The sequence below is a fragment of the Carettochelys insculpta genome, chromosome 1 (assembly GCF_033958435.1).
Source record: "Carettochelys insculpta isolate YL-2023 chromosome 1, ASM3395843v1, whole genome shotgun sequence".
In the NCBI taxonomy this organism is placed as follows: domain Eukaryota; kingdom Metazoa; phylum Chordata; order Testudines; family Carettochelyidae; genus Carettochelys; species Carettochelys insculpta.
The window spans coordinates 16,270,426-16,832,253 of record NC_134137.1 but is presented as its reverse complement, the minus strand read 5'-3'; the positions used below and the strand labels follow the sequence as shown (position 1 = coordinate 16,832,253).

Sequence of the window (561,828 nt, the reverse complement as noted above, 5' to 3'; positions counted from 1 at the left end):
TAAGCAAAGCACTAACAGCCCTTCCTTACCTCCTGGGGGCTGAGGAGGGAGGCATTTGCAGCCTAGACACACTGAAGACTGAGGTGCTCATAGGACAACCCTACTAAATTCAACTCCCATTTTGGTCAATTTCCCATTCCTAGGATTTTAAGAATGGAAACTTCCATTATTTCAGCTGTTAAAACGTGAAATTCCATGGTGCTGTGATTGGAGGGTCCTGACCAGGCCTACAGGGGACAACTGCCTCAAGGCTCAGCCATTCCAAAGGAACCAGGGCCGCCGCCACCAACCACCCCAGGCACAGCAGCAGATGGAGTCCCCAGCCATTTAAATCACTGCTGAAGCACCCGATGGCAAGTGCCAGGAGGCTCTGAAGGCCGGTGGGAGAGAGGCTGCCGTGTGCCATGCTCTGGGTGGCGCTGAGCGCTGGCTGCCCTGAACCCACTGCTTCCACCCAGGGCAGTGCTCCTTCTGGGAGTGTGGATCCCGCCCCACTCCTCACCCAGGGGCCCCATGAGGCCGTTGGCCCACAGCCCTGACCCAGACAGGAGTTGAGAGAGGGTCACAAAGTGTGGGTGTGTGGGGGGGTTGGCAGTATTTATGCACAGCTGCGGGGGGCAGCCCCACCTTCCCAGCAGAGCAGCTGGAGGACGGAGGGGGGGACGATGCAGGGGCTGTGCCAGGGGCTCTGCCTGCAACCTTGGAGGGGTTGTCAGTTCCCACCCTCCTCCAGAGGCCCCCCCCGCAGCCCGCCCCGCAGTAGGACCCCGCCGCACAGCGCCCAGGAGCGGCGGGGCGGTCTCCCCGTGGGAGGCTCCGGACTCCAGAAACCTCCCACCGCCACAGGCCACTTTTCCAACTTTCCAGAAGTTTCGCTGGGCGGGTTATATAGCCCCGCCTCGGGCCGCTCCGCCAGAGCAGAGCCGAGCCCAGCATCGCTGCGCTCCGCACCGTCCCCGGACCCGACCCGAACCCCCGCGGCACAGGCGCGACCCCCAGGTGAGGGGCTCACGGAGGCTCCGGCGCCGGGCTGCTCTTAGCTGGCTGTGCCCGGCCTGCGGGGAGCGAGAGGTGGGGGAACCCCAGGGGGCGCCCCCGTAGTGCCCCGGGAGGAGGGGATGCGGGTGCCGGGGGGAGGAGTCGCGGAAGAGTGTCCCGCTGGTGTGGGTGCGTGGGGGGCACCCCGCAGTGCCCCGGGACAAGGGGAGTGTTTGGGGGGGGTCACTGGGGAGTGTCAGGTGGTCCCGTACTGCCCCGGGACAAGGGGTGGGAGGACTCCTTGGAGGGGCCGAGGGGGCGGGGTGGACCTGGCAGGCAGGCACGTTCCCGGGGGAAGGGGGTGTAGGTGCGTGGGGAGGGGGGGGCACCCCGCAGTTTCGCCCCGGGGAGGGGGTGCTGCCCATGTTAGGCACAAAGCGGAGTGTCCCTGGGACAAGCTGTATGTGTGTCCGGGGGGGAAGGGGCCGCGCCCCGCTCTGTCCCCGGGACGGGGTGGGGGCTCCCCGGAGTGTCCCGGGGCTGCACGTGGTAGGAAGGCACAGCCCGGAGCGTTTGTCCCAGCGACTGTTTGTGTCCGTGGGAAGTAGAAGACCTCGAGGGTCCCCGGGCCCAGCTGTGGGTGCCTGGTATGGGGACCCCCGCAGTGTCCGGGGGGGCTCATGCTCTGGAATTACTCTGGGCCAGGGGACCAGAGTAGGGAGAGTGAAGTGGGGAGGGGTGGTCTCATGCAATATGGGCCTAGGCTTGGAGAGTCCCAGTGTGGAGGGGGGCAGGGAAGGGGGTGGTGTGCGGAGGAAATGGGGCACTGTCACCAGGAGGCTGCTCTGCCACTTAGAAAGTTTGGGAGCGGGGGTGACTCCCCTGTGCCTGGGGATTGGTGGGGTGCAGGGCGGGTCAGGATGATGCCTTTCTGGGGTTGTGGTGCTGGAACAATTCTTAGGATGGGGGTGGTGAGCTGTGCATACCCCTATCCATGCCCCTCACCCCTATAGATAGGGGTGGCTGTGAAGCCCCAGGTGCAGGATTGGCAGGTGGGGACCCAGACTACGTGTGGAACCCATAGGGCCAGAGGGACCCAGGGTGGCATTGTAGCCCTTGGGTTTGGGCTGGTTGTTGGGACTCCTGCATAGGGTGCAAAATCTGGGGGATGCAGCAGCACCCCCTGCACCTGAACTTCTGTGCTTGTGTCTGAGGGGCAACATGTCCCACCCTGGCTCTGGAGGGGGCAGAATAGGAATGGGGGCAGCTCATGGGTGAGGAGCAAAGAGGCTGCAGGGTATTAACCTTTGTGACTGCAGCAGTTTAACTGGAGGCAAGTCTGGGCTCCATTCATTGGAGGGCAGAAGCTCCTACTGCCCCTTCCAAAGGGATCCATCTCCCCTGCTGCCCTGAAATCAGTGGCAGCCATGCGAAGGAGATGCCAGCGACTGTTACACAGATCCTCCTGACCACTAGGAGCCGAGACGCAGGGGTGTTAAGTATCCCCAGCAATGAGTGCAATAAAATGAGGAGGAACAAAACAGGAACAGTGTCCAGGGCCCAGCTTCCTGTTGCTCTCTCCAGCTCAGAGCCAGCGTCCACTGCTCCCTCTGCCCCGGGAGCCTTGGGTGCCCCCGGCACAAAGGGTGAACTGCTGCTGAGCGGGGAGGAAAGTTACAGCCTTCAGGATATATGTGCAGCTCTTTGTTCTCTCTTTTTTATGAACTAAAACCAAATGCAAAGCCTTCGGCTGTCTTATTGCAAGATCTCTACTAACCCCCACAGAGCATTGTCTTGTTCCATTTGTGTGAGTCACCATGACACGTGGGTTAATCTGATCTCTGTGAGAAGAGGGGAGGATCTCCAGTCTAAGCCTGCAAAATGATCCCCACTCCCACCAGGTGGACCTGCCATGCTGGCACAGGGGTCTGCTTGCATGCATCTCACTGCAGATTGGGGCCCTGGGGAACGCAGGCTGTGTGTGGATGTGATTAAGAATAAGCTTCTAGATCAGAGTGGCACTACTTATAACACACGGGCTAATACTGCTGTCTCACTAACACACCCCTTTCATGTAATTCAAGCATAGGAGATGTTGCCCAGAGCAAGATGAAGGCTTACAGGCTGAGACCTGTTGTGGCTATGCACCTCCATAGCCCTTGGGGAGGCCCGCACATCTGCTGATTTGGGCCCTCTGCGGGCAAAGTTTGGGCATGGCAGCTGCAGCGGCTTTCTGGCTGGTGGCTGGATTTCATTGTTCTCTGAAGTAATGGCGCTGTCTAGCATGCGCGTTAAACCAGATGTCATTCTCAAGGGAACTACCTTCTGTATCTGTTTTCTTTCAGAATGAAAAAGGCAAACGTTGACCTCACTATGAAAAAGTTTCAAGGTATCTTTTAGCAGAAGAAAACAAAAAATATATTAAAAAAAAAAAAAGTTTGAAACTGTTTAACTGCATTATCCCAGCCCAACATCCAGGCTGGGGGGATTAACTGGAGTATGTGTCTTAACTAGTCTTTTGTTTGGATAGCCAGGGCAAATTCAAGTGCACAGCTTTTCATTTTCAGTCTTTCAACAAGGTGTATGATGAAGGGCTCTTAGGCTGTAAATTAACACTGTCCCTATAACGTTCATCCTGTGAACTGCAACATGTCTGCTTGTGGCTACGTGCACCTTCTGTGTATGTAATTCTCTGGGGCCCCCCCCCCGTTTCCTCTTCTTTTTTCTTTAACCCTCATGCTGCCATCCTAGCTGCTTCTTGCTGCTGCATGCCAGAAACTGAATTTCAGGCAGCCTCAGGCAGGGGGGAAGAATGATTAAAGAATGAAGTTCAGTCACAGCCCAGAGCACAATGCCTGAAGAATTCAGCATTAGGCCTTTGGCTCCCACAAAGATAACGTCATACAACAAACAAATTCCTTTTCTACACCTGAGGCTTCAGCCCCAAATATACACAAGCTGGTAGCTTTCCTTGGGATGATTGTGAGCTCTTGCCCTTTGGAGTGCCCTTAAAGAGTGCTCCCTCTTAATTCTGTCATCTGGGGTGGAAATTTTGTTGTGCGCATCAAGCATGCATGGATGTTCACCACCAATAGAAGCACAGGCCATGGGCGCTCTGCTAATCAGCTGGGTGGCACCTGAATCTCTTCTGTGGGGGGGGAACACTGCCCTTGAGCCCAAAGTACACATCCAGCAGGGTGGCAGCAGCACTCAACCTGCTTTGGGGTATACTAATGGACAAGTACCAGGGACTATTTGCTTGTTCAAATGTGGGCAGCTTGCTGGGGTAAAAGAGCTCAATCTGACTTCCATAAAACGGAGTGAGTTTCAGCCACCCTCATCTTCCATAGGCAGGTGTAGCCTTCAGAGATGACTGATCCCAGCCTGCAATGCCCTACCTTGATTGTGATGGCCAGTGGGCCTCCAAACAGCTGAGATTTTCAGTGGCCCCTGGACCTCCAAACAGCACAGCTTTTTGGTCACTCCTAACTTGAGCTGGATTTGAGATGCTGTCCTGGACTTGGAAAAACTCCATCCTATTATCTGGGTGTTGTAACTACCCAACTGCCTGATCCTGTCACTTTAAAGTCCCCAAAGCAAACCAGCAAGTTAATGTTCAGTTAGAAACCAGCTGTTTTTTCAAAATGCACAGGTCTGCATTTCAAAATGCAGTTTGGACTCTCAAGCATTAGCTATCATTTTGCTCTCCACAGACCATGACTTCTTTCTGCAGTTAATGACATGGACAATTCAGGAGCAAAAACCAGAGACTGGGCTGAAACCTGGTTGGAAATTGGAGCCCTGTTAAAGTTGTTAAATTGGAAGCAAACTACTGATGCGGATCAGATTGCATCACAAATGCCATTTTGCTCTCCAGTGGGGTTAATTAGAGTCTGAGCTTAGGCTGGTCTAGATGCTGACGTGGCAATAGAAGGACATGTAGTCTGACTGATTCTGAGCTGTTCGCTGCCTTGCAGGTTCACAGCAGTCTTGCGTTCAGTGGAAGCCATGTGGGTGACCAGCCTCCTCGCTGTCTGCGCCCTAGCGGCTGCAGTGCCCTCTGAAGATAAGAAGCTGAGTGACAAGGCAACCACTTTAGCCGATCGCAGCACAACTCTGGCCTTCAACCTCTACCACACAATGGCTAAAGACAAGAACACTGAGAACATCCTTCTGTCTCCCGTAGTGGTAGCCTCCTCCCTTGGCCTGGTGTCACTCGGTGGCAAAGCCACTACAGCCTCCCAAGCCAAGGCCATGCTCAGCGCTGACAAGCTGAATGACGAGTATGTTCACAGCGGCCTATCAGAGCTCTTGAATGATGTCAGCAACTCCACCACCCGCAACGTCACCTGGAAGCTCGGGTGCCGCTTGTACGGCCCCAGCTCCATCAGCTTCACAGACGACTTTGTGAAGAGCAGCAAGAAACACTACAACTACGAACACTCCAAGATCAACTTCAGGGACAAGCGGAATGCCCTGAAATCCATCAACGAGTGGGCAGCCCAGACCACCGATGGCAAGCTCCCTGAGGTCACCAAAGACGTGGAGAAGACTGATGGGGCCTTGATCGTGAATGCCATGTTCTTCAAGCGTAAGTGAAATGCTGAGGGTGCGCTTACGAGTGAGATAATTGATCAAATGCAGATGGCACCCCCTAACCAGTTTGAGCCAAACTTCAACTCCTGTTCCTAAGCTAGACATAAAGGATACAAAGGGCCTAATTCAGCTCCCATTTACATGGGTATGAACCGATTGGAGTTACACACTGATGCAAATGAGAGGAGAGTTGGGCTGAGATTTTGAGTTACAGGGGTATACACAGATCTGCCCCCACAAGTGAAATACATTGGGGTGAAACACAGAAGCCATTGGCACTCAACAGAAATTTTAGGAGCGGAAGTGAATTTATTTCTTCATCTGAATCTTAAAAGGATGTAAGTCAAATTGGTCAAAATTGATGCCAGGATAAATAAATTTCAGGTTGGTAAGGAATTTTCTAGTCCATTATCACTCCAAGTTAGCACAGTAGCAAAAATGGGATTAGCATCAGTGTTTTGTTATAAAGGCAGAGACAAGACACTGCACTAGATGGAGCCTTTTTCTCTTTGAAGGGACAAATTGTGGGTTCTTGGATGCTCAGTGCTCTAGGGTGTTCCTGGCTGGGAGTTGTGTGCATGATGACATAGCCCATTTCTATTTCTTGTTATCTGATGGGTCTTCCTCCTACGTTTATAGCTCACTGGGATGAGAGGTTCCATCACAAGATGGTGGACAACCGTGGCTTTATGGTGACCCGTTCCTACACAGTGGGTGTTCCCATGATGCACCGCACAGGTAAGGTTTAGCTTATGCCCCCTGGCTCAAAGGTCACTGGATGAAATCCAATTTACAACAGAGATGATGTTAGCCCACTTGACCAACTATTCACCTTTTTTCCCACTAGTTTTTAAGATGAGACAGAAACATGTGGCTTTACACTTCTGAGTAGATGCTAACAGAACACTGCTTATGGGGGTGGTTTTAGATGGGAACACCTGTCCATTAGGAACAGACTCCATAGAAGATCTAGAATTGGGGTATCAGATCTGAACAGTAGCAGCTTTCAGGAGCTACCAGCTCTGTCTCCTAGCTTCAGCTGCTCCCCATGAGGCACCCTTGTGATCTCTCTCTGCTTGTGATTCTTTTCTCAAAGGTCTATACAACTACTTTGATGATGAAACTGAGAAGCTTCAGATTGTGGAGATGCCTCTTGCTCACAAGCTCTCTAGCATGATCTTCATCATGCCAAACCACGTGGAGCCACTGGAGAGAGTTGAGAAGCTGCTCACCAGAGAGCAACTGAAAACTTGGATCAGCAAGTTGAAGAAGAGAGCTGTGGCTATTTCCCTGCCAAAAGTCAGCATGGAAGTCAGCCATGATCTTCAGGTAAAGTCTCTCATGCAAACCAGATTGGCTGCTAAGGGAAGTCCCCAGGCCTTTTCCCCCATGACTTGCTTTGAAGTGGGAGGCTGGCATATGAATGGAGATGGTGGAGACTCTGATTGCTGCTGTGGGAGCGTCCCTGAGTGGATGACATGAGTTAAGAGCTCCTGCCAGGGAAATCCAAGGAGCTACATTTGAGGAGGTCAGAATATACTGATTTGATCAGATCTGCATACATAGTTCTAACAAGAACCTCACTGTCTTCGCACATGGGAGTTCTCTTCTCCAGCTATCAAACTGGGGAATGAAGATGGGGCAATTAGAGGTTTTTATATGCAAGTTGGCTAGATATACGTGGTAAGCTTATTACTTAAAAGTGGAAGCCTAGGCTGATACTTCTGCTCCAATGGTTGCCTGGCTTCAAGCTGGCGCTGGCTTAAATCCACAAACTCACTGCACTGTCGTTTTACCCAGATCATTTACACTTTTTTTAAAGGTGGGGGGGGGATCTCCTCCAACTCCCCTGCTCCTTTCAGGATCTGAGGACCGACAGACTGCAGTTAACAACCCCAGGAACAACCTATTCCCTGAGTGCAGGGCCATTGCTCTGTATTTACATTGCTGAGAATGGACTCTAGCTGCTGAAGCACCCGATTTGCACATTAATGTCTCTGATAGGAGTCTAACCTGCCTGTCTTTCACCATAGAAACATTTGGCGGACCTTGGCTTGACTGAAGCCATTGACAAGAACAAGGCTGACCTGTCCAAGATTTCAGGCAAAAAAGATCTCTACCTTTCCAATGTCTTCCATGCCGCAGCCTTGGAGTGGGACACCGAGGGAAACCCATTTGATGCCGACATCTATGGCCGAGAAGAAATGAAGAGCCCCAAACTCTTCTATGCTGATCACCCCTTCATCTTTGTGATCAAGGACAATAAAACCAACTCCATTCTTTTCATTGGCAGACTAGTGAGGCCCAAAGGGGACAAGATGCGTGATGAACTGTAGTTTCACTGCTCAGGTTTTGCTGAGGGTTTTTTAAAAGGGGACATGTTTTGTATTCTCTATGAATTGATGGGTGCTAGCCAGACCAATGTGCATTTTGATGTTCAATCCAACTTTACCTCACCAAAATATTCCCCCAAAGAGAATGCAGGGGAAGAACAGGGGAGGTGGGAGGGTGAAAGGGCCAGGAACCTGGTCAGTGGGCTTCTGTTCTGAACCAGTGGTATTGCTGCTGCAATTTTAGGTTGCTTTGTCTTCTCTCTCTTCCTGCAGTTGAATAAACATTAATGCCAGGCCTGAGGGTACCAGCTGCCCGGATCCCAACTATCAGCTGAGGCCCTGATAAAGATACCTGCCCCCACACTTGCATCAGTCATGGTCGTGCCCTTTGTTCTAGACAGAGCTGCTTCCCCAACTCTCTTTCCTGACAAGGTCCTCCAAGTTAGTGCCTAGGGCACAGCTTGCCTCCTGCTATAGATTGTCCCTGCTTCCTTCCCCAGGGGGCTCTCTTGGCTAAGCTGGAAACCAGCATAAGAGTCCCTTTAGCTGTTACCTCCTTGGAGTTCTTTGTTAAAGGGAGCAGCATGGACTTATATCGACTGACTGCAAGCAAGATACACCTGTTGGTCCCAATTAGGGGGCAGGAGAAGCAAGCCCCCAGGAGTTGATCTAAGGTGGTTGCTTTAGGATGAGGAACCAGACTGACACAAGGCTAAGTAGGTGTGCTGAGAAACAGAAACTGTCCTTGTACTTTCTGTACCACTTACCCTGGCTCTGGAATGTAAAATCTCCTCTCTGCCCCTTCCAAGTGCTTTTAGTTGAATACCGAGTAAAAACTGCTCCGTACCTTACCCAGGGACAGCTAAAATCCTGCAAAAATCTGCTTCACAAGGAACACTCTAAAAACTCCACTTTAAATCTGGCAGCAGAGGGTATCTCAGTAAAGGGAGGTCATAGGACCACCTGAAGAGGGTCTCTCTATTCTTAGCAGCAGCAAAGAGAGGGGTAGTTGGGAGAGGGATGCTTTGCTCTGCAGCTTGCTGTGCTCTACCTGTTCTGTGGGCCAACAGGCTTTTGGGGTTGGGGGGGCGGGGGCCTTGTGAAGCCACCAGTTGTCACCAGCATTAGGCCAACTGTGGAAATCACCTGTGGGAAGGGAGGGGAGAGGAGGAAATTCACACCCCTTGGTGCTTTTGTTTCAGTTTGTTGTGACTGGGCAAAAAACCCAACAGTTTACATGGTGATGCTTCTCTCTGTAAGGTTAGAAGAGTTAAAGCTAAAGCCTGAATTGCCTCCCACAGAAAGACTAGCACTGACTCCCTAGAATGGGAACCAGCTCAGTTTGGGCAGTACGGGGGAGACTAGATCTTCCATGGCTTGGTTTCCTAATGACCCTTTTTACCCTATCATCTCCCCAAGAGGGTTCATTCCATGCCACCTGCCTTGCCTATGGCACATAGGGTAACACTAGTAGTTATAGCTATGTGTTTTGGTACATGTGTGTGAAGTCTTAGGATCCATCTCCAGCCTTGGTGGATCACACGGAATTGTGTGCCTGAGACGTTATGTAGGTAAAGCTTGCATTCAAAACAAGGGGTCTTGATCTTCAAGATTCTATAGACACAGCTACAGTAAAGCCCTAGGACAAAGGGTTACATTGGGTCTCAGCTTAATCTTTCTGTGTCTGATGGCAGTCAGGGTGGACAGTTAAAAATGGATTGGTTACAGTCAATTTCACTTTCAGGTTTCCAAGCACAAGTCCAGTGCTGCACTATTTGGGTTGCAGAGATTAAAGCAACTTCTGCAATCATTTACAAAAAAAGTTCCCAGTCAGTCTGAATATTAGACATACACGTAAACTTGGGGCCCAAAACTTGACCTGATCTTGTCTTGTGAGTGTATGCTTGAGTTTGTCATGCATGTTCCAAAAGCACATGCAGGTCAGCCCAACAGACAATGCTGTCCTGCACACCGGTTTGAGCTCTGACAATCATTCCAATTGGGTGGGGAGTTGGCCTCTTGGGCATGCCTCAGGCCGCACAAAACAATGCACTGGGCATGTTCAGACAAATCTGCACTGAAACAATGTGCTACTGCACATTTATGGGGGGGTGGAGGAGGTTCAAGAGAGTGAAGAATGAGTGTCAATTTGCAGCCTGCAAAAGGAGGCATCTGCCTTTTTTGTTTCTGAATTCTTGTACCACACAGCTATTGAGTTGTACAATTTTACAATAAATTTTTTTGAGTTAATCTTTGACTTTTTGCAGGGGGAGGGATGTGTGATGTACTCAGGGCCTGGATTGTGAGAGGCCTGCAACCGCAGTAAACAGTTGTTTCTTGGAGTTCATCTACAAGCCCTCTTCCAAGGCTGAAGCCTGGCTTACAGGGCTCTGCCCTGGTCACTTAATAAACGTTTGAGCTATTGTAATTCAATCAACACTATTTGCTCAACAATCTAGAGCAGTATTTTGCGTTACAACCCCTCTGACTTAGTAAACAGTGGTTTGTCATCTGCTTTCTGACTGGGCACGACTTCTACCACGTGTATGGCTGCAAAAGAGAGGCTTTAAACAAAAAGCTTTGCCCAGTTGTGAAGACAAGTACAGTTAAGCTGGGGACAGATTTTTCTTTATTATTCTTATGCCTCCATCCTCTGCTTGATCGTAGTTGCCAGTAACATCCATGATGCTTGAAGCATATTAAAATAAAAACCCTAGGGCCATGTCTACACTACCCAAAAACTTCAAAATGGCCCTTTCAAAGTTTACTAATGAAGAGCTGAAATACATATTCAGTGCCTCAGTTGCATGCGGGCAGCTGCCACACTTCAAAATTGATGCAGCTCCCCACCATGCGGCTCATCCAGAGCTCCTTTTCGAAAGGACCCCGCCTACTTTGAAGTCCCCTTATTCCCATCTGCTCATAAGGGGACTTCGAAGTAGCCAGGGTCCTTTCAAAAAGGAGCCCCGTCTAGATGAGCCACATCAATTTCAAAGTGCTGCAGCTGCCTGCATGCTAATGAAGCACTGAATATGTATTTCAGCACTTCATCAGTCAAAATTGCATGGCGATTTTGAAGTTCTTGGCTAATGTAGACAGCCTAGGTGAATAGAGCCCCAGCATGCCTTTCATTCCACTGAAAGCAAGGTAAAATGGCTCAGTACTCCACACCTGTAGTTCAAGGCATGCTTGTACAGAACAGTTCAGAGCCATTATATGCCACCTACTGGTTATAATCTGACCAGCACATATTTTAGCCCAAGCTCAGTGTGGCTGAACTTCAGAGGAATGTTACAAGGAAAAACTGAAGTGACCAACTTCTGTTCATGAGAGAAACGAGAGCTCCTGTGTCCCAAGGCAAAAGGACCAGCAAAGAGCATGAAAATGAGCAGAGCACAAAGAGGGCAGAAGGGGAGCTAGGGGGCCATTTTAGTAGTTGTAAAAACCACAGCAAGAGGTGTATTTTTTGTGTTCCATCCCTGGAGGTTTAAGTTCCAGCTTGACAGTCATGGATAGGTGGACTTAGTTCAGGTTGATGCTGCTTGAAGCAGGGGCCTGGACTCAATGACCTCCTGAGGTCCCTCCCAGCCCTAGGATTCTACGTTCTAGCTCCCAGCCACACAAGTTTCAACTGGGATCACCATCTGTGCTCCCACCTCCTGCTCAATCCTCCCTGTCTGGGGTAGGGGCCAAGGCAGAGACAGGTGCATTCTGGAGGTGAATGCCTGGCTGCAAGGATGCTGTTGCTAGGAGTGCTTTAGCTTCCTCAATAACAGGATGCTGTTCCATGAAGCACTGCTAAGCAGGGATGAAGTTCACCTTTTGAGGAATGGGAAGGATGTATTTGGATTGAGACTAGCCAACCTAGCATGGAGGGCTTTAAACTAGATTTGATGGAGACAGGTGACCAAAGCCCACAGGAAGTTTAAAAAAAAAAAAAAAAAAAACCAACCTGGAGACCTGGGAATGGGAGGGATCTTGGGCTAGAATAGCAGAGGAAAAAAAAAAGGAGGGATTAGGCAGGGCAGGGGGGGCAAAAGCAAATCAGTATCTCAGCTGCCTATATACAAATGCAAGAAGTATGGGTAATAAGCAAGAACACACACAACTATGACAACATAACTGGCATCACAGGAACTTGGAACAGAAGGGTAAAACTTAGGCAGGATAGGCATAGTAAACAGGGAGGTGTTGCCTTATCAAAAATATGCACAGCTGGACTGAGGTGGAGATGGATAAAGGAGCCAGGTTGAGAGTCTCTGGGTTAAATTAAAAAGGGTTTTTAAAAAAAAAAAAAAAAAAAAAAGGTACTTAGTGATAGGGGTCTACTACAGCCTACCTAGCCAGGTAGAAGAGGTGGATGAGACTAAACCATGATTCCCCAAACTGGGTAGCATGTCCCCAGGGCATGTGGGGCAACCTGGCCCCACACTGTTCCCCCACCCCAAGAAGAGCCAGCCTTTGCTTCCAGCTCTCAGCCCCTGTTATTTTACGTGGGTGACTTGGCACAGCCACTATAAAAAACAGGCAGCCAGTGAAGACCCACATGGAGCTAGCTGCCTCCTGCAAAGGTGAGCAATTGCGGATTGCAGGACCAGGGGGAAGAATTAGATGGAAGGTACCTGGTTTTGGGAGACAGGAGGAGCTCAGGGCATTGGCTTGTGGGGCTCAGGCAGGCTGGTCCTGGCATTGTGGGGCTCGGGTGGGCAGCTGGCCCCAGCAGCACAGGGGTCAATTGGCTCCAACAGGCAGTTCTGGCAGCATAGGGCTCAGGTAGGACGACAACTAACATAAGCAACTCGCAGGGCTGGTATGGGACTCGGGCAACTGGCCAGGCAGGGCTGCACAAGACAGCTGCAAGGGGCTAATAAAAAAAACTGTCTGTACTTCATTTTAAATAAATTTTATCTCATGTGTTTATTTTCAATTACAAGTTGAACTTTTGTTAAGGGGGGTAGATGATGGTAAAAAAGTGGGGGGGGGGCATGAAAGCTTCTCAAATCAAGAGGGAAGGTATGATGCTGAAGAGTTTGGGAATGACTGCACCAAACAATTAAATTATCCAAAACCCCAGGATAGGGTGGTGATAGGGGACTTCAACTATCTAGATGTGATTTTAACAATAGGGAGGAACTGGTTAAGAATTTGAAAATAGAAGGTAGCTAGGAGAAAGTGACCACGGCCCCACAGAGCTCATGATTCCAAGCAATAGCGAAAAGGGAGAAACAGCAAAACAGAATTTCAGGAAAGCAAATTTTGGTAAACTCGGAGCTGGTCTGATGTTCTGCAGAACAGACCAGCACTTTTACACTGATTCCTTTTACACATCTACCCCTACAACTCATGCCCCACTGCAACAGTTGATTGGAGGACATCCACTGGAAAGTTTACCACTTCTCCCTTACTTTGATAACCAGTTATAATGGACACAGTGATACAACTGTCTTATTTCCCATAATTCATTAGCGCCTGAAGTTCACAGGCTGTCAAACTAGCCCCTAAAGAGCGTTAGTAATGAGAGGCTTGGTGTAAGGCTAAAGGCCTAGTACAGTCAATGCTTTGTTAACATACAGCAAAGCTAAGGGCTCAAGCCCGAACAAGAGTAGATTAAGCAAAAACTGTACTAGGTAGACTCTGCCCACAGGTATGCCGCAAGAGACAGATCTGATAAGTGCACCCAGAGCTAGGCACTTAGTGATACACAAACACACCCTGCTTGGTACCATGCGCTCCCCAGACACTCCCCAAAGATAACAGCTTATCACCAGGTACATTCAGAGCCAAGTTCAGGAACAGGTCATAATGACAAGATGGATAGCATTATTTTGATGGTACCACCCCTTATCCCCCAAGTTAATGGTTAGTTCTAGTTACATTAAGGGGTGTCAATGTATTATGAGGGGGTTGTACCGGATAGGTAACTTGTTTATACCTGTGTATAAAAGTGTGTGGAATAGGGGCTGTGTCAAGCAACCTAGGGGATAACAGAGCCCCCTTGTCACCAGTCATGTCTTGTCACAGCAAATGCATGTACCAATATAAACTGTTGAGTCATATCGCAGACTCTGAGGGTGTTGGAGACCAGAGGCCAACAAACCTGGCTCCAGTGCCTTTGTACCTTGCTTGATGTCTGGTTCTTGGGGGCTGGATGTCCAAGTACATGTGCCCAACTACATACTAGCCCATAAAGAGCTTAGTATCAAACCTTTTACATAAAGCTCTGTCATATGGACAGCCCACACTGTGTGTGTCTGTAGGAACACTACTGCCCTAAGCAATGTTAGCCATGCTAACATAACAGGCACTTTCCCTCAGCTTAGCTACAGCCACATTACACGTGACCTTTGAGGGCCATGAAGGGTTCCTCCATGACACCCCTGCCTCCACAGACTTTGGCCTTATCAGCACACCCCTTCTCCCAGTGCTTATCTCCTGATTTTAGTTGTTTTCTGACACATGCCCCTTGAAATCCTTTTGCATGGCACTGGTGGTACATGTATCACACTTTGTGAATCTCCAAAAGCAGCGTTTCCCAAAGGTTAGGACTAAAAGGACTAGGAGGTTGAAACCCCCAAATCTGGCATCCTCTTGGCCAGCAGGACCACTGATCGTGCAGCCCAAGAGCGTCCTGGGGGCTGGGAGAAAGAGGGGCTGGCAGCAGGAGCCCAGGCAGGGCAGCCACAGCTAGTCTGGATGGCTCCCCTTCCCCCTCACCACAGCAGCCAGCAGGGAGCTGCAGTGAGAAACCCTTGCCCCAGGCCAGGAGCAATTGCTAGGGCTGGTGAGGTGGGATTCTGGCTCAAGGAAGCTGCAGCAGGGGCTGGATGGAAAGCCCCTGGCTTGGGAGTGGCAGCTCAGCACTGGGGCCAGGCTGGAAGGAGTGGCTGGGGCTGGCAGTTGGCTGCAGGGAGCCTGTGGAGGAGGGGGAGTTAGGGGTGATAGCAGGGGGAAGCCCCAGAGCAGGGTCTGGAATGCCAACGGGGGGTGGGGGGCAGAAATGATCACCCCTTGTCTGCAACCACCCAGGTCCCATGGGTGAACCTGTATTGGATCACCTTCTAGGCTGACCTTCTGGACCCCCTCCCCCACCCAGATCAGTTGTCTCCTGCACTTGTACTGCCTCCCAGTCCCTGCACTCCAATACCCCACCCCCTCCTTCAGGGAGACTCCCTCAGACCCCACCTATCCTGCACCCCACTCCCATAGCCTAAGCCCCCTTCTCCACCCAACCTCCATTCCAGCTGCCAGCCTCCCACCCTAAGGAAGTGCAGCCCTTGACTACTTACCAAAATCTGTGGAGCAGCCCCCAATCAAAAACTGCCCACCTGTTCTAAATGCACAGGCTGTAAGAGAATGTGTCATGAGTTATTTGATATAAACCCAGGTGCAGGGGCTCCCTTTTATGTATTTTTAGAGCACCCAACACAATTCCATGTCTCCCCTGACTGAAGCCTCAGGGGACTATGAGAATGCAAATACTCTGTTAGTAAAGCTGACAAGCTTGAGCTCTTGAACAGGAACACTTAATTATTGGCGAACTGTAGCATGTGGTTCTGAAACCAGCAAACAGGACTGAGTCGAACAAGTCTACAAGATTAAGTGGGTGAAATAGGAAGGTTTCTAGCTAAATAAGTCACACCAGCTCTAAAACAGACTAACTGCGCCACTGCCACCTTCTGGCCACAAAAGGTTTCTTCCTTTTAACAGTAGAGTCAGTTTTTGCTGCACAAGTCAACAATGGGACAGGAAAATGATGGGAAGGAGCCAAAGCTTTAAAGAAATGCAGCTGTACAACATGCGTAGCCACTCAGTGAGTCAATAGCTCTTGGCCTGTCTGCCTCCAGGTGCCCAGAGATGAGGCACTAGAGCAGAGTAATCAAGTATACCTGAATATTATATTTAAAATACCATTTATACATAAGGCTATTCACATGTATGCTCTAGTATAAGAGATGAATTTGTTACATGACCAACTTAGAACTGATTCTCCGATGCTCATCACATGAGGAAAACAGCAGTGCTACCCTGTAATTGTTCACCTACTGCAGCATTTGAGCCATGACAGCTTATTCAAAGACATTTCTACAATCCTTCCATTTCCCAGAGAGTAAATACATCAATGATATGCTTGTACAGTAGGGCTGCAACATGTGAGGGTTCTGTGTTGAGAACCCTTGCGAATGCTGAGTTTCACAACTAGGGTGGGCAGCTCTGGGCAGCAGGGTGTAGGCAGAGACTGGTGGTAGGGCCATGGGGAGCTAGTGCTCCAGGCCCCAGAGAAGCAAGGCCACTTGCAAACAACTGAATTTGCAAATGTGGCACTCACCAATGTTGTGACCTTGCTTTATAATTGTGTGCTTGGAGACTGACACAGGAAAAATTGACCTTTATGGGTAAAGTCTTGTGGGGAAATGGAAGCTGTTTTGCAATAAGATTTAATGCTTCATAATCCACTTGCCTTTTGTTCTCCAACCCCCCAGCAGCTGAGGAAACAGCAGCACAGGGCATATTCAAGGAGAGTTGGTTTAAAAAAAAAAAAAAAAAAGGAGGAAATTCATACTGACTGAACTTGCATTCTTAGAACAATCTAATGCAGAGTTAGAAATAGTATGCTGAGCAACATTAATGAATCTCTTATCAGAAAATAGTTTAGCTGCTTTTAGAAAAATCAAGTAGCAGATCTTACATTAAAAAGGTCTCCTTCACATACAAGTCACTAAAATCATAATATATCAATTCAAATTTTACTGTGAATTCACAAAAGCTCTTTCCAAGGTAATACAGAACCACCTTCAACTCCTGAGGCAAGCTGTTTAGCATTTCAGGTTTCATGCCTTGAACCCATAATTCATGAACTTTTGAGGATTTAAAAAACCTGACAGCCTTTCACACCCAAGAGTATGTTTTGAATTTACCTACCCATAAAACAAGCTGCTTGTGCTTACTGGCTTAACAGCTCAACTCTTCAGGGTCCTGGCTGCCAACCTCCCCCGTCATGCTCTACTCACTGCAGCATCCCAGCATACATGGGATTCTGACTGCTGGCCCCATACTTTGGTGCCTACCACCAGCGGGCATCTGGCATGCATGGGGCTGGCTGCCAGGACCCTGGAAGTAGGGGAACCCTACAAGTACCCTTCCCTAGGGTCAACATTTAACTGACAATTCTTATTGGTTACATATAGTTACTGGTTTTATACTTTTATATGCTTAGTTAATAGCACTCCTTTAAATGCATCTCAACAACCAGGATTAATACTTCTCACACCTGCACGCACCACTGCCACCTTTTAAGATAACTGGAATAAAATTATGGTCACCAAGAAATGACATCATTCCTGAGCCCTAAGCACCAGATTGTGGCTATGGCTCTCCTCAAAGTGAAAGACCACCACTCATGTTGCATTACTTTTGAGATCTGACAAATTCTCCAGAAGATGTTAAATACCCCATACTGAGGATAGGCATATTTCCAGGCATATTGGGAGGCAAAAGCTTTCAAGGCCCACACTGGTCAAAAGAAGAGTCTCCACACCAGTCTTTTACGATTTTATTAAGATCCTTTCATGGGCCACAGTTCACGTTCTCATCCCAGGCGTTAAAATCCTACAATTAAAAAAAAAAAAAAAAAAAGGCATTATTTGCCATCCGGATTTAAAGTTAGCCTGCCTGTCCAAGAGCCCCATCGAGCTGCAACCCATTCCCAGACATGCTACAGCATAATCCAAGTTAAAATCCATTCACTATTTGTACTCCAGTAGCATCTACAAGTCTCAGCAGTAATCAAAGCCCCACTGTGCTAGACATTCTAGTTGTGTAACTTAGCAGCAGCACTACATCTCTTTCCACCACTGTGACAGATCAAAAGCTAGCTTGGGGAGGTTGTTTTCTAGCAGTAAAAGCAATCCCTTGCACTGGCCAAAACTTTCAAATGATTGGTCAGATTAGAAATGGAGAACTTAACCTCAGGAAAATGAGAACAACTCTGCAAATGTTACAGACTGTAGCATAGTATAGGTGTGAATGCTACAGTTTGACAGAGAGGCAGTTAGGTTTCTATTACAAGGCAGGCTATCCCAAATATGCCAGATAGAAGAAAAAAGGGACAGTCAGGGTGCAGAATCACTATTGTATCACAGGAAAATTTGAATCAGGATTCCCAAAAAGCCAAAATTCAGTCATCATTCAAGTTTTACTTTTAATGTTTGAAGCCTCTGTTAATGTAGTGCTCAATAACCCTTCTCAGACAAACACCTCTAAGGTCATCAGCCAAGGACTCTGATCCAAGGCCCTGAAATCCAGGATATAAAACATAACATGGCACAGGGCACATGGACAAAAGTATCCCCTTTCAAACTCGTCATCGTATCTTCACTGAAGGGCTCATGTTACTAGTTTAACACCACAGCAACACAGACTGAGCTGCTTCTCATCCAACACAAAAGCCTCACACACTTTGCAAAGCTAGATTCCTGACCTAATGGTTAACACACCTGACTTTCCACCATGACTCCAGCATGGAATCAATTTGGATAGAGGAACGTGAGGATCGATAACCCCCACTGTTGTCCTTGTGGGAAGAACAGTGATAGAAATCAGTGGTGCCTACCATGTCAAAGGTCACTTACCCATTATGCAGTGGGAACTGGCTGAGGCATGGCTGGCTGTTCTGGTTTGCTACCTTTCTGCTCCGAGATGGGGGTTGTGGGCAAGATCTCTTCTTTTGGCTCCACAATGCTGACGTGGTCTGGTAGGGGCTTCTTAGGTCCAATCTTCCCACTTGGGTCCCAAGGCAACATAATCTTTACTTTAATACCCAGTACACCTGAAAAAATATTGCAGTGTTATAACCATGATCACTATTCAAAGTACACAGGATGCCCTCAGATGCTGAACAGCTACGAGTTCTAACACACTGCCATGTTTACCCAGTGGAACCTTCCATCACACAGTACCCTTATTAGCCAGACATAGATCTACACTAGCCTAGTAATCTTGAATTTCATCTCAACCCCTGCCCTTCCCACAGTGACCACTTTAAACACCACCTTACTGCACTAACTTATAAATATTCTCTGTATCCCTTCTCAGACAAATGCCTCTAAATCAGCCAATGAACAGGACACTCTTTGCTAAGGCACCCTAAGCACAGTACCAAAGAACATGGCACTGAACAGGCTACACTTACACAAGAAATGTCCTTTCTGACTCGTCATCGTATCATCACCGAAGGGATAACAGATAAGCTAAGTGTTTTACCTCACATTCAAGGACTGTGCTGACACAAGTGACTAAAATTAAAATATGCATTTGTCTAAGTTTAGTCAATTTTATATAAATTTTTGGCAGAAACAGGGATTATTACATAGATAAATAAGCTTTCAGCAGTGATTTACAAGTACAATACCTGTCCTCTCAGATACTCAGATCTCAGTCTCAAATTCCTTTAGTTCTTCAGTCACCATCTAGGGTCACTTAAGATCCATTTCTGACCATCTGACCTTACACTGGGAGGCAGCATAGTCTCACTGACTGGAAAACCTGATTGTCGCTTACAGTGTAAATATTGTCAAGTCCCACTTACTTCATCTGCATGATCAGGTTAATATTGCCTTACCTACTCCCACAGGAGTTACAGAAAAATCATACAGCATTGTGAAAGCGTGCATTTTCTAGGAATTAAACTTTGAATACACATGTATGCATCTCCAAAGTGCCTTCACTACACATAAGCAATTCTACTGCAGGAAAAGCCACCAGCTGATGAGCTGACCCCAGTTCCATAGGCATCAGTCATAGCATGCCAGTTAGGAACTTTTGGCAGCTGAAGACAGTAACTATACAGCACAAAAGTACACCTATGCGCCATGCTAGTTTGTTTCACACATTTGCCTTTTGAAATGACAAGCTCTTATGGGCTAGGGACAGGCAAAAAACATTACAGGAACCAGTAACTAGCAGCAGCTAGAGCTGAATACTTTGCACAGAATAAAGATGCACTGCAATTCTGGCTGTGACCACTCCTGTAGCAGACAGCAGGGAAGCCTCCAAACAGCAGCCAAGTGTCAGGAGTTCAGACAGTGACACTAAATGCTATTACAAGGAACCTGACAGTTCCAAGGGGATACATATTCCAAACACTCACCCTGCCTGAGGAGGACATGGCGCACAGCTGTATCAACATAGTAGTTTACAGGGTCTCCACTGTGGATCATCAAACCATCCACAAACTTCATAGACTTGGCTCGCTGGCCTCTGAGTTTACCGGACACCACCACCTCACACCCTTTGGCACCACTCTCCATGATGAAGCGGAGGACACCATAGCAGGCTCTTTAGGAAGGAGAAAAAGAGCTACTCAGTGGATCAGAGAGCACCACATACTGTCCAAGTAGGAGATTATGCTTATGCAATGTGCTGCCTAAACCCTCCATAATCATAACATTCTGGTCTAGAAATCCAACTCAAATTTCACCAAAGGGACTGCTGCAGCACCACCTGCCACAGTTGTTTACTTTTCAGTATGTTGTATTAAAAAGGAGACACCATGACTTCAGCACTGTGAGCTTCAGTCTGTTATGTTTCACCTTGTATGTTACAGGTGTGTGCACTGCTCAAAACAATGGGTAATGGCTGTCCCATAGAACATGACATTGCAAAGGATGCACATAAATAAGCTGGCATGTCATTGTATCATCACTGATAGGACCTTATCACCTGTAACCACAGATCATTTAAGCCTAACCAAAACACCATTGTTACTGGTGTTCTTTCCTTCCATTCCTAATAAGTGGGCATAAACAATCTTTTCAAGTTTGACTTAACCTACCCCTCCTACCTAATCAACTATGTTTTATAATAAAGCTGATCATTCATGTTACTATCAATTTTGACATCCCTAAACAGATTGTTTTAGCACTTAGTTATGCCAAGTTAACACATTCACACACAAAACAGAAAGAACCAATAAACACTCAAAAAGTGTTTTAAGTTAGTTGGAGTATAGCAGTGGCTTTTCTTATTTCAAGAGTACATTTTAAAATCTGTGTGCATTTAAACATTTAATTCAAGCAAGTGATTAGCAGAAACACTTTATGGCCATGTCTTCACTACACAGTGGATCAATGCAGCAGCCATCAACCCACCAGGCATCAACTTATAGCCTCTACTGTACTTGCAATAAACCAATGCCAATACTCCATCAAATGAGAATAGCTGGCATCAACATGAAAACAGCCCCACCAACCTTACCACAAACCCACTGTGGAGTTGTGTGTATGCTGACTTCATTTACCCACCTGAAGTAAAGAGATGGTGCAGTTAAGTGCAGCCACAGCTTATTCTAGCAATGCACTTGCCCCAGTTCACAAAACACAGCAGTTAAAGAATTTTCCTCAAAGCTAGAGCTAGAAGCTCAGATCAGGCCCCATCTAGTGCTCCCAGTCACTTGTTTATTCTGTTTCATTTACCGACCTTTTTGCTTCACTTACCGACGCACTGCTAAGCCTCCCAGAAGTTTGTAACGCAGGGACTCTGCTTGGGCAATAGCACAGAGACCTCTTGTGGCCACCTTCTCTGCATAGAGCTACAAAACAAACAAATGCTCAGAAACTGTTACAGCAGTGAAGGTTAGCAAATATCCATGCATACAGGTGACAGGAGCCTTGGCTGCCCTCTACACCCCTCTCCTCTGCAACCAGCAACCCATTTAGTTCTTTGATACTTACAAATCTGAAGGATCTTTACCCTTAGACATCACACTATGGTTTTACCTGCTCTGGCATTTGTCCTCTGCTCCTCATGTTGAGCTGAGACATCCTACCACCATCAAGGCATGCCTGGTGCAGTCCTGGAGGTGCAACCCTACCAAGCCAGCTCTGAATGTTAGGCAGCCCTGGAGATGCATTCTTCCAATGTGCCCAAGAATGGACAGCATTGGTGATGCATCCTACAGGATAGGCCTGGTACATTGTGCTATGCTTGGAGACGCATCCTACCAGACATACATCTGCCCAACACTCTGGGACAACTGAAAGCTTAATAAAGGAGATTACAGTCAGAAAGTGAAATTGAAAAATCAGTGCCCTGAACAAAGCACAAGACCAGACTCCGAATGTGGTACACATCCCTTGGCAATTTCTTCCAGTGAAGTTTCATCTAGCAGTTAGCTTTGTGTGATGAGGGACAAAAAGGTCAAGAATTGCATTAACAGATGCCACTAGCAGCTCCATAAATCCTACAATTCCACCTTCAATGGATATTAGATTCTTACGCACCTCCTATGTCACTTTCTCCCCATCAAATTTCTTATATCCAATACTACTAAATCTTACTTGTAATGACTATTAACACACACGGACAAACATGCAATTCTTAAATTGTTGCCTTGCTAAATTAACACTTTTTCTAAAACCAATCTAATCAAAAGCAACACTAACACATTGGCTACATCTACACTAGCCAAAAACTTCAAAAATGGCCATTTTGAAGTTTACTAATGAAGCGCTGAAATACATATTCAGCACCTCATTAGAATGTGGTCTGCCACAGCACTTTGAAATTGGCACAGCTCATCCAGACAGGGCTCCTTTTCAAAAGGACCCCAGCTACTTCGAAGTCCCCTTATTCCTATCTGCTCACAGGAATAAGGGGACTTCGAAGTAGCCGGGGTCCTTTCGAAAAGGAGCGCCATCAATTTCAAAGTGCCACGGCCACCCGCATTCTAATGAGGTACTGAATATGTATTTCAGTGCTTCATGAGTAAACTCTGAAATGGCCATTTCGAAGTTTTTGGCTAGTGTGTACATGGCCATTGTAAGGTCCCATCGGAGAAAGAGAAATAGAAGCACCACTTACCTCAACACTTCCTTCTGGAAAGCCAAACCTCTTCTGCACAACAGCAGTCAGCTCACGGATGCGTCGTCCCTTCTCACCAAGAACATTCTGTGTCCTAAATAAAGGAACCATGATTATTAGAATCTGCAGCTAGGAACTTAACACCTATATGAGGACTTCACTCTTCTCCATCCCATACCAATACACCAGTTTTAGTGTAACTTTTAGTTTTAAATGACTGGATCGGAATTACAATCCTTTTCAAACTATTTCACAACCTAACCTTATTACAGAGCAGTTTTTTGCTAGTATATACACATGTATTAACCATTTCTTACTTTAATTTGCTACTTCTGGTTACCACCTTCCCAAAGATATACAACCAGATATAGAAGAATTAAACCTAAGTGTGACAGCTTTTGACTACTGATGAACAATTTGTAAGAACAAGAACAGCAAGTTTCAATTACCTGGTAGCAAGGATGATAATTTCAGTTCTAGTTGGAGTAACACGGACCTCTACTCCAGAGTATCCATCTTCAGCCAACTCTCGCGTTAGAAACTCATTTAGCTCAGCTTTGAAGATACCATCAGCAACAAACTGAAACAGAAACAATGTTCAACTGTTCACAAGCTTTCTAAATCAGAAAAAGTTTCATTGCTGTTGCACATGCTGGTTGAGTCCCTCTTTCTTCACAATGAGCAGCAGAGACTAACAACATGACTCCCTATGGGCAGGTTACATTTGCCTCAACCATGCACATTAGCAACTACACACCTCAGATTAGTTTAATTCTTAACCAGTGATCTAGACCAGGACTTCAGCCACAGCCACCTACAATCACATTCAAAGCTAGCTAACAAAACTGTGCTTCACTATGCTTTCCTAAGAGGTGCCATGAAGTGAGTCTTTGCCCACAAACGCTTATCCTCATACATTCCTTTTAGTCTATAAGGTGCCACAGGACCCCTTGTTGCTTTTCCTAACCAAAGTCAATTACCAGACAAGTTTCAATAATCAGATGTCTGACTAGCCCCAGACAAGGGGGTCCCTTTGCTGCTTAAATCCATGCCCTTAAGACACTTGACAGCAAGTACTACAGCTGATTAAGTGTTCTGCAAGACATGGTCCCTACTATGCATCTGTGCCAGTTATAGACTTTTAGAGAGTTTTACACCAAATTACTACCCCTGGGGTGACCTGGGCCTTAACCCGACTTCTCCCCACCTCAACAAACGCCCCACACCCAACTCACTGGGCAACTCCAGCGTCCCACCTCCTGGGCTGCTCGGCAGTAGCAGAGGGCCTGAACCCCGCTTCCCCCCCACGAAGGGGCCTTCTGGCGAGGTGCTCGGCGCTGTATGCAAGGGACAAGGAGGCGCCAAAGCTCACGACGCACTTTCCAACCAGCGGCACCGTCGGGACCGGCGCGTTTCGGGCGGCCTCCGCGGCTCCCACCGCCTCCTTAAGCCCCGCGCTGAATGCAGCGCGCGGCCAGGCCCAGTGGCCTCCCCAGCCACAGGGAGCCGCCATGTTGCTGCCGGCAGGGCCCGGCCATTCATCCGCCTCCATCCGCGCCCGCCGCCGCCTCGTCAGCCCCGCCCAACTGCCCAGCTCCTGCCGGGCTCTGCCGGATCGCGGCCCGGCCGTTATCTTCGCACCCCATGACCGCCGGCTACTGCCCGCAACCCTCACCTTACGCTTCTTGGAGATCTGCACCGCCATCTTGAGCCACGCCGCCCGGGCGAAAGGAAGAAGCCTCTCTCCCCCGTGAAGGATATGTGCCTTTTGTCACCTCCCATTGGCCCGCGTCGAGCACGTGACCTCGCAGGAGTTGATGGGAAATGTAGTCTTCAGATCCAGATACGCACCTCCCCCCCCGACTCTGAGGACTGGAGTTCAGAACTTGGGTACACACTGGCGCTGCTGCCACAGTCGCTGAAGACGCGGGTTTCAGTGTGGACACTCCTATTCCAGATTTAGCTGTGTTAAATAGTAACACAGAGGTAGCTATCAAAGCAAAAAAGCAGTCCAGTAGCACTTTAAAGACTAACAAAAATAATTTATGAGGTGGTGAGCTTTCGTGGGACAGACCCAGTTTTGTCTGTACTCCGACAAAACAAACCAGCAGAGATGTAGCACTTTAAAGACTAACAAAATTATTTGTTTAGTGATGAGCTTTCGTGGGACGGACCTGCTTCATCATCTGTGCCACGAAAGCTCATCACTGAATATATCATTTTGTTAGCTGTAGAGTGCAACATTTCTGCTGTTTTGTTCTATTACAAAGTTTAGTTGATGTAAACCACCTTGGTTCAACATATTGATGCACATGTATAAGCATCCCCTGGTGGCCACACAGTAACTCCCATCCCTCCCCCTGACCCCCCGCCTTCCCAGCATGAAGCCCTGAGTGTGACACACTGCAAGTGTCAACCACTGGGATCACAGACAAGAGAAGCCCTCTGTGACCACTACACTTTAAACACCCCCACCTGTTGAAATGTCTTTGGTTAAGAGCCCATGCTAGCAGCTACACTTAGCAGCTCTCCTTTGTCACGTGCCTCTGCCCAGGCAACCATGCTGGCTCCATGCACTGTATATCCTCCAGCCCAAAATAAGCTAGCATGGGCAGCAGGTATAAGAGGCCATGCCAGGGTTTGGGGATGTGTTGGACAGCCAGATATTGAGAGAGAGATTAGGACAAAACTTGGGTGGAAGGGGCAGCAGGGAGAGCTACCCTCTGAATATTGGGGCACCCTCATCTCCCATGCCTGGAGCAGCAAAGTGGCCACCCACCAGCATGACAAGGAAGGAAAGACTGGATCAGAGAAAGGAGCAGGAAATGGAGCTGCACTCTGCCATGATGCAGCTTCTCAGGCAGCAAACAAATGCTTCAGGCATGAGTTGAGCTACAGGTTCAGATAGTCAGAAGTCTGTAGCTCTCTACTATCTACTACATTCCATGTGGCAGGAAGGGCCACAGCCTTACCAGGATCTGTCCACAAAAGCAGAGAGGAGAACTGCAGCTTCACGTGCACCGAACTGTGAGAGCCACGGTGAGTGCATGAATAGACACACCAGACCACATTTAGGCACTCAAATGGACAGAAATTTTGGCTGCCACTCTCCAGTTTCAGAGCACCAGTGGGAAGTAGTCACCAAAGGGACCAGTGACTCAATGACACCTCTACACGCTGTATATTACAGGAGCTATACAGCTGGGATTTTCATTTGGCGCCCATCTCAGTGGTACCTGAGGGCCAAGGAACTGACCGTCATTTGTCCTGATGGGAGTCAGAGCAGGGAATGAGATGGGCTCAAGTCAAGTTCTTCTTTCCCTTGTTCAGTGGTGATCCTCAATCTTGGAGGGCACCCTGCTCCAGCCAGGTTTGTGCCTGGTTTGGGTCTCTCTTATTATCCAGGAGCTGCAGGGGGAGCAAGACTTTTTGAAGGCCCATGGCCCTTGTCCCTATCACCTGGGCTCCCGGAGGTCGGGGTGGGAGACAGAATTAGGAGTCTAGCTTGAGCTCCTCTCCACAACATTTCTGAGAAAAGAACACTGGGAGGAAAGGCACTCAGCCACAGGGACGCCGGGAGCTGTCAGCAAGGAACCCCCTCTCTCTTTGCCATTAAACCTCAGCACATCTCAGGACTCAACGGAGTCCACTTGTCAATGACCCACGCAAGATGACCAGCCTGCACATGAGGGAATCCATTTACCAAGGCTGGGGAAACCAGCATACAATGTTAGCACAGTGTTGTTGTGCATGTGTGTTGTAACATGAACTTGTGTGTGTGGCCCTTCCTCTCACTGCACAAATTTCCTCCAGTCTCCCAAGGGAAGTGGTGGTTTCACCATCCCTTGATGTCTCCCAGTGAAGACCACATACCTTCTGAAAGTGCCACGGTTCACAACTCACAATGGCACCATACGGGGGCCTGCACTATGCAGGTGAGTGAGATTAGTGATCTAGCAATCACTTATGGCATTTATGTCCACAAAGCGATGTAACACTGAGTGCAACACATTGACAGCCACTCATGTTTCCATAGGGAGCCGGCTTGCTCCCCAGAGCTAACAGTGAGTGAGTTGGAGTGTCCCAGGAGGAGCAGCTCAACCACGCAAAGAGGCTGGAATACGCAGGATGTTCACCTGCAGCGCAGGGGTTGATGTGGCAGTGGCATCACAATGGTCTTTTGCTACACCTCAGCTTATTGGTTAAAGGAGGTTGGGAGGTGGTGACCTCACAGAGAGTCCATAACAATGGCCACGTTGGACAGGCTTCAGGCCTGGGGCCATCTCAGAGACTCCCAGGGCTTTGCCACAGCAGGGAGTCTCCTCCTTGACACCTGCCCCTGAGGGTAGAGAGAGAATTCAGGGTTATGTACATGAGCACGAGGACGAAGCTCTCTGACGTTTTCTCCTTTCCCATGTCCCTGTGGAGAAGGGGTGAGCCTCTGAGAGGTTTGGTACCAATCCCTTCCCACCCAGGTCTTTGTCCCTTAGAGTCCCTGTGGATGTTGACCTTTAGCTTTTTTTCTTCCTTTTACCGTTCTTCCTTCCTTTCGCTCGCAGGTGAGGGAGCCACTCTCTCACCCTCCCAGTGGGAGTCCTCCCAAAGGTGCAGAAAGGAAGAGTCCTCTGAGAATCATCCCCACTGGTGACCTGAGCCATCCATGGGCCATCTGGGGGGGAACTTTCAGCTCCTGCCCCTCAGAGTCTCAGTGCTGATTGGCTGAGCTGGTGGCTTAAGTGCTCCCCTTTCTATTCCCTCCATTTACCTAACAGCTTAAGGAGTTTAGGAAACTTTGGGTATCCTTGTCCTCCTCACCGCTGAGTCCTGATGGCTTTCATCAAGGCCAGATGCTCATAGACAGTCAAATGCCGCATGACATGTGTTCTTTGCTTTTAAATGCAATCCAATAGGTAGGATGAGACCAGAATCCCCATAAAGGGACCAGTCACACTATGACTCCTCTGTCCGTCATATATCATAGAAGGTATTTAGCTGGGATTTTCATTTGGTGCCTATCCCAGTGGAACCTGAGCACCAAGGAACTGAGCGTCAATTGTCCTAAGTGGAGGTGACCTCTCTCCCCACTTCAGCAATAACCTTACCCTTTGGTTTTATTTCAGTCTAAAGGAGCATGAGGGTTAGTGAGCAGGGGCTGCTGTGCATGAGGCATTTGTCTTGCTTCAGCTCCACTAGATGAAGAGGTAAAATCTCCCTCATAGGGACACAGTCATTGCCATGCAAAGGCGTTTATACAAGGGTAGTGAGGAGAATACGCTCTATCAGTGTACAGCGATTTTATGAACTATAAGTATTTGGTCACAGGCAGTTGTGCTACGACAACTCCGCAGGTAGGAATTTCTAAAGAAATACCTCTACCCCGAATAGTTTTAGAAGGACAAAGAACTGTGTAGGCCAGGCCTGTAAGCATTAGGAAACACTAGAATGAAGATAACACGCATAACTCTGCCCTGTGCAGCTGTGCACATGAACATTGTCCCAAGGAAGAGAGACAGTGACAAGTTGTCACCTGCAGGATACACAATCCCCTTTGGAAGCTCTGAAATCCCTGAGTCAAATATTTCAACTCCAGTCCACTGTCCAAGACCCACATGCACCTGCCCAGCAACCCTGACCTGCACCCCTCACTCAGAGAATGTTAGTTTCTGGATCAGTCCCACAACACCTCCGGCGACCCAGGGCCATATCATGCAGCACAGCTCTGCACCAATTCACCCGCAGGCTCCCTGAATTTCACCTCTGGTAAGCAACCTCTGACTCAGCTTTCTGACCTTAAGTTCAGGCGGATGGCTCAGGGGGGCTGCAGGGTGGGTTGCTGCAGGGGCTGTGGGATGGGAATGCTCCCCTTGGGGAGGCAGAGTCACAGCAGGGAATGAGATGGGCATGAGTCAAGTTCTTCTTTCCCTGGCTCAGTGGTGAGCCTGGGTCTTCAACGAGACCCTGCCTCACTCAGTTTTGTGCCTGGCATAGGGTACCTCCTTGTAATCCTGGAGCCATGTGGGGAGCAAGTCCTCCTGAAGGCCCCAGGGCCTTGTCTCTATGGTCCATGCTCCCTGGGGCTAGAGGTGGTGACAGCATTAGGAGTCTATCTTGAGCTCCTGTCCCCAGCATCTCTGACACAGGAACACTGGGAGGGAAGGCTCCCAGCCCAGGGGACACTGGGCACTGACCTCAGCAGGAAGGAGGCACCCCTTCTCCTCTGTGTTCCATTTGAACTCAGCACATCTCAGGGCTCAACTGAGTCCATTCATCAGTGACCAAGCCAAGAACACCAGCCTGCACATGAAGGAATCTATTTCCCAAGGTTAGGGACACCAGCGTACAATCTTAGCACAGTGCTGATTTGCATGAGAGTTGTGATATGGACTTGTGCGTGTGGCTCTTCCTCTCACTGCACAAATTTTCTTCAGTCTTGCAAGGGAAGTGGTGGTTTCGCCATCCCTTGATGTCTCCCACTAAAGACCAGATACCTCCTGAAATGTGCGTTAGTTCACAACACACTACAGCACCATACAGGGGACCTACAATATGTGTGGAGGGGGCAGGGGATGATATTAGTGGTCTAGCAATCACCTATGGCCTTAAGCTCCTCAAAACAGTGCAACACATTTAGCAGACGCTGAGGTTTCCATAGGAAGCCAGCTTGCTCCCCAGACCTAACAGTGAGTGAGTGGGAGTGTCACAGGGGGAGCAGATCAACCATGTAAAGGGGCTGGCAGGGGCAGGATATTCGCCTGCAGGGTAGGGCTGGGTGTGGCAGTGACATCACAATGGTCATTTGCAGCACCTCAGCTCATTGTTTAAAGGAGGTTGGGAGGTGGTGACCTCACAGAGAGTCCATGACAACAGCCATTTAGGACGGGCTTCAGGGCTGCAGCCATCTCAGAGACTCCCAGGGCTTTGCCACACCAGGGAGTCTCCTCCTTGACACCTGCCCCTGAGGGTAGAGAGAGAATTCAGGGTCACGTACATGAGCAAGAGGAGGAACCTCACTGAAGTTTTCTTCTTTCCCATGTCCCTGTGGAGAAGGGAAGAGCCTCTGAGAGGTTTGGTACCAATCCCTTCACCCCCAGGTCTTTGTCCCTTAGAGTCCCTGTGGATGTTGATATTGAGTTTTTCTGTTTCCTTTTTTCCTTTCTTCCCTCCCTTGCTCGCAGGTGAGGGAGCCGCCGTCTCGCCCTCCTAGTGGGAGCCCTCCCAAGGGTGGAGAAAGGAAAAGTCCTCTGAGCATCGTCCCTGCTGGTGACTTCAGCCATAGGGGCCATCTGGGGCGAAGTTTCAGCTCCTTCCTCTCAGAGTCTCAATGCTAATTGGCTGAGCTGGTGGCTTAAGCTCTCCCCTTTCTATTCCCTCCATTTACCTAACAGCTTAAGGAATTTGGGAAACTTTGGGTATCCTTGTCCTCCTCACCACTGAGTCCTGATGGCCTTTCAGGAGGGCCAGATGCTCATAGACAGTCAAATGCCGCGTGACATGGGTTCTTTGCTTTAAAATGCAATCCAGTAGGTAGGATGAGACCCCAATCCCCATAAAGGGACCAGTGCCTCTATGACTTCTCTGTACGTCATATATCACAGAAGGTATTTAGCTGGGATTTTCATTTGGTGCTCATCCCAGTGGAACCTGAGCACTAAGGAACTGAGTGTCAATTGTCCTAAGTGAAGGCGACCTCTCTGCCCCCTTCAGCAATAACCTTACTCTTGGGCTACATCTGCACTAGCCAAAAACTTCGAAATGGCCATTCAAATGGCCATTTCGAAGTTTACTAATGAAGCGCTGAAATACATATTCAGCGCTTCATTAGCATGCGGGCGGCCATGGCACTTAGAAATTGACGAGGCTCGCCGCCACGTGGCTCATCCAGACAGGGCTCCTTCATCCCCCGAGGTCCGGGCGGCCTCCTGCGCAGTGCCGAGCAGGGTGGCTCCTGCCTCGGTGACAGCCCTGAGGGCTTCTGGCTGCTGCTGTTGCTGGGGGTCCATAGCTGCATGCACGGGGTCTGCAACCCTGGTGTCAGCTCTGCAGACCTTGTACTGTGCAGGCCGAGTGTGTCTGGGAGGGGCCCTTTAAGGGAGCAGCTTGCTGTTGCCCTGGAAGGGCTAGTCCGCCCCGTGACCCCACCCGCAGGTTTTCCTGGCCCCTTGTTTCGAACAGGGTGGCTTTTGTGTCTAGACGTTCCTCTGAGGGGCCCCTTTCGATGTTGCACATCACTACGTTGACGACAAACGTCAACAGCACCAGCCCCGAAGGATGTGTGGCTGCTACGCATCGAACTCGCTTATTTCGATGTCACTACTTCGAAATAAGCTACTTCGACGTAGCATTCCGGTGTAGACATAGACTATGGCCGTGTCTACACTAGCCCCAAACTTTGAAATGGCCACGCAAATGGCCATTTCAAAGTTTACTAATGAAGCACTGAAATGCATATTCATTGCTTCATTAGCATGCGGGAGGCCGCGGCACTTAAAAATTGATGCGCCTGACCGCCGCGCGGCTCGTCCCAATGGGGCTCCTTTTCGGAAGGAGCCTGCCTGCTTCGAAGTCCCCTTATTCCCATGAGCTCATGAATATGCATTTCAGCGCTTAATTAGTAAACTTCAAAATGGCCATTTGCGTGGCCATTTCGAAGTATGGGGCTAGTGTAGACGTAGCCTATTACCCCTTCCTACTTCTCCATACAGGAACCAACAAAACAGCCAAGAGCAACCTTGATGTGATCACAGCAGATTACGTAACCCTAGGAAGGAAGATCAAGGAATATGGAGCACAAGTGGTGTTCTTGTCTATCCTCCCTGTGGAAGGAAGAAGTTCAGGTAGGGATTGTCGCATTGCAGAAGTAAATGTGTGGTTGCCTAGATGGTGTAGCAGAGAAGGATTTGGTTTCTTTGACCATGGGATTCTCTTTCGTGAACAAGGATTGCTGGGAAGAGATGGGATCCACCTAACAAAGAGAGGAAAGAGCATCTTTCTGAGCAGGCTTGCAAACCTAGTGAGGAGGGCTTTAAACTAGGTTCGTCGGAGGGTGGAGACACAAGCCCTGAGGTAAGTGGGGAAGGAGGAGGGAACAATCAAATCATTTTCCTGGGTGGAGAGGAGAAAGTGGGCCAATCAGCCACCTCTCTAAGGCTACGTCTACACGTGCACCCAACTTCGAAATAGCTTATTTCGATGTTGCGACATCGAAATAGGCTATTTCGATGAATAACGTCTACACGTCCTCCAGGGCTGGCAACGTCGATGTTCAACTTCGACGTTGCTCAGCCCAACATCGAAATAGGCACAGCGAGGGAACGTCTACACGCCAAAGTAGCACACATCGAAATAAGGGAGCCAGGCACAGCTGCAGACAGGGTCACGGGGCGGACTCAACAGCAAGCCGCTCCCTTAAAGGGCCCCTCCCAGACACACTTTCATTAAACAGTGCAAGATACACAGAGCCAACAACTAGTTGCAGACCCTGTATATGCAGCACGGACCCCCAGCTGCAGCAGCAGCAGCCAGAAGCCCTGGGCTAAGGGCTGCTGCCCACGGTGACCACAGAGCCCCGCAAGGGCTGGAGAGAGAGTATCTCTCAACCCCCCAGCTGATGGCCGCCATGGAGGACCCCGCTATTTCGATGTTGCGGGACGCGGATCGTCTACACGTCCCTACTTCGATGTTGAACGTCGAAGTAGGGCGCTATTCCCATCCGCTCATGGGGTTAGCGACTTCGACGTCTCGCCGCCTAACGTCGATTTCAACTTCGAAATAGCGCCCAACACGTGTAGACGTGACGGGCGCTATTTCGAAGTTACTGCCGCTACTTCGAAGTAGCGTGCACGTGTAGACGCAGCCTAAGATGCTTGTACACAAATGGCAGAAGCCTAGGGAGCAAACAGGAAGACTCTGAGGGCCTGGCACAGTTGAAGAAATATGAGGTAGTTGGAATAACGGAGACTTGGTGGGATGATTCGCAAAACTGGAGCATGATCATGGAAGGTTATAAATTGTTCAGGAAGTACTGACAGGAGAAAAGGAGGAGGAGCTGCGCTCTATGTGAGGGAGCAGTATGATTGCTCAGAGCTCCAGTATAAGGAGTGAGAAAATCCAGTCGAGTGTCTTTGGGTTAAGCTTACAGGGGAAGAAATAGAAGTGATGTTGTAGCTGGTGTCTGCTACAGACTGCCAGATCAAGGAGATGAGGTAGATGAGGATTTCTTCAGACACCTAAGTGAAGCCTCCAAATCACAGGCCCTGGTTCTCATGGGAGACTTTAATCATCCGGACATTTGTTGTGAGACCAATACATCAGCACACAGACAATCCAGGAAGCTTTTGGAGAATGTTGGGGATAACTTCTTGGTAGAAGTGCTGAACGAACCGACCAGAGGCCATGCACAACTTGACCTGCTGCTCACAAACAGGGAAGATCTAATAGGAGAAATAGAAGTGGGTGGAAATCTGGTCTTCAGTGACCATGTGATAGTAGATTTCAGGATCCTGACAAAAGGAAGAAGGGTGAGCAGTAACATACAGACCCTTGATTTCAAAAGAGCAGATTTTTACTCCCTGAGAGAACTGTTGAGCAGGTAGTAGTAGTAGTAGGCATCCTTCAGTCTGCACAGACTATGGATCGCGCCCTTTATAGTTTCAATTGAGGACTTCATTTACTATGACTATGAAGACCCACGTGAGAGTGACAGTCCTTGCTGCATCTCTTGCAGATGTGGCGGGTGTCTGGCAAGTCCTTAATGTGCTTTCTGTGCGCTCGCTTCTCCTCTGCTAGATGTCTGATCCTCATCTCGCCCTTCTGAAGGCCCTTGTGTAACCCCTGCCTCCATCTGCTGTGGTCGTCTGCTAGTTCTTCCCAGTTGTCCAGCTCGATGTCTACCTCTCTGAGGTCTCTCTTGCAGACATCTTTGTAGCACAACTGGGGGCGTCCGGGAGGTCTTTTGCCAGAGGCTAGCTCACCATACAGGATGTCTTTTGAAATCCTTCCATCATTCATCCTGTGGACATGGCCAAGCCAGCAGAGCCGACGCTGCCTGAGGAGGGTGTGCATGGTTGGGATTCCAGCTCGCTCGAGGATGGCGGTGTTGGTCACTCTGTCCTTCCATGATATTCCAAGGATGTGCCTGAGGCAGTGCAAGTGGAAGACGTTCAGCCTCTTTTCCTGGCGGGCATACAGGGTCCAAGTCTCGCTGCCATAAAGGAGGGTGCTGAGGATGCAGGCTCTGTAGACTTGCATTTTGGTGTGAGTGTACAGCTTGTTGTTATTCCACACTCTCTTGCTGAGCCTGGACAGAGTTGTGGCCACTTTTCCGATCCTCCTATTTAGCTCAGTGTCCAACAACAGGGTGTCAGTGATGGTGGACCCGAGGTAAACGAACTCGTGGACGACCTCTAATGTATAGTTATCAATGCTGATTGATGGGAATTCAGCAACATCCTGACCGAGTACGTTTGTCTTCTTTAGGCTGATGGTAAGCCCAAAGTCCTTGCGCGCTTTGGAGAACTTTCCTTGGGAAACAAAGATGAAGGGGAAAAGAGTTCAGGAGAACTGACAATATTTTAAAGAAGTCTTACTGAAAGCACAGGAACAAATCATCCCGCTGCATAGTAGGCAAGCCAAACATGGTAGGCAACCAGCTTGGCTTAACAGGGAAATCCTTAGTCAGCTTAGACTCAGAAAGGACGCCTACAAGAAATGGAAACATGGACAGTTGACTAAAGAGGAATATAAACATATGGCTGAAGAATGCCGGGGCGTAATCAGGAAAGCAAAAACACAATTGGAACTGCAGCTGGCAAGGGATGTGAAGGGTAACAAGAAGGGTTTCTACAGGCATGTTAACAGTAAACAGGTTATCTGAGAAGGTGTAGGGCTGTTACTGGATGAGAGAGGTAACCTAGTGACAGATGATGTAAGAAAAGCTGAAATATTCAATGCTTTTTTGCCTCTGTCTTCACGAACAAAGACAGCTCCCACACTATGTTCCTAGACAATGCAGTATGGGAAGGTGGAGGGCAGCCATCTGTGGGGAAGGAACTAGTTATGAGCTATCTAGAAAAACTAGATGTACACAAATCCATGGATTTGGATTTAATGCACCCAAGGTACTGAGGAAATTGGCAGATGTCATTGCCGAGCCTTTGGCCATTATCTTTGAAGACTCTTGGAGATCAGGAGAGAGCCCAGATAGCAGGAAAAAGGCAAATGTAATACTCCTCTTTAAAAAAGGAGAGGACAATCCAGGGAACTATCGACCGGTCAGCCTTACCTCAGTCCCTGGTACAATAATGGAGGAGATCCTCGAGGAATACATTTTGGAGCACTTGGAAGAAGGGAAAGTGATCAAAAGTAGCCAACATGGATTCACCAAGGGCAAGTCATGCCTGAGTAATCTGATTAACTTCTGTGACGAGGTAATAGGCTCTGTGGACATGTGGAAGTCAGTGGATGTGACACACATTGACTTCAACAAAGCTTTTGATACAGTCTCCCACAACATTCTTGCCCATAAGTTAAGGAAGTATGAATTGGGTCCATGGACTATAAGATGGATAGAAAGCTGGCTTAATGGTCGGGCCCAACGGGTAGTGGTCAATGGCTCAATATCTGGATAGTGGTCGATTTCAGGCAGAGTGCTGCAAGGCTCAGTTCTGGGGATGGTGTTGTTCAACACCACTATTAATGACCTGGATGAGGGATTGGACTGCACCCTCAGCACGTTTTCAGATGACACAAAGCAAGGGAGAGAGGTAGATATGCTGGAGGGTAGAGACAGGATCCAGAGTGACCTGGATAAGTTGGAGGATTGGGCCAAAAGAAACCTGATGTGGTTCAACAAGGAGAAGTGTAGAGTCCTGCACTTGGGATGGAAGAATCCCAAGCATTGTTATAGGCTGGGGACCAACAGGCAAAGCACTAGTACAGCAGAAAAGGACCCAGGGAGTATGGTGGATGAAAGGCTGGATATGAATAACAGTGTGCCCTTGTAGCCAAGAAGGCTAGCGGCATACTGGGTTGCATTAGGAGGAGCATTTTGTGCAAATCTAGACAAGTGGTTGTTCCCCTCTATTCGGCACTGGTGAGGTCACATCTGGAATATTGCATCCAGTTTTGGGCCCCCCCAGTATAAAAAGGATGTGGATGTGCTGGAGCAGGTTCAGAGGAGGGCAACAAAAATGATTAAGGGGCTGGAGCACAAGACCTGTGAGGAGAGGCTAAGGGATATGGGGTTGTTTAGTTTACAGAAGAGTCGACTGAGGGGTGATTTAACAGGAGCCTTCAACTTCCTGAAGGGGAGCTCTAAAGAGGATTGTGAGATACTGTTCTCAATGCTGTCAGATAGCAGAACCAGGAAGAATGGTCTGAAGCTAAAGAGAGAGAGATGTAGGTTGGATATTAGGAAAAACTACTTCACCAGGCGGGTGGTGAAGCACTGGAATGTGCTGCCTAGAGAAGTGGTGGATTCTCCATCCGTACAGGTTTTAATTCCCGGCTAGACAGGGTCCTGGCTGGGATGACTTATTTGGGGTTAATTCTGCTTCAAGCAGGGGGCTGGACTAGATGACCTCCTGAGGTCCCTTCCAGCCCTATGATCCTGTGATTCTATGACACAGGAGCACTGGGAGGGGAGGCTCCCAGCCCAGGGGACACTGGGTGCTGACATCAGAGGCAGGAGGAGCCCCTCCTCCTCTGTGTTCCATTTGAACTCAGCACATCTCAGGGATCAGCTGAGTCCATTTATCCGTGACCTAGGTAAGAACACCAGCCTGCACACAAAGGAATCTATTTACCAAGGTTGGGGACACCAGTGTACAGCCTTAGCACAGTGCTGTTGTGTATGAGAGTTGTGATATGGATGTGTGCGTGTGGCCCTTCTTCGCACTGTACAAATTTCCCAAGGGAAGTGGTGGTTTCACCATCCCTTGGTGTCTCCCAGTGAAGAACACTTACCTTCTCAAATGTGCCTTGGTTCACAACTCACAACAGCACCACAGAGGGGGCATGAGATATGCTGGCGGGGCGGGAGGTGATATTAGTGATCTAGCAATCACCTATGGCCTTAATGTCCACAAAGTGATGCTACACTGAGGGCAGCACTTTGAGCAGCCGCTGCTATTTCTATAGGGAGCCGGCTTGCTCCCCAGAGCTAACAACGAGTGAGTGGGAGTGTCACAGGGGGAGCAGCTCAACCATGCAAAGGGGCTGGCAGGGGCAGGACATTTACCTGTAGGGCAGGGGTGGGTGTTTCAGTGACATCTGAATGGCCTTTTGCAGCACCTCAGGCTGTTGGTTAAAGGAGGTTGGGAAGTAGTGACCTCACAGAGAGTCCATGACAATGGGCAGGTAGGACAGGCTGCATGGCTGGGAACATCTCAGAGACTCCCAAGGCTTTGCCACAGGGAGTCCCCTCCTTGACACCTGCCCCGAGGGCAGAGAGAGAATTCAGGATCACGTACATGAGCACAAGGAAGAGCCCCTCTGAAGTTTTCTCCTTTCCCATGTCCCTGTGGAGAAGGGAAGAGCCTCTGAGAGGTTTGTACCTATCCCTTCCCACCCAGCTGTTTGTCCCTCAAAGTCCATGTGGATGTTGGCATTTAGCATTTTTGTTTTCCTTTTTCTTTTCTTCCCTCCCTCCGCTCATTGGTGAGGGAGCTGCTCTCTCACCCGCCTAGTGGGATCCCTCCCAGAGGTGGAGAAAAGAAGAGTCCTCTGAGCGTGGTTCCCACTGGTGACCTGAGTCATTCAAGGGCCATCTGGGGGAGCTTTCATCTCCTTCTCTTCAGAGTCTCAGTGCTGATTGGCTGAGCTGATGGCATAAACTCTCCCCTTTCTATTCCCTCCATTTACCTAACAGCTTAAGGAGATTAAGAAACTTTGGGTATCCTTGTCCTTCTCACCTCTGAGTCCTGATAGCCTCTCAACCGGATCAGGTGCTGGTAGACAGTCAAATGCCACCTAATATGGGTTCTTTGCTTTTAAATGAGATCCAATAGGTAGGATGAGTCCATAATCACCACAAAGGGACCAAAGGCTGTAAGACTCCTCTGCGTGCTGTATGTCACAGGAGGTATTTAGCTGAGATTTTCATTTGGTGCTCATCTCATTGGTACCTGAGGACCAAGGATCTGGGTATCAGTTGTCCTAAGGGGAGGTGACCTCTCCTCCCCCTTCAGCAATAACCTTACTCTTTGGTTTTATTTCAGTCTAAAGGTGCATGAGCGTTGGTGAGCAGGGGCTGCTGTGCACAAGGCAGTTGTCCCGCTTGAGCTCCACTAGCTGAAGAGGTAAAAATCTCCTTTGTAGGGACACAGTCATTCCTGTGCAAAGGTGCTTTATCCCAGGGTACAGAGGGAAATAAGCTCTATCTGTGTATGGCACTTTTATGAAGCTATAACTGTGCAGTCACTGGCAGTTGTGCTGGGACAATTCTACATGTAGGGATCCCTAAGGAAATGTCTCTACCCCGAATACTTTTAGAAGGACAAAAACTGTGTAGGCCAGGCCTGTAAGCATTAGGAAACTCTAGAATTAAGGTAACATGTACAACTCTGCCCTGTGCGGCTGTGCATGTGAACATCGTCCCAAGCAAGAGAGACAGTGACAAGTTGTCACCTGCAGGATACACCCATTGTGCAGGTGCCACAATCCCCTTTGAAAGCTCTGAAATCCCTGAGTAAGATACATCAATCTCAGTCCACTGTCCAAGACCCACGTGCACCTCCCAGTGATCCTGACCTGCCTCCCTCCCTTCCCCACAGCATATCAGCTTCCAGATCAGACCCAGAGCATCTCCGGAGACCCAGGGCCATAAGGTGCAGCACAGCTCTGCTCTAATTCACCCTCAGGCTGCCTGAATTTGTCCTCTGGTAAGTGATCTCTGACCCAGCTTTCTAACTTTAGGTTCAGTTGGATGGCTCAGAGGGGCCACAGGATGGGCTGCTGCAGGGGCTATGGGGTGGATGTGCGCCCCTTGGGGAGGCAGTCAGACCAGGGAATGAGATGGCCTTGAGTCAATTCTTCTTTCCCTGCTCCAGGGGTGAGCTGGGGTCTTCAAGGAGACCCTGCCTCAGTCAGGTTTCTGCCTGAGCTTAGGTCCCTTCTTGCAATCCTGTAGCTATGGGGGGACCAAGTCCTCCTAGAGGCCCCTGGCCCTTGTCCCTCTATTCCAGGCTCCCTGAGGTTGGAGGTGGGAGACAGAATTAGGAGTCTAGCTTGAGCTTCTTTCCCCAGCATCTCTGACACAGGAACACTGGGAGGGGAGGCTCCCAGCCCAGGGGACACTGGGTGCTGACATCAGAGGCAGGAGGAGCCCCTTCTCCTCTGTGTTCCATTTGAACTCAGCACATCTCAGGGATCAGCTGAGTCCATTTATCAGTGACCCAGCCAAGAACACCAGCCTGCACACAAAGGAATCTATTTACCAAGGTTGGGGACACCAGTGTTCAGTCATAGCACAGTGCTGCTGTACATGAGAGTTGTGATATGAACGTGTGCGTGTGGCCCTTCCTCTCACTGCACAAATCTCCTTCAGTCTCCAACGGGAAGTGGTGGTGTCACCATCCCTTGGTGTCTCCCAGTGAAGACCACATACCTTCTCAAATGTGCCTTGGTTCACAACTCACAACAGCACCATACAGGGGGCATGTGATATGCTGGGGGGTGGGGGGGGATGATATTAGTGATCTGGCAATCACGTGTGGCCTTAACCTCCACAAAGTGATGCAACACTGAGTGCAACACATTGAGCAGCCGCTGATGTTTCCCTAGGGAGCAGGCTTGCCCCCCAGAGCTAACGGTGAGTGAGTGGGAGTGTCACAGGGCGAGCAGATCAACCATGCAAAGGGGCTGGCAGGGGCAGGACATTCGCCTACAGGGCAGAGATGGGTGTGGCAGTGACATCACAAGGGCTTTTTGCAGCACCTCAGCTCATTGGTTAAAGGAGGTTGGGAGGCGGTGACCTCACAGAGAGTCCATGACAACGACCATGTTGGACGGGCTTCAGGGCTGCATCCGTCTCAGAGACGCCCAGGGCTTTGCCACACCAGGGAGTCTCCTCCTTGACACCTGCCCCTGAGGTTTGAGGGAGAATTCAGGATCATGTACATGAGCACGAGGAGGAACCTCTCTGACGTTCTCTCCTTTCCCATGTCCCTGTGGAGAAGGGAAGAGCCTCTGAGAAGTTTGGTACCAATCCCTTCACCCACAGGTCTTTGTCCCTTACAGTCTGTGTGAACATTGGGGTTTGTCCCCCCTCACCTCTGAGTCCTGATGGCCTTTCAGCAGGGCCATATTTTGGTAAACAATCAATTGCCTGACAAGAGCTCTTTGCTTTCAAATGATATTATTTGACGTTAACGGCAAAGCTCTCCTTCTGCCACTGGGGGTCACTAAGTCTCCTCCTTCATTTATTTTTAAAGCAATTTTTTTTGGTGCTGAAAAATGCCAGCTAAACAGCCTGGGAGACGGGTGCCAGCCTGAGGCAAAGGCAGTGCAAGCTTTCTTCAAGTCGTTCTGCTAATCCCTAATCTGAAGATGCCACCACTATGGGAGAAAGGCTCATTCAGGTCTGTCCCTGGCCACCTTGCAGAGGCTGCAAATGGGAGGACATTTCGAGCTAAGAGCTGTGGTAGGTTTTGTGCTGTGGATGCTTGTCTGCTGGGAAATGTCCTGAGACATGTCAAACTCATTACATTCAAACAGGACCATGGACAAGGGGACAACTGCCCCAGGGCCTGGCAATTCAGAAGGGCTCACCAGTGCAGCCAGAGCCTGGAGCCCTTTGAATCACCACTGGAATCCTGCTGGGCAAGCACCAGGGAGCTGCCTGTGGGAGGCTAACCCCAGCCCCTTCCATTTGAGGCCCTGCCCCTTCCCGGGGTGTGGAGCCACAACCCTCATCTTGCCTAGGGGCCAGGAGCTGCCTAGGTAAATGCCTCCCTTCCACAGCCTGCCTCTGGCACACGCACCCATCACCCTGAGGTCACATCTCCATCCCAGACTCTGCCTTCCCACAGGCCCTCCCTCTCCTGCGTCCATACCCAACGCCCCAACCCTGCACCCCAATCCCTTGCCCCAAATCACAACCCCCTCCTTTACCCAAACTACCTCTCAGACCATACCAGGGACCTGCAACCTGCAGCTCCGGAGCTACATGAGGCTCTTTACGAAAGTCCTTGTGGCTCCCAACACTATAATTGCAAAGTAAATTCCTCCAGATTATTTTCTATACGTGGTGAACATCTAAAAGCCCAACGATGAACAACTCATATCTAAAGCCATGTCTACACTGGCCCCTTCCTTTTGAAAGGGGCATGGAAATGAGCGAGGTCAGAAGATGCTAATGAGGCACTGTCATGAATATGCAGTGCCTCATTAGCATAATGGTAGCCATGGCGAATTGTGCACCACCCATGTAGAGGGCGGCCTTTCAAAAGGACCCCCCCCATCTTCAAAAGCCCCTTCTTCCTATTTGGTTTTAGAAATAAGGGGCTTTCAAAGACTGGGGGATCCTTTCGAAAGGCCCCTGTCTACATGAGTGGCGCATGATTCGAAAGTGGTACTTTCGAATCACTGCACCTGTCATTATGCTAATGAGGCACTGCATATTCATGACAATGCCTCATTAGCATCTTCTGACCTCACTCATTACCATGGCCCTTTTGAAAGGCAGGGGCTAGCATAGATGTAGTCTAAATAGCAAACAATGGCTACATCTACACGTGAAGCCTACATCGAAATAGCTTATTTCGATGTAGCAACATCGAAATAGGCTATTTCGATGAATAACGTCTACACGTCCTCCAGGGCTGGCAACGTCGATGTTCAACTTTGACGTTGCACAGCACAACATCGAAATAGGCGCTGCGAAGGAATGTCTACACACCAATGTAGCACACATCGAAATAAGGGTGCCAGGCACAGCTGCAGACAGGGTCACAGGGCGGACTCAACAGCAAGCCGCTCCCTTAAAGGGCCCCTCCCAGACACAGTTGCACTAAACAACACAAGATACACAGAGCCTACAACTGGTTACAGACCCTGTGCCTGCAGCATGGATCCCCAGCTGCCGCAGCAGCAGCCAGAAGCCCTGGGCTAAGGGCTGCTGCCCACGGTGACCATAGAGCCCCGCAGGGGCTGGAGAGAGAGCGTCTCTCAACCCCTCAGCTGATGGCCGCCATGGCGGACCCCGCTATTTCGAAGTTGCAGGACGCGCAACAAATACACGGTCCCTACTTCGACGTTGAACTTCGAAGTAGGGCGCTATTCCTATCCCCTCATGGGGTTAGCGGCTTCGATGTCTCGCCGCCTAACGTCGAAGTTAACTTCGAAATAGCGCCCGAAGCGTGTAGCCATGACAGGCGCTATTTCAAAGTTAGTGCCGCTACTTCGAAGTAGCGTGCACATGTAGACACGGCTAATATGAGCTCTTCAACATGTGAGCTGGATAACTCCCACTTTAATATGTGCAGTGCATTGTGGAATATGATACTTTATCTATGTTTTGATCATATTGCTAATAAAGTCTTGATTTTGAAAAGGAAAATGAAGCTTGTGGCATGCCTGCTGTGAAGAGAAACACTCATTCTGAGAAAGAAAACTGCAATTAAACTTGAAGTAAAATTAGCATCACTGAAGTGGGTTTGGGAGTGAAAGTCAGGAAGACAGTGGTACAAACACACACACATACAGTGTGAGGAAATAGAATATGTAAAAAGTTTGTGAGCGTCCAGCAGTAAACATGTATCACAATACAACTGATTGTATGTCCTGTTCTTAAAAAGTATGGTTTGACGTTATTTAATAAGGACTGTCTCGTATTCACATGCATTGCAGCTCTTGAATTATTGAGTTTTTACCAAATTCAGAAAAAAGGGCTCTTCTTGCTGTTTTGGTTGCTGACCACTGCCCTACCCGCTTTCCTGCATTCCAGTCCTATACCCTTCAGGCCCTTCTGTATCCAACCTCCATCCCAGACCCCCACACCCACTCCATAGACATGTGCAGCCTTTGACCACTCACCGAAATCTTGGCATACCACCCCATCAAAAATTATTGCTCACCCTTGAGTCTAGATCACCTCTGATGAATGTATGTCTAGCCTTTTCGTAAAAATCTCCAATGATGTCGACTCCACAAGCTCTCTAAGCAATTTATTCCAGTGCTTAACCATCCTGATAGGACATTTTCCCTAATGTCCAATTTAAACTTCCAGGTTGGGTCTACACGAGCACCCCACCCCTTCAAGCGGGGGATGTTAATGAGACACTTCGGGATATGCTAATGAGGTGCTGCAATAACCAACTAGGAATAAGAGGATTTTGAAGTGTGCAGGGTCCTGTCGAAAAAGGACCCCTTGTAGACAACCCATGTGTGATCAAAAGCAGTACTTTCAAAGTGCTGCGGCCTCTATTATGTTAATGAGGTGCTGCATATTCATTAGCATATCCCTAAGTGTCTTATTAGCATCCCCCTTTTGAAAGGAGGGGACAGGGTGCTAATGTAGACCCAACCACACTGCTGCAATTTAAGCCCACTGCTTCTTATTCTGCCATCACAGGTTAAGGGGAACAATTTTTCTGCCTCTGCCTTGTTACAACCTTTTAAGTACTTGAAAGCTGTTATCATGTCTCCTCTCATTCTTTTCTTTTCCAGACTAGACAACCCCAATTCTTTCAGTTGTCCCTCATGGGGCATGTTTTCTGGACCCTTAATAATTTTTTTTTGTTGATCCTCTCTGTATGTGAATTTGTTCACAGAATTGGACACAAAACTTTCATTGAGGACTAATCAGCACAGACAGAGTAGAGCAGGAGAATTACTTCTCGTGTCTTGCTTACAGCAGTCGCATTAATACATCCCAGAATCATACTTGCTTATTTTGCAACAGACCCATACTCTTGACTCTTATTAGGATACATCTACACTACCAGATAAATTTGATTTTATTAAACTCAATTTTATAACGCTGGGTTTTATAAATTCTATTTTGAGTAGCTTCACTTCCCACAAAGTCCACACAAAGTCAAGTTAGTGCTGCCACATTGAATGGCCAAACATTGACTGTTGCAGCAGTGCATTGTGGGAACCTATCCCACAATTCCCTCAGCCCTGCATTCTGTGCTTTCCCTTTGGGCCCTCCTGCACCCCCGATTCCGACAGCGCTCACTCTGCTGCCTGGTGCCCTTCACAGCAGTGCCATTCAGCTTCTGGAAGCTACTGAATTCAATTCAAAGTTATGGCGCTTCCACACTAGCCTTCATTCGAACTTCTAAGTTTGAACTTGATGCTACACCCAGCTGGTTTCAACAACGTTATATCGATATTAGTGCTCCCTAAATTGAGCTACTGGTATTTACAGTGAGGACAGTCATTGTACAATTGAGCTAATTGCCTTAAATTTGAATTTATTGCATAGTGTAGAAGTTGCTAGTTTGTAGTTCACTATGCCCTGTAGAGCCTTTCTGCAGTACTCCTTCCTAGCCAGTCACTTCCCACTCGGTATGTATGCAACTGATTGTCCCTCCTAAGAGCAGCACTTTGCATTTGTCCTTGTTGAATTTCATCGTGTTAACTTCAGAACATTTCTTCATCTTGCCCAGATCTTTTAGAATTATAATCCTATCATCTAGAACACCCACCCAGTTTGGAATCATCCACAAACTTAATAAGCGCACTCTCTGTGCCATCCTCTAACTCAGCGATGGAGATATGGAACAGACAAGGTCCCTCCACTTGTTCTCCCCTCCCAGCATGACTCTGAACCAGAGATAACAACTCTCTGTGAACAGTTACCCAGAGAGTATTTATCTCTAAGGAAAACAGTTGTCTTCCCCTTGCGCCCGGCAGAATGGGGGTGGATTGGGGAATTGGGTGGTAAAGCCAGGGGTGAATGGAAAGGGCAGGGAAATCTGTGGGGACCAGAATATGGAGGGAGAGCTGGAGCAGCTTTTGTAAACAGGTGGGCCTTGGACTCTCTTCCTCATTCTGCTCCTCCCTGTGTCCTGGAGGTCTTTGAGTCCTTCATTCCCCTGCTGCTGATGTCCTAAATTATTCTGAAGTATAGGAAAAAAGGCTTAATATTGAGTATCATGCTACTGAAGTTCTGACGCAAAGTAATTTCACATTACTAACAATATATAACTTGTACAACCCAGCAGAAAACTAGTGACTGATGCCACAAGTCCATGTATTATGGGTGGAGATTTAAGGAGCTGTAACAGATTGTGGGGAAACAGGAAAAATATAGTAGAAATAAATAAAGAAATTCACTGAAGCAAACAATTTAGTAATTCTGAACAATGGACCACCTACCAAATTTAATGCAGCCAAGGGACGCTCCTCCTGTCTAGACGTGGAAATTACAACAAGCAGGCTGTGTCTATACTAGCAAGTTCTTTCAAAAGATTTTTCAAGAGAAGGTGGCTCTTTTCAAAGAGCCTATGGAGTGTCTACACACAAAAAGTGTTCTTTCAAAAGTAAATCAAAAGAATGCAGTGCTCTTCCTTTCCTGTTTCTGGAATAGCACCCCCTTTCGAAAGCGTCTTTCAAAAGAAAAAGCGTATAGACACTCCACAGGGCCCTTCTTTCAAAAGAACAGTCTTCATTTTCGATCCCTGCCTGTTCTTTTGAAAGCGTAGGGACTGTGTGGACGCTCTCTTTCAAAAGAGCAGATCACTGTTTTGATCCACTTTTTTGTGTGTGGATGCACTCTTTTGAAAGACGCTCTTTTGAAAGAGATCTTCCGGAAGAGCTTCTTTCAAAAGATCTGTAGTGTAGATGTAGCTGCAATGAAACAAGCAAATGCAGCTAGAAAACCTCTAATGTGGATGAAACAGGGAGTGACCACATCCTGACGCTCATTATATGTCAAGGAAAGGGTGATATTGAAGACTCTGATGATCTCCGGAGTTGGATTTGAGTGTTAAAAACAAAATGAAACAAAACACAAACCCTAAGTGGGCACTCTTTAGCAACAACAGTGTGCAAGCATCAGATGTTTTTCTACATAAACCCCTCTAGGAATTATTCTGGCAAAGTTCTCTAGCCTGCGCTGTGCAGGAAGTCAAACTGGCCTTGGAATCCGTGACTGCATAAACCAGCAGCAGTCAGCATACTGTACAATGGACTGGACGTGTTCCAGCCAAGCAAATCAGGCTCTGGTAGATTCTCTGTCACAGGAAATGTTTACATGGAGATCAGCTGCTTTTCTAACAGACCTGATCCAGTTCAAACCTGAATTCTTTCGGGCAAGTTCTGATACCTGTGTTAAACAATATGTGAGGTCATACTAGATGATAGTGGTCCCTTCTGGTTTTAAATTATTCATCCTTTTGATCTACTTTTTGATAAACTAAATAAATTGAGGCCCTTGTTCCAGACCTCAAACACTTTTTGTGTCTCTTTTCTTCACTTTTTCCAGTTTTTCAACATTCTTTTAAAAATGTGGCCACCAGAACTGGCTGAGGAGGCCAGTATCAGTCTCACCAGTGAGAATACCAGCTGGGATCAAACAGTTGGTTCCTTTTGGGAAAGTTAATCTTTAACTGGTAGAGAAATTTAACATTCCTGACTGTTCTTATGGAACTGAAAAGTCACAAAAGCCTGGGAAAGTGGGGTGGGAAGGCATCCAGTTGAATAGAAGGGTAAAGGTCTCCAGCCAAGAAAGGTTACAGAAGTTTAATACAGGAAAACAAACTAAGAATTTAAAAGCTGGGATCCATTAGAAAAATATCCTTGTTCTCTGCAGCAGAGAAATCGAGAGAGACAATTTACACTGGAATGGGATTAAATTTCTCTATTTACTTTAAAGAGCGGAAGGAATTCAATGCTGTGTCAAATGTTTGCAGGGCAGAGTAGAAGATCCTTTATCAGACATAACCTAATCTGCAGTATAAATCCTGGGTGTTCTGATATGGCAGGGGTTGATTTTAACATGTAAGGTCTGGAGATTTCCTGGCCTGCAGAATCCCTGCTAGAAACTCAAGTTTAATGCACTGATTGAATGTATCGAGGCAGTATTTTAGCTGATGTGTATAAGATGTGGAAAAAAAGCTTCAACAAACATGCTTCAGGGGCTAGAAAAGGAGGAGCTAACCTGGGATTTAAGCATCCTTGGTGCCTTTGAAAAACCTACTGGGCTTCTATATACCTTTAAAAGTCTGGTCCTCAATCACTCCCTCCTTCCATCTGCACAGTTGGGATAGCCACGTTTCCCTACCTTATAGACATTGAGAGGGTAAATTCATGCGAGACTGAGATGCTCAGATATTTCCGTAAGAGGGCAAAAAATCAAGACCCTGGTATTCAGCATAATGGATGGTTCGAATAGGAGAGGCAGACCCTACAGAGAAAGGGTAGGTGATACAGTAGATTGGTGCAGAGCCAGTCTACAGAAACTAAGCCACTCCAAACTGGACAGGGAAAGATGGAAGGAAATAGTGAGAGACTCATCAGATACCAATGGGCACTGAGCCCACGGTTATTGATGATGACGATGATGATGATGATGATGATGATGCCTGGTAGGTCCCAAAAGTGAAAGCACTGTCCAGGTACCTCACCGTGGTGGTGAAGCAGTATTATCCCTCTTTGACAAACAGGTAAATTGAGGCAGAGACACATGCCAGATATGCTCAGGGTTACGTAGTAATCCAGGGGCAGAATAAGGCACAGAAACCAGGACACTGGCCTCCTGGGCAGCTGCTCAGATTATAACACCTTTCAGCAGCATCAGATCCCACCTTTATATCTTCTTGTTTAAATAAGGAAGAAACAAAGGCCAACAAATTCAGCCACATCCCTGCAAACATTTATGACTGTGCTTAACACTGAGCCTGGGAACATCCTGAATGATTTCAGGTAGCTCACGCTTGTAATGTAACTAGGGTCGTATGAAGAGAGATTAAAATGACTGGGAATTTTCATCACAGAAAGAGGAGACTAAAGGGGGATATGACTGAGGTCTATAAAATCATGATAGTTATGGAGAAACTGAATAAGGGAAAGTTATTTACTTGTTCCAATAGGAATTAGGGGTCATCCAATGAAATTAATAGGCAGCAGGTTTAAAACAAATGAAAGGAAGTTTTTCTTCCCACAGCGCACAGTTAACCTGTGGAACTCCTGGCCAGAGGATGTTGTGAAGGTCAGGACTTTAACCAGATTCAAAAAAGAGCTAGATAAATGCATGGAGGTTAGGTTTATCAAGGGCTCCAAGCCAGGATGGGTAGGAATGGTGTCCCCAGCCTCTGTTTGCCAGAGGCTGGAAATGGACCACAGGAGTGGGATCACTTGATGATTACTTGTTGTATTCACTCCCTCTGGGGTATGTGCCATTGGCCTCTGTCAGAAGACAGGATACCGGGCGAGATGGACCTTTGGTCTGACCCAATGTGGCCGTTTTTGTAGGCACAGGGCCTGAGACACCATCATTTTCCTTGTGCCAGGACACTGCTCGCCCCCGGAGTTCCCGGGCTGTCTGCTGCATGAAAGAATGTCACACAGAGCAAATAAATAAATACGGGCAGGGATTTCTTTTTGAAGTCATTTCATCAGCAGGAGGGTGGGCCAACATTTTCCTGTTTCTGAAAGAAAAAAATGAGCCAGTCCTGACACAAACTGCTTTTTTATGCCTTATTAAGGATGAGCTATCTGCTATGTCAGCACTCCAGGCTGTTTTGCAACCAGATACTGGGGCAGGATTCAGTCCTGGTGTAAACTGAGGTCTACAGTGGAGTTACCCCACCAGGCCAATCTGCCCCTTGGCACTGCTAGACTGGCCCTGCTTGCTCAAAGAGGGCCCTTTCCTGTAGGTAAATTCAAATTCTTCATACAGACTGTCGCCAGCTGGGATTTCAGCTTGCCCTCTGCATGCATAGTACATTTGGCAGCTCTGCACAAAGGTGGAGATGGCAAATGCTTTTGTGCTTAAGATAAGCTTCAGCCATGTTGTGCTAATCTCAGCCAGATTGGTGCCAAAGCTGCTAGGGACAATAAATGCCAGTAATGACTACCTGAAAATGCAGTGTGAACCTGAGCACTGGGCATCGCCATGCGTACCTTGTGAGCTCAGCTGTGCACTCATCGGGAGGGTGAGCAGCACCGTCAGAGACCTCCGTTAAATGGCTCTTATTGCAAGGTGCTTGGGCTGCAGGGTACTCTCCAGGTCTGGATGGAGTCATAGGCTGCATCTACTCTATGAGATGAATTCAAATTTATTAATATCAATTCTGGAATGTGTAAGTTCGAATTTGACCATCCTCACCTCCCCACATGCTCCTCACAAAGTCAACTTATTGCTGCCCCCACTCAATTGGCAAACATCATGTCATACCCAGAGGCACTGAGACCTCATCTAGGGCCAGTGAAGTCTCTGCTCTACAGCCCTGGCTGAAAAGCAGGTGGCCTTTAGCTCACATGGCAGAGTGCAGGGCTTTAGACCCTCCACTTGCAGGTTCTATCCCTAGGGCCAGCACTCTGAGTCTGTCAGCATTACAATTGACTGTTGCAGTAGTGCACTGTGGGAACCTATCCCTCAGTTGCCTCATCCCTGTGACATTCTGGCTATGCTTGCTGGTCTTTGAGATCATTTTCCTCATTCCCCTCCCATGAAAACCAAATGTCCATTCTTCCGATTGGAAGGAAGGAAAAGTAGGTCAGCCACAGAGATGGTGAAAAAGTTTACAGAAATGTCTTTCTTCTGTAGCTGAATTCTCAACAAGCCCTCCACTGAGTGTCCCCCCTCCCATAATTGCAGCCGATCCCTGAAAATAACACAGGGACCCTCTCTGTATTCTGAGAGTTAGAAGAGAGGATAGAAAGGTCTAGGGAAAAGTTTTTTTGACTTCCCTCTTTACTACACAGACATTTTCAACCTGAATGATAGCAATGAAGTGTCCCAGAAAAGCCTGAAGAATGGGATATTAGGAAAAATTTCAAAAAAAGAGAGTTGTTGTGGGGAGAGTCTTTGGCTTTCCGGTGCACTATAAAGCTTCTATGCACAGGCTCTTCTGTTCTCAACGGGCCATCCACTGTTTCCCCCCATCCCATCACTGCATCTGATCCCTGAAAATAATATAGGGACCCCCAAAAGCTTGAAGAAAGAGAAGATAGGAAAGTTTTTCAGAAAGAGACAGAGAGGTAGCCGTGTTAGTCGGTAGCTTCGAGAACAACAAAAAGTCTTGTGGCACTTTATACACTAACAGATACTTTGGAGCAGAAGCTTTTGTGGGCAAAGACCAAAGACCAAAGAAAGTTTATGCTCCAAAATATCTGTTAGTCTATAAGGTGCCACAGGACTTTTTGTTGTTCCAAAAAAGAGAGTTTGCTGAGGGGAGAATCTTTGGCTTTCCGGTGCACTAGGGGCTTTCTGTGCCATGACTGTGCAATGTGTTCCCAACTGGCCATCCACCGAGCGTCCCCGCTCCTGTCATCGCATGTGAGCTCTGAAAATAATACAGGGGCCTGACTGTGTTCTAAAGGTAGAAGAAAGAGGATAGAAACGTCTAGGAAAAAAATATTTTTGATTTTCCCCTTCACTACACAGATCTTGCCAACACGGGTGATGGCAGTGAAATATCACGCACTGAATTTATAACAGAAACAGGAATCTCAACTAGTCCCTCTCCCTCGTGTCTCTGAGGGGTCAAAGTGTGAAGACAGATAGGAGATATTAGCAAAAAACGATTTTACAACGGAAATATCAAACCGGCAGGTTTCTGCAACGGGCAGCAAGCTCCCGAAAATGTTTTTTGTGGGGTGGTGCTGTGGTTTGCTGCCGCAGAGCCACTTGCAGTGTTGAGGTAGCTGAAGTCGTCCCCCTGACTATCTTAGCCACTGGGGGAGACTTCCCCCTGGTGACTGCAATGGTCGCATGCTACGGGTATGGGGGGGCATACAGTGGGTGCCAGTTGAAGTGGTCCCCACTGACTATCTTAGCTGCCAGGGGAGTCTTCCTCCTGGCAGCTGCAAGCCCCTGAATATCTTTCCCACCCTTGGAGCCCTAAACACACACAAGCTAGGACAATATGTTACCTGGCAGCATGGTCAGCACCAAATGACAGGCACATCCTTTTATTGGGTTAGGGACTACCCACATGATGTGGCTGAGTGCAGGAAAGACCCTGACTGTGTGGCACCTGTGAAGGAGGTTCACACATAACCACTGAGAAGTTTCTTAGCATCTTCTGCAAGTATGATCCCCTTTCCTCTTGGCAGGACCAAGCACCATCCTATTTGCCCCAGATTCTGAAATGGCCCCCTCAAGGGCTGAACTCTCAACTGTGGGTTTAGCAAATTAATACTCAAACCACTGAGCTATCCCATTTCTTTGACAAAGGGGATCAGGCAAAACGTCTTACAGACTATGGCATTTATAAACAATTTCTTACTAACTTATAATACTTAATATAGACCTAGGAGCTGCTACAAAACAAAGCTTAACTATACAAGAACATAGCTAAATCTATAAAACAAAGCTACTATTACAAAGCTTACAGAAAGTTACAGGACTTAAAACCAGCGATGAGGGAAAGTTACAGAACTTACGTCTACCTTGTACTAGACTGAGTGGAGGCTTTATAGAAACTCCCACAAATGCTCCATTCTCCCACATCGGAGTTTGTGGGGTCTCTATTCTAGTTCCCACAGCACCGCCTAAATAAGTTCCTAGAAGACAGGTCCTTCAACAGCTACTAGCCAGGATGGGCAGGGCAGGGGGTGGGGGAGTGTCTGTAGGCTCTGTTAGCTAGAAGTTGTTTGTGGGTCAGGGGATGAATCCAATAACTGCCTGTTCTGTTCATTCCCTTAGCAGCACCTGGTGTTGGCCACTGCCAGAAGGTGGGATACTGAGCCAGGTGGACCATTGCTCTGACCCACTCTGGCCACTCTTATTCGCCGTCTCCCTTCCTCGCGTCACACTGATTGGCTGCCACAGTGGAAGCACCAGGAACTGCCGGGGCACAGAGCTGGAACAACCAGTCAATGCTTGAGGAACTTCCAGGGGCACGTTGGCAGGGCATTGTGGAGTGAACCTTCCTCTGGTGGTGAGCAGAGAACACTGCATTTACCAGTGCGACCTCTGCACATGCTTATAGCTAGAGGCAGATTAGACCATTAAAAAGCTTGCCTCAAACATCACACGTGGAGCTGGACAGAGCCTGGCAGCCAACTTCCTGGCCATTCCCACTCCACCTGCACACTGGTCTCAGGCAATAGGTTTGTTCCACACGGGAGCTGCTCATGTCATGTAGTGAGTTCTCATGGGACATCTGCTACTATTGGCAGACAAGCAGGAAATGCTGTAGAACACCCCCAATAAGCAGAATCACTAGGGAGTGGTGTTCTCTGCCTCCCCAGAGGGAAGCCAGGACTCCCGTATGGCTGTGAGCTCCCAAGGGTGAAGCTTTTGGAAACATTACCAACTTTCAACAACACGGAACACATCTGTTCCGTCCCACCCTTTCTCCAAAGCCCCTCCGACCCTTTTCCATGGCCCCACCTCCACGCATGGCAATGCCCCTTCCTCTGTTGCTCTCTCGCCCACACCTTCGTTTGCCCATTTTTACTGAGTAGAATCATAGAACACTAGAACTGGAAGGGACCTCAAGAGTCATCGAGTTCAGTCCTCTGCCCTCATGGCAGGACCAAGTACCGTCTACTCTAGACCATCCCCTATAGGTGCTGTCTAACTTGCTCTTAAATAACTCCAGTGATGGAGATTCCATGACCTCCCTCGGAAATTTATTCAATTTATTCCAGCGTTTAACCATCCTGACAGTTAGGAAGTTTTTCCTAATGTCCACCCTAAATCTCCCTTGCTGCAGTTTAAGCCCATTGCTCCTTGTCCTGTCCTCAGAGGCCAAGGAGAAACATTTTTCTCCCTCCTCTTTGTAACCCTCTTTCAGGTACTTGAAACCTGCTATCATGTCTCCTCTCAGTCTTCTCTTTTCTAAAATGAACAAGCCCAGTTCTTTCAGTCTCCCCTCACAGTTTTGGGCGTGGGAGGTCATGTTATCTAGAATTTCAATCATTTTTCTTGATCTTTTCTGGACCCTCCCCCTTTTCTCCAAATCTTTCTAGAACTGGAAACAGGACTGGACACAACAAGTCATGTGGCACCTTATAGACTAACAGACTTACAGACTGGACACAGTGCTCCAGGTGAGGCTTCTTCAGCGCAGAAGGGCCGAATGACGTCTCGTGTCTCACTCACAACACTCCTGTTAACGTATTCCAGAATCAGTTTTGCTTTTTTCACAAGAATGTTACACCATTGACATATTTAGATTGTGGTCCACCATGACCCCTCAATCCCTTTCTGCTCTACTCCTTCCTAAACAGTCACTTCCCATTTGGTCTACATGGATGTGATTTTTCCCCCCTCAAGGCATTTGGCATTTGTCCTTGTTGAATTTCATCCTATTTACCTCAGATCATGTCTCCAGTTTGGCCAAATCGTTCTGAATTCTGATCCATTCCTCCAAAGCACTTGCAGCCCCTCCCAGCTTGGTATCATTTGCAAACGTAGTAAGTGGATTCTCTATGCCATTGTCTAAATTGTTGCTGAAGATATGGAACAGAACTGGTCCCAGAACTAACCCGTGCAGACCTTCATGTGTTCTCAGGAAGGAGCCTGCCAGCCCCGTGCCAAGCAGACTTTCAATGGTCTCTTTCTGATGCAAACCAGACACCTGGAAGTCTTGTCACAGGTACTGCATCTGCTCTACCTCCACTGCACCCATCATTGCGCCTCCTCCCACCTCAGTAAGGGCTCATGGAGCCTCATGTCAGTGGGGAGACAGGAGAGCCTAGTTAGTGCCAGTAGCAATGGTGAGTTCTGTGGTACAGGGGCCCCCAGCATACATGGGTGTTGTGCTCTTGCAAAGGGCAACAGATGCTGAATGGTGTATACCTGCCCCCACCCCCATACAGTACTGTACTCACAGCTGTCCTGCCTCTTCCTGCACCTCCTCCACTTCTGCCCTGCCTCAGTAGCCTCCCATTTCCATCCTCTCCTCCCAGTGGGCCCTGTCGCTGCTCCCATAAGCACAAGCAGCTGTGTGGCCAGGGCTTCAATCCCCAGCCTGGGGCTTGAGTCCTGGCCAGGACCCTGCTCCCCAGCCACCCCGGGAACCCCTCCATGGCCATTCGCACCCAGTGAGAGGCCAGGCTCGCACATGCCAAGCAGCATCTCCAGGAGCAGAAGGCGAATGCTTCTGCCTGCCCGCTTGTTAACATTGCTGGGGGACAGCTAGGGGTTCCCCTCCCCCCCGGCTCAGGTAACCCCAGCTCTCTCCAGGGCTAGGAGCCAGCATTTCAGGGCAATCATTCTCTTGAAGGGCTAAGGAGGCATGAACTGGTGCTGCTTCCCCTGGGGCTGTCCTTGGACCATGCAGCCACAAGGGGGCAGGTCCTGCCTGCTGAATGAGAAGGGGGTTCTTTGTCTATGCCCAGGCCAGGCCAAGCTTTGGCTTTCATCTGTGAAAGGCACATGGGGGAGGGACCAGGCAACTTCTTCAGGGCGGTTTCGGCAGTCAGGCCGGCCTGGTGGGCAGCCCATTGCCACGGCAAGGAAAGTCGCAGGCCCTCTGGGTTACAAGCGCTTGTTGTAGGCTAAGCTGCCGCAGACATCACTGGGGGCTGGATCGGAATCCGGGTTGCTTGTATCAGCTGCTGCGGGCCTCTGCCACTCAGAAGGGGGAAGAAAGCGGATGGATCTTTAACCCAGATCTCACCCTTTCACTCTGAGGAACTCTCCCCTGCCATCCCGATCAACTAGCCTCCTCTGGGCCAGCAGAACACTAGCTCTCAGGAAGCAGAGCCCCTCCCAAAGAGGCAGGCTGGCCGGCTTTGTGCTGTAAGCATTCAGCTGTGACTCAGGACATCGGGGTTTAGTTCCCAGCTCTGCTGCAGGCTCCCTGTGCGACTTCAGACAAGTCCCTTCATACCTCAGTTCCACATCCACAACGTGGGGCAAATTGCCTTTGCCTCTCCTTCGCTTGGCATGTCAGGTGTCTTCAGACGACAAGCTCTTGGGGGCAGGGACTATCCCTTCCTGTGTAGCTGTGCAGCACCCAGCAAAATGAGGCCTCTGAGTGCCACAAATATTTATATCCCTGGTTCTGTTTCTGGTGCAGCCATTAAGATTTTTTACAAGCCTCAAGCACAGGTTCTTGTCCAAAAAATAGAAAGACATAAGCAGTTGCCTTTACATCCTGCCACCTGCTTCCCTACCAGCCTCTGAAAGTCAATAATTTCGCCATAGTTAGGGTTGTAACATGTGCCCGCTTTTCACCCCTGCCTATAATTTTCAATAGGAAACGTCTTGCTGCACTTAAAGAAAAATACCACCATGATGGTTCATTTGGCAGTAAGCTGATTGCCTTTATATCCATATCTTTCGTGGAGGGATTTGGACCAAAACATTGACTTCTTCAGCCCTTTATTAAGGGCCAGGTTCTGTTACCCTTCTGTCATGCATTTCATTCCAGGAGCAGTTGCATTGATTTCAATAGGGTACTTGCAGGTAAAGGTGCTACTCAGGTTGATACTAAAGTCTGTCCCGCAAAGGATTTCAGCTGACTCAGAGGCTGGGTGGATAAGCCAGTGTTAAGGAGAATCAGAGTTGGCTGTTCAGTGTCATAAACCAGCACAGTTATACAGACCGTGCCATAACACACAGGCTCCATCGCGCACAGAACAGGTAAGACATGGAGGGCGGTGAGACAAGGTTTATTCAGTGTTTGGACAGCACCTAGCACAATAAGGTGCTGGTCCAACACTGGGATTTCTACCATAATACAGCTAATCAGATTCCTCAACAATGCTCTGTCATTAGCGTTCCCTCTAATTTTTCCATCCATGTGTGGAATACCTTTAGTTCTGTGCAGCCAAGACATGTGCAGATGTGGCCCACCAGTAGCGATACAGGGAGGCAGCTGTTGGCACTTGGCTAATCAGCTTGGTGGCATTTGAATCTCTCCTGGATGGCCACCCAAGTGCTCTGCTTATAGGGAACGCTGCCCCTCACTGGTCCCAGTTGCACACATTTAACATTAATAACAGGACCAGAGCACGTGCTTTTCCGACTCACAGCCCAGGTGAGTAATGGTCAGTCCTGCCCAGCTGTGGCAGGGTTTGACCTAGTCCGCAGGAATAGAACTGAGCCCACGGGTGCGTTCTGCTCTCTGCCATCGTCAGCTGGTAATCAGCTCACATCACCACCCGCATCAAGTGAATTTGAGCCGGTAGACCGGACATGAAAGACCTATTATTCATCCCCACACGCTATCTAGTCCCCCTGCCGAGAGGCATTTTAACAATGTCTTCCGGCTCGCAGCACTTGGGTCAGTTCGCTTAGCTCATGTATGATGAGATAAGCAGTTCGCCTTTGTGGTCCCACACGAGAGAATAGGTTCCAGAGGAAGTCATGTGCTCAGATCAGGCACCCACATTAAACACTCCAAGTGGAGGAAGGAATGGGGACCCACTTCAGCATACGCAATGTGTGGAGGTGCATGGGGGTCACATGCACCCCCAACATCAGGCCACCCCACACACTCACCATCACCATCACACTGCGTCTGCTGAGTTGTGGGGCAGTTCCACCCTTGCCTGGATCGGGTCAGCCTGAGAACAGCTTGACCTTCCTAGCTGTCACTGCTCTCAAGGTATGTTGCTCCCGGGGAGGGGGGCCTGACTTGCTCTCACTGGAAGCTGTGCAGTGCTTCTGTAGGAAGAGGTGGGCGAGGGTGGAGTGGAGATGGAGAGAGGGTGGGGCATGAGCAGAGCAGGGGCAGGGCACGGGTGGAAGAAGGGGCAAGGGGCAAGTGGCTGTTACCCCCCCCCCCGAATCCCCACACCAGTTGTCTCTTCGTTTCAGCACTGGGGTCACTGCTGGAGATCACGTCTGTAAGAGGTGCAGACCAATTGTCCTAGGACCATCCAAAGAAAACCCACCTTATGAGCAAAGACGCAGTGGATCTTGGCTTGTTTAAATTAGTCAAAAAAAAGGCTGAGGGGAGATATGATTGTTCACTACAAATACACCAGTGGGGCAAATACCAGGAGGGAAGAGAATGTATTTAAGTTAAGCACCAATATGGAACACCATACAAATGCAAAGAGTGTGCTCTTGTACAGGTGCAAGACCTGGTGTACTATAAAGTCTTCAAATCACAAGCTACAGACATTCAGGTGCCTGAGGTACGTCCTTCACACTAAGTGTCAAGACTTGGTCACAAATGAGGAATTCTGGAACAGAGCAGGGCAGACACCACTGGCTGTTCAAATCAAGAGAAGAAAGCGAGGATGGCAGGGCCACGCTCTCAGAAATACATCATCCAGCACAGTCTGTCAAGCTCTCACATGGAAGCCACAGGGAAAGCAGAAGATCGTGAACAATGTGGAGAGGATCTATTGAGATTGAAGGACAACACCTGGGGTACTCCTGGGGTCAGCTAGAAGTTTTGTCCTGGGACAGCGTGACATGGAGGAGACTTGCAGAAGACCTGTGCTCCACTCGGAGGACAAGGATTTAAGTCAAAGTCAAGCCACTAATATGGGCATTAGAACAACTGTCTATAAACAGGCAATCAAGAAGTTTAGTCTTGAAGTTAGCAAAGGTTTCTAAGCATTGGAGGAGGGAAGTTCTGGAGAAGTCTTCCACGGGGAGCAATGGGGGGGCAAAACCCCTAACTGGCTTAAAGACAGAGCTTGGTAAGTTTTTAAATGGGACAGTGTAATGGGACGACCTGCAGTGGTGAGTGGGCCACCAGTGACTGCCTGTAGCAAAATTCCCCAACTGCTGGTGACAGGACAGTAGATGGGGAGGGCTCAGGGTTACGACAGAGAAATCTTCCCCAGGTATCTGGGAGGCGGAATCTGCCCACTTCCTCAGGCTCTCACTGATCACCATATATGGAACAAGAAGGAATTTTCCCCTGGGCCAGAATAGCAGAGATCCTTGGTTTTTATCGCCTTCCTCTGCACCCTGCGGCATGGGTCACTTGCAGTAGACAGTGAAGCAATGGGAGTGGTGGTGGAGTCTCTGTAACGCGAAGCCTTTACAGCACGATTTGGAGACGCCAGCAGCTCAGCTGGGGATCCATGACGGGAGAGGGTGGGTGAGATTCTCAGGCCTACAACGTGCAGGGCATCAGATTAGATGATCATGACGATCCCTTCAGGTCTGAGAGTCTCAACGGGGTGAATTTGGCTCCACATTTGCAATGCAGGGAAAGTCTGACCAGGCATTGACACTGGTCCCCATAACAAAACAGCAAACTCTGAGCCAGGTGCCTGATCAAGTGGCAGCATTTCTGGGTGCCAAGAGCCCATTAACAATAGAACAGAGCTGCCCAGTAAGTGTTCCCCAAGCTTGCAAGCCAGTTGCAGATTACGTGGCTCATGGGATTGACTCGGGATGCAGGGCCTTTTGCCTGGAGTTCACTGGCTCAGATCAGGCCCGCTTGAACTGGCCAGCCGTCATCCCATGAGCGCCCGTTGCGACACTTTAGCTGAAAACATGCTTGCAGTCCCAGGATGCATAACCAAGGAATACCAGGCAGAAGAAGTGGTTATTGGCTCATGTGCACCCCCCTGATGTCGGGTGTGTGCGCATGGGAGCTTATTGTACCTCTGTACCCACTACTGGAATGCTGTATTGAATTCTGGTGTCCACAAATCAAGAAAGAGGCTGATAAATTGAAGAGGGACCAGAGGAGAGACACAAGACTGATTAAGAGCAAAGAGCAATGGTCTGAAGTTACAGAGGGAGAGGAGTAGGTTGGATATTAGGAAAAGCTATTTCCCCAAGAGGGCAGTGAAACACTGGAATGTGTTACCTACAGAGGTGGTGGATTCTCCATCCCTAGAGGTTTTTAAGTCCCAGCTTGACAAGGTCCTGCCAGGGATGATTTAGTTGGGGTCGATCCTGCCTGAAGCAGGGGGCTGGAATCAATGACCTCCTGAGGTCCCTCCCAGCCCTAGGAGTCTACGATTCTGTGATTAAAGGAAGAGAAAACTTGCCTTCTCGTGATGGATTCAGAGAGTGCAAATCTATTTCACTTAACAAAATTATGGTTAAAGGGTGACTCGACTGTCGTCCATAAGTGCTCTGTATGCTCTTCATGGAGTGCAGTCAAGCCATGGACCACCTTGCCAGAGGACACTGTGAAGACCAGGACTTTATCAGGTTTCCAAAAAGCTAGACAAATTCATGGCGGTTAGGTCCATCAATGACTATGAGCCAGGATGGGTAGCAACAGTGTCCCAAGCCTGTGTGTGTGTAAGAGGCTGGAAACAGATGCCAGTCGAGGGATCATACAATGACTATCTGTTCTGTTCCCTCCCTCTGGGGCCCCTGGCATTGGCCTCTGTCAGAATACAGGATACTGGGGTAGATGGACCTTTGGTATGACCCAGCTTGGCTGTTCTTAAGTTCTTATGTTCACCTAGTTGAGGGCCAAATATTGAGCCAGGGGCTCTTGCATCAGGGAGGGAAAGGTCTAACCCCCATCCAGAGGCTGGAAGTTGAAGCAAGACAAAGCCTGACTGGAAACAAGGTGTCAGTGCTGAGCAGTGCAGTTAATTAACCTACAGTACAATTTATCAGGTACAGGGTAGATTCTCCATCACTGGCGATTTTAACATTGGGATTGTCCCTCTTTTACTATCAGAGCTGCTCTAGGGTTCTTTGGGGGCAGCTCTACAGCTGGAGCAATACAACAGCTCAGACTGGATGATCATAATGGTCCTTCCTGGCCATGGAATCTATGTACCGCTGTCCAATGGCTAGTCAGTGAAATAAAGGGGTAACTCAGGCCGGTGCCTAGTAGATGGGTGCTCTATCCTCACTGCAATTTGCTTCAGTCTCAGCCCAGAGGCAGGACTGACCGGGGCACAGCCGCCCTTTTTGTGGCTGACGGCTATGTGAGGAAAGCCCCTGGTGTACACGCCCCTCCATGGATAAATAGAATGCCCAACCCGTGGGCTGTCAAGTCAGCATCTTTCCCCAGCCCAGCACTGATGGATTGTTCTGTTTTTGACTCCGCTTTCCTCCCTTGGCCAGCCCGCCCCAAACAGGAAGCGATAACGGCCGCTCCTGTCCATGTCTGGGACGTGGAATCGTGCCATGGCAAACAGTGCAGCTTGGCAAAAACAGTCCTTTTCCACAGCATTTCCAGCCTGGGGCAAGGAGCCCAGCTGGCTGGGGGAGTAGGGAGAGCTGTCAGTCAGGGGAGGGGCTCCCCCCCAGCTCATTAACTGGTAGAGGGTCATTCTTTGGGCTTCAACACCCTTGCTAGCAGCTCTGTGGTGATTTCAGCACTGCCCAACACAGCTGGGAGCCCAGAGCCGCCTGACATTCCTCAGTTATGCAACAGGGCAGAGCACCCCCCCTCTGTCCCAGCCAGTCCACTGTCTCCTCTGTTCCACTCTGCACCCAGGGGAGCACAGCTTTCTCTTGTCATGGAATTGGAAGGGACCTCAAGAGGCCATCAAGGCCAGCCCCCTGCACTCATAGCAGGACCTAGCCCCATCTCTACCATCGCTTACCAAGGTTTAGCTAACTTGCCCCTAGGTACTTGACAGCTGACATCATGAAATACATCTGAGGCTCCAACAGGGCTTGAACTTACCACTCCTGGTTTACAAAGCCAGTGTTCGAACCACAGAGCTATTACAACTCCCCAAAGTCTCTTGAAGGAGGCTGACATGATGGTGCCTTTCTGTTGAGTTCCCCACTTGTGTTGGCCCAGGCACCCGCTCCTCGCCCTGCGTGCCCCCAAACGAAGCTCTCGGCCTGCTTTGCAATCCAGCATTGCAGCCTGCACTCCTTCCTCTGCAAATGGTTCGTAGCCAAGACCTGCTGCCCAGGACGGGCGGGGGGGGGGGGGGCTTATGTAGCCTTGGGTAAGGAGCCCCAGCACAGCCCCTCCAGCTCTTCCTTTTAACTCATCTTCTGTTGAGCATGTCAGCCACAGTGGGCACCATGCATTTCTAGTGGTGGTGCATGTCCACACATGCCTTTGTGCATATAAAATTTATTCTGCCCCAGATGATCATAGTTAGAGGGAACCATGGACCAGACCCAGTGGAATGCCAGCCTCATGCCAGTGGGTAGGCTAAGCTGATGTGCCTTTCTGTTCTGCTCAGGAGACTCTGGTCAGTGATTGGCTAGCAGTACTATTAAGCAGTAATTAGGGCAGCCTGTGTCATCAGGGCTGACAGAGCAGGAGTCACTATTCTGGTCCCATCTGTGTCATGAGCTCCCCTCTGTGATGCTGAACAATTCATTTTTCTGTTCTGTACCTTGATTTTCTCATCTGTAGAATGGGACTACAACAGCCACCTCAGAATGGCAAGTGCTTTTCCATCCAGGGCACCAGAGGCTTTTTAAATCAGACACAGCAGCAAAACACCCTTGCTACCTTGCCAGGAGAGCACCATTGTAACCCTCTGCCTGGTCAGGCTTTAAGGGAGATTATCAAAAAACCCGTGCAAAACATTTTTCCAGCCCCCCTCAAAAATAGCTGGTTTGTTGTGCAGAAACATGTTGGTCTCAACAAAAGGTTGTGGAGCAAGGAACATGTATGTGCCTCTGTGACCCAGAGGCACCAGCCCTAGCCCAGGTTCATGTCACTGATCAGAGTTATGGTAACCAGAGATGCTGTGCAATGAGGTGGGCACAAGAATTAAAACACCAGGCCTCCTGGCCCCAGGACAGTGCCCTTCCCAGCAGGCTATAGTCAGAGATTCTCTCTCATTGCAGAAAAACTTTGGCAAAGTCACATTTTCATGGAACAAAAAACAAACCTCAAAATGTTCGCACAACAGAACTGTGCTCTGGCCTGCTCCCATGTTAACCAATCTGGGACTGTGAGGGTGGATGGGATGCTAGGGGGCGTGGTGGGGAGGGAGGAAGCTATTCCTGGCAGGCAGCCACTACAGACTGAGCCTGAATTCAAACACAGACCAGGCTGGGCTCCAGAGTAATATTTTAGTTACATTCTCATTAAGCAAAAAAAAGCACAGGAATGCCGATGGAAGGAACAAAGGTGCTTTGAGTACCTGTAGCTGAGAGCACACAGGGTCAGATTTCCAGCAGGCAGAGATCAATGAAGGTCGTGACCGCTTAGGCCAGTTAGTGCTGTAAAAAGTAATGGTGAAAGCTTTCATTTGGTACTGTAAATTCAGCCTTTCTAACAGGGCATCATTCAAGGTCCTGACTATTTGCAGCTGTGGAAGAACCCAGGATGCCCTTTTCAAGTGTGAATTTAGCCCACGTGTCCAGGTTAAATACCCATATGGACAATTCTATCCATCCACCCTAGGTCATTTTCATCAGATGCAGCAGCTTTTCTTCTTGTCTCTGCACCACTGTGTAATCTTAGTATCATATTTATAACAGCTGTGACCCAGAGGTGGTTGCATTCTGACAGCAGGTGTTCTCAACCAGGTACTATTGCTGATCACGGTACGCCACTTTCCCCAAAGCGCTCTGCAAATATCTGCCTTTCTGTGACTTACCCCTGTTCCACACACCAGGAAATGGGGAATTTAAGTGACATGCCTCATGTGAAGTTTTGTAGGGACTAGAACCTGGGCCTGAGGGATGTAGACAGCCCTGGTAGCTGAGAGAGGCTAACAGGCATTATCACACAGAGCCTATGAAGAGACATACCACTTGGGAAGGCTCTCTGGACTGACACCTTCTGTCACGGCCTGATTGGTCCAATTCCCCTATTTAAGCCTAGGAGTAGTTCTGGGAGATGTCTGGGTGACAAGATGCCCTCCCCACCAGCTGTAGTGTTGAACCTGCCTCTTGTCTTGCTCTCAGACTCCCAACACTGGCTCTGACCTTCAGTTTAGTTCCTGGCTTTTGACCACTGCTCTGATACCTAGACCTGAGCACTCCAGCCCAGGTCGGGACACCCATGGTCACAGGGGAACCATGTGTCAGCATCAGCATTTAGGACCCAGAGGCTCCTGGCTCCCAGCGCTGCCCTCAGCTCATTGGATCAGCCTCTAGTGTCTACGCGAGAGTGTCTTTTGCAAAGCGCTTGAACAATCAATATTCTGTAATGATCATTTTTGCTTAATGGCCCAGGGCTGCTGCACTTACATGGCTGTTCTGCAGGAATCACACTCACCAGGTCCTCATGGCCCTGAGGTTTCAGAACCTCCTAAGAGTTATTCCCAGAGGTCTCAGATCATCCTGCAGGTGCTGAAATGGAGAAGGTGGTTAAAAGCCAAAAGGATTCATGAGGAGCTGACGGGCTGCTTGGGCAGCACTTCAGCCCTATCAGTCACTGCTTCTCTGCAAATGCTGCTGCTCTACATCATGTGTCAATACCAGCATCTCGCTGTTTCCACTGAGAAACCTTTCAGATCTCTGAGTTAGGGCCCTGCGACAGCCGTGAGAGTGCCCAGATACCACTGGGATGGGCTGCACAACAGATGAGAGGGGACTCGTCACCAGAGAACACGACCCCCATCACAGACCCCTCCAGGCTTTATGGAAAATGAGTTATGAATATAAATGTGAATAGCTCGGAAATGCTTTAGCCAAAAACGGCTCGTGTAGCCTGTCATCTTTGATGGGCTAATCAGCTGGGTTTGTAAGTCCTAGTTTTGTGAACGTTTCCTTTTTGTATTTGAAGTTATGAGTATTGTCTACATATTTGCATGCCCAATGTTTGTTTTGGAGAAGACTTCAACAGGAGGTGTGGCTGCCCTCTCATGACAGGCTGGCTGGTGAGTGGGTAGAAGTACTCCATTGACAAAGGGCCTGTAATGGGGGCCAATGCACAGCTGAAGAACTTTGCCACATATGCTCAGATAAGCAAACAGGCAATGGCTGATTGCCTAAAAAGGACAGGAACAGGTGATGTGCTCATGTGACAATCTCCATCTTGGAGCATACTTTTATACAAAGAGAACCCTGGCATTCCCTCCAAAGGGGGAAAGGTATGAAGAGGGCCATGAGGTCTCCTCTGTGTTTGTCTTTGTGGATGACACAAAACTAGGGGGAAAGGTAGATATGTTGGAGGGTAGAGAGAGAATCCAGAGTGACCTGGATAAATTGGAGGACTGGGCCAAAAGAAAGCTGATGCGGTTCAACAAGGAGAAGTGTAGAGTCCTGCACGTGGGGGCAGAAGAATCCCAAGCATTGTTACAGGCTAGGGACCGACTGGCTCAGCAGCAGTACGATGGAAAGGGACCTAGTGGTTATGGTGGATGAAAGGATGGATATGAGTAAATAGTGTGCCCTTGTAGCCAAGAAGGCTAACGGCATATTAGGGTACATTAGGAGGAGCATTTCAAGCAGATCTAGAGAAGTAGTTATTCCCCTCTATTCAGCACTGGTAAGGCCACATCTCGAATATTGTGTCCAGTTTTGGTCCCCTCCCCCAGTATAAAAAGGATGTGGATGTGCTGGAGCAGGTTCAGAGGAGGGCAACAAAATTGATTAAGGGTCTGGAGCACAAGACCTGTGAGGCTAGGCTGAGGGATTTGGGCTTGTTTAGTTTACAGAAGAGAAGACTTAGGGGTGATTTAACAGCAACCTTCAACTTCCTGAACAGGAGCTCTAAAGAGGAGCAAGAGAAACTGTTCTCAGTGGTGTCAGATAGCAGAACAAGGAGTAATGGTCTGAAGTTGAGGAGGGAGAGGTGTAGGTTAGATAGAAAAAAACTACTTCATCAGGAGGGTGGTGAAGCATTGGAATGTGTTGCCTAGAGAGGTGGTGGATTCTCCATCCCTCGAGGTTTTTAAGTCTCAGCTGGGATGACTTAGTGGGAGGTGATCCTGCTCGAAGCAGAGGGCTGGACTAGATGACCTCCTGAGGGCCCTTCCAAGCCCTATGATTCTGTCTTCAGCCTGCCTTGGAAATTGCCTGATACACCCTAAAGAGAACCAGAAGTTCTCTACAGTGTCCTGGAGACCCAGGTCAGGGTAAGATCTTTCCTGCCCTGAAGCTTTCACCTGATATGGAAACAGCTGTTTAGGGTAAGAACTCACATGTAACTAGATTCTTAGTGGAACAGACCAAGCTATGTGTTTTCTTTTCTTTTAATTTAGAATGCGCTTTGATCTGCCTGTTTATATTCACAATCACTGAACTCCGACTGTTTTGCTTAATAAAAGCTCTTTTGTTTATACGCAAGCCCAGTGTAAATTGCTATTGCTGTGGGGGGGAGGGCTATCACTGTACATATCTGGTTCATTAATAAAGGTGGCTGACCTAATGAGCCTTCCCTGCGCAACTCTTTAGCATAGAGAGAGAGAAACAGACTTACTAGAGGGCTTGATCCCTTTCAGGGGTTGATGTCCCAGGTGCTGTGCCTTAGAACTGCAGCCTCCCAGAGCTGTAGTAAATCAGCATCTGCATTGCTGAGAAGCAGGGGGACACCATCCCCTACTCTGTGCCTTAGCTGGGGGAGACCAGAGTATCTGGCTCAGCAGCACAGAGTAGTGGGGAACCTCAGGGAGCCCCGGAGAACCAGAAGGTAGGTGTCAGTGGCATGAGCAGCACACCAGAGAACATCCCAAGGGGGCCTCTGTGACACCACTACATCTCACCCCCCTCCCCCACCTCTGGACTTGTTGTAAAAATCTTAAATGTTCCCCTACCCATGTTCTCCCTAAACTTTTCCATCCACGTGTGGAATAAATTTTTACAAACACTGGGGCATGTGTGGCTGTGCACCACTTATAGCAGCACAAAACCTGGTTGTGGGCACTCTGCTAATCAGCTGGGCAGCTGCACAAGTGGCCAGCTTACAGGGAACACTGGTTCCCCTCTCCATGGCGCACAGCACCTTCTGGGAGATTCTTTCGCTGCAGAGCATCAGATTTGGTTTTTATCTTTCTAGCTAGCTGTGCCTCCCCTGGGTTTTATGGCTGAGTGCGTGATGTGCTTTGATTTTCTATCCCTCCTTCCCCCAGACACATATAGGGGACAGCTGAGTGGGGTGCGTGGCCCAATTTTGGGGAGGGGAGCTTATGTTTCGCCTGTCATTCTTTAATTCTTCTGGGTTTCCTTCTTCTCCACCCTGCCCCTTTCCTTCATGTGATTGGGGCCTGCTCTCCTGGGTGTCTGTTACAAAGCACTGCCAGTACAGCCAATGAGAGTAGCCCAGATGTCCCTGCTGGGTGGCTGACAACCGGAATTTGTGCCCAGTCCTCTGATGAGGCAGCTTTCCCTGATGGTTGGTGAATCACCCTCTCCTGCCTGTTATGAGCTGAGTCAGTTCCTTCCATGCTGCACTCATGTCTGGTGTACTGCCTATGGTCCTTGGCTGAGACACTGATGAACCAACTCAGTTGGGAACCTTGGATTCCCCAGCTTGGGGAGATGGGCTGAGTCCTAATGAAAGACAGAGGAGAAGGGGCTCCATCAGCAGCCTTTTCCCCCAGGCCCTGTGCTGGATGGAGGAGCTTGCACTAGTCTCTTAATTCTCTCTGCACCCCAGGGAGCCTGCACCAAAGGGACGAGAGCCAGGACCCTGCTGGAGGACATGCTCCCACACAGCTCCAGGATTACAAGAAGGGACCCAAGCCCAGCCACAAACCTGCCTGGAGAAGGGTCCCCTGGAAGACCCAGGCTCACCAATGAACCAGGGAAACAACTTGACTCAAGCCCATCTCATTCCCTGCTCTGACTCTGCTTCCCACGTGGAGCACTCCCAGCCCACAGCACCCACAGCAGCCGCCCATCCTGTAGCCCCTCTGAGCCATCCGACTGAACCTTAAGTCAGAAAGCTGGGTCAGAGGTCACTCACCAGAGGTCAAATTCAGGGAGCCTGCAGGTGAATTGGAGCAGGGCTGTGCTGCATCATATGGCCCTGGGTCTCCTGGGATGCTCTGGGCCTGATCTGGAAGCTGAAATGCTGTGGGCGAGGGAGGCAGGTCAAGGTCAGTATGCAGGTGCACATAAGTTTCGGACATTGGGCTGAAGTTGAACTGTCTGATTAAGGGATTGCAGAGCCTCCAAAAGGGATTGTGGCACCTGCACAATGGGTGTATCCTGCAGGTGACAACTTGTTACTGTCTCTTTTGCTTGGGACAATGTTCACGTGCACAGCCGCACAGGGCAGAGTTGTACATGTTACCTTAATTCTAGGGTTTCCTAATGCTTCCAGGCTTGGCCTACACAGTTTTTGTCCTCCTAAATCTATTCGGTGTAGAGACATTTCTTTACGGATTTCTACCCGTGGAGTTTCCCAGCACAACTGCCAGTGACCACATAGTTATAGCTTCATGAAAATGCTGTAGGCTGAAAGAGCTTATTCTCCTCACTACCCTGGTATAAAGCACCTCTGCATGGCCCTGACTGTCCCCCTACCAGGGAGATTTTCTCTCTTCAACTAGTGGAGCTCAAGTAGGACAACTGGCTACTGCACAGCAGCCCCTGCTCACCAACGCTCATGCACCTTTAGACAGAAATAAAACCAAAGAGTAAGGTTATTGCTGAAGGGGGAAGAGAGGTCGCCTCCCCTTAGGATAATTGACACCCAGTTCCTTGGCCCTCAGGTGTCACTGAGACAGGCAGCAACTGAAAATCCCTGCTGAATAGCTCCTGTAATATATGGTGTGCAGAGAAGTCATAGAGTCACTGCTCCCTTTAGGGGATTCTGGGCCCACACTACCTCTTGGGTCTCATTTAAAAGCAAAGAGCACGTCAGGCATTTGATTGGCTACAAGCACCTGATCCAGCTGAAAGGCCGTAAGGTCTCAGAGGCAAGGAGGGGGTCCTAGAACAGGTGCTCTCCGTTGCCACAGGACAAGGATACCCAAAGTGTGTTAATCTCCTTAAGCTGTTAAGTAAATGGAGAAAATAGAAAGGGGAGAGTTTACGCCACCAGCTCAGCCAATCAGCACTGAGACTGTGAGGGGGCAGGAGCTGAAAGTTCCTCCCAGATGGCCCATAGATGGCTGAGGTCACCAGTGGGGACCACGCTCAGAGGACTCTTCCTTTCTCCACCTGTGGGAGGGATCCCACTAGGAGGGCAAGAGAGCAGCTCCCTCAGCCACAAGCAGAGGGAAGGAAGAAAGGAAAAGGGAAAACAAAAAAACCTGAACGCCAACATCCACATGGACTCTAAGGGACAAAGACCTGGGTGGGAAGGGATTGGTACCAAACCTCTCAGAGGCTCTTCCCTTCTCCACAGAGACACTGGAAAGGAGAAAACATCAGAGAGGTTCCTCCTCGTGCTCATGTACATGATCCTAAATTCTCTCTCTGCCCTCACGGGCAGGTGTCAAGGAAAAGACTCCCTGTGGCAAAGGCCCTGGAGTCTCTGAGATGGCATCTGCCCTGCATCCTGTTCTACCTGGCTATTGTCATGGACTCTTTGGGAGGTCACCGCCTCCCAACCTTCTTTTACCAATAAGCTGAGGTGCTGCAAAAGGCCTTTGTGATGTCACTGCCACACCCAGCCCTGCCCTGCAAGCAAATGTCCTGCCCCTGCCAGCCCCTTTGCATGGTTGATCTGCTCCCCCTAGCTGTGTCTACACGTGCACGCTACTTCGAAGTAGCGGCAGCAACTTCAAAATAGCGCCCATCGCGTCTACACGCGTCGGGCGCTATTTCGAAGTTAACTTCGACGTTAGGCGGCAAGACGTCGAAGTCGCTAACCTCATGAGGAGATAGGAATAGCGCCCCACTTCGACGTTCAACGTCGAAGTAGGGACCGTATAGACGATCCGCGTCCCGCAATGTCGAAATTGCTGGGTCCTCCATGGCGGCCATCAGCTGGGGGGTTGAGAGATGCTCTCTCTCCAGCCCCTGCGGGGCTCTATGGTCACCGTGGGCAGCAGCCCTTAGCCCAGGGCTTCTGGCTGCTTCTGCGGCAGCTGGGGATCTATGCTGCAGGCACAGGGTCTGCAACCAGTTGTCAGCTCTGTGTATCTTGTGTTGTTTAGTGCAACTGTGTCTGGGAGGGGCCCTTTAAGGGAGCGGCTGGCTGTTGAGTCCGCCCTGTGACCCTGTCTGCAGCTGTGCCTGGCATCCCTATTTCGATGTGTGCTACTTTGACGTGTAGACATTCCCTCGCTGCGCCTATTTCGATGTTGGGCTGAGCAACGTCGAAGTTGAACATCGACGTTGCCGGCCCTGGAGGACGTGTAGACGTTATTCATCAAAATAGACTATTTCGATGTCGCAACATCGAAATAAGCTATTTCGATGTTGGCTGCACGTGTAGACGTAGCCCCTGTGACACTCCCACTCGCTCACTGTTAGCTCTGGGGAGCAAGCCGGCTCCCTATGGAAATAGCAGCAGCTGCTCAATGTGTTGCACTCAGTGTTGCATCGCTTTGTGGATGTTAAGGCCACAGGCAATGGCTAGGTCACTAGTGTCACCCCCCTGCACATCACAGGCCGCCTGTATGGTGCTGTAGTGAGTTGTGAGCCGAGGCACATTTTAGAAGGCATCTGGCCTTCACTGGAAGACATTAAGGGATGGTGAAACCACCACTTCCCTTGGGAGATTGGAGGATATTGTTGCAGTGACAGGAAGGGCCACATGCACACGTCCATATCACAACTCTCATGCACAACAGCACTGTGCTAAGGTCGTACACTGGTGTCCCCAGCCTCGGGAAATAGGTTCCCTTGTGTGCAGGCTGGTCGCCTTGGCTGGGTCAGTGATGAATGGACTCCATTGAGCCCTGAGATGTGCTGAGGTCTAATGGCAGAAGCCGCCCCTTCTTCTGCGTGTTCCTTCTGCTGACAGCTCCCAGTGTCCCCTGGGCTGGGAGCCTCCACTCCCAGAGTTCCTGTGTCAGAGATGATGGGGAGAGGAGCTCAGGCTGGACCCTTAATTCTGTCTCCCACCTTCAACCCCAGGGATCCTGGACCTTAGGGATGAGGTCCAGGGGCATCTTGGAGAACTTGCTCCCCCCACACCTCCCAGATTACAAGAAGTGGCCCAAGCCCAGGCACAAACCTGTCAGGAGCAGGGTCACCTTGAAGACCCCAGCTCACCACTGGACCAGGGAAAGAAGAATTTGACTCAAGCCCATCTCATTCCCTGCTCTGACTCTGCCTCCCCAAGGGGCACACTCCCATCCCACAGCCCCTGTAGCAGCCCATCCTCCGGCCCCTCTGAGCCATCCACCAGAACCTAAAGTCAGAAAGCTGGGTCAGAGGTCACTCACCAGAGGTCAAATTCAGGGAGCCTGAGGGTGAATTGGAGCACCTTCTCTGAAACTTGCCCACGTATATGCAAAAGTCCTAATTCAGCAAAATTTGCTTGCTGTTAAGGGCGTGTCTACATTGCAATAAAACACTCCCGGCTGGTCTGTGACCTCTGACATGGTCTCGGGCTGCAGGGATGTAAAATTCCAGTGTAGACAGCCAGATTTGGTCTGGAGCTCTTAGTGCTCATGAAATAGGATTGTCTCAGGGCTAGATGGAGCTTTGGTCTGACCCAGTATGGCAGTTCTTATGCCCCTTTGAATCTCCAGGACCTTGGACCTCCCTGTCGGTGGCCCTCAATATCTATCAAAGGGGCAGCAGGAGATTCTAGGCTCTGAAGTCTTATGGGTTGCTGCTTTCCCCATGAGCATCTAAGCAGGTATGAAACAAGTTCCTTTGGAGAGGATCTGTTTTGTACCTTTGCAGCAGACTCTTGCCCTGGGAGAGCACAAAATAGCCTTTTGATGCAACCTCATGGTAAGTAAACATCAGGTAATTTAGCCATTAAGTTGTTTACCACAAAGTTTAAAGAGACATCTTAACAATGACATTATCTCACCCAAGATTCATATAAAAGTGAATATTCCCTTTTGATCTCTGAATCAACAATTACTATGATAGACAGGAACTAGCTGCTTACATAGTTAACATCAATAAGCTATTAAGTAAACACGTCTAACTCCATTACCTCTAATTTCTACCATTACAGGTTTGCATTTCAAAGTTCTAGTCTAACTGGCATTGAATGGCCTTAATTACCATTTACATACTTTTCTCTGTTCTGGGTCATTTGGCCTGGGATTGTTTAATCCTTTAGTGGGGGAAGTTTACAGAGTTTACAAGCCAGCACACATCATGGGGGAGGGCACCTCATTAACAGCAACAAACATCAATGTCATTTTGCTGTTTGGTCATTCATAAGCTGTTTTTCAAAGCCTCCCTAATTAACAGTACCCCTCTCCGTGCTCTCCTTATTGCTTTGGTGACTGTTCATAATTAGTGGCTGATTTGCCTTGACCCTCCATCCTGGCATGAATTTTTCTCCCTTACTTTCACAGATGTCAGGAAGCACGCAGCAGGCTGCCACCTTGAAGGGAATGTTGATTCGACTGTGACCTAACAGACAACAACCTCCTAAACCCGGCCTTTCAATGGCCAAAAGCACATTCTACTATCATTCTGCACTTGCTCAGCCTGTAGTTGAACTACTCCTTACTGTGGTCCAGGCTGATTGTGTATGGCTTCATGAGCCAAAGGATCAAGGGGTAAACTGGATCCCCCAGCATCACTATTGGTATCCCCATGTCCCCAGTGGTGATTTTGCAGTTTAGGAAGACAGTTCCATTCTGCAGCTTTCTAAACAGACCCAAGTTCCTAAAGATGTGTGCTGCATGCATTTTTCCCAGCCATCCCACACTGATGTCAGAGAAACAGCTCTTGTGATCCACCAGCGCCTGCAACACCTTGGAGAAGCAGCCCTGGCAATTTATATATTCTGGCAAGGTTATCTGGTGCCAATAAACGGATGCGCATTCCATCTATTACCCCACCAGTTAGGGGATGCCATCATGGCAAAACCATCCACTACATCCTGCACATTTCCCAGGGTCACTGTCTTTATTAGCAGAAGGGTGTTGATTGCCTTAGCTACCCGGATTACAGAAGCCCTCACTGTACATTTGCCCATTGGCAGGTAGCTATCTGGTATTGCAAGCTTCCAATGAGTTATTACCACTTGCTTCTGAACTGGAAGAGGAGGTTCCTCCCTAGAATCCCATGCAGATGCTCATAGAAGTAGCATGTTTGTGGGGATGACCCAGAATGTCCATTTGCTTCCTTTTGCTTCTGGTACACCTGCCTGAGCTGCTTTATTTTCATGCAGCACTGCTGGACCTCCCTGGTGTATCCTTTTTCCACCATGTCTTGTGAGATCTTGGCATAAATTATGTTTCTTTTGCTGCTTCGTAGTTCTGCTAGCACAGGTTCATCTTCCCACCTGGAAACAAGGTCTTGGATCTCCTGCACACTCTGTGCAGGAGCTCACCTGTGACCCTGGGCATTCGTGGCCAGATGTGTTGCTGAGGTGTTCTGCCTGCTCTGCTCACCACATTGGCCAAACAGGAACTGAAATTCAAACTTTTCCAGGCCATTTCCTGTACACATGGAGAGCAGTGGAGCTGAAAGTGCTGGCCAGAATGGTCACATCAGGGCACTGTGGGACACCTCCCAGAGGACAAGAATGTTGAATTTCACAGCATTCCATCTGTACTACCCTAGGTTGAATTTGATGTTACTTCTTATGAAAAGCAGGAGTATCAAAATCAACTGTAAGAGCCTGTTGACAGAACAGTCCTTGTACTGAGGACTAATTCTTAAGAAAATCTACCTAACATGGCCAAGTTCCACCTAAAATCTCCTAGGGTAGACCGGGTCTTAGATTGTTTGATCTTTGGTGGGAAAGGCTGTCTTTTTGTTCTGTGTTCATACAGCACCTAGCGCAGCAGAGTCCTAGTTCACGTCTCTAGGGCTCCGAGATGCTATCACACTACAAACAGGCACAAATTTAAGTTGATTCGCTGAGCTGAGCTGCTGTTCAAGTGCTATTCTTCCCCAGGTTCCTAGTGGAAAAACATCACAAGTAGCCACTTCAGCCCACACATTAAGGAGCGAAAGAGTTTTCCCAGTGAATATCTATGGGAAATACAACCCAGGGCATAGATGAATGAGATTGGACAGAGTTTTGATTAGATAGCTATCAGCATTTCTAGGCCCTCTCTGGAGGGGTATACAGGCACTCCTTGACTTACAAACAGCCTCATGTACACACAAAAGCTCACCTGTGCCCTCAGGGGAGCAGGCGAGAGGCATAGGTGGTGGCTGACAGAGGAGGGGGGGTAATCAAGCAGCCAGCAGCTTGAGAGAAGTGACACTTTGAAGAGGAAACCACCACTTTTCTCTAGCTGCAGTTGCATGGCTGCCCCCTGCTCCTCCAGCATCCTCTGGCCCACGATCAAGCCATTTGCCACCGCCTAGGGAGTGGGGGTTGGGCGGAGCTGCTGTGTTGAGGGGGTGGGTCTGGCTGCAGGAGCCAGTGCAGAGCTCATGGGGACAAGGGTGGTGGCAGCTGGAGGATGCCCAGACGTCCCCTTCAGAAGCTCTACCTACTTCCACATCCTCCTCTAATTAAGCCTGCCTTTCCTCTAGCACCAGCATTCCAGCTTAAATAAGAAAAAATATTTCTACTCTGTCTTTGCAAAACATACAGTAATTCAGTACTTTATGGGCTAGCCTGGGAATGTAATTTTCATTTATGACATTGATTATCTGGGAAAAAGTGTTCCAAGGGCCAAACAACTGGCTCACAAACAAACTTTTGGGAACCGATCCATTCATAAATTGGGCGGGTTCCCTGTGCAGCCCTAAACCAGAGCGCCAGTCACTATGGTTCCAGGTTGCATTGTGTCTAACACAGGGAGAATTCCTCTGTCCCCTCCAGGGGCTCCCACCCTGTTCCCACCTTGTTCATCTCACAGCTAGGAATCTACAGCCTGCTCCCCTCTGCCTACAGAGCTGGGAGAAGAGAGGGGGATTCTCAGCCTCACTAAGCTGAGGAGACAAGGAAGAGGTAAGGAGGGAACATACTTTTTAACCTGGCCAGCACAGCATCAGTGCTGACTCACTGGGGCTTTTGCATATCTCCTTCCTAGGAAGTTTCTCTAGCTTTCCCAGTTCTGGTACCAGTCAGCACTTGCCCTGCTCACTCCATGAGGCTCCTTTTAACTCAGCGTGCTGAGCTCTGATTGGCTACTTCAGTGCCACCTTTCTAGGCAAGCCTGGAAGACTGATCTATACTGCTCATTTTCTGGGATGGGGTGTGGAGGTCCGTGCCACGGGGCCTCAAATGGCCCAGGATATCCTGATTTTGTAACACAGGCACCTAGAAAGGACAAGTGACAGAGAGATAGCCGTGCTAGTCTATATACTATCAAAACAAAAAAACAGTCCAGTAGCACTTTAAAACCTAACAAAATAATTTATTAGGTGATGAGCTTTCGGGGGAGAGACCCACTTCTTCAGACCATAGCCAGACCAGAACAGGTTTGTCAATCAGATTCACAAACCTGTCAGCCAGCACTTTAATGGAGTGGGCCACTCTGTTAATGACCTGAAAGTCTGCGTTTTACTGAAGAGGAATTTTCACAACAGTCTGGAAAAAGAGGCTGCTGAACTCTCTTCTATATTCAAATTCGACACACTAACACGTGGTTTGAACCGGGATGGGAATTTTCTAGCTCACTACAAGGGCTCTTTTACATCATACTTTGCTTTATCCGATTCTTGACTCTCCCCCCACACCCTGCTTCTGCCCCTCTGCTCTCTGATTTGCTCAACTTGATAATATTTTTCTGATCTGTCAACCTTGATTACTATTTTTGGCTCTCCGTGCCTTAAATATTGAGTCTGTTCTGGTATGGCTATGGTCTGAAGAAGTGGGTCTGTCCCCCGAAAGCTCATCACCTAATAAATTATTGTTAGTCTTTAAAGTGCTACTGGACTGCTTTTTCATTTTGCTAGAAAGGACAAGTATCTCTAAGGTCTGAGCAGCCCATCCTGATAGTATCTTAGCACTTCGCAGTCATTAAAACCTTCCCCACCCCCTAGGGCTGGGGCAGTACTGTTTTCCCCAGGGCACAGATGGGTATATAAGGCCCCAACACTTGCATACGGTCACACAAGAAAGTCTGTGGGAACACAGGGACTCAAACCAGGGCCTCTAAAGCCCAAGGCTAGGGCCTTACCCACTGGGCCATCCTTTCTCCACAGCACCTCTTTTCTATGGTCACTCAGGGGCCAAGCTGGGCAACAAACCACAGCAAACCTGACTGCCAAGCCCAGCCAGGCTGCCCTGCCGCTCCCACACAATAACCAGGCCACCAGAGCATATAACACAACCCCACAGTGTGATTTTAGCCACCCAGGTTTTAAACCCTTCCCGTCCAATAGCTGGAAGCTGAGGAGCGTCTGGCACTGGCAGGAGAAACGGCCGACAAGTGGCTCTGTTAGACCCAGACCCTTCACTGGGGGCTGGTTGTCCCTGTAAACAAGATTCACTTCCCATCTGGGTTCCTCTACAGAAAGGGCTTTAAATACCTTGTAAATAATTGAAACGGCTCCTCTATAAACACAGGAAAGGACGCGAGAAAGCTCCCTGCACTATTTAGCGCGACATTGTTCAGCTGTTTACTTTTTAATGAACCTGCTGAAGGTTAACAGCAGGCGATCCCAGTGCGCATGTTCAGACCTCACCGCTTCACCCGTCTTCGCACAACGGCCACAGAACGAAGCCTTCACTGGCAGTTCAAGGAGAGCAACTGCCTTGGTCATAGCCCTGGGCCACCGCCCAGCCTCAGCGACTGACACACGGCTACTCCACTTTCAAGCTTCTGGACATCCGTGGATCATTGCAGGGGCCAGGAGGGAATTGTTTTCACCTTTGAGCTCTGGACAGGCATGTGGTTGTTTCCTGCCTTCCCCAGCTGTATGAATTCAGAGCTGCTCCCTAAAGTGAGGGGGGACATTGTGCGGGGGGGGGGACACTGACCCACAGAAAAAATCAGCTGGGGATCAAAGTGAGAATCAAATAAACCCCATAAAAACAGAAAACTCTCACTGATGTGGCCCCCGACTGAGATACGGCCCTCCCCTCATGCTCCAGCGCCACAGGCAGAGGGTAGGGAAGGAGTGTGCTGAGGTTCAGAGCATCTCCTGAGCCAGATTAACTCTTTTGGGGGCCTGGGGTGGGACCAAAATGCAGGGTTCAGTGTGCAGCAGAGGGCTGCCAGGAAGGAGGGCTGGGGGCATGGGGGGCAGGAACAAGAGGGGGTGTGTGGTGGGAGGGAGGAGGGAGCAGGAACAGGAGGAGTGGGCTGGATCTGGCCCCAGCTTGCCTGATTCTGGCCTATGAGGCTCAGCTCTCCACTCCTCCCGCCTCGTTGCAGGGCCAGCACTGAGGAGGGGAGTCTCAACGGCCAGATCCAGGCAAGCTTCAGCCCGAATCTGGAGTGCGAGCTGGGTATTCCTCAGCCCTGCCCCAAAGCCTGGAGGTCTGATCTGGCCTGGCAGAAGGTGATGTACCAGTCCATGGTCTGACCACGTGGGATCTACAGACCCAACCAAGGTCAGGGCCCATGTGCTGGGTGCTGTACATACACACAACACTCTCATTCCCAACAGGCTGCACAGAAGTGGGGGAGGGGGAACAGTAACATGCAGAGGGGCAAGTGACTGGCCAAAGTGTCTGAGCGGATCAGTGGCAGAGCCGCGAACAGCATCTTACCCCAGATCATGTCACGAGCTCTGTTTGTAGCAATCTGCCTGCCAGACAGCGCCTGCTTCAAGCTCTTTGCTCAGAAAAGCCTCAACAATGTAATGAGGGGGGCCTGTAAATTCTACTTTTCCAAAAATGCCCAATGACTATGCCAGGCCCTGTGGCACGCTGGGCAGGGTCTTACCCTCACACACTTACGTGCCAGGGCTGGTGCCAGGGTGCCAGTTCACTGCTCATCGGCTCACTTGGACAAAGGGCCACAGGAATGGACTGGAAGCCCCAGGACGATCATGGTCCACCTGTGTTGTTGCTTCCTCCCCGCCCCACCATGAGCTACTCATCAGCCACTTGATTTCCCTGTAGGAAACCAGCTCTTGAGGAAAGTAATTCTGATGCCATTAGCAAGGTGCCAAACAGCCAATAATCTGACTGCACCATCTTCCCACTGCGCAGCTCCCTGCAGCTCCCAGCCATTCTCTGCGCTGTGCAAGGGGGTGACTAAAAGCAATCGTCCCTGCCGGAAACGTACAGCTCAAGATCACCAACCTCCAGGGCCAGCAGCTTTTGGGCATTTCTTACAGATGCGCTACACTGACTTGGTGCCGCAGGGCAGGGAAAGCGTCTTTACTGATGATTCCTTCCTCGCCGCATGTCTTGATGGGGCCCAAGGCCAGCGCCAAGGAAGCCTGAACTTCCCGCAAGCCTCACCGTGTGGTGGGGGGATTTGAGGGTATGCAAACGAGGGCAGCTGCCGCATGTCAGGTTTTTGTATCGTTGTTGCCAGAGCTGCGCATTGGGCACCTGTAGCCTTGTGTTCTCAGCAGCTTTGGAACTTGTGTGTGGAATTCTGGCGCCCATCCCGAGTAGGATGCTCGGAGATTCACCATCCAAGCTGAAATTCCAAGGGATGAGGTGCTGTCGCAGATGCCATCAGGCCCATCAGGATGTCGGGCTTCTGAGCACAGTATAGAGTTATGCTAGGGGCCAGGCCCCTCTCCGAGATAGAGTGCCAAAATTTGACTTTTGACCTCTATGTACGGTTCGAATGCTGGTGATTTTTGAAGTCACTAATAGCTCGACTTACAACAGCTTCGTTAATAAATAAATACAGGTGCAGAGTGTTGCCGGTTAGGTGGTGGCTGGTAGCACTGGCTGGTCTTTAGTTATTTCACAATCTGCATGGCTTTGAGCAAGCTCCCGGCTGCCTGGGTGGGGCTGAGCTCCTGTCTCATGTGCCAATGAAAGTCAGCTCACGTGCCACTCTTGGCACCTGTACTGGCGGTTGCTGAGCCCTGCACTATATCCTTGGCAAGATTGCCGCAGGCACCAGTGGGGAGTTCGATTTGCAGCCTTCGCTCCGAATCTCCCTGTTCTTGTGGGCTTGGCTTCAAGCCTTAATGTCACTTGATCCTGGCTTTTTTTTGCAGCTAAGTCAGCATTTTCTTCTCATAGAGCAGGAAAAGCTGAGCCAGTGGCCCCCACTGCAGGTTATGAGCAGTGAGTATTCTTGTATAGGCTCTTGAAAGAGTCCCCTACTGGGTGCCATGACTAGGGATGGGCTGAGCCAGATCTTTACCCGCCAATGCCTGCAAAATTTGGGAACGTTCAGCCTGTGGATAAGGGCGATTTGGCCCGTCAGGTAGCGAGAGGGGAACCAGATGAGGAATTCAGACTGAGTTGACAATTCACATTCTATCCCTTCACCCAAGAGGATTCAAATCCAGGGCTCTTGGAGCTGGCCTGAGGTAAGGGGTTGTTTTAAGAAAGTCACCCAGCAATGCAGCCATGCTTGGTGACACCTGTGCGGTTGGTCAGATTAACGTGATATGGAGCACGGTATGATGCATGCAGCCCTATTCCTTGATCTGCATTGTTACAGCTGTATTATAGCCAGCATGCCCTGGAAGCTGTGCGCCTGGGCAGCCACCCAGGAGAGATTCAGGTGCTGCCCAGCTGATTAGCAGAAGGCCCACAGCTGGCAGCCTGTTTCTATGGCTGGTGCACAGACACTCCTACCTTGCTGCATGTAACAAAACTTGTTCTGCTCATGAATGGAAAAAATTAGTGGGACCAGTGATTACAACCCCCTGCAAACCAATACCAGACCCACGCCAGCAGCATGGCTCTGATCATGGCCACTGCTGCTTGTTGGCCTTATCTCAGCCACCTTCAGATGACGTCAGTGCAGGTGCTCTATAAACACACAGCTGCTCCCATGGGACACTGGCCTGCTGCAGCCTGCAGGACCTGACCCACATGGCTCCCAAGGCCCTGCTGTGCTACAGCCCCTGGCACAAAGACTCAGATCGGCCTAGGAATGTGTTGAGTAGATGCAGGGCAGGTGATCTGGGATCTTCTTCATGCGCCATTGGAAGTGTTGGGGGGGGGGGCAAGGGCTCCCACTCTGCCCTGATTCCCATGGGATGACCACCTTGCCGGGGCCAGATAAAGGTGAAACAGGGCAAAGGGCACAGGTGGGGAAAGGGACGGACAAGGCTTTCAAGCAGCAGGCTTTAAAAGCTCTGAAGAGCTGTGGAGCTCCCTCTGCCTGGAAGTGCTAAACGGCAACAGCAGCAGCCACATTGCTGGGCCCTTCCAGGGAGGGCCTGCAGCATTTAACAGATATTAATGAAGTCAACACCCTGGTGTCTGTGTGCCGCCTCCATTGAACCAACAGCAAAACCGAAGCAGAGGGGTGAAGAGATTTGCCCCAGGGTACCCAGAATGTCAGTGGCAAAGCTGGAAATGGAATCTGGAACTCTGGTCTCCCATCCCCTTGTTTGAGCCACAGCTCTGTCCCCAGAAGACACAAACTGAATTCTCTCCCTCCTACCGTCCCTTTTTGGCTATGGGGGATTAAACTGCCTCACGCTGGCTGGAGACTGCAGTAATCCAGCTAAAATGCTCCTCTTGGGCCTTAAGCAATGCGAAAGCCTACGGCTGTCCATGGACACAGCCCTGAGTCCGCCCCTAGCTAAGTTTGACTCATGCCTTTGTAACAGCCTGCTGTGATTGCTGCAACTCCTTGTTTTCAGGACTGCTAGGGAAGGGATAACCCTACCATAACAAGCACCCAGGTGCAGGAACACCACCCAGTCACCTCACAAGAGGCGTAAGAGACCCGGCGGGGAGTGGTGGGGGGGAGATCCTCGCTCTGCAGCAAGGAACATGGACAAGCTTAAAGGGTGAATAGTCACAGAGAGTAGCTGTGTTCATCTGTATCTTCACAAAACAAACCAGCAGTCCTGGAGCATTTCAAAGACTAACAAAATAACTTATTAGGCGATGAGCTTTCGTGGGACAGACCCACTTCCTCAGAGCTGGACAAGTCTTTTATCAGAACTTGTGGATTTGAGTAACTCTGCCAGCAGACGGGAGGCTGTCACAGGAGCAGAGCAAAATCAGAGACAAATCAAGGCCAAATAGTTACTGAAGCTAAATGCAAACATACACATCCAGGAGGAAAGACTCCAGCAGCCCGCTTTACGGGGTATGCATGGAGGGCTCTGCCCTGGGAAGGAGTGACTGTGAAAATGCTTAGGGGAGTCTGATAGATAATCAGCAGAGCCTGAGCTTAGAGAGAGGAACCATAGCTGATGCCATCCTGGGATAAATGAACAGTGGAGTCATGAAAAGCAGGAAAGCAATTGTTTTCCAGCTGCATTTGGTGCTGGAGCACCTGCTGCTGGAATAGTGTGCCCAGTTATGGTGCCTACACTTAAAGGAGGAGGTTGATAAATGGGAGAGGGTGCAGAGAACAGCTACAAGACTGGGGGTTAGAGAACATGCCTGACAGAAAAAACTGAGAAGAGGACAGAGCCTCTCTCTCTAACGTCCCTGTTCTCTGCCTCAGAAGATACAGCCACGGAAGCTGCTTTTCTCCTTTCCTCCCTCTACTCGTCTCAGTGACTGTGTCCCACCTCCGTATCTCCCTCAAGCTGCCTTTCACCCCCTCCCTCACTTGGTGTTCATACAAAGCCTTGCACAATGGGATCCTGGTCCATGACTCGGGATCCTTAACACAGCAGTAATAGTATGGGAGAAGTGACAATCGCTGCCCTAGCAGAGTCATTTGCCAGGAATGCGATCATAGGTCCCACGGACTTGTGGGTCCTGCCCCAGGTATGAATTTGACCTACTTTGCATGTGCCAGCTGCGCCTTGGGATTTATGACGTGCAGTGAGTGTCCTGTCTGGAAAGCGATTCCTCTTCCAAAGAGCACAGGGAAGCAGCAGCAGCAGTTAGGACACATGAAACTAGTTACCATGAGAACAGGACCATCCTTCATAAGGGTCGTTCTTGTAGCTACATTTTTTTAAATAGGCTGTTTTTCTTTTGCCCTCCTGAGGGGGATGTCAATCTTTTCATGTGGGAATAGTGTTTCCTAAACAACTCAAACTATTGCTGGCTTTATCCTTACAATATTAACCTCAGTTCACAGACACAGAAATGAGGGTTCTATGGCCCTCAGTCCAGGGCTTTAGCCACATGGCCACCCTTCCTCTGATCAGGGCTGGCAATTTATTTACCTCCCAGCTTGATATGTGCCCTGGTTGTGAGATTGTGTTGCTCCACTTATTTTTTATTGTCAGCAAAACAGTGGGACCGGGATCCTTCAGGGCCCGCTGCCATAACAGTGGGATCAGATGGGAGCAGGGTTCTGTGCAGGGCTCTATTGATGGTAACAATTTAAATAGTTGAATATATTTAAAATAGAACTGAATTCTGCCTTAGTCAGTGCCATTGCTCTGAGCCTCACCTGTGGCTTTGAAATATCCAGTTCATCCCCTTATCCCTCTTGCTGTGAATTCTGAAACCACAACGCATGAACAGTGTGCTTGAATGGAAAAGGTCATTAACTGGGCTTAAACAGTTTCATATTAAAACAAGTAGTCCTGGGGCACCTTATACACTAACATATTTTGGAGCATAAGCTTTCGTGGGCAAAGGTTGGCGGGTCTTTGCCCACGAATGCTTATGCTCCAAAATATCTGTTTGCCTATAAGATGCCGCAGGACTACTTCTTGTGTTTGAAGATACAGACTAACTCAGCTACCCCTCTGAAACTTGTCTCATACGGAAGGGACCGGAGCAGGGTTCCGCTTTGTTCATGCAATAAGGCTGTGATCATCCTTTGGCTCTTCAGTGCTCCTGGGTGCAGAACATACCAATGAACCAACTTTGACATCCAGGGCATGACTGGGCCTAAATAGCAGCTTCACAACAGAGATCAAGGGTCAAATGGGGCATGGAGAAAGAACTGCCTTAGAGATGCTCTCTCTTCCGATCAGGTGTGGGAAGTTAGCTTTACCCACTGCCCTCTGGGGCACCTACCTTGAGGATTTGCAAACTTCTCCAGTCCTACTGAGATTTTTCCCAAACTCACAGGAGGGAGAGATCTACCCAAGTACTTTTCAGCTCACATCCACCAGGCTTATTCCAACTGCTGGTCCCTGATCCAGCCAAACCAGAGCTCTTCCCCTCCAGGATGCCCACACTCTGCACCATTTGGTTTTCTTTACACTGTTAAGTGAGGTGCAAAAAGGAAACCTTGTACATCTTCTCTGGCCTCTTAGCTTCACTTGTTCTTTATTGCACCGTCACATACCCTGGCTGGCCTCAGGAAGGAATGCTGGTTTAGATGTAACATTTAGCACAGGGGTGAAACAATCAAAGAATCAAAAGCCTTTTGTCAGATCTGCCCAATGCTTGGCCTCTCTCCTGGGGCTGTCAAGAGGGGTGGCCAAGCAAAGGGATGGTTTCTGGGACTGGGCATTTGATCAATAAGTAACTGGACAGAGAGTGCTAGCCCTGTTCTCTCTCCTGTGTACCCTTCATCTCTCAGCTGTGAAATCTGTTAGACTGTGGAATCATTTTCTAAACTAAGTGGTGGAAGCCCTATTGCTTAACACATTTAAGGTTGGCTAAAATATCAGGAAACAAGTATTTAAGGGAACAGTCCTGAAACAGGAAGGGAAAAACAGGTCTGTGGATAATTTTACACAGTCTACCAATGCACTGAGATTGAATGACTCCCATTCACTAATGACTTGGGCGAGATTTGAACTCATCACTTAGAAGGAAAAGGTTCCAGAGTCGATTAGCAAGCTCTTGATTAATTCACTTCCAATGGTGTCTGGCTTTCCTGATCGATTAATTTTTATGATGTATTTATATACACTGCCAAGGGAGTACAAGACAAAGTGCCTGTATTCTAAAGCTCTGATCCTGAAGTTTGGCCTCCTGAGCTGGCAGGGAGTTCACACTGACCCATCCAAACAACTGGCAAGGAGAGGACTTCCTGTCACTTAGGGAATGGGATAAGAATCTAAATCAATCTCAGATGAGAGCTCACCTCTTTTCAGGCTGTGATCTCATTAGTTCTCATGAACGAAGCAGGGTCAAATTGGAGCACTTAAGTGAAAACGTCCAAGGAGAACCCAGTGTCCCAGACATAGGAAGGAGTCCCAAGAAATACTCTGTCCTCTGAGACTGAGTGGTGCTAGGGGCACCATGCTGCTAGCTGTGGCAACACAAGAGACAAAACCAGGGTCCATGTTGCTACTGAGTATTAAGATCCAGAGCATTTGTGTAAGCATTAGCCTCTGGGATCTTGGCCAAATTGTAATATGTTCAATGACAGCCTGTCTCCCAGAACCCCTGCAGCTTCAGCAGCATACAGCATTCTTCAGCCTGCACAAAACTGTGGTTATAGTGCAACTGTTGGGTACTGTCAAATGTGTGTTCCACCCCAGAAGTAGGTGCCCCTCAGTGGTAGACTAATGTAGTCACAGAATGAGTGCTGCCCTTTCATTGTCCTGCAGTACTGTGAAGAAAGATGAGGCTGTTCAGTGCATGTGCCAATTGTCTATTCCAATCCTGCTCTGGTAATTGAAGATGGCAATTTGACTTACCTTACCTGGTTCAGAGCTGGAATCACTGCAGTGCTTTTTATCTTCTGGCGAAAATACCCTTCACTTCTGCAATGCAGAGGCTCACTTGCTACCATGAACCTTCAATCAGATTTGTAACACTCAATCCCATTGGATAATGCTTCGAGTGTGAAGCTACTTGCAATACTAAGCACGTCAACATTTTTCTAGCTGAATTTATTTCAGAAGCTCGTCTGTTGTGGGCGTGAAGTCAGGTTATTTTTCAACTCCAATCAACCTTTCTGCAACTTCCCTGCCTGTCCCAAACTAAGGCCAAAATATTCATCTGCTCCTTCAAGCTGAGTGAAGTGGATGCACAAGGGGCTTGCTGCAGGGCATGGAAGCAGGGAAATAGCTAGCTGGGGCATAGGAGGGAGGGAAAAGCACGCTCCCTCTGTCTCTGCAGTATTTGGTTTTCTGCAGTAGGTTTTTCTGCAAGAAGCCAGACCTGCATATGGGCAATGGGTGAAGTGATGGGGGCTGATGTTTTCCATAGCATCACTCTCTCCCAAGCTTGCGGCAATTCAGTGTAAGAATGAATAAGTCAACATAGTTTTACACAGATTCCTCCTTGCTGCTGAGTAAGTGTCTGCATGTTGATAATCTTGGCTTCCAGCATTCCCACCAAGATCTGGAGGCCAGCTTCTCTCCCACTGACAATGCGAGGGACCCACCCGGAACCAGGAGGAAATGCTGGGAGTGCACAATTGCAAAGGGTCATCCCCAGTGTAGGTTACACGCCTGTAGAGAAGAGAGAGACCCTACACCAGCCAGAGACCTGAGCCCTGCGCAAGGAGGGAACAGGCAACATTTCCACATTACAAAAACCAAAAATAAACACCGGCACAATTCAACTCAACAAGTTATAATTTCATTTGCCTTGCAACACAACACAAGGGGACCACTTTGAGAACTGCTGTACTTAGCAAAGCAAGGCTTTCAGGGAGGTTTCTTAGTGCCATCAGAAAACAACATCAAGACTATTGGCATCCTGGATAGCCAAGCTCACAGAGCCCCTAGTCTCTGCTTGGCAGCAGCTGGGAGTGGACAACACGGGATGGATCACTTGTTCTGTTCATTCCTTCTACGGCATCTGGCACTGCCAATGGCACCAGAAGACAGGCTACTGGGCTAGCTAGCCCATTGGTCTGACCCAGTATGGGAATTCTTACACTGGTTCTTAGACTGGTCATGGTGGTTCTAACGTCTGATCATCGACCCACAAAACAGAGTCTGTTTTCTGAGTTGAAGGAAGGAGGTGGGGGAGCATTGGGGGCCAGAGGAAGCGATATAGGGATGTGCTTAAGGCACACATGAAAAAGATTGGTATCGCACTGGTATTGACTCTTGAGAGAGCCTTGCCCAGGACCATCCCCAGTGGAGAATAGTAATGCATGCAGGGGTGGCACAATTGGAGAAGTCTCCTGCAGCGTCAACCAGGAGAGGCGGAGAAGAAACGAGCAGCAAAAACTGCCCTGTGCTCCTCTGACAGCAACCAACACCTTCCCCTTCTGCGGTAAGACCTGTGGCTCCAGAATTGGCCCGACAAGCCATCAACAGACTCACAAATAGGAGGGTGAGATGAAGACATCCTACTTGTTATCGAGTGACTGCCAAGAAGTAGTAGCAATGGCATAGAGAAACCCAAAAGATGAGGACAAGACTTTGACAGAGAGGAATTTACACTGTTCACACAAACATACATACTACACAATTCTATCACAGGACAAATGTATTTGACAATAGTTGTAACATTTTCCCAGTAAAGGACACCTAGCAATCATTTTAACAGGTTTTTTTCAGCTGACTGACCACTCTCACACAGGCAGACGTTAGTCTGTAGCTTCACAAAAAACAAGCAGTCCTGTAATACCTCAAAGCTTAACAATTTTATTTATTATGTAATGAGTTTTCATCACTCTTTGTATACACATTAATGCTCTCTCTGAAGGGTGAAAGCAAACTGAACTTTTCTTAGCAGTTTTGTTCTTATCCACTTGGCAAACTGCTGATTTTTCCTCCTGTTTCCCTCACGGGAGGAGCACCAACTGAGCAAAGAATTGTTCTTCTGCTTATTTACCTAAAGGAGCAGTGATGTCACCAGAGTGCTGGGCACAATGGCCTAGTCCTGGCAAAGTCCTCAACAACTGATGGGAATGGTGCCAGATCAGATCATTGACAGGTGAACTGAAAGACATGTTACTTCCTAAGGTCCTGATCCAATGTTTCACCTGCAACATCTGATGTTATCACTAATGCCCAGGGCTGGAAGGAGCAGCATTCTTTATGATAGTTTAGACATCAAGTGATGCTATCAACTGGGGCAGGGGTAAATAACCCAGCTACCCAGGCTCAACAAGTAATGGGAAGGGAGGGGTTGATTTTTTTTATTATTTTGGACCAGGCGCTGGCCATAAGCATGATTATGCTTGATTCACCAAAGCACGTAAAATGACATGTGCTAAATCTATCCCTCTTTCACAAAGCACTTAAGCTGCGTCCACACTATGAGAGAAATTCGAATTTAAGGCATTTAGCTCAATATTACCACGACTGTCTTCACTTTAAATACCATTAGTTCAATTCTGGAAGCACTAGTATCGAGATTACAATATTGCTCTTACCTGATGGGTGTAGTGTCAAGCTTGAATTCAAAAGTTCGATTAAAGGCCTGTGTGGAAGTGCCAAGTCTTAAAATCAAATTTATGAGCCTCCAGAGGTGTCCCATATGTAACTCACAATGCCCCTCAGTGCTTCACTCTGGCCGCTGCTCTCCAGGTGTGCTGGATTTAGGTAGCAAGAAGACCATGAATTTCAAAGTGGGAGCAGCAAGCCTGTGGCTGTGGGCTCGTGTTGGCATGGGAGCCTGAGAAAAAGAAGTTACTCACCTTTGTGCAGTGACGATGATTCTTTGGGATGTGTCCCCATGGGTGCTCCACTTTAGGTGTCAGGCTTGCCCTGGAGCCACAGATTGGAGATCTTCATAGCTGTTTTCAGCCGGACCTGGACTCTGATGCGCCATTTTGCACCCTTTCAATCATGTGCATGGTTCAGACCCATCCAGTTCCTCAAAACCGCTTTGAACCTGAAACAGAACACCACAGAGAAGAATCCAAAGCGGGGAAGAAGAGAGGTGGTGAAGCACCCATGGGGACACATCTTGAAGAATCATTGTCACTGCGTGAAGGTGAGTAACTTGGTTTTCTTCGCGTGTCCCTGTGGGTGCTCCACATTAGGTGACTGTGTAGCAGTACTTCCCCCCCAAATAAGCAAGGAGGTGGGAACCAGATTCAAGTCTTGTCCAGGACAAACAGCACTGCTGCGGACAAGGAGGTATCCTCACTCATCTGTCAGTAGATGTTGTAGTGCCTGAAGAACGTGTCGTAGGACGCCCAGGTCTCCGCCCTGGAGACGTTGGCAAGGGGGACTCCTCTGAAGGACACCGTTGACACCACCATCGCTCTGGTCGAGTGTGCCCTTGGCTGGCATGGGAAGGACATGAGTCGCAGGGAGTAGCATGTCGTGGTTCAGCACATGATAAGGTTAGATAGCCTCGGTGAAGATATCGCCTCACCTTTAGAGCGACAGGCTACAGACACCATCAGCCTCTCGGTCCTCCGAAAGGGTTTGGTTCTGTCTATGTAGAAGGCTAGAGCCCTTCTCACATCCAATGAGTGCCGTTGCATCTCATGTGCCGAGGCACGTGGTTTAAGGTAAAATACAGGGAGCACTATTTGCTCATTAATGTGGAGCTCTGAGGCGACTGTGGGGACGAAGTACGGCTGTGATCCGAGTATCATCCCATCTTTGTTGAAAATCATATATGGCAGGATCACCATCAGGGCAAAGAGCTTACTCACCCTTCAGGTGAATGTAATCGCCAGGAGGAACACAGTCTAACGTCAGCAATCTGAGTGGGGCCATAGCCATAGGCTTGAACAGGCCTCTCGTCGGTGTCTCTAGAACTAAGTCCAAACTCCACGGGGGCGCAACAGGCTGCCTTTGAGGGTACAGGTTAGCCAGTCATTTGAGGAAACGTGCTCTAATTGGGCAAGCAAAGACTGATGTGCTGTCATTTGTGTGCCTGACTGCTGATATGGCACTAAGGTGCACTTTCAAAGATGCCAATGCTAGACCTTGTTGTTTCAGGTCCAGCAAGTAGTCCAGAACAGTATGGATTGGTGCTTCACTTGGAGAGTGTTGCCTGGAGGAGCACCAGATGGTGAATCGCTTCCACTTAGAAAGTTAAGTCTTACGTGTATTTTGTCGTCTGCTCTGCATGAGGACCTCTTTCACTTGGTCCGAGCAGAGGTTCTCGGCACTGTCAAACCAGCAATGAGCCAGGCTGTGAGGTGAAGAGCCTGAGGTTGTGGATACACGATCGCTCCCTGATCCTGAGACAACAGATCTGGGGGACAAGGCAGGAGCTGCGGCATGTGCAACAACACTCTGAGCAGGACAGGGAACCAGTGCTGGCATGCCCATGGAAGCACTATCAGTATGAGCTTGGCTCCATCCCTGCTGACTTTCTCTAGCACTCTGGAAATTGGCACTGTTGGGGAAATTGCATAGAATAGTGGACCCCCTCCAACTGATTAAGAATACACTGCCCAGGGAGTTCGGGCCCAGACCCACTCTGGAGCAGTATCGTTTGCATTGGCACTTCAGATGGGTAGCAAATAAGTCTATGACTGGGAATACCCACTGGTGAAACACGGGGAGAAGAATGTTGTGGTGGATCTCCTATTTGTGGTCTGGCACGAAGCGTCTGCTCACAGTATCCACTTCTGTATTGCTGATGCCTGGTAAGTACAAAGCTACCAGCGTTATGTCATTGCAAATGCACCAATTCCACAGGTAGATCGCCTCTGCACAGAGAGACTGGGAACATGCCCCTCCTTGGCGATTGATGTAGTACATCGTAGCCATATTATCTAAGTATTTTGACAGGCATGCCGTGAATGCATGGTAGAAAGCGTTTGCAGGTGCTGCACACCGCTCTGAGTTCCAGCAGGTTTGCATGGAGAGACGCCTCTGCAGTGGACCACCGGCCCTGCACAGACTGACCATTGAAGTGGGTTCCCCATCCCAGTACGGAAACATCCGTCATTATCAGTGCCATCAGAAGGGGTCTGGGGCTGAACTCCCGACAGTAAGTTGTCTGGCATCGCCCACTATCGGAAGGATTGAAGGATGTAGTTTGGCACCGTGACCCACTTGTGAAGATTGTGATTTATGGGTCTGTATACAGTCGCTATCCAATGCTGGATGCATGTAAACCACACGTGTTCATTTTGGACACCATAAGTAGTGGCAGCCATGTGCCCCATGACCTGCAAGCAAATTATAATCTGCACCTTTGAGCTTGTAGAGACCATATGAACAATGCCTTGAATCGTACTGTAACACTGGAGTGGAAGGTATGCCTGAGCTGTGATGGAGTCTAGACATGCACTTTTAAACTCTGTGCTTTGTGTGGGCTCCAGAATTGATTTCTGGTCATTTACGATAAGGCCCAATGAAAGAAAGTTGGCTTTCGTAACCTGTATCATGGTGGCAACTTCTGCTTGAGATGCCCCCTTGATAAGACAGTCGTCTAGATATGGGAAGATAATGTCTAGCCACTGAAGGTGCGCCACAACCACTGCAAGGATCTTGGAGAATACCCTGGGAGCCGTGGCAAGGTGAAAGTGTAGGACCCACTACAGGAAGTGTGCTTCATCCACCATGAACTGCAGAAATAGTCTGTGAGCGGGATGGATGGTTATATGAAAGTAGGCATCTTGGAGGTTGAGAACTGCAAGCCAACTGCTACAATCTAGCACAGGAATTATGAAAGTCAAAATCACCATCTTGAAATGCTGTTTTCGCAGGTCACAGTTCAAGTTTTGAAGGTTCAGTATGGGCCTCCACATCCTGCCCCCATCCCCCAACTTCTTTTGGGTGAGGAAGTATTTGGAATAGAAGCCTCTCCCTCTGAACTTGTCTGGTATGGGTTCCACCACCCCTATGGTGAGGAGGTGATCCACCTCTTGTCGAAGCATCTCCCCATGAGAGGGGTCCCTGAAATAGAACACTGTAGGTGGGGTGGTGGCTAGGACAGGTCGGGGATGGATGACATAACCCTAAGACGCTATTTCCAACACCCATCTGTCTGTTGTTTTTCAAGACCATTGGTCAAAGTATGGTCGTAGGTAGTGATGGAACAACTTTGGGAAAGGAGATGCGATTACCAGTTTGGTGGGAATGTAGGTCTTAACAACACTGTCAAACTTGCTGTCTGGCTTGTTGTTGCTGTTGGCCACAAGGCTGGTTGTTCCTATACTTTGGTGGTCTCTGAGGAGGCCTAGATTGGTCGTATTGCCTCTGAAACAGCTGGGAGTATCTTCTCTGATACGGATCAAACCGTCTGCATCTGAACGGCAATGTGTACATACCCAACGTTCTCAGGGTAGCATGGGTTTCTTTGCTTGAGTGTAGCACTGTATCCGTAGATTTGGAGAAGAGCTTTTTTTTGTCAAAGGGCAGGTCCTCCACTTTGCTTTGGAGCTCTTTGGGGATGCCCAAAGTCTGGAGCCAAGATGCCCTTCTCATAACTATAGCCATGGCCGCAGAGCGAGCTGCTGTATTGGCCACATCAAGGACAATCTGGACGCTGGTCCTGGAAGCGGCGTAGCCTTCCTGGATGATGGCTTTAAGCAAGGGCTTTCAAGTCTGGTAAGTACTGCATCAAGGATGTCAGCTTGGATTAGTTATCACAGTTGTGGTTGGACAGATGCGCTGCTTAATTGGTCATCCATACCAGTAGTGTAGAGGAAGACATTTAGACCGAAAAGGTCTAGACATTCAGAATCCTTATCAGTGGACTTATAATGTGGGTTTTTAGCTCTTTGCTGAGAAGACTCCACCACCAGGGAGTTTGGCAGGGGGCAGGTGAACAAGTACTCCATACCCATGGAAGGGACCAAGTATTTCTTATCCACTCTTTTATTGGTAGCAGGAGTGGAGGCTGGTGTCTGTCATATATTGTCAGCTGCTTCCAGAATAGCCTCTCCAAGAGGGATGGCAATCTTTGAGGAAACCAAGGGTCTCAAGTTCTTTCAAAGTCCTTGTTTCCTCTCTTGAATTTCTGCCAGTTTAACACTCTTTGTGCTCGCTACTCTCGGGAACATATCTTGAAATTCCTTGAGATCATCAGGAGAGATGTATCACCAGGAACGACCGCCTCATCTGGTGAAGATGAAGCAGCATCAGTTGGAAAAGGTAGTCTAGGAGGTGCATCAGTGTCCAAGAAGCAAGTCGCCTCTTCCCCTAACTGAGGGGGAGGGGATGGAGTCTGAGGCTCCAATGGTGGCGGAGCTACCGGAGACAGGCTGGGTGACCAGGATGCCATAAAGTATTTCTCTGGTGACTCTCGTCGCATATGCATGTCCCAATCCTGACAATAACATGTCTCACAGTCTTGGGATCTAGCACAGCAATAATGATGCCTCGCAGGCAAGTAGCATCTGTATGTGGAGTGGTACCTATAAACATGCCTGTTAGTGGAATAAGATTATGAATGCCTAGATGAAGGAGGTGGTGAGATGGAGGGGCAGCTACCTCGGTGCTGCTGTGATTCAACCTTGTATAAAGGAGATCACGGCTTCAAGAATGGTAAAGGTGACCTTGATCTGTGGTAAGGCGACGAGGGACGTAAAATGGCGATGGAATTGAATAACGTCCCGGAGATAGCTGCGAAATAACGGAGACAGGCAGTGACAACGAACAGTGTGCAGAAGGCTCGGGAGTATGCCTGTGCTTGTATTTAGACTTGGCTTTGGTATACTTGAGGTCCTGGTCTGGTGCCAATCCTTTAGTCAGTTCTGAAAAAGGCTGAACAATAGCTGGTGCCAGTATGCTTGGTGCCGATGATTCACAGCTAAGTGCCGTTACAGCTGGTGCTGGGGGGTTGGTGCTGTGGTTGGTGCCACACGGGTCAGTTCTGGCATTTGTGCCTCAGTCGGCGCTGCAGCAGATGGGGTGTCACTGGACTCGGGGCTGTTGGTTCCGACCATTGCAGTACAGAGACTGTTGGTGCTGACTTTGAATGGTCTGGAACTGATCTACTTCCCGGTTCCACTTCGTATTTCGGTGCCACTGACGGGACCGTTTTCTTGGTCTTAGCCTTTTTAGATGTGCCAGAGACCATTTCAGTAATGCCCTCAGACTCACTTGTCATTCCTCTGGGCAAATTAGGCAACAATTGAGTCAGGGAGGCTCTTGGTAACTTGTGTGTGGCAGCTTCAGAAGAAAGTGCTCTGGCTTGTGCTGGCTATCTTGGGAAGACTCAGCACTTTCAAGAGAAGACAGCTGGAGGCCTTTGTCAAACAGGATCATGTGCAACTGCACTTCCATCTCTCCAAGCCCGTGCAGTAAGTTTTGAACAATGCAGGCACTTCTGGGGAATGTGCACATCTCCTAAACATCGAATACATTTGGAGTGGCTGTGCAAGGCAGGCAGTGTCTCGTGGCAAGTGTTGCATTTCTTAAAACCGGCCGTGCCGGGCAAGATAATATCAGTTTCTCTGACTTGTAAATATTTTAAACAGAACTAAAGGAATCAGTTTGCTCCACAAGGGTTGCCAACGAGGCTCAAGTGGTAACATTGCACCTTAACTCAGTTAAAACAAACTTTAAACTTCAAACTTTTAACTTTAACTCACTGTAACTCTAAACTAGCTATAACAGTGTCTATTTCAGATAAACAAACCAAGAAGAAAAGGACAAGAAGAATGTAAAACAACGCTGAAGTCTCAGGAGAAAGTAGAAGCTCTGTATGCAGCCACTGGCAGTTGAGGGGAACTGGCTGAGTCTGGACCATGCACGATTGAAAGGGAGAGAAACGGTGCATCAGAGCCAACGCATGCGTGGTCCAGCTGAAAAAGGCTTTGAAGATCTTCAATCTGCGGCACTAGGGCAAGCCTGACACCGAAGGTTGAGCACCCACAGGGACACTTGAAGAAGAAATGTCTTTCTTTCTTTGTTATCAGCACTGTGAGAGCATCTACCCATTACAAATAGACCCTGTAGGGCGTCCATGGTTCTGTCTCTACACCTTTTTTTTCTGTACTGCCTGGTGCCAGCCACTGCCCCGCTGCACCATGTGGCAACAAGGCTGGTGTGGGGGTCGTGCTTGCAGAAGATGCTGAGAAACTTCTTCTCAGTGGTTTACATTTGTGCGCGAACCCCACTTCCTCCCCAAGAGGCACCACACAGCTGGGGTCTTTCCCGCACTCAGCAATATTCACGTGGGTAGCCCCCAGCCCAATAAAAGGATGTGCCTGGTGTTTGGTGCTGACCTTGCTGCCAGGTAGCACCATGTCCTGGCTTACACATTTAGGGCTCCAAGGGCAGGAAAGATATTCAGGGGCTTGCAACTGCTAGAGGGGGAAGTCTCCCCCCAGTGACTAAAGATATTTGGGGGCTTGCAGCTGCTAGAGAGGGAAGTCTCCCCTGGCAACTAACTCGGGGGCTTGCTGCCGCTGGGGGGAAAATCTCTGAAATAACTCAATTGTGAAATTGTGGAATTATTAACCATGATTTATAACCTATCCTTTAAATCAGCTTCTGTACCCAAGGACTGGAAGACAGCCAACATTACACCAATATTTAAAAAGGGTTCTAGAAGCAACCCTGGCAATTACAGACCGATAAGTCTAACATCAGTACCAGGCAAATTGGTCAAAACAATAGTAAAGAAATTGCCAGATACGTAGAAGAACATAATTTGATGGGAAAAAGTCAACATGGTTTCTGTAAATGGAAATAACATCTTACAAATCTATTGGAATCCTTTGAAGGAGTTAAACATGCAGACAAGGGGGATCCAGTAGATATAGTGAATTTAGATTTCCAGAAAACCTTTGACAAAGTCCCTCACCAAAGGCTCTTGTGTAAATTAGGTTTTCATGGGATAAGAGGGAAGATCCTTTCATGGATTGAGAACCGCTTAAAAGACAGGAAACAAAGGGTAGGAATAAATGATAAATTTTCTGAATGAAGAAGGATAATGAGTGGTGTCCCCCAAGGACTGGTCCTAGGACAAATCCTATTCAACTTACTCATAAATGATGTAGAGAAAGGGGTATGTAGTGAGGTGGTAAAGTTTCTGGATGATACTAAACTCTTCAAAATAGTCAAGACAAAAGCAGACTGTGAAGAACTATAAAAAGATCTCATCAAACTGAGTGACTGGGTTACAAAATGGCAAATGAAATTCAACGTGGTTAAGTGTAAGGTAATGCACATTGGAGAAAATAACCCCACATATACATTTAATACAATGGGGGCTAATTTAGAGACAACTAAATCAGGAAAGAGATCTTGGGGTTACTGTGGATAGTTATTTGAAAACATCCACGCAGTGTGCAGCAGCAATCAAAAAAGCAAATAGGATGTTAGGAATTGTTAAAAAAGGAATAAAAAACAAGACAAAATATTTTACTGCCCCTTTATAAAACTATGGTACGCCCACATCTTGAATACTTCATACAGATGCGGTCTCCTCACCTCAAAAAAGATATTTTGGCATTAGAAAAGGTTCAGAAAAAGGCAACTAAAATGATGAGGGGTTTGGAATGGGTCCCATATGAGACCAGGTTAAAGAGAGAGACTGAAACTTTTCAGTTTAGAAAAGAGGAGACTGAGGGGGGAATATGATAGAGGTATATAAAATCATGGATCAATATGGAGAGGGTGAATAAAGAAAAGTTATTTACTTGTTCCCATAATATAAGAACTAGAGGACACAGAGGACATGTCTACACTTAGAGAAAACTTCGAAAACTTTGAGAACACAGTATGGGTCCCTGAAATATTTTCAGGGATTGGATGCAATCACGGGAGGGGGGACACTCAGTGGATGGTCAGTTGAGAATTCAGCTACAGAAGAAAGACATTTCTGTGAGCTTTTTTGCCATCTGTGTGGATGCACTACTTTTCCTTCCTTCCAACATGAAAAATGGTTGTTTGCTTATCACGGGAGGGGAATGAGGAAAATGAAATGTGGGAAGATGATCTCAAAGACCACTGAGCATACCCAGAATGCTACAGGGATCAGGGATCTGAGGGAGAGGTTACCACAATGCACTACTGCAACAGTCGATGTTGAATAAATTCAAATTTTCTTGTAGGGTAGATGCAGCCTCAAGCACGTTGAGTCCCTATGAAGTCACTTACCTTTTTCGTGTGTTCTGCTGAAAAGAGAAGAATTTAAGCATACAAGCTAGTGCTGTGCTGAAATTAGGACTTGTGCGTTTTGGTAAGAGAATGATAGATTAAACATAAATCAAAAAACACAATTAATCCCTTGCATCAGATGTTGTTTCCCAACATGAGTGATATTTTGTTCTCAGTTGCAGTAAATATTCTGGATGAGTTTGCCATTTTTGCAATGGCGCTGTGGGCCACGAAACAAGCCTAGGTTTAATTTCACTTTTTTATTATTCAACATTTTATACATAATAAATACAAACTTTTTACAGCCAATATAAAGAAAGCACTTGCACCTATGCTTTCAGTGTATTGACACTGTACATGGTGATGCATCGAATACATGCCCTGTATGAAGAAGTCATAGTTAAAAAGGAGGCATATTTTTACAACTTTTCTTATTTTTTAAATAAAATTAGCAGCTCTTACAGAAAATATTTTAAAATACAACTAAAGATATTTAAAATAACACTTTCTGAATTTTGAAAGTCTGGGTATGAAGGACACAGAAAAACTGGCTAAGAAAACTGAACATGAACATTACAGCAATATTTGCATTTCTTCTGCATCATGAAGCTTTTAAATTTTTTGCCAACCACTAAATTTTTCAAAAAACTCTCTTTTTAAACTTAAGAATAAGTTTGATAAACACCTAAAAAGACCTCAAACAGATCAACAGGATGAGAGATGCAAAAGAACCAAAAACATGGAAAAGAACATTCTACGGGCAGTCACAAATTACATGACTGACCGATGACATTTTTCTTCAAACATTTCCATTCTTAGTTAACATCCCACTGGGAGAAGAGATTGGCAAATACGTAATGTATCAGATGCCCAACTTGGATTGTTATTTAGAAGTATGTGCAAAGTTTATGACAAAATGTAAAATGATTTAATAAATGCAGCCTCAAAAAAAAAAAAAAAGAAAAAGAAGCCCTTTTTAGTTAACTAAATGTAGACACTTAATTTACTGGCCTAGGAAAAGAATGAACACACAAAAGTGCATTCAACATAACTCACATAATATCTCTTCAATGTGTTGTCGATATTTTTTCACTGAGGATTTGATCTGCTAGGTATTGCTATTTTCAGAACAGTTTATAATGATCATATTTAGAGAAACAATCATTTTCCCCTGGGATGAAGGCATCCCCCTCTCTCCTTATTCATTTTTATTCATGTTACAACATGGAATACCTCAATGATTCTAAAATATCAACAGTTCCTTTCTTAGAGAAATCTGCTGGAAAATAAGTCTTACTGTCAGTGTGTTCCCGGTATGTTGCATAAAAGTAATCTGATAGCTTAATCTCCTCTACTCCTTTCATCCCCAAAGATGGTCTCTGAAGGATGGAATGGGCCCTTGATTTCCTGGGTCACTGGTCTTGGCTGGAAAATGGGCTTTGCATGGAGAAATGCAATGAGACAATCCAAAGCGGACACTAAATAATGCATGTAAGTATTCTGAATGACATATCTAACTCGAGCCATATGTTTTGATGGCAAAGATATACTGATAATGCTGGATAATAAAGTACATGACAATAACTGGGATAAAAGTGACCCAACTACTAATAAAAACCTGCTAAGAAAAAAAAAATGAAGCTCAATTTCCAGATCTAGACAAAATGTCACTTTTCTACAGGTCAGTTTATATTATAGAACAAGATGTTGCTACTAATTCAGCGTCTCCTTATTAGATACTCTATTACTAAATGAACTGCATAAATACTAATACAAAGAATATTCTGTTCTGGTTTTAATTATCGAAGAGGTGTGCATTAATACAATTAACGGCATATGATCTGCAGCACTTTTCCTTCTCTCTGAAATTATTTGCCTTTTCATTTCCTTCTTTGAGGGGATGAAAGAGGAGCCAGCCTCTTCTTAAGCGTATTCTTTTGTTCCCTTTTTAAATTCCATAAAATCTGACTACTATTTAATCAGATACATAATGCTAGTTGAACTTAAAATCTTTAACACATTCCTACAGTAACAGTAATATACTGTACTAATGCACATGGTATAAGTATGCTATGACTAAGTTGCATGAACGAGGCTCTCTCCTAATCCTCCACATAAAAACTGACCATCTTTAGCCAAAAGAGAAATCTACTCCTCTGCTCCCCGTTTGGCCCATCCTGGTTTGTGCTAAGGGAGGAAGGATGATGTATATAAAAACAAAAAAGGCACAGAATATTTATGACTGTGGGAAGGAATCCACCATGTCACTATTCCCTATAACCCTCCCCACTTCTTGCTCTATGAAGTCTTCATCATGCAAAGGTGCCTAAAATCAAGATTGACCAAACACCACATTTGGCCTTGATTGTAGTACTATTACTTTTTCAGTCCCATCATTATACCAGAGTTATTTCCACATCCTCTATCTTCTCTGTCGTCCTGCGATGATGATGTGTAGGAGGAGGAGGAGCAGCTCGTACCTGAAATGAGCAACATACAGTCCTAATTATCAGAAGATTATGATAAAGTTTTGTTACAGAGATAAGGTGAGTGGATCAACTTCTGGGACCACTATAGATGCAACAACATTCCACATGTGAAGTTCCATAGTTTGTATAGACTAAACCAGAAACACTAGACCAGAAACTTTAACTGGTGTAAACAGGTGAATCTCTATTCAAGTCAACCAACTACACCTATTTATACCAGCTGAAGATCTGGCTCGTGCAATGAGGCTATCACTGATATCTGTTACAGAATTGTTCAGCTCTGACTACTTTGATACATAAACTTTTATTATTCAAGAATGACTAACAACCCTGAGACCATAAATCTGCAACGTAGCCTTAGCTACAGTTTCTCCATATGTAGACAGGCTCATCTGAACCAGGGATCCGCTAACACCATAGACAACAAGAATAGAATTTGCATGAATTGTGATGATACCAGAAAACCTTGCTACATAAGCAGTTTAATTCAGTTATATATAGACTATATATTTATAGTCAGTTACTAGGTAGAAAATGGATTCTTTTTGTTTAATGAACTTTTGCTTTAACAATAGTGTTTAAAAAGGAAAAACTGGATCTTTCTCATTGATTTCATATTATCTGCAACTTTTAGACCCAACAGACACCTTACAAAACCATCCATTTCTTTTAACTCTGATAACGTGGGAGTCTGGGTTCTTTTCATTCTCCACCATAGTAATACACTTATTATAGTTCTTCTGAGAGCATTATAGTAAATATTAATGCATTTTATGAAGGATTCTTAGCACATGCTCTCAAAATGGCTTAGCTACCATTATCAGCATGTAAAACAAGACCAGCAGAGAACACGAAATGGCATCATCATGCTGGAGAAAAATGGAAGAATATGACTGGCTGTCAGCAATAAACCTTGCTTCAAATTTTGGTTAAACCAAGTGTATTTAAATTTTAATGCTGCTTTAAAATATTTGTTTACTGAGACATTGAATTATAATGCTGTCTTGGGCAAACGGCCAGCAGCAAAGGATGCTGTGGAACACAACTACAGCCCACTAGTTCTATTAATGGAGTGAATTGATGTGAAGAAGCTGATCAGAGAAGATCTCTTTCAGAAACTCAAAATGCTTCATGAGCAGAGGTGAAAGTAAGGGGGTACATGCTGGTGCGCTGCTCCAGCAAGAGCCAGCCTGGGTGTGCAGCTCAGAGCTGGTGTAGTGTTGAAAACTTTTCTCTGTAGGAATTTGCTACCTAGGGTGCCAGACGAATTGAGCTTGCTCAGTAACTCTCCTGAAGAGACAGCCCTTTGGCAGCAGCAGGTAATCCGGCCCTAGGTTCCCCCTCAAAACTCCCCCCAGCTCTCACACATCCCAGCCCTGACTTCTGTGCTCTACACACCAACCCTCTAGCCTGAGTCCCCTGTACTCCGCCCCACACTTACATTTCTTACAGGTACTTTCAAATGAACTACCCTGCACCCTGCCCTAACCTCCTTCCAAGGGGAGACGGTGTGTGTGATAGGACAGCACCTGTGAGAAACTGACACTACTTTCACCCCTATTCATGGGACTGTGCTGTTTTGATCCTCTGTCTCCAGTGGATAAAGGTAAGCCACTAAACAGTGCAACACACTTGGTTTCTGCATATAACCCACTCATTTGGAGTTGTGGGTGCTTGTTATCTCTGATGAGATGCACTGAGTTAGGTAACCAGTTTAGAAAATGCTGGCATAAAACATTCACCAGGCAGCCATAATTCCACATGGAAAAAAATGAACCGTATAGAAGAATGGAAATCCAAAAGACATTATGGTCAGCAATGTCACTGGTAACTTCTAACCCCCCGAAACGCTTGATTTCAAAGTAATCCCAACAGACGGATTTTTAATTTTTCCCATTAATAAATTCTTTCCTTTCTCGTTTTAGGTAGCAGAGACTCCTCACAACATACCAAATCTCAGGAGTAGGAACTCCTCATCAGAGGACCCGTGGGGAGTTTACAAATGAGCTTAACTGTGATGTAAAAGTGCCAGCAGGACCACTTGCTGAGACAGACTGCTGGACAACAGATTTTTTTGTTAAACACTGGGCAACACACAATGTTTGAAAAACATTTGTACAAAATATGGAATTTAGCTGCTCCAGCACCTCTATTTTTCTATCTTAATTCCATTATTTATAAAAATTGTACTCATGTACACAGAGACAAGTTTATTATTTACAAAGAGCACTAGATATGTGAAAATGGAAATAATCCTACGAAGTTTGAAGAAGCAGCATATGATTAACAGCTGCTAGTTTTAATTACAGAAGGTCTGAAAACCTCCTCTGATTTTGGTTTTCATTATTCAAAATTCAGGTGCACAGATACTGGACTTAGCAAGATAGATATAAACATCTACATAAGATTGAAAGTGAATTATTAATAAGATCCAAGGTCATCCTTAAACACATAATAAGCCACTGTGTAACTAGGTGCAGCTTTGTTTTATTACGCTGTTTACTTATCTAACTGGTTGTCATATATGTCATAAAAAAGGAGTAGTCCTGTGGCACCTTAATGACGAACATTTATTTGGGCATAAGCTTTCACAGGCTGGAGCATGCATCTGACAATGTGGGCTCTAGCCCATGAAAACTTACGTTTGAATAAATTTGTTAGTCTTTAAATTGTCACAGGATTCATGACTTTTGCTGAAACAGATTAAACATATGAAATTACTGAAAATATACATCATGTCTCCTTCTGATACATCTTTTTGTGTTCCACTCCACAATCTGCAAACAGGTCCTCCCCTGGGTATTTTTCTTGGGGATAATATGTTTGTGTATTTACTAATTTGACAGGTAGAATTTATAATAGCATGTAAAGAATATGATGACCTAGAAACTGGCATATCAACATGTTTCCAATGGCTTCAATGGAACTCTGATGATTTGTATCTCTTGAGGATGTGGCCTGGTTTATACAATATTACCATATCACCAAACGCAGTAACACTTGAAGCTTACAGGTCGCAGTTTGCCATATGAGGTTTCAGGAGCAATTCGCTGAGGCTGTGAGAATCCAGGAGAATCTGAGCCAAAACTATTTTCTGAAAGAGTGAACAATAAAAAACAACACATTGTATGTGTTACTGAGTCAGCTGAATATTGTAAGAAGAGCACGTTTCTACTGCAAGCTGAAATTTTAATTAAAACAAACATTTGGACACAATGGTTCTTGTACAAGCAAAAAATCTCTTACCATTAGTTGATGGTGATCTGGGGAAGTACTGGGAACCTCTTTTATCAGGACTATGGTAGGGACTAATTGGTGGCTGGTCATACAGCGGTAACAGTGGAAGGGAATTGTGAGGCTTTGGAGATACCTGTGTTACAGAGGAAAAGAGATGCTACAGAGACATTCCTTCTTCAGCAAGACAGATATTCACTAATTGATAGACTGGCATCTCAATTGCTTTCATCTAGTGAGAAACTACACCTGCCAGATAAAAGTGCCTATTCAGCTGTATTTGGAGAAGAGAAACAGGATCTATTAGAGTGATTAAAAAAATTCACAGGTGGTCAATCAGCAGATTTCTTCTCATTCCCTTAGCAGTTATAATCTCAATAGATCCTGTTTGTAGGCTGTTTCAAAAACATATCCGCCTGCTGAGCACATCTCACCAAAGACAATGCCACAAAATCATGTTAGTGTTATCATTCCTTTGACAGTATGTCAGCCATTTAAAAGTAGAGGGACAAAAAAAAGGAATAATGAAATTCATGAATTTTACTGCAATAAGACATAAGTAAGAAGTAGAAAGCAGTTTTCTGTAGCATTGCAAGTGCATATGATGCATTACAATGGATAGTTATACTCTACCACTCTCATAACTTAAAAGAACAGTGGATACATTGCAGAGAACAAACAGACTGACATGCCCATTACTGCTGATAAGCTTTCAGCAACAGGTGTGTTTTGAGAAGAGAATGGAAGAAAGTGGGTGGGAGTTGCGGGAGATTGATTCAGCACAAGGGGCAGTACAGAAGAAAGCATGAGATCATTATTCATTTGTCTAGAAAGGATTACCATTGTTTTTTTAGTTATCACAGGCTATAAAACAATTGCTTGTATAAAAATTGCAAATCATACCAAATCACAGCACAGCCTGCACTTTGACATTTTCATATCGATTTTGCTAAGCTGTTGCACGACTCCATCAGGAGAAATGAGCCATACAGTAACACCCTATGAGCATTCTTCTGCCAGAAGAAACGGGTTTCCCAGATATCTGTCTAGCAGAAAACATAGTCTGGGGTAACCAACTTAATATACCTGACTCACTGTTGCTATAACTGATATCTAAAGAGTGTTAGGTATCACGCTCCTGGAAAACTAATAGCTCACTGATCACTAACCATCTCATATTATATATGTCTGTCCAAGCAATAAAGGGTTATACAGATGTGCTGGAACTCTGACTAAAATGCGTTTACACCAGGAACATCAAGGGGAGTTGATAAACAGTTTCTTCTCCAGACAAAGGAACACAGTTTTGCTGGCTGAAATGTGTCTCCTCTGTAAATGGGGCACAGTGCGACCAAAGACGAAGCATAGCACAGTCGCAGCCGGCCAGCCACACAATGCTACCACAAGAACTAGTGGGTGGGGGGAGGGGGGAAGCAATAAGAACATAAGAATGGCCATACTGGGTCAGACCAAAGGTCCATCCAGCCCAGTGGCTTGTCTGCCGACAGTGGCCAGTGCCAGGTGCCCCGGAGGGGGTGGACCAAAAACAACGATCAAGCGATTTGTCTCCTGTCATCCATCTCCAGCCTCTGACAATCAGAGGCCAGGGACACCGTTCCTACCCTTGGCTAATAGCCTTTTAGGGACCTAACCTCCATGAATTTATCTAGCTCTTTCTTGAATTCTGTTACAGTCCTAGCCTTCACAGTCTCCTCTGGCAAGGAGTTCCACAGGTTAACTATGTGCTGAGTGAAGAACTTTCTTTTATTAGTTTTAAACCTGCCACCCATTAATTTCATCTGGTGTCCTCTAGTTCTTGTATTACAGGCACAAGTAAATAACTTCTCCTTATTCACCTTCTCTATACCTGTCATAATTTTATATACCTCTATCATGTCCCCCCTCGGCCTCCTCTTTTCTTAACTGAAAAATCCCAACCTTTTTAGCCTCTCCTCAAACAGGAGCTCTTCCAAGCCCCTAATCATTTTACTTGCCCTTTTCTGAACCTAATTTCCAGTGCCACGATATCTTTTTCAGGTGAGGAGACCACATCTGTACACAGTATTCAAGATGTGGGCATACCATAGATTTATACAGGGGCAGTAAGATACTCCTTGTCTTATTTTCTATACCTTTTTTAATAATACCTAACATCCTATTTGCCTTTTTGACTGCCTCTGCACACTGCGTGGATGTTTTCAAGGAACCATCCACAATAACTCCAAGATCTCTTTCCTGATTAGTTATAGCTCAATTAGCCCCCATCATACTGTAAGTATAGTTGGGGTTATTTTTTCCAATGTGCATTACCTTACACTTATCCACATTACATTTCATTTGCATTTTGTTGCCCAATCACTCAGTGTGATGAGATCTTTTAGAAGTTCTTCATAGTCTGCCTTTTTCTTGACTATCTTGAACAATTTAGTGTCATCTACAAACTTTGCCATCTCACTGCTCACCCCCTTTCCAGAACATTTATGAATAAATTGAACAGGATTGGTCCGAGGACTGACCCTTGGGGGACACCACTAGTTACCCATCTCCATTCAGAAAATTTACCATTTATGCCCACCCTCTGTTTCCTGTCTTTTAACCAGTTCTCAATGCATGAAAGGACCTTCCCTCTTATCCCATGACAACTTAATTTACATAAGAGCCTTTGATGAGGTCAAAGGCTTTCTGGAAATCTAAGTATATTATATCCACTGGATCTCCCGTCTGCATGTTTGTTAACCCCTTCAAAGAACTCTAACAGATTAGTAAGACATGATTTTCCTCTGCAGAAACCATGTTGACTTTTGCCCATCAAATTATGTTCTTCTACATACCTGACAATTTTTTTCTTTATTATTGTTTCAACTAGTTTGCCAGGAACTGACGTTAAACTTACCGGTCTGTAATTGCCAGGGTCACCTCTAGGGCCCCTTTTAAATATTGGTATCACATTAGCTATCTTCCAGTCATTCGGTACGGAAGCTGATCCAAAGGACAGGTTACAAACTAGTGTTAATAGTTCTGCAATTTCCCATTTGAGTTCTTTCAGAACCCTTGGATGAATGCCATCTGCTCCTGGTGATTTGTTAACATTAAGTTTACCTATTTGTTCCAAAACCTCCCCTAACGACACTTCAGTCCAGGACAGTTTCTCAGTTTCATTTCCCACAAAAAACGATGCAGGTTTGGGAATCTCCCCAACATGCTCATTCGTGAAGACTGAAGCAAAGAAATCATTTAGTCTCTCCGCAAGGCTTTATCGTCCTTGATTGCTCCTTTTGTATTTGTATCAACTAGGGGACCCACTGGGTTTTTAGCAGGCTTCCTGCTTCTAATGTATTTAAAAACATTTTGTTATTACTTTTTGGCTTTTAGCTAGCTTCCCTCAAAATCTTTTTTGGCTTTCCTTATTACAGTTTTACACTTAATTTGGTAGTGTTTATGTTCCTTTCTATTTACTTCACTAGGATTTGCCTTCAACCTTTTGAAATATGCCTTTGTGTCCCTCACTGTTTGTTTTACATGGGTGTTAGCCCATGGTGGCTCTTTTTTTGGTCTTTTAGTATGTTTTTTAATTTAGGGTATATATTTAAGTTGGGCCTCTATTAGAGTGTCTTTGAGAAACTTCCATGCAGCTTACAGGGTTTTTGTTCCAGTCACTCTGGCTTTTAATTTCTGTTTAACTAACCTCCCCATTTTTGCATAATTCCCCCTTTTGAAATGAAGTGCTGGACTGCTGAGATGTTCTTCCCACCACAGGAATATTAAATGTTATTATTACCTTATGATCACTATTCCCAAGCAGTCCTGTATTAGTGACCTCGTGGACCAGATCCTGCGCTCCACTCAGTACTAAATCGAGAATTGTCCCTCCCCTTGCGGGTTCCCATATCAGATGCTCCAAGAAGTAGTCATTAACAGCAGCGAGAAAGAGAAGTTACTCACCTGTGCAGTAACGATGGTTCTTCGAGATGTGTCCCCATGGGTGCCCCACAGTAGGTGTCGGGCTCACCCCGGCGCCGCAGCTCGGAAATTCTTCAGCAGTCTCCGTCGGGTCGCGCATGCGCCGATGCACGTCAGCTCTTCGCGCGCTTACGGTCATGTGCACGATCCGGTCCCCACCAGTTCCTGATCAACTGCTCCGGACGCCCCTGAAAAACACACAAACAGAGCTCCGAAGTGGGGAGGAATGGGTGGGTAGTGGAGCACCCACAGGGACACATCTCGAAGAACCATCGTTACTACACAGGTGAGTAACTTCTCTTTCTTCTTCGAGTGGTCCCCGTGGGTGCTCCACAGTAGGTGACTACCCAGCAGTAACCCCCTCCCCCCGAAAAAGGAGGTGGGTACCCGATTTATGCGCAGCTTGCCCGTGAAAGGACTGCTGTCGACAGGCGTGTATCCTCATCAAGCATCCTGTGCATGGCGTAGTGCTTGGCGAAGGTGTCATAGGAAGACTACATCGCCGCTCTGCAGATATCTCTCAGCGCGATTCCTTTGAAGAAGGCCGTTGACGCCGCCATCGCCCTAGTAGAGTGGGCCCTTGGCGGAACTGGCAGAGGAGTCTTGTGAAGCTCGTAACACAGTCTTATGCAAGACACAATGTAATTTGAAATCCTCTGTGAAGATAGGGCTTCTCCTTTTGACCTGGGTGCAATGGACACCAGGAGTCTGTCCGTTTTCCGGAAGGGTTTAGTTCTATCGATGTAGAAGGCCAGTGCCCTTCTTATGTCAAGTAAGTGCAACCATGCCTCTTCATTTGAGTTGTGAGGCTTAGGGTAGAACGAGGGCAGCACTATCGGTTCGTTAATATGAAAATCTGAAGAGACTTTCAGAACGAAGGCTGGGTGTAACCGTAAGACCACTGCTTCTTTTGAGAAGATTGTGCAGGGTGGTGTGGACATTATGGCTGCAAGCTCGCTCATTCTGCGAGCTGAAGTGATTGCCAGGAGGAAAGTCGTTTTAATGGTGCGTAGTCGAAGGGGGACCATAGCCAATGGTTCAAAGGGCGGTCCCGAGAGGGTGTGTAGAACTAGGTCTAAACTCCATGATGGCGGTATTGGTTTCCGAAGGGGGTACAGATTCACCAACCCCTTTAGGAAACGCGAGACAACAGGATGGGCAAATGTGGTTGATCCATCCTCTTCATGCTGAAACGCTGATATAGCCGCCAGATGCACCTTTATAGAGGATAGCGAAAGTCCCTTTTGTTTGAGTTGTAGGAAATAGTCCAGAATCGTAGGTATGGTGGCGTCCTGGGGTATTAGTTGCCTGGAGGAGCACCATTCGGAAAAACGCAACCATTTGTGCTGATAAGTGTTTCTGGTAGAAGTTCCCCGACTACATTCAAGGACTTGTTGTACTCCCTCTGAGCATGTAGTCTCTAAGGCGCTTAGCCATGGATTAACCATGCTTGTAGCCGAAGTCTCTTCGGGTGCAGTATTGACCCCCGAGCCTGAGTGAGAATGTCCTGTACTGTTGGTAGGGGAAATGGCCGATGCTGAGCCATGCGCAGGAGCAATGGGAACCACTGTTGTCGGTCCCAGGTTGGGACTATGAGTATCATGCGTGCTCTCTCCCTTCTGGCCTTCTCCAAGACCTTGTGTATAAGTGTCGTGGGAGGGAACGCATAAAGTAGAGGGCTCTTCCATGGGATCATGAAGGCGTCCCCCAAAGACCCCTGTCCCATGCCTGCTCTGGAGCAGTACTGAGGACATTTCTTGTTGTCTCGGGTGGCGAATAAGTCGATTTGGGGAAAACCCCATCTGCAGAACACTTGGTGAAGTAGGTCTGAACGGATCTGCCACTCGTGAGTGGGTGCAAAGTGTCTGCTGAGCTGGTCCACCTTGACGTTGTGGACACCCGGTACGTATGAAGCCTTTATGGTTATATTGTTGGCAATGCACCAGTTCCACAGTCGGACCGCCTCCGCACAAAGCGTACGAGACCCGGCTCCCTCCTGCCGGTTTACATAAAACATGGTGGTGGTGTTGTCGGTATTCAGACCGACTATTTTTCCACGCAGATAATTGTGAAAATGCCTGCATGCATTGAACACTGCTCTGAGCTCTAATATGTTTATGTGCAGTGTCTTCTCTGCGGGGGACCATAACCCTTGAGTGGTTTTGTTGTCCATGTGAGCCCCCCATCCCATATGGGAGGCATCTGTTGTAATGAACACAGTAATTTGTGGTTGGCGGAAGGGCACCCCTGTTAGAAGATTCTTGGGGTTTCCCCACCATGTTAGTGACCTTCGTGTCTTTGTTGTAAGTGACACCCTCTTGTGAATGGTGTGGATTGAGGGTTTGTATATGGTTGCCAACCAATGCTGCAATCCTCGCATGTGCAGCCTGGCGTTTTGCACCACAAACGTGGTGGTTGCCATATGCCCCAACAGTTGTAAGCACGTAAGAACTGGAATAGTGGGGCTGTACGTTAGTAGTTGTACGAGAGACTCGATGGCATGAAAACGAGCTTCGGGTAAATACACCCTTGACGTGACTGAGTCTATCCGAGCCCCTATAAACTCTATATTTTGCGTGGGGTCGGTCTTTGACTTTGAGAAGTTGATGATGAGGCCCAACGAGGTAAATGTGTTTGTGGTGATGTGTATCATCCGTAATACCTCTGCCCGGGAAGTTCCCTTTAGCAGGCAATCGTCCAGGTACGGGAAAATGAAAACGCCCTGTCTGTGCAGGTATGCTGATACCACCGCTAAGGTCTTGGTGAAGACTCTGGGCGCTGAAGAGAGGCCGAATGGAAGGACTCTGTACTGAAAATGATCTGTGCCCACAATGAACCGGAGGAAGCACCTGTGCGCTGGATGAATTGCGATATGAAAATACGCATCCTGTAAGTCGAGGGCTGCAAACCAATCGCCGTCGTCTAGTGCCGTGATTATTGAAGCCATCGTAGTCATCTTGAAGCGCTGTTTGCATAGATACTGGTTCAGTCCACGTAGATCCAAAATGGGTCTCCACCCTCCTGTCTTCTTTTCCGTCAGGAAGTACCTGGAGTAGAAACCTTTGCCTTGAAATTGCTCCAGTACTCTCTCCACCGCCCCTACGAATAGGAGGTGGTTCACCTCCCGCCTTAATTCTGGTAGGTGAGAAGGGTCTCTGAGAAGGGGTGCGGTGGGAGGATTTGGTGGAGGTAACAACTGGAAGGGGATCGTGTATCCCGTGTTTACAATCTCCAATACCCACTTGTCCGAAGTGATGCTTTTCCATTGTGGGTAAAATGGCTTGAGTCGGTGATGAAACATGTACTGAGACTGGCACTGAGATACGGTCTTGGCTTCGCGGCCCTCGCAGACCCGTCAAACCTGCTGTCTTGCATTTTGCCCTGCGGAGGCGTTGCCCTGCTGAGGTCAGCACCTAGGGCCCTTATAATGTGTTTGTTGATGACGTCCCTGATCATACCCCCGTTGAAACTGGGTACGTTGCTGTTGGTAACCATAACGGCGTTGCTGAGGATAAAACTTCTTCCTTCTGAACGGTGGGGTATATATCCCCAAAGTCCGAAGTGTTGCTCTGGAATCTTTGCTCGAGTGTAGGACTGAGTCAGTTGATTCAGCAATTTTATTTTGTCGAAGGGGAGGTCTGCAATTTTGACTTGTAAGTCCTTTGGAACGCTGGATGTGTGAAGCCATGACTCCCTCCGCATTACCACCGCAGTGGCCACGGCATGGGCTGCTGTGTCCGCCACATCCAATGCAAACTGGACGCCCGCTCGAGAAGCCGCATAGCCCTCTTGTACAATTGCCTTAAGAATTGGCCTTTTATCCTCCGGAAGGAAGCCCATGAGGGGAGTAAGCTTGGAATTGTTGTCGAAATTGTGGTTCGACAAATGAGCGGCATAGTTGGCCATGCGGAGCAACAGAGTAGAGGAGGAGTAGGCTTTTCTACCCAGGAGATCCAGCTTCTTTATGTCCTTGTCCAATCCTCCAGATTTGTACTGGGACGATTCGGACCTGTGTTGGGACGATTCGACCATTAGCGAGTTTGGCTGTGGATGACTAAATAGAAATTACATCCCTTTCGCAGGGACGAAGTACTTTTTGTCCTCTTTCGTTGGTAGGAGGAGCGGATTCCGGAGTTTGCCATATATTAGTGGCTGCCTACATGATTGCATCGACCAGAGGAATAGCTGTTTTAGAAGAGGATGGAGGCCTGAGATTTTTAAGGAGTCTGTGGTGTTTCTCCTGCACCTCCGCCACTTGAATATCCTGGGATTGAGCTACTCTTCTGAACAGCTCCTGGAACTGTTTCAGGTCATCTGGGGGAGAAATGTCTCCAGGGACCACCGTCTTGTTTGGCGAGGATGAGGAGGCATCACTATGGTATCTCTCCTCCAATTCCTCTGGATCCTGGCTGTATTGGTGTGATTGCCTTTGTGAAATTTCGAGGTGGGGTTCAATGTCTTTAGACCCAGCCTCTGATTGGGGAACTTGTGGTGTTCCCCCAGGTGGAAGCTGAACACTGTGGCACTGAGGCGGCGGTCAACGGAGATCCATGGTGAGACGTCGACCTCCTATGCTGACGCCCTGCATAATGATGGTAGTCATAGCAACAGGGACAGGGGCCCGGTGATGGGGACCTGGACCATGATCCAAAGATGTAAGGGTGGTGCACGGAATGTCGAGACCATCAAGATGATACCGACGTATGGAGAGAGCCTCTGTTGGAATACTCATAGGGGTCTCTGCTAGATGATGGAGAGAAGCATACAGCCCCTTGAGATGGACTCCGAAGAAAAGGAGAAGGACGTCTGTGGCAGGCTGAAGGTGTTGCTGCCCGTCGAATCTCCGGTGGTGATCGTGGTGACAGAGGCAGCGCCATTACCTCAGGAGAGGGGCTGCGGTGCCTGGTCTTTGTTTTAGCCTTCACCCTTTCGAGTGGTCTTATCGGTGAGCTTGATACCGTAGCAGGTGTCATGCTGATTTCCACTGCTCCCGGTGCCGACGTCGCCGGTGCCGACGTCCTCGGAGCCGTTGTCTCCGGTGCCTCTGGGGGAGCCTCGATCGGTGCTGCAGTAGCCAGTGCCGGACTGTCTAGTGCCTGCACGGTTCTCGGTGCCGTCTCCCCAGTAGCTGTAGGGCCTTGAGCGGTTACATGCGCCGCGGCTTTACCAGTGGAGGAAGCCGGCGTGCGCGGGCCCTTTGTTACACTTGTCCCGCTCCCAGATGTAAGGGGCAGGGATCGAGTAGGCGAGGCTCTTCTTTTCTTCTGCAGAGAGGAGGTCAAAGAGGCAGCCTTCCTCTTGTGGGATCCTGAAGAGCCCTCCGCATGCGTTGTCTCTGATGAGGCAGGTGCTTTGTCAAATAGCAGCATCTTCAACCTCATTTCCCTATCTTTCCTAGCTCTATTAGTCAACTTGGAACAATGGGAGCACTTCTGGGGAATGTGTGTCTCCCCGAGGCACCGTATGCATCTGCTATGGCCATCCGAAGCAGGCATGGCCTCCCGGCAAGATTCACACTTCTTAAAGCTGGGGGATGACATTGTTAAAGCTCAACTCTAAGTCCTTAGGTGTTAATAGCACACTTAACAGTCTATTAGGTGATGTTAATAACAGTTGGCCTTTGGAGGCTTGACAAACAAAAGTAGCGGGCCCGCCCGGAGGCGGCCGCTGCAGTCTTTAAGATAGCCTTTAACTTTTAAACGAACTGTTAACAAGGTAACTAAACTATAACAACTATAGAACTGCTAACTATGAATTATTAACACTATTAACATGAGAAAAAATAAGATTTATCTGTCTTGGGCGTTGGAGCCAGAGAGGATTCCGTCTGCAGCCGTTGGCGGTTGAGAAGGAACTAGCGGGGACCGGATTGCGCACGTGACCGTAAGCGCGCGAAGAGCCAATGTGCATCGGCGCATGCGCGACCCGACAGAGACTGCTGAAGAATTTCCGAGCTGCGGCGCCGGGGCGAGCCCGACACCTACTGTGGAGCACCCACAGGGACCATTCGAAGAAGAAATCTTATTCCTGCATCTCGCCCTGATGTGACATGTACCCAGTTAATATGGGGATAATTGAAATCCCCCATTACTATTGAGTGTTTTATTTTGGTAGCCTCTCTAATCTCCCTTAGCATTTCAACATCACTATCATTGTCCTGATCAGGCAGTCAATAATATATCCCTACTACTATATTCTTAGTAGTGCTTGGAACTACTATCCATAGTGACTCTCGGGAACATTTTGATTCATTTAAAAATTTTAATTTCTTTTGATTCTACGTTATCTTCCACATACAGTGCCACTCTGCTATCCTTCCGATATATTTTATATCCTGGTATGATTGTGTCCCATACATTGCGTTCATTCCATCACGTTTCCATGATTCCTATTACGTTAATTTCCTCCTTTAATACAAGGTACTCTAATTCACCCAGCTTATTAGTCAGACTTCTAGCATTTGTGTCAAAGCATTTTAAAGATTTGCCTCTGCTTATTTGTCTTCCCATCTCAGATGTATTAGATTGTTTTACATGTGATTGTTTGTCTGATCTAGCCCATTGCTTGATATCTCCCCTCCTCTCTTTTTTACTGAAGCCTAGAGTATCTCTATTGAAGTTACCATTCATGTGAGGAGACAAGGAAAACCACAGCTTTGGACTCAACAGGAGTCCTGGCCAAGAGCTACTCAGTCCCTGCTGGAAAAAAAGACTGGTGTGGAAACTACTTTGAACCATGCCTGTAGAGCTTGTTAAGATAGATCTCTGCCATTAGAGAGCGTATTTTTACTTTTGTTTGTTTCGCTCTCTCTCTCTCTTTACCCTCGGTACTTGATCTCACTTAAAACCTGTCTCTTCTTGCTTTACTTTTTATCGAAACAAACCCAGTGTGTTGTGATTGAACTGAAGTGATTTTAACTCCAGGCAAGGTAACAAACTGCCCTGTCTCAGTAAGTTGACTGCTCCTTTAAAATGTTTGGTGGAAGCACACTTGTGGGCTATGCATTGCAGAGTGACACCTCTGAGGAACTCAGGAGCTGAAATTCACCAACTGTTACCTACAAGGTAAGATTTGGAGTGGGAGAGCCCCACGGAGTTTCCTGGCAAGGTAGGCAAGCCGGTGTGTTTGGACCTGTTGTCTATCTGTGCAGCTGCAGCAAAGCTCATACTTGCTAAGGCTGAGCAGGATAGCACATGCCCCACAGCTCAAGGAATCCCTAGCAGCTAATCACAACTTGTTTTTCAGATCATTTTGTATGGGAGCTGCTCAAAGAGAAATAATAAAAAGCACGGGATAAATTAACCTCTGGTGAAGGCCCGAATTCTGATGTCTAGCTATATTGTTTTTGTAAATAAAGCGTTTAATTCTTTATCATGATATAAACTGGTTAAATACATCAATTACTGTATTTTTAGGTCATAATATTGCACTAAGCTGCAGATGTACTTGTTAAAATTCTGCAGCTGAATGTTTTGCCCCCTAAGACTTTGCAAAAATATTGTACCACATTAGGTTTGAAAGCATTAACGTACAATTGTCAGAGCCAATAACACTGTTTTTGCCAGGGTCTGTTTGATCTCCCGATCTACTCCACAAATTAATTACAGGAAGAATATTGAGACTTCCCCTCCTTTGGCTCATTTCCTTTCTCTAACCACTCCTTTATTCTGCACACAAATCTCTTGTGATTGCTATAAAACATCATTTGATAAATATTATATTGAGTCACACAATCAACGAAAGCAGGTTTTTTTTTAAAGGGAATAAGAAGGAAGTGCCAGTAGCAGTGACTATCTCCCTTTTTCCTTGCTTTGAATCTTACGTCCTTATAATAGCCACCATCCTCAACAACAACAACAAAAGGATGCCAGAAGCTTTGGCTCTTCACTAACAGGAAAAAAGAGGCTACCATACAGAAATGTCTGGGTTTTGTGTACGGAAATGCAGAACTCTTGCAAACTAATACCTACCCAAGATCTTTCACATACCTGAATATCTCCAGTCTCTCCATTTTCTGAGGCTGTGAGCTCTTCCACTAACACAGACGGGAAAACCCCAACACGACCATTGAATTCCCCCTCCCAGAAGCCATCATCATCCTGGTTCTCCTTGTTCAAGATACGGATGATTGCTCCTTCTGGGAAGGACAGCTCGTCATCTGTCTGGCTCTCATAATCATAAAGTGCTTTTACAAAACAGACTAGATTGGGAGATGAAAAAGATTATAATCAGAATGAGCTACATTTTTTAAAATGCACAGTCTCCATCTTTGCTAAACTGAAAAGGATTTTAATTTTACCTTAGCATGTCTAATGCTGGCAATCACAGCCTTATGAGAACTATCTAGACACATCTCGTAAATTCTAGATATGGAGAAATGTACTAGTGCAAATGGTTGTCCTCAAGTAAGGAGATACCTAGCGCTGGCAATCTACAGGCACCCAGTCATCAGGAGTAAGAGAACATTTGCAAGAATAAAATTGACAGGTATGTTTTAATTATTAGCATTTACCACTGGAGTCTCCATTTAGGCTTCCTGAGACAAGCTCAGCTTCCGCTGAATTATTCGAGGTGTGTGACCGACTATCCAACGCTGCAAGTGACTGCAGCATACTCAACAGGCTATTGGATGTTGGGAACTGCAGATATTTCTCTGGCACATAACCCACTTGTCCTGCTTTATTTCTTGCCTGTAAAATAACCATATGAAAATGCAGTAAGTTTTTGCATGAGGTGCTAAAGGACCATAAGGAACAAAAACAGATCCTCCAGTCCCCTTTGAAAATGCCACAAAGGAAGAAAAATGAGCAAGGAAAATTATACCTTTACCCAGTCTTCCATGTCTCCATCTTCAATCACTTCCAATACTTCATGCTCCTCAATGGTCAGTTCATCTGGCTGAGAAGCCTGGAATATATGGAGATCATATATAAAAAGAAGCCTGTTACTGGTCAAGTACGCACTCTGCAGAGACTCTAGAAATTATAAAGGAAACTGTCATCTTTACACTCACTGTCACCTCTACGCTGTACGTCCTGGATTTAAAAAAAAAAAAAAAAAAAAAAAAGCCTACAACCAACCATCTTTAAAAACATGTTAAAAAGTGTTTTTCTACTGTCTTTCTGATACTGATAAGGGCATTTTTCAGTCAAGAAGACCAAGTGTGTCCAGCAACACTACCCCATAGTGTGCTCATGCCTAATTAATTCTGTTTAAATGTTTAGAAATTCATTGGGACAAAAGACACCAAGGGAAAGTTGGTTACATGTGTCTAACTTAAAGCAGGTGAACAGGCCTAACAAGGTTACTAGGACTACCATATACTTAGGTTTAGGCATGTGTTTAAGTACCTTGCCAAACAGGAGCCTAGATGTGGTTAATAATCTTATTAAGCTTGCTCAAAGTTTATTAATATTTAGAACAGTTCATTTCTAATATTACTATAACTTTACACATTTAATATTTACTATCATTGGGCTAAATGTTGATGACCTTCCTCAGGCAAACTCCTACAGAGAACAATAGTACAAAGCTTATTATATGTTTCTGTGATAACTTTCCCACTGAGGAGAGACTGAGATTTTGAAAAAAATACAAACCTTATATGAATACACAACTTTGCAGGTCAGTGGATAATTTCTTAAAGTTCCAGAAGGACTGGAACTACTGTCATCAAAAACATCCATGCTGTCTTCAAATTCTTCCCCCTCTTCTCTTTCTCCATCAGGATTAAGCTATTAAAAGAAATTAATTTATAACTGTATTAGATTATAAAAAGAAGATAAAAAACCCAACAGTAAATTAGTAGCTTGGATTCTTTAGTAATTCCAACCACTTGAAATTCTAGATTCCAAATCTGGTGGTGACTCAGTAGTGTGGTAATTCAAGATTCTATCTTTGAACACCAAAGAAGAAATGCCATTAATAAAAATCAGCACACTCATTCCCCAAATAACTTCAAGAAAGTCGTCATCTTTTTGAGCAAATACATAGAAACAAAGAATGCAAGTTATCAATTGATATTTCTGTTTTGACTCAACAATATCACAAAATGAGAACAGTCACTGGTGTTTCAAATGTACAGGAAACCTTCACTTGTCAGAATACTGCTAGGACATAGGGCTCAAGTGTTTGGAAAAGAGTCCTATTACGTGGAGGTTTTAAGGGAGTGGCAAATCCAGAGTACAGCAGCCATTCTTCAGATTACCTTATAAAGTTTAATGGAGACAGAATTATGCACCAAACGACCACACCATTAAAAAGACAAGTTACTCACCGTAGTAACGATGGTTCTTCGAGATGTGTCCCCGTGGGTGCTCCACAATAGGTGTCAGGCTCGCCCGGCGCCGCAGACCGGAAACTTTCCAGCAGTTTCCCCTGGATCGCGCATGTGCTGGCGCGCGCCGCTCCCTTGCGCGTCCCCGGCCACGTGCGCGATCCGGTCCCCACCAGTTCCTTGACCAACCGCCTCGTATGCTCCTGAAAAACACTAGACAGAGATCCGAAGTGGGGAGGATGGGCGGGTGGTGGAGCACCCATGGGGACACATCTCGAAGAACCATCGTTACTACGGTGAGTAACTTCTCTTTCTTCATCGAGTGTCCCCGTGGGTGCGCCACAATAGGTGACTACCCAGCAGCAACCCAAATAAGGAGGTGGGTAATCGGTTTATGTGCAGCTTGCCCCCGAAAGGACCGCTGTCGAGATGCGGGTATCCTCTTGGAATACCCGATGTAGGGCATAATGCTTGGCGAAGGTGTCATAGGATGACCAGGTCATCACTCTACAGATGTCTTTTAACGTGATGCCCTTGAAAAAGGCTGTTGATGCCGCCACTGCCATGGTGGAGTGAGCCCTAGGCGGGGCCAGCAAAGGAGTCTTTCGAAGTTCGTAGCACATTTTTATACAGGACACAATGTGCTTCGAAATTCTCTGTGAAGAGAGACCCTCTCCTTTTGACCTGGGAGCGAGAGAGAATAGAAGTCTGTCTGTCTTCCAGAAGGACTTAGTTCTGTCTATGTAGAAGGCCAACGCCCTCCTCACGTCCAGGAGATGTAGGCATGCCTCCTTGCTGGAGCTGTGAGGCTTTGGGTAAAACGAGGGTAAAACTATGGGTTCGTTAAGGTGGAACTCTGAAGAAACTTTCGGAACAAAGGCTGGGTGCAGCCGTAAAGTTACCGCCTCCTTTGAGAATACTGTGCAGGGCGGCGTTGCCATAACTGCTGCGAGCTCACTCACCCTGCGAGCTGATGTAATTGCAAGGAGGAAGGTTGTTTTTATCGTAAGGAGACGTGGGGGAACTGTGGCTAAGGGTTCAAATGGTGGGCGCGTTAGCACGCTGAGCACCAGGTCCAAGTTCCATGATGGTGGAAGCGGTTTCTGAGGGGGGTACAGGTTTACCAGCCCCTTCAGGAACCTGGTAACAATAGGATGGGCAAATACCGTGGGCCCCTCCTCTTCATGCTGAAAAGCAGATATAGCGGCGAGGTGGACCTTTAGCGAGGATAGGGAAAGCCTGCCCCTCTTGAGGTCCAATAAGTATTCTAGTATTACAGGTATAGGAACGTCAAGGGGAGCTAGCTGCTTGGCAGAACACCATGCAGTGAATTGAGTCCATTTCTGCTTGTAGGTCTTCCTGGTGGAGGTCCTTCGGCTGCTTTCCAGGACTTGCTGTACTCCCTTCGTACATGTGCTTTCTAGGGAGCTGAGCCATGGATTAGCCATGCTTGTAGGCACAGGCCTTGAGGGTGTGGGTGCACTATGGACCCCTGGGCCTGTGTGAGCAGGTCCGGCACCACCGGAAGGGGGAGCGGTGGGCAGTCCGACATGCGCAGAAGCAAGCGGAACCATTGCTGTCGATCCCACGTTGGGATTACTAGAATCATGAGGGCTCTCTCCCTTCTGGCTTTCTGCAAGACCTTGTGGATGAGCACTGTGGGGGGAAACGCGTAAAGTAGGGGGCCCTTCCATGAAATCGCGAATGCGTCCCCCAGGGACCCCCGCCCCAATCCTGCCCTGGAGCAGTACGGGGAGCACTTCTTGTTGTGCTGAGTGGCAAACAGATCTATCTGAGGAAACCCCCAAGTGTGAAAGATCAGTCGTAGCAGATCGGAGCAGATCTGCCATTCGTGCGTGAGCGCAAAGCGCCTGCTCAGCTGGTCTGCTTTCACGTTGTGAGCGCCCAGCAAATACGAGGCTTTCAACGTTATATTGTTGGCGATGCAACAGTTCCACAGCTGGACTGCTTCTGCACATAGGGCACGGGATCGAGCTCCTCCTTGTCGATTTACATAAAACATGGTGGAGGTATTGTCTGTATTGATCCCGACTACTTTGCCTTGTATGTGGTCTCGAAAGTGTGTGCAGGCATTGAACACTGCTCTGAGCTCCAGTATATTTATGTGCAGTGACTGTTCCGTAGGGGACCACAGTCCTTGCATCACCTTGTCGCCGATGTGTGCTCCCCATCCTATGTGGGAAGCGTCGGTAGTAAGAAAAATAGAGATTTGTGGTTGGTGGAAGGATACCCCTGTTAGCATGTTCTTGGGGTTTACCCACCACTGCAGGGATCTGCGCACCTCCATCGTGGGCGACACCACCCTGCGGACTGTGTGGGATGCCGGCTTGTAGACGCTCGCCAGCCAATGTTGCAGGCTGCGCATATGCAATCTGGAGTTCTGCACCACAAACATTGCCGCCGCCATGTGGCCTAGCAGCTGCAAGCGCGTTAAGATCAGCACCGTGGGGCTGTATGTAATGACTTGCACCAGCGAACTGATGGCGCGAAAGCGGGCGTCGGGTAGATAGACCCTTGCTGTAATAGAGTTTATACGTGCCCCTATAAACTCTGTCTTGTGTGGGGTCGGTCTTTGATTTCACGAGGTTGATGACCAGGCCCAGCGAAGAAAAACGTGTCTGCTGTTACGCGTATCATGCGTAGTACCTCTGCCTTCGAGGCCCCTTTCAATAGGCAGTCGTCCAGGTATGGGAATATAAATACCCCCTGTCTGTGCAGGTAGGCTGACACCATTGCCAGGGTTTTGGTAAAGACTCTGGGGGCTGAGGAGAGGCCGAACGGAAGAACCTTGTACTGGAAATGCTCCTTGATGACCATAAAACGGAGGAAGCGTCTGTGTGCCGGGTGGATCGTTATATGAAAATACGCATCTTGTAAGTCGAGGGCTGCAAACCAATCTCCATCGTCCAGTGCCGTGAGTATAGAGGCGACTGTGATCATCCGAAAACGCTGTTTGCACAAGTACCGATTGAGGACCCGAAGATCTAAGATGGGCCTCGAGCCTCCTGTTTTCTTCTCTGTAAGGAAGTAGCGTGAATAAAAACCTTTCCTCTGGAATTGCTCCGGCACTCTTTCCACCGCCCCTATGAACATAAGATGGTCCACCTCCTGTTCGAATCTCGCCTCGTGGGAAGCATCCCTGAGGTGGGGCCTGGGAGGAGGTTTTGGCGGTGGGAGCGACTGGAAGGGGATCGCATAACCCGTGGCTATGATCTCCAGTACCCATTTGTCTGCGGTGATCTTTTGCCATTGGGGGTGAAACAGTTGGAGGCGATGATGGAACATTAGCTGGGGATGGCATTGCGCGATGGTAGTGATAGTGCAGCCCTCGACCTGCCCGTCAAACTTGTTGCCTTTGGGCCTGCCCCGAGGATGCGCGGCTTTGTTGAGAACGTCGCCTGGGAGTTCTATACTGTTGCTGCTGTTGATGTCGCCCTTGGTCGTAGCCCCGTTGGTACTGAGCACGTTGTGGTTGGTACGGGTATCGTCTTTGCTGAGGGTAATACTTTTTCTTCCTATATGGAGGGGTATAAATGCCCAGGGTTCTAAGTGTAGCTCTGGAGTCCTTACTGGAGTGAAGGACCGAATCGGTTGAATCTGCAAACAACTTCTGCGTGTCAAAGGGGAGATCAACAATCTTCGCCTGCAGATCCCTCGGGATACCTGATGTCTGAAGCCAGGATTCTCTGCGCATGACCACTGCTGTAGCCATTGAGCGTGCCGCCGTGTCCGCCATGTCCAGGGCGATCTGGACTCCTGTCCTCGAAGCCACGTAGACCTCTTGCACAATCGCCTTCAACACCAGCTTCTTATCTTCCGGAAGCGAATCCATGAGAGAAGTAAGCCTGGAGTAATTGTCAAAATTATGGTTCGCTAGATGTGCTGCATAATTTGCCACTCTCAACAGCAGGGTGGAGGAGGAATATACCTTTCTGCCAAACAGCTCTAGCTTCTTGGCATCTTTGTCTGAACCCCCCGATTTGTACTGAGAAGTCTTTGATCTCTGCTGAGACGATTCTACCACCAATGAATTTGGTTGTGGGTGACTAAAGAGGAACTCCATCCCTTTCGCCGGGACAAAGTATTTCTTATCCATTCTCTTGTTTTTGGTGGAGCGGAAGCCGGGGCCTGCCATATGGTGGTGGCTGACTCCATGATGGCTTCGTCGAGCGGGATAGCGATTTTGGATGAAGCCGGGGGTCTCAGATTTTTCAGGAGTTTGTGATGTTTCTCCTGTACCTCCGCTGTTTGGATGCCTTGCGTGAAAGCCACCCTTTTAAACAGCTCCTGAAACTGTTTGAGGTCGTCCGGGGGAGCAACGTCCCCAGGGGCCGTAGCCTCGTCGGGGGAGGACAAGGAAGAACCACTAGGGTAAGCCTCCCTTGAACTCTCAGGTTCCTGCGGTCGATGGTACACCCGCTCACTAGAGGCTTGCGAAGGAAAGTCTCGGGGTTCCAAAATTAACTCCCCTTGAGACAGCTGTGTTTCCGTCCCCGGCCAGGAGTGTCCACGGGGGTATTGGACGGCCGGGGGGGGACCTGCCCCTAAGTGTATGCCTGGGGTGTCTGTGTCCAGCATGGTAAGAGCGACCATGGCAGCACGGGCATGGGTCCGGGGATGGAGACCTGGACCACTCTCGGGGTGCGTACCCCGATGTCTGGGAGAGCGAGATCTCCGCAATGATTCAGACAGTGGTGAAACTGATTTGTGATAGTACTCCAAGGGATCCAATCCCAGAAAGGGCGAAGGTGGCCCAAGCCATGGTGACACTGGTTGGAGGAACGGAGGAGGCGGCTCTGGATAGGCTGGAAGAGACCCAGATCTTCTGGGTGGCGTGCACAGCATAAGGGGAGGGCTTGTTGACAGTAGCATAGCAGCCCTGTCCGGAGAGGGGCTGCGGTGCCGGGTTTTTGCTCTCGCCTTTCCCCTCCCCTGCGGGGCTGGCACCGCCCCCTCCCATGCCGGAGATTTCGGCCCCGCTGTCAGCACCGCGCTCGGCACGCTCAGCTGCGGTGCCGCGCGGATAACGTCCTCCGGTGCCTGCAGGCTGCGTGTCTGTTGGCCCTGCACCGCTGGCACCGCAGGGGTCAGTGCTGCCTGTGGCGGTGCTGCCAGTTCTGGCGCTTGCCTGGCCGCCGCTCTGAGTGCTGCGTGTGCCGGCTGTTTAGTAATCGGAGGCTCAGCCTCTGCCACGTGCGCTGCTGCGCTGCCGCTTGTGTGGGTATGCGGCTGGGGGCTGTGTGCTACGCCCATCCCACTCGCTGTGACCACCGGCAGGGATCGGGCTGGAGAGAGCTTCCTCCGTTTCTGCACCGAGGGGGTGAGGGAAGCTGCCTTCCTTTTATGGAGCCCAGGGGGTCCCTCCGGTCGAGGCCTCTCCGGCACGTCGGGCTGGAGAGCCTTATCAAACAACAGCATTTTCAGCCGCATTTCTCTGTCTTTCCTGGCCCTGGCTGTGAGTTAGCACAACGGGAACACTTCTGGGTAACATGTGATTGCCCCAGGCACCTAATGCATTGACTATGCCCATCGGAGGCCGGCATAGCTTCGCGGCAGGACTCACACTTTTTGAATCCTGAAGAGGACATCACGGTGAGTCTTTTGAGCTGTTAATAGGGTACTTAGCACTAGATTTGAAAAAACTCTAACTAAGCTGACTCTGGCCGTAGCCTGAGCAGATTCCGTCTGCAGCCGATGGCGGTTGAGAAGGAACTGGCGGGGACCAGATCGCGCACATGGCCAGGGACGCACAAGGGAGCGGCACGCGCCGGCACATGCGCGATCCAGGAGAAACTGCTGGAAAGTTTCCGATCTGCGGTGCCGGGCGAGCCCGACACCTATTGTGGAGCACCCACAGGGACACTCGAAGAAGAAGTATGACATTTTGTATCCATAAGGTAGAAAATGAAATGGCCCTAAGAATTAAATGCTAGAACTTCAAACAATGCCCCGCGCCCAGCTTTCCTTCCAGTGTATTTCTGACAAACTAATCACTTCAGTTTTTCAGAACAGTTCATATGAAAAATGTCCTTAGTAGAAGACGACGACTTAAGTATTTATAAAATGCTAAATAAAGGCAGAAGTGGATAGGCTGGAAAAAAGTTCAAGCCTGTCTAAACATAGTTTGAGCAGTGATGACATGCACTGTTCTTTGGTTTTGTGCCTAGATTAAACACTGGATAAACATTCTACCTTGGGGGAGGGGAAAAAAACCCGATCTTTCCAAACCAAGGGCAACAGATTTTATGATTCTTAACTTTTTATTTATTCTTGTTTAGTTTCGTGAATGTTGTGCTACTTCTGAAAGCAAGAAGGCAGGCCACAGAGCAAACAGCCAGGCGTAGGGCAGACAGGTACTGTGAAGGCTTCTCAAATCAGGTTTGTTAAAACACTTCAGGCGACGCCTGCAATGCGCTTGCTATTTTAGTCTTGGTTATCGCCTGAGGAGAGCAAGATCTGCTGCAGTGATTTTGTGATACAGACTGATGTTTATGGCTTTGGCTTAGAGCAAAAAACTAGTTCTCATTTTACTTCAACTATATGTGAAGATAGGTCACTAAGACAAAAGGTAGGTGCACTAATTAAATCCACTGTATTAATTATTGTGACTGGATTATAGTTTGCAATTCAAATGAATTTAGACCAGTCCTTTCCACTCAAGTCTAGTTTGCATCCACTTCCAATTTAATGTTGACAGAGATTGCTATAACAAACAGTGTGGCACAGTCTGTCTAGTTAACACCTTGGCTTTATACACTTGAAACTGTAGATTAAGGTAAATTCATTGTGTTCACAGCTCCTCAAATGGCACTTGCTAAGCCTGGACTCCCTCACAGCAGCCTCTGCTGAACCTACGGCTGAGCGCTATATGAAGTGTCATGGAAATTAGCATATCGTGTTTAAAAGTACTTGTTCATAAAACTTCTGGTCCTGGTTTTCTAATATAAAGAAGAAAAATACATTTCAGTGCTGATAGTGTAACCATTTAAAATGTCCTTGAATAGAATCTATTTGCAAAGTAGAGATATACAACACCAGGAGGACAAAGCATTCAAGATATAGAAGCTATGACCATTTGTTTAATATAGCTTTTGTTTCTACATAGACTCTGTGAATAAACAACAATGTAAACACAAAAAAAGTATGTTAAGCAGCAGGACCCCAAAAGATGCACAAACTGAACCCAACACAAGAATAAAATCAGATTAAATGAGTAACAGGGCATCATTTACATGACCGTATGTTAGATAATTTAATTATCTTCTATCTTAACTAGGTACAGTATACACATATATTTGGGTAGATTTCGTGCTGGTGCCTAAATTACTACCATGCCCGTTACTTATCCTCAGAACAAGCAGAGCTCCATCAGCTGCAGAAAAAAGCTTCCACACCAATAAACCACAACTCTGACATGGATGAGAGGAGTTGAGATTTAATACCCACTCACTCCTTCGACATCTCTGCTGAATCTGCAAAGGTGTCTGTCAGTGGCAATTGTGATGTGGCACCTCTGGCTCCAAGCCATGACTCATTTCACACAGGTTGTTGGAAAACTAGCAGATGACAATGTGGGCTGAATGGAAACCTAAAAGGTAAAAGAAACTACCTCATCACAATCATGCAAGCAGTCAGTTCCAGGTTCACAGCTGCCTGGCAACCTGAAAAGGACACTCGTCCTTCTATTTGTTTTTAGTTTTTAAACTGAGCATTAGTTCTGATTATTATCCATCTCCACAGAGTTAAGTGTCACAACTGATCACCAAAACTGGGAATCATTCTCTTCCTCTTTCACAGGATAAATACATACATCATCCCAATCACACTGACGCAGAACAGAAGTACCAAACAGTAGTACCAGGTGGCATTAAATCAGAAAATGATGACTAAAGCTTTTGCTGGTACCTAAGTGGAATAAATAATTTAGCATTCTGTCCCTAAACTGCATGTCTGTATTACACCACAAAGACAGCCAGCTGGCTATGTGAGGTGACATTGATTTCTTAGGCTTTTTACACTACTACATCTATTTAATCAGGTTGAATAAATATTGAGGGATCAAGCTGTTTCAGTTATGCTATTATCTTATTTATAACTCATTAAAAGCAAATTGATTGAGTGCTCTGGTGAACAAATGATCTCATAATAAAACCAGGCACAAAGAACAAAAACTTTGCTCAGCTAAGCATGACAGAGAACAGGTAGAAGGTTGAATGAACCCTTACTAAAAACTGACTGCTCTGAGGGAGTGAAGTGAAAGTGTATCTAACTTTAAGTAAAGTTATGTCTGTAACAGCTTTAGGAAATGCCATCTATGGACTGTCCTCATTTGGCCTGCCAAGGTCAATATAATCTTTTATACACAAGGGAACGTCTATGTGTAAAGGGGAAAAATGGAAATTAAATTTGATCTTCCCACATTTTACCATCTGCCAGATTGTGAGGAACTGGCATTACCTTTAGATCTGGAGCCAAATGTTTGTGTGTCTGATTGGGTAAAGGAAGGGTACTGGGAAGAATCCAGTTTCTGCAATAGGAAGCAGAATGAGGTGGGATAGAAGGAGAAGAAAGGGATAAAAACACAGCTAAACACAACAATGTAGCTATTCTCATCCATTATAGCTTGAAAGAGCCTAAACCAAAACCCAGATGAGAATGCTCCTGTGCTTTGGAAGCCTGAAACTACGCACTGAGTTTTGAGAGACTTGAGCCTTTAACTCTAACACCGTACCTGGGAATCCCTGCTCCAGAGACAGAGTTAGAATCATAGAACTGGAAGGAACCTGGAGAGGTCATCTTCTCCAGTCCCCTGTACTCATGACTAGACCAAGCACCATCTAGACCATCTCTGTCAGGTGTTTGCCTAACTTGCTCTTAAGAATTTCCAACGATGGAGATTGCACAATATCCCTAGGTGACTTATTCCAGTGTGGAACCACCCTGACAGTTAGGAAGTTCTTCCAGGACACACTACTCCAGGTGGGGCCTAGTGGAATGGAAGGATTACCTCTCATATTTTGCTTACAAACACTCCTGTTAATGCATCCCAAAATGACACTTGCTTTTTCTGCAACAGTGTCACACTATTGACTCATATTTGGCTCACTGACCACTATGATCCCTAGATCCCTTTCTGCAGTACTCCCTCCCAGACAGTCATTTCCCATTATGTATGTGTGCAACTGATTGTTCCTTCTTAAGGGGATGACTCCTCATTTGTCCTTGTAGAATTTCATCTTGTTTACCTCAGACCATTTCTCCACTTTGTCCAGATCATTCTGAATTATAATCCTATCCTCCAAAGTTCTTGCAACCCCTCCCATCTTGGTATCACCCACAAACTTTATGAGTGTACTTTCTATGCCATTATCTAAATTGTTGATGAAGATATTGAACAGAACTGGTCCCAAAACTGATTCCTGTGAAACCCCATTTGTGATGCCCTTCCAGCATTATTGTGAACCATTGAAAACAACTCTCTGGGAATGGTTATGCAAATATTATCCAATGGTTACCCAAGTTGTGCAAACAAGGATTGTAAATGGCCTGTACTATAAATAACTGTTAATAAAGTTTGGTGTGTAAGTCCAATCTTCTGCATAAGACAATGTACAATGCAGAGAGGGTGAATTCAAGATGCTTCTGCTGGATTTCTTGTTGTTTCCATTTTTTAAAATGGAGAGTTTTTGGTTTAGGCAATTGTTTATCAGTGTTTATTTTGAGGTACATTATTCCTTTGGCAAGGTGATGGGGAAAAGAACATTAAAAATTAATCTCCAAAGTTGAACATACAAGTGTGGAAGCTTTTTATGGTCTACTTTGCTTACACCGTAAACAACGGTAGACAATAAAAAAACGGAAAGTGTTACGCACATTATAATTTATATTAACCTCGTCTTGTATTTTTGGATTGGCCAGATTTAATTGCTTTACAACTGAACTATTAACACACAGTAAAATTCAGAGGGAATGGCAGTGTGTATCTACAAAACAACAAGAAGTCCTGTGGCACCTTATAGACTAACAGATTTATTGCAGCATAAGCTTTTGTGGGCAAAGACCCACTTTGTCATATGCATGGAATTTAAGAGATTAAGTGCCTCAGTCACTTGTGAAAACAGGAGTTAGGTTCTTATACATCTAGGTGTTTTTCAGACCTTCTCAACACACCCTTAACCCAATTATCCCAAAGAGTATCATACATCATTGATAAAGCTTCAGCACTCAGGTGAAAGAAGTGTAAAACATCCAATAGGAAAATCTAGGTACATAAAAGTTACACTGAAGGTTTCTAGAGTTAGCTATCAATCAGCTACACTTCTTCAAATTTCTCTCTTCCTGTTTTATCTCACATTAATTCACCCATTTTTCTGGCTACACATTTGCCAAGGTGAAAAGGGAAACAAGAGATCAAGGTTACAAACTGGAGACAGTACCAGATGTGAAGAGCCATTGTTGGTCACTGCAGGAAGGCTCGCCCAGCGTTCATTTTCCAGTTCTTCCATCACTTGATTCATTGCACTCTTCAGCCATGTATCAACAGACACCCCTATCTGCTTCAGCAGATCCAGACGAGCCTCTGCTTTGAGTTTAATTATCTGAAAAGACAAACATTGAAAATATTCTCCAAATTCTTTCACATGTACATTTAATTTTGTAATTAAAATACTCTCTTCTTCTAATCCACAAATTACACAACACAGGAAGCTTTGGAAACATGTCCAGAGATGCAAAATACCAACTTATCCAGATTCCACAAAATGATATTTTGAACGTCATCTCCATTCACTTAAACAAACTTGCTATTTGTATAATTTATGTACATCTTTAAAAAACAAAATTTTTAAATACATTTTTTAATATGTAAGACCTAGAATTACCGGAACAGAAAAATGGAAAAAAAATATTTCTCTACTTTTTCTTTAAGTTTACTTTCTGTGTTTCAGAGTGATAAATGAATACTATACAAAACTAAATACAGCCCATCTCCTTTGTGCATGGGAAATTACTCCCTTTTTTGAAACTGACAATTTCAAACTGATCATATCCTTTTCATAATAACAAATTAAAGATAAAAAGAATCCACTATACTCTTCCCCCAGCAACTCACTCACATCTAAAACTGGAAGAGTCTATGGTTTTGCCCAATACACAAGGAGAATAGGTAACAGCTCTCTGCACGAGTTCAGTTATCATGGGATATGGGGTTTTAAGGATATATTGCAACAAATTTACACTACTACTAATAGTTTGAGCCCCATCGGTTACACTCACCTGGTTCGGCCAGCCTGTTGAAGACATTGCCCGGGGTGTGGCCGCTGTGCATGCTGCAGCTACTTGGAGCCACAAGTGAGAGCTGAGTGACAGGCGGGGACCAAAGTGGACAGACTACCCCCGAAGGGGTACGACAAGTCCCTCCAACACGGATACTACCCCTCCCTGTACACCCCATGCACCCCAATTACACTACTACTTAGCATTTAATGCTATGTCTCTAAGTGCTTTAGAATTATTTTGACGTGCCTAGACACGAGGCACCACCTGAGACCAGGGCACCATTGTGTATGAATTCACAGTAACACAATCTCTAAGCCAAAGGTGGGGAATCTTTTATTAGGTGAGGGGCCACTGATCCACAGAATAATCACCTTCTCTGACCTGGGCCCCAAGTGAGGATGATAAACCCCGTCACAGATGTAGTCCATAATTAAGCAGCAGGGGGAAAAAAACCCTCCCGCAACTCCCCACAAGCTCTAGCACCATGGGGTGTGTGCGCGAGGGGTACTTTAGGCACCAAGACTCAGTGCTTACCCCCCAGGACTGTATTAACTCTTCTGGCTGCCTGGGGATCACAATTTTGTGGGTTCTCCTAGGCTCTGAGATGGGGCCAGAAATGAGGGGGTCAGTGCGCAGGATGGGGTTCCAGATGGGAGGCTGAGTACAGAAGCAGGCTGGCCTTGTGGGGGAGGTTGAATGGAGGAGTGGGCTGGGGGCCTAGGCAGGAGGTAGGATGCTGGAGCAAGCTGGAGGGGAGATGCAGGGCCTGGGAGGAAGGGAAGGAAGGAGCATGTAAGAGTGGGCTGGGGGTGGGGACCTAGGTATGAGGGGGACATGGATTGGGGCGCTTACGTGGCACAGCTCCAAGGAGAGAGACACATGGCTCCACATGGCTCTTTGAGCTGCAGGAAAGTGCTCCCTGAAGGCAGCACTCCCACCCACTGGCTGCTATTACCTGCAGTGTGCAGAACCGCTCCCTCTTCCCTGACAGGCAGAGTCCATAGCCTCAATTGAGACCATGGCTTGCCTGGACTAGGTCTATGGGGCTCAGGATCCCCCCCACTGCAGTGGAAAGACAGCAATGGCCCTCCAGCTAGGTGCCCACCTCCCATGGCTAACGCACCAGTGCTGACTTGCCGTGCTGGAGGGGTAGAGGGAGCCCGAGCCTCGTGGACCTGAGCAAGGCAAGCCGTGAGATTCCACATCCCTCCCCCAAACCAAAGATCTTACACTCCAGATAGATGAGAGAAAGGGTGGGGAAGGGAAACTGAGGCACAGGGGTGAAGTGATTTGCCATTAGTCACACAGCAGGTCAGTGGCAAAGCTTTGAATAGCAGCCAGGTTGCCTGACTTCCATTCATAGCTACCCGACTACTCTGCTTGCATTTCACAGTGGGGAAAGCTCCAGAACAAAGATTATGTGATTTACGAAAGGTTACAGAGTGATTCAACGACAAGTGGGAGTGGAAACCCATATAACTGTCTTGTAGTTTTTCCTGTATTTCCTTTCACAGTATTGTTAATTCTTAGCTTATTGTGTCTGACTCGCTCTTGCTAGATTCTTTCACTGTGGAGCCAGGCAATATATTTTGATGTTCACTGTGAATGAGGAGGTAATGGATTAGAGAGAATAAAGTTTCTATTTCAGATACAATATGTTGGTAAATCACGAAGAATAGGAAGGGAAGCAGAAAACAAGAGTTGGCAAATCAAAGTGGTCTAACGATTTGTTTCAATATTATATTTGCTAAAAATTCTGTGGATAACAATCCATTCTCTTCGGCGCAGTCTTCACTGTTTAACCTAATTTGAGATGGGAATTGAATGCTTTGATAAAGTCACCAAGTATAGCTGTCAATTCTCTAAATTAATTCTGTGTACTCAACTAAAATGTGTAACCACCAAGAGGAAAACTCCTGAATGTCTTGATATACAATGCTACTTCTATACAGTATAAACCAACTAGGTTGACTTACTGCTGCTTCTTCCTTAGAGGCAAAAACACAGCTGGGTTTAATAGAAATCTGTATTATCCTGTATTAGAACACCGGCTTACTCTACAACAGGGTTGAGGGCCTCTGGGCTGGATCCAGCCCCCTGCTTAGTATGATCCAGCCTATGGCAAGTCTCCATGAGATGGGGTGGAAGCCTGGATGCCTCAAGCCTTGGTGTCTCCCTCTGCGGCTGGAGCACGAGAGGCCCTGCTCTGGAGGAAGGGCCTGAGCCTCAGCACTCATGCAGTCCTTCCACCCCTACCCTAGGGCTGGAGAACAAGCAGAGATCCAGTACCTCAAATTGAGTGAAAGTGAAGGCGGGCTTTCTTGTTTGCTTTTTTATTTTTTGGTGGGATGGGAGGTTGTTTCTCATTTGTGCGTGGGGGCCTTGACTGATTTTTCTGTGGGTTGATGGCCCTGACTGAAAAAAAGGCTCCACAACTCTGTTATACAAGATAGCAATAATTCATGCTAAAAAATATGCCTGGTAAGTTTAACAATGTTAAGGGGATTTGGAATGATGTATCTTGTTCAGTGTGACATACCTCTGAATCCACAGTATTTTTACTTTTAATAAAGAAGATAAATCAGAAAATCTGTAGCATTGCTAAGAGAAACGTTAGCTGTAGCAGCTAGAAATTTAAGTGAATGGAAAGAACTTTATGCAGGTCTGGTGTACATTCTTACCCTGACCAAAGCAACAGTGGCAATTATGTCCATTTCAAACTACAGTGCTATTTACAAAAAACAAAACAAAACAAAAACAAACAAACCAAAAAAACACCCCACACCTTACTTTAAAACTGAGTGCAACTATCTTGGGATATAAGGTTTTAAGAAGCTATTGCAGCAACAGTATATACTATTGCTTAGCATTTAATACTGATTAAAGTAAAGGTAGCTTTTAATAGCATGCAAACATAACAGAAGTCCTAGAGGAAATTCGGCAGTTCTGCAGAATCCTGAAAAGATGCTGTTAGCTGCAGACACTGGAGGAGGAGCAGGGCAGGAGGAGTTTAAAGCACAATTTCCATGGGAAAAGGCCAAAGCCACTGAACCAGGAAGAGGTTCTGTTTCTCAGTTAACCAAGCTTAAGGTTAAGGTAGTTATCAGATAACCATCAGCTGAATGACTAAATGCACACTGTAGCTCTTGCTCTCATATGAAAACTTTACTACTGAGAAAACAGTAGATTGAAGATGTTAACATGCACCATACGAACTATACATTTAAACTTCAAAGAACACTGATGTAAACAGAAGAGGACAGTTAAAAGAGAACCTGACACACAATAATTGAAGATGGATCGACACATCTATTCTTCATTGTTGTAAAATGAGTCCTTTCAATTTATCACAGCATTAAGCATCTCTTAAATGCCCAAGAAATCACTGTGATTGAAAGTCTACTCTGTACCTTTGTCAATATTTATAAAGTTTTATAGCACAAACTACAGCAAATGAAAGTAAATCTGGAATTCTCAGGACTACCAGACAGATTTGGTGAATCTTGCGATCATAAGGAACATGTCATAACTGTTTCTTTCTGCATTCACCACCCAATGCTGCAGTGTTCCATAGCCTCTGGTACAGATGGAATGAATGCTGATTTACCTAAAACATTAAATCCCCTTGTTGGGAAACATTTTTCAGTTACAAATGTTTATACCCGTGTGTCTTACACTGATTTCTGTATCAGTTTAGTTAAATTGATGCAGCTCCCTTATGCAAACATCTTTATTTCAGTTAGTCTCTTACATCCATTTAGACTCATTTGGCAAGAAATCAGTTTATCTTTCTCTTGTAAGCAACATCTCAGGCTAACATTCTACAGTACTTCCTAACCACACCTGACTCCGGACTTCATAGTTACTGGAGGAAGGTGAATGCCAGTTTATCAGAAGGGGTTCTTTGGTACTTCATCCATTCCTCTGTTTGGAGCTGCCCATTCACTACCTGGCTGTATCCAAGCTCAACAAACTATACTTAGCTAAGCAGTGTTCCCATTGTTGTTAGGGTGTGTGTATACTTATCCAACATCTGGCACACTGCGATCGATCTTCCGGAGATTGATTTTGCCGTGTGTAAAGACGCGGCAAAAATTAGCTGTCTGGGCTTGGCCTTTGACCCTGGTACGCAGGCTGGAGTAAGGAACGTTGGTGCAAGCCCAAAGAGCCCCAGTCTACACCAGGGAACAAAGTCGATCCTGATACATCAACTAAGCTACGCTAATGGCATAGCTAGAATTGCGTACCTGGGATCAATTTTGTTCCCTAGTGTGGACAAGGCCTGTGTTTGTGAGACGAGACAAACTCCTTTTTCAAGTCACTATATTGCTGAGTTAACAGGCTCTCATATGCATACAGTTTTGCAGCAATGTTACCATGCATAATGCACTGCAATGGCATTACACTAAATACACTACTAAATTCTAATACAGTACTTCAACATGAAGACTTTCCCATACTGTAAACACTGACAAGGTGATGTGTGTAGGCATAGGGGAGGAAGAAGGGGCCAAGGACAGTTGGAGTAGGTGGGAGCCCTGCAGCCATGTGGCTGGAGCCATGGGTAGGTACCCAAAGCAAGTGCCTGCTGCCACATGGCCAGAGTTGGCACTTGCTGATGTGCAGCCAGGGGATGGTGCCCAGGGCCAGCACCTGCCTGAGCTCAAAAGTTGGCCTTTATTGCTGTGTGGCCAGAGCTGGGGATCAGTGCCTGGGGCCAGTGGCTGCTATCGCATGGCCAGCAACCAGGGCAAGGGGTCAGCACCTGCTGCTGCAAATCTGCACCTAGGCACAGCATCTATAGGTGGGATCATGGATGTATACACAGGGCTGGTGCCTCCTGAAGCAATGGGTTTGCATCTGTTGCCACACAGCTGGGGCTAAGGGTAGGTGGCGAGGGACTCGGGGTCAGTGGCAACTGGCAAGGGATCAGTACCTGCCACTAGTGGTCAGGGTTAGAGACTGGCATCCATGGCTAGGACCCATTGCCATGTGGCTAGAGCCCACTGCTACATGGCCAGAGATCTGTGCCCACTGCTACAAAGTCAGGGCTAGGACCCGTGGTCAATGAGCAGCACAGGGGTACAGTGCCTGCCACTGGCAGTCATGGCTGGTGATCACTACCTGAGGCTGGCACCTGCTGCCATGCAACCAGGGATAGGAGCCCAGGGTCAGTGGCCACAATTGGGGGTCTGAGTGAGCACATGTGGTTGCCACTTGAGCCAGTGGTTGCCACCAGGGCTGGCATAGTGTAGCCAGAGGCAGGGATTAGAGCCTGCTTGTATGTGGACAGGGCCTGAAGCTTCAGGGCCAAGGACAAGAACACATGGCCAGAGGTGGGCAATCAATGCTGAAGCCCTGAGGCTAGGGTTAGTTGTTGGTGACCCAAGCCCCATGGATGAAGGTCTGTGGCCACATGAAAAGCCTCCACTGGCCACATGAAGCCACGGCAGCCGCATTTGGCAAATGGTGCCCTAACCAACCACTGGGAGGCCCTTTGCCTTTGATACCCCAGGATGCTAAATACAAACAGATCATCTGAAACCTGGACATTACCCACATTTCAGCCTTATTACAGAACTTAGATTTTGTTTTGTTTCTCACAAGGACAGAATTAGAATGTTTTTATGCCAATTTCAAAAGCCTTAAGCTGTCCAAGCTGACTCAGGAATAGTGGTCTCCACAAAGGCCACTTGTCCAACCTCACTCTTCCTATGAAAATATAATAAAGAAATAAAAGTTAAAATTAAGAAAAATGTGACAATATAAAATATTGCTTTATTTATATTTCATTTCCTCTCCATGTTTGTATTACATGGAAAAAGAAATCCTGTTTGTTTATTGTACGTGTGTGAAACAAACATCAGTCTCTAGAAGCGAAAGGAAATGAAAAGCAGCAACAATGAGTTTCAGCTTCCCGTGAATAACCAACCAAAATAATGTATTTCCAAACAGTACTGTAAAAAAGTGTAGGTTTATTACTAGTCATTACAACAATGCAAGAAAAGGGCCTATAGGAAACCAAGTGTTCAAGCGCATCCAAAAACACTGTAGTGACAATTCTTTAAATAGCTTCTTTTGAGAGAATTTAAAAAAAGCAAATACAGATTCCTGAAAAGATGGGATATCATATGTGTTAAAAATCTATTACAACTGTAGTGTTCAATTAATTGCGAGTAAGTTTCAGCCCTGTAAATATCACAAATGCAAAAAGCTTTTTGCACTTCATTTTTCCTATGACAAAAGGGAGAAGAACAAGATAGAACATAAAATCTCTTCTCTGAATCTTACTGTCCTTCTGGATGACACTTTGCTTCTCTATTTTGCGCTTCTGAAGAAACTCGAGTCCCAAATGGGCTAAGGGGCTAACCAGTACAGTGCTTTTTTTGTGGTGGTATATGCCGGTGCGGCATACCGTCACCTCTTTCCTGAGCACAGCCAGGAGCCATAGCCCTATGGAAGAGTGGGATTGGAAACTAAAGCCCCCTGGCACCCCACAGCAGAGCAGGGACTGAGAGGCTGCTGTGGGGCTGGGAGGCAGAGCCCCCCAAGCCCTCATGCCCTGTGGCAGAGTGGGGCTGGGAGTCCCCTCAGCAAGGCCTCTTCAGCAGCCCCAGCTACAGGAAACCCAGTGGGGGGTGAGAGCAATACCAGTTCCCCTCTTTTTTTTTTTTTTTTTTTTTTAAAAGAAAACAAAGCACTGACCAGCTGTATTCTGTGGTGTAACAAACTCCAAGTCACTGCACCTCGAAGGACCATGGTGATAAAATTTTAACCCACATTGTTTAATTGAACTGTACTGTCAAAGGAAAAAAGATATCCCGTCAGTCAGAACCAGGGGATCCCTTCAGAGGAGTACGAATGGACAGTCTTCTCCTTTCCTTTTCCAGCTGCAAACTCCAATGTGCACACTTCTCGGACACTTACTAAAACTATACCTCTCAAAGAACTCTGCTCCCAAACATCCTCCTTTATTACCTTCAGACTCTGGTCACACTAAAAATATTTATTTTTTATTTACTCAAAAACATTCAAAAACTTATTAAGATGAAGTTATGATTGAGAGTATATCCTAGTAATGTAAAAATAAAAAGCATTATGGGGTATAATGTAATTATCTTAAAATGCAGTATATATACCCATAAAAATCAGAGATCAGGTTGCACTCAAGAGAAACTTAAACATGTTATGCACAGTTAAGACACCCAAACAACTTTAGCTCTGTCCTTTAGAAGTATCATGAATCAACTCTGGGGACACTATGTAGTGTTCTTCACACAAAATGAAGAGGCTGAATCCTTGTTTTAAGAGCAAAAATGAATTCAATGTTAAGTATGATGTCACAGCCAGCAGCTCCATAACAGCACACCGTAGTACTGTAGATCAAGGCCACACAGTGATAGGCACTATACAAACAAATAATAGAAGACAAGTCTCTTCTTGTAAGGCTGTCCATGAAAGGAAACTTATCTCCTACCAGCTCCACTTCACATTTCTACATTTCTTACTCAGTTAAACTGAGAAGTGAAGGGCCTGTAGTTGTGGGCTTCCCGGATCATGAAGGCCTGGTGTGCAAAGTCCTATTATTAATATTTCATACTATCCCCAAAGTATTGTTTTTTCTGAAGTTATCTTTTGAAAGACAAATAAACTTCCAATTCATCTGCATTTTATTAGAACACAGGTGTCCACAATAGGCATTGCCGCAGGCTTCGGGAGTAAACCCCGAGGAAAAATCCAGAGATGGAGCCCCTAAGGCAGTTTGAGGTTGTGCTCAGCCTCACTCTGGCAGCTCCTGCGACATTAGTGCCAAGCTGTACTGGCTTTTGCCTTTCCCTTGGACTACATAGGTGGCGTGGAGAGAGGGAACCTGCTGCTGGGCATCAGCTGGTTCTTCAAATTTACTTGCCCAGGCCTGCGCCCTGGAGAGGACACTCCGGCATCACTTTCTGAGCGGTGACAACATGGGAAGCAGCAGTTACTGGTATTAAGCCACTGCACTCGATCGGCGTGGAGTGAGGCACCAGGGGTTGCTTCCAATGGTGGGAGAGGTCTTCGGATCTCATTGGGCAGCTACCGCCTGCCTCAAGCTGGGCAGCCCCCCAGCCAAGTAGGTGCTGCCTTGCCACGGTTCACTTGCTTCACTGGGTGTGTGGGGCTTAGGGAATCACCGACAGGTGGATCGTTAACCTTACACCAGGCAAAACGAACAAGCAACAAAATAATCCAGCCTTCAGGCTGGGCACATGGAATGCAAGGACCTTGACTCCGGGCCTTACAGAAGACCTACAGAGCACTAGTAACCCCCCCGGAAGACAGCAATCATTAACAACGAGCTGAGAAGACTGCAGATGGACATCATGGCACTCCAGGAAACAAGGCTATCATCCTCTGGCTGTCTCAGGGAGAAGGACTTTTCCTTTTTCTGGCATGAGAAGCCTCCAGAAGAGACCAGGGAACATAGTGTTGGCTTCGCAATCAGAAACAGCCTAGTTGGCTCAGTCATACCACCAAATGTGGGAACTGAGAGAATGCTGAAAATCCAGCTTCAAACACCAGTGGGCATGGTCAACATCTTCAGCGTCTACGCACCTACTTTAAATTTTGCCCAGGAAGTTAAGGGCAAGTTCTATGATGAACTTGGCATTGCCATCAGTGAGGTACCTTCCCATGAGCCGCTATTCATCCTTGGCGACTTCAACGCCAAAGTTGGCAGCAACCACCACAGCTGGTCATCCTGTCTGGGACAGTTTAGAACAGGGAAGATGAAAGAAAACGGACAGTGCCTCCTTGAACTCTGCGCCCAACACGACCTCTGCATAACCAATACCTTCTTCAATGTCAAACCCCAGCACAAAGTTTCGTGGCGACACCCAAGATCAAAACATTGGCACCAGCTTGACCTTGTCCTCACCAAACGCAGCCGTTTAGGTAATGTCAGGGTAACACGTAGCTACCACAGCACAGACCATTTGCTCGTGTGTAGTAAGGTGCACGTTCAGCTGCGAATATTCTTTAGCTCCACAAAGGAAGGGAGGATGCGCATTGACACTGGCAAGACTCGTGACCCTTCAAAAGTATGCGAGTTTGTCCAAGCACTTGAAGAGGCCTTGCCCCGCCCGGATGACACTGATATCCACAAGAGATGGAAACAACTACGGGATGCTATCTATAATACTGCGATATCTACCTTTGGGAAGAAGACAGTCAGAAAAGTCTCTTCCAGAAACATGATCGCACATGATTATGCAAATGAAGTGCACAATTTGTAAATTAGAGCTTCATTTGCATTTTCAATCTCCCTCATTTGCATTCCTCCTCCACAAGGGAAATGTGGTGTAGACATAGCCCACTTGTTTTAGCCAGTCTTTTACAAAAATTTAGAGCTTTGCAGAAGATCCAAAGGCATGTCAAAGGCAGAAAAGATCTTCAAACAAACAATCTATATTTTTAACACCACAAACTAAAAGTGAACATAACTAAATTCAAACCACGTATCAGAGAAGCAAAGGTGCACTGAAAACCAAGATCCATAGTCTAAAGATGAAGGAAAAAACTGCACTGAAGGATGCCAGTTCCTCCAAAACCCAAGAATTTATGCATGTCATCTTATCATTGCAAGGTGTTACAGATTCTCAAATATGGTTAATTTTTTCAATATTGTGACAGGATAATTAACAATAGGTTTTGAGAACTGAGTAAGTACTGCAGCTTATTGATCCCTCTTAATACCACCATGATTTAACTTTTGACTATACAGTAGTGCCTTGATTTATACAAGGGTTGTGTTCCCAGACACCCTCACATAACTCAAATATAGCATAAGTCAGGAGGGGTTTTCCCCAGTGGAACACATGTTCTGTGGTCAGGGAAGCAGCAGGAGCACCTGGAGCTTCTTTAGGAAGGTAAGTCCTGCGTTGGGGGGGGGGGGCAGTTGGGGAGGGTTAAGCCTGGCAGTGGGCTGGGGCCATGGGAGGGAGCAGGGGGCTAAGCCTCTGATGGGTTAGGGTTGCGAGGGGAAGAGTGGGGGGGGTTGACTTGAGCCAGAGCCGCATGTGGGGGTGGGTGGCTGAACCAGGGCCGCAGGGGAGGCGGGGGGGCTGAATTAGAGCCACACCTGGGAGTGGTGAGCCAGGCAGCGGGGGGTTTGACCTGTGGCCGTGTGCAAGGGGTTGAGCTGGAGCTGTGCACAGAGGGTTTGAACCAGGGAGGTGGCTTGATTCAGAGCCACACGTGGGGGTGGTGAGCTGGCAGGGGGTTTGAGCCAGAGACACGCCTGAGGTGTGGTGAGCTAGCGTGGGAGCCCGGCACCAGGGTCGGGGGTGAGCCAGAGCCATGTGCAGGTGAAGTTGAACAGGTGCTGCACAGGGTGGGGGGGTTTGAGCCAGGGCTGGGGAGAGCGGGATTGTGAGTTGTACTTAACTCGCGTTAATGTGAGTTAAGCGCAACTTGCAGTTGCGCATTTTGAGTGTTTACTGTATCGTCATTGAGATAAGAATTTTATCTGTCTAGCTGTACTTAAACTTCTTCCCACTAATGCAGCCTATAGAGCTAACCTGTTTGCTTGCTTATAATTGCTGGTTGTATTATACTAGGTTTATATTTAAGCAATTCGGCTGTAACATAAGGGATCTACCGGCCATATCCTGTATGTTGAACTAAGAAAGAGCACATCTATGTCTAGGACCTCTCACCTAGATAGCAAAGACAACTTGCATATATTCAGGATCTTTCACCGGGAAAGATGACAACTAGATAAAGTAACTTTTAATGCAAAGAGGGCTTCCAAGAATATCCACAAACATAAGAAGTACACCACAAAAAGAATAGAAATTACATAGGTGAAAATGATCTAATATAATTAACACATATGTATAAAATATGCCATGTGTTCAGTCTATGGAGTAAGTGTACCTTAACAGTCTGTGGGTGAGGAATTTAAATGTGGGCATAGAAGGAGGGCCCAAGCTCCTAAGCATATAAAACAGGGTGCCTGGAGATTTTGGTTGGTTCGTGAATTTAGAGAAAGGAAGAAGAGGGAAGAAGAACAGGAGGAATCTGGAGTTAGAAGTTAAGATTAGTCTTTAAACTTTATCTTTCTAACAGATTCGCACTTCAGTGTAGGTTTAAATCAGTCAATTATGTAAACTAAGTTAGTTTTCAATAGCTCTTGGCATTAGCTTCTGCATATCTCCCACTTGAGAGCTGAGAAACTTGGACCTGAACTGTTTTGACATACCGGAGGCAAGGCTCATCCTTCATCTCGTATCACTGGGTTATCAAGAACAGGTATGAGTGTATTAACTACAGCTTATAGAAATAACACCATTAGGCATTTTAGACGGATAATATTGCATTTGTAACCCTGATTTATTTTACTGTTCAAATTGCTATTTAAATTAAAATATATGGAATAGAAATCAAACTGTTTTGTCTCAGTGTTAACAACCCTAAAGGTTCTCTGTATATTCCATGCAGCTTGATACTGGGATAAAAGCCTTACTATCTCCTGCTCAGTTCCACAGGCAAGCCTACAACCCAGACTATTCACATTAATAACACTAATCCTTCCTCGATCAGGCTACACTAAGCCAATTCAAAACTCATGATCTGCAGAAGTCAAACTAACTTTGGTTTTTCAAATCAGACATCTGCTTATGGAAGGACTGAGATCATACAGATTTCTTATTGGACATGCAATTTGTTTGCTTCACCGTATTCCCCTGATCTTGAGCTTTCTTAGCAAAACCATCAACAGAAGCAAGTGCTATTTCACAAGCTGAATTTTCTGTTAATTTCCTTATTCTGCTTAATTATTTTGGCAGAAGCAGAGGGAATTAGATTTTCTCACAATTATTATGAGCTGAGAATACTACCACATATATCAGCAGTAAGGTAGGAAGTCAGAGTGAAAAAACATGCAAACAAACAGTCTGATCATTGAAATGTAGATATATGACTTGAGATACAGTACAACTATAAGTGGCACGTGATTAATATATAATAGCCTGTTATAAAAGGTGTATAGCTAGTAAGACAGAACTGTTTCAGTTAGACCTTAATAAATATCCATGAGTTAATATAAGGAGAGAGGAAAAGTAGTCCCAAATTTACAATTAAAGGTGGATTTAAGTGGTGTTTGTCTCTGTTGAACTCTGCATCTAATCCAATGAAGAGAAGTAAATAGCAGTATAATGAGCCTTAATCAAATCTAATCTGGTAAAACTAGTCTCTTGACAGTTATAGTTATCCTAATTATGAAGCAAAATGTAAATGAAAATAGAATTAATTGCTGTGGAGTCCCTGTTCTCCTACCAGGGCAAAAACAGTCTGAACAGATGGATATACTCTCTTCCAGGTCAAAAGAATTTCTTTAGTCTTGCAACCAGTTATATTGTCTGGTGAAACCTAACAAAATGCAATTTAAGTGACAGGCTCCTCTAACTTAGAGGAGAATGAAAATATTGGAGAAACAAATCAAATAACCTAGAAGAAGAGTCCCAGAGGCAGGATTTTATGTAGATTAAAAAAAGAATAGGGAATTCAACTGAACAGCTTCATATTTTACTACCTTTCACTTGTTTCTGCAATACAGATTAGTAGCTATAGTAATGGCATAATGGAGAGGAAAAATTAAAGTAAAGGGATACAGTCTGAGGAAAAAAGGAAAGCTATTGAGGACAATTAGATCACCTTCAGATTACCCTCACAGCCTGACCTAAAACCTACAAAATGCCCAGAAAGTTTCCTTAATGTTCTAAAAAAAGAGTACTTAACATATAGTTATTGCTGCATGTTTTCCACCCTTTGCTGAATAATTGCATATAATGTCTTATTTTCCTAACTGTCCATAAAGGGCAACAGAATTTCAAGGAATTAAAAAAAAAAAGGGGGGGCAATGAATACTCCTTTTCAGCTGTGTATGTTCCATTCTCTTCTATTAAAACTGTAGGTTGAACCTCTCTAAACCAGGACTCTTGTCCAGCAGGATCATACCTGTTTCTGGACTAGAGAGTCCTGGCAGTCTGGTGTCCAGTGGCAGGAGTGCCTGAGAGCCCTGTTACAGCACAGCAGAAGTCTCAGAACAAGGATTAGCATACCGTGCTTTCAAACAGAAGTACGCCAAGCTGTGAATTGGAACTTTTGCTGTGTAGCAGTGGCCACATGGGACGTTCCTGGGTAGCAAGGCAGAGCCCTGTAGAATTGCACTCTTATGTGCATGCTGCCATGTAGCCACGCCCTAAGTATCAACCACTGTGGGAAGAACATTTTGTTCTGTGCTGATGCTCATGCCAGGCATTTGCTAATATTAAATTATTATCAGAACCATGTTCTTCTTTAAATGTAACATAGTAACAAACAAAACAAAGGAGCTTGGCATACTTCTGTTTGAAAGCACAGTATGCTAATCCTTGTTCTGAGACTTCTACTGTGCTGTAACAGGGCTCTCAGGCACTCCTGCCACTGGACACCAGACTGCCAGGGCTCTCCAGTCCAGAAACAGGTATGGTCCTGCTGGACAAGAGTCCTGGTTTAGAGAGGTTCAACCTACAGTTTTAATAGCACTTTAAAGACTAACAAAATAATTTATTAGGTGATGAGCTTTCGTGGGACAGACCCACTTCTTCAGATCTGAAAATTCAGGATCTGAAGAAGTGGGTCTGTCCCACGAAAGCTCATCACCTAACAAATTATTTTGTTAGTCTTTAAAGTGTTACATGACTGCTTTTCTGTTTTGTGAAGATGCAGACTAACACGGCTACTTCTACGTGAATATTTGCCATGCACAGTAACAAAGAGAGGAAGTGTTTTACAGCAATTAAATAGATCTGTTGTGTATCTACTAAGCAAATAAGAACAATTGGGGAATGAGTACAGATTTGCCTAACTTTAACAAGGAGTCTGGGGGAAGGGATTAGTAAGTAAATTGAACTAACAAGTCTCTAAAAATACACTGCGCCAGTGGGGAAAATCTTCTCCACACTCCTGTTACTTTAGATTAATGATAGTGAAGCGTATTTTTAATCTACTTGTGTAAGGAAAGGATCCCAACTTTATGGAGGTGACTATTTGGTATCTGCCTTGTTAGCTTGACAACTCTCTTTGAGACTGCTGTAGTAAATTAGGACGGATGGTACTTTTGCACTTTTAAGTATGGGACTGTCTGACAACAAATAATAGAGCATCAAGTAACCTCTCTGGTCTATTTAGGAAGCAAAGTCCATGAACTGAGAACCTGAATCTAAAATATAATTTTCCTGTTATAATCACTATGGTGATATCAGACATTTGCATGAGGTGACAGATCCAATGGTACAATATGCTCAGCTTCCTAAACATCAAATTATGTCAATAAGAGTTAAATATGAATAGGATTAAATAAAAAAAATTGAATGGATTTTTTCACTGTGTGTATATCCAGTGGGCCAGCTTTTGAAATCTGTTACAGGTTGATGGGCCAAACTGGTTTGTTATGCACTGCAAAACAGACCTGAGTCACACAACAACATATTTTTAAAAAGCAGCTTTCTCCTTAAAAACCAGTGAGATCTGCAGTTGTCACATTCTGCAATTGTCACATTTTGGTCTATTGTGGGTGATGCTGGGTTGGAAGGCCCCTACCAAACTACTGGGGCTCTGGGGAGGCAAATGCCCCAGAGGAAGGGAAACAGAAAGGGAGGAGCCATTTCCCAGGTTACCCCCCCCCCCATATGTAAAGCAGCACTTCCATAATCTTCATGTTTCTTTTCTCCCCACAACAATCCATGTCACCCTCCTGCACACTTAATGGAGGGTTCCCTTTCTTCCTTCCTAATAAGGCAAGACTTCCCCTTAAACTGTCCCCTTTTCCTCCTCCTAAACCCCGTTGGTGGGCCTGCTCATTTGTAAATCTTCCTATTTTTAGCTCTTCAACATTACCCATGTACGACTGTCTCAATTTCACCTCTACTGAGAATAGCCTTTAACCTCCCTTCATCATGACTTCTGCAACTTACATTTGTATAGCAGCACCAAGTTTCAGCTTTCCAGTCATCAGCAGGTAAAACTTCTGCTGCCCTTCTTTTTTTCACACAAAGGAGAAAAGTGAGAACATTGTTATCTCTAAACAACTTTCTATTGCTTTAGGTATATAACTAACAACTTATTTTTAAAATTGTTCAACTTGCTGTAATTGAACTTCCTTCTCTTCCACTTAATATTAGCAGCGTCTGTCCCTTAATAAAAAAATTTGGTAAAAAAAACTCCTCCTCCAGAAGTCATATTGACTGTATCACTTGTCTGTTTCCTGTAACTTCCCATCTGATCTGAAAATATCACTTTTCTCTCTTGCTTTACTTAATTCTTATTCACTGTCTTTTCTATATGTATTTATTATTTAACTTCATATGCAGGTACTGTTGGAAAGAGTGATTTGGTTTCTTAGACCAGGAGATTCTGTTTCAGGAACAAGGATTGCTAGGAAGAGATGGGATCCACCTAACAAAGAAAGGAAAGAGCATGTCTGCAAGCAGACTTGCAAGCCTAGTGAGGAGGGCTTTAAACTAGGTTTGTTGAGGGATGGTGACACAAGCCCTGAGATAAGTGGGGAAGGAGGAAGGAACAACAAAGGAGGACACATTTCAAAAGGAGAAGGTAGGCCAATCAGGTGTTTGTACACAAATGCAAGAAGCCTTGGAAACAAACAGAAAGAATTAGACGCCCTGGCACAACCAAAGAATTATGAGGTGTTTGGAATAATGGAGACTTGGTAAGATGACTCCCATGACTGGAGCACTATCATGGAAGGGTATAAACTGTTCAGGAAGGACAGGCAGGGGAGAAAAGGAGGAGAAGTTACAATGTATGTGAGAGCAGTATGATTGCACAGAGCTCCAGTATATGGAGGGAGAAAAGCCAGTTGTGAGTCATTGGGTTAGGCTCAGAAGCATAAACAACAGAGGTGGTGATGTAGCTGGGGTCTGCTATAGATCACCAGATCAAGGAAATGAGGCAGATGAGCATTTCTTCAGACAACTAAAAGAAGCTTCCAGATCACAGGTCCTGGTTCTCACAGCAGACTTTAATCACCCAGGCATTTGCCGGGAGACCAATACAGCAACACACAGACAATCCACAAAGTTTTTGGCAAATGCTGGGGATAACTTCTTGGAAAAGGTGCTGAAGGAACTGAGCTGGGGCCACACGCAGCTTTACCAGCTGCTCACAAACAGGGAAGAAATAGAAGGAGAAATAGAAGTGGGTGGAAACCTGGGCTGCAGTGACCATGAGATCGTAGATTTCAGGATTCTGACAAAAGGAAGATAGGTGAGCAGTACAATAAAGGCCCTTGATTTCAGAAGAGCAGATTTCAACTCTGTGAGAGAACTGATGGGCAAGATCCCCTGGGAAGCTAATATGAAGCAGGAAGGAGTTCAGGAGAACTGGCACTATTTAAAAAAAAATCCTATTGAAGGCACAGGAACAAACCCTCCCGATGCACAGTAAGAGAAGCAAATATGGTAGGCAACCAGCTTGGCTTAACAGGGAAAGCTCAAAAGGGATGAGTATAAGAGGAGGAAACTTGGACAGGTGACTAAGGAGGGGTACAAATATATGGCTGAATAATGCTGGAGAGTAATCAGGAAAGCAAAAGCACAATTGGAACTGCAGCTAGCAAGGAATATGAAGGGCAACAAGGAGGGTTTCTACAGGCATGTTAACAACAACAGGGTTATCAGGGAGGGTGTGGGGTCGTTGCTGGATGAGGGAGGTAACCTGATGACAGATGATGTGGGAAAGGCTGAAGTACTCAATGATTTTTTTACCTCAGTCATCATGAATAAGGTCAACTCCCAGACTACAGCACTAGACAATGCAGTATGGCAAGTATGTGGGCAGCCCTTGGTGGGAAAAGAACAGGTTAAGAGCTATTTACAAAAGCTAGACACACACAAATCCATGGGTTTGGATTTAATGCATCCACGGGTACTGAGGGAATTGGCAGATGTCATTGCAGAGCCTTTGGCTATTATCTTTGAAAACTCATGGATATCGGGAGAGGTCCTGGATGACTGGAAAAAGGCAAATGTAGCGCCCATCTTTAAAAAAGAGAAGGACAATCCAGGGAAATATAGACCATCCTGCCTCACCTCAGTCCCTGGAAAAATCATGGAGGGGATCCTCAAGAAATTCATTCTGGAGCGCTTGGAAGAGGGGAAAGTGATCAAGAGTAGTCAACACAGATTCACCAAGGGCAAGTCATGCCTGCCCAATCTGATTAGCTTCTATGATGAGGTAACTGGCTCTGTGAACACGGGGAAGTCAATGGATGTGACATACCTTGACTTCGGCAAAGCTTTTGATACATTTTCCCACAAGTTAAGGAAGTATGGATTGAATACATGGACTGTACGATGGATAGAAAGCTGGCTAGATGGTCAGGCCCAATGGGTTGTGATCAATGGCTCTGTCTGATTGGCGGTCAGTTTCAAGTGGAGTGCTCCAAGTATCAGTTCTAGGGCCAGTATTGTTCAACATCTTTATTAATGACATGGATGAGGGGATGGACTGAACCTTCAGTGAATTTGCAGATGGCACTAAGCTAGGGGGAGAGGTAGATATGTTGGAGGGCAGGGATAGAGTCCAGAATGACCTAGACAAATTGGAGGATTGGGCCAAAAGAAGTTCAACAAGGACAAGTACAGAGTCCTGCACTTGGGACGGAAGAATCCCAAGCCTCTGTGCAGGCTGGGGACCGACTGTCTAAGCAGCATTGCAACACAAAAGGACCTGAGGATTACAGTGGATGAGATGCTGGATATGAGTCAGTGTGCTCTTGTAGCTATGAAGGCTAATGGCATATTGGGATGCAGCAGGAGAAGCATTTCCAGCAGCTCTAGAGAACTTATTATTCCCCTTGATTCAGCATTGGTGAGGCCACATTTGGAATACTGTGTCCAGTGCTGGCCCCTCCAGTAAAGAAAGGATGTGGATGCACTGGAGTGGGTTCAGCAGAGGGCAATAAAAATTATTAGGAGGATGTAGCACATGACCTATGAGGAGAGGCTGAGGAATTTGGGATTATTTAGTTTGCAAAAGATAAGAGTGATGGGTGATTTGATAGCAGCCTCCAACTTCCGGGGGGGGGGGGGGGGCTTTAAAGAAAATGGAGAGAGGTTGTTCTCAGTAGTGATGGATGGCAGAACAAGGACAAAGGACAAGGTCTGAAGTTAAAGAGGGAGAGGTGTAGGTTGGATATTAGGAAAACCTACTTTGCCAGGAGGGTGGTGAAGCACTGGAACGCTTTACCTAGAGAGGTGGTAGAATCTCTGTCCCTAGAGGTTTTTAAGTCCCAGGTTGACAAAGTCCTGGCTGGGATGATTTAGTTAGGGTTGATTCTCCTTTTGGCAGGGGGCTGGACTAGATGACCTCCTAAGGTCCCTTCCAGCTCTATGATTCTAAAAGTGCTCTGGGATAGGGTTCATATGAAGATGTTATACGCAATAAAATTTTCTTGTATTACAAAATATTAATGTGACTAGAGCATGACATTATGAATGTTTTAAAAACAGCTGACAAAATTTACCATACCATAAACAGGAATGAACTCCCATTGCTCATGTTCTTCCTCACTCTCCCACCCCCCGGCAAATTGTAAATCACATTCCTAATCACGTCAGGTACCTTGATCGTTTGGCAGTATGAAAAGCCACTGAAACTAAATAATTCCATTTGCTCTACAACTTTAATTATGCAATCCACTCAGCTGAAAGTATAACAGATCAGTTCCTGTTGCCATTTTATTGACTCAGCCTGCATAAAACTTAACTTTCAGCAACATAGCATTGCCTAGTTAAAAATTAAGTTACTGTATTTCCTTTCTTTACAATCACTTCATTAAGGTGGAACAGATGTCACACCCTTTATAACCTTTTCAATGACATGTTAGGGAAGTGCCAATGGCAGAGAAATACTAGAAAGCTTACTTGAGCTATTTTCTTATTTTTATATATATAGATATGTTCATGCACATAAAACTGCCCAGTCAGCGTAAATGAACATATGGTGAGCTGCTACAAAGAGCTGATGAGCTGAAGGCAGATTTGTGACTAACATTTTCTGATATTAGTTCGTTCAGGTGTGATGAAGCAATTTAAATTTCAGGTTGTTTTACCATCTATGTAACTTGAGAAAAGGTAGAAGCTGAAATACCTACCTCCCTGATCAGGGCACAGTAGAAAAAAATACAGTAATCCATATCACCAGGAGGATTTCATTTTTTATTGCTCATATAATCTCTTGAGCCTTGCACTAAATTGATGTCATGATTCAAGTGGAATGAAATCTAAGAGAAATGCCAAGTCTTATGTTAAAGTTCCCTGATCCTTTGATGCTAGAAGTCTAGATCTTCACACAAATTAAACTGTTGTGATAGCTGTGCCACTGCTTAAGGAACCAAAACCCATGTCATAACAACTTCTCTCACCTCTGCTTTGCGGATGCTCTCCTTAGCTTCATCTATTTTCTGTTCCAGTTCTGCTCGGCTTTGTTCAGATACCACAGGTCCATGGCATTCTAACTCCTCAAGAGCCTATGAAAAATAAGAGAAAGATACCATACATATGGCACAGTTATGCACAGTGTAACTATTTTATGACTCTGTGCTGAATTAATCATATTCAGATGCTAGGGTGATGAGTGGTGCTACACTGCAGGATGAACACTTTGTAGACTGATGTAACCTCCTTTTAAAAAACTCAGACTTTAATGGGTAAAATTATACCATCAGAAAACTGTGTTCTGAGAATGCTCCAAAAGCAAGCATTGCAATGTTAAAACTGTGGTCTAACATTCAAGTGACACTTAATTCTTGCCCTCATATTGGTCTTTATACCTCATGTCCATCCCATCAAAACCCATATACTTTGCAATGCTTGGTGAAACAGTAAGTTGAGACAAGGTAGGATGGATGATTCATTTTGTGTTAGTATGGCTTGACTGGTTTGCAGATGATACAAAACTGCTCAGGATAGTTAAGTCCACAGCAGACCATAAAACTCTTCAAAAGATCTCACAGAACTGAGTGACTGGGCCACAAAATGGCAGATGAAATTCTGTGTTGATAAATTCAAAGTAATGGATATTGGAAAACATAACACCAACTAGACATATAAAATGATGGGGTCTAAATTAGCTGTTACCACTCGGGAGAGAGATCTTGAAGTCACTGTGGATAGTTCTCTGAAAACAGGTACTCAGTGTGTAGTGGCAGTCCAAAAAGCAAACAATGTTGGGAATTATTAAGAAAGGGATACATAAGACAGAAAATATCACACTGCCTCTATATAAACGCATAACGTGCTCACACTTTCAATACTGTGTGCAGTTGTAGTTGCCACACCTTAAAAAGGCATACTGGAATTGGAAAAGGCTCAGAAAAGAACAAAAATGATTAGGGGAATGGAACAGGTGCCATGTGTGGAGCGATTAATAAGACTGGGATGTTTCAGCTTGAAAACAGACTATGGGGGATATGACAGAGGTCTACAAACTCATGACTGGTATGGAGAAAGTAAATAAGGAAAAGTTACTTACTCCTTCCTTTAACACAAAAACTAGGGGGGTCACCAAATGAAATTAATACGTAGCAAATTGAAAAACAAACAAAAGGAAGTACTTCTTTCCACAACGCACAATCAACCTGTGAAACTCACTGCCAGAGGATGTTGTGAAATAAAAGACTTTAAAAGGTTTCAAAAAAAGAATTAGATAAATTCACAGAGGATACGTTCAACAGTGGCTATTAGCCAGGATGGGCAGGGATAGTGTCCCTAGCTTCTGTTTTGTCAAGACTGGGAAAGGGTGACAGGATGATCTGTTCTGCTCATTCCCTCTGGGACACTTGGCATTGGTCACTGTCAGAAGACAGGATACTGGGCTAGATGGACCTTTGGTGTGACTCCCTGTGGCTGTTCTTATGTTCCGTTATGTAAATAAATTAACATACTTCCATGATTCTAGAAAATATTTAAATATTTGCTTAACTTTAAGCATATGCTTGAACTTCAGTGACTTTACTATATGCTTAAGTGCTGGTATTAATAGAGGTGCTTCCTTTAACTGAGGTGTCTATAAGAAAAATAATCTCAAAATCATCAAATCTATACTACTGCTAGCCCCTCTAAGACATGACACTAGGTGTCCATCCCCCCGGTGCACTTCAACATTAAATTCAAGATATTGAAAGCATCTCTTCAGTGTGTTTGTATCTTTCTCATGTCATCCATTTATTTATTTTCAACCTACCCGTTGATTATGGATGATGTTTTTGTGCTCACGTGCAACACGGGTAGCCCATTTCCGAGCTTCCTTGTTTAAACTGTGCTCCTCCGTTGTCCCTGTTTCAGATTCCAGTTGTCGACTCTGGAACACAAATCAGGAAGTGAGTGGTTTGCTAAGGATTTTAGGTCTGTCTACAGGTATAATCTTGTTACTTAGCCACCTGACAGCTTAATTTAATTCATATTTATCAGTTGTCTGTCAAATCCTTGCCTGGGCCCTTGTTTGTATGAAGTAAGACAACTTTAACAAATAGGGAAAAATGCTGTTTTTCATTATCTCCTTCATGATACAGTGCTGTGCAAAAACATACTATAAAAGCAAAATGAAGTTCAAAAGAATTTACAATTTCTTATTTTCAAGGCAAGTCATTTTTATTATGAAGACAATGCCAGTCACACTTTTTTTTTTTAAATTGAAGGTATTCTTGAAGTAGAAAACTGAAGTATTATTCACCACAACACAAGATCATGGAGCTAAATAAGTATATATTCTCCCAAAGTAAACTATTTTCCCCAGTTTCCCAGATAAATATGCATTTTAAGCAGTATTTAAAAGTAGGTGTTTCATATAATGTGATGGATCATTTAAGCTTTTTTCCAACATGGCACTTTTAATAAAGTTATATACTTATTTTGAAAAAATAATAAACTAGAAAATGAAGTTACAATTTAAAATGGATTTTAAAGATTTATCAAAATACTGTACACAAATTCACTTGGGACCAAAATGTTATCTTTCCCCCCATATCTCAGACTAAGGATTCTAGATCAGAGATATTTGTTGATGATACTGTGCTTGCCATTATGTCAACTCACAGCTTACTCCAGTAAATTACAAAGTAAATCTCAACTTTCCCCTTAAAGAGCGTCAGATCAAGTGAAATCAGACATAAAAAGTCTGCAAGTTTCTCATTGAATCAATCCTGTTCAATCCAGATATAGGAGAAAAGTTGTTCTATATCAATTCTGTCTCCGATTTCCTAAAATATTTTGCATTACTGTCATAGTAGATTATCCAATGCATTTATGTATAAACTAATACACTCATCCCTCACTATATGAGCACAATTTGTTCCCAACTTTCTGCTTCCAGGCAAAAACTCGCAAGAGGGACACTAAATTACCATTAAAATACATATAAAAGTCTCTGATTTGTTCCTAGTGCTCGTAACGCGGGGAAGGAGTGGCAGCATGTGGTGCTTCTTTTGAAAAGTAAGTGAACCTTGGGTTTTCGGGGGGAGGGGTTAAAGGCTGGGGGCAGTTTGGAGCTATAAGCGGGAGGGAAGGTTAAAACCTGGTGGCAGTGTTGGGTCCGTGGGGCAGACGGGGGACATTAAGGCTGTGGTGGGTTGGGTCCATGCGGTGGGTGGGGGGTAAAGGCTGCTGCAGGTTGTGTGCACGGGCTGGCAGGGGGTGGGGTGGGCTGGGGTGTCAAGCTGCTGCAGTTTGGGGCCATGGTGCCGGTGTAGGGGTCAGGCTGACGAGGTTTGGGGCCGCAGGGGGGTCAGGCTGCCCTGGTTTAGGGCTGTGGGGCCAGCAGCGGGGGGTCAGGCTGCTGCGGTTTGAGGCCATGGGACCTGTGGAGGGGATCAGGCTGCAGCAGGTTGGGTCTGTGGGGTGAGTGGGGGGGTGTCAGGCTGCGGAGGATTGGGTCCGCAGAGAGGGGGGTAAGGCTCGTAATAGCGGGGGGGAGTTCACTCATCTAGTGAACAAAGGTTAAATATGTGTGTCCCCTGTTTAAGCGAGTACTTGTAAGTAAAGTACTCGTTTAAAGAGGGATGAGTGTACATTTAGGACAAAAAGGACTAAACCGCCAGTCCCCATCCTTTCCAGAAAGTAAATCTTTTTCCTTAACTAGTTATTTACCCAGTTCTGGCCACATCTGCTCTTGCTATACTGCAGTGACCATTTGTTTCTGATCCAATCTGAATTCTCCCCTATAGTGCAAAATGAGGAACAACATGCTTAAGTCCTCTTGGCCACCCCCACAGCCAAAGCAGAACTGTCTCCCACAGTACACTCTCTACTGCTTTTCTGGGTGACTATTCCTCAGTTGAATGGATCTCACTACCAGAGTTTTTTTTCTTGATCAGTCTAATATTTTTAATGGCAAGACAGCTCATTCGACACCTTACACATAGAAAAACATTACAGTATTTTTTCATTAGTGCGTCTTGTGCCTAATTTAGTCTTGCACATCTTTAGATACAGACCAGCATGGCTGGTACATTCACCACTCCACACAGGAAGATAGTTGTTGCTACAAAGGCCACATGAAAGAAGAACAAGAACAAGTAGTAGCAGTAATAGTGGTACTAGGATGTTTTATCAGGTGATTTCAATAAAAAAGAAAGTGGTTATGTGGTACACAGAAAGAAGAGAAGAGTTTCAGACAAGTGGAAGCTTCAAACTAGATACAAAAACAAGTGTGATGAAGCTAGTAAACAAGAAGGCTTTGAGAGAAGACGGGGGGATAGGAGAAAATCAGGGCAGAAAGACAAGGAATGGGTTGATTTTTTTTTTTTAGGGAATATATGAGAAACTGAAATTGATGTACAATTTGAGGCAAATGTGTGGATTTAACAGGATGAGTGCCATGATTTTGCATGACAGAGAAGGAAGATGATTTTGGTGGCAACACTGAGGTAAAAAGGAATGTAGTTTTTGCCTTTGAGATTACATAGCATTCAAGAGAGATCTTTTAACTGATCTGCACTGACAGTCATACAGTGTCATATATCCTGTGTTACAAGATAATTGTTACTACTAATTTTAAGAGAGCTAAATGCTGAATGCAAGTATCAGAGGGGTAGCCGTGTTAGTCTGGATCTGTAACAGCAACGAAGGGTCCTGTGGCACCTTATAGACTAACAGAAAAGTTTTGAGCATGAGCTTTCATGAGAACAGACTCACTTCATCAGATGCTGGTCATGGAAATCTGCAGGGCCAGGTATAAATAAGCCATAGCAAGGCTGGGGATAACAAGGTTAGCTCAGTCAGCAAGGGTGAGGCTTACTACCAGCAGTTGACCTGAAGTTGTGAACACCAAGGGATGGGAAGCTGCTTCTGTATTTAGCCAGCCATTCGCAGTCTTTGTTTAAGGCAGAGCTGAGGGTGTCGAATTTGCAGATGAATTGTAGCTCAGAAATTTCTCTTTGGAGTCTGGTCCTGAAATTTCTTTGTTGTAGGATAGCTACTTTTAAGTCTGCTACTGTGTGGCCTGGGAGATTGAAGTGCTCTCCTGCGGGTTTTTGTATGTTGACGTTTCTGATATCTGATTTGTGTGCGTTTATTCTTTTACGTAGAGACTGTCCAGTTTATCCGATGTATATAGCAGAGGGGCATTGCTGGCACATGATGGCATAAATTTTATTGGTAGATGTGCAGCTGAATGAACCCACGATGGTGTGGCTGATCTGCCACGAAGCCTCTTAGTACAGGACAAGCCCAAGAGAGAAACCAACAGAACACCACTAGCCATCACCTACAGTCCTGAGCTAAAACCTCTACAGCGCATCATCAGGGATTTACAACCCATCCTGGACAATGATCCCCCACTTTCACAGGCCTTGGGAGGCAGACCAGTCCTTGCCCACAGACAACCTGCCAACCTGAAGCAAATCCTAACCAGCAACTATACACCGCACCACAGGCACTCTAACTCAGGGACCCATCCATGCAACAAACCTCGTTGCCAGCTCTGCCCACATATCTACACCAGCAACACCATTACAGGACCTAACCAGATCAGCCACACTATCGTGGGTTCATTCAGCTGCACATCTACCAATATAATTTATGCCATCATGTGCCAGCAATGCCCCTCTGCTATATACATCGGACAAACTGAACAGTCTCTACGTAAAAGAATAAACGCACACAAATCAGACGTCAGAAATGGCAATATACAAAAACCCGTAGGAGAGCACTTCAATCTCCCAGGCCACACAGTAGCAGACTTAAAAGTAGCTCTCCTTCAGCAAAGAAATTTCAGGACCAGACTCCAAAGAGAAATTGCTGAGCTACAATTCATCTGCAAATTCGACGCCCTCAGCTCTGGCTTAAACAAAGACTGCGAATGGCTGGCTAAATACAGAAGCAGCTTCCCCTCCCTTGGTGTTCACACCTCCAGATGAACTGCTGGTAGTAAGCCTCACCCTTGCTGACTGAGCTAACCTTGTTATCCCCACCCTGGCTCTGGCTTATTTATACCTGACACTGCAGATTTCCAAGACCAGCATCTGATGAAGTGAGTCTGTGCTCACAAAAGCTCATGCTCAAAACTTTTCTGTTAGTCTATAAGGTGCCACAGGACCCTTCGTTGCTGTTACAAATGCTGAATGCATCACTAGTAGTGGGGATTGAACCTTGGGTCTAAAAGCATGAATCAGTTATAGTCAGTAATTCTCTTAAATCAAAGTTGGGGTAAAGTTGGGACAAAATCAAAGCTTTATATGCTTCAGCCACTAGAAGAGGACAGGATCACACTGTATTACAGAGCCATAAGAGCAACAGGTTTTAGAGAACCTAGCTCTGGGGGGTATGAAGGATGAAGAGGGTAATGATTTACTTAAGACTGAGCTTGAAAGCTTTTTTGGTAGGACAGAGCAGTCTACAACAAAGAGTAAAAAATAAGATGGGAGGTTTTTTTCCAGTTTCAGCGTCATTCAACTGCCTTCTGCATGTATTTTTAATTTCTGTAGGTACTGCTGAATGATCTCTCTCAGTGTTTACACACATCCCAATTTATTATTCATCTGAAAATATGGTCCTAGAAGTTGTCTTTCTCACCTACTGCACACAGATTATTGCATAGCTCATGAGTACCTATTCTAGGCACTTCTAGGCACATCTATTCTAGTGACACACCACTTAATTTTCAGCACATTTTCTTCATTAAACCTTTCTTGTTACGACTTTCCTTTTACAGATCAGAGTTCACACCTACTGAGGCACCATCAAGAACCCTGTCTGACTTCGCCTTCCTCCTTACTCACAGAAACCATTATCTGTAACAAATTACCAATGCTCCCATGGATTGGCTCCCTCTAGTCCTGGTTCTCTTGCGTATTTAGATAAACTAATACATCCTCTCCAACTGCCTGACAACATTTTGCATTATCCTAAGTGTGTTTTTATTTTTATTATGGCATTTGAAGAGAAAATTTTAAAAGCAAATTTAGATGCTGCCCTGTACAGACAGTTAGTGGACAGCGCTGATTATGTTAACTGGATATTTTTACTCAGTGTTATTCCCGAAGAGCCTTCATCCTGACTTGAACTGAAGAATACCAGCACCAAAATAATTAATTAAAAATACAGCCATATTCAGCGCTGAGTTTCTAAGTTCCACTCTGCTGGGGGGTGCTCCCCAGCTCTGCCCAGGCTCCACCCCATCTCTCTAGACTATGCCCACACCCACCTCTTCCCACCCCTGCTCTGACTCCCCACACTGCCTAGTACTCCCCCTTTCCCAAGCACAATGCTCCCTTGCTCATCTCCCCTGCTCCAATGCCTCCTGATGCCGTGAAACATCTGATTTACGCCAGGTGGTAAGTGCTGAGCAGCAGGGTATTCTGGTGGGCAGGAGGGGCTGGCATCAGGAAGAGGTTCTAATAAAGGGGGGGCTGCTGATGGGTGCTCACGACCCACCTTTTTTTTCCTATGAAAGCGCCAGCCCTGGAGCACTCACGCAGTTGGCTCCTGCCTTACCAAAGTGCGAGGTCTGGGCACTCATCCCAATTCACTAAACTCAAGGTATGGCTCTGGTTTTTCACTGATAAATAATAGCCAGACAGAGTACAAGTTAATTTCTATTCAGCATTTATATAATTCTTCATTATTAAATAATTATACTGCAGCATCACCCAGACACATCAATCAAGTGCTGCATGAACACATATGAACACACATTGCTTCCTGAGCAAAGAACTCACTGAGAGAGAAGTTTACAATCTCAATAATTTCAAAAATGTTTATAAACATTAAGTTTCAAATCCTGTTTTTCAGATAAATCAGGACTGGGCAAGATCCAGCCTGCAGATTGCCCCATTGGGACATTCAGGCACACAGCAGACAACCGCTGCTGCTAAGTGGCTTCCTGATCCATGTAGCTCCCTGCTCTGGATGCTGAGAAGGAGGGGCAGACTTTGCACACAGCCCTCGCCCAATTACAAAATCGCTCAGCTCCTATTGGCCGAGAAGAGCCCAGGCATTTGGAGCAGAGAGCCACATGTAGCAGGCAGCAATTTTGAACTATCTCAGACTGCAGCAGGCAGGGAGCCTGTCTCAGGTTCCGCACGACTGCTGTCTGGGGGCCGCGTAGGTATGCGCTTCCCAGCCAGAGCCTGCCTCTCACACCTCCCTGCTTCCCTGCCCCAGGGCACCACCCAAACTCTTTGCATCCCCATCCCGCAGGTCACAACTCCCTCCCAGACCCAGTACCCCTTCCTATACCCTCTACCCATACCTCCTCACAGATCTTGACCCCAAGTCCCTGACCGAGATCACAAGCCACTCCATCTAAACTCCCTCTCAGACTACACAGCCTATCCCATACTCTAGTCCCCCACCCTAAGCTCCTGCCTGCACTTAACCTAATATAGTGGGGTGGGGGGGTCTCAACATTTGTGAAGGTTCCATGTTCAGAACCCTTGTTAATGTTGATTTTTGGCGAATACAGGGGTCCCTAGGGATGCTGGGGAAGTGGCCACTGGGCTGCTCGCGAACAATTGAATTTGTGAACATTAAGTTTGCGAATTGTGAGACCCTATTGTATATAATATATGGAGATACACATCTCATAGAGCTGGAAGAGACCTCAGGCAGTCATCAAGTACAGTCCCCTGCCCTCTTGGCAGGGCCAAACCATTCCTTTCTCAACCTGTTTGCCCCAGATGACTAAATGGAGCCCTCAAGGATTAAACTCCCAACTCTGGGTTTACAAGGCCAACGCTCAAACCACCAAACTATGCCCTCTCTGATTTTTTTTGTTCTATTTTTTTTTAAAACCTCCACTCAAGACTCACTACAGAAAAAAATGCATCCCTTGACCACTTACCAAAATCTTAGCATGCCTCCCTCATCAAAAATTATTGCCCACTCCTGAGATAAATCTTCAGTGTAAATCCCAGTTCCACAAACACTGAGGCATCTGGTCTGTTGCAGCAGCTCTCACCCAGGGGTGTATGTACCCTGCCATATACCAGATCATCACACAGCTCCCCTCTGCGAGAATCAGCTCATCTTGATATTTGCGAAGATTTACAATAATTTTATTGTATCAAACATAAGTCACCTGTCTTCACTTTTAAGACCCCTGGTGACCTAATCCCACCCTACCCGTTTCATTATCAAAAGATTGATTCCTGCATTTAATGGAGGCAGACTCTCAGAGTACATCTGTCCTATATGGAAGATCAACCCTACCATGTAAATCTTCCAGAGTTAAATTTAGTGTGTCTCATGAGGACACACTAAATTGTATTTACATTAAGCTCCCATTGACTGTGGCACTCCTGCCTCCCATTAGGTGTAAGGGAAGCTGATGGGAGAGCAGGTTCCTGCCAATCTCCCTTAATGAAGACACCATGGAAACTTGAATTAAGCTTTGTAGACTTTAGATATGTAATTAACATAGCTGAAATTGCATACCTTAATTTGATCTTCCCCTGTATGGTAGACCTGCCCTTAGCTTCTATCCTTCACTTGTTAAAGCTGGCCCTCTTATCTGGCAGATGACAACCATAAAAATCTCATTAACCTCCTTCAAATCCCTCTTTAACATGCTCTTTTGCCATGAGCAAAATAAACAAAACAAAAACAACTCACACCCTGACCTTCACAAAAAACACCCAAACAAACTTGACAACAATCAGACTACAGGTGTGTGGGAGTTACTGCCCATCACACTGACCAGTAAATTGGTCTCAATGTTTCCCATACTCCTGTTGGTCTACCTGTATCCACCAATTTTCCTTTGTCTTATATTTCAGTTGGAGGCTCTTGGGGAGGTGGGGGAGTATTTTTTTTTGTGTTTGTACAGTAGGCTGGGCAGTTCCTAGGCATACACAGAATACACAGCTGAGGGAGGCGTGACTAAATTTGGGACACATCACCTGGTGCCCCCGCAGGCTGCACCCAGCCATATTCACCAACTCTGCCTTGCTGGAGCCTGGAGCAGGACCATGTATCAGAGGGAGACCCCTGTACTGGCCTGTGGGGGGCACAGGGCTGGGAATGCAGCCCCACGTGGCAACCATGACCTTAGGTGCAAAGTCAGAACCCAGGGCATGGCACTGGTGGCAGAGCTCTGGAAAGTGGCTGCCAGAAACCCATGTAAAATATGGGGGTGTCGTTACACCTACCTTTCCCATGCCTATGAATTCCAGGCTTGCTCCTGCCCCTGCAACACTGATGCCAACTTCCTCCACCCCACCACACAGGGCACCATGAATAAAAAAATACTAAAACGTGCTTAATTTTAAACATTGGAACAATTCATCTAATTTCCAATTACTTCACTGGGATGGTTCACCTTTGCCAAGAAAAGTGTGTGGCTTCTGTGTTTAGGCTTGAGCTCCCCACTTGCTGGAAAGCTATAGGACTCAAATTGAAGAGGAAAACTAACCTGCGTCTGCTGGCTAGACAGCAAATAAAGGGTCCAACAAACTCAGCTAAATATAGATGAGCCTTCTGCTTTAGTCGCTCAGCTTAGAGCATAGCGAAAACAGTATAAACTGCTAAAAACTCAGGCTTTTAAAGCAAAAAATACTTGTCTGCCTAAAGAATAAGAAGTCATTGGATGCAGAGTTGAGAGACCGGTAATCATGTGCTAGTTCTCAAAAAATTACTATATTTAGTGTGTAGACAGGAGTCATGTTTCCAAGTTTTGTTCAAAAGGCTATTGCAGGTGCAGGAGTTGTCCTACAGAGACAAGTATGCAGTCTGTATATACCCATACATGCAATTAGGGTTGATACAGATTGTACACTTGTAGTTTTGGCAGTAAGAAACGTTAACTCCCTTAAACCCAATGAACACTCAAAGTGTTTTTCTAGCCTATAACAAAAAATAGAAAGAAGTAAACATAAACATACACTACATGTAAACCACTAATACAAAGCACACCTAAAAATCTCATTCAGTACTTTTTTAAAAGTTCAAAATATGCCAATGTCACATTGCAAGACCCACCTTACGATCAAACCTTTTTCTGGGATATGCATCACTTTAAGTTTCATACACCTTACACCTAAACAGGAGTACTCAAGAAAAGCTTCACATAAATTTGGTGTCTGTTTTGTTCTTATATAGAACTCCTTTAATTTTAGTTATGAAGAGTCACTTGGGACTACACTTGCATGCCAGAAAGATGGCTTCTTCTATTCTGAAAAAGGGAAGCACCAGCCTCTGCCTGGTGGCGGGAGCTAAGGTGGGCCAGACAGAAAACTGGGGAGGCCGTGACTGCAGGATGCCACCCCAGAAGCCTGGCAGGTTGCTATGGGGAGCCCCAAACCCTCCACCTGCTGTGGTGTGCAGCTGTAGATGGAGACACAGACTGGAGGCTGATCTCAGGCTCCCCAGCTTCTGCCTGGACATACTTCTCTGCTTTTGCTACATACCAGGCCCAACAGCTGCCACTCTCTTTCCACTCTGCCTTTAGAGCTGGGCACCTGGACAATGACGGCTGCTATAGGCTATGGCAAATTTTAGGGTAGCCATAGGCCTGGGTGGCCATACAGTTAGAGACTAAGAGCCAAAACAGCTGTGGATAGAGAGCAAAGAGCCACATATTATACATTTATTTTTATCTATCTATGTTTCTAGATAGAATATGTATATCTATATAGATAGAAAAAAATAAGTGTATAATGCATGGCTAAATGCCTTCCCCTTCCCCCAGAGCCAGGCACCTCCAGCTACCCCCCAACTGTAACCCAATGCCAGTGACTCACCGGAGTCACCACCATGCACTTCTTCCTCCAAAGGCTGGGGCACATGCACAGAGCAGTGGTAAGCACTGTTGACATGCGGCTCCGAGCAGGAGTCACATTTCATTGCCGTGGTTTGGCCACCCCGGTATAGCCCTTTGAAGATCCCTTCAGCACCTTCACAGTTGTGAACAAGCATATAGTTTAGCATTAAGCAATTCTAAGCATGCCTTTTTGCTCTGATGAGGTTACAAGGGATTAAGACTGGTGGGGGGGGGGGAGTTGGGGCTATTTTGTGTTCAGCTCCCACAATATGTAAAAAAAATTGCCATGTGGCCCTGATGAAAAAAAGGTTGGACACCTCTGCACTAAACACACACAGGAGTTGTTGAAATAGATGAGGCCACACATTTTGGGATGGCATTATGGACAAGCTCTCTCTACCTGTGCCTTCATGTTCGTTTTGGGAAAAGAACAGCTGGAGTCTTTATGAAGCACGTTAGAAATAATTCTCAAATAGTGTCAAGAGTTTTGTAGTCTCTGGAACTCCTAATTTCTCTGCTAACATGGATAACGTTGTCAGATGTCAGTGATCAATAACATTAGACCTGAACAGTGATTTAGAGAGCCTGCAGAGATACAAAATTTGTATCTGTATCTGTATTTGCAAATATGAGCTGCGGGCATCCTCACCTGTACCTGTGGATTTGCAGGGCTCTAATGATTTGTGCTCCTCTTTTGTTCATGAAGGACAGATTTAAGTAACTTCATTTGTTCAGATGACTGGATTTGAAATATGTTTGTATTTTAATTTCTGGTCTTGAATTTTGAATGTTTGATTTTTTTCTGTTATTATTTAAAATATTCAAACTCTCTCATTCCAATTCACTTGAAGGAACTACAAGAAAAATTAATTTTCTTGTACAAGATAGAGTTCAACTTGCACACAGATTTACAAGTCTTCACTTTGTGCAGACAGTCACCTATTGTAGCAGCTCCTTTTCCCTCTAGCTATTCTCATATATAACACACTGTCTTATAAACAAACCAAAAAAAATGGCTATTTATCAAGGATCCTCAGTGCAGAAATGGATCTACTGAATTAGCCTCAATACAAATGACTCTATGGACACTAATATGGTGATGACTAAATACTTCAGTAGACAGGAGATCTGTGCAACTGGTGTCTTTATTCTCATTACTTAACCAATTGTTCAGAATCAGACAAAGACAAACCTAACTGAATACAACAAATGCTGCTATTATCTTCTAGATTCCACAAAAAATTATGTTTCACCATATATATAGAAAAATAAGGCAGGAATCATGTTAAAACTCAGACACAGATCACAGAGCAGATGACTAAGTTTCTAATTCTCCATAATTTTCTTCACAACTGACCTATTAGTAAATCTCAAATATGACTGCCATATCAGAAGCCACAGACTGGAAACCTGTCCCCAAGGAGAGTCACTGAAACAAAAGGACCTTCAGTGACATCAGCCACACACCACGTATGTAAAAATACAGGAACAAATTTAAAGTTTTACAAAGTTCTCACTTAGGAAAGAGACCAGTATTTTATCATCAACACTTAAAGGAATGACTTTATTTCCTCTCAGTAATAATTCATAATACTTGAAGTAGTGATATTTAACCATACAAATATTTGCTTATTTTATTTCCAGGAAAGCTACAACCAACAAATGTCTAATTATTTTGCACCCTATAAAATATATGTCTTCTTTTGCTACCTTTCAGGTAGAAAATTGTGGCCTCATTTTACAGACTATGCAAAACCAATCTTGTTGGAGGGCAGCAGTGGGAAACCATTCCTGTTGGGGGCAACAGCCTGACTCTTGCCACATCTGACAGGAGCATCTTTTCCCTTTGACTTGCACAAAAATTCGAGTTACGCAGGGATTGCAGAAACACAATCCTCGGTAAGTCGAGGGTTTACTGTTCCAAGCAATGCATAACACTAAAGAAAAACAAGATTAGATATTAAGAAACAAAAATGTATGAAGAATATTGTTCTCAGTCTTCTTCCATAAGCATCCACATACATTAGGAGACTTATCTCCTGCCAGCTACGTAGCTGAGTAGCTCTGGTCAGCCCGAGTCGCTCACGCTGGGTGGGAGAGCAGAGGACTTTGTTGGCTGCACTCAGACAGTATCTGTGTCCCAAAAGGGTGGGACTGGACGTTTTAGAAGAGTGCTAATAATGGTCATTGAAAGTGACTGCCTGATGGCTACTTGGCAGATCCTCTGTCTTGATCTTTTAAAAGAAATATCTACACTGCAATTGACATTAATTATTTCTTAATGGGCAGTCTTCTTAGGGAGCAGGCCTATAAGGTGCCACAGGACTTCTTATTGTTTTTGAAGATACAGACTAACATGGCTGCCTCTTGGATACTGTTAGCCCTGTGTCCCTGTGTGCAGCCTGCAGGCTCCTCCGCTATCTCCATGCTCCTGCCTGGTATCCGCTGACCAGAGCTGCTTGGCTCTATGTTATCTCAGTTATTCAAGTGTGATGGTTGATCAAACAACAGTTGACCAAGGCCATCTCTACACTAGCCAAAAACTTCGAAATTGCCATGCAAATGGCCATCTCGAAGTTTACTAATGAAGCGCTGAAATACATATTCAGCGCCTCATTAACATGCGGGCAGCCGCAGCACTTCAAAATTGACGTGGCTCGCCACTGTGCAGCTCGTCCAGACAGGGCTCCTTTTCAAAAGGACCCCGCCTACGTCGAAGTCCCCTTATTCCTATGAGCAGATGGGAATAAGGGGACTTCGAAGTAGGTGGGGTCCTTTCGAAAAGGAGCTTCGTCTGGATGAGCCGCACGGCAGCGAGCCACGTCAATTTTGAAGTGCCGCGGCCGCCCGCATGCTAATGAGGCGCTGAATATGTATTTCAGTGCTTCATTAGTAAACTTCGAAATGGCAATTTGCATGGCCATTTCGAAGTTTTTGGCTAGTGTAGACAAGGCCCAAGAGTTTACTGTATTATCCCTGCTCCTAAATACAACTTGGGACACCATGTCTTAAAAAACAAGAAGTTCTGTGACACCTTATAGACTTGTGGTCTGATGCCTTACAGACTCCGGTGCCACAGGACTTCTTATTGTTTTTGAAGATACATACTAGCTCCGTTACCCCTCTGATATTTGTCACCTTGTCTTAAAACTCACTCTTTAGCATGGTCCTCAAGGAATTATACTACAGAACACTCAAATATTTCTGAGATGTTGAAAGTTTACTTCCTGAACCAACATCAAAATTGAATATTTAAGTGTGCCCAATAAATTAAATATTTTTTCAAAAAATTAAACTTGAGTAAGTTAGTAAATTAGCATTAGTTTAACCTGGCTGAGAGAGAGACAACAAGTCTAATACTGTAACCGAAGAACCATTTTAATACTGCAACTGGAGACAACTACAATTACACAGGCAGTGATTAGAAAAACAGGAAGGAGAATCACTTCAAAGGTTTAGTGTCAGCTCTTTACTGCCATTCTCAGTTTTTGGAGATAATTCTGATTATTTGTTGTAGTTTCTCACATGATAACATGGAGTTCAAGGAAGGGGACTGTTTTCCAGCCAGGAAGGATAACAAAAGCTGGCTAATTTTTAAAAATATTTTGCCATGTCCTTAAAGATACACTTATCTAAGCATCATGGAGGACAATATGTATTTTGTACAATGAACTTTGTTGACTTCTGATTACAAGTTCACTTTGCGCTCTAAATGGAAGTCCTGGGCTGTGTCTGTACTAGCAAGTTCTTTTGGAAAATCAGGTCTTTTTTCAAGTGTTCACACATGAAATGCACTCTTTTGATCCAAAATTGAAAGACTGCAGCTCTTCTTCCAGAAGCCATCTTCCCTTCCCAGATCAGGAAGAGTGCCTCCTTTCGAAAGCTGTTTTTTAAAAAAAAGGTATGCATAGACTCTCCCCAGGCCTTTTTTTTTTTTTTTTTTTTTTTAAAGAACAGTTCTCATGGCACCAGATTTTTCGATCCCTGGCTTGTTCCTTTGAAAGAGAGGAGCTGTGTGGATGCTCTCTATTGAAAGAGCAGATCAAGCTTTCGATCCACAATTTTGCGTGTGGACGTGCTCTCCCAAAAGAAGCTTTTTCTGAGGAGATCTTCTGGAAGAACTTCTTTCAAAAGATCATGATAATGTAGGCATGGCCCTGATGATTAACCACCCCATTTTGCTAGCCACAATGTTCTTCACCTATATTTACTGCACAGGTTAACTGCATGCCTTTGCTTCTGGGTTGGGAGGTGGGTGGGAAGCATCCCCCAACATGCGTTTATTTCTTCTACACCATTCTGAAAGGTCTTGTGTATCTGTGAATTTCCCTCCTAAAAAGAATAGAACTAGGTCTGGTTAAGTTTGTTTGTTTGTTTTTAAAAACTAAGTTTTTTTGGGGGATCAGGAAATACTGATCTATCAAAACTGAAATTTTACAAAGGAAAAGCTCAGTTTAGATTAACTTCTCCTTTAGAAAAGAGGTTTTAATATTGTTGAAACATTCCATTTCAACATTTTTAAACAAACAAGGTTTGCAGCTCAAAACAACTATTTAGAAATTTAATTTACAGAAAAATGTAGAAAAAGTACAATTTCAAAACATTTCATTTTGATTTTTCAAATCAACATTTTGAATGATTTAATTAGAATTTCTTTAGAGAATCTGGTTCACAAAAATTTTAAGATGTCAACTTTTTGCCCTGATTCAGGATGAGAAAATTTTCTGCAGTACTGAAAATTCTCCTGGGACAGAATAGCAGTTCCTTACCTACCTCTTCTGAGAGCCTCACCTGATAACTGTCAATAAGTTCATGCTGAGAGTGAATTATCAGCTTCCTGCTTTCAGAGGTTAAAGGCACACTCTTTGCTGCACTGTTAGATCCTGAGAGCTCTGCACAACAGCAGGGGCCGTATGAGAGTCCCTTCTGTTCCGTTGTGCTGGGAAGCTCAACAGAGAAACCACACATTCATATTTAAAACCAGAAAATAGTTCACCTTATACTGGCACCTCACAACACCAAACAGGGCCCAGAAGCACTCATCCTTCAAGAAAGCTCAGAACTGTTTTGGTTTTTTTTGGGTGGGGTGGGGTGGGGTGCGGTGCGGTGGAGGAGCCCTGTATTTTCACTAAGAATGGCAGATAACTCTGCAGTAAATTTTCTTAACCTTTTAAAATGAAAATAATCATGCATACCCCCATTAAAACAGAAGAGCAAACTCACAGTCTCTTAACAAATCTTCCACACAAAAGGGCAAGAATTATGTGGCAACAAATGCATAGCAGTTATAAATACTTCAGTCTTAATTATAATTTGACTTACTAGAAAACATACCACTTCTGATCTTGAGTGAAAACTTAAAATGTGCAAATACTGTCCCCAATTTCACACAGTTCTAGATACAACCCTCCACCCAATTAAGAAAGATGTATATTTCAGTCAAGAAATGAAGCTTTTTGTGATTTTCTTGTGAAAACAGAGTATTTCAGAAACATCTGGTAGTTCAAGAAAAGGCCATGCAAGGAATAAACAAGAACTTCAGTATGGTCAGGCAAGTGAGACAGAATCTGTCTGAAATACTGAGGCATGTTTTACATTCCTGGCTCTGACACTGTTTTCTAGAAAGTTCCTGACATTCAGAGCAACAGAAACCCACATTCAACAAGGCGAAATAACATGGGCCACTTCAAAGAAGAATTTTACTTGTAATGCTTGGGTCTTCATGAAATTAAATTAAGATTCTATTTCAGATGTGCGTAGTTTCTAGAAAAGGGAGAATTTAATTGTGTTGGGAGATGGGTTATCACTATATGCTTGAAAGCTCCCTGGTATGTTAGGAGTCTCAGTCTAACTTTTAGCGACAAAGACGGTGAGAGTTACATGTGTTCCTCTCAAATGATCAGTTGGACGTACAACTGCTTTATTTAGTACAAGCCCAGGTTTGCCTACACCCTGATATCTCACATGAAAGCATGGAACTGACATGCATCTACTTAAAAATATTGTTGGAAGACCCCCTTGTCTTGTATGTATTAGAAATATTTTCAATTATATTAAAAGATGAAATAGTGAGATCAGCCTCTTCTGAGCGTGTCAGAGAAGTGACAATTACACGTCACTATAGCTCCTCAAGTTGTGAAATTTTAATTATAAATGATGCGCAAAGCGAAAGATACTTCAGAAGGAAAGAAGCTGTAAGTGAGAAACTGATCCATACAATTAACATAACATGAAAGAAGAAAATGGTAATTTAACTATTAGTTCTCAAAATGGAGCAAATGAGTTACGTCCTTATATATTATTCATTCAGTTGCTACTTACGCGTGACACAGAATATAGCACTCATGTTAGCATGCATACCAATACCACCACAAATGCCAAAAACACTCATGACAAACACTACCATATACCTCTGCTATAGTCATTCTCATAGCACTGACAGGTGAAGGCTCAATATCCACCAGCTGAACTGCATTAAAACTCTGAATGATAAAGATCGCACAAGGACAAAAACACAGAGCATATGGTTAGAATTACAATATATACAAGTAAGGAAATTCAGCACATGGTAGTATGAACAACATAGCAATCTGTAGAAAATTGTTGCTTTAGGGAGAGGTTAGAGAAAAATTAAAATTATTTATGATTTGTTAGAATGGAAAGCCAAAAGATAACATTTTAATGACTAGGGTCATTTTGTTAAAAGTTGTTAGTGTTTATTTCTGGCAAAGTTACTCATACAGTCCATAACATATCAATTAATATTTCTGAATTTAAACATTTACCCTGTGTCTACACGTGCCCCTTCCTTTTGAAAGGGGCATGTTAATGAGTGGTTTTGAAAGATGCTAATGAGGCGCTGCAATGAATATGCAGCACCTCATTAGCATAATGGTGGCCATGGCGATTCGAAAGTGTGGCTTTTCGAATCGCTTGCTGCCCCTGGAGACGGGACCTTCTGAAAGGACCCCCCCCCCCCAAGTTTTTGAAAGCCCTTCTTCCTATCTGGTGATCAGAAGAAGGGCTTTCAAAAATTGGGGGGGTGGATCCTTTCGGAAGGTCCCGTCTCCACGGGTGGCGCGATATTAAAAAAGCCGCACTTTCGAATCACTGCGGCCGCCATTATGGTAATGAGGTGCTGCATATTCATTGCAGTATCTCATTACCATCTTTTGAACCCGCTCATTAACATGCCCCTTTCAAAAGGAAGGGGCACGAGTAGACTCAGCCTTAATGTGAGAACCAGGTCTTATTTCCCCAATCAGGATTTACCAAGTTTGAACGAAGAAATTAAAAAGCCGTATAAGGTTCTCTCTTTTTAACCATAAACTTAGTTCAAAATAGTACATATCTCTAACTCAAGGAAAAATCAAAGACAATGTCTATTTTTGAATAAAACCTTTCGGGAAGACTTATCCAAGATATTGTAATTTACTCTATTATAAATTCACCAATGATTTTTATGAAAAGAGGAATGTATCAAAAGACTATAGGTATTTGAAACAGTTTGGGAACACAGTGTTTGTTAATTGTATCCTATTTATTTAAACTAAAAAGTTTATATATTTCTCCTGAGTAAACTGAAGGGACTAGGACATTACATTTGGCAAATCATTAAATTGTCTATATGTAACCCTACCTTTACGGATGTTTAGAGAACCTCACCAGAATATAACATAGGTTTAGCAAAAACTATTAGCTCAAAACAGAAATCTAGGTTGTTAGTTACACAAGCAGGAGGCAAAAAGCGTATAGATCTTTTGAAGATAACAATACTGGCATCTGTTCATAGTTTTACTGTAATGACTACACAACACCGACTGTAAGCAGAGATGCTGAAATAAGGTCGGCGACCTCTACCTATTTCAGGAATACCAGCCGGGTTAGAGAACACTGAAAAATTAACAAACAAAGCTGGTTTCTTCCCAGTTTATCCCCATAAAGCCTTGTAAAGAAAAGAACTGGGATAACTGAATTGCAGAATGTCAGCATGCCCTTACGGTGTCGCTGTCACTAGGCTGGAACTGGAAGGGCTGTGGTCTGTGAAATACAGCATTCTCCTGTAAAAACAGCTGAAGATTGTAATCTCGCACCACCTGAAAAGAAAACAAATCTCAATGTAGACTTATTTATTTTATACACTTGGAGTATTTTATATTTAGTGTTGCAATGATCATATTAAGACACTTAATATCAAATAGAGCCCAAGTCTGCAGCTGTTCCATGCATGGATCTCCAACTGATTTCAATTGTCCAGGGACAAACTGCAGTGTCAGGCACTAAGGCAATGACTCTATAAATGACTGCTCACAAGGGCTCTGTGGGGCACAATACCTTTCAGGACTGAGCTCTAAAATAGCATCTAATCTCATTTTTCATTCAATGGAAAATATTACAGGAAAAGCAAACATGGGGAAGAAAGCAAAGAGACTAATATATAAAACTTCAGCTATACAAGCACTTTGACCACTTTTGGACAATTCTTTGAATACAAGCTGTATTTTACCAGATTGAACACTGCTATATATTCCCATAAACAGTCAAACTATGATTCACCACAGGGGCCCTAGAAACTACTTGATCAATCATTTGAAAAATGATTAGCTTAGTTCTTTATTTCTGAATATATTTTCCAGATGGAAAAACTGTCAAGATAAAATATGCATACCTTTTATTTCAAGGTTAATAGTGTGCCAATTAAAAGTGCTTTAGCTACAGTTAAAGACATACTATGCTAGCTGGTAATTTCCAACACAAAGTATTCAGATAATCACATGTGCATTCACACACATATTTGGAAATTTGATCTTTAAAAATTGCAATTGGCCGAACAGAGATTTTAGTACTTTAATTGGTTAAAATAATGTGTAACTACATAACAAAGTAAACATTGCAAAGGTTGACAATTTAAATTAAGGTATCTATATGGGGATTCAAAATATGTTTACACAGTTAATATTCATTCAATATCCATGCTGCAAAAGACAAAGGATTTTGGTTTATAGTTCATACTGCTCAATATGACTTACTCCAGAATATATTTAAATATGTTAATTTATGTTGTTGAAAGGTTGAGTGTTTAAAAATTAACCAAAGTCAAGAATTGTAATTAAAATATTCTTTGTTAGCAAAGAATTTGATAATATGGCACATTTACTGAAATTGTGTAACTCCTAATCCAAAACATATCCCATGTATAGTGCAGATGACTTATTCTATTTGTTATCCTTACATTTCCTTGGAAGAGCATTTAATACGTTTTTGCATTTGATTTTCCTGTTTATTTACATGAGATTAAGAGACTAACATGTATTAATTTTATGTTGTACTTTCACCTTGTACTTTTGAAAATATAGGGAGCACTGCACTGATAGCAACTTAACTCTCAATATACTGTGTTACAGCCCCTCATGTTGTCCAGTCAGGGAGAAAGAGAAAAGTTATAATATTATACTTATGTATTTACAATGGTCCAAAGTCCCATTAATGACCTCTAAATTAAGAGGAAATTTCATATGATTGTACATATATGGAAAAGTGATTTTTATATTTCTTATAACTCAGATATTTCAATTTCTTTTTTGGTGCGTCTACACTAGGAACTAACTTCAAAGTTAAATTCGAAGTTAGGCTTATTTCGAAGTAGCATGCAGAGCATCTACACACATTTCCCCTTACTTCAAAGTTAACTTCGAAGTAAGAGAGCCCAACTTTGAAGTCCTTACTCTATTCCTTTGAATGGAGTAGTGCCCTGCTTTGATGTTTAACTTCGAAGTAGGGTACGTGTAGATGCTCAACTTCAAAGTCTGTTACTTCAAAGTTGTACGTTGAAATAAGCAACTTTGAAGATATTTTTGTAGTGTAGACACGGCCTTCCAGATTAGTCTAAGGCTAGTTCTCACAGAGAATTTACTCATCTAGAAATTTTCCACTTCTGTAGTTTTTGAATTACCTGACTACAAAAAGGTTTCTGTAATTTTTCCTGCTTGATTATCTAAACCAGACAAATGTTGATTAAACTAACCAAAACTGATACTAAAGGAAGTCTTTTTCAGAAATGTATTAGCAGTCAAGGAAAGGATAAAAAAGAAGCCTATGTTATTGCTTAGTTGAATCATTCTGTACTAATAAAGGCTATCTTTCCAAACCTCCCTTAAAAAAAAAAGTGACTGGGGTGGGGTTTATAGTTTCAAAGTTACACGAAAGAGAAATTGTTAATGTAATTTTTGTACTGAAAAAAATGGAAAGAAAAAATAAAATGACAAGTTCTCAAGCTAACCTGACTCAGTGACAAAGGCTCAGTCTACCCCTTATACTGTGGCCAAATCCTTTCCTGATGGATTTCCTTATTTCCTAATAGAACCAAGTGCCCAAGTATACATAAGTGAATATATATGAGTAAGTCACACATACATATTGTGGCAAGGCTGGCCCGGCTCCTGGGCTCCAGGCCTCTATTTAGTCCACTCTCCCCTGGCCTGGACACCGCTGCCTTGCATAAGGAGGGGGAAGGTGGTGGTCTGGGGTGAACCTGGGTATAGCCAGACAAAAGTCTCCCCCTTACAAGCCAGCTTGCTCGCTGGCCCCCCCCCACCCCCGAGGTGCCTCACAAGCACACAGGGCACAGAAACAGCTGCTGACAGCACAGTCTTTGATGTCTCCCATTGAGGCCCAGATGTGCTAGCTCATCGTGACCCTGGGAAACAGAAAATACAGATAAAAGGCTAACAGGCAAAACTGTCAACAAGGGGCGGGGGGAACCTCAGGAAACCACCCCAGCTGGCATTGATGGATTTGATGCCCACACAGCCATCCCAGAAGAGGAAATCTCCGCCCCTGCAAAAGAATGTCCTGTACTCCCAAACTGCTTATCTCCTGTCTTACAAGTGCAGATTAAGTAAGAATTACCCTTGTAAAAACTGGCGTCACAAAAGACAGACCAGTACGATCTGGCACCACAGATAAGAAAGAGAATACGTGACCCAGGGTGTATAAAGGTGGGCCCAGCAGCACTCTGACTCTGAGTGCATCTCCACCAACTACTTGCTGGTCGGGTCAGGTGATTGCCTCCTGAGGTCCGCAACTGGGGACGCCCAACCTCGTATTCGTCTTTCCGCGGAATTGAGTGACCGATCTGGCTTGGCTATGCTGGTATCGAGAGACACAAGGAGGGTAAGATATACCCATGCTAAGGTCTCCTTTTTTTGGTGCGCACAGCTAAAGAATTAGAGCTCTGTAACTAGATGTCGTTGTATCAAGATATCATTGTGTTAGATGGTAACAGATATCTTTGTATTGGATTGTAACGTAACTTGTTAACACCTGTACTTTGCTAGCATATAAGAAGTAGACAATAGCCTTTTGTAACTGCACGCTTATAACTGTAGCTTCTTCTTCGAGTGTCCCCGTGGGTGCTCCACATTAGGTGTCGGGCTCGCCCGGTGCCGCAGATCGGATCTTCCAAGCAGTTTCTGCCGGACCGCGCATGCGCCGGTGCGCGCCGCTCCCTTGCGCGCTCCTGGCCACGTGCGCGATCCGGTCCCCGCCAGTTCCTCTTAACCGCCGTCAGCTGCAGACGGAATCCGACTAGGCTATGGCCAAGTTAGCGTATTCAATGGTTTTAACTGTTTTTTCTTTAAAGTTTTCAAGTTCTTAGGCTACTGCTAAGTTAGCCAGTTGTTATTTTCAAAAAAACAAAAAAAACAAACAACAAGCGGGACGGCATTCAGTCCAGTCCTAGTAACAAGTGGAGCACCGGAGGCCAGGAGCCTAGGGCCATTAGCTCTCCTGCCACGGCAGGCTATCAGAGAGGGGGAAAAACAGCACAGAGAAGGTGCTAAGTACCCATTAACAACTGAAAGACTCACCAACAATGTCCTCTTCAGGATTTAAGAAATGTGAGTTTTGCCGAGAGGCAATGCCAGCGTCTGATAGGCACAGTCTCTGCATAAGGTGCCTGGGGGAGTCCCCTGTCATGCAGAAATGCTCCTTCTGTGCAAAATTAACAGCCAGAGCAAGGAAGGACAGGGAGATCCGGCTTAAAATGCTGCTCTTCGACAAGGCCCTCCAGCCAGACGTGCCGGAGCAGCCGCAGCAGGAGGGACCCTCCGGGGCCCATAAAAGGAAAGCCGCCTCCCTCACCCCATCAGCGCAAAAACGGAGGAAAGCCTCCCCAGCCCGATCCCTGCCGGCAGCAACAGTGAGCGGGACGGGAGGAGCGCACAGCCCCCAGCCGCAGCAACAGCTGATTGGTGGCGGCATGGAGAGCCACATGGAGGTGGCTCAGCCTCCGACAATCAAACAGCCGCCTCGCACCGCAGGCAGGGCGGCGGCTAAACAAGCGCCGGTACTGGCGGCACCGCAAGCAGCGGCACCGACCCCCGGGGAACCGGCGGTGCAGAGCGCGCAGGCACACAGCCTGCAGGCACCGGAGGACACCGCCCGTGCGGCACCGCCCATGAGCGTGCCGAGCACGGTGCGGACGGGGCCGAGATCCCCTACACGTCAGGGGGCGGAGCTACCTCCTCAAGGGAGGGGGAAGGCTGCACACAAAACAAGGCACCGCAGCCCCTCTCCAGACAGGGCTGCAGAGTTGCTTTCTCTCAGCCCTCCGCTTATGCTGCAGACTCCAACCAGAAGGCAGGGGTCCCCCCTAGCCTACCCGGAGCCCCCGTCTCCATTTTTACAACCAGCCTCGCCCTGGCTGGGACCACCTTCACCCTTCCTGGGGTTTGAGCTGCTGGAATACTATCCAAAATCGCTCTCTCCAGTGTCCCAGATCTCTCGACGATCTCGCTCCCCCAGACGCAGAGGGTATGCACCAAGGGAGTGGTCTAGGTCACCTTCCCAAGAACAGTGCCCATGCTGCCATGGTTGCCCCTATCACGCGGGGCATAGACACCACCGGCAACCTACCAGGGAAAGATCCCCACAGACGGTCCCGTATCCCCGAGGGCAATCATGAACGGGGATAGAGACTCAAGTATCTCAGGGGGAACTGGTTATGGAACCCCGAGATTTTCCCTTGCAAGCTTCCAGCGAGAGGATGTACCATCACCAACAGGAACCGGAAGGGTCCAGAGAGGCATACCCTAGTGGTTCCTCGCTCTCCTCCCCGGACGAGGCTACGGCCCCGGGGGACGTCCATCCTCCGGACGATCTCAAACAGTTTCAAGAGCTGTTTAAGAGGGTGGCCTTCACGCAAGGCATCCAGACAGCAGAGGTGCAAGAGAAACACCATAAGCTCCTCAAAAATCTGAGACCTCCGGCCTCCTCCAAAATAGCAATACCGCTTGATGAAGCAATCTTGGAGTCCGCCACTATGATATGGCAGACCCCTGCGACTATTCCGCCTGTCCACAAGAGAACGGATAAGAAATACTTCGTGCAGGCGAAGGGCATGGAGTTCCTGTTCAGCCACCCACAACCAAATTCCTTGGTGGTGGAGTCATCGCAACAAAGATCAAAGACATCTCAATTCAAGACAGGGGGAACAGACAAAGATGCCAAGAAGCTAGAGCTGTTCAGCAGAAAGGTCTACTCCTCCGCCACTCTACTGTTGCGAATGGCAAATTACGCAGCGCATTTAGCGAACCATAATTTCGACAACTACACTAGGTTAACCTCCCTCATGGACTCGCTTCCAGAGGACAAAAAACCGGTGCTCAAGGCCATCGTGCAAGAAGGCTACGTGGCCTCGAGGACGGGAGTTCAGATCACCCTGGATGTTGCGGCCACAGCAGCATGCTCCACAGCTACGGCAGTGGTGATGCGAAGGGAGTCCTGGCTCCAGACTTCGGGTATACCGAGGGATCTGCAGGCAAAGATAGTCGATCTTCCCTTTGACTCGCAGAAGCTGTTTGCTGAATCAACTGACTCGGTCCTTCATTCCAGTAAAGATTCAAGAGCCACACTTAGGACCCTGGGGATTTACAGCCCTCCATACAGAAAGTACTACCCTCAACAAAGACGGTACCAGTACCAGCAACAGCGTCCCCAGTACCACAGGGGTTACGAGCAAGGGCGACATCAACAGCACCAACAGTACAGAACTCCCAGGCGACGTTCACAACAAAGCCGTGCGTCCTCGGGGCAGGGCCAAAGGCCACAAGTTTGACACACAAATCCAGGGCTGCGCCATCACTACCATCACACAAAGTCATCCGAAGCGGCTATTCCACCATTGCCTCCGACCATTTTACGATCAGTGTCAAAGGATCACCACAGACAAATGGGTGCTGGAGATCATAGCCACGGGGTACGCCATCCCCTTCCAGTCGCTCCCACCACCACGACCTCCACCCAGGCCCCACCTCCAGGAGGCCTCCCACGTAGCGAGGCTCAAGCAGGAGGTAGACCATCTCATGCTGATAGGGGCAGTGGAAAGAGTGCCGGAGCAACTGCAAGGAAAAGGGTTCTACTCGAGGTACTTCCTCATGGAGAAAAAGACAGGAGGCTGGAGGCCCATCTTAGATCGTCGAGGCCTCAACCAGTACCTGCGCAAGCAACGCTTTTGGATGATCACAATCGCCTCCATCCTTACGGCACTGGACGATGGAGATTGGTTCGCAGCCCTCGACTTACAAAACGTGTATTTTCACATAACTATCTATCCGGCTCATGGGCGATTCCTCCGGTTCATGGTAGGCAAAGAACATTTTCAATACAAGGTCCTACCGTTTGGCCTCTCCTCGGCCCCCAGAGTCTTCACCAAGACCTTGGCAGTGGTGTCAGCCTACCTGCACAGACAGGGGGTATTTATATTCCCATATCTGGACGACTGCCTACTCAAAGGGGCCTCGAAGGAGGAGGTACTACGCATGATACGCGTCACAACAGGCACGTTGTCTTCGCTCGGCCTGGTTATCAATCTGGCAAAATCAAAGATAGACCCCACACAGGACATAGAGTTCATAGGGGCACGCATAAATTCTATTACAGCGAGAGTATATCTACCAGAGACTCGCTTTCGGGCCATCGGCTCCCTCGTCCAGGTGATCACCTTCAGCCCTACGGTGCCGGTCCTGACGTGCTTACAGCTGCTGGGTCACATGGCAGCGGCGACGTTCGTAGTACAGAACGCCAGGTTGCACATGCGCAGCATGCAGCACTGGCTGGCGAGTGTATACAAACCGGCAGCACACACCGTTCACAGGGTGGTGTCGCCCACAGCAGAGGTGCGCAAATCCCTGCAATGGTGGGTAAACCCCAAGAACTTGCTAACAGGGGTACCCTTCCACCAACCACAAATATCGGTTTTTCTTACTACAGATGCCTCCCTCATAGGGTGGGGAGCACACATGGACGAAGAGGTGACTCAAGGGCTGTGGTCCTCCACGGAGCGGTCACTGCACATAAATATACTGGAGCTCAGAGCAGTGTTCAATGCCTGCAGACACTTTCGAGACCATATACAAGGGCAAAGTTGTCGGGATCAGTACAGACAATACCTCCACCATGTTTTATATAAATCGGCAAGGAGGAGCTCGGTCCCGTGCCTTATGTACGGAAGCAGTCCGGTTATGGAACTCGTGCATCGCCAACAATATAATCTTGAAAGCCTCGTATTTACCAGGCACTCACAATGTGAAGGCAGACCAGCTGAGCAGGCGTTTTGCACTCACGCACGAGTGGCAGATCCGTCCCGATCTGCTACGACCGATTTTTCACGCATGGGGTTTTCCCCAGATAGACCTGTTTGCCACTCAACACAACAAGAAGTGCCCACGATTCTGCTCCAGGGCAGGACTGGGACGGGGGTCCCTGGGGGACGCATTCGCGATCTCGTGAAGGGGCCCCCTGCTTTACGCTTTTCCTCCCACAGTGCTGATCCACAAAGTGTTGCAGAAAGCCAGGAGGGAAGGAGCCCGAATGATCCTGATAGTCCCAACGTGGGATCGACAGCAATGGTTCCCCCTACTCCTGCGCATGTCGGACCGTCCACCGATGCCCCTTCCGGTGGCGCCGGATCTGCTCACGCAAGCCCAGGGGTCCATAGTGCATCCGCACCCCCAAGGCCTGCGACTACAAGCGTGGTTAATCCATGGCTCAGCTCCCTAGAGAGCACATGTACGGAGGAAGTGCAGCAAGTCCTAGAAAGTAGCAGGAGGACTTCCACCAGGAAGACCTACAAGCAGAAATGGACTCGCTTCACAGCATGGTGTTCTACCAAACAGCTAGCCCCCCTTTCGGTGCCTATATCTGTGATATTAGAGTATTTACTGGACCTCAAGAGAGGAGGACTCTCACTATCCTCGTTAAAGGTCCACCTTGCCGCCATTTCGGCGTTCAGACACGAAGACGAAGGGCACACGGTGTTCGCCCATCCCATGGTTACCAGGTTCCTCAAAGGGTTGGTAAACCTATACCCCCCTCGGAAACCGCTTCCACCTTCGTGGAACTTGGACCTGGTGCTTAATGTGCTAACGGGACCACCGTTCGAGCCCTTGGCCACGGTTTCCCTCTGCCTCCTTACATTAAAGACAACCTTCCTTCTTGCAATCACGTCAGCTCGCAGGGTGGGCGAGCTTGCGGCAGTTATGGCAACACCACCCTGCACTGTTTTTTCCAAGGAGGCGGTAACCATACGGCTGCATCCAGCCTTTGTTCCCAAAGTTTCTTCTGAGTTTCACATTAACGAACCTATTGTTTTACCCTCGTTTTATCCAAAGCCTCATAACTCTAACAAAGAGGCGCGCCTACACCTCCTGGACGTGAGGAGGGCGCTAGCCTTCTATATAGACAGGACCAAGTCCTTCTGGAAAACAGATAGACTCCTAGTCTCTCTCGCTCCCAAATCGAAAGGAGAAGGTCTCTCTTCGCAGAGAATCTCGAAGCACATCGTATCCTGCATAAAAATGTGCTACGAACTCAAAAAGACTCCTTTACTGGCCACTCCCAGGGCTCATTCCACTAGGGTGGTGGCGGCATCAACAGCCTTTTTCAAGGGCGTTGCGCTAAAAGACATTTGCAGAGCGGCAACCTGGTCATCCTATGACACCTTCGCCAAACATTACGCCCTTCAAAGGGTATTCCAAGAGGATACCCGTCTCTCGACAGCGGTCCTCTCGGGGACAATCTGCACATAATCCGATTACCCACCTCCTATCTTGGGTTACTGCTGGGTAGTCACCTAATGTGGAGCACCCACGGGGACACTCGAAGAAGAAAGAAAGGTTACTCACCGTAGTAACGGTGGTTCTTCAAGATGTGTCCCCGTGGGTGCTCCACTACCTGCCCATCCTCCCCGCTTCAGATCTCTGTTTAGTGTTTTGCAGGAGCATCCGAGGCGGTTGGTCAAGGAACTGGCGGGGACCGGATAGCGCACGTGGCCAGGAGCGCGCAAGGGAGCGGCGCGCACCGGCGCATGCGCGGTCCGGCAGAAACTGCTTGGAAGATCCGATCTGCGGCGCCGGGCGAGCCCGACGCCTATTGTGGAGCACCCACGGGGACACATCTCGAAGAACCACTGTTACTACGGTGAGTAACCTTTCTTTAATAAACTTGTAACTAGTTAAGATCTGAGCCTGACTGTTGTTACTCTTTGTCACTGCAACACAGCCGGCACAATAAAAAGAACTTTAACCGTTTGGTTACCACAGCCTGGCCACAGGTGAGAGTGCTAGGAGCTCCCTGCTCTAACACTAAAAAACTGGGTTGTTTAGGACCCAGGGGAATCCGTCAGCCTGTCCTGGCTGCCTGCAGCGACGAGCTCCCTGCTCTCGCAGTTTAAGAATCGGATGGTAACAAGAGCATAGCTGGTACCTCACCGCACATTACCCAGCCGCCGGCTAACACTGGGCCCCACCCACTCATTCCATGTTCCGGCCCAGGGACCCTGAGTGGCTGCTGGTGGTGGGGGAGGGCTGCCCTTGTTATGTGCACCACAGCTCTTCCCTGGGCCACTTCTCCCAACAATTCCTCCCCTCGCCGTACCTCCTCCAGGTAGTGGCAGTGGTGGTAGCAGCAGCAGCAGCCGCCGCAGCATGTTCCCCCTCCTGGTTTGGCTCCTCCTGTGGATTCAGCCTGCTTGGCCTTACTCCAAATCCCAGGCCTCCTGGGCAGGGGCTTTAGCCCCTTTTGGTTGAGCACTCCTCTCCTCCTTTTGGTCCCTCTAGAAAACTCGCTTTGCTCTGTTTTGCTCCTGTCCCCTTCTCTCTCAAGCATCTGACACGTTTTTGATATTATACACTGATGGTATTTTTTTTTTATTAGTAAAATCAGATACAATATTACTTCTTCAGTACTATGATACCTGATTAAATTACTTCATTTTGGTTTTCCTGCATATGTTGCTATTTGATTATTTTGGTCTAATATTTTTTTAGGAAAATTTTCATAGGTGTTCCATGGTCTCAAAAAGTTTAAGAAACACTGCTTCAAAGCACAGGCTTTGCAGAATATTGCACACAATCCAGTCTAAAGACTGCTAAGGCTTATTGACTCCCTTTGATACATTCTTAAAGTTGTGAGGGATGGGGAGGCACAGTATTTAACGTTTCACTTTCTTCTTTCAAATGGTATCAAAAATGACCAGGTCTGGCTGTGTGATGGCATGGCCACCACACACTTACCCTCAATGGGATTAATGGAGGCCAGGTGGGCCATTTAACAATTAAGCAGCAAATGAGGGAGATAGAAGCTTGGCAGAGAGCCTTGATTAGAAGGAAGCTTACTTAAGCACCAGTGGATTGTGCTAACATAAACCCAGGAAGCTGGCAGCAGTAAAGGCTACCAGGAGGAAGTTGGCAGTCACGCTCTGTTTGATAGAGAGGGAAGGAGGAAACCAACAGAAAAGTAGGACGTTGGGGGCCCTGCCCATAGGGAGCAAACAGAGGCATACCTTGAAGAGATCAGGGAGGAGAGCTTGTGGGGTGCAGGGTAGAAAGCAGCAGGCGGGGGGGACCAAACAAACTTTGGCTGTGTGTTGTAGGATTCATGGAACCTAGAGTGTAGGGTGGTTTTGGGTTCCACTGCCCACCAACAGGGAAGTGGCACTGGCAGGAAAGTGAACTGAAAGCCTGCCTGGGTCATTGTGGAAATGACAGAGACTTTGAAAGACTAAGCCCCAGAACAGGGGACTGGTGAATGACTTGGGTGGAGGGGCAAGTCATGTCAAAACAGGGCAATTCCTGGACCAAGAGAGGGGTTTTATAATGGTGTCCAACCAAGGAAAGGGGCATCTGCACCATGGAGCTAATCCCATTTGAATTTATCAAAGCATTCTTTACTGAGGACACAACAAATGCTAACCTGGAAATTTTATGACAAAGATGGTCTTCAAGTTAATTCAAAGTAGAAAACAACTTGTACAACTCACAAGTGGATCACTCTTTCAAAGAAAAATTCACCTCAGCAAGACCATACAAGAGAGGATTATTATTTAGTTATAAATGATAGAAGTCTATATAACTATTTTACTATTACTGTCCAGTTACAGTAGACTATATGCCCAGCAAATAAACACTTCTGAGACATTATGTACAGTGTCCAGCAATATTTCTGAAAATAAAGATACTGCCTTAAACAGTAATTATCAAGAATCAGCAGCAACAATTAAGCTGCAATGCTCAATACAAAAATCAACTGGAATCATCACTAGTGCAAATCTTTCAGATGCAGTAAACTATGATTAAATATATTCTTATGTCCATCTCCTAAAAACCAAAGGATTAGAATGGGCTGGCATAACCGGATAGTATGAATCTCGTGTGCTTTATAAAAACTGACACTGCAATCTGGAGTGGTGGGGCTTCTCTGCAGAACTGGATCTCAGAAATTCAGTTGTTCAAAAACAGCTAATGAGATTTTACCAAACTGTTCCAAAGAAAATTCACATTTTAAATGAGTTGAAGTTTAGAAAATTTAAGTAAAAAATCCCAAGCAACCAACAAAAAACCCAACTCTTGAGCAACAAGAGGCTGTTAAAAGCGAAATTTAATGACATGTTATGCAGGTCTCTCCAAAATAGGATAAATAAAGCCTCTCTACAACACATCACACAGCAGCATGAACTATGTATGAGATCCATCCTATAGAAAACATTTTAGCAGGAAAAAACACAGGTTAAGCCAAGCTTTTCTGAAACTACAATACCCACCTAAAGAAGTGAAGAAACAGACTGACAGAGCCAGATGGGTACCCAGAAGCCACCTGCTACAAGACAGGCCTCATAAGGAAAAGAAGAGAACGCCACTGGCCATCACAGACAGTCCCCAGCTAAAGCCTCTCCAGTGCATCATCAGTAATCTGCAACTCATCCTGGACAACGATCCTTCACTCTCACACACCTTGGGCGGCAGGGCTGTCCTCACCTACAGACAGCCTACCAATGTTAAACAAATTCTCACCAGCAAGTATAGACTACAACACAACCTGGAACCAATCCCTGCAACAAACCTCACTGCCAACTTTGCTTACATATCTACACCAGCGATGATATCACAGGACCAAACAAACATCAACCACACTATCAGGGGCTCTTTCACCTGCACATGTACTAATATAAAATATGAGATCATGTGCCAGCAATGCCCTACTGCAATTTACATTGGTCAAACTGGACAGTCTCTATGTAAAAGAATAAATGGACATAAATCAGACATTAGGAATGGTAACATACAAAAACCTGCAGAACACTTCAGTCTCCCTGGACACGCAGTAAGATTTAAAAGTAACAGCCCTATAATAAAATAATTTCAAAAATAAAATGGAAAGAGAAATTCCTGAGCTGCAATTCATTTGCAAATTTGACTCCACCAACCAAGGACTGAACAGAGACTGGGAGTGGTCAGCCGATTACAAAAGCAGTTTCTCCGCTCACGATGTTCACACCTCCACATTAGCATCTGACAAGGGACCATATCCCCTCTGATGAACTGCCTTGTTTTCTCCTCTCTTGATGTTCACTACTCCACATTAACTGCTGATAATGGGCCATTTCCACCCTGAGTGAATAGACCTTGTCAGCTCTGGCCCTCCCCTTTACTGAGACTCCCTCTTTAAATCCTCCTCTGAAATCTCACGCATCTGATGAAGCAGGTCTTTGCCCATGAAAGCTTATGCTCCAAAATATCTGTTAGTCTATAAGGTACCACACGACTTCTTGTTGTTTTTGAAGACAGACTAACACGGCTACATCTCTGATTCTAATCTGGAACTCACTCATCCAGCAAACTCCATAATCTGGCATGATTTTAGTTAGCTGGACATCTACTTATCATGGGTGTGGCCAAGTTTCCCATGCTCCCACAAAGTTTGTTTACAGTCATCAGTCCTGGATCTCAGTGTTCTGTGCTGTTATTTAGCTCTAATTTACCGCAAATATCTTCTAAGAGCCTAGTTAGCAGTGGAAGTCTTGGTAACATGCTAGAAAACATTGACCTCCCTTCACTGGTCAAGTCCTGAGAGTGCCGGATGAGAGAGGTTCAACCTGTATACTAGAACACTCTGTAATGACCCTAGGTATCTCTTCCATGCATCGTGTTGTATCATGTTTAAGATCTGGTATTTAGAAAACTACCAGGAAGCAACCATGAAAGACTTATTTTTTAATTGCAGCTAGACTCAATGGACTCACATTTGGACTAAACCTTAGACCAACAGATGTGAAGATATATTATGAGATGTTTAGAGGCTCTTTTACTGTGATTCTGACCTGCTGTTTTTTTACATCAGAAGAATTTTAACAATTGATGAGCGTCTTTTGTATAACACCTATCCTATACTAAAGTTAAAAAAAATTATGACATGGTTGTGCATTCCCACACCAGGATGCACACACCAATCAGTAATGTAATACAAGTTTTCTGTTTAAGAATAAAGAAAAGGAAAAGAAAAAAAAAAGAGCTAACACCAATGTAACAAGCTAGATAACAGCTGTAAAATTTATTTTCAGACGTGACTTCTGTGGTTACTTTTATGTTGCTTCCCCAGGTGTTGTGGCAGCTTGAAGAGGCTGAAAACAGAGCTACTTATTCTAGATACCACAGAGAAAATGGTTACTTTACAAAATAAAAGATATTCTCAGACTTCTGTTTGAATAGAAGCTTGCTGGCACAAGACCTCGCTCTAGCTAAACACCATTAAAATATGACAAAGGTATTTCCTATGTAAACAGTCTTTAGAAATTAGTTTAGACCAGGGTGTCCCAAACTTTACATAGTTGGAACCTGTTTTTTTCCACTACCTTTTTTTGCAGTCCAAAAATATAAATGCATATAAAAAAAGAATGAATACATTTTCACTGTTTATTATTTATTCACAATAACATAAATCTTGATGGAAAATACTTAAGTGCCTAACATATTGTTATTACCTAATTACATAGGAAAATATGAAATGTACGAAATTCATACGATCATGTGTGATAATCTGTATATTCTCTAAGGACTGGTATCTTTTTTTCCCCAAGGACTGTATGGGGCCATGAACCACACTTTGGGAAACGCTGGTTTAGACAGTCAATAAAGAGAAAAAGGGCAAAGTATTGCACCCTGCATTCTGAATATGAAACATTTAGCTAAAATACTGTAAAAAAATGAATATGTAGAAACTCTATAAACACATGGCTACTATAAACTATTATACTACTTCTGGGGAGCATTAAAACCAGGTCAATTATTAAGTCTTTAACCAACATTAAGACACACAAAAATGCAAATGATTGAAGTAAACCCTTAGCCCAGAAGGCTAAAAGATATTTTCATCTTCTACCCTGAAATTGCCAAATAATTTCATCAAGACTGCTTAGACTATAGCAGTAAATTTTCAATCTGTCCATTATATTCCACATCTTAAAAAAAAGTATTGATTGCTCCTTAACTACTATAACAAGCTGAGTGAAAAGAGATTTTACAGTAATATGCAGTTTGGTTTCTATTTGAATCAACATTCAGAAATGCATAAATAATATGCTCTTTTCCCATTAGAGTGATACAACCAATATTACAACTCCTCATACAACCAATATTAAAATTATACCCCAATACTTGAAATCTCGCTGGCTTGGATTTTTTTGGAAATCTTTAATAGAACTCATGGTATGCAGGAGAGAAGGTTATGAAAGTGTCAAAATAAATTTGGAAAGGACCACCACTATTTCTGATTTTGGTTACCTGAGGCAGACAAATACGTGAATTACAAGATTCTAATCTGCTTTCTATATTTGCCAATTTAAGAAAAAGAATCGGATGTAATGGCGTTTTATTTTTTAAATTGACTGACTAAAAAATGATTCAAGCACTTTCATGCTGCTGTTCTTTCACAGATGACTACGTTGCTACAAAACCTTCATACAGAGTGAAATGCTGTTTCTCTAAGCATGCAGAGTGACCACGATTCAACAGTTCCCAATTGCTGCTGCAGTACCTAAAGAACCTGTAGAGTGCAAATGCACTCCAGAGTATACTCTAAAAATGCTGCAATAGGAACATTTCTCAGAAAATTTCCTTTAGTTTTTCTCATATTTAATGTAATACAGGAATGAACAGAAAAATAATACATATCAAGGACGCCGTACATTAGTCAGCACATTTTGCAAATGACTCTCTAGTGCTCAAGAGATAAGATAAGTATCTTACCGCATGTTTTAATTATTCAGTTCTAAAAGATTCAGTTAAGCTGAGTTAAAAGGCTTACCCTGCTGGATGTTTCCAATAAAAACTGGAATGTATTCTGTACAGCCTGGCATGTCTCTAGCTCAGTCCTACTGAACGCCATTAAATAATCCTTAAGGTGATCATATACGTTCCCATCCAGAGCCTGTATAAAGAGGGGAAGAGTTATAAAAAGGTAATTAAAAGTATGCAGGATAATTTGCTTTATTTATATTCATTTTTAGATTTATAACTTAAATTCTCTAAACATTTATCTATGTAACAGCAGTTCTCAAACTGTGTGCCAGAACACCAAAATGATGCTATTTTAAAGGGTTTGCCATCAGACTTGCTGGGGCCCAGGACCAAACCCAAAGCCCCACTACCTCGGGTGGCTGAATTCAGACTTTGACTTCAGCCCTAGACAGTGTGAAGCCTACAGGGTTTGTTTTTGGCCCCTTCATTTGGGGTGGTGGGGCTCAGACTTCAGTTTTGACCTATCGCCTCCCTTCGGGGAAGTAGGGGGTCAGGTGGGATCAGGTTTTAGTTTCCCTTCCTGGACGCATGATGTAATTTTTGTTGTCAGAAGGTAGTCGTGCTCCCGTGAAGTTTGAGAACTCCTGAACTACAAGAGTCAGAATATCTTGGAAAGGTGGATATCTTTCATTAGCCAAAGTAGCAAAGTCACTAGCTTAACTCCACTAGATGGCACCACAGAGTACTGTAACAAATGTATTTCAATAAATGTTTTTCATCCAGTTACGTAAGGTATCCATAGACAAATGCTGAGGTCAGGTTTGGATAAATGATTCTGATTAGAGACACCTTCTTTTTAGCTACAACCCTTTCAGAAGGAGCATGTAAACGAGTGAGATTGGAAATGTAAGTGAAGTGTGGATTTAAATATCTTGCTCTTCATTTTCATATTCCCACATGATTTGGCTTCTGGAAGAGTCATTTCCAGCCACCAAAACAGCCATGTGGATGGGGTTTCTTTTAAAGGAAATCCCCCTTTCAAAAGCACCTTCTTCCTGAAAATAGGAAGGGTGCTTTCAAAAGTGGGGGGTTTCCTTTCGAAGGAAATCCATCCACCTGGTTGTTTTGGCTTCTGGAAATGGCTCTTTTGGAAGCCAGATCATACGGGAATATGCAAATGAGGCATGAGATATTTAAATCCATGCCTCATTTGCATTTCTGATTTCACTCATTTGCATACTCCTTTCAAAAGGAAGGTGCTGTGTAGATGCAGCTAATACAAAGTGAATGACCTTGCAAGTAAAAGGGTACATGGCTTCTACTAAAGAAAGGATACTTTACTATGTAGCATTCTAAATGTTGTCATGAGGCACTGAATGAATAAAGAAGTTCTAATTTGAAATGTAGGCAATATTGACTACAGCAAGAGTTAATAGGTGTGCATTATTCAAACGTACTTGATCAGGATGTTGCTGAATCCCCATCAATGAGCACTGACAACTATACGTTAGAGGTCGTCCACGAGTTCGTGTACCTTAGGTCCACCATCACTGACACCCTGTCGTTGGACACTGAGCTAAATAGGAGGATCAGAAAAGCGGCCACAACTCTGTCCAGACTCAGCAAGAGAGTGTGGAATAACAACAAGCTGTACACTCACACCAAAATGCAAGTCTACAGAGCCTGCATCCTCAGCACCCTCCTATATGGCAGCGAGACTTGGACCCTGTATGCCCGCCAGGAAAAGAGGCTGAATGTCTTCCACTTGCGCTGCCTCAGGCGCATCCTTGGAATATCATGGAAGGACAGAGTGACCAACACCGCCGTCCTCGAGCAAGCTGGAATCCCAACCATGCACACCCTCCTCAGGCAGCATCGACTCCGCTGGCTTGGCCACGTCCACAGGCTGAACGATGGAAGGATTCCAAAAGACATCCTGTATGGTGAGCTAGCCTCTGGCAAAAGACCCCCCGGACGCCCCCAGTTGCGCTACAAAGATGTCTGCAAGAGAGACCTCAGAGAGGTAGACATCGAGCTGGACAACTGGGAAGAACTAGCAGACGACCGCAGCAGATGGAGGCAGGGGTTACACAAGGGCCTTCAGAAGGGCAAGTTGAAGATCAGACAGCTAGCAGAGGAGAAGCGAGCGCACAGAAAGCACAATAAGGACTTGCCAGACACCCACTACATCTGCAAGAGATGCAGCAAGGACTGTCACTCTCGTGTGGGTCTTCATGGTCACAATAGATGTTGTAAATGAAGTCTTCAAATGAAACTTTCAAGGGCGCGACCCATAGTCTATGCAGACTGAAGGATGCCTACTACTAGCAATAGTAGTAGGCATAGTAGTAGGCATCCTTCAGTCTGCATAGACTATGTATCGTGCCCTTGAAAGTTTCAATTGAGGACTTCATTTACAGCGTCTATTGTGACCATGAAGACCCACACGAGAGTGACAGTCCTTGCTGCATCTCTTGCAGATGTAGTGGGTGTCTGGCAAGTCCTTATTGTGCTTTCTGTGCGCTTGCTTCTCCTCTGCTAGCTGTCTGATCTTCAACTTGCCCTTCTGAAGGCCCTTGTGTAACCCCTGCCTCCATCTGCTGCGGTCGTCTGCTAGTTCTTCCCAGTTGTCCAGCTCGATGTCTACCTCTCTGAGCTCTCTCTTGCAGACATCTTTGTAGCGCAACTGGGGGCATCCGGGGGGTCTTTTGCCAGAGGCTAGCTCACCATACAGGATGTCTTTTGGAATCCTTCCATCGTTCATCCTGTGGACGTGGCCAAGCCAGCGGAGCCGATGCTGCCTGAGGAGGGTGTGCACGGTTGGGATTCCAGCTTGCTCGAGGACGGCTGTGTTGGTAACTCTGTCCTTCCATGATATTCCAAGGATGCGCCTGAGGCAGAGAAGGTCAGCACTCCCCTTGATAAGGATGGAAGAGGTCCTAGTGGCCTTTACAACTACTATTACTATTATTACATTAAATCACATCTCAAAGGCCACATTGTTGTAATTAACGTACAAACTAGTATAACCCTGAGCCACACAAAGTTGTGCAGTATCGGAGGGCAGCCGTGTTAGTCTGGATCTGTAACAGCAACGAAGGGTCCTGTGGCACCTTAAAGACTAACAGAAAAGTTTTGAGCATGACCTTTCATGAGAACAGACTCACTTCATCAGATGCTGGTCATGGAAATCTGCAGGGCCATGTATAAATAAGCCATAGCAAGGCTGGGGATAACAAGGTTAGCTCAGTCAGAAAGGGTGAGGTTTACTACCAGCAGTTGACCTGGAGTTGTAAACACCAAGGGAGGGGAAGCTGCTTTGGTATTTAGCCAGCCATTCACAGTCTTTGTTTAAGCCTGAGCTGAGGGTGTCGAATTTGCAGATGAATTGCAGCTCAGCAATTGCATTTATTCTTTTACGTAGAGACTGTCCAGTTTGTCTGATGTATATAGCAGAGATATAACTGCATGAAGTGAGTCTGTGCTCACGAAAGGTCATGCTCAAAACTTTTCTGTTAGTCTATAAGGTGCCATAGGACCCTTCGTTGCTGTTATAAAGTTGTGCAGTTTAACTTAATATATATTTGCAAAACAAACAAGCAGTCATGTAGCACCTTAAAGGCTATCAAAATAATTAGTAACAGAGAGGAAGCTGTGCTCGTCTATACACTATCAAAACAAAAAGAAAAATAATTAGGCGATTTTGTTAGTCTTTAAGGTGGGAAATGACTGCTTGTTTGTTTTGTTAGAATACAGCCTAACAGCTACCTACATGTGTTATATATTTGCAAACTTTTTCAAACAAGAGCAAATGTGTGTGCACACTTCTGTAATCTTAAAATTGGTATATGTACTTTAAGCTGCTATCAATTTGTATATCTACACACAACGTTGTACCAGTTTAACTAAATCAGTCAACAAAACAAAACAAAACCCCCAAACACAGTGCTTGTTTTCAAGGGTTTTTGAAAACAGCTTTCAAGGAATGTGATTAGTACTTGACTGCATGTGCTTCAACTTTCTCAAAATATTCATGCTTGACATTCAAGGTGCTCTCTGATGTTATTGGCTGTACAATTAAGCACTCTAGAACCTTGAGACACACAGAAAGCAGCAACAGCAGGTGGTAGCCTGCTGCTGATTCTGGTCTTTACTAGGTTTTAGGAGGCTGATGACTTTTCACATGCACCAGTGGTGCCCCTTGTGAAGAACTTAGCCAGCCAAGAATTGGTACACGAGCCAATACATTTGAAGAACTCTGGAAGAACACTGTCATAGTCAACAGCAGTGCCAGACTCGATGGTACTCCATCCAACTCCATAGCTGTGAAAGATTCAGCAATGGCTCTGGAATTGTGTGCTGCCTGCAGAAGATCCTCTACTCAATCTGGACCTGACTTTTCTCTTCTTTTCCCAGGGGTGTCTTTCCCATGAGAAATCTGCTTACTTAGTTAGCACTCACAAATGATCATCTTGATCACACTGCAGTGTATGATACTGTGCATCACTTAGGTCTATCTGTTAAAATATCAAGAGTCCGCCCACCACAGAGAACTGATGCTATACTACAAGACACATGGTTCAGGTTGCACGTGGGTGAACAAAAAGCTTGAAAAAGTGAAAAACCGATTAAGGGTTGTCCAGAGTCCACTGTAGCCCCAATCTTGTTTACTTACACCAATTATCTTCCAGAGCCCAGTCAGGGAAGTTCATCTATGCAGACCACATCTGATGCAGGCTAGAGGCTCTGACTTTCTCTGAGCTGCAGAATACCCTGAGTAACAATGCTGCAAAGCTGGATGACTACTGAAAGAGAGTCTCCAGCTGCTAGCACATTTCCCCTCCACAATGTGAATGTCAAGAGGGAATTAAATAACAGGATGAATGGCCAGAGGCTGAAGCATACCCAAATTAGGTATGATCCTGGATGGAAAACTGACACACAGAAAGCCCTCTGAGCCAGATAGCAGAAAAGATCAAGCACACAGCAACATCCTCAGACAACTGGCAGGTTTTTTAATGGGGAGTGGGTACTCCAGTCCTAAGATTGTGCCATCTTGTGTTCAATGGCAGAGTACTGTGTGCCAACTGTGGAGTCTATCAGCACATGCCAAACATGTTGACTCAATAATGCGCATCATCCTAGGAACTCTCCAACTGACTCCTCTTCCATGGCTTCCAGTTTTGAACCACACCGCGCCCTTTATAACAGAAGGGAGATTGTAATTTGAAAGCTGCTTGCAAAGATATGTGCCACACCAAGCTTGCCATTGTTCAACAACTTTTTTGTCTGTCAACTATATTTTTTTCATCACAATGCCCACTGTAGTCAAGGCTGTCAGGCCAGGATGTGACAGAAGAGTCCCTGTGCTGGGAAGACTGGTGTTCAAGATCAACCACCTACCAATTCCTTGTCACAGACCCTACTACTTATTGCCCCAGCTTTAATCTACATCAACATCAGTAGATCCTTCGTACCCTGAAAAAAATCATGTCTAATCTTAGTAAAGCAACTACGATTTTAGTCTAATCCAATTTATCCACATACTGCACTTCATTTTCCAACCTGACAAGTACAAAGTTTACTGTTGTCCCTGAGGAGTTTCATGACTTTTCTTCTAGTTTCTATATCTTTTAAACATTAATTTCTCTCTCTTTCCATTGCAAAGATATGGTCAATGAAATAAAAAGAGATGAAACATCCCAGCTCCAGGTAACCAAAACCAGGAGCAAATATGAGAAGTTCTTCCAACTACAACATGCACGACACACATGCTACTTGGGGCATCTATGTGGTGTCATAATGCATTAACAGTTTTTTGGTTTTCTTAAATTAGAAAAAATAGCAGCTGTCTCTAGGCAACATTATGGTTACAGAACTAAATAATCTCTGTATCACTGTATGAAGCACTTGGGGCCACCCACTGATGCAGAAGGGGAAGAATCCCTCCCTGCACCCTAGGGAAAGGAATTTAGCCCTGCTCCCTTATCTGCCTGGAAGACAAGGAGTGGAACTACCAGTATAAAAAGCCCAGCCCAGAGCCCAGTAGAACCCCAGCCACCAGGGAAGGCAGACCAAAGCTCTGAGCTGTCAGGCTGGGAGAAGGATCCTTTGCTCGGAGAGGCTGGGGACTGGCCTGGACCACTGGGACCCCTGCTAGATGACCCTGAGGAGGAGCTCCCCATTATGGCTGAAGCACTGCAGGCCCCAGAACCCAGAAGAGCCCAACTGGCCTCTGACCAGGAGGCTGAGGTTTGTCCTAGACCACCGGAACACCTGGAGGAGGAACTACTCACTGTGGTACCTTGCCCAACCTAGAGAAGCCAACATGCACTGCACCAGGTATGAGAGCAGGAGATATGGAAGTGGCCCAGGGTAACAGGTCAGCGTGTTTCAGTATGAAGCCCTGCTTACCCTGGCTGCAGACCACTGCTGCCAACAGGGCCCTGAGCCAGGACACAGTGGAGTGGGTGGGCCTGCATCCCCCCTGCCACCCTTATCCTGTAGGTGGCAGTCTCCCCCTGCCCTCACTAGTCCAGGCACATGTGTGGGTAGCCCCACTCTTGCTGCTTGTGAGGGCCTGGCCCTATCTTGTTTATTGACTGATTGCTGCCCTGCTCTGCACCAGGGCTTGGGCCATTTGACTTTGGGGCTAGACTAATCATGGGGCCTGCCCAAGGGGCTGGGCGTTGGCCCATTGAGCCTGAAACACAACACTGAGCCCCAGGTGTGGCTGCTCCCTGAGGCAACAAACCTACACACACGTGCACCTCCTGAGGAAATGTAGAAGGAAGAATTCCAGAAAAAAGTAGGTCACGTTGCACAAACATTATGGTGTTCTATTCTTGTTCCTCATTGCTCTACTACAGCACTATTTTGTTTAAGATATATTAGGGGCTGCACTCCCTGCTTGCTATGCTCACTAACTGCCCCTCTCTTCCCAGGTGGTTGGGGTTATTGGAGCTGCATGGCCAACCCTGGCTTTCCTGGGACCACCTCCTCCTGGGCAGCAGACATTATCTGCATGATGACATCATTCTCATGCCCAGGAGGAAAAGGGTTTTTATATCTCAGAGAGAGAGAGAATAACCACAAGTTAATGTAATCAGAATCCTAGATTCTGAGTTTCCTGACTTTCATGATTTTAAATGAGTAAATAATATTATGCTCACATGTGCATTCACACACTTTCAGTAACTTGTCTTCGCTGACATTTTTAGAGGACATAAATAAAGTGAACAATTCTTAGCTGGGCTATAGTCTGTCATTAAAGGATCACTGAACAATGATTGCAATGCTGAAATCAAATTAAAAAAACAAATTTTCATGATTCTGTGCATCTGTTTTTGAAATCTTTCATACCCCATACTTAGTGTGACTGCAACTTTACCACTAATTCTCAAACAATTGAGGGGAAAAGCAATTTCATAAGCTCATTCTCTTGGTCCTCGTACACGGCATTCTACTAGATAAGTAGGGCTGAGTGGCAGAGAACAACACACTGTCATTTTAAATAACAAAAAAAAAAAATCACATCCTTGATTTCTTATTCCACAGATGTAGCCTCTGCTTTAAGGAAGAAAAAAAAAACATAAAAACAAGAAGTATAAGACCAGATTCATAATTATTCCATTTTATTTACTGCTAATGCCATTGACTGCACTCCCAAGTCCTGTGTTGAAGAGCTCTGAGTAAACAGGTTTTATATGATTTTCACTTAGGAGTACATTACTGAAATATGCCATGAAACACACCAGAAGGAAGTGCACAAAGCAGTAAGAGTTTATGCAATTGCTTTTTGAAAGATGGAACACCTTCAATTAACTGAAATATGAGACCTTTTCTAAACCCACACTTACTTTTTTAAAGTTATAGTTTTAAAAATGTACAACATAACATTTCCTTCTTTGACAGCAAAATAAGCCCAACAGTAAAAAACATGATGGATATGTTGTTTTGTTTTTTCTTAAATTCCATCAAACTTTTTTTTTTTTTTTTACACTGATAGTGTTGAGCTACAAGGTGCCTTAAGTATGCACCTACATATCAAATTGTAACTATTATATCAAATTGTTGAGCTGGGTATTATAAATTAAGTGTTGGTTAGGCAAAATAAACAGGACCAGCATCTGATGAAATGAGTCTGTGCTCACAAAAGCTCATGCTCAAAACTTTTCTGTTAGTCTATAAGGTGCCACAGGACCCTTCGTTACTGTATAAGATTTATGTATAACATATTAATAAATATACATTTATACACAGCAATTTTTCTGACTAGAACTACACTAAGTTACTTGTTCAAGGCAGAGGTATTCCATGTCAAATTCCAGTTATGCAGTCTCATGATTAACCTACTGAATGAAGTTTCCTGTTCAAAACTACCATACTGCTGTTTTAATACTTATATATGTCTTTTAAGACAGCAGGGAATGTTATCCTTCCATACTGAAATTTAAATCTGTCTACACATTTTTTAAAATGTTTACTTTTTAACTTCAAGAGGAAGATGAAAAACCAATAAGGTATTTATTGCAAAATCACAATATCTGTCCCCTTCCTGTATCTCAACAGGGAAAAACTGTGTATGAGCTGAGAACACCCATGTAAAAAGAGATCAGGTGATTTATCCCACTTTATCATTGACGTCAGATCTCAAGACAACACTCAGTTAAAGCATTAAGCTTTCTAAGCTTTCCATTCAGATGAATTGCAATCTTAACAGGTGATTTTATTCTCAATGGTTTACTAATAAAGATATTAAGAACTTACTTTTATTTACTTCATGAGTTTGTCAATATCAGAGCATCCTTTAATTCTTCTTTTTCTAGTCAGAAGATGTGTTGGTTTGATAATTTTGTATTACAGTTCAGATTTCCCCAAAGTAAAAGATTTAAGTGGAACTTCTAGGTTAAGTATATTTGGCTGTTTGCCTGCTGTAGGTCTTCAAAAACGTAACTGTAGAAATGACATATTTTCTTAATCTCTCATGTTCATGTAATTATCTATTTAGTAGTCTCTTTTACAGTAGTATTCACTAGTCTCAATTACATTAGATCTGAAAACTAGTATTTCAGCATTAAATCATGAACCAGATACGTTTTAAGACCATTATCATGCCTGGAAAGCTCAAAGAAAGTATATCCTTATACTGTACTCCCATGATCTTTAAAATTCCAAGGGACAAGTAGAAATTGTTTGAGCCAGGCATAGTGTGAACAGGTGAAAAGTCAGGCTCCCCAGAAAGATTTCTACCAGTCCATTTCAATCATTACATGAAACATTCCTGCTAGTATAATTATGTTCTGATCTTGAGCAGAGATTGCGGAAATGTGTGTTTTGCAATGTGAACTATCTTCCACTGATGAAAATTTAGTGCATTAACCTAATGGACCATATTAGTTTCCCCATCAAGTAAATAACATTTGCGACACATCTGCAAGTGTGCATATACCCACTAACACTAAACTGGTTAACACTCCTGAGACCTCTAGTGAATACTGAATATAGTTTTTCCTTTTCAAAAGAAAAATCTTTGTTCTTTTGAAATACAGAGTAACTATATGACAATACCTATTGTACAGATTAATGGCATGATTCGTGGATGGAATGCTAGTTTATATATATATAAATGCTTTTCTGGCTGTTAGCGTCACATACAGAATATTACTTAACAACTTATTTATACTTTTTTTTCCTGTTACAAATTTCAGGAAACAATATAGTTGATGTTGATGGCTAGAATTTCCTTACATGGGTGGAGGTAATGCAACAAAATGAGACCTGACCTTGATCTGCCTTTCTATTCATGCTTGGAATGCAGTCTAAGGAAAAGTTTCAAATAAACTAAACAAAGTTCATTGTGTTTGCTAAGTGATAAATTTCTAATACAGACTGACATTTATAAGTAATTATAATTATCTCAGGCAGGGCACCTAACGTCTCCCCTCCCCTCACCCACCTCCTTCAGTCTTGTGTTCTTGATTTGTCAATTTTTACTGCTATGTTTTTTGGTCCTCTGAACTGATAAAGGTCAGTCTTTATGGAAGTAAGATTGATCCGATGAAGGGGGTCTGTCCCACAAAAGCTCATCATAGAATAAATCATTTCATTTAAGTGCTACATTTCTGCTGTTTTATTTTGTTGGAGTACAGACTAACATGGCTACCTCTTTGTTTCTTTGAGTAAAAGCACACTATGGGCACTTGACAAATAACTCACTTCATGTGTCATACCACAAGCTTAAATTACTTTCATAATTTTTCTTCTAACTTTCTCAAGTTAACACTATCCTAAAGCTTTAGTTTCCTAGTACTTTTTTAATTATCAAGCCTATTTAAACTGCACTATCTGGACAAAAATTTTAGTGTTTGGCTCAAAACAGGAAGTATCTTTACCCATTAAATATACAGTATAATCTTCACCATGCATATATTCTTGGAAATGTTGTAGTTTTCAATAATCAAGGGAATTTTCAATATGTCTTTGGGAGATGTGACCCATTTGTAGGTATCTGGGAGTTTCATATAACCAAGGTTAAACTGTATTGCAGGACGCACAGAAGTTTCTGATCAGCAGTATGTAAGATGATGAGAATTTTGGGTACACATAATCAGAGCTAGAACTGCTAAGGCAAGAGTTAATTTTAACATCACACAAGCTGCTTTTATGAGAATTTTACTACATATAAAAAGGGAAACTCTATATTGTATTTTTTATATTTAGCTCAGGAATGCCAGTCACAGTTTAAGGGTTCTTGGTTTTGGTAGCAAGCTTGTAACGTATCTGATGTTGAGAATTTCTCAAAAGTTTATCATCTAATGCTTAAGAAAAAATAGGATGACCAAGCTGTCATTAAAAAAAATTTTCACTCACTCTTTGTTAGCCGGTGGCCAGGTAATGTGCGGTGAGGTACTCCCCTGGGTCCTAAGCAACCCAGTTTTTTTAATGTACACTTTGTCTCATCACTGCATTTCTATAAACTGAACTCACTACCATGACTTTCTAGCCCGCATAAAACAAACAGTCATGTAGCACTTTAAAGACTAAAAAACATTTATTAGGTGATGAGCTTGTGTGGGGCAGACCCACTTCTTCAGCTCTGGAGATAGTGCTGTACTGGAAATGTTGAGGAAAATGAATTGGCATGACTATTATGTAACACTTCACATTTATGTAACACTTCAAATTTATTAGCTTCTCATATTGCTCTGCCAGAACATAAAAGTCCATAACCATCTGCAGATTTACAATCCACTCTTCTTACTCTGAGAGGATTTTTAAATGTGTTTCCTTAATCTGTCTAGTTTGGATATCAAGGATTTAAGTTGCACTTTAATAAAATACAAAATATTTTTAAATTTCCCCCAGTAGGGTTTCTTCTACCTTTTGTATAGTATCTTTGTTTTAAGACTTAATCATGCCAAACATATGTAAGTATGTTTCAATGTGATTCAAATCACAAAGAGCATTTTCAAAAAGTCACACTCTAAGAAAACAATAATTAAGCATAGTCTGTCTCGCACGGAACCCACAAGGAAAATGCAAAAGAGGAAGACCTTAGACAACATGGAGAAGATCTACTAAGCGTGAAGGGCAACAAGTGGGTTACTCCTGAAGCCAGCTAGAAGTTTTGTCCCAAGACAGAGTGAAGCAGAAGAGACTTGTAGGTGACCTATGTGCCACGCGGAATACAAGGGTTAAGTAGTATTAGCATGCTAACCACCAGATGGTTAACAGAACTAAGTGGGCAAAATTTAGCTTTTTTTTTTTTTTTAAATCTGTTCTAAAACTATGCTAGTTTTACTAAAATTGAAGAGTACAATGGAAAAAACCAATTAACTCTATTTTGAGCTACTTCTGTAGTTCACACAAATGATCAATATGGCTGTTAAAGGAAAATGGTATGAGCCTCATGGTACTGCAATCACAGTAATAGGAGAATAATGAGGAAAAACAAGATAGCAGCGTGCCAAGTTATAGCAGCTGCCTGGCACCATTAAAGATTAAACTCTACTTCCCAAATATCACTTGAGACTTCAGAATGCCAATTATAACTTTTTTAAGTCCATTCTCTCATTTATTCATGAGGGAGTAATGCTAATGAGGTATGCATGCAATCCCTCTAAGCACCACTGGGAGAGTCTAAGAAATTTGATAATTTACCGCTGTGCCTTAGTGGTTAAAAAATTGTGAAAGGTTTGTCTCCTTTTAAAAACATCCATTTCTCCCAACACTGGGGTTCAGTAAGATTACTACAAAGAAACTTTCATGAAAGCAGTTGGCCTTCATGAAGTCATTCAGAATGGTTTGCCTAATCCAGTTCCCATAAACTTGATTAGCAAATTTTCTCCCCTCCCCCATGCCTATTCTCATGCCTTACTGTCTGTGAACTTACAATACTATGGTGATGTGTGCCAGCATGAGCTTCCTTATATCTAGTGAATGCACTTCAGCATACTTCAATTGTTAACTAGGGGCAGAGAACCATGTAGGAAGATCAACCAGTTAATTTAATAAATTCCTTAGCTGATGTGAACAAATTAATGTTTAGCAAGAAAAAAATATTTACAATTAGAAACTTTTAAATATATTTTGCTCTGATGACCACACTCAATTAATTAAACTACACTAAGTGATGTCACTTATTCATATCTTGAGTATTCTGTTTGACGCAGAAAAGGAGAGGATGTCATCTACATGCCTATCTGACACTGCAGATCAACTTAAGCAAAATGATATACTGGTTATTAGAAAAAGAGAAGTTACTCACCTGTAGTAACGATGGTTCTTCGAGATGTGTCCCCGTGGGTGCTCCACAATAGGTGTCGGGCTCGCCCAGCGCCGCAGATCAGAAATCTTGCTGGAGTTTCTCCTGGATCGCGCATGCGCCGGCGTGCGCCGCCCCCCTGCGCGCCCCCGGCCACGTGCACAATCCGGTCCCTGCCAGTTCCTTGACCAACTGCCTCGGATGATCCTGAAAAACACCAGACAGAGATCCGAAGCCGGGAGGATTGGCGGGTGGTGGAGCACCCACGGGGACACATCTCAAAGAACCATTGTTACTACAGGTGAGTAACTTCTCTTTCTTCTTCGAGTGGTCCCCGTGGGTGCTCCACAATAGGTGACTACCCAGCAGTAACCCAAGTAAGGAGGTGGGTAATCGGTTTATGTGCAGCTTGCCCCGAGAGGACTGCTGTCAACAGACGGGTATCCTCTTCGAATACCCGAGGCAGGGCATAATGATTGGCGAAGGTGTCATAGGATGACCAGGTTGCCGCTCTACAGATGTCTGTTAACGCGAAGCCCTTGAAGAAGGCTGTTCACGTCGCCACCGCCCTGGTGGAGTGAGCCCTGGGCGGGGCCAGCAAAGGAGTCTTTCGAAGTTTGAAGCACATTTTTATACAGGACACAATGTGCTTTGAGATTCTCCGGGAAGAGAGACCTTCTCCTTTTGACCCGGGAGCAAGAGAGACTAGAAGCCTGTCCGTTTTCCAGAAGGACTTAGTTCTGTCTGTGTAGAAGGCCAACGCCCTCCTCATATCTAGGAGATGCAGGCGTGCCTCCTTGCCGGAGCTGTGAGGCTTCGGGTAAAACGAGGGTAAAACTATTGGCTCGTTAAGATCGGACTCCGAAGAGACTTTTGGAACAAAGGCTGGGCGCAGCCTTAAGGTTACCGCCTCCTTTGAGAATACTGTGCAATGCGGCGTTGCCATCACTGCTGCGAGCTCACTCACCCTGTGGGCTGACGTAGTTGCAAGGAGGAGGGTTGTTTTGTTTTGTTTTTTTATCGTAAGGAGACATATGGGAACTATGGCTAATGGTTCAAAAGGTGGACCCGATAGCATGCCGAGCACCAAGTCCAAATTCCACGATAGTGGAAGCGGTTTCCGAGGGGCGGGTACAGGTTTACCAGCCCCTTCAAGAACCTGGTAATGATAGGATGGGCGAATACCGTGGGCCCTTCCTCTGTATGCCGAAAGGCTGATATACCGGCGAGGTGGACCTTTAGCAAGGATAGAGAATGCCCGCCTCCCTTGAGGTCCAGTAAGTATTCTAGTATTACGGGTATAGGAACATCAAGGGGAGCTAACTGCTTGGCGGAACACCAGGCTGTGAATAGAGTCCATTTCTGCTTGTAAGTCCTCTTGGTGTAGGTCCTTCGGCTACATTCCAGGACTTGCTGTGCTCCCTCCGTACATGTGCTCTTTAAGGAGCTGAGCCATGGATTAGCCATGCTTGTAGGTGCAGACCCTGAGGGTGTGGGTGCACTATGGACCCTTAAGCCCGCGTGAGTAAGTCCGGTGCCACCGGTAAAGGGAGCGGTGGACGGTCCAACATGCGCAGAAGCAAGGGAAACCATTGCTGCCGATCCCAAGCGGGACTATGAGTATCATGCGAGCTCTCTCCCTTCTGGCTTTGTGCAAGACCTTGCGGATAAGCGCTACAGGGGAAACGCGTAAAGTAGGGAGCCCTTCCATGAAAAACATGAATGCGTCCCCCAGGGACCCCCACCCCACTCCTGCCCTGGAGCAGTACTGGGGACACTTTTTTTTTTGTACTGGGTGGCAAACAGATCGATCTGGGGAAAAACCCCCATGTACGAAAAATGCGCTGTAGCAGATCAGAGCGGAACTGCCATTTGTGCGTGATTGCGAAGCACCTGCTCAGCTGATCTGCATTCACGTTGTGAGCGCCCGGAAAGTACGAGGCTTTCAACGTTATGTTGTTGGCGATGCACTGATTCCACAATCGGAGTGCTTCCGCACATAGGGCACGGGACCGTGTTCCTCCTTGTCGATTGATGTAGAAACATAGTGGAGGTATTGTCGGTATTGAATCCCAAAAACTTTGCCATGTAGGTAATCTTGAAAATGTTTGCAGGCATTAAACACTGCTCTGAGCTCCAGTATGGATATGTGCAGTGTCTGTTCCGCAGGGGACCAAAGCCCTTGCGTTACCTTGTCGCCGATGTGCGCTCCCCATCAGATGTGGGAGGCGTCGGTAGTAAGAAAATAGAAATTTGTGGTTGGTGAAAATGAACCCCCACAAGCAGATTCTCGGGGTTTTCCCACCATGCCAGGGATCTGCGCACCTCTGTTGTGGGCGACACCACCCTCTGGACAGTGTGGGATGCCGGTTTGTAAACGCTCGCCAGCCAATGCTACAGGCTTGACATGTGCAACCTGGCATTCTGTACCACAAATGTCGCTGCCGCCATGCGGCCCAGCAGCTGTAAGCACGTTAAGACCGGCACTGTGGGGCTGTATGTAATGACTTGCACCAGCGAACTGATTGCGTGGAAGTGGGCGTCGGGTAGGTACACCCTTGCTGTGATAGAGTTTATGCGTGCCCTTATGAACTCTATATGTTGTGTGGGTTCGGACTTTGACTTTGCAAGGTTGATGACTAGGCCTAGCGAAGAAAAGTGTCCGCTGTGACGCGTATCATGCGTGACACATCTGCCTTCGAGGTCCCTTTTAGCAGGCAGTCGCCCAGATATGGGAAAAATAAACACCCCGTCTGTGCAGGTAGGCTGACACCACTGCCAGGGTTTTGGTAAAGACTCTGGGGGCCGAGGAGAGGCCAAACGGAAGAACCCTGTGCTGGAAGCGCTCCTGGCCGACCGTGAAGCGGAGGAAGCGTCTGTGTGCCGGGTGGATTGTTATATGAAAGGAAGCATCTTGTAAGTTGAGTGCTGCAACCCAGTCTCCATCGTCCACTGCCGTGAGTATCAAGGCAACTGTGATCATCCGAAAACGTTGCTTGCGCAAGTAACGGTTGAGGCCCCGAAGATCTAAGATGGACCTCCAGTGTCCTGTTTTCTTCTCTGGTAGGAAGTAGCATGAATAAAAACCTTCCCCTGGAATTATTCCGGGACTCTTTCCACCGCCCTTATGAACATAAGGTGACTCACCTTCTGCTTGAGCCTCGCCTCATGGCACCGTCCCTTAGGTGAGGCCTGGTGGGAGGCTTCGTTGGTGGAAGCGACTGGGAGGGGATCGCGTAACCCGTGGCTACGATCTCCAGCACCCATATGTCTGTGGTGATCTTTTGCCATTGGGAGTGGAACAGACTGAGGCGATGATGGAACATGAGATGAGAGTAGCATTGAGCGAGGGTATTGATAGTGCAGCCCCCAACATACCCATCAAACTTGTTGCCTTTGGGCCTGACCCGAGGGCATGCGGTTTTGTTGAGAACGTCGCCTAGGAGTTCTGTACTGTCGCCGCTATTGATAGCGCCCTTGTCTGGAGCCCCGTTGAGATTAAGCACGCTGTGGTTGTAAGCGTAGCGTCTTTGCTGAGGATAAAATTTTTCCCTCCTATATGGGGGAGTATAAATGCCCAAGGTTCTAAGTGTAGCTCTCGAGTCCTTACTGGAGTGAGGGACCGAGTCGGATGAGTCTGCAAACAGCTTTTGTGTATGAAAGGGAAGGCACACAATCTTCGCCTGTAGGTCCCTCGAGATACCCGACCTCTGGGGCCAGGATTCTCTACTCATGACCACTGCTGTAGCCATTGAACATGCCGCCATGTCCGCCACATCCAGGGCAATCCAGACTCCCATCCGCGATGCTGCGTAGCCCTCTTGAACAATCGCCTTTGACACCGGCTTTTTATCTTCCAGAAGTGGATCCATGAGGGGAGTAAGCCCGGAGTAATTATCAAAATTATGGTTTGCTAGGTGTGCCCGTAATTTGCCACTCTCAATAGCAGGATAGGAGAGGAATATACCTTCCTGCCAAACAGCTCTCGCTTCTTAGCATCTTTGTCCGATCCCCCGATTTGTACTGAGAAGCCTTTGACCTCTGCTGGGACGACCCGACCACCAAAGAATTTGGTTGTGGGTGACTGAAGAGGAACTCCACGTCCTTTGCCAGGACGAAGTATTTCTTATCCACTCTCTTGTTCATAGGCGGAACAGAGGCCGGAGTCTGCCATATAGTAGTGGCTGACTCCAAAATGGCTTCATCCAGCAGAATAGCAATTTTGGACGAAGCCGGGGGTCTCAAATTTTTCAGGAGTTTGTGATGTTTCTCCTGCACCTCTGCCGTTTGAATGTCTTGCATGAAAGCCACCCTTTTAAACAGCTCCTGAAACTGTTTAAGGTCATCCGGGGGAGAGACATCTCTGGGGGCCATGGCCTCATCTGGGGAGGATGAGGAGGAACCACTAAGGTAAACCTCCCTTGAACCCTCGGGTTCCTGCGGTCGATGATACACTTGCTCGCTGGAGGATCGTGAAGGAAAGTCTCAGGGTTCTAAAATTAACTCCCGTTGAGACAACTGTGTTTCCGTCCCCGATCGGGAGTGCCCACGGGGGTATTGAGCGGCCGGGGGGGGGACCTGCCCCTGGGTGTAGGCCTGTGGTTTGTCTGTGTCCAGCATGACAAGGATGACCATGGCAGCATGGGCAAGTGTCCGGGGATGGAGACCTGGACCACTCACGGGGTGTGTACCCCCGATGTCTGGGAGAGCGAGACCTCTGCGACGACACAGATAGAGGTGAAACTGGCTTGTGATAGTATTCCAGGGAATCCAATCCCAGAAATGGTGAAGGTGGCCCAAGCCATGGTGACATTGGTTGGAGGAATGAAGAAGGAGTTTGTTTTTTTTTTCCCCCCCGATGGGCCGGTGGAGACACAGGCCTTCGGTGCGGCATGTGTATCACAGGGGGAGGGCTTGGTGCACAGGGGGATCTCGGCCCCACTGTCAGCGCCACGCTCGGCACCGTCAGCTGCGGTGCCATGCGGGTATCCCCCTCCGGTGCCTGCAGGCTCCGTGCCTGGCGCCCCTGCACCGCTGGTGCCGCGGGGGTCTGTGCCGCTGATGGCGGTTGAGAAGGAATTGGCGGGGACTGGATTGTGCACGCAGCCAGGGGCGCACAGGGGGGCGGCGTGCGTCGGCGCATGCACGATCCAGGAGAAACTGCTGGAAGATTTCCGATCTGCGGCGCTGGGTGAGCCCGACACCTATTGTGGAGCACCCACGGGGACCACTCGAAGAAGAACAATGTTTACATACTTGACTGTATAAAAATTAATTTGCATTATAATAGTGCCCAGAGGCCTTAGGAAGAGACCGAAGCACAACTGTGCTGTCAACATACAAACAAGCAGCATGACTGTCCCTGTCCCCAAAGGTTTACAATATAAACGAAGATGACAAAAAAACATGGGAAGAGAAATAGATGCACACCGAGAAGTGACATGACTTTTCAAAGGTCACAGAGGATGTCAGTCAGTGGTAAAGCTGAGATCAGAATCAAGGTATCCTGACTCCCACTGTAATCTGATACCCATTGGGAATCTGTTACAAATACCTCTTTGCCAGTGCACACAGACCCAAATTTATTTTACTCATTTTTATTTCTCACACCTTATTTTTATTTAGATTGCTAAACAGGTGATTGCTCTACGTGTCCAGAGAGTAAGGACTCTGGTACACAGAATACTCATTTCAAAATGTCCACGGATCCCAGCATTCAGGCTGATGTCTTCCCCTCATGACCATATCTCTCAAACACAATGAACTGAAACCATATTTTCTCCCAATTTTTAGCAGCTGTGGAATTTACCAAAACATGGGCAGGTGTGTTTCTGTACCATTTGAGCACTGATAAATTAGCATCGGTAAGCCTTTTGGAGCTCAGTAAAACTTACTCAGAATTTCAAAATGTGTTCATTTCAGATTGAAATCTAACACCACTTTATGAACAATTTAGTCATTAATGAGTTTTAATAATCATCTAAACACTGCAATATTCCCAGTCAATCTCACAAGATTCTGTTCCAATCAGTTATGATAACTGGACATTTCACATCTACAGCATTGATGATTATTTGTGTTACTTCTTGAAAATAGGCTTTCCCCCACCCATAAAATTTGTCTAGCATGGATGACAATCTGAATGGATGAGCATTTCTTTTGTATGATGATTGGCAGGCAACTGGACAAATCATACTGCAGGATATTTTCCTTCCAGAAGGCTCTTTTCAGCCAGCTTTCCAATCAATTATATCAGCAATTAGTAAATAGTAAAAGCTGATTATTCCTTTCTCTGTATCAGTTCCACTGGTGGAGACCAGTTGTATTCAGCTCCCCTCATAAAAGGCCACAATCAGAAAGAAAGAACACAAAGATAGCCATGTTAGTCTATATACTATCAAAAAAAGCAGTCCAGTAGCACTTTAAAGACTAACAAAATAATTTATTAGGTGATGAACTTCAAGAAGTGGGTCTATCCCACGAAAGCTCACCACCTAATAAATTATTTTGTTAGTCTTAAGTGCTACTGCACTGCTTTTTAGTAATGAAAGAACACATCTTCCTTCAAACTCTGGACTCTACAATCAGCTTTCCCCAAAGATCCTGAAAAGCTCCTAAATAGGAAGCTATACCTTATGCCTTCCCTTAACACTCAATTTTGAACAGCCAACCTTTTGATGAACAAAGGCTGATGGGTAGACATCGACGTTAGTGCAACGAGTCCACAGGAAATTAATAGAAGGTAAGAAAATCTAAGTACCCAGTTACTCTCAATACAGGATTTGAATAGCCAGTATCCCAAATGACAAGGTGGGAAAGCAAATGACTATGCCTAACGAATGCATCCACCCCAACTAGGACTATAAACATCTAGACCACTTCTGATGGCAATCTGCCAAACCATCGTTATGTACATAGTAAATAACTTTGAAGAAGTATAATAATCTGGGGATTCCTCAGAAGCTTCTTGTCTCACAGGGGTTTGGGATTCCTACCTCACATTTCATCCAAATCCTCCTTGCTTTTAAAATTGGGTTAGAAACTTTATGAGCTTCCAAAAGATTTCTAACCTTCTTCACTGTGATCTCACTAAAACGGTGTCAATGTGGAGCCTTTAGGAAGAAACAGTACATTTTTATAGCCAGCTGGATGATCTAAATCAGGCGTGTCCAACCCGCAGCCCTGGACAGCTGGTAATGCGGCCCCACAAGATTGTAAACTTTTAACATTATTATGTGATTTATATACATAAACTATATTATATATTTTATATGCTGCCCAAGACAATTCCTCTTCACTCAATGAGGCCCAGGAAAGCCAAAAGGTTGGACACCCATGATCTAAATAGTCTAGAATTATTGTTTCTTTGCCAATGTTGCCAATTTGCCCATCTAGATCTCATTTCCCTTATTGTGCCTCACTAGCTTTCTTCCTAGTTTCAAGCCACTAGAAACATTTTCTCTTCCCTTCAAATAGAAGTCACAATTAATCCTAACATTCCCCTCTCCCCAAACAACCAACAATTCATGAAATCCAATCTCTCTCACCACTGCAGCTACTAGTTCATTTCCTTCGTCCTTGGAAATGGTGGAATTTCTAAATTTATGCCACAATCCTATTCTCTACGAAGGCTGTTGGAGTCATATAAATTCTAGTAAGTTGATTGCTGTTCCACACATACCAACGGGGAGGGAAAATGATGGAAATGTTTTTTCCTGCAGTTTTAAATACTACTCAGCCACTATAATAAATTGAGATTTCATTCTTGTTATGTAGCAAATGTTCTCCTGCTGCTTGAAGAACATTTGGTCTGCACACCTTCCTCCTGAGTCAGCCAAACAACTATATGAAGATTATAGGTATCAAGCTATTACTACTGATCATGTGCTAAGCAACCAGTGAATGAGCAAATTCCATCCCCAATTCTCATATAAAGAAGTTCTATCCTTAAAATGCATAAATTACTAGCACAGAATTTCAAAAGTAAATTTTAGAAGGACAAGGCTTTCACTTCTGATTACTCCTTTAGGGTGAAATTTTCCAGTGCTCCCTATGTAACAAAGAAGTCGTGGTGCACAGACTTTGTACAGGCTTTCTGCAGTAGGGATGTTAACTTTTAACTAGTAAGCCTCACCCTAAATGGATGAGACTTATCAGTTATAGTTAACCGGCAGGGGCTAGAATGCCACACTCCAGCCTGGCCGGAGCAGCTCCCATCTGCGGCAGCCCCAAGCACCACAGACAGAGGCGCTTCAGTGGCCGAGAGAAGCTCCTGCCCACAGCATTAATCAGTTACCTAATTGAATAGGATTTTACATCCCTACTCTGCAGACGGAAAAATTGTGAATATCTGTGTGTTCTAGTTACTGTTAAACAGTAACAGTTAAATCAAAAGATACCAAAGGAACAGCCACAGCCAAGATGACAATGCAACCTTAAGGATATTTCAACATAGATTCCTTTTTCTGATACTTGTTTGGCAATGGTTTTCAAATTCATCTAAAAATAGTGTTGCAAAATGAAAAGCTGAGTAATCTTTTCAGGATGTTTGTCTCCATGACTTCTAATCCAGGAATGTTGAATGCTTCCAGTTAAAACTTTGAGATTCAGCCCCACCTGCATCCCAAGTGGAGCACACCCAGGTGTTTCCTGCAGTTGGACATTTCTCAGCATTAGCTACAGCTCCACTCCAAGAAGACATTCTGGGCAGAACAAAGCACCTGGGTTATAGCTTTCAACACATTTCAGTGTAGTTTCAACATATTCAGACACATATTCAAGCCATTTTCAATTCTGACCAGATGCTCTTCCTCCACAAAAATTTTTAGTATCTGTCATTTCCACCAATTCCTGAAACTAAAATTGTCATCCAGTCTCCTATGCTGAATACTGTAACCATGGCCTTTCTGACTTCCTCAGTTCCTACGTTGCTTTTACCATACAAACTGCTACACCAAGAACAATCCTCCTAGTCTGGCATTCTGACCAGGTCACCTCCCCAGTAGTTACCCCTCCATACCTACTCTGTGTTCAAGCACCATGACCCAGCTTAACGCTTCTCTGTTCTACTTACTCCCTTCTGCCTTCCCCCCTCTTCCAGAGTCACTTATTCAGTTGTTAGCTTCTTAAAACGAACATCTTCATGCTTATTCTGTGCTTCCTCTCATGCAGGAAATTCTGCATTCAAATCCCTCCTGAAGACCTATTTTGGTTATGACATCTATGCAAAACTATCTGACAAGTTTCAGAAATAACTTGGAAATAGTTTAAATACCAATTCAAAATAACCTAGCCCACTGTCAGAACATTACAACCATGATATAACCAACCATTCTCACTACTTCATGTATATATTATACCCCTAATACTCTTTCTTTTGTGGATCCGTCACTTGTAGACTGTGTGCTCCTCAGGGCTAGGACAGTGTGCCCAACATTTCGGGTATTACTGGAAATAGTAACAAAAATACTTCCTAAAAATACTAGAAAATTAAATGTCTCTTCTTTGTGACACAGTATTAGGTAAAGAATGATCTTGTGCTTAAGACAATGGATTTGAGAGAGATCAGAGCTCAATTCCTGACTTTATCAGAGACAATTTTTGCCTGCTGGGAGTGAGGGAGCATAATCAAAGTAGTGCAAGTCATGCTACCCTCTGGAAAGCAACAAGGCTTTCCAACCTCCTTGAAAGCAGCAGCTCCTCCCTGCAGCTTGCAGCTGTTCCTCATGCCTCTTCTGCAGCTCCCTGGCTCAGCTGCTCAGCCACACTATCTGACTGAGGTGATGTCTACACTATGAAATAAAGTCATATTTATTGAGGTTGACTTTTTACCACTAGACTCTGTAAAGTCGAAGTTGAGCGTACATACCTGCTCAATTTAGTGTCCCCACTAAATTGCCTCACTTTGACTGTTGCAGCAGTGCATTGTGGGCAACTATCCCACAGTTCCCTCAACCCCATTGCATTTTAGGTTTTTCTGTCAAAACACAATGGGAAAAAAATGCCCCACAAATGGTTGTGGATCTATGATGTCATTTTCCCAGAGTGCATTGCCTTCAATTCCCCTGACACTGAAAACAAATGCCTTTTTCCTGAAGTCTCTTCCCCAATGAGAGAAATTTTTTGAGTCACCCACATTACAGAAAGAAGCAGCTTTTACAAGAGTTTTTATAAAAGTTAATTTGACATTAAATACAATTGAAGAGAGAGAGGCTGAAGGAGCCAGGTTTGAATGAGAGAGAGAGAAATTTGTGAGTTGTCAGCACATAGAAATGAAGAACAGCCCTTTTTCAGAAGTCTCTTCCCCCAGTGAAAATACTCTATACAGGAATGGTTCAGTAGCTGAAGCCCCATGATACCCCAGTGCAACAAAGTGTATCCGGAAGGTGGGATTCACTACATGTGCGAGAAAATGAGTTGAGTCTGCCACTTGTGGCTGGTGTAGATACCAGGTTTGACTTGTCTGCATTCCAAAAAAGAGCCTGGCGGGGGTGGGAAGAGGTTGAAGGAGTCAGGTTTGAAGGAGAGAGAGAGACAGAGAGAGTCATCACCACATAGAAGTGAAGAATGCTCTAGGGAAAGACTTTATATTATTCATAAAGAAAGGAGACACACTGACATGAGAAGGAAGACTCAGCATGGAATCTCAGAGGGCATTGGTGCGTAGTGGCTAGTGTGCTGGAAGGAGCCATTACACTGACTTTGCCAACCTGAGGCGAGGAGACCATTAGAAGAAGTAGTTCCAAGACTCATCATGAATCCCCAAGACTAAACAGAACATCAGGAAAGACTCACTATGGAATCTCAGAGGGCACTGGTGTCTAGTGATTAGAGTGCTGGAAGGAGCCATTACTCTGTCACAAGTAGTGGTGGCCCAAGAAGAGAAGGAAAAGTTAAGAAAGCATTAAAAGACAGAAAAGTTGAGGAAAGATAAACCCTTGAGACTGTCTTTTGACACTACTGTAAAAATTAAGGGATTCCATTGCCTCTTCTCGTAAAGAAGCCCTAGCTCAACTGCCTGTGTGTGAGAGGGAAGGAAGAGAGAGCGCCCACAAGCTCCATTCTTTCATAAGAAATCATCCCCCAAGCCACACAACTCTGGGAAGGAAGTGTGGCCCTGAAGGAACAGCATAGAAAACTGTCTTTAACCAAGGAACCAGCTGGGATGGAGTTACCTTTCAAAAGGGATAGAAGACAATGCTCTGTAGAAAATATCCAATGAAGCACAGTTCCAGCAAGGAATGCTTAAAATTGTAACAGCTGCATGGCACCTTATGGGGCTGGGGTGGGGGGGGGGCAGCTATGTAAAATGCAAACTGCAGAAAACAAGTTTCTCAGCCTCTCCTGCTAAATCCTGTGCAGGAAAAAAGCTCTCTGAAGCACAGAAACCCTGGGCATGTCACGACATGCCACTGTCTGCTAGCATGGTCTGCACAGCCCAGCAGCCATGTGGCAGAGGGATGGGGGGCAAACCCATCAAACGTACACTGTTCAATTCTGTAGGGAATATCTTCTTTTCGGCTTAGCATGGCAATGGTAGTATTTGTTACTAGCCCTAGGAGAGAACCACAGGGGTAAGCCCTCTCAAGCACTGAAGCCCCACAGAGGATAGGCTATGGTGCTGTCTGCAAGCATGGTTCCCACTGCCCAGCAGCTACATGATGGGGTGGGGTGGGATGGGATGGGGAGCAGAAAACAAGGTTCTTGGCCTCTCCCGCTAAATCGTGGACAGAGAAGATGACTTCTCAAGCACTGAAACCCCACGTAGGGCAGGACATGCTGCTGTCTGCAGGCATGGTCTGCACAGCCGAGCAGCCATGCAGTGTATGTGTGTGTGGGGAGCGGGGAGCTTAATCTTCACCCAACGCTGCTGAGCATCCCTGGTGTTTACTCAGCACAGATTCATCCACACACACAGAAAGAAGATCCTGGATCTCCTGATGGCTCCATGCTGGTGCTCTTTTGCGACCCTGAGAAATCATGTCTAGATGCGATCACACCTGAGGTCTGCTAGCCATGCTGGCCAGAAGGAAAAATCAATTCAAAGTGCCGGGCTTCCTGTTACTTACTTCCTGCACACCTGGAGAGCAGCGGCAATGAAAGCAGCCAGCATGGACACATTTGGGACACAGTGGGATACCTCCGGAGGACAATAAAGTCAATTTAAAGTTATGCTGTTTCCACGCTAGCATTAATTTGACTTTTAAATTCGAGCTTGGGAGGCGCAGTGCAAGAAATTTGACCTTAGTGTCCCTCAGCTTGACCTAATGGTATTTGCAGTGAAGACAATCACATTGTAAAACTGAGGTAAGTCCCTTAAAATTGACTTTTTGCTGTAGTATAGACAAAGGCTGAGCAATTGGAGGGGAAGTATATGACAACCCCTCTCCCCTGCCCGCCCCCCCACCACCACATGTTGCCTCCGGATTGTGCCACAAATTCTGTGTGGTGGTGGGCCAGTCAAAAATCTGTGCTCCAGGATACCCATCGTTAAAACAAGGGTAACAGTACTTATCCCTACCCACCTTCTATTCTGTACATTCGCTTTTCTTGCGAAAACGGAAAGCACGGTAGCCATGCAGAGAAGGTCCTGTGTAAATTTCCCTGCATAACTCTTCTTAGTGCAGTCCTGCTGTTCTAACTAACGCACAGAAGGGCAGACTTCATCAGACTTAGTCATACAGTGTGTCTGTCTCATGTCATTAACTCATCTAGTGATCAGAGTGACTGGAATATTATTTAAGTAACACGAACAGCAGCTTTCTCAATGATCCAAATGCAGATCACACAGTATGGGATATTCACTAACGGCACAACAGAAATTTTAAAAATTGCTAATTACTGGAAAGAACCGTTAAGATATCAAAATTAATATAAAATGTTAACTTTTGAAAGCAGTTGCAACATCTGTTTGTGACGTAACTTCCCTCCACTTACACACCCAGAAAGTTATTGGAAAAAACTAGAACATTTTGAAATATATAAGTAATATGCATTGTGGGATTGCAATTTTCTCCAAACAAATACCAACTAGTTTTCCTGTATGTGCTTTCACAGAAAACCACAGGACAAGGTTTACATGAGTTGAAAGATGAATGACAAAGAGCCATTAAATATTTTTGGAATATAGGATGACTATGAATTAGTGTACTTGAGATCTACCCTCTCCTCAGACTTAACGCTACCATGATGCCCATAAAAAACTGTCAATGTAAAATGGCTTAGGGAAAGGACAAGTTTGAGATGATCAATACTTAAACTAGAAATGGATTGCATGTTTTTTTCACCTCTATTCTTTCTTTTATTTCTCTCTCGTCTTTTTAAAGTAAACTCTTCAATATCTGGCAGCTCCAGAACCGGGGTGAAGTGATGCATGAGGAACTGCTCTGGGCAGCTCGCACATGGCCACACACTAAGCTTCTCTGGATGGGGCATCATGTTGCACAGGGAGCTGCTCTGGCTGGCTTGTGCATGGCTACGCAGCATGCCTCTTTGGGTGGGGTGCCATGCGGGGAGCGGCGATGGGGACTTAGTGGGACAGGAGAGGAGCCACTGGCCACTCATACACTCCAGTTAATTGAGAAATCCGGTTAATCAAACACCTGTTGAAACAAAGTTTACTGTAGATTGTCTGCACCATGAGACAGGTACTGTGTTTCACTGCCTCTGTGGACAGTTGGTAAGTTTGGGGGTGCTATCATAATACAAATAATAAATTAGATAATCTTCAAAATGATGAAAAACCTGTTATGGTCACACACACAAGGACAATTTACTCACCTTGGGCAAGAACTGGAGCTCTTCAGTGCCTTTGATGGGAGAGTTTTCTGGTAGTCACCATGTGGGCTTCGTGTGCTGTTGTCCACCGAAGTAGTGTGCGCGCAGTTTGGCCCCTTCTGTTCCTTTCCTACATCAGTTACTGATAGCTCTGAAGCATAGGGGAAGAGGGTGGGTAACGGAGAACCCAAAGGGACACATCCCAAAGAACTCCAATTACTGTACTAGGCAAGTAACCTTCCCTTCTTCAAGGTTATCCACTCCCTTCCGGTGATCCAATCTTATTGACTATAGTATGGTAGGGGCTTTGGAGTCTGTTGAAAGGCTATGGATAGTACTGATGTGCCCCCGTTGTGTCCACTCTTGGTCCATGCATGAAAGCATAATGTTTGGCAAAAGTGTCTTGTGATGCCCAGATGGTAGCGTTGAGTACCTTTGATGGGAACATTGTGCAGGTATGTTGCTGACATAAAAACAGATCTGGTAGAATGTCCTCCCATTTTGGGAGGTGGTTGAGAGCCCTTGAGTTCATAATAAAGGTAGATGCAGTCAATGATCCATCTGGAAAGCCTCTATTTAGATATGGGCATTCCTTTGGACCAGTCTGCCATACATATGAAGAATCGTGGCATCTTTCTGAAGGTTATTGACTTTATTTGCAGACCCAGATTGTGAAAGCAATGGTTGGTCATTGTGTAGGTCAGATGGTCTTTTGCTGAGCATATACCTTGAGAACACAGTTGGCTAGGTAAGGAAACATGATTATTTCCTGTTTGTGTAGCTGTGCTGTTAAAACTGCTAGTATTTTGGAAAAGACACAAGGAGCTGTAGACAGGCCAAAGGGTAGATAGACCCTGGTCCTAGGAGTGATCCTAATGTGAATCTGAGAATTCATCTGTGTGATGGATGCTTTGCCACATGAAAATATGAGTCCTGGAGGTTGAGGGCTGAAAACAAGTTCTCTTATTGCAGTATTGGCATAATAGCGGTGAGTGTAATCAAGCAGAATCACTAGATCTCCTTCAAAGACTCAAATTCATGATCAAGGATGGGGCAGTATCTTCTGCTTTTCTTTTGGATTAAAAATAGCAGAAGAACCCTTTCCCCTTGTGATGTGGAGGAAAAGGTTCCACTGCATGTAATTGGAGACGTTCTCTCTCGATGTAGATGTAGTTTGTGAAAGGCGTCCTGAAAAGGGATAGGGTAAATGGATAGGAGAAGGGGTGTAAGAGAAAGGGATAGAAAAAGATAACCTTCAGAGTCCAACTGTCAGAGAATATGGATGCCCATTGGTTGTAGAAAAGGCGTAAAATTGATCTGCAAAAAGAGGGTTGGTGGTGTCCTGCTTTGTAACCAGCAGGTGGTCTTTGAGGCCTTTAATCAAAGCTTCATGTTTGTTTATTGTAGAGGATGGCGTGCAGGGCTAACTCAGATGGTTGGCATGGGCATTGAGACTCTTGCTTTTCTCATTGCTGATGTGGCTGTTCATATGGTCTTTTTTTTGGATGTAGGAGTGGTACCAAGGACACTGGTAAGGTTGGTATCAGTATTGTCTCTTCCTGGTGGCTGGGGTTTGGATTCCAGGATTTGCTCCATTGGGACCGCTGCTGTCGGTTCCTGTATACGATGCTCTTGCTCCATAGGCAGCTGTGGAGATCTGGACCACTTTCTATTGGGTCTGACATGTCTACTGGAATGACCTTTGTAGGACACCCTGCCACCGGCTCCAGTAAGACCTATGTCAGGGTATGGCATAGGTGATGATGGCATCTTATGGGGTGGGAGTGATGTCTGTGGGGGAAACAGTGGCACGGACAGATAGCCATAACCCCATCTACCTCATCACTGGAGATTGTGATACATTGTGTGCTGTGGAGGTTCACAAGGAAACACTGACGCAAAAGAGAGATTATGGTGTGTAGGCGATCGTCATATCGCTATGCATCATAAATGGCCGCGATGCAAATAGTGTTGGTGCCAATGTGGTCAGCATCATTAGCTGCATTGGTACTGTTGGTGGAGCTGGTGTGGCTAGAGGCATTGTGGTAATGGGTTTGACATGTGGTGCCAAGATGGAGAAAACGCAGAGGTGGAGGCAGGGAAGTTGGAGCTTGTAGCCTCAGTACTGGAATGGTGGGTGTCAGTTATGGCTGCCTTATAGGCAGTGCTGGAGGTACTGGGGGCACCATAGGTGCTGAGGTGAGGTGCCTCTGGTGCTGCTGGGGTAGATGTTCGTAACTTTTTTTTTTGTGATCTCATCCCTGTGAGGCACGAAGGAGCTCCTCTTTTTTGGAAGAGGCTTTAGGTTGTGGGGACCAAGGTGGCATAAAAGTGAAGTTGGTTGTTTGCTGGGTTCTGAGGCTAGCCTGAGGGACTCTTCTGTGAATACTAAATTCAGCCCCCAGTCCTTTTTCCTTCCCACAATGGGGATACTTTTGGGGGTACATCAGACTTCCCGAGGCAGCAGACACTTTGGGAGTGTTTGTCAGATATTAGGCCAGCATCACAATGCTGCAAGAGGGGCAGCATTTAAAGTCTGGCAAGCTCAATATGACAGATTTTTTTCTTTTAATGGAACTGACTATTCTAACTGGAAATTTTAACTAATGAATTGACTAACTAGCTACAAATAACTGAACCATATAAAACCATTTTCTTGTTTTCCTTGCAGAGGACTACAGAGCTCCATTCTAGGCTAGGAATGGCTGAGAAGGAACTCAAGCATTCAGGCCACACACATACTGCTTCAATGGACAACAGCTGGAGAAGCAGAAACCACACATATGTAGCCCACAAGGGGACTGACAGAAAACTCTCCAATCAAAGATGGCAGAAGGGACTATGAATGGAGCATCCAGAGTGAAATTCTGCAAATTAAAAAGCAAAGTTACTCACCTTGGTGAAGTAACTGTTGTTCTTTGAGATGTGCCCCCCCCATGGCTACTCCACACCAGGTGCTGGGCTCATCCCAGCGCCACAGTATGGAGAACTTTCTAGAGCTATAGTCAGATGAGCTGCCCATGGGCATCTGGTGCTTCTCGCCATTTGGGTCAAGTGCGTGGTTCTGCTCCTGCCAGTTTCTCGAGTCTGCCCCAGAATATGAAAGAGAGAGAGACTGGAGCAGGGAAGAGGCAGGTTGTGGAGCACCCAGGAGAACACATATCTCAAAGACTGACAGCTACTGCACCAAGGGGTCTCCCTGGGTGCTCCACATCGGGTGACTGTATAGCAGTACCCTGGAATAGCAGGAGGAGGGCAGGAATTATCGCCTGTCACATAATGATAGCACCACTGACGCAAGAGAAGCACCCCCCGGTCCATTGGTGTTGGATTACATACTGTTTCAGAAATGTGTCATGAGAAGACCAGGTAGCTGCTCTGCAAATATCGTGGAATGGAACCCCCTGAAGGAAGGCTGCCGATGTCACCACAGCCCTTGTGGACTGTGCTCTCCGTGGTACTGGCCGTAGTATTCCTTTGGAGGAGTAGCACTGCACAATACATGAAGTTATTAATTTTGCTACTCACTAGGATGATAATGGCTCGCCCTTGGACCAATCAACGAGAAAAACGAGAAGTCTATCAGTTTTTTTAAATAATTTAATTCTGTCACTATAAAAGGTGGTACCCTCCGCACATCCAGGGTGTGAAGTAATGCTTCCCAAGGTGAGGCGTGCAGCTTAGGGTAGTAAGACGACAAGACAACGGGCTCAATACGGTGAAATCCAAGCACACTCGAGGAATGAAAGTGGGATGGGGCCTCAGAATCTCTCTTTCCTCGTTGAAAATCAGGTAAGGTGGTACTACCATAAGAGCCGAGATTTCACTGACTCTGCACACTGAGGTAATGGCAAAAAGAAATGCCACCTTCGTAGTCATGATTTGTAGAGGTACAGTTGTTAACGGTTCAAATGGTGGCACCATAAGAGCACTAAGAACTACATCCAAGTCCCACGGGGGAGGAGATGGATGATAAGGGGGATGCAAAATGGCAAGGTCTTTGAGAAATCTCTTAGTGGCAGGATGTGCAAATACCGAGAATCCCTTGATGGACTGAACAAAGGCAGTGAGGGCAGCAAGGTGCACTCTTAACAATGCAAGCGCCAGTCCCAAGTCCTTTAGATGTAGGATAAAATCAAGAATTACGTGCAAAGGAGCTGATTGTGGTTCTAGGCAATGTAATGAACACCATGAAGCGAACCTGCACTATTTGAATAGGTAAGTGGCTCAGGTACTCTGCTGATGATTGTGTATTAGAACCTCTCAAACTTGCGTGGAACAGAGGTGTTTGGGTGCATTGAGCCGAGTAGGAGCCATGCTGTGAGGTGAAGAGTGTGTGTTCGAGGATGAAGTAGGGATCCTTGATCCTGGGACAAGATGTTGGGAACTGCTGGGAGAAGGTAAAGAGGGTATGGCGACATGAGCTGCAGCAAGAGAAACCAGTGCTGGTGAGCACAAGCAGGTGCTAGTAGTATGATTGTGGCCCCGTCTGTCTGGATCTTGGGCAAGACCTTGGGGATGAGCACCATGGGATGGAAGGGGCAGAGCCTCAGATAGAAGGGGTGTGTCTTGCCCTCCCCTCCCCCAATAGACGCAGTGTTCCCTCTACTTTTTTCCAATCCTTGGGTAGAATAAATGTTATGTACACCAAGGCACATGGGAATGTGAGCCACCAGTAGAAACAAATGCTGCCGGATGTGGCCAGCTGTGGGCACCCTGCTAGCCTGTTAGGTGGCACCAGAATCTCTCCTGGGCAGCCACCCAAGTGCTTGGCTTACATGGAAAACTGGTTTGCAGGCCTATTCAGGCATTACTATTTACTTTAAATTTCAGTAGCTCCCTAGAACTTGGGTCATCAGGCCCTGTGAATGCGGTACAAACAAAAGGTTATCTTCATTATTAGTGTGTCACTTGGCTGATCAATCAGAACTGAAGGAATTTCACATCAATCATCTTTAGATAAAATAACTTTGGGTGCCCTATCAGTCTGAAGCTAAGATTGATGATTCTCTCATTCTTTTCAGAAGGACAATCATGACGGAGTTCACAAGGCAAGTAAGAAGAAATTATGGAGACGTGAAGAAGAGTGGGGAAAGGATGTATCAAGGAATGGGGAAGGGGTGCTCAACTGCATAACTCATTTCTCTGTAACCGTGCAATGGAATAGAGTATAACACGCTAACAAGATGACTTACTGACACTGGCTATATTCTACTCTTTGGCTGCCCCCTCTTACCCAACTCTGTTAATATAACAATCTTTGGTAATTCATTAATTTTGATATTCACCTCAGCTGACATCTCACTCCCCCAGATTTTAAAAGTGCTGCAGATTTTTATACAAAACCAAGTAACTACCTTGCAGACGTTGCCAAAGGAAGAAAGCTGGTCATTTTGGCAGAGCTCAGTAGAAGATAATCAGGACTTGGCACCCTGAAAGGCTGTTGGTACCTAGCTTCATTTCTAACTGCCCTCTAGGATAGTGAAAGAGATTACTTTAAATTTCCAGTGAGAATCTTTACCCACCCCAGCATCTTCATAGAGTGAGTACCTGCATAGTGCATTCCACCCAAACTCATACCATCATATGCAAAAATGACAAACATCCTGAAGTTTGTGCTAAGGTGGCTGTAAATGAAATAGTTAATGTTCACATTTACAATGTTATCTCTTAAGGTAGAGAAGGCATGTTTATTATTTACTTCAATAAAGATCATCATACTAGCCCTAAACATATTATTTCACTGAAGGTTTTCTTCTATCTCAGTTTACCAAACTATCCAGGAAAGGCACTTGTACGTTTTTAACCCCTGTGACTGTCAATATAGTTACAGCAGTATTTTCAAATGTGGGTACCTAAAGTTAACGTCCTAAACCCATATTCAGGTATTTACATAAAATCAGCCTCAGGACCTGCTGGGATGCCTGACTTGAATGGGGTTTGTTGGTGCTCACCACTTCCAAGATCAAGTCACTCTTAGGCCTTGTATATACTTATCTGCACCATCAGTCTACATGAGCTACTCAAAAAGCGTAGCTGAAGTCAACATGCCATTTGTGGCAGCTTGAGTGTGATAAATTCAATGGGGGCTGCTATCCTGCCAACTCTGGCTACTCTGCTCATTTTGATGGAGTACTAGTGTTGAAGGGAGTGAGCTCAGAGACTGATTTACCAGATCTGTAGTACACACAATAAATAGCTGAATGGTGGATTGTGCTGATGCATTGATCCACTGTGTGGAGTAGACAAGGCCTTGTTTAGATACTTAAATTGAGGCACCTACATGTGCTCTTTTTTAAATGAAAGCTTAGATAATGGAGCACAAATACCTGATAAATTGAAGATCTTCAATTATTCACTTTATTCAGATAAATAACTACATTATAAATAGGGCAGATTAAAAAATTCCAATCACACACGTATGTGGAAGTTGATCATAGGGATGATTACTGGGAAGAAACACAAATTGTATTTTTGTTTACACACCTTTATTGGAACTTTATATTTTACCACCTGGCATTAGAAAAGAACTTCTTGCGTGACTGTGGTTTAACATCTAGCTCACAGCTGGGTGTAGAAGGAGGAAGTGAAAAAAAAAGAGTTCTCTAGTTACTGCTTTTATAATTAATAGTATTTAGGTATCCTAATAATGGAGAGGAATAATAAGAGCTGAATTTATACAACAATTACACAAAAATGTGAACTTTTCCTGGGGGTTAATATTTTACATTACTACTACTTATGACTTAACACAGTATTAGTTGTCAGAAGTATACTGAGATTTTCCACGTTTAACTTAAATGTTAACAACATAATATGATGGTAAGAGTATATAAAAGAATTTCTGGCTGCAACAACATGTTGCTTTACCTAGTTACAATGCTTGCATGTGTGAAGACACACATGAAAATACATCCTGCATCTTTTACTAAGTCTATATACACTGAACATCTACAATATTGCATTGGTGGTAAAACACATAGAATCACTTGAAAGTTGCAGTTCACGAAGAATATGCCCATTTATCTTCTAAGCTAAATGGACTGACCAAAGCCACGGACACTGCACTGGTGGCCAAACAATTTCTGGGAATAACTCACAGTGTTAGCCAAAATCTGTGGTGGTCTCTCAGGCTACTTTCTACAATTGCTAAAACAGTTCAGCTCCCCTGGGCTAACAATGTCTCCAGTCCTAGCACAGACTGGCAACTACTGATGCTGTCTTAAACTCTGACAGTTAGAGCGACTGTAAACAGGGTTAGATGGCATGGTGCTGAAAATTCAGGACTCCCAAAATTGCTACCCGTGATGGAGAGAAACTGGTGTTAGCATTGCGGGGGGAGATGCGAAATGCTGAAAAACTTGCTTTGTACAGACAGAGCCTCAGAGGCTGCCTCTCTTCCCTTATGACTCAGTTTGGCATCTTTAGGTAATATAGCTGCTCCAGTTTCAGAGAGGTGAGAGGCAGGCAGCAGATAACTATGTTCTTTGGAATTTAACCGTTTCAAGCAAAATAAATGACTCACAAGCACACTGAAGATAAAAATGAAGCAAAAATAGGCTGTTCAAGGAAAATTATGTACAACCAGTTTCTTATTTAAGTCTGCAACATCACAAGGAACTTAATCAAGAACATGACAGCAAGTCTAAACTGTTTTACTTCCTCATAGCAAAATTATCCAGAAAGTACAGAGGAAATACATAAGACATTTAACAGGTAATTAATACACAGAAAGCCACCACAAACGAAGCATGTCAAAGACTATCAAGTATTCTATCTATGGACAAAATCCTCTCTCTCCTCAACTCCCCCAAAAGCTAATACAGGTTGAACTTCCTTGGTCCAGCACCTTTGGGACCTGAGTGGTTCTGGACCAGGTATTTTGCCGGACAAGGGGAGGTCAATGTTCTCCTGCTGGCCTCCAGTCCGGGCTCCCCTTCCGGCTGTTGCCTGCAGCTTCCCAGCCCCCATCGTCTCCTCAGCCATGGCTCCCCAGCTGTCCGTTCCTGACCCTGGCTGCAGCTTTCCCACTGCTGTCTCTCTGGCCATGGATTCCCCCAGCCACAGCACCTTCATCCAAGCTGCTCCCCAGCCCAAGCCATGGCTTTCCCCTGGCTGAAGCTCCCCCACCCCAGCTGCCAACTTGCTGGCCTTGGCTGCAGCTTTCCCCAACTATGGCTTCCCCCCAGCTCCAGAGTCTCTCCCCCAGCCCTAGCAATGGCTTTTACCAGCTGCAGTGTCCAGGTGACCCGCTCGCCAGCCTCAACCCTGACTTCTCTTGGCCACAATACCTGGCCCCAGCTTTCCTGGGCCATAGCTCACTGACCCCAGCCCCAGCTTTCCTGGGCTGCAGCTAATAAAAGGAAATTTTTCTTCACACAGCGCACAGTCAACCTGTGGAACTCCTTGCCGGAGGAGGCTGTGAAGGCCAGGACTCTATTAGGGTTTAAAAAAGAGCTCGATAAATTTTTGCAGGTTAGGTCCATAAATGGTTATTAGCCAGGGGTAAAGTATGGTGCCCTAGCCTTCAGAACAAGGGCAGGAGATGGATGGCAGGAGATAAATCACTTGATCATTGTCTTCTGTTCTCCTTCTCTGGGGCACCTGGCATTGGCCACTGTCGGCAGACAGGATACTGGGCTGGATGGACCTTTGGTCTGACCCAGTATGGCCATTCTTATGTTCTTATGTTCTCTCTCAGCGCCTCAGGCCCAGCCCCAACTTTTCGAGGCTGCGGCTTTCCAGGGCTGCAGCTTCCTGGCCCCAGCCACCCGCTCACCTCTCCCTGGGCAAGGCACCTTTGCTGCTGCTCCCAGGCCATGGCACTCTGGCCCACTGCTGGCTGTTCTTGCTGCCAGCTCAGCTGCAGCTGTCCTGGCTGCCAGCTCAGCTGCAGCTGTCCTGGCCAGGACTGTGGCTGCTTATCTAGCTGCCAGACCACAGATGTTGCCAGATGAGAGAATCCCAGATTTCAGAGTTTCAACCTGTACCATAATAATCAGTGATTGATGATGATGCACTAGGCAGACTCTGACTAGAGCAAAAAAGTACATTATTATTAAAATAGTTCGTATCACTACCTATCGAAGTTTGTCCAGCTGTGAAAGGAATTTTTTAACAACGGTTTTTATTCCGACATATATGCTCAGAAAACCTCCTCTCATGATTAGTAACTGATTAAAAGACATGAAACAAAGGGCAGAAATAAACTGTCAGTTTTCACTGTACAGAGAATGCGGTCCCTAAAAATCTGTACTTGGTCCTGTGTTGTTCAACATATTCATAAATAATCTGAAAAAGGGAGTGAAGAACAAGGTGGTAAAGTCTGCAGATAATATAAAATTACTCAAGATATCCAAGTCCAAAGCACAATGCAAAGTGTAACAAACGGAGTGACTGGACAACAGAATGACAGATGAAATTTGATTTTGATTAAGTGCAAAGTAATGCACATTGGAAGCAATCCCAACAATAAATACAAAATGATGGGATATAAATTATCTATTACCACTCAAGAAAAGTTCTGGAATTATAATGGATAGTGATCTGAAAACACCTGCTCAATGTCCAGCAGCAGTCAAAAAAAGTAAACAAAATGTTAGGAACCTTTATGGAAGAGAGAGAGAAAAGAAGACAGAAAATAGCAAAATGCCACTATATAAATCCATATTACACAAGACTTGAATACTGCATGCAATTTTGGTCACCTCTCCTCTCAAAAAAAGATACATTGGAATGGGAAAAGATGCAGAGAACAGAAACAAAATTGATAACTGCTATGGAAGTTTCACAAGAAGAAAGTGATTATCTCTTCACTTGACACAAAAAAGAGAAGTTACTCACCACTAGATCCAGTCCCTGCCAGTTCCTTGACCAACCACCTCGGATGCTCCTGAAAAACACTAGACAGAGATCCGAAGCAGGGAGGATGGGCGGGTGGTGGAGCACCCACGGGGACACATCTCGAAGAACCATCGTTACTACAGGTAAGTAACTTCTCTTTCTTCTTCGAGTGGTCCCCGTGGGTGCTCCACAATAGGTGACTACCCAGCAGTAACCCAAGTAAGGAGGTGGGTAATCGGTTTATGTGCAGCTTGCCCCCCAGAGGACTGCTGTCAACAGACAGGTATCCTCTTCGAATACCCGAGGCAGGGCATCATGCTTGGCGAAGGTGTCGTAGGATGACCAGGTCGCCGCTCTACAGATGTCTTTTAAAGTTATGCCCTTGAAGAAGGCTGTTGACGCCGCCACCGCCCTGGTGGAGTGAGCCCTGGGTGGGGCCAGCAAAGGAGCATTTTGAAGCTTGTAACACATTTTTATACAGGATACAATGTGCTTCGAGATTCTCAGAGCGGATCTGCCATTCGTGCATGATTGTGAAGCGCCTGCTCAGCTGATCTGCTTTCATGGTGTGAGCGCCCGGCAATTACGAGGCTTTCAATGTTATGTTGTTGGCGATGCACCAATTCTACAATTGGACTGCTTCCGCACATAGGGCACGGGATCGTGCTCCTCCTTGTCGATTGATGTAGAAACATAGTGGAGGTATTGTCGGTATTGAATCCCAACTACTTTGCCATGTAGGTAATCTCGAAAATGTTTGCAGGCGTTGAACACTGCTCTGAGCTCCAGCATGGTTATGTGCAGTGTCTGTTCCGCAGGGGACCATAGCCCTTGCATTACCTTGTCGCCGATGTGCGCTCCCCATCCTATGTGGGAGGCGTCGGTAGTAAGAAAAAAAAGAAATTTGTGGTTGGTGAAAACGCACCCCCCACTAGCAGATTCTCGGGGTTTTCCCACCACGCCAGGGATCTGCGCACCTCTGTTGTGGGCGACACCAGCCTGTGGACAGCGTGGGAGGCCAGTTTGTAAACACTTGCCAGCCAATGCTGCAGGCTTCACATGTGCAACCTGGCATTCTGTACCACAAATGTCGCTGCCGCCATGTGGCCCAGCAGCTGTAAGCATGTTAAGACCGGCACCGTGGGGCTGTATGTGATGACTTGCACCAGCGAACTGATGGCGTGTAAGTGGGCGTCGGGTAGGTACACCCTTGCTGTGATAGAGTTTATGCGTGCCCCTATGAACTCTATATGTTGTGTGGGTTCGGACTTTGACTTTGTGAGGTTGATGACTAGGTCCAGCGAAGAAAAAGGTGACTGCTGTGACACGTATCATGTGTGAGACCTCTGCCTTCGAGGCCCCTTTCAGCAGGCAGTCGCCCAGATATGGGAAAAATAAACACCCCCTGTCTGTGCAGTTAGGCTGACGCCACTGCCAGGGTTTTGGCAAAGACTCTGGGGGCCGAGGAGAGGCCAAATGGAAGAACCCTGTGCTGGAAGCGCTCCTGGCCGACCATGAAGCGGAGGAAGCATCTGTGTGCCGGGTGGATTGTTATATGAAAGTAAGCATCTTGTAAGTCGAGTGCTGCAACCCAGTCTCCATCGTCCAGTGCCGTGAGTATCAAGGCAACTGTGATCATCCGAAAACGTTGCTTGCGCAAGTAACGGTTGAGGCTCCGAAGATCTAAGATGGGCCTCCAGTGTCCTGCTTTCTTCTCTGGTAGGAAGTAATGTGAATAAGAACCTTCCCCTGGAATTATTCCGTGACTCTTTCCACCTCCCCTATGAACATAATGTGATCCACCTTCTGCTTGAGCCTCACCTCGTGGCAGCGTCCCTGAGGTGAGGCCTGGTGGGAGGCTTCGTCGGTGGAAGCGACTGGAAGGGGATCGCATAACCCATGGCTATGATCTCCAGCACCCATTTGTCTGTGGTGATCTTTTGCCATTGGGAGTGGAACGGTCTGAGGCGATGATGGAACATGAGATAAGAGTGGCATTGAGCGAGGGTATTGCTAGTGCAGCCCCCGACATACCTGTCAAACTTGTTGCCTTTGGGCCTGACCCGAGGGCGTACGGCTTTGTTGAGAACGTCACCTAGGAGTTCTATACTGTCGCCGCTATTGATAGTGCCCTTGGCCGTAGCCCCGTTCATATTGAGCATGCTGTGGTTGTAAGCGTAGCATCTTTGCTGAGGATAAAATTTTTCCCTCCTGTATGGGGGAGTATAAATGCCCAAGGTTCTAAGTGTAGCACTCGAGTCCTTACTGGAGTGAGGGACCGAGTCGGTTGAGTCTGCAAACAGCTTTTGTGTATCAAAGGGAAGGTCCACGATCTTTGCCTGTAGGTCCCTCGGGATACCCGACCTCTGGGGCCAGGATTCTCTACGCATGACCACTGCTATAGCCGCTGAATGTGCCACTGTGTCCGCCACGTCCAGGGCAATCCGGACTCCCGTCCGCGATGCTGCGTAGCCCTCCTGAATAATCACCTTTAACACTGGCTTTTTGTCTTCCAGAAGTGAATCCATGAGGGGAGTAAGCCTGGAGTAATTATCAAAATTATGGTTTGCTAGGTGTGCCCATAATTTGCCACTCTCAATAGCAGGGTAGAAGAGGAGTATACCTTCCTGCCAAACAGCTCTAGCTTCTTATCATCTTTGTTCGATCCCCCGATTTGTACTGAGAAGCCTTTGACCTCTGCTGGGACGACTCGACCACCAAAGAATTTGGTTGTGGGTGACTGAAGAAGAACTCCATGCCCTTTGCCAGGACGAAGTTCTTCTTATCCGCTCTCTTGTTTGTAGACGGAACAGAGGCCGGAGTCCGCCATATAGTAATGGCTGACTCCAGAATGGCTTCGTCCAGCAGAATAGCAATTTTGGATGAAGCCGGGGGTCTCAAATTTTCCAGGAGTTTGTGATGTTTCTCCTGCACCTCTGCCGTTTGAATGTCTTGCGTGAAAGCCACCCTTTTAAACAGCTCCTGAAACTGTTTAAGGTCATCCGGGGGGGAGACATCCCCGGGGGCCATGGCCTCATCTGGGGAGGATGAGGAGGAACCACTAGGGTAAACCTCCCTCGAACCCTCGGGCTCCTGCGGTCGATGATACACTTGCTTGCTGGAGGATTGTGAAGGAAAGTCTCGGGGTTCTAAAATTAACTCCCCTTGAGACAACTGTGTTTCCCATCCCCGATCGGGAGTGCCCACGGGGGTACTGAGCAGCCGGGGGGGACCTGCCCCTGGGTGTAGGCCTGTGGTGTCTGTGTCCAGCATGACAAGGACGACCATGGCAGCATGGGCAAGTGTCCGGGGATGGAGACCTAGACCACTCACAGGGTGTGTACCCCCGATGTCTGGGAGAGCGAGACCTCCGTGACGACACAGATAGAGGTGAAACTGGCTTGTGATAGTACTCCAGGGAATCCAATCCCAGAAATGGTGAAGGTGGCCCAAGCCATGGTGACATTGGTTGGAGGAATGGAGGAGGAGGTTCCGGATAGGCCGGTGGAGACACAGGCCTTCGGTGCGGCGTGTGTATCGCAGGGGGAGGGCTTGGTGCTAACAGCAGCGCAGCCCTGTCCGTAGATGGACTGTGGTGCCAGGCTTTTGATTTTGCCTTGCCCCTCCCCTGCGGGGCCGGCACCGCCCCCTTCCGTGCCAGGGATCTCGGCCCCACTGTCGGTGCCGCGCGGGTATCCTCCTCCGGTGCCTGCAGGCTCCGTGCCTGGCGCCCCTGCACCGTTGGTGCCGCGGGGGCCGGTGCCGGCTGTGACGGTGCCGCCGGGTCCGACGCTTGCCTCGCTGATGCTCTAGGCGCTGCGCGTGCCGGCTGTCGTATAACCAGAGGCTCAGCCTCTGCCACGTGCGCTGCCGCGCTGCCGCTTGCCTGAATATGCGGCTGGGGGCTGTGTGCACCGCTCGTCCTGCTTGCTGCAAATGCCGGCAAGGATCGAGCCAGGGAGAGTTTCCTCCATTTCTGCACCGAGGGGGTCAGAGAAAGCTGCCCTCCTCTTATGCAACCCAGAGGGCCCTTCTGGGTGAGGCTTCTCCGGCAAGTCCGGCTGGAGAGCCTTAACAAGAGCATTTTACGCCTCATCGCTCTGTCCTTCCTGGCCCTCGCTGTGAGCTTAGCACAGTGAAAACACTTCTGGGTAGCCTGTGATTCCCCCAGGCATTGGATGCATTCGCTATGCCCCACGGAGGCTGGCATAGCTTCACGGCATGACTCACGCTTTTTAAAACCTGAAGGGGCAGTTGTGGTGAGTCCTTTACTGTTAATAGGGTACTTAGCACTTAATCCGTGCCTTTCCCTTTGTCTTTGCTTTCTCTCTCTCTCTTTTTTTTTTCTTAAATAACCAAAAACAACAAATGACACGTAGAAAAAAACCACTATTTAATCTGACTCTGGCCTTAGCCTGAGTAGATTCCGTCTGCAGCTGATGGCGGCTGAGAAGGAACTGGTGGGGACCGGATCGCGCACATGGCCGGGGGTGCGCAGGGGGGCAGCGCGCGCCGGCGCATGTGCGATCCAAGAGAAACTGCTGGGAGACTTTCGATCTGCGGCGCCAGGCGAGCCTGACACCTATTGTGTAGCACCCACGGGGACCACTCGAAGAAGAAACACAGGTCACCTAATTAAATTAATTAAACAAGCATGAGGAAATACTTCTTCACACAACGCACAATCTACCTGTCAAACTCTTTGCTAGGGAATGTTGTAAAGACCTCAAGTATAGCTTGATTTAAGAAAAAGAATTCAGTAAATTCATGGATAATAGAACAGCTAGTTTCCAAGATAGTCAGGGATACAAACCCCAGGCTCCTGGCATCTCTACATCACCAACTGCTAGAAGGCGGGACTGGATGATTAGGGATGGAATAACTGAAAACTGCTCTTCTCTGTTCATTTCCTTTGATGCATTTGTCACTGTCCACTTTTGGTAGGTAGCATACTGGGCTATATGGACCACTGGTTTGACTCAGGACGGCTGTTCTGAGGTTCTAAAATATGCCTCATTACTCTGCAAGAATTCTCAGCTATGCTAACGGTAGATGTAACTTTGCATCAGTCAAGGCACACCACTGCAGATCTATCCCCAACCTTGTTTCCAGTTTGCTTTTGCATTATTAAGGCAGTCCTTACTGAAAGGCCTTAGAAAGAGAAGCATTCAAGAACTATTTTCTGTGAATGAGGCACATGCTTTCAGCTTTTTTTAAAAAAAGTAAAATAGCTTAAAATGCCCAGATGCTTTGTATATTGGACAGACATCAAACTCTCTTAGCCAAAGAGTTAATGGGCACAAAACAGAAATAAAAACACTCCTGATCCACAAACTGGTCAGCCAACATTTTAATGGAGTGGGCCATTCTGTTAATGACTTAAGAGTTTGCGTCTTACTGAAGAGGAATTTTCACACTACTTTGGAAAGAGAGGCTGCTGAACTCTCTTTTACATTCAAACTCAACACATTAACATGTGGTTTGAACCAGGATGAGAATTTTCTGGGTCATTATAGGGGCTCTTTTGCATACCTGGCTGAATCTAATTCTTAACCCGCCCCGCCCCCCCCCCCCCCGCCCCCCCCCCCCCCCGCACTCTCTGATTTGCTCACCTTGGTAATTTTCTTTCTGATTTGTCAACCTTGATTACTATTTTTGGTTTTCTATGCCTTAAATATTGAGTCTGTTCTGGTATGGCTATGGTCTGAAGAAGTGGGTCTGTCCCACGAAAGCTCATCACCTAATAAATTATTTTGTCAGTCTTTAAAGTGCTACTTTACTGCTTTTTTGTTTTGATAGTATATAGACTAGCATGGCTTTCTCTCTGTTACTAGCCTACAAGGATATTTACTTTGTGAGCTTTGAATATCACTGTTAAACACAAGGTAGAACAGGTTGTATTAGTGTAGGCATTTAACGCATATTCTAAGGCAGTGGTTTCCAACATTTTTGGTAACATGGCACACTTCAATGAGACAATTGCACAGCACCCCTAAGTTTTTCAGCTGAATCAATTGCTCATAAACATCACATTTCCTGTGGCTATGGTCTTAGAGATGTTTGCAACATAGTAGTGCATACAACATGCTAAACAAGAATCAAAGGGGATACTGAGTAATCAAGTAACCACTGAAATGTTTGGTTACTCATGAGGAGGGGAGGTGGGTCCAGAGAGCAGGCTCCCCTTCCTGCCAGCCCATTGGAGCTAGGACACGGCATTTAAACTGATTCCCAGCTTCAACAGGCTTCCACCTTCCCTCCCTCCCTCCCTCCACTCTCGCCACAGCAAGAAAAGGGAGTCGGCTCCCAGCCAGCATCTTTGGCGTGAAGGGCTCCTGCGGGGTCAGCATTACCCCTCAAAGAGGCTCCACAAAAAGCTGAGGCAGGGGAAATGGGTAAAATTTCATGGCACACTTGGACTATTCTCACAGCACACTAGTTGAAAACCAATGTTATAAGGGATTGCTCAAAGAAGAGAGGTTGTTAACCCCCCTGCAGTCTAGATCAGAAAGAGGCATAGGGAAGTGAGAGGGTTACAGAATGTTGTACCTCAGGGGTAAGCGAAGTAGGTGGTAGGCCCCCTCAGAAGGGCGTTACATTTCCTAAGGGGGGTGAAGCATGATCAGCCGCTGGGCCTTAGGCTCATCTATCTCATTAAAAATGTCGAAATGTGTTACTGTGGTTTTGTATGTGTATCCTCTCTCTCTCTCTCTCTCTCTCTCTCACACACACACCCCTCAATTAATAAAGTTTTATAATTCCACAATCTTATTTTCTAACACATGCCAAAAGTTGTTTTTTTTTTTTAAATGAGCATAACTGAAATTTCCATTGGTTTGGATTATATTAGATGGGTTGTGGGGTGGGGTGCTAACTGCAGGGATGAAAAGTTGGGTCTGATACAAAAAAGTTTGCTCGCCCCTGCTGTACCTAACTCACCATGTCTGTTCAGTCCGTGATTTTTAGTGTCTAGCAGAGTTATGAATGTAAGTTCCCAGGCTTATCTTTTGAACATATTGTGCAGGTTATATTTGAGAATTAGGATTGATAGATAAGATATAAAGTGATCACTTTGTAAAACATGTTCACCCAGAGGTGACAATTTTTTTGTCTATTATTTTCCTACGCAAGTTCATTTGAGAGTATTGTCTGGTCTCACCCATGTAGTGGTTATTGGGGCATTTTGTACACTGGATGAGGTATACCTCATATTGTGATATGCATCTCTAGGAATCATTGATCTTGAAAGGTGAGTTGTGGGGGATGTTGATCACTGTAGTATTGCAACTAAACTATTGCAGGTATTGCACCTATTCTGGCAGGGTCTGGTGCTGGTCTGACATTTCCTAGTCAGTGGGGAGCTTGCTTCTGATGACGAACTTGGAGAGATTAGAGTGTTTGAAAATCTGAAGTGGGGATTCAGAAAAGACTTCTTTGAGGATGTGGTTCCCATTAAATATGTGTTGTAGTTGTCTGACAATATCCTGTAAGAGTTCCAGTGTGGAGTGGTATGTGACTTCTCTGGCATGTGGAGGGAGAGGTATTATTTCTGTCTTGAAGCTGTTCTCTTGATGCAACCTAATACTCTGGTGTAGTGTTCTTGTTTGGTGAAAGCAGTTTTGAGAGTGTTCATGTATAAACTCTGAAATCTCTCTATATAGCAGGGGTGCGCAAACTTTTTATACTGGGCCATACTTTTCATCCCTGTGATTAGCAACCTCTCCCATGGCCCTGGGGGTGAGCAGCTGTGCACACTTGGTGGCGGAGGAAGTGTGTGCGTATGTGTGGGGGGGGGAGATAGAAAAGATTAGAGAGGACATTCGTCTGGGTGAGATTTTAAAAGTCCCCATGAAACACACAAGACCAAAGCTGAGGAGCCAAGTTAAAGAAGCTTCTTTCCTCCCCATTGTGCACGCAGCCCCCCCGACCCCAGACTCAGTGCTATGTTGGGGAGCTCCCTAGCGTAGTAGCCACAGTACAGGCAGGGGCAGGGGCAGAAATTGTACTGGCACACCACTGGTTAACAGATTGTGACCAGGCAGGGTGGGAGGAGGGGAGAGAGAAGGCAGCCCAACTGCCCAGCAAATGGCAGTGCAAACACAGCTGAAGGACTTGCAGAAGCAGGCTGCATGCTGGGCTTTGTCTGTGCACCGGGTAGGAACAGGGTCAGGTACTGGGCTAGGAGGAGCTGGCAGTGGTGCATGTACTTTCATTCCCTCAGAGTGGTGGTCCTCCACTTTGTGCACCCCTGCACATTCTGTAATATCTGATGGTCTGCCTGTATATAACAGATTTCTTGATGTGCTTGGGGTGAAATTAGATTCTAGAGCACAACATAGCCTTTTTTTCAAGTAATTGTGTAGCAATTAAAAATATTCAATTATTCAGAGTAATAAATATAAATGCTCCTATTATCTCCTTTTATTTGTTGCAGCCACTTTCTTCTGGCCTTTAATTTGTAAACTCTGAAAAACAGGGAGTACTTTGTGTATGTCAGTATCTTTGTACAATGGTTAGTCCATAAAGATCCTCAATCCCTGCTGGTGATTCTAACACAAAGATGAAATAAGCATAATTGCAAATGGTTCTTTCACTAAAAATCCTCTGTATATGTTTGTACCAAGCTAAAGCTAAGATTTTTTTTAATGTGACTGTCAGTGCATTTAGAGAATCTGAAAAGTACATTACATACATTGAAAGACTAAATATAAAATCCACAGCCTTCCTAAAACATGTATTTAAAAACATGTAAAATTACATGTCAAGCTGCCATATAGTATTCAGACTGACAGGACATAATTATTCATATTCTCAGTAGACAAAACTAGGCACTGTAATTCAAAATAAATATAAATAAATGGAATAGATAGCAAAGACACACGGGCCCTTTATTTTACACCTTTGCCACCTAATACATACAGCTGATTTCATACAAACAGCAAGCTTTCAAGGAAAGAAAGGCAAAGCTTTAGAAACTGTAAAGGTCACTGTGGCAGTTGCAGAGTCCTATAGTGTTGATTCTAAAAACTGTAAGTCAGGAGCAGTCAGCACTTAGTACAACAGCCTGGATGTGTTCCAGGCAAGCAAGTCAGGCATGAAATGAGTGCACTGTCAAATAGATAAGTCGACCACTGTCTCACCAATTAAAAAAAAAACAGTGCAAATTTTTCTTCTGGAAACAATGAACTAAAGCTAAAAACTAACAAAAAGCCAGTATGACACACCAAAGGAACTGTGGTCTTTGACAGATTTGCGAGAAAGCTATGAGCTTTATAATCTTAAATTGGAACGACGTATAATTAACTAACATTTTTAAGCCTTTAGAGTAATGTAAATAGAAAATATATAAACATCAGATAACATAGGCATGATGGCTATCAGCCAAATTCATATTGACAAACTCCAGAGTAGCAAACATGAAAACCAATATGACCTGGTCTTATATCTGAATACTGCTTTTTTGAAATAACTCTGATAGCAAGAGAGAATAAAAGACACTTGGTATTTAAGAAACCCACTAAAGAATGATGCTGGCCAACTAGTGAATCTTGCCCTTTTTCTAAATCATAAGATTAAACTTCTCCCAAATAAAGTGTACAGTAATACCATTTGTTAAATTCATAGTAAGAGATATACTTGTAGCTGAAGCATACAAAACAGGACTTTGATAACACTTTAGACTGCAAATGATTACAACTTATTCATGTCATTTTGTGCCCTCAGGCCATTCTCAAAACTGAATGTATTTGGTGTGCCCTTAGGAGAGTGATTATATTTGTGACATAATCTGCAGGTGTGTTTACTTTGGTAGCTTTTCCTCTATGTCTAATAGGTCACACGGGTTTAATTTCCAGTTGAGACAACAAATGTCTTAATTATTAATGTATTTGCAACAGATAAATACCTGCCATATTTTATGACAGTCATCTCCGAAAGGTATCCTTTTTAAAGCAAACTACGAACATTACATCCCCATAGCAATAGAGACTGGAAACTTAGCTAGGTAAGGGAAAAAAAATGATACATTCACAGATTCTGAGGCCAAAAGCATTCACTATGGTAATCTAGTCTGTTTTTCTGGGCAACATAGTCCACAGAACTTTACTAAAATAACTGCTAGAACACATCTTTTAAAAAAACTGACCTTGGTTTAAACATCATCAGTGATGGAGAATACACAAGTCTGTATAAACTTAATAAATGGTTAACTTCATTGTTAAAAATTGCCCCTCATTTCCAGTTTGAATTTGTCTATCTTTAACTTCCAGCCATTGGATTTCCTCTGAAGGGCTGAAGAGTCCATTATTAAATAGAAATGGAAAGGGTGTTATCAAATGATATGACTATCAGCAGTTTTCTCCTCAAATTCTCATATTTCAGGGTTGATGCTAATGTTTAACTGGCTAGTAAGTAAGACTAACCCTAACTAACTAAATGGCTGAGGTTTACCAGTTATGGTTAACCAGTATAGGCTGGAGTAGCCATGTGCCCACCTCAGACAGGGTGTTGCTCCAAATCCGCAGGGCCACTGTAGATGGGGATGCTCCAGCTAGGCTGGAGTAACACCATTTGCAGTGACTCCAGGGGAGTGGGGGATGTGACTGGAAAGGAGGGAGGGGCAGCTGGAGAGGCTGCTCCAGCCCAGCCCTCCTGCCGTGGACAGGAGCTGCTCTGGCATGGCTGAAGCATCCCTGACTGTGGCATGCTGGGAGTGGGACTGCTTCGCCCCAGCTGGAATGCCCCCCACCCACAGAGGCACTGCGGGCAGGGCTGCTTCAGCCTGGCTGGAGTAGCTCCTCTCCATGGTGGGGGCCCTTCAGCCCATCTGGGCTGGCCTGGCCTTCCCAGCTGCCCCTCCCCTGCACCGTTTAATCAGTTAACTGGTTAAACCCAGTGTTTAACCAGTTAAACCAGTTAACCAATTAAATAGGATTTTGCATTCCTACCTGACACTGTTGAGGACCTTAGAAGACAATTAATATTGTGACCTGAGCTGCTATGCTGCTATTTTGGGATAAAATTATATGGATGTCAATATGTGTATTTCACAAAAACACAATTTTACCTCATGAATCTTCATTCCCATCCCAGTAAGGAGAAGGGGAAAAAAAAAAATCAGACTATAGCCATTCCCTTACCTTCATAATGTTCACTAAATCTGTTTGATAATAGCGATCCTGGTGTGCATTGGCAGCTGCTAAAGTGAGAAGATAGTCATTCCTTGCATGAGTAGCCTTTGAATTACACTCAGACCGTCGTGCTTTTAACTACAATTTTAAAAAAAAGGACATTAAATTGCAAGGCAGATGATTTTGTACTTTTGTACTATAAGCAAGGCACTAAAAGATATATGGCTTTAGATGGAGTTATATTTGTTCATGCTACTTGGAAGAAAATTTCTGTAATTGGCACCTATACTTTATACATTTAGTTATAATTCTCATTAGGCACAAATTTTTGAATGGCCAAACAGAATCACTGTGTGTTTGTATTTTACTTGGGGAGACATTCTGCACAAACTGGCCAACGGTTTTAAAGGCAAAATGCCTGATAAAAGATAAGGCCTCTGTACATTCAAGAAATTAATTATGTGTCCCATAAAAGTGACCCACTGCTTCATTGTAATTTTATTGAGTCAATTAATTATTCTTAAACTCACCTTTACATTTGCTTTCTGTAAGCTTATCCTTGACTGAAAAAGACTAAGCTTGGACCTATAATGAAAGTCAGTAGAATAGATTAATATCAGAAGCTGTGTCTGGAAAAGAAAAGAACACAAAAAGGCTTTCTTTTCACAATTTGAGATAAATAAAAGTTTTCAATTAGCAATAATCACACCTCGGATTAACCTCATTGACTACGACAGTGTTTCTCAACAAGGGATAATATGTACCCTTGCGGGTACTCAGAGGTCTTCCGGGGGTACATCAACTAGATATTTGCCTAGTTTTACAACGGGCTACAAAATAAACCACTAGTAAAGTCAGTACAATTTAAAAGTTCATTCACACGACTGACTTGTTTCTACAACTTCATAGGTCTTATGCCGAAACTTAAGTACATATTTCTATTCCAATTCATTTATTTGATAATAAGATGGTAGAAAGTCAGCAAGTTTCCAATAGTAGTCTTCTGTGATATTTTTGTATGTCTTGTAAGTAATTAGTTTTTAAGTGAGATGTAACGTGGTGGTATGCAAAACAAATTTGACTCCTGAAAAGAGTACAGTAATCTGGAAATGTTAAATGGCATTTGTTTCAAGACCTCAGATTACCTTGCAACCATGTTTCTCAACCAGTGATATACATACCCTTAAGGGTGAGTGAGAGAAGTCTGGGGGTAGTTTAATTTTTTACAAAAGGAGTACTTTATAAAAAAAATTGAAAAACATTGCTTTTATAAAATAATGCAACAGCAATTTTTAGGCTAAAACGTTATTTTTATATTTAAGAGTAAAAAATAGGTGTTCTCGGGAGCAATTACATATACTGAACAAAGCTGATCTGGATAATCAACTAGCTTCACTGCATATTCTGATATGTTTTACTCATTTTCACACTAATTTTCAAACAGTGATTAAATACAACAGGCCAGAAAGCTCTAGTGGCAAGAGGAACTTACACATTTCTTTTTTTATTTATTGCTTAATGGCTATTCAAAAGCCTTCTCTTTGACAGCCAGAGTTGAAAAGTTAAGCTACTTGTCTTCTAATGGGGTAAATTAGAGGCAATCAATTCAGATAAGGTTAAGTGAATTTTTTAACAACAAGCTTAAAGCTTAATTTTGAAACTCTGATCAGAAGGAAGAAATCAGAATGCTTGTGTGTGTTCTTTTTTCCAGGATAATCATTAAAAAGCCTGAGCCCATATAAGCATCTGAAGAACACCAGGCTTGTTCACAATAAGGTATGAAAGCAAACATAACTAAAATCATGAACATTTGAATTTTCCAATATTATTGTGTTCACACCACAGGGAGAAAATAAATTGTGAAACAAATAATATGAGCAATTGCTTTAACTCAGATACTATCTAAGATTTCCAAAAACATATTAACTCCGAAGAAGTCAAAACAACTAATGTTCTCAGAAATGAAACATAATTTACAACGTAGCATAAAAATAAATGTAAATTTTAACTTAATGTTTTAGATTACTTTATGATCAACAAGCATCCATAAATGTAATCCAAGATAACTACATCTGACAAGGAGTAAAATAGCAAAGTCTTAAAATACCTGATGTACACAAAGAGAACATTAGACATTGTATTATGGTAGGACTGAAGTATCCTTCCATTGACAATATTATCCCTCATTAAAATAACTTGTTCAATTTTCTAAAAAAGTTTCTAAATTTTCATATATAAAACTGATAAAAACACTGAGTTTAGCTGTATTTGATGATGATGATGCTATGATACATAACCATACCATTCAGGGGACTGGACTCAATGACCTCTCGAGGTCCCTTCCGCTGCTAGTGTTCTATGATTTATACCAATAAATACACCCACTACCCTCAGTTAACTTTAGTACAATGTTCCCACTGAGTTTACATTAGAAACTGGCTCTACATTAAAAACTTTTGCTATGATAGTAACATTAGATAAGTTTTTTTTTAAATTACATTAAAATATCAGCAGAAGACCTGGGATATATGGGCATAAAAGTGCTTTTGCTTTAAAATAAAACATAAGGTATGCTGGCAAAAGCACTTTTTCCAGTATAAGTGAATCTAAACTAGGAGGGTTTCATGATATAGCTATATTAGTTGAGATGTGACCTAAGTCTATTCTAAGAAATTGGCAGCTACTATGATGCAATATTATAACAAAAAAAAATCACAGTGCAAATACTGACTGTTTGTTGTGACAGGTAGACAACAGAGGAGTAATAAAAGGGATTCCACAGTGACTGATAGCTTTTATACTGTTTTTAACCTGGCACCTCCTTGACAGGGTTCCCATGGCTGGGGCTGCCATCGGGGCTTTGCGGCTCAGGTGGCTCCCAGCGGTGTGGCTGTCAGTGACACCTGAGCCCAGACCCACAGCTGCTTGGGGCCAGGAGCCAGATTTGCTGTGGCCCTGCAGCAGCCGGGGGCCAAGAGCTGGAGCTCCCACCACCCCACAGCAACACCAGGCTGAGAGCGAGAGCACCCACTGGCCCCATAGCAACAGGGGGGCCGGGAGGCTGCTGCGGGGCTAGGAGGCAGAGCCCCCATACCCCACAGCAGAGCGGGGCTGGGAGCTGGAGTCCCCACTTACCCAGCAGCAGCAGGGGCTGAGAGCTGGAGCCCCCACCACCCCTCCACCAGCGCCAGGCCACGGGATTTTTTTTTTTAAACAAAAAAAGCACTGATAAAAAAGATAACCCCAAGAAACAACAGTTTTTCTGTTTTAAGTAAAAAACAAGGAAATATTAGCATATGAGCTGCCAATCAAGGCCACATAGCCCTGTTCCCATTGTTCCTGAGTAAAACCCAAGGGAGAACAGCAAGAGAAGGAAAGTTCTACAAAGTCAAGCCCCTTGTGCAAGGAGCAGATAATTGGCCTTCAGGATCCAGGGAGACCTGATGAAGAGCTGACCGTTCAATATAAATGCCTTCTGCTTCTACAGCAATCCTAGGGCCTCTGGAGCTTCTTCCAACTCTTCGGCAGCAAAGCTCTGGCCTGACTTACCCCACTCAGAACCATGTTTAGAATCCCCCTTAAAGGGAACTCAACATTAAGGAGAGACTTCTGTGAAAAAAATCAAAGATACTCAGGCTTCATTAACTTTGGTTAAAGATCTGCTGAGTTGGTGTGACGGTGACAATTATTTCTCCAACCACTTCCCACAAACAAAAAAGTTCTTGGATTCATGAAATGCTCTCCAACTATGCCCATTTACTGTCCACAATATGAAAGTGATTAATAATTGGTACAGGTAGCCGTGTTAGTCTGTACAATTACTCTGTTTTTTACAATTAACGTGTTGCAAAAGCTGTCAACGGGAACATTAGTTAGCATTGTATTTGAACTTTCCAAAACCTTCATACCACCAATATTTTGAATAACTTTTAAGTTCCAATTACATAACAAAAGATACACACAAAAAGCTGAAAAATATACCCATAAATTCTAGTATAAAAAGATATCTAGAATTTGACAGTATTTATGTTATACTCAGAGCTTTCATAAAATGTTCTGTTAAGAAACCAGCACTATATACATGAGGCAAAGTATTTGTACAAATCTGCTGCAAACTGGATTTTCTCTGCTTGCAGAAACAAGCCTTCAGTTTAGTCATTTTAATCTTTACGATACCAGTGTGACATTCGCCCAAATTCCCCAAGCTCAATCTGTGACCTTTTGAAGCAGTGATGAACAGTGTATGATACTCCCACCCTGCCCAGCCAAGAGTATGTTAGCTCCTCCAGAATCTTCCACTACTTGAATTGTGTGGAAAGAGCTTCCTGAAGAACACGTTTTTCCTACATAACTTGTTCTTAAAAATGGAAAAGAACAGAAGAAAGTACCTCAACCTTTAAAGAGAAATGAGTGGACATTCTTTCACTTTACCTTAGAAAAAACTAGTATCAGGTAATTACTCTTTTTAGAGATGTCACATATACAGCTTTTCCATTTTTGGAGAAAAAGTTTGAGGGATGTTTCAAAATAATAGTAACAACAACAACAACAACAACTGCACTAGGCAGTGAAAAAATACAGGCCAAAGCCCAAAAATGAAAACATGCAAGTTATGTGTTTTTAGTGAAAGGCCTGGTAAGACTAGCTCCACAGGACAAGAAGAGCCCCTATAGTGACTCAGCAAATTCCCATCCCGGTTCAAACCACGTATTAATGTGCCGAATTTGAATATAAAAGACAGCTCGGCTGTTTCCCTTTGAATAGTGGTGCAAAATTTTTTTTTCAGTAACATGCATACTCAAGTCATTAACACAATGGCCCATTCCATTAAAATGTTGACTAACTGGTTTGTGGATCTGGAGTGTTTTGATGTCTGTTTTGTGCCCATTAACCCTTTGTCTAAGGGAGTTAGAAGTCTACCCAAATTTGGCACATTAACACATGGTTTGAACCGGGATGGGAATTTTCTGAGTTGCTATAGGGGCTCATCTGCATACTCTCTCTCCCCCACTCTCTGATTTGCTCACCTTGATCATTTTTTTCTGATTTGTCCTCCTTGATTACTGTTTTTGGTTCTCTGTGCCTTAAATATTGAGTCTGTTCTGGTCTGGCTATGGTCTGAAGAAGAGAGTCTGTCCCACAAAAGCTCACCTAATAAATTATTTTGCTACTCTTTAAATTGTTACTTGACTGCTTTTTGTTTTGATAGTATATAGACTAGCACGGCTCCCTCTCTGTTACTTCCTGAACAAAATACTCAAATACGAAGCAAGATGCATACTTGATCAACAGGATGTACGAAACCTAAAACACAAGCTTTATCGAGCACTAGTATCCTGCTCTTACAACACAACAGAGTGTAATGATTAATACAAATATGTTTACACACATATTTATAGAGTTCCTATTATAAGAACATACTTGGCCTCAATATCGGCTTTTTCCCGCACTGCGTGAGCCATCTGTTCGGTCTCAAAGTACTTCTTCTTGCTCTTAGCTAAATCTTTTACAGTCTCTTGTAATTCAGCTTGGATCTTTGTCAACTGCTCTACACACTGTAAAACAGAATGCAACAAACAATCTTAGAATTAACATCACTGTATTGTTATTGTTCAATAAATCTTGCACAGATCCATATCCTCAATAACCCTTTGGTTAGTTATAGATTAAGGCCATCATTTAAAATAATTCAAAACAAAGAACCAAAATCTTTTTATCTCAATTGCTCTTAAAAACAGCAGCTATTAAACTCATAATATTTAAAATGTGCAGTGTTATGTAGCCACTCAGGCCCAGGATATTACAGGAAGAAGGTGAGAGAGGTAGTACCTTATCTATTGGACCAGCTCTGCCGTGAGATAAGCTTACAGAGCTCAGAAGTTCTCCTCTCTCACCAGTAGTAGTCCAATAAAAGACATTACATACCTCAGCTACCTGGTCTCTTGTTTAAAATGTTCTCTTTACAAAATTTGAAAGCTCTTAATGGGGAAATTAGACGTAATAACCCAGATACTATATGGAAATGCCAAAGGCACTTCAAGTCACTTTCTGTATCTCTTCTCTCTGGAGACTAGTGATTTCAAGCAAATAAGTGTAACTATGCTTGAACTTTTGTAACGTAAAAGATTGTAGAAAGGACTATTATTTCTAACATTGAGGAAAGGAACCAAAAAGACATCTGTAAATTCATATAATTGATCTAATTTCATCTCCATTTTTAAAATGTCACAACAGCATTTCATGCTCCTACTATACATTCTTGCTCCCATCTCAACCAATGGTTCATAAAACCATGCACTGAGAGTATACAAAATATTTTTACAACAAAAAGGCTTTGAAGAGTATGTGATGGGTACAAACATCAGCCTACTGGACAAAACACAAGGAAACAACTTGCTTTCAAAAAGATAGCAAAAACAAATCATACTAGTAGAATACCTGCAAAATTTGAGAATCTCTTTCCTTTTCACCCAAAACTGAAAGCAGAGAAAAAAATATACTCTCTTTGAATCCAAGAAAGAAATACAACAGATTAATGCTGAATTGTTAAATACTATTTTAATGGGTTTTTTTTTGTTCCAAACTTCATGTTAAGAGCTTCCCAGTGAATAGGGTTAAGCCAGAAATTAGCATTAAGCACAAAAGCAACTTTCTCTACATCTGAAGCTTAAAAATATTCATAGTTTTTTGCAGAGAGATGAAATAAAATGTTCATCTGTTTGCATGAATAAAATATAAGACTGTAATCAGCATTGATAATGTAGATGTTAATCTGTCAGAGTGTGTGTGGAGAGAAATCAGGAAAAGCAGTAAAATTGTTCAATATACACTGCTCCAGAAGTAAATCAGAAGGCATAATTCCCCAGCATTATATTGTGGTTTGCAAAATAATTAAAGAATTCAGATTTTTATTTTTGTTTAAACTACCTGTTCAACCTGGAGTAGGCAAATTTGCATATAAATAGTACCTGTATGGGTTCAAGTTCACAGGTATCTATGGGAGTCTTTTCACAGCTTTTAACAGACTTTGGATCAGACGCTACAAAAAACCCTATACAGCATTATACGTCTTCTAATTTACATGCAAACATTTCTGACTTGCCCTTTGAGTGCAGAGTGTTAAACCATTAATGTCTGAATTAAAGTTTTAATACCACACTAGGACAATATTAAAAAATATTTTTTCTAAGAGTCATTATTGTACTCAAACGCTTCATACATAACCTTTATCACCATATTATCAACAAGTTGTTTTGTAAATGATTCCCTTTCCTTTTTGACATAAAGGGTAACACAAAACTGATCATATAGTTCCATGATGAAACAACACCACAAGAATGCAGGAGCAAGATTAGAAGGTCCAAGGCACAAAATGAGTTCAAACTAGCTTCGGGCATAAAGGGAAACAAGAAGGCCTTTTCTGGTCTGGCTATGGTCTGAAGAAGTGGGTCTGTCCCACAAAAGCTCACCTAATAAACCATTTTGCTAGTCTTTAAAATGCTACTTGACTGCTTTTTGTTTTGATAGATTAGAAACAAGAGGAAGACCAGGGACAGAGTAGGGCCATCACTCAGTGAGGAGGGAGAAACAGTAACAGGGAACTTGGAAATGGCAAAGATGCTTAATGACTTCTGTGTTTCGGTCTTCACTGAGAAGTCTGATGAAGGAATGCCCAACATAGTGAATGCTCATGGGAAAGGGGAGGGTTAGAAATTGAAATAAAAAAACAAGTTAAAAATCACTTAGGAAAATTAGATGTCTGCAAGTCACCAGGGCCTGATGAAATGCATCCTAGAATACTCAAAGAGCTGACAGGAGGTATCTGAGCCTTTATCTATCATCTTTGGAAATCATGGCAGACAGGAAAGATTCCAGAAGACTGGAAAAGGGCAAATATAGTGCCCATCTATAAAAAGGGTAATAAGAATAACCCAGGAAACTACAGGCCAGTCAGCTTAACTTCAGTGCCAGGAAAGATAAGGGAGCAGGTAATTAAAGAAATCATATGAAAGCACTTGGAAGGTGGTAAGGTGATAGGGAACAGCCAGCATGGATTTGTAAAGAACAAATCATGTCAAACTAATCTGATAGCTTTCTTTGATAGGATAATGAGACTTGTGGATAGGGGAGAAGCAGTAGATGTGGTATACCTAGACTTTAGTAAAGCATTTGAGATGGTCTCGCATGATATTCTTAAAAAAAAAAAAAAACTAAGCCAAATACAATTTAGATGAGGCTATTATGAGGTGGGTGCATAACGGGCTGGATAACCGTACCCAGAGAGTAGTTCTTAATGGTTCTCAATCCTGCTGGAAAAGTGTAACAAATGGGGTTCCACAGGGGTCTGTGTTAGGACCAGTTCTGTTCAATATCTTCATCTGTGATTTAGATATTGGCATAGAAAGTATGCTTATTAAGTATGCAGATGATACCAAGCTGGAAGGGGTTGCAACTGCTTTGGAGGATAGGGTCAAAATTCAAAATGATCTGGATAAATTGGAGAAGTGGTCTGAGGTAAACAGGATGAAATTTAACAAGGACAAATGCAAAATGTTCCACTTGGGAAGGAACATTCAGTTTCACACTTAGAGAATTGGGAGAGACTGTCTAGGAATGACTACAGCAGAAAGTATCGGAGGCGTAGCCGTGTTAGTCTGGATCTGTAACAGCAACGAAGGGTCCTGTGGCACCTTATAGACTAACAGAAAAGTTCTGAGCATGAGCTTTCGTGAGCACAGACTCACTTCCTCAGATGCTGGTCTTGGAAATCTGCAGGGCCAGGTATAAATAAGCCAGGGCAAGGGTGGGGATAACAAGGTTAGCTCAGTCAGCAAGGGTGAGGCTTACTACCAAGCAGTTGATCTGGAGGCGTGAACACCAAGGGAGGGGAAGCTGCTTCTGTATTTAGCCAGCCATTCACAGTCTTTGTTTAAGGCAGAGCTGAGGGTGTCGAATTTGCAGATGAATTGTAGCTCAGAAATTTCTCTTTGGAGTCTGGTCCTGAAATTTCTTTGCTGTAGGATAGCTACTTTTAAGTCTGCTACTGTGTGGCCTGGGAGATTGAAGTGCTCTCCTATGGGTTTTTGTATATTGCCATTTCTGATATCTGATTTGTGTGCGTTTATTCTTTTACGTAGAGACTGTCCAGTTTGTCCGATGTATATAGCAGAGGGGCATTGCTGGCACATGATGGCATAAACTATATTGGTAGATGTGCAGCTGAATGAACCCACAATGGTGTGGCTGATCTGGTTAGGTCCTGTAATGGTGTTGCTGGTGTAGATATGTGGGCAGAGCTGGCAACGAGGTTTGTTGCATGGATGGGTCCCTGAGTCAGAGTGACTGTGGTGCGGTGTATAGTTGCTGGTTAGGATTTGCTTCAGGTTGGCAGGTTGTCTGTGGGCAAGGACTGGTCTGCCTCCCAAGGCCTGTGAAAGTGGGGGATCATTGTCCAGGATAGGTTGTAAATCCTTGATGATGCGCTGTAGAGGTTTTAGCTGAGGACTGTAGGTGATGGCTAGTGGTGTTCTGTTGGTTTCTCTCTTGGGCTTGTCCTGTACTAAGAGGCTTCGTGGCACACGTCTGGCTCTGTTGATCTGTTTTTTCACTTCCTCAGGTGGGTATTGCAGTTTCAAGAATGCTTGGTAGAGATCCTGTAGGTGTTTGTCTCTGTCGGAGAGGTTGGAGCAAATGCAGTTATATCTTAGTGCTTGGCTGTAGACAATGGATCGTGTGGTGTGTCTGGGATGGAAGCTGGAGACATGAAGGTAGGCGTAGCGGTCAGTAGGTTTACGGTACAGGGTGGTATTAATGTGGCCCTGATGATGCTACAGCACATCTAATGGCTGAGCTCTGTAACTTTATCCTCACACACAACTATTTCAGATTTGGCGACGATATATACCTTCAAATCAGTGGCACAGCTATGGGTACCCGCATGGCCCCTCAATATGCCAATATTTTCATGGCTGACCTGGAACAGCGCTTCCTTAGCTCTCGTCCACTAACACCCCATTTCTACTTACACTACATTGATGACATCTTCATCATCTGGACCCATGGGAAGGAGACTCTGGAGGAATTCCATCGGGACTTCAACAACTTTCACCCCAACATCAACCTCAGCCTGGGACAGTCCACCGAGGAGATCCACTTCCTGGACACCACGGTGCTAATACAGGATGGCCACATCAATACCACCCTGTACCGTAAACCTACTGACCGCTACACCTACCTTCATGCCTCCAGCTTCCATCCCAGATGCACCACACGATCCATTGTCTACAACCAAGCACTAAGATATAACTGCATTTGCTCCAACCCCTCCGACAGAGACAAACACCTACAGGATCTCTACCAAGCATTCTTGAAACTGCAATACCCACCTGAGGAAGTGAAAAAACAGATCAACAGAGCCAGACGTGTGCCACGAAGCCTCTTAGTACAGGACAAGCCCAAGAGAGAAACCAACAGAACACCACTAGCCATCACCTACAGTCCTCAGCTAAAACCTCTACAGCGCATCATCAGGGATTTACAACCCATCCTAGACAATGATCCCCCACTTTCACAGGCCTTGGGAAGCAGACCAGTCCTTGCCCACAGACAACCTGCCAACCTGCAGCAAATCGTAACCAGCAACTATACACCGCACCACAGTTACTCTAACTCAGGGACCCATCCATGCAACAAACCTCGTTGCCAGCTCTGCCCACATAGCTACACCAGCAACACCATTACAGGACCTAACCAGATCAGCCACACCATTGTGGGTTCATTCAGCTGCACATCTACCAATATAATTTATGCCATCATGTGCCAGCAATGCCCCTCTGCCATATACATCGGACAGACTGGACAGTCTCTACGTAAAAGGATAAACGCAAACAAATCAGATATCAGAAATGGCAATATACAAAAACCCGTAGGAGAGCACTTCAATCTCCCAGGCCACACAGTAGCAGACTTAAAAGTAGCTATCCTACAGCAAAGAAATTTCAGGACCAGACTCCAAAGAGAAATTTCTGAGCTATAATTCATCTGCAAATTCGACACCCTCAGCTCTGCCTTAAACAAAGACTGTGAATGGCTGGCTAAATACAGAAGCAGCTTCCCCTCCCTTGGTGTACACGCCTCCAGATCAACTGCTGGTAGTAAGCCTCACCCTTGCTGACTGAGCTAACCTTGTTATCCCCACCCTTGCCCTGGCTTATTTATACCTGGCCCTGCAGATTTCCAAGACCAGCATCTGAGGAAGTGAGTCTGTGCTCACGAAAGCTCATGCTCAAAACTTTTCTGTTAGTCTATAAGGTGCCACAGGACCCTTCGTTGCTGTTACAGCAGAAAAGGATCTAGGGGCTATAGTGGACCACAAGCTAAATATGAGTCAACAGTGTGATGCTGTTGCAAAAAAAGCAAACATGATTCTGGGATGCATTAATAGGTGTGTTGTGAACAAGACACGAGCAGTCATTCTTCCACTCTACTCTGAGCTGGTTAGGCCTCAGCTGGAGTATTGTGTCCAGTTCTGGGCACCGCAGCTCAAGAAAGACGTGGAAAAATTTGAGAAGGTCCAAAAAAGAGCGACAAGAATGATTAAAGGTCTAGAGAATGTTACCTGTGAAAAAAGGCTAAAAGAACTGGGCTTGTTTAGTTTAGAAAAGAGAAGATCGAAGGGAGACGTGATAGCGGTTTTCAGATATCTAAAAGGGTGTCATAAAGAGGAGGAAGAAAACTTGTTCTTCTTGGCTTCTGAGGATAGAACAAGAGGCAATGGGCTTAAACTGCAACAACTGCAGGTTGGACATTAGGAAAAAGTTCTTAACTGTCAGGGTGGTCAAACTGGAATAAATTGCCAAGGGAGGTTGTGGAATCTCTATCGCTGGAGATATTTAAGAACAGGTTAGATAGATGTCTATCAGAGATGGTTTAGACAGTACATGGTCCTGCCATTAAGGCAGGGAGCTGGACTTGATGGCCTCTGGAGGTCCCTTCCAGTCCTAGTGTTCTGTGATTCTATGATACTTTAGTTACATTTTGTTAAAGACAGGACATTGTTAACAACCATACAAAAAAAAAATGCACAAAATAACAGTTACTTGATAATAGATTTTACGACCTGTTGTTATTAAATGTTAAAATTAAAGCTGAGGATTAATCCCAGTTAACTCAGACAACTCCAGGCAATTAATTGCACTGTTAAACAACAGAATACCGACTTAAATTAATTAAATATTTTGGATTTTTCTTGATTTTCAATACTGGTTTCTAATATAACAGAGACTATAAAGTGCAAAGTGCTCACTTTCTATTATTTCCACTACAAATATATGCAATGTAAAAATGATAAAAGAAAAATAGAATTTTTTAGCTAACTTCACACAAATGCAGAAGTGCAATCAATTTCTTTATGAGCAAAGTGTGACTTACAAATACAGGGTTAGGGTTTTTTTTCTTTTTTTTCTTTTTTAAACTACATAACTGCACTCAAAAACCAAACAATGTGCAGCTTTAGAGCCTACAAGTCTCCTCAGGCCTACTTCTTGTTCTGCCAATCGCTAAGAAAAACAAGTTTATTTACAGGGATGGGAGATAGTACTGCTTGCTTATTACGTAGTGTCACTTAAAAGTGAGAATATGCATCCACACGGCACTTTTATAGCCGGGACTGCAGGGTATTCAATGCCAGATATATTAAACTAGAGGCAAGCAACTTTTTTTTAAATGAGTGGCCTCTGACCCATTGAAAAAAATCAAATCACAGAACACCTGCTGTCCTGCAGAGGGGCATGGAGTCTCAGGCTCTCCTGGCAGAGTGGGATGAGATGGTGCTTATGGTTCCAAGCTCAGGGGGATGTGTGTGTACAGAGGCTTGGAGAGACAGAAATGTGAGAACAGATGCTCATGTGGCACTTTTACAGACATATTTACTACCGAATATGCTAATCCAGGGGTTCAGAAGGATAAAAGAAACAAAAAAGGCAAAGAAACTCAGTCAGCATCTGAAACTGCCTCTTTAGGCTTCAATTAATGAAGTCAACATAACTAGCTCTATCCTTACCAGATGTAACACGATTTCCTCCAGTTATAGACTAATTCAAACTGATGATGCCATCTGTTAACTGGTGAGATCTGGAGCTGCCTCCCACTCACTGCGAGAGGGGGCTGCTCCAGCCCAAGGGACTTATCTTGTGCAGGGGCGCTCCAGCACAGGTGAAGAAGCCTAGGTTCATGGCAGCCCTGGGAACACCATGGGAAAGGGGTCTCTCCCAGCCCAGCCAGTGCAGCTCCCCATCCATAGTGGGAGGAAAGGGGGCCTCTCTGCTGCCCCTCCACCCTGTTTAATGGGCTAACCTGTTAAACTTAATGTTTAGCTGGTTAATTAATTAAATGGAATTTTACATCCATAATTCAAACATGCAAAAAACCGTGTTTACAGCCGGGAAAGATGTGTTTAATTTTTCCATTATCAATAATTTTTAGAGTTGTGAATATACATTTGAGATTCCTACATCTAACCTAACCAGACTAACTTTTATTTGAAGTTGCCTGCAATTGCTCTAATTTAGCATAATCAGGCCCCAGAAAAAGCTGAGATGAAGTTTCCTCCAGCGCTCCATGCTGTACAGTGACTCCAGTGCTGCCAACAACTCTGTGGTGCTACTCTCCAAATCGTCACATCTGTTAGTGTCCCTGGCATCAGTGCTTGATAGTATATAGATATGACATTCAGAATATACTGCATCACAATGTGCAAAGGCATCACAAAACACTGCACCAAACATTTAAGTGTTTCTGGATCCATGTTATTCTTTGTAATAGCAGGTGGCAGTCAATGTAAAAGCAGTGCAAAAATTCCCTTGTCTCTTATTTTCAGCAGGAAGTGAGGGAAATGCATTCTGGGATGATGATATCAGAAACCAAAAACCACTTGCGGTGATTTTTTCCACCACAAAACACTGGCACAGAACCCCAAAATGCAACAGGTCTGCAGGAACAGTGTTGATCATTTAAAAACTGGATGGTAACAGACAGTGAAACCCAGTGGCCTGTGGAAGGATGGAGCCTGGTGATATTCTAAATCACAAGGAACTTGCAGTCATGCTTGTAGAGGTTTCCCTCACTTCATGCTTATTTTACAGACATATTTGGGTTCAGAGTCACACACAGTAACATTCTTAGAATCTTACTGTAACGCTGTTATTAGTAATAAAACAATCTAAAATGAAAATCAGTTTCTCTCTTAAACTTTAAGAATTACACTGTATAGACTAATGCACGAGACTACTACTTATACTAACTTTTACCAGATGTGGCTAAGTCTTGTCCACTATCACAACATCTTTAGAGACTGCATGTGCCACTCCCTCAGGTTTAAAATATACTGCAACTTAAAACAGAGTCCATTCTTCTGAAAACTCATTTGGAAAAGGTCAACACCACTTCAAATGCAGGCTATTTCTTCTATATTTGTCACTATTGGCTCAATTCAAACGGATTGCCAAAGCATGAAATGAGATTTGCAAAGAGATTTTTGACCATCTTTAATGGACCTGTGAGTCAATTAAAACAACTTAATTCTGGAATATTTATGTCAGTATTCTGAATAATTGGTCCAACGCAACTAGTTGCTTCACTTCTACAAAAGAATACATCTGAACAGGCAGAAACAGGTATACAGATTCTTTAGAACTATTTCTACTACTCTACAACTCAAATAAAAAATAAATAAAAAAAAGTGACAGCAAGAGAATAAATACCTTTTTTAGCTGCTGTTCTTTAAAGCACCTAACTGTCCTGGCAGGTTCAGAAATTAGGTTTTTGTAGTTTTCACAGATATTGAGCCTGGACTGAGCCACCTGCATTGTGCCTTCCAGAAATGATTTCCAAACTGGATACATGCTCCTACGAACAAAAAAAACCCAAACATTAAAAGACTGCGAAAATGGAAAAAAGGAGACAGGGACATTTTACTGCTACTGCTCATTCATATAATACTGTAAACGCATGCATTGCTTCACTCTGTCCACTGAAGAGTTTAGTGCTCCATGTGCCACAGACTGCAGACCACAATAAAATCTATGGTCTAACAGAGTGAAGAGCGTACTTTTTATGTTGGGCCCCTCTTTTCGTTCCTGCAATTAGCAGACCCCACCCCAACCTGCCTAATGTAATCCAAACCAATGCAAATTTTGGTTATGTTCATATGAAAAAAACCCTTTCAGCATGTGTAAGACAATAGCTATGTAGAATGTAAAAACTTTATTAATCAGCATGCAAGTGTGAATACACACGCGCGCACACACACACACACACACACACACAAAACTAGGAACATATTTCATAATTTTTAATTTTGATGAGCCTGTGACCCAGCAGCTGATCATGCTGCATGCCCCTTTATGAAATTTCACATCCCCTAACGGGGTTTGCCCCCCCCAGTTTAACATTTTACTGTGGTTTGTGAAAACTGAACTGGTATGTGTAATGATTAAACATATAATCTGCTTCATCCCTAAATTTCAATTTTAAAATAAAAATTTTCACTAGCTCTCAAAAGTTAGATTTGTGTAAAGTTGAACTAGATTCCTTTCTGTTGATATGTCAAGTAAACATTTTGGAAGATGTTGATTACATGCAATTAACTAATATGATTATCTCAATTAATCTTGATTAATCACACTGCTACACAGAATACCAATTAAAATGAATTAAAAATTTTGGATGTTTTTCTACATATTCAAGTATATTGATTTCTACTACAAGACAGAACACAAAGTGTACAAAGGCTCACTATATATTTTGATAAATATTTGCACTGTAAAAATGATAAAAACTAACATTTTTCAAGTCACCTCATACAAGTAGTGCAATCTTTATTGTGAAAGCCTATTTTTATAAACCTAAGTTCTCTTTTTTTGTTTTTGTTACCTAATTGAACTGAAAAACAAAACAAGGTAAAACTTTAGAACCTGTAAATCCACTCAGTCCTACTTTTTGTTCAAGCAATCAATAAGGCTAACAAGTATCAGAGGGGTAGCCGTGTTAGTCTGGATCTGCAAAAGCAATGAAGGGTCCCGTGGCCCCTTATAGAATAACAGAAATGTATGAGCATAAGCTTTCGTGGGCAAAGACCCACTTCGTCAGATCTTTGTCAGACCTGCATCTGACAAAGTGGGTCTTTGCCCACGAAAGCTTATGCTCATACATTTCTGTTAGTCTATAAGGGGCCACAGGACCCTTCGTTGCTAAGGCTAACAAGTTTATTTATATTTACAGGAGATAATGCTGCCTGGTTTTTATTTATAATGTCACCTGAAAGCGAGAACAGGCATTCATATGGCATTTTGTAGGTGGCACTGCACCTATACTTGTCAGGTCAGCTGAACATCCATATTAACACTTCATGCTTTGGTTACCCATCAGATGACATGCTTCTATGGTGATTATGCTTGTTAAAAATAATGCATTAATTGAATTTGTGAATAAACTCTCTAGGGGAGAATTATAGGTCTCTTGCTCTGTTTTAGCTACATTCTGTCATATACTTCATGTTATAGTAGTCTTGGATGATGCCCTAAGAACATGTTCATTTTAAAAACGTTTTCACTTCAGATTTGAGAAAATAGGAAGATGGTCCCAATGTGAGATTTCTAAAAATAGCTACAGCACTCAACCTAATGTTTAATAACTTGAAGTACTGTTCAAAATCTGAGGACAAGATGAGAAGAATGCTTTCCGAAGTCTTAAAAGAGCTACACTCTGATGTCGAAATTGTAGAACCCAAAGCACCAAAAAAAGAAAATCAACCTTCTGCTGGTAGCATCCAACTCAGATGATGAAAATGAACATGAATTGATCTTCATTGCTTTGAATCATTATTGAGCAGAAGCTGTCACCAGCATGGACATCAGCATGATTCCTCTGGAATTATGGCTGAAGCTTGAAATGACACATGAATCTTTAGCACATCTGGCACATAATTATCTTGGGATACCACCTACAGCACTGTTATGCAAATGTCTGTTCTCATTTCAGGTGACATTGTAGACAAGAAGCAGGCAGCATTATCGCGTGCAAATTATAACCAAACTTGTTTGAGTGATTGGCTTAACAAGAAGCAGGACTGAATAGATTTGTGGGCTAAAATTTCCATACGTAATTCTGTATTTGTAAGTTCAATTTACCTGACAAAGATATTGCACTGCAGCAGTTTTATTAGGTGAAATAAAAAAATACTCTCATTTTTTTACAGTGCAATAAAAATGAATGCAAAGAGAGAACAGTACACTTGGTATTCGGCTTTGCAAATGAGATCAATATATTTGAAAATGTAGGAAATATCCCAATATATTTAAAAATATTCTTTAATTGTTTAACAGTGTAATTAATTGCAATTAATTTTCCATCAGTTTACAGACTTAAAATTATAATGGAGCTTTTTTAAAACATAATTTTTCCCCCTCCTTTCCTTGTTTTGTGATTCCAGATGAAAAGTACTCTGAGAAATTCTCTCAACTAAAGTGTTAAAAGATGTTAAATGGAAAAAATCACATTTCTCTCTGCAAATTAGGTGTTCCTTGATTTCAGGAAACTTGCAATCATGCAGACAAGTAGAGAGGCAAGGTGGGTAAGACATAATTGTTTCAGTGGACAAACTTCTGTTGAGAGCGGAAGAAAGGGAAGCTCTCCAGCTAACAGAGCCAGTCTTCAGCCCTGGACACAGAGATGTTCTCAGTGTCACAGCAAAATAAAAGATGAAACAGATAGGTTAGAATAAATATTGCATGTTTCAAGGGACCTTTCAAGGTGAAGTAGCCTATTAAAACCCCATCAGCGACATGGGGGGAAGAAAGGGTGGAGAAAGGTGGGGTTAGGGAGTGGGGGCATTGTCTGTGGGTTATAGATTGCTGTAGTAAACCATAAATCTGGTTTGCTTGTTCAGTTCATGGCATGCAGTGTCTAGGAAAATTATCAATTTAAGCTACCAAATTTATCTTTTGAACGTGTTGTGCAGGACCCCTTTAGGGATGGAAAGCGATAGGTCAGATATAGTGATCACTCTGTGTGTGAAAAGTGTTCACCAGATGCAACAGGGAGTTTGTGTCTTTTATCATGTTTGGGGTGAATTGATTATAATAATTTAAATCACCAAGAAAAAAAAAATCAGTTTAAAAACAAGTTTCCCACATACAGTAAACCCTCAATTTACATGAGAGTTACATTCCCATGCACCCTTGCGTAACCTGAATGTCGCATAAATCAGGGGCAGCTGTTTTTCCTGGCTGAGCACATGTTGTGTAGCCAGGGAAGCAGCAGGAGCACCTGGAACTCCTTTTTGAACGGTAAGTCCTGGGGTTGTGGGGGGGGGGGGGCAGTTGGGGAGGGTTAAGCCTGGCGGTGGGCTGGGGCCAGGGGAGAGGGAAAGGGAGGTTAAGCCTGGGGTGGGTTAGGGCTGCAGGGGGAGGTTGAACAAGAGCTGTGTGCGGCGGGATTGAACTGGGGCAGAGGGGTGGAACCAGAGCCATAGGTAGAGGGTTTGAACTGGGGCTGAGAGTGCTTCCCTGGGCCTTGTTTGCAGCTGGGAGGAGGTGCCCCTCCCTGTGGGGGGTGAGCAGGGAGGGGCTGAGCTGGGGCAAGTGGGATTCTGAGTTGCACTTAACTTGCGTTAATGTGAGTTAGGCGCAACTTGAGATCATGCATTTTGAGGGTTTGCTGTATTTCTTAAAAAATGGTGCAAATCTGATAACTAAAATGTGTATTTACAATTCAGTACATCATTTTATAACATCTAAGAGGGTATACTTTGGGTAATTTTTTTAAGATAACTTGAATTTTACTAATTTAGGAAGTAAGACATAATACTCATTTCCTGTGCCAAGCTGCAGATGCAGCTGCAATATGTTAGGAATGGTAATAACTAAATCACATACACAAACACAACAACATTTATATTTTATTAATCTAAATCTTAAAAGTTACATAAATGTTTCACAAATGCAATTGTAGCAGTGTCCTGAGTTGCTGGCTGAGAGCTGTCCTTAAACTCTCTTAATTTTCAAATTTTATTAACTCTAACAGACAAGTCCTCACAACACTAAATGTATACTGTCCTTAAAACTTCTACAACTAGTTCTCATCTCTCCCACTCCTGCTGGCATTTTGATACACAGACAAACAACATTTTTCTACTCCCAGTTGATTTCTTAGATGTGTGTGAATAATACCAAACAATGAAAATATTCTCTCTGTGCCTGCAGAGGAAGATAGTGCTGTGAAAATTAACTTAGCAACTGAAGGAACTATTTTTCAAGGTGCCTAACTAATGATTCCTAACAATTCCAGGGATTTACTTTGCTCAAAACATCTTAGTAAACAAGTACCAATGATATAGTTTCACTTCCTGAAATGTCTTATGACTAGCATAACTGAGCAGTGATTTGAAGATGCCCATGCGAGGGCGGCAGCAGCAGCATCTTCAGAAATTAGGAATCTATTTTTATATCTTGAGCTAAGAACGTTTGCAAGAAAAAAAGGTGGAGTTAACATTTGATCGATTCGCTTCTTTTTTGCCTGTAGTTTGGCTGTCTCATGAGGTATTTCTTTCATTGGTGTCCTTGAAGTGCCTTCCAAATTTTGACAGCACCCGCAACGCAGCAGCAATTTCTCTGAAGTTTAAGGCTATGGATAATAGGTTTCGGTATACTGAGCATATTGTCTACGTTCCTCTTTAATCCAATGTTAGATACGTCAAACCGTAAATTTGCATCTATTTAACTACGGCTTCCTTCACAAAATTTTAAGAGGCAAGGCCAATTCTTAATAAACTGTTCAAAATAATCAAACACAAAAGTCCACTGAATATTTAGAGAGAGAATTAGTTTGGAACCTCGTGCTCTCTTCAGTGAAGCAGAAATAAAAAGGTTGTTAGGGAAGTATTTGTGACTTCAACAACATTTTCTTTTATTACCTGAGAAGATATATTTAAGTCTAAAAGATGCATTAAATGGGCACTGCAACCATAGGTTACTAAGGAGCATCCTTCTGTTTCTTCTTCTAAGTATCTTCCCATGTTTGCCACGTTTGCAGAATCATCTGTGACAAAACTGCACCCAACAGTTGAATTTTTGTCCACAGTTTATTACAGATGTCATTGCCATTTCTTTTAAATATTTTGTGTGGGCATTTCCCAATGTATTGTTTCTGAAAGACATGCAACCCCATCTTCTGTTCTTACACAGGTACATACTACTAGATCCACCCATACAGGCTTATAGTAGGTAGTAGTAGTAGGCATCCTTCAGTCTGCATAGACTATGGATCACGCCCTTTAAAGTTTCAATTGAGGACTTCATTTACAGCGTCTATTGTGACTATAAAGACCCACACGAGAGTGACAGTCCTTGCTGCATCTCTTGCAGATGTAGTGGGTTTCTGGCAAGTCCTTATTGTGCTTTCTGTGCGCTCGCTTCTCCTCTGCTAGCTGTCTGATCTTCAACTCGCCCTTCTGAAGGCCCTTGTGTAACCCCTGCCTCCATCTGCTGCGGTCGTCTGCTAGATCTTCCCAGTTGTCCAGCTCGATGTCTACCTCTCTGAGCTCTCTCTTACAGACATCTTTGTAGCGCAACTGGGGGCGTCCAGGAGGTCTTTTGCCAGAGGCTAGCTCACCATACAGGATGTCTTTTGGAATCCTTCCATCGTTCATCCTGTGGACGTGGCCAAGCCAGCAGAGCCGACGCTGCCTGAGGAGGGTGTGCATGGTTGGGATTCCAGCTTGCTCGAGGACGGCAGTGTTGGTCACTCTGTCCTTCCATGATATTCCAAGGATACGCCTGAGGCAGCGCAAGTGGAAGATGTTCAGCCTCTTTTCCTGGAGGGCATACAGGGTCCAAGTCTCACTGCCATAAAGGAGGGTGCTGAGGATGCAGGCTCTGTAGACTTGCATTTTGGTGTGAGCGTACAGCTTGTTGTTATTCCACACTCTCTTGCTGAGTCTGGACAGAGTTGTGGCCACTTTTCCGATCCTCCTATTTAGCTCAGTGTCCAACGACAGGGTGTCAGTGATGGTGGACCCGAGGTAAACGAACTCGTGGACAACCTCTAACGTATAGTTGTCAGTGCTGATTGATGGGGATTCAGCAACATCCTGACCGAGTATGTTCGTCTTCTTTAGGCTGAGTAAAGCCCAAAGTCCTTGCACGCTTTGGAGAACCGATCCAGCAGTTTTTGAAGCTGGTCTTCTGTGTGAGACACTACAGCAGCATCGTCTGTGAACAGCATGTCTCTGATGAGGACTTCTCGCACCTTAGACTTAGCTTTCAGCCTTGCAAGGTTAAACGGTTTCCCATCAGATCTTGTGTGCAGCAAGATGCCCTCTGTTGAAGATCCAAAGGCATGCTCAGGAGGAGTGCGAAGAAGATCTGGAACAATGTCGGAGCAAGCATGCATCCTTGTTTGACGCCGCTCCTGATTCTGAAAGCATCCGATAATGAGCCGTCATATTGGATGGTTCCTCTCATGTTTTCGTGGAACGACTGGATCATCTTGAGTAACCGTGGAGGACAGCCTATCTTGTGGAGCAGTTTGAACAGACCATCCCTGCTGACCAATTCAAAAGCCTTGGTCAAGTCGATGAAGGCTATGTAGAGTGGCTTTCTCTGCTCCCTGCACTTCTCCTGCAGCTGCCTTAGAGAAAAGACCATATCAATGGTAGATCTCTCTGCGCGGAATCCGCACTGTGATTCGGGGTACACCCTCTCAGCAATCTTCTGGAGTCTGCCAAGGATGACGCGAGCGAACAGTTTACCAGTGACGCTTAGGAGGGAGATTCCACGGTAGTTGTTGCAGTCGTTTCTGTCTCCTTCGTTCTTATACAACGTTACAATGTTAGCGACACGCATATCCCGTGGAACCTTACCCTCTTTCCAGCACAGGCACAGTAGCTCATGCAGGGGTTCCAGGAGTGTGTCTGTGGCACATTTGATTACCTCTGGTGGTATACCATCCTGACCAGGGGCCTTTCCAGCTGCAATGCTGTCGATGGCTCTCTTCAGTTCATCCACAGTCGGCTCTTGGTCCAGTTCGTCCATTACTGGTAGGAGCTCGACGGCATCGAGGGCTGCGTCAACCACAACATTCTCGCGTGAGTACAGCTCAGAGTAGTGCTCAACCCAGCGCTCCATCTTTTTGGCTTTGTCAGCGATGACTTCACCAGATTTGGATTTCAGATATCGCTGCACTGCAAGAGACGCGACTCGCAGATTCGGGATCTCTAAAGGAAAAGGACTACACCTTTTTCTGGCATGGTAAAGCCCAAGAAGAACCCAGAGAGCATGGTGTTGGCTTTGCTGTCAGAAACACCCTTCTACAAATGGTGGATTTAGTGATGGGCGGATCAGAAAGACTTCTTCGGATCACGCTTCAAACTTGCGCCGGTCCTGTCCACCTGATCAGCGCTTATGCCCCAACCCTGTACACCACACCAGAAGTAAAAGACAAGTTCTACGATGTGCTTAGTGCTGCTGTAGTGCAAATACCTGCTCGTGAACAACTGTACATCTTGGGTGACTTCAATGCAAGAGTTGGAGCTGATTGGGCCTCATGGCCTTCCTGCCTAGGACACTTCGGTGTGGGAAAAATGAATGACAATGGACAGCGTCTCCTTGAACTGTGCACGTACCACAATCTGTGCATCACAAACACATTCTTCCGAACGAAGCCACAGCACAGAGTGTCGTGGAGACACCCGCCCTCGAAGCACTGGCATCAACTAGATGTGGTCATCACTAGGCGTAATAACCTCAAAAACGTCCTTCTGACACGCAGCTATCATACAGGCTTAAATGGACTAATATGGGCATAGTTTTTCTTGCACCCTGTTCAAGTTCCTTCTTGCACAGTGTATCTAGCAATTTTCCACCATTATCTGCTCTGCCAGTGGAGTGTAGCCTGATCATAAGGACTCAACCAAGTCAAACAGTGTGTTTATTATTAATCATGTGAAAAGAAGAATTTGTGGCACACATGAACTGAGCAATCTTTTCATCTATGGTGTTTTGATGGTATTTGCTGGTCCTTACTATAAACCCATCCATGGTGGTGGAACTGTGGGATGACTGAAATCTCTTGCTTGCTAGTGATACTCTGTTGTCAAATATATTTAGTTGCTGTACTGTTCCTAAAAGTCCAACGGATGACTCTAAAGCTGTAACCAATATACAGTCTAAGTCTCTTACACTTAAATGGGATCCTGAAACAAAATTCAAAAATGATTTTGACTAACTTTCCTTCTCAGTTCTTCTCACTCTATTATTCAGTTAATTATTTAAATTTTTTCACCAAAGCCACAGTGCTAATTCCAAGTTACCCAACAAGCTAAGACCAACTGCACCTGAAGTGCACTTAATTTTGGAGTGGTCCCCATTGAACCCACAGGCACTCCTGTTTCTTGAGAAAACAAGTTGAGGATGGGTTTCCCTTGGAAAATCTGAGTTATGCTGAAATAAAACAGAGAATAGACTTACGGCATCACAATTATGATCTGTGGCCATGATGCTCCAAAATAAGTGACATATATCATAGGCTGTGGCCACACTTGGCCAAAACTTCGAAATGGCCATTTTGAAGATTACTAAATTAGCATTAGGATGCTTCCGGCCACAGCACTTCAAAAGTGCTGCTTTCAAAAGAGCGCAGCTCAGCGTGGCTACATGGGGGGTCCTTTTTGAAAGGACCCTGCACCTTTCAAAATCCCCTTATTCCTCTCAGCGGAGGGGAATAAGGGGATTTTGAAATGGGCGGGGTCCTTTCAAAAAGGACCCCACTGTAGCCGCGCCGAGACGCGCGCTTTCGAAGTGCAGCAGCCGGAAGTGTCCTAATGTTAATGAGGCGCTGAATTGAATATTCAGCGCCTCAGTAGTAATTTTCCAAAATGGTCATTTCGAAGCTTTGGCCAAGTGTGGCCACAGCCCTAGTAACAGAGAGATAGCCGTGCTACTCTATAAACTATCAAAACAAAAAAAAAGGCATAGAGTAGCATTTTAAAGACTAACAAAATAATTTATTAGGTGAGCTTTCAAAGCGGGTCTTGTCCCACGAAAGCTCATCACCTAATAAATTATTTTGTTAGTCTTTAAAGTGCTACTTTACTCCTTTTTTGTTTTGATATATATCATGTAATGTAAGATAAGAAAATGGCTCCCACTGGCAACTGGCAACTCTAGATTTTTCCTCAATGCATCTTTCTGTATGTGTACTTGGGTGATAAACTACTTAACAAAACAGGTCATAAGGATTAGCTAAACTAAACGGTTTTTTTTTTCCTAGCAATATCCAACACAGCTTGGCAACTTATTTGTTAAGTTAAACTAATACTAAAAGGCACAGAGATAATCTTGAATGATACATTGCAAAGTGAATTAACCAGGTGATCCACACTGTTCTTTAGACACGTCCACATCTTCATCCACACTATTTTCTACAGATAAGCAGTTTATGATGTTTGATTGTTGCAAGTAGGCTCTGCATCATTTTTTGCACTGTTTACACTTGACACATTTTCCTTTCTTACATGGGGAGCAAATTTTTTCAAAATATTCCTAGGCCAGGTCTCTTTTACACCCAAAAGCCTTGACAGTTTTTCTGTGGTAACAGCATGGAAGGAATATAGGAAGCTGTGTGTGGGCTGAATAGTATTGTCCCTTTTTCTTTCCAATCTACTCTACCATTCCCCACTCCCTTTTATTTTTTGCCTCTGTTCTTTCCTATATATTGTCTTTCAGCTTTTAAGACAATGTCTTAACATCTCTGCCTTGCATGGCCCAGTGCCATCACATGAGCACTGAACAAAAACAACCCCATCTAGCCCGTGTCTTGCTTTGCACATGTTAATTTAGTTTACTGAGAAACAGAATGGAAACCCAGAACTTTCAAGAAGAAAGAGCTGATAAGTAGGCTGGACAGACTAGATCATTAATTCATTTTTATGAGTCTGTAAGTATAGGTTCAGCATGTTTGAAATGAGATTTAACTGTAACTTATTTTTAAATGAGAAATTTAGTGTTTATTGATTTTTAAAGATCAAATACCTGATTTAAATAAAAATCTGATTCTTAATTTTTTTAAATCATTGTTTAATCCACACTGATCCTTTTCTGGCTGTGAATTAATTTGCAGTGTAGCGAATGGTCTAGTTTCAACAACGTAGCTCTTATTGGGGCATTTACTGAATGGGATGAGGTTTACCACGTGTGATAGGCACATATAGGACACCTGGATCATGAAAAGTGTGTTGCGGGATATATTGATCACTGCAGCGGTGGAGATACACTACAGGCATTGCATCTGCTGTTCTGGCACAGTAAGGTGCCACTTTGAGTTGGTGTGTCCTGGTCAATGGGGAGCTTGCTCCTGATGAGCAGCTTGAAGAGGACTATTTGATGACCAGAAGAGACAGTTCAAGAAAGTCGTCTTTCTGAACAAGTTCCCCTTGAGAATGGGAGGTAGAGGGTGGTCAGAAAGGTTTTATTTCTGTGATGAAGCAGGTTCTTTTGGGGATTCTGGTGACTTACATTCAGAACTTTGCTAGGCACTGAAAATCATAGACTGAGTATAGGTATTGGATTTATAACTTGTTATAACAATCTATAACCTACTAACAATTCCCACCAAAGATATCTTCCTCCCCCACTTTCTTTTCCTGCTATTGCTAGAGAGTTTTGATTGGCTCCTTTGCCTTCAATGGTCCCATGAAATAGGTGCTCACTATTTACGCTGAACAAACTGTTTCACCTTTTATTTTAACACTGAGTGCGTTTCCCAGTCCAGACCTGAAGAACAACTCTGAGTAAGGCCAGGCCTACTCTTGACTTACTTGACTTAAATCCTTGTACTCTGAGTGGAGCATGGGTCATCTACAAGTCTCCTTCACTTCATTCTATCTCAGGATAAAACTTCTAGCTGACCCCACAAACACCCCATTTGTTGTCCTTCCTTTAGAGTTTACTCTATGGGCCTATAAATGCTATAATCCCCATGTGACATCGTAAAACTGACCTAACACTCCAGCATGGAGAGCTTTTCCCATCAACATAGGTACTGCCTCTCAGGCACATGGATTAACTATGCCAATAGGAGAAGTTCTTCCATCAGTATAGTAGTGTCTTCACTAAAGTGGTGCAGGTGTGCTGCTATCACACTCTATGTAAAGACAAGCCCTAAGCTTAAAAGCTCCAATAAAAGGTGTTACCTCACCTATCTTATCTTTGTAATATCTTGGGACTGACATGACGACAACATTGTATACAACAGACAAGTAGAGGCAGTTCACCAATTTTACCTGAGTTACTTGCACTTTCCCCCATCAACTACGAGATGATACTGTGCCACCTTTTTTGGAGGTCACACTGACATCTAAGGAGCAGAAGCCTGCAGCAGACACAACACAGCCATCCCCTCAGTGATCTTAACAGCAGCAGCTGCCTCAACAATACCACGATCAAGACAGGGAGAGCTAATCATGAGCAGCCCCCTCCTCTGCAGGCAAGAGAAAAGGAGACTGCTGGAGCCTGCAAGAAAGGGGACTAATGAACCCTACACAAGGGAGGAGCTAAGTTGTGGAAAAGGCTGGGTGTGCAGAATAGTGACAGTGATAATGATAGTGACTGTGTGTGCATGGCACTGGGGAGTAAGGGATCAGCTGTGCAGGGAGAGCTAGGAGGATATGGCAAGGCAAAGCACAGAAGCTCAAGAAAGCCAAAGCCCGTGTGCTTGTGTGCACACTTTGTAAGCAACGAAGAATGAAAATTCAACTTGTAGTTGTCTCACACAACTCCTGAGGTCCCTTCCAGCCCTATGATTCTATGATTCACACACAGCTTCACTTTTAAACCAAGTGTATAGATTTTGATGCTGGCAATATTGAGATTGATATACATAAAAAAATCAATATCCTCTGTCATTGCTGTCCATTCATTGTTTCCTTTATATATCAGCTTATCCATTGAAGAAATATTTTATAACATCAATTTTAAAGGATTTTTGGAATATCCAAGATGTTCTATATTCAAAGGGGATACTTTTCAGTAACTGAGTTTCTGTTTTATGGTTCTTCTATGCTTTTTAATACATTAGGTAACATTCTTTTTTTTTTTCTTGCATGACCTTGCTCCCAGATGCCACCTTCTCTGAGATGAACCTCCTAAATGGTAATTTGGGTTCCTGTTCATTATTCCAGTCTTAACTAATTCATAAAAAAAATCCAAAACCAACATAAGTGAATATCCAAACAAGAAAATTTAATCTGTTCTTATATTTGTTCTGTTTCATCATTTTAAAACTGTTCCTCTCCAGAACTCCTTAGACTCTATGGCTACGTGTAGACTAGAATTATATGTCCACAGAAGTTAACGTAGGAAGATATTTTCAGACAAAACTACTGTCCATAGATTGCAGCCAGACTGCAAAGCGGATGAAAAAAACCAATCTACTCTGTTGATGGAGCGCTGCCAGACTGCCCAGCCACACTCGCGACAAATGGCCACTGGCACCCTGCCAGACAGGGTCGCATGCCCGGCAAGATCTTCTGGTAGCCCCGGTGATGCACGTCCTTAAAGGGCTCCCACCCAACACCTGTTCCCTGCCCATGCTGAGGCTTGCCTACATTGTTGAGGAACAGCACAGCTGCCTCTGCAGGGCCCACATGTTTGCTGAGAAAAACTGTACTTTCTAGCCAGCCATGGTGCCAGAGTAGCTTCCAGGGTTGTGCTAGCCTCACTCAGAGGTGCTTCAGCTTATGCTGAGCCTCCTCATGGCTGTCCTCCTCCTGCTCCCTAGAGAGGATTACACAGACACCACCATAGAGGAGCTTGCCACAGGGGCCCACTTGTGCTCACTCTGCCAGGTGCCCAGGCAGGTCTGGAAGCACAGCACCAGTGCCAAATGGAGAAACTGGCTGGTCACGGGGCAGTGAGACGACCAGCAGTGGCTCCAGCACTTCTGCATGCAGAAGGACACCTTTCTGGAGCTCTGCAACTGGCTCATCCCTGCCCTCCGGAGACAGGACACCTGGCTGTGGCTTACCATACCCCCCCTGGAGAAGTGGGTCACCATTACCCTCTGGAAACTCGCCACTCCCAACAGCTACTGCTCCGCCAGGAACCAGTCTGGCATGGGAAAGTCCACCATCGGGGCTGTCCTCAGAGGTAAGGCACTCAGGCTGCAGGCCCTGCATGGGGGACGAAGGTGCGTCCTGCCCAAGGGGGGCCCTCAGGGAGTGGGGTTGGGGGATGCGAGCGGTTGAGGGAAGCCTTGCACAGACCTCCTGCCATGGGGGTTGGCTTCATGGGGATCACCTTCGGGGGGGGGGATGACAGGAGGCAGGGGAGTCCGCTGGGATCCAGGGGCTCCCTCGCTCAGTCCCTGATGTGTGTTTGGTATCCTCCCCTTGCAGTTCGTGATGGCCATCAACACCATCCTGGTGCAGAGGGTTGTCCATCCCACAGACATGGACACAATTGTGGCCAGATTCACTGCCCTGGAGTTGCCCAGATGCTTTGGGGAGACCAATGGGATCCACATCCCCATCCATGACCAGGACCACAGCGCGACCAGATTCATCAACAGAAAAGAATATTACTCCATCATGCTACAGGCCCTGGTCAACCACTTGGGACAGTTCCTCAGAGTCTTGGGTGGTCGGGATGGGCACACAAAACATGGATGTTCCACAACTTCGGCTTGGCTCAGAGGATGGAGGTGGGCACCTTCGTCCCCTACCAGGAGCTGGCAGTTGGGGATGTGCACATGCCATTGCATATCATGGGAAACCTTGCCTACCCCCTCATGCCCTAGCACTGGGCAGCTCCACCTGAGGAACTTTTTAATGCTCAGCTCACCCTGGCATGGATGCAGGCCCAGTGTACCCGTAATCATCTGAAGGCATGCTTCAGGTGCCTCCACACCTGGCTAGAAGTGGGAGAGCACAACATTCCTTATGTTGTGGTGGCGTGCTGTGCCCTCCACAACATTCTGGAGGGAAAGGGGGAGGCATTCCTTCTGACACGAGGGAGCACGCCGGCCGTGGCTACAAACAGTCAGGGGAAGCTCCAGTCTGCCAAACCCCACAGGGATGGGCTGTGGATCCAGGAAGCCCTAAAGGAGACTTCCTCCCAAGGACCCCAATGACTCTCCCCAGGGTTGCCCTGGCAGGGGCCTCAGGCCCGCAGGCCTACCCCGTCCCCTCCACCCCCTCCAAGTCCTCCCCAATAAAGAGGGATGCAGGGGTGGAGAACAAAGTTTTCTTTAGGGAGCCAGAAAGAAATGTGTGCAAAATGAATGTTGTCATAGAATACTATGTACAAAATACAATAACGATAAACTATATATGGGGGGGGGCTTGGTTGGCGGTGTAATCAATCCAATGTGAGGTTGGGGGGGCCATGACCCCACGGGTTTGGGATCCCTGTCAGGGCTGGGATAGGACCAGGAGCATGGGGTGGTACAGAGGCAGTGGGGCTAAGGCAGGGTCTGGGTCAGCAGGAGGGGCTGGGGGAGCAGCCCTGGCCATTGCACACTGGAGCAGGTTGAGGATGGCTTGCAAGATGTCCGGTGGGGGCGGCAGCTGCCGGCGGCTAGACCAACAGGTTCTGCCAGACACCAGCGGCAGTGTCAAAGCTGGAGATCAGTTGGTCCCATTCCCGTTGCCCTCCACTGCTGGTTGTCCCACAGCTGCCACTCAAGGATGTCAGTCATTCTCCAGAGGGAGTCAGTGGGGGCCCTCTGAAGCTCCTCATCCACCCGGCAACATCCCCTCTGGTAGCAGGCCCAACCTCTCGGCTGGGGAGTGACAGCTTGCTCTGGTGCCGCCTTGGCACTGGCTCATCCCTCACTCAGTGCAGGTCCAGCTGTAAGGACGACAAGGAGGTGAGCATGGTGAGTCATTCACGCAACACAGCTCCTAAGGCCCTGCCCCCGACCCCCATAACCAGCAACCAACACCCCCTGGGCCATAGGATGGGGATGTCCCAGGAGCACTGGCATGTGCAGCTTGCACAGAAAGGCCTGCCACACAGGGACTGCACAGTACCTCCAGGAGTGGGCTGACCGCTGCACCCTTCCCACCCTGGCTCAATGGGCTAGTGGCCAAGGCGGATATTTGGCCACAGAGGAGTCCCCTCTGTGGGTGGCAGGTGATCTGGGCACAGCCTGGCTGTCCCTGGAGCCCTTACACATGCATGCAGCTTGCAGTGCTGTCTGTTGCCTGTGGGCATGCCTGTGTGCTGGGAGCTGTACTCCTCGATGGTGTGTCTGGGGACAGGCTCGCACCCGTGTAGTTAGCTCACTTTCAGATGAGGCACCCCATCTCCTGGGGCCTCAGGCTTGTTCAGCCTCCCATGCGGCTGGCAGTGGGCCAGCACCCATGCCCAGGGGCTGCCTGCTGGGTCTAGGTGGGACACACTGCTTTGCACATGGTTCCACATGCTGGGCCCACAGCACGAGGTCCCAGCCAAGATGGCTTGGTGAGGCTTGCAGAATGCCTTGTCTGCGCTCACCCTCCACACCCTGGGGTGTGTGACACACAGGCTACTTACCAGAGGGTCCTTCAAACAGGTCGGGGGATGCCCTGGAGGTTGTCTTGCTGGAGGGATCCAAGTCCAAGGTGATTATCAGGGTGCTGCTGCTGGCCTCAGACTACTTGTCCGCCTCCAGCTGGGAGAGCCCTAGGGTGTTCCAGGTCCTCCTCCTCTGACTGCAGGGGGGATAGGGTGGAGGAGTGTCCTCAGCGGTAGTTAGGGGAGCAGCGTCATCATTCCCAGGAGCCAGTGCAGGTCCGTGTAGTACAGACAAGTGGCCAGTCCTGCCCCTGACTTGCATCATGCATTACGGGCCCAAGTGTACCCCTGGTGCAGCTCCTTCACCTTTGCCCACACCTACTCCATGGTGTGGGTGGGTGGCCATGTGCTGCTAGGGTAGTCCAGAAAGGTGTGTTCCTCACCTGTATAGCCAGGAGGTGCTGGATATTGGGCCCAGTCCATGAGGGGGACTGGCGTTTTGTGCCCCAAGGGCGAGGAGGGGGAAAGCCTCCTGGGACCCCTCCCAGTTGCTCCCTTGAGGGCCCCAAAGGTCGCATGCTGGCTGGCACACTGCCATGTCACTGGGATCAGCTGGACAGAGTGGCTTTGAGGCGTAGAGCAGATAGCATGCTGCTGGGCTGCTTCCCAGCTCTCACCTCCCTGCCACAGGGCTTCCAGGGCTCCCTGTGCCATTAAGAAGCAGTAAGCAATAGAGCTGTGATTGCTGTGGACAGAGCATCCCCCTGGAGCAGCCGGTCAGTGCCACGGAGGACTTGTTTATCAACAGAAGGCCCCCCGGAGCATCCATGCTGGCTTTCTCTCAAGAGAGATCCGTCAAGAAAGGCATTCTGACTCACAGGGGAGCGGTAGAATGCTGTCGGCAAAAGTGCAGCGTTCTTTCGATTTACTGTCGACAGAATGCATTTGTAATGTGGACACTCTGCAAGTTCTCTCAACAAAACTTTCTAGGGCAGACATAGCCTATGAGTCTTATACTTGTTAATTTAAACTTATATTAGAATCTCACATATAAAAACCTTTATTTCCATTGGCAATACTCAGGCAAAATATTATTAATTTCAGCTACAGAATGAAGGGTTCTTCATTGTTGTGTAGAATAATCACACAAACTGGCAATGTAAGAACAGCTTTTTAAAAAGTCCAAATTGTTAAATTACCTATAATCACTTCGCTCATCTGTTTTTATTCCAGGCCAATCCTTCTTTAAGTATTGACTAGCCAACTTCTGAATGCCCTATAAAAATAAATAAAAAGATGATGTTATAACTAAATAAGACAATGTACTATAAAAAGGAGTTTCACTATAATAATTCTCATACATAAATAAAAATAGGACATTTGAACAAACAACCCATTAATCTCTAATTTTAACAAGCTAATATAATACAAAACTATTCCTCATTCTGCATATCTTTTTATATTTTTGCACTGTATTGAGGTATGTGGATTCACTTTATTTAGTTTTATGGTAATGTTATTAGCTTTGTTTTATAAACATATGTTATCCTAATCACTTTGTAGACAAACAAGGATTTATTAGAATATTCAACATAGAGAATGTATGTGACCAAAATGGGTAGCATGAAATAAATATACACAAATTAAGATGTTATGGATGAAAAGATAACTATTGTAATTATACCTATATAAACTACCCTCATACAGGTTACACACCTCCGTGGTCTGGCACCTTCAGGATGTCAGTGGTCCCAAACGAGGGACTGTGCTGGACCAGGAGAAGTTAATGCCCCCTGGAAGCCTCTGCTGGCCTGCTGCAGTTCCCTGACCCTGCAGAGGCAGCTTGCTGCCACAGAAGGCTCTCCTCCCCAGCCCCAGCTCAGCGTGGGGGAACCAGGGGACACTGGCCACCAGGCTTTGTCTCTGGGCAGCTGCTGGCATCCTGGCCCCGGCCCCCCATGGGGCTGCCAGGAGATATCACCACCACCCATGGCCCAGCTGCTCCCTGTGGGGCTGCCAAAAAGCCAGCTTGCCTTGTCCTCCTGCCCCATCCTTCCGGTCCAGGAGCATCCCCGACCCTGCTGGACAAGGGAAGTTGCCAGACCAGAGAGTGACGATTTTCAGAGAAGCAACCTGGACAATAACCATTTAGTTATAAAAAATATAATACAAAGAACACTACTATGAATATGTAACTAACAACCCTCATCTTAAAATCAGACTCTGGAAACAAATTTCTTTAACTGAGTTTAGACCTCTGAGATACTGAATGCCTTCAACTCTCACTGAAGGTAACAGGAGTTGAGGGAGCTCAACTTTGCACATGACCAGGCCCTAATTTACAGTATCAGTGTAGATACCTAGAAACTGGCAATTGAAATATACAGTTTACGTTTAATTATTTATGCTGTTTACTTTCTGGAACCTCATCTTGGACACTGAACATCAAAGACAAGTTTTATTTTCAGGTTCTCAGTGCAAACAATGAAGAGGAACCTCTAGTATGAAAAAATCCCTTCCCTTTCAATTTAAAACATTCAGAAACATTTATATAGATCTTACTGTATCTTTTAAAATAGTGTACAAAAAGAACTGCATTCGAAAATAAAACAATGTAAAACAGAGTTTGTAAACCCACTCAGTACAATTTGCAGGATATAATGCTTCCATCTTCTTGTCTATGTCACTTGAAAGTGAGAACAAGTTTTGTATGCTGGCTATTGGCAAAATGTGATATCAAGTCAGTTTTTCTATTACTGCCATTTCATTTTTCCAATTGTAAATCTTTTTGAGTTTCTACTTTGAGAGACAGTTTTCTTTCAATAAATAACTTCCAGTGGGATTATCCATCTTCAGGTCAGTGTTCGAAAAATTCAGTACAATACAGAAATGGGCAGTGGAGCAAGAATCTGGTTTATTCCAGGTGATACACTACGTGGGTGACTTGTTTGTAGGCAGAGGCACTGATGAAAAATACAGGGACCATCAATCTAGTTGACCTATCTCAGGATTGAGTCAGAAATGGGTGCTGGTATATCTAGACGCTCCCAGGAATTTCTGAAGGAACTTCAGGCATTACCAACAAAACTAGAGCAGCAAAGAATTTACATTGCAGGAACTACAAACTGTTGCTGGACATCCTAACTTTGTGTGTTGAGAAGAGGCCACATGTGGGGCTGGGGGGCAGCACCAGTCTGCCAGATGCAACCATGGGAATAGCAAAGTCCAGCCATTTTGTAAGGATTAATGGAAATATAAAGGCTGGTTTGTGCGGACAAGGAAGGGGGAGGAATAATTTTTTGATCAATTTGATGGAATGCCTTTTTAAAGTGCGATATGGACGTATAATCACAGAGCCAGAAAGATTTTAGGACCTGGCCCCAGGCTGAAAAAGAATTGAAGTGGATTTCGTCAGCACTCTGGAACCTTGGCACATAATGGCTTTTAGGGCAGTACACAAATGGGCAGAGCCACAAACATTTAGAGCCTACAACAGACAATTTAATGATTTTCTATAATTTCAGAGGAAGTCCATTAAACTGAGTGTTTACTGTATGGCTCAACTCATTTAAAAAAAAAGAAAAGAAAACAAAATGTGTGGATATCTGGGAGCTCAGTGGGGGTATCAGGGAAGGATGCCAGATGTTTTGCTTTTTGCCTCATTGGGTAGGATGTCCAGTGCAGGAACTCAGTACAGAAAGGACATGGTTATTGGCTACACTGGATTAAAATTATCTGAAGGAAAACATCCCTCACGAGAGCTGAATGAGGTAGGCTGGGGCTCGTACATTTTGTCAGAAGGCAGCCAACCCCCTCCTCTACTTGGTCTCTTAAGGGAGCTGAGGAAGAGGGCTTGCGTTTCCTACGTCTGGATCAGCTGCAACATCTTCTCTGAACTCGTCAGTTTATGTCCAGGTTTGCCTAGATATTATAAGCGAATAAAGTTATAGCCTAATTAAACTACACTCATCATCATCTGCCTTCTTCCCCCATGTGGACGGACAATGTCAGCTCAATACAGAGTTTTTCTATAATAACTTATAAATTACAAATTCAAAGAAGTGTGACATACTTTTTAGAAACAATAATTGCTGCAAACAAATGTACTATTTTCAGTTAACTAAGTACGATAAGTTCACATTCCTTTTCAAAAAGATACATTCAGTACATAGTGAAAGATCCTCCTTGTTCTGTTCTTAGTGACACTTGCTATTTTGCCTCTCAAAAGATCACCAAAACAAAGAATGCCATTGTTGAGTTAAAGCTGGGAAACCCACTGATTGTTTAACCTTTTGCCCAGTTAGACATACCATGCAGTCTAGAGTGGTGCTCAACAGTTGCTCACAGGTCACACTGCACTCTTCTCTCAATTCAAGAAGTTGAGATGCTAATGTTTACATGCAGAGAAAAACCAGTATAAGATGGTATAACTGAAGGTACTCAGAATTCTCTTTGACTTGTAAACTGATCATTATTTATCATTTTAAATAGTTTATATTTATATAGAAATGGATGGCTCTTCAATGGACAAAATAAAGTCTCTCTAAAAGGCTACATTTACACTACCTTCCCCTTTTGCAGTAGAAATGCAAATGAGGGAGATCAAGAATGCAAATGAAGCACCGATTTACAAATTTCATGCTTCATTTGCATAATCTCACGTTTGTGTTTCCAGAAGAGACTTTTGCGAAAACAAAAACCAGCAGTATAGATGGGGTTCCCTCAGGGGAAATGAAGTTTTGAAAGAACCCTTATTCCAGAAAAAAATGAGGCATAAGGTTCTTTCAAAAAAGATGCCCCCCCCACAACCCCCCGAAAGAACGTCTGCACTGCTGGCTTTTTTTTTTTTTTTTTTTTTTTTTTGAAAAAATCTCTTCATTAAATGCAACTGGAAGAGATTGTGCAAATGAAGTGTGAGATTTGTAAAGCAACACTTTACTTGCATTTTCTATCTCCCTCACTTGGATTCCTCCTCTGAAAGGGGAATATACCGTAGAGGCAGCCCAGACTTTACAATCTAAGGATGTGAAGCCCATTCCACTAAATGAAACCATTGGTTCAAATAACTGTGATCAGACCTTAACTTAAAATGTTAAATTAAAAGCTTAACTTAAAATCATTAGGTCATGTTCTACTACTAATTCTACTAAACAAAGTCAAGAGTACCCGAAAAATTTAATATTTATATAATCAAGCATCAAGAAGCCCTATTAGGACTGTGACAATACAGTACAGGCACTATACAAACACAAAGAATGCAAGCCGTAGTTCTTGTTTTAAATACATCTTATGATCTTTGAAATACCAGTTTTGCAAAGAAATAGTATTTATAAACGTCTGTATTTACAAGACTGAACTTCACATCTGCAAATAAAGAATAAAACTATTAAAAAAATCACCGCTTCCTGCCATGAAGCAAACTTCATAGCTAGAAGAGGGTTTAGCTAACAAAATCCAAATTTACTAGACTCCATATATTAATCTGCTGTTCCACAGTGATTATTACTGGAATATAGCCATTTCTATCAGCATACCACCTATCACAGCATTTGTACCAGATTTTTAGATTTTAGGTGGCCATGAGTATGAGTATAAGACTTGAGCCAGTTCTATTCATTCATAAAAACCTTGATAAAACACCCTCGCCTCATAGAGTCATAGAATACTAGAACTTAAATGAGTCTAGCCCCTCTGCACTCATGGCACGATGAAGCAACATCTAGATCACCCCGAGAGGTGTTTCTCTAATCTGCTCTTAAAAATCTTCAATGATGGAGACTCCACCACCTCCCTAGGCAATTTCTTCTGGTGCTTAACCACCCTGATAGTCACAAAGTTTTACCTAATGTCCAAACTAAGCCTCCTTTATTGCAATTTAAGCCCATTGCTTCTTGTCCTATCCTCCGAGGTTACGGAGAACAATTTTCCTTCCACCTCCTTGTAACAACCCTTTACCTTAAAGTACTTTGCAAGTACTTTAAAGCTTCTTTGTCACCTCTCAGTTCTCTTTTCTAGACTAATCAACCCCAATTTTTTCAATCATAAAATCATACATTCATAGAATTCTAGGGCTGGAAGAGACGTTAGGAAGTTATCTAGTCCAGCCCCCCTGCCAAAATCAGGATCAACCCAAGCTAAATTATCCCAGCTGGGACTCTGTCAAGCTGGATTAAAAACTTCTAGGGATGGACATTCTACCACATCTCTAGGTAAAGCATTCCAGTGCTTCACCACCCACCTGGTGAAATAATTTTTCCTAATATCCAGCCTACACCTCTCCCTCTCTAACTTAAGAATAGCCTCCCTCCACCCTCTTTAAAGCCCCCACCCCCCACTTCCCCAGGAAGCTGAAGGCTACTATAAAATTGCCCCTCACTTCTATCTTCTGCAAACTAAATAACCCCAAATCCCTCAGCCCCGCCCCATAGGTCATGTGCACCAGCCCCCTAATCATCTTAGTTGCCCTCCGCTGAACCCACTCCAATGCATCCACATCCTTTCTATACTGGGGAGGCCCAGAATTGGGCACAATACTCCAGATGTGGCCTCACCAGTGCTGAATAGAGAGGAAAAATAACTTCTCTAGAGCTGCTGCAAATGCTTCTCCTAATAAACCCCAATATTCCGTTAGCCTTCATGGCTGCAAGGGCACACCTTTGACTCATATCCATCTTCTCATGCACTGTAATCCTTAGGTCTTTTTCTGCTACACTGCTACTTAGCCAGTTGGTCCCCAGCCTGCAAAAAGGCTTGGGATTCTTCCATCCCAAGAGCAGGACAATGAACTTGTCCTTGCTGAACCTCATCAGATTTCTTTTGGCCCAATCCTCCAATTTATCTAGGTCATTATGGACCCTATCCCTACCCTCCAACACATCTACCTCTCCCGCAGCTTAGTGTCATCCACAAATTTGCTGAGGGTGCAATCCATTTCCTTATCCAGGTCATTAAAAAAGATGTTGAATACCTGCCCTAGAACTGATCCTTGGGGCACTCCACTTGAAACTGACCGCCAACCAAACACTGAGCCATTGATCACTACCCACTGGGTTAGACCATCTAGCCACCTTTCTATCCACCTTATAGTCCATCAAGCCAATCCATATTTCCTTAACTTTTGGGCAAGAATGTTGCAGGAGACTGCATCAAAAGCTTTGATTAAGTCCAGGTATATTATCTCTGTTGACTTCCCCATGTCCACGCATGACTCGCCCTTGGTGAATACACGTTGATTACTCGATTACTTTCTGCTATTCAAAGTGCTTCAAAATGGATTCCTTGAGGATCCCCTCCATGATTTTTCCTGGGACTAAGGTAAGGCAGATTGGTTTATGGTTCCCTGGACTGTCCTCCTTCCCCCCGCTCTTTTTCCCCCCTTTTCCAATCATCTGGGACCTCTCCCAATCTCCACAAGTTTTCAAAGATACTCATCCCTCATAGGTCATGTTTTCTAGATCTGTAGTCATTTTGAAGACAGTCTAGAGAAGAACAATTTTTTCACATCCTTTCCTGACATGTGGTACCTAGAACTGGATACAGTACGCCAGCTAAGGCCTAATCAACGCAGAGTATAGCAGAAAAATTCTTTTTTTTTTTTTTTTTTTTTTGCAACAGTGTCACACGATTGACTCATATTTAGTTGTGGTCCACTATGACCCCTAGATACCCTTCTGCAGTAGACAAATATTTCCTATTTTGTGTGTGTGAAACTGATTGTTCCTTTCTAAGTAGAGTACTTTTCATTTGTCCTGATTGAATTTCATCCTATTTAACTCAGACCATTTCTCCAGTTTGTGCAGGTTATTTAGAATTTTAATCTCATCCTCCAAAGCAGTGGCAACCACTCACAGTTTGGTATGATCTGCAAACTTCAGAAGCATAGTTTCTATGCCATTAGCTAAATCATTGATGAAGCTATTGAACCTACCTCGTCCCAAAACTGGTCCCTGTAGAACCTTGTTTGTTATGCCTTTAAAGCATGTCTGTGAATAACTGATAATTACCAACCAGCTATACACCCATCTTATAGTAGCCCCATTTTGGTTGTATATACCTCTTATTTATAAGACAATCATGTGAGACAATCAAATCTTTTACCAAAGTCTAGGTATACCACATATACAGCTTCCGCCTTATCTACAAGGCTTGCTATCTTTCAAAGAAAGATATCCTTGCATATTCTATGATGCATTTCATCAGGCCCTCAACAAGAGTTGCAATCAATAACATGGGGAATAAAAACACTGGAATGGTGTCAACATATAGTGGAGCACAACAAAAGACTGCTTGCAACAAATGTGCAGTGCCTGGTGACAATCAGCTGTAACTTTGACTTTCAAATGCCTGGAAAGCAAACCAGTTATGACAGGTCACATAAGAATACAGAAGAATAACTGGAAACCATGTGTCATTAGAAAAAAGGCTAGCCATTACCCAACCTTTGCCATGTTAAAGAAAGAAAATAGTTAGAATAAATTGGGTAATGTAGGAGAAAAACACCCCTGTCTTAACCACAAATACAAATAATTACTTTCAAGACCCAAAATCGTTATTATTCAAAAGGTGAAAGATAAGACTTAAATTAATGCCAGAATAATTTTGTTAATAACATAATATCACATCACTGGTAACCTAAAAGAGAAGTTACCCACCGTAGTAACGATGGTTCCTCGAGATGTGTCCCCGTGGGTGCTCCACGATAGGTGTCGGGCTCGCCCCGGCACCACAGATCGGATCTTTCCAGCAGTTTCTGCCGGACCACGCATGCGCCGGCGCGCGCCGCTCCCTTGCGCGCTCCTGGCCACGTGAGCGATCCGGTCCCCGCCAGTTCCTTGACAAACCGCCTCGAATGCTCCTGAAAAACACCAAACAGAGATCCGAAGCGGGGAGGATGGGCGGGTGGTGGAGCACCCACGGGGACACATCTCGAAGAACCATCGTTACTACGGTGAGTAACTTCTCTTTCTTCCTCGAGTGTCCCCGTGGGTGCTCCACGATAGGTGACTACCCAGCAGTAACCCAAGAAAGGAGGTGGGTAATCGGTTTATGTGCAGCTTGCCCCCAAGAGGGCTGCTGTCGACAGACGGGTATCCTCTTCGAATACCTGATGTAGGGCATAATGCTTGGCGAAGGTGTCGTAGGACGACCAGGTCGCTGCTCTACAGATGTCTTTTAGCGCGATGCCCTTGAAAAAGGCTGTTGATGCCGCCACCGCCCTGGTGGAGTGAGCCCTAGGCGTGGCCACTAACGGAGTTTTTCGAAGTTTGTAGCACATCTTTATGCAGGACACAATATGCTTCGAGATTCTCTGTGAAGAGAGACCCTCTCCTTTTGACCTGGAAGCGAGAGAGACTAGGAGTCTGTCCGTTTTCCGGAATGACTTAGTCCTGTCTATGCAGAAGGCCAACGCCCTCCTCACGTCCAGGAGGTGCAGGCATGCCTCCTTGCTGGAGCTATGAGGCTTCGGGTAAAACGAGGGTAAAACTATAGGTTCGTTAAGATGGAACTCTGAAGAAACTTTCGGAACAAGGGCTCGGTGCAGCCGTAAGGTGACCGCCTCCTTTCAGAATACTGTGCAGGGCGGCGTTGCCATAACTGCTGCGAGCTCACTCACCCTGCGAGATGACGTGATTGCAAGAAGGAAGGTTGTCTCTATCGTAAGGAGACGGAGGGAAACTGTGGCTAAGGGTTCAAACGGTGGTCCTGTTAGCGCGCTGAGCACCAGGTCCAAGCTCCACGATGGTGGAAGCGGTTTCCGAGGGGGGTACAGGTTTACCAGCCCCTTCAGGAACCTGGTAACAATAGGATGGGCAAACACCGTGGGCCCTTCCTCTTCATGCCGAAAAGCCGATATAGCGGCGAGATGGACCTTCAACGAGGAGAGGGAGAGCCCGCCTCTCTTGAGGTCCAGTAAGTATTCTAGTATTACAGGTTATAGGCACCTCAAGGGGAGCTAACTGCTTGGTGGAACACCATGCAGGGAATCGAGTCCATTTCTGCTTGTAGGTTTTCCTGGTGGAGATCCTTCGGCTACTTTCCAGGACTTGTTGTACTCCCTCCGTACATGTACTTTCTAGGGAGCTGAGCCATGGATTAACTATGCTTGTAGGCGCAGGCCTCGGGGGTCTGGATGCACTATGGACCCCCGGGCCTCCGTGAGCAGGTCTGGCACCACAGGAAGGGGAAGCGGTGGACGATCCGACATGCACAGAAGCAAGGGGAACCATTGATATCAATCCCATGTTGGGACCACTAGGATCATGCAGGCTCTCTCCCTTCTGGCTTTCTGCAGGACCTTGTGGATGAGCACTGTGGGGGGGAAACGCGTAAAGCAGGGGGCCCATCCACGAAATCGTGAACGCGTCCCCCAAGGACCCCCACCACAGTCCTGCCCTGGAGCAGTATTGGGGGCACTTCTTGTTGTGCTGAGTCGCAAACAGCTCTGTCTGGGGAAATCCCCATGCATGAAAGATCGGTAGTAGCAGATCGGAGCGGATCTGCCACTCGTGTGTGAGGGCGAAGTGCCTGCTCAGCTGGTCTGCCTTCACGTTGTGAGCGCCTGGTAAGTACGAGGCTTTCAACGTTATATTGTTGGTGATGCACCAGTTCCACAGCCGGACTGCTTCCGCACATAAGGCACGGGATCTAGCTCCGCCTTGTCGATTTATATAAAACATGGTGGAGGTATTGTCTGTATTGATCCTGACTACCTTGCCTTGTATGTGGTCTCGAAAGTGTTTGCAGGCGTTGAACACTGCTCTGAGCTCCAGTATATTTATATGCAGTGATTGTTCTGTAGGGGACCACAGTCCTTGCGTCACCTTTTCGCCAATGTGTGCTTCCCACCCTATGTGGGAGGCGTCGGTGGTGAGAAAAATAGAGATTTGTGGTTGGTGAAAGGGTACCCCGTTAGCATGTTCTTGGGGTTTACCCACCATTGCAGGGATCTGCGCACCTCTGTCGTGGGCGACACCACCCTGCGGACGGTGTGGGATGCCGGCTTGTAGACGCTCGCCAGCCAATGTTGCAAGTTGCGCATATGCAATCTGGCGTTCTGTACCACGAACATTGCTGCTGCCACGTGGCCTAGCAGCTGCAAGCATGTTAAAACCAGCACCGTGGGGCTGTATGTAATGACTTGTACTAGGGAACCGATGGCGCGAAAGCGAGCATCGGGTAGATAAACCCTTGCTGTGATGGAATTTATGCATGCCCCTATGAACTCTATGTCCTGTGTGGAGTCGATCTTTGACTTCGCAAGGTTGATGACCAGGTCCAGCGAAGAAAACGTGTTTGCTGTTACGCGTATCATGCGTAGTACCTCCGCCTTAGAGGCCCCTTTCAGTAGGCAGTCATCCAGATATGGGAATATAAATACCCCCTGTCTGTGCAGGTAGGCTGACACCACTGCCAGGGTCTTGGTAAAGACTCTGGGGGCCGAGAAGAGGCCAAACGGCAGAACCTTGTATTGGAAATGTTCTTTGCCGACCATAAACCGGAGAAAACGTCTGTGAGCCGGGTGGATTGTTATATGAAAATACGCATCTTGTAAGTCGAGGGCTGCAAACCAATCTCCATCGTCCAGTGCCGTGAGTATAGAGGTGACTGTGATCATCCGAAAGCGTTGTTTGCGCAAGTACCGGTTGAGGCCTCGAATATCTAAGATGGGCCTCCAGCCTCCTGTTTTCTTCTCTGTGAGGAAGTAGCATGAATAAAACCCTTTCCCCTGGTGTCGCTCCGGCACTCTTTCCACTGCCCCTATAAGCATAAGGTGGTCCACCTCGTGCTTGAGCTTCGCCTCATGGGAGGCATCCCTGAGATGAGGCCTGGGCAGAGGTTTTGGTGGTGGGAGCGACTGAAAGGGGATCACGTAACCCGTGGCTATGATCTCCAGTACCCATTTGTCTGTGGTGATCTTTTGCCATTGTGAGTGGAACGGTGGGAGGCGATGATGGAACATTAATTGAGGATGACATTGCGCGATGGTAGTAATAGTGCAGCCCTCGATCTGTCCGTCAAACTTGTTGCCTTTGGGCCTGCCCCGAGGATGCACGGCCTTGTTGGGAACGTCGCCTAGGAGTTCTATACTGTTGTTGCTGTTGATGCCGCCCTTGGTCGTAGCCCCGTTGGTACTGAGCACGCTGAGGTTGGTATGGGTATCGCCTTTGTTGGGGGTAATACTTTTTCTTTCTGTATGGAGGGGTATAAATACCCAGGGTTCTGAGTGTAGCTCTTGAGTCTTTACTGGAATGAAGGACCGAATCAGTTGACTCTGCAAACAACTTCTGCATGTCGAAAGGAAGATCAACAATTTTTGCCTGCAGATCTCTCGGGATACCCGATGTCTGGAGCCAAGATTCCCTGCGCATGACCGCTGCCATAGCCGTTGAGCATGCCGCTGTGTCCGCTACGTCCAGGGCGATCTGGACTCCTGTCCTCGAAGCTGCATAGCCCTCTTGCACGATGGCCTTCAGCACCGGCTTCTTATCTTCCGGAAGTGAATCCATGAGAGAAGTAAGCCTGGAGTAATTGTCGAAATTGTGGTTCGCTAGATGTGCTGCATAATTTACCATTCTCAGCAGCAGGGTGGAGGAGGAGTATACCTTTCTGCCGAATAGCTCTAGCTTCTTGGCATCTGTCTGCCTGTCCCCCCGCTTTGTACTGGGGGGTCTTCGATCTCTGCTGAGATGATTCTACCACCAGAGAATTTGGTTATGGGTGACTAAAGAGGAACTCCATGCCCTTCGCCGGGACAAAGTATTTCTTATCCGCTCTCTTGTTTATAGGTGGAGCGGAAGCTGGGGTCTGCCATATGGTGGTAGCAGACTCCATGATTGCTTTGTCGAGTGGGATAGCGATTTTGGACGAGGCCAGAAGCCTCAGGTTTTTGAGGAGCTTGTGGTGCTTCTCCTGCACCTCTGCTGTTTGGATGCCCTGCTTGAAAGCCACCCTTTTAAACAACTCCTGAAACTGTTTGAGGTCGTCCAGGGGGGCAACATCCCCGGGGGCCATAGCCTCGTCGGGGGAGGACAAGGAGGAACCACTAGGGTAGACCTCCCTTGAACTCTCAGGGTCCTGCTGTCGGTGGTACACCCTCTCACTGGAGGCTTGCGAGGGAAAATCTCGGGGTTCCAAAATCAACTCCCCCTGAGACAACTGTGTTTCTGTCCCCGTCCGTGAGTGCCCGCGGGGGTACTGGACAGTCGAGGGGGACCTGCTCCTGGGTGTATGCCTGTGGTGTCTATGCCCAGCGTGATAAGGACGACTGTGGCAGCACGGGCACGGTTCCTGGGATGGAGACCTGGACCACTCTCGAGGTGCATACTCCCTATCTCTGGGGGAGCGAGATCGTCTGGATGACTGAGACAATGGTGAAACTGGTTTGTGATAGTACTACAGAGGGTCAAATCCCAGAAAGGGCGAGGGTGGCCCAAGCCATGGTGACGCTGGTTGGAGGAACGGAGGAGGCGGCTATGGGTAGGCTGGGGGAGACCCATGTCTCCTGGTTGGTGTTCGCAGCATAAGGGGAGGACTTGTTGAGAGCAGCCCTGCAGCCCTGTCCAGAGAAGGGCTGCGGTGCCAGGTTTTCGCTGCTGCCTTTCCCCTCCCCTGCGGGGCTGGCTCCGCCCCTTCTCGTGCCGGGGATCTCGGCCCCGCTGTCGGCGCCGCGCTCGGCACGCTTATCTGCGGTGCCGCGCGGGTGGTCTCCTCCGGTGCCTGCAGGCTGCGTGCCTGTTGGCCCTGCACCGTTGGCGCCGCAGGGGTCTGTGACGCTTGCGGCGGTGCTGCCGGTTCCGGCGCTTGCCTGGCCACCGCTCTGAACGCTGTGCGGGCCGGCTGCTTAGTAATCGGAAGCTCAGCCTCTGCCATGTGCGCTGCTGCGCTGCCGCTTGTTTGTGACTGCGGCTGGGGGCTGTGTGCTATGCCCGTCCCAATCGCTGTGGCCGCCGGCAGGGATCGGGCTGGAGAGAGCTTCCTCCGTTTCTGCACCGAGGGGATGAGGGACACCGCCTTCCTTTTATGGAGCCCTGTGGGTCCGTCTGGTTGAGGCCTCTCCAGAACGTCTGGCTGGAGGGCCTTATCAAACAGCAGCATTTTCAGCCGCATTTCTCTATCCTTTCTGGCTCTGGCCACGAGCTTTGCACAAAAGGAGCATTTCTGGGTGACGTGTGATTCCCCCAGGCACCTAATACATTGACTGTGTCCATCAGAGGCCAGCATAGCTTCGCGGCATGACTCACACTTCTTGAATCCTGCAGAGGACACTGCGGTGAGTCTTTGAGCTGTTAATAGGGTACTTAGCACCTTCTCTGTGCCTGTTCCCCTCTTATGGACCCCAGCCTGCCGCGGCAGGAGGCCTGCTGGCCTTCACGTCCCCAGGTTGCCTCCGCTCCTCCTTTTCCTTTACTAAGACTTTCTACTTATATATATTTGCAATAAAGAAACAAACAAACAATCTAACTAAGAACTCTGAAAAGAAACTCTAAAAACTCTAAATACGCTGATTCTCGTCGCAGCCTGAGCAGATTCCGTCTGCAGCCGATGGCGGTTAAGAAGGAACTGGTGGGGACCGGATCATGCACATGGCTGGGAGCGTGCAAGGGAGCGGCGTGCGCCGGCGCATGCGCAGTCCGGCAGAAACTGCTGGAAAGATCCGATCTGCGGCGCCGGGGCAAGCCCGACACCTATCGTGGAGCACCCACGGGGACACTCGAGGAAGAACATCAAGGTTTCGGCACAATAAAAATTATGATGTACAAATCTCGGAAGACAATATTTAGCTTTAGAAGAAAAACTTACATAAAAGGTATGGCTCTACAGGCACAGAACCACTGTTTTTAGTAGAATCAATGGGAGAAAACAAGTTATCTGCTAGCACTGGAAATACAACCATTGAACAATGGCAGAAAACACTTGAGAGCCTGACTAAGGCAACTGTTATGTTTTTAAAAGTACATGCTCAGACAAAAATTGCCTCTCTTTCTCAGTATGAAGGAATCACTTGAATAGAAAGACATCCTTTTCATATTCCAAAACATTTCTTCTACAACTGCCATCTTTAATAAGGAAACTATCCCTGCTCTGAGCAGTATAATGAAAAGGATAATTGGGAAAAGGGATAGGAAAAAGGTCAGGAGGCAGCATGGAGTATGATTTTAGTTCACTAATTTCTAGCACCTGATTCCTCATTTTTCAAGCACTGGTCCTGAATAAGTAATGGTAACGAAAGTAACCCTGTCTCTAAGGCATATGCATGTTAGTCTGTTTAGTTGGTCCTCAAGAACAAATGTCAGACAAAGGACTTACTTGCAAAATATGTGACCTTAGACTACTTTGGAATCATGCGGCTCCATTCTATTTATCAAACACTGTACTTCAGGGCACGTACTATTTCTTATCTTGAACTCTCCTCTGGCAGGAACAATGCTATCACAATGCAACTCACTTTACTAGAAGAGTTTAGAATAAAGCTCTGCTTCTTGAAGCCTATAATTAAGACCTTTCAGGTAGAAGCATCACTAGAAATATGCCTATTCTGCAGTGAAGTCACTAATAGTTTTACTGAATTATATCATCATCAGTCATGGCCATTGCTTAGTTAATTAAAGATTCTTTAAAAAGATTGAGTCAATTACACTCCGGCAAGCACAGGGAGCCCATGGCCTGTGGGCTCGATTGGTCCCCAATGAGGCTCGGGCTCTCTCTTGGCACTCCAGCCCTACGACAAGTCTCAGCACTCTCTCCTCTCTTGGGGCTGGAACATAAGCACCAGCTCACCCTGCTACTGGGACACTCCCTGAACCCTGCTGCATCTCCCCAACCAGGGCTGGAGCACAAGCAAAGCTCTGGCACCTGGAGTTGAGTGTGAATGAGGTGAATATCTCTTTTTGCTTCTCACTTGCATGTGGCTCCCAGCTGATTTTACTCTGAGCCAGTGGCTGCCAAACAAAAAAAGTTCCCGACCCCTGAATTAGAGCATTTATGCTAATAATTTAGCACAAAATTATGCTTACGGTAGCATGAACTATGCAAAATGGTATTTCTTTCCAGCCTAACTAGTCTTTTAAAAATTAAAATCGAGAGTTAAGTTTAACATATCAGAAGCTGGCATAAATGCTATTGTTCTGGTGCCAATTATTAAAAATACAACACTAATTCTATGTGCAAGACTGAAGTCTTGATAGAAAGTGGAGAGAAGAAGTTGCCAAATGCCAAGTAACCAACTAAATAAATAGGGACTTGTTTACATTTTTCATGTAAATTTTAAAAAATTAAATCAAATATAATCACGGAATTCTACCTGTTAAAGTTTAAGGAAATCATAGAAAGCTCATTATCAACTTCTTTTCTTCAGCTCCCAGACTAATGCGATAAGTGATGCACTGTGGCAAGAAGGTGGACATCTTTGGCGGGGAAAAGAGAAGTTACTCAGCTGTAGTAACAATGGTTCTTCGAGATGTGTCCCCATGGGTGCTCCACAATAGGTGTCGGGCTCGCCCGGCGCCACAGATCGGAAATCTTCCAGCAGTTTTTCCTGGATCGTGCATGCGCCAGCACGCGCTGCTCCCCCGGCCATGTGCGCGATCCAGTCCCCGCCAGTTCCTTGACCAACCACCTCGAATGCTCCTGAAAAACACTAGACAGAGATCCAAAGCGGGGAGGATGGGCGAGTGGTGAAGCACCCACGGGGACACATCTTGAAGAACCATCGTTACTACAGGTGAGTAACTTCTCTTTCTTCTTCAAGTGATCCCCGTGGGTGCTCCACGATAGGTGAGTACCCAGCAGTAACCCAAGTAAGGAGGTGGGTAAATCGGTTTATGTGCAGCTTGCCCCCAAGAGGGCTGCTGTCGACAGACGGGTATCCTCTTCGAATACCTGATATAGGGCATAATGCTTGGCGAAGGTGTCATAGGACGACCAGGTCGCCACTCTACAGATGTCTTTTAACGCAATGCCCTTGAAGAAGGCTGTTGACGCCGCCACCGCCCTGGTGGAGTGAGCCCTGGGCGGGGTCAGCAAATGAGTCTTTCGAAACTCGTAGCACATTTTTATACAGGACACAATGTGCTTTGAGATTCTCTGTGAAGAGAGACCTTCTCCTTTTGACCTGGGAGTGAGAGAGACTAGAAGCCTGACCATTTTCTGGAAGGACTTAGTTCTGTCTATGTAGAAGGCCAACGCCCTCCTCACATCCAGGAGATGCAGGTGTACCTCCTTGCTGGAGCTGTGAGGCTTCGGGTAAAACGAGGGTAAAACTATTGGTTCATTAAGATGGAACTCCAAAGAAACTTTTGGAACAGAGGCTGGGTGCAGCCGTAAGGTTACCGCCTCCTTTGAGAATACTGTGCAGGGCTGCGTTGGCATCACTGCTGCCAGCTCACTCACCCTGCGGGCTGATGTAATTCCAAGGAGGAAGGTTGTTTTCGTCGTAAGGAGACGTAGGGGAACTGTGGCTAATGGTTCGAAAGGTGGACCCGATAGCGTACTGAGGACCAACTCCAAATTCCACGATGGTGGAAGCGGTTTCCAAGGAGGGAACAGGCTTACCAGCCCCTTCAAGAACCTTGTAACGATAGGATGGGCGAACACAGTGGGCCCTTCCTCTGTAAGCCGAAAGGCTGATATGGCGGCGAGGTGGACCTTTAACGAGGATAGAGAAAGCCCGCCTCTTTTGAGGTCCAATAAGTATTCTAGTATTACAGGTATAGGAACGTCAAGGGGAGCTAACTGCTTGGCGGAACACCAGGCTGTAAATCGAGTCCATTTCTCCTTGTAAGTCCTCCTGGTGGAGTTCCTTTGGCTACATTCCGGGACTTGTTGTACTCCCTTCATACACATGCTCTCTAACGAGCTGAGCCGTGGATTAGCCATGTGTGTAGACGCAGACCCTGAGGGTGTGGGTGCACTATGGACCCCTGAGCCTGCGTGAAGTAAGTCCAGCGCCACCAGTAGAGGAAGCGGTGGGCAGTCTGACATGTGCAGAAGCAAGGGAAACCATTGCTGCCGATCCCAAGTTAGGACTATGAGTATCATGCGAGCTCTCTCCCTTCTGGCTTTCTGCAGAACCTTGTGGATAAGCGCTGTGGGGGGAAACGCGTAAAGTAGGGGGCCCTTCCATGAAATCATGAATGCATCCCCAAGGGACCCCTGCCCCACTCCTGCCCTGGAGCAGTACTGGGGACACTTCTTATTGTACTGGGTGGCAAACAGATAGATCTGGGGAAACCCCCATGTACGAAAAATGCGCTGTAGCAGATAGGAGCAGATCTGCCATTCGTGCATGAGTGTGAAGCGCCTGCTCAGCTGATCTGCTTTCACGTTGTGAGCACCCGGCAAGTACGAGGCTTTCAACGTTATGTTGTTGGCGATGTACCAGTTCCACAATCGGACGCTTCTGCACATAGGGCACGGGATCGTGCTCCTCCTTGTCGATTGATGTAAAACATAGTGGAGGTATTGTTGGTATTGATCCCGACTACTTTGCCATGTAGGTAATCTCGAAAATGTTTGCAGGCGTTGAACACTGCTCTGAGCTCCAGTATGTTTATGTGCAGTGTCTGTTCTGCAGGGGACCATAGCCCTTGCGTCACCTTGTCACCGATGTGCACTCCCCATCCTATGTGGGAGGTGTCAGTAGTAAGAAAAATAGAAATTTGTGGTTGGTGAAAGGGCACCCCCACTAGCATATTCTTGGGGGTTTCCCACCACGCCAGGGATCTGCGCACCTCTGTCGTGGGCGACACCACCCTGCGGACAGTGTGGGATGCCGGTTTGTAAATGCTCGCCAACCAATGCTGCAGGCTTCGCATGTGTAACCTGGCATTCTGTACCACAAACGTCGCTGCCACCATGTGGCCCAGCAGCTGTAAGCACATTAAGACAGGCACCGTGGGGCTGTATGTGATGACTTGCACCAGCGAACTGATGGCGCGGAAGCAGGCGCCGGCTAGGTACACCCTTGCTGTGATAGAGTTTAAGCGTGCCCCCATGAACTCTATATCTTGTGTGGGTTCGGTCTTTGACTTTGTGAGGTTGATAACTAGGCCCAGCGAAGAAAACGTGTCCGCTGTGACGCGTATCATGCGTAAGACCTCTGCCTTTGAGGCCCCTTTTAGCAGGCAGTCGTCCAGATATGGGAAAATAAACACCCCCTGTCTGTGCAAGTGGGCTGACACCACAGCCAGGTTTTTGGTAAAGACTCTGGGGGCCGAGGAGAGGCCAAATGGAAGAACCCTGTACTGGAAGTGCTCCTTGCTGACCGTGAAGCGGAGGAAGTGTCTGTGTGCTGGGTGGATTGTTATATGCAAGTAAGCATCTTGTAAGTTGAGGGCTGCAAACCAGGCTCCATCGTCCAGTGCCGTGAGTATCGAGGCAACTGTGATCATCCGAAAAAGCTGCTTGCGCAAGTAACGGTTGAGGCCCCGAAGATCTAAGATGGTATTGATAGTGCAGCCGCGACATACCCGTCAAACTTGTTGCCGTTCATATTGATCATGCTGTGGTTGGTAAGCGTAGCGTCTTTGCTGAGGATAAAATTTTTTCTTCCTGTATGAGGGAGTATAAATGCCCAAGGTTCTAAGTGTAGCTCTCGAGTCCTTACTGGAGTGGAGGACCGAGTTGGCTGAGTCTGCAAACAGCTTTTGTGTATCAAAGGGAAGGTCCACGATCTTCGCCTGTAGGTCCCTAGGGATACCAGACGTCTGGAGCCAGGATTCTCTACACATGACCACTGCTGTAGCCGTTGAATGTGCCGCCGTGTCCACCACGTCCAGGGCAATCTGGACTCCCCTCCGCGATGCTGCGTAGCCCTCTTGAACCACGCCTTTAACACCAGCTTTTTGTCTTCCGGAAGGGACTCCATGAGGGGAGTAAGTCTGGAGTAATTATCAAAATTATGGTTTGCTAGGTGTGCCGCATAATTTGCCATTCTCAATAGCAGGGTAGAAGAGAAATATACCTTCCTGCCAAACAGCTCTAGCTTCTTAGCATCTTTGTCCGATCCCCCCGATTTGTACTGAGAAGCCTTCGACCTCTGCTGGGACGATTCGACCACCAAAGAATTTGGTTGTGGGTGACTAAAGAGGAACTCCATGCCCTTTGCCGGGACAAAGTACTTCTTATCCGCTCTCTTGTTCGTAGGTGGGATAGAGGCCAGAGTGTGCCATATGGTAGTGGTTGACTCCAGAATGGCTTCGTCCAGCGGAATAGCAATTTTGGATGAAGCTGGGGGTCTCAAATTTTTCAGGAGTTTATGATGTTTCTCCTGCACCTCTGCCGTTTGCATGTCTTGCGTGAAAGCTACCCTTTTAAATAGCTCCTGAAACTGTTTAAGGTCATCCCGGGGGGAGACATCCCCGGGGGCCATGGCCTCATCTGGGGAGGATGAGGAGGAACCACTGTGGTAAACCTCCCTCGAACCCTCAGGCTCCTGAGGTCGATGATACACTTGCTCCCTGGAGGATTGTGAAGGAAAGTCTCGGGGTTCTAAAACTAACTCCCCTTGAGACAACTGTGTTTCTGTCCCCGATCGAGAGTGTCCACAGGGGTATTGACCGGCCGGGGGGGACTTGCCCCTGGATGTAGGCCTGTGGTGTCTGTGTCCAGCATGATGAGGACGACCATAGCAGCATGGGCAAGGATCCGGGGATGGAGACCTGGACCACCCACGGAGTGTGTACCCCCGATGTCTGGCAGAGCACGTGTGTATCACAGGGGGAGGGCTTGGTGCTAACAGCACCGCAGCCCTGTCCAGAGATGGGCTGCGGTGTCGGGTTTTTGATTTCGCCTTGCCCCTCCTCTGCGGGGCTGGCACCGCCCCCTCCCGTGCCGGGGATCTTGGCTCCGCTGTCAGCGCCGCGCTCGGCACAATTAGCTGCGGTGCTGTGCGGGTAGCTTCCTCCGGCACCTGCAGGCTCTGTGCCTGGTGCCCCTGCACCGGTGTTGCCAGGTCCAGCACTTGCCTCGCTGACGCTCTGGGCCCTGCGCTTGCCGGCTGCTGTGTAACTGGAGGCTCAGCCTCTGCCACGTGCGCTGCCACGCTGCCGCTTGCCTGAGTATGTGGCCGGGGGTGTGCGCGCTGCTCGTCCTGCTCGCTGAACCCGCCGGCAAGGATCGAGCCAGGGAGAGTTTTCTCCATTCCTGCACCGAGGGGGTCAGAGAAGCTGCCCTCCTCTTATGCAACCCAGAGGGCCCTTCTGGGTGAGGCTTCTCCGGCAAGTCCGGTTGGAGAGCCTTATCGGACAAGAGCAGTTTAAGCCTCATCTCTCTGTCCTTCCTGGCCCTGGCTGTGAGCTTAGCACAGTGAGAACACTTCTGGGTAACGTGTGATTCCCCCAGGCAGCAGATGCATTTACTATGCCCATCGGAGGCTGGCATAGCTTCACGGCATGACTCACACTTTTTAAAACCTGAAGAGGACATTGCAGTGAGTCCTTTACTGTTAATAGGGTACTTAGCACTTAATCTGTGCCATTCCACCCCAAATAGCGATCACCGGCCTGCAGGGCAGCCTAAATGGCCTTCACATCCGCTCTTCTCCGCTCCTCTCTTTTTTCCTTTTTTTTTTTTTTTTTTTTTTAGTAACCAAAACCAACAAATTACACCTAGAAAACAACTATCTAATCTGACTCTGGCCTTAGCCTGAGCGGATTCCGTCTGCAGCCGATGGCGGTTGAGAAGGAACTGGCGGGGACCAGATCGCACACGTGGCCGGGGGCGCGCAGGGGAGTGGCGCGCGCCGGCGCATGCGCAATCCAGGAGAAACTGCTGGAAGATTTCCGAGCTGCGGCGCCGGGCAAGCCCGACACCTATTGTGGAGCACCCATGGGGACCACTCGAAGAAGTGAATTTGCATGTTCTTTACTACCATTTTTTGAGACCCTGTTAAAACAATTAAGGTAATCTCTTTATCCAAACAATGGACAAGAGATCAAAGATTACAGGAAAAACTATTGTGTGATCCATGAGCCATACTTGGAGTATGCATGGGACCTTGGAGTTGCTGAAGTTCAGATGCTGAAGATCCAAGAAACAAAGAAAATACAATACAATTTTTAACCAGAGGAAAGACACTGTATAACTGAGTTCTCCAGTTCTCTCTTGAGATAGCAATAGTGAAGTCATTGGGAACTGTTGGATGCTTAGCATTTTTTTTTTCTTACAGGGATCTTTCAGCCCTAATCTATGACCCTGCTTCAAAGCCACCATAACCAGTTCTGTGAATCTGATACTTTATTTTCTTTGCTTTTATCACAGAAGTTTTAATTATTCAAAATTGAAACAAAGCATTTGTTGACTCAAAACCAAGTTTTTTTACTATCTTGATTTGCAGATTTTTTTGAAGGTCACTTTTGGTTAAATCCAAACTAATTTTTTATTCTTCACAACCAGCATACATATAATCATAGGGCTGGAAGGGACCTCAGGAGGTCATCTAGTCCAGGCCCTGCTTTAAGCTGGATCAACCCCATCTACGTCATCTCAGCCAGGACTTAAAAACCTTGAGGGATGGAGAATCCACCACCTCCCTAGGCAACGCATTCCAATGCTTCACCACCCTCTTGGTGAAGTAGTTTTTCCTAATATCCAACCTACGCCTCTCCCTTTCTAACTTCAGACCATTGTTCCTTGTTCGGCTATCTGATACCACTGAGAACAGTTTCTCTCTATTCACTTTAGAGCTCCCCTACAAGAAGTTGAAGGCTGCTATTAAATCACTCCTCAGTCTTCTCTTCTGTAAACTAAACAACCCCAAATCCCTCAGCTTCTCCTCATAGGTCATGTGCTACAGCCCCTTAAACATTTTTGTCGCCCTCTTTTGAACCTGCTCCAGCACATCCACAGCCTTTTTATACTGGGGGGCCCAAAACAGGACACAATATTCCAGATGTGCCCTCCTCAATGTCAAATAGATGGGAACAACCACTTCTCTAGATCTACTCACAAAGCTCCTCCTAATGCACCCTAATATGCGGTTAGCCTTCTTGGCTATAAGCACACACTGTTTACTTATATCCAGCCTCTCATCCACTATAACACCTAGGTCCCTTTCTGCTGTACTGCTGCTTAGACAGTTGGTCCCCAGCCTATAACAATGCTTGGGATTCTTCCATCCCAAGCACAGGACTCTACACTTCCTGTTGAACCATGTAAGATTTCTTTTGTCCCAATCCTCCAATTTATCCAGGTCACTCTGGATCCTATCTCTACCCTCCAACATATCTACTTCTTCCCCTTGCTTTGAGTCATCTGCAAACTTGCTGAGGGTGCAATCCAGTCCCTTATCCAGATTATTAATAAAGTTGTTGAACAAGACGGGCGCCAGAAATGAGCCTTGTGGCACTCCACTTGAAACCAACTGCCATCCAGATATTAAGCCACTGACCACCACCCATTGGGCCCGAACGTCAAGCCAGCTTTCTACCCGCTTTATAGTCCATCGAGCCAATCCATATTCCTTAACTTAAGGGCAAGAATGTTGTGGGACACTGCATCAAAAGCTTTGCTGAAGTCAAGGTGTATCATATCCACTGACTTCCCCATGTCCTCAGAGCCTGTTACCTCATCATAGAAGTTAATCAGATTGGTCAGGTACGACTTGACCTTGGTGAATCCACATTGGCTACTTTTGATCAATTCCCCTTCTTACAACTGCTCCAAAGCGGATTCTTTGAGGATCCTCTTTATTATTTTCCCAGGGATTGAGGTAATGGTGACCGGTCTATAGTTCCTTGGATTGTCCTTTTTTTCTATTTTAAAGGCACTACATTTGCCGTTTTCCAGTCATTTGGGATCTCTCCCGATTTCCAAGGGTCTACAAAGATAATGGCCAAAGGCTCGACAATGACGTCTGCCAATTCCCTCAGTACCCTTGGGTGCATTAAATCCAGACCCATGAATTTGCGTACATTTAGTTTTTCTAGATAGCTCATAACTTGTTCCTTCTCCAGATGGCCGCCCTCCACTTCCCATACTGCATTGGTCTAGCAGGGTAGTGTGGGAACTGTCTTTGTCCATGAGACAAACAAAAAAAAGATATTCATATTACACTAATTAAACCGCCCATGCTTAACTATATATTCATTTTCCTTTGTTTTGGTCATTTTTTATTCCATCCAGACAAAAATGTGTGTTAGGGATGGTCTAGGTATAGTTAATTTTGTGTCAGGATGAGGGAATGGACTGGATGATTTTTTGAGTTTCTTCCAGCCCTACTTTTCTATGATTCTGCAATTTTCAATTAAGATGAAACATATAACCAACCAAAATGCAATATAAAGAGTCAGTGTTTGAGATGGTGTATAAAATTCAGCATAGCTGGATCAGACACTTTGACTTTTAAAATCCAAGTACAATTGCCATTTCTGAATCCAAACAACATGTCTTGAATCAGTTTTACTATTCTCCACAAGGAAGCACTCAGGTTATCCAAGTTTTTCTTCATCTTAATAGTTGATTTTAAAAAGGTCCTTTCTTTTTCAACTACGTCTATATGCAGCTAACTTCTAATGGATCTGATTTTGAGCACTTCTGAAAGAAATCAGATCCTATACCATAATTCTTTCAAGCAGTATTATTAAAATTATTCTTCTCTTTCTTAAATGAAACTTTCTCCAACTCTACATGTTGAACCATATGTTCTTCATCTCTAACTAGTTAAGTACAGACTTTCATTAATATTGCATAAAACATGTCATAAAAAGAGAAGAATTCATCTTACTACAATCTTTACTAGTGCGTGTTATCAATATAACAGTTCCATCATAGGGCCATATAAACTCACTAAATCACAAAGCACCTGATAGTGGTGCCATACAGAGTTTTGAACAGCTTTAGCAGAAAACTGAAATTGTGCAAAACATCTTCTAAGCCAAACTGCTATATAGCTTGCTGCAGAAAATGATATTCTGTTAATACCAAGCAATTTTTTAATACAATACTGATAATAACAACACTAAAGTATTTTAATATAATAAAATTCAATTATCCTGTGAAAGGCACAAGGACAAATCTGTCAAACATAATAACTGATATTGTCATTTACAAGTTTTATTCAATGACCTTTCTCCCCCTGAAAGAAGCTTATTTTCTTCAGACTAATATGATTCTTGCAGAGGCTGGAAGATTTTCTGTTTATTTTCAAACCAATTTTTGAACAGTTCAAGAAAAAATTACTGTACTTTACTAATATTTCCTTGTTTCAACTACTACGTTTAAAAGTTATTAGAGCAGTAGTTTCATATTCTATTGTATATCATTAACATATACATATTAAAACTAAGTTTATACAATTATCAAACATTTGTTAGATTAAGCACAATACATACTTATACACTTTTATAATGTGATGGTCATTCTCTTTGGACAGACTTCTGGGCAAGGACTACCCAGTAGAATCAGGAAGGAGAAAATGAGCACCTGAGCACATGCATGTGGAAGTTCTAGGTGATCTCTGTCCTAAGGCAGAAGTGAAACAAGTCTGAAGGCCAATTCCATTGACCAGCTGGTCAGAAGACACTTGCCTCATTTCTGGTGCCTTTCTACCTGAGCCATAGCCTGCAGTGGTCTACCTGTTCCTCCCCAGGGTTGGAGCCCTGTAAAATAGCACTCTCTCTTCTTTTTTGCCTTCTCTTTGCTACCAAAATTTTTCCTCATAAAGAACCGTTCAATCCAAAAAATAAAATAAAATAAAATAAAAACAGAAAAGAGGAGTCCCACTGTGGCAAGCAGCACAGAAGTACTCTGAGTTTATCTCATAGTGTAGACATAGCCATAAAGTTAAGGCAGTTAGCTCAATATTACCACGTGACTCTTTTCACTCTAAACACTGTTAGCTTGATTTAAGGAGCACTAGTATTGATATCACAATATCGTCAGTACCTGATGGGTATAGTGTCAAGGTCAAATTCAGAAGATCGATTAATGGCCAGTGTGGAAGCGCCACATCTTAAAATTGAATTCATTAGCCTCCATAGGTGCCCCATATGTATCCACAATGCCCCTCAGTGCTCTGCTCCAGCCGCTACTCTCAGGTGCGCAGGAATTAGGTAACAGAAAGACCGTGAATTTCAAAGTAGGACCAGGAATCCTGTGGCTGTGGGGTCACGTTTGTATGAGAGCCTGAGTGCATTTACCCATTACAAATATCCCCTGCAGGGAGTTTGTGGTTCTGTCTCTACACTTGGCATTTTTCCTGCACTACCTGGCACCAGCCACTGCCCCACCATACCACGTGGCAGCAAGGCTGTTGTGGTGGTTGTGCTTGCATAATAGGCCGAGAAACTTCTTCTCAGTGGTTTCCATTTGTTTGAGAACCTCCCTCCCTCCCCCACAGGCACCATACAGTCAGAATCTTTCCCATGCTCAGCCACATCACCTGGGTAGCCCCCGACCCAATAAAAGGACATGCCTACCATTCGGTGCTGACCATGCTGCCAGGCAGCACCATGTCCTGGCTTGCGTGCAGTTAGGGCTCCAAGGGTGGAAAAGATTTTCAGGGGCTTGCACTATGGTGGGCACAGGAAGCACCATCAAAAGTTGAGAGGGCAGACATTCATGTAATACATTTCTAGATTATGGAGCATCAAGAAATAAATGTGACAGAGCAATACCTCAGTATGGACTTGATGCAAAGGTCACTGAAGTCAATGTATTAGCTCTAGAATTATCTCAGTGTGGCCTTGATCCAAATGCCATTGAAATCAGTGAAAAGAATCCCATTGATTTCAATGGACACAATTTCTTTTCAGAGTTATGGGTTAATCCATTCCAGATGACTGATCTGAAGTGGGAAGCCCTTCTTATGATAAAGATTGAGCCCTGGGTTCAGCAGGTAAATGCTCTAACCACTTTGCTACCCCTCCCTTATAAAAATCAAATCACTTATACAAGCAAGACTATGCCTGGAAAAAGGAACATTTTCTTAACATGGCAGAGGAATGAGGGAAGTAAAACACAGGAAGATGTCATGAGATACCCACAGCCATTCCACTTGTGGGTCATTTTTTTCCCTTGCTGCAACAATAAAAATACCCAGAATGCTGTGGGGCTCAGGGAACTGTGGGATAGGCTCCCACAATACACTGCTGCAAGTCTCAAAGTTTGGCGACTTGTGTGTGGCATAAATAAGTCGAATTTGTGGGAAGCGAGGATATTCAAATTCAAAATTATAAAACCCAGTGTTAAAAAAATTGATTTTAATACAGTCAAATTTATCTCATAGCGCAGATATAGACTAAATTTACAGTACTTTAAAGCTTTTCTCACAAAGTAGGATTAACATAAGAAGTTGCATGCTGCCATGACTGTGCTCTGTGGGGGAACAGAAAAGGAATTAAGATGTGCAAGAACTAACATGACAGGAGATAACCTGAAGAGGGCATCAAACTCTTCATGATTCTAATTGGCCAGCTACTGACCACTGATCTGGCAAGTCCTAAAGACACACCTATCTGACATGACTCTTTGGCTGAGAATACCAGAAAAATATTTACTTTTCCGGAGTGAGCCAAGATATTACAAACAAAAATGATATCTAATTGAAATAGCACCACTTCTGCCTTTCACCAACTTCATACCCCAATATCTATCATATACTTCACAACAATATACATTAGTAACCAGGAGCAATTTTTTATTTCTGAAATTAACATTTTTAACTGTGACAGCAAGTTGTTTGACATTGCAGTTGAATTGGCATGAAAAATAACTTACTCTGAACAATCTGTAACCCACTGATCTGGTAATTAATGGAAGTGGTAAACTGCTATCACAAAAATTACTACCCCATTTCTGTTCATTTCATGAAATGTAGTCTATTTTGATCTGACATTTCAGCTTCAATCTATGAAATAAATGTCTGACTAGTCTTATAATAAAACATTTCACCATTCTCAAAACAGAAAGATTTGTAACAGAATGAACCAATGGTCATATTAGTGCAACTGTACCACCTGTGATTTCCTGTCCAAACTGACAACCACTGCTGACAGTACAAATTCAGCCAGATTTAGCTAGAGACGACACTCCTGAGATTTCAGCAAACAAGTGTTGCAGTTAACACTCCTAAAAGACCTGCCAGGGTGTAGTTCACGTGTTTCAAGTTCTAAATGCTCCAATCAATTTTTTGTTTTGTTTTACAATGATTTTTCTCCTTATATGGACAGGTCCAGAGACCCATTCAATTGATGCCCCAGGGTGGGGAGCTGGGTATGGGAGCCCCAGTGCAGGAAGCCCTGCCCAGGAGCCCCACAATAAGGAGACAGCTGGGGAGCCCAGCTAGGGCAGGGAGTTCAGACTAGGGGAGTCCCACAGACCTGCAGCAGGGAGCTGGCTGAAGTATGGACACCACTGGCATTCCAAAGGTATTGTGGAACCCCTGCAGCAGTGGAAACCCAGACAGGAAGTATGGCTCGGGCAAGACCCTGCTGGCAACCAAGCAGAAATCAGGGAGCCCTGCAGCCTCACTCTGGGGAGCCCAGCTGAGGCATGTGCCCTGCCAGCAGCCCTGCAGCAGTGGGGAGCCCAGCAGGATGGGAGAGTCCTGCAGTGCATGGAGTTGGCCAGGGAACGTGTCTGGGGCACAGAGCCCCGCTGGTGGCCCCATGGCTAGGAGTCCTGGGGGGAATCCTAGCCAGCAGCCCAGTGGCCAGGAGGAGAGGAGCCCCGCAGGCAGCCTGAGGGCATGGAGTTAACAGCAGTCAGGAGGGGAGCCCAGACAGTAGGCTGGCAGCACCCCTACCACCGGCAGCCAAGCCAGAGCCCTGACCTCCCCTGGTCCATCAAATCTCATTCCAGACCACTCAGGTATTGAGATTACCAGACAAGAGAGGTACAACCTGTATTTATTTTGTATTTTTTAAAATAAGTTGTTTCAAGAGCAGGGTAGACTTAGAATGCATGTCTATGTATTTTATGCAACTTATTTAAATCATACAATAATCATTTTGAGAAGACAAAACTCCCATCCTTTTATGTTCCCTCAAAACTATTACCAGATACATCAGTTTTGTACTGTACATCATTTCATTGCAGACAATACAAATGGACAGTGTACACCATAAACTTAAATATTTGAACTATGTAAAAGCTTAAGTAAAGGCTGAGCAACCTACAAATTTCCTTTTACAATAGCTGTAGTCAAAGAAACCCTGGAATTCTCTCTCAACTCTCTCTCTCTCAGACATTACTGAATAACAAGCATTGCAATTACTGCAAACATATTGGCGCTTGAGTCTGCATCAAGCAATGATGGTAATAAGCTTTACGCCCCAGGAGACAGAACTGTTAGGTGTCAAAATATTCACTGAGAAAAAAATCTGTATGGCAAATATTTTTCTTCTAAAGTTGCGAAGTCAGCTAACTCATGTGAACTGCTAAGAGAATCCAAGTTCAGTTTAGTCAGTCTTTAGACACACAAATAATTTTCTTCCTGCACAGTTAAAATAAACTTAAGATGAGCTCATCTCAAAATTACTACTCAGTAACTATGCTGCTAAAAACACCTTAAAAAGGAAGAAAGTTTGTGCTCAGATTTTCACAGTGCAAAGTTATTTATCCTCCTTTGCAATAAACTTAGAAATCTGATCACAGGAATTATATGTATATTCACAGACAAAACTATATTTAAACACTTAGGGTTGTGAAACAAACTGAGAAAGCAAGGAAATGCACATGTACGAGGGATGTGTGCCATATGTTCTCTAACACCTCGGCACAATAGAGCACATAAAGGAAGCTGTTTAAAAGTAGTGTCCTTACTGGCTAGCTATTGGAAGGCATGTGTTATGCTTCCCTTATCTGTGTATTTCCTTGCCCTTCTCAGTTTGTTTGTCTCACAACCTTAACAGCCTTGTGTGACTTGTGTGTACTTTCTCTCAAATTGTCAAAAATAAAACAAAATGTTTGGAATTCTTTTTTGCATTATGACTGGATTGACTCTGAAAGAGAAAGCAGAGCAACTAAACCAAAGCAGGCTTTGAAATGTTGGTTAAATCTTTCAAAAATATTCTCTTACGAAGTCTGCTTTAAAAACCTTACACTGTTCTCACACAGCAGAAAAGACAGATTCACTTACCTACTTACAAATCTTGTGAAAAGGAGAAAAAAGCTATATAGCTGATTCTGAAATAGTCCAACAAAACATTGACATTCTTTCAATAGACCACTTGTCAAGTGTCAGAATCAGTTTTTAGTTGTTACGCCAATATTAACCTTCTTTTTTAAAAATGTATAAATAATGAATTAATATGTACATAGCTTTTTCATTTTCTCAACATTCAGTTTACTCATGCATCAGTGAAATGGCAAAGGGAAACTACACAAAGTTTCAACAGGGAGATGTGAGCTCATAGGTAAAAAGTTAAATATTGTGAAAGCTATTACCTGCTGCTTGTATGTATGATGCTTCAAGTTAAACAAGAATTTTAGCAAAGGACTGAAACCAGATTTCTGAAAACAGATTCATATTTCACAGTTATAATTGTTCTACTGGTATTGAAAATAGTCACTGCACAAATGGTGCAGTGAAATAAAATGTCTTAAAACTAATGTTAGTCTATAAACAACAATTATTTCTCCTCTAGCCTCCTGTACCGATATCCAAGCCATTCTACTCCATTTGGACAAACAAACATGTTTTCACTTTTCTCTATACTAGGACAGTCCTTATTGTTTTGCTGGCTATGGGGGGGATCAGCACGGCTCCCTCCAGAGCCAGGCTCCTGAAATCAACTAAAAGAGGGAATGAAGCATCAGGATGAAGGGGGAAATGGTTAAATTCAAGAAATGCTCCTTAAACATAAGTGTTTCCCACCTCTAAAGCAGTCCCAGAACAAGAGAAATAACAAGCTGGTTTTTGACATTAGCATAACGTGCTTTGCGGATGCATGTATGGAATTCGGCCTCACAATCAGCTTAAAGACGACCCAGGTGATGGGCCAAAACGTGGGTAACAAGCCGTCTATCAACATGCTAGACTACGAACTGGAAGTCGTCCATGAGTTTGTGAACCTAGGCTCGACAATCTCGGACAACTTGTCACTCAATAGCGAGATCAACAAGCGCATTGGAAAAACCGCCACAACATTCTCCAGGCTGACGAAGAGATTATGGGCTAACAATAAACTCGCTGTATGCACCAAGCTGCAGGTCTACACAGCCTGTGTTTTGAGCACACTGCTGTACTCCAGTGAATCATGGACTTTGCGCTCAAAACAAGAGCAGCAGCTCAACACATTCCACATGAACTGCCTTAGGCGCATACTCGGTATCTCATGGCAGGACAAGGTCCCCAATAGCACAGTGCTTGAGAGGGCAGGCACTGCCTCCATGTTCACTCTTCTCAAACAGAAGCGTATGCGCTGGCTGGGCCATGTCTCACGCATGACGGATGGCCGAATACCGAAGGACCTCCTCTTCGGTGAAATGGTGTCTGGAAAGAGGCCGAAAGGGTGACCTAAATTGCACTACAAGGACACGTGCAAGCGTGACCTCAGCGCTCTCTCTATCAGTGTGAACACCTGGCATTCGCTCGCTTCAGACAGGCATGCCTGGAAAGAGGGAGTGAAGGAAGCTCTTGCTATGTATGAAACTACCTTGGTGAAGGAAGCGGAAGACAGGAGAGCCCTCAGGAAGATCCGTGCCCATGATACCAGAGTGACATCTGCTTACTGCTGCTCACAGTGCAGAAAGGACTGCCACTCCTGGATTGGATTGCACAGCCACAGAAGACGCTGCTCAAATAAGTTCAACTGGGGTGCAAACCCATGATCCCTCAGGATCAAAGGATGCCTACTTTTTTTTACTTTTATATTTCACTGTAAATATATTACATTTCTAGATGCAATTCCAGTTGGCTTAACTGTCAGCACAGGCCATTATACAAAAGAGTCTACCCTAATGTTAAAATGAGGTACAAAGGTAAGTTCTTAATAATAAAACAAAGACCAAGATTCTCACACTCATGTAAATTCCTAAATCTAGAGACCATAACAGCTAGCACACACAGAAAAACCCAAGAAACTTCCTCAAACAGTAATGAAGGAAAGAATCAATCAAACCGATGTTGAGGTTTCAGATTCTATATCTCCCAGATTCTAAGACTGAATATCATCAAAATGAATTGTTCCACTATTTTGATTTGAACCACACTTCTAACTCAGATCTAACCTAAAAACATGGAGCATAACACAAAAAGCAATAGGCTTCAATTGCAGCCAGAGAGGTTTAGGTTGGATATTAGGGGGGAAAAAATCCAAACTTACTGCCAGGGTGCTTAAACACTAGAATAAATTGACAAGAGAAGTTACGGAATCTTCATCATTGGAGATATTTAAGAGCAGGCTAGATAAACATCTGTCCAGGATGATCAAGATGGTGCTTGGGCCTGCTTTGAGTGCAGTGGACAGAACAATCACAATTAAGAGCTGAGTCAATCTGCAGAAGGGACTGGTATACACCATATAGAAAGCCAAGGCACTCCTGACGTTTTGAAGTGTGCAGATGCCTCTCCTCAGTGGTCATGTGAGGTTTTAGACAGAACACCAGAAGGAAGATATCTGATTGACATGGAAGCTTGACACCACCTTCGGTTGGAAGACTAGAAGGAGCATCAGGAGCATCTTGCCCTTGTAGAACACAAAGTATGGGGGCTCTGAAGAGAAAGTTTTAATCTTCAGACTCAGTTCACCGAGGTAATAGCTACAAAGAATGCAACTTCCCACAACAGGAGAGAAAAGGAACAAGAAGCCACAGACTCAAAGTGCAGACCTGTGAGCCTGGTGGTCCCAGTCTTTCAAGGACATCCAGGAAACTTATGTCATGGAAGAATACTGATCTACCCTTGATGTAAAGGTGGAAGGATGCTATGGTTCCTACATGCACCTTGGTCAAAAACAAGTTGAGGCCCGAGCGCTTTAAGTGAAGCAGGCAATCCAAAATGGACTGCAAAGATGTCTGGTTTGGTAGAAATACTTCCACTTAGCCAGGTAAATTGCTCTAGTGAAGTGTTATTTGCTCTCTGAGAGAACCTACTGTACCTAACTAATGCAGGCTTGTTCCTCTGGATTCATCCAAGCAGTATCCAAGCTGTGAGGTGGAGAGAAGCAAGGTTAGAGTATAAAAATCATCCATGATCCCATGAGAGTTGGTCCAGGATGCTAATAAGTGTCCACAGGGATGCTACAGCTAGGTCTATGACAGGGGTGGACAATTTTTGATGGGGTTGGGGGGCACTCCAAAAATTTTGAAAAATGGTCAAGGACTGCACTCTTCCATCCAAAAATTTGGAAAAATGGTCAAGGACTGCATTCTTCCATGGTATTAATGGAGAAGGGACAGGGTGTAGATTGGAGTTTGGGCACAGATGGAAACTTGGTATAAGGGACTGGGGTGCTAGAGGGCGGGAGTGAGGTCTGGGAGGGTGCTTGGGTGAAGGAGGCAGTTGTAACCTGGGGCAGGGGACTGGGGTTCAGGGGTTTGGGTTATGACCTAGTGCAAGGGACTTGGGTGCAGGACTTGGGAGGGAGCATGGGTACAGAAGGAGGGGCAGAGGGTCTGGAATACCACACCAATGTATGTTGTGAGCACTCAAACCTACAATATAATGGATATGTGCAATAATTTCAAGAAGAAAAATCATTAACCTTAAGAAAACAACAGATGTTAGAAAAGGTTAATAATTTTCCAAAATTGACACATCTAGGCCTTGTACTTCCCCCCTTGTTAACAAATGGTGGTTTTCAAGTCTGTCTCTGCCTTCTTCCAGATGTGTTTGATGCTTTGAATTCTCTGGAGAACACCAAATCCCATAGCACATTTGTCTTCCTATTAATAGTTTTTGTTTGGTTTTTTTTTTTAAATTAATTCTCAATTGTCTTTCATAGTAGCAACATTTAATTTCATAAATTTAACTGTTTTTCCTGTATGAAAAAGATTTTCCAACAGAAAAGTAAAATTATATATATTTACAAAATGTTATAGCTACATAAACACACACATACAATCTCTACTTTTCTCTAGTAATGATCTACAAAAAGATTTAAAAGCTAGATCAGCCAGTCTCCTAACAAAACTTTCACAATAAATATCCACAATCATCTAACTGTATTGCACTTGTAGTAGCAAGATACACTATCATTTTATACACAGAACTGCAATATTCATCTTAAATTTATGTTACACCAGATCAGATAATTGAAAAAGACAAAGGTTCCCAGACGTGAAAAAACCACAGTGTAAGTTCAAAGCCTGTCTATCTCACCAACAGAAGTTGGTCCAATAAAAGATATTACCTTGCCCATCTGGTGTCTCTAATATCCTGGGACCGACACAGCTACAGGAATGCTGCATAAAGAAATGACCACTAGTGTAGAGCAGTAATTAAATGCCATTTTGCTGAAAGGAAATGCAAAAACGTGAAGCCTGAATCAAGTTTAAACTATCTAAATACAATTCTAATTGATGCAGAAATGGTTTTTATTTTAGCTGAATATTTTCAATTCTGCTAATTTTACTGGTTTTCAATATAGAAAGAAGTTAATGAAAGGCTACCTATAAACTGTAATAATTAAGAATTACTAGACAAAGAGAGGGATGTAAACACCAAAGATATATTTATCATGAGGGAAATTTGCCATCAAGGCCTGCCTGCATTACTGTCACAACAAAAAGGAAATAAACCTTAAAAAAATTTTTTTTGCTTTAAACAGTATTTTTAAATGTGAAATTCACAGAATATTCTATACTGTGTATATTTTCACCAGAGACTGTTAATACCAAATGGTTGGTAAAGTAACTAGACAACAGTTAGCCCTCCTTGTAAATTTAATATGTTCTGCCTGATTACTTACTATCTACAACAAATTTCTATGAAATTGTGTACCTTCCATTTTTCCACTTAAAGCTGAAAATATTTTGTCACTGCATCTTGATTTAAAAGAGCATACAGAACAGCAATAGCCATACTGTATGCATTCTCCAAAGAAATGTGTGAAGCACATAGGATTAACTTTTGTGGTGAAACACCAGACAGGGCAAGTTTCTTCAGCACCCTTTGTTACCCCCCTCCATTTTCTTTGCTAAGAACTCAATTGTTTAATTAATTGTTTTACATAGGCAAAATGGACCATTAGAAAACATTAGACAACACTTAATTTATAATTTATACAAAGGAGAATGCAAATCATTTCGGAGGTTTGGGTTTTTATTCCCACACCCCTAATTAATATTCATGAGGATAATTTCACAAAGCCAGTTATAAAACTATGTCAAAAGGGGCCTGAAAATACAGTTATGGCAGCTCAGAAAGAGGAAATTCTTTTTTTGCCTTGAAAGGGGGATTTAAACCCAATACAAACATTTACTGAATGATGGGTTTTATAATATTTTAATCAAGTTATTCATTACACAGAAATAACACTGTGGAAAACCAGATAATGTTACACAAAGGCTAAGTTCATTTGTTCTGGACAGGTGGCCAGTCTGCAACTCTGTGCCGACATCCAAAGCCCGCCCACAATAGCACTAAAGGCGATTATGCAAATGATCACTATTCCCTGCTATTTTCCCAGGAATAGGAGAAGGGCTCCATGTGGAAGAAGCAATTGTTTCCCAGTCATGTGGAAAAATAAACCAAGCAGATTTCTCCCTGCTCAAAGCAGAGAAAGAAGGGAGGAAATGTGCCTAGGAGAGAACTATATACACACACAAACTTATTTTCACCTGTCCTGTCTTCTCATGCTTTGCTACATTTCAAGCATTTTATCATCAGCGAAGGAATCGGAAGCGATGCTTGGATGGTATTTGCATATGGGAGTGCTGATACTAGAGTTTGAAGGGAGTATTAAGACCTCAAGAAATGCATTCTTCATGCATAATCAAAACAAAAAGCAGTCAAGTAGCACTTTAAAGACTAGCAAAATAGTTTATTAGGTGAGCTTTCGTGGGACAGACCCACTTCTTCAGACCATAGCCAGACCAGAACAGACCTATTCTTCATGCATAATTATTAGGTATTTTCTCATTGCATTCCACCACGGAAAAAAAACGAACAGTAAAGATTTTAACAGTCCTTCCTTTGTTGTACAACACTACAATATAAAAACACTCTGACATTTTCCTGTATTGCGTAACGTACAACTTTAAATCTATGCAAAATGTGCACTTAAAACAGCTTAAATGGTTCTTATGCACCATATAAAATGCTTCAAAACCTTGTTCAAAATATTTCAAGTATTTTTAAAGTGGTTTGAATAAATTACTTTCCACCTCACACAAATGTCAGTCATTCACCTATACAGAAGGAGAAAGTAGTTACCTATCTTTCTGCTTATTATGTAAAAATTTTTATCTCACAGGATTTACTAGGACACAACTTTGCACAAAGAAATGTAATCAAAGCAGCAGAGCACAGCTTTATTAATTATAAATAGACTAATGAAACTATTCCCCTCCTTTCCACAAGCAACCGGGCACAGCAGGAGAGAGGTATAGCTCAGTGGTTTGAGCATTGGCCTGCTAAACTCAGGGTTGTGAGCTCAATCCTTGTGGAGGCCATTTAGGCATTGGGGCAAATAGATACCAGGCATGGCGCTTGGTCCTGCCAAGAGGACAGGGGACTGGACTAGATGACCTCCCAAGGTTCCTTCCAGTGCTAGGAGATGTGTATCTCCAATTTTATATATATACACACATACACACACTAAATAGATCCTGCGTAGGGAATAGCAAATGACATTCTTAAATGAAGACAGGTAAGCACAGCTACTGAACCATCACCAGCCACACTCACAAAGAAATAAAGGTACAGTCTGGGTGAGATTTCCTGAGACTCTCCTATATCTCACAGGCACACAGAGCTGCCTCCAGCAAAAGCTTATCCCAGGAACCGAACCACAAATCCCTCCCATGCACTGGATGCATGCCACAAGTTGCAAAACTAGTTACTGCATTTATTAGCCCTGTGGAAGTTTTCTTCTTTCTTTTTTCACTTGCTATCCCTTATCCTTACTATTCTAACCCATGACATTTCATGAAGAAAGAAAAAAACCCAGACATCTTGTCAATGTGGCCCAAAGGGGGGAAAACCCACAAAACAAGAACAAAGGAAAACAAACCAACCAACCTCCCTTTCATTACCTTTAAAAAAAAAAATGAACAACAACAAAACCAAAAAGACCCATAAAGTCTGCAAACCCATCTCTGATAACTACAACATGCAAGGTAAGATTAAGCAACAACTGGGCACACAGATGGCACCTCAGACCAATCTGTTCTCTAGGCTCCTGCAAATCAGCCCACAGGCAGTCACAACCTGCAAAGATTCCCCGTCAACAGATAAACCCTTCATGTATTCTGGGCTGGAAGAGGCATCCAACTGTTGGAGGGCACACCTCCTCCACGCTGACAAAGGGGCTGCCAGTAGACATTGCTTTCCTACTCAGGTCAAGTTCCTGGCTCCTTCAGAAATAATTTAGTAGGTTTTATAATCACCATATCACAGTATTATATGAATACTTATGAACTGTAATCTTTTTTGCATGGTGATATAATTCCACATACCTCTAATTAGACAAATATCATTATTGACAAAGCATAAGAGTAAATAGTCCAAGAATTTAAGGACCGAAAGGATCACCATATCCTCTGATCTGGCCACATATGCGGGGCTTTTTTTTCCTGGCAGAATGCACTGGAACAAAGTTCTGGCATCTTTTTTCCATTAGAACGCCACAAAAATTTTCACCGCTGGTCCTGAAACAGCGCAGGGAACACAGAATTAAAATTGAGCACCCTAGCCCCTATGAGGAATCATCCAAATTGAGTTCTGGCACCTTTTTTTCCCCCCTAGAAAAAAGGCACTGCACATACGTTTCACAGGCCTCCAACATCACACAGCATTCTCATACTAAACCCAACTACTAAATTAACCAAAGAATTATTGCCATTAGGAGACTAACTTTCGTATGCCACAGGGCAAAAACAGGAGGGAAAAAGATGTACCACTGCCCAATACCTCTTTCTGTGGCAGAGGATTAAGTGAGACACACTCAGATAATCTGGGCAAGCAACTGCACTCATATGCTGCAGAGCAAGGCTAAAGCAACCCTAAGGCTACTCAGTCTGTCTTGGAGGGAAGTTCATGCAAAACCCACTTATGGCAATCAGACCCTAAACACTGAAGCAAGAACCTGTCAGCCCAACACCTATGGCTTTGTCTACACTCTGCATAAAAGAGAGGTAGCCATGTTAGTCTGTATTCTAATAAAACAAGTCAGCAGTCCTGTAGCACTTTAAAGATTAACAAAATAATTTACAAGGTGATGAGCTCTCGTGGGAGAGACCCACTTCTCCAGATCTGTGGCTTTTCCAGTACAGGGTTAGGGTTAGGGTTATATAGCACAGAAGTCTAAAAAATAAAAACTGGCAATTTCCATGTATCTGATGTCAGTTACATCATTTTTTATTTAATTTTGATAATGCAAAATAATGAACATGGAAAAATATAATCATATCTATACATAAAACTTGATAGGGTGTAAATTAGTTGTTTCCACTCAAGAAAGATTTTGGAGTTATTGTGGAATTCTGTAAAATATCTACTCCATTTACAGTTACAGTAAAAAAGGTAACAGAATATTTGGAGTTATTAAGAGAAGGATAGTAAAACAGAACATATATTGCCTGTAATAAATCCATGGTATACAATATCTTGAAAACTATGTGCAGATGTGGTCAAGTCATCTTAAAAAAAGATATATTGCAATTAGGAAAAGATTCAGAAAGGGGCAACAACATATTAGGGATATGGAACAGCTTCCATATGAGGAAAAATTAATAAAACTGGTAAACTGCAACTTGAAAAATAGGTAACTAAGGGGGGATATGACTGCAGTCTATAAAATCATGGTGGACATAGAGAAAGTAAAGACAACGTGGTCACCAAATGAATAGGCAAGTTAAAAAGAAAACAACCAAAAAAAAAGGAGTATATCTTCACACAATGCACAGTCAAGGTGCAGAACTCTTTTCCAGAGGATGTTGCAAAAAGGAAAGGCTATAAAAAAGTTCAAAGAGAGACAGATAATTTCATGAAGAACAGATCCATCAATGGCGTCCCTACGCTCTGTTTGTCAGAAGCTGGGACTGGACAACAGAGATGGATCACTTGATGATTACTGGTTCTGTTTATTCATTCTGAAGCACCTGGCATTGGCCACTGTCAGAAAACAGGATATTGGGTTAAATGAACCTTTGATCTGACCCCATATGTTCATTCTTATTTCCTTATGAGCTAGTGAGTCCTGCACTGACTGCAAACCAGAAGAAAATACGGTAAAATTGATGAGCTTTCCCATACCTACATTTCAGGGGTCTATGATCACTGGTACATCATGGCCAACTAGGACATTTACTAAGATTTAGCTGATTTCATTACAATGTCATGAAGATCATACCGAAAAAGCACCATGTGTGATGTCTTGACTAAAGTACCATACAAAACCATAAGGAATTTAAATATTAAAGAGCTGAGTTTGTTGATTGGTATCTTCACTCATTCTACATTTCTTCTTGCCCTCTCCTAGGTACCATATTACCTTCGCCAAATCCAAATTCTCCCTTTTGTATCTCCCTCTGTTTTTTTTTCAAACTATTACTACACACTGAGCCTTCCTCGGCGAATAGTTCCACTGCATTCCACTGAATAAAACAGCAAGAGCAGCAGTATGTTCCGGACATACAGTCTTACCTTAACAAAAGGCAGTGCCAAAAAGTAGAATGTCTAACAAAATGCTTTCTTCACAAAAGTTTTTTCAAGCAAATTGGCTTTTTGGAGACATTCCTCTCTATGCTATACTCTATGCCCATAAAAGAGAAGGCACTGGACTGAAACCCACTTGGCTAATAGAAAATATAACACCAAAGATTAGGAAACTATTTCATCTTACGAAATTTTTATTTTTAATTTTAAATGCATCCCATAGAGCTGTAAAGGACCTTGAGAGATCATCAAGTCGAGTCTCCTGCACCCACAGCAGCACCAAGCCCCCTCCCTGACTTTTTTTTTTTAAATTTATTCCCCCTCAAATCAGTTATGCTTCCTTGACTGTTCTTTCCCATATATATAAAATGTATGGTACATTTGTAGTCATGCAAAAATTCCTATAGTTCATTTAGTGTATTCAGCAAGGTCACATCATCTGCGAGTTTATCATTTGTGGATGCTGGACTCCCTTGGGTGGTACCGGCAGAGGAAGATGTCTCATCCAGCCCCCTCCATCATGGGTTCACCAAAGTCCCCCACTGGCCATAACTCCAAGCAGGGGTCTTGCTCCAGCAGCCACAGCAGCTCTGGTGGCACCGACATGCCCCTCACCACAGTGGCAGCCACCAGCCCCAGCCCGGCCTATATAGAGCGGGATGTCTGACTCTCCCTCAAGCCAGGGACACAGCATGGCCACTGATGGACCCCCCCCGACAGCCCCGATGTCAGGCTCCTCCTGCCCCTTCTACTGTCCAGAGCTGTCCATGAGCCCACCGAGTTCCAGCTGGGGTAAAATAGGATAAAATGATATTCGCAAGATTCAACATTCATGAGGGTTCTCAGAACTGAACTCTTGCAAATGTTGCATCCCTACTGTATTTAATGTACTCTTGCAAACTCTTCTTGTTCCATTCTAGCTCCCTGCTCCATATGTTGATCTACTACATAGATTATGGCCTCATACTTTATCATGCCAATGTCTATGTTGGAGATACCAGTACATTTCTGGTTTAAACTTTTAGGCAAGTAACAGGATAATTCATCAGTTCATGTCTCAATCTCCATTAGTTATTGCTAATTCAGCTCCAGGTTGAACCTGTCGAATCTGACACCCTGAAGACCTCACCAGTGATGAACCAGAGAATTTGCCAGACCATGGGGAAGTCAATATTGTCTAGCAGCATAAATCACCACTTCCACTGATTATGGGGATCACAGAAAACATTTAGAAAAGTAACAGAGAGATAGCCATGTTAGCCTATATACTATCAAAACAAAAAAGCAGTCCAGTAGCACTTTAAAGACCAATACAATAATTTATTAGGTGGTGAGCTTTCATGGGACAGACCCACTTCTTCAGACCAGTGAGTCTGTCCCATGAAAGCTCACCACCTAATAAATTATTTTGTTAGTCTTTAAAGTGCTACTGGACTGCATTTTTGTTTTGACAGAAGACATTTAGGGTGAATTAGAGCTACATAACAGCAGATAACAGAGACAGGACTAGTGGCTGTAAACAAACTTTATGGCAACATAGGTAACTTGGCAACACCTTTGTAAGTAGACATTTGGCTAACTAAACTCATGCTGGACCAAAGATGTTACTGGACCGGAGAGTACCAAACTAGAGAGGTTCAAACTATATTTGTTTCTAAAATATTTTTGCCGCTTGTATGCTATTTGTATCCATGTAGAGAAATTATGTTAACTATAAGCCAATGAGAGAAAGAAAGAGAAATTTAAAGTACAATAATCATCTGATCTTAGGAGACACATTGGTGTGTGCCAAATCAAATTAATCCCAGACACAATATGTGAATAAAGTTTTCTAAGTGAGATAAAGCAGGGAAATTACAGAGATCATTTACACCATGTTGTCTTACCAACTTGGAACAAGACATATTCCCTGCCCACAAACACTGACCATCTAAATGAGACTGAATAAAAATTGGTGAGTTTAAAAAATATTTTATTTAAATCAGATGTTTTATTTACATTAAATACATTCTTTTCTAAAAATAAAATTATTTGGAATTATAACAACCTATGTTAAGGCCTAAACATACTATAATGTATTAAAATCATTTGAATAAAAAAAAATCCCAGCAGTACTTATTTACTGCTGAAGTTTTAAACAGTCAACCTATGGAACTCCTTGCCAGACGAAGCAGCGAAGGCCAAGATAACAGGATTAAAAAAAAGGACTAGATAATCTCTTGGTCTGCATCTACACTAGCAAGTATTTTCAAAAATCAGGGGTTCTTTTGAAAGATCCCGTGGAGCTTCTACACACAAAATTAGATGTTCAACCTGAAACTGGAAGAATGAAGCATTTTACCTGACACCTCTCCCAGACAAGAAAGAGCATCTTTTTTCCAAAAGACTTCAGAAAAAACGTGCGTAGATGCCCTGGGGACCCTTTTTTTGAAAGAGCAGTCTTCATGAAAAGTCCATCAGGTTTTTCGATCCCTGGACATTCTTTCTAAAGAGTGAAGGCTGCATGGATGGCCTGTATTGAAAGAGCAAATCAATTTTTTCGATCCACTTTTTTGTGTCTGGATGCACTCTTTCAAAAGATTTTTTTTTGGGAGAGATCTTCTGGAAGAACTTCTTTCAAAGGATCACTGTAGTGTAGATGCAGCCATGGAGGATAAGTCCATTGAGGGCTATTAGCCAAAATGGGCAGCAATTGTGCCCTAAGCCTGTTTGCCAGAACATCAGAATAAGCAACAAAGAATAGATCACTTTATGATTACCTGTTTTATTCATTCCCTCTAGGGCAGCTGATCTCGGCCATTGGATTAGACGGACCTTTGGCCTGATCCAGTATTGCTGTTTTCATTTGCTTAAATACAGTCAAATCACATGCACCCCTACACAGCCTTCAGACCTGACTCAAGTAGGCTTAGAGAACATGAGCAGGACAAAAGGTCACTGCTAATTAAAAATCTCCAAACAAGAGCTTGAGAGGCACACATGTACCTCAAGTGCAGCAGAACTAGAAACTAGAGTTATCACCTCTGTAAAAGGTACCAGAGATATGAGGGAGTGGCCTGGTGGGAGCTCAATGGTGACTTTGAGGAGCTCGGTTTTTAGGGTGTGTTTTAAGACACTGTTTTATGAGAATTCAGAAGTCATTTTTATGTTTCAAAGACAGTAGTTTGGATATCCAAAGTAATATATCCTTAAAAGCACAGGAGAAGAAAAAACTTTACACAGATTTTGACATTTCTCTGTACCACATGCCCAGACACTCTCAAAAGTACGATAGAGGCCCAGGTCACTTTGAGTTTAGAGGCCCCAGCCAAGCCCCAGATCCTGATGTAGCTAACTTCTCATCCACAGGGCCATACTAAAACCAAAAGAACATAAAAAATGAACACATGCATCATTTATTTATTAACAATTGAGTTATTATACCAATAGCATGTAAATTAAAAATGCAACTCTAATTGTGAGTTTCCACTGCAAGCAAAACTCATTTTAGGAATGTTTTTCTGGTTTTGTTGTGTACCAAACATTTATAGTTGAAGAAAAATTTAATTTACATGCAACATCACTGTTAACATTAAAGGCCCATTCAAATGTTCTTGTCCCATTGTAGAATGATAGTTCTTTGTTTGTTTTAAGCCACTGAATGTGCAGTCACCTGAAGCCTCTGTTGCCAAGAGACTAACAAAAATAAGTAATGCAATTGATATTAGGAAACACAGTTGACAGGCTTAGAAAAAATATTTCTTTAAGCAGTTCTTTTGGCTTGCCATTTGATTTAAAGTTGGTGTAGTGTACACATTTCAGGAAGACAATCTCGTCACAGAGATCTCTTGAAATTTTGTTGTGCAGGCTGAACCTCTCCAATCCGGAACACTCTCACCTGACAAACTCTGTAATTTGGCATGTTTTTAATTAGCCAGATAAACACTTATCATGGGTGTGGCCAAGTTTCCTGTGGTCCCATAAAGTTTGTTTACAGCCACCAGCCCTGGCTCTCAGTATTCTGTACTGTTATTTAGCTGTAATTTACCCCTAAATGTCTTCTAGGAGCCCAGTAAGCAGTGAGAATGTTGGTAAAGTGCTAGAAAATATTGATCTCCTGTCATTCAGCAAATTCTCACGTCCAGCACTGGTGAGGTCCTGAGAGAGCCAGACAAAAGAGGTTCAACCTTTAGTACCTTTGCTGAAACTGTTCAGTGGCTGAACTCCCGATAGAATACAAAACCAGTACAAATTTCTTGCAGTGACTCAAATACATGTGTAAGATCAGATTTGATAGAATCAATAATAATAATAGAACCTGAGTCAATAGTGCCTGCCTGCATCAGGTTGTGATGTTAGGCTGTGACTGGTGGAAAACTCAGATAAAATGTCACTACCCTATGCTACTGATTTGGACTCCAAAAAAACTTGCATCCACTTAGCACAAATCTTTTACATGTCTTTAAGGAGTTGCTCAATGTTCTACCTCTCAGTATCTAATGTAGCACTGTGTGATTTAAAGTACAAGAGTAGTTTCATGGATCATTTTTAGCAGCTGCATCCACGTGGACATTAAAATGCATTCATATTTAGATGTATGCTTCTTGTGAGAAATCCTGTCAGCCCTGGGTCTTTCCAGAAGCTAGGGTTTCTGCTTACTGAGCCACTCTCATCATCAGGAAGTCCCAGGTGGGGAAAGCAAGCCCCCTTTGGCAGGTCTGGATGCTTCTCTCCTGCCAATAGGGCAGCTCTCCAGAGGAAGGGTGGAGGAAGCCCAGACCCACCCACAACTCTGGGCTCCAGACCAGGGACCCTAAAGGAGAGGCAGCTGATGGGGCTCTCGCCTACCCCAAACTAAACAACTTTTCCTTGGGCATTTCTCCCCTACCCCCTTCCTTTCAGCACCTTTCCCCTACGCCTGGCTGCTGCTTGTCTCCTCTGCACCTTCGTCCCCCAGCCTCTCTTCCTGGTGCACCTCAAAAATCCTTCCCCCTTCTGACTTGGGAGGAAGCCTTTTATAGAACGCCTTCCCTGGCAGGAGATGCCTGTCTGGTTCTTTACCGCAAGCTGGTCTTTAATAAGCCCCAGCTGCAAGCCTAGTTAGGAAATAAGATGGCATTGACCCAGTTCCCAGTGTACCTGCCTTCTCTGAGGCTCTTGCAGCCTGCAGGCTGTGGTCTGCCACATTCTTAATTGAGTATCAAAGTGGTAGCCATGTTAGTCTGGATCTGTAACAGCAATGAAGGGTTCTGTGGCACCTTACAAACTAACAGAAAAGTTTTGAGCATGAGCTTTCATGAGCAAAGACTCACTTCATCAGATGCCAGTCATGGAAATCACATTAACATGTCCTGATAAAAGTGGGTCCTACTTGCAAAGAAGCTCAACTATACCAAGAAAGTTTCTGTTTGTAGAGATCGATACATTGACTGTAACCGAACAAAGCCATTCCCCATTCACAAAGAAAAAGGATAACATTCAATATGTGCTTGAGTTTTTTCCAGTTATCAGTTTCTGTGTTTATTTCACTCATGAGTAAGTTTTCAAATGAACTGTCAGTTACAGCTGCTCTACTAGCTGATTTTCACATAACATAGCTATCTTTATGCAACACTGAAGTTTCACATGCAGGTAATTTGGTCTTTCAACTTCCTCCAACCTCTACTGATGCTCCAACTGAATGGATCAGACAGTACGGATGCATTTGACCTATTACTGTTAAAAATAAAACATGATGATACCTAGTACAGGGTCTGCTTTTCCATGCACCTGAAGAGGCAATCTTTTGTGTAAATCTCTCCATTTGGAAGAGTTTTTATCAGCAGACAAATTGCAAAAGCATGACTTTCACCATCTTTTCAGATTCCAAGTAATGTACCAAAACAGCTAACTTTGAGAAACAACTGTATCTGAGCAACATTGTTCTTATCAAGAAGTCCAATGTCAGGTTTTCATGCCACTGTTGTTACACTGTGTCCTGTGCTAATCATAAATTCCTGCTCTTTCTGTGCAGCATCTTCTGCCTCCAGTCTTTTAATTGTGTGTAGATTCTGCATTGATCACTACAATTGGCATTTCTGTGTCTTGATTAATGACTCCTCATTTTGAGGCAATGGCGAGGCAATGTCATTTGTGGGTACAAAGTTTTCATTATCAGAACTGGAAGTACCACTGGCAGCATGGTCATCATCTAATGGCTGAGGCATCTTTTCTACAAGAAATTAGGTTATTGGCTTTAAACTCTTAACTGCTGCTTCAGTCTGTTGTTTTCGCCATCTCTTACCTGCAGCACACTCAAATCTTCATTTTTTATAAAGGGGTTCTTTTAAAGAATAGAAACACAATACATTAAATTTCTAAAGGCCGTAGATGACAAAATTTTAATCGTATAATCTTTGCAATGAATATTACACAATAATTTGGGGAGGGTTATTTACTATGGCCCTTACAGCCTTATTTAAAAGTCTTGAAATTTCACCTAACATGTTCCTGTTACTACATTCTTCTAAATAACTGGTGCCTTATTATGAATATAAACATGGGGTGATTGCCAGATTACATATGATATTTTTTAAACAACTAGAATTAAGTTTCTCATCATAAAAAAAGCCTTTGACGGTGAATCTAAAAGTTGATGAAGTAGTAAGCTTACAGCTGAGCCCGATACAGTTATTGTATACAAAGACAAGAAAAAACAGGAATACAAAACTCTCCTGTGCAAAGATAAGCATCTAATTTAAAGGTTAAACTCACCCTCAAGCCAAGGAAAACCATTTAAGAATTAAGACTTTCAAAACCTCTAAGCTATGCAAACACTGTAAACAGCATTTCAAAATGCAGAGTCATTAATCCCAGAAGCTACTCCAGTCTCCACTCACGCAGACAAAAACTCCTATGTGACCAAAAATTGGTGAAGGCTCAAGGTTCCACAATGATTTATATCAAATTTTTGCAGGTATATATATATAACTTCTTTTGTTGCCTCTATTATAACTGCAAGGTATATAATAAATGGAAATGACTTCATAGAAAAATGCCAAAATTTGAGGGCCCTGTATCTACTGAAGCCCAGGTCCTCCTGGTCCCCCCACTTAGATGGGGTCCACACACAGCTATAACATTCCCTGGTTGTGTGGCTTAACTAGAAAGGTAAAGATTTAATATTTGACAATCACAGGATTATAACTTCTCAAATTATGAAAAGCCCTTTCAGCAGTACATTTTAAACAGAATCAGCTACAGCTACTTGGCATGAGTACACCAAGACTTGGACATTCAGGAAAAAACTGCATTTAAAGGAATATGAAATAGAGCAATGACAACAGTTTTCGTTACTAATTTTCATCATGCATCTTCTCTCACCACATGCCCTTTTGGGCACCTTGCCAATTGGTATTTAATTAAAATCTACTCTACTTCTGATTTTTCCTCAGTAATTGTTACCAACTCCACTGGTCATTATTGCAGTGAAAGGATTTTAATAAGATAAACTACTCTCTACCACATTTGCAGATTGGCGGCGGTGTAAATTTGATGGAAGCGTGCAGAACAGTCTAGTTTCCTAAATGACTTAGAGATGAAATTGGTAAACTTGGGGCAGAAAGGTAGGACAGGGAAGCAATGGGATACTGTGTTCAATGACACTGCAGAAATGCAATTATATTTATTTGTTACAATTTAGGATTTAATATTTGGCAATGAAATAAACTTAGAACTACTTGCAAAAGGTTTCCTTAGGCAGTGCTGCAGTCTTGACAAAGAAAACGAAGTAGGGAAAAATTAAAGATGAAAATATTTAAAATAATTTAAAATGCATATGCTCTGGACCCAAAGATTACCAAACACAAAAACCAGAAAGCAGTACATGAATGAGGTCAGAATCTTTATTTGGCTCATGAAAAGACAAAATGCCTTACTGAATAAAGCACTAGCTTGTCACCTGCAGGCCAAATTTGGTCCAGAAAATCTCACTCAAACTATAAATAATCAGAGGTTCATAATTAAACACATGATGTGAAATCCTGACCTCATTGAAGTGAGGTAGCAAAACTCCTAGTGACTCCTCTGAGGCAGAATTTCACCTTTGGTCAACCAGGTGATTAACTTAAACAACATTTTCGGGCCATTTTTCAACAAAGGACCAGGACAAACGTTACTGAGAACATACTACTGAGTCTTCCTGGAACAGGCTAGGCAAGGTAAATTTCAACAACATGATGTCACTAAAAGTACAACAAGGAGATTATCATGTAATTGATGTCTTCAGGAGTGTTAGCATATACTATATTAATAAAATCTGTTTGTATCATTTACTAATTTTCGTTATTAAATCTGAATGGAGGAAAATTAACATTTCCAAATTAACGTTATATTCGAGATGGCAGAATAATTTTCAGAATCTCCCATGGCCAAGGGCAGATCTTCCCCAACTTTGGATGGAATCTTCAGGGGCTAGGGAAAGGCACCTATCTGTGGCCCCAGCCATGGAGCTGCCACAGTGGGGAAAGGTGCCTTTCCCTCCCAACCCAGGTGCCAAAGCAAGCGCTCTTCTTGCAGTAGCCCCAGTGCAGTGTGGATGCAGCCAGAAGGTACCATTTTGAACACTCTTAGCTTGCATATTTTCTTCCTAAGCAAAGTTATAAGGGTAGTAAATATAGGGATTCTCTTTATAATGACTCACAGAGCTAAGTGCTATTCTGCAATAGATTCATTGTTACAAATAATTAGATAAACCACACACACAAGAAAAGCTTACAACTTTGTTTACTTACAAGAACTTAGACACCCCCTATTTGAAATAAAAAACATCACATGGTACTTATGCATAGAACCATCCTTCTGTTCTCTGAGAGCTGCCAACACCTATCAGAGGCAACTGCTCATATGCCCTAACTGAGGGGTCAGCAACTTTTACAAGGCAACATGATGAAATTTGACCTTTTGACTTCTATGCACTGTCCGAGTGACAGTGATAATTTTTTTAAAATCACTAATACTCCTATTTACAACAACTTCGTTAATAGATTAAGATGCAGAGCTCTGCCATCTAGGTGGTGGTTGCTGGCATTACCTGGTCTTTTGTTAATGGCTTTGAGCAAGCTCCCGGCTGCATGGGGTAGAAGGGGTGGGGCCAAGCTCCCACCTCTTATGCCAATGAAAACCGGCCCATGTGCCACTCTTGGCACCCATGCCAGAGGTTGGTGACCCCTGTTCTAACCACTACTATTTAGCAGTGAACCTTCTTTCCTTAGCTGAAGCATTTTCTTCATATATAGCTTACAAACGAATTTCCAAGGATCTCTAACTACATGAAAAATCATAACAGCTTAAAAAACTTTTTCAGTTAGAGGAACACAAACAGGATGCACTTTCATTTTTTTAAAATTACACTCATCCCTCATTATATGAGCACAATTGGTTCCCATATTTCTGCTCATAGGAGAAAGAAAACTCATAAGAGCGACACTAAATTCCCATTAAAATACATGTAAAAAGTCTCCAATTTGTTCCAAGGGCTTGTAATTGGACATAAACCAGTTGAGTTTAGGTGCTTTTCTGATGCATTTGAATAGTTTGGCACCAGAAATAGAATGTAGTCTATGTAGAGCAGGGATTTCCAACCTATGGGTCGGGACAGAACATGCATCCCATCAGATTTGTTAAAGGTCACCAGCTGGACAGCTTCCATCTGCATGTGGCTGCTAAAGAAGCCACTTGCAGCTTCTTAATACTGCTGCCTCAGGCAGATATCTATCAATAGCGATAGCTGCCATCTCCAGCAGCTATCTGTGTCACTAGGGATAGCAATTACCTTATGCCTAGGTGCTGAAACCTTAACACTTGAGTTAATTGCTAGGAGCAGGAGGGCTCGGGGAGCCATCCAGCCTAGCAGCCCCAGTGCAGAGGCTGGGGGAGGAGGAGGAGGAGGAGTGTCTAAGGCTGGGGCTGTTGAGAGATGCAGGGCGGGGTCTAAGAAGTTTGGGGATGCAAGGAGAGTCTAATGCTGGGGGTGGTCTGGGGCTGCTGTGGGGATGTAAAGCTGGGGGCAGTTTGGGGCTGCTGTGGGAATGGAAGCCTTGGGGCTGCTGGGGGGCGTTGTGTAAGGCTGGAGGAGGTCTGGGGATGCTGGGGGCATCTAAGGCTGGAGGCAGTTTGGGACTGTGGAGGGGGCAGTTAAAACCTGGCTGAAGATGAGGAGTGGTGGGGGGGGCGGGGTGGTCTAACACAGTAAACCCTGGAGTTACCCAGGTTGTTCCTGTAACCCCTGCATAACTCAAATTTTCCTGCAAAGGGGAGTGGAGCTGGTCAGTTTCCTAGCTCCCAGAGTGGCAGGAGCTCGGAACCGGGGCAGGCTGGTTCCAGTCTCCCAGTGGCTGGCGGGGCTGGGAAACAGCTCACCTCATGGCTGGTCAGTTTCACATTCCCACAATTGCAGGGGAGGAAACAAGGCTAAGAGCCTTCTCCCTCTCTTCCCCCAGCTGAAGGGCTGTCAGACAGCTGCATGTTTGAGGAAAAGGTGGAAGAAGGCTCCAACTGCTGGTCTCCCCGCCCCGAGCCAGGACCCCACAGCTGGAGCTGAACCAGCTGCAGGGCTGTGGGTCTTCCTGCCCGCCGGCCGGGGACCCTGCTCATATAGGCTGTGTCTACACTAGCCAAAAACTTCGAAATGGCCATGCAAACGGCCATTTCAGCATGTCATTAGCATGCGGGTGGCCGCGGCACTTCGAAATTGACATGGCTCGCCACCGCACGGCTCATCCAGACAGGGCTCCTTTTCGAAAGGACCCCGGCTACTTCAAAATCCCTTATTCCTATGAGCAGATGGGAATAAGGGGACTTCGAAGTAGCCAGGGTCCTTTTGAAAAGGAGCCCTGTCTGGACAAGCCGTGCGGCGGCGAGCCACGTCAATTTCGAAGTGCTGCGGCTGCTCGCATGCTAATGAGGCACTGAATATGTATTTCAGTGCTTCATTAGTAAACTTCGAAATGGAAGAGTTTTGGGCTAGCGTAGACATAGCCATAGTGAATAAAGGTAGGTATATATGTTCCTTGTATTAGCGAGTACTCATAAGAAACGTACTCATTAAATGAGGGACAAGTATATATTTTGTAAACCAAAACAAGAAATCAAACTTGCTCAACTTTGTGGAAAAATTCTTTTTAACCTTTAGAGTAAAACCAGGATTTTTTTTCCAAAGGATGAGTTTAACAAATATTTTAAAAAGTGAAGAGACCTCAATGTCAAAGTGAGAAAATTAAAATCTTTTAAACTAAATATGGAGGCTTACTCATGCATGCCATAATAATTAAGCCAAAGAAGCTATGCTGAAACCAGAACAAGCAAGGAAACAGGAAAGCAAAGGAAAAACACACAGTTTGGTTAAATAGCAAAATGCTGTGCAAGAGGTTTTTCAAGCAGAACAGGTACCCTTCCAAAAACAGAAAAATAGCCCACAGAAAGGAATGATGGCAGGTGGAAATTAGGAAGAAAATTTAGAAGGCTGAGAATTCTGAAGAGCAACTAGCTAAAAGACATACAAATAAATATGACATTCTTTAAATGGATCAGAAAGCCTGTGAGGTAATCCACAGGTCTACACAAAAAGCTATGGAATAAACGGACCAGATAAAGAAGGGGGAGGGGGGGACGGACGGACGGACACACAAAATTTTAACCACAGATATCCTGTGATATCTATCCCGAACTTACTTTATTCATGGAATAAGATCTGGATACTGTTGTCAGAGACAGATGCATCAAAAAAGAAGCCAGAACAAACTAATAACTGAAATTGTAAACAAGTCACTAGAACTCCATGGTATTCAGTCACGAGTTCTGTAAAATTTTTGAATAAAGTAGAAAAGCTGTTAGCAAAAGATAAGCACTCACTAAAATGTAAGACTATACAGTACTGTACAGAAGGGCTGAATAGCATAGGTAAGATAAGATCGCAAACATACATATCTTTTTAAAAAGGTGCTTGCTGTTAGGCATTACAAAGCAAAGAGCCTGGCTTCAGTACCTAGTAAAATGCATGAAAAGATAATTAAGGAGTTATTAAATGCAAAGATGAACATGATAGGATGGGGACAAATACCATTTTCTATAAAGATAAGTAACATATAGCCGAGGGTCAGCAACTCCTGGATGGATGACAAGAGCGGCACACAAGCCAATTTTCATCAGCATGCAATGCAGGAATTCAGCCTCACTTCACCTTCCCCACACAGCCTGGCACTTGCTCAAAGACCAGCTAATGCTTTCAACCACCACCTAAATGATAAAGATCTGCATCTTTATTTATTTATTAATGAAGCCAGAGCATGTGGTAGACTATTAGCGACTTTAAAAAGTATCACCTGCACTGAGACTGTACAGAGGTCAAAGGGTCAAATTTCAGCATTCCACCTCAGAAAGGCTGTTGACCCCGATCTAGCCACTCTTTTTCAGCAACTTCCTTTCAACAAAATTTAAGACAAGGCTGAAAATATTAGGAAAGTTTTAAAAGGATATTTATAGAAGGGGACATAATAGGAGTGTACAAAAATAATAAATGGCATAGAGATGGTAAACCAAAGTTCCTATTGACCATCTCTCATAATAAATACACAAAGGAATACCTTAAAAATGAAATACAATCAACTTACAGCTGAAAGGAAGTATTTTTGTGAATATTTATGTGAACTATGGCAGTGTCCAGTTATAATAAGATACAAATATAATATATAAGGACATAAATGCTCATGTAAATATGAATTGCCTATAGTAAGCAAGAAACTTCTTTTACAGACTACGTATATCATAACCTTTCCTCATACAAATTTCATGCAACTTCCTCTGAAGTATCTAATGAAGGGTAATGTCAGAGACGTGATACCAGATTGGACAAAACACTCATCTGACATTATTTGTCAAGCCCTATGTTCTGACCCACAAAACTACAGAAAAATCTGCACTTCTACTCAACTTTCTGACTATTTACTGAATGTGATGGAGAGACTTATTCTGTGGTGCTGGGTTGTGACCCCTTTGACTCTAAAAAGGTTGCCCACTTTTATATGCTGCTTATCTCCAGTAGTCGCTGTATGAAAATATCCTTACCCTTTCTTTCTTTCTTTGAACAGTGCTACCCTGTAGGATTGTCCACACAAATTTACAGATTAATTAAAAATTGGCTAAACAAATCACTGTAGAAGAAAAATGAGCTACATTTTCAGTTTCCATTACAAGGCCGAGCCGATTTTGTTTGACTGCCACTAGTCAAAATGAAAATAAAATATATACTACACCAGCACTCCTCCACAATAAAAAATATTAGATTATTTTAAGAAGGATCCAATCGATTAAAGCTACACAAACAAAATTAATTGCTCACTCTTCTTCCTAAGTTTGAGGGACAGGGAGACACACTGTTCAAAACTATTTGTTAGAGAAGGGGTGAGCAAGCTTTTCATATTGAGACCCACTTTTCATCCCTCCAATTAGCAGGGCCCCCCAGCCTGTCTAATGTAATCCAAAATGACAAATTTTGGTGATGTTCTTATTAAAAAACCCTTTGGGCACGTGTAAGAAAATACATATGCAGAAAAGCAGTTTCCAGCCTTTTCCAGATAGGGACCTATTTTGACAATTCAGGGAGACTTGGCGACACAAGGCAATTCAAAAATGGGTGTGGGGGGAGCAGAGCTGTAACTAGCTAATTTTGCACCTGAGGCAAGAATATAAAATTGTACCCTTGATGTTTATATTCATAGTAGTTATTTCATAGAAAAGTAGAGCTATATTAATAAAACAACAACACTACATTTATTGTAGTCCGAGTTGTGGTGGAAAAACACTCATTCCCAAACTGCTCCCCTCGGCTTAAACCCCACACTCAGGGGCTAGAGGGGGCTAAGGGAGTCACACTCGGGGGCTAGGAGTCACTCAGCGGCTGCAGGGGGCTAAGGGAGTCACACGCAGGGGCTGGAGGGGTCTAGAGAGGGCTAGGGGAGTAACACTCAGGGGCAGAAGGGACCTAGGCAAGACACTCAGGCTAGGGGAGTCAGGTGCTGCAGGAGACTGCAGGGGGCTAGGGAAGTCACACTCAGGGACTAGGAGTCACTCAGGGGCTGCAGGAGGCTAAGGGAGTCACACTCAGAGGCTGGAAGGGTCTAGAGGGGGCTGGGGAGTCACACTCAGAGGCTAGGAGTCACTCGGGCTGAAGGTAGCTAGGGTGTCTTACTCAGGGGCTAAGGGAGTCACACACTGGGGCTGCAAGAGGTTAGGGGAGTCAAACTCAGGGGCTACAGGAGGCTAGAGGAGTCACACCAAGGGGCTGGAGGAGTCTAGAAGGGGCTAGAAGAGTCATTCAAGGGCTGAAGGGGGCTTATGGTGTCTCACTCAGGGGCTGTTGGAGTCACACTCAGTGACTGCAGGAGGCTAAGAGAGTCACACTTGGGAGCTAGGAGTTACTCACAGACTGGAAGGAACTAGAGGAGGCACAAGGACTCCCATGGCTAAAAGCCAGCTGGGGCTCAGCACCCCCAGCCAGAAGTGGCAGCTACAGGGACCCCATCTGCTGCAGAGACTGAAAACCAGGGAGCTGATCAGCTCTGCCCTCCCTCCCAACCTCAGACTCAGGCCCCTACCTTACCTGAGCTGGGTGCTACTCCTCAGGTATGCACTTCTCTGGCCTGCAGCTGAAATGTTTCTTAATGTAATTGATTGGCTTAACTGCCTGATGGCTGTTAATCCAATTAAGAAGTTGAGAACTACTTCAGGAGTGTGAATGGCTTCTTAATAGCCACCTGTGGAACTATCCAGCCCAGCAGGTGACCTTTCTGAAACATAATTGTGATCCACATTTGGGTCCTGACCCATAGGTTGGGAAACCCTGATGTACAATGTAGAAACTTTACTGGTATCTAAATGGGAATACACATACATAAAAACTAACATTTTCAACATTTGTAATGAGATGGATGAACCTGAGACCCAGCAGCCCACCATACAAAATTTCACACACACACACACACAGGCCCACCCCCACTTCTCAAACCTGTGGATTATTCACAGTTAATCTACCATCATGAGCCTACTGCTACTCAAAAGGTTATGCTCTAGTTACTCAAAGAATAAGTGATCTCCAAGACAAGAAGGGACTGACTCCAGTATTTGCTGTGTAGAAATCTCCCCTCCTGAGCTCTTCTATGCAGGCGACAACTCTCCTGCACTTTACACCCACAAGAAATGCTCTAAAGGTAGCTTCCTTCTTCCATCTGATGAAAAGTCTATTATCAAGGCAGGGTACAATCAGTAAGCATTATGGGTATGATATCTTGCTGAAGCAAGATGAGCTCTTATATTCTAATCTCCAGAAGATAGGAAAAGAGGCTTTTCTTCTACGTGTAATAAACAGGGAGGGACTAGATGTGCCAGACAAGCATTAATTTGCAGAAGGATGTCCCCTGGGAGCATGACATTCTACCTGCACTCACAGATGCTCTGTGACCACCAAGTAGTTGGTTCCTGGCCTATGAATTGATACTTTCCCTCCTGGAAACTCTGAAAAGCTGAGCAGAACTGCAAAAGGGCTGGGCTGTACTTGAGCCAAATTGCCTGTGAAGCTGGCGGAATAAGACCATTATAGACACAGGAGCCCATATCCGAGATGTTATGGAGGGACTGTCGAGGATCATCCGGCTTTCAGACTACTGCCCCATATGCAGGGATGAGGTTCACCTTTCGAGGAAGGGGGAGACTATACCTGGATGCAGATTGGCTAACCTAGTGAGGAGGGATTTAAACTAAGTGTGAAGGGGGCAGGTGATCAATGCCCACAGGTAAGCAAAAAACATGGAGACCTGGGAGCTGGGCCTGAAGTGGGAGGGAACATGGGCTATAATAGCACAGAAAAAGGAGCAACTAGGATGAATTGGGAGGCAAAAATCAAATCAGTATCTTAAATGCCTATATATAAATGGAAGAAGTACGGGTAGTAAGAGGAAGAACTCACAGTCCTAACAAATAAACACAATAACGACATAGCTGGCACCACAGAGACTTGGTGGGATAATACACATGATTAGAATATTGGTATAAAAGGATACAGCTTACTCAGGAAGGATAGATGGCATAAATGGGAAGAAAATGATATTAATGTATACACCTGGACTGAGGTGGAGATGGATGTAGAAGACAAGAGCACTGAGAGTCTTTGGGTTAAGTTAAAAGGGGTAAAAAAAACCAAAACAAGGGTGATGTCATGCTAGGGTCTACTACAGACAACCTACACAAATGGAAGAGGTGCATGAGGCTTTTTCTCAGCAACTAACAAAATCATCCAAAGCACAGGATTTGGTGGTAATGGGGGACTTCAACTATCCAGACATATGTTGGGAAACTAACATAATGAGGCACAGACTACCCAAGGCGTTCTTGGACTGAGTTGAAGACAATTTTTTATTTCAGAATATTGAAAAAGTTACTAGGGGAGAAGCTGTTCTAGATTTGATTTTAACAATAGGGAGGAACTGGTTGAGCAGCTGAAAGTGGAAGGCGGCCTGGGAGAAACTGACCATGAAATTATAGGGTTCATGATTCTAAGGAACGGTAGAAAGGAACATAGCAAAATAGAGATAACAGATTTCATGAAGGCAGATATTGGTAGGTAAGATCCCATTGGAAGCAAGACTAAGAGGAAAAATAACTGAAGACAGTTGGCAATTTTTCAATGGGACATTATTAAGGACCCAAAAGCAAGCTATTCTGCTGAATAGGAAACATAGAAAGTTGTGTTTCTACTGGTGGTGCACATACTTCAAAGCACATAAAAATATTTATCCACACATGGACGGAAAAGAGTAGAGGGAATCTTGTCCTGCTGAGTTAAAAGCTTTGGTCTCCCCCAGCAAAAGCAGGGGAGCTGGAGTAACAGCCCCCCAGCAGCTCAGCAGAGTAACACAGACACTGACAACTCAGCTCTTTAAGTAACAACTTAGCACCCAGGAGCACAGACCCAAACAGGAACTGTAATGGAGTGTGACTAATTGCAGTGGAGTCTCCTGATGATTATCCTGGGAATCAGCTCTTTATCAGCAGGGCACCCTCACCTGGCTGGCATGTCATCTGCTGTGGCTCACATCTCCTTCCACACTCTGGTCTCCGGGCCCATGTTGCTCCCCAGATCACAGTGTCTTCCTCTTTGGGAGAGTGCCCTCCAGCAGTCTCTCATCCCCTTGAGGGCTCTGAAGCCCTGCCTCCATGCACCCACCACTGTGCCCAACTGCATCTGACCCCTCACCTGCAGGGCAAACCACAGCTCATAATGGCCACTGTTAAGTATGGCTAGGTGGAGTTTGAGGGATAAGGGGAGGGATTCAGGCCTGCACACTACTCTGAGTTCCAGCCCAGGGACCCTCTGGTGGCAGCCTGCCTGCCTGCCTGCCTCCCTTCTACCTTAACTGCCCCTCATTCTGTGGGCCACTTCCTTCCCTGTGACCCCTTGGGCACCCTGCTGCCTTTTGTATCAGGCAGGCAGGAGCCTCTCTCTGACTCCCCTGAGCCTGCCCAGCACTACTCTGTTCAGGTGCTTCCTCTCCTACCAGGAGGTGGTCCTAGACCTTCCCTAGTAAGTCCCCAATTGACTCTGCTCTTCTAAGCATCTCCTTATAATCAAGGCTACTCCAGTAAGCTGTCCTCTGATTGGATCCACTAGTATCTCTTTCCCAATTTGCTGGAGTGCTGTGCAGGCTCCCTCCAACTTGCACTAGCCCATTCCCTACAGGGCCAAAATGCCCAATAAATTCATCTTACTCTGTATAAAAGTTTTACACAGAAAAAGCTCATAAAATTCACTATCAATGAGAGAGGTGCACTGCTGGTAATTTGCAGCGGGGAGGATCATTTACACTGGGTTAAATAATAAAAGTGATTTTATTAACTATAAAAAGTGAGATTTAGGTGGCTGCAAGTGAAAGGAGAGAGAGCAAAGTTAGTTGCTAAGTTAAAATAAACAAAGCATGCCCCCTATGCCTAATACATTAAGAGCAGTTGTTACAAAACATATTTCCCACCTTAGTTCTTATTTCAGATACAGTTCTTCACAAGCTAGAGCTGATCTTTTTCTCTGACCTGGGCCCAACAATGCTCCTCCACCCCTCTTCTTACTTTTTTCCCCCAGGTGTTCCTCTGTATCCTCTTAGGGTGGAGAGGGCATTTCAAAAGTCAGCTGAAGAACATCCTCATTTACTCCCCTCCCTCAAATAGAATTTCTAGAGGCCAGGAATCCTTTGTTCAAGCCTCCCTACCCCAACAGGAAAATACAAAATTCAAGATGGATTCCAGCATCATGTGGCATGGTTACCAGTCTTTGTAGGACCAAACCAGTTTGGACTTATGGAAAAAAAAAACTTTTTACAGCTCATTGTCATAAGCATGGGTCCATTAAGTTTCTTATGTATCACTAATGGTTTTCACTATTAGACCTAGATTAATAAGCAGTTTATATTTCTAACTTCACACACATACAAGAATGATACATGCAGACAAACAGAATATACACATTCAGTGGATTACAAACTTTTCAATGAGAGATTACATGCCTCATTTTGCCATAAAGAACATTCAAGTTATGCATATTTAAAACCTTATTTCCATAAAACTATGGGAACATAGCTTCACACCCAGATCTCCAGAGATCAGTACCGAACATTAATCCACTACATGAATTCGTCATCATGGACTGTATTTCTAAGATTTTTCTTCTTTTACTCTAGCTCAATACTTTTCCAACAGGCAGCAAAATAAAACTGACCCAGCTGCCCTGCTGCCAACACATGGATCTAAAAAATAGTGAAAACTGGTATAACTTTGCTTATTTTCATAATGCCACAGATTACAGATTCCTTCTGTAGCAGAACATGAGAACTGTGCAGCATTACAACAGTTTAACCTTTGTTTGTATTTGAAGGTTATCTTTGTGACAGCAAGGTCTACAAACTAACTTATTTTCTAACATTTTGCAGGCTTAGACAATGCTATTTTTCTTTTCTACTTGCTCTAGAAAGTAAGTGCAAGGATTTTTTAAGCCTTTTCATAGAGATACTCTTTGTATGCTGTGATACTATGCAACATACAAGTCTGTGAAAGCCTAATTGTTATAAAAGGAATACCAAAAGGACACTGCATACTACTGATGACATTTTTCTGGTATACTGGGTAAGAAATACCCTAGCATTTCATTTATATATTTAGCTGTACAGTAAGCTATACAAAGAGCATCTTAGAGTGTCTGGGATCCTATAGAATCACTTCTGCTCATAGCAAATATTTCTCAGATTAGAAGTTCATCTTTTATTACTTTGCAGCTGGCATTTGGATTCCTTTACTCAGCTGGCTTGACTACCCATACATTTCCGCTCAGTGGCTCTCTCTTGGGAGAGGGGGGTCCAAATGTTCTGATAAAAGGCCTTTTATCTGTATGAAATTGAACAAGTCAACTACTGTATATTTAGAGTCACACTGAACAATTATTTACAGTAGATTTGACAAACATTTTCTGTTTATTTTAGCTCAGCGTTTTCTAAGAGTTGAAAATTGTTTAAAAATAGTAAAGAACACATTTATTATACAATTTAAAATAAACCTCAGTTTATGACGAATGCTGCTATTAGCCAAGCTGTCGCATTGTGCCTGTATTTGCTTGTATCCACTTAAGAACTTGCTAGTGTCACTTATAAACTCATGTTCACAGAACAAGGGATTGTTTCAGATTAAAGTCAAAACCCCTTTCAAGCAAAAATTTTCAGATGATTTAATGAAATACATACTATATATAATGTAAGCTAACCAATTTTACAGAGGGTTCAACCAGCCTGACAGTTTCTGTTCATTTCCTAATTGCTGATCAACAGTAGCACAAAGCTTTGGCAGGGAAAGACTGTTGCCATGCCTCAAGGAGTATAAAAACAAATTTAGCACAGGTTGGACATCTATGAACTGGACTTCTCTCATCCAGCAACATCTCTAGTTTGGCATCCATGGGTGTGCAGGGGCTGGAGTAATCATAGGGAAAAGGTGGGGCTACACACTCAGCATCTACTCCTCTGCCCTCCTCGAGCTTCCAGAGTTCAGCAAGTTCAGGTGCAGAGGGAGAAGTGGAGGGGGTTGCTTAGAGGGGGAAGAGGGACAGTGGCTACAGAGCCCCACAGATTGAGTGCAGGCACATGGCCAACGATAGGAGCTGGGAGCGCAACCTAGTGTGCAGGGTTCCACTGCCAGCCCTGGGGTTAGGCCCCTGGCATTGTGACTCCACAGCCACCTTGCCTCTTCCCCTGAACACCTACCGGCTGCGCCCAACCAGTCCCTGATTTGTTAACACCAGCCCCTTTGCTGCCACCAGGGCAGAGAGGGGCCAGCACTGACCTCTGCTGGTTTGGCAAATTCCCTGGTTCAGGACCAGTCAGGTCCCTAGAGTGAAACACCAGGGAGGGTCAATCTGTATTCATATTTTTCCTTCGGAAACAGGAATACTTTTAACAAACAAAACTTAGAGAAGTAAATACATTTTTTTAGGCACAGTCCAAAAGCATTTTAGTTTGTAGCACAGAGTGAAGACTTAGTTGGGTCATATCTGTGTGGTGCCACAGTGTCACTGAAGGTATACCTATACTTGCCAGATTGACCCAATCAGGGTCAATCTTCCAGGGTTCGACTTCACACATCTAGTGGGGACATGCAAAGTTGAACTATCAGGGCTTTACAGTCAACCCCTGTACTCCTCACTGTCATGAGGAGTAAGGGAAGTTGATGGGAGAATTTCTCCCGTCGACCTCCCTTCATGAGGACGGCCAGATAAGTCAATCCTAGAAAAGCTGATTCCAGCTACGCAATTGTTGTAGCTGGAATTGCGCATAAAGAACTGACTGTCAGGTCTAGTGTAGACCTGCCCTTAGACTCTGTTAGCTGCAGAATGCTCTAACATGTCGCATTCTAACTGCTCTGTGTAGATCTTGCTCACACAAAATCAGAAAGTACCCAATGGCCAATACAGCCCTGTTTGAAACACGTTTACATTTATGTCTCCTTCACACCCACAAGCCCTACATGGGGCAGCTAGTGTGTAACATACCCGAGAACTAATCCTACAGCTTACACCATTCCAGTTCACAGGACAGAGCCACGCATATAAGTCCTAACTTACGTCAAGTGCTACACATGGAAGGAAAGAATAAACAAAGATAACTTACATTATATTTCTTATTTCACTTGCCATTGGCAAAGTATTTGTATTAGAGGTGTACCAACAATGTTTACTGACCCTAAAAACCTGATGACAGCTTTCATTTTCCTATCGTGGGGAAACTGTTTGCTGAGAAAGCAAACCACTGCCTTTCAAAAGGCTTTTCAAAGAAAATGGCACAATTTTCATTGAAGACAGAACAGTTTATTTAGAAGAGAATTGACGAACGGGGCTTCAAGTTAAGCTGCTTGCTCTGACAGACTAAAAGTGCAGCCGTGCACATCTGGGCACTTGCAGGCAAACTGAATTTTCAGATGATTAATTTCATTTTGGTAACCCCTCAAGAGCGACAGTCTGAGGAAACTTGGGACCTCCGTTTTCTAAATGTTTATCTTTTAATTCATTATAGAAAAGAAATAGGATTTGTGGAGAAAAATAGGACTTGTTGGTAGAATATGAAAAACTTATTTATGATGGCCACAGAAAGAACATGAGGGACAATCATTTACAGGAGGGAGAGTGAAACTATACCAGAAGACATACAAGAATAGGTCAAAAGCCATTAGGTTTTTCACTTTCAGCAGCTGTGACTTTCTATGCATGTAAAATGCAGAAGAGGCCAGAGATGACAGGTTATGTTAAATGGCAGACCTGTCACCAAGTTTCCCCCTTTTTAATTAAAGGTTTCAGCCATAAAAGTTCTAAGAGAAATGCAGGCTTTCCAATCACACGCAAGACCCTGCACGGCAACCTGCAGTGCAGTAATCCCCTGGTATGCACAATTTCGATTTGCGCTTAACTCACATTAACGCAAATTAATGGAAATCGAAAGCATTCTAGTCCCCTGGCTTCCCCAGCCCCTGCAGCGGGGCTTCTCCCCTGATTCCCCCAGCTGTCTGCCCACCAAGCTCCCCCAGCTGGGGAAGCTGGGCCAGCAGAGTTTCTCCCAGATGGGAGAAACAATGCCATCACATCCATCTGTCCATCCAGCTCCCCCAGCTAGGGGACACAAGGTAGGCACACAGCCATGCCACTGCAGCTGTCTGTCTCTGGCTTCTCCCAGCTGGGCGAAGCCAGGGGCAGAGAGCCATGCTGCTGAGGATGTCTGTCTCCTGGCTTCGCCCAGGGGGAGGGAGGGAGCACGGCGGGCAGACAGCTATGCCTCTGTGGCTTCTTCCTGGCTTCCCCCAGCTGGGAGAAGCCAGGGTGAAGCTGCACCTGGCTCCCAGAGTGCCGGGGAGCTGAGAACCAGGAAACAGCCTGGCTCCTGGCTCTCTACTGCTGGCGGGAGTCTTGAAACTGACCAGTACTGAAGTTCCGCCATCTGGCATCATCCCATTTGCCCACGACAAGCGGCTCACACCACTCTGTGCTGGTGGGATGCCTCCATAGGTGGGGTATAGGGCGTGGATGAGGCTGCATCAAGAATGCCAGCAGGAGTACAGCAGGTGGTTGAGATGGGTTAAGAAGCTGGACAGGAGCAAGGAGCACTATGCCCAGAAGGTGGACCACAGGATCAAGGAGCTCCTTGTCATAGAACTGCTGAGCCTCCGTATAGTCCACAATGTGTCTGTTCCCTGCCTGCTCCAGGTCTGACATGAACAGCTCTGCAGGGAGGGTGCTGCTATGCTGCAAACAGGCTCAGCACGTGCAGGAAGGAGCTGTTCAGGAGGAGGCCTTGAAGGGAGCGGCTGACTGAAGCTCCCAGAAGAGCTTTGCAGCCATGTGACCCTGTCCACGGTGTTTCCTGCTCATGGCTTTTGAAAGAGCACCAAGACTGTGTAGACACTCTCTTTTGAAAGCACAGGTGTTCTTTTGAAAGAAGAAACAGGAAGCACCATCCACTTTTTTGTGTGTGTGGACACTCTCTCTCAAAGACTACTTTTCGAATTCCAAGTTTCAAAAAAGGTTCTTTCAAAATAGCACTGGAGTGTAGACGTAACCATAGAATGCAGTGAATTTTGTGGTCAAACTGATGGTGGGAACGGGAAAGGCATGAGGCCAATGGTTGTCTCCAGTACCAAACTGGCAGTAAAGAAAGATGCATTTCTAAGGCAGCCACTAGCTGGAGTTCATCTATGCCAAACGAGTTATACTGATGCTTCCAATGTGGAAGGAGAAAAAACTAGAACAGATGGTGAGAATAAGTGTCAGTTGGCCTTATGAGTTTTTAAGCTTTGCAATCAACCACGTTAACGATCTTACTATCTAAGGAACAATGCCAAAACTAGGCCTCACTGTGCTAGGCACTGTAAAAAACCACACAATAGCCACAAGCCTCTGTTGTGAAGAGCTAATTATTTAAATTGACAAAACAGAATCTGGGAAAGAAGTATAACACAAACAGTGACCTATGTGATTGCACCAAATGTCTTGTTAGTTCAGTGATTTTTTGTGAGGGTGGGGAGCATGAAGAAAGGGATTAGGTTAGGAAAGATATGTTAAGTGGAAAACAGTGAAGAGAGACAGAAGCCTGTACACAGGAATTTCTGGTGCGTGCACTTTTTTGTAAATATAGACCTGTCCCCCCACCACACAAACAGTGGGCCCTGCCTGTCTCCCACTACCCACAGCTCTCCAGCTGGCCCTGCCTCTCTCTACCCAACCCTGCCACCACCCTGTCGCTCACTCTCCAACCACTTCTGGTTTGGCTTCCCACCCTACCCCCCCACAACTGAAATATCCTGCAAGGCCCAACGGCTCCCCACACCTGATCACATTCCCCACCACCACCAGCCCAACCCTGCCACCCTGGTTAGCTGGAAACCTCTGTCCCCTGCTCTGCCAATCCCCCTGGCTTGGGCCAAGAACCCCCACCCACCCTACCCTATCTCCCTATCCCCCCTGACTGGCCCCAGGACCCTCACCCACCCTACCCTAACTAGTCCCAATGATATTCCCCCTCCAGCTCAGCCAAGGAAGAGGGAGTGTTGCCTGCGGCAGGGACCAGGTGGTAGACAACAGCAGTTGCAGGGGGTCGCAGAACTCCCCAGAACTCACAACTCAGTACTCTACCTTGGCTTCCCAGTCTGCTGAGCCCCACTTCTCTGCAGTTGGGAGGCCTCCAGACACCCAGACAGGCTCAGTAAGCTGGGAGGCAGTGGCCAAGCACAGTGTGGTGAGTGCCAGGAGGGTGGGGGGGTGTAGCCATGGGGAGATGCCTGCTCACCCATGTCCCAGGTAATCCCTGACTCCTGTCTACCAGCCTGAGAGAGGATATTGAAGTGAAGAAGCTCCCCAGAGGTCATGTGACCCTAGGCTGTCAATACACACACTGGAAAGGCATGTCAGATAATATTAGGAGTAGCTTTCTCCTTACAGAGGCAATGCCACATTTTGCCCCATCAAGAGAGCTGGGGTAATAATCAACTCAGGAGGAACTGTGGAAAAGGTTCAAAAAAGATATACAGAAGAACCCAAGAGAGAGATGACAAATGGGAAAGAAAAAGCCAGGGGGAACCCTTTCCCAATGAGGGCTGAAAGACTGTTGTTGCCATTTCCCCTGATTTTGTGGTCCCAGGCCTGCTGCCAGGGAAGGCATTGGGAAGGGAGCAACTGCCCCGGGCTCTGGTGATTTAAAGGGGTACACAGCTCCCACCCACCACTACTACAGAGGCAACAGCTGAAGCCTCAGGCTCTTTAAACTCCCACTAGAGCCTTGACCAAAGAGAGCCCAAAGCCATTCTGGGGGCCCAAAGCCAACTCTCCACACACCTTGCCTAGGTCCCGGTGAAGCTGGTTGGTCCCCCTGAATGGCCCAATGCTGAAACTTTCCAAAAAGGCAAGAAACTCCCCCTGGTTCTCCATCCTTTCAAATCAAGGGAAATGGCAGCTTCACCTACAGGAATCCGAAGAACAAGCAAGAATGAATAGTTTCAAAGAGCAAGATGTTTAGGATGAAAGTATAGCACCTAAATTTACCAATATTCCAAGCAGAAGCAGGTTTGCAAAAGCACTAATGGAAAGAAAAATGACGACTAAGGAAGGCTAAAGGAATTTTGCCTGCATCACTTTAGCATAAAATTTAGTTTCTTTACTTTTTTTGTATAAATACTGCAGAGTTCTAAGTTTACATAACCCTTTAAAAGGAATTTAAATATTTTCACAAAAAATACAAGCAGACAGTATGCCTCTGTTCTTACGGAAATATTGCGTTAAGTTGCTGAATTCCACAAAAACTGTATTGGACAGTATGGTGTTTTGTATTTTTAAAAAGGTGACCTCCTTAAAATATAATAGCCAAATATTTGAATGTTTATACATGTTAAAATTTGACTAAACAGTTGAAAAGGACCAGATTTTTTTTAAAAGAAAAACATTTCAATAGCTTAGGAGAAAGTCTATCAAAGGAGAAGTCCATTCCATATGAAAATCAGCCCATAATGCTTGAACAACAAATACTTTTGACATTTTAGTACATTCTGGTAAACAGGTCTTGATGCAGTCCTAGTCACGTTATAAAAATGAGATGGACAATCTGCATAAAAATATTTGTCTGCATGTCACATTAAACTGTGATCTTTTTGTTGTATGTATACTTTATTATCTTAAACGTAAACAAGTTATACATACAGAGGTCTAATGATCTTGTTCCTAAACGTCTTTCGAGGAAGCATGCACTAAGTGGCTGAAGTAAGATGAGTACAGAATAATATCAGTCATATTATACTACCTTACCTGTCAAATTTGTCAGTATAACTTATTCCAAAATTTAAAATAGCACTCAATCATCTATGAAAAGAGGCAGGTCAGGTCTCTGCAGTGCTCATGGAGTGAATAACTAAAGTCCTAGAGTTTGTTTTCTTGTTGCGGATGATAGTTGAATATAATAGTCTACAGGAGAAGGCACTATCAAGCGTGAGATTTTTCTGTAACCAGTGGAGTTTTCTTCATAGAGTATGTGGTTGTATAATGCCACAATCAGCACAATCAATATGCATAATTTACACAAGCAACATAATGACTAGGAAGCAGTTTGAAGGCCCTTCATCAAACTGCCGTCAAATAGAGAAGACTGCAAAAAGCAAACCCTGAGCAGATCTAACATGGGGATCATAAAAAACAAGCAGCCCTACAGAACCTTAATGTCTTATAGCACCTTTTACTTATTAGGTAATGATCTTTCAGGCATAAGACCTAATAAATAAAATCTGTGGGTTGCTTGTTACATAATAAATAAAATTATTAGTCTTTAAAGGTGCTACACAACTTTTTTTTTTTTTTTTTTTCGGTGAAGCTACAAACTAACATGGCTACTCCTCAGACTATGGAACTCATATGAACAGATTTTTAAGAAAACTCACATAAACCAACATTAATAGCTCATCTCAAATACTGGTTGATACTCTGCCATTTTCTTCAAAAAACTCATTACAGAAAAAATTATTTCCTCTTAGAGTTGTTCCTGATCCACATTTATTAAACACAAGACAAAAAAACTGAGGTGCTCATGAACAAGGAGAAAGTTGTGCAGTGATGGATGAGACATTGCACCAGTCTGTACAAAGCACAATGAGACCCGAGTGTCTCAGAGGGACTAATCAAAGAACTGAAAGAGATATCTCCACCAAGCATCGAGAGCAAGACCAATATTTCGAGGAGGAAGTACAAAGAGCAGTGAAACGGCCAAAGAACAAGAGCCCTGAAAATGATATGATCACAGGGGAGATGATCAAACACGAAAGAGAAAGTACGACTCAGGAAATACACCGACTATGTCATATAGCATGGAAAGAAGGGAACGCACCTAAGGCATGGACAACATCCACGCTAGTGACAATACCCAAGAAAGGAAGTACATTAGAGTGCAAGAACTACAAAACAATTGCCCTAACAAGTCATCAAGGCAAGGTGCTGATGATACTGACGGAGAGACTGAGATCGCAGACAGAAGAATATCCAGCAGACGATCAAGCAGGATTCAGGAAAGACAGAAGTACCATACAGCAAATACTGGCACTAAGATAGTGGAAAAAGGTCAAGGAAAGAACATCTACAGTTGTTTCATCAATTTTCAGAAGACATTTGACAGTATAGATCAGAAAGTGACTTGGGCAGTGTTGGAGTCATATGGAGTAGACGGCAAACTGATACAGTTGTTGGAGGATACAGGACAACAAGGAGGCAGCGGTGAGAATGTGCGGAGTTGGGAAGTTGGTTTAGAACGAGTATAGGTTTAAGACAAGGAGCTCTGATATTGCCGAGTATCTTCATCACACACCTAAGCCGTGTCTACACTAGCCCCAAACTTCAAAATGGCCACGCAAATGGCCATTTCGAAGTTTACTAATGAAGCGCTGAAATGCATATTCAGTGCTTCATTAGCATGCGGGCGGCCGCAGCGCTTCGAATTTGATGTGGGTTGCCACCGTGCGGCTCGTCCCAACGGGGCTACTTTTCGAAAGGATCCTACCTACTTCAAAGTCCCCTTGTTCCCATCTGCTCATAGGAATAAGGGGACTTTGAAGGAGGCGGCGTCCTTTCGAAAAGCAGCCCCGTTGGGACGAGCCGCACGGCGGCAAGCCACATCAATTTCGAAGCGCCGCAGCCACCCACATGCTAATGAAGCACTAAATATGCATTTCAGTGCTTCATTAGTAAACTTCGAAATGGCCATTTGCATAGCCATTTTGAAGTTTGGGGCTAGTGTAGACGTGGCCCTAGAGAGAGAGCCTGATGGACGAGATCAAAGAAGAAGTAGAAGGGGCATCTGTGCATGGGATGAGAATCAAAAACTTGAGGTTCGTGGATGATATAGTTATCACTGATATAGTTCTCACTGAAGAAAAGCTAGCGAGAACAGTGCAGGTGCTAAACGAGGAAGGGAAGCAGTACGGACTAATTATGAACATCAATAAAACAAAAACAATGGTATTTGGAGATAAGGAAATAGGAAGGAGGATCAGTGTAAACGGAATCCAACTAGGGAAAGTAGAGAAGTTCACATATTTGGGGAGCAACATAATGTAGGATCTAGACTTTAAGAAGGAAACAGCAACTAGAATAGTGAAAGCAAGAGCAAGTTTGAAGGCAACGCATAAAATCTGGAAAAGCAAAGCAAATAGTTTAGGAATAAAGCTGAACATCTTGAAAATGTGTGTATTCTGCAGCATGTTGTACAGACGTGAGACAAAGGTGACAACAAAAGATTCAAACAGAAGAACACTGGTATTTGAAAGCAGTTGTTATAGAAAGATCCCAAGAATAGGGAATGCAGGAGGTCACCAAAGAGGAATTATATAGGAAGATACAGCCGAAAGAGAACCTACTGCTGAAGGTTATACAATGGAAGTTACAGCTATTCAGGCATATTTGCAGAATGAATGATGAATGACCCTGGTATTCGGCATAATGGACGGTTTGAATAGGAGAGGCAGACCCCACAGAGAATGAGTAGATGATATAGTAGATTGGTGTGGAGTTAGTCTACAGAAACTAAGCAACTCCACATTGGACAGGGAAAGATGGAAGGAAACAGTGAGGGAGGCATCGGACACCAATGGGCACTGAGCCCATGGTTGTTGTTGATGATGATTCTGCACAGGTTTCAACTTTATAGATAGTCTGAGCTTCACAGAGAAATGTTCTTGCACCATACATAATTAACATAAAATAGCAGGTTTTAGTGATAATTTAAAGACATGTATTAGTGTAATACAAAACAAATGAAACAGTATGTATATAGTGTATTTCATAGGAATCATGTCATACACCTATAGCCTAGCACCTGGTTTTGAATGAGCTGACAAACATACTAACCTCCTGACAGAACAAACTGCCTCTATGAAATTTGTATTAAATGTTTTTAATTTTATAAAGAAATATGCAAACACTACATGAAACTTTCTACAGCTGTGACATATTTTGAAATTTAGGGAATCATTTGATTTTTCCAGATACTAATGCAAAACTTCTAGTTCCACCTTTTCCCACAGAAGGTGCAAGTGAGGCTAGAGTCTATTTATGGAACTCAGAGATAGAGGGCTTTGACCCCAACAAAGGCCATTCTGGACTGAGCACAGAAGTCCAGCCTGAACCTATGTTTGGAGTATGCTGATTTTGCCCATAGGGCAAGAAGGACTGGAACCTAAGACGCTTCTTCTGTCCAAAGTGAGCTATGAAAGAAAGAGAGGCATCATACTTCGGGAAACTGATTACAGAAATATCAATGACCAGGAGGTGGACCATTTAAAATGTTCATTAAGTTCTACTGTGGGTAACTATGGCATTAACCTTGGCAAAATGTGCAACATGTACTTTAAGCAAAAACGGGGTACTTCAACCTCCTCCGTGCTACACTGACATTAAAGCTATTGAAAATTATCGGAAACAGTTTATAAGATTATTAATAAGACAAAGTTAAACTGCCCACAAAAAGACCTCTGAGATTCCTAATGCCCATAGACTACGATACTCAGAAAGAGACAGACACTTAGGGCTTGCAACTCTTCCACATGGCCCTGAACTCCAACCATCCAACATCAGGAGGATGTGCTCATGCAAGGCTCACTGGCATGGCTTTTGAGAACACCACAGTTCCAGTGCCTTGATTCTCTCAGTGTCATTACACAGAGAGTCCCCAGAAAAGAAGTGGTCCAGGAAAGTAATGCATTTAAAGCTTGCTTCAGTTTTAAAAAACAAACAAACAGACCAGCCTTTGTGAAAGATGCCATAAATAAAAACCTGTGTCTACATGCAGCAAAACTATTTTCAGGAATAAATGTCACTTTTAAGCTTCCAAGAGTTTATAAGGAAAAATAAAAAACCACAAACATTCTAAAAGGTAAAGGAACATATTTTAGAATATTTCTAATATTTTAAGATTTATAACAACTTCCTGCCTTCTTGCAACTATTGCCAAATAAACTCTCTTGTTAATGTGTATCTCAGAGCCCAGCACTGCAATTCTTCGACAGGCAAGTCTCCCATTTACAGGAGTGAAAGGCTTGCCTGCATAGACTGCAGAATCATAGCCAGATTTCTTCACTATCTACAATCATGGCAGACACTACAATCTGCATATGAATGCTCATTATTACGTAAACTGCTACCAACACACATGGAAGTAAAAAAATCTCAATTCCCTAGGAAAGGAATTATGTCTGAGTCTTAATGACAAGCCGTTTCCCTCACATTTTAAAATAGTTTTATGTGTATTTTAAAATTATCTTCCAGCTAAAGTAAACTGAGCATTTCATAAGACATGCAAATAAAAGCAGACCAGGTATAGCTAAGTTGATGCTGGAACAGACTAATGATGACTTTCAACACTGGTACATGCAACTCCACAGTAAAATTATTTCTTTAGGGAACAAAAATAGCAAAAATAATTAAACACATCAGTTAACACCATAGGCTACTGGTCAATGGATCCATGTCTGTTTCTTGTTTGTCCCCAGGGAGGGACCCACCCTTATAGTCTGTAATCTTTTCCTGCTCTTTTTACAGCCACAAAAATCTTTTGTATCCTTCAGGAGGAACATTCTGCCAAGACTACAGTGAATGAAATAATAAACAACAAGTTGCTTGTAAACACATTCAAGGCAAGTATCTAAAATTATTTTACTGACACTCCAGTGGTTAGCTAACCTCTAAGTCTGGGGCCTGACACCATTTCACTCTAATATTAATGCATTAGTATTGAACAGCTGGCATAAAGCATGTGTTCTTTAAGATACAGCTGATTTGGATGTTCAGAAAGTCTGAATCAATGAAGTTACTTCCGTGTTCAACACTGAAATGATTACATTTACAATAGCCACGTCTACACTAGCCAGCTATTTCAAGTAGCTGGCCCAACTTCGAAATAACGCACGTCGTATCTACACGTGCTGTGTGCTATTCAAAGTTGAAATCGACGTTAGGCGGCGAGATGTCGAAATCGCTATCCCCATCAGAAGAGGGGACTAGCACTCTACTTCAATGTTCAGCATCAAAGTAGAGCATGTGTAGACGATCCGCATCCCACTACTTCAAAATAGCAGGGTCCTCCATGGCAGCAATCAGTTGAGTGGTTGAGACACGCTGTCCAGCCCCTGCGGGGCCCTATGGTCGCCGTGTGCAGCAGCCCTTAAAGCACCATGCACCCAGCTATCCTGTGGCATGCAGCTGAGAGTGTGCAGGCAGCAGCACAGACATGCAGCTGCCCTGCATGCCCTCCATAGGTCCTACAGACCCCCATGGCAGCCAGCCAGACCCCTGAGTGCCCCCAAGGCACACCCCTCAGGGGGGCCCAGGGCTCCCAGCTGTCCAGCCAGCAGGGGAAGAGGTGGCAGGGCTCCTCCTGGACGGACTCCGGAATCCGGGACCTGTTGAGGCTTTGGGGCGAGGAGGAGGTGCTACAGGTAATGGGGAGCAAGCAGCGGAACGCAGACGGGTTCGGCCAGCTGGCCGAGGGCCTGGCCACCTGGGGTCACCATGTCGAGAGTACAGTGAAGGAGCTGCAGCAGGGTTATGCCTGGGCACAGGACACGGGCAGCTGTCCTGGGGACGCCCTTCCCACTTGCCCCTTTTACAGGGAGCTCAGTGAGATCCTGGGCCCCCAGTACACCTCCTCCCACCCAGGCACCCTGACACCTCGGCCAAGGAGCCCCAGCAAGCCTCAGAGCTGGATTCTGGCCCCGAAGCCAGCCCTGCACCCTAGGGCCCCCACAGGAACCCACCCCTAGGACAGCTCAAGCCACTGTTTAAGGCTCTTTGCAAACTCAGACAAATATCACTGACCTAGTTGTACTAAGGTCACATTCTATAGGTTTACTCTGCAATTATGCAGGTTATAAAACAGACTAAAATTAGCAGACATTTTGAACAAAAAACAATGTTTGTCTGTGATGGTCAACAAGCCACAATTGCCGGACAAACCTGTGCTATGGAGTTATAAACTGTAAACAATAATGAAAAAGTACAGTAGAGATGTAATTATCTCAAAGTACTTTTTTTCTTTTAGATGCTTACAAGAATTAGTAGAGTGAGTGTTATATATATAGTTTGAAAAGTAACTACTCACACAATTGCACTTCCATTCAGTGAAATAGTATCTGAAAAGCCTTGCTCTATGTAGCCCGCAAAGCAGTTATGATTAATGGCCAACACAGCAGAATTTCATTGCAGCATTGTCACTTCCAAACAACATCATTACGTTTCTCTTACATAAAACACTCCCATTTTCTGGCCATATGGTAAACTTTTAAATGCCTATGGCTTTTGTTCAGCAGAGAACTGCACTACTTAATCCCACAAAGTTGTGATAGGACTGAAACACACAGGCATTGCCATAACATGTAGAAATAAAACTCTAAGACCTCAAAAAAGAGCGTCTCTTGGGCTACGCATTTTGTACAGACAAGTAATTAACATTCCCTGCTCCACAGCATTTAGATTCAAACACACTAGAATAGCTAACAGACAGGTATAATATGTAAACAAAAGCAATAAAAATACAAGATCAAGTTTTATGTTATTTCTGTGCCGACCTCTGCTGTAATTCACTATGCCCACACAAACTGCTCACCATTGCAGGACACTGAAGTCTATACAGGTTCCACCCTGATATAAAGATGCATTGTGCAGGCACTTGTCACACAAATACAGTATACCAACATAGAGAAGTTTTTCAAAAACAACACAAAAATGGCCTATTTTGACAAGATGGTGGGAGTGCTAATATTGTTTTAAAATTTACCACCTCTTTCCCATACAGGAGACTGGCAAATAAGTCAAGCTTCAATTTTGCAAGAGTCACTCCCCTAAAGCAACAAAAAACATTTGGATATTTTGCACTAGATTCTTTGCAAGAAATGCCTTAATGATTCAATCTAGACTACTGAGGTGTTGTGCCACCTTTGCCCTGCAACTATGGGTGTTTCACAATGCTGCAGCCCACCTGGGCTACTCATAAATAACCAAATATTATGCAGGTCATATTCAATGGCTATGTATGGTCCAACTCCTAGACAAGCAACTCTGATGGTAGCAGCAGCCTGTTTGCAAATATCAGCCACACTTTGCCTTTTGGCCGCCTTCGGTTACTATTTGCAGGATGACGCTGACAAGTCCTAACGTCTGAACTTCTCTCCAAAACACATGTTCTATTGTCCAGCCCTCTTCTGGACAGCCCAGCTACATTATCAGAGAGGTAGCCGTGTTAGTCTGTAGCTTCGAGAACACCAAGAAGTCTTGTGGCACCTTATAGACTAACAGATATTTTCGAGCATAAGCTTTCGTGGGCAAAGACCCACTTCATCAGATGCATGAGTGGGGTGTCTCCATTGTCCCTCTAAGGGGATCGGTATAAGACATTTTATCATCTTAAAATGAGTTACCCAAACTATTCAGATACTGGAGTAGTTTTAATTAAAGAATAAAACTAGTTTATTTAACTACAAGCAAACATATTTTAAGTGAGTAGAAGGAATTAAAGTCAGAAATGATTACAAGGGAAATGAACATTAAGTCACTTTATATAACTTAAACTTGTTTCAAGGTGACATTCTTATCAGACAAGTTCCAAGCAACACTGACGACAAAGGTTCAAGTCAGGATCTACTTGCAAAGTACATAGACTGTTTCTTTTGTTTTCTTATGTTGAGGGTGGCAATCAAAATAGCAAGAAGAGCCTTTTTTTTAAAACCCCTTCTTCAAATTTGGTAAAAACTTAATTCAAGAGCTCTAATGCATGTGAATACAAGACAGTCCTTAATAAATCATGTCAAACCATAGTTTTTGTAACCTCTATTTTAAGAGCAGGGCACATACAATGATTTGTAATGGGATACATATTTACTGCAGGACGCTCACAAACTTTTTCATGTATTCTATTTCCTCACATTTTACACGTGTGTGCTTCTACTACTATCTTCCTGACTTTCACTCCCAATCCACTGCATTATTTTACTTCACATTTAATTTCAGTTTTCTTTCTTAAAATGTGTGTTGCCCTTCACAGCAGGAATGCCACAAGCTTCCTCTTCCTTTTCAAAATCAAGATTTTCTTAGCAACATGATCAAAACACATACACACTATGATATCTCACAATGCACTGTACATATTAAAGGAGGAGTTAACCAACAATTCCAGATCACATATAGGCTACGTCTACACTAGCCCCAACCTTTGAAATGGCCACGCAAATGGCCACTTCGAAGTTTACTAATGAAGCGCTGAAATGCATATTCAACGCTTCATTAGCATGCGGGTGGCCACAGCACTTCGAAATTGACATGCCACGCCGCCGCACGGCTCGTCCCGATGGGGCTCCTTTTCGAAAGGACCCCGCCTACTTCGAAGTCCCCTTATTCCGGAATAAGGGGACTTTGAAGTAGGCGGGGTCCTTTCGAAAAGGAGCCCTGTCTGGACAAGCTGCACGGCGGCGTGGCGCGTCAATTTCGAAGTGCCACGGCCGCCCACATGCTAATGAAGCACTGAATATGCATTTCAGTGCTTCATTAGTAAACTTCGAAGTGGCCATTTGCGTGGCCTTTTCGAAGTTGGAGCTAGTGTAGACACGGCCACAGTGTACTATTTAGATATGAGTTTTTCACTGTTGGGCTTTTAGACGTTTACTGTTTATCAAAAATAATCAGGAGGGGTGGGGGGTTTTTTTGGTTTTGTTTTTTTAAACTTTGCAATTATAGTGTCAGGAGCCACAAAGAAGTTCTTAAAGAGACACATGTGGCCCCGGAGCTGCAGGTTGCAGATACCTTAGGCGAAGAAGAGAGAAATGAAGAAAAGACAACTTGACTCTCATCCTTTTAAATGTATTTTCCTGTTGCATTACCCCTGAAGTTCCTTCCAGATGTGAGGATAGTGACAGAGGGCTGCATTGGGTGTGTCTACACTAGGAACTAACTTTGAAGTTAGGCACTGCTTTGAAGTAGCCAGCAGAGTCTACACACATTTTCCCTTATTTTGAAGTTACTTTGAAGTTAACTTCAAAGTAGGGAGCCCAACTGCAAAGTCCTTACTCTATTCCTGGGAATGGAGTAGCACCCTCCTTCAAAGTTTAACTTTGAAGTAGGGCATGTGTAAATGCTCAACTTCGACATTTGTTACTTTGAAGTTGTACCTTGAAATAAGCAACTTCAAAGCTATTTTTGTAGTGTAGACACACCCATTGTGACAGAAATTTCATGCCATTTGCTAAAATGTTGACTAACCATGCCTCCATCTTACTGTTTTTAAGGACTCGTACTACTTATATATCAACTAAAACATTAGCGCACACACACACACACACACACTTTCAGACCTGCCTGATCAATCTTGAGTAATCAGGGTCCATAGATTTGAACCTGTACCTCCAACACTGCTAAAGGATTCAAGACTTTACACATTATGTTGCTGCAAACATTTCATCATCCTATTATTCACCTGTGAATTATGATTTTTCAAAGGATGTCTTACAAGGCATATTTTGCACAACTATTACAATGAAAGTTCTGAACACAGGTGTAAATCACCTCAGAGTCTAAACCTCATTTATGGCTGTCAGTAGAATTTAGACACCCAATTCCCTATTCAAAGAGGCGGCTTGGGCTTTAAAACAGCCTTAAAAATCCGGTTGTAGAGCATTCATTAAAAATGTCAGGCCCTAACTGCTATCCTAAAGTTGTTACTTTAGTGTAATTGTCAAAGTAATCAATTACACAGTAATGTAATGTCTAATATATCAATGAATATTCAAACAGCATCTAGATCTATTGACTTTTGATACAATCCAGAAATCCAGAACTACTGCATTTTTTTGCAGTACAACTTCCACGTAACTCAAATTTTCGTGCAAGTTGAGGGGAGACAGGAACTAGGCTGCCACCTTGTTCCTGGCTTCCCTGGGCTTGCAGGAGCTGAGAAACTGACCAGCACACCAGGAAACCTTTTAAGTTATGACAGACTTACAGCAGGAAACCGCTGTCAGGTTTCTCCATTCCTGTCAGGGAACAGCAGCCTGACTCTCGGCTGCCACCCTGCCAGGGGTGGCAGTTGCGTTAACCCAAGACACATAGAACCAATGCATATATCTTGAGGGTTTACTGTACATGGATATGCACACAGACATTCTTAGAGTACGCAGCAAGAGACTGACCTAAACATGTTTGAAACAAAAATGGCTTCATTTTGATTTCGTTCTCGGATGAAAACGTGCAGGATTTCAGCATGAGTAAAATATGCATGGTAAAATGTTGAAGTCTTGAAAAATCAGCTGGTTCTTGATTTACAAAATTAACTGTACATAGAAATATAATAAATTCCCCTGTTTAGTGTTTCTTTTTATTTTTCACTGTAGGTTTATAACATTTTAGAGTAGGCAAAATAGGCTCTAAAAACTTCTGTCGTAAGTTTAAAGGTCATAAATTAAAACAGCTGCTCCTTGTTTCCAAATCAGAAGGGATTTAACAAGAGGGAGAATCAAAACTCACCATCCCATCCTAATCATGCCTCTCCCTTCACCAAAAGCCTGAGTAAATAGATGGGCCTTACAGAATACTCTTAAGCTCACTAGGTTTGGACTATATTGGAGCAAAGAAAAATAATTTATGCAAGTACGTACTGATACGACTGTAATGATGATGTCACAATGACTTTTCCACTCTTTTCTCTAACCAGTCTGATTCCACCTATTTTATGGTTGCCACTTTGACCCTGGGCAACATTTGAAAAACGTTACTGTAGACCAATTCCAAGACCAATAAATTCTCCCTAGATCTTCCCCTGATCCCTCTTGCTTCAGAGCAAGATACGGACTAGAAATTGTTCAGCATAGCTAGGGAGATCTGATCCAACTTGTAAAGAGAGTTATTTTGTATTTCTTGATGCACAGAAGCCAGCTAATTCAAAAAATGTTAAGGGAGATTTCCTAATCAGTTAATGTACGCAGAACAAAGGCTTAGATAACAAAGGCTTAGATAATAAAGGCAAATTTATCCTAAGACTTACCTGTGCATACTCTCTCTCAATTGCAGCTTTCTTCTGACTGAATGTCCTACAAAACAAAAGGGGGTGAGAAGTCCATTAACACATGAAGTAGTATACTACTATACATGCAATAATTAAATGGAGATTTTATATAACTTCAGTTCAAATGCAGCCACCAGGCAGCCTTTATAGCCAAGAGAAGAACTAAACCAGTGGTCTCCAACCTTTTTGAGCACCAGATCACTCTTTGAATTTAAGTACTATCCAGGATCTACCACCCCTGCCATAGACAATCCATATGCAGAACATATTTTGTTATACGCACCAATATGGATGTTACATGCTGCATATTATCTACACATTGGTGCACATAACAAAATTCATTCCTCACATGAACAAAAAATTAGAGGGAACACTGGTGGGGAGGGAGACATCCTGACATAAACACTCGTCTCTTCTGCCTTGCCCACCCTGGGCAGCAAATATGAGGCTCCTAGGGACAACTCCAAGGCAGAGCGCAGGAGCAGTATGGCAGTGGGGGGGGGAAGGGCAGCTGAAGCACCAGCACTTGATAACCTCCGGGCAAAACAAATGTAAGACATGGGTGATAACCAAAGATACAAAGAGAGGAACACTGGTGTTTGACAGTTGTTGTGATAGAAAGATCCAGAGACTAGGATGGATGCAGACAGTCACCAGTGAGGAATTATATAGTAAGATACAGCCAAAAGAGAACCTCCTGCAGAAAAAGTTACACAATGCAAATTACAGCAGAATGAACAACAAATGAAAAACCAAGACCATGGTATTCAGCATAATAGACAGTTCAAATAAGGGAGAGGCAGACTCCACAGAGAATGGGTAAATGATACAATACAGTGATGAGGAGCTAGTCTACAGAAACTAAGCCACTCCACACTGGACAGGGAAAGATGGAAAGAAATAGTGAGAGGCATCAGACTGAGCCCATGGTTATTGATGACGATGATGATGGCCAAACTACTCAGGATCACTTGTCATAGGCTCCATGATCTACTAGCAGATCTCTGTTTCACAACTGTGTATTAACTGCGTAGCAACCACATACATGTGGACACTGCAGATTAAGAGATCTTTCCCTGAAGCTTCATTTACTTCAATAAAGTCTCTTCAGCTTTACACTAGTTTATCAGAGAACAAAACTTAGCCTTTACACATATAAACATTTTTTAGGGGGATCATCCCACCCTTATTGCATCTGAACATACAAGATTAATTGTTCTAGACATAGAATCATAGAATGTTAGGACTGGAAGGGACCTTGAGAGGTCATTGTGTCCAGCCCCCTGCCCTCCTGTCAGGACCAAGTGCTGTCTAGACCACCCTTGACAGACACTTGTCTAACCTGCTCTTCCACAACCTCCCTAGGCAATTTATTGCAGTATTTGACCACCCTGACAGTTACAAACTTTCTTCTAATGTCCAAACTAAACCTACCTTGCTGCAGTTTAAGCCCATTGCTTCTTGTTCTAGCCTCAGAGGCCAAGAAGAACAAGTTTTCTCCCTCCTCCTTATGACACCCTTTTAGATACCTGAAAACTGCTATCATGTCCCCCCTCAATCTTCTCTTTTCCCCAAACTAAAAAAGCCCAATTCTTTCAGCTTTTCTTCCTAAGTCATGTTCTCTAGACCTTTGATCATTCTTGTTGCTCTTTTCTGGACCCTTCCCAATTTCCCCACTTCTTTCTTGGAATGCAGCACACAGAAGTGGACACAATACTCCAACTGGGGCCTAACCAGCACAGAGTAGAGCGGAAGAATGACTTCTCGTGTCTTGTTCACAACACACCTATTAAAGCATCCCAGCATCATGTTTGCTTTTTTTGCAACAGCATCACACTGTTGACTCATATTTAACTTGTGGTTGACTATAACCCCTAGATCTCTTTCTGCCATAGTCCCTCCTAGACAGTCACTTCCCATTCTGTATGTGTAAAACTGATTGTTCCTTCCTAAATGGAGCACTTTGCATTTGTCTTTATTAAACTTCATCCTGTTTCCTTCAGACCATTTCTCCAATTTGTCCAGATCATTTTGAATTTTGACCCAAACCTCCAAAGCAGTTGCAACCCCTCCTAGCTTGGTATCATCTGCAAACTTAATAAGTGTACTGTCATTGATGAAGATATTGTACAGAACCGGTCCCAATACATGGGATTCATCTCAATTTCATGAACCGTCTTCACTCAAGAATGCCTCAAGTTAGCAATTGGTTTAGTTGCATCAGTATGTAAACACCTACCTCAATTAGTTTAAACACCTACATGGCCTTCTACACTTAAAGTCAGTAGTGGTGCTGCTATCCCAAATGCTTGCCACAGATTACTGAACTGAGGCTAGTCACAAGCATAAGTGAATGCCAAATATTGGTTTTACAGGTGGGCAAAGAAGAAAAAACGGGAGAAGCATCAGTATATTTCATTTTAAATTTGATAAATTATCCCATGGTATACACCAAGGCATGGTGGGCCAAATTCCAATCTTTGGGCATCAGTATGAATCTGGAATAATTACAAACCCTTCAAATGAGTTGTGCCAAGTTTACACCATTGTAGCAGCAGAATTTCGCTCTGTCAATTTATTTAACCATGTTTTTGGCAAAAACAGGATTTGCAAAGCTTTCAATGCACTCTTGAATTCCACAGCACAGGTCCAAGTTTGAAGCAATCTTGTAAACTAAAAGCAGATTACGTTACCACATTACATCTATGAACAGTACATCTAGGAGAACCCTCATCAGATTTAGAATTACCTAAGTGTGTCAAGACTGCTAGTAGTGCTCTGGTAGTTTAAGAAATTTTCTTTTACCACAAGCAGCCAAGCAATAAGATTTTCCTTGGTCTGCATTTCCAGATACTTAACAACATGCTTTTCTACTAAGATTAATAATATACTAAACACAAGCACCTGATCTGAAATCTATTTAAATTAAATTGATTAAACAATTATTACATGGACAAGCTAGAAGCTAATGTAAATACAGCAGACGCTTGTTTGCAGTAACACCATGTAAGAGCCACCCTTGCTTATGAGCAACATCTCCCCTGGGAACATTTCCTTACTGTGAGTTGTCAACACTCTCCACAACAGCAAGGCCACTTAAGAGCAACCTAGCAAAAGAGTACTGATATGTTGCTACTAATGAACATCTACTGTATCCTATATCATATAAAATTTAAATTAGAATGTAAAAAAAGAATAAGCACTAAGGGTGATTTCTAGTCTTACCCAATCGTCCATTATGTCCACAGAACACACGAAGAGGTTCCACATTTCAAATAAGATGTGCAACAGAGATCCTGACCAATTGTAAGTCATTAAAGATTCCCAAGTAACTCTTTTCAAGAGTAAGGATATTAGCTCTGAGGGCTTGGCCATATCCCAGCTCTGATTATCACATCCTGTCAACCTAAATTTCCCTGGCTGTTTCTTCTGCATAAGAGACTCCATTCAGAAGTAGGTGAAATGATTCCTGCATACATTTGTTTATGTTCCTTCTGAAAAAAAGATGTTTCATAATATATGTAAGCTTTTGCAAAAGGTGATACTGGACCAAGGTACTTCAGTAATTTTCTTCTCTAAGCTCAAATTTCCAATAGGGAGCATATCTAAAAACTGCAGTGGTCTTCAGGAGGTGCCAATGACATCAATAACCCTACACAGGAACTGCTGAAATCTATGAACATTTAACAGGCAGCAGAAATAAGCTACTGTTTTTTAAGCCGTCATAAATATAGTGTACAAGCTTCAATGGCAAGACCAATAATACACAATTACTAGTTTTTACTCAAGCAGCCTCATTTGAAAGTGTATAGTCAAACTTAGACACAAACAAGGATATATGTGCTATAATTCATTCCACACCGAAACCCATCTTGTGGAATTAAATACAAAGGTATTTTTGAACTAAGTTTGTATAGTATAGTGAGAAACACTGAACTCAGTTTTCACATGAAGAGTTGGTATTCCCTAGTTTGCTGAAGAAAAGGGTTTGTACGGTAGCAAACAAATACACAAGAAACGTTTAAAAGTAATTTTAGATTTTTTTTTATGCCCTGAATATCTGATTCTAAAATATTTAAATACTAAATTTTATATTATTAGAGTTCAATTTACAGAGTGATCACATTTTCGGGGTTGTTTTGCATTTCAGTGAGTGGGTGTGTTCTCAAATTTCTCAAGAGCAAAGATCTGCTAGGAAAAAAAACAAAAAGACTGACAAAGTATTTGATAAATTACCATCTGGACAAATCTGACAATTCCCATATATACACTAGTATAATGTCAATGGTTTTATTTCTAAACCTAGCCTTTACAGAAGGTGGAATTTTATGTATACTTACATGTGGTGAGAGACTGTTTAGTACACTTGTACCTCTTTTGTCTGGGACTCCCTGAGCTAGACCATGGATATTGCTGAACCAGAGAGTCCCAGTGACTGGGAGGGGGGCCAACCGGGAGCCCACAAGCAGAGGGGCTGGCAGACAGGAGCACACCTGTGCCACGAGTGGAAGCAGGCAGGCAGCTGGGGGCCAGTGGCCAGGAGTCCAGCTTAGGCCAGGAGCACAGCCCAGTTACCAGGGCCAGCAGTCGAGTCAGCGGCTGGGAAAGGAGCGTGGGGAGCTGGGAGCCAGCAGCCAGGAGGGGCATTAGTCTCCTTGGTCCAACAAATTCCCTCATTTGGGACCCTGTCCTGATGGTGCAGGATCAGGAAGTTCCAAATGTATTATGTTAATAATACCTATTTCAGCATTGTTTTCTTTAATTATTTTTCTCAAACTAGACTCTGCAAAAAGTCTTTTGTGTGGGTTATGTAAAAACTGTCTGCATTTACAATTATTACTTTTTATGCATAGGTCTAACTAGAGGTTTTTGTGCAGGAAACCCTATGGGAGCCCGGAAACAAGTGCCAAGCTGTTTCTCCCTCTGGATTCCTGGGCTCTGGGGTGGAGGAGGGGAGATAGATGTCTGGGCAAAGAAGAGCCCAACTCTGGACTCTTGGGGGCAGTTTTCTGGGCTGGCGGGGCCCTGCGGTTGCCCTCCAGGAAGGAGATGGTTTAGGTATATTGATTGGGGGGTTGCAGGTGGGCTCTGGGGTGGGGCATGTGACACCCTGGCACCCCAATATTTACTTGTCATGTAACCAGAATATGTTTTGTACAAAGTATATCTTGTGAGGGAGCATTCTGAAGTCTTGATCAGCTAAGCATTAATATAGATCATTGGCTTGTATGTGTCCTTCCTTTTATATGAAATTATGAAGACTGAGGAACTGTGTGACCCAGGAAGATATCAAAGGGGCACAATGACATCATAGGGAGACCTACTCTCCCTACAACAGAAAACCTGGAAACACCTGAAGAAGCAAAAAATGAATTGTGGGTAATGATGGTCCCAGACCGCAAGGATTTTTAGCCTTTGTACGAAAACGTGAGGCAACCATGGCAACTTGTGCCTTAAGAGTCCATCAGCCTGTTTATCACTCAGGTTGAGAATTTGCTAATGTGTATCCTACCTAGTGTGCTAAGCTCAGTTTTGTGGGCTTAGTTTACTTGCTAATTTGTTTTGATCCATTTGCTAATCCCTTATAATCACTAAAAATTTACCTTTTGTAGTTAATAAAATTATTTCTTGTTTATAACTCTACCCAGTTTGCACAATTCATAGGGAGTTGGAAAGGAGAGATGCACAATGCACACCTCTCTTTACAATGAGGAAAACGGTGATTTTTTTTTAATGAGCTTGCACTGTGCAGATCTTTTTATACAGGGAAAAACAGTATTATTTTGTGTTTGTCCCTCAAAAGGGGTGTGCATTTGAGGGCTGTGAGAATCTTCTTACACAGAACTGATTTCAGCCTGTGCCTGCAGCTTGGTGTAGCCTTACCTACATGTGTTCTAAAAAAGACCAGAGAGCCTAATTCAGCAAAACGGGCAGAGGGAACGCAGGCTCGTGAAGCAGGAGAGGCTTAGTGAAACTCCAACACATGTGGTGGCATCTAGAGAGTTAACTCATCACAGGAGGTGTCTGGGGTTTTTGGCCCCCAAGCTAGGCTCTGGGTGGTCAGAGACATAAGAAGTGGGTTCTAATACGGGGTTTCTTTAACTCCTCCTGCAGGAGTTTTTGTGCTTCTGTATTGTTGCAGATACACAGTAAGGCTCCCACATTTGCAAACTTAACACTCGTAAATTCAATTATTTGCGAGCAGCCACTTGAGGCTGCCGCTTCTTGGGGCTGAGAGCGCCAGTGGCTGCCACTTCCCTGAGCCCCAGGTCAGGAGCACTGGCAGCCACTGCTTCCCCATGGCTCTGAGCAACACCACCGCCCCCCGTATTCAGGAAAATCAACATTTACAAGGGTTCTGAACATGGAATCCTCGCAAATGCTGAGACCCTACTATACAGTAAACTCTTGTTTAACTGATATTTGATTAAGCAGAACACTCGAATAACCGACATGACTCACAGCTGGGTAGATCCGGTCAGCAGACACCGGGCGGGAGCACAGAGAAGCAGCATCAGGATTGGGGTTTGTACAGAGAGTGAGAGCAATACCCCTGGGGCGGGGAGCAGCTCACTCATTGCTGACACATGTCCCTCTGAGCAGCATCTTAGTGAGGCCACCAGAAGCAGCAGCATCAAGGCTGGGGGTTTGCACACAGAGAGGGAGAGCAGCTCTCCATCCCTGGGGAAGGGGGCCAGTCCTCTCCGTGCTGCCCTGCATCCTTGCATGTTGCTCTGAGTGCAGCCAGAGGATCCTCTGCTTTCCCACCCAGCGTGGGTACTCTTTACTATCCAGAATATTTTATTACCCCACAACCTCCTCGTCCTGTGGATGCCAGATACCAAAGAGTTTACTGTACTTGCTGACATGTATTTTGAAATAAATTCCTAAAATAACTGGAGCTGGCAAGGATTATGTGATGTTATTTTGACAAACAGAATTTGCAGAATTTTCAGTATTTTGGCACAGAATGCCCCTGGGAGTAACAAGTATAGATCTGTGCTCATTCTGTAATGGACACAAAGAGCCAAAATTTCTACATTTCCACCCAAAAAGTGATTTGTGTGTGACTGAGTAATTGACAAAGCAAGAGGAGAGAGGGCAATTACTACTGTCCTTGCTACGCACCGTCCAAAACATACTCCTTTCCTTCTGGGCTCTACCTTTCCCATACCTACCTGATGTTACCACAGCAAATCTGGTGACTGAGCTATGTAACTTTGTTCTCACCCACAATTATTTTCAATCTGGGGACAACCTATACCTCCAGGTTAGCAGCACTGCTAAGGGCACCCGCATAGCCCCACAGTATACTAACATTTTTATGGTTGACTTAGAACAACGTTCCCTCAGCTCATCTCTTATCACCCCTACTTTTCTTATGCCCCATCAATGATATCCATCATTTGGACCCACGGTAGAGACACTCTGGAAGAATTCCACAGAGATTTTAATAACCTACACCCTATCATCACTCTCAACCTTGACCATTCCACACAAGAGACCCATTTTCTGGACACCACAGTACAAATCATTGATGGCTAGATCAGTACCACTCTCTACCAGAAACCAACTGACTGCTACAATTACTTAACATGCCTCCAGCTTCCATCCAGAACACACCACACAAACCATCGTTTATAGTCAAGCCCTTAGATACAATCACATCTGCTCCAATCCTACTGACAGAGACCAAAATCTTCAAGATATCTACCAAGCAGTCATAAAACTTAATTACTGACAGGGAGAAGTAAATAAATAAACAAATAAATAAATAAATAGAGAAGGCCAGTCGAATACCCAGAAACCAGCTACTTCAAGATAGGCCCAAGTACATCAATAGCAGAACACCACTTGTCATTACCTATAGCCCCCAACTCAAACCCCTACAGTGCATCATCAAAAACCTACAACCTATACTAGAGCATGATGCTACACTCTGAAAGTCCTAGGTGAGAGGCCTGTTCTTTCCTACAGACAACCTCCTAACCTAATGAAAATTTTCACTAGTAATCACAGGCCATACCACAGTAATACTAATCCTGGAAGTTTCCCTTGCAACAAACCCCATTGCCAGCTTTGTCCACATATTTATTCTGAAGATACCATCACTGGACCTACCCACATTAATTACAAGATCAGGAACTCATTCTTCTATTCCTCAATCAATGTTATATATGCCATCATGTGCCAGCAATTCCCCTCTACTATGTACATTGGACAAACTCGGCAAACACTTCATCAAAGAATGAATGGGCACAGCACAGACATTAGAAATCTTAATACACATAAACCTGTCAGTGAGCATTTCAGTGGAGTGGGCCATTCTGTCAAAGACCTGGGAATATGCCTTCTGCAACAAAGAGACTTTAACAGCAGGTTACAAAGGGAAACGTGTAAAATGGAACTCATGCTCAAATTTGATACATTAACACTTGGTCTCAACAGAGATAGCAATTATTTCACCCATTACAAGGAATGAGTCCCCTCCTTTGGTATTCGCAATGATCTCAGGCAAGACTATCAGTATCTCTCCCCCTCACCTCCCACCCTTCAGTTTCATGTACCTGATTTGTCAGGTGTTTTTTTTTTTTGGACCTCCGTACTGTATAACTGTCAGTCTGTCCTGGAAATGCTACCACTCTGAAGAAGTGAGTAGGTCTGAACCACGAAAGCTCATCACCTAATAAATTATTTTGTTAGCCTTTAAAGTGCTATATTACTATTTTGTTTTGTTAGAATACACACTAACATGATGGCTACCTCTCTGTTATTACACTGACCATTTGTAAACTTCTCACACTTCTGAAACTTTTCCTTTACTTAAAAAACACTGTACAAAAATATACGAAAATAGGGAGAGTTGTTTTTATTTTATTTTACCTGTAACTGGATATTTTGCCCTCCTGATAACACTTAAATATACCCTAAATATTAAAACAAATCTTTCTTTTGATATTTTTAATATTGGACTCCACCTCAATGGTAACAACCATCTAAAACAATAACTACTCTCCTAGTGCAATGCTAGTAGATATATGGCTTTATTTGCAAAATCTGAGTAACATCTCATACTTGAAAGTCCAGTTCCAGAAATGTGAAGAAGTTCCTCACATCACAGAAGTTTAAAAAATGGCGTTATATTGTATTAAGATTTATTTTTCATTTTTGTTGCAGATCAAACTAAGAATTAAGCAAGGAGCTGAATCAGTGGAAAATATTCTGTCAAGAAGTCTCTCCAGAGTTCTTACTTCCCACACAAGAAAGGTGAAAGAAAAACATTTATAAGGTGGCTTTAAAATTATATTGATGCAACAACATAACCAGAGTATCAGTCAAGCCAGCAAACCTCCTCTCATGTTACAATCAAACTGACTATATTCTAAGGCTCCGAATCTATAATAAATATGGAATAGTTCATATTTTGAAATGGTTAGGCTGTATCAAACAGACTTTGAAGGCATACCGTAATTGCCAGTCCACATGATCACTTAATAAATGAGGATGCATTTCTTTCAAAGATTGCACAGTGAAAAAGCTGAAGCAGCTAACCTGTTCTTAAGTTTCTCCAATGATTAAGATTTTACAACCATGCTAGGCAATTTATTCTAGTAATTAAGCACCCTGAGAGTTAAGAATTTTTTTGTAATACCCTTCTTGATGCAATTTAAGCCCAATGCTTCTTGTCCTATCACCAGATGCAAACAAGAATAATTTTTCTCCCTCCTCCTTGTAACAAAATTTTAGGTACTTGAAAGCTAACATGTCCCCTCACAGCCTTCTCTTTTTTCCAAACTAAACAAACCTAATTATTTTAATCTTCTCTTATAGGTCATATTTTCAAGATCTTTAATAATTTTAGTTGCTCTTCTCTGGGCCTTTTCCTATTTCTCCACATCTTTCCTAAAATATGGTGCCCAGAACTGGACACAGTACTCCAGATGAGGCCTAATCAGTGCAGAGTACAGCAGAAGAATTACTTCCCATTATTTGCTCACAACTCTACTGTTAATGAACCCCAAAATTAGTTTGCCATTTTTTACAACAATATCACACTGTTGACTCATACTCAGATTGTGGTCCACTATGACCCCTAGATCCTTTTCTGCAGTACAGTAGGTTTGCAACATTCACATGGGTTCAGTGTTGAGAACTCTCGCAACGGTTGTTATTCTCTTCCAGCCTGTGTGTGTGTGTACCATTAATAAGTACTATCTGTGAATGGTTATCCAACCAGTTACTCACCCAACCTGACAGCGGCCCCCATCTAGGCTGCATTTCCCTAGTTTACCGATGAGGTCATGTGATAAAGTACCAACTGTAACAAATGCTTTACTAAAAGTCCAGGTATACCATGTCCACTGCTTCCCCTTTATCCACAAGGCTTGTTACACTATCAGAAACTGCTCTCAGGTTGGTTTGACATGATTTGTTCCTGACAAATCCATGCTATCACCTTATTATCTTCCAGATGTTTGCAGATGGAATCCTTAATTATTTGCTCGATTATCTTTCCTTGCACTAAAGGTAAGATGATTGGTCTGTAATTTCGTGGGTTGTCCTTACCTCCTTTTTTTTATAGATGAGCACTGTATTTGCCATTTTCCAGCTTTCTGGAACCTCTCCCAACTTTCATGACTTTTCAAAAATAATAGCTAGTGGCTCAGACACCTGCTCTATCAGCTCCTTGAATATTGTAGGATGCATTTCATCAGGCACCGGAGACTGTAAGACATCTAACTTTTCTAAGTAATCTTTAACTTTTTCTTTCTCTATTTTAATTTTTTGACCTACCCCATTTCCACTAGCATTCACTATGAAAATAAAAAAGCAGTCCAGTAGCACTTTAAAGACTAATAAAATAATTTATTAGGTGATTAGCTTTCGTAGGACAGACCCACTTCTTCAGATCACAGCCATACCAGAACATACTGAATATTTAAGGCACAGAGAACCAAAAATAGTAATCAAGGTTGACAAATCAGAAAAATATTACCAAGGTGAGCAAATCAGAGAGCAGAGGGACAGAAGGTGTGGGGGGAGAGTCAAGAATTAGATTAAGCCAAGTATGCAAAAGAGCCCCTATAATGAACTAAAAAATTCCCATCCCGGTTCAAACCATGTCTTAATTTTGTTTTCATGGTATATAGACGAGCACAGCTTTCTCTCTGTTAGCATTCACTATGTTAGGCATCCAGTCTTCATTAAACAATGGGCCTGTACTGTCCTTGGTCTTCCTCTTGCTTCTAATATACTTGTAGAATGTTTTCTTGTTTCCCTTCATGTCTCAAACTAGACTGAGCTCATTTTATGCTTTCATCTTTCTAATTTTGCCCCTACATTCTGGTGCTAGTTTATATTTCTCCTTTGAAATTTGACCTAGTTTCCATATTTTATACACTTGTTTTTTTGACTTTTAGGTCATTAAAGATCTCCTGGTTAAATCAAGCTGGTCTCTAGCCATACTTCCTATCCTTCCTCTGCAAACGAATGGGTTGCTTTGGTACCCTTAGTAATGTCTTTTTGAAAAACTGCCAACTGTCTTCAACTGTTTTTCCCTCATACTCTTGCTTTCCATGGAACCTTACCCATGAGCTCTCTGAGCTTACTAAAGTCTGCCTTCCTGAAGTCCATGGTCTTTATTTTGCTGTTCTCTCTTCTACCACTCCTTAGAACCATGAACTTGATCATTTCACAATCTTTTCCACCGAAGCTGCCTGCCACTTTCAAATTCTCAACCAGTTCCTCCCTTTTGTTAAAATCAAATGTAAAATAGCTCCCTCCCCCTGACCCCGGTAGCTTTCTCCACCTTCTGAAATAAAAAATTGTCTTCAATGCATTCCAAGAACTTACTGGATAATCTATGCCCTGCTGCGTTCTTCTGCCAACAGATGTCTGGCAGAAGTAATCCCATCACCACCAACTTCTGTGCTTTGGATGATTTTGTTAATTGCTTGAAAAAAGCCTCATCCACCTCTTCTTCCTGGTTAGGTGGTCTGTAATAGACCCCCTACCATGACATCACCCCTCCTCTTTACCCCTTTTAGCCTTACCAAAAGACTCTCAACAAGTCTGTCTCCTTTGTCCATCTCAACCTCAGTCCAAGTATACACATTTTAGTATACAAGGCAATACCTTCTGCTTTTTTCCCCTGCCTATCCTTCCTGACCAAACTGTATCCTTCTATACCAACATTCCAATCATGCGTATTACTCCACCAAGTCTCTGTGATACCAACTATGCCACACTTGTGTTTATTTACTAGCATTTCAGGTTGTTCCTGCTTATGTCCCATATTTCTTGCATTTGTATACAGACAACTAAGATAATGATTTGATTTGACTGACTCCCAAGTTCTGCCTTGGCCCTCGCTGATATCTGCTGTTATAGCCCACGCTACCTCCACTTTCTGACCCATCTCTGAGGTCACCATGGTTTTCACTTACCTGTGGGCTTTAATATAACTGTCAACAAATTAGCATTCTGTGAGTGAGCAAAACAAATACAGCTTAGTCATATCTATAGTACAGAGCCTTAGCCAGCTTAACCGCCAACACAGCTATGTTGCCATTGCCCTCTAGCACAGATGCAGCATAACCAAGAAGCAGACAACATACTGTCAGCATCTGTACTAGGGTTTCTGCCATCGTTCCTGTGCTGGCTAAGAGATGTGATTTTTTTCAGAGTCATAGCTGACATATCTGTGTAAGCCAAACTTTATAGTGTAAACCAGGCCCTGCAACTCTAATAGAACAGAAGGGGTTAGAAGTTACAGCAAGTAAAACAACTACCGGGAGGATGTAAGTGAGAAGAGAGGCCTGCTCTTTCCATTCCTCACCATGTAAATTATACTCAGTTTGTACAGTAACTCCTTTTCTGGACAGTTTACCACCATACATGAAATTTTTTCATTTATGATATGCCTACATCCCCTCTGACTGCATGATATAACTGCAATACTGCTCTCACTGCATGATACAACCTGTGTTGCACAATCATGTAAACACAAGGTCAATATGTAATTTTATTAACACTTACTGAAACACAAGTGTGCTAAACATTTCACAAAAACCACCCGGCATTACTGAATGTTATCCAAGATACCCCACAACAGCTGGCACTAGTAAGAAGCAGCACCGATATCAGTCCAAATACTGAAGCAAATAACACTCACCAAAGGATGGACCAGCAGTACTTCCAACAACATCCTGATATGATTGAAAAAGAGACATATGCCCTCCTCTGGATCCAAGATGTTGCTATGTAGAAAGAGTAGATCCACCACTGCTCTTATTACCATTGAACGTCTGTTTACTTCTTTTTTTCCTGGGGGTTTCTTGCCTTCACAATTTGTCTGTCTTTCATTTTGCAGAGGCAAAAGGATGAAGCTGATGTCATTTTTTTCTCTCCTGCTCACGTACGCCTCTTCCACAGGTAATTGCAGTTAATGAAAAGACCCCCTCCCACCCCGCAATTGATTTCCACAAAGATTATACTGGACCCCTATTTGGGGAAAAACTATGCAGCAGGAACAATTTGGCCAGTTATTTTCCACAGATGGTGGAAGGCAGAAGAGACACAAAGCAAAGACAGGTAAACAGGAATAGAAGTTCTGTTTTGATTTTTGTTTTATTTTGTTTTAAGAAATTTCCAAGGAACCTACAGACTGGACTTAAAGCTTTAAAATTATTCAGAGATGATGCTTTTTGGCATTGTTTGGTAGATCATGAAGGTTCGTATAAATTAAACTTGACACATCTGGCCTGCACATCCTATTTTCATTACTTCTCTGATTCAGATTCACAAATTATCCTTGCTGCTACCTATTTTGAAATGTAAAGCAAGGGTAACAAATTCAATATAGTATTATTCTGGTATAAGTTTTTAGATGGTTACTGTAAGGAAACAGAACAAAGCCACACAAAAAAAACAAACAAAAAAAAAAAAACCCAGTCCCATAAGAAATATTTCAAAAGGAACCAGATGAGCAATCAACTGAAGTATAAAAGGAAATCCAGAAAAATTAAAGGTTACTAGCAGTGGCAATATTATGCCATATTTTCTCTTACTTATTGCAAAATTAAATGGATGGACACTGGCACAAGATCCTTTGCTCACTGTGATCATGACACTGATCAATAACACAGTGGTGATAATTTTACTTGGCCATCAAAAACCCACCGACGGCAAACATACAAGCAGAATTTTGCAAGGATACTCTTGTCTTATACTATCAAAACAAAAAAGCAGTCCAGCAGCACTTTAAAGACTAACAAACTAACACGTCTATCTCTCTGTTACTAGTCTTATACTGCTAGAGAATGGTCATTTACATTTATTTTGTGGCTACACTTCAAGTTTCCCATTGTTTCACTACGTATCAATCCAACTCCATATTGAACAAACTATTATGAAAAAAATGTATTACATTTCTAGACGTTAATTTAATGTTTCTTTACAGCTTTATATATACCTGCAGGTTGAATCTCTAGTCCGGCACGCTCTTGTCCAGCAATATCTGTGGTCCATCATGAATTTAGTTAACTGCTTGTCCACTTCCCATGGGGTATGGCCAAGTTTCTTGTGGTCTCAGAGTTTGCTTACACACACCAGCCTTGGCTTTCAGTGTTCTGTGCCTAATTTACTCCTACATGTCTTCTCAGAGCCCAGTAAGCAGTGGAAGTGTTCGTAATGCCGCTAAAACAATATTGACATCCCATGGTTCAGCAAATTCCCTTGTCTGGAACCAGACAGGTCACGAGAACACCAGACTAGAGAGGTACAAACTGCACTGGCACAACGATAGCAAAGGTGTCATCAAGACACACAGCACAAATGTCTCAGACAGGCCAAGAGGTCAGAAGCCAAAAAAAAAAAAAAAGTTTACAGGTGTGGTGGGTGAAGCTCAGCTGGAGAAGGCAAGCTCCCACCCTGTTCCTAGTCACTGTCCCCCCACCCCCACCAGTTCCATCCAATCAGAGTGGCAGGGAAAAAAAGATTCTCCACGCAGGGCTACACTGCTGTTCCACCAGCTGGGGCAGCAATGGTAGCTCATGGAGCCTGAAGCCACCTCTTATCACCACCAGGCAGAGCCCATGGACTAGATCCATTCACAGCCTGCCTGTCTCCAGCCCACGAGGCTCAGAGCCCCACACTGCCAATCTCACAGTGGGTCAGATACTGGGGAGGGAAGCCTTGACTTTCAAGGGCTGATCCAGGCATGCCACAGACCAGATCCAGGCCAGGAGATTCGCACTCCTGTTTTAAGCTCTTCTCTTCATCTAAAAATGATAGACTGAATTGCATTTCTAACTGCCTAAATTGCTTTATTTTAATATGACTGGTTTCAGATGCGGGCGGATGTGACCATAGGCTTCCCAGCTTATGGTGGTACCTGCTGCTTAGCTAAAGGCCTTAGGTTAAGAACAAAGCCTCAAATCATCAGTGAGAGAAACAACCATACACAGCCAGACTGTGGTTTTGACTCAGTTATTTATAGGGGTATAAAAACAAAGTGATAAAAATACCTAAATTCTTAACAGATCGGCCTTTACAGTCAGGCCTGAATATCTATATCCTAAAATAGACCAGTGGTTCTCAACCAGGGACATACGTATCCCGGGGGTATGGCGCAGATCTTCTGGGGACACAGGAACCCATCCAGATTTCTGCCTAATTTTACAACAGGTTACATAAAAAGCAATAACAAAGTCCTAAAATTTCATTCAATTATTTGTTTTTACCACTCCATATGCTATTCACAAAGAACGGGCAAAATATGGCCCATTGGCTGGATCCAGCCCCAGCCAACATGCCTACCTGGCCCATCCGGCTGATTAGCAGAGCACATGTTCTTATAGCATGTGTACACCCGCTCCTCCCACCATCCTGCAATATCCTGCAGCTCAGCTGCTCCCAGGCCCCTCCTGCTAGCCATGCAGGGTGTGCAAGGGAGGACCACAAGAGGGGTGTGTTTATGTTAGGGCAAGTCTACACTTCCAGAAAGACCAACCTGGTTGCAGTTAATCATCCATGTTCAATTTAGCTCATCTGGTAGAAATGTGCAAAACAAACACTCCCGTTGATAGACAGTCAGGAAAGTCAATTTCAGATACATCAATTCTAGCTACACAATTGCCGTAGCTATAATTGCGTATCTGAAATCAGCTGTAGTGCCTAGCGTAGACTTGCCCTCAGAGTGTTCCCCTGTCGTTGTACCCATCTCTGCAGAGCAGGGCTTAGGGAGAACGACACACAGGAGAACAGTTAAGAGGCATGAACGGTGACTGAGATGAGTGCTTCTTAAAGAAGCAGGGCGCTGTTTTTAAAATTTCTCCAACAGCCAGCACACTCACTCACTCTCTCTCTCACACACACACACAAACCCCTACTCTCCAAGTCTCTGTGCCACACAGTGTGTTTCTAACTCACGTGCAGTCGTTCACACGCACACAGTTTGTCCACAGGTCATTTTCAGTTTTAATCCTATCCTCCAAAGCATCTTGCTACCCCTCCCAGTGTGGTACTATGCGCAAACTTAAACATATTCTCTATGGAATTATCTGAATCACTAATCAGATTTGAACAGAACCATACCTACGATAGAATCCTGTGGGACCCCACCTTTTATGCCCTTTCAGCTTGACACTGAATCTTTGATAATTCATCTCTGGGAAGAATCTTCCAACCAGTTATGCACCTATCTGATAGTTGCTCCATCTAGGTTGCATTTCCCTGGCTTGGTTATGAGAGGGTCATGCAGGACAGTATCAAAAGCCTTACTAGAATACAGATGAAAAAAAGTGGGGGGGAAGAGTACCACATATTGAATTACAGTGAATTTAAATATCTGAGGCATTAGGACAAAAATACAGCACTCCGTACAGATTATTGTTTTTAATGACTAAGTAGCTCCATTATCTGATGTCATAAGTGATTGGTACATTGTTACCCTACAACCATACTTGCTTAAGAGTGTATAAATCATTGCCACTTTCATCGCAAGGAACATTTGCTATTCTGTATTACCTACCCTGATAATTATATACTAAATTTAAAGGGCACAATCAGCATTTAAAAAAATCACATTTCTGTCTCTATATTCTGTACCTATTATTGTTACAAGTAACATCTAAGGGCATGTCCACACTACTAAGTTTTGTTGCAGTTTTGTCTCCAAAAGGCAGCTTTTAGTGAGAGTACACATACTACAACTCTACTTATGTGGTGAAAAATGCCAAGTTTCAACAACAAAAAAACAAACTTTCATCTCCACAAGAGAGTTTTTTTCTTTCCCTCTCTCTTTACTATCAACAAACGTAGTGTGAACACCATGAAGTTCTTCTTCACATTTTCTGTCCTTCAAGATGCTTCCCACAATGCTCCAAGCAGCTGCTCTGCTCAGGGCTTTGAACTCTGCTGCCCTCTGCCAGGCACACAGCAATCTTCCCCTCCCTCATGCATGCACTGGGAAAGCGAAGTTATTCACCTTGGTGCAGTAACTATCATTCTTCGAGATGTGGCCCCCTGTGGATGCTCCATTGTAGGTGCTGGGCTCATCCTGGCGCCACAGATCCAATACTCTTCTAGCTGTATCCAGCTGGCCTGTGCATGCACTGCCACTGCTTCTCCCTGTTCGCACTCTTTTGATCATGTGCATAGACCAGCTCAAGCCTGTTCCTCGAAACCGTTCCAGAATCTGAAAATAGACAACAAGGCAGACTCCAAAGCAGGGAGGAGGGTGGATAGTAGAGCACCTTCTGGGGGACACATCTCAAAGAACGATAGTGACTGCACCAAGGTGAGTAACTTCACTTTCTTCTCTGAGTGATGTCCCCATGGGTGCTCCACTGTAGGTGACTGACAAGAAGTTCCTCACTGACTGGTGGGGGTGAATGAGTCACCTTGTAATTGACGTAGAGAGGACCACCAAGGCCAGCAAGGTGTCTGCAGCCCATTGGACGTGGACTGCGTAATGCCTCATGAACATGCCGTGGGATGACCAAGCAGCCGCTCTGCAGAGGTCTCTGAGGACAGCTTCCTGCAAAAAGGCTGTAGAAACTGCCACTGCTCTCATGGAGTGGACTCAGACCTGAGTTGGGAGTGGCCCCCCACTGGAAGCATAACACTGAATGAGGCATGCAGTGATGATAGGTGCTATGTGTTGGGATGAGAGGTATTCATCCTTACAGACCAACTGCTAGTCTCCCTAGCAGAAAGCCATTCTTCACCAAAGTTGGGTTCAGTCAATGTAAAAGGCAAGTGCCCCGCACGTGTCCAAGTATGCAGCGCTGCATCCTGTGGCAATGCGTGTGGCTTGACAAAGAAGGCAGGTAGGACTATCAGATCATTAACGTGAAAGTCCGAGCAAACTTTCGGGATGAAAGCTGGATGATATCCGAAGATCACCCCGTCCTTAGTGAAGACAGTGTAAGGAGGTCCCACCATGAGCGCTGACAGCCTGCAGAACTTCTACATGCGGAAGTGATCGCAAGGAAGAATGCTACTTTCATGGTAAGGAACTTAAAGGACAGGGTGACTAGGGGTTCGAAGGGCGGCTTCATTAACGCCTGGAGGATTACATCCAGACTCCAAGGAGGCGTTGGCTTACGTGGCGAATACATATTTGTAAGCCCCTTCAGAAATCTTTTGGTAGTCGAGTGGGTGAGTACCCAAAGCCCTTCAATGTGATCCCTAAATGCCGTAATGGCCACCAGATGCACTTGCAGGGAAGGTAATGCTAGCCCTGAGTCTCTTAAATATTCCATGTAATCTGGAATGGTCTGGAGGGGAGATAACAGTGGGTCTGTATGATGCCCAGAGCACCAGAGCACAAATCTGCACGACTTAGAAAAGTAAGTAGTTCTGGTAGTTTGTCTTTTATTGTACATTAAGACGTCTCTGACTTGCGCAGAGTATGAGAGTTCAGGCCCACGGAACCAATCTGAAACCAGGCCATGAGGCATAATGTCTATGCCTGTGGGTGCTGCAGGATTCCTTGGTTCTGAGTAAGATGGTCCAGCAGGAGGGGCAGAGTAACTGGGAGGGGTAAGGCGACATACACTGTAGGAGACGGAATGAATGTTATTGAGCCCATGTAGTGGCTATCTGAATCACGATGGCGCTGTCTGTCCTGATTTTGTGCAGGACCTTGGGGATTAGCACTGTGGGATGTGTCAAAAAGAATTCCATCCCCTTAGGATAGGCAAAGTATTTCTTATTAAGCCTCTGATTGGTAGGGGGGACCGAGGCATGGGTCTGTCACATGTCATCGGCCACCTCAGTCATGTCTTCTTCCATTGGGATGCCTACCCTGGATGAATGGCCAGATCATAGATTCTTTAAAAGCCTGAATCTCTTTTCTTGCACTTTGGCCAGAGGAATATCCTGGCTGATAACCACTCTCTTAAAAAGGTCATTACAAGTCTTTAAATCACCCGGAGGGGAGACGTCCCAAGGGAAAATGACCTCATCAGGGGATGAGGAGGACTGGGGCTCTGTGTCCAAAGCCAGTGCGATCCCCAATTCCAGAGGCTGGGGCAATGGGGATTGTGGCAGCAGAGACAGGATTGGAGCTGGCGACATTAAGGAAAAGGTGTAACGTACTGTGGAAAGGGCCCATGATCAAGACATGTTGGGAGACTTCTTTCTAGGAGAGTATAATAATAATAGTGACGGTCTCGATAGCAAGAGGAGCCAGAGTGGCGGGAGTGTGGCGAGTCATATGATCGCCTATACCAGTCCCAAAACAGGTCTTACGAAGGGCAGAGAATTCTGACACCTTGGACAGCAACTGGGAGGGTGACCTCCATGTACGGCTTGCCCTATGTTCATGCGTCGGGGCCAGGAAGAGGGACAGTAAATTGGTATAGCTCATAATATCAAGGTCTATGACTTCACTATCTGCAAGGGAATGGAGGAGGTGACCTCTGTGTCAATATATCCAGAGATGAAGGAGCTGGAGACAAAGTCAGAATGGTGACTGATGGCTAACAGTACAGTGCCATAATTTGGTCGGTGCTTTCCTCATTGGTGTATCAAGCAGGGCACCCAGTGACGACAGCCTACATACTGACGGGTCTGGGAATCAGCATGGTGAGACCAGTACTGGCAGTGCCATGGTTGTTGGCGGGCCCAGTAATTGTACCATAGCCAGCACCAGGGTTTGAGCCGGGACAGCAGGTGACAGATGCCAACAGTGCAGGCATGTTAGGTACTGGGCACTTGCCAAGAGTTATCTGTGTCCTAAGTTCCGCGGCTTTTGGGCCCAAAGGTTTTGATGCCATCAGCATGGGCAGCTTGCCACAGCTAGTCACCTTAGAACTCAGAGAAGTGGCGACAGAGGTGCTGGTTTTCACTGTGACATCAGACATGATCTGTGATAGGGCAGGCAATGACCTGGTCGGCGAAGCCTTGGATTTCTTAGTGGGTACAGCCATTGAAGATGAAGTCCTGTGTTTACGTTCGGGATGCTCTGTCTCTTCGCGGTCTCATTATGAGAGGGCTGAAGGGCTTATCAAACAATATCATCTTGAGGTGCATCTCACAATCATGACATGCTATAGCCATTAATTAAAGCAATTAAGGCACTGCCAAGGGATGTGGCCCTTTCGCAGGCAGGCATGACTTCACGTCACAGTTCACATTTCTTAAAGCCTTGGGAACTAGGCATAGTCGGTTACATAAGTCAAATGTTGAACATTAACTTTGAAAATAACTACAAAGAAACCTTAACTATACAGTAACTGTAGGTATTAGAGAACAATTTCAAATGATAACAGATTTCTTTCCTTAAAAAAAAAACAAAGAGAAACAACAAAGAACTGAAGAGAGAACAACAAGAACTATGGAAAAAAGTAGAAGTTTTCTAAGTCTCACTACTTCAAATGAGGAAACACAGTTAACTCCACCTGCAGCCTGAGGAAGCTGAGAAAGAACTGGTCTTAAGCCAGTCTGCACACATGATCACAAGAATGTGAATGGACAGATGAAGTGGCAGCACATGTGCAGACTAGCTGGATGCAGCTAGAAGAGACTCCAATCTGCAGTGACAGGACAAGCCCAGCACTTACAGTGGAGCACCCACAGGGACATCACTCGAAGAGCTTTAAATTCCATTTCCTGCTGGGTGACTCAGTATGGAGTGGTCTCATGGCATCTTCCCAGATGACCATGGCTGGCTATAACTCCAAATGCTCTCCAGCATGGACCACCATGGAGTTTTTGGATTTGATCAGCATATGGAGAGACAAGCCTGTGCAGTCCCAGTTAAAAGTGACCCATAGGAACTGGGAAATGTATGGGCAAATTTTGCAATGCTTGTGTGAAGAGGACTATAAGTGGGATGCACTGCAGTGCAGAGCAAAAATAAAGGAGCCGAGGCAGTCAAACCACAAGAAGGGGGCCAAGTGTTGCTCTGGAGATGCACCCAAGACCTGCCAGCCTAATAAGCATCTGGACACCATCCTCAGCTAAAACCTCACCTTCACCTCGAAGAGCCCCTTTGATACTTTGGAGCGTTCATAGCAGAAGGACAACCTAAACTGGGGGATGAAGGAATAGATGAAGGGAGAGGTAGATGAAGATGTGGCACTTCCAGCATGGACACCCAGTGGGACAGGTAGGCAGGAATTGTTCTCCACTCCACAGGTGCAAAGCCAAATTCAGTAGCTGCTCCATGGGGAGCAGGAAACAGGGCATAAGGCAAGGGGTAAGAGACTGTGGCTCAGGGAGTGTAGGGGTGGGTGTAGGACAAAGAAAAGTGAAAGACTGGATTTCAGTGAGCTGCACACAGCCCCATGTAGCTAAACTGTTATACCCAAGCAGAACATTGATACACACCAAGATGTCTATGGAATCCTGAAGAGAAATGCCTTGGAAACTTTGCCTCAGGTATTAGTGTAGCCAGACATGAACCCCCACATTTGGCTTTTTCTTCCTCTCCCCCCCCCCCCCCCGCCCCAGGAGAGACAGAGAGAGAAACAAGCAGGGGAGACAGGTAGCCTTTGATGTCCTGGGAACGCAGGTGTGCTGTCTCGCCCAGCCTCTCTACTATACACAAAAACCAGACAGTGAATGGGCTAGCTAATGGCCGCCCTTCTGGCTGATCTCGGTAATTGACACGCCTGATCACTTCCCCAGGAAGAACGTGGAACCCCCGCCCATCACCTCCAAAGGTGCCCAATTGTCCACAATTCACAGGTGCAAATTGAGCCTTGCACCTTCCCTTGGAAACCTGGGGTTCAAACATTCCTCCCAATTGGCCACTTGAGACCAGGAAGAAGCGTACATGACAAAAGGGGTATAAAGGGGCTTGGCAGCCCACTCCCCTTTGAGTTTCAATCCCCTACACCTGCTGGCCAGGTCTGGAATTAACTCCCGAGACTGGGGATGCCTGATTCGTATCTACTTCTTCCCGAGGGATTGAGAGAAAGATTCTGGGTCACACCAGATCTAGGAGGCAGGGGTAAGAATTACACCTGTATTACACTTCTTTCCTATACGAATTGAGGGAAAGACTCTGGTTCCACCAGGTCTAAGAGGCACGGGTGACAGTCACACCTGCAACTTGCCTTTCTTGTGTACACATTAATTGTATTAGTGTAAGCTAGCTAGTTTGTCTAAAACTTTTCTTAAGTTAAATTGTGTTGTTTCCCCTTTAAAAACCACGAGTACTAACTTGCACTTTAATCATTTGTCTTAGAAACAATTTAACTATCTTTGTATAAATAAAAAGTAACTGTTAAAGCCTCTCTAAGTGTAATTTTCCTCTTGCTGCTGTACCCGAACTAAACACAAACCAAAGAGCCCAGCCTGCCCTGGCTGCTTTGCGTAGCTGCTGGTGTGGCATCACCCCCTTTTGCCCCACCAGACCCTTAGCTGGCACCTGGGCATCGGCTCACAATTAGTTAATTTTCTGCTGCAGATTCCACCCCCTCTCCCAACTCTGACTAGAAATAGCTAGACCTATACACATTTGTAAGGTTTTACCTTTTCCAAGACCTTCCCTTACCAGCAAACACAAGTGTTTTGATGTGTTTCACTGTAATTTGTTTTGATCAATAAAGGCAGATTTTGTGTAACAGTAAAATAATGTTCTGTTCTGTAAACCACAGCAATCACTTTGGTCCTAGGTACCAGTTGTTCAAGCATTTTCTTGCACAGATATACGTCATATGCGATGCAGCAATGAAACAACCATAAGGGAGAAAGATCTCAGTGCCCCCTCATTGTCAAAGTGCTCTTCAAAGCCTCCCTAATGCTAATAGCAGTCCTCTGGGCTCCTGTGTTATCCCTAGTGTCTGGCTGCTCAAACTCCACAGCCACAGGCTCAGTGTTCCACCCTGAGCAAACATTTCACCCTTACATTCTCAGAGATTACTTAAGGTGCAGCATGTGGCTATTGCCATGTGAATGTTCACCTCTCTGAGGGATATCTTTTGCCACAGAGACACCTCCATCTCCCCTTCATTTGCCAAGGGCACATTCCACTACCATGCAGAATCAGCTCAGCCTGTTAAAATGCTGCTTAATGTTGCCCAGATGCCCTGTGTAAGGTTTCATTTATGTGCACATCACGCACCTTTCCAGACCACCTCACATTAATGTCTCTGAAATGCCCATTGTGATCCACAAGTGCCTGAAGCACCATCGAGAACAATCCCTTCCTATTGATGTCCTCAGTGGCAAGGCAGTCTGGCACTAAAATTGGAATGTTTGTGTCATCTATATGCCCCCCCACACCCAGGCCCCAGTTAGAAAAGCCAATCTCTGTAAAGCCATTGGGGATTCATGCACATGTAGTCATGACACTTAATAGAGCATAGAAGAGATGGAAATCAATGCAGACGCTAGCATGCACACCCAAAAACAGCAGTTGGGAAAAATGCTGGAAAAAAAGCTGGAAATCCCTGGAGAGCTGAGAAATAAAACATTGCCCGATGGAATGTTTTTCATAGTCCAAAGATGTGCCACGATCCATTCCATGTGCCTACAACACCTAGCAAAACATATGTCACCAGGCACCGTGGGGATACATACTCATAATGCATTCCTCACGCTGTTGAGGAGGAAGTTAAAAACGTAGACATGTTCTGTCAACTAAAGGAGCAAATATCAACACACCTTGGCAACTTTTCTTTTGACAATTTCTGCATGCCAACGTTATTTTCAGTGACAAAACTTTACAGTTTAGACATACCCTAAGATTACTATACAGTAAAACCTTGATTTAATGGATCAATGCAGGGTGAGGGCTGTCCATCATTCCCAAAAGGTTCACTATATGCGAGCGCTTACTACTCCCACCAACCACCCCCACCTCCAGTCCTCCCACCCCCCCCAAAAAAAAACTGACTTACCAGAGCTAGCGCTGATGGAGCCTTTGGACCCTGGCACCCCAGCAGGCACCTCGTCACCACCACACCTGAGTGGCCACGTGGCAGTGGTAAGTCCCTTAGCTTTTTAGTTTTGTTTTTTTTTCCCCTTTTTCTTTGTTTGGGCAGCGGGGGTAGCGTTTTACAGAGCCCAGTGGACTTTGGGAAGAATGGGGTTGTCTCTTGTTCCCGAAGTCCACTAAATCAGGGTCCGTAAAAATCGAGGCTTTACTGTAGCTGAAAGATACTCAATTGTTTCAATTGCTTATTGTTTTACACGTGACATACTATGTGCATAGTTTCAGAGTCTGGGGTTTTTGATAGTCAGTGAAGCTTTCTGTCTCATACATTAGCAGGAGGATATTACCCAAAGCTCACACCTACTCATCCTCAGTTCTGTAGGACAACATATACTACTGGTAGTTACAGCAAAACAAACTAAGAGACAGCAAGAAGGCAAACATGCTTGAAAAAGAGAGAGAAGTGGTACAAACATGTTTGGTGGTGCTGTCTTCTTACTCATACAAAAACCCCTAAAAAATTAAAACTGGTTTGGAAGAAAACTTTTACATTTACCTGAAAATTTCTTTTATAAGGAAATAAAATGTGCCGTATAAAAAAAAATTAGACTAATGGTTTCAAAACCTATCTTGGTGGTAAATCCCTTTTACCAGCTTCAAAAACTGGAAAATTCTAACAGTGAGGTAGCCATGTTAGTCTTTACCTTAAAAAAACAAAAAAGCAGTCATGTGGCACTTTAAAGACTAACAAAATAATTTATTAGGTTATGAGCTTTCATGGGGCAGACCCACTTCTTCACATCTGAAGATATTTCCTACTTCCAGTACAGCACTGTTTCCATATCTGAAGAAGTGGGTCTGCCCCACGAAAAGCTCTTCACTTATATTATTTTGTTAGTCTTTCAAATACATGACTGCTTTTTTGTTTTGAGAAATCCTCAGTGTTATAGCTACCTTAAATTAAAATATATATTCAATGCACAGCTTTACATTATAACATGCAGTTCAATCTTATAAGACCAAGGCAACAACAATTAGATTTTTTTAATAACTGAAAGCTTAATTCTTGCTACTTTTGAACTTTCATGATTCTTTTCTATTTAAAAAGAATACAAAAACTTTTAATTGCAGTATTTTAAATACCTTCCCTGAGAATTTTTAGCTCATGCACCTTTAAAATATCAATTTATACTTCAATTCTTGATCTTGAGAAATCCACTTTTCTGTTAGAGGATTCTTATTCTGGCAGATGAGAAGATATATACACATCAACTCCAGCTGATTTATGCTGTTTTCTTTAGAAAACAAATTTTTGCCTCTTGGATGCCAAGACAACCTTCCATGAACAAATGAAGAGCTGTTTCCCAAATCTGCATTTAGCTTCAGTGCCATTGCTGCTGCTCAGTTTATTCAAGCCTCAACAGTATAAAGTTAATTCTACTGTGTGAGTCAACAACTGGTAGCAATGAAACTGTCAAAAATCATGTCAGTTTCATGAGGCTAAAACTAAGAAAAGCTATGATATGCATCAAAGAAGGCAGGTCCTAGTTTGTCTCATGAAAAGACTCTACTCCCTCCCACCTCCATTCGAAAATGTCTGAGAGAAAGTTAAAGTTGAAGTGATCATCCTATCTTACCACATAGAAAAGGCTTGGGGAGGGACAGAATAGTGGAAACAGTATAATGCACTGAGCAAAGCCAGGAAACAGAGTGTGTTTTAAGCTTTCCAGAAGCTAGACAAGAAAGTACTGTCTTCAGACCCGAAGAATCCACTAGCCTAAGACAGAAAAATTATTTTTAAAAAGCACCACCCATACTTCATGGAAAGTAGTGTGGATGGAGTCTCACAAGCAGATGAGAAGTATGGGGCTTCTCATATGGAAACTGCCCATAAAACTAATTGGCAGGTCTCCCCATTATCTTTTGAGTCTACATTTGACTAGCAGTTTAATATTCTGGGCAAGGAACAACATACACCTGGCACATTTTTCAAGCCTTACCTCTAACACATGTATTATTTGTACCATCTCACATATAATTATATACAACAAATTAGTTAGCTGTTTTGACACTATAAAATTTATTACAGACTGATAATTTAGATCACACCTTGATATTTGTGAAGACTTCCCTCTCGCACTGATATAAGAAGAAAATGCAAAATACATTGATATTTTCATAAAGTATTGTCTCCCAAACAACAGAAGATCTTTACCCATACCCAGTTTGTTTTTAACATACAAGATTTACAAGCCCCTTTCTGGATGCTGACACTGCAATACTGACTTTCATGTTATATACATGGAGATAAACACACACATCATAGAACTGGAAGGGACCTTGAGAGTTCATGGAGTCCAGTTCCTGGCACTCACAGCAGGACCTATCACCATCCCCAACAGATTTATTTACATTTTTTTAATTTAACCTGCCCCAGACCATTGAAAGGCCCCCCCTCAAGAATTGAGCTCACAACCGTGGATTTACAAGGCCAATGTTATGTTCAATATTAGTAATAATACCACAAAAGAAAAATCTCTTGTCTGCTCATGTTATGCTACATAATAGCATTTACATGAATCAAAATCTGCTTTAGATCTGAAAGGACAATACTGCAATTAAAAGCTTCTAATGCACTTCCCCTTCCTACAGCTAAAGGCTGATGCTATAGGACAGTTTTGCTAAACTCTGCTGTTTCCTTTTGTTAGCTAATGGATATTAAATTAAGATGAAGTATTTTAAAGTCAAAGATAATGTACCTAATTAAAAGAAAGTTGGTAGGTGGGTGGTGGGATGGTGGAAGGAGTTTCAACCATATGGAAACAAATATGTTCATTTTACTCTGTTCCTAGGTTAAATCTGATCTTAACCAAGGTCTTCTCTTAAACTAAGAACCCATAGACTCTAAGGCTTACAGATGTTTGTTTATGTTAAAACTACTATGCAACACCTCCAGTCCTGCTTGCTGGCCATCTGAGGCAGCTTGCCTTGCCACTATATCATTCACACTAAAGGCCTCCTAAACGAGATGCAAGTTGAAGTAAGTATGATTTCATGACAAAAATCTAATGTTCCTGGAACTTCTCATAGGACACGGAATAGACAATGCTGGAAGCCTTTCCTGCTACTTTGCCTGAACCTAGCCATAAGGCTTGATAGTTCCAGGGTATCAAATACAGGTGGATGCAAGTTTACCAAATTCAATTCTACTGGCATAGCTTTGGATTTGGGGGGTACAGCGCCATGAATGCTGTTCGTCTTCACTTGAGCCATGGAAGCTTTAACCACGAGACAGACAGTCAGGGTGGATCATATAGTTTGTAGCAACCTTAAGAATCTTGCACTTCTTTTCCACGTTTTTCAGGACAACCACTGAAAAATTTTTCCATGTTTTTTTTCCATCATTCTGTCCCAAATAGGGTGCCAAGACCTTATTGGACATTTGCTCTATAGTGGCCCTCACAGATTCCTGGATCTGCTGCAACTCAAAATCAACTCATCACCTCATTCTTCTCCTAGCGCCATTCAAATGGATGGAAAGATCCAGATCATTTGGGCAAGTAATGTGGGAATATTGGAAAAATGTCATTATGCATTAGCTACAGCATCTGATATCTTTGTCATGTGTCAGCTGAGTTCTGACAAAGAAATTTTTTTTCTTAACAAGTCACTCCTTGAAGGGTTTCTAAATAGGGATAGAAAGATTAATTATGTGTATACGCTTCAGAGAAATCAAAATTCCTGGAGAAGTCAGAAACAGAAACAAGCCCAGAACATGACCTTGAGCTATGCTCTCAAGAGAGTCATGAGGTGTAGCTATGTCTAGAACCAATGAATAGCCTTACTGATTGATCATTGCCCCACACATCTCAAACAAAGACTCTGTTGTTCTGAACTGGATGGAGAGGTAATTAACCACAGAGGGTTAACACTCTAAGGGGGAATAAGTGGCAACTGTCTTAGGAGAAGCCAAAACTTCTCAATTGCTTCACTATGAAAAATGACTGTCAATGAATAGGGTTTTAGAGAGACCTGGTGGGTGAGGTAATATCTTTTATTGGACCAATTTCTGCTGGTGAAAGCAGAGCTTTTGAGCTTACACAGAGCTCTTCTGTGTAAGCTCAAAAGTTTGTCTCTCTCCCCAACAGAAGTTAGTCCAATAAAAGATATTACCTCACCCAACTTGTCTGTAATACCCTAGGACCACCACGGCTATAACAACACTGCATACAACGAACAGGGTTCTGATCTGAAAGAATTTCAACACTTTTTTCAGGTGGAAACTCTCTTGTTAATCCAAGGCTTTTTTTCCAGTTAAGAGGTAGAAGGGACTCAAGACCATCGATGACACCACTTGCTTCTCTCTTTCTCTAGGCTGTAGTAGTGGCCCAATGTACTGATTAAAAGAAGCACAAGACTAATCATTAAAAATAAATGGTGCAAGATAAATGGCCAAAAGACTGTGCTTTTGAATTGTCTGATGAAACAAACCTCAATTTTGTGACAGGATAAATTCTGGGAAACAAAAGCTCTAATTCCATTTACACAAGCAAGTTAATTCAGCCACAAAATCCAGAGTAATCCTTGATCAAGTCAGACATCTACGAGTCTTCAGCTCACAAGGGGGATACAAAAGGACCATCTTTTCTGAAGTCCTATGATATTTGTTAAATCTAGTCATCAAATAAATTTAAAGCAGTTTCAATCCAATTCTGAATTTCTTGTGCAAGATTTTTTTTTTAATTTAAATTAAGTTCCTTACTAAAAGGCTAGCTTGGACTTTTCAAACAAATTTTAAATCACTTCCCCACTATACCTAGTAGTTTCACTGTACCATTTACAGTGAAAAAAAACTTATTAAAAAAATCTCTTACAAGCTGGTACTTTCATTTAGAAAACACTTAAGGGTCACTCAGAGCTGTTACAGGCTATTGTATAAATAGTTAGGAGCTATAACACCTAGTTATTTTTAAATGCAGAGCATAAAAATCCATCTCATAAAGTACTCAAAGATTAAATAGAAAAAAAAATTAGTGCCTACACAGTAAACACACACAAAAATGCACAAATTCACAAACTGCAGTTTTAAATGATTTCTTTATGATGTTACAGCAACAGAAAAATGTATCCAAATTCAACAGCTTCCTTTTCCTTGATAGTCCTATCACAAAAGTAATTAAGCAATTGTCTTTGAAATTTCACCCTAAATATGTTTCTAAGTTAAGGCTTTGTCAATTAAGCAGTTCTAATTCACGCTACTGTTACCACATACTATTTAAGACAGTATAAAGCCTCTATTATACCTACACAAAAAATACTTTTTTTAATTAATAATACACGTGAACACAAAAGAGAAAAATATTCCAGGCAACATTAAACAGCATGCACTGTGCTCTTTGTAAATCACATTACTATACAGTTAAGAATTAGAATGAGTTGCCATTAGCAACAGAACTAAAAATCAATTCTTGTACTTTATATCTAAAATTCTCTTAAAACCTAAAGTAGTAAATCCTTGCTGCAGTTCCAGGTTCAGTCACACAGCCATCAGTGTCCAGGACACGATCAGAGGGATATCATACCCAGATACACCTCTAAAACAATAGAACAGACCAACAGCATTTCCTATTCAGAAAAAAAAGCAAGCAAGGCTTCTGGCGGAAAACAAAAGCTATTAACATCAGCTCCCCTCTTTGCTGTGTACACTGCATAATTTAATATTAGATATTTACTGTGAATACCAAGGATTGGATTTCCTGATTTAATATGATTTAAAGGTTTGGATTTTAATCTAAAATTAATTAATTAAGAAATAAGAAAGTGACCCAATTTAAAAAAATTCAAACAATTTTTAGATCTGACACAAAATTGATCCTTTTCATTTTCAATGTTGAAGAGATACATGATTGATAAACATAACAATTTTACTAACATAGTAATTCAAAGCACAGAGTCCCAGAACTGAATTTCTTAAAGAACACAAACCAAAGTCATTCATAAACAGAGTTTACAGATGCAGGTCACATGTTAAATATTTAGTGGTGGATATGCAATACTAGCATTATTACCCAATTTATTTATTTTATGTTTTAGGAATACACTCATCCCTCACTATACGAGCACAACTGTCTCCCTAATTGCTGCTCGTAGTTGAAAATTCATACGAGCGACACTAAATTCCCATTACAATACATGTGAAAGTCTCCAATTCATTCCAAGGGCTTGTAACTTGACATAAACCAGTTGAGTTTAGGTACTTTTCTGATGTATTTGAATAGTTTGGCATCAGAAATAGAATGTAGTGTATGCATGTAGAGCAGGGATTTCCAGCCTATGAGTCGGGACCCAAACATGGGTCCCATTAGATTTGTTAAAGGTTGGCAGGTGGGGAGTTTCCAGCTTCATGTGGCTGTTAAACCCATTGCAGTTTCTTAATACTGCTGCCTCAGGCAGATATCTATCAATAGCAATAACTGCTGGAGATGGCAGCTATCGCTTTCACTAGAGCCTAGGTGCTGAAACCTTAATACTTGAGTTAATTGCTAGGAGCAGGAGGGCTCAGGGAGCCATCCAGCCTAGCAGCCCCAGTGAAGAGGCTAAGGCTGCGGCTGTTGAGGGTTGCAAGGCAGGGTCTAAGACTGGGGGAAGTTTGGGGCTGCAGTGAGAGTCTAATGCTGGGTCTGCTGGGGGGCTCTAAAGTTGGAGAAGGTTTGGGGCTGCTGGGTGGGTTTAAGGCTGGAGGGAGTTTGGGACTGTGGGGGGCAGTTAAAACCTGGCCAAGGGGGAAGTCTGCAGGGCGGGCAGGGAGGTCGAATACAGTAAACCCTGGAGTTACTCCAGGTTGCTCCTGCAACACCTGCATAACTTGAATTTTCCTGCAACGGGAGTGAAGCCAGGAACCACCAGGGCTGGTCAGTTTCCTGTCTCCGAGAGTGGCAGGAGCTCCAAACCAGGGGCAGGCTGGTTCCAGTCTCCTAGTGGCTTGTGGGGCAGGAAACTGATCAGCTCCTGGCTGGTCAGTTTCACGTTCCCACCATTGCAGGAGAGAGAACCAGGCTAAGAGCCTTCTCCTCCTCTTCCCCCAGTCAAAGGACTGTCCCACAGCTGCATATCTGAGGGAAGGGAGGGAGAAGGCTCCAGCTGCAGGTCTCCCTGCCCCCAGCCAGGGACCCCACGGCTGGAGCTGAGCCAGCTGCAGGGCAGTGGGTCTCCCCGCGCCCCCAGCCAGGGACCCCACTCATATAAGAGGGGAAAGTTCACTCACATAGTGAATAAAGGTAGGTATATATATTCCTCGCTTTAGCAAGTACTCATAAGTAAAGTACTCATTAAACAAGGGATGAGTGTACTGGAAGTGCCATCCAAACTCGCTCACTCTCTCTCACGTAGACAATGGGTTTCATTTGCTTCCATTGCTCACTTTTTTTTTTTTTTTTTTTTTTTTTTGAGAGAGGGGGCCGGAGGGGCCGACACAAACCTAAACTATCAGTTACTTACAAGGGAGTTCACCACCACCATACTTTCTCTCAAGATGAGCATTCCACAGCCACAGTCTTCAAATCTAATTCCTAAATTATATTATGTCCAATATTGAGGGAAAATATATTTTTCCTCCCACACACCATGGGAAATTTCACCAAATAAATCCACATATTTGGGTACTAGTTTCCAGCTCTATTTCAGATAAGTGCAGATACATTTTCTTATCCTGTGCGCTCTGGTCTACAGATCCATTATAACAGGACTTTCATGCCAGCATTCCTCCAGAATGAGAAGCAGATCATACTTTAAAAAATAGGCCCCAAAAGTAGATTATCTTATTCATCTTCTCCTGGACACTGTGGCATAGGAAAACTTCTTGAAAAAGGAAGTGGGACTGGATAAGAGTAGATTCGCTTTGGGAAAAAGGGAATTTCGAAGTCTGGGGTTTATTTTGAAGCACCCACGTCAACTTGGCCAGTTTGCGTTTCAAAAGCAGCACTTTTGAAGTGCAACTGGCCACCATTATGATAATCAGGAGTTGAATATTCATATCAGTGCCTCATTAACCATTTCCGATCCATGTCATTTAAATGCCCCATCCAAAAGGGAGGGGCATGTGTAGACATGGCCAGAAAGCCCTGCTAATGGAGGACAGGAATTCATGAGCAATGTGAAGGATAACAAGAAAAGTTTCTACAGGCATGTTACCAAGAAGGTGGTGATCAGAGAGGGCATGGGGCCCCGACTGAATGCGGGAGGTAACCCAGTGACAGATGATGTAGGGAAAGATGAAGTACTTAATACTTTCTTTGCCTCTGTCTTCACGGACAAAGACAGCTCCCGGACTAATGCAATAAGTGATGCATTGTGGGATGAAAGTGGACAGCCTTTGGTGGTGAAAGAACAGATTAGGAGCTATCTAAAAAAGTTAAATGTACATAAATTGATGGGCCCAGACCTAATTCACCCTAGGTTCTGAGGGAGTTGACATATGTTGCTGAGGAGCCCTTGGCCATTATCTTTGAAAAGTTGTGGAGATCAGGAGACATCCCAGATGACTGGAAAAAGGCAAATGTAGTGCCCATCTTTACAAAAGGGAAGAAGGATGATCCAGAGAACTATAGGCCAGTCAGTCTTGCATCAGTCCCTGGAAAAATCATGGAGGGGCTCCTCAAGGAAGTCATTTTGAGGCACTTGGAGGAGAGGAAAGTGATCAGGAATAGTCACAGCATGGATACATGAAGGGCAAGTCATGCCTGACCAATCTGATTAGTTTCTACAATGAGATAAATGGCTCTGTGGATAGGGGGAAAAAAAATCAATGGATGTGATTTATCTTGACTTTAGCAAAGCTTTTGATACGGTCTCCCACAATATTCTTGTCAGCAAGTTAAAGGAATTGAGCATTGGATAAATGGATGGTAAGATGAATAGAAAGCTGGCTAGAAGGTCAGGCCCAGATGGTAGTGATCAACGACTCGATGTCAGGATGGCGGTCAGTTTCTAGTGGAGTGCCCCAAGGTTCGGTTCTGGGTCCTGTTCTGTTCAACATATTTATCAATGACCTGGATGAGGGGTTGGATTCCACACTCAGCAAGTTTGCAGATGACACTAAGCTAGGGTGAGAGGTAGATACGCTGGAGGGTAAGGACAGGGTCCAGACTGACTTAGACAAATTGGAAGACTGGGCTGCAAGAAATTGATGAGGTTCAATAAGGACAAGTGCTGAGTCCTGCACTTGGGCTGGAAGAATCCCAAGCATTGTTACAGGCTGGGGTCCGACTGGCTCAGTAGTAGTTTTGCAGAAAAGGACCTGGGAGTTGTAGTGGACGAGAAGATGGACATGAGTCAACAGTGTGCCATTGTAGACAAGAAAGCTAATGGCATATTAGGTTGCATCAAGAGGAACGTTGCCAGTGGATCCAGAGAAGCGATTATTCCTCTTTATTTGGTTTTGGTGAGGCCACATCTGGAGTACTGTGTCCAATTCTGGGCCCCCAATGATAGGAAGGATGTGGATACACTGGAGAGGGTCCAGCGGAGGGCAACCAAAATAATTAGGGGGCTGGAGCACATGACTTATGAGGAAGGGTTGAGGGAATTGGGTCTATTTAGTCTGCAGAAGAGAAGACTGAGAGGGGACTTGATAACAGCCTTCAACTTACTGAAGGGAGGCTGCAAAGAGGCTGGAGAGAGGCTGTTCACAGTGGTCACGGATGGCAGAACACGGAACAATGGTCTCAAGTTGCGGTTGGAAAGGTCCAGGTTGAATATTAGGAAAAACTTTTTCACTAGAGGGCGGTGAAGCATTGGAATGGTCTACCCAGGGAAGTAGTGGAGTCTTCATCCCTGGAGGTGTTTAAGTCTCACCTCAACAAAGTCGTGGCAGGGCTGATCTGATGGGTTTGGTCCTGCTTAGAGCAGGGGACTGGACTCGATGGCTTTTTTAGGTCTCCTCAAGCTCTATGATTCTATGACAGAGCCCAAGATTGAGCGATAACCAGAATTACTGTGCATGCACAACAGATAATGAATTTGCTTGTCTGTAGCACCACTTGTTTTCCTTTATGGTCATCTTCCTCATTTCTTCCCCTTGCCCCACAATTTTTTTTTTTTTTAAAACGATGAGACTGCCTGTGACTGAAGTCCCTGACACTATGGGTCTATGTATGTCCTCCATCCAGCACACTCCATTAACTGTCACTATGTGCTTGCTGCTAATTTTTCTGTGCAGAACCCTGATCAAGTACTCCCTGTAAGCACCCCCACCCCCACACCTCTCCCATGGGCCAAGAATCCCAGCCTACAGGAACAGTTGGAGAGCGTGGAGCCAGTAGGCAGCCTTTCCCCGCAGCACACACAGCTGTGGGAAGCCACTTGTACCCTTCCCAGGAGCTGCACCACATAGACACTCCAATCCCCTGCCCACACCCTATCCTTCTCCTGCACCCCTTCCCTCCCACACCCTCAGCCTGCTCCTGCACCCCACCTTCTACCAGACCCTGCAACACCACCTCTAACTCACTCCTGCACCCTCCCTCCCACCCAGACCCTGTCCCCTACCCTCATCTGCTCCCCAGCAGCCCCCTCCCACATGCTGAGCCCCTCATTTTGGCCTTACCCCAAAGTCTAGGGGGTCCTACAAAATCTACTAGCCTCAGGACCCCAAAAGTTATCCAGCCACAGCTGTTTTTGTTCCAGCAATTCAAAGAAACATTTTCCATCACCTTATAGACTAACAGAAATGTATGAGCATAACCTTTCGTGGGCAAAGTGGGTCTTGTCTAAGTGACAAAGTGGGTCTTTGCCCACAAAAGCATATGCTCATACATTCCTGTTAGTCTATAAGGTGCCACAGGACCCCTTGTTGCTTTTGCAGATCCAGACTAAACACAGCTACCCCCCTGATACTATTTCCCACCACATTTCACAAAAACGAACACTGCCTGGCTCAGGACACCCTGACATAAAATCATAAAATGTTTTAATGAAATGCCACTAACTATTATATACATCCTATCACTGTAAGCATCTAATCCACCAGTTCTCAAGTTGTGGGTCACGACCCCAAAGTGGGTCACAGCCCTGTTTTAATGGGGTTTCTGGGGCAAGTGTTAGAGTTGTTAGGATCTGGGGGTGGGTCCAAAGCTAAAATCTAAACCCAGGCCTACAACACAGGGCAAAGTCAAACCCTGATGGCTCCAGCCCAGTCTGGCAGGTCTCAGGTTACAGGCCCCCTACCAGGCCACCCTGCCCAAGGCAGTGGAGCTCATGCTTTGGTCACTCTCCTGGATCATGTAGTATTTTTTGTTGGCAGAAGAGGGTTGTGGTACAATGAAGTTTAAGAACCTCTGATCTAGTCTGACCTCCTGGACAGAGCAGGCCATAGAACTTACCGCCAAATAATTCCTAGAGCAGATCCTTTAGAATATCCTATTCTCACTGCATGCAGCTTCAATTATTGGCATTTGCCATTCTTACAATCCAAACCCAAGGATCACAACTGAGCCAAGGGGTACACACACTGATGGTAGTGTGTGTCACCCACTGAGCTACCCCAGAAATTCATGCAATTGTAGGATTGAACCAAACCACACTATCTGGTGTGATGCCACCAGGTGTGGTCACTCTGACTGGTGCAAAACTCTTTTGTAGACTATGCACATGGAGGGGTGGGAAAGAAAACCAAGTTGAAGACACAGAAACAAGGAAAATGCTGTGGTTTCTGGTGAAAACTACAGTAATTTGTTAACTTGCCTGGCACAGCAAAGGCAGACAAAATCCAGTTCTCCAGAATGGCTTTCAATTAACCATCCTTCTTCCTCAGGCAATCCTCTGCCTCATCTGCCGCACATCTGCCAAGTTCTGCAGCAAATGAGGCAGGGGACCTATAGACAACATCATCATTCATTACAGAACCTCAATTCATTTCCAGAATACAATTCATTCTTACACTAAATGAGGCAGGTATACAGTGGGAAAAGTAGGATGTGATCACAGAATTAAAGATTAGCATTTTCTAGGCCAGGTTGGCTAAATTAAGGCTGCTTGGTCAACCTTATTTCTAGCATTTCCTAACTTCCAAGCCAAGCACTTGATTTTTATCACTTTTAATATAGGTTGTTTTTTTTTAAATGCAATCTACTATGTACTTGAGAAAACTTGTTTGTCTGTGAGTCAGTGAGACTGTTTGTTCCAGAACTCCTCCTAAATGGTAAGGGCTAGGACCCCAAATTTGATAGGCAGGTTCCTCCTAGGGTTCAGCATGTCAGGATAATGGGAGATACCTGGAATGAAACTGTTTTTCATAACACAGAGGAGGGGAATGCCACCAGGGACAATTGTACCATGTAATGACCATGGGGGGGAAGTAAGGGGCCAGCAATGGGGACCCTATAATCCCACTGGGCCAGCCCCAGAGAGCTGCCACCACCTAGGGAACATGGTCCTCACCAGCTCCTGCACCTCCCATACCCCAAGCCACTTGTCCTCATCCCTTTCTCACCCCAAAACCCTGAGTCCTGCACCCTCACCACAGAGCCCAATGCCCTGAGGCTCCCTCACCCCCAGCCTTGACTGCTGCACTCCCAACTCCCCCATCCTGAGCCCCTCCTCAGCCCCAAACCCTGCCTCCTGCACCCCCACACATCCCAGCCCCACCCTGAACCCCCTACATTTTCAGGCCCTGACTCCTGCAACCACTATACCACAGCTCCCTGCCCCGACTCCCTTCTTACCCTCAGCCCTGACATCTACACCTCTGCCCTGAAGGGCCCAAGCAACACCAGGCAGTCTAGTTTGCTATATATTTTAAACTTCAATATTTAAAACAAAAGTGCAAGTTATCCTTCCCAGGATTTATCAGCAAGGCTGTGATCTTTAGTTCCATCTGTGCTAATGGAGTAACTGGTTGCAGTATAAGGAGCTCTCTCTTATGTGGACCAGCCACTGTAGGGAGATGGAGAAACTTTGCTGAGTGATTTCACAGTTATTTGACTTCAAGCAAACAAACACTGAGACAAAGTAGTCTTGGGTTCAACCCGAGGTTGAAGACTCTTCTCCTTTTGTCCCCTACTGCAGCTATTCCCATCACCTTCTGGCCCATCTCCTTTCTTCCTCTGCTCCAGTCCCTGTCCTAGGCCTCATATGTTGCAGTTCCTGGCCTTGTGCCCCTTAATCCTATCTGCTCCAATCTAGGAGGCCTGCCCTTTCCTTATGCCCCAACCACTATCCTTCCTTATCCCAAGCTCCTTTCCCTCTATATCTTGTTCTTAACACTCCAGTCTTTTGCCTAGTGCCCCTCTCCACTTCAGACTCTTATTTCCTTCCTTTCCCCTTTCTGGCCTGTCTCTCCAGTCTGCATCTTTTCCCCATCCACTCTTCTTTATGCATCTGCAAGAGAGTCAGGAAACTTCCTCCTTCCTCCTCCATGCTGCCAGGGCACCAGCACAGGAATATTCATGGACACAGGAGAGACAGTCTTCTGGTTCTCAGTTCCAATGCCTGGCACCACAGCACAGACTGTAAACCCCTTAGAGCAGGGACCACCTCTGTGTTATAACTTTTAGCACAACAGGATCCCAGTCCATGCCTAGGGACCCTGGGCACTAAGCTACTAAAGAAAACAACAACTCGCCTAACCCTAGGACAGAACAATTGCTCAGTAAATCTTTTTAAGCCCTGGCAGCCCTGGGATGGAGTATGCTCAGTCATTCTGTAGAGATATGTGGAGACTAGCCTGTATGTGCACTAAGAGCTGGAGGAGGTGAACATGTTCAGTGCAGAGAATCTTCAAAATACTAGAGTTTAAGCTAACAAATCTTCTTTCAGCATGTCAGAAGTGAGGTTTTTCAGAGGATTATAGTTTGTGTGGATTTCCACACAGATGACAAAAAGCATATTCCAGACACCTGACCAACATCCCTTGCCAAATATCAAGTTCCTCCTTCCCAAAATCAAGGTAAAATTGTTTCTCAACAAAACAGTTGTAAATACACACAAACAAACCACTCATTTTTAAGCATGGGCTAAACAATGTAGATTACTCTGACCTCAATCTGAGCCATTTTAGCTGAAACTTATTCAAACAAATTCAACCTCAGGTAGAAGTGCAAGGAAATTTTCACCCTCAACAGCTCATATCAGGCAGTTATAAGCAACCTGAAACTGTATCTTATAATGCGGAAGTGTCAGGCAACCTTAACTACTGGCATTTAAATGCTTCCATTCTAGCCTTTTGCTAAGCAGTCTGAAAAACAAGAAGTGCAAACCAAAGAATATACCATTCAGCAAAAAGGATGCATATGAAAGAGTATCTTATTCTGGAAAAGTCTATTACATATAGGCTATGTCTACACTAGCCAAAAACTTCGAAATGGCCATTTCGAAGTTTACTAATGAAGCGCTGAAATACATATTCAGCACCTCATTAGAATGCAGGTGACCGCGGCACTTCAAAATTGACGCGACTCGCTGCCGCGCGGCTTGTCCACACAGGGCTCCTTTTCAAAAGGACCCTGGCTACTTCGAAGTCCCCTTATTCCCATCTGCTCATAGGAATAAGGGGATTTCGAAGTAGTCGGGGTCCTTTCAAAACGGAGCCCTGCCTGGACAAGCCGCGTGGCGGTAAGACGCATCAATTTCGAAGTGCCGTAGCCACCCGTATGCTAATGAGGCGCCCAATATGTATTTCAGCGCTTCATTAGTAAACTTTGAAATTGTTATTTGCATGGCCATTTCGAAGTTTTTGGCTAGTGTAGACAGGGCCATAAAGAATGAGATTTGAAAGACGTGAACTTTTTTTTTTTTGCTCTTGCAGTCATGATATCTTGAGGCTCCCCACTCCTATTCCAAATACATTCACATGACATTTTGTTCAGACAGCATTCTATATAAAAACCAACATGTAAGAGATTAGATAAATTATTTTTCCTGTCTTTTATCTATCCACTGCTGCAATGAGAAAGTGATACAATACGAAAATTAACACAGAAACTGAAGAAATTAATATTTTCACAGGTTTCTATGTGAAGAAACTTTAGCATACATGAAAACAGAGAAACACAAGAATCATTTTGACTTCTTCTTGGCAGTCACTCGACAATGAGTAGGACGTCTTCATGTCACCTTCCTATTTGTAGATCTGTTGATGGCTAAGCAGCCCAACTCTGAAGCCACAGATATTATCTCAGAAGAGGCAGGTGTTTGTAGCCACTGGAGGGGCGCAGGGCAGTTCTTCTTCTCTACCTCTCCTCATCTGTACTGCACTGGGACCTCTCAGATTGCACTAACCTCTTATGGATTACCATTCTTCACTGGGGATGGTCTTGGGTAAGGTTCTCTCAAGTGTCAACACCTATTGCTGACCCCAATGCTCCTCTGTCCTTCCTCCAATTCAGAAAACAATCTATTTTGGGAGGCACTGATCAGACTTCCGAACCACGTGACCAGTCCAACAAAGTGGTTGATGAATGATAACGGAGTCAATGCTGGTCACGTTCAACTCTTCCAGGATGCCAGTGTTCGTGTGCCTATACTCCCAAGAGATATTTAGGATTCTCCTGAGGCAGCATTCATAGTATTGTTCAAGTGCCTTCAAATGACATTTATATACTCTCCAGGTTACACATGCATATTGCAGCGCTGGAACAACCACTGCATGGTATACAAGGAGTTGTGTCTCGAGATAGATGTCCCAGTTCTCAAAGACCCTTTTTCTCAAATGGGCGAAAGCAGAGCTTGCACTACTCAGACGATGCTGGATTTCCAAATCAACGTCAACTTTAACAGAAAGATGACTTCCAAGGTATTGGAAGTGCTCCACCTTTTCCAAAAGTTCTTCATTGACTTCAATGACATTGCATGACATTGTCCCATCAGTGAAGGTTGGAGGAGTACCTGGGTCTTTTGGATGTTCAGTGTGAGGCCGAGATTCTCGTATGCTTCAGCAAAGGCACTTTAGATGGTCTGAAGGGCTGTGGGAGAAAGAGCAACAACCATATTGTCACCCGTGTACTGGAGCTCCATGATCAAGTTTGTGGAGGTCTTGCTTTTAGCCTTCAGTCTCCTGGACTACCAATTCAGGTTAACAAAAAGTAGGCAAGAAAAGAAATTTTCGCTCCACATACAGTAGTACGTAATTTCTCTGTGGAGCAAAAAAATGGAGCCGAGCTGCAGAAAAAACATTGCAGGTATCCTATTCCTAGAAAATAGTGATTCACAGCATACAGAAGATGGCAGATTTCACTGTGAGGAACAGAAGGTTTAAAATGTAATATTTTGTTGTTTTTCTTAGCAAAAAGTGCATAAGATTGTACTTCGATTTTTAAAAGCTGTGAAACTGGACTGTACTACATATATGTTTAACTGATAAATACCTGCTTAAATGGATAAACTGAAGTGTAAAGTAGTGCTGCAATGCGTCATATGGTTTTATAATATTTAGCATGCTACTCTGAGATAACGAAAGATCCAAAGGCCATATCTACACTAGCCCCCTTCTTTGAAGGTGACATGGTAATCAGCCTGAGCGGAGAATACTAATGATGTGCTGCGATGAATATGCAGCATCTCATTAGGCTAACTCTCCCCATGGCAACTTCGAAGCTGCAAACTTCCAAGCATCGGCATGCTGTGTAGCCACAGGTACTTCAAAGTACCCGTGCAACTTCGAAGTGCCCTTACTCGGAAAATTAGCCTAATGAGGTGCTGCATATTCATCGCAGCACTTCATTGGTATTCTCTGCCCAGGCTGATTACCATGCCCCTTTGAAGAAAGGGGCTAGCATAGACACAGCCAAAGAGAAGGATATTGACATTCAAGAGGAGTGGTTATAGAAAGATCCTGAAAATAAAATGGATGCAGAAGGTCACCAATGAGGAATTATATAGGAAGATACAGCAGAAAGAGAACCTACTGCAAAAAGTTATACAATGGAAGTTACAGCTATTCGGGCACATCTGCAGAATGAACGAGAAGTCAAGACCCTGGTATTCAGCATATTGGACAGTTCGAATAGGGGACGCAGACGCCTCAGAGAATGGGTAGATGGTATAGTAGATTGGTGCACAGCTAGTCTACAGAATCTAAGCTACCCTGCAGTGAACAGGGAAAGATGGAAGGAAATAGTGAGAGAAACATCAGACACCAATGGGCGCTGAGCCCATGGTTGTTGCTTATGATGATGCTACTCTGAAGCTAATTCCAAGGTCACAGAAATCACCTTTGCTAAATAGTACTGATAGTTATTTTAGTAACTAGTACTAAAAATTCCAACATAAATCACACGAAAATCAGTATGTCTTTAAAACTGAGTTCCTTCTAGGTCAACAGTAAAATAAATCTAGGCAACAGAACATTTGCTGCATTCCCTCCCAAACCTCCATTCACTGCCTACTATTGTGATAGACACTATTGGAGAAATAGCAAGAAACTTGTGAGGAAAAAAAAAAACCACCTTACAAAACTGATAAAACTACTTGTTAAAGGGAATGCATGTGGGGAAGAGAAAGACTATATAAACTGAACTACTTACATTAATAATTTGCATCACTTCATACATTATAAGGATTACACATAAGAAAATAAAAATCAGGACTATAAGCTACGTTCATTTGGTTTCATACTCTCTAAGATCTACAGTGGTATGATGAATTGAAAATTTATGCACCAACTCTCACAAAAAAAGAATATGCCACTGTTTCTAAGTAGAAACATAGGTGAAAAACCATTGGTTTCTGCTTAAAACACTTAGGTTTGCAATTTGTATGGTCATAATTATGGTTCAGAACTATGCACCAGGTGAAAACCTGAACTCTAACTTTGTAATTTCTACATAACTAAGACAATATGTTGTTCAGTTATCTGTTTTTCTTAGTGGATACACATCAATCCCATGTAAAAGAAGCTGCTTTAAAATGGTTGAATAATAAAATGCATAATCTTCACTCTCTTGATTCAGGAATTAAACACTAAACAATATAGTCTATATTCAGTAAGTCATGCTAATAGCCAATCATTTTTAAAAGACATGGGCAATTTTTATGCAAAAAGGGATATTTTTAAAAGATTTTAATCAATGTTTGGTTTAGCTTCGGAGAAAACCAGACTTAAAAAGTTTAATAAAACTTTGCTGTGGAAGGCTGCAAAAAAGAGTGTATCTGTTTTTTCTGCTGAGTCCAAAGCAGCTATTTTTTCCCTCCAACTCTGAAGATATTAGACAATACACATCATATATTCACGAGTAGTTCCAAGCTTTTTTCTTTTGTAGCTGTTACTTTAAAAGGGTGCTCTCAAGCTAGAGAGGCTAACTGCTATTTAAGTGTATGCTTAAAACATACAAAATACACTAGATAGCTAAGAATATACCTTTAACACATTAATTACATTAAGAAAAAATTCTTTTCTTCATACATATATCAGAATTGGATAGATGCAATAAAACTAGAAACATCTTTACATAATTCTGACTTCATCTAGTTGCTTGCATTTCAGTTTTATTTCATCAACTCTCAAAAATAGTTGCTTGCAAAATTTTTATAAAATGAGATGGTTTGACAGACACCAGTGAAGCTCACAGCATGACATTGTATCCAACCCATTTTTTCGCTTCCTCAAAGCTTCAGAGGAATCTCAGAAAAGATTGGGGAAGTAATTCAATTTTCAGAAAAGTAACAAATATTTTGCTAGTTTCTTATTTTGATAGACTGATTACTGTAATCTATTCTGCCTGCATATATGCACCATTCTCACATCCACATCTGAAAAAGGAAACAATTTTGCCAATGAATTTCTTTTATTTGTCCCTCCGGATTTCTACAGGTTACTTGGCAAAGGCAAAGTTTAGAAAGATCACCTTTAGTATGCTGATTGGCTGCTGTTGGTAAGAGCAGAAAAGAGGGTGAGACACTAGATGCAAGCCCTCTACAAGCTAGGATTTTAATAATTTCAAAAGAAATTATTTGCTACTAAATACTGAAAAACATCCAACACTTAACACATTCCTGCATAAACACTCACACTGCTCCCTCCAAAAACTGGGTCCTCCCTGCTCAGTTTCACTTTGCATAGATATTCTGCTTGAATACTGCTGCACGTCCAAAAATGTAGTCTAATATTTCTGTTACCAACAATGCACCAAGGATAGAACAACAAAAGGAAAGAAATGAATTTTGTAGTCTGCTGACTAAAAGTATTTAAACTGGCTTGGTATTGCCATGCTATATAAATGAATTCGAAAATTCACATCAACAAGACCTCCATGTGAAAGTTTCCAGGGGGAGTATATATAGGGGGCTTCAGATCAATAAATTCATTAAAATCAGCCTTATTAATGAATGATTTGGAAGTATGTTTTCCAATACCACAGAGATAGACTCACAAAAAAATTAAAAATCTAAGCCATCTAAGCTTTGACACTAGAACTTTGTGTGACAACAGCTCGCATCAATCATCTCATGTCCCACACGTTGAGAGAGGTGCACACTACACTGCTGTGCATTAAACATCCCAAAGTGGTTGTAGCACTTTAAAGACTAACAAAATAATTCATTAGGTGATGAGCTTTCATGGGACAGACCCTCTTTTTTAGATGTGCAAAATTCTTTTACCAAAATTTTCCAAATGTGAAGTGGGTCTGTCCCACGAAAGCTCATCACCTCATAATTATTTTGTTAGTCGTTTCAGTGCACAGGCCTCTTTTTTGTTTTGTGAAGATACAGACTACACAGCTACCTCTCTGTGACTGTTCACCAAAGTGGTGAAGCGTAAAGGAGCCTAGATCATAAATCTACCCGTTCTCTCCCGTGCACACGTGCAGCATGCACACGCACGCACACACTTTATGCAACTAAGGTAATTGCTATATATTGCAAACTCACAGGAAAGGAAGTCCATATTAAGAGAATAATTATGGCTAGAGCCTACCAAATGCATAGCTATGAAAAATGTGTTATGTATCATGAAATCTGACCACGGATGTGTTTTTACCGTGTACTATACAGATTTCTCAGATGAGCTGTGAGGTCATGACCTAAATGGGAGCTGTAGGGGGGTTCCAAGATCATTTGGGGGTGGGGTGTCACTATATTGTCACCTTTACTTCTGTGATGCCTTCCGAGCTGGGTGGCCAGAGAGTGGGGGCTGCTGAGGGCGGCTCTGAAAGCAGCACTGCTATGTCATCCTTATTTCTGCCCTGCTTCAGCTGGCTGAAGCTACACCTACACTATGAGATAAACTTGAATTTAAGGCAGTTAGCTCAATTGTACCAAGTGACTGTTTTCACTGTAAATACCACTAGCTCAATTTAGGAAGCACTAATATCAACATAATATCAATATGAAATTGTCAGCACTGGGTGGGTGTAGCCTGAAGTTCGAATCTAAACTCTAGAATAAAGGCCAGTGTGGATGTTCCATGTTTTTATATCAAATTTATTAGCCTCCAGAAGTGTGCTGTATGTATCCCACAAAGCCATGTGATTACCTGCCAAATATGGCCACTTCCTTCTCCGATGCTCTCCATCTAGGTGCGCAGGAAGATCACAGGAAGACCACAAATTTTTGATTAAATTCGAATTTGAACTCAGCAGCAACCAGGTGTGCAAACATAAAGGGTGCCCATAATGGAAAAATTCTTTAACCCATTGCATCGCACCGGTAGCGGTTGCGTTGTTAGCCATCTCCTGCAATCATAAGCTCTCAGGGTAGTGATCTGCCTCAGTTCTCAGGCTCACAAGAGAGCTCTGGTGTGGACACATCAGGAAATTCTGGATCTTCTTGCAGTTTGGGAAGAGGAATCAGTGGTGATGAGACTTTGGATGGCCAAGAGAAATGCAGACCCCTACAATCACATGTTGTGTGAGATGACCACCAGAGGTTACTCCTGCGACTTTACACAATGCTGGGTGAAGATGAAAGAACTCCGGCAGGAGAAGCTCAGAGTCCAGGAAGTCAACCAGTGGTCAGGGTCATCTCCACATATCTGCTGCTATTATGAACAGCTGCACATGCTTATTGGGGATGACCCCACCATGGAGCCCAGTCTTAATTATGACACTTGTGGAGGACCTGGTCTGGAGTCTGGGTGATCCAAGAAGAGTTGAGGGCCCAGGAGGAAGAGGCCAATGGACAGGAGGAACAGGGCAATAAGCAGGGGCCTGAGAAGGTTATTCCCTACAGCCCAGAGCTCTTCACCGTAGATCTGGAACCGGTCCCTGAGCCTGAGACCAAGCTGTCCCCAAGGTCCCATGACCAAGCAGCTCTGGTGAGTATTTTTTTCTGAATGCTACAAGTGGGTTGTGGGTAGGTATAAGAGTAAGTATGAGCACAGGTTTTCCATGAATCTCTGCCCCTCAGAACAGTGTACTACTATCTCTGGGGATGGAGCGCTTCTTCTTTTTGGAAATTTCCTCAAAGGCCACATCCAGACACACTTGTATTTTTTGCTCAAGGTTTTTGGGTAGGCCTGACTTACTGTGGCTTCCAAGGTAGCACACCTTGCTGTGCCAGGCAGCTAGATAGCCATCTGGTGTCATGGCACCATACTGCAAGTTTGCATATTTTCCAGGCTTGCAGTCACACAGGATGAACAGCTCTTTGTCGAAATCTGTTACTTTTAGGAGGGTGATGTCTTCTCTGGCAACTCGAAGCATGAGAATTTGGATCGGACTTTTTTCCCCCACGCGTACTGCCCTTTTACATTTCCCTGAACCCCACTGTTGCACTACATGGCTGGCAGGCTCTCCGTCACCCTTCCGCGGCCTGGGTTGCATGCTCTCTGGGCCTTCTCCCCTCACATGTCCCTTTCCCCCTGGCATTTCTTTTCACTTTACAGGATTCCCTCCCCATCCATCCATGCAGCTGCAATGGAACCCTTCCCCCTAGCCACACGGATGCCAAGCTGTGTGGACTCTACCACAAACCAGCATTGCAGCACTGGCAGGTTTTGCCCTCCTTTAAATGGCCTTATTCTCCTGATGAGGCTGCTCCAGTGAGCACCAAGAAAATTTGTTCCCCCCAACCCAGGAGACAGCAGTAAACCCTCCCCCCACCGAGCATTTCTTTTTGCTTTACAGGGATCCCCGCCCCCCCACCATCCATGTGGCTGGAATCAAACCTTTCCCCACCATCCCCTCTCACCATGCAGCTGCCAGGCTGTGCAGGCCTTGTTCATTGTGGATGACTGCTCCGGAAATGGCCGAAAAAAGTTCTTCCTCAGCCCCAGGACACTGGACAACTTCCCCAGTTTTGCAGCCCTCCCCCGTTCCCCGAAAAGCAGAGAATAGTTTACCATGTCTACAACAAAACATTCTGGATAAATGATGGCTTGTGCAATGCACAATGCAAATACCATCCTTAATAAGCCTCAATCGGCCTTGCAAAAAGAAACTTTCCTTATAAGAGACAGATAGCCCCACTCATTCCATGGAGAAGCACTTTGTCTGAACGGTTTCTTAATTTTGACCTTCACTTACTCTACAGCTTTCAACCCCAGCATGGGAGGCAGCGTGAGGAAGTGAAAAAAGTGCAAAGCAAGATCTCATCTGGCAGCACATGGAGCAGTCTGAGGCATGAAACAATAAGATGACAAGGGACACAGCTCAGTGGCAGCAATATACAGCTCAGTGGTGTCATACTACAGCTGAGTGGCAGCAGAAAATGCAAGAGCAAGTAGCAAAGCTCGTAAAGGCAGTGAGTGACCAAACTGAGGTCCTGCACTCCATGCTGCTGCTGCAGATAGCCTCCCAACACAACACCATGGGCTCTACTGACTGCTGAACAGAGTCACCTAAACACAGGTCTCCACCCTCTCCCCAGCTTGCGGTCCCCGAATGTGGGGAGGGAGGGCAAGGACAGCCTGCTACTCTAACCCCAATAGCCACTGCAAAAGGCTATTCCACCAGCCTTGACAAAACTTCTCTTACCTGCCATTTAAACTTCTTCTTCCCCCAAAATAAACTTATTTTTTGAGTTCAGTGTGACTTCTGGGCATGCCCGAGTGATAGGATACACAAATCATTGTCTGGAACTGGGCCAGGTGTGGTTGGTGGTGGTAGGGTACACAAATCATTGCACAGAACCAGATGGGAGCGGGGGGGTGGAGGGTTGAAAGCACAGGTGGCCTGCCGCTAAGCCAAGGTCCACAAAGGACTGGAGGCAAACAGAGCTAGGTGGGGGGGCAGGGGGAGGGTAAATGGCTAAAAGCACTGTTGTCCTTTTTTAGGAATATAACCCTCCCTTGAAAGCCATTCTAGTTCCTGCAACTTAGCCCCCTCCTACCAAGTAAAAGAATTCATTCAGGAAAACAACGTCTGATTTATTGGTTCACAGCTGCTGGGGAGCACAAATCAGTTTGGGGAGTGGGGTTTGGTTGGTAGTATAACAGAAATGCATCGCTATCATGCGCGTGACAGATCATTCATAAAGCTGTGTTTTAAAGCACCCTTTATTGCTGAATCCTCCACATGGTTACCAGTGAATGGCCGTGTAGGTGGCTGCAAGTAAGCCCTGCCGATGGCCTCAGCCTCAGAATTCCAGATGGACAGGAAATTCTCCCGCCTGGATCCACAAGTGTCGTGCAAAGTAACGCATGCTGTAATCACGGTGCGGATATTAGTTCCAGAAAGGTCCAAACAGGTCAATAAGCATCTGAACCTCACTTTTAAATGGCCAAAGGTGCATTCCACCACCATTCTGCACCTGCTGCATCTCTGACTGAAGCTTTCCTTGCTGGGGTCCAGGGATCCTGTGTAGAGCTTCATAAGGCCAGGGAGCACAGGGTAAGCAGGGTCACCCAATATTACAATAGGCACCTCCACATCACCAATCTGGATTTTACTGTCTGGGAAAAAAGTCCCATACAGGAGCTTTCTGCACAGTCCAGAATTTCTGAAGATGCAGGCGTCATGAACTCTTGCCATTCATCCCCCATGATGTTGGTGAAAAGAAAAGTTACTCACCATAGTAACGGTGGTTCTTCGAGATGTGTCCCCGTGGGTGCTCCACAATAGGTGTCGGGCTTGCCCGGCGCCGCAGATCGGATCTTCCAAGCAGTTTCTGCCGGACCGCGCATGCCGCTCCCTTGAGCGCTCCTGGCCATGTGCGCGATCCGGTCCCCGCCAGTTCCTCGACCAACCACCTCGGGTGCCCCTGCAAAACACTAACAGAGATCCGAAGCGGGGAGGATGGGCGGGTAGTGGAGCACCCACGGGGACACATCTCGAAGAACCACCGCTACTACGGTGAGTAACTTTTCTTTCTTCTTCGAGTGTCCCCGTGGGTGCTCCACAATAGGTGACTACCCAGCAGTAACCCAAGATAGCAGGTGGGTAATCAGATTATGTGCAGCTTGTCCCCGAGAGGACCGCTGCAGAGAGATGGGTATCCTCTTGGAATACCCTGTGAAGGGCGTAATGTTTGGCGAAGGTGTCGTAGGATGACCAGGTCGCCGCTCTGCAAATGTCTTTTAAAGCAATGCCCTTGAAAAAGGCTGTTGATGCCGCCACCGCCCTAGTGGAATGAGCCCTGGGAGTGGCCGATAAAGGAGTCTTTTTGAGCTCGTAGCACATTTTTATGCAGGATACAATGTGCTTTGAGATTCTCTGCGAGGAGAGACCTTCTCCTTTCGATTTGGGAGCGAGGGAGACTAGGAGTCTATCTGTTTTCCGGAAGGACTTGGTCCTGTCTACGTAGAAGGCTAGCGCCCTCCTCACATCCAGGAGGTGTAGGCGCACCTCTTCGTTGGAGTTATGAGGCTTTGGATAAAACGAGGGTAGAACAATAGGTTCGTTAATGTGAAACTCGGAAGAAACTTTGGGAACAAAGGCTGGATGCAGCCGTATGGTTACCGCCTCCTTGGAAAAAACAGTGCAGGGTGGCGTTGCCATGACTGCCGCAAGCTCGCTCACCCTACGAGCTGACGTAATTGCAAGAAGAAAGGTCGTCTTTATTGTAAGGAGGCAGAGGGGAACCGTGGCCAAGGGCTCGAACGGTGGTCCCATTAGCGTGGTAAGCACCAGGTCCAAGTTCCACGAAGGTGGAATCGGTTTCCGAGGGGGGTATAGGTTTACCAACCCTTTGAGGAACCTGGTAACCATAGGGTGGGCGAACACCGTGTGCCCTTCCTCCTCATGTCTGAACGCCGAGATGGTGGCAAGGTGGACCTTCAACAAGGATAGCGAGAGTCCTCCTCTCTTGAGGTCTAGTAAATACTCTAGTATTGTAGGTATAGGCACCAAAAGGGGGGCCAGCTGTTTGGTAGAACACCAAGCCATGAAGCGAGTCCATTTTTGCTTGTAGGTCTTCCAGGTGGAAGTCCTCCTGCTACTTTCTAGGACTTGCTGTACTTCCACTGTGCATGTGCTCTCTAGGGAGCTGAGCCATGGATTAACCACGCTTGCAGTCGCAGGCTTTGGGGGTGTGGGTGCACTATGGACCCCTGGGCTTGCGTGAGCAGATCCGGCGCCACCGGAAGAGGCATCGGTGGACGGTCCGACATGCGCAGGAGTAGGGGGAACCATTGTTGTCGATCCCACGTTGGGACTATCAGGATCATCCGGGCCCTTTCCCTCCTGGCTTTCTGCAAGACTTTGTGGATCAGCACTGTGGGAGGAAACGCATAAAGCAGGGGGCCCCTCCACGGGATCGCGAACGCGTCCCCCAGGGACCCCCATCCCAGTCCTGCCCTGGAGCAGAATCGTGGGCACTTCTTGTTGTGCTGAGTGGCAAACAGGTCTATTTGGGGAAAAACCCCATGTGTGGAAAATCGGCCATAGCAGATCGGGACGGATCTGCCACTCGTGTGTGAGTGCAAAACGCCTGCTCAGCTGGTCTGCCTTCACATTGTGCGCACTCGGCAAGTATGAGGCTTTCAAGATTATATTGTTGGCGATGCACCAGTTCCATAAGTGGATTGCTTCCGCGCGTAAGGCACAGGATCGAGCTCCTCCTTGCCTGTTTATATAAAACATGGTGGAGGTATTGTCTGTACTGATCCCGATGACTTTGCCTTGTATGTGGTCTCGAAAGTGTCTGCAGGCGTTGAACACTGCTCTGAGCTCCAGTATATTTATGTGTAGTGACTGTTCCATGGGTGACCACAGTCCTTGAGTCACCTCTTCGCCCATGTGCGCTCCCCACCCTATGAGGGAGGCATCTGTAGCGAGAAAAACCGATATTTGCGGCTGGTGGAAGGGTACCCCTGTTAGCAGGTTCCTGGGGTTTACCCACCATTCTAGGGATTTGCGCACCCCGGCTGTGGGCGACACCACCCTGTGAACGGTGTGTACTGCCGGTTTGTATACACTCGCCAGCCAGTGCAGCATGCTGCGCATGTGTAACCTGGCGTTTTGTACTACGAACGTCGCCGCTGCCATGTGGCCCAGCAGCTGCAAGCACGTCAAGACCGGCACCGTAGGGCTGAAGGTGATGACCTGCACGAGGGAACCAATGGCCCGAAAGCGAGCCTCTGGTAGATATACTCTCGCTGTAACCGAGTTTATGCGAGCCCCTATGAACTCTATGTCCTGTGTGGGGTGTATTTTTGATTTTGCCAGATTGATAACCAGGCCGAGTGAAGAGAACGTGTTTGCTGTGACGCGTATCATGCGCAGAACCTCCCACTTCGAGGCCCCTTTGAGCAGGCAGTCGTCCAGATACGGGAAAATAAATACCCCCTGTCTGTGCAGGTAGGCTGACACCACTGCCAAGGTCTTGGTGAAGACTCTGGGGGCCGAGGAGAGGCCAAACGGTAGGACCTTGTATTGGAAGTGTTCGTTGCCTACCATGAACCGGAGGAATCGCCGGTGAGCCGGACGGATAGTTATGTGGAAGTACGCGTCTTGTAAATCGAGGGCTGCGAACCAGTCTCCATCGTCCAGTGCTGTAAGGATGGAGGTGATTGTGGTCAAACTTGTGGCCTTTGGCCCTGCCCCGAGGACGCACGGCTCTGTTGTGAACGTCGCCTGGGAGTTCTGTACTGCTGGTGCTGTTGATGTCGCCCTTGCTTGTAACCCCTGTGGTACTGGGGGCGCTGTTGCTGGTACTGGTACCGTCTTTGTTCGGGGTAGTACCTTTTCTTTGTGTATGGAGGGGTGTAAATCCCCAGGGTCCTGAGTGTGGCTCTTGAATTTTTACTGAAATGAAGGACCGAGTTAGTTGATTCAGCAAACAGCTTCTGCGAGTCGAAGGGAAGGTCAACTATCTTCGCCTGCAGATCCCTCGGTATACCCGAAGTCTGGAGCCAGGACTCCCTTCGCATCACCACTGCCGTTGCTGTGGAACGTGCTGCTGTGTCCGCAACGTCCAGGGCGATCTGAACTCCCGTCCTCGAGGCTGCGTAGCCTTCTTGCACTATGGCCTTGAGCACCGGCTTTTTGTCCTCTGGAAGCGAGTCCATGAGGGAGGTTAACCTGGAATAGTTGTCGAAATTATGGTTCGCTAAGTGCGCTGCGTAATTTGCCATTCGCAACGTTAAAGTGGAGGAGGAGTAGACCTTTCTGCCGAACAGCTCTAGCTTCTTGGCATCTTTGTCTGTTCCCCCTGTCCTGAATTGAGATGTCTTTGATCTTTGTTGCGACGACTCCACCACCAAGGAATTTGGCTGTGGGTGGCTGAACAGGAACTCCATGCCCTTCGCCGGAACGAAGTATTTCTTATCCGCTCTGTTTTGGACAGGCGGAATAGTCGCAGGGGTCTGCCATATCGTAGTGGCGGACTCTAAGATCGCTTCATCAAGCGGTATTGCTACTCTGGAGGAGGCCGGAGGTCTCACATTTTTGAGGAGCTTATGGTGTTTCTCTTGCACCTCTGCTGTCTGGATGCCTTGCGTGAAGGCCACCCTCTTAAACAGCTCTTGAAACTGTTTGAGATCGTCCAGAGGATGGACATCCCCCGGGGCCGTAGCCTCGTCCGGGGAGGAGAGCGAGGAACCGCTGGGGTACGTCTCTCTGGACCCTTCCGGTTCCTGCTGGTGATGGTACACCCTCTCGCTAGAGGTTTGCGAGGGAAAATCTCAGGGTTCCATAACCAGTCCCCCCTGAGATGCTTGAGTCTCTGTCCCCGGTCGCAATTGCCCTCGGGGGTACGAGATCATCTGTGGGGATCTTCCCCTAGTAGATTGCCGATGGTGCCTATGCCTCGAGTGGTAGGGGCGACCATGGCAGTATAGGCACTGTTCTTGGGAAGGTGACCTAGACCACTCCCTTGGTGCATACCCTCTGCGTCTGGGGGAGGGAGATCGTCGAGACACTGGAGAGAGCGATTTTGTATAATACTCCAGCGGTTCAAACCCCAGGAAGGGTGAAGGTGTCCCAGCCAGGGTGAGGCTGGTTGCAAAAAATGGAGACGGGGGCTCCGGGTAGGCTAGGGGGGACCCCTGCCTTCTGGTTGGAGTCTGCAACATAAGCGGAGGGCTGTGAGAAAGCAACTCCACAGCCCTGTCCGGAGAGGGGCTGCAATGCCTCCTCTTGCGTGCAGCCTTCCCCCTCCCTGGAGGAGGTAACTCTCCCCCCTGACGCACAGGGGATCCCGGCCCCGTCCGCACCGTGCTAGGCACGCTCGAAGGCGGTGCCGCATGTGCGGTGTCCTTCGGTGCCTGCAGGCTGCGTGCCTGCGCGCTCTGCACCGCTGGTTCCCCGGGGGTCGGTGCCGCTGCCTGCGGTGCCACCGGTACCGGCGCTTGTTTAGCCACCGCCCTGCCTGCGGTGCGGGGCGGCTGGCTGATTATCGGAGGCTGAGCCGCTTCCACGTGGCTCTCCGTGCCGCCGCCGATCAGCTGTTGCTACGGCTGGGGGCTGCTCGCTCCTCCCGTCCCGCTCGCTGTTGCTGCTGGCAGGGATCGGGCTGGGGAGGCTTTCCTCCGTTTTTGCGCTGATGGGGTGAGGGAGGCAGCTTTCCTTTTATGGGCCCCAGAGGGTCCCTCCTGCTGCGGCCGCTCCGGCACGTCTGGCTGGAGGGCCTTATCAAAAAGCAGCATTTTAAGCCGCATCTCCCTGTCTGTCCTTGCTCTGGCTGTTAATTTAGCACAGAAAGAGCATTTCTGTGCAACATGGGACTCCCCAAGGCACCTTATGCATAGACTGTGCCCATCGGACGCTGGCATCGCCTCTCGGCAGGACTCACATTTTTTAAATCCTGAAGAGGACATTGTTGGTGAGTCTTTCAGTTGTTAAACGGGTACTTAGCACCTTCTCTGTGCTGTTTTCCCCTTCCGATGGCCTGCCGCAGCAGGAGGGCTGATGGCCCTATGCTCCTGGCCTCCGGCGCTTGTTACTGGGACTGGATTGAAGCTGTCCCGCTTGTAGTTTGTTTGTTGCTTTTGTTTTTTTTTTTGTTTTTTTGTTTTTTTTGCAAAAATAACAACCGGCTAACTTGCAGTAGCCTAAGTACTTGAAAAACTTTAAAGAAAAACAGTTAAAGTCATTGAATACGCTACTTGGCCTTAGCCTAGTTCGGATTCCGTCTGCAGCCGACGGCGGTTAAGAGGAACTGGCGGGGACCGGATCGCGCACATGGCCAGGAGCGCGCAAGGGAGCGGCGCGCGCCGGCGCATGCGCGGTCCGGCAGAAACTGCTTGGAAGATCCGATCTGCGGCGCCGGGCAAGCCCGACACCTATTGTGGAGCATCCACGGAGACACTCGAAGAAGAACAACCTTTTTGATCTACCAACACCTGAAATACCATGGACAAGTATCACTTTCAGTTTATATACTCAAGAGATCATGTGTTCTGGGGCCATGATGGGGATGTGTATGTCATCTATTGCCCCACCAGAGTTAGGAAACCCCATGGCTGCAAAGCCATCCACTATGGCCTCCACATCTCCCAGGGTCACAGTCTTCCTGAGGAGACACTGACAGATTGCATAGGCCACCTGCCTCACCACAGACCCACTGTAGATCTGCCCATCCCGAACTGATTAGCCACTAACTAGTAATTGTCAGGCATTGCAAACTTCCACAGAGCAATTGCCACTTGCTTCTGAACTGTTAAAGCTGGCCTCATCCATATGTTGCTGCCCCTCAGTGCAGGTGCCAACACATCACAAAGTTCCATAAAAAAGTGGACTCACACATGCAAAAGTTCTGCAGCCCAGGACTCCAAAGCAAAGTCATCCCAGGACTCCAAAACAATGTGGTCCCCTCCGTCCAATATCACCACTCCACTGTCACCAGTGCATTAAGGGCAGCCAGCAGTTGGGAGTTCTTGGACCACAGTTGAAAGATTTGCTCTTCAAAATCACCACCATCATTATCCTGAACCACAGCTGCACTTTGTAAAATGAAGCAAAATTGCACGACAGTCCAGGAAGTTGCTGCAGCAGCATGCGCAACGACTTGCAATAACTGGGGATCCATGTTTGCGGTAGCGCTGTGCCCGAGAAAATGCCAGACAAAATGGCATGATCTCTGGTTCATTTTTGCATGGTTACCGGGTGCTCTGAATTCTGGGACAGTGATCTGCATTCTGGGATTCCTGACATAAAACACCCACAAGCAACCAGTGCTAAGGCACTGTGGGATAGGTACCCACAATGCACTGCTTACACAGTCAAATTTGGATAAGGCAACCAGCACACAGAAATTTGACAGAGAAACGGTAGCTCGAATTTCCAGAAGGTTTATAGAAACAAATTCGAATTCATAAGAACAAGGCTAAAAATTCAAATTTAGTAAATGTCGAATTTATTTTGTAGCGTAGACGCAGTCTGAGACTGAAGGCAGTGTCGCCGCCGCCGCCGCCACCACCAAAGTAAGGATAGCAGTATCACCAACCACCCTACAACAACATTGTGACCCTTCCCAACATATCCATTTCAGGTCAGAACCCCTACAATTATACCACCACTAAATTTCCAATTTAAACAGCTGAAATCACAAAATATACCATTTTTAAAATCCTACGACTATGAAATTGACCAAAATAGACTGTGAATTTGGTAGGGCCCTATGGCACAGAAAGATGATGCAGCAGAGTCTGAAATTCCTAGCAGTTCAGTGCCCTCAGGAAAAACACTTTTGAAGCTCATCTACTTGCCTATTGTAGCTGCCAGTACAATAGATTGAGTAATCTTTCCACTCTAAACTGGATTATTTTTCAATGCATCAACAGCATTGATGTATTTCAAGCAGTTATGATCAAACACTTAAAAACCAATATGTTCCAGAACTTCTTGTCCTTACTAAGATTTTAATATTTATAATGAATGTTTTTGATTATGGCTTTCCCTATTGCATTTTTTAAATAGATTATTGCAAGCCACAATTGAAAAAACAGTGTGCCTACCTAATAACGTATTAAAAATAACATGACTGCTTCCCTCTCCTTTATATATAAACAGACTGTTAAATAATGTGTAGAAAAGCTTAGAAAGACCCTCAGGCATGCAATGAAATCAAATGACATGAGTGCTACATAACAAATGGAGGACAAAAAGCCAGAAAACGGAAAGGAAACCACAAAGAACAGTAAGCCTAAGCAATCTGTTGTAAGACTGCTACATACACCTGTCACCTAAGATTATTTGTTTTAAATAACCTTTTGTACTCATCCACAAACTCATCCACAGAAAAGGCAACCCTTTCGGCAATACACACGTTAAATGAACTCATATAAACCAGTTTTCAAAACTTTGTTTCATCAATGACAAAAGAGGTATAATAAGCAAAAGAAATTTAGAGGTCAGCAATCTGGACATGGTCTGGGTAAACAGCAATAGGCCTGAAAAGCCGCAGATAGAGCAGGCAATACAATACCAATATATTTCAGAAACTTAACATCTCTCTGATATACATTGTTTTGCACTTACATCATTGAAACTTTGAGCAACATGATATAAAATTTCCTTGCACTTGCGCAATTACATCATTTAGAAAGCTGACCACGTGGGGCCAGCTGTCATGAGGCCAGTTACCCAGCATACTTGATTGTCCAGCATCCCCAGTTCCCTGGGTAATAGATAAAAGAACCTGTACTGTACATTATTTCTTACGGGGAAAATTCCTCATTATATGTTATTTCACTTTACTTCACAGCTTTCTGGTCCCTATCCCCGCATCCATGTTTCAAAGCTTATATGCTACTCTCAAGTGGAAATTTTTATATTTGGTATGCACAAAGAGTATGCCAGACCTAATAAGCAACAAATTTATGTTTGGTATTATATGTATTTAAACATGCTCCCAAGTGCAAAAACATTTTATTCACGTCTTTGAATGACTTGCTTCTGGCATTTGAGCTGGAAATGAGCTATATATAATGGCTCTGCCACCATAAATTTTCCTCAGACTTCTGCATGGCTAAACTATTGTCATAAAATTAGACTCTAACGTCTTTCTTCCTCCACATTAAAAGGATGCTTGCTGCAAAGACTGAAGGAGGATAGAGACTTTGTGTGAACAACTCTTGCGGGTGATGTGGAGACTGGACCCTGGATTTATTCTCAGCTGTACCAAAAAGGAGGAATAATCAGGATAAAAGATTTTAAAAGATCCTGACATAGGTTGCTAGCAACATCTTAACAGCACTAAAATTAGAAAAACGTTTTTAAAAAAGCCAACTTTTAAGAAAGTACTGTAAACTTTCTTTTATCTGGTATTCAATCAACCAGAATTCTTAGATAACCGGCACAAACATGCCACAGCTCGGAAGTAACTTCCAGCCCCAGGGCTGCCAGAATTCCCCTGGCCCCATCACTGATGGGGTTCCCTCAGTCCCAGACAGATCCCCAAGGCTGGAGCTGCTGGAGTTTCCCAGCTCCAGTGCGTTCCTCCAGCCCCAATGAGTTCTTCCAGTCCTGGAGCGCCTGGTGCATTCCTACGGCCACAGCCGGCTTCCCGGCCCAAGCCAGCTTCCCAGCCTCAGAGCTGTCGGATCTTCCCTGCCCCCAGCCAGCTTCCTGACTCTGGTGTTGCTGGCATTACCCTGGCCCCAGCTGGGGATCCCGTGTCTCTCTCTCTCTCTCTCTCTCCCCAGCTGTCTGTGCCTCCCCAACTGCTCTCTATTAACTGGCATATTTTCATATCCAGCAACCTCCCAGTCCTGGGGTTGCCAGATAGGAAAGAGTTTACTGTATGTCTAGTTTTCACCAGTCAATCAGCATGTACAGGAACAGACTGGGCTTTTTAATCAGTTTCACTTTCTAGTTTCTTATGCACTAATGTATTATATATTTTAGATAGCGTCTGTCTGTTTGATCAAGAGCTCCTCACAAAAAGTAAGAGCTAGGGCCACCAAATTTGGTACACAGCTTCTTCTTACCTTATCTTACTTAAAGAGACAAAAGGGTTTGGTTGTGCCAGGATTGCCTGAAATGGGATTGCTTCTCATAAAACCAAAGAGAAAAGAGACAAGATCACCAAATCAAGTACAATCCTCAAAACAGACATAACTAAGTCTGAACTAAGGAGAGCCAGAAAAATAGGATGAACATGGATTAGAATTGCTTTTCAACAAACCTTATGAAACAGACATAAAATGCAGAAATTTGGAGCAAAGTTCTGTTTTGGCACAGCTAAATCAATGCTTGCAGTTTCAAACTAGAAGAGAATGTTATTGGAAACCAAACTGATTATACCCTTCCTTGTTAAAACACAGGGCACCTCTATAATTACCTGAAGATTGACATTCTGAGTAGGGACATGCTAAATCAAATTGTGAGGGTGCTTCCCGTTGACCATGGTACTCCTTGCTCTTGCCAGGAGTTACGGAAGTGGACAGGAGAGTTTCTCCCATTAACTTCCTGTAGTGGAGCCATGCCAGAAGTTTGACTTAAGGTATGTTGACTCCAACTATGCAATTCTCGTAGCTAGAGTTCCACACCTTAGGTCAAATTTCTTTTGTAGTGCAGACTTGTCCTGAGTGAATGATAAGCATTTTCTAGATGGAATTCCAATTTAAAAAAATTTACTACAAAAATTAAAATGGGCAAATTTTAACAATTCTTTTCTTAAGAAATCCAAAATAAAAATTAATAAAAAAAGTATTTAAAAAATACAGTCACTTAAATAAAGCATGTATATTTCCTTTTGTTTTCCAAAAATTAAAATTAATTCAGGACTTGAGCAACACTGGGTAAATCTACTAGTCAATATATAAAATTTGGTTTATAATTACTGCAGTAAATATTTCCTTTTTCCTATTTTTAAATTAATAAAAACATTGCTAATTTTCAGTTTTGTCATTCTGTACTAAACTTTTAAAACCCACATTGACAGGTTAAACTACTCAGCCCTTTTAAGAGCTACCATAATGTAGACATTCATTGTCAAAGAATATCTGGAACAAATTTAGCTATGTAGCCAGAATACCTTAGCCCCACACAAGGGTGGAGAGCTGAGCATTATGTTTTACAGTTCATTTATCACTTATTTCACAATATAAATATGAATCCAAAGTCACTTTCACATTCTTCATGTGACCAAGAATAACCAGAAGAGGACAAGCTATGGAAAATTGGACTCACTTATGCACTAGACACAGAAATTAAAAAAAAACCAAACAAACAAACAAAAACCACCGATGTATGAATGTATCAGACATCTACCAGTCAGAGGACTAAACCCACAAGTCCCAAGAGAATGTGAGTGAAGGGTCCATCAGGAACAGCAACAGAGACACTGACCAGAATTCACTTCCATGGCCAAGTGGGAAAAGAAAGAGCAGTAGAGGCGGCACTGAAGGTTGCCTTCTGGCTCAAGAAAACAGCCTAACATCGGTTTATATTCAGAAGTTTCTCCCAGAGAAAGCCAGAATTCTCTCCCCTCCCCAACAAAAGAAGCCATACATTCCGCAGAATTTGATGTAGGTCCCCTCATTCATCAGGACAAGCTTCCTATTCATTAGTGTTGAGTAGGCATGGGGATTTTTCAAGTCCTGACTGGAGACAACGACAAGTGCATTTTCTCTTTTGACTCCAAAGTTGGACTTGAATCCAAGCCAGGAGTCCAAACATTAGAAGAAAGGCTAGCATAGCAACACACTGCACCATCAAGGGTCTGCATTACCCTACATCAACCTAAAATCTGCCCAAATTTCATGTAACGTTACAGAACACATACTGGTCCTGTCTACACAGATAGCTTATTTTCAACAACTCTTCAGATACTCTGGTTACTGACAGATTTTACAGGTAAACCTCCTGGTGCAGAAAAGTCTATTTCCTCTTTAACACTGTAACATTATCCACACTGGAGAATTTATACCAAAAAATCCCACTGTTTTTAGTGTTGACAGCTCTCCAACTCCAAGGCCATTTTTCAGCACCATGTCAATTAGACTTGCTCTGAACAAGATAGACCCATACATTAAGTTTCCAAAGCAACAGTCGGAATTGCTTAAAAAATTTCCTTAGTGTAGACAAAGTACAAAGAGCTGATGGCACTGCCAACCTAGGGTGCAAAAATATGGGAAAAAAACAAGGATCTATACCAAAATAGGAAATCAAACCAGCCTTCTTTCATGCCCTTAATAAACAACTGTGCACTTCAAAATTGAGCCCGTAATGAGGGCAGCAAAAAGGAAAGATGCCATACACTTTCAGCTCCCAATGAAATTTGAGGATATTCAGTACTTTGAATAAGTGCTTACATCTTACAGGATCAAGCCCTTTAAGTCCTTTAAAAGGGAACAACACTTCTCTGCACTGTGTTCTTATTTGTACTATGTATCCTAATTCCTATCACTGGCACTCAAATAATATTAAATGGTTCAAAGCAGCTTTTACACATTAAAATAAACAAATATGCTCAGCTAACGGCACCGCACATTATGACTGTAGATACTCTAACAGTGAAGGCTCTGCACAACTGCACTGGATGAACATCAGAACAAAATTAAGTCAGAGCTCCAGGAAGCTAATAAAATAAATTTGAGAAAAAACAAAACAACTGAAGCTCCTACAGAGATTAAGCCCCAAAGAGAATCTATACTGAGGGAACGGACAACATCTGTTGTTTAAAAAAGTAAAAGTCAAGTTTTCTAGCCAAGGCTGAAAACATAGTCAACAGCAAAACATCATCTGTTTTTCAATCATTGCTCAACAAAACACCAGACTGGAAGTGTCTTGTTCACTAACTACTAATGAAAAATATTGAGCTTTCATGCAAACTGTTCAGGACATAAAATTTCCTTAAGTTAGGTCTAGTCACATTCACATTGTGTACTAGACTTAAATTTAAACAAAGCTTTCGTAATAAAACCCAAAGTTAATGTCCAAATAGAAGAATACATTTGATTTTCCTCTCCTGTAAATATATTTTACTATTTTTTCCACTCTGAATCACAAAAAAAAATTCCAGAATTAACTAAAATTGTCAGTTAGTCACAGTTATAAAGATACCCACCAGTATTAAAGCAGGAAATCCATTACTGCTTTAGACTAGGTTAGAACAAGAATTTTAAAAGAACTGTGGTTCATTTCACTGTGCCAAGACTGGCTTGAATAACTACACTGTTGCTATGTTTATATTAAAGCCTTTTTTCCTGCACACTGCAAACCTAGATTTCCATGCCTTGTAGGCAAAATTAATTATTTCAGTGTATTCCAGCCCTCCTTCAAACAGTTCCACTGCAAACATCACCAGGCTTTAATTCTTTCAAGAATGTATGTTACTAAATGATAGCCTAATTTTGGATAACCTATGCTGCAGCACTTTAGGCAGAAGAATATTCAGAAGCAATAATACTGCCTTCCAAGAAAGGTTCTGGGGAATGTGTGTTTTCATGTTCGAACATCAAATGAACAATGCTGCATCTATTAATGATTTTAAGCAGGCAGGGCTTGAAAAGTATCAATACATAGTCATCATTAGTGAAAAACAATTTCTCTTGTGTGGAAAAAAATGCTATCAACAGCTAAAGAATCCAAGAGAAAGATAACTCTTCTCACCTCATGATGAGCTAAAAGCAAAACGAAGCAACATTATTTTCCCAAGTCTGTAGTCAGTGAGCTCCAGTTCTCTGTGGCTGCTCACTTCCCCAAGCAGCAAGACATTGAAAACTGATAGTGTTTGGAACCTATGGTCCAGGTGAAGTTAACACGAACCTTGTCGATTTCACTTTGCTGCTGCTGCTGCTACCAGGAAAACCAGGAGGAGCAGAGGCAAGCAACAAAGCTATTCACTAGAGGACAACCCTTCAGATGGAATACATTAATGGAGGTACTGGCTCCCTGTTGGAGCACCCAGGACTTTTGAGGAGCAGCAGAGCAGTAAATACAACCCGTAGCCAAGAGGCTTTGGGGAGCAATGAGCAGCATGCAGAAGTAAAGAACTGCTTCTTCCAGGACTCATTGCAAGAATGTATCAACTCCTAAAAGGCAGAGACCAAAGCAAAAGATGGAGACTCATCCAGGATTCAGGAACCCCAATACCATCTATTTTTCCAACAGCTGGGAACTAGAAGACATCGGACTTGTCACCATCATGATGCCTCGAGTGTGTCCCCCAGAGAACTTACTTCTGTTCAGAAGGTTTAGCCCCCTTCCAGTTTTTCAAGAACTGTATTTTTCTCAGCTTCTGTTTTGCAACATAGTATGTTATACTATGATTACATTTTCCTCACATCTGAATATATTATATAATCTGAGTTAACTGCTGTATTAGATACTCTATATTTAAAATGTTTGGAAGCTGCAATTTGTGTTTTGTTTGTATTTTGCTAAGTTTGACTTTCAGCCCCAGTTGCCAAAATCCTTAACATACAGCTACCAACAAAACATGAGATTCCAGAAATGTAGCTGAGTTCACTGTAAAGCGTTAAATGTATTCACAGTAAAAGGTGATATGCAACCGGAGCTGTTCTGGCCCAGTTCCCTTCCCACAGTGCTGCCACACGTGGGGAGCACTCCAGTGCAGATGGAGCAGCCTTGGTCCCCAGCACACTATGAAGAGGGGCACTCCAGCAGCCCTAGTTCCTGGTGTCCCATGGGCAGAGGGACTCCAGCCCAGCATGATGGGACCCCATTTCTGGTTGGTCTTTAGGTGCTAGCAGAATAAACGTGATTAACAACAATATCCACTTCTCTTTGTGTTCCCCCTCCCCAACAGAGCCTTCTACCCCCACCTCCCATATCATCCTCCTCCTCTTCCTCTCTGCGCCAAAGAATCTTTCCCTTTTCCCTTTAAAAATTCTTCTCTTCCCCTCCAGGAGGAAGGCTACCAGCCTTTACTCCAACTGCTCCCCTGTTGTGCATCTCAGGGGAGCACAAACGGAAGAAGGCCCATTGAAGAGCTGAGACAGGAACAGGAGTAGCAGATGCTGCACTGAAGAACAGAGCTGAAGAGGGCAAGGAAGGCTCAAAAGAGGAGCCACCTGGCCAGGAAGGGTCAAGCAAACAGACATAAAAGCCTTGTCTCCACAGGATAAAGGTGGCTGCTAACACTTTAAAAATCCTAATGTAACTTGCAACCTTAGTGACACCAGCTGGTTGAAGTAAACCTTGGGAGGGGAGCAGACTTCTAAGAATAGTGACCTGGAACGTGGGAGACCAGAACTGGACTGATGCAGAAAAATGCAGGATCAAGGTTTGATGAACTTGGGGAAGAGAGCACAAATGAAATGCTGACAGAACTTCATCATGAAGAACTTAACAGTGGAGAATGGATTTTCAGTATGGAGAGCATGTGTGATGAACTACAGAATGGATTTTGGAGGAACACGGAATGTACTCCGAGGCAAAAAAGGAGAACACAGTGGATTAGGAAGAAGTGGTGAGTAGACTGAAAGGGGATATGAAGTAAAGAGTGGTAGGCTAGGGTAAATAAGTAAGGGGAAAATTAAGAACAGAAATAAGGACAGAAAGACAGTGCAGTACTTGAGCACGTTTCTGGGAATTCTCATTTGCAAATTACTACTATAAGGTAGGTGCAAAACCAGTTGAAAGAACATACTCAAAGAACAGTTAAGTATTATTTGCTATCAAAGTGGGGATATCTAACTAGAAGAGTCTTGCAGGCATCTGTCCTTGGTCCAGTACTCCTAACTTTTTCATTCACGACTGAAAATGGAGAGTAAGCTTATACATTTTGCAGAGGACACCAATCTGGGACAGACTGCAAACATGTTAGAGGGCAAGAATAGAACTGCAAACAACCTTGCCAAATTGGAGAACTGATCTGAAATCAACAACATTAAATTCAAGGAAACAATGTACTATACCTCTCTGTCTCTCTCCATATGACACACACACTTCAGAAATGTGCTCATGAACAGACAGACAGACATTTGCTCAAGAACTCCTCCTGAATGGTAAGAACTAGAACTGCCAAATTTGGTATGCAGCTTCCTCCTTTCAGAAATCACTGCTAGTGCTTAACCACCATGACAGTAAATTTTTCCAAATGTCCAACCTAAACCTCCCTTGTTGCAATTTGAGCCCCTTGCTTCTTATCATCAGATGTTAAGTAGAATAATTTTTCTCCATTCTCCTTGCAAAACCTTTAGGTACTTGAAAGCTGTTATGTCCCTTTCAGTTTTTTCTGTTCCATACTAAACAAACAATTCTTTCAATCATCTCCCAAAGGTCAAGTTGTGTAGACCATTAATAATTTTTGTTGCTTTTCTCTGAATCTTCTCCAATTTTTCCACATCTTTCCTGACATGTGGCATCCAAAACTGGACACACACTCTAGTTGAGGGCTAGTCAGTGCAGAGTAGAGTGGAAGAATTACTTCTTATGCCTTGCTGACAGTAATCCAATTACTACATCACAGAACATTTCCTTTTTTCACACTGTTCACACTAAATAAGAATCACACTGTCTCATATTTAGCTTATGGCTCATTATGACCCTTAGATCTGTTTCTGCAGTGCTCCTTTCTAGTCAGTCATTTCCCATTTTGTATTTGTACAACTGATTGTTCTTTCCTAAGTGGAGTAATTTGCCTATGTCCTTATTGAATTTCATCCTATTAACCAGAGATTGTTTCTCCAATTTGTTCAGATAATTTTTTAATTATAATCCTATCATCCAACCCATTTGCAACCCTTCCCAGCTTGGTGTCATCTACAAACTTTACAAGTGTACTTTCTATGGCATTATCTTAATAGTTGGTGAAGATATTGAACAAAACTGATCCCTGCCGAACACCACCTGTTATGCCCTTGCAGACTGAATCATTAATACCTACTCTGGGAATGGTTATCCAGCCAATTACGCATTCACCTTTATGCAGCCATCTAGGTTGTATTTTCCTTGACTGTATGACTACGTCTACACTACTTTCCCCTTTCGAAAGGGGAATGCAAATGAGGAGGACAGAAAATGCAAATGAAGCATTGATTTACAAATCTTGTGCTTCACTTGCATAATCTCACGTGACAGCATTTCGGAAGAGACTTTTTCAAAAGCAAAACACAGTCATGTAGACAGGGTTCCTTTGAAAATAAAGGAGATTATGCAAACAAAACACAGCATTTGTAAATCGGTGCTTCATTTGCGTTTTTGATCTCGCTCATTTGCATTCCCTTTTTGAAAGAGGAATATACTGTAGATGCAGCCTATGAGATGGAGTCAGACTGTTTATGATAGTAAATGTTTAAACTCAAAGTTAAAGCTTTCTAATGGTTAAAATACAAATAGTCAATATCTCATGTCAAAATATAGAAAAATATCTTTATAGCCCAAGTTCTAAAACTGCATTTTTTTCTTCCTTTGCCTTTTAGTAAATTTCAGTTGTTATGGATGGAAATGTTTTTTCCTTGGGGGTGGAGCGTGTGCATTGAAAATGATAATTACCAACAAACATTCCCATAGTTAATAAAATAGAAGTGAGGTCGTAAAGGCAATGTGAAATGGTGGACAGAGGAGGTGAGGTCAAGGGGACTTTCTCCACAACAGTTGAATATTTTAAGTGCGAGTTCCTGCCTAAAAGATTTTAAAACATTCTAAACAAACGTGTATGGACTGGGTGGATCCAGCAGGGGAAGATGGCTGCCTAAACCAGAACCTGCTGATCAGCCCACAAAAATCTGCTAAACTAAGGCACAGTTTTTGTCTCTGGGTGGTTCATCCTCCTGTTTAACACCTTTCGTAGCTGATGGATCTCGTTTTGAATCCGTTTTCTTCCGTGCTGCCATTCCTGCACCTGGCAGGGAGGCCAGATATCAGTGTAATACAGTAAGATTTCTGAGGGCACCACTTAGGTCAAATCGAAGTAAAGGGCTTAAAACACAGGGGAACTACAAAAATACACTACGCTACAAAAATAACTGCAAAGTTGCTTACTTCAAAAGTAAACAACTTTAAAGTAGACCATCTACACACACCCTGCTTCAAAGTAGGGCACTACTCCATTCCCAGGAGTGGAGTAAGGACTTCGAAGTTGGGCTCCCTACTTGGAAGTTAACTTAAAAGGGGAAAAAAAGTGTGTGTAGACTCTCTGCTGGCTACTTCTATTTAGTGCCTAATTTCACAGCTAGTTCCTAGTGAAGACACACCCACAGTTACAGTCCAAGACCAGAAGTTCTCCACTATAAGGCATACCAACCAACCACACAGAGAACTTCTATTTGCCACACTGGCTAGTAAGAAGTCACACAAGCAATCCCTTTACATATTCCAGCTTCTGCTGTGCCACCACTAGCACCACTCCTTAAACAGATGACAGGTTATGAAAACCAATCTTAGCAAATCTGAACAAGTTTTTCTGATCCCAAAGGACCAGCCACATTCCCAGGTCAATTTATACACCAGGTATTAACTAAAAGAGCATACTGTGTCAATCCAAAGGTCCATCCAGCACAGTATCCTGTCTGCCAACAGGGGCCAATACCAGGTACCCCAGAGGAAGTGGGCTTAACAGGTATCAAACAAGAAATCTCTCTCACCATCCACCTCCATCTTCTGACAGAGGCTAGGGACACCATTCCTTACCCATCCTGGCTAACAGCCATTAACAGACCTAACCTCCATGAATTTATCAAGCTCTTTTTAAAACCTTATTATAGTCCAAGCCTTCACAGCCCCCTCTGGCACGGGAGTTCCGCAGCTTGACTGTGCACTGTGTGAAGAACTTCCTTGTATCTGTTTTAAACCTGCTGCCCATTAATTTAATTTGGTGTCCTCTAGTTTTGATATTATAAGAACAAGTAAATACTTTTTCCTTGTTCACTTTTTCCACAGCACTTAATGTTATATACCACTATAATATTCCCCTTAGTCTACTCTTGTCTAAGATGAAGAGTCCTAGACTCTTAAATTTCTCTTCATGTGGGACCCTTTCCAAACCCCAATCATTTTAGTTGCCCTTTTTTAACCTTTTCTAATGCCAGTATATCTTTTTTAAGATGAGGGGACATATATCCATTCATGATTCAGTCCTTTTTGGATAGCCAGTGCTTACATGCTGGCCTGTACATTCACAGCAGATTTCCGCAGCTGTGGACTGGAACCTATAAAGGTCCATTGTCAGTTAAGTATTGCTAGTCTCTTGACTAGCAATTCCTTCACAATAGTTGGGTGAAATATATTGTTGCCATCTCCTAAAAGCAAACAAGTAAAATATGAATATATAGTCAACACTCATAACTTCAAATACAAAACTTACATATGAATATAAGCAGCACAGACAGAATCAGCAAATCGTCAGCTTTCAATAGACACCTTGCTTGCCCCACTCAGCACAAGATTTGGTGCAAACACATAATAGTGGATGCAATGTTCTGCATTTTCTTGTCTGATTCCAGTGTCTCATCCCCAATCCATGCAGCTTAGCCTTGCTGAACTGCAGGCACCCATTGCGTGGCACATCAGACAGGCACGACTCCACGCCTGCTCAGCACTACATGGAGTGCTCTCAGCACATCTTTCCAGGTGACCATGCCTGCTCCATCCACCCAGAGATTCCCTATTTGGTCCAACCGCTTGCCATGGCTCCTCATGAAATCTGTAAACATACCGGGGCCTCAACTACTCTACATTTGTTGCTGTTAATAAAAAAAATTCTTGGGTTTTTAAAGCGATCTTTATTCCATTACATGGAAGCAAACAAGCACATCCTAGCAAAGAAACAGGCACTTTTGTATTAAGTGCCGTATATGGACTCATCACTATCACTTATTAGCATTGCAACCACTGAATTCCTATGCACGGCAACCATATTAACTATCAGCATCAAATTGCTGCCTTGAGGCTTCCCTGATTCTTATGGCCCTGCACTATGCTCCTCTAATAGTCCTTCTTTCAGGCTGTTCGTGCTCTGCCTCCAGTCGCTGAGCCTGATTGAATCTTTCACCATTCCTTTCACAAATATTATGGAGGATTTAAAATATATAAACAAAATATTAGGATATTTTCATCAACCAGATCGAGCTTCCTGTACAAACATTGTCACTGGGTTTTTAAGCCACCAAAAGCACCCTCCACAGTCATTCTGAATCTGCTCAGCCTGTTGCTGAGCCACTCCTTGCTGCTCTTCAAGGTTCCTAGCATATGGCTTCATGAGCCATGGCATGGAGTAGGCAGGGTCTCCCAGTATCACAATGGGCATTTCGATTTCCCCTACTGTGATCTCCTGGTCCAGGTAAAACGTTCCCACTTGCAGCTTACTGAATAGGCAGTGTTCCAAAAGCTGTGTATGACATGCATCTTTCCAGACCAGCCTGGGTTAATGTCCATGAAATGCACACAGTAATTCATATATGCCTGCAGAACCATGGAGAAATACCCTTTCCAATTAATGTACTCAGAGGCTAAGTGATCAGGTGCCAGAACTGGAATGTGTATGCAATCTCTCTCCTGTCCACAAGTAGGGAAGCCCGTCTGGGCAAAACCATCCACAATTTCATGCATGTTGCCCAAAATCACAAACATTAAAAGCAGGATACATGCAATGACCCTGCACACTTCCTACAACATGAGTTCAATGGTCAACTGTCCCACTCCAAACAGACTGGTGACCGATGGGCTGCTGTCTGGAGTAGCCGGCTTCCACAGTACAATAACCATACATTTCTCCACCAGCAGGACAGCTCTCATTCTCACACCCTTGCAACTCATCACAGTCCTATAAAAGTGACCTTCCTCAGCTGAAAGCTCTGCAGCCACTGCTCATCACCCCAGACTTGCATGATGATGTGCCTATCACTCAGTGGTTGTTTCAGCATGCTTTTGTACTTATTTTATTGTGGTCAGCACCTCTGTGAATGCCACAAAAAATTTCAAGTCATACTACTATGCTTAGCAAACATAATATCTCACCCCTAATCATCATTTTGCAGTTTAAGGAGTAACTCCACTGCTGCTCATGACGTGTTAGTGAGACCTACAGTATTTTCTTCAATAGCTCGGCATCCATTCCCGCAGACTGAGGAGACAAAGTATGCAGCACAAAATCCACTGAAAGGTGGCACCAAGTGTAGATGGAAACCACAGGGATTGCTAGGATGCAAAGCAATGCACCACAGATCATTGGAATAGGACCCATGATGTCCTGCAACCACCACCCCCAACACGCCATCCCAGAAGTCTCAGTGGAAGAAGAGAAAGAGGTGCTCTGCAGCATAGCTGCCCACACTTCACCCATCCAAATGCCACAGAGCTGAGGGCTTAACTGCTGCACTCTGTGAGTAACACTAACAGAGCACTTTACATGTGCTGGTATAGAGAAAGCTTGCATTAAGCAATTGTGAATTTACAAACTATCCTGAACTAAGGCTTTGGGAGACAGGTGGCTTTCTGGTTTGCATTTAATAGCTTTTACATAACTGCAGTGTTTAGTGTTCTTTGAGATGTCTTCTGCCACTACATTCTCCTTTGAGGGAATGTGCCTGATCCCTACTCCTGCACTACCATACTTGAGGATTCTTCTGGAAATCAATGCTCGTTGGAGCCACCTCAGAGCACCCAGTGTTCAGAGATGATTTTATAAAAGAACCACATAGTCCCAAAAAACTCAGTTCCTTCTTTATGCCACCTAGATGCAAGCATAAGGATCTTTGCTCTATAACCAAAGCAATTTTGGTGTTTAAGCAAAAAGTCCCTTGTTCATATCTCGATATTCCAATAGATCCTTGAAATAATAGATCGTCTCACTGTATGTTTAAAGAATGTTTAATCTGAAAATCTACACACGCAAATGCTTGCAGACTCTTAATTCAGATTCTTAATTTGTTACATTAATATTTTAAAAACTAACTCAAGAAAACATTTTAATCCTTCCAACTTTTTATAGCCAAAGATGAGAATTTTTATGCCATGTTTGAGTAGAAAATAAGCATAAATGCCTAAACCATAAACCCCTGAAAATAAGAGGGTATAAAGGAAATACTGACAGAATCTGAACTAAAATTTCAGGTACCAATATAAAAAAAATAAGTTCCCAGCTAAAGGAAAACACTCCTCATATACCAATCTACTATTCATTAACCAGTATGTACTTTGCAAATAAGGTATAGCCACTACTTGTAAGATAACAGATGTGGTGATCTTTCCCATACAGCAGCTTGTTTCACTAACCAGGAAAGAAACAGGGGGTTGAGACAAAGAAGGAAAGTGCATGCATTTCTAGATCTGAAAATATTGACTGGCATGAAATATAAGGAAACAGAGGCAAACTCTATCAATTTCACAGCATTCTCATCTCTGATGCAGAGATCTTTGAGCTGCAACTTCATTTGCTCTCTAGTGAGGAGTAATCTTACTGGATTTTCAGTTACTTTGGCTGTGTCTATGCTCAGCGAAAACTTAGAAATAAGCATGCTAATGGCCATTTCGAAGAGTACTAATGAGGCGCTGAAATGCTAATTCATCAGCTCATTAGCATGCCACCGGCTGCAGCACTCCGAAATTGCCACTTTTTGCTCCCGCATGGCATGTCCAGACGGGCATCCTTTTCAAAAGAACCCTCACCTGGACAAGCCGCACAGGAGCAAAAAGCAGCAATTTCGAAGTGCCGCAACCAGCGGCATGCTAATGAGACACTGAATACACATTTCAGCACCTCATTAGTATTCTTCGAAATGGCCATTAGCATGGCCATTTCAAAGTCTTCTCTAAGTGTATAAAAGGTGCCAAAAAGGACAGCGATAGGTGTGTTGATGGCATGTGAATATTTCACAGCATGGCCAATGTAAAATTTGACAGTTTCTTAACAGGGTTAGTGATTCATTCTCCACATAATTCCAGGTGCCCATTAGGCCCCAGTGATGCTTTGCGCATAACATATCTCTCTCTCTCTCTATATTCACATTAAAGAAAATTCACATTCACATTAAAGAAAAATAATAAAATTACCATCTGAAACAGAATTTACTATTGAGTTCAATGGCCAACGTTATGTAACAGAAGTTCTTTCGACGTATTATTAAATATACTTTTACTTCTGCACAAAAATTAAATTTATGTAGTGAATGCAGTTTAAACCTTCCTATGGCTATAAATCATTATTAGTTTCATCATAATATTTTTAAAATGTTTTTAACACTAGGAACATCACATAACTTGAACTATGAATCTATTCCAAAGAAAAATAGTATTAAACAGGCTTTCTAGCTTTTTTCACAACACGTTTATACAGTTGCCCCTCTGAAGAGAAGAAAAAACAATTTGCATTGTGTTATCCCTAGTTATAATCTCCAGCTGTGTCAAAACTTTTGCAGTCTAAAAGCAGGAAATCCAAGAGGAAATTCCATTGTCAGTTCCTGGAGTTTTGTAACCTAAATGTTCTTCCAAAAGGAGATCTTACAGGAATTTGGTAGCATTTTTTGTAACCTTACCTCATATCTTCAAGTAGATCACATTCTCCCTGATGCTTGGCCTGAAGTTTTGTCATCTGCTCAATTTGAATATTTTTTAGCTCTTGTGTAACTTTCACCTACAAAACAAAAAAGACAGATCACGCATTTTATGTAGGGTCTACCTGTCATTTCAGAGGTGGGGGAAATATTTGACCACCTTCATTTAACTGTCCATTAAAATATACAAATTAAACATTTTTAATATTTTGTATGAGTAAACCTTTTTTGGTTGGTTAACATAATCCAATGGATCTCCTTAACCAAAGAATGATTTTGCCATATACTGTTTAGACCTAACCCTATCACGTCTGCATTTCATACACCAAGCACCTCAGAGCTGTGTCCTGCTGTTAACAAATGCACACATCTTCTTCCAAGCCTCTGAGCGTAAATCTGCCTACAACAAAAGAGGTTCAACCTGAAACAAATAAGGGAGTTGGGGAGAAGAAGTGACCTGCTGCAGAATTAATGCTTAATAAAAACAATTTATGTAATCATGAAATGTGCATTGATTAAACACTCCTTACAATGATTTCATGAACAAGTTACCTTTAAACGCAGTCATGTGATTTGCAGTATATCAGATCAAAAGTCTCTCCCCTTAATAGTACGACTTCAGAAAGGTTGTGGTTTTTTATTTACCAGTATAATATACCTTCTGCATATTTTGAACCTTATGACAGTAAGATTTCAGTAGTCTAGGAACCAGAGTGATAGTTTCAGCACAGCAGGGGGGTGGGGAGGATTGTTGTGATAAATATTAACACCAGAAAAGGTCCAATTTGGCCACAGAAACATGGATTTTTTAAAACAAGAGATCTTGGCATTTAACACTTTCATTTATTAAGTTGTATCTGTAAAGCAACAAAAAGAAACACCATCCATGCATCTAAAAACATGATGCATGCATGAACGAGGAAATACATAACAGTTTCTGCCTTGGGGGAGGGGAAGAACGAAAGACAGAGGAGGTGAATGAAAGGATCTGCCATAAACCTCCCCTTTCTCTCAAGGCAAAATCTCATCTGCTTGAACAGTCCCTCCTCCCCCCTCCAAACACACACACACAAGCCCAGCACCAAAAATAATCCCCCAACAACAACCCTCAATTCCAGCACTACAGCGAGGCAAGCATCTCAACATAGGGACTTACAAAACAGCAAAACATACAGCCCCTATGTTCTGCTCAAGCAGAACAGAGATTAGGGTGGTTTTTTTTGTTTGTTTTTTTCTGAACAATGCAATGATGAACCTAGACACTGTGAATAAAATTCCATGTGAAAAATGTAAGAAGCAAAGCATAAAGCACACAAATAATATAAAAGAAATGAAACAAGAATTCTTCAAAAGAAGCAAAGTATATCCTCATGACAGAGGCAGAGAAGCTAGGCCCTCAGAGAGACGGAACAGTCCCTCTGCAACTAGATACCCAGAACAGCCGGAAGCTCAAAGAATGACAAGTGACAGACAAACAGCAACATTTTGTTTACACAACACAATCGCCCCCTCCCAATAACCCTCACCTATATGCAACTAACTCCCTTCCACACACCCACAAACCATTCTCTACATACACAGTTACCTTAGGTTGTCTACCCCATGCCTTACACCAACCTCCTCACTCTCTACCTCAAAATACAACTCTTTCAACTCCAAAGTACATAACTCCAACTCTCCACACGAATATATAGTAAATAATCATTTCCATCCTGGTATATATTACTCCAGCTCCTCTCTCTCACACCAACCCAAATATAAGCAGGAGAATGGTCAAAACACAAGTGCCCCTCCAACACCACTCAGCTACACAATCCAACCTCCTGTAACTTGCCACCTTGGTATCTCAGTAGAGACCATTCCCTACCCTAGCCATTCCTTCACTCCTGTGCAGACAATCCCAAATCCCCTGTATTCCAATACACATCCACACTACTGGCTAGATGAGTAAGCTCTTGATCCTATTCAATACACCTCTACCCCAATACAAACCAAGGCCTATCCTAACCCTCCTTTACAGATAAACCCATATTCCCCACACACCCCAACCTGCCCCTACACATAAACAATCCCCAATTCCTCACTCCCAGCCAAGGTTCCTTGTCAGTTTTGTGCTTGTGCAGCCACTCAGGAGAGATTCAAATGCCACACAACTGATTAGCCCACAGCTAGGCTTCTTTGTTTCTATTGGTGCTGAGCATGTCTCGGTGCACATAAAATATATGCTGCATATGAATAATCTTTTCCATTCATCTGTGGATTTTGAGAGGGAACATTGCTCCCAATACATGCAAGCCTCCAGCCCTCCACCCCAATACAGCCTCTGGCACTGCCACACCAACACCACATATACCAATATGCCAACCCTTACAATTGCACATACCCACTGTACAGCTAATGCCCTCACCCCATAAAGCCAGTGCAACCCCATGCCAACGCCACCAATGTCACCCCACACCCAGTATACCTTGATTCCAAATACACCCAGCCCAGAATGCCCCCAGCAAAGCCAGCACCCCAGTCCTTGAATCCCACTCCAGTCAACACCTTGACTATAGCCATCCTGCCAACAAACACCCTCCAGTATGACATGGGCCACCCTAAACACACACACCCTCCAGAATAGCCAGGGCCAACCCCCAACACACACACACCAACCATGCAGTGGCCAAGGCCACCTCCCCTCCTGGACACATGCACCCCACCCACGCAGTGGCCAGGGCTGCACACATGCCCACCCTGCTACAGCTATTGCCACCATCCCCACACCCATGCCAGCAGCCAGTGCAACCCCCACCATACATACACACACACACACACACACACCCTGAAATGCCCAGTGCCAACCCCAGAAACTCATGTGTACCCCCGCTAAAGCCAGTGCCAACCTCAGACAGACACACACATGGCTAATACCACTACCATCCCCTCCACACACACAAACACACACATCCAGGGCTAAGGCTGGTGACACCACCTCCCCCCACACACCGTGCTACAGCCAATGCCACCCAACCCCACACGCACACCCCACTAACAGCCACCTCCCCACACCACACACACCACTACTGGCCAGTGTCAACCCTCCCCCACACCACTACCAGCTACTGCTACCTCCCCAAACACACACACCACTAATGGCCAGTGCTATCCCCCCCAACATGCACACACTCCGCTAACAGCCACTGTCACTGCCCCAGCCCTCCTCCCCACCACTAACAGCCAGTGTCAACCCCCTCCCCACACACATACACCACTAACGGCCACTGCCACCAACCCCACCACACACACACACCCCGCTAACAGCCCGTGCCAACCCCCCACAAACACACTCCACTAACGGCAAGTGCCACCACACACACACACCCCGCTAACAGCCAGTACCAATCCCCCCACACCCCGCTAACACCCAGTGCCAACCCCCCACAAACACACAGCCCACTAACGGCCAGTACCAATCCCCCCACCCCCCGCTAATGGCCAGTGCCGCCACCCCCCACCCCCCACTAATGACCAGTGCCAACCCCCCACAAACACACAGCCCACTAACGGCCAGTACCAGTCCCCCCACACCCCGCTAATGACCAGTGCCAACCCCCCACAAACACACAGCCCACTAACGGCCAGTACCAGTCCCTCCACACCCCGCTAACGCCCAGTGCCAACCCCCCACAAACACACAGCCCACTAACGGCCAGTACCAGTCCCCCCACACCCCGCTAATGGCCAGTGCCAACCCCCCACAAACACACAGCCCACTAACAGCCAGTACCAATCCCCCCACCCCCCGCTAATGCCCAGTGCCACCACGCCGCCACAAACACACACCCCGCTAACGGCCAGTGAGAGCCTCCCCCACACCGCTATAGGGCAGTGCCAGCACCCCCCAAACACCCCATTACGGCCAATACCCCCGACGCCCCCGCCGATCCCTACGGCTCCCACCTTCCTCGGCGGGGGCTGCATGGCGCTGCCGTCGCTCTCCGCATCAATCCCCGCTCGGCGGCGGGACGCGGCCCCGCGGCAGGGGGAGGAGCCGGCGCCGGGATGCGGAGCGGGGGGAGCGCAGCGCGCGGCTCCCGGCGGGGGGAGGGATCGGTTCCCGCGGCCCGGGGGGGGGCTCCCCCTCACGCACACTCCATCTCCAGCGGCGCTGCTCCGCGAGCGGCTCTGGGAGGAGAAGGAAGCGGCGAGTCCCGGCCCGCGGGAGGGAAGGCGGGCGGCGACGGCGGCTACTGAGCCAGCCCCAGGCCTCAGCGAGACGAGGAAGGCGGCTCCGCAGCGCCCCCACGCGGCCGCGGGAGGCGGGGAAAAGGCTCCCTGAGGGAGGAGAGCGGGGAAACGGCGCCCCGCCGCGGCCAAACCCCTGCTGGCCGCCCGGTCCCGCCCTTCCCCCACCTCCGCAACCACAGACAACAGTCCGCTCGGCCGGCTAGAGGGGCCCACACCATAGAGAGCAGAGCGGGGCGGACGCGGGGGGCGGGGCTTAGCGGCTAACGCGCGAGAGACAAGGGCCAGCTGGGGGGGGGTGCGCGCGGCTCCGCCTTTCTCTCGTCTTGACTCCTGTGGTGGCCGTCAGCGGTCTGGGCTGCAGCTGCACACGCAGCCGGGCCGGCGCGTGCCGCTGGCCGGGGCCGGGGCAGAGGAGCTGCGGACGTAGCAGCCCCGGGAGGGGGCATGTGTCGCACCTGAGCCAGTGAGCTGCGCGCGTAGCTCGCAGCGCTGGAGAGGAGACGGGCATTTCCCGCGTGTGCGAGGATAATGGCCCACCGGCCCCACCTGGTGATCGACTGCGCCCGTGCGGCACAGCCGGTGCAAAGTGGCAGGGAGAGGCGAGGCAGCTGGCAGGGACAGCAGCATTTGCTTTCTGCGCGCGCAGCTCATCAAGTGGCACTGCCCTCTGTCCGCTGGGGTGACCTTTGCCTGAAAGCTGTGCGCTCAGCTGCACGAATGTAAGGATCGTTCCTTCTCCAGTGAGATTGCAGTTTAAAGACAGGCGCCTAAAATGTGAAGTGTACTGGGAAACATGGGAAATGGGCGGAATTTAACTGCAAAAGGTGTTTGGGGGGGTTTCGTGCCATTTTGTGCTATTTAATGTTATCGCTGGTTGTAAATTTACTGGTAGGCCTTATGGAGAAAGTGAGTTTCTGACAGACACAGTTAGCTTGCCAGGTGGGGAAGAGAAGATATTCCTCGCAGAGGGAACAGCATAGGGAAAAACATAGATAGCTGTTGAGGTGTTGGTACTTGCTTCCAGGGGAAGGCTGAGGTGGGAGCCATCCATTAGGATGCAAAATCTGACATATAAGCCACAGATGTGGAGTTCTGACAGGTTTTTACTTCCAAGGTGTGCTGAAAAGGGGATTCAGTGGGGGGATATTAACTGTACTCATTCTTCCCTAGCCCCCCGGCAACAGCTTCATTCAGACAGATCTGAAGGCTCCTTGCTTATTTCACTCCCAGGCTTCAGCGGTCATGGAACCTTCACCAATGTCCTTGTGGTAGCAGTGGTACAGTTCAAGTACCTCAAATGCAAGGTACTTTCGTACTTGCATTTGAGGTACTTGAACTGTACCCATTCTGTGTGGGAACTGAGGTCTTCACTCTCCAAGCCTATGGCTGTGCTAGACCAAGAAAGTTGACAGCAGATAACGCAATTCTACCTATACCAGTTGCCTAGCTAAAATCAATGTATCTGTGCTCAGCTAATTTGTCTGTCTGTACAGGGGAAGGTTGATGGGAGAATGCCTCCCTTAGACCTCCTTTACTCCTTGCATCTGGTGAGGAGACATGGGGTTGACTGCAACCCCAGAGAGCTTGATTTTGCACATCAAGAGTAGATGTGTGAAACTGAACCCTGGAAGATTAACCCTGAACACTTTGATCTTCCATGGTAGTGTAGATAAGCCCTGTGAAACTTACTCTTTCTTTCTGTATTAAATTAACTATGCAATAATTTGCAAAGTGCTATGTGATTCTTTACAGTGAAAGTTACTGTATAAACAGGCCTTCTAAAAATTGCCAAAGTTAAGTATGAAGATGATGTAAGATGGCTTCCATCAACAAGGTAGAGGATCAATACCAGCAGGTGTGTGGCTACTGGATACTTATGGTGTTGGCCCTGACCCCTGCTTCAGGGCTCCATCTTGTGCTAGAATGGATAAGGAGCTCAGTACTTCCCAGGTTAGTTAGTTTGTGGCATTGTAAAAGCGTACTTTGGACATCAGTGTTATCGTTCAATAGACATTTCCTTCTCTCTGATTTAGATAGATCTTTCACAAAACCTTAACTTGGCCATTTTCCAACTTTTTAGTGTGCAGCCTTGACAGCTTTGTGCATTTTGTTTCAAATGTAAGCTGTTATTTACATTTCAATCAAGTAATTTAAAAATATTAAATGATGGCATAGAGTATCACTTAAGCTTCGACCTGGGAGGATCTGATAATATAAATTGGCAGTTAACATAACATGACTGCACTTAAATTGCTGGGCCTGACTTCATTTATCACATTAGATCTGATGATATGAAAACCCAAAGGGTTGTAGGAAATATCCACATACATTTCATGAGAAACGTGCTTTGAAGCATGTTCTACTAACTTCACCAAGGCTCTTACTAGTCTCCATGGAATTCTTTGTCTTACTGTTCTTGCTCTGCTGAAATTTTATTTCTATTTCAGGTTTCTATATTATTTAAGAAGTATGTTATTCCTACTCAAAGATGACACCTTTAAAACATGTAATAAATACTCTAGATGGTAGGAATGTTTAAACAGAAGTAACTTGTATCCTTATAATCGCTAATAAGCCAAGTGGAAATATTTATTTAGTATTGTTAGGTAAGGAAATCAGCTTTTCCTAGGAGATGTTTAGTGGAATTACAGTGGATCAATGTGAGTATTAATATTCTGGGAGAACACTGCACTTCACTGTACTTACACTGTGTGCTGTGACTCATGATGCAGATATCTAATGACAGTAGTCATCAATGGACTCATAAATAGGAAGGTGACATGAAGACATTGTACTCCTTATCAGATGACTGCTGAGAGAGAGTTTTGTAGCAGGATAATTAATATTTCCTTCAGAAATTCAGATGGGTCAGATTATAATTTCCTGTTTCACTGGGAGGTTTCTCTTCAGGGGCTGTAGTGTTACCCACAGTAGAGAAGAAGAGGGAGAAGAGTCTATTGTAAGGACTATAAAAAGATTTCTTTTTTTTTGTGATTGCTGGACATAGACAGTAGGTGCAGTTCTCTCCCTCTTTTAAAGCTAAATGCAGATTGCATTGCCTAAAACATTCAAGTTCCTGCTCAGCCCCACCCTTATCACATGTGGAAAAACTCTACTACATGGGAAAATGTGGTTCTGTTGCAGGAGTGAAGGCACAGACCACCCTCACTCCACCCCTTCTCCAAAGGCCAAGCCTTGCTCCGGTTCTTTCTGCCCCTCCTCCACTCCCTCCGGAGTATAGCCCTCACTTCACCTCTTCTCATCCCAGCTCCAACCCCTCTCCTAAGCCTCCACCCATTGCTTACTCCCCAGGTGCCTCCACAAGGCAACAAATAGCTGATCAGCAACACCTCTCTGAAGAGCTGCAGCTAGGGGGTGCTGAGCATCCACTTTTTTTATTATTTAGTTATGTATTTATATTTGATGGGTGCTTGAGCTTCAAAGCACCTAGAGAGTCCGTACCTTCAGATGGAGGCACTGTCTCCCATTTGGAGCTGACATTTGCAATGATTTCAGCTGTTGCAGTAATCAGGCTTGGGAGCAAATAGATATGTGACTTTGCTGATCTCTTGGCCAAAATTTCTTTTCCTTTACCGAAGGAGGGATTACTATAGTATTACATATACCCTAGTGGATTCCTTTCATCACTTTTTGCAGAATTCCCATGGGCGCAGTCATGCCACTTATACCTTGCACACTTCACAGTATTTGCACCATGAACTATAGATTATTCATGCCATATAAACATTTTTAGAAGGGCTGTTTAATTTAACTAATAGTAACCTTCATCATTCTGCAAGCTAGGGTAAGGGATTAGCAACATGGTCAGCAGTTGGGACATGTACACCCCATTACTCTATTCCTTCATAAACACAGCCAACTGAGGTTTTCATCTTCTGAAACAGTGAGTGCTCATGCCTCAATCCTGCTGTATGGGGATGGCCCATAAACCAATTAGATATGTTAAATCCTATTTTACTGTAACAGGTTTGATGACTTCCAATGTGGGGGAGAGGTGACAAATGCCTTACATGGGTATTACCCAGAAAATCAAAACCTACATTCCTGCACATCACGGTTTCATCCAGGGTACATTTCCTCCAATTAAAATGAAATCAGTCCTATGGTCACTTTTGTGGGCAAGGGCTTTTCTCAGACAGCTTCCTTACGTTTTTAGTAAATGAAGTAGTCCAACAGAAGCACTAGCTTTGGGAAGATTCACTTACAAGAAATCTAAGTACAGAAAACAAACATCCTTATAGTTCTTTCTGTAACCTACTGGCCATGTCTACACTAGCCAAAAACTTCAAAATGGCCATTTTGAAGTTTACTAATGAAGCACTGAAATACATATTCAGCACCTCATTAGCATGTGAGTGGCTGTGGCACTTCGAAATTGATGCGGCTTGTCCAGACGGGGCTCCTTTTCGAAAGGACCCCGGCTCCTTCGGGCTGTGTCTACACGTGCCTCAAACTTCGAAATGGCCATGCAAATGGCCATTTCGAAGTTTACTAATGAAGCGCTGAAATGCATATTCAGCGCTTCATTAGCATACGGGCGGCAGCCGCACTTCGAAATTGACGCGCCTTGCCACTGCGCGGCGCGTCCAGACGGGACTCCTTTTCGAAAGGATGCTGCCTACTTCGAAGTCCCCTTATTCCCATGAGCTCATGGGAATAAGGGGACTTCGAAGTAGGCGGCGTCCTTTCGAAAAGGAGCCCCGTCTGGACGCGCCGCGCGGCGGCAAGGAGCGTCAATTTCGAAGCGCGGCTGCCGCCCGCATGCTAACGAAGCGCTGAATATGCATTTCAGCGCTTCATTAGTAAACTTCGAAATGGCCATTTGCATGGCCATTTCGAAGTTTGGGGCACGTGTAGACACAGCCTCGAAGTCCCCTTATTCCTATGAGCAGATAGGAATAAGGGGACTTCGAAATAGCTGGGGTCCTTTCGAAAAGGAGCCCCGTCTGGACGGGCCATGTGGTGGCGAGCCGCGTCAATTTCGAAGTTCTGCAGCCGCCTGCATGCTAATGAGGTGATGAATATGTATTTCAGCGCTTCATTAGTAAACATCAAAATGGCCATTTGCCTGGCAATTTCAAAGTTTTGGGCTAGTGTAGATGTAGGCACTGTGTTTTGCAATATGTTACCGACCACCTTTGCATTCTTGGGTTACCAGGATACAGTGCTCCTGGAAGAACCCTCCACCCCGGCTCTGCTTGAACCAAAGCCTATACAAAAGCAATGAAAAGTCAGGGAAAGATACACCTGAACTCTCCAGACACTACTAGCCTCATTTGCATCGGAGATGCGACAGAAAGACATCTCGAGTAGTATACTGACTAGAGAGCAGAGCTTCCAAAGCAAGAATCACGCTGAACTCTGATACCCAGAAAACCGCTGTCTGATAGGAAATCTAGAATTATTTTTCTAGTTTCTAGTAGCATCCTTCAGTCTACATAGACTATAGAACGTGCCCTTTGTAGTTCCGTTTGGCATCCTCATTTGCAGTGTCGGCTGTGACTGTGAAGACCCACATGAGAGCGACAGTCCTTGCTGCATCTGTTGCATATGTAATGGGTGTCTGGCAGGTCCCTGCTGTGCTTTCTGTGGGCTCGCTTCTCCTTTGCTAGCTGTCTGATCCTCAACTCACCCTTCTGAAGGCCCTTGTATAGTTCCTGCCTCCATCTGCCGCAATTGTCTGCCAGCTCCTCCCAGCTGTCTGGCTTGATGTCTAATTCCTGAGGTCTCTCTTGCAAACATCCTTGTAGCGCAGCTGGGGGCGTCCGGGAGGTCTTTTGCCAAAGGCTAGCTCGCCATACAGGATGTCTTTTGGGATCCTTCCATCATTCATCCTGTGGACGTGGCCAAGCCAGCGGAGCCGCCGCTGCCTGAGGAGGGTGTGCATAGTTGGGATTCCAGCTTGCTCGAGGACAGTAGTGTTGGACACTCTGTCCTTCCACGATATTCCAAGGATGCGCCTGAGGCAGCGCAAGTGGAAGACGTTCAGCCTCTTTTCCTGGTGGGCGTACAGGGTCCAAGTCTCGCTGCCATAAAGGAGGGTGCTGAGGATGCAGGCTCTGTAGACTTGCATTTTGGTGTGAGTGTACAGCTTGTTGTTATTCCACACTCTCTCACTGAGTCTGGACAGAGTTGTGACTGCTTTACCGATCCTCCTATTTAGCTCAGTCTCCAAGGACAGGGTGTCAGTGATGGTGGACCCGAGGTAAACGAACTCATGGATGACCTCTAACATATAGTTGTCAATGCTGATTGATGGAGAATCAGCAACGTCCTGAGCAAGTACATTTGTCTTCGTTAGGCTGATGGAAAGCCCGAAGTCCTCGCATGCTTCGGAGAACCGATCCAGCAGCTTCTGAAGCTGGTCTTCTGTGTGTGACACAACAGCAGCAGCATCTGCGAACAGCATATCTCTGATGAGGACTTCCCGCACCTTAGATTTAGCTTTCATTCTTACAAGATTAAACAGTGTCCCATCAGATCTTGTGTGCAAAAAGATGCCCTCTGTTGAAGATCCAAAGGCGTGTTTGCGGAGGAGTGCAAAGAAGATCCCGAACAATGTCGGAGCAAGGATGCATCCTTGTTTGACGCTGCTCCTGATGCTGAAAGCATCTGATAATGTTCCATCGTATTGGACGGTTCCTCTCATGTCTTCGTGGAAAGACTGGATCATCTTGAATAACCGTGGTGGACAGCCTATCTTGTGGAGCAGTTTGAACAGTCCATCCCTGCTGACCAAGTCAAAGGCCTTGGTTAGGCTGATGAAGGCAATATAGAGTGGCTTCCTCTGCTCCCTGCATTTCTCCTGCAGCTGCCTCAGAGAGAAGACCATGTTGACGGTAGATCTCTCTGTGCGGAATCCGCACTGTGATTCAGGATACACACTCTCAGCAATCTTCTGAAGTCTGCTGAGGATGACGCGAGTGAACAGTGGTGCTTAGGAGGGAGATTCCACGGTAATTGTTGCAGTCGCTTCTGTCTCCTTTGTTCTTATACAAGGTTATTATGTTGGCATCACGCATGTCCTGTGGAACCTCTCCCTCTCTCCAGCACAGGCACAGTAGCTCATGTAGGGGTTCCAGGAGAGTGTCTGTGGCACACGTGATTACCTCTGGTGGTATACCATTCTGGCCTGGGGCCTTTCCTACTGCAGTGTTGTCAATGGCTTTCTTCAGTTCATCCACGGTTGGTTCCTGGTCCAGTTCATCCATTACTGGTAGGAGTTCGATGACATCAAGGGCTGAGTTGACCACAATGTTCTCGCGTGAGTACAGCTCGGAGTAGTGCTCAACCCAGTGCTCCATCTGTTTGGCTTCGTCAGTGATGACGTCACCAGATTTGGATTTCAGAGGTGCCATGTTGTTCTGGGTGGGTCCTAATGCCTTCTTGATGCTCTCGTACATTCCCCTGAGGTTACCAAAGTCAGCACTGGTCTGGATGCTGCTGCATAGCTCAAGCCAGTAGTTGTTGGCACAGCACCTGGCCATCTGCTGTACTGTTTTTCTGGCTGCTCTGAGTGCTTGCAGGGTATTCTGGTTCGGCGAACGTTTGTACTCCATGAGCGCAGTGCGCTTTTTTCGATGGCTGGAATCATCTCATTGGAGTTAGCTTCAAACCAGTCATTTGTGTTTCTAGCTCTTCTTCCAAACACCGACAAGGCCGTGTTGTACATTGTATCCCTCAGATGCTGCCATCTGGATGTCACATCAGCACCCCCAGGGTTGCTGCGCAGATTCTCCTCGAGGGTCACTCTGAACTTTTCAGCTATCTCTGAGTTAGCCGTCTTTCTGGCATCGATGCGGGGCCTTCCAGTTGGTTTAGAGCGGTGCAGCTTCTTGGGAATCACCTTGAGTTTGGAGCAAACTAACAAGTGATCTGTATCGCAGTCAGCACTATGATAGCTGCATGTCAGAAGGACGTTTTTGAGGTTATCACGTCCAGCGATGACCACATCTAGTTGATGCCAGTGTTTTGAGCATGGGTGTCTCCATAACACTCTGTGCTGTGGCTTGGTTTGGAAAAATGTGTTTGTGATGCACAGATTGTGGCACGTGCAGAGTTCAAGAAGACACTGTCCATTTTCATTCATTTTTACCACACTGAAGTGGCCTAAGCAGGAAGGCCATGAGTCACGATCGTCTCCAACTCTCGCATTGAAGTCACCCAAAATGTACAGTTGTTCGCGAGCAGGTATTTGCGCTATGGCAGCACTAAGCACATCATAGAACTTGTCTTTTACTTCTGGTGTGGCGTACAGGGTTGGAATGTAAGCGCTGATCAGGTGGACAGGACCGGCGCGAGTTTGAAGTATGACCTGAAGGAGTCTTTCTGATCCACCCATGACTAATTCCACCATTTGTAGAAAGAAGGGTGTTTCTGATGGCGAAGCCAACACCATGCTCCCTGGGTTCTTCTCGGGCTTTACCCTGCCAGAAAAAGGTGTAGTCCTTTTCCTTTAGAGATCCCAAATCTGCGAGACATGTCTCTTGCAGAGCAGCAATGTCAACTTGGAGCCTCTTCAGTTCCTCATTGATGACAGCGGTCTTTCGGGTGTTGATGATGTCCTGAAGATCTTCAGTTAGACCTGTCAGCATGGTCTGCACATTCCAGCAAGCAAGCTTAAAACTTTGATGGTTTCCTTTTCTTGTTGATTTTCTTATTGGTTTGCCTGGTGCTCAGCTTTCAGGTCACTTGTCAGGTTTGGGAACCTTAAGCCTCATGCACCCAGTGAGGCAGGTGAACTGTGGCAGGACAGTATCCTATTGGCTGGGGGCTGCCGAGCTTGAGGCGGGCGGTGACTGTCCAGTGAGATGCGATGATCTCTCCCACCGTCGGAGGCAACCCCTGCCGCTCGTTCTCTATGCCAGTCGAGCAAGAGCTTATAACCGGTATCTGTTACCTCCCGTGTTGGTTCAACGCTGTTAGCGATGCTGGAGTACCTCTCCAGGCATGAGCTTGGGCTGCCCAGACACCAGTGTTCTCCACTCAGCTTTACTGATATAGTCCAAAGGAGAGGATAACTTCTACGTCTGGTACCAGTTCAGCTGCAAGAGTTGCCGGGTCAATGCCAGAAGTTGGCACAGAACCGCCTTAGGACTCCCCTCTGGATTATCTGTCAGGGTTTACTCCCTTAGCCTTGCTCCTTTCCAGGATAACCCACAAGGCAGTGGGGAATGGAGAACGTGGGTATGGTCCCACTACCTCTTGCACCTCCCTGGTGCCACATGTCCCCAAAGCTCCCCCTGACGACCTCCTCGCCTCCCCAGGACCCTCCTCCATACCCCTCTGCCTCTCATCGGCTACCGTCACCCCCAGATCCTCCCTCCCTGTCCGCTTTTCCCCCATCCACTCCCATGTCTCCCGACTGCACCACAGTGCCCCCTATCAGTTCTCGTTGCCCCCCAGGTCCCCCTTCCCCTGGCCTCTCCGCACCTGGCCACACACTGCTGCAGCCCCACGTCCTCCAGGAAGGTGCCGATCTCGCAGCCCAGCTGCACCCTGGGTCCCAGCCAAAGCTACCAACTCTTCCTCTGGCTACGGCTGTCCCTGGAGCCCCACAGATCTGGTGCGGCGCATGCATGCAGGGAGTGCAGGACTGGGCCTGGAAGCCATGCAATCTGAGCCAGCACGCCGCAAGCAGCCTCCGTGGGTGCTGCCATCCTCCCAGCCGTACCAGACGCCCCCAAACCACTTGCCCACCACTGACATCCCTCGATCTCGCCCCCCCACTCCTCATGCTGCAGCGGGTCCCTCAGCTCCAGCCAGCAGTTGGGGATGATTACTTCTTCAGGAGCCCCACTACTCTGCAGACATCTCCTTTACATCTGGGGACATCTTCACCCACAGATATAAATTTTGTATCAATGCAGAATTCTATCCACACTATCCCTGGCACCTTGCTCACTGCCAGCCATGCACAAGAGGTTCTTTTTTTTCAAATCCAAATTTCTTTCAAATGGCTCTGAACACTTCCCAAGTGTACATTCTTCTGATTCAGCTTCTCTCTCGAAAACTTAATCAACAGCCACATCAGCAGCATGTGTTAGTCTGGTGTCTCCCACCGGCCTGGTTCTCCTACTAATTAACTCCATAACGGCGATGACAGGAAGTGGTGTTAGTACACTTCATTGTCTCAATCCCACCATCACCTTAAAACTCTCTGAAATACCATGTATTGTCACCACTTCAGGTCATGACTCGCAAGACAGTTCCTCTATCATAACCACTTCCTTAATCCAATTCCCTTCCATACTCCAAATACAAGCTTATACAGAATGAAGTCATATGCTTTCTGGAGATCATTAAAATGAATAGCAGTTAAGCCCTCCATTTATCATTCTTTCAAATGTCTGTCTCATTGCAAATATTGGGTGTGTAAGTACTTTTTTTCCTTTCCTAAAACCATGTTGTTTTTTTAAAAGCAGGAATAAAGGAGAAAGGTACAACAAACCCATTAAGCTCTAAACATAACTGTATGAGTACTGACTAGGTTTGCTATGGAGCACTATTAAGGTTGTTTGGGTATCCTAAATGTGCATTTGAATTCCTTAATGTGTTTTGATTTCTTTTCAATTTAACCCCAACTCTTAATTTACTGGGATTGCTATAATTCCAACATAGCTAAAGTGTTTTTTATATTGAACTATACACTTGTACTCAGCCTTAACTCTAGTTTTACCTGCAAATGGAATTATACCTAGAATTATACAATTATAGAATACTAGGACTGGAAAGGACCTTGACAGATCATCAAATCCAGCCACCTGCCCTCATGGTAGGACCGAGTACTGTTTAGACCATCCCTGATAGACACTTATGTAACCTGTTCTTAAATATCTCCAGAGATGGAGATTCCACAACCTCCTTTGACAATTTATTCCAGTGTTTGACCTAGTGTCCAACCTAAACCTCCCTTGCTGCAGTTTAACCCCACTGCAGTGCCATTATGGGCAGTGCTGGGGAGGAGCCGGTGGTCGTGGTACATGTCGGTACCAATGACATAGGGAAGGGTAGAAGAGATGTTCTGGAGGCCAAATTTAGGTTACTAGGAAAGAGACTGAAATCCAGAACATCTATGGTGGCATTCTCTGAAATGCTTCCAGTTCCACGCGCAGGGCCAGATAGACAGGCAGAACTTCAGAGTCTCAATGCATGGATGAGACGATGGTGTAGGGAAGAGGGGTTTAGATTTATTAGGAACTGGGGACACTTTTGGGGTAGGGGGAGCCTACACAGGAATGATGGGCTCCACCTAAATCAAGGTGGATCCAGACTGCTGTCATTAAACATTATAAAGGTCGTAGAGCAGTTTTTAAACTAAGAGGGGGGGGAAGCCGATTGGTGCAGGGGAGCACGTGGATCGGACGGAGACTTCTCTTACACGAGGCTCCATAGATAGGGACTCCCTAGAAGTTAGTCAGACAGGGAATGTGGGAAATAATATATGGGCAAGATCAGATGTGAAACAATCGCATATAAAAAAATCCAACGCGTCTGTGAAAGGTGGACATATAAATAGTGGTAGTTTTTTAAAGTGCTTTAACACAAATGCTCGGAGTCTGTCTAATAAGATGGGTGAACTGGAGTACCTCATATCAAAGGAGGAAGTTGACATAATAGGCATCACAGAAACATGGTGGAATGGGGACAATCAGTGGGACACTATCATACTGGGATATAAATTATATCGGAAAGACAGAACAGGTCGTGCGGGTGGCGGAGTGGTACTATATGTGAAGGATAATATAGAATCAAATGAAGGATAATATAGAATATAGATAATATAGAAGCAAATGAAGCAAAAATCCTAAAGGAATCAAAATGTTCCATAGAATCATTATGGATAACAATTCATTCCTCTAATATGAATATGGCATTAGGAATATATTACCGACCACCTAACCAGGACAGTGATAGTGATGATGAAATGTTAAGGGAGATTAAAGAGGCTATCACACTAAAAAACACAGTAATAATAGGAGATTTCAATTATCCCCATATTGATTGGGTACATGTCACCTCAGGACGGGATTCAGAGATTAAATTTCTTGATGCCTTAAATGACTGCTTCTTGGAGCAGCTAGTACAGGAACCCACAAGGGGAGAGTCAATTCTCGATCTAGTCCTGACTGGAACGCAGGATCTGGTCCAAGAGGTAACTGTTACTGGACCCCTTGGAAATAGTGACCACAATATAATAACTTTTAATATTCCTGTGTTGGGAAGAACACCGCAGTGGTCAAACACTCTGGCATTTAATTTCAAAAAGGGGAATTACACTAAAATGAGGAAGCTAGTTAAACAGAAGCTAAAAGGTAGAGTAACTAAATTAAAATCCCTGGAAGCTGCATGGAAACTGTTTAAAGACACCATACTAGAGGCCCAACTTAAATGTATACCCCAAATAAAAAAACACAGTAAGAGACCTAACAAAGAACCACCATGGCTTAACAGCCATGTTAAAAAGGCAGTGAGAGAGAAAAGGGCAGCTTTTACAAAGTGGAAGTCAAATCCTAGTGAGGAAAATAGAAAGGAACATAAACACTCCCAAATTAAGTGTCATAATGTAGTAAGAAAAGCCAAAAAAGATTTTGAGGAACACTTAGCCAAAAATTCAAAAAATGATAGTAAAATGTTTTTTAAATACATTAGAAGCAGGAAGCCCACTAAAAAAGCAGTGGGGCCCTTGGATGATAAAGATATAAAAGGAGCGATCAAGGAAGACACTGCCATTGCGGAGCGATTAAATGATTTCTTTGCTTCAGTCTTCACGGCTGAGGATGTTACAGAGGTTCCTAAATCTGAGCCAGCCTTTTTAGGTGACAAATCTGAGGAACTCTCCCAGATTGAAGTGACATTAGAGGAGGTTTTGGAGTTAATTGATAAGCTGAATAGTAACAAGTCTCCAGGACCAGATGGTATTCACCCAAGGGTTCTGAAAGAACTCAAATGTGAAATTGCGGAGTTATTAACAGTGGTTTGTAACCTATCCTTTAAATCCGCTTCGGTACCCAATGACTGGAAGACGGCCAATATAACACCAATATTTAAAAAAGGCTCCAGAGGAGACCCTGGCAATTATAGAGCGATAAGTCTAACATCAGTACCAGGCAAATTAGTAGAAACAATAGTAAAGAATAAAATTGCAAGGCATGTAGAAGAGCACGAATTGTTGGGCAAAAGTCAGCATGGTTTCTGCAGAGGGAAGTTGTGTCTAACTAATCTATTAGAATTCTTTGAAGGGGTTAATAAACATGCGGACAAGGGGCACCCAGTGGACATAATATACCTAGATTTCCAGAAAGCCTTTGACACGGTCCCACACCAAAGGCTTTTATGTAAATTAGGCGGTCATGGGATAGGAGGAAAGATCCTTTCATGGATCAGGAATTGGTTAAAAGACAGAAAACAAAGGGTTGGAATAAATGGTAAATTTTCACAATGGAGGGGGGTAACTAGTGGTGTTCCCCAGGGGTCAGTCTTGGGACCGATCCTGTTCAACTTGTTCATCAATGATCTAGAAAATGAGGTAAGCAGTGAGGTGGCAAAGTTTGCAGATGACACCAAGTTGTTCAGGACAGTCAAAACCAAAAGGGATTGTGAAGAACTACAAAAAGATCTCAGCAAACTGAGTGATTGGGCAGCAAAATGGCAAATGAAATTTAATGTGGGTAAGTGTAAGGTAATGCACATTGGAAAAAATAACCCAAATTACACGTACAACATGATGGGGTCAAATTTAGCTACGACAGATCAGGAAAGGGATCTTGGAGTTATAGTGGATAGTTCTCTGAAGGGATCCACGCAGTGTGCAGCAGCAGTTAATAAAGCAAATAGGATGTTAGGAATTATTAAAAAAGGGATAGATAATAAGACAAAAGATATCATACTTCCCCTATGTAAAACTATGGTACGCCCACATCTTGAGTACTGTGTGCAGATGTGGTCTCCTCACCTCAAAAAGATATATTGGCATTAGAAAAGGTTCAAAAAAGGGCGACTAAGATGATTTGGGGTTTGGAACGGGTCCCATATGGGGAGAGGCTAGAGAGACTGGGACTTTTCAGTCTGGAAAAGAGGCGATTGAGGGGCGATATGATAGAGGTATATAAAATCATGAATGGTGTGGAGAAAGTGAATATAGAAAAATTATTTACCTTTTCCCATAATACAAGAACTAGAGGACACCAAATGAAATTGATGGGTAGTAGGTTCAAAACTAATAAAAGGAAATTTTTCTTCACACAGCGCACAGTCAACCTGTGGAACTCCTTGCCGGAGGAGGCTGTGAAGGCCAGGACTCTATTAGGGTTTAAAAAAGAGCTCGATAAATTTTTGCAGGTTAGGTCCATAAATGGCTATTAGCCAGGGGTAAAGTATGGTGCCCTAGCCTTCAGTACAAGGGCAGGAGATGGATGGCAGGAGATAAATCACTTGATCATTGTCTTCTGTTCTCCTTCTCTGGGGCACCTGGCATTGGCCACTGTCGGCAGACGGGATACTGGGCTGGATGGACCTTTGGTCTGACCCAGTATGGCCATTCTTATGTTCTTCTTATGTTCTTATGTTCACTGCTTCTTGATCTATCCTCAGAGGCCAAGAAGAACAAGTTTTCTCCCCCCTCCTTATGACACCCTTTCAGATACCTGAAAACCGCTATCATGTCCCCCCTTAATCTTCTCTTTCCCAAACTAAACAAGCCCACTTCTTTCAACCTTCCTTCACAGGTCATGTTCTCTAGACCTTTGATCATTCTTATTGCTCTTTTCTGGACTCTCTCCAATTTCTCCACATATTTTTTTAAATGTGATGCCCAGAAGTGTACACAGTACTGCAACAGAGGCCTAACAAGCGCAGAGTAGAGCAAAAGAATGACTTCTTGTGTCTTGCTCACAACACACCTATTAATGCATCCCAGAATCATGTTTGCTTTTTTCGCAACAGCATCGCACTGTTGACTCATATTTAGCTTGTGGTTGACTATAACCCCTAGATCCCTTTCTGCCATACTCCTTCCTAGACAGTCACTTCGCATTCTGTATGTGTGAAATTGATTGTTCCTTCCTAGGTGGAGCACTTTGCATTTGCCTTTATTAATTTCATCCTGTTTACCTCAGACCATTTCTCCAATTTGTCCAGATCATTTTGAATTTTGACCCGATCCTCCAAAGCAGTTGCAACCCCTCCTAGCTTGGTGTCATCTGCAGACTTAATAAGCATACTCTCTATGCCAATATCTAAATCATTGATGAAGATATTGAACAGAACTGGTCCCAAAACAGACCCTTGCAGAAGCCCAGTTGTTATACTTTTCCAGCAAGATTGAGAACCATTAATAACTACTCTCTGAGTACGGTCATCCAACCAGTTTTGTACCCACCTTATAGAAGCCCCATCCAAGTTGTATTTGCCTAGTTTATCGATAAAAAGATCCTGTGAAACCATATCAAATGCCTTACTAAAGTCTAGGTAAACCTCATCCATTGCTTCTCCCTTATCCAAAAGGCTCATTATCCTATCAAAAAAAGCTATCAGGTTGGTTTGATGTGATCTGTTCTTTACAAATCCATGCTGGCTGTTCCCTATCACCTTACCACCTTCCAAGTGTTTGCAGGTGATTTCCTTTATTACTTGCTCCATTATCTTTCCTGGTACAGAAGCTAAACTGACTGGTTTGTAGTTTCCTGCATTGTTCTTTTTCCCCTTTTTATAGATGGACACTATGGCTACGTCTACACGTGCAGCCAACATCGAAATAGCTTATTTCGATGTTGTGACATCGAAATAGTCTATTTCGATGAATAACGTCTACACGTCCTCCAGGGCCAGCAACGTCGATGTTCAACTTCGACGTTGCTCAGCCCAACTTCGAAATAGGCGCAGCGAGGGAACGTCTACACGTCAAAGTAGCACACATCGAAATAGGGATGCCAGGCACAGCTGCAGACAGGGTCACAGGGCGGACTCAACAGCAAGCCGCTCCCTTAAAGGGCCCCTCCCAGACACAGTTGCACTAAACAACACAAGATACACAGAGCTGACAACTGGTTGCAGACCCTGTGCCTGCAGCATAGATCCCCAGCTGCCGCAGAAGCAGCCAGAAGCCCTGGGCTAAGGGCTGCTGCCCACGGTGACCATAGAGCCCCGCAGGGGCTGGAGAGAGAGCATCTCTCAACCCCCCAGCTGATGGCCGCCATGGAGGACCCAGCAATTTCAACGTTGCGGGACGCGGATCGTCTACACGGTCCCTACTTTGACGTTGAACGTCGAAGTAGGGCGCTATTCCTATCTCCTCATGAGGTTAGCGACTTCGACGTCTCGCCGCCTAACGTCGAAGTTAACTTCGAAATAGCGCCTGACGCGTGTAGACGCGACGGGCGCTATTTCGAAGTTGGTGCCGCTACTTCGAAGTAGCGTGCACATGTAGACGCAGCTTATATTTGCCTTTTTCCAGTCTTCTGGAATCTCTCCTGTCTCCCATGATTTTCCAAAGATGATAGCTAAAGGCTCAGATATCTCCTTTATCAGCTCCTTGTGTATTATAGGATGCATTTCATCAGGCCCTGGTGATGCTAAGTAACTCCCATCTGCCCACCCCCCAGATCAGTAATTATCAGACAAATTTTGGCTATAAATCCTTTGCTGGTATTCAAAATGCTGAAACTATCTAATTGCATTATGATCTCCCTCAAAGGAGCACTACTCATAGACAGGAATGATCAGTTTATATTGTCTAGCCCTTTGGTGTCCAGCACCCTAGTTACATGTGGTTATTTGGCTGGTCGAGTGTAGCTAGTTGGCTTGAACAATAAATATGTTTTCAGAATAATGTGGCTAGTTTGCTGTGGCTACTGCTTCAGAACTGGTTGGACACCAGAGGTCTAGCCTAAACAACAGCTTTAGAATACTCTCTTGAACCATCCATTTCCCCATCAACAAATCTAGTGTTCCTTCTTGAGCCATTGTTTTTCCCCTACAAAAACCCCTAAAGTGTTCTGATGCTTGGATCTAAACTGCATCAGTTCAATTTGGGACTTCATCTGCTCCATACTTACATGCTCAGGGCTCTGGTCTGCTGGACTCCAGCACTCTAGACCTCCATTTACCATCACCCTCTGGGAACTCTGATCTCTTCAAGCTTCATGGAGTAGAGACATCTCATTCTTTCTCTCTTTCTGCCTCTCTAGGTGTAGCCTCCTGACCCTGCCGTATCTGTTCAGTTATGGGTTGCTGCCCCTAACATTTGTGATCAGATTTAAGTTAGAGGTGATGTTACATCTGTTTAGTTTGACTCCCATTGTAAGGTTACTACCTGGAAATAAATAACTTCCATGGTTAAACTGGTTGGTACTCTCTTTTCTCCCCCTTCACCTGCCCCCCACCCCAGGCGTGTTGTTTTGGCTTCCTCATTCACTCTGCTACAATGCTGCTTCTACCTAAAGTAAGGATCCTTTTTGTGCCCAAGAATCCTGTGGGGTTTGCTCATCAAGTGGTTTACCAGCAGAACGGTTGCAGTGTGAAAGTGGGGGTAGGGAGGTGCTGACTATGGGGGCTTAGTAAGGTGGCAGTTTAAAATACTTTGTAAACTCAGCCCACTGAGTCCAAGGACATATGAGGGTCACAACTTGGCATTGCCGCGCAACCCAGCTGACTGAGTCGAGGGCCAGCGGCCCTGGGGGTGCCGATGCGACACCCAAATGGCAACATCTGAGGGATACAGTTTACAACACAGCCTTGTCGGTGTTTGGAAGAAGAGCTAGAAACACGAATGACTGATTCGAAGCTAACTCCGATGAGATGATTCCAGTCATTGAAAAGAAGCTCTCTGCACTCCTGGAGTACAAACGCTCACCGAGCCAGAGTACCCAGGAAGCACTTAGAGATGCCAGAAGAACAGTACAGCAGACAGCCAGGCGCTGTGCCAACAACCACTGGCTCCAGTTATGCAGCAGCATCCAGACCTGTGCCAACTTTGGTAATCTCAGAGGAATGTACGAGGATATGAGGAAGGCATTAGGACTCACCCAGAACAAGATGGCACCTCTGAAATCCAAACCTGGTGAAGTCATTGCTGACAAAGCCAAACAGATGGAGCGCTGGGTTGAGCGCTACTCCGAGCTGTACTCACACGAGAACGTTGTGGTTGATGCAGCCCTCGATGTGGTCGAACTCCTACCAGTAATGGACGAACTGGATCAAGAACCGACTGTGGATGAACTGAAGAGAGCCATCGACAGCATTGCAGCAAGAAAGGCCCCTGGCCAGGACGGTATACCACCAGAGGTAATCAAATGTGCCGCGGACACACTCCTGGAACCCCTACATGAGCTACTGTGCCTGTGCTGGAAAGAGGATGAGGTTCCACAGGATATGCGCGATGCTAACATTGTAACGTTGTATAAGAACAAAGGAGACAGAAGCGACTGCAACAACTACCATGGAATCTCCCTCCTAAACGTCACTGGTAAACTATTCGCTCGCATCATCCTTGGCAGACTCCAGAAGATTGCTGAGAGGGTGTACTCCGAATCGCAGTGCGGATTCCGCGCAGAGAGGTCTACCGTTGACATGGTCTTCTCTCTAAGGCAGCTGCAGGAGAAGTGCAAGGAGCAGAGAAATCCACTCTACATAGCCTTCATCGACCTGACCAAGGCCTTCGACTTGGTCAGCAGGGATGGTCTGTTCAAACTGCTCCACAAGATAGGCTGTCCTCCACGGTTACTCAAGATGATCCAGTCGTTCCACAAAGACATGAGAGGAACCATCCAATATGACGGCACATTATCGGATGCTTTCAGAATCAGGAGCGGCGTCAAACAAGGATGCATGCTTGCTCCAACATTGTTCGGGATCTTCTTCGCACTCCTCCTGAAGCATGCCTTTGGATCTTCAACAGAGGGCATCTTGCTGCACACAAGATCTGATGGGAAACTGTTTAACCTTGCAAGGCTGAAAGCAAAGTCTAAGGTGCGAGAAGTCCTCATCAGAGACATGCTGTTCACAGACGATGCTGCTGTAGTGTCACACACAGAAGACCAGCTTCAGAAACTGCTGGATCAGTTCTCCAAAGCATGCAAGGACTTTGGGCTTACCATCAGCCTAGAGAACACAAATGTACTCGGTTAGGATGTTGCTGAATCCCCATCAGTCAGCATTGACAACTATACGTTAGAGGTCGTCCATGAGTTCGTTTACCTCGGGTCCACCATCACTGACACCCTGTCGTTGGAAACTGAGCTAAATAGGAGGATCAGTAAAGCAGCCACAACTCTGTCCAGACTCAGCAAGAGAGTGTGGAATAACAACAAGCTGTACACTCACACCAAAATGCAAGTCTACAGAGCCTGCATCCTCAGCACCCTCCTTTATGGCAGCGAGACTTGGACCCTGTATGCCCACCAGGAAAAGAGGCTGAACATCTTCCACTTGCGCTGCCTCAGGCGCATCCTTGGAATATCATGGAAGGACAGAGTGACCAACACCGCCATCCTCGAGCAAGCTGGAATCCCAACCATGCACACCCTCCTCAGGCAGCATCGACTCCGCTGGCTTGGCCACGTCCACAGGATGAATGATGGAAGGATTCCAAAAGACATCCTGTATGGTGAGCTAGCCTCTGGCAAAAGACCTCCCGGACGCCCCCAGTTGCGCTACAAAGATGTCTGCAAGAGAGACCTCAGAGAGGTAGACATCGAGCTGGACAACTGGGAAGAACTAGCAGATGACCACAGCAGATGGAGGCAGGGGTTACACAAGGGCCTTCAGAAGGGCGAGATGAAGATCAGACAGCTAGCAGAGGAGAAGCGAGCGCACAGAAAGCACAATAAGGACTTGCCAGACACCCACTACATCTGCAAGAGATGCAACAAGGACTGTCACTCTCGTGTGGGTCTTCATGGTCACAATAGATGCTGCAAATGAAGTCCTCAATTGAAACTTTAAAGGGCGCGATCCATAGTCTATGCAGACTGAAGGATGCCTACTACTACTACTAGAATAGAACAGGTGTGAATATCAGTGTAGCTAAGGTATTTTGTCTGCTAAGCACAATGTGGCCTAATCCCAGTTGAGGCCTTACAAAATAATCACAAGAGGGGGCAAAAAAGAAACAAAGATATCGAGTCAGGCCTTTTACCTGAGGTTAGAAAGTGAAAATGGTAATTTACTGTGTAAAAGCTGTTTTTATTAACAATCAATATCCCATTTGTAATATTTATAAATTGCACATTGTGATTCCCTTTTCCCAAACATCCATCTTTAGATTGTGACCACTTCTAAGCAAGGACGGTTCTCATTTGTTTGGAAAACAGCTAGCGCAGAGTAAATGTTACTACAAATACATCAGAATCCCAAAAGCATCTAAGTATATTAAAAATTAGACCTGACTTAAAATACCAGATCCAGACTCATTTGAATTTGCTAAAAGCAGAATTGCAATTTCACAACTCAGGAAACTGTTTGTTTTGCTTCAGTTTTTTTTTCAGCATTGCAGCCATCATTATCAAATAAAACAGGATCGCTTCCTCCCCACTAACAAGTACACAACTGTAACATGTTCAGTGAAAGCCTTGCTCATGCTAGAAATATAACCAATGACTGCAGCTGAACTAGTGTTGGACGTGAGTTTTCATTGCAAGTGAAGTCAAAGTCAAATGGTTTTCAGTGTAATTCCAGAAACAATGGTTAAGCCCTGTCAGAGCATTACCCAGGGGAACTGCTTAACTCCCAGTAATGCTGGCGAGGGTTAAATATTCCTCTGTGCATCAAATGTAGAATAGGTTGCCTTGTGGCAACTTTGAAGCTACTTACAGAACTGTAAATCCACATTAGCAATGTCATGCTTAAGGGCTGGTGTCCCGTGACCAAATGCACCCCTGTATTCACATCCTAGACACTCCTGTAATAATCTTTTGTACATAATATGCCTTATCATTTGAAAAATAAAAGCAGACGATCAACACGATGGAGGAATGTAAGTAGCAACATTATATATAAAGTTAAGTTCAAACCCATACACTCACGACTAGGCAAATTTGTTAAACTGGTCTGTTCTACGCAAAAATGTGTGTTTATCTTAATTTACGTATAACCAGTAAACAGAACCCTTGAGACAGCAAGAGCAGGTAAACTAGTTTCTTAAAGACAAAGGACATGCTGATGCCTCTAGCTAAATGACAAAGTTGATTGGAATCCTGTGTCAAGTGGCCTTTCTTTGGCAAAGAGGGGGGCTAGGAACAGACTGATCTGCATTCAATCAAGGACATGGAACATCTTTCATCAGGAGACTTCACATTTCTGTCCTCACAGCTGGAAGGAACTTGTGTGTAGAGGTAACCTTCATGAAAAAGAATTTCGAAAAGGGTGATTGGACGATAAAAAGTAAGGGGCAAGAACAAACCCAGCTCTCCCTGTCTTTCATCTAAGATGATCAAGGAACCAGTCTTTTGACTTTAGGAGGACCCATGATCTGAACATTTGGTTAGCTGTGTTGCTGGGAACATATTTATGGATTTCACTTTGAACAAAATCTAGGTTAGTTTTAGCTACTAGAAAGAGTTTTCATCTTTATTTCTCTTGTAACCATTTGACTGTGATACCTTATCCTGGCATTCAATTTTAAATAAACTTGTTTTATGTTTTAATCTAAACTAATCCACTGTTGTATTTAAACTGAGCTGTTTAAAGTAACTTTAACACTGTTTAAAGTAGCACGCTGTTGCATAGTGATCCTTTATGGGGACCTCAAACCTATGATTTCTGAACTGTCCAGAAGAGGGCAAGAGAATGCAGAACATGTTTTGGGGAAAATTCAGAACTGGGATGTATTGGAGTCAACATACGGATAGTGTTCAGTTTTCAGAATGGTGTCCCCCAAGGGCAGAGGTCTGCAACCGAAGTAGTGAGAAGAGCCATTTTTTTTTCAAATTCAGTTCCAAAATCAATACTTCAAGAGCCTCAGTGCACATGAAGAATATGAGACCGTCCTTAATAAATAACATCAAACCATACTTTGCCACCCCTGTTTTAAGGTCAGTGCACAAGCAATGATTTGTACCCGTTAGAAAGTTGTTACCCCCCATCTCCAGGCTTTATCCTCCTCAGACACCAAATCTGCCCCCATCCCCAGGTTTAACTGCAATCACCCTCAAACCATACCCCCACCAACAGGCTTAACGCCACATCAGCCCCAAACCCACCCCCCTGTCCCCAGGATTTACCTGCCTGAGATGACTGCCTCTCCCACTGCTCCCCCCTGCTGACCGCTGCCCTAGGGTCTGTACTGAGACCAATCCTATTTAACATATTTATAAATGATTTGGAGAAGGGGATAAACAGTGAGGTGGGAAAATGTACTGATGTTACTAAACTGTCCAAGATAGTTACGAACAAAGCAAACTGTGAAGAGCTTCAAAGGGATCTCACAAAACTAAGTGATTGGGCATAAAAATGGCAAATTAATTTTAATGTTGATAAATGCAAAGTAATGCACATTGGGAAAAATAATTCCAACTATACATACAAAATCATGGACTAATTTATCCATAACCACATCTATACAAGTGATACCATGGATAGTGGTCAAGTAGAGTGCCCCAAGGTTCAGTTCTGGGACTGGCATTGTTCAACATCTTTGTTAATGACCTAGATGAGGGACTGGATTGCACCCTCAGCAAGTTTGCGGATGACACCAAGCTACGGGGAGAGGTACGTACATTGGAAGGTAGAGATAGGATCCAGAGTGACCTGGATAAATTGGAGGATTGGGCCAAAAGAAATCTTATGTGGTTCAACAAGAAGAAGCATAGAGTCCTGCACTTGAGATGGAAGAATCCCAAGCATTGTTATAGACTGGGGACCAACTGGCTAAGCAGTAGTACAGCGGAAAAGGACCTAGGGATGAAAGGCTGGATAAGAGTAAACAGTGTGCCCTTGTGGCCAAGAAGACCAATGGCATATTGGGGTGCATTAGGAGGAGTATTTTGAGCAGATCTAGAGAGGTAGTTGTTCCCCTCTATTCAGCAGTGGTGAGGCCACATCTGGAGTATTGCATTCAGTTTTGGGCCCCCCAGGTTAGAAAGCATGTGGATATGCTGGAGCAGGTTCAGCAGAGGGTAAAGAAAATGATTAAAGGTCTGGAGCACATGACCTATGAGGAGAGGCTGAGGCATTTGAGCGTATTTAGTTTGCAGAAGAGAAGAATGAGGGATGATTTAATATCAGCCTTCAGTTTCCTGAAGGGGAGCTCTAAAGAGGATGGTGAGAAACTGTTCTCAGTGGTGTCAGATAGGAGAACAAGGAGTAATGGTCTGAAGATACAGAAGGAGAGGAGTAAGTTGGATATCAGGAAAAACTACTTCACCAGGAAGGTGGTGAAGCACTGGAATGTGTTGCCTAGGGAGGTGGTATAATCTCCATCCCTAGAGGTTTTTAAGTCCCGGCTTGACATAATCATGGCTGGGATGACTTAATTAGGGTTGATCCTGCTTGGGGCAGGGGCCTGGACTCGATGACCTCTTGAGGTCCCTTCCAGCTCCATGATTCTAAGAACTAAACACATCAGCTACACCATCAGGGGCTCATACACCCAAACATTCACTAATGTGGGATATACCAATACGTGCCAGCACTGTCCCTCTGTCATGTACTTTGGCCAAACCAGACAGTCTCTGCCCCAAAGGATGAATGGACATAAATCCAACATCAGGAATTGGATTCTTGGATCACATAAACCTATAGGGGAAGACTTTACTCTCCCTGGACATTCCGTAATGGATTTAAAAGAAGTTGTTCTTCTACAAAAGAATTTCACCACAATGTGCATGTTTGACAGATCCTCAACTTTGACGTATCACAGAGACATTTTTGTGTCCATAAGTGAGACATGGACATTGCGCAGGAGCCAGCAAGATCGATGTGTGGGAAGAGGTCTGGTTTGCTGTGACTGATCTCTGGTTGAACTACACAAGATAGTTGCAATGAAGTTGATATTTCAGTGAAGCCAGGCTGAACTTCAAGCAAACCTGGGCAGAATTCCAAGTGCCAGAGAGAGTTTTTGGCCTCCAGCAAAATGAAGTTTTTAAGTTTCAACCTGGAAGCTGCAAAAATTTGGCCATTTCAGCAGAATTTTGGTTTGAGATTTGGGGTTTGTTTGAATTGAGAATTACGATGTTAATACTTGAACAGATATGTAGCCCCCTAGAACTGCATGGTTCTTGCTGTGTGGCACAACATGGCCTCTTGGAACTTCTTGGTACTACGGGTACATCTAGACAGCAGAGAATAACCCATGGCTGGCCTGTGCTAGCTGACTCAGGCTCATGAGGCTTTCGCTATGAGGGCTGTGTCACTGCTTTGAAGACAACCAAGCTTAAGCGAGAGCCTGAGTTCTGAGCCCCTCCCACCTTGCAGGATCCTAGACGTAAGGGGACTGTTGGCCCCTTACTAAAACTCAGCGGGGGGGTTGGTTGGCTAGCTGCCAGTACTAAAAGCAGAAGAGTCCATGAGGAACCAGGGCCCTAAGATGGACAGTCCCCAGGGATGATGGAAAGAGGGCAACACTCCAGGTCAGCCAGATTGACACATTGGACAGGCCAACAAAGGAATCAAGAGGCCAGGTCCCATCCTCTGTGTGAACTGGGTTTTGACTGGGCCTCTTGGAGAAGAGGAGAGAGGGCTAAGAAGAGCAGTAAGGAATGCAGCTGTGCTGGGAGGCAGACCTGCACTGAGAGAGCCAGAGGCACACACAGCCCAAGGAGTGCAGCTGGGCTGGGAGGCAGACTTGCTAGAAAGCAGATCTGTGGTGACCAGAGAGCCAAAGGGATCAGAGAAGCAGTGCAAGGAGCAGGAAGCTGGCACCTCAACATAGTCTGCACTGGGTGTGGTGGGCAGATGGGACCAAGAAAAGCAGGGGAGAGTCTGGGCAGGGAAACACCACAGCCAGGAGGCCTTGCAGGCCAGACTTGGAGAGGGATTGTAACTCCAACTGGGAGAGGGGCCTTGTCACTTAGAGCCTGAAGTCCTGTGGTCACTGCCTGAGCAAACATGTTCAACCTGCAGCCACACCCCCGCAGCACAGCCAGGGCTTGAGAGCGCGCCCTGGGACTTGCGAGGAACATGCTGTGAACTGTGTTTACACTCAGCAGACTGCTGGTTGTGATGTCCCAATGCCACACAGTGGGGCTGTGTGTTCTCTTTTAACCTCTCTCATTTCTCCGTATTCTTTTCTTTTTAATCAGTTGCTGTGGAATAAATTGTATTCACTTTGAACTATAGGAGGTGATCTGTGGTTCAGGAAAGCATCCACTGTGAAGAGAGCACCCTGGAGTGGGGCCACCCTAGCCCCCTGCCCTAAGTGACTACAAGGTTGGGGGTTCAGCCCCAGGAAACTTGGGCCTGAGCTTGTTGGGATTTCAAGAACTCTGCTACTTAGAGGAGTGGAAGGGGAACCCACAGGGTCAGGGAAGCCATTGGGTAAAGGAAGTGGGAGCAAGGACTCAGATCCCTTTGCTGGTCCACTTCACGGGGGTAGTATAAAAGCCAGGAAAGTTCCCCACAATGGCAGGATCATTCCTCCACTTACATAGAGCTGGGGCTCCATCATAAGCCCCGATGTCTACACAGCAATCACAGCACTGTGGCCAAGCCCTGCAAGCCTGTGTTGGCTGGCACAGGCCAGCAGTGGGTGTCTAGCAGCTGTGTAAACATACACTGTCCCAGCTCCAAAAGCACAGGTTACTACCACTCACAGGGCATTTAGTTTCATGGTACAAGGTCTCCAATACACTATTCATACACTGTCCAATTCAGCAATTCCTATTCTAGCCTATAGATGGCACACTGGTAATATAAACCAGTGTTTCTCAACCTTTTTTCAATAAAGTACCCCCTTTTCAGAAAAAAAAGAGTACCTCAAGAATGCTCTCACATATCCCTAAGGGTACACATACCACTGGTTGAGAAACATGGTCCAAAGATAATCTTAGGTCTTGAAACAAGAACCATTCAAACTTTCCAAATTACAGTACCCTTTGCAGAGTCAGATTTGTTTTGCATACCACCAAGTTACCCGTCATTTAAAAACTGCTTACTTACAAAAACAGTTTACAAAAATATCACAGAAGACTCCTGCTGAAAACTTGCTGACTTTCTACTATCTTACTATCAATAAGTTAATTGGAATAGAAATATTGTGCTCACATTTCAGTGTAAGGCATATGAAGCAGTAGAAATAAGTCATTGTCTGAACGAGCTCATAGATTATACTGACTTTACTAGTTTTTTTATATAACCTATAAAACTATGCAAATATCTAGATAAGTTGATGTACCCCAGAAGACCTTGGTGTACCCCCAATGGTACATGTGCCCCTGGCTGAGAAACACTGATATAAACACTATCTATTGGGGTGGGGGTATCTCTTTAAAATATTGATATAGTATTGAAGCTTGTGATCTGCAAAGCCTTTTAATAAAGGATGATACAGACGCTGCAAATACAAAAGAAGAAAATAATTTTAGGCTAAGATTTTCAAACCCAGCTAGAGGATTTTGATGCCCAAGTGTCCGATACTCTTAGACAACTTTGAAATTCCCAACCATTAACATAAGTGATCTTGCTAGCTTCCTGGCTTCACTATTGTCCCTTCAATGTCTCACAGGTAGCAGAATGACATGTTAAAAATATAACAATGACCTTTGGTTCAGGAGGTCCAGATTTTACTCCAGGCTCTGCCCATATTACCTCTGCAACTTTTCCAAAAATTATATATAAATTAACATCAGTTGCCCAGTGATGACTTCCAGTAGATATACTTCCATAGGAGAACAGATTTCAGTCTGGCAATAAAGGAAAACAATCCAAGTTATGAACTGTATAAAACTATTATTGAACAACAGTTTTAAGTAGACATGCCTGCAACATTTTTCAGTGTTTTGATGCATCATTAAAACTTACAACCTCATCACAAGGCACGAATTCATGTTTTAAAGCTAGATCCAGTACCTGCTGCAGTCAATTGAAAGACACTCTTTGAATTCAACAATCTTTTACTCCAGCCCTTAGCATTTTGTCATTAGTGATCAATATGTTAACTATTGACATTCAAAGGAAAAAAATGTAAGAATACCTGACACTTCAATGACAAAGAATCAGTTGAAAGTACCAACGATCTTTGCTTCCAAAAGTTTGTTGTCCGAGCAACTTAGTCCCATTATTAGGCTTTTACTTTTTCCTTACCATTTGATTCTCAAAGCTAGATGCGGAGTAAATTCAATGTAATCCTTTCAGAGTTACACTGATTGTAGAAGTTAGTGCTTCAGACTTGTAAGCCAGGGTCAGAATGAGTCGTCTTTCCTTTCTTTTCTTTTCTTTTCTTTTCTTTTCTTTAATGTTGCAAGGACATCTGAGCTCTGTTTCTTTGTCTAGGGGGCCACATACAGAAAGAGAGGCAGTGGAGTTAGGAGCACCCTAAAGACACATCTCTTAGCTCTCCCCAAAGCTAGCTCTGTGCTTAGATCATGGTGTACAGAAGTCAATACATTTGAGGGACAGAGCAGGATTGTTCCCTTTGTATTGGCCCCAAGGAGCTATCTTTTTGTTCTGTGTCTGTGTACTGCCTAGCACGATGAGATCCAGGTCCATGGCAGGGACTCCGTGCTACAGCAATACAAATACTACAGCATTTTCCTGTGCTTTTGTCCATTAAATTGTTTATGAACTGAAATATAGGGCTTCATCCCCTTTCCCTTGGAGTTCATCCCCCCCACCGTCTAATAGACCAAACTCTTAGGAAATGTTGCCTGATATTTGATTCAGGTTCAACCTTATTCGGTCTCATCTTGTAGTAGCTGTGTCACCTCTGTTTGACCTTATCCTTGTTCAAACTCCCTCATAACACATGAGGGAATACAGAAGAGACTCTTAAGTGTGTTCTGTGTATGTTATACACTGAAATAAATAAGTAAAATCCAGCCATTGATTCTTGGAGCAATCAGGGAAAATCAATTGCTAACTTGGTGATCTTAATGTATTGGCATAATTCAATATATTGCTTTGTCATTTTGCCTGTTTACAGGAAGCATTTATTATAACCTTAGTCATGAAGGATGGGAATCAGAGCTCTTTGACGTTAGATAAGGACTGACGCCTCTGGCTTACATCAGGATACATAAGGGGTTGCTTCATTAGAACCAATGGTGTAACTAAGGGACTGGTCAGACACTGTGCAGTAGTTGTGGGACTCGGTTAGCTTATGAATAAGATAGTTAAGCACCATGTCATTTCAGGTAACACACAAGAGGAGTGCTGTTCTGTGCGTACAGTAGAACCTCAAAGATACGAACACCAGAGTTACGGACTTACCCGTCAACTGGACACCAAGCGGAATTAGAAGTAAGCGGAGAGAAATAAAACAACATATACTGTATTGCTTTCAGTCTGTCTTCCACTCCGCCAGCTTGGGAGGGGGCCAAGGGCTAACTGTCCTGAGCCCCGCCCCTTCTGGAGATGTGAAGCCAGGGCTCCTCCCACTTTGCCCAGTGTGAGTGTTAGCTCCACTTCCCCTCATGCCAAAACCTGAAATGACCTGCTTGCAATTCCAGCAGTCCTCAGCACCCCACAATAAACTGTGAGGGGGATAGCCTTTTTGGATGTTAGAGCTAAAAGTCAAAGAGATCTTGATACATTGGACAACTGGACTATAGGTAACATTAAATTCAACAAAGACAAATGTAAGCTGCTAGGCTTAGCGAATTACAACTATAAGCACAAATACAGGCTGGTGGATAGCTGCATCTGGGAGTTGTGGTCGATCACAGCCTCAACATGAGTCAACAAGGTGATGCTATTGCAAAGAAAGCAAATGCAGTTTTGGGTGGCATAACAGTGGCATAACATAGGAGGTGATCATACTGCTCTACTCAGTGCTGGTTAGGCCTCAGCTGGAGTACTGTGTCCAGTTTTGGTCACCAGTGCGTAGAAAGGATGGAGGGGAACTGGAATGGATCCAGGAGTGAGTGCCAAAGATGATCAAAGGAATGGAATGCAAGTCATATGAGCAAAGGCTGAAAGTACTGGGTATGTTTAGCTTGGAACAGAGCTGACCGAGGGCGGGCATGATAGCGGTCTTCAAATTCTTGAAAGGCTGCCATTAAAATGGAGAAAAGTTGTTCTCTTCTGTCACAGAGCACAGGGCAAGAGGAAATGGGATCACATTACAGCACCGTAGATTTAGATTAAATCTCAGGAAAAATTTCCTAACTGTAAGAACAGAAGGACAATGGAACAGATGCCTAGATAGATTGGGGAAGCTCCATTACTGGGGGTTTCAAAAGGAGGCTGGAAAGCCATCTATTTTGGATGATCTTGCACCTTGGCAGAGGGTTAGACCTTTGCAGTCCCTTCTAACCCTATGGTTCTATGATTAGAGCCCTGTGCAGATACAAAATGTGGATCCACAGCCGATCCACGTCAGCCAGGCTCAACTCCTCATCCGATCTACAATCCATGATCCAGACTTTACTTCCATCCGCACAACAAATCTGGAGGGGTGGAGAGCACAGATGAGCAAGGAGCGGCCAGGGTCATGCAGGGAAGAGGGAGGCAGAAGGAAAGCAAGGACTGGGGGTACAGGGCATACAGGGACCTGGGGCTGGGGCTGGGGCTCTGAAGGTCAGTGGTCGTCAGGCTGGGGGCCAGGTGGAGCTGGCACTCAGCACCTCCTGCAGGGAAATTTAGGACAATTTTTCTTGTGCCCTGGCAAGGGTAGAGACCTGTCCGTGGACATGCTGTGCTCTGTCTATAACTTCACCAGAAACTCCCACCTGCCTGAATTCATTGTGGCGATTGAAGAGTTTCCTTGTGTTGAGGAGGTTGTAGCGATACAAACCTGATGGTCTGGTTTTAGGGTTGTTCTTGCTAGGAGAAGCAACTGCTGGTCCTGGATCTAAGAGGTAAACACTTGAGCCATGTCTACACTAGCAAGTTTTTTCGAAAGAATAGGGCTCTTTCGAAATATCTAGCAGAACATTTACACCAGGAATTCCCAATCTATGGGTCGGGAGCCAAACATGGGTCACCATTAGATTGTTGTCTAAGGGTTGCCAGCTGGGCGGCTCCAAGCTGCATATAGATTTCTAAGGAGCCATTTGCAGCTCCCGCCGCTGCCACCACTCACTCCTCCAGCTCCTCAGTCCCTGCCCTGCCACACTTAAATGGAACTCAGTTTAATTGGTTTAACTGCCAACAGGAGGGATCTGGACATTAAACCAATTAAATTGCATCTCATTTCAGCGTGGCAGGGCAAGGAATTGCCAGTACTGCAGGTGGAAGAAGGGAGTAGGAGGGCTGCGGGTGGAATCTGCAGAGAGGAGGCAGTGGTGGCCTGATGAAGGAGCAGCAGCAGTAGCATGCAGAGCTCATGTGAGGTAGGTGCAGTGCGGGGGGGTTGCATTTTGGGGCTGAGAGGGGTTTAAGCCAGGGAGTGGGAGGGGGCGTATTTTTCCAGGGGAGAACCTCTTCCTCTCCCCACCTCCCCCATTTTGAATTGCCTTGGGTCACAAAGTCTTACTGAATTGTCAAAATGGGTCCCTGTTTCAAAAAGATTGGGAACTGCTGGCCTACGCACACAAAGCATTCTTTCAAAATGAAATTGAAAGAACGTGACACTGCTTTCAGAAATGCTCTTGCACTCCCATTTCAGGAAGAACACCTCCTTTTGAAAGCTTCTGTTGAAAGAAAATGTGTGTAGATGCTCCACAGGCCCTTTTTTGTTCAAAAGAGCAGTCCTCATGGCATCTGACTTTCAATCCCTGGCCTGTTCTTTCAAAAGAGCCAGGGCTGTGTGGACACTCTGTTTTGAAAGAAGTTCTTTTGGAAGAGATCTTCCAGAAGGACTTCTTTGGAGAGATCTCTGTAGTGTAGATGTAGCCTGCCTACAGAAATCAGGAGGTCCACAGAGAGAAGCTTCTTGCATACGCCATCAGTGGTTACGACCTGTTGTTTCCTAGCACCACTGAGGAGCAGCTGTTTTTTTGACTCTTCTGGCGAAGCCCACAGCTCACTCTCCTTCAATTCTGCTTCTCAGTTCCTTTATTTGCCTTGGTTCTTACACCTACCAAAGCAGCTAAACAATTATGAACAGCTTTCTTGAAGTTCTTGGCTCTCACCACACGGGGGAGATACACTCTCATGAACCTGAGTCCATGCAGCTGCTGCTACCACCTCCCACCCCTGGCCTCTGCTTGTTGCAGGGGTAAATGGACACTGCCCCATGGACTTCAGCCAATATTCCTACTTACAACAGATTCATTAATAAATAAATTAAGATGCAGAGCTTTATCATTTAGGTGGTGTTTGGTAGCATTAGCTGGTCTTTTGTTAATCCACAGGCAGCCTGGCTTTGAGCAAGCTCCTGGCTGCATGGTGGGTGGAGTGACAGCGCTGAATTCCCACATCACATGAGCTCCCACCTCATGTGCCAAAGAAAATTGGTTCATGAGCCACTGTTGGCATCCATGCCAGGTGTTGATGACCCCTGCTCCACAGATTACCACGGGGCTTTTAGCTCAAACTGTAGAGATTCCTGCACTAAGCTCCCAGAGGCCCCAGGTTCAAGCCTGATATGTGGAACATATACTACAGCCAGAAAGAAGACAAGGTGTGGAAAGGGAAACAGTTTCACAGCTCAGTAAGGGGACAGTAAATGCCAGCAGTAACTATTTATATTTTGACTTGTTATATTGTGACAAGGACCATTGCATCTCTGGCTGTTTTTGGGGATCCAGGAGCTCCTTCTTGCTGCCTTCTGGAGCAAGGCTTCAGTTTGCACTGGACATTCCCCTGCACCTGCTGTTCTTGAGTTATACAAAAGGGTAAATGTTATCCAGTCTGCTACCTCGGCATCCTTCATATACCCATCAGGTCCCATCTCCTCTCTGTGCTACACAGGGTAATTAGGTGCAACACACACCCTATACCATGTATGCCCGTGCAGATAAAAATGCAGTCATACATGCCCATGTACCTGTCATGCACCGTTCCTTAGGAGCAGACGCTCTCACACAATCTACATTCCACACTGGGAATGGCGAGCAGCATGTACACAGAGCTCCTGCTTAGGATGCAGTTACAATAGGCAGTCCCAAACAAAGCCCTGCAGAGAACTGGGCCCACTGCATATTACACTCTCTGTGGAGATTGGATGGTGAAGAGGCAGAGCTCAGCCCTGTGGGCTTTGCTGTTTGAAGGCCTAGGATACATGGAGGATTTTCTTTTCCTTTCTTTGCTGCCCCCTCTGTCTCTCTCCCAAGGTTTGTTTCTTCCATGAGGTCTGAATTATCTCAACCTCGAAATGAAGCTCAGGGAAAATCACCATGTTTTGCCTGATTTGGGGTCAAACCCATCAATCCCAAGTTGTTGCCAGAGAGAAGGTGCTCTGTGTGTGTGTGTGTGTGCGCGTGCGCACTTCGAAATAGTACTCAACTGTAATATATATAATAATACTACAAATATTTTATAATAATAAATAATTTATAATATATAAATATATATAATGGGAAGAGTGGGGAGAGAAAGAAAGACAGGTGACTTCCCGGTCCTTTTTCCCCCTTATTATTTTCCCCCACCTTTCCCTGTTTTTATATATATATCCAAGATAGGGGCTGTGTAGATGGGGAATAGAGCCTATTTCAAAATAAGCCCTAGTGCGTCCAATGGCTCTGTTTCAAAATTGTCTCTATTCTGTGTAGATGCTCTATTTCAAAATAGCTGAATGCTATTTCAAAGTGCGTTTTGTGTGTAGCTGTGCTATTTCAGGAATAAATCTTCTGGAATAGTAACAGAGATAAAGCCGTGCTAATCTATATACTATCAAAACAAAAAAGCAGTCCAGTAGCACTTTAAAGACTAACAAAATAGTTTATTAGGAGATGAGCTTTTGTGGGAGAGACCCACTTCTTCAGACCATAGCCATACCAGAACAGACTCAATATTTAAGGCACAGAGAACCAAAAACAGTAATCAAGGTTGACAAATCAGAAAAAAATTATTAAGGTGAGCAAATCAGGGGTGTGTGTGTGTCAAGAATTAGATTAAGCCAAGTATGCAAAAGAGCCCTTATAATGACCCAGAAAATTTCCATCCCGGTTCAAACCATGTGTTAATGTGTCGAATTTGAATATAAAAGAGAGTCCAGCAGCCTCTCTTTCCAGACTGTTGTGAAAATTCCTCTTCAGTAAGATGCAAACTTTTAAGTCATTAACAGAAAGGCCCACTCCATGAAAATGCTGGCTGACAGGTTTGTGGATCAGGAGTGTTTTTCTGTCTGTTTTGTGCCCATTAACTCTTTGTCTAAGAGAGTTTGAAGTCTGTCCAATATACAAAGCATGTGGGCATTGTTGGCACATGATGGCATATATGATATTAGTTGAGGAACATGAGAATGTGCCCATGATTCTGTGAATAACCTGGTTAGGTCCAGTGATGGTATCTCCAGAATAGATACGTGGACAAAGCTGGCAGGGGGCTTTGTTGCAAGGAAAAGTTCCAGGACTGGTGGCTGTGGGTGAGAATCCTCATAAGGTCGAGAGGTTGTCTGTAGGAGAGAATAGGCCTGTCACCTCGGGCCTTCTGGAGTGTGGCATCCTGATTAAGGATAGGTTGTAGGTCTTTAATAATGTGTTGCAGTGGTTTGAGTTGAGGGTTGTAGATAATGACCAGTGGTGTTCTGTTCTTAGCTTTTTTGGGCCTATCGTGGAGTAGCTGGTCTCTGGGTATTTGGCTGGCCCTGTCGATTCATTTTTTTATTTTTCCTGGTGGGTAATTCAGGTTTATGAATATTTGGTTAAGATCTTGTAGTTTTCAGTCTCAGTCAGTAGGATCAGAGCAAATGCGATTGCACCTAAGGGCTTGACTGTAAACAATGGATCTGTTTATGTGTGCAGGATGGAAGCTAGAAGCTATCAGTGGGTTTCCAGTAGAGTGTGGTACCCATCAGACCATCCTTGATTTGTACTGTGGTGTCTAGGAAATATATCTCTCACATGGAGTAATCAAGGCATAAGTTGATGGTGAGGTGCAGATTGTTGAAGTCTCTGTGGAATTCTTCTAGAGTCTCTATACCATGGGTCCAAATCATAAGGATGTCATCAATGTATCTTAAGTAGAGGAGGAAAATAGGGGACAAGAGCTGAGGAATTGTTCTTCCAGGTCAGCCATAAATATATTAGCATATGGTGGGGCCATGCGGGTGCCCATACTTTTCTTCTGGAATAGTTTATTCAGGAATAATGCTTCTGTGCAGGCATAACCTTGATGCAGTGTAGACATAGCTTCACTGCTATCTTTGCTTGAAAAACTCATGTAAGCCTGCTTTGCAAATGTAAACTCTGTGGTTATGTTTACACAGCAGATTTCGGCATACTGAGGTATCTGTGTCTAGAAAACGTATCTGTTAGTTCCAAATATTTTTTTGAAATAACAGATGTGCTATTTCAGCACCCCTCTACTCCTCGTTGCAGAAAGTGTAAAGGATGTCTCAAAATAGCACAGTATTTCGAGATTTGGCATGGTGTAGATAGCACCAACTCCCAAAATAGCCTATTTGAAAATTAACTCAAAATAGAATATTTGCGCATTTTATTTCGTCATAAGGGTGCAGTGTAGCCATAGCCTGCAGGTTCACAGTTGTCTCTTGCTAAAACAGATTTGCCTGAGACAAGGTCTTTCTCCAAACCCCTTCTTCTTGCAGCTTTAAGCCACAACATAGGGATTTTGTAGATAGCAGCTTTCTCATCCCTTCCTCAGGTTCCTTCTTGTAGGTTGATTTTTAACTCACCTTTGCACATTTTAGCCTTCCTTATGTGGACTTGGGACTCCAGTACCGCAGCTGCCATGCTCACCAACAAGAAATGTCAGAGCGTGCATCACAGTCTGCTTATCCAATGGACCACAGGAATTAAGAACTGTGGTCCTACCAGAAGGAAAACCAGCCAGTCCGGCATTTCCATCAGGGCAGATCATGACCCAGGCCGTAATTGTGCAGAGATAATTCCTAGTAGTACAGTACCACCAAACCAAGAAGTGCACCTAATACAGAAATATTTATTGTGGTATTTACTTTTATGTCTAGTGACTGGACACTATCTCTAGGGTGAGTACCAGAAGAGATGGGATGAGTTGCCCTTGAGTGGTCCTAGATGGTGCAAGATGGCAAAAGGTACAGCAAAGAAAGTACAGGTTGAACCTCTCTAATCCGGAACTCTCTTGTCCAGCAAGTCCGTAATAGGGCTTGATTTTAGTTAGCCAGACAACCGCTTATAATGGGTGTGGCCAAGTTTCCTGTGGTCTCATAAAAGTTTTTCCAGCCACCAGTTTTGGACCTCAGTGTTCTGTGCTATTATTTAGCTGTAATTTACCCCTAAGTGTCTTCTAAGAGCCCAGTAAGCAGTGGAAGTGTTAGTAATGTGCTAGATAATCTTGACCTTCTGTTGTATGACAAATTCTCTCGTCCAGCACCAGTCAGGTCCTGAGGATGCTGGACGACAGAGGTTCAGTCTGTACAGATTTCTTGCATCTCAGTGCCAATATTCCATGAGGCACATGCTATGCTAAGCATCAGATAGAGCACTCAGTCCCAAGGATTAGAAAAATCAGAGGCACTTGTAACCCATACACCTATGGGTGTGGTTCCATCCCATGTAGTGACACTTACAGAGTGAGAGAACAAGTCTCCTGTACAGCCTTAGCTGAGAACCACCTGGTTTTTAACTCAAGTGGTCAAGGCTCCTGCACTAAGCTCCAGAGGTCCTAGGTTCTGTTCTGTCTGTTGGCATTACACAGCCTCATGACCACCCATAAGAGTACAGGGCAAGAAGAGGGTGTGGTGTGGAGAGAAAAGAAGCATGTACGTGGGAGAAGCCATGGTCATACAAGAGGATCCTTGGCCTATGAGAGGGGTACTCAACTGTATCCTGACCTCAGTGCCCTCTCTCCTCTTGCGAGGCTGCAGTAACTTGGTGCTTGCCTAGGAGAACTCTAGGTATACGTGCTTGGTTTCCCCTCTTTTCTCCTCTGCCCTTTCTGCTCCACTTGCATACCCCAAACACTCCATAGCACCATGAGGAGTCAAGGCTTGAAGGGTGAGTGACTCTTTTTATGGGCCTGTAAAAGGCCATCAGCCAGAAACTGTTTTCCAAGAGCAAAATGCTGCCCTGGTACATGCAGACTGGACTGCAGGAGGTGAGAGGTGGGGGCATTTTCCTCATTGAAATATGGATGAGAACTGCTCTTCATTTAGAATAACATTTCACACTGGTAATGCATTCTTTGGCACTCCTGTAACAGGGCAACAGAGAATTGGAACTTTCCTGGTACATCGACACCTGCAACTGATCAGCTGGATGCTTAAATGCCCCTCACCCCAAACAACAAAAGTTTTGCAGCAGCGAGTGCAAGTGTGAACGTGGCTTAGCCAGCAGGTGAGCCCTTCTGCCCATAAAACAAAAGCCACTTGTGAGAAGCTAGACATATTTTGTCAGCAAAAGTGCCAACAGATCATTCACATGCATTGACTTTTAGCAACAGGGCTGTGTCGACACAGCCTCGTTGTTAAAAGCTACATCATGAAGACATAGGTTCAGAGCAAGCCAAAGAGATAGATTATGTTTTAGTGGCATAACTATGTTTGCTAGGGATGGCTCCCAAACCAAATTAAGCTCTACCATAAGGGCACTAGATGCTGGTGTAAATGCATTGACACTGGGCAGTGTTCACCACTTTAATTATGCTGGTGCAAGGTGATGTGTGGGGGCTGCACAAGAGGTCACACACACCCCCAGTGCCCAACTGCCCTGCATTCACTGTCACTGCTGCACTGCTTCTGATGAGTGCAAGTGTGGTCAGGCCCATCACCCAGAGCACTGCGGCTCAAAAGCAGCGCGAGTTAGAGCAAGCATGTGTTGCTCTTGGGCAATGCTGATCCAGGGGAGAGGCAGGACTGCCTCCACACTCACCAGAAACAGTGCCACACTTCTGGAGGAGGAGGATGGGAAGGATATGGTAGTGCACAGGTGGGGAGATACAGGGCTTTGGGCAGAGAAGGGTGTGTGGCTATTTGCCCCCCTCTCCGCTCCCCGCCCCCAGGACTCCCTCACCAGTCACCACTGATGTTGGTATAATCAAGAGACAAAACTTGTAGACAGCTCTTGAGCCCGGAGAAGCCAAGGAAAGCAATGGGACAGAGGATCCTAAGTACTTGTGAGGTTCTGGGTCTTAGTCTGCAGCTCAAATGTGCTCAGTTTGTAAGTAGAAAGATGGTATTTTTTTCTCTCTGCCAAATCAATTCAGCCTGTGCTCTGAAAACTCTGTTCTGCTCTTACTGGCTAGAGCACCATACACTGGAAATACAGACTGATTGGCTGCATTTCAAGTGAATGTTTGAGAGAGACAAGGTGGGCAGGGTAATATCTTTTAGGCGACCAACTTCTGCTAGTGCCAGAAACAAGCTTTTTAGCCACACAGAACTGAAGCAGAGCTCGGTGTGGCTAGCATGCTGGTTTCTCTCTCACCACCACAAAACAGTTCAACTCACCTCATGTCTCTGATATGCTAAGACCCATCTGGCTACAAGTACATGGCAAGGGAATATTGTGGCATTGTTACAGGAGTCCAGCTTGATCACCCATTACTGAATTACCTCTGTGGAGACATGTCAGAACAACTTCCTGAGTACACCTGGGAGTCAGAGCTGTTGACTAAGAATCTGATATTTTCGTGTCATCGCTTTTATGAATTTTGCACTATTTCATGCTGATGGGCTACTGTTTGTTCACCCGGCTGCAGAATGGTGACCTCTAGTTCACTTGGCTGCAGAACAGCAACTTCTAGTTCACCTGACTGTGGAACAGTGACCGCTAGTACACCCAGCTGCAGAACGGTGACCTCTAGTTCACCTGGCTGCAGAACGATGACCTGATCCATCGGGTTAGTGCAGCCAAAAGTGGTCAAACATGAGGATGGCTGCATCACTCCCTTGTGTACCATTGACTTTGAAACTGATGCCTTAACTGCATGAGCCAGATGAACTTTTGGCTTGGGAGGTCTATGACTTGTGTGACCACAACCACATGTGAAGTGAAACCAGCACAGTGAAAACCCTATCCTTTTTCTCAACAACCATTTGTTCTTTTCACAGGCACAGATGTATTGCTCATCATTTGCTTTTGCTTGTTTTTCTTGGGGAAGAGCAAAGAGCTTACAGGATATGATTACACAATAGCCATGTTAGGAAATGGATTTAGTCCATGAGTCAGAAGGGAAATGAAACAGGATTTTTTAAAAACTACATCTCTGTTACTATACATCTTTATAAAAATTCTCTAATGTATTTAGTGCAGCAATTCAAAGCTGCAGTTGTCTGCTTGTGGCCAGTAAAACAGAGTAAAATCTTCAGTTAATATAGGTAAAACTTTGTGTTTCCTGGATGTTAAATTGGACCTTCACCACACTCAAAAAATGGGTATTTTAGCTGAAGATCACATGTACCAATGTATTGTTTTACTTACAAATCTGAGCTCTGAGCTACTTGGAGTGAGTGTACTGGTATAATTATACCAGATAAAGCTGTAGGGGTTTTTCTGGAAGGGACGAGGAGGGTCAGGTTTGTTTTTTGTTTTATTTTTTAACTGAAATAGTTATACAGGTTGAAACTGTCTAATCCAGAACTCTCTCATCCAGCAACATCTGAAATTTAGCATGATTTTAGTTAACTGGACAACCACTTATCATGGATGTGAACAAGTTTCCTGTGGTCTAATGTAGGTAGTCCGTCGTGTCCGACGATGACGTCTTGAGCTTGCACAGGCTCAACTGGACTTGCTTGTGGCTGAGGAGTCCAAGCTTTGACAGAAGTGATGAGAACGTGCAAAGAACCTGTGTGGGAGAATGTTTAAAGTGAAAAACCATTGTACAGGGGCAGTTCCACTCTCTCAACCTCAGAAGCCTGGTTCCAGTGGTACGAAAAGTTGTCACAGCTGGGATATCCTAGGCTGCAGTGGATGGCCATTCTGTCTTTGGTGCCTTGTCATGCCTTTTGCTCTCCACAGAGCATTGCAGAACCGCCTTCCTGGTCATTGGATCTGCTGTTGATCTCATCCGCTCAGTCCGCCAGGGCTGGCTTTGCATGCTGGGATAGGCAATTCCCTATCTCTCCGCAGGTTTCAGACCTGCCGGCTACTCTCACCTGGTTGAGCCCACCTGTCAAAGCGGTTTATTGGGGTGTGGCCGCTGCATGCTACAGCTTCTTGGAGCCACAGGTGAGAGCTGGGTGCCAGGTGGGGACCCAAGGTGCATGAACTGCCCCCAAAGAGACACGACAAGTCCCCAAACCAGAGGTGCTACCCCTCCCTGGACACCCCATACACCCTGTGGTCTCATAAAGCTTGTGTACAGCCACCAGTCCTGGCTGTCAGTGTTCTGTGCTGTTATTTAGCTCTAATGTACCCCAAATGTCTTCTAAGATCCCAGTAAGCAGTGGAAGTGTTAATAATGCTGCTAGACAATATTGACCTCCCTGGGTCCAGCAAATTCTCTCATATGGCACTGGTCAGGTGCCAGGTGAGAGAGGTACAACCTGTACCAGGACAATCACTAATATAAATGCACTCATACAGCTATAGCAAGGATGGCTAGCCAGTTAAAGATGAGGAGCCAAAATAGCAGTGAATAGGGTGCAAAGAGCCATGTATTATATATTTATTTATATTTTATGTAGCTATATACAGAAATAGATATATAGAAAGTAAATATAGATTGATATATAGATATATAAAAAGAAACATCTAATATGTGGGTAAAAGCATCCCCTCTCCCCAACAGCCAGGCATTCCCAGCCCCCTGCTCTAACTGAATGTCCTCCCCCTTCCCCACAGCCAAGCAACCCCAGCCCCCAGCTCTACAGGAATCCCCGCCCCCAGAGCCAAGAATGCCCAGCCTTCCTGCTCTGACTGAATGAGGTGATTTTGATCCATGTGCGAGACAGGAACTCAGCCCCACCCCTCCTCCGCCGGGCAGCAGGGAGCTTGCTCAAGGCCAGGCCATCTGTGGATTAACAAAAGACCAGTAATGCTACCAGCCACCATCTAAATGGTAAAGTTCTGCATCTTCATTTATTCAATAATGAAGCTGTTGTAAGTAGGACTGTTAGGCTACGGCTACACAACAGCCTATTTCGGCATAAGGTGCTGTCTAAGCAGCACCAGATGTCAAAATAAAACACTATTTCGACACATCCCTTACCCCTCCTGCAATGAGGTGTACAGGAATGCCAGAATGCCATGCCTGTTATTTCAAAACTTTTTGCAATGACAGGTGCATCAAAGACACCGTGTAGGTATTTCGGGATACCAGAGATATGCTGAAAGAGCTCTGCCTTGTAGACGCAGCCTTTAGTGACTTCAAAAGGTATCACTGGCACTCGGCCCATACACAGAGGTCAAAAGGTCTAATTTCAGCACTCCACCTTGGACAGGTTGCTGACCCCCTGCTCTAGACAAATTGAAGAAAGGTGGGGAGGGGTTAAAATCAAGTTAGCTAACATAATTTGAAACACCCATTCAGGGTTCATGTAGTCTTAGGTAATAGGGACATTTGCCCTGGGAAAAGGGTGAGTTCTAACCACATGTTAGCTAATGGTAGTCTACAAGAGCTACAATGGCACCACTCCAATGCGGACACTTACTAGGGTGACAGGAGGGGCTTTTCCAGCACTGTAGTTCACCCTCCTCTCACAGAGGCAGCCGCTACTTTGGCAGAAGAATTCTATTAACCTCACAGTACATACAGTGCATGTGAAATCAACTTAACTCTTCACCCATTCAATTTACAGCTGAGATCATCTGGAAGAGGTGCAGCTGATGTTTCTTTTAATGTATGAATCGTTCTACTGGTAACGAGACTGAGACTAGGCCACCAAACTGCTGCCAGATGTTAGAAATTTGCCCCACAATAAGTAAATTAAAGAGCTCAATCTTAGCATATCAAAAATAAGATCAGGAGGTGACTCAGTCAGGAATCATAAATACTTTCATGCCAAGAAAATGTTGGCACTAAAAGATTCCCTAATCTAGCAGAGACAGAGATAATAAGGACCAGTGGTTGGAAGGGGAAAGCAGACAAATTCATATGAGAGATAAGGATCCTTTCTTAATACTGAGGATATTTAATCACTGGAATGCAAGACCGGACGTACTAAGAAGTCTTCTAATCACAAGCTACAGACATTCATAAACAGATGCCTGAGGTACATACTTTGCATCAAATGGCAAGACTTGGCCACGAACAAGGAGCTTTGGAACAGAGTGGGACAAGAACCACTTGACATTCAAATCAGGAGAAGAAAGTGGGGATGGCTGGGCCACACTCTCAGAAAACCATCATACAGCAAAGTCTGTGAAGCTCTCAAATGGAACCTGCAAGGAAATCGCAAAAGAGGAAGACCTTGGATAACGTGGAGAAAACCTTCTGAGATTGAAGGACAATAAGTGAGGTGCTCCTGGGGACAGCAAGAAGTTTTGTCCTGAGACAGAATGAAGTGTAAAAGACTTGTAGCTGACCTATTCTCCACCCGGAGTTTAAGTAAGTAAGAAAGTAAGTAATAAATTACACTGGGAACTGGTGGATTCTTCATCTCTTGAAGTTTTCAAGTCAAGACTGGCTGCTTTTTTGGAGGGTGTGCTGTAGTCAGACACAAGGTATTGGTTCCAGTACTCAGGTAACTGAGTGAAATGTTATGACCTGTGCTATATGAGTTGTCAGACTAGAATCACATGATCTAATTGGTGCTTCTGATTTTTTTTTTAAATCTACAAACGCTTTCAGGCATTACTGTCAACCTGCGTATTTGAAGCAAGAAGCTAGGATTGAAAGATCACTACATTCTGTTGCAAGTCTCCTGAACCATTGATCCCTTTCTGTTATAGACCCTCTGAAGTCAATAGAAAGCCCATGCTTGCTGGTTGTGGGCTCAGTCCCTGACACACTTATAAATAGCAACACAAAACCCACTACATTTCTCATTGGTGCTTCCGTTATTTATTTTTCCTGAATTGACTGTACTAGCATCTAAGTCATTCATGCAGCAAAGGCCCTTTTATCTTCCTAATTCCCACTCTCTGGCCCTTGCTGGTATGCAACAATGGAGCTGCTGGGATGTGTAACAGCAAAGTTATTTCCTCTGTCGCCGACTTTAGTACTGTGAAAATAAAAGCATAGCTGAAATGGGTGGATGCGATGTCTTTCTCCCATGACCTCACTTTTGGAATGGAGAAGGTATAAATGGGCATGCTTCTTACCCCCTACATTTCTTGTGTTTCCAGTACCGGACCACCCGTTGCTGAGTGGGGGCACGCCTGGCACATAGGGTAGGAAATGGAAGGTGGTAATATGAAATCAAAGTTTTGTTCTTTTCGATCCAGTGGCTGCCAGTTCAGCCCTTGCAGACGATGTGATTATCACCAGCAGGGCAGCCTGCTGGCAGGGCAAACTGCAGAGCCATGTAGTCAAGAGCAGTTGACATGGGTCTGCAGTTTGGACTAGGGAGGGCGCCGGCTGCAATGCATGCAAATGAGCTACTTTCCAGTTTACTCCATTGGCCTTACGTGCAGCAGTTACTGAGCTCACAGGTGCGTGCTGCACATCCACGTAGTCTGAACTATAGGGCTGTATAGACGAGCCCTTAGACTGCTGAGTGCCCACTCCAGTGCCTTCATCAGTGGGGGGAGGGGGGAGGAGCAAGAGGGGCAGTTGCCTCCTGGCCCATCAAGTCAAAGGGGCCCTGAACCTGGCTGCTGACACTGCTACTTTGGCAGTGGTGGTGGCTGGAACTCCTGGCCCCTTTGAAATGCCGCAGTAGGGCTGCTCTGTGCAGCTGGGACGGGGGGGTGGGAAACCTGCATTCAGGGGCAGCACTAAGGGATAACTGCCCTGTGCCCCAACCCTCCCGGGGCACGGAGACTCCCCTCTCCCCTTGCCCTGGGGCCCACAGTGGCTGTCGACCCTGCTGTATAGGCCTGAATTCTCAGTTGCTCTAGATCCCCTTACACCCCGTCTGGCAGTGTCAAGGGGTCTCTGAGTGAGCATAACCCATTACAACGCCCCCTTACATGGCCAGAGTGGAACTGAGGTGTAAATGGGACTCAGGCCTGTATTGTAAAACTGGGCTTTCCAATATTTCTCAGCCAAGCCTCAGAGACTCACATACAAGGAAATAACCTTGAGCACTTGCCCAGGGAGGGCTGACTTCTTTATTCTGACAGGCATAATTTACCTGGTCCATTTTACATCTCGTCAAGAACTTTGCATTTATTTTGAAACTGCAACGAGTCTTACTACTGGCTCTGGACTGGGGTGTGGGGGTGGCGCTCCTGGGTGCAGGGTCCGGGAGGGAGATGGGGGACTGGGGTGCAGGAAGGGATCTGGGGAGCAGGCCCTGGGGCTGAATGTGTGTGCAGGAGGGAGTGAGGGTCACTGGCTCTGGGATGGAGTCTGGGTGCTGGCTCTGGAGTGAGGCTGGGGGGTGGGGGGCTGGAGTTGGGAAGGGAGTTTGAGGGCAGGACGGGGGTAAAGAGGGTGCAGGCAATGGAGGGAGTGAGGTGCACAAGAGCATGTGGGGGGAAGGAGAGTGGTGCCACACCTACCAGGGACATCCCCCTCTGGCAGTGGCTCCTGGGGAGGGGGGACTAGCTGTCAGCTTCCCCCATGCACGTTTCTCCAGTGCTCCTCTCCTCGTTAATCCTCTGGCCCCCCTGCCACTCCCAGGTGACTTAAAACACCCTGGGACCCCCACTGCCACCACCAGATTCGAGCAGCTGCCTGTCACTTGCTCCGCCTGGCTACCAGCACATCCCTCTGGCCCAGGGGTGGGGTGTCCAGACTGGGTTGGGACTGGGCCACTCTCCCTCCTCCTCCCAGGCTGTGGAGACATGTATGGGGGCAAGCTAGCAGCAGGAAGTCCCACCACACTGTCGGTGGCAGCAGAGGCCCCCACTGTGCTTTAAGTTGGTTGGATGCAGCAGGCAGGGCCAGAGGACGCACAGGGGTGGTAGAGTGTGGGGAGTGCAGGGGCAGTAGGCGAGCAGAGGGGGCAGCAGGCAGCAAGTTTTGGTGGAGCCTGGCCCCAGGTTAGGAGTATTCCTGGTTCCCGGGCACTACAGGCCCATATAACAAACCATCATGGACCTACTCCCAGAAGCTACCTAATTTTTCTTTGAACCTCATGCCCATTTTAGCCTCCACAACATCTCCCTGCCACAAGTTCTTCACGTTGACTGTACATTGTGTGTTTGTTCTAAACCTGCTTCCTGCTAGTTTCACTGGGTGACCCCTAGTACTTGCGGTAGAGGACAGCAAATAACATTTCCCATCTCACTTTCTCCACACCAGGCATGATTTTATAACCCTCTCTGTCATTTCCCTGCCTTAGTTTTCTCTTTTCTGAGTTGGCCATGTTCAGCTTTTTTAATCTCTCTGCATATGGGAGCTGTTCCTAGATCTGGCTGTTTTTGGATGAGGGATAGTTTAGTGGTTTGGGCATTGGCCTTAAAACCCAGGGTTACAAGTTCAGGCCCTACGGATGCTCTTTAGGGTTCTGGGGCAAATAGATTAAAAAAAGCAATCTGTCAAGCATGGTGATAAGTCCTGCCATGAGGGCAGGGGACTGGAGTCAAAGATCTCTCAAGGTCTCTTCCAGTTGTATGATATATATATATCTATATATCTGTGTAGTAATACATATTATTGCCCTTCTCCATAGCTTATCCAGTTCTATTGTCTCTTTTCTGAGGGGGGGTTACCCAACCTGCACACGCTGTATTCAAGAAGTGGGCAGATGGTGGATTTATTCAGTGCCATTATGATCACTTGTGTCTTATTATCTCCCCTTTCCCAGTGGTTTCTAACATCCCGTTGGCTTTTTTATGCCAATGCTGGCCATTGAGCTGATGTTTTTATTTGTATTACGGTAGCAATTAGGGGCCATCTACATGGCAGCTTGGAGTAGTAATTTCCTGCTCAGGAAGCCACTCATGTTCCATCTTTGCACAGGCACCAGCTTCCATCTTTTCCTGGCGGTGCTCAAGCCTCCTGCTCAGCCCCAGGCCCTGACCCCAATCCACCCCTCCCCCAACACTCCAGCTCTGTCCACATCTACACCCCTCCCCCGCCCACCTCTTCATGCCCAGTTTTGTCCCCTCACCTGAGCACACCCCATCTCTGCTCCTTCCCCCAGTGCCTCCTGCGTGCCAGGGAACAGCTGATCCAAAGTGAATGGGAGGTTTCCCGAAAGAGGCAGAGTTGATTGGCAGGGCTGTGGCAGTCAGGAGGCACTGGGAGGAGAATGAGGGAGTTGGCTGCTGGGGGATACTAAGTGCCCATGCTAAACATCACAAGAAGTCCTGTGGCACCTTGTAGACTAACAGATATTATAAGGTGCCACAGGCCTGTTGTTCCCAAAGATACAGACTAACACAGTTACCTCTCTGATACATGCTAAAAATAGTACGTGCAGCTGGAGCAAAAGTAGTTGAGCAAGAACAATCCTGTCTGAATCCCAGGTACGTCCGTGGAGCGCTCACCCAGGCCACACCAGCCGAATTGGTCCTTTTGTCATCTTTGTTTGGTCAAAGCCAGTGTCTGCATACATTCAGAATCACACCTCCCAGCTGCAATATGGACATACCCATAAAAGCCCCGACCAAGATCAAACAAGTCTTTGTGCTAGGTGCTGTACATAGACACAGAAAGAAGCCGTCCATGGCCACAGAAGCATTGTTATCACCATTTCACAGATGTGGGAGACTAATGCACAGAGAAATTAAATGACCCACCCATGGTCACGCTGGGAGTCTGGCAGAGTTTGATGGTGAGCCCAAGGGCAGGTCAACATGGCTCCACAGTTTGAACGAAGGGGGGTGTCAATTGCAATGCATGTGAATGAGGCACTCTTCAGTTTATCCCAGTGGCCCTATATGTGCTGTTGCTGAGTTCACAGGAGCGTGCTGCACATCCGCATAGTCTGAACTACAGGGCTGTATGGACAAGCCCTTAGACTGCTGAGTGGCCACTCCAATGCCTTCATCACAGGGCCCTTTTCCTCCTGAGACCTGTATTCTGATCTGTGCTTTGTTAGAGACAGTTGTCTTAACTCCTGCAGAATAAAGTTAAAAAAAGTATTATACTACCAAGAAAACAGCTGCTGAGGAGTGGCTGAGGTAGGGGAATAGTGCTTGTTTAAAAATTTAAGTATGGCTCAGAGTAAACATGTTACAGGAGAACTTCAGACAACTTTAGAAACATTGCATGGAGGGCTTGAAGTCCTGAAGTTTCATTTGAATCCCAAAGAAGCTAGGGCAGGAGATGACAAATGCAAAAGAGTCAGACACAAATGAATGTCAGCATCAGCCCTGTGAGTATTACTGGCAAAACTAACTGTTTAATCTCTTTACAGGCTAGACAACGATATCAATATCTTCATCAGAGACTTAGATAATGGCATAGCAAGCACACTTATAAAGTCTGCAGACAATGCCAAGATTTGTTGCAAGTGCTTTGGAGGATAAGATTATAATTCAGAATGGAGAAATGGTCTGAAATAAATGAGGTGAAATTCAATAGGGTCAAATGCAAAGTACTCCACTTTGGAGGGAACAATTGCATACACACAAGATGGGAAATGGATGGCCTGGAAGGAGTAGTGCAGAAAGGGTTCTGGGGGGCTACAGTGGATCACAAGCTTAATATGAGTCAACAGCGTAACACTTGCAAAAAAAGTAAACGTCATTCTGGGGTGTATTAGCATGAGAGCTGTAAGCAAGGCACAAGGAGCAATTTTTCCTCTCTATTTTACACTGATTAGGCTTCACCTGGAGTATTGTCTCCAGTTCTGGGTGCCATGTTTCAGGAATGATGTGGGCAAATCAGAGAAAGTGCAGAGAAGGGGCTGTTGACTAATCACAGTTAACCCGTGGGAGAACTGAAAAAATCAATCACAATCAGTCTTAATTTTAATCGCACTGTTAACAATTGCTTGAAATTTAATTAACTATTTTGAATGTTTTTCTATATTTTCAAATATATTGATGTATATTACAATACAGAATACAAACTGTATAGTGCTCATTTTATATTATTTTTATTACAAATATTTGCACTGTAAAATTATAAAAGGTATATTTTTTTTCAGTTTACCTAATGTAAGTACAATAGTGCAATGTCTTTATCACGAAAGTGTAATTTGCAAATGAAGATTTTTTTTTATTGTATAACTGCACTCAAAAACAACCCAGCATAAAACTTTAGTGCCCAAACACCCTCTCAGTCCTACTTATTGTTCAGACAATTGCTTAGAGAACCAAATTTGTTTACATTTATGGGAGATGATGCTTCCTGCTTCTTATTCACAATGTCACCTGAAAACGAGACTATTTGTTCAAATCACACTGTTGTTGCTGACGTTGCAAGGCTTTTATGTGTCCGAAATGCTAAAAATTCATGTGCCCCTTCATGCTTTGGTCACCATTCCAGAGGACATACTCTAGTGCTGATGAGGCTTGTTAAAAAAAAGTGTTGGTAAACTTTGTAACTTATAGCAGTCTCGGGTGACGAGCCAGCATATGTTCATTTTAAGAACACTTTCACTGCAGCTGTCACAAAACACAAAGAAGGTACCAATCTGAGATTTCTAAGGATAACAACAGTGCTCCACCCAAGGTTTAAGAACCTGGAATGCCTTCCAAAACCTAAGCTAAGGGGTGTAGCGAGGTGCAGTGGCCTCCCCTGGACTCAGAGGCTGAGGAGGCCTCTCAGAGACCTTGGTGGGCGAGCTCAGAACACCTGTGCCCTGCCCCACAGAGATCATCACCTGTGGCGGGAAGTACCAGGGGTGGGGCTCAAAGCTCATTAAAAGGCTGGCCACTGAGCAGGGCGGAGGCCTCTGACTGGGCACCTGTGAGCAGGAGCTGGGGGACGCAGGCCGGACTGCCAGGCTGGCGAGAGCCACCAACTCGGAGGCCGCATCCGAGCCTGCTGTTAGCCAGGTACCCACACTTTCCTGGTCTACTGGGGCCCTCGGGCCTGCAAAGAATGCCCTGCCCCAAGGCCCCACTGGAGCTGGAGAGCCTGCCCATGGCCAGCTACCCTGGGGACCCAGATGGGCACGAGCCGGGAGTCCTACCTGTCTCCCACAATGCTGAGGCCTTGCACCTGCTGGACCCCATGGTTCTGCCCCCTGCGTACTACCCAAACAACATGGAGATGCCGACTGGCTGGACCCACCCACTGCTACCTACCCAGAGAAGATCCGCCTTCCGGAGCTGGCCAAACACTCCGAGTGGGACCAAACACTGATGGAGGTGGAAAATTGCAGCAAAACAATTATGCACCCAGGCCCTGGCTGGCCTGCAGAGTGGGCAAACAGTCAGGGAGCCCGGCCCTGGTTCAGGGCGGGGCGGCAGGCAACCAGTTAGCCCCCAAAGCAGTGCAGCTCAGGAGAGATGAGGGGCTCCCTCTCCAGGGCTGGGGTAGGGGGACGGAGGCCTTCTCACTCCACTGTGTCCTGGCCCGGGGCCCTAGCGATAGGTCTCACCCTGAGCTGGATAGTGGGGATCCAGGTTGCAATACACTACCCTGGGCTCAGGTGGATCATTCCCCAGGGTAGTGTATTGCAACCTGGATCCCCACTATCCAGCTCAGGGTGAGACCTATCGCTAGGGCCCCGGGCCAGGACACAGTGGAGTGAGAAGGCCTCCGTCCCCCTACCCCAGCCCTGGAGAGGAAGCCCCTCATCTCTCCTGAGCTGCACTGCTTTGGCGGCTAACTGGTTGCCTGCCGCCCCGCCCTGAACCAGGGCCGGGCTCCCTGACTGTTTGCCCACTCTGCAGGCCAGCCAGGGCCTGGGTGCATACTCGGCTGGCCAGCAGCCCCGTAAAAGGGGATAAGACTCCTGGGGAGACGGCAGTCAGCCCCAAGGTCGGCTCTACACAAACTGGGGCAAGGTGCGGAGGCCCACGCCGCCCAGAGGGGGCGCCCACCACTGGCTGTGACTGTTACAGGAAGGTTGTGAAGAACTCTTTCAGAAGTCTTAAAGGAGTAATGAATGCTCTCTGTGTGCAGAAACTACAGACGTATTTGACAGCTGTTTAGACCTGTGTCTCTTAAACTACATTCTGTGGAACACTGGTGTTTTGCTGCAATTTTCACAAGTGTTCCGCACACAAATATTATTGTTTGGATCTCCATGGTCTCAAAAAGTTTAAGAACCACCTGTCTAGACCGATTTACTGTAACACCTGCTGCCAGCTTTGCCCTGTGGGGATCCTTAGCAAGTCCCACTGCAGCCTGCTCAGTGGTGGAGGTTAATCCCTTCCAACCACTCCAGGAAGGGACATCCACAACAGTGGCGCCTGGACATGTGTGTTGCAGATCCCTGGGGCCTGATCTCAAGCTCACAGGTAACAAGGGAAAGACCCACAATTCCAAGGCTGCTCAGTTCTCTTTCATGAGCTTTGGGAGACAGTTATATCTCCCGTCCTGTCTTGTGCAAAGTTAACACCCGCACAGCCCTGCTGGGCACACTCCAACTGGGGACCAGATATGAGAGAGAGTAACTTGGGTCATTCAGGATAGATGGTTGGAGAGGAAGGATCTGGGATGGAGGCGCCCCTGGATGAACGGCTCCTACCTTGGCCAGCAAGCCCAGAACCCAGGGAGACCTGGAGGATCTTCTTGGAGAAGAAGCTCGGTGGCTTCCAAACCCCAGGGACAGCAGCTTCAAGACACAGGGTAGGACGTGAACCAGAGAGGGTGAGGAAGTGGTGCCTCCCATCTGAGTGAATCAGTATGGTGTGGTTAGATTCTCTGCTGGCCCTGTATTGGACCACCTGTTCCCTGTTAGGGCCCTAGGGTGAGATCGGGGGGAAGACAGCCACTGTAACTGACTCTGGCCACTAGGCCACACTGCCCTGAAGGCAAACTATTGAAACGGATTTAGGCCATTTGGCTGTGGAGTCCCTTGGGAGGACAGGACCACAGGGAGAATAAATGTCCCCTCCCCATGGGAATGGTGCGCATCAGCCCTGTGACACATTCCAAGAGAAGAGCAAGTGAAGACTAAGAAAAGGAGCTAACACAGATTGCTTCTGTAGAATGCATGCTGGGCACACCTTTCGGAATGTCTGCTGGAGTCAGTAACTCCAGGCCCAGGTGCCAAAAGTGGCATGTGAGACAAGCTCCATCGGCACGCAAGGCGGGAGCTCAGCCCCTCCACCCGCACACAGCCAGGAGCTTGCTCAAAGCCAGGCCACCTGTGGATTAACAAAAGACCAGCTAACGTTACCAACCACCACGTACACTGTAAAGCTCTGCACATGAATTTATTTATTAATGAAGCTATTGTAAGTAGGACTATTAGTGAGTTTAAAAAGTATCACTCGGACTGTATGTACAGGTCAAAAGGTCAAATTTCAGCTCTCTGCCTCAGAAAGGTTACTGACCCCTGGTCTATTTTAATGAGAAGTCATCATGATTTTCACTTTGCAGCAAAAACAGAATTAAAAATGCTGACTAGGTTCCTGATGAGAAGGACTGACATCTCTTCCAACTTGATCCCCTTTCAGTCCTACTGGTCTAGTCCACTACAGTACTGAAGTCACATTTACTAGCACCAAGCAGGCACCATATGCACCAGACTCTGAATGACAGCATTTTTCACTGGTGTAATTGATGAAAGGTGCATGAAAAGGCATAATCAGACTCTGCAACTCACTCTGGTTTGGCCTGGAAGGTTGCCAAGTACAGGGAAAAACAAGCCAATACAGCCTGACCTAGTATGCTGACCTAGTATGCTGACCTTGTAGCTTTATGACTGTGTTTGGACTACATTCACCATCCTTTAATTTAAGTAGCTGGTATCAGCTCTGAAATTAAATAAGCACTTGGAGAGTGTTTTGAATGCCTGATAGTCCCGTCTAAGTCCCGGGCAAGGCAACTCCAGAGCTTCCTGTTGAATGGACAGCTCAGCCTGTGGATTCCAAAATCTTAACCACCCAGTGACCTGGAAGAAAGGCCCAGGCTAGACAAACAAGGCCAGGTGAGGGAGCAAGTGTCACCCACACACCTAGGGGTGTGGGTTACTGTGCCCAGTGGTGGCACCTAGACCACTTATACTGTGAAAGAATATGTTTCTGCTACAGCCTTAGCTGAAAGCCTGCTAGCTCTTAGCTCAAACTGTAGAGGTCTCGGGTTCCAGTCTGCCTGTGGGCAGTTACACAAGCCTAAGGTATTTCATGGATTTCTATCCAATGTCGATTAGTTCCAACTTTTCTGCACAAACCATCAGGACAAAGACCAACAGGTTACAGTCACATAAAGTGAGGCACTGAAATCTCTATTCTGGGACCTATCAGAGAGCCCAGACGTGTCATTCAAGCCCCAGTGCCCTGCTGCGAGAGAGAAGAGAGTCATACAGCTCCCAGGAGAGAGCTGCGGCAGAACTCCTTCTGGACGTCTGCTATACTCTTTGAGGGGGTGCCACAGGCTGCCTTCTGGGTCATCCAGGCAGCTTGACTGGCTGGAGACCAGAAAGGAGGGAACATGATTCAGCCTCCTCCTTACCCACTGGGGCTGTCCTGCAGGCTGGGGGCCCACAGAGAGGTCACAGCCGTGCTTGTCAGTAGTCCAGAGTTGCTGCAGGCCCCTGGTGCTTTTCCAGCTTCTCCCTGACCACAGAGCAGCTGGGCATAATCAGGTCCTAACTCACTGGATGCTCTGAGGTGCCAACCACCCACAATTCCCACCACAGCAGGTGGATGGTGGCTTGGGGAGCAGCTTGGGGGAGGGTGGAGAGCAGTGAGTGGCAGATGGGCCAGGGCCTCAAGGTGGAGGCGGAGTGACTGCTGGAAGAGGTGGAGCTAGGGCAGGACCTTTAGGAAAGAGGTGGGATGGGGCGGGGCATTGAAGTGCAGCAGGGGTCCAGATGGAGCACCCTGGGGAAAATCAGACGTTGGCACCTATGATTCCCACTGCATCCAGTTGGTCCTGCAGAGGCACTCAGAAAATGCCCTTCACCCTTGTGCATGTGTCTGGTGGAAGCACTGTCCAGGCATTGTAACTTGGGCTCCCCATCCCTGCGGCTGCACCTCGGTGCAGGATTATCCTGGCTCAGCCCCCGCAGAGCACGTGCACCAGACTGTCAGCTTCATTTTAAAAGTATCTCCCCACTTCCTGGCCAGCTATGGTTATTAAGGCTCCTACTGCAACGAACAGTATGCAAAATCCCACCTCAGATCTCATATTCACAGAGACAGAGCAGCCTAGTGGTTAGCAGACCGACCAGGGCTCAGAGAACCTGAGTTTCATTTCTGGCTTGGCTACTTGCTTGCTGGGTGATCCCAGGCAAGTTGCTTCATGACCCAGTGAATCAGTTTCCCCATCTGTAAAATGCAAATAATGACACTTGACCTCCATTGTGCAGCACTTTGAGACCAAAGCATGAAAAGCGCTACCTGTGAGATTGGTGTTAGTACTGTTACCATGTCCCAGTCCCACAACTTCCACAGCTGGGGCGGTCTTTGGCAGAGCTGGGGCACAACAATGAAAGGCAGGTCATTAATCAGGCAGTGGCTTCACCAGCCTTTGGAAGAACACAGCGCTTGTGGGTCCGTTTTCAGTCCCTCCTAGCAAGGTGTTCTGTGCTAGGACTGGCCATGGTAAGGTGTGTATTAGGCTACACCTCACTAGAAACACCGTTGTCACACTGCAGTGGTGGGCACGCTCTGGCTGCTGGTGCTTGCGGCCCATTGGGGCTCTACCTGCAACCCGCACACCCTCAGTCTGCCCCCCTGCCCCACTGGCCTCTCACACACTGAGGCCCTGGAGCGCCACCTTTCCTACTCCTCTCCCACCCTCCCAGCACTTTCAGAGCACTGCAAATCTGCTACTTCACACTCTGTCCCCACTCCTCTTCCTCCCTCCTTCCCGGACTGGGGCCCCAGTGGGCCAGGGGCTGTTGCAGCCCCCTGAGACGAAGGAGGGCCATTCACCCAGCCCACTCCCTATTCTTGGTTGCCCCTGGCTAGGGTAACCATATGGGACAGAGAGAGGGGATGGTTCCTCCAAGCCCTGGGGAGCTGGGCAGGAGGTGGCAGTTGCCAGTGCTGCCCTTGCTTCCCTGAGGCTGGTGGGGGACAAATATGGGACAATTAACCCTTTTTAAGAAAAGGTTGGGGCACCTTTTTGGCATCCCAAATACGGGCCCGTCCTGCCCAATACGGACGGATGCTCAGCCTTCCCATGGCTGATGTAGAGACGCTCACTGCGGTGACAGGAGGGATTCTCCTGTCACTTCAGTAAATCCACCTCTCCAAGTGGCAGGAACTCCTCCTTCCACCTGGCACTGTCTACACTGGTGTTGGGTCGACGGAAGGATGTTGCTCAGGGGTGTGAATTCCCAGTGATGTAGCTGGGTCATCCGGACTTTTAGTGTAGACCCCGCCTTAGCTTCACACCCATTGATGGGAATGGCCTGGCATTCCTAAGTGCCTCTGTGAACCTGACCACACCTGTACTGTGGAGCCTGAACATGGATTTAGTTGGTCTAACTTTTTGTTTCCCAAACTAATTTGGCCACGGAACACTTTTGGACTTGGGATATATTGACAGAACACATACATGCTGCTCAGGGTTGAGGTTTCATACCGAAAAAACTGCAGCACGTAATGCTCCAAAGTCGATTTAAAAGAGTTAGGGTTTTTAGATGTCTTTTATTTTACAAAGGACAAAAAAATAACAAGAGAAAATCATCTGAATGAACAACTAATGCCCTCCTGATAGGAGGACAGTTAGTAACCCCATAATTAAGTATAAAACTTAAGTACAAACCCAAAACAAAACATCAGTGTAACAGCCAAAAGAAGGATGGTTAGTGCCATTCTTTAGTACAAAAGTAGAAAGGACCGTATTGTTCAAAAAAGGACTGTCGTTCCTTAAAGCTTAAAAACATTTTTACAAAAAAGAAATGCAAAACAAATTAGGTATAGGAAAATATGTTTACATTTTGTGTTTTTATAAATTTGTTGTTTTTACAGAAAACTACTGGAAAATAAAAATAAGTAACATATGACAGGCTTTTTTCATGGGACGAGTGTTTTTGTATCGTTTGATCACAAATCCACTAAATATGAGGAACAATGGTGGAGAGTTGGAGCCTCATATCAGGTGCAGCGTGACGTGGTTTTTCTGGACATGACTCATGCAGAAACAATCTGAATCAACTTGTATTGTTTCGTCACGAGTCTCATAATAACATTACACTGTTATGAATGTGTTATAAATATTAATATACATACAATCTAAATACTAGTCAACTGCCTTAGTATTTGTGTTATACACATAATTTCATACTTAATATTTTAGAAAGAAAAATATCCCTAACATCCAATGTTTTTCATGGAACACCTATTAAGAACATAAGAACAGCCATACTGGGCCAGACCACAGGTCCATCCAGCCCAGTGTCTTGTCTGCCAGCAGTGTCCAATACCAGGTGCCCCAGAGGGAGTGCATCGAACAGATAACAAGCAATCTCTCTCCTGTCATCCATCTCCAGCTTCTGACAAACAGAGGCTAAGGACACCACTCCTGGCTAGTAGCCATTAATGGACCTAACCTCCATGAATGTTTATAGCTCTTTTAAAAACCCTGTTATAGTCCTAGCTGTCAAAGCCTCCTCTAGCAAGGAGTTCCACAGGTTGACTGTGTGCTGTGTGAAGAACTTCCTTTTATTTGTTTTAAACCTGCTGCCCATTAATGTCACGACACAGAACACCAGTGTTCCATGGAACACAGTTTGGGAAACGCTGGTCTAGCTCTTAGCAATACACTTTCTAACCTGACGGTGGGCCTCTGAATTCAGCATGGATGCCAGCTTCCTGCCTCCATCCCTACAATAAAGGGTGAGTGGCAGCACAAAACCACCTTCCTCCCCATGCAAGGGCAGCCTTTTCACCTGTGTCCATACCACAGACCACTCCCTTACCTGCTCCAGAAATGCAAAGAAAATGCAGAAACGTGCAACTTTCTATTATGTATATGTACGGTGGGGGTAGTTGTTAACATATTTCAAATGAAGGAAATGGAAGCACAACAAAAAAGAGGAAAAACTCACTGAATAAATCAAACTTTGGTGAGAAGAGCAACAAGCAACAATTCTTGAGAACACGAGCTCTGAGGGGAGACTGAAAGAACTGGGCTTGTTAGTTTAGAAAAGAGAACACTGAGAGGGGGCAGGATAGCAGTTTTCAAGTACCTCAAAGAGGATTACAAGGAAGAGGGAGAAAAATTGTTCTCCTTGGCCTCTGAGGATAGAACAAGAAGCAACGGGCTCAAACTGCAGCAAGGGAGGTTTAGGTTGGACATTAGGAAAAAGTTCCTAACTGTCAGGGTGGTCAAACAGTGGAATAAATTACCTAGGGAGGTTGTGGCATCTCCATCACTGGAGATATTTAAGAGCAAGTTAGAGAGACACCTCTCGGGGACGGTCTGGAGACTCTGGATGGTGCTTGGTCCTGCCATGAGGGCAGAGGATTGCACTAAATGACTTTCTGAATCCCTTCTATTTCGCATGTTCTACAACTCTACAAGTATTAAAAATACTGTATTAAACAACTTGCTGAGTAAAGTCTCATGGAAGAGAACTGCTCTTGTTACATTCAGGTGTGAGCTGTTTTGACAACTACTTATTATTTGTGTTACTGAACCACAATGTTCCTTCTACTCTTTTCCAGCCATGTACAGAATAAAATTTTTGTGTGCACCGAGTCGTGCAAATGTGTACCACCAGTAGAAACACAAAACCTAACTAGAGGAGCTCCGCTAATCAGCTAAGCTGCATTTGACTCTCTTCTGCACAGCTTTCAGAGAACACTGCTGTAGCACCTGGGGCAGACATAGCAGCTTGGTGTGGCATGGTACTGAGAGAGCCCCTGCGCCAAATCTTATCAGCTAAATAGGCAGTACAATGGAATGTTCTACGTACTGGTGCTTATTAACAGGATAACTCTCAAGTGCAGCGTGACCTCTAGGGGAATGAAATATCCACTTCAAAAGAGCCCAAGCAAGTGAATCATACATATGTTATGTTGCACCGATACCTGTTTACACTATCAGCCTTAGTGATAGTCGCATATTCTGAAGCAGCCAGTCCAGACTGTGCTTTGTGCTGCAGCTTCCGTGCCAGGCAAATGAGGTCAACTGCAAAGAAATGATTGGCTTCAGTGGCGCTGCATGCAACTTGATATGCATTTTTAAAAGTCCCAAAATACCTATTTATTTTGCTGTCATGAGTCCAGAAGGAAAATATCTATCACACGAGTCCGTGGCCTTAGGAGTGCTACAGCTGTCCTCTCCACTGCCCTACATGGCTTCAAGGGCTTTGCTATTGCTTTGAAAATTGTTACGTACACACTCACCCAAAGTTGAGCATGGACCTTTCAAAAAAGTTGGGCCAGCTTCCCAGTGCTCTGCCTGAAGTCAATGGGGAATGGGTGGGGAGAAACTGAATTTGATTTATGCTCCTAAACCCCTGAGATGCTTTTGAAAATTTCCTCCTGGCTCAGCATTGATTCAAGTAGCGTGCTGCCAGCTGTCACAGGAGTGCTCCGGATCCGTAGCGCTCCGTCTTTCCAGAGAATAGACCCCTTGTAGGAGTCTGATTTGTCTTGAGTACATCCAAGAGTCAAGTCACTTAAAATCTACCTGCTTACAAAATCAGGCATAAATATGCAGAAGAGCCGCAGCACTGAACAATTGCTGACTTTTGCATTTTTACTATCTAATTATGAAATAAATCAGCTGGGCTATAAACACTGTACTCACATTCCCGTGTATAATATATAAAGCATTATAAACAAGTCATTGTTGTATGAAATTTTAGTCTGTGCTGACTGTGCTAGAGCTTTTTATATAGCCAAATATAAAACTAGGCAAGTAGCTAGATGAGTTGCTGTATGCCCTGGAAGACCTCTGTTTACCCCCAGGGGAATGCCGGCCACAAGTGGAGACCCACAGCTCTGGATTACCCAGTGCAGGATTCTCTTTAGCCCAAAGCTGCTCATTTGATAAATGCTAATGAGCGCAAAGCTGCAGGTGTTGTGAATCAGGTGCTTGCAGATGTGAGTCTGGTTTTGGAATCAGTCTTGTTCAGTGCTTTTTTGATGATGGTATGGTGTGGTATGCCATACTGGCACTGCCCAGCTGGGATTGATGGATGGCAGAGGGATGCTACCAGCTCCACGGCTGGGGATTGGAGCCCTGCTGGCAGCTCCAGCCCCATAGATCTGGCTGGGGCTGAGGGAACTCCTGCAGCCCTAGGGTTGGGAGATGGCTGGAGTGTGGAGCTCTGCTGGCAGCTCCAGCCCGGGGAACCCTTGCAGAAGGGGAGGGGGTGAGGAGCAAACTGTGTACCAGCTCCTTGTGTTTTACACAGAAAATGCCCAGGTCTTGTTTCAGGGGAAGTGATTCACACCCCATATGTGTGGAGCAGGGACAATACTTTGATACATGGAGATACACCTGTCTCATAGCGGTGGAAGGGACCTTCAGAGGTCATTGAATCCAATCCCCTGGCCTCACAGCAGGTCCTGTCACCATTCCTGATGTTTTCTTGTTTAAATGTGTTTATCGCTGGCCCCTAAATGATTGAGTTTACAAGCCTGTGTTTAGGGGGGGCATTGCTCAAACCACTGAGTTATCCCTCCCCCTGGGAAAATGAAGCAAAAAACAAACAAAAAAGCCCTAGCCTCTCAGCACACCTCTAGGCACACACAGCCCTCTCCCAGCTGCTCTCTCCAGAGCTAGCAGATGTTGCATTCATTTCCGTCTCCACCACAGGCTGTTTGTGAGATGCAAAGGTCCACCTGTGAGGTCATTTCCACCAGAGAGACAAGTTCATGCCTAAAGCGGGGCAAAATATTTAGAGCAAAGCATCTATTGACAAATTCACACCCGTCTTCTCATCAAAGGGACGAGCAAGGATTTACAGCACTAAAGCCAGTATCCCTGGCCGCCCCCCTGGAATTTTCCCTGTGCAGGGGGAACACCTGGGTGATGTAGACAGGGATAGTTGCTCTACTAATCACTAGGTGGCACCTGAACGTTTCCTGGGGAGTCTCCCAAGTGCTCAGTTTACAGGGAACACTAGTCACAGTCAACACAGAAAAAATTGGAGAAAGCACTGAGGCTGCTTTAATTTATATGGGGGACGGGGCCAGCCTTTGTTTCCTATGCCCCTGGTGTCCTGCACTATTTCTCCCAAACAACTGGTCTATGTCACAGGGCATTGCTTCTGCTTACTGACTGGATTGCCAATTTTTGGATAAACGAGGAGGAGGCCTTGACTGAGTGATCCCCTGCACAAGCACATTTTTGGACAAGCAATTGTGAAACATCCTGCATGAATATTCATGCAAACACATCGGCACAAGCAGCATTGTCACCTTCCTTTCGGTGAACATTCCCGCAAGCAGGCTCGTAAGTACCCAGGCCCGAATCAAAGGGGTTGTGATCTGTGTTGGAGGAATCTGTGGTTTTCATTTGGCTGCAGGTTCACAACTACTTCTCTTTAGTGCTTGCCTGGCTTTGGCTGAGCTCAGGTCTTTAACAAGCAGTGGCGAGCAATGAATGGGATGCACTGCAAACAGCCACAAAGCGTAGTTTTTACAGAAGAGTAAAGAAAAGCTCACGAGACTTTGTAGCTTCCCTGTTTTACGCCACCTCCACAAATGTTTACCTCCATATTCTCCTATTAGCTCCAGCAATATGAAGTGTGACCGAGTGGTTAGGACACCAGACTGGCTTCAAGCCCCTTAGCTTCTCTGTGTCTTACAGCTGTAGAATGGGGGTACTAGCAGTACATTAGCGTACATACCTTAAAGATTGTGGGAACATAAGAACGGCCACACAGGGTCAGACCAAAGGTCCATCTAGCCTAGCATCCTGTCTTTCGACAGAGGCCAATGGCAGATGCCCCAGAGGGAGTGAACAGAACAGGGCAATTTCTGAGTGTCCACTAGCTTTTGGCAGTCAGAGGCATAGGGACATCTGGATCGTGGGGCTGTGTCTGTGATCACCAAATAGCCCTTGGTGGGCCTACCCTCCATGAACTTATCTAATTCTTTTTTTGAACTCACTTATACTTTTGGCCTTTCTAAAATTGTCTGGCAATGAATTCCACAGACTGTGCCTTATGTGAAGAAATACGTCCTTTGTTTTGTTTTGTTTGTTTGTTTCACTGGGCAACCCTCTAGTTCATGTGTTATGTGAAGGAGAAAATAAGACTTTCTTATCCCCTTTCTCCACACCAGTAATGATTTTATAAACCTCTGTCATATCCCCACTTACTTGCCTCCTTTCCAAGCTGAACAGTTCCTCCAGAATCTCTCCTCCTCCAGAAGTGTTCCAGATCCCTAATCATTTTTGTTTCCCTTCTCTGCACCTTTTCCATTTCTAATAGATTTCTTCTGAGCTGGAATGACCTGAACTGCAGGCTGTATTCACGAAATGAGAGGATTTATAAAGTGGCATTATGATAATTTTTGTCTTATGATCCCTCACTTTCCTTATGAGAAACTTAAATGCTATAGTACTAAAGGCCACAATATTGTATGTAACTCTTAAAGCCAAAAAGGCTCATTTGGACTGACAGCAGGGACACAGTAGAATCTGGCCCTTAGACAACACAGGCCTCCCAGTAACTCTGTTCCAGGAATCCTTCTGAGTATCACTTTCCATGCCGTGATGGGTTTTTATATCTCTCGGACGCCCGTGTGCTGCCAAGATCATCTAGAAAAGCAGAGGAAGAGCGGGAAGGCAAAGGCTGGTTTCTAATTACACACCCATAACTGGACGTGTATTTTTAAATCTGAGGCACAAACTCAAGCTGGTTCCATTAATTTCCCTCATGCTCTGTGCCTCATACTAACTCCCAAACTTTGCTGCAGCTGTATCTTGCCTAAACAGACCCCTTATGAAGGTGGGAGCAGCACTGGCTAGCCTACCTTGAAAAGGAGACTGCAGCACTAGAAGCAGCTCTAAGAAGAACCAGGAGACCACCAAAGGCCTGAAAATGATCTCCTCTGAAAAGTAATGGGAAAGATGGGAGCAGTTCACCTTAGAAAGGGATTGAGTAAAGGTGGACAAAAGTGGTTCCTGTTAGAACGAGAGTATCTCTCTTTAAAAACATCCTGTCTTGATTTTAAAAGATAGGGCAGCAATTATTCCCCTTTATCAACACTGGTGGGGCCAGGTCTGGAATAGTATGTCCAGTTCTGGCCCCCCCACTACAAAAAGGATGTGGGCACATTGGACAGAGTCCAGCAGAGGGCAATAAAAATGATTAGGGGGTGTAGCACATGACATGAGGAGATGCTGAGGGATTTGGGCTTATTTAGTCTGCAGAAGAGTGAGGGAAGATTTGATGGCAGCCTTCAACCACCTAAAGGGTGGGTACCAAAGAGGATGGAGAGAGGCTGTTTTCGGTGGTGACAGATGACAGAACAAGGAACAGTGGTCAGAAGTTGCAGTGCAGGAGGTCTAGGTTGGATATTAGGAAAAACTGCTTCACTAAGAGGATGGTGAAGCACTGGAATATGTTACCTAGGGATGTGCTAGAATCTCCATCCCTAGTGGTTTTTAAGTCCCAGCTTGTCAAAGACCTGACTGGGATAATTTAGTTGGAGTTGATCCAGCTTTGAGCAGAGGGTTGGACTTGATGACTTCCTGAGGTCTCTTCCAACCCGAGGATTCTATGATTCTAAAATATCTAGCAAAAGTGGACCTACCACACCCCTTGTGTGTTTGTTACACTGCTCTGAGCGCCTCATTGTTACAAATTTGCACTTTATTTCTAATCTGAAGCTGTCTAGATTAAATTTCCAGCAACAGGACTGCACTGGGAGCTGCAGAGTTTAGCACCAGCGTTCCCTGTGAGCTGAGCTCTTGGGCAGCCACCCAGGAGAGATTCAGGTGCTGCCCAGCTGATTAGCAGAGTGCCCACAGCCCCAACAATGGGCAGCGTGTGTTTCTACTGGTGGTGCACATCCATGCATGCTTTCATGCATATAACAAAATTTATGCTGCTCATGGATGGAAAAAAAATCCCAGCAGGACACCTGCTCAACACCTCTGAAAATCAGGCCCCTGGTGTTTTAAAATGGAAGCACCCCCAAATCTGTGGCAATTTTTGAAAGTGGAAGTCCAAGTGACTCTCTCAGGGCCAGACAGAAAGTCAGCGGCAGAGCCAGCAATAAAACGGGTCTTGATCTTGCATGTTAACCAGTAGCTTGTCCTTCCTCCTTTGTCACGCCTGAAGAGCTGCAACCTGGTGGTTTTTCCTACTAAAACAACAGATTGCAAGAGAAAAAAGTATTTCTCTTGGCCTGAACAGTCAGCATTGCTTCATCCAACACCATGTAGCAAATGCCAAAGGAGCACGCCCCATGCGCCCTGGCCAGTAACTTCTTTGTCTGCTGCCGGTAATTGCTTTTGTGTAATTGATCACAACCCTCTGAGCATCTCAACTGTTTATTCTTTCCATGCAATTGCCATACCTGTGCTCCTTAATGGGAGCTAAAAGCTAGAGAGAGACAAAAAAACCAGAAGGGAAACATAAGGGGAAGGCTGAAAAACAGATCTGATGCTCCAGCTTTCATTCCTGTGGTTCTATTAACAATAGGGTCTTGATTGTGTGAATTTCCAGGGCTTAGCCCTTCTGAACATGCCAATCAATACTAGGTAGCTAACCTCTGACAGGCATGGCCATCCCTATGCTGTCAGAAATGATAGAACTGACATCTTGCAGCTTAGAGAAGAGGGGGCAGTTGCTATGTTAGCTGATACAGGGGGTGGGGTTGAACCAGGGACCTCCAGAACTGGAAGGCACAAGCAGCTTCAGCTTGAGAGCAAACCAACTCAAGCAGCTGGCACAGCCTCCCGGACATAGGCACAGTCATGCTCCCTGGTGAGTCACCTTCCCCTGGACAGAGGCTAAGTAATCCCGAGTGCTGGCTTTCTGGAGCTTGGGTTCAGGTGCTGCATAGTAAGCCAGGTGGTGGGACAGAGAGTGTGTGGGTGTGGTTCTATTTCCCCTGGGTCAAGCTATCAGGGGATTACCACCCCACTGGAGAACTGGGGTGGGGCAGGAAGGAAATAGCAACAATCCCATTCCGGGGCTGCTCTGCAGGTGTGGTGCAGCCTGGCACAGCTCCCTGGGGGCCCTGAGACACAATCTAATCCATTGCTGGACTAAACCATTGTCAAGCCTGTTATCGGCACAATGATGGATATGCAAGGGCTGGGTGCACACAGCCTGTTTTTTCCAGGTTGAGTTTTGCTGTTTCCCATTTCCCAAGAATTGATCAGTGTTAATTCCAAAATTGAAAAAAAGGTGAAAAGAACAGAAGCGAAGGTCAGCAGATGGGGATCTGAGGGGTGCCCCAGGACATTCGTGTGATAAAGCAAAAGCACACAGAAGACCAGATTTCATGGGGGAGACCACATTTCGCAGTCTGTGCCACATTTTTCATGACCATGAATTTGCCTAAGTCCTCGCTATTGGACCAAATTCTGCTTCAAGCTTACACAGAACTCTGCCTCACCTCACCTCTCTTATTAAAGCTTCTCTTCTTCCTCTTATTTAGCCTGTTGTGATTGACTTTCTTGTGACTGGGCTGGCCTATGTATAATGCACACTTCATCTGTGCCCTAAACACCCTGCTGGCTGCTGCTGTTACCTGTAGGTTCCCTACATAGTTAAGAAGTTTAATGGTCATATCGGGTCCAATAATAATTCCCAGAGCTATCAGTCCTACTGCCTTGGAGCATAAACTGATGACTAGACATGACCTGGGAGAAATCTCCACCATGGCATAATCATGAGCAGCGAGGTACGTTATGGAGGTTTTAGGTTTTTGTCTAAAGCAGCTGATATTGGCCACTGTAAGAGACACGCCATTGTGTTCCAGGGACGATTGGTCTGGGCCAGGAAGGCACCCATGTTGTGAAACCCAGTCACTTGGCGTTAGGCTGAAAAGCACCAGGAACGTGCTGTAAAAAACACCCTGTCCTTGGTGGGGAGATGGACCTACCAGATCGTTTTCATCGCTCATACCTGTGACTTTATTCTTCAAAGTCAGCGAGGCAAAGCCAGCAAAGAACACGCTCCAGACTATTTACAAATGCCTCATTTCACATTACTAAACCACCCCCAAAATGAGACCCAGAGGCAAACCAGGTGGGGATCCTGGGGGGGGAGGAACCTGACCACATGCCCCTGCCATGCCCCTTCCCTGCCCATATCCCTCCCGCTCCCACCGCTGCTCTGCCCATTTCCCACCCCTTCCTCCCCCATGCCCCCCTCTCCCACCCCTGCTCTGACTGTGCCTCACCCTTTCCCCACCCCTTTCCACAGAAGCCCCATAAATGATGAGTGGGGGAGGGAAGGCCAACACTGGGGGGATGCATGTGGTCCCCATATGTCCCCCTTACAATGAGACCTGTCCCTCTGCTAAACACCTAGGCCCAGAGCCTCCTAGGGCCTGAGGTATCTAGGGCCTGGTGTGTACTGAAAACATAGATGGACATAGCTATGTTGCTAAGGGGTGTGGAAAATCCACTCCTTTGAGCCATGTAGTTAAGCCAACCTCAGCTGCAATGTGACCAGCGCTAGGTCTGTGGAAGAAGTCGTCTGTTGAGCTAGCTCCGTCCTCTCTGGGAGGTGGATTAATAATGGCAGTGGAAACCCCCCGTCACAGAGGGAGTCCTCAATGGAGCCATGCGGCTACAGCCTTTCAATTGAATTCAAATCCTAACTTGTGCTGATTTCGGCAGCCGCTAGCCACCTAAAGAGCACAGAGGATGTGGGCGGAGCTTCTCGGTGGGATGGGATCACAATCAGAGACTAACGAATGTGCAGGGCATGAAACCACACAGGAGATTCAGATCCCAGCGGATAAAAAATAACCTCACTGCCACCCCCAAAATAAAGACCTTCCTCCCCCAAACTACCACTGCTAACCTGAATGACTAGACAGACATTTAAAAATCCCCTGGGTGTTTTCTTTCTTTTTTTTTTAACCACCTGCTGGTCACAAGTAACAGCTGAGGTGACTAAAAATAGAAGCGATTAGAGGAAACATTCCTCTGCCTTTCACTTTGTTTGCTTTGTTCACCTGACAGGTCATTGGGTATCACCCTCTCCATTAAAAAACAAGCAGCCCTGTAGCACCTTAAGGACTAACACTTTTATTAGGTAATGAGCTTTCATGGCTCTTACCCACAGAAGCTCATTACCTAATAAATAAAATAGTTAGTCTGTAAGGTGCCAAAAGGCTGCTTGTTTTGTTTTTGTTAAACTACAGACTAACACAGCTACCCCGCTAGGTTCTCTCCACTGTTCTTCCTCCTTAGCCAATTAATCATGCACAAGGCTAGCCTGTAGGTCATAAACAAGCCACGAGGGTGCTGCTTCTGGCCTCGGACAGCCCCTTCTGCTCTCTGATGTATTCCCCCCACTAAAGGGAACTGCAGAACTTTTAGGGTACATCTGCACTGCAGTAAAAAAGCCACAGCACCAAACCCCAGAAGGTGAAAAGAACAAAAACGAAGGTAGGCAGATGAGGATCTGAGGGGTGCCCCATAGCTACAGGGGTGAAGGGAACCCCTGCTTGGTGAGGAATCCTTCCACGCACTGCAGGCCTGTGACTGCAGCATGTTGTGTCTATTTGTCTCACTCCCCGACAGCTGTGCCGTACCAGCTGGGATGCTGCGAACAGGAGCTGGTCTCACCTCACCTAAAATTCAGGTGAAGGAAAACCAGAAAAACCCAAATTCTAAACCTGGGAATTTTTGAAGCAAATCGGACCCCCCCAAAAACCAAAGGGCTTGGGGGATATGATAGAAAAGACTCAGTAAATTAGATGCTTGATAAGGTCGTTGAAGGATATAAATGGCAATGTGGAGGCAGCGGTGAGAACATGCGGAGAGTTGGGAAGTTGGTTTAAAACAAGTAGAGGTACGAGACAAAGAGATACAATATCACAAAGTAGCTTCATCACACATCTGGAGAGAGTGATGGATAAGATCAAGGAAGAGGTAGAAGGGATATCTGCGCACAGGAAGAGAATTAAGAACTTGAGATTTGCGGGTTATATAGTTATCATTGAAAAACATGAGGAGAAGCTAGCAAAAACACTGCAGGTGCTAAACGACGAAGGGAAAGGGTACGAACTAATTATGAACATCGATAAAACAAAAACAATGGTATTTGGAGATAAGGAACTAGGAAGGAAGATCAGTGTGGATGGTATTGAACTAGAAAATGTAGAGAAGTCCACCTATCTGGGGAGCAACATAACATATGACCTAGACTGTAAGAAGGAAATAGCAACTAGAATAGTGAAAGCAAGAGCGAGTTTGAAGGTGATGGATAAGATCTGGAAAAGCAAAGCAATTAGCTTAGGAACGAAGCTGGGCATCTTGGAAATGTGTATTCAGCAGCATGTTGTACGGATGTGAGACATGGGTAATAATGAAAGATTAAAAAAGAAGAATATTGGCATTCGAAAGGAGTTGTTATAGAAAGATTCTGAGAACAGGATGGATGCAGAAGGTCACCAATGAGGAATTATATAGGAAGATACAGCTGCAAGAGAACCTGCTGCAGAAGTTTATAAAATGGAAGCTACAACTATTCGGGCAGATTTCCAGAATGAACAACGAACAAAAAATCAAGACCTTGGCTTTCAGCATAATGGACGGTTCGAATAGGAGAGGCAGACCCCACAGAGAATGGGTAGATGATCTAGTAGACTGGTGCAGAGCTAGTCTACAGAAACTAAGCCACTCCGCACTGGACAGGGAACAATGGAAAGGAATAGTGAGAGAGGCATCAGACATCAACGGGTGCTGAGCCCACAGTTATTGATGATGATGGAGAGTGAACCTTCTAATGTACATCAGTCCTTATTACATCCAGTGCTGTGGCTGTGTAGATATCAGGATATAGAGAGATGAGGGGAGGGGAGGTGATATTGGTATCAGTAGGGCCTTATGAAATGCAACTTCCATTTTGGTCAATTTCAAGGTCATAGGGTTATTAAAATGGTAAATGTTGTGATTTCAGCTATTTAAATCTGAAATTTCACAGCCTTGTAATTTTAGGGGTTCTGACCTAAAAATGAGTTGTGGGAGAGAGATCACAGAAGGCAGGGTGACATGGTATGGTATTGCCAGCCTTCCATGCTACTGCCTGCAGATCTGGGCCCTCAGTCAGGCATCACCACTCTGCAGCTGCCTAGCTCTGAAGGCAGCAGGACAGAAGTAAGGCCAACACAGGTATGGTATTGCACCACTTACTTCTGTGCTGCTGCTGGCAGGGCTCTGCTTTCAGAGCTGGGCGCTCAGCTGGCCCTCTCAGCACAGCAGTAAGGGTGGCAATACAACCCCTTCCCGGGCCAGGTCCCTCAATTTGAGAAGTGCTGGCCACCCCAGGACATTCGTGTAATAAAGCAAAAGCACACAGAAGACCAGATTTCATGGGGGAGACCACATTTCACAGTCTGTGCCACATTTTTCATGACCGTGAATTTGCCTAAGTCCTCGCTATTGGACCAAATTCTGCTTCAAGCTTACACAGAACTCTGCCTCACCTCACCTCTCTTATTAAAGCTTCTCTTCTTCCTCTTATTTAGCCTGTTGTGATTGACTTTCTTGTGACTGGGCTGGCCTATGTATAATGCACACTTCATCTGTGCCCTAAACACCCTGCTGGCTGCTGCTGTTACCTGTAGGTTCCCTACATAGTTAAGAAGTTTAATGGTCATATCGGGTCCAATAATAATTCCCAGAGCTATCAGTCCTACTGCCTTGGAGCATAAACTGATGACTAGACATGACCTGGGAGAAATCTCCACCATGGCATAATCATGAGCAGCGAGGTACGTTATGGAGGTTTTAGGTTTTTGTCTAAAGCAGCTGATATTGGCCACTGTAAGAGACACGCCATTGTGTTCCAGGGACGATTGGTCTGGGCCAGGAAGGCACCCATGTTGTGAAACCCAGTCACTTGGCATTAGGCTGAAAAGCACCAGGAACGTGCTGTAAAAAACACCCTGTCCTTGGTGGGGAGATGGACCTACCAGATTGTTTTCATCGCTCATACCTGTGACTTTATTCTTCAAAGTCAGCGAGGCAAAGCCAGCAAAGAACACGCTCCAGACTATTTACAAATGCCTCATTTCACATTACTAAACCACCCCCAAAATGAGACCCAGAGGCAAACCAGGTGGGGATCCTGGGGGGGGAGGAACCTGACCACATGCCCCTGCCATGCCCCTTCCCTGCCCATATCCCTCCCGCTCCCACCGCTGCTCTGCCCATTTCCCACCCCTTCCTCCCCCATGCCCCCCTCTCCCACCCCTGCTCTGACTGTGCCTCACCCTTTCCCCACCCCTTTCCACAGAAGCCCCATAAATGATGAGTGGGGGAGGGAAGGCCAACACTGGGGGGGTGCATGTGGCCCCCATATGCCCCCCTTACAATGAGACTTGTCCCTCTGCTAAAAACCTAGGCCCAGAGCCTCCTAGGGCCTGAGGTATCTAGGGCCTGGTGTGTACTGAAAACATAGATGGACATAGCTATGTTGCTAAGGGGTGTGGAAAATCCACTCCTTTGAGCCATGTAGTTAAGCCAACCTCAGCTGCAATGTGACCAGCGCTAGGTCTGTGGAAGAAGTCGTCTGTTGAGCTGGCTCCGTCCTCTCTGGGAGGTGGATTAATAATGGCAGTGGAAACCCCCCGTCACAGAGGGAGTCCTCAATGGAGCCATGCGGCTACAGCCTTTCAATTGAATTCAAATCCTAACTCGTGCTGATTTCGGCAGCCGCTAGCCACCTAAAGAGCACAGAGGATGTGGGCGGAGCTTCTCGGTGGGATGGGATCACAATCAGAGACTAACGAATGTGCAGGGCATGAAACCACACAGGAGATTCAGATCCCAGCGGATAAAAAATAACCTCACTGCCACCCCACAAAATAAAGACCTTCCTCCCCCAAACTACCACTGCTAACCTGAACGACTAGACAGACATTTAAAAATCCCCTGGGTGTTTTCGTTTTTTTTTTTTAATCACCTGCTGGTCACAAGTAACAGCTGAGGTGACTAAAAATAGAAGCAATTAGAGGAAACATTCCTCTGCCTTTCACTTTGTTTGCTTTGTTCACCTGACAGGTCATTGAGTATCACCCTCTCCATTAAACAAGCAGCCCTGTAGCACCTTAAGGACTAACACTTTTATTAGGTAATGAGCTTTCATGGCTCTTACCCACAGAAGCTCATTACCTAATAAATAAAATAGTTAGTCTTTAAGGTGCCAAAAGGCTGCTTGTTTTGTTTTTGTTAAACTACAGACTAACACAGCTACCCTGCTAGGTTCTCTCCACTGTTCTTCCTCCTTAGCCAATTAATCATGCACCAGGCTAGCCTGTAGGTCATAAACAAGCCACGAGGGTGCTGCTTCTGGCCTCGGACAGCCCCTTCTGCTCTCTGATGTACTCCCCCCACTAAAGGGAACTGCAGAACTTTTAGGGTACGTCTGCACTGCAGTAAAAAAGCCACATTACCAAACCCTAGAAGCTGGGTCAGTTGACTTACCTGGCTCACAGGGCTGATAATTGCAGTGCCTACATCTGAGCTCTAGGTGGAGCTTGGACTCTGAGACCCTCCCTGTTTGTGGGGTTTCAGATTCTGGGCTCCAGCCCAAGCCTGAATAGCCACACTGCAATTTTAAGCCCTGCAGCCTGATTCCAGCTGACCTGGGTGAACCACAGCCATGCAGTGGGTCTTTTATGGCATGTAGAAGGATCCAGACAAGCTACTGTGCAGTACAGTCACATCGTGCCATGCCACATGCTAACTAACCCTATAGTCGAGCCCTGAATCGTTTCCCTCTCATTGCTGGGGGTCTTTTCCACTGCAACAGGAGAGGAGGAAAATATTTTGGAAAGTAGGCAAATGGGATTGTGAAACCTCAGAAATTGTCTGAAGCATTCCTGGGGAGGTGCAGTAACTGCAACTGGTTTTATCTCTTATTTTAAAATTGAGCACTATGGATGCCAAGGTGACAGAGGTCCTTTAAAGTTGAAAATGCATTCTTGGTGGTTGAATGACTTAGCCTTGAGGTATCATTTGAGGTGTAAAGTAAGTGAAAGCATTATAACCTCCCCTTCCCTTTTTGCTGTGTGATCATGGGAAATGCCTTCCCCCATAGCAGCCATATGGCAGATGTCTTTCAAAATACATCTCAGAGTTGCGACACCGATTATAAATCTCTTGTATAAAGTCAGTCTTGGCACTCCAGTTTGGTCTGGTCAGCTGAGGGTGTCCATTTTGTTCAGTAGCATTTACACTTCTTTGATCTCAACAAAAGCTGGGACCAAAACCCCAACTCTGAGTACCCCTAAACTGAGTATTGTCAGCCACAATCATTCAAAAACTGCAGAAATGTAGCTCTTTAAAGATCTATCATTTATTCAGTGATGAGCTTTCATGGGACAGACCCACCTCATGAGATCAATCTCATTTCCAGTACAGACTGACATTTATAATTAGGGAGGACCAAAAAAGAAAAAAAATTGCAATAAAAATTGACAAATCAAGTACATAGGACTGAAGCAGATGGCAGAGGGATGGGGGGATGTTAAGTCTCCTGCCTGAGATAATTACGAGCATCAAAGGAAGGGAAGCAGTCCTTGTAACGTGTGGGGTAGTTCTGTTCATACCACGTGTTAATGTGTTGATTTTGAATATGAATTCCAATTCACAACTCTCTTGCTGTAATCTGTTTTTAAATTATTTTTATTCCGCGACACAAATCCTCAGGTCTTAACAGAATGACCCACTCCATTGAAGTGTTCACTGACCAGTTTATGTGTATTGAGATTCCTGATATCTGCTCTGTGTCTGTTTACTCTTTGGCAAAGGTTTTGCCCAGTCTGTCCAATGTACATAGTGGCAGGGCATTGTTGGCAAATAATGGCATATATGATGTTGCTCAAAGTGCAAGAGAATGCGTAGCAGTCAGTGGGTTTCTGGTAGAGAGTGGTGTTGATGTGGCCATCAGTGATTTGTACTATGTTATCCAGGAAACGTATTTCTCTTGTGGAATGGTCAAGGCTGAGATTGATGGTAGGGTGCAAGTTGTTAAAATCTCAGTGGAATTCTTCCAGAGTCTCTTTACCATGGGTCCATATGTCAAAGATGTCATCGATATAGCGTACGTAAAGGAGAGGTAAGAGGAGATGAGAGCGAAGGAACCATTGTTCTAAGTCGGCATGGTGCCATGTGAATGCCCATAGCAGTGCCGCTAATCTGGAGGTATAAGCTGTCCCCAGACTGGAAATAGCTGTGGGTGAGAACAAAGTTGCATAGGTCAACCACCAGATTTGCTGTGGTAACATCAGGGATGCTATTCCTGATAGCTTGTAGTCCATCTTTATGGCCATGGCTACACTAGCCCCTGCCTTTCGGAAGGGGCATGCTAATAAGCCACTTCAGCAGATGCTAATGAGGTGCTGCCATGAATATGAAGTCCAGGGGGTCCTTATGAAAGGCTCCTTTCTACACAGGTGGCATGCATTTCGAAAGCGGCACTTTTGAAGGGTGTGCAGCTTCCATTATGCTAATGAGGCGCTGCATATTCATGGCAGTGCCTCATTAGCATCTGACAAAGTGGCTCATTACCGTGCCCCTTCTGAAAGGAAGGGGCTAGTGTAGATGCAGCCCTTGTGGAATATTGGTGTAGAGAGCCTCTACATCCATGGTGGCAAGGAAATTAAAAAACTGTGAGCCATGCCCTGGAAATCATCAGCGAGATAACCATGTTAGTCTATATGACTCTAGCTACACTACAAGGATCCTTCGGAAGAGTTCTTCCAAAAGAGATCTTCCAAAAAAAATTCTTTCAAAAGATCACTTCCACACACGAAAAAGTTGATCAAATGATTGATCCGCTCTTTTGATAGTGTCCACACAGTCCCTTCTCTTTCGAAAGAATGGGCCAGGGATCGAAAAATCTGGTGTGATGAGGACTGCTCTTTTGAAAGACGGGCCTGGGGAGCATCTACACACACTTTTTTTCGAAATAATCTTTTAGAAAAAGGCGCTTTTCCTCATCTGGGAGAGGAAGAGGGTCGCCAGAGAAAAGGCCACGTTCTTTCAATTTCAGATTGAAAGAGCACATTTTGTGTGCAGCTGCTTTGTGGGTTTTTTCAAAAAAGGCCTGGATTTTCCAAAAAAAAAAAAAAAACCTTGCTAGTGTAGACACAGCCGTGCTTGTAAAACAACCAGGAGTCCTGTACCACCTTAGGCTGTGGCTACACTACAGAGTTATTTCGAAATAACAGCCATTATTTCAAAACAACTTTGATAACGTCTACAGTACACGCATGCTATTTTGCAACAAAATCAAAATAGTGGGTGCGTTATTTTAAAATTGGTAACCTTCAACACAGAAGGAATAACGCCTATTTCAAAATTGGTATTTCAAAATAAGGGCTATTAAGACACGGAATAGCGCTATTTTGAAATAAGTCATAATGAGCTCCAATGGCACCGCTTCAAAATAGTGCTATGGACTTGGAAATGTTATTTCAAAACAGTTGGGTGCTACTTTGAAATATATTTTGTGTGTAGTTGCATTTCAAAATAAGATATTTTGAAATAGCTGTTTCCAAATATCTTATTTAGAAAAAGGGCTGCAATGTAGCCATAGCCTTAGAGACTAAAGGGCTTATTAGGGCATCAGCTTTGAAGAGTAAAATCCACTTCTTCAGATGAACTGGAGTGAAAACACAAAGGCAAGTATATATGTAAGAAAATCCCTGCCTTTATATTTCTGCTCCAGTTCATCTAATGAAGCGGGTTTTACCTGTAAAAGTGTTTACCCCTATAGGACTCCCAAAAATCATGACATTATTGTAAAAATCTCACAATATTTTTAAAAATAAAAATTTCTGTATTCTTTTAATTTGCCTTCTACATTTGAGCCTTCGAGGTGCATGCAGCTCACATATTCCAGCTTCTCTCTGCATTCCCTAAGGGCTAGAGACTTCCTTTTCTTGTAATGAAAGCACCAATTCTTGTGAAATAACATGACTCCAGAAGCTGGGGCTTTAGAAAAAACACTTAAGCTACATCTACACTGGCACAAAACTTTGAACGGGCCATGCAAATGGCCAAATAGACGATTACTAATGAGGCACTGAAATGCATATTCAGCACCTCATTAGCATGCCTCCAGCCATGACTCTTCGAAAGTGCCGTGTTTCGCTCCCATGTAGCTTGTCCAGATTGAGGTCCTTTTTGAAAGGTCTCCACCAACTTCGAAATCCCCTTACTCCTATGAGCTGATAAGAATATTTCGAAGTCAGCAAGATCCTTTCGAAAAGGACCCCCATCTGGACAAGCCATGCGAGAGCAAAACACGGCAATTTGGGAGAGCCATGGCCGGCGGCATGCTAATGAGGTGTTGAATATGCATTTCAGCACCGCATTTGTAATCTTCAATTTGGCCATTTGGATGGCCATTTCAAAGTTTTGTGCCAGTGTAGACATGGACTTAATAGCATAAGGCTCATGGTAAAAAATCAGGAGCACTGGCAACATGATAATCACAGCATACCTGCCAGAGGGAAGCTGAGTGAATTTTTATGTTGATGTAGCTGAACCAAAAAATCTGAAGAATTCCAGTTCAACTGAAAGCAATTTTTTTTCTGAAAGTTTTCACTTAAACAAAAATTTTAAAAATATCATTTTGTGTCAGCTACAAATGAACTTCTTTTCAAGTGTTCTTTTCAAAGGGCTGTTAGGGAAGGGTTTTATTTTTTTGGGCAGGGTGTTTGACCCTTTTTCGTGTATTTTTAAAACTGGCCCAATGTCAACTCAAAATCCTGTTTAGAAATGAAAGTCAAAACAAATGTTTTGGTACAAAACATTGACACTTTTGAATAATTTTTTGCAATGCACATCTGCTGTTGAATTTGACAAATAGCTTTTGGGATTCAGAAAATGCTTTTATCAGTGAAAAACATATTTATTGAAAAAAAATTCATTCCTCTCTATGCAGGAACACGTGCAAAATCAGAGCCTGAGTCTGGATTTCACAGATCTGTGTCATCCTAGCTTCTCGACCCAAACACCCTTACTCTTTGCAGTCAGAATTTTAGTCTGCAGAATTTGCCTTTTGAAAATGGGCTGGGGACAGGGCAAACACATGAACAGCAAGAAATCCTGCTTGTTCTACATCTGGATTCACAGTAGGTGTCTGGATCCCATTTGCGTTTGGTTCTGGCTCCATCTTGCTCAAGGAAAACAAAGCACTACAGAAAAAAGTCCACTGACCAGTGACCACTAACTAGGCTCACAACCCCTTCAAAAAAATTAGCCCTGTAGCACCTTAAGTATCAGAGGGGGAGCTGTGTTAGTCTGTACCAGCAGAAAACAACTGGAAGTCCCGTGGCACCTTACAGATGAACAGATTTTTTTGGAGCATTAGCTTTTTTGGGTGAAAATCCCCTTTGTCAGATGTATGGCGGGGAGATTCTCTGCAGATGCTCTGGAGTTTCCGCTACAGCATCTGACAAAGCGGGTCTTTGCCTACGAAAACTTATGCTCCAAAATAATCTGTTAGTGCACAAGGTGCCACAGGACTTCTCATTGTTCATGTAGCATCTTAAAGACTCACAATTGAATTTATTAGGTAATGAGCTTTCATGGGTAAGACCCTGATTAAGTGGGTCTTACCCATGACAGCCCATTACTTAATAAATTAAATTTGTTAGTCTTTAAGGTGCTACAGGACTGCTTGTGTTTTTGTGTGTGTGACACTACAGACTAACAGGGCTACCCCTCTGACATTAAATAGGCTGGTTTTGGGCTGCTGGCTTGCTTTTCCCATCTCCTCATCCTTCTACCACCAGGTTAGATTAAAAACAACAAAATATCTGTTAGTCTATACGGTGCCACAGGATTTCTTGCTGGTTTTGAAGATACAGACTAACTTGGCTACCCCTCTGACACAGGTTAGATGAATCAATCAAAACTAGAACAAAACTCTGTTACTCAGGCAGCTGGAAACCGGTTTGAGTCCCATGCTTCTTACAGCAAGACTACCGTGGGCTGGCTGGAGATGCCATTGCTCCAAGTGATTGCATTACATTCTTCTGCACAAGCACTCCGCCTGTCTGCGCCAGTGAGGTTGGAAGAGCCAGGAAAGCAGCAAACACAGCTAGCTCCCCGCCTCCCAAGCAAAGGGTGAGCTTGCCTTGACAGGCAGGAGCTCCTAGAAGCGGCTGGGGCTAGTCACAGCGTTAGGCTCTCGCAAATCAGGAAGGACAGGGGAGTGATAGAGAAACTACAAAACCACACGCCAGAATAACCCCCTTCCAAACAGCTGACCATGAAAAGGGCTAAGAGGAGAGCGACTTGAAAACAGCAGGAGGACCACGATTTCCCTAGACACCTGGAACAGCAAATCCGTGAGTGGGGCAATTACACTTGAGCATCTGTATTTGCTCTTTCTTCTCTTTCCTTTCTTCAGATTTGTCCGGGAGCAGTGTTCAGAAACCCACAAGGGGGCACAGAACCAAGCTGCATTTAAGGGGTGTGCGCGCGTGTGTGTGTGTGTGTGAGAGAGAGAGAGAGAGAGAACACACTGGGAGCTGTTCAGTGGCTCCCACACCACCATAATGGACCTCTCTTGGAGTTCCAGGACTGTTTGGGGTGAACAGTGAGGGGATTGTGTTGCCTGAACATTGGACCCTGTTTGTGTGTGTGTGTGTGTGTGTGTGTGCGCGCACACACGCTCACACAAATGCTAATCCTGGGGTATAACTTGCTGCTGATTGTTTCTGTGTTGTCCCCGTCCTAACCTAGCGTGCTTTCTAACAACACACCAGATTTTGTCCCCCCACACTCACTCCCCCTCCCCCTGTTGCTGTGGCTTCTGGTTATTTACGAAGAGGAGTGAAAACTGAGTGACACGGTCAGCCACGGGCCGTGTCAAACTGCTGTGCCCTGGCTGAATGACATTTCCAAGCTGAATCATGCCACGCCTGGTTTTAAAACCCTCCCTGAGTTGCCAAACAGCAGGACACATTTGAAAAACTCCCCGTCTCACTAACCCACAGCCAGAAAGCCCCTGCCTGTCCCAGATCTGCCCCAGTGTAGGGCAGGTCTGGGCAGCGTGGTAGCACCCGTGCTCTGGTCTTGCTTGGTAACTGGATATTTTGCACCGGACAATTCATTGCCCTGGCTGTGCTGCCAGAAGCGAGCTGGAGACAGAAAGCGGGGGAGAATAACTGCACTGCTCAGATCAGCAGAAGGGGCTTTACTTGCCTGTAAACACCACCACTGGCTGTAAATATTTAGCAGGTTTCAAAGCAGCGCCGGAGTCTGCGCTCAGCGGAGCCTGTGCCCAACAGGTGGTGCAGCCCCGAAGTCGGCGTGTGACTCTGGCTTTCTGCTGCGCCGCTCAGGGCGTGCCTCCCCCGCCAGAAGAAAACCTAAATAAAAATAAACACTGGGTTTGCCTATCGGCTCCATTTCCGCTGCTCGGCAGCTGCCAGATTAACTCCTGGGACGCAGGTCAGAGCAAGAGGTAAAGGCAGGAGAACAGCAGCAGCTGGAGTGGGACACGTAGGGGGGATGGGAGCAGAGAGGGGGCCTGGGAGGTAGGTGAGAGAACAGGCAGGTGTGTGAGCAGCTGCAGCCTGGGGGGTGGGATCACTTCCTGCTTTCCCCCCAGGCAGCTGGACCGACCCGCAGGAGGAGGGGTGAGGAAGCCGACCTGTTTGGCTGTTGCCGCCACCTATGACATCCTGTCATGAATCAGGACTATAGGCTTTTCGGGGGTCAGCATGTCCCTCTGGGCTGTGAGCAGAGCCGTCCCATCTGTAGGGCCAGGGTGGCTGCCCCCCGCCCTGTGCTTTTGGGGGCTCTGCAGCAGCTGCCCCAAATGTCCTGCGGATGGGAGGGGACCCTCCCAGCTCACTAAGGGGACAGAGAAGCTGGAGCAACCTGGCAGCTTGCTCCGCTCTGCCCTGCCGCACTGCCCTCCCAGCCCGCTGCACCTCACTTCTCTGCAGCCTGCAGGAAGCAGAGTGCCCCGCCCCAGGATGCTCCGGTTCCCGCTGCCTGTGCGGGGAGAGGGCAGAGGCCCCCGCTGCAGTACCAGGCCCCCATAATAAGGATATGGGGGTGGGTGGGAGCAAGAGTGGGGGCAGGGCCACCCCTCCACAACCGGAGTATGGGGGGGAAGGCACCCCACGCCCCCTCCGGGATGGCCCTGTCTGCGAGCACTGCAGCAGCCCCTAGGTACCTGAGCCCAGTTCAGCACGGGAGGGCGAAAGCATGTGTAACGACTGCCCTCGTGGCTGTCACCAGGACTGAACCTAGATGACAGGCAGAAAGCCGCGCTAGTCTATATACTATCAAAGCAAAAAAGCAGTCCAGCAGCACTTTAGAGACGAACAAAATAATTTATTAGGTGTTGAGCTTTCGTGGATCAGACCCACTTCTTCAGACCAGGGAGAGCAGAAGCCTTCATAGCCGAAGCTGAAGAGACGACCACACTGCAGTAGAATCTTGTAGCTGTAGCCCACCCCCCTGCTGGGGGTCCAGTACTGTCCCACCTAGTGGCACTTACACCACCTAGGGTATGATCGACCCTGTCGCTCTCCTGGGGTTCGATTTCACATCCTGGCGCCCACTGGTAGAGACAGGCAAAATCGAGCTCCCTGGGGCCAACGGTCGACTCCTGTACTCCTCGATCTCGAGAGGAGCAAGGGAGGTTAATGGGAGAGTTTCTCCCCTCGGCTTCCCTCCGCGAGGCCGGCCAGGTAAGTTGATTGTAGATAAGTCGATTCCAGCTACGCAATTTCTGTAGCTAGAACTGTGCATCTACGGTCGACTTTAATGTCTAGTGTAGACCAGGCCTTGCAGAGGAAAAGACTGGGCCCCCTCTACAGCCTTAGCGGAGAGCCAGCCGGCTTTTGGCTCCTGCAGTAGAGCAGGGATCAGCTACCTTTCCAAGGCGGAGTGCCTCTGTTTGGCCTTACGACCTCTATGTGCGGCCAAGTGTCCGTGACACTTTTTAAAGTCCCTTATGGTCCCTACGTAAAACAGTTTCATTGATAAATAAATGAAGGTGCAGAGCTTTACGAGTTAGGTGGTGGTTGGTAGCAGTAGCTGGTGTTTTGCTAAGCCACAGGCGGCCTGGCTTTGAGCAAGCTCCCAGCTGCCTGGGGAAGAAGGGGCAGGGCTGAGCTCCCGCCCTCAGGTGCCGATGAAAATCGGCTTGTGTGCCACTCTTGGCACCAGTGCCAGGGATTGCTGACCCCTGCAGTGGAGATCCCTGCCCTTAGCTCCAGAGATCCCAGGTCTGTTCAATTCCACCCTCAGATGTCTGAGGTCTGTCAGCGTAATACAACCTCTACCCATCAGGCGCTCAGAGAAACCCAGAGCTAGAGCCGGGCAAAGGAATCGCCAGGGAGGGGTGGAGGGAACACTCACATCTGTGGCAGAATAGCCTAGTGGTTAGGCCACTCAGTTGGGATGTTAGACCTAGCTTTGAGTCCCTGTGATGGCTGCTCCTCAGGACTGGTGCACACCAAGCCCCTGGTGGGCCAGTCACACTCAGACCCACTGCAGCTTGGGGTTGACTGCTACTTGTGTCGGCGCTGGCCCTGCTCAGATGCAGGGCCAAGGGAAAGGCACTTTTCTAGGGCTGGCAGGAAAGAGGCCGGGTATGGATAGCTTAGGCAGAGGCTTAGACGGGCACCGTTCAGAGGGAGATGTAACAGTTCTGGTGTGGCCCTGGGGCGGTCAGGGTGAGGGTTGGGGCTAGGAACAGTGGAGGTACCCTCAAAGTGGCAGGGGGCATTGGCACCCAAACTGTACCCCCATGCCACCCTTCCTCTGTGAGCCTCTGGTTGGTGCCACCCTTTCCCCCGAGTCCTTTCCCTCATGCCACCCCTTCGCTCCTTATGATGCCTCTTCCCCCAGACCTGCCCTCACTCTCTCCCCTCCATCCCATCCGTGCCATTCCTCCTTCTGGGCAGAAAATGATGGAGTCATGGACTCTGTCCCGCCCCGGTCAGGGCTCTTCAGGATCCCAGTCTGTGTCTTGTCTCTGTTCAGGCAAGTCAGTGCTGCCGGGCTTCCAGGACAAGCTCTCTGTCGTGTTTATCTTCACTGTAACAGCCCAAGTTAATCCAGTGCAGTTACTGCCTCAGAGCTCTCACCAGGACAGCCACCCAAGCCCTCAGCTTACAAGGAACACTGACCCCTCCACTTGTCAACCTCTTTGCAATTTTACAGAGCAGGCATGTTCTGCTGGGTTAATTTTAACTGACACCACTGTCAATGGGATCTAAATGAGCCCCATAATTTCTAATCAGTCTAATTAGTCATTTAGTTGGCTTTGGTCAAGGACAAGGCTGGAACAAACTGATACTGTTTTGCTCCAAAACAAATTCTGGGTAAACTGCAAGTGTGTGTGTGAATGTAGAGTTGATGGCATTCCATGTTTGCAGGGCCAGTTTTTTGTCAAAGGATCTAATTTCCCTTTCTGGTCCAGTTTTCTGTCCCCTCTATTACAAAATGACTTTGGCAATCTGCCATTCCCTCAGTGGTCATAAGGAGCAATAAATCTCATCCTCACTCCAAGAAGACCACCACACGTAATTATCTGATAATATTCCAGGGGTGATGTACTAGCAGTGTGAAAAATCATCCACATTCTGTTCAGAGATTTCACTTTTCCCTTGAAATAATTACATGGATGGATCCTTCTTCCTTTATGTACACACAGAGAGATCTTTGTCCTTCTTTCCCACAAGTCCGTCCATAAACATTCCAATGAAGTTAAGCACAACTCAGCATCTCAAGGGCAAGAGCTTTGCAAAGGAATCTTCCTGTGTCCTGGAACACTTCCACATCTTTCCAGGCGAAAGGGCTAACCTACAGCAAGTATTTACAGAGAACCAGAGAAGTAAGGCACTTAACTATGGAGTTTAACTACTCCAGCAATAATTTACTTCTTCCTGTCCCTGCAGAAGAGGGGATTATCTCTGGGTAGTAACACAAGTGTAAAACAAAAACAAACAAGTTAGCAAATCGCCAAAGCTACCACAGTTTTTGCATTCAGTCCCCTGCTTAATAATTTACATCATCCATGATGCCCACAGGAAGTGCATCAAGCCAAGAGTATTAGGAAACAGCACTTAAAAATAAAAATGGATCAATGTGAGAGTCCAATAGTCTTCCAACGCCTAGTACTTTGCACCATGAGTCATCCCATTGAAGACAATGGAACTAAGGTACTATTAAATCACGGTATTGGAATCTGACCGTAAGATATTTTTGGGGCAACTGTTTCCATAGTATCTAAGCTGGCAAGGAGCAAGCTAGGTGAGCGAATGGGTTGTGTGAGTGGCCCACTTTCATCTCAGTGGGCCACAAGATTGTCAGAACCAAGATGTTCTCCCAGGATTCAGTAGTCTTTCTAACTGAGCTTGTGCACCTAGAATTTGCAGGTTGTGCCCGATGGAAGTGTAGCAGGGCATTTCATTGGCTGCAGAGGGAGCACACAGCTCTCACAGTCTGTGTTGTTTACAATCAGCATGTACCTCATTCCATGTGCCCTGGTTTTATGTGCATGTCACTTCAGTAATACTGATAGGAAAAAAACTATGTGGACAGAAATCAGCAGAATCTGGCAACCCTGCACATGAACAACAGTAAACAAAATGTCTCGTAAGCCACACATAGAACCCCGATGGGCTGCATGCAGCCCCCAGACCACAGATTGACCACTACTGACTGATCTAAGTGCTGCTTTCCTGCTTCTGTTTATCACATTGTGAGCTGGACACTGTCAGAGCTAACGTGTGACCTGCACAAATTGTGTTTGTACAGTTTTTTGCATATGAAGAAAGAGGCCCCAAAAGACATGTTAAAGTTTCCCCCCAGCTTAATGTTATGTTTTCTAGAGATGCTTGAAAAATGTTGGAGTGAGGAGGGGAAATCACAAACATGTTTTTGATATGTTCGAATTAAAAAAGCACCTTCAATAGTTTTAAGAAATATTTCATCCAATTCTGTTCCATGCGCAAGTGACAAGTCTGGTTAGGGTAGAGATATGTTTGTTTTGTGCTTGCTTAATCAAAGATTGGGGGTACTGAATCTTTAATATAGTTGCATTTTCTCCAAAATGTTAGTCAGGCACTGAAGTTAAAGAATGTCATATAGATACAACATATTTAAACAGATTGACTACAAATCTCTCCCTCTCTCAATTTCTTAACTTTAGCACAGGTTAAACTGCTCTAGTCTGGCACCCTCAGGACCTGACCAGCGCTGAATCAGAGAATTTGTTCAACCATATGTAACCCCCAGAGGCACTAAGCCTACTGACAAGGGAAAGTGAAGGCTCTGATCTACAGCCTTGGCTGAGAGCTCACCAGCTTTTAGTTCACGTGGTAGAGCACAGGACTTTGTCCCCAAAGATCAAGGGATCAATCCAGGGTCTGTCGGCCTTATGCACAGGAGGTCAATATTGCCCAGCAGCATTACCAACACTTCCACTGCTTACTGGGCTCTGAGAAGACATTTAGGGGTAAATTTCAGCTAAATAACAGCACAGAACCCTGAGAACCAGGCCTGGTGGCTGGAAACAAACTTTACAGGACCACAGGAAACATGGCCATGATAAGTGAACATCCGGCTAACTAAAATCATGCTGGACCACGATGTTGCCAGACCAGAGAGTGCCAGACTAGTAGGGTTCGACCTGTATCATAATTTCAAGCAGTCATCATATAGAAGTGGTTATCAACCTGCAGCCTATGGGCCTCTTACAGCCCAGTTGGCAGACAGCTGTGGCCAATACAGCATCCTCAGGCCATCCAACAGAATTACATGCAGCCCACAATGATAAACAGGTTGAGCACCACTGTAATAGAGACTTCTAGGACAGACCAACCCTGGATTATTAACACAAAAAGCAAGCAGGAACCTTCCCCTATTTACAAAGTCTTTCCAGCTTTCATTATCTGTCACAAAGAAGTATAAACAGTCACAAGCCCAATTTTTTCCCCTTTTATAATGTTTGCATGTCTTAAATGGCACTGACCTGCTTTGGACAATGGAATGGCCTGGTTTACAATGCAGAGTTCCCCCATGGAAGCTGAAGAACTTTCTTATGAGGTGGCAAGAAGTTCTGGAGCTGTTCATGGAAGTCATCACACCTGCAGTGACAATGCTATAGAATAGGTATTGCTACAAACAAGTGAAAGCAGAGAGCTGTCATTGACTCCGTGCTGAGTCAGCCTGAGAACCTGCTGTGTTGTCAGTTACCAAGACGTCTGTCTTTCAGTTAAGTAAGATTGAGGCTGCTTTGATTCTGCATAGAAACATCTGCAATATAGACAGCTCCCAGTCACCAGCAGGGTGGCTGGTTTTTGGAGTATGAGCAGCTACTGTATGAGATGCACACTGTGTAGCAGCTAGCACATGTTATACAGCGGACTCATTAATTCAAGAAGTCTCAGGGCCACAAGGTGAGCCAGAACACCACACCCAGGAACTGTGAAGGTTACACCTCCACATAGGGATTTAATGCATTTTAATTACTACGCTTTAAATTCAGACCTTTTGTTAATTCAGATTAACTCTCCTGGGCCTATGGAGACAAGCCCCAAGAATCATGCTATCTGAGTCAGGAATTAGAATGAAAGGGGAAAATATTTCAGCTCCAGATACCTGGGGGGGGGTCTCTTGGGTGGTGCCCCAGGTGCAGAGGTGGAGAAAGTACCCAAAAAGTTACTTGAGTAAAGTGCAGCTACTTGGGGGGGGGGGTGTGAGAGAGAGATACTTAAGTACAAGTTACTGGTGCCCCTCTGGAAAACTACTTGAGTAAAAGTACACATACACATTCACATCCGTATGTCACATCTAGATTGTACTCAGGTATCCAGAAGTGAAAGCAGCTGCTTTCAAGTAGCTTTTTGGGTACCTTTCCCACCTCTGCCCAGGTAGCATATAGCTGGCCATGTACGCCCATCACACCAACTTTGATGGAGGAGATTAACAAGTACCAAGTGTGATACTGATTTGCACAATGTGGACACGACCACCAGTGCTCACTCTATTTTTTAACATCCACAGGTGGAATAAGTTTTGCTATGTGCACTATGGCAGGTGTGGATGTGCACCACCCATGTAAACAGATACTGTTGGCAGTGGGTACTCTGTTAATCAGCTGGGTGGCACCTGAATCTCTCCTGGGTGGCTGCCCAAACGCCCAGCTTACAGGGAACATTGCTGAGCACTGTTCTGCAATGCCCAGGTTTCCATGGGGTTGCAGCCTCACTCTGAAAGTGTATCTGCAGCTGCCCTCGTGCGCCTCTGACTCCCTGTGATTTCTGTGCTGCCGTCAGCCCTGGCGGTCTTTACCGGGTGCGTTGGGGTTATGTTACCAGTCCCTGAAGGAAGTGGTGCAAAGTGAGGGATGGTTTCCCCTCGCCACCCCTAAGACTTAGCGTCTTGGGATCAGTCAGTGCAGGTGTTCAGAGAAGCAGAGGTGGGGCAGCCCTGGAATCAGCCTGCCCAGGCCTGTGGAGAATGAATCATCTGCTCTTGCTTTCAGGAGTAACAGGAAAGAGAAACGCTGCTGGGGAGAGGAAGGAAGGGGAGGGCTGGCATGCAGCTGACATGCCCTGGCTCCACCCATGGGGCCAAGCACACTATTTAAGCCAGAAGCAGGAAGCTTGTCTGAGCAATAAGGTTCTTTCCTGTTGGGGCTACCTCACACATTGCTTGTGCCTCCTTCCTCCAACCCTCTTCCTGCTCTGCTCCTGCCTCAACCCTGCCTCCACTCCTGCTCCCACTGAGGTCCTGCTCCACGCTTGACCCTCACTTCTTCAGTCCCTGCCTGACAACTTCTCTCAATCACTAGTTACCTGTGCCGACCCTGCGCCCTGACTCTGGCTGAACTCTCCTGACCTCAGCTCTAAGCCTCAGCTTCAATTCCCAGGTCTGACCTCCCTGGGTCTGGCAACTGGCAGTTGACTCTGGTGCTGACTCTTGGCTTCGTTTTCCAGTCTGGATGCCTGCTCCGATCACTAGACCTAGAGTCCTGCTCTGGCTACAAGGCAAGACTGCCTGGATCCCACTCCATAACAGCCGGGCGTTACATCTAGGCACTAATTCATGCTCCTGGATTCAGTGCTGGGCTGGCCCTGGTGTTGGAGCAGCGGTGAAGGGACTTAAGTCAGTGGAGAGCTGATGTGACAGAGCCCCACCCTAGCTCCCCTCTCCTCCTCCAGCTCATATCCAATAACCTCCCGTCTCCCATGAAGCCCTTTAGGGAGCTCTCTGCCAGCTGTTTCTGCTCAGCATCTGAATGGCACAAAGTGGGTGGAGCGAGGTGGAGAATCCAAGCTGGTATAACCCTTTCCCGATGCTCCTGGAGGGACCGGGAGGGGGTCCTTTAGTGGCACAGATCCAAGGTAGATTCCCTTCTGCCACCCCTCAGGCCCAGTGTTCCCTGTAAGCTGCGCACTGTGCAGCCGCTCAGGAGATCTTTAACTGCTGCCCAGATGATTAGCTAAGCACCCACAGCCAGTTTTTTGGTTTCTGCTAGTGGTGCACGTTCACACATGGCTCAGCGCACATAAAAATTCTTCCACACATCGGTGGCAAAGGCGAGTAGGATCCTTGGCTGTAATGCCACCTCTGTTGCTGCACATCAGAGCCAGAGCTGCAGCCCCCAGCATCCCTACAGAGTGATGTCTATCCACCTGTTTTTACAGCACTAGCAGGAACCATGCCGCTGGTCCACGTGTGTCAACCCGGGCTGGAGGTTCACCTCCATGGGCTGCAAAGACGTGTGCATCTCCAGCACAGCCTGTGTTGCACCGGATGGCCAGACCCCAGGCTCTAGGTGGGAATCGTCAATATATTTTTCCACATCAGAGTGCCATTGTTGCTTGTAGTTCAATGACATTTGCAGAAAAGAAGTAGTCGGCTCCTGCCAAGGCTCAGGCTGAATATTCCCTCCAGCAAACATGTGAGTTTGTGCTGGGTGGTCCTAACTTACTAAGTGAGATATGAACATGCTGGATGATGGAGCAGCCCAGCTCTGGGTAAGCAGCTGGGGCACTTGAAATGTGCTCCTCATTCACCACTGTAATTCAACACATGCTCCGCGGGCAGCCTCTGGAGCCAGGCCCAGTGCTTTAAAGCTGCTCTCTGTAAGGGAAACTGCCAATGCAGCCCAAAGCGGGAGGAGTGACTCTGCTACAATTTGAATGAAGCCAACATAATGCCCATAAATTGCATCAATTTACAGTTTGGAAATTAAATCTGTGCTATGCATTTACGCCTGACTGGAAGCCTCAGCCGTGAATGCACCTGATATCTCTGTTGCAAGGCAAAGAGCTTCCAAGCGGCGGGGTGCCAGGCCAGTCAGTGTCGGGAAGGGTTTGTTTCTGGTGAAATTGTTGTGCTTTCCAGCTAATTCTTCTGCGTTGTTCACTCACTGCCATGACTAAGCTGTATCCAAAGGCCACAACAATGGATTAAGTTTCAAGGGACCTTTACCCACGAAATTCCCAGCTTTGATATTTTCACCACTAGTTTGGCTATGCATTACTGGAAAGTCACTTGTTTGTTATAGCAGAGTCAGTGTCAAACCAGAAGTCACTAATATTTAGAACCCTATGTAGATACAAAATTTGTATCCGTGTTTGCATGTGTAACCACAACCACACACATATCTGCATTGACATCCGCAGATGCAGATATCCAAGGATACCTGCATTGCCTCTCACGGAGGTGGATACCCACAGATATCTGCATTGACACTCTGGATGCAGATCTCCATGGATAACTACACTGACTCCTGAGAATGTGGATACCCACCCATATCTGCATTGACACCTGTGGATGCAGATACCCACGGATATCTGCATTGACACCCCTGGACGTGGATACCCCCAGCTAACTGCATGGATGTCCTCAGATGTGGATACCCACAGGAATCTGTGGATTTGTGGGGCTCTACTGAAATATATAACGGAGCCATGCCAGAGCCAGGCCATTCAGCTTCTGCACTGAACGCACACAAAGTCCAGGGTGTGTTTGGGTCTAGGCTTCTGGCTCAGCCTATTGCAGGCCAGGTAGGCAGTTAGGCTTTGGCTTATAACATTCCCCAAGTCTAAAGTATTTATTACCTCACAATAGCACCGACAGGGCCCGCCCACAGGAGTGTTCAAGACAGGAAAGGGTGGGTGGGGAAACTGAGGCACAGCAAACTTAGGTTTGCCCAAGGTTGCGCATCAGAGCTGAGACCATCCCCCAGTTTTCCTGACCCCCTATGCCAGCAACCCCCCAGACTCCTGTTTATACTTCTCCATTTGCTCTGGGCCTGTGGCTAGCACAAAATCCTGGGACCAAACACTTTGGGACCAAACATTCTCCTGACTCTCTGTGGAGGGGTGTGCAGGGCAGCAGGTCCAGCTTAGCCCTTGGCATTGCAGTTACTTCATTAGCCCCTTTGAGCTCTTTGGTGGTCTCCTTCCCTCTCTTCCCCCGCTCTGCCCCCGGGTCGCCAAGCAGGCCTGGTGTGCGGTCCCCAGACCAGCCGTGCCCACTGTCTGATAGAAGCCTGTGGGCACTGTGAAGTCGTCCTGCTTCTGAAATGAAGGGGGAGTTTCTGGCACTGCCTGAAAGACATTTGACTCGGGGGAATGTTATTCCGTGGTCTGTGTGAAAGAGGCTGACAGTCTCATTCCAGCTTGTAGCCCGCAGCTGCCCACATCAAATAAACCGCCCCTACCACCGGCACTCATTGACCCCCTCACTGGCAGCGTCAGCAAAAAGCTGAGTGCTGGGGAGAGCCACAGCAACTCAGTGAACCTTTTGGTCCTGTTGTTACGTCTAGTGCGTGGGGCAGACGGTGCTTGACAGGAGGCGAGATGGGCAGACACGGGAATGGCTCTCTGGGCCGGAGAAATGCAGGGACAGTCTGTCACGAGAGCTCATAGCCCATGGGGCTCCCTCAAGACAGGGGACGCACACTGGCAGGAGTGGTAGGGCCCAAGGCCTGTGATGGCTCTGTCCTGTGGGGAAACTGAAGGCTTCATTCATCAGGGCTGTCAATCTGGCGTCATCAAAGCTGTATCCAGGCAGGTATCTACACTTGGGTGTCACCTGCACATTACAGATTGCTCCACTCTGCTTTATAGAATCATAGTATCCTAGGGCTGGAAGAGACCTCAGGAGGTCATCAAGTCCAGCCCCCTGCACAAAGCAGAACCAACCCCAACTAAATATCCCAGCCAGGACTTTATCAACCTGGTACTTAAAAACTTTTAGGGAGGGAGATGCCACCACCTCTCTAGGTAACACTTTCCACCACCCTCCTAGTGAAAGAGTTTTTCCAGTTATCCAACCTAAACCTCCCACACAGTAACTAGAGGCCATTGCTCCTTGTTCTGTCACTACTGAGAACAGTTTCCCTCCATCCTCTTTAGAACCCTCCTTTCAGGAAGTTGAAGGCTGCTATTAAATCACCCCTCACTCTTCTCTTCTGCAAACTAAATGAGCCCAGATCCCTCACCCTCTCCTCTTAGGTCATGTCCTCCAGACCCCTAATCATTTTGGTTGCCCTCTCCAATACATCCTTTCTATACTGAGGGCCCCAGATCTGATCACAATACTCCAGATGTGACCTTACCAGTGCCAAATAAAGTGGAATAATAACTTTTGTAGATCTGCTGGAAATGCTCTTCCTAATGAGCTTCAGACCAGGAGTTTATGGCTTTTAGATTTCTGGCTTTATGCCGCTTGGTTGAGATTACTGCTGTTCTCACTGCCATAGTCACATTGTCCCTGCCATGCCTGCTCCTTCATCCCCCTAACACTTGGTCCTGCCATGCATGCAGGGGACTGGAGGAGATGACTTCTAAAGGTCCCTTCCAGTCCTATGGTTCTATGATTTCTCCAGGAGCCCGAGACTGATTTTGTACATGGAGGAGACCAAGACCCTTTTCACTGGCTCGTGTGTTCCATGCATGGAAGGAAAATCCCTCACCCTGCTTTTTGAGCATGGAAAGGGAGGCCCTCATGGACAGGTCTTTGCTCCAACTTCTCTACAACTCTAGGCATGGGTATAGGTCTCTTTCATATCCAAGCCAGCTGCTCCACACCTGTGGAGCTGAGCATGGAAGGAAAGGGCCATCCATTGCCTCCCCCAGCATCTCCTGACTTCAGGTCACATCCCAGCCCCCATCCTCCTAGGTCCCCTGGCAACACTGGGAGACTTACTGGTAATCAGTAAAAAGCTTGAGGAGATTCACTAAAGGTGGGATTTGGACTCTTCCTGTGGTGAACAGATCAACTAACCATAACACAGAGTGCCCACCAGGGCACCCTCTCAGAATTTGGTAGGGCGAAGGGCAACTTTAACCATTATTCCAAAAGATAACTCTAGTTGTTTGGCAGATAACAGCAATTTGCTGATAGGAACACTGTATCTAAGAAAATTAAATAAATATTAGACCCTCAGCTCTAATACTAACCTGTTTGGACATCTTGTGGCAAGTCATTTAAGGGGCACTGGTTAGGTCATTACAATTTTAATGTGTTCTTACTTTGTTACTAGCTCTGTGGCCAGAGAGCCTCCAGTGGGACTCCTGGATTCTATCACAGATCTGGGATGAGGAGTCAGGTCTAGTGGGTTACAGCAGGGAGGTAGCTACATCTGGGTTCTATATAAGAACATCAGAATGGTCAAAATGGCTCAGACCCAAGGTCCATCTATCCCAGTTTCCTGTCTTCTGAGAGTGGCCAATGCCGGAGGTTTCAGAAAGAATGAACAGAACCGGGCAATTACTGAGCGATCCACTCCCAGCTTCTGGCCAGCAGAAGTGAAGGACACTTCAAAGCTCGGTGTTCCATCTCTGTCCACCTTGGGTAATAGTCATCGAAGGAGCTATTCTCCCTGAATGTCTTGAGTTCTTTTCTGAGCTCTGTTATAATTTTGGCTTTCACAGCATCTTCTTGCGTCGAGTACCACAGACACAACAAATACTTTTGTTTATTTGTTGTAAATTTGCTGCCATTTAATTTCCAGTGAGTGACCCCTTATTCTTGCGTTATGTGAACGAGTAGATAACACTGCTTTATTCATTTTAACACTCTTTTCATGATTTTATAGACCTTTGTCCCATCCCCTTTAGTCAGCTCCAAGCTGACAAGTCCCAACCTTTTAAATCTCTCTTCATATGGAAGCTGTCCCATACTCTGATAATTTTTGCTGCCCTTCTCTGCCCCTTTGCCAATTCCAATATATCTTTTTGAGATGGGGGTAACCACATCTACACATAGCATTCAAGATGCGAGCATACCATTGCTTTATAGAGAGGCAATATGATATATTCTGTCTTATTATCTATCCCTTTCCTAACGCTTCACAACATTCTGTTGGTTTTTGGACTGCCGCTTCTGAGCAGACGTTTTCAGAGGACTACTCACAATGACTCCAAGATCCCTTTCTTGATGGGTAATAGCTAATTTAGACCCCCATGTGCGTTACTTTGCATTCATTAATATTGAATTTCAGTGGCCATTTTGTTGCCCAGACACCAGCAAGGCCAACAGCCACCATGGGTCCCAGGGAAAAGTGGGAGGGGGCTTGGTTCCGTGCCCACAAAAGAGGCGGGGCTAAGGGTGGAAGGGGCGGGGTCAAGTGCAGTCACCATTAGCACAACTGGGACCATGGCGCTGAGCTCTCCACAGTCATGGGGAGTGGTGGGGCAGAGCTACTGGCACTTCAAAGTGAGGCCGAGCTCCTAGCTGCCACTGCTGCCAAAATACCAATGGTGGCAGTGGCCACAGCTCTGGGCCCCTCTGAAAGGCCAAGCCCTGGGGCAACTGCCCTCTCTTCCCCCCAGGCAAACGCCCTTCAACTCCAGCAAGCCGCACAGGCATGTGAGAAACCTGGGCCAGGCTGGGAGAACCAGTGTCGAGTGCTGCGCAATGCACAAGGTGTTGTGTGTGGCTTTCCTCCAGAAGCATTCAAAACCACACCTGACCGCACAGCCCAGCCGCCCCCCGAGCCCATTCAAATCAGTGCAAAGATTAGCAGCCGCCCTGGACGCATCCCTTAGCAAGGCTGGTGTTTGTTGCTGCCATCCTTTCCATACGGTCATGCCACACTGGTCGTGCTCACCGAGGCAACGCCCGTGCCAGAGAGCTGACACCAGCTCTCATGCAGTCGCACAAGGGGGCTGTCACGAATGCCCGGCCTCTGGGCGACTCCTTCCCCACCAGCCCTTCAGCACCATGCTGGCCAGGCAGCCATGGCTGCAGCAGTGCTTTAAAGGGACCAAGGCTCTGCCCACTGCTGCCGTGTTGGAGGCTGGCAGCCCTGAGCTCTTTTGAATCGCCAGGGCCCAGAGCAGTTGTCCCCGACCCACCATGTTGGCAGGCCTATAGGTGTCATCACTGTAGGATCGCTTGTGTGAGCACCCTGTGCTACAGCAGACAGCTCTCCCATCGACACAAAGCACCCCCAAGGAGCGGCGGTAGCCGTGCTGGTGTGAGAGGCTCCCTCCCTGCCATCGTGCTGTGCCTGCTACCACGCCAGCATAACCTGCGTCACTCGGACATAGGCAATGGCTGGGGGAATTAGGGGGCCAAGTGCCACCTCCTATGGGTTCAGTCTGCTGTGGGAAGGAAGGAGAGGGCCTCTCTCCCAGCACCCTCGGCCCCCATCGGTAGCAACCGGGTCCAGGGGCTCAGCTGCAGCAGTGGAACCAGGTGCCTCCCTCACCAGCTGCTTCAGGTGGTGCTGGCCCTGGATGCTGGGGATGGGGGCCGAGGGAAGCAGAACCTCTTCTCCTGCCCGGCTCATTTCCAGTTTCCTCTGCCCCTGCCTGTCGGACCCAGCAGGGAGCCCAGTGGGTGGGCTGCTGCCTCCAACTCCCCTGTCAGGCTCTCCCTGCTAGCTGCCACGCTCCAGAGAGCCACGGGAGTTCTGCATTTCTGTTGCAGCTCTGTCGGGGCCTTCAGAAATAATTCTCTGAACCAGCCCCTGCCCCTGCCCATCCTGGGGACACGTACCCAACTCAGCCTCCTCCCCAGGCATGGGCCCACAGAGGTGGGAGTGTGATTGTGGTGGTGGAACTGCTCACAGAGGAGGGGCATTGGTGCTGGGTTATTTTAAATGGTCACTTCTGGAAGGTGTTACAGAGGTGCCTAGAGCAGGGACGGGCGGTAATTTTTGATGGGGGAGCTACTACAAGGATTTGTTAAGTGGTCAAGCACCCCCCTTCCATGCTATTAATGGAGGTGGTGCAGGGCAGAAGGGAGCTTAGAGTAAGGGACTGGGGTGCAGGATTTGGCTGAAGGTGGGCTGTGACCTGGGAGAGGGAGCAGGTGAGGATTGCGACCTGGAGGAGCAGCGTAGGAGTAATGCAGACAGGTAGAGTTGAACCTAGGAGGTGGAGCTTAGTGCAGGAGCCTCTGCTACTTGGACTGAAAGCCAGCAGGTGCTTGGCTCAGCACAGACTCATTCTTCCTCTCTGTGTAAGTGGTGTAAGTGCTTTGGCAGGGTACAGAATGGCAGGGGACTGGAGCACAGAGCGTAGGGCTTTGGCAGAGCCGCTGCTGGCGTGGGCAGGGGACTGGAGCACAGAGCATAGGGCTTTGGCAGAGCCGCTGCTGGCGTGGGCAGGGGACTGGAGCACAGAGCGTAGGGCTTTGGCAGAGCCGCTGCTGGCGTGGGCAGGGGCAGTGGGTGGAGCACAGAGCGTAGGACTTTGGCAGAGCCGCTGCTGGCGTGGGCAGGGGCAGTGGGTGGAGCACAGAGCGTAGGGCTTTGGCAGAGCCGCTGCTGGCGTGGGCAGGGGACTGGAGCACAGAGCGTAGGGCTTTGGCAGAGCCGCTGCTGGCGTGGGCAGGGGACTGGAGCACAGAGCGTAGGGCTTTGGCAGAGCCGCTGCTGGCGTGGGCAGGGGACTGGAGCACAGAGCGTAGGGCTTTGGCAGAGCCGCTGCTGGCGTGGGCAGGGGCAGTGGGTGGAGCACAGAGCGTAGGGCTTTGGCAGAGCTGCTGCTGGCGTGGGCAGGGGCAGTGGGTGGAGCACAGAGCGTAGGGCTTTGGCAGAGCCGCTGCTGGCGTGGGCAGGGGCAGTGGGTGGAGCACAGAGCGTAGGGCTTTGGCAGAGCCGCTGCTGGCGTGGGCAGGGGCAGTGGGTGGAGCACAGAGCGTAGGGCTTTGGCAGAGCTGCTGCTGGCGTGGGCGGGGGCAGTGGGTGGAGCACAGAGCGTAGGGCTTTGGCAGAGCCACTGCTGGCGTGGGCAGGGGCAGTGGGTGGAGCACAGAGTGTAGGGCTTTGGCAGAGCTGCTGCTGGCGTGGGCAGGGGCAGTGGGTGGAGCACAGAGCGTAGGGCTTTGGCAGAGCCGCTGCTGGCGTGGGCAGGGGCAGTGGGTGGAGCACAGAGTGTAGGGCTTTGGCAGAGCTGCTGCTGGCGTGGGCAGGGGCAGTGGGTGGATCACAGAGTGTAGGACTTTGGCAGAGCACTCTCCTTTGCTGCGCTTTGTTCACAAGTCAGTGAAGTGGGACACTTGTCTCCCAAGAGCCCATCAGCTGCTGGTGAACTATCTGCAAAGCCGCAAGACAAGCCCAGCTCCCCAGCGCCTGCAGCTGCCCAGGCCCAGTGCTTTGCTGTGTGCGCGCAGGAGGCGCCGTAGCAGCCGCGTCTGGTCTATTTCACACAGGCTTCAATGGCAGGAGGTGAAGTCTGAGCCTGGCACTAGCTCCCAAGGCCCCTGTGTATTCTGACTCCAGAGATTTGCTCCGGAGGGAGCAGAGTTCTATGGCTCAGCCCACATCCTGCCTGCCAGGACCCCCACCCATCCACTCACCCACCCCCACACACAGTGCAGGGAGCTCCGGCACAGCTGGGCTGCGGGGGAAGGGGGCAAACTGCACTGCCCCCCACATCTGCTCCCCCTCACTTCCCCCAGCAGAACTGTACCTGGTCCACCAGGTTTCAGGCTCCCTGTGTGGGGGATGCAAGGTTTACCCCCATGGCCAAGTGCCACCCTTGTGCCCATGGAGGGAAAGGGGGCAGGGCTTTGGCAGGGGCGGGAGTGGGAATTAAGGGGAGAGCAATGAAGAACCAGATCCTCTCCCCACCCCCAGCCTGTGGCTGTGCGATTGCTGGACAAGCCTCTGGCCAGTTCTGGGAGCGGGTTTAACGCATTTTGGACATAGAAACCAATGGCAAAATGTCCAGGAACCTCAGTAGGCCCCGGGCCAGGATCTGACACCTGTGCTCCAGCTGAGTAGCACCTTGCTGTGCTGTGAGTGCCGACGAAACGAATGGGTCTGTTTGCAGAGGGAGAGGAGGGAAGTATTTGCCTCTTTCCCACATTCAGCTTGGCTCCGATGGTGCACACGTTCTCCCGGCACTCCTGCTTGGCTTTGGGACATGCTAGCTGGAAAGCCAGCCGCAAGCCAGCTCGTCCCTAGCCTTAGCGTCTGCTGCCTTGGTCTGTGTTTTGCTGAGCCAGGTCGGAGGGGTAGTGCCTGGCCCCCAGAGCAGGGAGAGGAAAGGGCTGGCGGGTGTCAGACCTCTGTCACATGACAGCATCTCCCAGTCGCTCGCATCAGCCGATGAAGCTGTGCCTGACAATGCAAGTGAACGGCCTGGCACCCTGCAAACATCTACAGAGGTGCAGGAGCCAATAGCCGGTCACTGGGGTGAAAGGCTGATCAGCAGGGAAAAATGCAAGGCTCTCGGCGTTGGAGCAGAACCAGCTTACGGGAGGCCTGTTAGCCACCCCAGCCTGGAGAGAGGCAAAGGGACCAGAGCAAGGGAGGCTGTTCCTGGTAGTGCAGCCAGTGTGGAGCCTGAGCTATTTCCCTCGCTCGCTCCACTGTAGAGGGGGCTGAGTGGGGGCAGAAAGAAGAGGGACAATGAGTGTAAGAAACTGTCTGAAGGAAATCAGATCCCAGGGGGTCACACAGATGGAGAGTGGGTGGGGTTTGGTGGTTGGGGGGTAAGCCCACGGAAGGTCATGAAGATGAGGTCCCAGGAGGAGGTGGGGGTGGGTAACTCCATGGCAGGTCATGGAGATGAGGTCATATGGTGGGAGTGGGTAAGTCCATGGCAGGTCATGGAGATGAGGTCACAGGGGGAGGGGGAGGTGCATAAGCCCGTGGCAGGTCATGGAGATGGGGTAGGGGGCTGGACTCAATGACCTCCTGAGATCCCTTCCAGCCCTAGAATTCTATGATTCTGTGATTCCATGAGGTGACACAAGGAGGTGGCGGAGGGTAAGTCCATGGAGATTAGGAGGGTTCAGGAAATGGGCAGTTAAAAACTGAAGGCTGCCCCATGACAAAGGCAATGAGCTGCTCCTTCCTGGTACACTGGAGAAAATGAGTCATTGCACAAGTCAGACAATTATGATTATGAAGCAATCACAAGTGCACCAGGTTCCTCACCAGAGAAACACCAGAGACAGGTGCCTGCTTAGAGTCTAAGCACTGGATGTACCAAGAGGGAACATAATACACCCTGGCAAAGAGACATCTGAGAACAGACACAGGCTACTGATAAGGCTCTAGAGATGGCTGGGTAGGCAGACGCATGAAGGGATAATACGGAATTTTTTTATATGCCTCATTTTGGTAGGAGACTAAGTCGAGGTGAGATTTTTTAGGAGTGAATTGCATGAAGTAAACTGGAGTGCAGAGAAGCAGGGTTTGGGTGGCCCCTGCATGGAAGAAGGCACACAGATATTAGACAAAAGAACCAGTGATAGAGCAGAGTGTGCAGGGGAGAATCACAAGGAGAGCAGCTTAGGGATAGGAGCAGGAGCTGTGTGGTCAAGGAGATGAAGTGCAAATAGGATGCACAACGTGATGGGGGCATGACCTGGCAAGGGGATTGGAGATGGGATGGGGGCTGAAAGCAACAGACATGAATTATTTTGGATGAGTGGCATGAGGTGAGGTCTGTGTCAAAGGGACCCGAGAGGAGGAGATATCAGGGGAAGGGCACATTGAAACTTACAGGGAGCCCAGAGAAGAAGGAACCACAGTATTTGAAACAAGAGGAAAAGGTAGCATGGCTGAGACTTCTGTCCCTGGTTCAGTCCTGGCTGAGGAGACATGATGGTGGCCACAGCAGTCGGAAGAGGTCAGATCCAAACAGCCAGGACTTTGGGAAATTTGGGAGCTGGAGCCTAACTGTGCAGCCTGGGCCCAGCTCTCTGTAGCAGGCACATTCAGAAAACCGACAGCCATGAAAGGCAAGGAACGGTCTGTAGTCCAATCCACATCTCAGCCTCTTGCTGTTGAGAGGAGTGTGAGTGGAGGATGGACATGGTGGAGTTTTCTCTCAGGCTGCTTCTCTGTATAACTCCAATGCGCTGGAGTCTGTTTAGGCCCCTGAATGAGCAGCAGAACCAGCATTAACTTACCACCCAATTCTGGCTACCCCGGTCCAGATGAGGCTCTGTAGCGGCAGAGCTTTCTGAATGCTTTCGTTTGGTTACTGTGGGTTTTAACTGTGGTCTTAGAGGAGGAAGCAAACATGCAGGTTGCTTGGTTCCCAAGAGCAGATAGTTCCTCATGCAGCACCAAATTACTGCATGGTAAAGTAGAGAAGTCACCCTGTTAGACCGGTCTGAGTTTTACAGGGAGACGTTAGTGGAACTGCTGTGAATTGAGCATGGGTTGTTGATGGTTTTAGCCTTATGCTCAGCAGTGGCAGGAGCAGCCTTTGCAGTGGCTGTGCCAGACTCCGCTCTTAGTGACAGGGGTTTAGGGACAGTGGTGTCCATGGAATTACTTTGGACTCATACCTAACCGAGAATTTATTATTCTCAAAGCCGCAGAAAGATCCAGCAGGAAGCCTCAGGGCATGAGGTGCAGGACAAACCCAGAGAGACCCTCCCTGCTCCCAAGCACGAGTGTTCCACAGGAGTGAAGCAAGAGACACAGAGCGAGCAAGGGACGTACTCAGGGTCACAGGGGGTGTAAATGAGTTGCCAGCCCAGCTCCCCCTTGCTGCCCTTCAGGACACAGCTTGCGCAGCTGCCTGTTTTCAGCACAGTCCACCACATCCCTACCTACCACTGGGCTTCCCTTTCAGGGCAGCTGACCAGTAAGCTGGGCCTCAGGGCTACAACAGCAACAGCTCCACCTCTAACCCTCTTCCTGATCAGCACTCTGCTGAGCTCGGCCCTCTCCTTTTATATCCCCTCACAGCTGAAGCAGGGTGGGGTCAACTGAGTCCCCAGGTGACCCCTTTGAGTGCCAGTGGGGAATCTGTCAGCCTCCTAAAGCCTCGTTGCCACTGTGGGGCCTCCCAAGGGAGTTAGAAGCTGAGCCAGGTTTCGATCTCCTTAGGTTGGCACCAGTTCTCATGGCTCCCATCCAGGCCCTGTTCATTAGATCCTAGGAGCTAAACGGACCAGAAACCATCTGAAAAGAACAATTAGAGACACGTAAAATCTCACGTGACTGGAGGAAAGCATCCCAGGGAGCGTCTCTTGAGTTAGGCCTATATCTGTACGCAGGCACCCAAACAATAGCAGGCTGGCTTCCAGTGGTGGATCAGTGCCAACCTTTCCTCTAGTCTTTTCCACCCATGGGCAGAATAAATTTTGGTTCACGCACTGGGGCATGTGCAGACATGCACCACCATCAGAATCATCCACTGCTGGCTGTGAGCGCTCTGCTAACCAGCTGGGCAGCGCTTGGATCTCTGCTGCTGTAACCCAGGCACCTGTGTGGTTCACTGGCCCATGTAGTGGCCCCCAGACCACGTCACAGCAAAAGAATAAATGTCCCCTGCAGCCTATGCTGAGAGCCAGCTGGCCTTTAGCTCAAGCTATAGATGTACCTGCATGAAGCTCCAGAGGTCCCAGGTTTGAGCCCGTGAGGAGTAAGTCAGTGGAATCTGGGCTCCTGAGAACCCTTTCCTTAGAAACCCAACTTCCAGAGTGCCACAAGGGCTGTAAGGGGGAAAGGACTAAATTTAGTGCATCAAGTGCAAAGCACTCAGGGAAATCTCCAGGAGCCACAAAGAGCCTTGATGAGAGGATGAGCCTGTGACCCAGCAGACGAGGCAAAAAGGTCCCCAGGAAGTGCTGTGGCAGCAGCCCAGGATTACTGGCCCCTTAAGAGCGAAGAAGCCAGTGCACTTGTGATGCAATGGGTCTGAAAAGAGGACCCCTTGGCCATAGGATATTGAGCACAATCAGCAGAGAGCTGACTGAGGGGCTGAGCTGCAGGAGACCTGATAGAGGCTGGCAAGGAGGTCTGAGCTGTGGGGTGGGTTGGCTGGCGCTAGGCGAGCCTGCTGAGCTTCAGGAAGGCCTTCTGCAAGGCCCCCAGGAATGAGGGGAAGGTCCCAGGTTTGAGCCAGGGAACCCTGCTCTGCACCTGCAGCCCCTGGGGCATCTCTAGGACTTGTGGGTGCTCAGTTCCCTAAAGCATTAGGGGATCGCTTATCTGGATGTCTAACGAGGGTGCTAGGTGTCTAACTTGACCGGCCATTTTTTGCAGAAGCACCTCAAGCTTTCAACCAAGACAAAGGCCTTGTGATTACAGACAGCCAGTAAAGAGACAGACCGCCCAAAGAGCTCATCATTGACACCAGTATGCCTTAGCTGTGCTGTGGGTGTGAAATGGTGTCAAGTTACTGCTTTAAGATTCCTTCACAATGTAGAATAGTAACAGAGAGGAAGCCGTGCTAGTCTATACACTATCAAAACAAAAAGCAGTCAAGTAGCACTTTAAAGACTAGCAAAATGGTTTATTAGGTGAGCTTTCCTGGGACAGACCCACTTCTTCAGACCATAGCCAGACCAGAACAGACTCAATGTTTAAGGCACAGAGAACCAAAAACAGTAAGCAAGGAGGACAAATCAGAAACAGATAACCAAGGTGAGCAAATCAGAGAGTGGCGGGGTGGGGGGGAAGGTCAAGAATTAGATTGAGCCAAGCATGCAGACGAGCCCCTGTAGTGACTCAGAAAGTTCCCATCACGATTTAAACCACGTGTTAATGTGCCGAATTTGACTATAAAAGCCAGCTCGGCTGCTTCCCTTTCCAGAACGGTGCGATAATTCTTCTTCAGTAACACACATACCTTTATGTCATTGACAGAATGCCCCATTCCATTAAAATGTTGACTAACTGGTTTGTGGATCTGGAGTGTTTTGATGTCTGTTTTGTGCCCATTGACCCTTTGTCTAAGGGAGTTAGAAGTCTGTCCAATATACAAAGCATCTGGGCATTGCTGGCACATGATGACATATATGATGCTAGTAGAGGAGCATGAGAACGTGCCCGTGATTCTGTGAGTAACCCGGTTAGGTCCAGTGATGGTATTTCCAGAGAAGATATGTTTCCAGAGAAAATATGTGGACAAAGCTGGCAGTGGGCTTTGTTGCAGGGAAAGGTGCAAGGACTGGTATTCATGGGGTAATACCATCACTGGACCTAACCAGGTTACTCACAGAATCACGGGCACTTTCTCATGCTCCTCTACTAACATCATATATGCCATCATGTGCCAGCAATGCCCAGATGCTTTGTCTATTGGACAGACTTCTAACTCCCTTAGACAAAGGGTCAATGGGCACAAAACAGACATCAAAACACTCCAGATCCACAAACCAGTTAGTCAACATTTTAATGGAATGGGACATTCTGTCAATGACATAAAGGTATGTGTGTTACTGAAGAAGAATTATCGCACCGTTCTGGAAAGGGAAGCAGCCGAGCTGGCTTTTATAGTCAAATTCGGCACATTAACACGTGGTTTAAATCGTGATGGGAACTTTCTGAGTCACTATAGGGGCTCGTCTGCACGCTTGGCTCAATCTAATTCTTGACCTTTCCCCCCTCACCCCTCCACTCTCTGATTTGCTCACCTTGGTTATCTTTTTCTGAGTTGTCCTCCTTGCTTACTGTTTTTGGTTCTCGTGTCTTAAATATTGAGTCTGTTCTGGTCTGGCTATGGTCTGAAGAAGTGGGTCTGTCCCAGGAAAGCTCACCTAATAAACTATTTTGCTAGTCTTTAAAGTGCTACTTGACTGCTTTTTGTCTTCACAATGTAGTGTGAACAAGAATGAGGGCCACAGTGCCAATCCATAAGGCCGGGGGAGAAAGGAGGTGCTGCTGATTTAGGGATTCTATGGTTTATTATGTTAAATGCACTGTACCAGGGTCAGGCCAGGAGACCCCAGCTGGAAGGGTGAAAGGCAGCTCAGGATGCAGCTTGGGCTAGGGGAAGGAGAGAACGAGCTAGCTAAGCTCCCAGGTGAGGGCAACAGGCAGTGGTGGCAGTTGATCGATGAGGGCCAGCTGATCTCTCTCCTGGAGTTCTGGCCGGGCTTAAAAAGCCGTCCCACCAAGGGAGAGGGTAGAGCAGGCAAACAGGTCATGTTTACAAGAGGCAGCAGAGGGAAGTGGGAGTAGCTCAATGGGAGAGTACCTGGCACCCTGCCAGCCCCAGCCAAACTGAAGCCCTGACGCTGGCAAAGGGAGAGAGGACAGACCATGGCCCAGACTGGCAGAGGTGGGTGCGGCCTAACCCCTCCTGAAAAAGGACGAGGCGTGGGACCCTGGCCAGACCCAGGGATACCCTTCCACGGTACTCAGATGGCTAGAAGTGAGGTCATTGTCAGGCGCCCAATGGACTTGTTTCAATGCAGCACGGACAGTGCTCACCTTCTGCACTGCCTGGAGTTCGGCCAGTGCTCTTGGTTTCACTTCCTCAGACACGCTCTGCTCCTGGTTCAGGGCACAGTTGCCACTGGAGCTAAAGAGGAGCTGCCTGGGGCCCATTGCACTTAGTTGGTGTCACATTCTGGCTCATCCCTATCAGCGTGAGGCTAGTGTGGGGGGGAGTCTAAATGTTAAACCCAGGCAAGGCCATGACCCTTCCAAACAGCCCACATCCGTCCTAGTCATGCTGAGCCTGGGGACCTTCTTTAAACAGAATCTTAACCTAGGGCCGAAATGCCCCCACCCTGCGTCTTTGACATTAGTTCAGACAGACACGAAGGCCAGCAGGAATGGAGGGCGTAACCCTTGCTCTGAGGTCATGGTGACAGTGAATTTGGCTGCCCTCCAGTTCTTTCGCTTCCCTATTCGAGAACTGTCCGGACCACTGTTTCTCTTGTGACTTTTTTTGGTGGTGTTGCTGTTCTGTGGCAGAAACAGGACTGAGATGAGCGGCTTTTTCAGCAACGAGGTGGGGCGTGTGTGTGTGTGTGCACATGTGCTCACACTGTAGTGTGTGCTTGGACATGCTAGTGAAACAGTGTCCAGGCCATGGACTGCAAGCAGGATGTTAGCTATTTGTCTCCCACACACTGAATCATTTTTGCTGTGCACACGCCAAGGCAGACGGAATAGCACTTACGCTGACATTCACCTCCTCCTACTGATGAGGGTTTTGTTTCTGGTTAAGTTACAGGACGAGAACACTAGGCTGCACGCACAAGTGCTGCGGAGCAACAGTTTGCAGCTGTGTCCGTCAGCTGCTGCAGAGAGCCCGGCAGAGGACTGTGGAGCAGCCATGGATGGACAATGAGGGCACCGGCTACGCACCGGTGGATCTGAAAGCAGGAGACAGTCAACAGCTCTTGATCCCAGTGCAAAGGTGTTGATAGAGAGTAACTCCTGGCCAGTAGGTAAATATATTGCCTCCATCACTCTGTCTGGATATGCTACTAGAATTACACGCATGAAAACAGGGCTGATAAACTCCACTCCCTCATACATGTTGCGGAAGGAGATATCATATGTGCATGTATCACAGGTGTGTGTGGGTTTGACTATATACTATACATGGGCTAGTGGAGTAGCTGTTACCTGCAGCCAAGTCCCCAGAGTTGTGTGGTTGTTTTCATTCTTGAAGTCTTTTGACCTTGAGCCCATTCTGATTTCTGGTTGGGTGCTGTCCAAGCCCATGGCCTGCTGCCAGGGAGGCCAAGCCCTGGGTCTCTGAGAGCTGATTCTGATGGCCACAGCTTGCAAAAGGAACGGCTCTCAGAGGTTAATATATGGAGCTACACGTCTCATAGAGCTGGAAGGAACCTCAGGAAGCCATCAAGTCCAGTCCCCTGGACAAGACTAAGCACCACCCCCCCTCATTTGCCCCAGATTCCTAAATGACCCGCTCAAGGATTGGGCTCACAACCCTGGGCTAGCAGACCAATGCTCAAACCACTGAGCTATCCCTTTCCCTGGGTTGTTAGGGTTCAGGCCATTGCAGGTGCATGAGCCCCAGGACCTGGCAGCTGATCAGGGATGACAGAGGTAGCCAGACAAGCATGGGAGGAAGACACTCCTGACACCGTCTGGTGCATGGGATCCACTCCTGCATGCTGGACAAGAAGGTGTCTCCTGATGGTGCTCACTTCCCTCCCCTGCAGCAGCCCAGAAACAATCATCAGGGTTGGAGGCAGTGATCACATGGGTCACTGTGGCTCAATCTTCACCTGGCAGCAAGGGGGGCGGCCTCTTGGCTAACCCCAGGCAGAAAGCAGCAGTGCACTGGGAGTGGTGAGGAGCCCACCAGGAACCTGATGCCGTGCTCTACTTCTTCCAGTGGCGAGCAGGTGCCTTTGAGGCAGAGGTTAGCTATGGCTTCAGGCAGCTCTTCGTGGCATTTCCTTCTCTCCCTCTTGCCTGGGCTGAATTTGACCTGGCCGCTCTGCATCCAGTGGCTCACCCCATTCCAGTTCTGGAGTCGATGCTGCCAGCATGAGACACGCGATGCAGAGCTCGGTACGGTCGGCCCTTTTGTGGCACTGAGACCGATAGCATGTCCCAACCTTCTTTAGATGTCTGACCTACGTACTGACGAGGACAGAAGTGGAGCTTGTGGGATTGCACACAGGGAACAGCTGCCCAGCATGACTGTGCCAGGGTCAGCCCAGAGCCAGCTTCCAAGGGAGACAGAGGCAGCTGTAAAGAACAGCAACGGCCCTGGCTGATCACATGCCCTCGCAGGCAGAGAGGGAGCAGCGGGGAAGAGGCTGCTATAAACCAGCTGGGGTCAGCTGGTCCCATTTGGGCTGCTACGGGCCTCTTTAAAAAGCCTTCCCCCAATGATGAGGGTCGGAGAGAGTGGAAGGGGAGGTTGGAGAGAGGTGAGGAAATTAGAACAGACACGGCGAGAGTAGTGGCGGAGAACACCACCAGTATCAGAGATATCAGAGGAGGTGAGGAGCTCCCACAGGCAGTGTTCGGGCTCCCTGCCCCCTAGTAGCCCCAGAGCTCAGCCAGAGGCTGGGAGGGCTGGTCACTCAGCGCAGTCAGACCAGAGGGCTCCCACCCGCTGGCCTTAGAGCCAAGGGATGAAAGCCTGAACCCTGGCAAGGGCAACGGGCCCCATGATGTGGGACTGTGGCCTGCGAAAGGCCTGGGGTCAAGGAGTGGTACTCACCCTGTCACAGGTCCCTTTGGAAGGTCATGAAAGAAGCTCTGGATTTGCTTTTGGGAGTCAGTGGATTTCCACACAGCACAGCTGAGATCAGCATTTGCCATTGCAGGCAGGGAGAATGCCCTGTTTTCTCTCTGGCCGCTCCCCTCTGCCCTTTGCTGGGTCTCGGTCAGCGCTTGGTATGTCATACACACAGACTGACATTCTTCCATCCCACTCCTAGTCCTGGCTGTGCCTCTCAGGAAAGGTCATCCTGCTCCCTTTCAGAGCCTCGCATTGCTTGGCTGTCACTCCCATGCGATCACTTGGTGCAGATGAAGTGGATGTGGGCAGGAGTCAGACAGGCAGGAGACCAGAGAGACACAGCAGGTTTTGTGTTAGGAATTTAGGAGGGTTGCTGAAACAGAGGGGGAGAAGGGGCAGTTCTCCAGACCCAGCAAGCAACTAGCTTCATGTGCAAACAGAGAACTGGGGGATAGAGAGACTAAGGCCCAGGTGCTGGTGGCTTCCTCCTAAATACTTGTAAGAATCCATACTATGTGACATGTCCAAAGTCATCCATAAAGACTATGGCAGAGCCAGGTCTTGCCCAGTGAAGCCTTGTGTACTTTTTCCAGCTCTGCTCATGCTCCAGGTCACGTAGGCTCAGCTATGACCGACCAGCTAGGCCTGGTGTGCTTCTGCTTCGGGCCCAGCTGAGACTGTTCGGCTCCTTTACATTTGTTGTGTGAAGAGCACGAGCCTCAACTGTGGGAAGCCCATCAGTGCTGAGATGTGAGGTTCTTTGGAACCCAGACTTGTGTAACAGAGGGAGGGGCACCGTGCTCTGGAAAGGTCTTGTTCTGAACAGGACAAGTGTCCAGAGCTGATATGATCCTTCTTCATTTTACCCAGTTGCTGATATCTTGGTCATGTAATCCTGCACTTCATTTCCTACCAGACATGCCTGTGATGAAAGTACCATTCTGGAGCTGGCATACAGACAGGATGCTGTGCAGTACAAAGAGCTCTGTTAGCTGGGGGGGGCCAGCTCGCTGCGTTTTACCTGACCGCACGGGGCTTTGGCTTCTGTGTTGGGTGCTTTTTAGGGTTGCAAAGTGCCTGGTTTCCAGGGACCTGGCAACACTACATGGTGCCTGAACCAAACACTGGTTTACTTCCGAGTTGCGGGAGGTGACGGGTCATTAACTCATCCCAGCCTCTGCTCAGCCAGGGCCACCTCTGACCTGCGAGCAGGCACCAAGAGCCCAGAGAGGGAAAGACGTGCAACGGGGGGCAGAGTGTTGGGGGCAGAGACAGCAACAGGGCCCAGGGGGTCCAGTCACCAGCTCTTAGAAAGGTGGCACCCAACTGTTAGATATGATGTGTACCATCTACCTCCCAGTAACCCGGGCCCTTCGTCTCACGTACCTCTAGTTCACAGCCCTCTACTGGGGGTGGTCCCTCCGGCAGACCTGGACTGAACTCCTCTTCTCTGCTCATCTTTCCCGCACGGACTGTCCATGCTGGCAGGGGTGACACTCGGGAGGGCTGGAGACAAGACTCAAGTGTTTCTGCCAGAGGCATGAGCCCTCTGTTTTGGCTGAGCCTGCCTAGGCTTTGGGAAGTAGCACACACCGGCGGTTGAGAGCTAGGCCCTGCAGGATGCAGCATGGACCTCAGGGCAGGGTGTGAGGTCACTAAGGTGCCACCTTTATTCCTCCCCAGGCCTAGGCTGCTCCAGGGACTTTAGTAACCCCAGTGTAATATAGACAGCCCAGCGGGGCAAGGGGATGTCAAAGTAATGACCACCTGCAGGGCTGCTGTATGGGACACAGTGCTGCCCAGAAACTCTGCAGCACAGCCAGCTGTTTCCCCAGCCATGCCAAGGGAGTCCCTCCTGGAACAGAAGGGGACAGGAGGGCCTTTCTACCCCCTGAAGAGGTCAGGATGACAGATGCACCACAGCCCTTTGCAGAAGAAAATCACAGAGGGGGACACTTGTTCTCGCCAGCTCTAGAGAAAGGGACCATGTGACACCGACACCTGCCCCTCCTGCTGAGCCCTGCTCTGAAAACAACACCTGGTTACAGCGAAGCAAGAACAGGGGTGAGCAAAAGTGACTGGATGCAGTTTGTCAGGGTTAGCCCATGCCAGAGGCTTTATTGGCCTGCGTGTCTGCAGGTCCAGCTGTTCACAGCTCCCATTGGCCGTGGGTTGCTGTTCCTGGCCAATGGGAACTGCAGGAAGCAGTGGTTGCCAGGCCACTGCTTCCTGCAGCTCCCATTGGCCAGGAATGGCAAACTGGAGCGAATAGAAGCTGAGAGTAACTGTACCTGTGGGCGCTCAAGTCAATACAGCATCTGGTGACCCACCCAGGGCAAATTCTTGTGAACAGTGTCTGGTCCCTCAGCCAATTATTGCCCAGCCCCGAGCAAGAACTAAATCCAGCTGCCTTAGCTTGCAACTTCCTGGCCCTCTGCACGCAGAGGTTACACCTGTTCCATCATGCAGGCATTAGCGTTCAATCCTTCACCTGCATCCCCTGCATGTGTGACTCAGGTGCTGATACTTCTAACACTCTCAGGTGACCTGCTGCTACTATCAACTGCCCCCATTAGTGTGATGGTCACCTCCTTTCCCCGCGTTAGCTGAACACTGCGCAATTGGGGCAGATTTGCTGGGATGGAAGTGCTGTTTCTAGTATATTTTAAGTACAGTAGGGGCTCAACATTTGCAAGAGTTCCACGTTGAGAACCCTCGGGAATGCTGAATTTTGCGAATACAGTACAGCACAGCATGGCAGCCACTCCTGCCTGGAGCCTGGCTGCTGGGGCTCCTTCCTGGAGCCTGGGTGAAGTGGGGGATGCTGGCACTCCTGTCCAGAGCCCCAGGGAATCCATGGCTGACAGTGCTCCTGCCCAGAGCCCGTGGGAAGCAGCTGCTCACAAATACTTGAATTCGTGAACCTTAGGTACGTGAATGTTGAGACCCTACTGTAGACTTTGGGGCATCTCCCCGCACTCTTTTTTGCTTTGGTTGTTAATCCAGAAGGGATGATCATATCCCAGGGTGTAGCCTTGCAAAAGAAATATGAAGACCTAATTCTCCTCCCTGCTCAGGTCACCTTACTCTCAGTCTCTCTAGCACAGCGATGGGCAACTTAGGCAGCGAGTGGGCTGCAGGAGAGGCCTGTCTTCCTCTCAACGAGCTACAAGTTTCTCACACCCAAGACAGTCTCCCAGGACAGGGCAGTTTTTCTCACTGCGCTGGTGCACCTACAATCTGCAGGATGTGCCGACTGAATGGTAGCAGCACTTTGACTGGATACAGAGGCAGGGCGAGACTCCCACAGTCAGTGTTGTGTGCAATCAGCATGGTCCTCTCTCCACGTGCCCTGGCTGTAGGTGCGTGTCACTTTGGTAATACCAGCAGGAAAAAAACCCGACACAAATGGAAACCAGCAAAATGTGAAAACTCTGCCCAGGGGCAACAGGGAATAAACTGTCTTGTGGGCCACACACACAGCCCTGCTGGGCTGCATGTGGCCCATGGGCTGCAGGCTGCCTTCCAGTGCTCTAGCACTTTAAAAGGATGGTAGTGTCAATAAGAAGCAGACCCCTACTTTTCAGAAATGGAGGACATCCTGTAAGTCAGGGGGTACAAAGGGGAACTGGGGTACAGAGAGACTAAGGCCCAGGTGCTTGTGGCTTCCTCTGAAATACCTGTAAGCATCCAGGCCTAATGAACAAAAAGTCATTCAGCATATTGACTGGGAGAGGCACATGGGAGAGGCAGACCCCGCAGAGAATGTGTGGATGCTATAGTAGATTGGTGTGGAGCTAGTCTACAGAAACTAAGCCACTCCACGCTGGACAGGGAAAGACGGAAGGACATAGTGAGGGAGGCATCGGACACCACCGGGCGCTGAGCCCATGGTTGATGATAACGATGATCCAGGCCTACGTAACATGTCCAAGGTCATCCAGAAAGACTGCGGCAGAGCCAGGTCTTGCCCCAGCCCGGGTAGCACCCTCACCATTGGAAGGTTTTGCTGTTCTCCTTGCAGCTGAATTAACATCTTTCTGTCAGGCGGAGGGAATGTTCCACAGCCAATCTCTTGTTCCTTGTCATCCCCAAGAATGACCAGGACAGTTACTCAGGACTTGCACTTGTATGCGAAAGAACTGGGCAAACTCCAAGAGGAGTAATAAGCCAGCAAGCTTGTTACTGTGTTGTTAGTGTTAGTGGGTTATTTCTGCACCCCCACCAGGATGCTGGGTGCTTCACAGAAACAGACGTGGTAGGGACGAGTCAGAGATAAACACGCAAAGACAGTCCCTGACTCCAGGCGCAAAAGACATGGCACAAGAAGGGGGTCATCACGTAAAAGAAAGGGGAAGACAAGAAGAAACAGAACTAGCTTCAGAGTAATAAAGGTGCATGCACATTATAGTGCGCAGACATGTTCCACAGGGGCAGCAGGTAGTTAATCCACTTCTCCCAGAGATGGTAACTACATCAGCAAAGAATTCATCCCCTGACCTAGCTGTGTCTACAAAATTTTTTGCATCCTTGAGCAATGGCAATGCCGGGACCCAGGGCGTGAAGGTAGTCCCGCTCGGTGGTCAAAGTTCAGGCAAGAGACGCAATTGCTGGATGATGTGATCCAACAGGAAGCTATGGCAAAGTGTTCGGTGGGGTTAGGTGAGGCAGCAAAGCAGACAGGTCTAAGTAGCAACTAGCAGCCAGTGGGTTGCTGCTCAGACGGTTCAGAATGTTTATGTATAGTCACAAGCCAATCCGGATCAAGACCATGGGGCCAATCAGGAAGCAGTTCACTGAATTCTGGAATCTGGCTTATCCAAGTCCGTGACTTCCCTGTACTCCCATGTGACCTGACATCCCAAAAAGCCCAGCAGAGCTGGGTTTGGTGCTGTGGCTAGATCAACAAGAAGCTTAGGTGTAGAGCAATCCCTAGATATTGAACAAGGGCTGATCCAAAGTCCATCAGTCAATATAGGTCTATACACTGACTTCAGCAGTCTTGGAGTCAGGCTCCCAGGCCAGTGCACATCTCGGCTGGGTCTGTGCTGTTTATCGCAGGGAAAGATTTCAGTGCAGCAATGGTGGGAGGACAAGCAGAGCCAACCCTTCCATTGCTGCTGGCCTTTTAGCTCCATGATACTTAGATCCAGAGTTGCAAAATCATGAGTCAGCCTCTCCTCCTGCTGCTTCCCCAAAACAATACCTCCAAGCCTGTGGTGGAGGTAAAGAGACATCAGGGAAAGTACAGGATGGTCTAGCATTAAAATGATACTCGCGGAACAAAACAGTTGAGGTGATTTGAAGGAGATGCATCCTGACTTGCTCTAAGTGGTCACAACATGAATCTAGGATCTGGGGCTTCCAGAAAAGTACTTTTAGCTGTAATGTTTGGCTTGGTGCATAATTTCCCCCTGTAAGTGATATTTTTTCCCCCTAAGTCCACTGCTAGCTCCGGGGCATCAACCAAGCCCTTTGCTCTCTGGCTGCAGAAACACAAGGGCAGAAGAAAAGAAAGAGGCTTGAAACACATTTTTCATGTTTTTGGTAGACCCTCTGAGCACCTTGAAGCAAATCCTGCCCTTCCATCGAGAGGGGACTGTAACCAGGACTGTTGAATAGAACAATGTGCAACACTCTGAAACAAGCTATCAGAAAGAAACTAAGCCCATGTGCATGGAAAGCAGAACTACAGGGGAAGGATGGAAGGGAAGACACCCCTTAGTTCCTTCTGTTGAGTTTCCAAAGCTATATTTGGCGTGTGCAGATATTGCTGAATGAGATAACCAGCACGTGTCCCCACGGCCCATGAGCAGTTGGCGGTTACTTTGTGGTATGCGTCATGAATTGAAAGGGAGAACTAGGAAAAACGGAGGGAGGGTTGAATAGAGGGACAGTCGATCTCTGCATTTAGGGCTACTGGGAACGCTTAATGGCCAGAGAGTGGCTGGTTCAGGAGACTGAGAATTGGATCTGAAGTCTTTTGCCTGGAGAGTGCTCAGCTGAATTCCTGGTACCAGCCGCCGTTAGTATATAGGGCCGTCCTGAGGAGGAGGGCTGGGCCTGGGAGCAACCCCCATGCACTGCAGGCCCTACCCCTACCCCACTTCACCCTACCCTGCCTCTTGACCCCTCCCTGGCCGACCAGGCTGGGGATTACCTGGGGCAGGGCACAGCAGTGGCAGTGGGCCACTCGCCCCTTCTTGGCCCTCCCTTTACACTCAGTCACCTGCTCCTCTCTGGTCTGTTGCAAACTCCCGGCCCACTGAGCCCTGCTGCCATGGAGAAGTAGGGCTCGGTGGGTGGGAGGACACTGCATGTGGAATGGAGTGGGAAGGGCGGGGACCCCCTGCTGCTGCCACCACCTGTCGCCACCGCCACGCCCTGCCCAGGTAATCATCCCCACTTCTGTCCATAGGGTGGCCAGAGCAGCTGCCACGGGGCCCCCAAAAGCACAGGGCCTGAGGCAGCCACCCCGGTTTGTCCTGTGGACAGGACGGATCTGTTAGTATACGGCAGCTGCTTGGTGGCCCATGTGGAATCAACTGGCCCATTACCTTGTGGAGAAAGGACGCCCTCCTGACTGTCACCAGTGCTGTCATCCCAGCCACTACCCTCTCAATTCCCCCCACCAGGCGCCCAGCAGGGCAGAGCTGAGGCCCAGCCTGGGGAAGCTGGTGGTGCTGCACCTTGTCTCCCCCGTCCTGGACTCCTGTCTCGAGTGCTGTCGAACCTGGCACCTTCCACCACCACTTACCCTCTCTGGGAATAAAAGTGCAAATTAAACTTCCAGGATTGGGTGGAACAAACCTTGGCGGCTATTCAGCCCTGCCTCCCTTAGAACTCAGCAGGGAGCCTCACGCTGACCAACCCAGTAAAGGAGTCTGCCAGCAAACCAGAGTGAACCTCCTCCTCCGCCCACAGGCACCAGCAGCTCTCATCTTCTTGAGAGCCTAAAAACAGAACCAAGCTCACCAAGCTAGGTGGGGTGTTTGGTTCCCACAGGCCACTTCCTCCTGCTGGGAGACAGGTTCCTTTCTGGCCCTTATTGGGGTGCATTTGCTTTGATGTCTTAGCACCCATCTATACAGGAGAAGAGCCAAATCACCTCACAGCCTTGTTCTCTAGCAGGGTTCCCTGTAAGCACGGCACTTGGGCGGCCGCCCAGCAGAGGTTCACGTGGTGTTCTGCTGATTAGTGGAGTGCTCACAGCCAGTTACAAGGGGCAGCGTGTGCTTGTAGGGGTGGTACACATCAGGATATGCCTTGGTGCATGTAATAAAATTTATTCCCACCATGGATGGAAAAAAAATTAGAGGGAACCCCACTGCACTCCATGCTTCAGCATCTGGCCCCAGCCACCCCAAGTCACAGCCACAGTAGCCCCAGCAGGGGCCCCTTCCTGGAAGAGGAGCAGCTTGTGTAGGCTGGGGTAAAGTAGCTGCTGGAGGTGGTCTTGGGTCGGAGCATGCCAGGCCTGCCTCGCCTTTCCCGGGCCAGCAGGATGGAGACAAGAAGCAATAAAGCCAAAAGCCTCTGGGTGTGTCTGGAACCTGGTGCAGGGTGGACCTCTCTGTTCCCTGTAGGCTGTGTGCTTGGGAGCCAGCCACGAGAGATTCAGCTGATTAGCAGCGTGACTCCCCAGCCAGCAGCGTGGGTTTCTACTGGCGGTGCGCATCCACAAATGTCTTGGTGCCCATAAAATGGGTGGAAAAAAATTAGAGAGAATGCTGCTCGCCATCAACGTCTGCCTTTCGACGTACGGCACGATCTGGGAACATCCTTATAACATGGGTTCAGTTCCTTCCATAGAGACCAACTCAAACGTGGGGCCTCAGCCTGGCAGTTTCCTAGCGTAGCCAAGTCCTTTGCTAGCATAGGGGGCCCTTTAGCAGGGCCATGCTGAGGCTGGCTGAACCCTGGTGACATTCTCAAGGACTGAGGCTGGAATCCTGACTCCGTCCCACCAAAACTCAGACAGAGCCCAGAGCTTGTCACCTTCGCAGCAAAGGGTTGCAAGTGCCTCTGTACACCTCAGAAAAGCACCTTCCCGGAGTTAATCGTTACAAAGAAAACGTCCCTCCTACATCCTGAAAGATGTTACAGTGTGTGACTATGAATCCTTAGCCAGAGGAAGATGAGAAGACATGAAGTCATGTGGAAGGGAGTGGCAGAGACAGGAGCAGGTTCCCTCCACATCACAGTACACATGCAGGCCCGGGGAGAGACTTAGACACCTTTAGAGGGGCACAGGATTCCCCCAAAGCCTGGCAAATGAACTGTAATCATACAGAATTTTTTCTTGAAGTAATGGGCTCCTTTTCCTGTGTCTTTACCTGTGGTTCCTACGGCTGCCCTCTCCTCACAGCTGGGGCATGTCCCATTGTAGATCAGCCTTGAATCTGACCAGTTTTTCTGGTGCGTTTGTGAAACCCAGGGACTAGTTATCTATGGAGAGGGACGGTGAGCTTGTAATTAAGACACTAAACTAGACGTCAGAAACTCTGTGTTCAGTTGCTAGCCAGGCCGCAGGCTTCATGCGTGACCTGATGCCGGCTCATGGACCTCGCTGTGCCTCAAAGTCCTATTTGTAGAACGAGGACAATAAAATTCCTTTCATATGTTTACATTAGGGGCAGCGCTTGTTTCTCAAGATGTGTATGGGGCGGCACCTGACCCAATGGGGCTCCAATCTCAGCTGGGACCTGCAACCATATAGCAGTCAAAAGGTCAAATTTCAGCACTCTGCCTCGGAAAGGTTGCTGACCCCTGGTCTATTTTAATGAGACCGCATCATGATTTTCAGTTTGCAGCAAAAACAGAACTAAAAATGCTGACTAGGTTCCTGATGAGAAGGACCAACATCATAGCCCTGCCATCACGTTCACTAGCTGACCCCGAGGTAGAGGCTCAGGTACAAAGCTCCAGGGCTGTGTCTACATGGGGCTGTAGGCTCAAAGTGAGCTACACAATTTGCACTACACAGATTGTGTACCTTATATTGTGTAGATTTTGAAATTGGCTACTTGGGCATGTGACATTGTCTAAACAGCAAAATAAACAGCTTTGAGGCAAAATAAAGCGCTATTTTGAGGCATCCCCGTAGTCCTCAAGCGATGAGGTTTACAGGGATGCCGAAATAGTGCGCCCGTTTTCTTGAAAACTGTTGCGTAATCGTGGGTAGCTATTTTGGGATACCACCGTATCCTGAAATTGCATCCGCTGTCGAGATGTAGCCCAGAGGTCCCAGGTCCAATTCTGTCTGGGGTCTGTCTGCATTACACAAGCAATGCGGTCCTACAAATAATAATCATTGAAGCATAACTTGTCCGCTCTGCCCTGCATCATTGCAGTGTCAGTATTTTTGTGCCCAGATGTATTAACTCTCCTGTTTCAGTGAGCCGCTCCTCCAGTCACTGTTTGCTCCCTGTTTTCTAGGGCCATGGAGAACTTCCCAGGTCTGCGCTCCTGGAACATCAGTGCCAACTCGTCCACTGTTGTCTGCAGCGTGGAGGACAACACCTACAAGTGCAAATTCAATGAGGAGTTCAAGTACATCTTGCTGCCCGTCTCCTATGGCATTGTGTGTGTGGTGGGGCTGTGCCTCAACCTGCTGGCCCTCTACGTCTTCCTCTTCAGGATCAAGATCTGGAACGCCTCCACCACGTATATGTTCAACCTGGCTGTGTCGGATACTCTCTATGTTGTTTCCTTGCCCTTGCTGGTGTATTACTATGCCAAAGGGGACAATTGGCCCTTCAGTGTGGGCTTGTGTAAAATAGTCCGTTTCCTGTTCTACACCAACCTCTACTGCAGCATCCTCTTCCTGCTCTGCATCAGCGTCCACCGTTTCCTGGGCATCTGCTTCCCACTGAAGTCACTGCGCTGGGGCCATGTCCGCTATGCACGGAGGGTGTCAGGCATGGTCTGGTTGATCATAATCACGTGCCAGTCACCGGTGCTCTTCTTCGTCACCACCAGCGTGAGGTGCGCGACCATCACTTGCCACGACACGTCGAGCAAGGAGCTCTTCGGCCAGTTTGTCATCTACAGCTCTGTGATGCTGGTGCTACTGTTCTGCATCCCTTTCCTGACCATCATCGTGTGCTACTGCCTGATGGCTCGGAAGCTGCTACAGCCCACCCGGGGCACCTCCCGGATGTCCAGGTCTAAAAAGAAGTCAGTCAAGATGATCATCATTGTCCTGGTTGTCTTCATCATTTGCTTCCTTCCTTTCCATGTCACTCGCACCTTGTACTACTCCTTCCGGAGCTGGGACCTGAGCTGTGGGACCCTCAATGCTATTAACTTAGCCTACAAAGTGACCAGGCCCTTAGCTAGTACCAACAGCTGCCTGGATCCCATTTTGTACTTCTTAGCAGGCCAAAAGTTTGTGAAGTTTGGAGGCAACAAAGTGGCATTGAAAACAGCAAACCAAAGGGCCCTGGGGGGAACTCCCAACAGTAACATGGAAACCAGTGACAACCTAAATATGATAGCCAAAGTGTGAAATCCTAGCCTGCCACATTTCTCTCCACTGTGCCGCCATGTTGCGGGTTCTTCTGTCTTTATTAGAGAAGAACTTCTCCACTGCATGAAGGGGAGCCTGGCATGCTGCCACTGTGCACGTGTAACCCTCTAATGAGTGCACTACAGGTCCCACTCTGTGCTGAGCTGTGAAGGATGTGAGTTGTCACAGCCCTCCACTCCAGAGGCCTGACTTACAAGTAAGCTGTAACAGCTCAGTCATTTAGCATTGAAGGTCCCTGGTTCAACTCCTGGTGTGGGAACCAAGATAATGGCTCTCATGCACCCAGTTGATTCCCTAGACTTCAGGTAGTGGCAGTGTCCTGTTTGAGCAGAAATGTTCAACACTATTCACCAGTTTAATGAGTTTTTGGAACTAGGGTGCTACTGCAGAGATATATGAAAATCGCATAAGCATGTTCTCATTCAGCTCTGTTACCCAAATATTTCTCCCCCAATCCCACTCCACTGTCTGATACTGAAAGGTATCTACCCAACAGTGAGGAAAGACAACCTGGTACATGGCTGTCAAGCCAAAGAAATGACAATGCATGGTAAAACACAAATATATCCACGATAAAAGTTTGTACAATTTTTTTCACCTACTTCCCAAATCTGTGTGGAGCTGATTGTAATTTTCTGCTTTTCACATGTTTCCTGCTCATGTTTTTAATCAAAAAAAGCAATTGCAATTGGTAAGAAAACAGCTTTCTGTATGTGAAAACTGTCGATAATTATTTTGACAAAACTTCAGTCCAAATTTTGATTGAAAATATCACAGAATACGGAGCCCTGGGACTCCGGGAAACCTGTGACGTGTTTAGCAAAACATTTCCCCATTCTTTTTTATCCAGCCATTGAGGAGGCTTTCAGCAACCATACCCGGGATGGGAGGCTTTTCGTCTCTCTGCAAGCCAGAGGGAGGGCCCAGAAAAATACTGTTACAATACTTTTCCAGCTGGGTAAATGTTTAGCAAAAGAAAGCAAGTAAATCATAAGACTGAAAGGAAACAGGAAAACTCCCCAGCAAGGGGTTCTGCCCCGTTTTATGGGTGGCCTATGACCTTTCCTACGGCAAGAGTCTTGTCTCTCAAGTGTTGGATCTCCTAGCTTTTCTCCAGAGAGCTGCACAGGAGTTAATCCCCTGTTCACCAGGCACTTGATAGCACTGCCCTTCCCTGCCACGCTGAAATTCTAAAGCAGCGGTCAGCAACCCCCGGCACGGGTGCCAAGCTAATCTGGAGGAAGCATTAGCAAATATGCTGCCCTGGCAAGGTCCATCTGAGCTCATAGATCTTTTCCATCTCTAATTTTCAGGTCTTAAAAGCTGCCCAGCCCAAGCACCAAAACGACGGTGATGAAAAACGGGTGATATTTATTCACCCACAACAAAAACAACACAAACCTGCTTGTCCCCGATAAGGGGGGTAAGTAGAATTTTGCAAGAGCTGACAATGCTGCCTGGTGGAGCTGTGCAGATAACACTTTGCCCCATCAAAACTCACTCAAGAGAATAAAACTTCTCAGTTTCTCCCATTCCTAGATTTTACACACATCCGGCTTACTGGAGATAAAGACACCCAGTTGTATAAGATCATGGGCAATACACAGAACACGCAGATCCAATGCCTATGAAGCCAATTTCCATCGACTTCAGAGGAACATGAGTCAGACCCTATATAAAAGACAGTGGAGCGGGATCTTTAAAACATATAAGTGACTTAGTTTTTCAGTGGGATCTGTGTTCTCAGCTCACTTAGGCACAATTCAAGATCCCATTTAGTGTGTTTCTCTCTGATCTATTGGTGGCCCAGGATCAGAGGTGGCTGAACACAGGTATTTGGGTCAGAGCAGCCAGAGAGGTACTGACTGGAAGTTTTTTAGTTTTGTTTTTCAAGTACTAACTTATACTAAAATGTTCATTTTGTGACAATAGAGCACATTTTTATTTTTGTAATATGCAATGATCTGTATTGTTTATGATAAAATAACTTAATTTCTATTTCTTATTCTCATTCTTGCACAGTCTGGTCTAACCTGGGTCAGTATCAGAAGAGGTGGGAAATTTGGGACTGGCATAATGACTGAATTGTTTAACCTGTTGAGAGGTTTTCAGCTCCAGGCATGGAAATGGTTAAGGCAGCAAATGTCACCATAGTACCAATGAAAAACCCATGCACTTTCAAGGGTCTTTGAAAACTTTTGGTAGGGATTTTGCCAGTGGCTCTTCTCTTTATAATTGACTAACCCAAATCCCTGGATCTGAAATGCCACAAATAGCGTGATGGGGTGTACCAAGCCATTTGAGACCCCCTGCTGGGGCCCTTGTCATCCTACCTCACCTGACCCCAGGAAAAGGAGCAGTAAAGATGGGTCCTCCAGACCTCCCTAGAAAGGCTGCAGGGAAGGATCCAATCAGAGTGCAGTATGCTCAATTAAAAGGAGTTACAGGAGTTGAGCAGAGTGGTAGGGCAGCTTCTATCTTGGACTAGAAGGGTCAAGAGAGAGTGGAAGGCTGTGAGATGCCACAGATAGAGAGACTCGGGCAAATCTCTGCCTGAGAGGCCTCTGGGGTTATCCACCTACAGAGACCAAGGAGAGAAAACCCTGCCTGAATACAACAGGGCAGAGACTGCTCCAAGCTCTGCAGGCAAAGAAGCCTTAGAGAAGACCCTAAGAAACCAGGAGAGAGAAAAATTCCACAGACTGGAGGGCCTGGAAGGGATCCTGGGCACGTAGGGAACAGCTCAAGAGCCCATGTAGGTGGTGGGACAGAGCAAGAAGCAGCCAAGGGAATGCAGCAAAAGCAAGAAGTAAAGAAAGCAGCACGGGGTGCTATGTATACAGCCCCTGAGTTGCAATCAGAGCAGTGGGTATACCCAGATCCTCTACTGGCAGAGTGACCAAAGCCTAGTGCCAAGTTTTGTCGTGGAGCTGGAGAAAGGGTTCAGGGTTTAAAGAGGTCCAGGAAAGGGGCTGAAGGTTCAGGCGAGGCCAACCATTCACACCCCTGAGCGCCGCAGTTAAGCTGGCCTATCTGCTGGTGTAGACATGGCTAGGTCAATGGAAGAATTCTTCCCTGAGCATAACTACTGCCACTCAGGGAGACGATGTACCTACACTGATGGGCAAACCCCTGATGTCGATGCAGGAAGCGTCTATGCTGCAGCCCCATTCCAAGGCTATGGTGGCATAGCTACATTCCTGAGGCTAGGCTGGCATAACCCCACAGTGTAAGCACAGCCTACGCCAATAGAAGGTTTCCTGCTGGTGCAGGAACACCACCTATCTGAACAAGAGTAGCCACTCCAACAGAATTCTTCTGTCAAACAACCTGTGCCTCCACCGGCTATAAGGCCAGCCTAGATACTCTGACCAGAGGAATGGCTTTTTCAATCCCCACACCAACCTCGCCACGTCGGCCTATTCGGCACAGTTCAGTCCTCAGGACCCAGCCACTGGGGGCAGAGCCCTGTGTTCCCATGGAACTCCCCTGACATCAATATGGCTGTGGGCTGTTACAGGATCTGTTGAATTGCAGCCAGGTGCAGAATGGGGCTTCTGTAGCTTCCTACTAACTTCCCGGGGCTTCTTATGGGACGTTTTCCCAGCATGCCTTTCTAGTAGCTCTTTAAATCTGGCAGGCCCATTCAGTTGCCATCTTCTGACAGCCATTTTCATAGAATCATAGAAAACTAGGACTGGAAGGGACCTCGAGAGGTCACTGAGTCCAGGCCCCTGCCCTCATGGCAGGACCAAGTACCATCTAGATCATCCCTGATAGACATCTATCTAACCTGTTCTTTAATATCTCCAGAGATGGAAATTCCACAGCCTCCCTAGGCAATTTATTCCAGTGTCTGACCACCCTGACAGTAGGAACGTTTTCCTAATGTCCAACCCAAACCTCCCCTGCTGCAGTTTAAGCCCATTGCCTCTTGTTCTACCCTCAGAGGCCAAGAAGAAAAAGTTTTCTCCCTCCTCCTTTTGACACCCTTTTTGATACCTGAAAACCGCTATCATGTCTCCCCTCAATCTTCCCTTTTCCAAACTAACAAATGGAGTTGTTTGTTGTCATAGACTCATAGAACAATAGAACTGGAAGAAACCTAAAAAAGCCATCGAGTCCAGCCCCCTGCTCTAAGCAGGACCAAACCCATCAGAACAGCCCTGCCAGGGCTTTGTCGTGGCGATATTTAAACACCTCCAGGGATAGAGACTCCACTGCTTCCCTGGGTAGACCATTCCAATGCTTCACCACCCTCCTGGTGTGTCTCCTGTTCCCCATATTACGTACTTAGTCCTGGTTACATGTCTGCCACACCCCTGCCAAATTTCTTCTTCTTTCTACCTGAGGGAATACAGTAACCCACACACCTAGGGGGGTGGGTCATTGTCCCATACAGCAGCACCCAGACTACTTACATGAGAGAAAGAAACAGCTCTTCTTTATCGTCTTGCCTAAAAGGCAGCTGACTTTTGGCTCAAACTGTAGTGGCTCCTACGCTAAGCTCCAGAGGTCCTGGTTCAAGTCTGCGTAAGGGTGGTTACAATAGCTTAGTCTCCTCTCCTTTGTTACTGCTGCCGAGCCATTGCAGGAGACGCACCCCCATCACAATGCTGCTGTTTGTTCCCTGAGGCTGCCAAAAACACCCCACAAAGTAAGCCTGGTCTCCTGTACAACATGCCCCAGGAGAAAGACCTTCTGAGCCGCATGTCAGGAAACCCCTGAATCCCTCTTGGTCTGAGCAAGGGGCACATTGACAGACCTGATGCCATCCACACCCAGCTAAACTGTTGGTGTCCAACCATGTAGGCTACGGGGGCAGATTCTGCCTGTCGCACTGAAGTCACAGACCCCGTAGCCCTGGTCCCCCACTGGGAAGCCCCAAGCATGGGGCTGGGCTTTTTCCATGTTTAGACACTAGAGCTAGTCGCAAGTTTCCCACTGGAAAGGCAGCAGCCCAGCCCCCAGTGCCTCAGCAGACTGCCCAGCCTGCTGCTAAGGAGACAGGGGCCTGGGAACTCCGCAAGGCCCAACTCCCTGTCTCTCCTGTAGCTGGCCAGATGGGCTGCTGAAAAGCTGGGGCTTTCCAAGGCTTGGAGTTCCTCAGTCATCCACAAACAGCGGTGCCAAGAGCCACCGCAGACCTGGGGGCAAAGAGGGAGTGGGGGCTTTCGTCATGCCCCAGAAGGGGAGGGGACAGGACGGAAGCGGTGGGGCCTAGGGTGATCCACCCTTAGCACTGCTGAGACCGCAGCACTAGCACCCTCCCCCCTCACAGCTGCATGGAGAGGTGCAGCCGCAGCCTTTCAAAGGAGCTGTGGCAGGGTCAATGCCACTCCTGGGCTCCACACCTCTGCGCAGGCCACAGCATGGGGCCCAATGGCCTCTGCTGGCTTGAAGGGCAGCAGGTGGGACCCCCCCCGCCACCTGATCTGACGGGGCTGAGTAACCGGTTTCTCTCTCTCTCACAGCCTCCCACTGAGCCCTGAGGTTTCTGTGGGAGCGTCTCACTTCCCCTGCTGTCTTTGATACGCTCCATGTTCTTCTTTACTACTCTCACTTCACCTGCTCTAGGCACCTCACCTCCCTCCAACCTCTTCTTCCACTCCCCCCCGGCACTGAGGGAAGGCTTTTTAAAAAGCCCCTGGCAGCCTCATGTGGGACCAGCTAGCCCTAACTGACTTGTAGCAGCTTCCCCTGCTGCTCCCACTCAGCTTGTGATAACACCTGATTAGCTGGGGCCGTTGCTGCTTTTTTAGAGCTGCCTCTCTGCCCTGGGAAGCTGGCCCTCTGGCCTGACCGGTCACAGGGCCCAGAGAATCCAGCCCCTTTGACACACCAGGCCCCTGGGCAACTACCCCCCTCATCCCAAACCCATCAGCCAGCCTGTCCACGAAGCAAGCTGCTGTGGAGCTGGCAGGCTGCAAGCCTCCAGGGGAGCCTGCGTCATAGGAAACGCCCAACGCTTTGGTGCTTCAGAAACAAAACATCGTGTGTAGACAAGGCCACAGAGGCAGACCGGAGTCTGTCAGCTCAAACAAGCAATGCACAGGGGACCTGCGAGGAAGCCGAGTGGAGCTGCACAGATTCCAACTGCCAGGGCAATTGGGCTTGAACACTTGCAAGGAGGTTATTTTGCATGAGCATTTCAGTGCGTCCGGCATACTTTACAGAGTCCAAGGCTGGCTTTTCATGTGGTTTTTTTTCAGCACCTCTGTTCTCTGCTGGAATCTGACTCCAGCAGGAAGAGCAAAATGAAAAATACATTTCTTGGCTCATCAAGATAAGAGTTAGGTTCCAAGCTGCTGCGGGGTTGATGACCCTGAAAGGATTAATTTTAAGGGCCGTTTAAACGTGCATACAGCTGATCAATGCAGCAGAGCCTCTGGAGGGACAAGTCTCCAGTTTCCAGCACTCTGCTCTCCTGCTTCCTTCCTCATTCTTCAGCTTTCAGTGCGATGAGTGGCAGGGGAAGGGAGTTCATCCACAGACCTGTTGCGACACACAGGTGCCTGTGAGAAATGCACGGACTCACCTGTTTGGAACGCAGACGCTGGGGTCATTCCGCATGCCCAGGCAGTATTTCAGCTAGGGCTCTCTGATGTGGGAAGTGACACAAGCTGTGACAGACTCGTTCCCAGTGTACCACATGCAGGGTACTGAGATCCTGAGGGACAGTCCAAGTGACTGAGGGATTTGGGCTTATTTAGTTTGCAGACGAGAAGAGTGAGGGGGCATTTCAGAGCAGCCTTCAACTTCCTGAAGGGGAGGGCTAAAGGGAATGGAGAGAGGCTGTTCTCAGTGGTCACCGCTGGCAGAACATGGAGCAATGTTCTCAAGTTACAAAATGGGAGGCCTAGGTTGTATGATGCCAACAGACCTGAGTTGCTAGTACCAGGGATGGAAAGTTTGAGTATAGGTTGTAAAGCCCTGTACTCTACCATGTGAGCTAAATTCCAGCTGGCTTTCAGCCAAGGCTGTAGAGCGGAGACCACTCACCGCAGATGAGGCTTCAGTGCCTCTGGGTACTACAGTTGGCTATTAGGAAAAACTATTTCACTAGGTCTATGTCTTCACTAGCTCCTCCCTTTTGAAAGGGGCATGCAAAAGTTAAGAAGAAGGGTGCTTTTGAAAATGGGGCTTCCTTTTGAAGGAACTCCCATCTACACAGCTGTTTTGGCTTTTGAAAACAGCATGCCTAGAATGGAGAGTGGACACCATTATGCAAATGAGGTGCTGTATAGGCAAATCAGTACCTAATTTGCATTTTCCATCAGCTATTTTGCATGTTCCTTTTGTAAGGGAGAAACTAGTGTAGATACCTAGTCAGGGGGCAAAGCACTAGGATGAGCTACCTAGGGAACTGGTATGAGTGCAATCCCTAGAGGTTTTTAAGTCCCAGCTTGAAAAAGTCCCAGCTGGATAGGGTGACCAGACTTCCCCAGGCTAAATACGGGACAAGGGGATGAGCTAGTGTCCAGGCCAAAATGGGACAGATGGTCACCCCACCAGTCAGGCTGTGGGGAGCCGGGAGTCAGGCGGAAGCCACGCAACGAGGGCTGCAGCTCCCCTGAGCAGCAGGGAGTCAGAAGCCAGGCAGCAGCCACGTTGGTCCAACTCCAGCTTCCCCAAGCCACAGGGAGCATGATCCAGGCCAGCCGGGCTGGTGGCCCTCCCGGCTCCCCCACGTGTGGGGAGCTGGGAATCTGGCAGAAGCCGTGCTGGTTGGGCTCCAGCTCACCATGTCGCAGGGAGCCAGGAGCCAGCAAATAGGGGGCAATTAGCCCCTTTTTAGAAATAAATCGGGATGCCAGGGGGCTGGACTCAATGACCTCCTGAGGCCTCTTCCAGCCCTATGATTCTAGGACTGATCAAGTTTCAAGTTTGTGTCCAGCACGAGAATCAGGTTCCCAGGACTGAAATCCAAAAAGAGAAGAAAAACAGGCCCACAAACGGTGTTCCCTCCAATCACCGCCAGCCACGGGCAGAAAAAGAATTGTTACGCACACCAAGGCCTGTGCAGCCATGCACCACCAACAGACACTCACGCTGCCAGCTGTGGGCACTGTGGGTGCTCTGCTAATCAACAGGCGGCAACTGGACCTCTCCTGGGCAGCCGCCCAAGTGCTCAGCTTACAGGGGAAAGTGCCCCCAATTGTCTCTGTCATTTCAAAGGCCGTGTCTACACTAGCCCCAAACTTCGAAATAAGTTTACTAATGAAGCGCTGAAATGCATATTCAGCGTTTCATTAGCATGCGGGCAGCCACGGCACTTCGAAATTGACGCGCCTTGCTGCCGCGTGTCTCGTCCAGACGGGACTCATCCCATGAGCTGATGGGAATAAGGGGACTTCGAAGTAGGCGGGGTCCTTTCAAAAAGGAGCCCCGTCGGGACAAGCCACGCGGCGGTGAGGCACGTCAGAAACGGCCATTTGCGTGGCCATTTCGAAGTTTGGGGCACGTGTAGACATAGCCAAAATGCCACAGGAATCAAACTAAATGAACTGTGTGGCTGTAACCACAGGGCCAGGGTCTCAAAGTTGTCTGTGGGGATTAGAAATGTGTCCTCTCTGAAAACTGTCGGGGGGGTGTATCCCAGCCCTCTGGCTAACAATTTAATGGAAGATGTGCCTGTAAATCCCCTAGACTGTTCTGAAAGTTCAGCTGTAATCTAACTCGGGCATCTAATCCTCCCTTCATCTCCTTGCCCCACCAGCCAACAATCCCAACATCCTGTGCTCTGTTTCATGCTACTGAGCCTCGCAACAGCCCCTGGGAACAGCCTGAGTAACTCTCCTATCTTGAGTCCCAGTCCCACTCCAGGAACAAATTCCCATTAAATGCAATAAGGTCAGGACTGGAGGCTTGAAGACAAATTTAGGCACTTACAGTTGGACATGTAAATCAGTAGCATGTCTTTTAGAGGTGCTGAGTTCTCATAGCTCCTGTTGGGTTAACAGCCCCCAGGCAGACTTGAATACAGGACCTCAATGCAGGTGCTCCTGCACCTTGAGGCAAAGGCCAGCTAGCACTCAGCATAGGCTATAGAGGACACTTATTCTTCTGCTGTGAAGCGGCCTGGGTACCACTGCATGGGACAGTGAGCCATACATAGGTGTGTGGGTTACACAGGTGCCTAAGCATCGGGTTAGTGCAGTGGTGGGCGACCGGCAGCCCATGGGGGGTCTGTGTGTGCTCTGTGAGACGTATCATTTACTGTTGCAGAGGTTCCAGATTCTGCTGGTTTTCACCCACAAAGGTTTTTGCCCCCATTGCAGCAGCTGCCAAACTTTTTGGCCTCACGGCCCCTTTTGATTTTTGAGAAATCTTCATGCCCCCCCATCTCTTCTTTACCATCATCCAACTCCCCTTTAAACACAAAAAAATCAATTTGCACTTTAAAATAAACTCAAAAACTTGATTTAAAAATGTTATTTACAATTACAAACAAGCACACATAGTTTTTTCTTGGTCTCTTGTGGGTGCCTGGTGCAGCCCCAGCTGGCCGGATGCCTGAGCCCCAAGCCAGCCTCCAGAGCTGCTCATGCACACCACCCGCCCACCTGAGATCTGACTGCCACAGCCGTGTGCCCGCCTGCTCCCCTGCCTGAGCCCCACACTGCTGGGACCAGCTGCCTGCCCACCAGCCCAACATGCCCCGTGCTGCCAGGGCCAGCCGCCCACCTGCCAGCCCAAGCTGCCCAACCCCCACAAGCCCTGCAAGCCACCTGCCTGAGCCCCTCCCCTCCACAGGCACCACTAGCCCCTGCTTGTACCCCATCCCCAGCCCCTCATCTAGCCCCATCCTCCTCCCCCTCCCGCTCCAACCCACATTCAATCACCTTTCCAGGAGGCAGGTAGCTCCACATGGGTCTTTGCCAGCTGCCTGGTTCTTATAGCGGCTGCGCCGGGTCATCCACGTCAAATGGCAGGGGCTGAGAGCCAGAAGCAAAGACCAGCTCTTACTTCGGGTGGGGAGAATGATGGGGGTGGAGCTGCATCGCCTCACGCCCCCACCCCCCCCCGGAATTTCTTCCCATACCCCCAGTTTGGGAAACCATGCCCTACTGCTATTACCAAAGCAGCACCCACTTAAAGCGAGAGCATGTGTGGTGAGGTGTAAGCTGCTTGCACACAGCATTGACTGTAAGAGCTGTGCGGTCCCTCTGCCTCCAGTCAATGTGTGGCTACAGCTCAGTCAGCACACCCAGGAAATTCTAGTCACGCAGGTGCAGTGAGGAAAAATTACCCTATCCTGTGAGACCATCTTGGTTAGGACAATTTGCAGCCTACTGAGATGAAGGAGGGCCACTGCAACTTAACTTTAGGCAGCAAAGGTGGGCCTGCCTATGCAGGCCTTGGTAGTTGAGCTCTGATTTCCTGATTATCCACGAGCCCACACAAGAGCCAGACCTGCCCCCATTCAAATTAAATCACCGGGAACTTTGCTGAGTCACTGCAGGGGAAGGTGCGTTGTCAATTGTCCTCCAGACCACAGTGCATTGGATTCTAGACTGGTGGCCAGAGTGGATTAGATGGGAAGGATCAGGCTCTAAACAGGAGATAGGGTTAGGCTCTGGGAGATGGGCTGTGAAGAGATAGGATCCAGGATGTGGCCATGATGTTTTTATTAGGTTTATTTAAGGAGTCATCGAGTTCCAACTTTCAGCTTGGCTCATGGCCTGAAGCTGCAGGTTCACAGGCCTAGGGGGAATAACCCGTCCAAGCCCAGCTCAGTTCATAGGTTCGATTAAGGCCTCAGAAGCGGATCAAAAGTTTGGCTTCGTGTCCCATAAAGTTTCCCTGTGTTCAGCCCCCGCTGGTGAGCGCCCCGGCAGCGAGTGCCTTTGAATCGCTTTCCAAGCTTTGTTCTCCCATCCAAAGTCGAAGCAGGAGCGGCCCTTTAGTGCCAAATAAAGAGGATACAGAAAATAAGCAACAACACAGGAGCCATAAGCAGGATCTGCGCACGCTGCTGGGGTGGGGCCCCTGCGTTAGGGCAGGGAGAGGCCACATTTAGCCACTGCTGGGAAATCCCCCACCCTGCTTCATTGTTTGTGAAGACTGCATTTAGTCATGGTCGTGTACCTGCTATTTCAAAATCAGTTGGAATAGGCCTGAACTAAAACCTTGCCTCTGACCGCGCCCCAGTAGCAGCCAGTTTACACCAGGAACAGCAAATGCCAAACACCTACTGGCTTAGCAGGCTGGAATTTCATACCCCGTCGCAGCTGTTCAGTGGCACATGTGAAATGAGCTGCCAGGTCTCAGCCTACCTCCCAATGGACTTAAAGCAAACACCCTTAACAGCTCTCCTGTTAGGCATATAGGAAGTGCCAGACCAGATCAGTCCATATCTCCATTCTAATCCAGGATCTTGTCTCTAATAGCAATTATCACCTTCAGAGGAAGATACAATATACTTGGCATATAGGCAAGCAAGCAGCAGCCTGCCCACAAGGGAAAGGTCTTTCTGACCCCTATCAGTTAGAGGTTTGGCTTTTGCCCGGAAGCACGAGGGCTTGCATCCATTCCAAAAATGTAGTTTCCTGCTTTTGGGTGTTTTCATTAGTAATATGACTGTGGATATTCTTGTGATCCATAAGGAAAAAAAAATCAATCCTTTCCTGAAGCTTTAAGCCACAATTATATATTGTACCTATGTGTTCTGCAGGGTAATGGCACATGGAGAGAGGGAGTTTTTCTTTTTCATCAGTTTTATAGCTTCTGCCTCTCAATTTCATTGTCTGTCCTCTAGCCCTTTCATTAGGAGAGCTTTCTTTTCCTTCCATCCATTGTTTGGCACAGCTGGCTGATAGGGTTAAAACCAAAAGACTAAATATCAACAACAAATAGTGATTTGAAAAAAAAGAGAGAGAGAGAGAGAGAGAGAGAGCTTTTCATACAAATTTGTTTTCTTCCAAAATTTGTATTTTGAAGACAAAGAAGGGAAAGAAATTTAAAAAAAATAATCTTTCAGTGGAATACAAAAAGTACAGTGCAGATTTAATTTTTAATTTTTACCTTTTCGCATCTTGCAATGCAAAAAAGGGAGGAAGAAAGAATGGCCAATTTCCCCACCACCAAAATAAAATGAAATGTTTGATATTTTTCATATTGAAATCTGAAAATATTTCATCTTTGTGCAAGACAAATATACATAAACATGAAAACATTGAAAGTTTGGTTGAATTTTTGTTAACAGAACAAATACTTTGTGTGTGTGTGTGTGTGCATGCGTGCGTAAAACCTGTTTCTGTGTTACTCCCTCCCTTGCTCCCCCTCCCTGTCCTTACCCGAGGGTCAGTGGAGTGGGGGTGGCGGGGGGCTCACTTGGCTGATGTGGAGGCTAGACCTGTTCTGAGGCTACAACAAGATCTTCTGCCTCTTGAGCTGTCTGACTGGGACTCTTCACCAGAATTAGATCTATACAAAAGGAATTGGGTCATGTGGGAAATTACCCAACAAGAAACAAAGGGATCATTTCTTAGGTGCTGATGCCAATGGGGACTGAGGATGTCCAGCTCGGGGCCAAAGAGAGGTCTGCCTTCCTTCCTTCCTTCCTTCCTTCCTTTGCAGGCACTCTATAACAAGTAGGACATCTTCATGTCACCCTCCTATTTGTGAGTCCGTTGATGGCTGATCAACCTGATTCTGGAGCTGCAGATCTTATCACAAAAGGGGCAGGTGTTGGGAGTTGTTGGAGGGGCGTGGGGCAGTTTTTGACACTCTTTTCTTCTTCTTCACTTGTCCTTGTCTACACTGCAGTGGGACCTCTCAAATTGTGCTACCCCCTCATGGATTACCGGTCTTCACTGGGGACGGTCTTGGGCAAGGTTTTCATGTGTGCCTTCAATATGTGCTTATATCACTCCCTCTGGCTCCAATGCTTGTCCATCCTTCCTCCAATTCGGAAAACAGAATCTGTTTTGACAGGCGCTGATCAGACATCCGGCCCACATGACCAGTCCAACAAGGTAGTTGGTGAACGATAATGGCTTCAATGCTGGCCATGTTCAACCCTTCCAGGGTGCTAGTGTTCGTGCGCCTATCCTCCCAAGAGACATTTAGGATTCCTCTGAGGCAGCATTGATGGTATTGTTCAAGTGCCTTCAAATGATGCTTGTCTGTTGTTCAGGTTTGACATACATATGGTACTGTTGGAACAACCACTGCACAATATACAAGGAGCTTTGTCTTGGCATAGATGTCCTGGTTCTCAAAAACCCTTTGTCTCAGGTGGGTGAAAGCAGAGCTTGCACGTCTCAGATGATGTTGGATTTCCACATCAATGTTGACTTTAGTGGAAAGATGACTTCCAAGGAATGGGAAGTGCTCAACATTTCCCAGCAGTTCTCCATTGACTTCAATGGAAGGTGAGTGAGATTGGCCCAGCAGTGAAGGTTGGTGGAGCACCTGGATCTTTCTGATGTTCAGTGTGAGGCTGAGATTCTTGTATGCTTCAGCGAAGGCACTTAACACGGTCTGAAGGGCTGTGGGAGAAATAGCAACAACCATATTGTCATCCACATACTGGAGCCCCATAATCGAGGTTGTGGAGGTCTTGCTCTTAGCGTTCAGTCTCCTGAGATTGAAAAGCTTCCCGTTCATTCTACAGACAATCTTCACCCCATCTGGAAGCTTGCCGTCAAAGAGGTGAAGGGTCATGGTGATGAAGATACAGAACAGTGATGGGCAATGACGCAGCCTGCTTGACTCACATTTTGACTTCAAAGGGGTCGCTTTGGTATCCATTGTTGTTCAATACTGTGGCAATCATGTTGCCGTGAAGCAGCCTTAAAATGCTAATGAATTTTTTGGGGCAGCCTATTTTTGAGAGGATGGTCCATGAGGCAGTACGATTGACTGAGTTGAATGCTTTGGTTAGGCCGACGAAACTCATATATAAGGCTTGGTTGTGTTCACGACATTTTTCTTGCAGTTGCCTGGCGGTGAAGATCACATCTGCTGTTCCTTGGAATGGTCACAAGCCACACGAGGATCCTGGGAGAATTTCTTCGGAGAGTCACAGGAGTCATTTGCAAGGATTCAAGCTAAGATTTTTCCCTGCTGTTGCCAGGAGGGAGATGCTATGATAGTTTCCACAGTCCAACTTGTCGCCCTTCTTGAAGAGACTGACGACCAGTGTCTCTCTGAAATCTTGTGACATCTGCTCCCTATCCCAGATCTTGAGAATCAGGAGGTGGAGCCTTTTGTGGAGCTCTGGCCCACCTTCTTCGAAGGCTTCAGTGGGGATTCCATCTAGTCCAATCGCCTTGTTGCACTTCATCACTTTGGTGGCAGCTTGGACCTCTCTCAGGGTGGCAAGTGTTGCAAGATCATCTCTAGGCAGTTGCTGAGGGATTTGGTCCAGGGACTGCGGGACCACAGCGGAGGGGCGGTTCATGAGCTCTTTGTTGTGCTCCCTCCAGCAAGAAGCAATGGCTTCATTGTCTTTCAAGAGCTGGATGCCATCCTTTGGTCCCAGGGGATTGATTCCATGGTTTCTCAGTCCATAAACAGCTTTGGTAGCATTGAAGACACCTCTTGTATCATTGATGTCTGCGAGATGCTGGAGTTCTCACACCTTCTCAATCCACCACTGACTTTTCAGAGTTCTCATTTTACACTGCACTTCTGCCTTGGCCTTGGCATGCACTTCTCTCTTCGTCATGCAATTGATGTCACTTTGTCAGGCCCTACAGACTTTCCTATTTGCCTCAAGCTAACGTTCAGTTTCCACATTAGTCTCATTAAACCAGTCCTGATCCTTCTCTGTCTGGTAGCCAATGGTTTCTTTACAAGCTCCAATTATGGCATTTTTTTCAATTGACACCAGTGCTCTTTCACATCTTCAGGGCATGTCACCAGCTTCCTTTGGAGTGCTATCTGTAAGTCACTTTGTCTGATGGGGTCCTACAAGCCTAGTACGTTGAACTTTCATTGGATCTGTTTCCTCCTACTTTTCCGTTTGGTGGCAAAGGAATTACCCAATAAGAAATAAAGGGATCACTTCTTAGGTGTTGATGCCAATGGGCACTGAGGGTGTCCAGCCCTGGGCCAAAGAGAGGTCTGTTGTGATTACACCACAATGCCAATTATACCAACAACTGTGGGACCCATCTCCAGCGTGAGGAAAGATTGTGGGCAAGTGCATAGGGAAATGCTTTGGAAATGAAGGAGACATGGGGTGTAGCCTGGCCTTTCTCAAGTCTGTGCAGTCCAGTGGTTAGAGTAAAGGCCACGTAAACAGGACTCTTGGTTCTCTTCCCAGCTCCTCTAATGAAGGGCCTGGGGTGATGTTCTCTCAGCAAAAAGGACAAGTGTCTCCCTAGCTCTGAGCGTCCCAGTTAACTCAAGTGAAACTGGGGCAGGTCTCCTCCTTCAGCGAGGGAACCAGGAAATGCCCTGTGTGATGTGTGTGCCTGCTAAAGAGTCTTCTCCATGTGCAATGCTAAGTGGAGGGCATGACCCACCTGCTGGAAGGATGCAGCCCTGTACCCAGTGTCTGTGTTGTGCCCAAGCTACCCTCCACATGGAGTCTGAGAAAGGTGCCCATAATCTTACCTGTGCAGCACCTGGGGTCTGGGACTGGATGAGCCTAGTGCAGTTCCCTGGGACGGAAGCAGAGGTGGCTGATGCCCCCCCTGCACTCCAGCTTCTCATGATGTGCAGAACAGGCCAGGAAAGAGCCAGCGAACAGCTGCTGTGCTGACTCCACAGCACTGGGGTTACTTTAACGCAAAGCGGGTTCCCAGCTAGACACCTGAAACAGCTTTCTGGTTACCTTGCAGTGCTGTGAAGCGGCTGGCAACGGGGCCGGAATCTGGCACGCGGTCTGTAGTAGCTAGGCGTACGCTCTCGAACTGTTCCTTGTTAACTTTGACATCTCTGCTTTTGGACCCAACCTTCCCTCTGTGCCACGCAGCCCCAGTACTGTGACAGCATCATTAAAAACACCACATCACGAAGTCTGGTGCTAGGAGTCAGGTTATTTAATGCTATGAACTGATTCCACATGAGGTCGCTACCTCAGATGGCTTATAGAAGCAGCAGGTCTCTGGAGCATCCCCAGACTTATAGTTTGCCTCCCTTGCCTTCTGGGATGCCTGCCTCAGCTCCCTGAATGAGGTGTGAACGTATAAGGCATGTAAGGCAAGGACCTCCTGCAACAGGTGCAATGATTGGAGACACGTATCAGAGGGGAAGCCATGCTAGTCTGTATCCACAAAAAACAAGGAGAAGTCATGTGGCACCTTCTAGTCTAACAGGTTTATTGGAGCATAAGCTTTCATGGACAGATTATTATTCCCCCTGTTCAGCACTGGTGAGGCCACATCTGGAGTACGGCATCCAGTCCCAGTCCCTCCACGCAGTAAAAAAAAGGATGTGGAACCTGCTGGAGCGGATTCAGTGGAGGGCAACAAAAATGATTAGGGGCTGGAGCACATGACCTCTGAGGAGAGGCTGAGGTATTAGAAGAGGCTGAGGGATCAGGGCTTATTTAGTTTACGGAAGAGAAGAGTGAGGGGCAACTTGACAGCAGCCTTCAACTTCCTGAAGGGGAGTTCTAAAGAGTATGGTGAGAGGTTGTTCTCAGTAGTGACGGAGAGCAGAATAAGGAGCAAAGTTACAGAGAGGGAGGTGTAGGTTGGATACCAGGAAAAACTATTTCACCGGGAGGGTGGTGTAGCACTGGAATGCGTTGGCCAAAGAGGTGGTGGAATCTCCATCCCTAGAGGTTTTTAAGTCCCAGCTTGACAAAGTCCTGACTGGGATGATTTAGTTGGGGTGGGTCCTGCTTCGGGCAGGGGGCTGGACTTGATGACCTCCTGAGGTCCCTTCCAGCTCTAGGATTCTATGATTCTGTGCTTCTAATTTTTCCATCCACGGACAGAATACATTTTATGTACACCAAGGCATGTGCACCACCAGTAGACACTCATGCTGCCAGCTGTGGGTGTTCTGCTAATCTTCTGAGTGGCGCCTGAATCTTTTCTGGGCAGCCAACCAAGCATTCATCTTACAGGGAACGCTGCTGGCAGACAGGGGTCTTGGTGCTCTTCGAGGCTTTGATAATATAAAAAGGAGGTGAGGCAGTTCAAAACTCGACAAGGCTCTTTGGTCTAGCAGCTGAAGGTGTAACACACTCTGATGGCTGGTAGCTGGAGCTAGAGAAATTCAGCCTGGAAATCAGGTGTTCATTGTGAACAGAGAGAGGAATTAAGCATTGCAACATGCTTGCAAGGACTGTGATGGATGCTCCATCACAGGCAATTTTTAAATCAAGCTTGGATGTATTTCTTAGCGATGCACTCAGTGCATAATAGTGCCAAAGCAAGAACACATTCCTGGCATCTCGAATTCCTGTCAGTGGATTTATATCTGTGTAACTAACAGGATCTGACCCTGTTTGAAGCAAGATTTTGTTTATCTTCCTAATCAAGTGCAATAAAACAGAGACTTCAGAAGAACTTTTTCGCAGTCCAGCTCAGCTGGCAAATACTAAGGGGAGATCAGCCAGTTGCCTGTTGGGTTTTCACCCATTTCTACCACAGCTGGTTTGGACCAATGCGAGATTCATTTGGGTTCCCACCGTGCTGTAGAATTGGCTCTGGGGCTATGATCGACTGAGCCTGTCTGTTGATTTTAGAAATCATAACACACACATCTTTGCGTCGTTCTGACCAGCGCCTCCCAAAGCAGATTTTGTTTTCTAAATTGGAGAAGGGACAGAGGCGCCCTGGGGGCCACCGGACATGATATAAGGACTTGCTGAAGGCACACAAGAAAAAATGCAGTGTTGGTGTCTGTAGGGTGAAAATTTCTGAGGCAGGCCATGGTTTGTGCTAAAGACCCCCTACTGGAGTAGACCTATAATCCTATAACACTGAAACCCAGTTACCATGAGTGGAAAGCTACTCTGCTGGGTCCCCTCACATCTCACTCATAAGACCCAGGGAAGGTCATCCGAGCTCAACAGGACCTTGGAGTTCGAAGGGAGGGATAATTGTCCCAGCAACCACATTCCAAGGAGAGGTCCTGCATATGAGAACCCAGTCGTGGCATTCTCTCCTCCGCCTTCCCAGGCTGGTATTCAAACCAAATATGTTATTGCTCTGTGCTGTTAACGTCTTTTGCTTTAATCCTCTAGATAAGCACCCCATCCAATTTGACACATAGATGTAACTGCATGTCTGTTTTGTTTTAATACCTTGCTCAGGAAATCACCTGTACTGAGATAAGATGTTCTATAAGCTATGGGCAGGGATACTCTGTAACCTTTTTAGATTATTGGCTTATTATTCTCATTTCGTCTTGCTGACAGAACCTATCCAGGCTTGGGCAACACCCATGCCATAGTTCCCCACCCCCCCCACCCATCAATAATCTATATAATCGAGTGTAACCTATTCTCTGACAGTGATCACCGAGCCTAATATGCAAGGTGACACCCCACCAGCTGTGTGCAATAAACTCCCTGCTTGCTTCATATACGGTGTCCGGAATTTGTTCCAACAATGTCGACACTTGGAAGAACCTTACCCAAAACTGTCCCTAGTGGAGAATGGTAATCCAGGAGGGGGTGGCACAATTTGAGAACTCCTGCAGCAGTGCAGAAGAGGAGAGGTGAAGAATAAAAGAGCAGCAAAACTGCCCTGCACCCCTCCAACAGCACCAACACCTGCCCCTTCTGTGATAAGGTCTGCAGCTCCAGAATTGGGCTGGTCAGCCATCAACAGACTTACAAATAGGAGGGTGAGGTGAAGACGTCCTACTTGTTACTGAGTGACAGCTAAGGGATTTTCAGGCTAACTAAGCTTGAATTCAGAAGCTCAGATTTAATTTTTGCTGTAGACAGAGCATGCATTTTTCTTTCTCTGTACGTCTCCGATCCCATTCTTTGAAAACTTACCCCAGGAAAATGGTTTTGTTTAACCTGCACATGACCTTCCCGTCAGTAATGGTCTTCAAGTTAGATTCTTTTCTGTAGCTGCTGCTTAGGGCTTTGGCGAGGTCTGAAATTTAATCATAAACTCGCAAAAGCAGCACAAGCATCAAGTATGTGGCTGTTGGCTGGTTCAAAGGTGCCAAAGGAAGCAAGAACGCAGTAGTTATGAGCATGTTGTTGTACTTTGCGGTGGAAATATTTGGCCATGAGGTGGCAGCACTGAAGAGATGAAATCACTCCAGCAAACTCTACAGTCCATCCTGGATATAAGTCGCTCCAATATAAGTTGTTTTGCACTTACAACATTCAAACTTTGAGGAACATGGCGTATAAATTCCTCGCACTTAAGTTGCTATGTCATTTAGAAACCAGAAAATTAGCATGCTCTCCCAGTATCCTCTGCGACTCTCCTCTGTCTCATACTGCACAGAGGACAAAACTGGATCATTACTTTAAATGGTGCTTAAAATGCTTTAATTGTCTGGTACAGTAAGCGATGGTACATTGGGATTTAAATGGTCACACAGGCAACATTTACGCTTTCACAGTCTCTATCCCCCTCTATTTACATTATTTCCTATGGGGGGAAATTCCCCATTGTACATTGCTTCACTTTAAGTTGCAGCTTTACGGTCCCTATCCCCAATGTATATCGAGAACCCCTGTATAGAAAATTTAGACTAAAGGACAGGGACTACAGATCAGTCCTGTGCTTTTGAATGTAAGTCACTTTTCAGATCTCCTGGGGAAACCAGATATCACCTCATTCAAGAGTGTTCTGTCTGCCTTGTGTTTTGTTAAATGAATCGTTTGCTGCGGATACCCCTGGAGAATGAATTTCTTTGTTTATCCTGAGTGCTTTTGCCAAGCAATTGCAGCACAAGGCATGTGTTTCACAAAGAAACTTTCAGTATGCCCTGCACAGATTGGCTCTGGGACTTGAAAACTGCTGATAGTCTTAACTTGTCCAGCTTAGTTAGCTTCAAATGATGAGAGAGCTTTGTTTTGCAAATCTCAGGGGGTTCTTCATAGAAACTTTAGGTTTAGTGATTTTTGCTACATACACCAAATGGTTAAGCAGCAGTACAGTGGAAAGGGACATAGAGGTTATGGTGGATGAAAGGCTGGATATGAGTAAACAGTGTGCCCTTGTAGCCAAGAAGGCTAACGGCATATTAGGGTGCATTTGGAGGAGCATTGGGAGCAGATCTAGAGAAGTGGTTGTTCCCCTCTATTTGGCACTGGTGAGTGCACATCTGGAATATTGTGTCCAGTTTTGGGCCCCAGCCCCGGTATAAAAAGGATGTGGATGTGCTGGAGCAGGTTCAGTGGAGGGCAACAAAAAATGATTACGGGGCTGGACCACAAGACCTATGAGGAGAGGCTGAGGGCTCTGGGCCTGTTTAGTTTATGGGAGAGAAGACTGCAGGGTCATTTAATAGCCGCCTTCAACTTCCTGAAGGGAAGCGCTAAAGAGGATGGAGAGAAACTGTTCTCAGTGGTGTCAGATGGTAGAACAAGGAGCAATGGTCTGAAGTGACAGTAGGAGAGGAGTAGGTTGGATATTAGGAAAAACTACTTCACCAGGAGGGTGGTAAAGCCCTGGACTGTGTTGCCTAGAGAGGTGGTGGATTCTTTACCCATAGTGGTTTTTAAGTCCCAGCTTGACAAGTTCCTGGCTGGGATGATTTAGTGGGGGTTGATCCTGCTTGAAACGGGGCTGGACTCGATGACCTGCTGAGGTCCCTTCCAGCCATGTGATTCTATGATCTTAGAAACTGGGCCTGTAAATTCTCTCCAAGAGAATATGTGAAGCCATTTGCTCCAGAAGTGACCCACCATTGGCAGCTTTCTGAAATCCAGACCTTGTGCTGATGCCTCCAGTGCAGAGCGGACCACCGGAAATGAAGAGGTCAATCTCTAGAGCTTTTCCAGTGCCCAAGAAAAAAAAAAGAGACCAATGGCTGCTTTGTCACTTAACGTTAATTCTAAATTGTCTTGAAAGCTCATATAACACAGGGGATGCACTAGGCAAAAATGCACCTCAGATGCTCCTGTGATGAGGGCAGGTGGAGCTAGCAGCCTGCTCAGAAACACTGTCAAGGTACAAAGGTGTAAAATCTTTACAAGCTATAAATGTCCGTGTGCTGTCTCCTCCCTCCTGCCCCGTTTTCCTCCCCAGATGCATCTCAAGGCCCTGCCCCTCCAGCCCACGATTTCATATATGCATGTGTAGCAATGGGCCAAATCCATTTGTGAGGTAAGCAGGGGTAAATGCAACTGGAGTTTGCCAAAACCCAAGATGGATCTGCCCTTGCATGATGCCTACCAGAGCAGGAGCTGCTTTATCTAGGAGCGTGTTAAGGAAAGGGCTAATGAAGCATGCCAAGTGCGTAGGTTTGGAGGAATTGTCTTGGGTGATAAAACAATACAGTATGTATATCTGCCACATACCCACACTCTTGATTACTGCAATAAAGATGTATTGAGGTCCTGTGGCTCAGGTTAACCTGCTGTTGCTAGATCAGCCCTGTGGACAAAGACCACGTCTCATCCAGAGCTGCACTAAAACACATGCCTTCCGCTTAGCTTTGTGTTACTGTTCATAGCCCCACCCTGTCACAAAGATCTTAACGTTGGATTGATGCAGTGGAAAGGGGGAACAGCAGGGACTAGATGGGCAAAGAAGTCAACACGCAGCCAGCTAGCACTGGCCTGCATCTGCTCCCACTGCCATGAATGGTCCTTCCACTGATTTCAGGGGAGTGAAACCAGTATGTAATGGCAGTGCATATTTGGAATCCAGAGGCAACACCAGTAGGCAATAGCAGTTGACTCAAGCCAGTGCACTTCACATACTGGGGACTCAGAAAGGTTCAAGTCCAGTTCTAGCAGCGGCCAAAGGTTTGGGGGAGAAGCAGTTTAGCTGACGTAAGTCTGTTCTCCCAGACCCTCTTATGAATCATTTTTATGAGCTATCTGTTATGGGTCTCATGCTCTGCTGGAATTGTGCACATTGAAACATGGTGGTTGTGTTTAATCCAGCTGAGGAAATAACTCATTGTCCTATCTAGATGAGCTGCAAACTTTCAGGGCAGGGCCTCAGAGGCACCCTAGCACCAGGGGGCTCTGACCTTAGCAGGGGCACTACCCCTATAACCACCTAATTTTACCTACTCAGACTCCCTTTTGGTCTCCTCTACAGCAGTATAACTCCGGAGCAATTCTGCTGAAGTCAGTGGAGCTACCCAGCTGTGTCTGAGATCAGCTGTTCTCTTGTCCTTTAAACCCGCCTCCTTCCAGTGTTGAATGTTCCAGCCTGTGTCACCTGCCTCCCACTGTCTGTCTGGGGAAGGGGCCTTCAGGGCAGAGTACACCAGCCACCTAGAGATTATTTCCGTGTTGAACGAGGGGCGCTCTGCTCTGCTCTGCTCTGTATTGCATCAGGAAGCCGTTCAACTGGGCCGAAATGCCATTACACTTTACATGCTCTGATTTGTGGCATTGCCCTGGCTTTTGCTGATTTTCCATTGCATCCTAGGGGATTTCTTGATGAGCTGCTTTCTGTACTAAGAGCCAGCCCAGGTTCGGTTAAATGTCCCATACTCCACAGGTGCGAACCCTGTCCCAGCAGAGCCCTCCAGTGGCAGACCTGGCGCATGGCAGGATTCAGATGGGGTGCGGAGTTCAGTCGCCTTAAGGAATTGCTGGGTACAGTGAGTGCCGAACCGGTCAAGAGGGGAAACTCATGAGGCCTGTGGTAGGAGTGGGAAAAAGGCTCCTTCTCCCCTACCTAGCACAGACTTGCAACAATCGAAAACTTGAAAAATGCACAGAACCCGTTTCATTAATGGTAAAATTATCCAAGACCATTTTATGGAAATGACAAATGGACCAGCTGCAGCATCTCCAAATACTGGAGTCCAGGGATGTTCCAGGAGGAGCAGAAAGTCCTCTTATTGAACCTCCTTTTCCAACTGCTAATTTCAACATGTTGATGGAAGGATCTTTGATGCCAGACCTAGATAATTCCATATCTGATCCACATGATTCCTTACCACTGATATTTCCTGTTGTTCAAGACACTGCCACATCATCATCACCCAACTAAGTGTGAAAACCAGTTGTTCGCCTGATTTTATGCCTTCTTCAGTTAGCGAGTTGATACTCCAGGGCACAACAGTCCCTTGCAATTAGAAAGTCTGCAGTAGGGCACCTGCAACTTTGAGTTAGGTCATACGTTGTGTTATGTTAGCCATGTAAACAATCATAGCATCATAGAACACTTAGAACTGGTAGGAACCTTGAGAGGTCATCAAATCCAGCCTCCTGCCCTCACAGCAGGACCAAACATTATCTAGATCATCCTAGACAAATGCCTATCCAACCTGCTCTTAAATATCTCCAGTGATGGAGATTCCACAACCTCCTTAGGCAAATTATTCCAGGTTTAGCCTCCCTCATGGGAAATTTTTCCTAATGCCCAACCTAAACCTCTCTAGCTGCAGTTTGAGCCCATTGCTTCTTGTCCTATTCTCAGAGGTCAAGCAGAACAATTTTCCTCCCTCCTCCTTGTAACACTGTTTTGGGTATTTGAAACCTGTTATTATGTTGCCTCTCAGTCTTCTCTTTTCTAAACTAAACAAGCCCAGTTCTTTCAGTCTTCCCTCATAGCTCATGTTCTCTAGACAGTTAATCATTCTTGTTGCTCTTCTCTGGACCTTCTCCAATTTCTCCACATCTTTCTTGAAATGTGGTGCCCAGAACTGGACCCAGTACTCCAAATGAGGCCTGACCGGCGCAGAGTAGAGCAGAAGAAGGACTTCTTGTGTCTTGCTCACAGCACTCCTGTGAATGCATCCCAGAATCATGTTTGCTTTTCTTGCAACAGTGTTACACTGTTGCCTCATATTTAGCTGATTGCCCACTATGACCCCTTGACCTCTTTCTGTACTACTCCTTCCGAAACAGTCATTTTCCAGTAAGTGCTGAAACAGCCAGTGACGACTTCTGGATCTAGCCATTGCATAATCCAGAGACAGATTGGTGATGCCGGACATCACTTAGTGTTTGTCCAAAGAGACACTGCTCTGAAAGTGTCCTTAAAGCAGCAAAAAACTGTGCAGCTGACTCACCATTTTCCTGATGTTACTTGTGAAACTGACCTGGGTCTACTGCCATGGATAAGGTAGGAGGGAACTGTTCTGAGACAATAGGTCACACAGCAGTCCGTAAGCCTTGGGACCCATCCCTATGAATGAGGCTGAAACTCATCCATCTGGAATGGAGTTGCAAGCTGCAAATTGCTCAAAGTGTTTGCAGTACATCATTGGTGATTGGCAGATTTTGTGAAACTCACCACTATTGCCCACAAAAGGTGCCATTTCTCTATTCTCCTGTAGAATACACACATACACACACACACACCCCACACCTTTCCCATAGAGAAATTCACACCCTCTTTTTTTTTAAAAAAAAAAAAAAGTACTGTCTGCACGTGACTGCCCTCTTCTGGGTGTGTGCTTAGCACTCCTTTGGCTGCACAAGGGCTCCCTCCCAGCAGACTAAGCTGTTTCTCTCCCTGGTTGCAGGAGATTAAGAAAGATGGTTGTTTGTGCCCACACCCCCCCCCACACACACACACCCCCATCCACACACTGCTCTGTCTGAAGATATCAGGCACTGGAATACACCTAAACCTGTAGGGGAACACTTTAATCTCCCTCATCATCATCAACAGCCATGGGCTCAGAGCCCGTTGGTGTCTGACACCTCCCTCACTGTTTCCTTCCATCCTTCCCTGTCCAGTGCAGAGTGGCTTCGGTTCTATAGACTAGTTCCACACCAATCTACTCTGTCATGTACCCATTCTCTGTGGGGTCTGCCTCTCCTAGTCAAACCTCCCTGGACATTCAGTAATGGATCTTAAATGGATCTGCCATTCTCCTGCAAAAGGATTTTGCTACAAGATTACAGAAGGAGACATCTGATTTGGAATTCATTCACAGGTTTGACACATTTAACCCGGGGCTTAACAGGGACCTCAGTTATCTTACACATTACTAGGGCAATTTCCCCATCTTTGATGTTCGCAGGAATGGCGCCCATCCCACTTCACTTCATCTACTTCTTCCACAGGGCGTATTAATGAGAGGTGTCTCCCTCCATCCCCTTGTCTTCTCCTCCTTCCCCTCCTCCTCCTCCCTCCCCCCGCCCCTGCTTATTATCTTATCTTATTATCTGCTCCAAATCTGACTGAGTGGGTCGTACCCAGGAAAGCTCATTACAGTAAACCCTTGATATTACGGACCCCGATTTAGTGGACTCTGGGAACAACAGACACCCCGCTGTTGTTCCTGAAGTCTGCTGGGGTCCGTAAAATCATCCCCCCCCACGCACCCCCCAAAAATTGACACTTAAGTTGCCGCTTCCTGGAGTAGCCAACATCTCCTCCACCGGAGCTGGCACGTGCTTCTCCCACAAGGTGTGGGGCACATACGCGAGCAGACTGGCACTCATGTACATGCCCCATCACTGGCGGGATGCCGGTATGTCAGCTCCGGCGGCGGTCCTCCAGTTGCACAGTGGGGTGCCTCCAGCCACGCACAGTGAGGCAGCCCAGGCTACACGGTGGGCTGTCTGCAGCTGCATGCATGACTTCACGTGCAGCAGGGTGCCTGGAGTTGCCCAGAAAGGTGCCTCCAGCGGCATGGCAAGGGGGCTTCAGTCATGCTGGCAGGGTCCCAGCCGCAGCCAGAGATCTTCCAGTGGCGGTGGTGCTGGTAAGTGGCAGGGTTTTTTTTTTCTTGAGTTTTGTCTTGGGGGTGAAGGATGGGGCTAGGGGCACTTGGTGAGAGTGGGTGGGCAGTAAACTAGCAGACACCCCTTCCCCACATTAGTCCATTAAATTGAGGCTTTAGCGTACCCAATAAATAAAACGGCTAGTCTTTGAGGTACAACCGGACTGCTTGTTGCTTGTGACACTTCTTTCCCCTGTCTCTGTAAAGGAAATTCAACAGATCGCCACTCCTGGAGGCTGGTGCTTTAGTTAGCTGCGGAATGACAAAAGCCTAAGGAGCAGCCATGCCAGTGTTACAGCACTGGCTTGCACATGTGCCTTGAACCACGCATGGCAGGCGTTGGATGAAGGGCCCCAGCTCTTCCCTTCACAGCAAGGTCCGAGATGGGCAGTCAGCTGTGAATAGTTTTCTGACGTCCTGCTCACATGGCAACTCACGACTGCGTTTTAACCAGCGACTGGCACAGTGGGCTTGAAATGGGGTCTGTCTCCGTCTAGTGTGTGGTTAATGCTCTGTAGTGATGGCAGCTAATCTGTTGCTGATTTCTCTAACTGGCTCATAATTACATTCGACCTCATCTGAGCATTATGTCTGTTCTTGGAGCCGGAGGTGGAATTCCCAGCTCAAGGAGACTTACCTGCACTAGACGGGATCACGCTAGCTTGCTAAAAGTAGAGTATAGCCACAGTGGCAGATGGACCAAGCTGTCCCAAGGCTGGTCTCAGCTGGGTACCTTCTTGGTGCAGTCAGCCCCTTACAGCATGGCTACTTACTATTGTAGAGTGCTAGCTCATTAAGAATAATGGCAGGTCCATACTACAGTGGAAGAGTGAATTAAGATAGGCAGTTCCAGCTACGTCAATTACGTAGCTGGAGTCAATGTACCTGAATTCAGGGTTCCACGTCGTCTCCCCAACGGGAGCTCAACGGGAGCATTTGCTCTCATTGCCGTCCCTTGCTCCTCACCAGTGGCATGAATACTGGTGCGGATGCAGGTGCCCTGGAAGTTCAATTTAGCACATCCGGACCAAGTGCACTAAATTGAACTCCAGAAGATCGACTACGGCAGTGTCACTCTTCTCTGCCATGAAGCTGTGCCCTTGGGCTTGGTCTACACTAGGCAGGTAAGTCAATTGCAGATACACAGTTCTAGCTATGAAACTTGCCTAACTAGAATTGACTTATCTGCAATTGACTTACTTGGCCATCTTCATAGAGGAGAACAAGGTTTGACGGCTGACCCCGGATAGTTTGATTTCATACGCCTCTACCAGTACATGACATCCAACTCTGGAAGATTGACCCTGACTAGACTGATCTGCTGGCCAATGTAGACATACCCTCAGTGTGCATATATGTCCTTGAACTGAGAATGATGCCCCACCCAGCTCAAAGGGTAGGTACACCCTAGAAGCTACAGTGACACAAAGAGCCGACATTAATTTTTCTCTGTGAACAGACCCCCTGACTATGCCGGTGTAACTAGTTTTTGCTAATCTGCCTTTTTGCCGGCTCACAGTGGTGGGACATCCCCAAGTGCATTGCTCCACATGTGGCTGGTGTTGCTCTGTGTGCATGTCTTCTGGGCATTTTTCGTCCTGCTGAGGCATTATGGGATAGCTGTCCAGATTTTCCCATAATGCACTGCAAACCCAGTACAGCAGACAGCCAGGCGCTGTGCCAACAACCACTGGCTCCAGCTATGCAGCAGCATCCAGACCTGTGCCGACTTTTGTAATCTCAGAGGAATGTACGAGGGTATGAAGAAGGCATTAGGACCCACCCAGAACAAGATGGCACCTCTGAAATCCAAATCTGGTGAAGTCATCGCTGACAAAGCCAAACAGATGGAGCGCTGGGTTGAGCACTACTCTGAGCTGTACTCACGCGAGAACGTTGTGGTTGATGCAGCCCTCGATGCAGTCGAGCTCCTACCAGTAACGGACTAACTGGATCAAGAACTGACTGTGGATGAACTGAAGAGAGCCATCGACAGAATTACAGCAGGAAAGGCCCCTGGCCAGGATGGTATACCACCAGAGGTAATCAAGTGTGCCGCGGACACACTCCTGGAACCCCTACATGAGCTACTGTGCCTGTGCTGGAAAGAGGGTGAGGTTCCACAGGATATGCGCGATGCTAACATTGTAACATTGTATAAGAACAAAGGAGACAGAAGCGACTGCAACAACTACCGTGGAATCTCCCTCCTAAGCGTCTCTGGTAAACTGTTCGCTCGCGTCATCCTTGGCAGACTCCAGAAGATTGCTGAGAGGGTGTACCCCGAATCACAGTGCGGATTCCGCGCAGAGAGGTCTACCGTTGACATGGCATTCTCTCTAAGGCAGCTGCAGGAGAAGTGCAGGGAGGAGAGGAAGCCACTCTACGTAGCCTTCATCGACCTGACCAAGGCCTTTGACTTGGTCAGCAGGGATGGTCTGTTCAAACTGCTCCACAAGATAGGCTGTCCTCCATGGTTACTCAAGATGATCCAGTCGTTCCATGAAGACATGAGAGGAACCATCCAATATGACGGCACATTATCAGATGCTTTCAGAATCAGGAGCGGCGTCAAACAAGGATGCATGCTTGCTCCAACATTGTTCAGGATCTTCTTCGCACTCCTCCTGACGCATGCCTTTGGATCTTCAACAGAGGGCATCTTGCTACACACAAAATCTGATGGGAAACTCTTTAATCTTGCAAGTCTGAAAGCTAGGTCTAAGGTGCAGGAAGTCCTCATCAGAGATATGCTGTTCGCAGATGCTGCTGCTGTAGTGTCTCACACAGAAGACCAGCTTCAAAAACTGCTGGATCAGTTCTCCAAAGCATGCAAGGACTTTGGGCTTACCATCAGCCTAAAGAAGACAAACGTACTTGGTCAGGATGTTGCTGAATCCCCATCAATCAGCACTGACAACTATATGTTAGAGGTCATCCACGAGTTCGTTTACCTCGGGTCCACCATCACTGACACCCTGTCGTTGGACACTGAGCTAAATAGGAGGATCGGAAAAGCGACCACAACTCTGTCCAGACTCAGCAAGAGAGTGTGGAATAACAACAAGCTGTACACTCACACCAAAATGCAAGTCTACAGAGCCTGCATCCTCAGCACCCTCCTTTATGGCAGCGAGACTTGGACCCTGTATGCCCGCCAGGAAAAGAGGCTGAACGCCTTCCACTTGCGCTGCCTCAGGCACATCCTTGGAATATCATGGAAGGACAGAGTGACCAACACCGCTGTCCTCGAGCAAGCTGGAATCCCAACCATGCACACCCTCCTCAGGCAGCGTCGGCTCCGCTGGCTTGCCATGTCCGCAGGATGAATGATGGAAGGATTCCAAAAGACATCCTGTATGGTGAGCTAGCCTCTGGCAAAAGACCTCCCGGACGCCCCCACTTGCGCTACAAAGATGTCTGCAAGAGAGACCTCAGAGAGGTAGACATCGAGCTGGACAACTGGGAAGAACTAGCAGACGACCGCAGCAGATGGAGGCAGGGGTTACACATGGGCCTTCAGAAGGGCGAGATGAGGATCGGACAGCTAGCAGAGGAGAAGCGAGCGCACAGAAAGCACACTAAGGACTTGCCAGACACCCACCACATCTGCAAGAGATGCAGCAAGGACTGTCACTCTCGTGTGGGTGTTCGTAACAGTAGACTCTGTAAATGAAGTCCTAAATTGAAACTATAAAGGGCGCGATCCATAGTCTATGTAGACCGAAGGATGCCTACTACTACTGCACACCATCAGGAAGCATTGTAGGTGCAGATTTACGAACCCACTTGTCCAAAAAAAAAAAAAAAGCTGCTGTTTTCCTGCAGCTGGACTGTTTGCAGTATCTGTCTCAGATGACAAGTATCGGAGGGGTAGCCTTGTTAGTCTGGATCTGTAACATCAACGAAGGGTCCTGTGGCACTTTATAGACCAACAAAAAAGTTCTGAGCATGAGCTTTCGTGAGCACAGACTCACTTCATCAGATGCTGGTCTTGGAAATCTGCAGGGCCAGGTATAAATAAGCCAGAGCAAGGGTGGGGATGACAAGGTTAGCTCAGTCAGCATGGGTGAGGCTTACTACCAGCAGTTGATCTGGAGGTGTGAACACCAAGGGAGGGGAAGCTGCTTTTGTATTTAGCCAGCCATTCGCAGTCTTTGTTTAAGCCTGAGCTGAGGGTGTCAAATTTGCAGATGAATTGTAGCTCAGAAATTTCTCTTTGGAGTCTGGTCCTGAAATTTCTTTGCTGTAGGATAGCTACTTTTAAGTCTGCTACTGTGTGGCCTGGGAGACTGAAGTGCTCTCCTGCGGGTTTTTGTATATTGCCATTTCTGATATCTGATTTGTGTGCGTTTATTCTTTTACGTAGAGACTGTTCAGTTTGTCCGATGTATATAGCAGAGGGGCATTGCTGGCACATGATGGCATAAATTATATTGGTAGATGTGCAGCTGAATGAGCCCACGATAGTGTGGCTGATCTGGTTAGGTCCTGTAATGGTGTTGCTCGTGTAGATATGTGGGCAGAGCTGGCAACGAGGTTTGTTGCATGGATGGGTCCCTGAGTTAGAGTGACTGTGGTGCAGTGTATAGTTGCTGGTTACGATTTGCTTCAGGTTGGCAGGTTGTCTGTGGGCAAGGACTGGTCTGCCTCCCAAGGCCTGTGAAAGTGGAGGATCATTGTCCAGGATGGGTTGTAAATCCCTGATGATGCGCTATAGAGGTTTTAGCTGAGGACTGTAGGTGATGGCCAGTGGTGTTCTGTTGGTTTCTCTCTTGGGCTTGTCCTGTACTAAGAGGCTTCGTGGCACACGTCTGGCTCTGTTGATCTGTTTTTTCACTTCCTCAGGTGGGTATTGCAGTTTCAAGAATGCTTGGTAGAGATCCTGTAGGTGTTTGTCTCTGTCGGAGGGGTTGGAGCAAATGTGATTATATCTTAGTGCTTGGCTGTAGACAATGGATCGTGTGGTATGTCTGGGATGGAAGCTGGAGATATGAAGGTAGGCGTAGCGGTCAGTGGGTTTACGGTACAGGGTGGTATTGATGTGGCCATCATGTATTAGCATCGTGGGGTCCGGGAAGTTGATCTCCTGTGTGGACTGTTCCAGGCTGAGGTTGATGTTGGGGTGAAAGTTGTTGAAGTCCCGGTGGAATTCCTCCAGAGTCTCCTTCCCATGGGTCCAGATGATGAAGATGTCATCAATGTAGCGTAAGTAGAGATGGGGTGTAGGTGGACGAGAGCTAAGGAAGCGCTGTTCCAGGTCAGCCATGAAAATATTGGCATATTGAGGGACCATGCGGCTACCCATAGCTGTGCCGCTGATTTGAAGGTATATATCATCACCAAATCTGAAATAGTTGTGTGTGAGGATAAAGTTACAGAGCTCAGCCATCAGATGTGCTGTAGCATCACCAGGGATACTGTTCCGGACAGCATTTATTCCACCTTTGTGTGGGATGTTGGTATAGAGAGCCTCTACATCCATGGTGGCTAGGATTGTATTTTCTGGTAGGTCATCAATGTCTTGCAGTTTTCTCAGGAAGTCAGTGGTGTCTCGGAGATAGCTGGGAGTGCTGGTGGCATAGGGTCTGAGGACAGAGTCCACATAACCTGACTCTCTCCTCAGACCCTATGCCACCAGCAACACCATTACAGGACCTAACCAGATCAGCCACACCATCATGGGTTCATTCAGCTCAGGCTTAAACAAAGACTGTGAATGGCTGGCTAAATACATAAGCAGCTTCACCTCTCTTGGTGTTCACACCTCCAGATCAACTGCTGGTAGTAAGCCTCACCCATGCTGACTGAGCTAACCTTGTTATACCCACCCTTGCTCTGGCTTATTTATACCTGGCCCTGCAGATTTCCAAGACCAGCATTTGATGAAGTGAGTCTGTGCTCACGGAAGCTCATGCTCAGAACTTTTTTGTTGGTCTATAAAGTGCCACAGGACCCTTCGTTGCTATCTCAGATGAGTTTCTTGAGCTGATTGCAAAAACCTGGTTGTCCTGGCAGCATGAATTTTCTTTCTCCTACCCATTTTCCTGGAGTATCCTTAAACTGTGAGTAGTTACATTTGGGCCAGTATAATCTAGATCTTTTAATATGTGACCACTTTCCTCTCTCTGTGCTCTGCTGTGTTGGGCAATTTCTTGGTAATGCAGGTAGTAAACTCGGCTTTAAAAGCTCCCAGCTAAGGAACCTGGTAAAGGAAATATCATCTTCAGAATTTTATTGCCAGGTTAATTACCCGGAGTATTTGTTTGTATTACCAGTGGACAGAAATGGATGGTGACAAGCAGCAATCAAGAGGATTCTCTTCCAGGGTGCTCCAGCTTTTGTTTTGTCACAAAACTATTTTATAGGACTCTAGCAACAAAGGTGCCCTGTCATGGTGCATGTTTGAGAAAGAGGTGTGGGGTGAATGCAAGTCACATGATGCACTGGGTGGGTGCTTGTGTTCCTCAAGGCCCATTGCAACCAGTCAATTTCAGTGTTAGTATAAGCAAACACTATTCAAGGTGTTCTCTTGAACTGTTTATGGGGTGGGTGTTTCAAAGCAGTTTATACCACTTTGTCAGGTGACTGTGCTACTTACGATGTAGATACTTGTATGGTCCCTATCACATAGCACTCGCATATCACTTAACTCCTCTGTGAGGAAGGGATATGTTAGTCCCATTTCACAGATGGGGAAACTGAGGCAATGAGCACTTAAGGCCAAGCTTCTTAAAAATCAATGTCTATAATTTGTTGTCTTCATTCACCCTTAAACACCTGAAGGGCTTGTCTGTGGAACACAGAGTTTTTCTGCATCAGCTACATGAGTAAAGTGCCAATAACAAAAATATTTTGGTTGCAGATCTAGCTGTATGAAAGTGCTTAGAATGCTTTAGCATATTCTGGCTGGGGACTGGAAATGAACCATGCTGGCATAAGTGCATAGGACTTATACCAGTGCAAGTGTGGTGGGAAACAAATATCATGCCTCTAACCAACATGGCTATGTCGGTAAAACTCTTCTGTAAAGAAGCGGTCTGATTTGTCAAAAGGGCTGTATACCCAGCAGCTGCCGTTCAAGTCAACCTAAGGCCAGATTCTATGCAGGCTCAAGTTCTGTTTTTGCAGACCCAGGAGGCAGATAGTTTGCCTGAACTTGGCCAGGGGAGGTGGGGCATGGTTTTGAGGTTAAGACACTCAAACTGCCAGAGGTGTGGGGCCAGCTCTGCCACTGACTGCATGTATGATCCTGGGCAAGTCACATCATCAGTGTATGCCTCAAGTCCCCGTTACAAATGGGAGCCACAAAGGAAAGCCTAAACTTACCTGGAGAGTTAGGAAAGTGTTAAGCTATCCTGCCTGCCAGGGAAGGTGTTTTTGGGGAAGGTGACAAAGAGCCAGTAGGAGCTAGCAAAAAAAAATCAAACCTGAAACTGAATCACATCAACATTACCTTTGTTAGAAAACAGAGACAGAGGAGAAAAATGAGCTCTTCCAGAACAGGTCCTCTGGGCTGATCAGAAAGTGTGATGAGCAGGGAAAAGTTTAGGTAGTCACGTAAGGATGATAGTTTTCATTTTTTGGGAGGTTGGAAATTATGTCTGAGCTGGTGATTTGTTCCTTTTGTTCTCTCCTACAACCAAGAATCTGACCCAGGGAAAAATCCCCATGCTCTGCTTCGTTTCATGGCTTTAACACCAAGCCATCTACAATGCTTGCAAGGATAGGGCTGTTTTAATAATAAGTGTTTTTTCCTTTGTTAACAAGTACTAGTTGATTCTTTGTGTCCTACAGGGGCTTAAAACTACATGCTGGCTGCAGACACTTCATGAGAAAGCTCGCAGCTCCTTGCATGTTTTTGTGGAGTAGCTCTTGTTATTTCTTTCCAACTTCTTGGGAAAAGGAGGATGGGGGGGGGTTACCCTCAGGGAAGAGATTCCAAGTGATTTCTTTCCTGAAAAGAGTATTTTGTACACTTGATGATGGCAGTTACTGAATCATTTCAGGGACAACTGAATGAGGAAAACTTTTCTATCTCTGGGAACTGCAGAGACAGGGTCTAGCAGTGATTATTTGGCTAGCCAGCCCCCATTACCTTCACTCCACGTGCCAGGGTGTGGAATCAGCTATGACAGTCCCTCTCCAGGTAAAGAAGATAAAATGCTTCATTCTTCCCTGTGATGGGGCATCCACCCCACACTGGCCTCTGAGGGGTTAATGGAGCCCTAGGAAGGCTGTGCAGAAGCAGGAAATAAGAGAGGGGCTGCAAGGAGCAGCCAACCAGGACATGTTAGGCCTATATAAGTAGAGCTGCGGGGCATTGGGCAAAGCAGCTTCAGCAGATACCTGGCGCTTGAGGAGGGAAGATCAAGTTCCTGGTGCTATCAGCAGGACCTAGAGAAGTTAGATAGTGCTCCTGGCCTGCTGAGGCACTGAGTTAAGGGTGAAGAAGGTGCCAGGGCTGCAGGAAAATAAAAGCAGAGGTTGGAGGGGATGCAGCATGTGACTGCCATCTATAGAGTCCCTGGGTTGGATCTGGCATAGTGGGTCAGTTTGGGTCATCCCCAGCAAACCCTACTCACCACCAATGAAGTGGCTGGCTGTGGTACTGTCCCCTGGAAGGGGAGAGCACAGTGTGCCACAGCTGAAGGACTGTGTCCTGAAGACGATGCCAGCATCCTTGTCATGACACAGGTCCTGGAGCAGAAGTGCCAGTGGACAAGACACCACCAAGAGTTGGTTACCAGCCTGTGGAGCTGATCTTCAAGATGCCCAGAAGGAGTTGTTAGTGTGGTGAGTTGCACCCACTGTTCAGTTTTTGTCTTGCTTGTGTACCCAGAGCCAACTGCATATGCTCAGCTTCACCCACAGAGCCCTCCCCTGGACGTTCATGCCGCTGAACGCTGTGCGTACTGGTAAGCACACATGTAACTCATTGCAAGATCCTGACTGTAGACTGTAAACTCTTTGGGGCAGCTACTTTCTCTTACTGCCTGTCTGTACAGCTCCTCGCACAGTGAGCACCAGATCTCTGCTGGGCCTCTAAGTCCTCCTGCATTATGAATCCTAATAATCAAACATTGTAGCCCTCTAACACCCTCCGAGCAAGAGTCCTTAATGGCCCCAGTGACTGTTCCACAGTGCTATGCTTAATTAGCTTCAGATGTCGTTTTTCTGAAGGCAGTAAAATCTGCAATCCTTTTGTGAGTAACCACAGCCGGCCAGTCACACTAACCCAGCTCAGCACCCTGCGGTCTGCCATTGAGAGACAGCCTGTGAGGTACGCTCTCATTCCTGTGTGCTTACTAGAAACTTGCCTAACATAACGCCATAGCCAAGGGAGAGCAAGTTTTGCCAAGTAAATGTCAGGTGACATCAGCTATTTGGAAATCAGATGGGCCGCCTTTCTGGGTGGTCTTAAAGCCTGAGCTTTGGAACCTGCTTTCCAAGGCCTGCCCGCTTGGGATTGTGTAACAAACATCGATTGTTATGCTCTGTTTTCAGTGGCCTGAGTTTGGCTGGGTCTGGCCTAAATCTGAAATATGAAGTCTCTGCAGTGCTATTCCAAAGGTTCAGCGCGGGCTCCTGAAGGATGGAATTTGCTGCCGTGCAGAAGTACGGCAGGAGGCTGATGTATCCCTGCGGACCCCTTTAAGCCCCGTTTGGGTGGCTGAAGTGGTGCATTCGTGCTCTTCATGGAGTGACTCGCATTCCCGTGTTATTACTGTCAACTCTCAGCTCACGTGCTTTTAGCAGCAGCAAGGGCCAGATTCAGATAGTGAGGAGTCTCTTGTACTGCTAGCTAACCCCCGCTGGCTGGAGCCCCATTCAGGCATATTCCCCTCAGGGGAAGGGTGGCTCAGTGGTTGGAGCATTACCCTGCTAAAGCCAGGCTTGTGAGCTCAATCCTTGAGGAAGCTATTTAGGGGTATGGGGCAAATAGACCTGAGGGGGGAAAAAGATCTGTCAGGGATGGTGCTTTGCCCAGCCCTTAGGGCAGGGAATTGGACTTGATGACCTTCTGAGGTCCCTTCCAGCTCTATGACATGTGTATTTCTGTATCTTATTATTATTAAACATCTTCCGGGAGTGCTGTACCGCAGCAAGGAAACCTGGCAGGAGGATGGGAGCAGCCCAGCAGCACCCTGGGGAACATACAGCAACAAGGAAAGTGGATGACAATAAATAAAACCCTCTTGCATGGTGGCAAAGTCCCTTAACTCAGTTCCCCACACAGTAGCATGACGATCCAATAGGCAATGGTCCCTTTACCATCACTCTTCTCACCCACACGTGGCTTTGGATCCCATGTGTTGTGTAGTCCCAAGCTATGTCTACACAGCAAAGCTACTTCAGGATACCTCAGTATCCCAAAATAGCTACTCAGTGTCTGTGAAATGCACCCACTATTTCAAAATATTTTGGACGTCTCTGGGATCATGTTCACCTGCGCTAGCATTGAATTTTGCCCTTGAAGTTTAAAGGGACGGTGGCTATATTTAAAAAAAAATACTTTATTAATGTTACCAATAATTAAAGATCAGAATAATTGACATGTTCTGTGGGTCTTGTCTGATGTGATTTTATGTGATTATTTTGAAGCTGGTAATAACACATTTGGTACGCACCATGCGCAATCTATAATCAGTAACAGAATTGCTAAAAGGTGGTTTGGATAGGAAAGTTGGAGGGAAAAGCTTTTATTGCCTCATTATGGAGCTGCTTGACCATCTATAAAAGCCTTCTGTTACACCGCTAGCGAGAGATAAAGCAGTTAATTTCCAATGAGAACAAATGTTTACCCTGGAAGTCACAAACTGACTTTTATCTAATCTCAAACATAATGAATAGTTTGATTTAATAGCATTTTAAATTGACTCTGATTCCCATTCATCATATTCCAATACAGAAGAGGTAAGGCTGAGCAAAGAGACTGTGGTTTGGTTATTTCTGCCCATCTAGGTTTGTACTGCCAGTCATAAGATGGTCTCAGGACCACAGAACTGCTCAGTGAATATTCTCTTCCTTTCCTAGAACCAAAAAGAATGAAAGGCGAGGTGCTTGTGCTGGCCCTGGAGAAATAATCTCTTGCTTCAGTGCCCAGGATCAGCCTGGGGCATGCCCACACAGTGATCGTAAGCTGTGACCAGTGGATGGGCTGTACAATTGTCCAGGGCCCAGCAATACAAAAGAGACTAGGGTGGACAAAGCTCCAGGTCCTTTAAATTGCCACCGGAGCACCACTCCATGCAGCTCTGAGGGCTGAGGGGCCAGAACTGTGGTCCAGGTGGCACTGAGAACTGGATCCCATGCTCCCTCCCTTTCCACCCAAGGTCCTGCCCCTTCTGAGGGTGCAGAGCAGGCCCCCCCCCACACCCTGCCTTGGGCAGGTGCACAGAAGCTCTGGGCCCCACTGGTGGTCGCAGTTTGGTAGATATAGAATCACAGGGTTGGAAGAGACCTCAGGAGCTCATCAAGTCCAACTCTCTGCTCAAAGGAGACCAAGCCCAGCTAAGTCATCCCAATCAGGGCTTTGTCAGTCTGGCACTTAAAGACCTCTGGGGAAGGAGATTCCACCTCCTCCCTGGGTAACACGTTCCAGAACTTCACCACCCTCCTAGTGAAGTAGTTTTTCCTAATATTCAGCTTAGACCTCTCTCACTGTAACTTCTCCTCATTCTGCCATCTGTTATCTATGAGAATAACCTCTCTCCATCCACTTTGGAATGCCCCTTCAGGTAGCTGAAGGCTGCTATCAAATCCCCGCTCATTCTTCTCTTCTGTAGCCTAAATAAACCCAAATCCATCAGCCTCTCCTACTAAGTCATGTGCTCCAGCCCACCAATCATTTTTGTCTCTCTGCAGTGGCCTCTTGCCAGTGCGTCCATATCCTCTCTGTAATGGGGGACTCAGAACTGGACGCAATACTCCAGATGTGGCCTCACCAGCGTCAAATAAAGGAGAATGATCACTCCCCTAGATCTGCTGGCAATAGTCCTACTAGTGCAGCCCAATATACTTTGAGCTTTCTTGGCTACAAGGGCACATTGTTGACTCATGTCCAGTGTCTCACCCACTGTAATGCCCAAGTCCTTTCCTGCTGAACTGCTGCTTAGCCAGTCAGTCCCCAGCCTGTAACAATACTTGGGATTCTTATGTCCTAAGTGCAGGACTCTGCACTTCTCCTTGTTAGACCTCATCAGATTTCTCTTGGCCCAATCTTCCAAATTGTCTAGGTCACTCTGGACCTTATCCCTGCCCTCCAGTGTATTTACCTGACCCCCTAGCTTAGTGCCATCTGCCGGTTTGCTGAGTGTACAATGCATCCCCTCGTTCAGGTCATTAATGAAGATGTTGAACAAAACTGGCCCCAGGATTGACCCTTTTGGAGGGTCCACCTGATATTGGCCACCAACCAGACATCGAGCCGTTGATCAGAACCCACTCAGCCCGACAAGCTAACCAGCGTTCTCTCCACCTTACAGACCTTTTATCCAGCCCACACTCCTTTAACTTGCTGGCAAGAAAACTTTGACAGACCCTATCAAAGCTTTGCCAAAGTCCAGCTATATCACATCCACCACCTTCCCCATATCCACAGAGCCATTTACTTCACCATAAAAGGCAATCAGATCTGTCAGGCATGATTTGTCTTTGGTGAATCCATGTGGACTACACCTGAACACTTTCCTCTCTTCCAAGTGCTTCCGAATGGATTCTTTGAGAATCCACTCCAGGATTTTTCCAGGGACTGAGGTGAGGCTGACAGGTCTGTAGTTCCCCAGATGCTTCCTCACTTTTCTAAAGATGAGCACTGCATTTGCCTTTCCAATCATCCGGGCCTTCCCCCAGTCACCAGGAGTTTTCAAAGATAATGGGCAATGGCTCTGCAATCACATCAGCCAACTTCCTCAGCACCCTCGGAAGCATGAGCTCTGGCCCCACGGATTTGTGTCT

At 45.8% G+C, this 561,828-nt stretch overlaps 4 protein-coding genes, 1 long non-coding RNA gene, 2 other non-coding genes and 2 pseudogenes across 13 annotated transcripts; 4 read left to right on the top strand and 5 right to left on the bottom strand.

The window, feature by feature from the left end:
• Window positions 1-863: 863 nt before the first annotated feature.
• On the top strand, window positions 864-10,157 carry SERPINH1 (serpin family H member 1). 2 transcript variants are annotated; one of them, XM_074980685.1, is made up of 6 exons: window positions 885-999; window positions 3,324-3,367; window positions 4,956-5,569; window positions 6,214-6,312; window positions 6,671-6,903; window positions 7,608-10,157. In XM_074980685.1, exons 3-6 carry the CDS (start codon window positions 4,987-4,989, stop codon window positions 7,908-7,910), a joined length of 1,218 nt encoding a protein of 405 aa, XP_074836786.1. In that variant the 5' UTR covers window positions 885-999; window positions 3,324-3,367; window positions 4,956-4,986; the 3' UTR covers window positions 7,911-10,157. The 2 variants fall into 2 exon arrangements, with proteins under 2 accessions (XP_074836870.1, XP_074836786.1); XM_074980769.1 differs by lacking the exon at window positions 3,324-3,367 and having other exon boundaries at window positions 864-999.
• Window positions 10,158-17,440: 7,283 nt separating this feature from the next.
• On the bottom strand, window positions 17,441-24,560 carry RPS3 (ribosomal protein S3). The gene is made up of 7 exons (XM_074980559.1): window positions 24,439-24,560; window positions 23,213-23,343; window positions 22,764-22,857; window positions 21,398-21,492; window positions 20,053-20,240; window positions 18,536-18,732; window positions 17,441-17,513 (listed from the first exon to the last, which is right to left on the bottom strand). Exons 1-6 carry the CDS (start codon window positions 24,466-24,468, stop codon window positions 18,539-18,541), a joined length of 732 nt encoding a protein of 243 aa, XP_074836660.1. The 5' UTR covers window positions 24,469-24,560; the 3' UTR covers window positions 17,441-17,513; window positions 18,536-18,538.
• Window positions 18,145-18,287, bottom strand: LOC142007711 (small nucleolar RNA SNORD15). The gene has a single exon (XR_012643987.1). It is a non-coding gene; the product is annotated as a small nucleolar RNA SNORD15 (small nucleolar RNA).
• On the bottom strand, window positions 18,990-19,139 carry LOC142007710 (small nucleolar RNA SNORD15). Its single transcript, XR_012643986.1, has one exon. It is a non-coding gene; the product is annotated as a small nucleolar RNA SNORD15 (small nucleolar RNA).
• Window positions 24,561-94,703: 70,143 nt separating the features above from the next.
• On the bottom strand, window positions 94,704-410,897 carry FCHSD2 (FCH and double SH3 domains 2). 5 transcript variants are annotated; one of them, XM_074980103.1, is made up of 22 exons: window positions 410,608-410,897; window positions 406,645-406,742; window positions 335,537-335,582; window positions 259,843-259,919; window positions 242,855-242,999; window positions 233,517-233,650; window positions 228,626-228,680; window positions 228,105-228,233; window positions 180,649-180,771; window positions 165,012-165,107; window positions 163,422-163,493; window positions 161,803-161,958; window positions 147,001-147,117; window positions 145,181-145,285; window positions 124,875-125,036; window positions 113,741-113,875; window positions 112,965-113,048; window positions 112,654-112,831; window positions 112,130-112,341; window positions 100,194-100,317; window positions 99,959-100,041; window positions 94,704-96,938 (listed from the first exon to the last, which is right to left on the bottom strand). In XM_074980103.1, exons 1-22 carry the CDS (start codon window positions 410,626-410,628, stop codon window positions 96,855-96,857), a joined length of 2,436 nt encoding a protein of 811 aa, XP_074836204.1. In that variant the 5' UTR covers window positions 410,629-410,897; the 3' UTR covers window positions 94,704-96,854. The 5 variants fall into 5 exon arrangements, 4 of the variants coding, with proteins under 4 accessions (XP_074836204.1, XP_074836294.1, XP_074836371.1 ...); XM_074980193.1 differs by lacking the exon at window positions 161,803-161,958; XM_074980270.1 differs by lacking the exons at window positions 161,803-161,958; window positions 163,422-163,493.
• On the top strand, window positions 140,668-152,360 carry LOC142003471 (uncharacterized). Its single transcript, XR_012642844.1, has 3 exons — window positions 140,668-140,755; window positions 148,198-148,247; window positions 151,966-152,360. It is a non-coding gene; the product is annotated as an uncharacterized LOC142003471 (long non-coding RNA).
• LOC142007740 (U6atac minor spliceosomal RNA) lies at window positions 183,465-183,554 on the top strand (annotated as a pseudogene).
• LOC142007703 (U4 spliceosomal RNA) lies at window positions 228,744-228,849 on the bottom strand (annotated as a pseudogene).
• A 74,383-nt stretch (window positions 410,898-485,280) lies between the features above and the next one.
• Window positions 485,281-525,105, top strand: P2RY2 (purinergic receptor P2Y2). 2 transcript variants are annotated; one of them, XM_074981093.1, is made up of 3 exons: window positions 485,281-485,543; window positions 510,585-510,801; window positions 522,021-525,105. In XM_074981093.1, exon 3 carries the CDS (start codon window positions 522,025-522,027, stop codon window positions 523,090-523,092), a length of 1,068 nt encoding a protein of 355 aa, XP_074837194.1. In that variant the 5' UTR covers window positions 485,281-485,543; window positions 510,585-510,801; window positions 522,021-522,024; the 3' UTR covers window positions 523,093-525,105. The 2 variants fall into 2 exon arrangements, with proteins under 2 accessions (XP_074837194.1, XP_074837183.1); XM_074981082.1 differs by having other exon boundaries at window positions 510,579-510,801.
• Window positions 525,106-561,828: the final 36,723 nt, after the last annotated feature.

Bases quoted from the DNA above. Each gene is read 5' to 3' on its own strand.
- P2RY2 (XM_074981093.1), top strand. From the start codon at position 522,025: ATGGAGAACTTCCCAGGTCTGCGCTCCTGGAACATCAGTGCCAACTCG.
- FCHSD2 (XM_074980103.1), bottom strand. From the start codon at position 410,628: ATGCAGCCCCCGCCGAGGAAG. The intron at 243,000-259,842 runs GTAATTTAACAA...TTTTGTTCGTAG, and splicing joins GATGAGCGAAGTGATTATAG to GAGCATGTATCCAGTTTGGA. The intron at 147,118-161,802 runs GTGAGGCTCTCA...TTTGTGTTCCAG, and splicing joins AACTTATTGACAGTTATCAG to AGTCGACAACTGGAATCTGA.
- RPS3 (XM_074980559.1), bottom strand. From the start codon at position 24,468: ATGGCGGTGCAGATCTCCAAGAAGCGTAAG. The intron at 21,493-22,763 runs GTAAGTGGTGCT...TTTGTTTTGTAG, and splicing joins TTCCAGAAGGAAGTGTTGAG to CTCTATGCAGAGAAGGTGGC. The intron at 18,733-20,052 runs GTGAGTGTTTGG...ATATTTTTTCAG, and splicing joins CCATGTCCTCCTCAGGCAGG to GTGTACTGGGTATTAAAGTA.
- SERPINH1 (XM_074980769.1), top strand. From the start codon at position 4,987: ATGTGGGTGACCAGCCTCCTCGCTGTCTGCGCCCTAGCGGCTGCAGTG. The intron at 6,313-6,670 runs GTAAGGTTTAGC...CTTTTCTCAAAG, and splicing joins TCCCATGATGCACCGCACAG to GTCTATACAACTACTTTGAT. The intron at 6,904-7,607 runs GTAAAGTCTCTC...CTTTCACCATAG, and splicing joins AAGTCAGCCATGATCTTCAG to AAACATTTGGCGGACCTTGG.